This window comes from Sapajus apella, unplaced genomic scaffold (genome assembly GCF_009761245.1).
Source record: "Sapajus apella isolate SASKATOON/1434 unplaced genomic scaffold, GSC_monkey_1.0 scaffold50, whole genome shotgun sequence".
Lineage (NCBI taxonomy): Eukaryota > Metazoa > Chordata > Mammalia > Primates > Cebidae > Sapajus > Sapajus apella.
The window spans coordinates 1,362,604-1,939,319 of NW_022436990.1; the positions used below are offsets into that span (position 1 = coordinate 1,362,604).

Consider the following 576,716-nt stretch of genomic DNA (forward strand, 5'->3'; position numbering starts at 1 on the left):
CTGATATGAAATTCAACTTGAATGTTAGATTTGTATGTTCCAGCTCATGAACTTGACACTATTCTGACTGTCACCATGGGGAAGTTATTCTCTGCATGGTATCGAATTTTAGAAGTTAATCAGAGATGTTACATGATTTCAACAACTTGTGAAATTTGCAAATGGAGATTTGATAATCCTCAGGAAAATATTTTTCTGACAGAGAAAAAGGATAGATATGTGGTTGTAGTTGATTTGCATTTTAGTGTCTGACATAAAGGTGACTAATTTAGATAAAATAGGAAAATTGTCTATAGTTTATCATTTGCTTACAGGCTGTGAGTTGTGTGTGTCAATCCTCCAGTGGTATCACAATTTACAAAGAAGCGACAGGAGCAAGAATATTGGTATTAATCATAATTAAAACTAAAGACAATGCCAATAACTCTGAGGAATAGGATACTGAACTTCTTTTTAAATAAAAAGGCACTTAAAAATCATAGCTTGTATACCACATTATTATTAGAGTATCTGATTTTATCTATATTCACAATACCATAAGCTTCATGAAAACAAGGACTTTCTTGAAGCTAACAGTGTCTGTTACACGGCAGATCCTAAATAAATATTTGCTGAATGAATAACTAAATGAGTAAATGAAATGATCTTTTTATCCTTCATGAAGAGGTTATACAAAAACAAATATAAGATCAATTGGATTTAAGACAAGATTGCTTTTTGAGTGTTCTGTGGTAGATATGCTATGATCTGGCCAATTTGCATTCTTAGTGTGGTATCAAAACACACAGCCCATAATACTGCTGGAGGGAAAATGGCATTTAGGATTAGAATTAATTTTTAACTGATGTAGTTTCAAAATGTTCTAAGCAGAAAGGCTATGAAAAACTGAATAATTTATCATGGTTTTTACAGACTTTTCTTTCACTGAGAGTCCAGGTAAGTGCAAGTTCATTGTAAAAATTGTAGGTGTTCTTTAAAATTTGGGGTTTTCATTTACAAATTGCATAGCAAAATGTGTTTATATATAGCACAGCTTCATAACTTTGATTAAATTTCCCAAAGATACATGAAATAATTATAATATTAACAAGAATATAGTATATATTATGAAAGTACTCATAATGGATAATTTACTACAAACTTTTGCATTAATTGTAAGACAAAAATACTTTTCAGAGCTTATATAATAGCACATAAGTGTGTTTCATACTTGCACCTCATAAAATAATAGATTTATAAGTATATACTCAGGACATTAAACAATTGTTTTGATTTGTATGTTAAAGATTTGATCTAAACGACAGTAAAAATTTAAAAAATAATGTTTTGGTTTTCATTTTAAAGTTTCATGGTATTTAAGAGAATGTTCTAGTTAACTGTAAAATGATGTTGAATTAAGATTTCCTGGAATTGGAATTTTTTTCAGGGAATAAACTTTCTATTTATTAGATATATTTGGAGTATTTCCACAAATTTTATGATCACCTAAAAATGTATAATTGTCAGTGTCTATATTCTTGTTGGTGATGGCGAGGTTTTAAGAAGTTTAGAAAATAATTACTTTTCTTCTCTTTATTATTTCCTAACAATCTCTTTTCTTTCAACAACCAAATTAATATATGACAGATATTCAAATTCCAGTCTTCATTGAAAAGACACAAAAGGAAATCTATTACCAACTTACTTGGAACTTTGCGGAGTATCAACAGACTGCTAAAAAATGCATTAACATTTCAACAGTATATGCTCAATTGTCATTGCCCTTTTACTCAGTGAATGGATAAGCACACATGGGTGTGGGTGCTTATTAGGAAATATTAATCAATAGAGAAGGAAAATACAAAATTTTCTACTTTTGTAGGTAAAATTTATATTGATGACTTCAGGAAAGGCAGCTTAATTAAATAAAGATACCTAACATTTGTAAAGTGTGAAGTATGCACGAGGTACGATTTGATATCATTTACATGAGCCACTAGTAACTGAGTGAAGTATTATAAGTACCATTACACAACCTATTTCACAGATGAGAAAACTAAGATACAGAGATATTAAACAACTTGCCCAAAATTACACACATACTAAATGGAAAAACTGAGACTTAGACACAGGTAAGCTGATGCAAAGCCTACTTTTTTTAACAACTAGGCATTCTGCCTAGCATTTAATTTAATTGATTTGAATTGAAACAATTTTTGGGTCAGCAACTAGTGCTTTACTGAGAAAAAGCAAAGATAAGTAACACACAGCTTCTGTCCTAAAGCAGCTTTCAATATCATAGCGATTCATAAATATTGAACACTTAGAAATGCATTCACAAATATTTGGTATGCAAGAATATCTTTTTCATGTGATGTGCTATTTAACACCTTTACATGTTTTTATCTCTCTTCTTTGAATTTCTTAGCACTTGGTTGCTTATTTAACACCCAATCACCAATTTTCTTACTCTATGCATTGCATTCAGAGTCACTCACTCAGGCAACTTTATTGAATGCCTATATTGCTTAAGAAACTGTGGTGACACTTTTTTGGTCTTTTCTCAATGAAGTCTTCAACCTGGTCCCTGGGATACGTAAAGATTTTCTATCAGATTGGCATGCACCAGTAGTTTCAATGGAATTAATTCCTAGATTCTCATACTCATATATGCCTTTTAAAAAATTGATCTGAAAACAAATCTAAATTGACATAATCTGCTATCAGTATACACAATTACAGGCACGCCTTTTTCTGACCCTAAATCTTAATAATGTTTATTAACCCAAGGTTTATAAAACTTAGGGACGTCAAACAAATGGATACACATATTACAGAATACAGAGAATTCTCCTTTAATATTTAATCAAAGCTGTCTTAAACCTTAATGTATTTTTTCTCTTTACACACATACACAGAAACACACGCTATCAATACAAACACACACAGTGTTTTATATTAGAAATATTTTGATCTATCCCTAAAAATTGAATTTAGAATAGCCAAAGCATATGCTACTGATGCTCCTATTTTGAATAATTAATAATGTATACATTTTGCAGGACTACTGAACTCTGCAAGTTTTATTAGCCAAAATATATAATATGGTTTGGACCTGTGTCCCACCCAAATCTCATGTTGAATTTTAATCTACATTGTGGGAGGTGTGGCCTGGAGGAAGGTGATTGGGTCACGGGGGTGGTTTTCTCATGAATTATTTAGTGCCATCTACTTGGTACTAACTTTGCGATAATGAGTTCTCATAAGATAAAAGTGTGTGGCTCCACCCCCTCCTCTCTCTTCCTCGTGCTTTCTCCAAGTGACACAAAAGGAAATCTATTACCAACTTAACTCTCTTGCTCCTGCTTTGTCCAACTGACGCGCCTGTTGCTCCTCCACCCTCTGCCACAATAGTAAGTTTCCTGGGGTCTCCCCAGAAGCAGATGCTGCTGTTTCTTGTGCAGCCTGCAGAAACATGAGCCAATTAAATCTTTTTTCTTTATAAACCACCCAGCCTCAGACATATATATAGTAATGTGAGTATGGACTGATACATTTTTTATATTTGTTTTATTCAATTAGGTAGGTAAACTTTAAAAATATATTGAGTATTTATTACTACTTTAATTAGTAAGTTATTTCAAATTTTAAAATAAAATAGCTAATGTTTTTCATCTCTTATGAATAATAAATGTAGTTAACCTTAGGATAAAAATCTTTAGCTGTCACCCTTAAAAAGGACGGAAGTACAGTGTTCCAAAATTCTTTTAGGTATGTGTGGTTAAAAATTTGAAGGCTACTACTCTAAAAGTTTGGCTGTTAAGAGAACAGCTTCCTGTGAATCTACAGTAAAATATTGTGACTTCCTACTTCATAAGCTGAAAATGAATGCTTGAAAGACATTTGAAATATTAGAAGTTCTAAAGAAACATATAGGCTAATACTCCACTGTAAACATTTCGCAGTAAATAGAATTCAGTTACGGCCAAAGTTAAATCATGTCCCCTAGGGATGGCAATGGAGGATACAAATCTTTCACAATAGCACTGAAAGTATATTTACTGCCACAGCAATATTGCATAACATTCACAAAATTTCACTGGTTTACACTTATAAGCATTTATTGAACTTATGTGAACCTCTGGGTTAACAACTAAGAGTAGCCATAAGTGGAAGATCATTCTGATTTTGGCTGAGGTGACTGAGGTACCTGAGTGTCTGCTGGGATAACTGGGACAACTCAGCCCTTCTCCACGTGTTTCTCATCTTCCAGTAGCCAGCCAGTGAATTTCTTTTTATATACAATTTCAACTTGTATTTTATATTCAGGGGTACATGTGTAGGCTTGTTTCGTGAGTATATTGCATGACACTGAGATTTGAAGCACAAATCATCCTGCCACCCAGGTAGTGAGCACAGCACCCAATAGGTAGCTTTTCAGTCATTGCTCTCCTCCCTGCTTCCCTCTCTAGTAGTCCCCCGTGTCTGTTGTTCTTATCTTTATGCTTACATATACCCAATGTTTAGCTCTCACATTTAAGTGAGAACATGCAGTATTTGGTTTTCTGTTCCTGTGTTAATTCATTTGGGATGATGACCTCCAGCTACATCCATATTGCTGCAAAGGACATAATTTTATTATTATTTTAATCAGTCAATGCATTTCTTAAGACAATGAAATAAATGTAGGAGAACAAGTAAAAATATTCAAGGACTTGGCTTAGTACCAGCATAATGTCACTTGCACCTTATTTCATTAGTCAAGTTAGTGAAATGACCAAGCCCATACAGGTAGGGAGGGTACCAGAAAATACCATGCCAAAAGGCATGGCAACAAGAAAGAGTAAAAAAATATATATATTCAGGGACAGTTTTATTTTCTACCTCAGATGTACACAGGATTGAATTATTTAATCCCTATTAAGTATGCATAAGGATGAAATTTTAGGTAGTTTGCCTAGATGTTAGCTCTGGACATATTTTTCACAGCTCTGAGTTAGTTGACTATGTTCTATATGTCCAAATCTAAAGGGGAAAAAAGAACACTTTATATAGAATGAGTAATTTCCAAGCTTTACAATTCAATATGCAAGATAATTAAAATATGTGTCGTTAAAGAGAAAAAAAGAAATAACTTACAACGTAGGTAAGGCTTTTAAACCAGTGATAGGGCCTAGGATAAATTTGACTGTTTTTCTGCTTTTTATATTTCCTGTATTCTCTACCTTTTTATTACATATATGGTAATTTTTTCCTCTTTTTTTATAAATATAATGAATTTGTATAATAACTATAATAGAAATATTATGAAACCTAATCTGGAAATGAAAATGGGTTAATGATAACACTGAGCCTAAGTCTTTATTTTCCCTAGTGATTTTTTTAAATGAATGAGTTTTATTTTATCTTCTTTGTACTCAGATATGTTACAGGTTGGTGCAAAAGAAATGACAAAAACCGCAATTACTTTTTGACAAACCTAATAACTTATATGACAAATTAATCGTGTATTTGATTACAAATTCATGGTTAAACAAAAAATTGTAAGTGATTTTTAGAAAAACCCTGGAGGCAGAGATAGTTCTGTATATATACTTGTAGATGTCACAGCAATTTCACTGCTTGGTAAAACCAACAGCAAAAGTAGATTATTGCTTTATAATCTATAAATAGAAAAAGTTTTGTATAATATGATTTTAGTTCAGAAATATAAACAAAATAAGGAAAATAGTGTATTCACATAGGAAATTAACTACCAAATATATTAAGTCATCTAACTGGTTAGGTGGACACATGGTCTGTATCTTTATGAATATTTAAAGTCATATGAAAAAAATTATGAGCACAATTCTTGATATTCTGTTACTGAAATATAATATAGTCCTGATGATGATTGGGACAAAAGTATCTTTTTCTCCAAAAGAGCAGTAATTAGTTAAAAACAACAAGCTGATAATGGTAAATTATTTTTCATTTCCTCCAAATAATAATTCCTTTCTATCCTTAATGTCCAGCTTTAAATTCCATTAATGTTAGACCATTCTATGAGTGAGTTTTCTGGTGCTTCTTCATGAAAATCACTGGAAATATTTGCGATCGAAAAGACGGGTGAGGAAATAACAAATGGGCTCCCTTAAGTTGCTTACGAAATATTTAAAGATATATAAAGACATAGTATACAAATAACTAGAAGATTAGTGTCTATGATAATAACAGAATAATAGATAAAGTGATCTTGGAATTTAGAGGATGGGCAATAATACGACAGCATATCAATGCTACTGGAAAATACAGAACATAACTCAATCCAATCAATAACAAATGTTTTAAAACATCCTCAATAGCCCCAGAAGTTTGCTAGCAATTGTGATAGAAAACAAAACAAAACAAAAAGATGGTGCTATACTCCATGAGTTATTTTAGTCACCTAGTAAAACACTCTATTCTATTTGTAAAATTTAAATACTTTATTGTATAGCAGAGAATGTAAGTGCATTTGGGCTAGGGAAAAATAAATCAGGGATACCTGGCAGAAAATAATTCATGGAAGAAACAGAGCCAGAACTGGACCTGGTAAGCCAAGGAAGACACTGGCTGTGAGGAAAGGGCATGTGGAGTGATGAAGAGCTCATAATGAGCACTTGTGTTCCAGGATTAGAGAGCAGATACATCAATTTTTATAATAGATACTTTTTTATGGAGGAAACAACAATGGGATATACATATAATGGAAGAAAAGGCAGACAAAAGGAGACAATGGAAACAAAACCGGATTCAAAATGCATTCAGGAAAACTTCTAGTTTCATAAAGACATGAATATTTATTTGGCAGCTAAAAGCAAGATGAATTGGAAGAGGCAGAGAGAGGAGAAACAGATGACAGAAAAAATTGAAATGCTTTTCCAATACAAAAGCATATTCCATTCTTGCTCCTTTTTCAGAAATGAAACGTTTATCTCCCCAGCTGCAGCGAGTGCTGCCAGCAGACAGCTCAGTTGTCAGCCCCCTTGGAGATTCCTTCAGCCAGAGGAAACCGCTCTACCACATACCAGTCCTCCCTCTGGCCGTGACCTGCATCTAATATTTTGTTCCCACTGGGGAGATTTCTGAAGGATCATCCCATTTACTATGAGTACATTGGCACTTGATGTTTCTCTGTCCAATCCTGATGCCTCGCCTTCCCTTCCACAGGTTATCTGAAGATCACCCCAGTATTTCTCCTGCACATTAATTTCCTTGGATTCCACTTCACAAGAGCCCAACTGGCAAACATTTTCCCTTTTTTTTCTCTTTATAGAACTATAAAACTGTGTTCTTTTGAGTGTACATTACCGGAATGGAGGTGGTAATAGTGCTTTGTCAGCTGTATCTCCCTGTTGCCTGTCTCTGCGTTTGCCTTGAGAAGCTATTATTGTACTACAGCAAGTATTAAGAAAAAGAGTAGACTTCTATCTTATTTATTAATAGTGGTGCGTAATTATATCTTAAAACATTTACCCTCCATAACATAGTTTCTTACCAAGAAGACATTACTTAACGGAAATTGAAAGAGCATATGCATCATGCACTGCCCCAGTATCACCATGACCTCCACCTCTACTTCGTAGGTAATCCTATGTGCTTAATCACTCACTTTCTAACCCAGCTCTTCCTTTTTCAGCAATGAAAAATTATGTTTATAAGAACTGTGAAAAGAGAAGAAAAATGTTCGTCAGTCAGTTGTTTTACTCTGTTAAAGTAAGTATTTTGGGACCCATCGCTTCTGTTGTAAGAGTCTTAATGGGAACAAGCTTTAAGTGAATGGAACTAAAAAACTTCAAATGTCCTGTTATTTATCTCACATTCATTTAAAAAATATGTGTGAAGAACACTCTTTTGAAATGCTATATTTAAAAAACGTATTTGTATTAAAAATAATAAAAGTCATTTTGACCATTAATACAGGTAATATGTTTTAATTAGAATTTTGGAAAGAACAAGTTCACTTAAAGAATAAAGCAAGTATATTTGGGGCAAATTATTTTTTAAATATTAAAGGAGCAGAGCTTTTAATGAGCTAAAAACTTACCATTATTTGTCTCAAACATTGTTTTCTCATTGGCTTATAACAGAAGAAAAAGCCTCATTTTTGGATAAATTCAGATTTGCAAGACAAGCTAACAGGTCACAACTTTTATCATTTAATTCATTTGAAGGAGAATGCTCCAATTAAAGTAAAAACGGTTCAGAGTTTTAGTCAGAAATATTAGTCCATGGCCCATCCACCAGATTAAGAACTTAATTAACCAATTCAGTACTAATTTCCAGAGAAGTATCCACCTGAAATCAAAAAGTAAGGAAAGGCTATTCAAGGGAATGTCCTTCTCTATTAGACCTCATAAGTCAGTTTAATCGTTCTGAATTTGTGCCAAAGACCTCACAATAAATCCTTTTGCTAAACACAATTTTAAGATACATTATATTACTTTCATCTCAAAATATGTCTATATCTAAAAATTACCCTCTTTAACTTGTGCAAAAATTTACCTAAATAAGTTATTCGGTTAAATATAGTAAAAACTTGTATTATTTTTATCATTATTATTATCTCAAATACTATGACACTGAGTGGTTTACACAGTATTTAGCAAAAATGTCAGCTTCAATGATCCAGGCTGATTAGCAAAAAGTATTCATTTTTATTCTGATAACCAATTAATGGAAACCATTCTTCAGTTGGGAAAAAGATAAGTTTCCACAATCGAATAGCTAGGTATATATTAACTGATAAAGCCTCAACTCTAGTATGCAAATAGAATACAACTTTGTGAACATTTAATAGAGATATCAAAAGTTCACTTTATCATTTTTTTTTTGAGATGGAGTCTCAGTCTGTTGCCAGGCTGGAGTGCAGTGGCAGGATCTCAGCTCACTGCAACCTCCACCTCCCAGGTTCAAGTGATTCTCCTGCCTTGGCTTCCCGAGTAGCTGAGATCATAGGCACCCACCACCACGCTCAGCTAAGTTTTGTATTTATGGTAGACACAGGGTTTCACCATGTTGGCCAGGATGGTCTCAATCTCTTGACCTCGTGATCCAACCTCCTCAGCCTCCCAAAGTGCTGGGATTATGGACATGAGCCACCTCGCCAGGCCAAAAGTTTACTCAACGTTATGTCTAACTTCTCAGAAGGTTTAGAAAGCGATAAAAATAATCAATAGTTAACATTTCAAAATATTTACTCTAATTGCCAAACATTGTTTTCTGTCAGATTGTTTATTCCCCAATGTACCCATAAGCTCCAGTCTCCAAGCCTCTGTGACTAAAATAATCCTTTGGTTACTTATTAATGTATTTCCATCATCACGTTACAATTTCTTGAAGCAATACATTTTTTAATAATAGACTATTTTTTTCTCTGAAAGTCCTCACTGTCCTGGTAAATATATTTTATTGTTATGACTTATAGTTACCATGCAGTGAAAATTTAACCAATGCTTCCCATATTCTCTCAGAAAGAGTAAAATGTTACAGAAACAGGAGTCTAAACAGAAACAAATCTATAGATGGCAAAAGGATAAGGAAATTACTATAAATCATAGGCAATTAATTAATGAAACTCTAATATAGCTTCTTGCATGCTAAATATCTTCATTCCTATATATAAACTGATTCATGCTTCTAAGGATTTTTTTCTCAATATTCTTTTATGCATAATTATATAGCACTTTATTAATTAGAATAAATCAAAATTTATTGAAGCTTTACTTATAATCCCTAACCATATCCCACTAAAATTATCAAATGTTATATTTAATAATAAAAATACTCTCACTGAGAAATGTATATCATTGGCCATTATCTATGTAGAATTGTTTTATAAAAAGAACAACACAAATTTAAATGATTTAGTACATAAGGAGTTGTTTAATAAATTCCAAAATAGTTAAAGAAACATCAGAAGTTATAAAAAATTAACTGAAAACTATAAACCAAAATGGCCTTTAACTTTTATGAAACCATGGGCATTTTGTTGTAAAAGTATTCATATTTATATGTACTTTCCTTTCATCTTCTTAAAATGTTTACAACCTGAAAATGAATGCTGCTTTGATAAATATTTTTATCTAGGAGATATTGACTCACTCTTGGTAGAAGCTCAATATATATAAATTGACAATTATAAAATCTATGAGTTTCATAAAGTACTCATAGCAGTTTTTGATAACCATATCTCTGGATACACACTGAATATAATTCAGCTTTGCAATGATCAGATGACCCTGGAGAGGTTCATGCTCAGTCTGCTGGATTCCTGGAATAGCAAAAGGCCTAATAACAGAAAGAATGAGGCACAAGAAAGCCACTTGGGGAGCAACCAGTTTGTTAGGTCTATGCAGTTACAGCCTGAGTAATTGTAGGGTGCTTGCTATAGGAGCAATTTGGTTTTCTAGGTCTCTGGAGCCTGGCGATGAGCAATAGATCAGACAAGCCACCAAGGAAAGAGCTAATGTTACACAACCCTACATACGGCAAAGAAGGCAAAAATGACCAAGGATAGGAATCAATCTCTTTTATGGGCTCCACTGGAAAACCAAAGTGGTATCATGTGGTACAAGACTAAGTGACTCACCTTGGGAGAAATGCAATTGTACCAGTTCTTTGAGCATGAAGATAGCTCAGTGGATTTTTGGTTGAATGACACATGCCCCCTAACTACACTGTTGGGAGCAAGATGTTTTGTCCAAAAGTGAAATATTTTGCACCATTATTGTCTAGGTTGGGTTATATAAACAAGGCTTTTTAATTCTCTCTAAGGTTGGGTTATATAAACACGGCTTTTTAATCTTCTCTGTGGTGGGTTTAGAGAGAATAAATACTATTTTACTAATATTTTGTATTCAGTTGCTAATGTGCAGTAGTTTTTCTCAAAAAAATTATATTTACTTACAATTTTCATTTTTTATAAAAGGATTGAGTCTATGCAGTAATTAGCACTGAGTGAGGCTTACCTGAGGAATCGTGCATCTGAAATCATCTTAGAGAGAATGCCTGTGTGGCAACTGCTAAGTATTAAATAGTCAGGTACCCAAACAAAAAAATCAAACATGTAAAAAATGAATAAGATGAAAATGAATTTCATCTGAAATGGGCCCCAATGATTACATTTTGCATTTCATAACTGCATGTACTTTGTAAAAGATTCAATCTTAATATAATTGTGTCATAATGATTGCAATATGCAAACATGGGAGGCAAATGGAAAGACTAATAAAATCAGTAGAAAAGTGATTTTATATCTCTCTTCCACTCAAAGTTATAATTGAGGCCAAAGGGAAAAACAAACAACAGTTGTGTCCATTGAGGTAGTTAGAGAGTTTTTGGAAAAAATGACTTTGAAAATCCTAGGATAGTAAATGAAAAGTAGAAAGAGAAGGAATGATGATAGAGGTCATTTTTAGAGCAGTAGAAATACTGTCTGTACAAACATCCCTGGTGCTTCAGGTTAGTAAGTAACATGATTATCGTTTTCTCAGTTATAACACTTGGTGTCAGGTGAAACGGCAAAAAGGACAATCGTCAGGAGAAAATGAATCAAAAAAGTAAAGTAACCTGTTTCTATGCATATGGTATTTCCACTTTGATGATACATATAAAAGTCCAAAGAAGGACTGGTGGTATGCAAAGCTTTCAGTCATATTGTAAAGGCTTGGAGCAGCTTGATCTTTGAGAACATTCATTGCTACCTAGATTATTGGTGCCTTTCGACAGCTCAATTCATGGAAGCAGTAAACTTCTTGTTCTACCGCTCAATTAAGATATTCCAGAGGATACCTCAAGCCAAGTATTGCCCTCTTTCTGAACTTCACAGTCAGGTGTTCATGTTACAGCCATTTAAATTACTAGAAAATAGCTCAGTGTGTTGGTGCACACGTATAGCCACAGCTACTGAAGAAGCTGAGGCAGGAGAATAATTTGAGCCCAGAGTTTGAAGCTGCAGTGAACTATGATTGTGCAACTACAGCCTCAGTGATAGAGCGGCACCCTGTCTCTCAAAATATTTCCAATATACATATTTGAATCTTCTAATATATGGATATATTTATATTTCATATATATTATATATAAGTATGTAAAAACAGACGAGAACATTTCAATGAGGCAGCAAGTATGTACAATTTGCCACTGTTAGATACTAGAATGCTAGACATTATACTATTCTAAGTGGTTTCAGAATAATGAGGTAGTCTGTTCCTGGTAACAACTCAACTAAGATAATCTTCTGGTGCATAACACCAATGAGGTTTATATACCATTTCCATGCACAGTCAAAAGAAATACATGTGTGTTTGTGCATATATATAGTAAGAGGTTTACATAAAATACTACAGAAGCATTTTGAGGCATTACCATTGGAAAAACATGGATAAGCTTATCTATATTTCACGTAGACTTAAATCTAGCATTTTGGCATTTACTTAGAGTTGAACAATGACAAAAATATCAAAATAATAATTACAATAGTCAAATAGTTGCATTCTTTTAAAAACAAACTTTCAGTTTCACAAATAAATCAATCACTACCTTCTTTGTTTAGTTGTAGGGGCATAAAGAAGATGAGCAGGAAGGGAAAATAAGTAATGATATAACACTGATAATTAATATTTATTTAGCACTATAATAATTTAGGCACTTTTTAATTATACTTTAGGTTCTGTGGTACATGTGCATATCATGCAGGATATGTTATATAGGTACATACATGGCAAGGTGGTTTGCTGCCTCCATCCCCCTGTCATCTATATCTGGCATTTCTCCCCATGTTATCTCTCCCCAACTTCCCCAGCCCCCACTGGCCCTCCTCTAGCCACCCTCAACAGACCCCATTGTGTGATACTCCCCTCCCTGTGTCCATGTGTTCTCATTGTTCCACACCGTTTAGGCACTATTTTGAGACATAACCTATATTAATGCATCTAATTCTCTACCTGAGATGCAGGAACTACCATTGTTTACATTTTTCAAATTAGAAAATTTGCACAGAGAAAATCAATAACATGTTCAAGCTGACAGAGTTACATAGTGTCACATATGGAAGATGAACCCTGGCCTTCTGACACTAATGCCTGTATGAAAATGAGCTATCTGACTTAGATGTTTCCATAAGAGCATTAGTTAAAAACTTCATGGTGAACAGAGACAGATCCTAATATGCTGCATAACTGACTGATAACCTTAAGTTATTAACAACAGAGGATATGGACTAAAAGTTAACAGCATATCCCATTGCATTCATAAATTACTCTGCATTGTCAAAGACTTATAAACAGTAGATAGTTTCAAAGACTTATAAAGAGTATATAGTTTTCTCCATGCTTAATTAATTCCATTTTTTCCCTTCATAACATTAAAAAATTAAGGAACCACATCAGACAACACTTACAATGAGAGACCTAAAATTTTTGGTTTAAGCCGTATTTGCATATTTTTAATTTTGATATCCAAAATTAGGAGTCAGATAAGGTGCAACTCTACACAATGATTTTGACTAGGACTTGTTCTTAGTATAAATTTTTATCTACATACTGTTATTATATGCTGTTTACTATCAATTGTCACTACCCACTGAGCTTTGAGAGTTTAAAAAACATAGAGCCTAAAAAAAAATACTAGCATTGTTTAATTTAAAACTATAACAAAAAGCTGACAAAATTATTTTTTTGTGGCTAGCTGCATCTCCTTAAAACATGCTCTCTGTAAAGTATCCTTTTAAATCATATTGTGAAATTTCAGTACTATAACTTTCATTGACATTAATGGAAACTGCCTTGCTAAAACATCACGTGATGCTTTTCTAATGCACCCTGCAGTCCCCAGTGACCAATATGACCATAACATATTGATTCACTCATTACTGCCTGAAGCTGCATGAGAAGAGTCAACTAGTGAACTGTTGTTCCTAGTTTTATTATTCTGCTTCAAAATGAAAAACAAATACCCTTTCCTACTATTAAAATTGCAACATATGACTTAGGAATTACAAACAAAAACAATTACATCATAATTCATGTTAAAAGGCCAATACTGAATTTTGTCTTATTGAACAAAGTCTTGCCACATCAAGATTGAAGACACTGCATAGTAGTAGCCATGATCTCATGGCCACTGAGTAAATATTGTTTTACTGCAAACTGGGATTCTGAAGTATACAGCTACTGACTTGAAATCGTTTCAGGTACATGATCTAAGAAGCATGTTTAAAGCAATGCTTCTTATGTAAGAATTTCTCAGATGTCTGCATCTTTTTCTTTACATAATACTTGTAAAATTGTGTTTATTATAGCACAAAATGCCTTCCAATACATTAATTGTGATTCAAGATATCTGTTTGACTTTGTTCCATTTTTGAAAGAAGATATGATTAGTTATTCTCAGAGAGATATTAAAACAAATACACACACACACACACACACACACACACACACACACGATACTATATATATATTCGTGATACTGTTCCACGGACGTATGAGTGATTTTACAGAAATCTGCTCAGAGAAAAAGGCCAAGAGCTTTATTCCTGTAAGCCATGTTGCCTGATTCAAAGGTTCTTCTGCATTGCAGTCAGTAAATTCATGCATTTCTAAACATTAAATAGGTAAACAAGTAAGCTGAAGCAACCACACACAGTGATTATTTACTCTGACATTATTTTGATGGGCTCAAAATACCAAACTAAAAAAGGCAAAGTAATGAGAATACTAGTTATTACATAATATTCAATAGTAAAACCACTTTCTTGTTAGTTGTTCACTGCATTTATTTCCAAAGTCCATCTATGTGTGTGTATTAACCAAAAGAGCGTTAGATGTTCCCTAATACCAAGGAGAGCCAGCCAATTTTGTAAAGTTTTGGGGAATGGATGGTTCTGTAAAAAGTAGATGTATAGTCATATTTGATGAGGAATTTCAACCCTAACTGTAATACCTTTAGCTCTACTGTTTATCTGCTTATATTTGCATGAATTAATCATATATTGATACATACCTAAACTATTGAAATTGTTGCACAGTTTCTATATGTGTGCTAATAAAAGATGAGCATTTTAAAATAGTGAATATAATTGAGCTGTTCAAGGCATACAAAGAGTTATTTAACTCATTTTTTTCAACAGTTTTATGTAACAAGGCTATACATTTAATGAAGAAGATGTGCTAAAGTTATTTAAAAATTTTTCACAAACTCTTTTGGTGAGTACCTTTTTGTGCTTAATGGCTATTTGACCTAGATATTCTTTATCATTTGTATCATGCCAGAAATCCTCCATACAGGGTTTAAGCCAATTTATTCTTATCTCTCACTGAGAAAGGAAACCTTCATTCACAATGTATCTGGACATCTTTTTACATTTCAAATACCTCAAATTAAATAAATCCATTTTCTTTATATGATCAGACTTGCATATATCATCTAATTTTGAGATATTCTTAAATTTCAGTCTTTATAATTATTTTATGGACATAATTTCTAAATCTTTTCATGATTATTTAAATACAGTTTATTTCTAAAAATTGATATATAGAGTAGTCTCTACTACTGAGAATCGCAACTCCAGAAGAATTGATAAAAAATATGTTACCTTCTCCATTGTTTAGAACTGTGTCATTTTTGAGGGAAAAAAAAGAAAGTGCTTCACTATTGAATGCAGACACAGGATTATATACAAATCCATATAACATACAATTAAGAAAATGATTCAGTTACAGCTAATTATTTTTGCTATGTTAACACTTCATGTTACTATAATCTAATGTTTAAAATGTCTTTCCTTCTTAACTCTACTTCTACCCCCCTTTAGCTATATGTCTCTATATTCATCAGCTCTGATAGCTTAATAAATATTTTGTCATATATAATACAGCAACAGTTATTTTTTAATTAAAAATAAATTTTATTGATATAAACGTGCTGCAAAAATTTTGTCTTAGTCTTTAGCATGTAATTATTCAAGGTGACTTCAAAAACATGGAAAACACATAGAAACTCTGCATGACTTTCAGTCTTTTTGCATTAAACTCACACTAACTTGTTATAACATGTCTGAACGGGATGTAGTTTGAAGCTTTAAGAAGGATAAGACATCAGTTTGCAAAGAGCTCCTATCAGAGCAACACGAATTCTGCATAAATTGAAGCAAGAACAAATATCAAACTTATGGCGAAGCTTGGGTGGAAGAATGGTAAATCATGATGCTTTACAAAATGTTTGTGAGGACAACGCCCCAAAGAAATCAGCAGTTTACAGATTAATAACTTGTCTTAAGAAGGGATGAGATGATGTTGAAGATTAAACCCACAGAGGCAGACCATCGACATCAATTTGCAAGGAATAAATTCATCTTGTTTGTGCCCTCATTGAACAGGACTGATGATTAGTAGCAGAAATTATAATCAATACCTTAGACATCTCAACTGGGTTAGTATACACAATTTTGACTGAAAAATTAAAGTTGAGCAAACTTTGCACTCAGTGGATGCTCAAACTGTTGTGCCCAGATCAGCTGCAAACAAGAGAAGAGCTTTCAATGCAAATTTTTTAAAGAAGTGGGATTCAGTTCCTGAAGACATTTTTGAAGAATTGTAACAGGATATGAAACATGGCTTTACCAGTAAGCTCCTGAGGACAAAGCAAAATCAAAGTAATGACTACATGGAGGTGGAAGTAGTCAATTGAAAGCAAAAGTGAACCAGCCAAGAACAAAGATGATGGCAATGGTTTTCTGGGATGTCAAGTCATTTTGTTTGTTGACTTTCTGGAGGGCCAAAGAACATTAACATCTACTTGTTACAAGAGCGTTTTAAGAGTTAGCCAAAAGCTTTAGTAGAAAAATGCCCAAGAGAACTTCACTAGAGTCCTTTTCTACCATGACAATGTGCCCACTCATTACTCTCATCAAACAAGGGCAATTTTCTGAGATTTTCTATGGGAAAAGATTAAGTATCTACCTTAGAGTCCTGATTTGGCTCCTTCTGACTTCTTTTCATTTCCTAATCTTAAAGAAAAAAAAAAAAAAAAAAACACTTTAAAGGGCACTGAGTTTTCTTCAGTTAATAATGTAAAAATACTGCACTGACTTGGTTAAATTCCCAGAACCCTCAATTATTTAGGAAGGTACCAAATGGCTGATATCATCACCTACAAAAGTATCTTGACCTTGATCAAGTTATGTTGAAAAATAGTTTATGTTTTTTATTTTTTACCTTGTAATTCTTTTTTCCACAAACTTTTACAAGTCCCCTCGTATTGTCTTAGAGTAACATCTTAATGAATGGGTTCCTACAATTACTTTTGTATTTCAGAGAGGATCAATTCAATTAATTTACAATAACTACTTGAAGGTCTCTGATGTGTAGTAAGCAATTTTAGTAAGATAAAAATAATTTCATGGAGTTCTTAGCTGAATTGTGTATTTGTGTGAAATCAGAGGAAACACAGAGAGAAGTTGGGAAATGTATAGCACCTTTAAAGAGGCATAGTTGCCGCCTTAACTTTACTGTTTTTATACTGCATGCCAATGTTCTTCTGGTTATATACAAATAACCACTTTCCTTAATGCAGTTGTGCAAACATTTGATTTAAAAAGAGAATAGAAGAGATTAAGGGGAATTAGAAGAAAACAATGCATATTAAGTAACTTTGTGTTTCATGATATGTATTAAATGCGGCATATAATATACTTTCACTTGAATTCTATGATCTGATGAGGCAAATACTACTCACAATTGAAAGTCTGGGTTCCAGAAACTTTCTTTTCAGCAGTCCCACCCCCTTTTGTTAATATTTCTCATTTTGAGGTCAGACACCCATTCCTCTGTTCAAACTTTAAATAAAAGTTTCAAATGGAAGGTATACTTCATGATTGTGCTGAGATTGACCTAAAACTAAACACAGTTTATTTTTCTTTATGCTTCAGGAAATTTATTTGTTATCTAATGTCTATATTTAATAGTCTTAATATTTATTAATTTTATTTCTGTCACAGCCAAGACATTATCCTTTTTCTGGCATTTGTTTCCAAGATCGTCTTTTAATTAAAAAATAATAATTACTGCCTCCTTTTTTATATAGCTTGTGACACAAATTCTTCAATCCTGGTATTGCTTATCAAGTTGAAAGGGAGAGTGATTTTCCCAGTCCCACAACACAGCGTTATATCTTTTCTTCAGCAGCCTAAAGCACAAATCACTGGTAAGTACCAGGTACACAAGCAGGGGCTTACATGAGATATCATCAGGAACAAACAAGCTGCTCAGCACTGTTATAACTTGCATTATAATAGGAGTTTGATGAAAACCCCAAGATTTTTTTCCAAATAAATCCAGAAATGTGAGATTCTAGGGTGATAACCATAAATACTAGAAAGCAAGGTAAGGGAAATGAATGAATTCCTTTGTTGTCCTCTTTCTCTTTTCTAAATAGGATAAAAGTGGCAGCTAATGAAATGCAAGTAATAATTGCAATTTTTCCCTGAAGTAATTGACTGTACTTTGCTTTCCTACTACACAGCATTGTTAACACTCAAGCATCTCCTGGATTCTTTCCCATCATAGAATTCTTGTTTAGGTTTCTGAATCACATATACTCTACTCTTTGTGACCTTTTAGACAATCTTGCCACTGAGAAAACCTCGTTTATATATCTATTCAACCATTGCCTCAGAATATATATAAATAGAAAAACAGAGAGAGATCCAAGATGGCTGATCACTAGCAGCTCGGGATTGTAGCTCCCAGTGAAAGCGCAGAGAGCGAGAGGACACCACATTTTCAGATGAATTTTTGTTACTCACGGACCAGGAGATTCCCAGCAGAGGAGCCCCACGGGTCGCCAGTGCGACTCTTGTGGCCGGTGCAGCAGTTCTTGGTGCAGAGTAAACGAGACTGGGTCCCCTTTTGGCCGACGTTTGGAGCTCCGGGAAGGCAGAGTCGCCTATTCAGCTGATTCAGGGACGGACTCAAAAAGGAAGCCAGACCGGAGATTCCCGGGCAGAAAAGCACCAGGAATCTTAAAGCCGCTGTTTTGGCCGGAGCAGTGGGTTGCTCAGATTCTGGCGCTGGGAATCAACAAGTTGGACGTCCACTCAGAAACCTAATTAGAAAGTCAGTAATTATAAAGGCCACAGATGGATAAATTTATAACAAAGGGAAGAAACCAGCCTAAAAAGGCTGAGAATACCAAAAACCAGAATGCCTCTCCCTCTACAGGGGAGCATAGTTCCTCATCAGCAATGGAACAAGGCCTGATGGAGAACGAGTGTGTTCCATTAACAGAAATAGGCTTCAAAAGGTGGTTGATAAGAAACTTCTGTGAGTTAAAAGAACTTGTTCTAACCCAATGCAAAGAAACTAAGAACTTTGAAAAAGGGTTTGACGAAATGCTAATGAGAATAGACAGTTTAGAGAGGAATATAAGTGAATTAATGGATCTGAAAAATACAACACGAGAACTTCGTGAAGTATGCACAAGTTTTAACAGCCAAAGTGATCAAGCAGAAGAAAGGATATTAGAGGTTGAAAACCAACTTAATGAAATAAAACGAGAAGACAAGATTAGAGAAAAAAGGATAAAAAGGAATGAGCAAAGTCTCCAAGAAATATGGGACTTTGTGAAAAGACCTAATCTACATTTGATAGGTGTACCTGAATATGACGAAGAGAATGAATCCAAGCTGGAAAGTACTCTTCAGGACATTATTCAGGAAAACTTTCAGAACCTAGCAAGGCAGGCCAATATTCAAGTCCAGGAAATGCAGAGAACACCACAAAGATATTCCTTAAGAAGAGCAACCCCAAGTCACATAATCGTCAGATTCACCAGGGTTGAAATGAAGGAGAAAATGCTAAGGGCAGCCAGAGAGAAAGGTCGGGTTAGCCACAAAGGGAAGCCCATCAGACTCACAGCAGACCTCTCAGCAGAAACCCTACAAGCCAGAAGAGAGTGGGGATCAATATTCAGCGTCCTTAAAGAAAAGAACTTTCAATCCAGAATTTCCTATCTAGCCAAACTACGTTTCACAAGCAAAGGAAAAATAAAATCTTTTGTGAACAAGCAAGTACTCAGAGATTTCATCACCACCAGGCCTGCTTTACAAGAGCTTCTGAAAGAAGAACTACACATAGAAAGGAACAACCAGTATCAGCCGTTCCAAAAATATGCCAAAAAGTAAAGAGCATCAACATAATGAAGAATTTACATCAATTAATGGGCAAAACAGCCAGCTAACATCAAATGGCAGTATTAAACTCACATATATTATTATTAATCCTAAATTTAAATCGATTAAATCCCTGAATCAAAAGACACAGCCAAAACCCATCGGTATGCTGCATCCAGACTCATCTCACATGCAAGGATACACAAAGACTCAAAACAAAGGGATGGAGAAAGATTTACCAACCAAATGGAGAGCAAAAATAAATAAATAAAAAGCAGGAGTTGCAATTCTCATCTCTGATAAAATAGACTTTAAAGCAACAAAGATCATAAGAGGTAAAGAAGGACATTACATAATGATAAAAGGATCAATACAACAAGAAGAGCTAACAATCCTAAATATATACGCACCCGATACAGGAGCACCCAGATACATAAGACTTATAAAGACACTTAGACTCCCACACAATAATAGTGGGAGACTTTGACATCAATATTAGACAGATCAACCAGACAGAAAATTAACAAGAATATCCAGGACTTGAACTCAGATCCGGAACAAGTAAACTTAATAAACATTTATAGAACTCTCCACTTTAAATACACAAAATATACTTTCTTATCAGTACCACATCATACCTACTCATAGGTTTAAATGAAATATTGGTTGGCTGCTTGTTTGTCATTTTCTTCCCTCATTTTTTTTTCTGTCTCCTTTATTAAGCACAATTATTGACATAAAAGAGGTTTTCAATACCCATTTTTAGACTGCATTCTAGTCTGGGCAATAAAGCAACACTCCCGTTCTCCCTCCCTCTCCCTCTTCCTCTTCCTCTTTCTTCCTCTCCTTCATTCCTTTTTTTTTTTTTCTTTTTTTTTTTTTTTTTTTTTTTTTTTTTTTTTTTTTTTTTGAAAAAAAAAAAAAAGAAAAGAAAAAAGAAAAACAGGCTGGGCATAGTGGCTCATGCCTGTAATCCAAGTACTTTGGGAGGCCAAAGAAGGTGGGTCATCTGAAATTAGGAGTTCAGGACCAACCCAGCGAACATAGTGAAACTCTGTCTCTACTAAAATACAAACATTAGCTGGATGTGGTGGTGCATGTCCGTAATCCCAGCTACTCAGGAGGCTGAGGCACGGAATCACTTGAACCTGGGAGTCAGAGGTGACAGTCAACCAAGATCATGCCACTGCACTCCAACCTGGGCAACAGAGTGAGACTGAGTCTCAAAAAAAACAAAACAAAACAAAACAAAATCCATACAAAAAAAAAAAGAAGTACAGATGTATTTTAAATGCATTTATTTAATCAGCAATGCTTCCAAATGCTTTAATGCAAGTCATTATTAACATAGAAAGAATACAATGTGCCTAAAGCTTTCAACCTCTTTATAATAAATGAAGAATCTCATCTCAGAATATCTTCAGATATCTTACTTTTTCTGATACTAATAGAGTTATCAGACTGTTCTATCACCCCAACTTTAAAGAAAATACTATGGACATAATAAACTAAAAATAAATTGCTGGTTTTGCAGTGATCATAACTCATTACCTATAATGAAAAAGAAAATATGAATATCCAAATAATTAGTACTAGATTTGTGCTGACTCAGTGAAGAAATCTGTCAAAGATAAAATAAGTCAAAAGAAACATCTGGAAGATTAGAGTTTTCTGCTTTTAAAAATTAAAAAAAAACAGAAAAGTTGGATTTTTTCTTTACAGAAAAGAAATAATAAAAGTGGTACATATTACAAAAACATCAACTAAGTTGCCTCAGAACAACATTAGAACTTTGTATTTACATCTTCATACATGTCAATTTCTTATAACAAGTACTCATTAGATCTTCCAGGAACAACATTTGTAAATCGTGTTTATGAAGAAAAAAAAAAAAAGGAAGTGATTGTTGGCATAGGTGTGATTATTTCTTATGGTACATTTTCTTAAAATGAAGCATCAAAAAGTTAGAAGAAAATAATAAACCAGTGAAAAAGAAAACAGTAAATTGTTAATTTTCTGATTAATGTGACTCAAATTATCAATCACCATATTTTCTTTTTTTCATTTATTTATTTTATTGCATTTTAGGTTTTGGGGTACATGTGAAGAACATGCAAGATTGTTGCATAGGTACACATGTGGCAGTGTGATTTGCTGCCTTCCTCCTCATCACCTACATCTGGCATCTCTCCCCTTGCTATCTCTCCCCAACTCCCCACCCCCCACCATCCCTCCCCTATTTCCCCCCAACTGACCCCAATGTGTAGTACTCCCCTCCCTGTGTCCATGTGTTCTCATTGTTCAACACCCACCTATGAGTGAGAACATGCAGTGTTTGATCTTCTGCTCTTCTGTCAGTTTGCTGAGAATGATGGTTTCCAGGTTCATCCATGTCCCTACAAAGGACACAAACTCATCGTTTTTTATGGCTGCATAATATTCCATGGTGTATATGTGCCACATTTTCCCTGTCCAGTCTATCATCAGTGGGCATTTGTGTTGGTTCCAGGTCTTTGCTATTGTAAACAGTGCTGCAATGAACAGTCGTGTGCCCGTGTCCTTAAAGTAGAACGATTTATAATCCTTTGGATATATACCCAGTAATGGGATTGCTGGGTCAAATGGAATTGCTATTTCTAGGTCCTTGAGGAATCGCCACACTGTCTTCCACAATGGTTGAACTAATTTATACTCCCACCAACAGTGCAAAAATGTTCCTATTTCTCCACATCCTCTCCAGCATCTGTTGTCTCCAGATTTTTTAATGATCGCCATTCAAACTGGCGTGAGATGGTATCTCAATGTAGTTATGATTTGCATTTCTCTGATGACCAGTGATGATAAGCATTTTTTCATATGTTTGTTGGCCTCATGTATGTCTTCTTTTGTAAAGTATCTGTTCATATCCTTTGCCCACTTTTGAATGGGCTTGTTTGTTTTTTTCTTGTAAATCTGTTTTAGTTCTTTGTTAATTCTGGATATCAGACCTTTGTCAGATGGGTAAACTGCAAAAATTTTTTCCCATTCTGTTGGTTGCCGATTCACTCTAATGACTGTTTCTTTTGCTGTGCAGAAGCTGTGGAGTTTGATTAGGTCCCATTTGTCTATTTTGGCTTTTGTTGTCAATGCTTTTGGTGTTTTGGTCATGAAGTCCTTGCCTACAACTATGTCCTGAATGGTTTTGCCTAGATTTTAGAGCCAAATCAAGAATGAACTGCCATTCATAATTGCCACAAAGAGAATAAAATACCTAGGAATAAAACTAACAAGGAACGTAAAGGACCTCTTCAAGGAGAACTACAAGCCACTGCTCAATGAAATAAAAGAGGACACAAACAGATGGAGGAACATTCCATGTTAATGGTTAGGAAGAATCAATATCATGAAAATGGCCATACTGCCCAAAGTAATTTACAGATTCAATGCTATCCCCATCAAGCTACCAATGACCTTCTTCACAGAACTGGAAAAAACTTATGGAACCAAAAGAGAACCCGCATAGCCAAGTCAATTCTAAGCAAAAAGAACAAAGCAGGAGGCATCAGACTACTGGACTTCAAACTATACTACAAGGCTACAGTAATCAAAACAGCATGGTACTGGTACCAAAACAGAGATATAGACCAATGGAACAGAGCAGAGGTCTCGGAGGCAACACAACATATCTACAACCATCTGATCTTTGACAAACCAGACAAAAACAAGCAATGGGGAAAGGATTCCCTGTTTAATAAATGATGTTGGGCAAGCTGGCTAGCCATGTGCAGAAAGCACAAACTGGACCCCTTCCTGACACCTTACACTAAAATTAATTCCAGATGGATTGAAGACTTAAACATGAGACCTAACACACAATCACCATATTTTCTAATCCTTAATGTAATGTGTACTCATTACAAGAAATTGACCACATCACACCTATTTATAGGTTTAAATGAAATATTGGTTGGCTGCTTGTTAATTATTTTCTTCCCTCATCTTTTTTATGTCTCTATTATTAAACACAATTACAGGCATACCCGTTTTTAGACTGCATTCTAGCCTGGGCAATAAAGCAACACCCCTGTTCTCTCTCCCTCTTCCTCTTCCTCTTTCTTCCTCTCCTTCATTCTTTTTTAATTCTTTCTCTTCCTTTCTCTCTTTCTTCCTCAAAAAAAAAAAAAATAGTAGAGTCCCATATAACCTCCTGGTTTCTCCCAGTGGAGACGTCAATCTTAAATAGCTGGAGTACAATATCAAAGCTGGGATACTGACATTGGTACAGTACTGTTAGGTAGGCTACAGACCTTAGTTTTTACAATTTTTACTTGTGTGTGTGTGTGTTTTGTGTGTAGTTCTACACAATTTTATCCCTTGCATAGATTTATGTAATCACCATCACAAGCAAGACACAGGCTGCTTGGAACAAACAAGGAATAATGATATTAACAGCTACAATGTGTTTGGTACCTACGATGTTACAAACCCTCTGCTGGGTGTTTTATGTGTATTATTTCATTTAATCTTCCCATCAGTCTGGAAAGTCAAATGTTACATGTGTTTCACGAAGAAGTGAGCTGAAGCTCAGTGAGCTTAAGTCACCTTGCACTAGTCACCTGCTTAGCCAGTGAATGCAAAGCTAAATCTGCTGGATGCCAACACTTGCCCTCTTTTAATAATTCTTTGTTGGTGGATAGAGCTGGAGGTCATTATCCTAAGCGGGTAATGCAGGGACAAAGAAACCAAATACTACATTTCTCACTTATAAGTGGGAGCTAAACATTGAGTACACATGGATGCAGAGAAGGGGACAATAGACACTCGGGCATATTTGAGGGTGGAGGGTAGGAGGAGGGTGAAGATTGAAAAACTGCCTATGGGTCAGCTTAGTGGCTTGCCTATAATTCCAGCACCCGGGGAGGCAGAGTTGGGCAGATCTCTCGAGGCCAGGAGTTTGAGACTAGTCTGGGCAACATGGTAAAAAAAAAAAAAAAAAAAAAAATTGACATAATCGAACGTAGTATATTCTTAGCTCAATCATACAGTACATTATTTCTGCTGTAGTTTGTCATATTATCCCTTGTTTTACCATATATCAAACAGTAGAAAATATTTATAAAACCAGAAAATCATTTTCATTGGAGCATCTCTATATTTAGGTACGTTATTATTTTTCACAGTCTTTTTGAATTTTACTTTATGGATAGTGGGGTAAATATTTTAATACTGTATTTTTTGGAGATCAATACGTGTTTTGTGGCTTTTATTATTATTTTTATTAGTAGTAGTAGTAGTCATAGTAATAACAATGGTATGCTGCTTTTTTTGATAGTGATACAAGGATACTTGGGGAAAGATATGATGTATGCATGCCATTTTCAACTTCATATTTTGAATTGCTATAACAATTGATTTTATTATTACATTAAACATGAAAAATTGTTTCACAAGGTGAAGAAACAAATTTGCTAAATTATATACATGAATAGGGATAGACATAGAGATATTTTGGATATATGTGTATATTCACACATGAGGATGTGAATAAAAACTTCATAGGAAGAAAACATTTATTTGAAAAATTTGAAGGCAATAATCATGGAATTTCCATCATCACAGACTGCACCTGTGGGTGAGTTATGATTACTATAAGAAGCCACAATTTTGCTTTTCCTGACTATAATGGTTTTCAAATTTCCATCTGCCACATTGTTGAAAACCTCATTCCCTGTTGCCATCCACAGTAAATAATACCTGATTGCTCAGCACCAAGTTTTATAATTGAATTTCGCGGCCAAATCATTTACTAATGATCACTGTTCCAAACAGGACTAAACAATAGAGCCTGCAATTGTTGCACTGTTTTTTTTGTTTTGTTTTCTGGTTTTAAGCTGCTTTCCTGTAGCTAATTATGTCCCATTTTAAGCAGGTAGAATCTTTTCCTTGGCCTTTTCCTCTAAAAATTAATTCATGCACCTAGAATGCAATCACATTTTCTCCTTAAAAAGAGAGATGCTTTTAAGAGATAAAAAATTAATTGAAATATCATAAACAACGGAATAATACTAAGTAAAAAACCTACAAGTAAAATCCTGAGCCTCCCAAAAGGAGACGTGGGAACCTGGACTTTTCATTATCTATTATTTTCATTCAGTCAATTAAACACATATTCCTTTTGAAATTTTTTTACAAGTTGTTTCCCATTTTCCTCTATGACATATATATTATCTTCTTCAATAACATATCAGCTTTCTTGTAATACACAGCATATAATAAAAGATTTATTAACCATCTTAAAAATCCCCAAATAGATTATGCTCTTTTTATTAGGGTTTATTCAATTAGTAGAGAGCTGCTATCATTAAAATGGTTTAAAGAATGTCAAAATTCCTTTTGATCTTGAAAAGGTCAAAGTAGTTGTGTGCTTCCTATTTATTCTCCAACTTGACCAAAGCTGACACTAAATGACATGTTGGCAAGAGTACCATCATTACAGGGACAATTTAGTAATCAGTTGACTGTTAGTGGATGTTATTGGATAATTTACTGTCACATTTAATATAGGAAAATTCTATTCCCATAATTTCTTCCAGAAGCTAAATTTAATTCAACTCTATCTTTATTGGATTACAGATGGAATATTGCCATACAAATGTTACTTCCTGGCTTATGTCAATTTTATTTCAATAAGAAATTTCAAAGGCATGAGGAAACAAAGACTCAATGTTGAGGGTAATATTTTTTGAAACATCACTTTGAAGAACATAAGACCATTTCAACACAAAAAGCAGTATATCTTTCCCACATTTTAGGGTGGAGTATAAAGCAATGAAAATTCTATGCTCCTGTCCTTTGTAGGGACTTGGATGAATCTGGAAGCCATCATTCTCATCAAACTGACCCAAGAACAGAAAATCAAATACCGCATATTCTCACTCATAGGTGGGTGTTGAACAATGAGAACACATAGACTCAGGAAGAGGAGCATCAAACACTGGGGGCAGTTTGGGGGGTTAGGGGAGGGACAGCGGGAGTTGAGGAGTGTGGGGAGGGACAACATGGGGAGAAATGCTGGATATAGTGTACACCTAAAGTAAAATAAAAAGAAAAAAAAAGAAAATTCTTCTAAAACTCAACCTTCTAGGTATTCTTTAGTTATTTTAAACTTACTATTTACCTATTTACCCAATCAGTATAACTGTAATACAACAATTGGAAGGAATTTTATACTTGTTTTCTCTATTTATTTCAATCAAAATTCCCTCAATTTTTCACTATATAAAAATCAAACTTTTTCATTACATTAACATGAAATATTGTTCATATTTATCTTTAGCGAAAAGTATTAGAAGATTTTAGAATTCCCTTGAAGGATTTTATACATTAAATAATAAAAGTAAAACCTGCTTTGCAGTGTATACAGTGGTTCTTATATTAACAATGAACACCAAATGACAATGACTTAGGCATGCAAAATTCTTGTATAATACAGAATTCTAGTTTTTATGGCAGATATAAAAGTATAGATATTAATGCAAATTTATGTCTGTAAGACAAATAATAGTCTCCCTAACCTAAATACACTACTTTTTGTATTCCTTAGATTAATCACAATCTTATTTCTGAAGTAATATCTGTTTTTAGTTTTTATTGGTCAATTACAAATGCGATGTTTTTCTTTATATGGAGTTAATTCTACTGAATAATTTATGACATATTTTAAATGATATATGATTTGTACATATATTTCACAGTTTAATAGTGTAACTGAGAAAATGAAGGGAAAGGTGTCCTCGAATAAAATAGAAGCGATTTTTTAAAAGTGACTAAAGCAAAGAGGCATAATTCAATGAGGAGTTGAAGGTGCTTTCATTATAGCTATCACTCTAAATTTGAAGAGGGAAAACTAGATTCTAAGACTATATCTACCAAAGCATTAGGAGTCCACTTGACAGGTTATACAAGAAATTTAGTTAAACTCACCTGTGACTTAGTAGGTTGCCAGTTGTTTCCGCAATAAATTGTTTTTAAAATTGATGAGACTGTGTTGAATAACAATGTGCATATAGTCAACACTACTGTAATGTACTTATTTAACAGTAGTTAAGACAATAAAGTTTGTACGTTTTTAAGCACAATTTAAAAAATTTTATGAGATTTCAATATTTGCAAAATCATTTTAAAGATGGGAACAGTGTTAGAATCTAAATTCAACCAAATAAAGAAATTCTAGATCAGGGTTGTTAATGTATTAATTAATGAACAATATTACAACACTATCTTAAGAGACACAAATGTAAACATAACCTATAAAATCAATAAGAAGTGTGACCAATTTTGATGATTTACGTAAAAAAAGATAAACCCTAGTTTGATTTGGGCTTTACCTTTCATAACATGAAACATGCAATACTTTATTTAAGGATAAATAATTGTTACATTATAAACAGGACTAACAATGTTATGAATACTAATAGACATATGTAAAGTAAAATCTTTAAACAAATAATAGTTAACTTAAAGATTAAACAATGCCAAAATCTTTTCTTAATATTTTTATAACACCAGGACCCAAACACTGACTACATTTATTTTGTTGTTGAACTGTATTTGATCACTTTTTTTCATATATTGCTCTTATAAGCAGCAAATGTCTTACAATTAATTATAAGCTGAAATAATATTTCTATTGCATGTGTTGAGTGTTGTGTGTGGAAAATATATCTGTTAATAATGACAATGTGATAATTTGTCTCTTAGTTTATCTTTTTTGGTTTTGTACACCGGCTGAAACGTCTAGTACAAAGTTTATTACATCATAGCAGTGGATATCTGTGTGTTTGCAGGTGGGGTTTTTCTTAAAAAAAAATAAAACAAAGACCATGTATGTTTAGGTTTTTGTAACATCAGTATTCATAGTTGACATTGGTCTGTAATTTTCTTCATGTATAGCTCTCTCCTCATCAGATACCGTTATTAATATTTTTCTTTTATGTTGATAAATAATTGTACATATTTCTGGGGTACATGGATATATTTTGATACATGCATACAATGTGTAATGATCAAATCAGGGTAATTAGGATATCCATCAACTCAAGGATGCATTATTTCTTCGTGTTGAAACACTTTAAGTCTTCTCTTCTAGGTATTTTAAAAATATGCAATAAATTATTGTTAACTACAATATCCTATTGTGCTATTGGACACTACCCCACCTGTATTTTTGTACCTAATAACCAACCTCAGTGTTACCCTTTTGCTGCATCCTCACCAGCATCTCTTAGTCATTATCTTTCTGATAATAGCCATTTTAAGTAGGGTCTGATGATATCTCATTGTGGTTTTGATTTGCATTTTCCTAATGATTTGTGATGTGGAGCATTTTTTCAGATAGCTGTTAGCCATTTTATGTCTTCTGAGAAATATCTATTGAGATCATTGGTCCATTTTAATTGGATTATATGTTTTTATGCTATCGAGATTTTTGTTCCTAATGTATTTCATTTATTAATTCCTTATCAGATGGATAGTTTGCAAACATTTTCTTCTTTCTGTAGGCCATCTCTTCACTTTGCTAATTATTCCTTTGCTGTGTAGAAGCTTTTAGCTTGATGAAACCCATTAGCCTGTTGTTACTTGTGCTGCCTATGCTTTTGAGGTCCTACTGAAAAAAACTTTGCCCAGACCAATGTCCTGTAGTGTCTTCCCCAATGTTTTCTTCTGGTAGTTTCATAGATTCAGATTTTACATTTATGTCTTCAATGCATTTTAAGCTGATTTTTGTATACAGTGAGAGATTATTCCTAAATGATAAAAATGGGTGAGTTAGTTTTATCTTGTTCCAGCATTTGAAACAATTTGTATAATATTGATAATCAATTTCCTGAATTTTTTTTAATTTTAATTTTATTTTTATTTTTACATTTTTTTAAATTGCATTTTAGGTTTTGGGATACATTTGAAGAACATGCAAGATTGTTGCATAGGTACACACATGGCAGTGTGATTTGCTGCCTTCCTCCCCTTCACCTATATCTGGCATTTCTCCCATGCTATCTCTCCCCAACTCCCCACCACCCACTGTCCATTTCCTGAGTATTTGATAGAATTTTCCTAAAAATTGATGTGTGGTTCATGTGTACAAATGATTGCAGGTCTATTTTCTTTTTGTTATATTTATTGTGTCAGTGTAGCTTATTATATTTTGTGAAAGTTATCCTGATTTAAAATTTCAACTTTAAGAACATATATTTACAGTATTAATGCATTACATTTTAAATTTCATATGTATATAAAATGTACAATGTTCTTCATATTTATTGATCACTCATACCAGAGGACTCTCTTTGGTTGAATTACATTTACAAAATAAATGATTTTCTTGTCACTAATATTTTATACCTTTTAACTTAAATTCAAAAATTACATATATTAGTCACCTTCCACAGCTTTCTATCAATTTCTCTTGTTCTTCATGAAACTTGTAGTTGTGCACATTAATATTCAGTTTTTCTTCCTTTCTAATGCATAAATATGTACCAAAACATTTTCTTCAAAATTCTCTTTTAGCCAAATTTTAGAAATACAGCAATATTGTGTTTTTGTGTCCATGTGACTAATTTGTCATATCATTTTAATGACATTTTGTGGTAATTTTTAAATTTCTAAAAGCAAGATGCTGAGTCTTATATCTTCATTATTAAGTTCTAATAATTGTATGTGATAACAGATTTCTTTGCTAAGATGCTGCTGAGATTTCTTTTGTGGCTTAATACATGGTCAATATTTCTAAGTATTCCATGAATGTCTTTAAAAAGTGTTTCTGCATAAGTTCTTAGGTCAAATTTGCTAAGTGTTAATTAAAATATATCATATGGTTGCTTATTTTTGTCTTTTCTCTTGTGCAAATTACATATTAAAATCTTCAATGTGATTGTGAAGCTTTTGATGTCCACTTGTTAATGTTGAAATGTTTGCTTTATAATTTTAATTGTTTGTAGGGATATAAAGGTTTAGAGCAGTTTTATCTTTCTGTGGAACCACAGGAATAATATCAGTAATTATCCTTTTTATTACCAATTTGTGCACACATATCAGATACACTAGTTAATATGTAAATATATTTACATGCAATTATATGTGTATATATTTTATATATTCAATATTTTAATTATCTTCTCTATTCTTTATTTCTAAGCATATAAATAGTAAATAATATGCAGTGATATATATTATGATTACATAAGTAGCATGTATTATTATACATACATATATACATACATTGATAATTTCTAGTAACTTACTTTCAACATTAAATTTGATATACCTATTCATTGTTTGCCTTTTCTGCTTGCTATTTTCATTTATCATGTTCACTCCATATTTTATTAATTCCTCTTATATTTTTGGCAGTTAGGTTTACATTTATACAACTTTTTGGACATTAGAAATTACTTTCCTTTTGTTTGTTTGCTTGTTTTTAGAGACTGGGTCTACCTCTGTTGCTCAGGCTGGAGTACAGTGGCACAGTCAGAGCTCACTGTAATCTTGAGTGCCTAGGCTTAAGCTGTCCTCTCCTCTCAATCTCCAAAACCTGTTACTACAGGTGTGAGCCACTGCACCCAGACCTGGAAGTTTCTCTACTAACATTTTCTGAATAATACTAAGTCAGAATGTCTTACTTATCATCAGCCCAACCCTTTCTTGTTATTATATCTATTTAGTACCAATTGGTAAATATCATCATTACTATTTTTCATAGTTTACGATTGTTCAGATTTACTCATTTACTTAACAATTGTGTACTGTTGCTTCTAGCATTCTTTCAACCGGATTTATCTCACTTTTCTATGAGTGAGTGACAGAATAATTTTTCCTGAAAAAAAACAAAAACAAAATAGTTTTTGCCCTTATTCTCACGTTAGTTGAATGGGATATAGAAATTGGGTTGACATTTTTTACTGATCACTTTGATGATATTATTCTATTGTCTTTGGCCTATGTTTGAGGTTAAGATACCTAAATATAAATCCAATAAATGTTCTTTTGTTTAAAATTTAGCATGTTTCTCCTTTTGTGGTTATCTTTTTGCAAATATTGTTTTGTAGTCTTACTAAATGCATAAAGGTATGTGTTTACTTATTTATTTATTCTGTTTTAAGGCCATTTTGTCTTTCCCAAGATTTTCTGCTCGCCTTAGCCAGAAGCTGACCTGATAATACCATCCTGGCACCATTTTTTAATATTTTCTTCACTTGGAAATTTTCCACCCACAAGAATTCTGAAACTCACAGTTTCAGCTGCTCAGGAAACACCACCAATAGGCCCCATCAACTGTCCCTCAAACCAGGAAGAAACAAGGTTATATTTTCTTTTGCCTGTAACACATAGGCAGGCATTTTCTGATTCTTACTTTCGTGCTGATGTAGTCTTTCAAGCATTATGTTTTATGCAGTTTCATTTGTTGCTCTGGGTTTGGCTCAGACTCAAAGTCTTTTAACTTGTGATTGTATGTCTATGAACACCAAGTTTTTACATAACATAGTCTGATATTTATTACACCACCTCTCCCAAGGCAGTTTGAGGTTGCAGTCTCAACAGTGGCTCCTGTGTTTAACATTCTAATTTTGTTTTATTTCTGCCAACTTTACATTTTCTAATTATTCTTGTTATTAATGTGAATAATTATATTAATCATTATATTTAAGCAAGTCTAGGTCTTTTATCTGAAGGACATGTCGATTTTCTCAGTCTACTATTTTTTCAGAATCAAGAAAAAATATTTATTGATTAAAATCTTTTATAAGTAATATAATATATCCCAGATCACTTCACCTTAAAGCTGTTTGTCATTTTTCAAAATATTATATTTTTAATAAAATTTATGAAGATACATTAAAACATGTTCTACTAATTTGATGTATTACTCAAAAGGCATATACTTTTCATTTAATTTACAGAACAAAAATATATATGAGTAATACAAAAATAATTATCATCATAATGAATAAACTTTTTAACTTTGGTAAAATAAGTGTCATTATAGATTATGCTTCTTTGGCTGTCATAGATCTTTTCACCGTAATAAAATGATGCTTTGACTTGTTTTGACAGGAATAATAAAATTTGGATGTCTCACAGACTCTGATGACTACATAATTCAGTTAATTAATTTGACTGATCTCAAACACATTGGTTGTATCACTGCTTCATTTCTTCAGCATACTGACTTTCCAATGAAATGAATATTCTCACCTTAGTTTAGCAGTACTATATAATGCTATTAATAATAGTTAACATCCTATATTTGAGCACTTAAAAAGATTAGGAGTTATAATTGAGCACTTAACAATGGTTTGGCACTTTTAAGGATTCTACTGTTATTGACTTATTTCTATTTCTCAAGAAACCTCAGACATTTTTTTGTTAATTAAATCTACTTAATAAATGAGGAAACAGAGGTAAAGAGATCTTAACTTTCTTTTTTGGGCACACAGGTAAGTGGTAAGATGGGTTTGCAAATTTAGACACATAGGGTTCCAAGGACAGGACCTTAACCACGGTTCGCTGCTGTGCAACTGAGAGAGACCCTTGCAGAAACGACCTTGCAATTCAAGTTGAGTGATCATCAAGCTAGAGAGAACACAGAAAAAAATAGAAAATATAACACCCTTTTAATTTTTAATAGTTGCCCTTATATTTAATAAGAAATATACAGATTTATAAGACAAAAATTATAAATCTTAACTCAGAGACAAAAGAGATGTGAATAAATCACATCATATTCTTAAATAGTAAGATTTAAATGTATAGATACTTTTTCTCCCTCAATTCTTTTATTAGTTCATTAAGAACAACATAAGATAATTTTTAAAAATATAAATGGAAAACAAGAGTTCTAGAAGAACGTGCTGTAGTACATGCATTGTATATGTGTTAAATAATGTGGCCTACTAATAGAAAAACAGATGTAGCATCATTCAAATTGATATAATAGATTCTGTGGGAACACTGTTTGTGTTTTTATGTCGTGTGTATACAGAATGTACTTTCTAAAGGATAATAAAGAAAATATATAAAGAATATAGACATTATTCAATAATTAGTACAAATTAAGTTTAAAATTTTTAAATATTAAAAATCAATTCTAGTACATATCATATAACAAATATTTATTTCCGACAGTGTTGAAATTGAAAACAACAAATAAATCCTAAATAATATAACAATGTAAAGGAAATATTAGTGAATATTATCAAAATAGTGAATAACTTTCTAAGCATAAAAACAAACAAATAAAAAATACCAAAAAGAACCACCCAGAAAATAAAGTGTATATTTAACTACATATAAATTAAAACTCCAATATTTGCAAATACTATATGAAACTAGATAAATGACAAGCTTGGAAAATATGTCAGTATATATAAGGATGAGTTATTGATATGTTTAATAGTTCTCAATGGATAATAATGGTTGTCTCTATAAAAATATGGGACTGTGTATAGGAACCAACAAACATGTAAAAAATGACTGAACTCTATCACTCAAGGATTTATCTACCTAATTATGATATATTTTCAAGACTAGAGATTGATGAGACTTTCTCTTCTTTAATGATAATTCTGGATGTTAGTGATGGTACTTGGAGAGATAGGCACTTCCAGGCAATGCTGGTGGTGAGACAATTTAATCCAACATTTCTCAATGCCACATTGTTCATATGCACTAAAGCCTTCAAAATAGCAATATCGTTTTATGACTAGAAAGAGTTGTAAGAATTTCTCATAGTTGTGTTTATACCACACACAAAAAGAAAAAAAAAATCTTAATACGATAGACAGGAATACATTTTGATTAATTAGGCATTTATATGTCAAAAAATGCATTTTATGTAACATTTCATATTATATTTTCAGAGTATTTAAAAGAAGGGAATGATAATTATGATTAATTTATCCAAGAGGTGAACAGGGTGCTATATTATGTGTAATAAAAAGAAAAAAATATTTATATTATATGTATACATATATATATATATATATATAATATTTTTGAGAGTGATAAACGTTTAGTCTATGCTTTTCACAGCATCAGAAAGGGAGGGGGAAAGACTGGAGAGGGCCTGTTTGGGTTCTACAGGGACTCCTGAAGGCTTCTTTTTGATGTCTAGAGGGTACAGTGTGGGGAGGAAGTTGAGTTAAGGTGTTGCCCCGGAAGTTCTGCAGATTCAGAATGGCTCTCAGGTGATAAGGTTTAGGAAAGGCCCAGATGGGGGGGAGTAGAGGTCCTTCCTTTATCCAGGCCAACCAGAGCAAAGGGTAGAGAGATGTGGGAATGCATACTGCAGTCAATAATGAAAAAGGTCACTTAGCCCATTTAGGCTTAAAAGGTACAGGGCTCCACATTCAGCACACTGTAGATGTGCAGCACATGTCAGATGTTCCATTCACAAGTCAATGTTCATGACAATCTTGACTTCAGTAAGTGTCGTGTTCATAATAGTGTTTGTAACAACAAGTTTGGAAGATCAGGAAGCCTTCCCTCATGTGTAACAGGGACATCTTGCTGACAAATGAGAGAATAGAAAAGAGCATCCCATAAATTAGCCACACCTGTACATCACCTCCTTGGGATCCCAAATTGTTCCTTGCTGTGCCATTCCTTGTAGCGCAGAACACTTGATTCTGGAAGGCCAAACAGGTTAAACAGGTACAGGTTGTGGACAGTCATTTGAACTGCTCCTAATTGATTCTAATGCTATCACTAGCCACTTCTGGTATATATATATATATATATATATATATATATATATATATATATATGCATGTATACACACCCACAGAGACATAAAAATGTATATACACATATGAGAAGATTTGTGTGTGTTTGGGAGGAAAATACAAGTGAGTTTATGACTTTAACACTTACAAACAGAGTGACCTGGGCCCTTTCTTGATGGAGCTGAGCTTCAGTTTTATCATCTATAAAATAACAATAATCAAACCTAAATCCAGTGTTGTGAAATCAAATAGAAGGATACATACAAAACAGTTAAGTCCCCAATGCATTTTTCATAACTACATAAAGTTATATTAAAACTAATTTTGAAATAAAATAACTGCCTATTTTGACAATTTTTTTTAAAGTAGATTCTTCACACGGTATATTTACTAGTCAAATATCAGTGTCATTGCTCTAATAAAATTTTGTCTTGGAGATACTGCATTAAATTTCATAACAAGGGATATGGATTGAAAGTGACAGGTACAGTGGGAGGTTTGGAGTTTGAATTGTGCTTCAGATACTTGTGAGCTGGGTCATTCTGGGACAGTTATTTAAGCTGTTAAAACTTTCATTCACCTTTTCAAAATATGAGAAAATGTATATCTAACTTATAGAGTTTTTACAATATAAGAGTGTGATTCATTAATGAACTTAATATGACAGAAATTGTGCCTTCCATACAGCAAGTATGTAATTTTAAATAAATTTATTATTAGTGGTACTATTTCCTATATTAGTTTTAATAGAAATAGTAGCAGAAAGGATAGTGCTTTTTTATTTTAATATAATGCTTACCTTTGGATGATGCTACCTATTTGCTGTGTTACAGATTTCTTAAATATTTTTCAGAGTCATTCTACAGCATTAATGAAACAATTCACCTGTAAGAAAAAAGGTCACCAGGGCTTAAGGTACATGTTTGGTACTTTCTTACACTTATACCTGTATTTAATTAAGTAAAATTCTTACCAAGTGTGTAGATTTGTATTTATAAATAATAAAGACTTTAAGTGGATAGATTATAATTTAATTCAATCAAGAACCTGGTAAAGTTACTTAAAATGAAATTGTCAGGTATTATGTCATATAAGTAAATTAAAATAATAATAATAGTTGATTTTTTTCAGTTGGCCTTTAGGCACATGCCTGATTAATGTAAGTTCAGTGTTTAAGGAGAAAAGCTATTTTGGTGATTTGAAAAATCTACAAAAAAGTAATGGTGTTGCCTTACAAATTTGATAGCTTATTTCCCCTATTATTTATTTATCAAAAAATATTTATTGCCAACTCTATATTATGCACACAGTTATATGAGTTTTTAATCATGTGCTTAATTTAGTAAATTATCTGCCCGGTTTTGACCATGTAGTGGTCACAAGTTCTCCATATGAGAAAATATGTATGCTTTATTTAAAAATAAAATAAGTAATTGACCACCAGGCTTTTTCTTCCCTCTTGATTTTTAAGTTAGTAACTTTGAATTCTTAAACACTTTCAGACACTTTTATGATAGTAAGTTTTTGCATTTGGACTTTGATTTAAAGTTTGTTCAAAATCTGAAAACCATTCTCTAAGAGATCCAAAAAAGGTCTTGTACATGGATGTCTATTTTCTCCATCCATTCAGTCTTGGGAGAATTATAAGCAGTTTAATACTTCTAATTTAATGTAACAGCTCTTTTCCTGAGCTGATCGCTTAATATTTGGTGACTAATGAGAAGGTTAAGTTCAATTAAACCTACCACTGGGATCTAATCTATATACAAATATTGTTAGATGTAATTTAAAACAGTCTCTATGAGGCCATGTAAGTTCGAGTAAAACTTTTACCGAATTTGCCAGGCAGTTTCAAATCTCAAAAGCAAACTTCATGATTATTTGTTTAGAAAACAAGACATTGCCGGGCGCGGTGGCTCAAGCCTGTAATCCCAGCACTTTGGGAGGCCGAGGCGGGTGGATCACGAGGTCAAAAGATCGAGACCATCCTGGTCAACATGGTGAAACCCCGTCTCTACTAAAAATACAAAAAATTAGCTGGGCATGGTGGTGCGTGCCTGTAATCCCAGCTACTCAGGAGGCTGAGGCAGGAGAATTGCCTGAACCCAGGAGGCGGAGGTCGGGGTGAGCCGAGATCGTCCCATTGCCCTCCCGCCTGGAAAACAAGAGGAAAACTGTTTCGTCTCAAAAAAAAAAAAAAAAAAAGAAAACAAGACATTTATCATCTACCTCCTAAGTGAGCTTAGTCTTTCAAGGAGATGGCAGTGGCGACAGAATACAGCTTGATCTGTAATAGTTCCATATTTGTTTTTCGAAACAATTAAAATAGTCTAAATCTTATGTAAAGTTCTATCAAAACCACAGCCTCCAGTCTGTGATTTCAACAGATTGTAACCTTGTGTTCCCTCCCACAGAGAAATTTTAATCCGCCAGAGAGCACTGGCAAGAACCTTAGCGAGGTGCCATCTAGTGGGATTTGAGGGATTTTCCAAGGATGAGAGAGCTTCTGAGATAAACTTGCCTACTTAACAATTTCTAATCAGGGTCATGAGAATCAGTGAGAATAAGTCTCCACACATCATAATAAGAGCTAGGTAAATGCATTATTTCCAAGAGAAACAAATTTAATATTATAGAATTATAATGTTAGAGATTATAGAAATTTACATATGTTTTCTAAATCACATTATCAGCTATCTCAGGCTGAATAAAGCTTTCCACCCAAACTAGGGAAGACAGTGCTGTGTCAGCTCCTCACAGTGAATCTAGAATTTCTAAGTCTTGTAAAGTGAAACATTCTATTTTTGAAGATGAAGGTTTCAGTTGTAATTTACTACTGAATACATTTATAAGTGATGCTTAAATAATTCAAGCTAAGTGAATTGGACCACACTTACAACTAAAATCAATTTGTATTTGCTCGATAAAGTAGCTACTGCTCTCATTTACTTGAGTCTTAGTTTGAAACATAAATTATTACACCATAGATTTTAAAGCTTTATAAATTATTTCTGGGGTGTCACAGGTCATCAAAATATGGGGTAGTGGCTATAATGGAGAGTTAGAAGTCTTTATAGTCTCACTAATGTTAGACTATTTTTGATTCTGTTTTTTGATTCTGGAAAATAAGTCAATTAACCAATAGCCAAAATAATTATCTTTGAAATAGATGGATAATATTACACTGAGTATTTTTAACTGGGGAATTTGCTTCAACCTAACTTTAATTGTTTTCATTCTAGGCACCACCCTTTGGCCAAGTGCAGAAAAGAAACTGTAAGATTTAACAAAATTTAGAAATATAAAATATCTACTGCTATCTGACTGGGTGCCAGAACCACCTCTAGAAGACAGAGATGCTTGTGAAATTTATCTCTATTTTAACTTTATAATGCCCTCTTTTATTGCTTCCACCTCAAAGAATCCTGTACCATTATGCTGCTGCCCTTTGGAAATTAATCACTATTCTTCATTCTCTTTCATACCGTGCTTAGCCTCCTGACTATTAAAAATGGACTATCTCTTCTCAGAACATTAGTGTCATTTACTGAAAGCTGTCTTGGATCTAAAAATGCATCTCATATCTTCCTTATCATGGTTATTTTTTGTATTCACCAATTTTTCCATTTAGGAAATTCTGACAGTTTTCCACTCTCTACTGGCCCTTAGTTCCAATTTAAATCAGTACATCTTTTCTATGGATTGAGACTTCAAAATTTTCTTTAATGTAACACCTCTTTCCACATCTACCTCTCTGGTCCCGGAATTTATGTACTTAACTCCATAGCTCCAATTTCCTTCCAGTCCTCTCTGCCTAAGGCCTCAATTGTAGTATTTGTTTAATTTTGACAGCCAATATTTGATTTTCATTTATTTTTTCTAGATGACCTTTGCAATATTGTAACTGTTCTTGTTTAATGTACTTTGTTTCATATACTTCATCTGTCGCCTATGCTTATTTTTGGATTATTGTTAAATTAGAAGAAATATTAACAATAGAAAAACCATTAATTATGAAGACCATGGTACTAATAGACTTACAAAACAGTCAACACCAAAAGACAATCGTATAGACAACTAAGAAATAGAGAATTAACTAATGTGTAATTAATGTTAAATATCTTGAGATAAAATTTGATACTGTAGTTGAATATCTAAACATAATTCAAAAATAGAGTAAGTAGAATAATTTAAAGATAATTTTATAGGCATTAAGGTTGGTAAAAAAATAAATTGTAGAATATTACATGAAGACCACACCATGTAAAGAAATAGAATAAGGGTTGAAAAGATGAAAGACAACAAAATCTAGTGTTGGCATTAGATATTTCTCAGAATTTAAATACCCAGAACTCTGGGCAAAGATAAGAAGTTTGTCACATTTACCTACATTAAATAATGGAATTGATCAATTGTCTAATATTTTATCTTGCTTCTAATTTCGAAGGATTCCTAGAAAGAAACTGCCCTGGATAGATTACCACTGTTGCTAATTAAATACATAAATTTAACACACTACATCCATTAAAATGTTGTTTGATCAAGCATCTAGTTGCTTCTGGAATGCAGCTTGTAGGGGTTTATTTTATACAAATCTAGAGCACTAAAATGTTACATAATAAAGTTAGTATTATGTATCTTCATTGATTCAAAAGAAAAATATTAGAATAATTTGACCATTTCAATGAACTAAAGATAACTATTATCATTAATCTATTCCTGAATTTTTAATGAAGATTTTCTCTTTTCCTTTGCATCAAGTCTTATATTAATCACAATTTTGGTCACATTTTGAGGTCTCAGGAAATTTGAAATGGTAAGGAAGACAGTTATAATGACTTACTTGTTATTTTTTCCTTTAGAAAACATTAACGCTGCTTCCATATATCCCTCTTATAAGCTAACATTCAGAATAGTAATAGAGGCACTATAATAAAGATTTTTATAGATAAAATTAATTTTGTCACTAGAGTTTGTTTAATTTACAAGAACATTAAAATTATACAATTAAACAGAGCAACTATTTATTCTGACAACTTACGTCAATATAGCAAAAGGTGATAATATGAGTAAAAATGATAATAAAAGAACTGCATGTATTGCAAAGTTTGACAGTGTCATTTCAAAAGAAAATTTTTGTAGTGGAGAAAAGGCCTCCAACTGTAAATTAATGTAATATGAAATGGTATCACTAAGAACAGTGAAATTTAATAAAAATAATTTCTCATTTATTTGAAAATAAACATTTTGGGCTGATGTGGTGGCTCACGCCTGTAATCCCAACACTTTGGGAGGCTGAGGTGGGCGGATCATGAGGTCAGGATTTCAAGACCAGCCTGGCCAACATGCCAAAACCCCGTCTCTACTAAAAAAAATACATAAATTAGCAGGGCATGGTGGAACGTGACTGTAATCCCAGCTACTCAGAAGGCTGAGGCAGGAGAATCGCTAGATCCTGAAGCCCAGGATGTGCAGGTTGCAATGAGCCGAGATCACGCCACTGCAGTGCAGTCTTGGTGACAAAACAAGATTCCATCTCAAAAAAAAAAAAAAAAGAGAGAAAAATATTTAATTTCCTCACTCTCCCCAAAAAGAAAAGAAACATTTCATTTTAAATAATGAAAACATATTTAAAGAAAATATTTAACTTCTCAGGTAATATAGTGAAGAAATTTTTAGCTAACTTTGTAAGAAACAAATCATCAATTTTCATAAAATATTCATGTCATTCTTGCATTTATGTACCATTAGTCAATCCAAATAATAAAGATAATTTAAAAATCAATCTTGATGAAGACCAAATGCTTTTAACTGAATTTCCAAAGTTTCCCAGAGTTTTATTCTCTGACACCTAAACGAGAATCACGTATGTATTGAGGTAGAGAATGTAAACTGTTGAGATACTCAGTATTGACACACAATTTGCTGAGGAAATGGTAAAAGCCAAGAATAGACTCATTTCTGAGATAATCCAGCTGTCATTGAGAAATGTTGTTCTAGAGATCATTTGATGTCCTAAAAAAAATGCATTGAAAAGACTCTTGACAAAAGAGGTTGCTTACACTGTGCTATTCATTCTTAAATAAAGAGAGTGGGGAAAGTAATAGAACCATTGGACCATAGAACTAGAATTTAGAATGATCAAGTTGTGCTATTTCACAGAATCTGCCCAAAGAAGGATTACAGTGTTCACTGACTATGTAAACAAGAAAAGTGATTTTTGAATCACAGGCCTAGGGATAAAAATGATACTTATTTGCATCTAAATAATAATTATTATAATTTTCATTTCTTTCTATACATTTGGAAATTATAAAGATAAAAATAAACAAAAATAGTGTTCTAGTTCTTGAGTACTATTTATTCCAGCACTTGCCAGTGAGTCACTAGAAGAAACAGCAAAACACTATAAGGGTGCCAACAAGAAATTAATGGAAACAAATCTATTATTGAGGTTCTTAAAACAAACTTAGATTTATTTACATTTCACAATGATAATTTATTTTTTACTGATTTTAAAAAAAGTTATCCAGGCATGGTGGCTCAGGCCTGTAATCCGAGCACTTTGGGAGGCCGAGGAGGGCAGATCATAAGGTCAAGAGATCAAGGGCATCCTGGCCAAGATGGTGAAACTCCATCTCTACTAAAAATGCAAAAATTAGCACGGGTGGTGGCACGTGCCTGTAACCCCAGCTATTTGGGAGGCTGAAGCAGGAGAGTCGCTTGAACCTGGGAGGCGGAAGTTGCAGAGAGCTGAGATGACGCCACTACACTCCAGCCTGGTGACAGAGTGAGACTCTGTCTCACATACACACAAAAAAGAGTAATAGTAAATAAAGATTAACAACAGAAATAAATAAAAAGCATATGACAAGGAAACCCACAAATAATTAAAAGTAAAGAAATGTATACAACCAGTTTTAGCTAAGGCTATATTGATTAATTCACTTGACTCCAACCCTTTAACTCAGTAGGGCAGCCATCATAGAGAAGAGAGTAATTTTGAAAGCCTAATCAAGAAAAGTATTTGAATAAATTAATAATAGAGCAGATGCTAGATAAGACTGTTGTGTGATTACTCTTCAGTACATTCAGGATAGAAAATAAGTTTCTTTCAAGAGTGACTAAGCACCCAAGAATGATGGTTTAAATTTTAGTTTAATTTATATTCAGAGATACATAAATTTCCTCACTTTCAAAGCTCTAAGTTCCTGTTGCTATCATTATAAAACTTAAAATCATGCATGGTAAAATAGAAAGAACAATTTATACTACTCATCTTTTCCATTAGTCTTGGCATTAATCACTATATTCTCAGATACCAAACTCAGAAACATGTAATCATTTACAATCATGTATTTCTCCTTGTTTCTCACGGTGTATCTATTAAGCTTACTATTGTGTGTATATCATGTCTTGTATTAAAATTTTTTGTTTCCATATGTATTTATTCCCATCAAAATAAGCCCTTTTAGTCTAGGAACCAAATTTTCTATTATGCCCATTACATTGACTTGATATAAACTCATGTTAGATATTCAAAGGTCAAAATATGAAAATGCAGGTTTTATTGATCCTTTCTGTATGTTATTTCAGCTTCTCTCTGTTTTTTAGCTGTTATCCTAATGTCATCACAGAAAGTCTGGAACATTCTCATAGCTGACTCCAAATTTGCCATTCCTTGGTTCATTCTGTATATAGCTACAGTTACAATGTATTTATATAGCAACTATATTATCTGCCTTGTGTATTTGCAACAACAAACTAAGCATTGTAGGAGATCCAAAATTTAATAGGAAATAATGCCTGATATCAAATGAATTTTAAAGAGAAGATACAAATTTCTATAAATAACACCAGGGTACATGGTGTATAGAGCTCAAGAAAGGTAATTTGAGTTGATGTGGTAAAATACTAAGCCAGGATTCAAAATGCAATTAGAATTAGGATTCTAATTATAGAATTTTGTGTTTCTATAATTAGAATTATGATGTGAGGATTTTATTAAACCTAACTCATCTTAAGTAGCACCATTGCATAAATGTTTTTTCATCTGTCTTGTTCAGTGGTCATTGCATTGTTTTGTACTCTGCTTCCATAGAGTTGTGGTCCTAAATGACATAACAATGTAAATTATGATGTAAACATATGGGTCTACACATTTAAATACCATATAGATATTAACATTTGGGAGGTCCTTGGATCTGCTATCTCTGTATTCATAATAGAGTATCATACCCAGGCCATATTAAATGCTGAAAAATAGTTACAGAATTGAAAATGTTTGATAAAAAGAAGTCATACATTTTGAAAGATTCCATTTAAAATACAATAAATACCTTTTAGGAATTGGAGATTCTCAAGAACATTTTGTAAGCCACTCCACTGAAAAATTCATTCAAAAAATGTTTCAAAATGCACTCAAACATTTTATGTCTAAATTGTTAAATGTGATAACTTAAGACTTTTAATGCACCACTTTTATTAACTTAAGCTGGAAAAATAATTTTGATCCACTCTATTGCTTTCATTTTTCTAGAAATTTGCATGTCTTAAATGCCCTAAGTGTTCTGCAATGCTGTTTTATTTCATTATAGAAACACCCCATGCTCCTTTTCCTTGAAAACAAACAACAACAACAACAAAACAGTTTAAAGTAATGTATCCAAAGATACCTGGTGAGTCTGAATTGACTTGCATGTATGCTGTAATAACATAGAGTATTAATTGTTGACTTGTACATGAATTCACATGTAAACTGTTTTACTGAAGTTGTGAATAATTTATTCATATGGATAAATAATATATTCTTTTGCAAAGGATTTAAGTTTAAATTTTTGTGGTCATTTTTAATTTTTAGTCATCAAAGGGGTACTATCATCATAGGGTGAAATAAATAAATGTTATTAACCTAGATAGAGAAAAATGTATTTACTGGTTATTCGATTAGGTGGCATTTGGGAATTCTGTTTTGTGGGAGTAAGGGTACAGAAGTTAGTAATATAATAATTACAGAAAGGCTGGTATGTGGGTTAGTGAAGGAGACATAGGCAAGTGATAGACGCTAGGTCCTGGAACTGGATTTTAAATATAAAAAGAAAAATAAAAAATCACGGTCACTAAATAATAAAAGAGGAGCCATTGATAACTTGGGCAAAAAGTAAGTGAAACACATATGACAAATTTACGCTAAACAAATAAGGCTAGTGAACTCAAAGTAAATTCATTCACTAAACAATTATGACAATCAGATCTGTGATACTGAAAACATTTAAAAATAAAAACACTCTAAAACTGTATAAACAGCCTTGTTTACATCATGGTCAACAGGTTTCTTCTTTCCATTACCAAAATACTCATCAAGATAAAACAAAACAAAAACATTATAGAGTGATAGCAGCAGCAGAGTAGGCAGCTCCAAGCTCTTGTTACCACACAGAAATTGTCAAAACCAACTTTGACAGAACTCTGGTAAATAGTCAAAGATTTACAGCAACCAAATGAATGCTAAAATAAGAAAACTGCAACTTAAGATGGTAGAAAGGCATTTGTGGCATTTTTACTTGCCTTGCCCAATCTTTCACCAGCTTAACATCAGTCTCAAAGCAGTAGCAGCCTGTGTACCCAGTTCAGAACCCTGGTCCCTGGTTCTGAAGAAAGCCAAATCGATCTTGTTCACAAATTATTATGTATGTCTGTTCTATTGCATCTGTGGACTACTTGAAGGACTCATGCAAAGCAGTCATCTCTGCTTTGGATCTCAGGCTAAAGAAGCATGCATTGCTCAAAAATGCAGCAAGGCAAACAAACAGATGCTTGAGGTAAAAGATTACAATTGAGACATAAAATAGACTGCTTAAGATCTAGAAAGAAATTCTTTGGAAAATCAGGATTTTTAAAAGCACTTGTATATACAGCGGAATTTATAAAGCCAAGTACATGACCAAGGCAAGACACATGTTAATAAATGAACAGAGAAAACTCTGTTTCTACCCTAGGCTGATGCCAAGGCTCAGTGCAAGTCTAGCTAAATGATGAAAGAATGCCACAGCACAGAGACAGTCTGCAAAAACTAAAGATTTTTTTTCTTTTGTAATTATATTCTAATATTTTATTTGCTGTGTTTTGATTTTTGCTTTGTTTTATCTTCATTTTAGCCCCTAGAGTTTAAAGAAATATCTGTCAAAACATTAGTAAGACATTAACTGAATGAACAGGTACTTTTATGGTCACAAAAAACAAGGAAAACGTTTTGGCGAAAATAGTTTGCAAAAGTAACTAAACAAATAGACTGGCAGGCACATCCTTCAACAATTAAAAATGTAGCAAACCTTAGGAACGGAATAGAGTTTGATTTCCAGAGTCACTATAATATGTAAATGTCTAATTTTCAGCAAAAACCCACAAGACATATAAAGTAATAGGAATAAGTAAAAAGGAAAATAAAAAATAAATTGAAATAAACCATATCAGAGGAAGTCAGGTATCACTATGTGGAAAAATATTTTTAAACAACTGTCTAAATATGTTTAAAAAGCTAAGGGAAACTATCGAGAACTACAAAAAAACAAAAACAGAAAAAAGATGTATGAAAAAATTATGATATCAGTAAAAACAGAAATTATAACAGAGAATACAATGAAAGTTATTGAACTAAAATTATAGTAACTGAAATGAAAAATTCACCTGAGGGTTCAACAACAGATTTAATGAGGCAGAGAAAAACCAGCATGGACTTAAACATAGGACAGATGAAGTACTGGGTTTGAGAAACAAAAATAAAAAGATAGAAGAAAAGTGAACAGAACCTAAAGGACCTGTAGAAAGCCATCAAGTGGATATAACATATGTATTATCTAAGTCTCAGAGAAGACAAAGGAAAAAGTGGTGGAAATAGTATATAAAGAATATTCAACTTCCCAATTCTCATACTTAACCAATTTTAATGAAATACTTGAATCCACAAATCTAAAAAGCTCAACAAACTTCGAGGTGGAAAAATTCAGTTATACCCACATTTATACACATTTCATGCACTGAAAGCCAAAGATAAAGAGAGGATCTTGAAAACAGCAAGAGAAAATAAACTGGTCACTAACAAGGGTTCTGCAATAAGATTCGTAGCCCAAATGCAATCAGAAACTATGGTGGTAAGGAGACAAGGGAAGAGCATAAAATGCTGACATTCTTTTATTATAAAAGAAACTTATTTGATTTTAAAAAGTCAACAAAAATTCTATATCCAGCAAAAGTGTACTTAAAATTAAGAGGGGTATTCGGAAATTCTCACATTATCTTAAAAAAAGATAGAAGACTGTGTTACCACCAGATCTGTACTAGAGGAAAAGCTAAAGAGAATCCTTCAAATTGAAATGAAAGGACTCTTGACAATGTTTCAAAATCATGTAAGTAAAGGTCTTAGTAAAAGTAAATATATAGAACAATAAAAAGCTAGTATTACTGTATTTTTTGTCATTCTACTTTGTATTTCTTAAAAAATACATAAAAAAGAAATGCATACAAATATTTATAAACTTGTGTTACTGGACACACAAGGTATAAAGCTGTAGCTTTTGATGATAACATAAAATGAAAGATTAAATTGCTTGGGAGTAGAAATTTTGTATGCTATTGAAGTTTAGTTGGTGTCAATTCAAATTATGTTGTTCTGCATTTACTATGATAAATATAACCCCCATCATAAACACAAAGAAAATATTCATATAATATACATGAAGGAAACGTGAAGACGATAAAACAATTCATCATAAATAATTAACTAAATGTAAAAGAAGGCAATAATGAAGGAAATAGGCAAACAAGGTATAAGACATATAAGAAAACACATAGCAAAATGAAAGAAGTAACTATATTCTTATCAGTAATTATTTCAAATGTAAATTGATCAAATTCAACAGTCAGAGAAACAAAGATTAAAGACATGATGAAAACAGAATGTAAAATATCTAATTAATATTTTATATTTGAACATAAATGTAAAATTAGATTTTTGAGTATCAACACTATGAATGTTCCTCTGTCCTGCTTACCGATAGCTGCAGTGATACAACATATTACTTACTGAAAAGTCCTAATTTAAAAAAAAATTTCACAATTTGGTGATTACATAAACGCTGTTGGTAGTCAATGGCTCTTGAATGTGGAGGTTCTGGATATGTCATTGTTTTTTGTTTTTCCTCTTTCATGTTTTGTTTTCTGAGGTTGCTCATTGACAGCAACGTACTGAGTACTTTATGCCAAGATATCTTATGGTTGAATAGAGAATGGAAGACCAAGTTTTTCTAGTTTCCACTAAAGAGAATATAACCATGTGAAAAAAATGCCAAATATAAATAATATTGCATGGAATCATTTCAAGAGTAAAAGAAACAAAACCCAGAGATTGGCAGAATTGGTAAGAAAAATCACCCAATAATATGCTGGACACAAATATTGTGTCCAAAAATACAAATACATAAAAAGGTCACTTTATCAAGAAAAATAACAATTATAAACCTATATATAACAACAAATAAATGGAAAATTCTACAATAATTGTTGAAGACTTTAATACACTACAGTCAGTAATATATAGAACTGACCTTAAAAAAAAAAAAAAAAAAAAAAAAAAAAAAATTACACCCCTCTGCCCCACTTGCTTGCAGTATCCTTGAATCTTTGTGCTCTCACTGCAGTTCCCTTTGGGCTCCATGTTTTCCTTTTTCTCTTCCATGCCTATCTGGATTGCAAAGTTGAGTTCGTTTATGATTATAAAATAAAAACTAAATAACAAAAGAGAGAAAATATTACAAACCACTAGCAAATTAGATAGCCTAAATGAAATTCAGAAATTCCTAGAAACACAAAAATTATCTAACTGACTCAAGAGAAGACAGAAAATCTCAGCGGTACTATAACAGTACATATCTTGAATCACTAATTCAAAAATCTTTGAAAAAAGACATGCCAGGACCAGATGGCTTCACTGGGGAATTCTACCAAACTCTTAAAGAAAACTGTATCAATTGTTCTTGGGCTCTTAAAGAAAATAAACAGAAGAGAGGAAACAGTTCTAAACTCATTCTATGGGGCCAAAATTGTCCTGATATCAAAGCTAGATAAATACATCACAAGAAAATAAAACTGCACCAATGCCTTTTTTTTTCAATACCTTTTTTATACATATACTATGTATGTGTGTGTGTGTGTGCGCACATGTGTATCTGTGATAGCCATATATATACATATATATGAAAAAGCTATATATATATATATATATATATATATATACACAAATCCACAACATAATAGTAGCAAAAGAAGTGCAACAGTATAGTGAAAGGATGATATACAATGACCAAGTAGGATTCATCCCAAGAATGCTATGGTAATTACAGATCAAAAACCATCTAAAATCAATGAATACAATACAACACAATATAATAAAGGAAAACAAAGCACATACGATAATCTCAATGCCAAAAAGCCATTTCATAAAATCCAACAATCCTTCATGATGAAAACACTAGAAAACCACAGCAAAAGGGAACTTCCTTAACATGGCAAAGATCATTTATGAAAAACCTACAGTTTACATCATATTCATCATGAAATATGAAAGCTTTTGTTTAATATTAATAGCAAGACAAAGAGATATCAATTTTCACCACTGCTGTTTAATATTCTACTGGACTTCTAGCCAGAGAAATTAGACAAGAAAAGGAAATAAAGGGCATCCAAATTGGAAAAGAAAAAGCAAACTATCTCTATTCACAGATGACATAACGAAATTCCCCAAGAATTGACAAGAAAGCTGCTAGAGCTATTCAACTCATTCAGCCATGTTCCCGAGTACAAGATCACATGATTTTACATGTGATCTTGTACCCCGGAACATGGCTGAATGTGTTTCTAAATAGCAGCAAAACCTTGTTAAAAAAAATTATAATGACACAAATCAATGGAAAGACATCCGACATTCATGGATTGGAAGTTTTAATATTGACATGTTAATACTACCCAAAGCAATGTACAGATTCAATAGTCTCTACAAAAATTCCAACAGATTCATTGCCAAAATGAAAAAGCTAAACTTCAAATGAATATGAAAGTGTCAGGGGCCTTGACTAGACAAAACAACCTTGAAAGAGAATGAAGTTAGTGGACTCACAATTCCTGATTTTAAGGCTTACAATGCTATAATATTCAAAACACCATAATACATTCCAATGGAATGCAATAGAGATCCAAGAAATAACTCTTACATTGTTGACCAATTATTTTTTGTTAGGACTGTCAAATTAAATGATAAAATAACAATATCTTCAACAGACAGTGCTGGGACAACTGAATTTTCACATTTAAAAAATAAAGTTGGACCTCTACCTCACACTATTTACAAAAATTAACTCAAAACTAATTGATCACCTAAATGTGATCACCATTGGCTTATGCACGTATCCTGTACAACCCTTAGAGGAAAACACAGGGGTAAATCTTCATGATTTTGAATTGGGAAATAGGTTCTTAAATGTGACACCAAAAGTATAGAAACAAAAGAAAAAAATACAATCAGACTCATAAAAATTTAAAAAATTCATTAAAGTATATTATTAAGAATGTAAGACAATATACAAAATGGGAAAAGTATTTGCTAATCATATATCTGATAAAGGACTCATATCCTGAATATATAAATAACAACCAAAAGTCAACACAATTTTAAAATGGGAAAATGTTGAGTAGACATTTTTCAAAAGAATATATACAAATGATCAATAAGCACATAAAATAATGCTAAATATAATTCAGTATTAGGAAAATGCAAATCAAAACAAAAAACAATAAAAAATTAAAAATTTAGAGAAACTGAAACCCTAACACTCTCACAAATTAGTGGAATAGATCTAAAATGGTATAGCTATGGTATAAAATACATTGACACTTCCTTAAAACAACTTAACAAAAAACTAAAAATTAAACTCATCATTTGACCTAGCAATTCCACTGCTAGATATATAACCAGAAGAATTGAAAAGAAACAAACTTAAATAGGTACCTGTACACTGACGTTCAATGCAGCATTGCAGCGTTATTTGCAGTTGCCAAAGGTGGAAACAACAAAACTATTCATCAAAAGATGAATGGATAAACAAAATATGATACATAAAATATTATTACATCATAAGGGGAGGTGAAGATCTGAGGCATACTTCAACATGGGTGAGCCTTGGAAATATTACAAGAAGTGGAATAAATTAGATATGAGATGGCAAATATTGTATGAATCAACTTACACGAAATATCTAGAATAGGCATATCAGAGAAAAAAAAGTAGATCAGAGTTTATTAAAGACTGGGAGAGAGAAGGAATGAGTATTATTTGCTAAATGGGTACAGAGTTTGTATTTGGGTCATACAGAAATATTTAAGTGGTTTTTAAGAAATATTTAAAATAGAGGGTGATGATTGCACAACATTGTGAATGTAATTAACACTATTGGCTTGTACACTTAAAACGGTTAAAATGTCAAATTTTATGTTATATATTTTCCACAGTAAAATCTTCTTTTAAAAAATTAGTGTAGATAGCCTCCCTATATATTGTAATTTTGTATTAAATAAAACAATCAGGTGCTGGGGACTTTCACTGGTACTATACTTTTACTCTTACTCTCGTACACAAAAATGTGTACCTCATTTGCATTTTAAAATAGATTCATATATCTCAATACACTCATGTGCACACAAAATGTATGAATATATTTTGGAAATATTAATAAATAAAACTTGAATAACTTTCTGGAACAAGTACAACAGAGTGAAGAAATAACCTGAGTTTATGAGTATATTTTAGAAAAAAAATTTTAAAAAGTGTCTTAAAACATTTCATATATATAAAAAGGGATATTTTGTGACTTCACTGTCAGTTAAAACTTGTAAAACACCTAGTTGCCGAGCTACAAAATTACACATAAAAAATAAAAGTTATTTAGTTTTATTTTCATGTGTGTTATTCCTTTTAATATAACAGTTCTTTATTACCATCTTTTAGTTCTACAAATTACTCCAAATTTTAAAAATCACTATTTTAGATTTTCAAAAGAGGAACTTATACTTTTCAGTCTACTTTCACACCTCCTAAGCTATACCTCTATTGCATTCAAAACACTTTTATTTGAAATTCTTGTGCGTGTTTTACAATATGCTTTGCATTAGATATACCATAAGCTGTTTGTATTTATGCTTACATATTTTAGCAGCTTGATTACTTCCAAAATTGCCCAGGAATATAGAGTAAAAGGAATGATATAAATGGTTTACAATCTATGTCCATTAACATTATCACTGAGACTTGTTACTATAGATTAGCTCATTTCTGTATCTTACAATATTTGCAGCTAAAATAATTTGCTCTTATTTTAAAAATATAATTATGCCACTTTTTTGTGAACTTTATGTTTTTATAGAACTTTATTTGTGAGTGATCATTAATCTCATTTAGTTATGGGTATACACCTATGTTCTCTTAATCTCCTTAATATAAGAAGTAAATATCATTCCATAAAAACAATTGATTCTTGCATACCTTGAGAATCAGAGTCTGTGCCTAATGTTCCGCATAAACAACATTAAAGAAAGGAAATATGTACATTATGTGTGTCTGAGTAATTTTTGATTGAATGTATGCATAAATGGAAGTTTGGGATTTAGGAGTAGGGGAAGCAGGGTAAAGACTCGAAGTGATTAACTTTTGTTCTAAGTCACTAACAGTCTGTTCCTTGGAAAACAATAGCATAAATATCCTAAATGAATGAAGAAGTAGATGAAAGTACAGGCTATGCACAACACTGTGTTATTATCACCATCAAGAAAGCAAAGAATCAGCCCCAAAGGAGTGGGAGGAATGTAAGAATAAACAGGAAAATGTCCTTGAGGAAACAAGAGAACTGAAAACTTCACTTTGAACTGAGATCCAGGAAAGCCATTCCTGTTCCTGACTCTCTCTTTACACATGTGTATTAGGAGAAAAGTTGTATACAAGAGAAAAGGATTTGCAGAGGCAATGCTTAATGTTCATTCTGTATCATTTTAATTATCATACACATTTATGTATGCATATGCACACACACCCATGAGCAAAATTGTTCCAGGGTATTAGAGTTGTCAAGAAACAGAGAATTAGGTAAATTGCCCAATGTCACAACTACAAAATGTAACTACAAAAATTCAATTCAAACTTGTAACTTCTGTTTCAGTCTCGCATTGTGTGTGTCAGATAGTGTGTGTGTACATGTGTGTGTGCATGCAAACAATCTTTGTCCATTGTCCTGAGCACAGCTTCCAAGTATTCTCTAATAGCTAACATCCTGAAAATACTCATTGGATGAGGGGATATTTGTAATATTCCAAATGTGGAATAATTAACAGATTAACCTGCATTTCTTAAAAGGCAAACAGTTTTCTAGCTTTTTTGTTTTGAACTTAAAAAAACTACATAATGGTCTCAATGATAACTATCAGAATTACCAAGGAATAGAGATATAATCTATAATAGAGAATCTGAATTCAATTGGGAGTAATAAGGCTACCATGAAAATTTTTTGTAACTTATTGCTTTGCCATGTATTGTGATACATGTACATGCTTTCAAATTTTATGCAAATATCTATTCTACGACAACATGGAAGATCACTGTGCATGAGTAACTAGCCAAATTCCCACAGCTCAGGCCTGCTTCACACCAGGAGCAGCTCTTAAATGCTTAGCTTGGATATTGCTTAAATATGACTGCATTCCCCTATATTAGCCATCAAAAATAACCCACTTCTACATGTGCTGGTATTAAGTCAGATGCATATTCTTTGTTCTTACCCAGAACTTGTGCAAAAGTACAGAAGTATGCACTTATGATGAAACATACGGCTTGTAATTATTAAAACCTCTTTTGAACTGGCTCTCTAGAAAAGCAACAAATCAATTTGGATTAATTGTAATATTCCTATCTTGATTATTTTGGAAGTTTTACTAGGAGAAGAGAGCCTTTATCATTTTCTGTCCTACAATGAGGCATAAAATTAGTACAAATTTGCTTAAATAGCTATACTGCTCTGCTTGTAATCTCTTAAGGTTTTTGCACTGCCTACATTTAAACAGTATTATTAGTTCTTTCAATAATTATTTCACCACTCACACTTTAAGGAATGTGTGCTTTCACAAATCAGGCAATGTGCAAATTCTGTCATAGTAAAACATTTATTTGTTAAAGTGATATAGATTATTCAAGATTCTACAGTCTGTTAAATCATGGATGGCAATGTAAGATGGATTGATACAGAACTTGATGTCAATGTAGGCATTTTCTCTTTCTTAAAAATAAAAAATACTTGTAGGCCAGAAGAAAAAAATTTGGTTTTGAAAGAGGATGAACCATGGTCTGACGGAGTCAGTTCCGCCAGTATCAGAGACTTTCACCTCGGCTCCTGTAGACAATTTCTTCTACGACACCAGTTCAACAATTAGCCTTTGTGAATTGAAACATTTTTGAATTTTATCCAGTAAAAATATCAGTGGCAATTTTTTTCAGTAGGGAGAGGAGAAGTCGTGCTCTTCAGATTAACTCCAGCCTCTGAAATAAAAGAAAAAGGAAAAGGAAAAAAAAAAAAGAAAAGAAAACACATAGCTAATAAGATCATTGTGCTACCAATCTAAAAGTTACTGAACTGTAAGCACCCAGGCAGGAGTTTATTGCCGTGAAATGCAACCCATACCCATGAAAACTATCTAAACATGCATATAAACATATAAAATGTTGCTTGGTAACTTCAAATCAGCGACTATATAAAAGTATGTTTTTTTACAATCTAAGTTTGTGAAGCCTAGATGATTATGTAAAGTCAAAGCCACATTGTAAAATGGCATTTTCTCTCACTTTGTTTTTCACATATATAATTTCAAGGTAAGATAAATAAATAATAAATAGTAATTGCAGTTATTAATGCATGCTACTCAAATTTTAACGAACATTTATACTGGTTTTTAAAATGCAAATATATTAGGTCAAATTTGTTCAACACTTCTAAAACATAAATTTAAAAAATTATTCTGCTAGAAAATGTGTATGATATTAAAACTTTACAAATATTTGATTATATATTTAATGGTAGTAAATTATTCATCTTAACTAAGTTTTTCACCCACAAAACAAAATAAATGGAAAACTCACAACAACTCTTAAAGGCACTCCCTAGTTGAATTAAATATGATTTTGAAAGACAGTAACATAAAAATTATTTTACAAAAATATTAAACATACAACTGTGAAAATACTTTTCCTCTGTGTTCTCAGTCTTCATGGATTTAAAATATGTCGAATGAAGTCTGCTCCTTATGAAAATGGAAAATAATTTTTTGAGAAACATATGCTTTCATATACACGAGCACAACTTTTTTTCTCTTTTCCATTCAAAGACAACTTCATGTTTACAACTTTCTATTTGGGGATTATAAAATGCATGGCACAAATGCATCATGAAATAGAGATGAGTTTATTAAATATTCTATATTAAAATGCTGATGTAGAATATCTTTAGATAAATTTATGTGATAAAGTTATTAAAGCATATTAAAGGTTATTTTGGTAACTTTATGTGAAGGTAGGTAAAATACTGTAAAGATATTTTATTTATTTAAGAAAATATTTCAAAATAATTGATAACCTGAATAGTGAAATTGATTTTAGCAAAAATAATTTTGGAAAGCCAACAAGAAAGGCACCATATATGTGAAGATTGTTAAGGGACCAGTGTATATCTTACTTGTAATAAAAAAGAATTACCTTGATAAAAGCTACTGAAATATAGATATCATTATCATACATCACCTGGAATATACTAAGAAAAACATTGCAAAGTCACTGTAAAATGTAATGGTATATATTACTAAATTATTCGTTATTTGGATAATAGCACAGCTCATACTGGTAAAATTGGATATCAACAGTTTTTCCTTTTTATATTGATGTACTCCCTTTGATATAAAATGATGTTATGGTACTATACCAAATGTCAAGTTAGAAAAAGGAATAACATAGTAAAAGTTGCAATATACCTAGAAGGAAAGTGACAGTGGACAAAATAAAGTTTCTAAGTAATAAATATTTCCAGGATAGCAAACTTTAATTTAGTATCAAGTTAATAATTTTATAACCTCATATATCTTAAAGATTTACTTAAATTTCACATTAAATAATATTATTAACAAACTGTGAAATATAAATGCTACTAATTTTGAATATTAGGAAACAGCAAAAATTTTGTGAACTATGAAGTTTGTGTGCCTTGAAGATGTAACAATATCACAATTATTAAACAATTTGGAGCCAAATAAAAACTGGTATTGATAGAATATCCAAAATAACACTTTTTAATTTACTCATCAATAGGCAGCTCCTATAGCAATTCTATAAATATCTAAACATAAAACAAAAAAATTACAAGAGTATTAAACAATAAAAATAATTCAGACTAAATGTGGTGAAAATGTTATAAAATCTAAAAATAATCAAGTTTTAGTAGGTTTAGGATGTTTTTGCTATTGTCCTAATTTAACAGTGAGTGATATGATGCAAAAAACTGTGGATAGTCTTATTAACAATACTAAAAAATGAATAGGAAATGTAAGCTATCAGAACATTAAGAGAAGAAAAAAATGAATCAATGTGGGAAAACATTTATTACTACCCTTATTCTGAATGCAATTAAGAACTGTGAGAGGTTTTGATGTTTTATAGATAGGATTACTAAACAAGGAGATGATTTCTAAACATCATTGCTGACTCAAAGTTTCTCCCCCTTTTTTAAAAAATTTGATTTAATGTTCAAATATATGTGTTAAAGGCATGCTTTACTATAAAAATTGCCAAATGTTTCCTAAATATGTGTTTATTCTCTAACTCTTATTTTTAAAAATTACTTCCAAAGAATCATAGAAACCTCCTCCTGCAGAAGCAAATATTTTTCATTGATGACTCTCACCTGGAAACTTATTGAAAGCATATTTACATCATACATAAAATTTGCTTTCTCTTTGGCTCTTATTTTATGTATTTTTCTAACCCTGTCTTTTTCCATATTTTTAACAATGTTGTTATGTATTTATAATCAACATTAGCTTTTTATCAATTTATATATTAATTATCTAAAAAACTGTACTCATCTGTAACAGATTTTATGGCAAAGTTTACATTGTTGCTTGATAGTAAGTATGGAATAATCACAAGTCAAATTTATTAAAAGCAGGAAGTAATTATCTTAAAGGCCTGTGCAAGCAATCAGAGAATAAGCTAGAGCTCTTATGCAAAGCTTCACACACACACACACACACACACACACACACACACACACACACACACACACACAAGCATACATGTTTTATTCGTCACAATACAGCAAATACTTCTTAAGAAATTTTATTTAAGGCATTTTCAGTATAAATGCAAACTTCCCAACTATTTCTAACTTCACTACCAAACAGCATAACTAATGTTTTACTGTGTTCATTGTAAAGATAAAAATATTGGCCAAGCACAACGAAAATTTATATGTTAATGCCAATTTCCACGTAGAGTCATCAGCATTAATTTTATCAATAATTCCTTTCCCCTTTGCTCTCAATTCATTTTAGTGTCATTAAAATTTTATGATTATATTATAAAAGAATTATATTACATTTCAAGGTCACTCTACTTCTACACACATTCCAAAAGGCTTCTAAAAAAGAAAATTGGCAGGGGGCATGTTATGAATAGTGGAAATGAAATAAGTGTTTTAATTCTCTATGCTTAGAAAAAAATTCATCTGAACAGATACCTCAGTATGATTGGGTACAGAAAACCCAGAACTAAAAATTTGCAATCACAAAAGGTCTCTGCCTGCTCTCCTCCTCATTTCATTCACAGTGACAATGTGAAAGGCAATGAGATAGCTAAAAACACACAGGTCACACACTGTCATCAGTAGAGGCATTACTGTTTGATCTGCTCAAATGGTAGACACAGGCCTGCTGTAGCACAAATCATTTACCAAGGATCAACAATAGTTACCTTGGGGTCATAGAGTAACTTAAATCTAATAATAGAAAGTTAGCAAGGAGCTGGTAAATAAGTGAAGGATGTATCCTGAAAACTATTATTTGTCTTTGGATTTGTTTTACTTGCTAATATTCATAGAAGGAGGAACAAGTTAGCCTAAGTAGGAAGGGAAGTTTTCTATAATATTATGACAGCCATTATTTTTAACGATATTTTCTTAACTTTTTGTAATACTAATCACTTTAAGATAGTCATTATTAAAAGCCTTATGTATGTATGTGTCACATTGGCAAATTTTGTGCTATATCTAGTGGTACAAAGACTTCCAAAGAAATTAGTTATCTCCAAATTCCATTTCTAATAATACAGAAAAATAAAAAAATAAGCATAATTATATATAATATGCCCTTTCAAATGTGAATTTTTAGGAAATTCTTTAAATTGATAATTGAAAAATTACTTAGACATTTACGCACCTGCTTCCAAATTTTGATACAACATTTAGTACCATTTTGGCTTGTGTTTCTTATAGATTAATCACCTTCTTCTAATCCTTATCTCAGGGTATCTTAAATTTCAGGTTGGTTGCATATGATTTATTAAAGTTAAATGATAAATGAACTTTAAAAATGAAAGATAGTGAGAGAAAGGAACAGAAAGTGATGGGTAGAGCTGGGGGAAAGAAAAATGAGAAGAGAGGTTAAAATTGAGACTGAACAAAAGGGGTGATGGAGAAACAAGACACCTTCATGCAGGTCAATTCACTGCACGCAACAGAACACAAAACATGTGCCAGACATTGTGCTATTGATTGTTTCCAATGAGCCATCTGCTCTTTTTTTGCAACATAAGAATGGAATTCTAAATTCAGTAAAGAAATGATGCATGAAAACATTTTGATTTGTGGATGGAATTCATTAGGGAAGACCCTGAAAATTGAAAAAGTTATTTTTCTTTTAAATATAAAATGTTAAAAACCAAGACCCTATTTTTACTACCAGCAAATAAATCAATGACCTTTTTTAGATCTGTTAAAAGCAGATTTTGTGTGTGTGTATGCCAAACCTCAAGCAAATGGCTGATGCTTCCAGCTGTTTGAACAGATTGCTAAAGTGCTGCTCTGCTCTGGAAACACACTCTCCAGTCCAATTAAAATTCAAGAATCAAATACTCATTTCAAACATCAAAAAAAAAAAAAAAAACACTCGAAGAATAATTGGTTGCTGACAAAGGAATACCATGAATATTTCATATGTAGTCTTTTGCTCCATTTTAAAGAGGCTTCTTTCATTTTAGATAACATTGAAACATTTCTGTTCATCTGTTTTTAATGAGGCATGTGTCATCTCAGCTCTTATTAGGGTATGGAGGTCATGGATAGGAGTAAACACATTCTTATCAAGGTACTGTCCTCACATTTGGAAATATTTGTAGAACTGCATATTACATCACGTATGACTACAAGAGTAACTCCAAAGTTGTATGCATTATTAGTATTTACTTTATTTCTTAGAGGACAAATCAGAGATGTTTAGTCAACCCAAAATATCTCTGAATTTAGAAACTGTAAATTCACTTAACCAAACTAAACTTCAGTCTGCACTGTTGAACACTGTAAGTAAATTCTAAAAGAAAATTTCAACAAGCTACACAAATTAACAAACCAATTACTTAAAATTAACTTATGAAAAGTGTATACCCACTTAAGTGTTGAAGTATGTTACAGGTAATAAGAATCTCACCTGTGTTTCCTGGACAATCTGGTCAACATTAGTCAGCAAAGCATCTGGGAATAAAATGTTCAGTGTCATAAACAATTCATATTTTAAAGAAATAGATTCAAAAAACTTCTTACTGAAATCTTGGTAAGACTTTATACCAAGAATTAACAAAGATTCATCTAAAGTTTTTTTTAAAAAATTTACCAGTTTATGGGTTAATTGCAATCGACTTTTATAATATTTCAGTTCTCTATCACTACTTTCTTATTCCTAACGCTTAAAAATTGAATTTTCAAAAATGTTACTTTAATAACTAAAATGAGTGATTTTCAATATGGATTTGCTTTTCCTGACATTGTTCAATAAGATAATCAAATTTTTGTTCATTTTCGCTATTCACAGTTGGCATTTCAGCTATATAGATTCATATGATTAATATCCAAAAATCATCAAGGAAAAAGAATTCAAAGCAGAAAATATAGTTTAACTATGTTCACCATATATAGTATAAAATAATCATTTATAATATTAACCATCATTCAGCACCCACTCCCCAAATAATAGCTCATGTTTTAACAAGTACCTATTCATCCTTCTGTAAGACACTAACATTCTAAATACAAACGTTCTTCCTTTAAATATTTATATGTAGGTTTCAATTGCCTATAAATGTTTAATACCATTACATAAACCTGTGCAGCACACATTCTATTTCTTTCCAAAATGTCTTCTTCTCAAGCAAATCTTCTAATCATTGAGAATTGACACATGAGAGAAAACTAGGAGCAAACATTAAGTCCTTAGGTTTCACAGGTGAGTGTCACGAGACTGAGACAAATTGCTTTTTACAAAACCTTCAGCATAGATATTCAAGTAAATATACAATGGCCATTGGAGATTAGATTTTACATAAAAGCAATAATAGGACATGTTCACATTGTAGATGAAAAAATGATTACACAATTGTATTATGGTAGAGCCAACAGCCAACATAGTATATTTCATAAGCTCCTGAGTTTACTCAAATAATTATTTATTAGACATATTCTATAGTAGAACATAATATGTACATAGCCTATGTGTCAGGTAAAATTAAATGTACATCACTTTCAAACACAAATACTTTAAATGAAGGGGCCAGCATGGCTTTTTCCTGAATGAATTTGAAAATATTTTGTTTTTAGACTTCATGAACATAACAGTCACCAAGTTTGAAATGGATGAAATTAGGTTATAGAGGTGGTTATCATTAAAAATGCATAAAATTAAATTTGTACTTTATATTCTATTGTTATCTAATAAGTAACAGGTATAATTTTTACAGTTTTTCTGGGAGAAGTTCTCTGATAGCCAGCCCATTCAAATCTATGTTTTTTCATGTAATTGCAATTTAATTTATATTGCAGGACATAAAATTATGATTTTAGCTGATTAATATTATGAGTAGAGATATTTATATGTCTATGTAGTATATATACAGCCAGATATTTGTGGAGCACATATATATTTATACAAATATATGTGATGTATATATTTATTCAATGTTAACTTTAAACCCCAAATTTTGACTTTGAAAGAGCTGAACATAATCAGAAGACAATCGTTTTAAGTATACCATTACATTTACCAAAGTAATCAGTGATTACATTGTTATATTGACTCCATGTGTAATTTGATGAATTTCCCAATGCATTACCATTACCTTAATGAGGTAATTTACTACTTAAATATATGCCTTGTTATAAATTGTTACTTTCTATATCCCACTTCAGATAGCACCACATTTTTAGGATGGCTCAATCACAATATGTTTACCACTCTTTTTATATTTTAAGTGGGCTTCTGTATACTGCTACAAGAATTGATTGTTTCTGTGGGAAAACATAATAATAAATGAATAAATAAGAAAGATATGAGCAAACTAATTTCATTCATAATCCCATTGTGTATTTATCTAGCATGGGAAGAAAAAGACTGAGTAACCTGTCCTTTGAAAGTAAAAATTCAAATATTGATTTTGATCATTTATTCTTTTCTTAATGCCATTTTTAAAATGATACATTTCTTATCTATAAATTTCATCAAATGTCACTAACATTCTAAGGTAAAGTGTTATTATTGGCAACATAAGAGGATAAGAAAAATGTCCTTTCCATACACAATCCACCGCCATGCAGAAGCCCTTTCCTCAAAACACTTCACATTCACACAGAAGCATACATTGTTAAAATAAAACCACTGGACTGTTCTTGAAACACGGGAAGGCTGAGCAAGGGAAAGACAGTAAATAGTCTTCATTCTATCTAACAAAAATGAACAGTGTTTTCTTAGCATTATAAAATGCAATTGGAAATCAACTATGCTGAGAAGACAATGGCTTCTGTTTGCTATCTTCTTAAGAAATGTCTCATAGGTTCACAATTGTACCTACAAGATGATCCTTTATATTTAAGTATTTTTTAAAACTCCTGGAATTAAAAAAATCCTTAAATTTATTACTATAACAAAAGAGAAAAACTTAAATTTAGGAACTAAACTTCTAAAAATTTTAGCTTTATGAGTGATATAGTTTCTTTTCAAAACTATAAGCAAATAAAATAGTAAAATTCATATGAATGCAAGCACTTTTAATAGAAGAAAAAGTACTTTGTAAAACAAAAAAAAAATATTTCTGGAGACAAATGGAACACATTTATGTTTTTGAATTCTTTACAAATTTGTGGAGAAAGTATGCATCTTTCAAAGATTACACTTGCTACATTTAGAGATTTCTTAGAATGGTTCAAAACTTACATTCCAAAATTTTAAGTAAAATATATCTACAAAGCAGGTAAAAATCACTGTTTTAAAGCATGAAACAACTTACTGAAACCTATGGCTAGAAAAAAAAAAAAAAGGAAATAAGTTGGCCACAGTTCAGGTGTTACTGTGTCTAATTTATTTATTCATTTATTTACTTTTCTTCTTCCTCTCTTTGGAGATGGGGTCTCGCTCTGTCGCCCAGACTGAAATGCATTGGGGGGGATCTTGACTCACTACAACCTTTGCCTCCTGGGCTCAAGCAATTCTCCTACCTCAGCCTCCCAAGTAGCTGGGATTACAGACTCCCCCACCACCATGTGCCTAGCTAATTTTTTTGTGTTTTTGCTAGTGACAGGGTTTCACCATGTTGGCCAGACTGGTCTTGAAATCCTGACCTCAAGTGATCCGCTCCGCTTGGGCTCTGAAAATGCTGGGATTACAGCCGTGAGCCACTGCACCCCGTCACTGTTTCTTCTTTAAATTGTACTTTATTTACTTATGTATTTATATATTTTTAGGCTAAAATAAATAATATCCTTCAAACTAAAATATACTGCTTCTTAAAAGTTTTAGGCTGCTTTAGATGCTTCATTATCCCTTTATGACACTTCTGTAATAATAATTTTGTATTTTCAATTGAGGGATAATTATTCAAAAGGAACAAAAATAATGCAGGAATGCAATTAAAAATATTTGAAGTAAAAGTCATTTAAAATATGCATAATGGCAAACACATTATTGTGTTTGTTTCTCACATTGAACAAGCTGAAACTAGAATGTAAAATACAAAAATGAAAAAACATAACATGGCCAGACACAACAAACAGCAAACCACATGCTTCATACAGATGACTGGCTAAACGAGGAATACAATAATAAATGACAGGAAGGAAAATAAGAAAAGGACAGAGAATTTGTTGCTTATGGTAATATAATATTTAGATCACAAATCTAATTAATGAAAATTCTTATTTCCACACCTTTCTCCCTATCCATATTTATTTATCTATTTATTTACTCATTTATTCATCTAAGCAACAACTGTGTTTCAGATATCAAGATAGGTAATATTATTCCCAAATTTTCCATAGACTTACTTTTCAATCACTTCACAGTGCAATTACTTTAAGCAAAAATGTCTTTATATGTTTATAAACAAATAAAAAAAAGTGACCCTCTTGATAATCCAGTCTTTTGTTATTCTCTCAAAATATAGACTTTTTGAAGGGCAAAAATCTCAGGCCACATATTCTCCTTTCCATCATTTTTTTTTTTTTTTTTGGGACGGAGTTTCGCTTTTGTTACCCAGGCTGGAGTGCAATGGCACGATCTTGGCTCACCGCACCCTCCGCCTCCTGGGTTCAGGCAATTCTCCTGCCTCAGCCTCCTGAGTAGCTGGGATTACAGGCACGCGCCACCATGCCCAGCTAATTTTTTGTGTTTTTAGTAGAGACGGGGTTTCACCATGTTGACCAGGATGGTCTCGATCTCTTGACCTCGTGATCCACCCGCCTCGGCCTCCCAAAGTGCTGGGATTACAGGCTTGAGCCACCGCGCCCAGCCTTCCATCATTTTTTAAGAACAAGTATTCAAGCATTTGGTTTAAATATTGTAAAAATGGTCATACTAAAAATATATTAAATAACATTAAATTATTTTCAATGGTGTTAGTCAAACAAAATAAATCTCATATGGTTAAATATCATGTAGTTTTAAATGTCTATGAGAAATATAAGATATTTAATCAAAGTTTCATTAGAAACATAAGTAGGAAATTTTCTTTTAAAAATACTGGAAAATACAAAGTAAGCTCATCAGTAACTTAGAGTACATATGTTAACCTTGCTAATGTTGCCTGATTTCAGAGCATCCTTATCTTTGATCACAACCTTCATAATTTCAGAAATTCTTTGGAGATTCATTTCTTTAAGTCTTAAAAGCATTTGTATGTTCAATATTTTTTAATACTAGGCTGATAAATCTAAGAAGGGTAAATTTAGTTAGCTTCTACCAATCAACACTTTTGTGTTGAATTGTGTAATTGATGTTCATTAAAAATATGAATTTTTGCAATTGATGTTAATTAAAAATATTTAGTTGGAATTAGAGCATTACTACATTAATGGTGCTGAAAACATATTTCACTCTGAGTGCTGCTTTTGATTTCACAAACTATTACCACATGTGATCTCATCTATTCCTTAAAAGAAATACATAACTGAGCAGTGAAAGGTGATCACACCTTGCAAATGTGAAAGGCAAACATTTTAGAAACAGAAGCAGGACAGAGAAGGGATTTAGCAAACACCTAAATAAATAAAAGCCCACTGGATAATTATTTTCAACACTGGCACTGAAAGTAATCTCTAACTGCTTTAATGTTACATGCTATTGAATACCATCATGATACATTGCGTATGAGGAGATGTGGCTCTGTCAAGTTAAAAGTAACTGAAATTGTTGTAAATGCTTCTAACAGAAGGAAATTAACAATCCAACATTCCTCACTTGTGTCTTAAGTGGTATTTCAAGTGATCTGAAAAAGTTAATAAACTTTTACTGTGTGCTTAACTTACTCCCAAGGAGTACTTAATATAAGATAGTAAAGTACTTATCTTATGATATTATAGCTAAAATGACATTTATTTTGTGGAAAGGAATTGGTCTAAGTTCTCACATGAGACTTATTCTCAAAACAAAATAAAATGAAACCTTTTTGATGTTAACCCTGTTTACAGATCTTTAATAAAACACCATTAAGTTAGCATGTAATTAAGTTTTTCAAGGAATGAATAGAAACATTTATCTATAGACCTTGATTTCAGTAAATTTCCAAGAATTCCACCTTATCCAGGAGCAATATTAGTTTCTACTATATTTAAAATCTTGTTTTAAAAAATGATGTATTCCCACTAATTGGCATGATTTCTAGTTGAATTTATCACAGTTTTTGGTTAAAATAGCAAATGCATTTACTTTAAAAGAAAAACATTCAAATACAAAACTATAGTGCAGAAGGGAAAACACCACTATCTGCTTAATGAACAATGACTTATAAATATAATGAAAACACCATTAGAAGCTTTTAAATGTTACTTGCTGATAAAAATAAACACTCCTTTGATAAAGGCAGTCTTCTATGTTTGTCTCCCTCTTACTTGCATTAAGAACAATATAAAACTCACTCATTCAGAAAATGTGTATTAAATGAATGAAAACACCTTCGTATTATTAGAGTGTTGATGAATCCAAAATAAATTGTACTTTTTTCTCCTTTCCACTGAAAAAGCTGTGTCATGGAGGAGAAAAATCTTAGAACCATTAAGGCACCTGAACCAAGGATGCTGTTTAGAAGGGAATTTATTTTAACATTATCTCGGTATACTAATTGAATATTTTATTTTAAATAATTTAGCAACATAAAGTTGTTCTACAACATTTCCCTAAAAATGAAGGCAACACTATTATCATTGAAAGAAAATATACAGCCTACTTATTAAAAAATATCAATTATCCATAGGTGGCCCATAGTAAATTTGGAGAACATATCATTTTATGCAATGCTTGCTTTTTCTATAACAATTTTTATTTTTTAATCTGCTGTTGCTAGTCCTAGAATAGGGAAAGGCACTGCTGCTATGTCATGCTTTTTCCCTCATCCACTTTATTTATGTTTCCTTCCAGTATACATATACATACATACATATATACAGTTATATATGTATATATATATACTGTACCTGAGAAGGTTTATTTATAGACAGCATTGGAATTGCAAATTCCAATTTTCTATGTGAGTTCTCAAAATGATTTTTCATGAAAAAGAAATAATAAATGACACAGAGCTTTCCAGTAGCCCCTCAGAATTTGAGAGTTGCTTTTCCACTATGACCATCAGAACAGTCAGACTGAATAAACATCCCATTCATAGACATGCTTCTTTTAGAAAACAGTCCACATGTGTTCGGTGAGTTAATATAGCAATAGTATTCCTTTAATTCTCCATTGAGGGAGTACTCGTGCCTTGCTCTGGATCTCTCAGCAGGCAAAGTGAGAAACTTACTTGGCTTTGTATGTGCTCTTTTAGATGTGGGCCCCTCTCTGACAGAATCGGGAGGTCGGCTAGCTAACTGCAAGGCAGTTGAGTTGTTCCTGTTAGTGTTTTGGGACTCAACATTTGTGCCAACTTCATTCTGTGGTTCGGTACTTGGCTTTGGGCCAGTCTTTCTTTTCTGCTTTTGGGACACAGAAGTGCTTGAAGTCCAGGAAGGAGGCAAAGCAGAGGTAGTGGTAGAGGAGTCCTGACTCGAACAAGTTTCTGAAGATTGAATCACATTGTCAGTGGCAGCTTTACAACACTGGGCATTCTCTTCGTGTCCGACAGCTTGTTTGGACACAGACTGGGGCAACGTTACACTGCAGCCTTGTATCTGAGCCCCGTTAGTTTGAGAATAAACATTGCTAACCTTGGTGACCTTGTGTTGCCCATTATTGTTGCAAACCTTATACCGGATCATCAGAATGATGATGAATACCAGCACAGATGCTACAATTATTCCACCAATAATAATAATCATGGTGCCTCCCAAAAATTGGGACTGCATGAAATGGCAACGCACATAATCCTGTTCCGTAGTAAACTGGATGCAACCCACGACTCTTGTGGCAGTGAGGGAAGTGATGCCATCATCATATATGGCCAAGACACATAAGTCATACATAGTTCCGGCAGCCAGATTATTGACCAGAAAAGTTTTGCTCGTAGGAGGTATCATTCTGAGGGACAATGGAATTTGTGTTAATATTAAAAACAAAACAAAACATATACACACAAAGTCATTATGACCTTAGTTTGGTGTCATTTTAGTATTCATTAAGATAAGCATATTTATAACATATGAAATATTGGAAAAGTATCTAATCTCATATTTACCCAGTTAAAATGGCTAAAAGTCACTGTCAGGGTCTGCACTACATTCATGTTGCCTGGACCAGGCCTTCACAAGCTTATTAATTATGTTGCTTGGCAAAGGAGGACTCCTAATAGAAAACACTGCTAAAAAATCATTTATGACAAATTACTTTTGAAAGGTGTGACTATGACATTATCTGACTACTAAATAAATCCATTTAACACTTAGAACACCTCTATGACTAAAAGCCAATTTGAAGGAAGGGTAAATGTTGACAATCGCATTAGAAATCAGAATAGAAATGCATTTCATAGCATTTATTTTCCAAACCAGTAAAATGAAAGGGTCCCCAGTACATATATATTTAATAACAAAGAAAGATTATACTAAGATGAAAGTATTTTCTTTACAAATCTAACTCTTTTTTAGTGCCATCATCACTTGGACCCCATTATGTTTTAATCTATAAATGGGCATAATGAAAATATGTAAGTAATATTATCCTAGAAACATGAACAAGCAAGGCTGTTGGCCAGAGCATGAATCCCTCATCCCACAGTATGCTACTGCAAATTTCCACCAGAGAACATTTAATAAAGTATAAGAGTCTAGGCGAGGCGCAGTGGCTCACACCTGTAATCCCAGCACTTTGGGAGGCCGAGGCTAGTGGATCACCAGAGGTCAGGAGTTTGAGGCCAGTCTGACCAATTTAGTGAAACCCTGTCTTTACCAAAAATATAAAAATTAGCCGGGAGTGGTGGCAGATATCTGTAGTATCAGCTACTCAGGAGGCTGAGACAGGAGAATTGTTTGAACCCAGGAAAAAGAGGTTGCAGTGAGCCGAGATGGTGCCATTGCATTCCAACCTGGGTGACAGACCGAGACTGTGTCTCGAAATAAATAAATAAACTAATTAATTAATTTTAAAAAAGAGTTTATAGACATCTCTGAATCAACTACATTCTAAAAGTTTCTTGTTGATGTCTGTTTTCCACTGTTTCTTCAGTTGCAACCGAATATGACCTAACTTAAAAATAAATAACAGGCATTACTAAGCATTTTTTTACATTAAAATTTAATCTTTACAATTATCTTATGAGACAGGCATTATCACTATTTTACAAATGACAAAAAGTTAGGGTCAGGAATTCAAGTAATTTCTTCAAGGTTACACAGAATTTTACTTGTCATAGCAGGATTAAAATTCTGGAATTTGGAAAATAAAACCTGGCTTACTTCACAGAGCTAATGTTTAAAATATATAGAATATCCAATAGCTACAGAAAAGTGAGGGGTGAGGAGGGGTATTTGTCCTTGACAATAGCCCATGGGTTATGTGAAGAGCCTGGTATGACAAGAGAAAATTACTTTAGGTTAATATACATGTAGCATAGTCCACATTACCATATATTTAGTGATGGAAGGGTATTAGAGACCTTTAGCTAATTTCTTCCTTGTAATAATGAGGAATTGAAACTCAGCCAGGTAGAATCCTCCCCAGGACAGGTCACAAGACTAGCTAGGATAGGTTTAATTTTGCCTACTAGTCTATGCATTTTTCTTAATTACTCTCATTTCCATACAGGAATGAAAATAAAATTATATTGAATAATTCACCTGGGAACATAGGAACTGAGCTGGTCTGATTTCTGACTATCTTAAACAGAAAATATATATATTTCAAAGCCATGGTTTTGCATCATTTCCCAGGGGGTAATAACAGTCTCTCACAGTGGAATTATAAGAAAGGGTAAAAATGTGTATTTTTAACTGAAAATTGGACAAGATGTGACTATAAATCAATGAGGCTGAACTTTAGAAAAACATACCAGAAATTCTTTAGCAGGTGCAAATTCTCCATCATCATCCTTACTTGGAGGTTACATACCTAATTCCAGTGATACTTTCGCTGCTCAAATTATTTATAAGGTTTCTTTTTGGAACTGTCTTAAGAACCAGTACACATGAGACAACATGACCACACACACACACACAGACACACCCCCCCCCACACACACACCCCTTAATCACTCAAAATCAGTCTCATTATTTTATAGTTACATCCTATTTTTGACCAAAAATGGCAATACCCATCTTGATCACCCACCTTATTGACAAGACTTGACTCCAAATGGCTTTTGCTTGTTTCCAAAATTCAAATTCACCCTCAAAAGACGAAGATTTGCCACCACTGAGGATATTCAAAATAGTATGACGAAGGTTCTAAAGATAATTCCAAAAGTGCTTTGAGCAATGGCAGCATCATTGGGATAATGGTATAGCCTCCCAACGTGACTTCCTTGAAGGAAAGAACACTCATGTGGATGTGTAAGTTCTGGTATGTTTTTGAATTTTTATAATAAATCAGTCTTGTTCTCTGATAGTCACATCTCTTAGATGAGGGGGAAAAAAAGTAAGTGAGCATATTAAATATAAATTAGAACTCTCTAAAATTAATACCATTCAAAATATCTCCCCACCTGTATTACCACCTTTTTCAAGGCTTACACTATGCACTTTAAAATATGAAATTACAACACAGAAGAGCACTGCCAATTAAAAAAAAAATCAGTAGTACATTAACAAGTTCTACACTAAGAGGCATGGCAAGTATACAAATTTGCTTAATTTTTCTTACCTGTAAACAAGGGTGTCATCATAAGTACCATTGTACTGGATTTGAAACATACGTATTCCAGGGATATTTCTTTGAAAATTAAATTTAAGTAGTGCTGTTGATGATGTAGCTTCTGCCACCACAATTTTATCTTGACTCAATTTTGTATCACCATTACTACTGCTCGTATTAGACCCTGACTTGGTAGAAGTTGAGATATCTGAAGAACCAGGATCAGGCTCATGGATATGGTTTGTACTGTTTAGTAAGTGAGGGAGCTTAATTATATGAAGATCCACTATTTGTGTTGCTTCCCCAGCAGGATTGGAAGCAATGCAGGTAAAAGCACCTGTATCCTTTACAGTTGTTATAAGAATATCAAGTGTTCCGTTATCATATACCAGAGATCTTGTTGCATTTGAAATAAGCTTCCCTTCAGGAGAAATCCAGTGAATTGCAGGCTCAGGGTCTCCCCTGGCTTTGCACCTCAGTGTTGCCCTTTGTCCCTCCAGGACTCTCATCTCATGTGTATGACGAGTAATGAGAGGAGGCTCACACAAAAACTCTTCTTCAGGAATTGACCAAAAGTAGCGGCCAGTTAAAAGTGGAGGAGAAGCACAAGTTTCTAAGTCATCTTCTCTGGACAGACGCCTCAACCACAACAATTCACAATTGCAATGCAAAGGGTTTCCACCAAAACTTAATGCAAAAGTAGATGGGCTTATGATTCCTGAGGTTGCTAGTACCTGAGCTCGCTGGAAGAGAGGATCAGGTGGTAGCTTCTGCAATTTATTTGATGTCACATCTAACCGAGTCATCTTGTGCAAATGGGAGAAGGTCCCCTTAGGAATGTTATCAATCATATTGTGATCCAAACTGAGGGTATGCAAGCTAACCATCTTCTCAACAGCATCCCAAGGAATGGTTTCTAGATTATTATAGGACAGATCCAGCTCCTCAAGGGCGAAGACATCATCAAATGCTGTAGAGGAAATTAAAGTCAGCTGATTGTTGTTTAATATCAAATGATGAAGATTGGAAAGACCACTGAACATATCATTTGTAATTTTAGTCAATCTGTTGCTATTCAAATGCAAAGCCCTCAAATTTCGTAGGTCAGCGAAAGCATGAGGTGTAATAAAACTTATTGTATTCCTGGATAGAGTCAGGTCCACCAAGCTGGTCATATTGGCAAAATCTTTCCTTTTAATATTTGTAACAAAATTGTCTGCCAACCGAAGTTCCACAGTTCTTCTGTCAATGTTTGGTGGAACAAATAAAAGCCCTTTCTTGGCACAAAGGGTTGCAAGATTAGGAGACAAAATCTGACAGACACAACGCTTTGGACAGATCTGAGCTTTCACTGCTATGCCAATGAAAAACAGATAAAAAAGAATTTTTTCCATTGTAGATCAGATTTAAGAGCCTGTAACAGAAGACACAAAGTAGAATGTTAGCATCTAATGATTTAATTTATATTCATATTTCCACTAGAATAATATTTTTATGCAATCTAGAACAAGAAATAATTTCACTTGTTTACTTAACAAGTATTAATATTTATTCTGTGGTAGAGTCTATAATAGACACTAGGGATGAATAATATGGCATTGATAGTTTCATGGGATTTAGAATCAAGTGAGAAAACAAAAAAGTCAAAAGATTATTATAATTCTGTAAATTAAGGGCCATTTTTGAAGTTTGTCCAGGGTACTCCATGGGTGAACTAAAGAGATATCCAGCTCAGATTGTAGGCCTGGGAATTAAGGAAAACATCCCCTAGACTCTAAAGGACATTTTTTTTACATAAAGATATTTTTAAAATTAGAATATATTTAAAGATTTGAAAGCAGGTCAATTCAGTAGCCTAAAAGGAAACAATAAAGGACAATATTTGTTAGCTTCCAGAATGACCTTTGAAGATAACAAATTCTGGTCTAATTTTTTTTTTCATCTTTACAAACTGTCTTGGCATAGATCAATCTTCACATTTTTTTTAAATTTTTTATTGTGAGACGAGTCTTGCTTTGATGCCCAGGCTGGAGTGATCTTGGCTCACTGAAACCTCTGCCTTTCGGGTTCAAGCGATTATCATTCAGTCTCCTTGAGTACCTGGGATTACAGGCACCCACCACCAAGCCCAGCTAATTTTTGTACTTTTAGTGGAGACAGGATTTATTATGTTGGCCAGGCTGGTTTCAAACTCCTGACCTCAGGTGATCCACCTGCCTCAGCCTCCCAAATTGCTGGGATTAGAGGCGTGAGCCACTGTGCCCAGCCCACCATCACATCTTAACTGGAAATACAAAAATTGTATTCTCAAATATAACAAGGTTGAAAGTTTTCCACAATAGCTCCAAGTTTCCGAAATATTAAAATACTTCATTAGTTATAAATATGGATTTTTAAAGATACGCTCTGAAAAGCAGCCACCAGTGCTTTCACTTAACAGTATGTTCTTAAAGGTATCATATTGTTATCCTTCTTTTAAAATCTCAATAAGTTTACATGTATCCAAATTTAACAAATTAACATTTCGACAATTTTCATTTTTCTGTTTGATCTTGAGTTTTTTGTATTTAAATCAATCTTCAAAAATAAAAATAATAGCATACATGTGATTAAAAGTTCTCATGCATTGCATCAAATTTTCTTTTCTTTTCCTTTCTTTTTTTTTTTTGAGACAAACTTTTGCACTGTCACCCAAGCTGGAGGCTGGAGTGCAATGGTGCAATCATGGCTTACTGCAGCCTTGATCTCCCAGCTCAAGTGATCCTTCCACCTCAGCCTTCTTAGGAGCTGGGACTACTGATAAGTGCCACCACCCTTGGCTATGTGTGTTTTTGTTTTTTTGGAGACAGGGCTCAAGCTCCTGAGCTCAAGGATTAAAGGCATGAACTACCTTATTCAGCCCATGACATGAAGTTTTAAAACCATGAGAGAAAATAGCTGTAGAAAATCATACATCTTTCAGCACTTTGGGAGGCCGAGGTGGGTGGATCACGAGGTCAAGAGATTGAGACCATTTTGGCCAACATGGTGAAATCCCATCTCTACTAAAAACACAAAAATTAGCCAGGCATTTGGCATGCTCCTGTAGTCCCAGCTACTCCATAGGTTGAGGCGGAAGAATCACTTGAACCCAAGAGGCAGAGATTGCAGTGAGCTGAGACTGTGCCACCGTACTCCAGCCTGGCAACAGAGCAAGACTCCGTCTCAAAAAAAAAAAAAAAAAAAAAAAAGAAAGAAAGAAAGAAAAGAAAATCATACATCTTTAAAACTTAATATAAATATGAAATATTAAATCATCCTGGAAATATCATGCCTAGTTTTCTAATTAAAGCATATTTTATGACTTTTAATTATTGATGCCTTTTGTAGGATAAAAGCCCCTGATAGCAATAACTTAAACATACCCTTAGAATGACCCCAGATTACATGCACCTGAATGTGTATCCTGAGCTAGGGAATCCAGGAATGGCCAATCCGGAGATCCATTCTTTGTCTAGGAGAAACATTTGAGCCTCCAGCCTGTCAAATGGAACATGGGATGTACAGGGGATTGAGGTCACTGAATTTTGGGTTAAAAAGAGGCGGCCAGATGGAGATCCTTAAGGGGAGGGTGTTAAATGCTATATAAATTGCAAGCAGTTGTGGTTTTCCTGCCCAACCTGCTGCCACTGGACTGTACATAAGGGAGATATGTTGTCTAGCCTGCCACCACTGGACACTTCTCTGTATGTAATCCACTAATCAAACCCCATGTCTCATTTGCTGGCTCTGGGTCTCGGCCTCGGCCTCTTGAACCTGAATCCTTACCTACTGAGGTTAATAGGTATCCGGCAAAACACCTATTGGGTGCCATAGGAAATGTGGTTCTAGTTAATAAAAATTATCATTATCAAAAAATAAAGATAGACTCTTCTGTTCATTGCTAACTTGTATTAAACTAGTGTTTCCAAAATAAGCATTAACAAATAAAATTATAAAAATATATAGAACGACAAGTGTTAGATATTGGAAACGATTAAATACAGAACTGTTGGAAACGATTAAATACAGAACTGTGATCCTTGAGATCGTGAGTTAAAAAATAAATTCTATAATTACTCAGAAACCTTTTCCAAATCACAGCACAAAAAGGGGAGACAAGGCAAAATATGAACACTCTTGTTAAACTGAAATTACAAAGAGCAGAGAGTCTCAGGTGGCTTGAATTTGTGAGACGGTGTACCAGAGAAGAGAGAGTTATTGAATAAGAGCTGGTAATCTATGTAAGTGGAGGCAGGGTAATAGGCACAAACCATCCTGAAATACTGATGAAAAGTGATGAAAGGAAAGTATGCAAAAATCCAGTGACCTGTTAAATGGTATTAAGAAATCAAACACACACATAATTGCAATATCAGAAGGATGCTATTAGGCAGAAATATGTTTAAAGAAATAAATGCAAATAATTTATTGAATGTCATAAAAAATACCAATCTATAAATCCTAGCACAAGACAATGAAATCATACCAAGACATATCATTGTCAAATTACAGATAACCAGACGAAAAATAATCTTAAATGTAGACGTAGATATAAGACAGATTACAATAAGGTAAGCTAAGCAAAACAAAAGTAACTGCTGACTCCTCACTGACTTCTCATTGTAAATAAAGTGAGATGGAAGATAATGAAAGACATCTTCTAAGTGCTTCATAAAAAAAGGAAAATCTAGCAGCCTAGGTGGGATTATACTTTTATAAAATAGGAAAACAGAGAAACAGAGTTTCTTCACTAGCAAACCTGCACTTATATGAAAATGTAAAGGATAGTGTCTTTAGGCTGAAGAAAATTATATGTGATGGAAGAAAGTTGAAACTTTATAAATAGATGAAGAACAACAGAAATTATACATCTGTAGATATGTATGCAATATTTTCATTGTGTTTTATTATGTTTATAAAAGCTATTTCTGGAATAAATATAGAAAGTAGTAAGAAATCATCATTGTCACTCTAAACAAACAAAATAAGCTGGATAAGCTAAAAATCATATTTTTAAAAATAGTAACATTGTAACATTTGAAATACAAAGAAATGTAAAGAACCTAACTTCCAGGAGTGACAGTCCTTGATAAAAGGGAGGAAATACATAGCTGCTGCTCTACTTCCTCCAACAGAAAGGAAACTAGCACTTCCTATTCAACATAACTTGGGATAAAAATGAAACCTACCTACATTTTACCAAACATTTAAGAATGTGTTTTTGGGTGGATATAACAAAATAGAATCCACAAGAGCCCCAATAGCAGTAGTAAGGAAGTATTAACACCTGTCTCATTCTCCTTACCTTCATTGAGTAACAAGGATGGTAGTTTAAAAATATGGGATTAGAAAAAGCATAGAGAAATTTCTCTCAGATGCACCATTTTCTTTTTTTTTTTTTTCCAGAGAAAATTGAGGAGGGATAGGAAAATTGAAAGAAGTCTTTCAGGCAACCCTGCTTTTCAGCTTGGAAAGAATGGGAAAGACACAGAGGAACTGGAAGAAAAATACAGTCACTCAGGGATTTCACCTATCAGGACTGACGGAGGAGTGGGAGAGCTCAGCCCCCTTCATTTCCATACAGATATTTCTTATTTTAACCACATAATGCCTAGGGTGACATTGGGCAGCTGAAAAATCCTTCCTAAATGATATCTCCCTATGTAGACTATGGGGTAGCTACAGCAAAGAGCCAAAAAAAAAAAAAAAAAAGGAAAAAAGAAAAAAACTAAGGGTGAGATTCCAGATCAAAAAAATCTCCTAGGCTACCAACAAATGTGGCCCCAGAGCTTATAAATCAGGTTGATGAGGCCTCCAGAAATTTGGAAATCAAAAGATTCATCTGTAAAACAGAGATAGATCTGCAAAACCACTACAGGGCACAGATGTCAGGTTTTACTAAATAGGAAATTCCCAAACACGTGAGAATTCACATATGAATTTGAAGAAGCAAGAAAAAGTGACCAACATTAAAAACGAAGTGATTCATAGATACAGACCCAGAGACACCCCAGATATTACAATTACCACAGGGAGCATAAAATTACTATAATAAAAATTCTAAAGTGTCTACAGGAAAAGATGGACATCATGCATAATTTGATGGAAAATTTTAGGAGATGGGAAAAACAATTTTTAAATGTATATGATCTAAAATACGAAAATATCTTATTAACAGAAAATTAGGCACAGCAGAAGAAAGTATAAATGTACTTAAAGACAAATTAATGAAAAAAATCTAAATTCAGATTTTTAAAAAAGCCTGAAGAAACAGAACAAAAAGTATTAGATTTGAGTGCAAAATATGTAAATGAAACTAATATAATCATAATTTCAATCTCTCTCCAAAAGAAAGGGAGAATGGGGCAGAATAAATAGTAGAAGGAAAAATATCTAAAAAGATTCCAGAGTTGATGGCATTGATAATATAAAAAGACTAATGCAGCAGACAGACACCTGTACACAAAAGAACAAATTGCTGAAAACCAAACATAAAGAGAAAAAATTATTAAAAGAGGCAGAGGAAAAGATATTACATATGTGGAGAATAACTGCATAATTTATAACTGAATTATTATTATAAAGAATTAAGGTCAAAAGAAATGGAATAATACATTTAAAATTTATAAGAAAAAATCCTATATCCTAGAATTTTATACCCAATAAAAGTATCCTTCAAAATGCATAAAAAAAGTATTCACAGCTAAGCAAAATCTAAGAAAAATTTATCTCAGATATTCTGTGAAAGATATAACCAAAAAAGTTCACCAGTATAGAAGGAAAAGATAAACAATGAACCCACTGGGAAAACAGAAAATTGTTGCCAAGGTAATACATTTAATCCTAAAGTATATAAAAAACTTCAAACACAACAAGGATGTAAAAGTTAAAGGCAAAGATTATTATTCTGCCTAAAATAGCCAGGCCATCCCTGAAGCGTTTAGAAAAATATACTTTGAAAATAAAGATATGAACAACTAAAAGGCTGAAAAAGATATGCCATTAAAACATTGAGCATAAAAAGCTGGTGTGGCTATAAATTAGAAAAAGGCAAAGAGTATATCAGAGATAAATATGGGCATTTTATAGAGAAAAAGAATCAATTCATCAAGAAACCATGAAAACACTGAATGCACATGCACTTACCAAAAGATCTTCAAAATACATGAAACGACACATGACAGAAAAAAAGGGATTTAAAAAAAAAAATCCACAGTTACAATTGGAGAAACAAACTCTTCTCTCTCAGTAATTGATAGAATAAACTGACAAAAAAAAAAAAGAGAGGGCAGTAGCTAAAAAAGCTTTGCACAGCACTATCATCAAACCTATCTAACTTACAATTATAAAATGCAACTTCAATAAATAGAGAATACACATTCTTTCTAGATTCTCATGGAACTTTAGCAAGACTATCTGTAAAATGGGCTTTAATTCTCAAAGTATATAAAATAATTTAAATTACCCAAAACATTTTCTGTCCACATGGTATTTTATCATAAATCAATAAAGATAAAATATTTAAGAAATTATATCATGTTTAGAAATTAAAAATCCTATGGATCAAAGAAAAACATATGAACAAATAACTCGTATTTTGACAGAACAAACATGAAATTAAAGTATAATACAATTTATGGTATAAAAAAGTAGTGTGCTTGAATTGTTATGGTAGTTCAGACTAAATATATTAGAAAGAAAACATGGTTTAAAATCAGTTATCTAAGCTTGATACCTAAGAAGCTAGAAAATAGAAACCAGAATAAATAGAAGAAATGAAACTATTAAAATCAGCAGAAATTAATAGAAATCAGACCAAAAAAAACCCAGAAAAAATGCATAAAGTCAAAAGCTATTTTTTAGAAAAGATTGATAAAATTGACCTATCCCTGTAAGATAATTAAGAAAAAACAAGAGAAACCAAAAATTGCCAATGAGGAGAATAAGACAATGCAAATCCCCTGTCATGTCAATACATATACTCAATAAATTAGATGAAATGGACAAAGTCAATGTAAAATGCAAATTATCAAACTACTAATATAAGAAAATGCATAGAAAATGAGATAGATAGAAAATATAAACAATATCACATTTGTTAAGGAAACTGAATTCAAAATCAAAATCTTCTCATAAAGGTAATTCCAGATCAAGGTGGAGGTCTGTATGTCCACATATCTATCATAATTTAAATATATAGTATATGAAGAGTTATGTATACAATTTAAATACATAATATATAATTATATATAATCATCTATGTAAACACATATACAGAAGGAGAGAGAGAGAGAAACAGAAAGAAGGAAGACAAGGAGAAGATGAGGAAAGCAAATGTAGTAGTGCTTGAATTGTTATGGTAGTTTTAAAATCCACATCTGTGAGTATTTGGGAATCCAGGTAAAGGGTATACAGAAATTCTTCATTCTCTTCTTGCTGCTTTTTAGTAATTGTGAGTAGCTGATTAAATTTTTTAAAAAGGTAAGAGGGATTTTTCCATTATGTTTCTAAATATCTGTTCCAAAGGAAGAAGAATATATAAAAGAGCACATTATCTGCAGTTAATCGAAACATAATCATATTTTAGGAACACAAATCTTCTTAGCTTTGTCATAGATGTTCAAAGATGTAATTCCATTGCAACTTAAATTAGATTTCCTATTACATATCCTGATTTACTTTTTATCAGGCAACATATATACAATCACTACAGATATGGTGATTTAGAAAGTAAGAGTAAGTGTAAAGTCTGGACCATTCTCTCAAGTCTATTTTGTTTGAGACCTCTGAGTAATGAAAAAAGATCATATAAACTGTGATTAATGAGTTTTCCCAAGTGATTTGGACAAGGTGAAGATTTCAAAGTTTATTAAAAAAAAAGGTAAGGTCTCATATAAAGAAGCATAGTTTTCATTTCCTACAATTTACAATCTGATTCTTGACATATTTATTATATTAATACATAGCCACTTGAAAAAAATCAATGTGAATGGAAGATCAGAATAGCTTTCATGCTTTGCTGGAATTAATAATTTAAGGATTCACAAATATGAAGCACACTATCCTTATTTTTAATCTAGTTAAGTAAAACCATTTCGAGCACAATCTGTCTATTGCTTTCTCTAAATAGTTAAATGCAAGGGACACAGACAGGTTTTTGTTAAATATTTGAGTGGAACTATAACTCAGCAAATAATGATGCAGTTGTAGTCCTTTAAATAATATTTACATATTTCTTCCTTATATGTTATTTGAAGCAAATTCTGTTCAGACATAGAAGAGTCTATTACACACAAACTGAAAAATGATTTCCCATTACTACATCCATCGTTCCTTCATGGCTGTTAAATGACATATGCTCAAAAGTATCAATAGTTATTTGGGAACAAGGATGAAATATAAAAACAAATCTAGATTTTACAACAACTGAGAATATAATCTATTCTCTGCAGAGACCAATATCATAGCAATTTACATGTTGAGTTAAAGGAAAGCTATTGGGCTCCTTCATAGCTATCTTGCCATTATTCAGCAGAACTCTATCAACTCAATTAGTGCTCCTTCACCCCACTAATGTCTGAGGGCAAATATTAATATCTGTTGATATTGATAAGTTGTTGTGGGATATGTTAAACGGCTACAGTATTGTAAAGGATATTTTATAATATAGCTTAGTTATTGAAATGCCTTTGATAGTTTTATTTCAAATATTTTATGTTTTCTGTCATTTTTTCCTAGAGATACTATGAATGATAATATTTTAACTGCATTCTCCACTAAAATACATACTAAATATTATTATTGAGCCTCTAAAATTCAGGCCTCAATATATGACATATATAACCTAGAACAATTATATTTTAGTATATTATTATAACAGTTACTAGTAATTTTCAGTTGCTAAGTACACTGAAAATAAATTTTTAAACTTCTCACACACATTCACTCATTTGTCCTTTCATTAATATTTTCAGAAAGATGTATTTAGCAACTGCAACATATACAATGTGCAATGCTGGAATCTGCCAAACTTAGTTAGGATCTGTGTAAAACAGGTATGTAAACAATTAAAATAGATGGCCGACTACAAAATTGTTGACTTATTATACTTTGATTTTTAAATTTGCATAGTCCTAATGGGTTTCTGAGTTCTTAATATATCATCCTGTAATTTTTGTTCTTAACATATGTGTATGTGTATTTATATGTATTTTTAACGTGACACAAATTACACACACATTACTTACATAAATTAACTACAGATAAGTGACCAATTACTTATACAAGCCAAATAATTTTTAAAATAATAGTTATCATTCATTGAAGGTAAAGTAAGTAGTGATTTCTTTATTTTATATATGAGGAAACAGCTTAACATACTGATAACTAATAATTAAGTTAATTTACTGAGTGGAAAATTTGTCCTGATCATGCCTCTCTAACTTGTAGATATGTGAATATTCCAGAAATTAATTGCTTTCTAAAACTGAGATGAAGGCTACATAAAAATATGTTTTATGTCCTTTTGAAAATTTATTATTAAGGCATAGTATCCTGCACCTGTCATCCCAGGTACTCTGGAACCTGAAGCGGCGGCAGGATAGTTTGAGTTCAGGCTTCAGTGAGCTTTCATCATGCCACTGCACTCCAGCCTGTGCAACAGAATGAGACCCTGACTAAAATAAAATAAAATAAATATAAACTTATTCAATACATATTAATTTTGTTAGCTTACATTAGAAAGCTAAAATGGACTTGCTATACTATGTACTTACACCAAATTCTATTTAATACTTGCCCAACTACATATAGTTACTTTATTCCCACTTTATATGATAAAATTGAAGTCACAAAATCAAAGCAATGCTCTTAGGGTTGTATAGAAAGTAAACAAAAGGGTAGTTTTAAGAAAGAGAGATCTATTTCCCAAACCCATGTTTTTCATAGTATGTTAGGTTTCCAGTGGTAAATATTATTTGTACTGTTTTTCTGATTATGCAGCACTTTCACATAAAACACTGTTAATTCTCATATTGTAAACAATGACACTTTACATTCATCATTTACTGCTTTATTTTCCTTGTCTCTCTTTACAATCAAATTATATTTTAAAGATGGAAGCAGATTATTGTTATTAACCCAAAAGTGACTGTGACAAGGGTCTCCATTGATAGAGGTTTATTTAGCCAACATTCGAGGATGCGTCTGGGAAAAACACAATGTCCAGGAGCATCTGTGATGTGTACTTTTTCCCAAGAGGTTTTGGAAATTTGAATATTTAAAGGAGAATGAGCAAGCTGAAAAAAGGGAGGGCAGGTAGGTAGTAAGGCAAATGGTCACATTCTAGTGCTCGGTATATCTACATTTTACACATGAAAGAGGGTAAAGAAAAAAGTCAATTATTCATTCCTCTTGTTGTCAGTATATCTACATTTTACATAAAATATAGAAAACATGAACAAATAGAATAGAGAAAAAGTTGATTATGTATTTTCCTCTGGGTAGATGGAGGAATGATTTCTGGTCTGTTCTTGTCCCACACCTGTAAAGATAGGCTGCTAATTGACATAGTCAGGGTGAGTTTAAACAGAACTTGGGTTTAGGGCTAGTTTATAGAAGGGGATATCTCCCTTATATGTATACACACAGATACATACGTATCTTGAAATATGTATCCTGAAAGATTTAGTAGCTTACAAGGAATTTCCTCATGAGCAATTTGTGAGGGAGGCCAACTGGGTAGATATATGACCTATTGTGGGAGCCTGATTTATGTATGAAGTCAGGACACAGGGTTGTGAAATAACAGCTCTTTTGGGGAACAAAAGGAAAACAGTATTGCATGACTCAATTTCCAAGCTTAACTTTCCCTTTGGCATTGTGAGTGTGGGATCCTAAAGACTATTTTCTTTCACACAGTAAAGACATTAGAACAACTTGGAACGCAACCAAAATGATACACTTAACTATAGTCATTCATTTTTCTTTGGTAAGTGAAGACATGACTGAAATCATCCAAATACTTTAATTCAGAATGCTAAGTGTTCTTTCGGGTGTATACATTCCACCTCATAAAATGGAAAGTGGTTTCTGTATGTAAAGAAATCTCAGTATTAATTTCTATGGCTTGAGTTGTCACCTATCTTGCCTACTCAAAAGTCTCCCTTCAGAGACACTATGTCGCACTGAGAACCCATGAATCCTACGAATAAATACTACTAGAAACTGTGAAGGTAAATGTATTCTTTATTGCAGAAAATTGCTTGAGAAGAAAAAGCAGCCTAGAAAAGGCCAGTGCTAAGAGGCTGTGAAAATTCCCTACAGTGCTGGAACAACAGTAGTTTGGAGTTGAGTCAGCTGGCACAGGTGGCAATGGTTCCCTAAAATGAAATTCTGTTGATCATGAGCATTTCCTATGCATGTTCAGAAAATAAGTGGGAAATATTTGGGAAAGGGGAGTGATGTGTGTAGAAAAGAGGAAGACAATTTTATATTTAAAACTTTAATTCATTAAAACAGTAGCACCTCTAGGAAGTAAATACAATTAATCTGGGGGGTAGACGGTTTTTTGCTGATACGGTTTGACTTTGTCCCCACCCAACTCTCATCTCAATTTGTAGTTCCCACAATCCCTATGTGTCATAGGAGGGACTCAGTGGGTGGTAATTCAATCATGGGGGCGGTTACCCTCAGGCTGTTTTTGTGATAGTGAGTTATCATGAGATCTGATGATTTTTATAAGGGGCTTTTTCTCCTTTTGCTTGGCACTTCTCCTTGCTACTGCCATGTGAAGAAGGACATGTTTGCTTCTCCTTTCACAATGATTGTAAGTTCTCTGAGGCCTTTCTAGCCCTGCTGAACTGTGAATCAGTTAAGCTTTTTTTCTTTATAACTTACCCAGTCTTAGGTATGTCCGTATTAGCAGTGTGAGAATGAACTAATATCTGTGTAGATAAATAATTTGATTATCCACTTGTTAGTGAAAGGTACATTCCCCAGGTCATTGCTTTTGTAGGTACAATTAAATAAAAATAGCCAAATTCCTCTACTTGATAAATTAAAGTGCACTATGAGGAAGAGGAGAAAGGACTCAATAAAGTATAGCAAAGAACAATATTCTATATAAAATGTGGATAGGTATGTGGTTCAGATAAAAAAGCAGAGATGTTACCTTTCAGTTACATGGTATATTGTTGCTATGATATTGTCCTGTTGCTCCCTATCTATGTCAAAACTGAAAATGTTTGCCTCAACATATCTGTGCCTTTTGAAAAGCATCAGAGTAAAAATATCTTGGGTTCTAAATCATTGAATAATCAGGAATCTGAATGTCAGTGAAGGTCAGAAGACATTATTAGGTATGTAAGTTTACAATCTAAATTAATGCACCAGGTTCTCTTTCTATTGCATCTCATTGCAAGAAAATTATACTTCAATGGTCACAGGAATTAAAAAACGTTCACACCTTGAATATTGTCACAAATGTGAAATGCAATGGAACCATCATCCTGCTATCTCAGCACAGTAGATGCCCCTGTTTTCTTCCAATTTCCAAGAATATGGCAGCCTCTTTCCCAGAATTCACCTTGATATATGACAACTTGAAAGGACATAAAAAAGGTTGTAATAAAAATCTGAATGCTATTAACTGATGTTTCAAATCTAATAAGTCATTTATTACTTTATCCAGTTTTTCCTTGAAATTCTGAAAGGTGAATCTCTGAGCCATAGAGATGTCATACTATCCACTGTATTTCTTTTTTATAAATTATTCTTAATTTTTTAAAATTGTAATTTAGGTTCTGGGGTACATGTGCAAATCATGCAGAATTGTTGCATAGGTACATACAGGGCAAGGTGGTTTGCTGCCTTCATTCCCCCATCACCTATATCAGGTATTTCTCCCCTCATTATCCCTCCATATCCTCCCCACTCAGCTGTCCCTCCCCTAGCTCCCCACCTACTGACTGCAGTGTGTGATGCTCCCCTCCCTGTTTCCACATGTTCTAATTGTTCAACACCTGCCTATGAGTGATAACATACGGTGTTTGCTTTTCTGTTCTTGTGTCAGTTTGCTGAGAATGATGGTTTCCAGATTCATCCATGTCCCTATGAAGGACACAAACTCATCGTATTTTATGGCTGCATAGTATTCCATGATGTATATGTGCCACATTTTCTTTATCCAGTCTATCAATGATGGACATTTGGGTTGATTCCAGGTCTTTGGTATCGTAAACAGTGCTACAATGAACATATGTGTGCATGTGTCTTTATAATAGAACAATTTATAATTCTTTGGGTATGTACCCAGTAATTGAATTGCTATCCATTGTATTTGTTTCCCTAGGATACTTAACATTTCTTGTAACTGAAGTCCCTGTGGCTATATTGGCTCTGTTGTGCTGTGCATCAATTAAAGAAGCACAGTTGTAAAGCAATGCAGAAAGGATAATCATCAGTACAGAGATGCTGAATGACAGAATTCAGTCATCTAGAAATACGGAAAATTCTTCAGAAAAAAAATTTCTCTTCATATTTTTTGGGCATTGAGGTAGCCTAGTTATCTCTATCAGAAAATCAAATTGAATAGCTGAGACTGTGAACATGAAAAATGGAAGAAGAAAGACATATAAACATACAGAAGGAAGAAAAGTGAATTTACCAAAGGTTTGAATACCAACTATGTGTGCGGGTGGAAAGTTCCAGGAGTACTCCGACAGAAATATTTTGACAAACTGACACCATATGGAAGATTTTATATCACTGAAAGCAATGTCTCTCTCTCTCTCTCTCTCTCTCTCTCTCTCTCTCTCTCTCTCTCTTCTGTCTCTTTCTCTTCTCTCTCTCTCTCTTCTGCTTTAGGAAAATGGTTGTTTAAGAGTATTTAGTACATTTTATTGTATTTTGGGAAGTGCATTCTCCTCTTCCACCCCTAAAGAAAAATTTAAGTAAGCTCCACATTGTGTTTCTGTGATTTGAGTTTGTGTTTCCTTCAAATCCTGCACTATGCCTGAAAACAGGAGCAAGGAGTGGTTTTATTCACCTCATGTAAATATGAACTGTTTAACAAAATGCCTGGCCCAGAACAGATTCTCCATCAGCAGCAGCAGCAGCAGCAGCAGCGGTCATTATTGCAGCAGTATAGTAAGCAAGAACATTAACAACATGGAAACAGCCGGTATACCACCGACTTGGGGGTGAACAATGCTACATCACCTCAATGAATTTTAAATTGAGCTATTAAAATATTTATAAATCATAAAGAAGTGGATGCTCTGTGAAAAAATGGAATAAACTCATATATACTTTTTTGTGTATGCAAATATGTATAAATGTCTGTGTGCACACATATGTGTCTCTGTTGCGTGTATGAGAAATTACTAGTTGCATTTCCAATATCCACTTGTCCCTTCTTTAGAAGAAGAACCTAATTTTTACCTGTTGCATTTACCAGAATGAAGTTTGTTTTATAGCTTCTTTTGCAGTAGGTATAATCATGTAAATTATGCCCTCCAATGATACATAAGCAAAAATGTTGAGAACTTCAGAGAGGGCTGCTTACAAGAAGACAGCTGAGATGGGATCTGCTCTACTTTTCCTGTGCTGTTTGCCTTCTTTCAAATTACAATTTGGATAAGACGTCTGGAACTCTAGCAGCAAACTTGGACATTAAGGGGAACTTGAAGATGAGAGTCGTGAGCAAGGATGATAAAGAGTCATTCCTATTTGCCTTGAATTTGCTCTACCAGTCTAGGATTACTCTCCAACTTATTATTTTGAAAAGTCTGTTATTTATAGACAAACTAATCTGAATTGGTTATAGTATGATTCTAAATCATTAAAGCATCAAATATAAATAGGCTAAAATGATTAGAAAGAAACATAGCATGCATTCAATTCTACATGTCTATAGATACTTTAGATAGTTTTTGTGTGCACATCTTTTCTGTAAATTTTTTAAAAATTTAAAACTAACTTGGATTCTTTTAATATCAAATCATTCACACTAGCGAATAGTCAGAACTATAAAAGTTATCTACTAATTGAGAAGTTTTTAACAGGTATAACTCTAAGCTATAATGAAATTGCTAAAAACAAATATTACATGACGATTAAAGTGTAAACACATTTAGCCTACATCTGTCATCTATCAGCAGACAGGCACTGTTAATTCAGTCTCTGAGGCATTTCTTGATAGTAAGTTAGATAGTTAGGCGAGATTATTATTTCAAGCTAACTAAAGAAATTCTTATTAAAAAAACAAACAAACAAACAACAACAAAAAAAAACCAGTCATTGAGCCTACAGGTATTCCCTAACTATAAGAATGGAAAATTTAAAAATAAAAGCTTTCTAACCTGGTTGTTGGTTAAATATGTGGAGGAAGTACAGGTGTTGGCTAATGTGCTCAACTTTAGATTGGATAAAAAAGTAGATAAAGTAATATTAATTAGAATGTAGGGGGAAAAAAAGGAGTTGGAATGTGATAGGAGATAATAAATGAATTGGGGTAATCTATTTTTGAAAGTAACTTTGTAGTTTAAATCAGGGTTGGAGAGATGTTGAATTAAACAGGATACAGGTATTAAATAAAATCTGTGAGTAGAAAACCTGCAAGGATATGATGGATGAATAAGGCTGGTTTGCAGACAATTAGTATGTGCTATTTGAAATTTATTGACAGCACCCTATTGTATAAGTTTGAGAGTATTTTTACCGTTATTTGTTGCTATACAAAATAATTATTTTTGACTTGATCATTATTTTTTCAGTTTTCAATTGTGAAGGCTATTGACACAAGCATTTTTTAAATGAGATAAATCTAGAATCTACTGTTTGTCCCTAGGGTTTTAAAAACAGAATCAGATGATATTTAAATAATGCCCCATCCCTCATTTTTTCCAGTTTATAAACACTTATTTCTAGCTGAGAATATCAAGGCCTAAATATTTATCAGCTATGGTTGGAATTTTTCAAATCTTAAAAACTGACATATACAACCTAAATATGTACTGATAATCTAGTATTTAAGTGAACTATAATATACCTGATCGGTTATAATATAAAACAGTCATGAAAAATCTTTGAGAATTAAAAAGAATAAGGAAACATGTGTTACAATGCATGCTGGCATAAATCTAAGATGTCCCTGTTATTGCTGCTGCCTGGTGTATACGCATTTGTGTAAGCTTATTTCATTGAGTGTAGTTAAAAGCTATAAATTCTAAACAACATTAAACGTCAGGAGATAAAGGAGGTTAGCAGATGTATATACAATTCCTAATTATTTGACTTTGAGTTAATAAGAAGAGAGTTATTGATATGGTTTGGCTCTGTGTTCACACCCAAATCTTACCTTGAATTGTAATCATCCCCATGTGTTGTGGGAGGGGTCCAGTTGGGGCTGCCATGTAAAATTGACTTTGCTCCTCATTCACCTTCTGCCATGATTATAAGGCCTCTCTAGACACATGAACCTGTGAGTCAATTAAACCTCTTTCCTCTATAAATTACCCAGTCTGCAGTATTTCTTTATTAGCAGCAGGAAAACAAACTAATACAGTTATCTTGAGGGAGTGTCATATTCGCCCAACAATAGACCTTCCTCTGAAGGAAGGTCTAGGTTTTTCCCGAAGTTAGAGACTCCAAGCAGAAGATTCCCTCTCTTAATTGCTAGCTTTGAACAACCAACTGTCATAATTTTATAGTAGTGGGAAAATGAATTTTACCAACAACCTGAAGGAGCTTAGAACTGAGTTCTTCACTAGTTAAGCCTCCAAATGATAACTCAACCAGACCAATACATTTATTGTAGCCGGAAACAGAAGACCCAGCTAAGATGTGTTTAGATTCCTACTCCATGGCAACTGGAGATAATACATGTGTACTGTTTTAAGGCCTCAGTCTTTATTAATTTAACAGCCATGGTAAACAAATACAAAATATTTAGATTAAAAAATTGAGCTAAAAGTCAACTGTGCACCGTGGTCACAATTATTGATATGGATTAGCTATGTCCTCACACAAATGTTACCTTAAATTGTAGCTCCCACAATTCCCATGTTTTGTAGTAAGAGGTAATTGAATCATAGGGGTGAGTCTTTCCTGTGCTGTTCTCATTATACTGAATAAGTCTCATGAGATCTGATGAAAGGGAATTTCCCTGCACAAGCTCTCTCTTGCCTGCCACCACTTAAGATGTGCCTTTTGCCTTCCACCATGATTGTGATGCATCTCCAGCCATGTGGGGCTGTGAGTCCATTAAATCACTTTTTCTTTATGAATTACCCAGTCTTGTCTATGTCTTTATCAGCAGCATGAAAACAGACTAATACAATTATGTAAAAAGTTAAACTGAAATAATATGTGATACAATTTTTATTTCAACAATGTCAGACTAGATAATTTGGATAGCTTTTTAAGCTGAATAAAATACTAATAAAAAGCTTTTTTTTAAGCTGCATAAAGTTAACATGATGATAAGTAACAGATTCACATTTAGTAAACACAAGATGCTATAGAGGTAACTTTATTTCTTAAAGACAATTTTGTCCTGAGAGCTTTTTCTGACCAAGAAATTAGAGACTTCCTAACAGACCTGTGGTGTTGTACAGGTGCTCAAGAGACATACAAAAAGTGTTTTCCTTTCAGCAGTGTCATTTGTGATAATGTCAAACTGGAAAAAACCAAGCTGGCCACTCAGAATAGAACAGAGCTATAAATTGGAGTGAACAAGAAAATATATAAAGCAATGGAAATGAATAACTACTGCTCCAGCAGTAACATGTTGCTTATAAGCATAATGTTGACAAAAGAAAGACACAAATGAGTAAATATTCTAGACTCTATTTATATATACATTTCAAAAGTAAGGACATAGTTAGATGGTGATAGAATCATAACTAAAAGCAAATTAAGTGATTAACATAAATGTGTGTATTATGTTTATTTGCCAGTGAATGGAGGGAATGTAGTTTCCATGGGACATATAGGATTTGAGCGTACTGGCATGTTCAATTTCTACACTGAGAAGCAGGCTGCATGGCAGTCAATTTATTATGACTCATTGTACTGACATGTCTGTTTTGTGAACTTTTCAGTATGAATAATGCATTTCACAAAAAATATTTTAAATGGCTTAAAATGTTGAAAAGTATTTGATGTGTCCTGTGACTAGTAATAGCCTGTATTCAAATGCTTCTTCTCATTTTGTCTAGTTGGATGCTACTAACACAGTGGAAGTAATTAGGGAGCAGAAGGATGTCTTCTAAGACATTTCATGGGTATATTCCATTTATGTCATGCATCAATTGGGGGTGGATTGTTGGAGAACAGGGACTCATATTTAAGTACACTTTTGAGAAGCCAAGTTTTAAGCACTTATTCAGGTTTTGTTAGATGAGTAAAGGACAACGAACACTATTATCACTACTAAAATTAGAACTAGTAATAGTCTGGCTACCACCATTCATTTACTGCTTTCTTTGTGTTGGTGTTAAGCTTGAGGGAGCATGACAATTTAAAATACTACTCAATATGGTAACTTTTTGTCCTACAGTTCCAGTTCTTTATATAGTCCACTGTTAATTCTTTCCACTGGCCAAATATTTAGGACCTTGGCATCTAGTATTCAATAGGTAGTCAAAACCTAGAGAAAATGCAAAAAAAAACTAAAGAAAAGTTAATTTTTATGAGTTTTTGCAGGCCTAGGTCTTGAGGAAACTTTTGACTATATCCTATCCCACCTAGTTTGCTGCTGTTTTTGTTTGCTTTTCTGTCATAGAAGAGGAGATTAAAAAATTGTGGCCTAGAGAAAAAAGTACAAAAACAAATATATACATATGGATAGCAAATCTATAGTGAATATAGGTGAAATATATCTATAAATATAAAGTGAAAACATTTATGATTTCTAGGATTTAGGAGATCTGTCTTATAATTTCCATCTGATTTCCTGGAAGATATCCATACCCCACCCCACCCCCAACACACATACACAAAAGTTCTTTTTGCAGCCATGGCAAATGGAGACAAAAAAGAAATGAAAAGATATAACCAGGTAGCATTAAGACAAAGAAGGAAGATATGAGGGAGGGTAGAAAGGAAGTGAGAAAAGGTGAGAAGTGACAAAAATTAAAAGTCTGAATGAGGAGATTTTTTTCAGCAATTTTCTCACTGAACAAATGACAGAGATCTGATGGAGATAAAATACATAAGCAGAATCTAATATGGAGGTCGGCTGTGACCTAAGAATCAACGGTGATGAGGTACACATTAAGCATCAACAGCAGTGTGAACTAACACTAAAGTCATGCTACCCATCCTGAACAAAACAAAGTTTAATTGGTACTCTGGTAATAAGAGGGGAAATAATTAAAAATCAGGTGAAAATAGGTTGAAATATAGAGATTTGCTTTATATAAAACATAGATGTCTCTTCCTAAGCCAGAGATTTGGATTAAAACCAGGGTATTAGGATTTTCACCATGTGAACGCACACACACATACACACACACACACACACACATACACAGACACACAGATGAGTGCATATGTATAATACGCCAAATAATATTTAAAATGACAGCATAATGTGATTATTATGCGTTTAAAATATAGGTTCAAAGAGTCCAAGTAAATCATCAACAGTCAAAGTACTATTAAAACTCAAAGCTCCAATTCCAAATACACGTATTTAAATCTAAAGTCTATATTCCTAACCAGTATGTTTTATTACCTCCATTGAAAATATTCTTATACCATACCTCAACTGCTTTGTGGATTTAAGAAGGCTGGTCTTAAAGTAATGTATATAATTAAAAGTTATGGCAACAATCTTTTCAGTTTAGTTTTGCAAGATAGTTCTTCAGGATTTATAGATGGTATATCACACTATGTAAGAGAAATTACATTGACAACTACATAAATAAGAGCATGCGTTTCATATAATAATCTAGGTCATATTCTGGATTCATTAATTGAGATTACTTGTGGGAAACAACATTGATAGGTATCTATGTTAGTGTTTAGAGATTAAGTCCACTGTGTGTTAAAATCAGGTATATTCACATTGTCACTTAAATGCAAGTTGTTAATTATGTGATGATTTTAAATTATATGATTTTTCTCTATAAAGGAGATTTTTTTCTTCGATTGTTTCACATATGTAGTGATATAAATATAAAAATCAAACAAAAATGTAGAATGCTTTTCTCCTTTCAATAATAATATAAAACTGCATGGAGTTATCAGGGTGAGTTGAAGGAAAGGCAGCTAAGCAATAAGAACAGGTCTAAGGGAGTGTGATCAACTGGCTCACACAGTATATTTGCATATTTTGGAGATCCTTGGGCTCCTTGGTTCAGCAATTTTCTCACTGAACAAAATTACAGAGAACTGATAGAGATAAAATACATAAGCAGAGTATAATATGGACGTCTGCTGTGACCTGAGAAGCAACTGTGATGAGGTACACATTAAGCATTAACACCAGTGTGAACTAACACTAAAGTCAAATTTCTTTTCTGCCAGTTATTTTATCTCATCCTAAGAGACCCAGGAGTAGAGGATTTAATAGTGGGAGTATCTCTGCAGCTCTTTTAATGGTAACCTAGACTTGCTCCTCAGCCATAACTGCCCTGAGCCTACAGAAGATGAGAAACTCCTACAAAGGTGTGTTCTCTATGTTCTCTTTCTTAGTACAAGAAAGCCTGTTAACACAATCTAAATTGTCAGAATTCCCAGGCAGGAAGAAAGATGAATGATGGAGAATTAACCCACTTCCTTTACCATATACCAAATGTAACTCATAGATCCGAATGTAACATCTCAACCTATAAAAATTCCAGAAATAAACAGAGGTGTAAATTGTTGTGACCTTGAAATTGGGAGTAGTTTTATAGATATACCACAAAATCCCAAATAATAAATGAAGCAAAATGGGTAATCGGATGTCATCAAAATTTAAACCTTTTGCATATCAAATAACTCCATAAAGAAAATGAAATGACAACTTACAAGATAGGAAAAGTACTTGAAAATCATACTTATGATCAGGGTCTGGTATTCAAGAACATATAAATAATTTTTATAACTTAATAATAGGAAGACAACCTGATTATGATTGGGCAAATAATTTAAATAGACATTTCTCCAAATAAGATATACAAATCACCCGTAATTCCATGAAAAAAATGTTACATATCAAGGGAATATAAAACAAGACAATAATGAGATATCACTTTACACACATTATTAGTATGGTTACAGCCAAAGACAAAGACAAAAAAAAAAAAAAAGAAAGAAACAAGTGTTGGTGAACATGTAATGAAATGAATATCCTCATACATTGCTTTTGGAAATGCAAAAATGTGTAGCCACCTTGTAACTAGTTAAATATAATTGCTTAAAATGTTAAATATATGGTTACCATATGACCCAGAATTTCCATTGCTAATTATACACCAGAGAAATAAAAATCTTGTGACACAAAAACTTGTACAAGAAGTGTGAGAGTACTATTACTCATTATGGGTAAAAATGTGGAAACAACACAAATGTCTATCAGCAGATGAATGGATTAATAAATCTTGGCATATTCACAAAATACCATATTATTTGGCAATAAAAATAATGCAGTACTGATATATGCAATACAACAAATGAACCTGGAAATCATAATAAATAAAAACAGCCAGTCAAAAAGTACTGCATATGACACAATTCCCTTTATATGCAATATCCACAATCAATAAATTCATAAAGATGAAAAGTAGAGTCATGGTTATATGGAATTGGGGATAGGGCATGGGGAGTTGCTCTGATGAGTATGAGTTTTTTATGGGGTGACAAAAGTGTTATAAAATGTGATTATGGTAATCATTGTACAACTCTGTATATACACTAAATACCACCAGATTGCACAGCTTAAATGAGTATATTGTATGACACCATGAATTATAATTCAATAAAACTTTTCAAAAATGATAATATTTTTAAATAGAAAAGTAAAATTCTATCAAAACAAATAAGTTATTTTTAATGTTATGTTGTTTGATGCCTTGAAAGTGGCAAAGTAACTAACTTAGTTATGCTGTAATAAATTAAGGGTATATATTATAAAATAATATAAAATAAGGTACAAGGTAATGCTTCATAGAGGAAAAAAATGAGAATCATAGAAAAAGCTCTTCATTATCCCAAGGAAAAAATAACCAGAAAAGGAGGGAAAATAAAAGAAAGTATAATAGACCAGAGAAACTGAATGTAAATACCAATACAATATTTATAAACCAAAATACATCAATATCTTGATGAAATATAGATGGACTATATACCCACTGTTACGGCTTAAATTGTGTTCCTCCAAAAATTCTTATGTTGAAGTCCTAAACTCCCAGTACCTCAGAATGTGACCTTATTTGGTTATAAGTTTACTGCAGATGTGAATAGTTAAGATAAAGTCATAATGGAGTAGGGTGGGCTCCTAATCCCATATGAATCATGCCCATATAAAAAGGGGACATTTGAAGAGAGACAAACAGGGAAAACAACACGTGATGGTGAAGACAGAGATTAGGGTGATGCTTCTACAAGCCAAACAATACCAAAGATTGCCATCAAATCTACAGAAGCTAGGTAAGAGGCCTAGAAGAGATTCTCTGTCACAACCCTCCAAAGGAAGGAATCCTTCCAATACCGTGATCTTGGACTTGTAGCTTCCAGAAATGCAGGACAAAGTATGTCTGTTATTTAAGCTATCCACTTGTGGTATTTTGTCACAGAAGTCCTTGCAAAGTAACACATATTCCAGTTAAAAGACAGTTTTTCTCATTGGATTAAAAATATTAACCTTATATTGCTTACAGAAGACAAATATAAAATATTGAAATATAGAAATACTGAAAATGAAATATAAATAAACTTTGACACACAAACTCTAACCAAAAGAAAACAGGTATAACTTTAACTTTATAAAACATAGACTTTAAATTTAAAAGCATTTATCTAGAGTAAAAAAGACATACTTCAACAGGAAGATATACATATTATAAAACTATTTGGTTTGAAGATTCAAATGCATAAAGCCATATGAATAAAGTCAAAATCAGATATAATTTAATACTCCATCCTTTGAGTATATGACAATATAAACTAAAAATGATCTGCAAGAACATAGAATAGTTGAAAATCATGGTTAACTAGTTGCGTTAGTAAAAATGTTATATATACATTTATATAAATGACTGCATCAACTGCAAAATACACATTTTAACACAGATAAAAATTTTTTTAAAACATTTTTAAAATTAAAACTAGCCTATAAAATTTAAAAGGACTGTATTTTCAGAGTAGTTGTTTAGACTACAGTGCAATTAAACTAGAAAGTAATAAGAAAAACATGTCCGTGAAATATGCATTTGTGTAGAAATTGGCCCGTGAACTCTAAATAACCAATGGGTCAAAAGAGAAAGAGAAACCATAGCATAGATTAGAAAACATTCTGAATTAAAAGATGACAAAAACTCTATATATCAAATATATAGAGAGATATAACTAAAATCACAAATAGGTCAATGTTAAAGACATTCTTTGGAAAATAAGAAAGGATGAAAAGCAATGACTAATCATCAATCTTCAAATGTTTTAAAGTGAACAACAAATTGAGCCTAAGGAAGTAGAACAGTATAATAAACACAAGAAGAGAAATTATTGAACTCAAAAGCAAATATAAAATAGGAAAGATCAAAATCAAAAACATTATTCAAGGTAACTATTAGAATTTACTACCCAGTAGTAAGACTGATTAAGAAGAGACTTACATAAGCACTTCACTAAAGGTGATTACCAAAAGGCCAATATACATATAAAGAGACAGTCAACCTTACTAGTCATCAAGAAAATACAGAATAAAATAGCTGTGTTTTACTAATATATATATGTATATGTCCACCAATGACCCCTCACCAAAAAAAAAAAAAAAGTTTTCAATTATAGATAGAGCAACAGCTGCTCTCATATTCTTCTGTAAATTGCACAATCATAATTTGGCATTTTCTACTTAATGTTGAATTAAATTATAATAAATTATAATCCAGCCTTTCCACACCTGGCATATATTCAACACCAGTGCATGCTCATAGGCACTAAGAGATACGTATGGGAATGTTCTTATCAGCATTATATGCAATCATGAAAAAAAGAAGAAATTCAAATGTTCATAAATGTTGGAATTCATATAATTGAGCACTATATAGGAAAAAAATTAATCAAACCTCTTTTAATACACAAAAATATAGGTGAATATCTCAAGAGTAACACTCGGTAAATAAAATCACATAGATAAAGTACTGGGTGAGGAGGTGGAGGTTGTGGTGAGCCGAGATCGCGCCATTGCACTCCAGCCTGGGAAACATGAGTGAAACTCTGCCTCAAAAAAAAAAAAAAAAAAAAAAGTACTGGGTGATTCTACTGTATAATTTGTAAAAACAAGCTAAAATAATAATAATGTAGAACTCAAGATAGTGGGTTTTGTTTGTTTGGGTTTGGTTTGGTTATTCTGAAAGGAAAAGATGGGTATATTAGTCCATTCATACTGCTAAAAATAACTATCTAAGGCTGAATAATTTATAAAGAAAAGAGGTTTAATTGACTCACAGTTTGGCATGGCTGAAGACGTCTCAGGAAACACTGTGGAAGGTAAAGCATGGCATGTCTTACATGACAGCAGGAGAGAGAGAGAGCGAAATAGCAAAGTAGCAGGGTTGGGGGTAGGGGGCGGGTACTGCCAAATTTTTTTAAACCATCAGATCTAGTGAGAACTCACTCACTATCACAAGAACAGCATGGAAGAAACTGCCCACATGATCCAATCTCCTCACACCAGGTCCCTCCCTCAGCACATGGGGATTACAATTTGAGATGAGATTTGAGTGGAGACACAGAGTCAAACCATATCCATGGGCAGGTTATGAGGGGAGTGTCTGGGTTGTTGTCAATGGTCTTTTTCTTGACCAGAGTGGTGTTTACATAAACATTTATTTTGCTATAATTAATGGAGCTGCACATTTACTTTTTGCACCCTTCTTCATATTACACACTACTTCAATAAAACCTTTAAAATTAAGGTAACTCACATGAGAGCTGTTGCAGGCTTCTATTCATCCAAAAAATGTTTGCTGATCACTACCACTGTCCAAGCACTCTATCAGACATTGGAAATACAGAGACATGTAGACACTCTGAATGCAGTATAATATTTGCTAAAATAAAGTTTTCAAAATCCTGCTGCTCAAAGTGAGTTACAGGCATTTTTAATTTTAACATCAAAATACAAGATAGCACTGTATTTAAAATTCATCATTCAATAGCAATAGATATAAATAAATATGTAAACTAGTAGTAGGGAAAGAAATGATCTTTTTGGTAATAGAATGGCAATGAATAAGTGAAGAAACAATAATAGAGCTAGTAAAAACCACCATTTGACAAAGACTATAATAATTATTGATTCAGGCATAAGCCAATGTTAAAATAGTGGGTCTAATTTTGATGAAAAATAGGGCATTTTTAGAGTCTCAAAATATTTCCTCATAATCACTAACTCAAAAGAGAAATATAGTTACTTTATAGCAAGGAAATCTGGGACATAATATAGTAAATTAAAAATTTATAAACATTAATGACATTTTGAAGAACTGTTCCAGATAGAGACTAATAAAACTGGAGAAATAAATGCAACAAGTAATCCTATATTGGACTCTAAGCAGAATTACTTTTCTTATAATAACAATATCAGAATAGTTGGCTTTAAAGTATTCTTTGAAAGTGCATTATTCTTTAAACACATTTCAGTTCATTTAAATTTGCAGAGATTTCATTTTGTGGTGGCTGTCTGTAGCTTTCAGTTTCTAAGTATTCCTTTCTCCTTCATCTACTGAAGAACACCTATGTCTGCAGGAGAACTGCCTCTATCACTCCAGGTAATTCTGGGGAAGGAAATAACTCATTACAATTCTCTGCCTTTCTGCCCTGAACACAGGGGCAGACATGTAAGCCAAGGGAGGCAAATCAGGGTCATTTCGTTCCTTACCCGAACTTAGATGAAAATGTAAAGGAAACACTCTCCTTTCTCTTTTAATTTTTAAATAGCAGTTTCAGCAACTTGGTTAAATATAACATAGAAGTATGCCATGAGCCAGTAGAAAAAATATATACTGTGTGTACTATATAATTATGTCCATGATAATGTGTTAAATGAAAAATAATTAGCTTCAGAATAGTCTACTTTGGTGAACCCATGTATATTAAAAATATTGTATATTGGTTATATTTATTTTTGTTTATATTAGAAGATATCTAAAAGAATATAAATTCAAAATAAAACTAAGATTAGATTAAAAAAGAGAGATACTTTCACTTTCTAAAACCCTTTAGTGTTTGAAATATTTATAATTATTTTATAAATAAAGCAAATGAAATAAAAGCAACATTTTCTTATTTATTGCTGTGTGGATAAAGTATGAAAATATTTTTATTTTTTATGCTGAGTACCTTATTATGCTTTTAAATATCCTGGGATGTTTTTGTTTGTTTTATTTTGTTTGTTTTCTGGATTATAGTAGGAATTCTGGACTTTACTTTTCTTCTGGATAGCTGGCATTGTGCTAAAGTGATGATGGCAGCAAAAACTATTTGGACCCCATTGTTCTTGGAACCAAGTCCAGAATATTTGGATGAAAGTTAATCATAGGAACTTATGATGGCCACATCATCTCCAAGTATACTCCATATATCTATGTCTGTGAACCACACTGTCTCCAAAACCCAGTGTAGAAGGAAGGGTATAGTGACTGATGTGATAAATGCTTGATTATTACATATAAGAAACCTGGCATAAATAAGGGGAACATGATGTTTTCAATGGGATGACAACTGTGAGAGAGTATTAACACGTAACAGTAATTTTTAAAAAGGTATAATACTAAAAATTTCAAGATGAACAGAAAGAAATCTTAAAACTGCAGCTTTTCTCTTAATTAATGTGTGCCAGAATGTTCATGAATTTTTATATATTTGGAGAATGGTTGAATATTTTCTGTCCTGAGTTAGAAAACTTTTGTTGAATAAAGCTTCTTCCAGCATTTGAACTCATTTATAGCACTCCCTAAATATGGTTATAAGTAGGCACAGTGACCACTGAAAGCTTCCCCCTCTGGGTTACACAATAGATATTTGTAATGTTTGGTGTGAGGCAAGAAAAGGTTTAACCACTGCCTACTTTTTATAATAAAGAAAGTGTTAAGACCTCACCAAACATTAGAATTAATGGCCTTTCCTCATGAGGTTACTTCCTCTCAAAAAGGTGCAAATGGCTATGGTTTTACCTGCAGAATCTTATTTGGATATAGTTGAATTTGTAGACAGGGAACTTGGAAAGTGAATAAGATTCTGGGGCTAATGAAATCATTTAGAACTGCTTTCTATGTCAAATTAGTCCTAAATATAATCTGATTTTTCATGACAGGTAGCTAGAAAGTTTCTGAATCCAGTAGTATGATGAAGATGGCTCTCAGAGGGACATAAGAGACTTAAATTTTCAGGAACGATGTGAACTGGTTCACCTGACAAAGGTAGCTTGAAATTGGCCATGGTGGAAATAATTACACCATAGAAATTCACAAATGCTACAAATCAGGGTTTCTCCACCAACCACCAGCCAGCTATTTATATTTTCCAAAACACTACTGTGTAATATCCTGCCACCCAAATGATTTTTGTCTTAATTTACATAATTACTAAGACCTCATAGACCATTACTCTAGGGCAGAATTTGTATGGGAAACATTTGGAAGGAAAACTAAAGGACAATGCTACAAAGTAGGGATAGTGGAGAGTTCCAGGAAGAGTAAACCAGAGGAAATGCCTGGAGAGCCCAAACATTGTGATGGAGAAATATCCACTCAAATTCAGGGTCAACAGTGTATGATTTTGTGTATGTGTAGTGGTGGAGACAAAACAGTGTGCACTGGACTGAGTAAAACCATGCAAGGACAGAGAGTGGTGAACGTGAGTTTCTTCAGAGTGCTCTGAAGATCCTGCTTTGAAGATAAGACTGAGAGGGCAAAGATAAGAGAATCATGTGGGATCAAAGGAAGAGGTTTACTTTGTTGTTTTTCTTAGTTTAGTTCTTAGCATCATACAGTCCCATACAAGGCTGAGGAAAAGTCCCAAAAGGGAAAAAAATAAGTGTATGACAGAGTATTACGATAAAAAAAAAAAAAAAACTTGATAGAGCAAGGCCTCTGTGAGGCCAAGAGCTGATGAAATCGCGAACATAATCCTGATTGGCAGGCAGGGAAATAAAAGATGTGTTATGGGTAGAATCAGAGAAATTTTTTACTGGAAAGAGGTATTTGAGAGAATGCATGTCTAAAGGCCTTTTTATCTTGGCGAAAATGGGACTCATTCTGCAGACTTTACACGAAGTTGGCAATAACTGGGTGGTGCTTGAAGAGGGCAGTAAAGGTTTAGGATAGCCCCTGTGTTAGTGAGCAAGGATGCTGCCTAGGGAAAAGCTAATGTCACGTGAATATAATGTTCCTGAATGTGTATTTATTTGCAATTTTTTTTCCTCTCCTCCAGTCTATACTTCCTACAGCGGGCTCCATAAGTTAATGCTTGAAATTAAAAACTCACAATGTCATCTCTTAATATAATATTTGTAAATGTATAAGATAAGATTAAACTTTCTCCAATTTGGCTCTAATGTATTATATTCCCCTTATCTTTCAACATTCCCTGCTGGAACTCTACATTCCATTCACCAGGGCCAGCTTAATCTTTGCCCAATCATTTCAGCTCTTTTATTTCACATCCAGTGGAACTATCTCTTTTCCTTTCTCCTCTGGACTCATTTTCAAACTTCATGTTTCAGCATAAATGTTCTCATCTCTATGAGGTCTTCACTAATATTCCTCCTGAGAATAAATTGCTATCTTCTTATCATCTAATAACATTTTTAAAGACTTGTACAAGAGAACTTGGAAGACTACATAGTAATTTGTTTTCAGCTTCCTGTCTCTTTCCAAACTGTGTGATGAACAAGTACAGAGTGTGTGTATTGTGCATGTTTTTATCACCGTACAGGTAGTACAGGTTCTACCACAGTGTTCAGGATGTGGGACTTCAGAATGAATGAACAAACGAATAAAAAGATGAGTCACACCCAGTAGAAAAAACAGAATTATAAATAGCAATATCATCAACTGTAAATAACCTTGCTTACCTGAAGGCAGAAAAAATAAATAGCATATATACTATAGAAATTAATCATAAGAAGACAGTTTCTGTGAGTTATATTATTCTATTTATTTCCTAAATATTTTATCATATAAATAACAAAATGAATGGTATCTCTCTGTTTTCTGTTTCCAGGGAAACAGTATTATTAAATTAGTTAAAATTGTTGAGATCCAGGCCAAATTATTTGGGCTCCATCAAAGCATGGCTCTGCCACTGAAAGCTGTGGGAGCTTGAATATGTTACAAAATGATTTTTTCTTAGATTTTATGTACAAAATAACAATAATAAGGTTAATATCCACTAAATTAATTGTGAAAATAAATAACACTAAATTCTTAAAGACTTTATACATAATAAGTGTTACTATTGGTCATTAATAATTAGGAAAGAATTACAAAATATTAACAAAACTTGGCAAGTTCAGATCCTTACATGTATTGGGTGATCAAAACATGTTCAATAAATGGTTCAGAAAGTGAAAGTTTGAAATGCTCACATTCAAGGAAGTAAACATGCCCCATAGGTTTTTTTTTCATTTTATTTTGTTTTGTTTTTCTATTATTGCCTCCACTAGGGCCTTAAACTCTTTGAAGGAGAGGGCTATCTGCTATTTAAATGTCTTTCTCTATTGGAGAAAGAAGTTCCTTGAAGGAAAAGGCTATGCATTATTTACATTTCTATGTGTAGAACATATCACAAGGGCTAATGGATAGCATATATTCAAGGACTGTCTGCTAAATGCATAGATGAATCAGGTTAAAATTACACATTTAGAATCTAAATTTTGATCATGATTATAGAAGATGATTCCCTTTGTTTATTGTCTGGATCATTAAACATGGTCAGTAGCTTCACAAAGGGTCCATTTGCTATATGTGCTGAAAGAAGAAAAACAAAGAGAGACAGTGTCTTTGTGTACACATGCCACATTCCTCTCATGAAAAGATTACTGAAATTTGACTACTCATTCATGTTAAACACAACTCCTTTACAGCATAAAATTAACTATATCAAAATGCCTAGATATTAGGGTACTAAAGAGGAAAAAAAAGGTAACAGGTTGATTTGTTAAATACTTTTAAAAATAATTATTGATGATTATTTAAGTTGTATCTACAAGGTCTCTATATACTAAGAGACAACAGTCTACAGTGATACATAATTTCATAAAATAAATATTTAATTTGGTTAGATCCTAAAAGGTAAAACAGTTTTGCAGTGAAAACATCTGTTTTACTGAAATTTATGTTTGGATTCTTATAGGTGAATCAAAAATTTATTTTAAGCCAGTAGGACTCGTTAAACATTTATAGAAATGTTTATGCAGCTTGCTAGCAGTAGTCATCAAGAGTTTTCTTGGTAGGCAAGAACACTTTCGGAGTTACATTTTTCTGAGTGGAAATGTGCCAGGGATGCTAAGTGGTTAAAATATTTAGCTATATTTTAACTGACAAAAATACACTCCTGTAACTAGGACATTCTTGCCCAACTGTATAAAAGAGCAGTGTCCTCAAGTGTTGCCCTAGGCTTGGAATAGAAAAGATAATAGAAGGAAAAAAATATGTCAACCTAAAGTGTAGCTAGATATGTTCAGTGGTATCAAAATATCATACATTCCAAATTACAAAACAGTAAGGCTCATTATCTACTTCCAAATATATTTGTCTCATCACTCTACTGCTAAAAACCTCCCATGTCTCCCAGTTTATTACATAATAAATCTATACATAGTGTGATATTCAAGGTTCTTTACAATCTGGCCCTAATATCTATGTGAGTTATATCCCACTATTTTAACTTTATTCATCCTACATTTAAGCCAATTCAGCTTTATTACCTCTGATCATGCCTTTCCTCACCCTGCTATATCCATCTAGAATATTCTTTTTTATTTGTTTGTTTGTTTTATTTTTTGAGATGAAGTCTTGCTCTGCCACCTAGGCTGGAGTACAGTGGCATGATCTTGGCTCACTGCAACCTCTGCCTCCTGGGTTCAAGCAATTCTCCTGTCTCAGCCTCCCGAGTAGCTGGGATTACAAGAGCTCGCCACCATGCCTGGCTAATCTTTTGTACTTTTAGTAGAGACGGGGTTGCATGATGTTGGCCAGGCTGGTCTCGAACTCCTGTCCTCAGGTAGTCTGCCAGCCTCAGCCTCCAAAAGTTCTGTAATTATAGGTGTGAGCCACTGGGCCCAGCCTGGAATACTCTTTACTCAAAATTTGGCCCATGAAAATTCCACTCATTCTACAAGTGTCTACTAAAACATGTTTTTCTCCATGAAACCTTTTATCAACACTGGGTTTAAATGCAGATGTTTTTAAGTTTGATAGAATTTTAGCTTTCATCTGGAGCATTTAACAAATTCATGTTTTACCCTGCTTTCTGCAGTCAAGTTTCCTTCCCAACAGATGACTCATGCTATAGATATATTTAAGTGCACACTATTTATGAAGCATTTGTCTTATCAACCAGAGATATGAATTTGTAAAGGGTATTGAGTTTAAAACCTACAAGATAATTACGCTCTCCTCCACAAATCAATCTCCTTTGATTCTCCCTTTAAAAACAATAACAAAAACAAACAGAAGTAATCAAAGGGAGCTTCTCATCTTCCCATGCATCAACTGCACATTCTCAATACACTGTACAATTTGCTTATTTTATATTTTCCTCCAATTACGTTAATTTACTGCAAGATGAACCTATTTTTTTGAGCTTTGGATTCTGAATTTTCTTTTTTCTAGATTCTCAAGGGCATAGCTTGGGTGGTTAATTCTCTTTTTTTCCTACATCAGCAATTTCTCATTCTCTCTACTAGGTCATTTCTAATAGCACACAAATGTGTTCTGGTGCCTTCTTATTAAACAAACATACAAGAAAAAATAAACCCTTCAACCCAGACAAGTCACTTTACTCTTTCATATCTTACTTTCCGCTTATGTCAAATGAAAGTGATAATAGTACACACAGCATATGGTTGTCATGAGAATTAAAAGTTTTCTAAAATTGTGTAAAGTGCTTAGAATACTGATTGGTTTAGAAAAAGAACACAATAAATTACAGTTGTTGCTATGACTGCTGTTCTAACTAATACCAACACTATCCTCAGTCATGTATTTCTGTATCTGCTATCTAAATGTTGCTATAACACCAGAACCCAGTACTTCTTCAAGCTTCTATTCTTCTTTATCTATATTCTTACTCAAAGTGATCTCACCATTCCCCATGGTTTTAAGTAATTCCTATAATGCTATTTTCTCCAAATATATCTCTTGTCCTGACTTCCCCTCTGAGTTCCAGAACTTTATATCTATATGCTTCTTGGCATCTATATTTAGATGTTTAATAAATATCTCAAATATATCCAAAATGGAAATCTAATTTAACCCAAGGAACCTACTCCCTACAACCTTATTTTCCCCATCCAGGGACTAAAAAGTCCATTTAAGAGTTACAAGTGTTGTTTTACCTTTTCCATGCTGCAACATCCAATTTACAGGTAAGTCTTACTCTATAATCAAACGTATCCTAAATCTACACAATTAAAACTTGATCTCTATTGTCAGTTCTTTAGATCAAGACTCCATTATCTTTTGCTTGAAATGTTTAATTTCCCACTACTTGGTCTCTTTGCTGTCCACAACAATATTCCATTTATTGTATCCAGAATAGAGCTGAGAACTATTAGCTCTAAAGTAGCACTTGTTATATAAATTACTGACTAAAATACGCATTGTTCTCACACTCAAGGCAAACAACTTATTTGAAAAATTTAAATGGATGCTAATTTTTGAAAATATTTAATAGGCCATCCTCATTTTAAAATTTGGAGGTAGTAAATTTAAGCATGCTATTACATCAGCTTTATAAATACATTAGCTACTACTTTTTATGCCTGTGAGTTCCATATCTTTCTTCTAAGACTAATACTAAGTTCGCATTAAAGATAGTATCTGTAGATGAGACATATTAATGTGTTTAAATTATCTTATAATGGGACAACCTGGCAACAAGAAAATGCAAAAATTAGTTTAGTTACAAAGGGAAAAAAATCCCTCAATTTGAAGTATCTTGCTGGAATGTGACAAGGTGTAAGATCAGGTAGAAGATTCACACTACCTGTCACAATGTGATATTTCATTGGTGAAAAAGAAAATATGTATATAGTTTCATGATTCAGGTAGGTTTATTCAATGGAGCAATAATCTCTGAAAGAAGGATAGCATAGAAGATTTTGAAAATCTGTGAGCTAAAGAGATTAAAGTTTTGGCAAGGGCCTTAGAACTTAATGGGTAAAGTTAGTGCAAAGCTGAAACACTGGTTTTCAAAAAAGACAAAATAACTACAGAGCTCAGGAAAAAAGCATATCAAAAAGAAGATAGGCAGCTGAAATTGGAGAAACAAAGCTTTATGTCAATATGTAGTATCCGAAAGTGTGAACGCCTTTCATAATTAGCTTTAGATATTTTAATGTTCCTTGGATTAAGGATAGAGAACAAATTTAATTTTGAACTATCTGGGAGCAAGTGAAAATAAATAAATATATAAAAGGAAAATGTACATGACATGCTTTTTCATAGATGATTAATAATTTTGCATTAATGTTGGTAGTAGTGATAAATTAGAAAGATTTTTCCTTTACAAATGCGTCTTTGATTCAAAATGCAAAAATACAGAAGTATAGATTCATTTGATTATGTTATTTGCCAACATCTGAGAGTGAAGTAACATAATTTGATCTTGTTCACAGGACATTTTCTAACAGGATTGCATTAGCAACTTTTTTTCTTTTTAACATGTTAAAAGAAGAAAATGAAAATGGTACATTAAATATGATCATTCATAGTAAATAGCAATTTAAGGGAGTATAGGTATAGGCACAATTTTCATTAGGAAAGAAAATGTAATGTGAACTAAGCTGGAAAAGAAGATGTTGTGGCTTCCACAAAGATCCTCTTTATTGTCCTGCATTAATTTAGAGCAAGGATTATCACTGCAAGAACATATACATCAATACAGGTATGGTTTCTTTACTAAAGTTTGATTATTAATAAAACAGCCCAATTTCTGATTTTTCTCATGTGCCACAGACCCATCAATATTGGTTTATTCATTATGGGGAAAGGCCTTAGACTGTCAAACGTTTGGACTGAAATATGCAATACTAATAAACTGTCTATGTAATGTAAACTGATGTTTTAAATAAGCTTTGGTATGGCATTTGGTACTTTAAGCCACCCATCCTGTTTATGAAAGATAAACTAAAAATTACATTTACAGTATTTATATTAAATAACCCTGTTTTGAACAACTTCAGAAAAATGAAACTGTCATAAGTTTTCACATTGAACAGAAGTACCTGTTTAATTTAAATTAATTTATGTAAAAAAGTACCTTTAGAAATGTTTTTTAATTTTTCACAGAAATGTGTTCCATATTAGGGAAACTTTACATGAATATTTTATGCAAACATAATCAAAAGCCCAGCTTTACTCATTGGCTCTTATATTTGAAGTGAGAATTAGCTTTGGAATCAGTATATTATGATATTACTGTAATAATCATATTTAAAATGCTTTGCATGTAAACTGGGTAGTAATATACCAGAATATAATTCACATGTTAGTACTGTAAGTCTGAAAAGTTCCTAAGAATTGTTTTCTAGTTTCATTGTTTTACACAATATATATAGTATGTGTGTTCAGGTGCCAATTTCCACAGTTTAATTATAGGCAGAAGAGACACAAAAGTAGAATAAATTATTATAACTTTTCCTTGGAGTAGTAAATATGGTACACTATAATATTGTTATCAATGAAACACTTATCTATTTGAAATTATATTAATTGTATTTCAGCAAGAAAGGCAAATGCATAAGATAATATGTTATTCACATTTCAATAGTTTATTCATTATTACTAAGCCTTTTGGCAAAAATTATGGACATTTTTCTTACCCACTTGTTAACTGAAAAGATATTTAGATATTGTCATTCAGGAATCCTTTAGTAACCCACATTTTTCCTGAAATACTACAATTACATTTGAATAACAAGGTTATAAATTGTTTTGCCAAGATGTAACTTTCAGGAAATAGTCTCTGGTATGGAGGGTGTCCTGTGTAAGAAAGAGGACTGCCTATGGTACTGTACTGCAATGTACTGCAAAAATAATGGCCAGCTGATGATCCTATAGCAGACCGAGGTCATATAAAGGTAATGAAATTGAAATGACTCATTGAAATTAATTCAATAAATAAAGAAAATATCATCAATAATTATCACAGACATTAAACAGTTATTCTTTTTAATATGCTATTTCACTTTCTCTCTCTTTTTATTCTCACTTTAATGAGAATAAATACATTGAAGCGGTATGCAATCTCATAATATCCACAGATCTGTGATATTTTAATAACCTGGTTGTAATAGTAAGCATGAGGCTTCAACATTGGGCCTTAAATACAGATTTTTTTCCTCTTTTGAAAGTGACTATGTGTTTTAGATGCAGAAGTTAATCAAATCATTCATTCATTTTTGAAGCAGATTTATGTCACTGGATTTATCTTCTCTACACTTCTCAGCCTTGTCCTTATTCTACTTCAATCACTTTTATTAATCACTCATTAGACCTTTAATAAGCCTGTGTTGTATATGTATCTGACATGTATTATGTACATAACTGTATTGCTTACATGTATTCTACTTATGCATGTATGTAAATGTACTATGCATATTCAGTTCCAAGGACTATACATGCACATAATACATGTATGTATAGTACATCATGTGTATTTATTTATAACACATGCATGTATAGTACATGTATTATGTGCATTTATAGTCCTTCGAGCTGAAGACCAAAACCTAAGTAAGTCATTGTTTCTATCCCAACCCTTGAAAAGTTCACCATCTAATTTTGGGAAGTGGTGGATATATCATACAAATAACTGCAAATTTAGTATGATAAAATATTTTTCATAAATATGTTTTATTTTAACAAAGTTGACTAATCACTATTAAAGAAGCTCATCTTTAAAGTAAATATATAATACTTATCAGTGGTAAATAATTAAAGTAATTTCGAATTTCACAAGGGAGTTTGGACAGGAGGGGCAGAGGGAGGGATAGCATTAGGAGAAATACCTAACGTAGATGACGTGTCGATGGGTGCAGCAAACCACCATGGCACACGTAGAACTGTGTAACAAACCTGCACATTGGGCACATGTACCCCAGAACTTAAAGTATAAAAAAATAGAAAACTATTTTCAAATTCATAAAAGTTAAACACTACTTCCCTTTGAGCCAATGTATTAACGGAATTCACACCCTTTGAGCCAATGCATTAACTAAAACCACCCTCCAGAGGCAAGAGCACATGATTCTACCTAAAGGAGACAGAGAAATCTTCACAGATATGGTGATGCTTGAGGTGCTTTTTTAAATTTAAATAATCAATTGGTATACAGAGAGTAGGATAATATATAGAAAGTTAAGAAGGTATGAAGAAGCAAGTGAGCAAATGGATGTTCACAAGGAAGTGTACCTGTGCTTGTAGCGCAGTCTGGCAGAGTCTGAAAAGAGGCCCTGACTTTTTTCTTAGCCACACTTAGCAAATCGGATGCTACCTTATAAAAATGTATTGAAATGTTTTAAACAACACAGTCAAAACTGTATTAGATTAAAAATTTCACCAGAGTGGAAGACAGTTTGGGAAGATAAAGCTGAAGAGCTAGGGAAGGGTTAAGATCTTCTTCTCAAAAGTGGAGCAATATTTTATAAAATAAATTGCTGGATTTTTTTTGAACTAATAGCATTGAATTGCCTCTTTCTATGAAAGAGGGGTTAAAACATAAGGTTTTGTAATAGCTAATGGAAGTAAAATTTGTTACTTTATAGTGTAAGAATGTATAGAATCGCATGTCACCATTTCTTAATACTGACTCTTTAGGGGCATAAATGCAGATCACATCAATGCAAGTTGATTCTTGTGTCAAATATGTGTGAATTCAGCTGTTAAATAACTGGATATTTATCTTAACTTTGCTGATATTATGGTATTACTGTAACAATCATATTTAAATGATACAGAGACCACCTGTAAAAGTGACATCCTCACACTTCCCAAATCTTTAACTTCAAAAAAATCTTCTTATAAACTTAACCCTAGAAATATTCCAAAGCCAGAGTTACAGCAGTCTTTATTCTCAGGCTCACTGAATTAAACCCAGGACTAATTCCACAATACAGGCACGAGAAGCCTGTTGAATGGTGTACTCTGCTAGTACTTTGGATTCAGGAGCTCCATGGGAAACTGAATAAATCAGGAGAGATATGATTTGCAGCCAGTCAGTCCTGGCAATCTACGAGATGCTCATTTATAGCCAGGTTTCATAAGCTTCCAATTCTACAGCAAAATCATGCTCTAAGTGTTGTAGAATTTCTCAATTCATAAAGTGTTTCTTGTCTTGATCCCATGATCAATAGCTGAAGGTTGGTAAGGACTTTCTTACAGTCTAAAAACAACCTGAAGTCCTCTTCATTATTCACACTCTAACTCCTACTGCTGATGAACAGGAAAAATAAAATTAATGCAGAGGAGACTTATGTGTTAGCCATAATTCCAATTGTATAACTCAATTGCCCCATTCTCTTTTACCGTTCAAAATGTAGTGCTGAACTTGGATTTTTTTTTTTCTGTTAGGATTTATTTGGGGACTTTTGGTAGTTTAAATTATTTCACTTTTTTATTGCTGTGTATGAGGAAAGCTAAAGCTGTTATCAACCTCTTATTCTATGATATTAACATGGGTTTTCAGTGTTTGTTTGTTTTTATTATTAATTCTGCATGATGTGAATACCCTCTCCCATCAATATTTGCATTATGGTGCTATATTTTGGTAATGATATTTTAATATTGGGAAAGGATTTTTAAAATACTGTGATTAAACTGGGGTTCTTCCTTTCATATTTTAAATAAAGTCACAGTCATTTATACATAAGAAAAGCTTCTGCCCCTGCGCAAATATTTAAGGACAGAGGTCAAAGTAAAATGCATAATGTTTTTACATCATTTTTGCATGTATTTTATATACAGATCAATATGTGTACAAATTTAATCTTTTATTTTCTTGGTAACTTGTGATCATTAGAAAGTGTTTGAAACTTCCTCATTGTTTATGTATAATGACACAAAAAAATTCCTTTGGAGAAATTTATGTTCCTTTCATCTTTATCTAATTACAATTTTTTCAGCATGGATGTGAAAAGCATTAAAATTATAACTGTTTACAAGAGGAAGATAATTCACTAAATTTGTCCTTTATATTAAAATTAAAAAAAAATCTTCTTATTCTACCAATTATCAGTTCTGGAAATTTGGAAACCACTTTGCTTTGATTTTCTCCTCAGAAAGAAGGGTAATAATTCTGAAAACAAAACAAAACAAAACAAAACAAAACAAAACAAAACACTTCTCAAACAATTAAAATATAGTGAGAGCAATCAAAAGTATTATTTGTAAAAAAGCAGCAGAAAGATACTAGCCATAGTGATACAATTATAAAATTTTGAGTTATGTTCTATTTTAGGACCAGGAAAAAACATTTCTTATGTATGATATCAGGAGCTGTTAGAGAATATTTTTGAGAAATTCCAACTATATTTTGGTAACACTGGGTCAATGCAGGAAAGTAAATTAAGTAAATTTCTTTATTGCAGAGTATCTCAGTCTTTCCATATTAATGCCATACTATGACTCCCCATGAAGGAATATAGCAGTCAGGTTTCGATGCTTAATTAAACATTTTTATAGGAAGACTAGCTCACTTTTAACAGAAATCTTGAACGATCTCAGGTAGTTTATTAACCACAAGTTGCAGAAGGGCAAAGAGTATGGGTCCCACTGAGGGCGCTAAAGAAAATAGAAATACCTATTGTAGATGACAGGTTGATGGGTGTAGCAAACCACCATGGCATGTGTATGCCTATGTAACAAACCTGCACACTCTGCACATGCACCTTAGAATTTAAAGTATAATAACAAAATATAAATAATTACTCTTGGGCCTGGCGTGGTGGCTCATGCCTGTAATCCCAGCACTTCAGGTGGCCAAGGTGGGCGGATCATGAGGTCAAGAGATCGAGACCATCCTGGCCAACATGGTGAAACCCCATCTCTACTAAAAAATACAAAAATTAGCTGAGTGCGGTGGTACACACATGTAGTCCCAGCTACTAGGGAGGCTGAGGCAGGAGAATTGCTTGAACCCGGGAGGTGGAGGTTGCAGTGAGCCAAGATCATGCCACTGCACTCCAGCCTGGTGCCTGGCAACAGAGCAAGACTCTGTCTCAAAATAATAATAATAATAATAATAATAACAATAAATTACTCTTGAATTGGTTCTCTCTTGACATGCTTTTAAAAACAATTCATGGAAAGGTTTTATCTTGAAGTCTAATCTCACGGTAGGCAGAAAAATTTCACCTCCAAAGATGTCCAAGCCTTAGGCCCCAGAACCTATAAATGTTACTTTACACAGAAAAGAGAAGTTTGCAGATGGAAGTAAAGTTATAGGAAGCATGAAGTTACTGGGCCCAACATTGTCACTTTGAAGTTGAAAGAAAGGGCCATAGACAAAGAATGTGGGTGACATGAGAAACTAGAAATAGCCCCTGACCTGACAGCCAGCGGCATTACAACCTCAATACATGGATTCTTACCAACAATCAGAATAAAGAGATTCTCCTCTGTATCTTACAGAAAGGAGCACAGCATTGCTGACACCCGGAGTTTAGCTAAGTGAGATCCATATCAGACTTCTAGGCTATGGAAACATACATATAGGAAAGTGCAGAAAATATAAATGTGACAAAACAAATTTCCACATAAACATATTTACATAACTAGCATCCAAATTAAGAAATAGAAATTCCAGTTTTTCTGTTAGTTTTTGAACGGTGTATATATGAAATTATACACTGTGTATGTTTTCATATGTGACTGCTTTCCCTCAATAGTTTGTGAGGTTACTCCATGTTGTATTGTTTCACTTTCATTGCTATAAATTATTACATTATATGATTATAGAAAAATGTATTCTTCGATTCTATTGCTGAAGAATTTTTCTAGTTTTTGATGATTTCAAATAGGGCTACTATAGTCATTCTTCTCATTTTGTAAATATATGCAAATATATGTTGAGTTCATACTAAGGATTAAAATTGTCAGATGGGAAAGTGTGTGTGTGTGTGTGTGTGTACACATATACACACCTTTGGAAAATTCTGGAAATAGTTATCCAATATTTTTCTACCAATTGAGATACATATTAGCAATGCATGGACACAATTTTGAGTTTGCTGGATTTCAAAATTTCAAGATTGCATTGACTGCCATGCAACCAGACACATGGTCATCTGTACATCTTTCTAATTATACAACAGTTATGGAAGGGGCCATGAAATTGCTTCAAAATACTGTGGTTATCTTCCTGAAACAAATACTTTACCAAGTGTTAAGCTCTTCAGATTCAAACTTTCCTATTAGTTTTAGATCTAGAATGCAGGGAAAATGTCTCTCTTATTCATTACTTCATTAACTAATTTGCAGAAATGGCTGGCACTAAATACTTTCACTTTATATAAAAATACACGAATTTACGGCTGTTATCCCCCCCATATATATATATGAACTATTTTAATACTTTTACTGTTGGCTAGTATTCAACTTTTTTATTGTTGAGAACTAACGAAATTATCTGTTGCTAGTTGCACCTAATAATCTTAAAATTTTAAATTACATTATATGATACCCTAGAAAAGAACTAGGTCCTCTCTTCACATTTATATGTGTCAAGATTAGATGTCAGATTTAAAATTATAGAATACCTTGCAGTTTCCAAGGAGATGATGTAGACAACTGAGAGAATAGAGAAAAACAAGAACAAAGAAGGAAAAAAATTTACAATCTTCACACAGAATGAAGAATGCTTTTGTTTAGATACAACATGCAAATATGTAACTATAGATGCATACAGCAGACAAAATATAGCATTTACATTGTATGGTATATGATATACACATTGTTTTATAAATACATATGAATAACACAATAAATGCAGATATAATCTATTAAATGCATACAATCTTTTCTAATATAAGACTATGCATCAGCCAGGCGTGGTGGCTCACGCCTATAATCCCAGCACTTTGGGAGGCTGAGGCGGGTGGATCACGAGGTCAAGAGATCGAGATCATCCTGGTCAACATGGTGAAACGCTGTCTCTACTAAAAATACAAAAATTAGCTGGGCATGGTGGCCTGTGCCTGTAGTCCCAGCTACGCGGGAGACTGAGGCAGGAGAATTGCTTGAACCCAGGAGGAGGAGGTTGCGGTGAGCCAAGTTCGCACCATTGCACTCCAGCCTGGGTAACAAGAGCGAAACTCTGTCTCAGAAAAAAAACAAAACAAAACATAAAAAAGACTATGCATGCTGTTTGGTTGCCTCCTTTTCCAATATGTATCCTGCAATAATTTTGTTACATCCTTTAAACAGTATTTTAAAATATTTTATATAATGTATGCTTCTTAATGTATCATCTAGCTTAACCATAATTGGATTAAAATATTTATTATCTACTCATGTTTTCCCACAGCAGTTGCTAAAAAATAGGTGATATTTCAATGAGCCTAGTGTTAGAAAAAAATTATGCATGTTCATTTTTATTTTCTTAGGATAATCTAGAGGTAGAATTTCTGTATTAAAATACAAGCATAAAAAAATAAAAAATAAAATAAAATACAAGCATGTCTTTAGATTTGATACTTATTGATACATTGGTCTCCATAAAGCCAAAATCTTTTACTTTTACATTTCGCATGTGGAAAATAAGCCATATTAAAATCTATTTCTTCTTAAAATAATTATATCAGACATATTTCTAATTTAATCTCTTGTTTAACCATTCACAGCTATATGAAAATGATTTTTTTAAAAAGACTATGTATAGTGGAATCCTTGTTCTGGCTTGAATTTTCTTGCAAGAGATAACTGTGAAATTCTGTGAGTGGACTGTTAAACTGTTAATAGCTTGAAACTGACCATGGTGGGAGTACTTATATCATAAACATTGGCAAATGCTACAAATCCAGGCTTTACTTTTTCCAGAGAGTTAAATTAATAGCATACCATGGTTATGTGTACATACTAATCAGTGTCAGTGTAAGGTGGTAAAAGATGTGATATTTATATCACTAAACTGTCCTTTAAAATGTTGGACTGCTTTTTAAATTAATCAGGAGGTTCTAAGAATTCCCATCTTACCACAACTTCAAAATTATTGTGAGTTGTATATTTTTAAAATATTCATTTGAGAGTTGAATTGTGACATTGTTATCCTTTCCATTTAATTATTAGCATAACCAAAAATTGTTCGTGAGATTTTTATTGGTTTTTCCCGATGAAGTGTCTATTCACTTCCATTGTTCTAATAGCTATTGGTCCCTTCATGTTTTACTACTTTGCATAAGCTATTTGTATAACAATGGCCATTAAAATTTTATCTTTATGTGCCAGTTGTTGCAAATATCTTTCCATATCTGATTTTCTATATTGTTACGTCTCTATGAACATGCATGTTTATCTTTTATATCTTTCCTTTGTGATTAATTCCATTCCTTTCAGGTTTGTAAAATCCATTCTCATGAGGTGATTACATACATGGACCATATATTCAGATATAGGTGGATTTTGTGTTGGTATATGTGTATATGTAGGCAAGAAAGTATTATGAATAAAAAGAAGGACTTTTTGGTAAATGGCATTGGAGCAACAGTATATCCTTATGGTAAATGAATCTCAGTGGAGTGCTACTCACAACATACACGAAGACTGATTTGAATTGCATCGTTCACTAAAAATAAACTCCTACAAAGTTTCTTGAGAAAAACGCAGAAGACAAGTTTTTATAAAACAGGGGTAGGCAAAGGTATAAACAGGCTACAGAAAGTCAGTAACCATTAAATAAATAACTGATAAATAAAATTTTATCAGATTTAAAAGTTCTGCTTATGAAGAATATCATTAAGAAAGCTTTTCTCACGTCTGTAATCCCAGCACTTTGAGAGCCCACGGCCAGAGGATCACTTAGGCCAGGAGTTCAAGACCAGCCTGGGAACCATAGTGAGATCTCATCTCTACAAAAAACTGTATAAATTAGCTAGGCATGGCAGTGTGCCTGCAGTACCAGCTAGCTACTTGGGAGTTTGAGGTGGGAGGATCACTTGAGCCCAGGAATTCAAAGTTATAGTAGTTGCGATTATATCCCTGCACTCCATCCTAGGTGACAGAGTTAGACACAGTATCTAAAAACAAAACAAAACAACAACAAAAAAAAAAACAGAAAAAAGAAAGTTTTTAACAAGTTATAGAATCTGAGAAAATTTTTATACACCTATATCCAATAACGAAATGATACGAATAACATATAAAACACTGACACACTGATAACAAACTAAAAAGATAAAATATATTTGAATGGGCAAAGGTCTTGATCAAATACTTCATTCAAGAAGTATTGCCAATGAAATACAAATAAGTGTTCAACATAATTTCATAAGGTAACGTTTAAATCACAGGAAATGTACTTAAAAACCACATTAAAATACTCAAAACACCAAAATAACTACAATTTACAGCACTAACAATATAAAATATTAGAGAAGATGTAGATTAATTAAAACATTCATACATTTCTCATGGTAAAAAAATGTTATACAGCCACCGAATAAAGCCTTTAGCACTTTGTTTCAAATTAACTATTTTTAAAGTTGTGGGTGGTTTGGGAAATATTTAAGAACCAGTACTCTGAAAATATATGTATCAGTGTATTTAATGCTTACAATCCATATAAATGTATATATAGAGTTATTATAAATTTTAGTGATATAATTAAAGTGTAGCCTTTAATGTACAAATACTAATAAAATACCAAATTCTATTTGTTGTAAATTATATACAACTAATATGTTTTAACACAACACCGTTTTAAGTACCTGCATCCAACTTACAGTTGCAATTACTCAAGTGTAGTTTTAACATAACTATTTGTTGTTATTTAGGTATTAATCAGCAAAACAAATATAACTAACAAAGATGCCTGTCACTGTTTCTTTAATGATGTATACAACTTATTTGCTACCTTAGATAATAGTTTTTGCATACTGAAACAGTAATTTTTCATTTTTGTGATAATCTCAATGCAATATCTACAAATGCAACAAATGTTTAACTTTAACCTGCATGAGTAAAATCTTCTCCAGCATTTTCTTAAGCCTGGAAAAGCCAAAAACAACAAACCCAGGTCTTGTCTGTAGCATATATCAAATTGTGTGGTATAATTAGTCCTACCATATTCATTGTGAAATCGCTGAATGGAAAGCTGGGGGTAATCCGTACTATAACATATATTTATACAGCATTTCCACCATCCTCATATCAAAGATATAAATAACATTGATAGTATAGATAATGGTAAAATATAGTGAAATAATGGTGGCATAGTGAGTTTTGATAATTTATTACCTTTAGTTTTGATATAATTTATTTAAATTATATTGATAAAATTATATATATTTATATAATTATTATATAATTTAAAATAATTATATAATAATTGCACAATAATTATATAGAATAAATTTATATAATTTATTTTTCTATAATGTCCATGTGTAAAAACTAACCCACAAAACACCCAAACATTTAATAAGCATGCCCAATGGGCTGATACAAGATTCTCCCAGCACACCCTTCTACCCTGTGAACAGAAAATCTATACTTAGTATACTCACAAATAATAAGTGCACAAACCTACAAAAGCATAAGAATTTTCAAAGCACTTTATTCATAATAGCCCCAAATTGGATAAAAACATGTGAGACCATTAAGAAGAGGATACATCAAGAAAATCTGAAACATTCACGCAGTGGAATAGTACACAACTATAACAATAATAAGTTACTGACATAAGCAAAGCATGAACTAAAATATTTCACTGAGTAGAAGAAATCATACACAAAATGGATCAAACCATCTAATGCCATCTACAAGAATTTATGTAACAAATACACATACAAACATACTTAAACCAGTGATATTTAAAACAAGCAATGGAGAAAGGATTCCCTGTTTAATAAATAGTGTTGGGAAAACTGGCTAGCCATATGCAGAAAGCTCAAACTGGACCCCTTTCTTACATCTTATACAAACAGTAACTCCAGATAGATTAAAGATTTAAACATAAGAACTAACCCTATAAAAACCCTAGAAGAAAACCTAGGCAACCAGATTAAGGACATAGCACAGGCAAGGACTTCATGACTAAAACACCAAAAGTATTGGCAACAAAAGCCAAAATTGACAAATGGGACCTAATTAAACTTAAGAGCTTCTCACAGCAGAAGAAACAATCATTAGAGTGAACCAGCATCCAACAGAATGGGAAAAAAATTTTTGCAATCTACCCATCTGACAAAGGGCTAATATCCAGAATCTACAAAGAGCTGAAGCAGATTTACAAGAAAAAACAAACAAATCCATTCAAAAGTGGGCAAAGGATATGAACAGATACTTTTAAAAAAAAGACATATATGTGGCCCACAAACATATGAAAAAATGCTCATCATCATTGGTCATTAGAGAAATGCAAATCAAAACCACATTGAGATACCATCTCACACCAGTTAGAATGGTGATCATTAAAAAATCTGGAGACAACAGATGCTGGAGAGGATGTGGAGAAATAGGAACATTTTGACACTGTTGGTGGGAGTGTAAATTAGTTCAACCATTGTGGAAGACAGCGTGGCGAGTCCTCAAGGATCTAGAAATAGAATTGCCATCTGACCCAGCAATCCCATTACTGGTTATATACCCAAAGGATTATAAATTGTTCTGTTATAAAGACACATGCACACATATATTCGTTGCGTTGCTATTTACGATAGCAAAGACCTGGAACCAACCCAAATGCCCATTTATGATAGACTGGATAAAGAAAATGTGGCACATATACACCATGGAATACTATGCAGCCATAAAAAAACAATGAGTTCGTGTCCTTTGTAGAGACATGGATGAATCTAGAAACCATCATTCTTACCAAACTGACACAGAACAGAAAACCAAACACTGTATGTTTTCACTCATGGGCAGGTAATGAACAATGAGAACACTTGGGCAGAGGGAAGGGAACAACACTGACAGGGCTAGGTGGGGGGGTGGAGGGTAGGAGAGGGGAGGGACAGTGCAGGGGGGATGGGGAGGGATAACACAGAGAGAAATGCTGATGTAGGTGACAGGGAGAGGGGTGGATTGAGACAGAAAACCACCATGGCATGTAAGTACCTATGCAACAATCCTGCAGGATGCAGGATGTATACATGTACCCCAGAGCCCAAAGTACACACACACACACACACACACACACACACACACACACACACAAATAAATTTTTAAAAATAAATAAATAAACTAATTCCAAGGGGAAAACAAGGCAACGTATCTCTAGACCCCTAACTTTAGAACTAGCTATTTTCATCCGGTGAAACAGTTTTACTTTTCTGTTATATAAAGTATAATTCTAGAAATTTCTTTTTCATATTCAGGTTTTCTAATTAGGATCGTAAGAGATAATAATGTCCTTATATATTTTCTATAATTGCCTGTAAAATATATTAAAATGTGACAATAGGGTCACTGATTTATTTTTAGTCCCCTATTTATGTATTTAGTTACATATTTATGTATTATTTATATATTTACATAATTGCTATTGTAGAGGAAAATTGTTTCCACAATGCTACAGATACATACCCTACTATTATTGATTGTCAGTTCTGGGTTATACACAGATCTCTTGAATACTAATATTTTTAAATAAAATTCAAATTCTGACTACTAAAATAAGTAATACATACATTGATTCTGTGCATTTGTATAACCAAAAAAAGTAAAATACTTAGAATCCTTTTGTAGATTCATATTTTAGTTGAATCAAAAAATAATTCTATCTCAGGCTTATACAACAAATGGGTACCACATCATTAAATCATTTAATATCAACAGGAGCTAACTATATTAACCTTAAAAAACAATGTTGTTCTCTTAAAATTATTTTAGTTGCCTTCCAGTCATCTGAAGGATATGGCTCTTTTGGCTCTCTCAGCTGGCCTATAAAATAATATAATGGCAAGGTTACAATTTTCTCTACTTAAGGGATGAGGGGAAAAAAGAATATTCATTATTGATGTACACAGAAAATATTTATGCCTAGGAGGAGAGGTATATGAGAGTTCTTATAATTGTAAAAGGCTATTTTAAATTGCACTTAAGCATCAATAAAACATTTCACATTCTACTTCTGTAATTTTGATGTTTGGTGCATATTATAATACTAAAATATTTAATAGATTTGATTAAATAATAACAGAAGCTACTCCATGGCACTGTTGCCTAAATATCTTTCAGAAATAGCTGCTTTGAAAATAACCACAGAATGCCATTCACTAATAGTATTTATATTAATTTATTTTATAAGAGAACTGAGGCATTTAGAGATATATAGTCATTAATCTACATATTAACTTCTTGAAGTCCTTTGTAACACTGATAGGCTTATATTGGTAAGAAAAAAATATATATATAAATATTTTGCAACTCCTTGAAGGTCATATAATCTGCCTACCAGGCTGATTTTTCTACATCTTTTAGGACATTGTGGATTATTTGTTAAGTGACTGGATAATCCTGTCTAGCAAGAATGATCTTCTATAATTAATGCAAATTCCCAAGTTGCCTTTCATAGTTATTGCACACATCCAAATTATCTTTCCAAATAATCATTAAATTAAATTTACAGATTGGGATTATATGGATGAATAAAGGAGAGGAGGAATTAAGAAGAAACAGAATGCCAGGATAATGTGACTATTTATAGCACAAACAGCACGCTTGTCTTGATTTGGTGATTCTTTGGCTGTTCCCCTCTGAATTATCAAAGCTATGAATACGTGCACACAGCATGCTGTAGCAATACCTGCTGGTTAGAAACTGAATTAGCTAAAGCCAGGGGAGTTCAATCGAAAGACCTCAGCAAGGGTATAGCAATAGGTTCCCAGGCATTTAGATCAAGAAGAAAAAGCTGATCATTTTCAAGATCCCTCCACAGAAATAGCTTTGGTGAGTTGAGCTATGTCTTTCCCAAACATTTTACAGCTATTATTGTTATATAAAAAAAAACGGTTCGTATTTAGCTCGAACATGTAGTCTTTTCTCCCAGAATGTATACTTTTTGAGAAAATACCTGGGGTTGCTCGTATGGAAAGCATGAGGCAAAAAAATAAGATAGCTACTAGCAGGTTGCAGGGACTGGCAATAAGTGTAATTAGGTGAATGTAAAAACAGAGATACTATACAGACTGATCATGCAGTTATCCCTATTGAAATTATTGTTTTTGTTATTACACTATCTTAAGAATCAAATATGCACTGCTGAATACCAACAATATATTTGAAACCATTTCATCTTTCATAAAGAAGTCCCTTCTTTTAAAAAGAAAAAAATCTACTCTTACGGTCAGTCAAAAGTAACTCGACTAGGACATCACATTTGTTCAAGTACTCAGTAAATTTGCCCACTTTGATTTCTACTCTGAGAATTATTTTGTTTATATACGTAAAGGGGAGATAGCTATAGTAAACAGAACTGTCTGAAATCATAGAAATTATGAAAATGTATGACATTCTGACCCACTTATGAAATTAAAACTCTGTTCAGTAGTAGACAGAATAGACTGTCTCAGGCTACCAAAGTCATTGAGAGGAGACAGGCACAATTCAATATTGTAACCTGAAGCAACAGAAAGGCATATAGCATAAGCAACAACAAAATGACATTCTCCAATAGCCATTCTCCCTATCCACAAGGAAGAAAAGAAAAAAGAGGCTGCAATATTTTGAAAATTGCTTTCCTTTTACTCTCCTTAAAATCAATAATAACTTTGGTCATATGTGTAGTGGCAGTCAGTCAAGAAAATCCTGCACATTCATGGCCACCAATAATTTTAGCACTATCAGTTTTCTAGTCAACATTCCCACATCGGTCTAAGACAGGCTAAGTTTAATTTTCTTAGAAGCCTGTTAAATATTCATTCATATCTAAGACCCTCATTATTTAATGACTTTTTCAAAATCATACTATATTATTTCTAGAAATAATTGTTTCATTTAATTATTTTTGCTTTATTCCTTTACTTCCTCCACCACCATCTGAGTTTCTTTCAAAACCTCAAGGAGAACAGGGTTAGACATAAGACCTCTCTGCTAGAACGATGATAAACATTGTTCCCACTCTTCTTATATCTGCTTAAGATTCCTCTGTTCATAGCTATAAATGCAGAAATTAGAAACAACTTCATAACTAGGTTATATGGTGCAGGCAGATACTACAGAAGGCTGCTGGAGGAAAGAGGAGCATAGGATCTCTCTTCCAAGATTGCAGCTCTTAATCCAATTCCATGCAGTCCCACTTCATTAGCATCTCCCTGGGGAATGTGATACCAAGTATTGCTTATGCCATAATCATAGACTTTCCAAAATAAAATGTTTAACATTAAAATCTCATACTAGTTTATATATTACGTGAAGGATCATCAAAGAAGAAAAACAATGTCTCAGAACAAAGTGTTTTCTTTGTTGTAGCCTTAGTAATAAATAATACAGAATAGAATAACAGTGCATATTGGTGTTTTGTAGATGTTAAAAAACAGTATTACATTGATATTACACTAATGATAAGCACACTTATATCATTTTTACAACATTTAGTGTACTTTACAATGTAAAAAAAAAAACACATAAATTTGGCTCTACATTCTTTTTAGGTGATGCACAATTTTTTCCAGATACTAAAAATAGTCTCGTGTGGGTATGTTAATGTTGTGTACGTTCATAAGCACAAGCACACACAATTCCTACATTTACAATGAGTTATATTTTTGACAAATTGGTCCATAAGAGAGAATTAAATTAGAATTATGCCAGCAGTTAGCTTTTCTTGGTTTGCATTACAAGCTTTGAAGCTGAATATCATTTTACAAACTCCCAGATAAATTATTTTAGCTATTTTAAAGCAGCCACTCTTTAAACAGAGTAATTCTTCTACATGACAGAGAGCTTGCACATGCAGGAAATACATTTTGTAAAAGTGCCTCTAGCAGAATAACTAAAAAAAATGGTCCCTTTTCCCCTTGCTGGCCTACCTTCTCCATCTTTATACAGCAAATATCATTCCCTAGTTACGACTTTATGTAAATGTATATTTGTCACTAAAGTGGGTTGTTACTTTGGCCAGATTGTACAGCTCACAGGTTGCTTTTAGTTAATAAAATTTAGTGCTTCTAGCTTATACTATGAATTCATTTCTGATTCAGAGCTCTCTCCATGCAACATCTCAGGACAGACTAAGGGGACTAAGAAGCCAATGGTAGTGGATTCTGTCCTTCTGCCTCTTCCTCCAGTGCCCTATACTAAGTCTAGCATTTCACCACAGGGGCAGAATGGAGGGCAGGGAAAACAAATGCTGATTTATCTTCAGGTATGGAGACAGGCTGTACCTTTAACACTAACTTGACTGCTGATGCTCTTGATGTAACTGAGATTTATTCAAATGCTGGCTTCTTTTTTCTTTTTTGTGGAATGTGTGTGTGTGAGAGAGAATTCTTCAAAATCCCTTTAGCACCTCCAACTTCTCTGCCTCCTAATTTGGGAAACCAACTGGACTCAACCTTTTTCAGCTTTCAACTTTCCAGAGGTTCTGGCTTGACCTTCTTTCCTCTGGAGCAATCTCCCTGCGTGGGGAGGGAGAAACTGGCAAAACCACCCAAGCTTAGTCAAGTAACCACAAGGCTCAAAGAAAATTCACCCGTCCCGGCCCTGTCAAATCGGGGACTACACTCTGGTTCTTTGTCATTCTCTCTCTGTGTCTTCCTGCCACTGTCTTCCTAACTCCTTAGGAATGAACACACTGAAAAAAAAATCTGACTATTAAGATATCCAACAAGGAGGCAAAGGGCAACCAAGGAGAGGGATGAAATGCCACTCTGGGAGACATTCGTATTTCTCTAAATAAATCGGTTTAGGTGCAGTCATATGCTCATACTGAAGACAAGGAACTGACTCACGGAATAAGCACTACAAATTCCACAGGGCCAAAGACTGTGTCAATTAGCAAAAACTGGGTGATATTTGATCCAGTTGTTGCTGGATCACTTCAGGACATGAATATACTTAGATTCTTTTTATCCTCAGCTTTGGGCCCCACTCCCCAAATCAAAGCCAACAAAAAGTTTCTTGTAGCATCCTGTAACAAATATAAACATTCATACATTATGACAAATTTATACATGCATATTAGCAGACACATAAGTACACATGCATATATTGTATATACATATGTCTAAACATACACATGCCTAGTGATGTGTGTATATATGTATATCAAGTATGTGCAATTCATGCATTTCAAGTGAGTTTGTTTTGTTGGTAGATATATAATCTTTATTTGCTAAGACTGTGAAAGTAAAAGGTGTCTCCTTTTCAGCAGCACGTATTTGAAAACTTGGTCAAAGAATACTTCCCCATTTTTCCAGAGACATTCATGTTCTCAGAATAGTGGAAGCGTGACAATTCATACTTTAAATAGGATGCAAAAGCTGAAACTAAAGTCTGAGTTCATGGAAACATACACTGTTCTTCTTTCCCCTGAGTCCAAGTAAGCAGAATTTATTCGTAAAGGATTTTTATATCCTTCGTGATATTTTTCAAAGGTGGAGGATCATATAATTTCTGAGCTCATCTTAAAAGTTTTCTCTTTAGAAGACGGGACTATTATAGTATTTGCATTATAGTGAATTCTGAGGACAGTTGAAAGCCACATTTTCAAAGGTTTAAAAAAAAAGAAAAACTTTTTATCCTGATTAAAATCATTTTTGGTTTGCATGCTCTTCATTGATGAATGATTACTTTCATCTGGAATTATTACTTTAAAATAACTCCAAACTTTTTATCTACATTTCCAGAATCTTTGTCTCTCTACCTCATTTATTAACTCATCAGTTTTTTTGTTTCATTTTGAGACAGGGTCTCACTCACTCCCTCACACCAGGCTGAAGTGCAGTCGCGTGACCATGGCTTACTGCAACCTCAACCTCCCAGGCTCAAGGGATCCTCCTACCTCAGCCTCCCAGGCAGCTGTACTGTAGGTGCACACCACCATGCCCAACTAATTTTTGTACTTTCTGTAGAGACAGGGTTTCACCATGTATCTCACTCGTTAGTTTTCAATGCTCCCTTGACTACATTTAACCCTACTGGAAGTGATGAGGTCTATTTGACTTCAAAGTACTTGACAGGTATTCTATTTCTAAACGTAAGTGTCTGCTCAAATTGCTCGGACCAAAGGTTTATTTGAACTATTGTTTACTGCACAATTTTGTGTCCTTAGGCAAAAGAGAGAACATTCCATGTTTTTAGCCAGTAGACAAAGTAGCACAAACAAGCAGCGAAATACAGCAGTAAGTATTTATTTATCATGACCAACCCATCTGGTTTGTAAAAATTATGTCCTATATGTTTAACAATCCTGGCCTCAATTACTCAATTCTCTCTCTCTCTCTCTCTCTCTCTCTCTCTCTCTCTTTCTCTCATTATTAACAGAATATTTGAAAACTTCAATATAATTTTCTGTTAAAATTTATACCACACTTTGTTTTTGTTTTTAAAGTCATTATATTCAAGAAAAACAATATATAATGATGAATAAATGTTGCTTTCATTCTTTGGGCTTCTAAGATTCTCTTCTATTTTATATTTTTAAATTTCTTCTGAAATTCACTGGAGACTAACTTTCAAATACCAGTCCAAGGCTGAGTGTGGTGGCTCATGGCTGTAATCCTAGCACTTTGGGAAGCCAAGGTAGGGGGACTGCTTGAGCGCAAAAGTACAAGACCAGCCTGGGCAATATGAGGAAACTTCATCTTCACAAAAAATACAAAAATCAGCCAGGTATAGTGGCACATGTCTGTAGTACCAGCTACTCAAAGGCTGAAGTGGGAGGATTTCTTGAGTCCAGGGAGGTTGAGGCTTCATTGAGCCGTGATTGTGCCACTGTACTCCATCCTGGGTGACAGTGTGATAACCTATCTCAAAAACAAAACAAAACAAACAAAATGACAAAAAAAAAAAAAAAAAACGAAAAATATCAGTCCCTTTACACTACTTAACATGATTATCAAGTAATTAGATGAAGATATAGAGAGTGTGCTTTATGAAAGTTTAAGGTGAAATAAAGATTTAATTAAAATAAGTTATATAATTAGCATACAGCAGATTTTGCTAGACTATGAGGACACGTGAATGTTAATAGGATCAAATGCCCTAAGTGTAGTTGGGTTCAAAAAGTAAATACAGATCTCATTCGATATGTTGACTTGAGTCCTTGAGTTTAGCTCTAAAAAACCAAATGAAATGACCGAAGTGCAAGTAAGTAATTGAAAAAATGAATAAACCAATACATGTAAATAAAACAGAATAATAAACTTAGAAGATAACAGAAAACATTGCAAAAGATATTTAAGACTTTCAGTTAATTATTATGCAAACTGAGACCAAAATAAAACCTAAAAACACTGAGCATCCCTGAAGGAAAAATATTTTTTTTCTAGGGAAAAAGTGTTACATACCTCCCTTGTAATCTCACTGACACCCTAAGCTCACAATGTAGATCTGGAAGCAAGTACAGGCCACACTGACATGCAAATAAACATGTTCTCTTGTTCTTCCTTGCTTTCCCTGGAAAGCAGGATACCACCGCACTAAAATAAGCAATTTATAAACTCATGCAAAATATTATCCCCTCATATATCTGGGTCATAGACTGCTGTACAAAAATTACTTTAGTTGTCAGGTTCCCAATAATAAGTAAATACTTACACAACTTCATCCTGTTAATTATTCATAGAGAATCAGTACCTCAAAAGAAAGAGACTAATTTGGAGAATCTGAGCAACTTTCTCCCTACAAGGAGATTTATGCCAAGGAAAAGGAGAAACCAGGAGATGGATAGCTTATGAAAAAATAACTTGACAAAGTTAAGATAGTGGCAAAGGCAAATAATAAATTGGGTATTGCCCAAAAGCCAATATTGAATACAGACATCCTGTTCAAAGAGGTACACTAAATGTTCTTTGCGCAAACATGAATAATAGCAGCTGTAACATTAAAACATCATCACATAGGAGGGACCTTGAATGACAATGATGAAGGAAAATCTCCCCAGTAGGCAGGACTTTGAGCAGTGCACGTGGTTGTGACTTTGCCTGCAAAGAGATAAACTGAGGTGTGGATTTTCTGTAACTCATGGGTAGTAGCTAATATTTTTGTTAGATCCTTAAAGGTTTGAAAGAATATGATGGAAAAATTGGTAACAAGAGATTCTACAGAAGCAGGATGGGGCTAGACTTCTCTGAATGAATCCAGAGAATGAAGAAATTTGTGTCCTCTGTGAATGCGTCTCACATAGGCACCTCAGTAGAGGGTCCTAACAATCAGGTAGATAAACTGACTTTTATTGTGGATGGCTAATCAACTTCTTTCTGTGACTCCTTCTATTCTTATCAATGGGCTTGTAAAAAAAAAATGTCATAATGGTTGTAATACAGTTATGATAGAGCTTATCAGTGTAAATTTCTACTTATCAGGGCTTATCTGTCTAGAGAAATTACTGAATGGGCAAACTGCCAACAGCAGAGATGAATACTGAACCCCTAATATGGCATGATTCCCTGAAAGGGAGAAGCCAGCTACCTGGTGACAGGTTGAATATATCAAAACATCAGACCACATATGAAACAGAAAAGGCTGCATGTTGTTCTCATGGGAATATATATTTATTACGGATACAGATTTGCCTTCCCTTTCCACAATATTTCTGTTAAAATCAACATCTTAGATTAAAGAAAATAATGTATGACAATGAGCTCACACACTTGGAAGTTACTGGTATTATATCTACCATTATCCTGAAAGAGCTCACAGAAGAGAAAAGTAGAATGGCATTTTGACAAATCAGCAATGGTATTATCGGTGTGGTAACACATTGTGGGGCTAGGGCAATGCTTTACGAGATGTGAGATGTCCAGATACATGTTCTGAAAAAGGGACTAATTTTTGGTGCACCCATAACCAATATAAGGTTAATGCATTACAATCAGCATTAAGCCCAGAAGTCACGTTGTGCAAAGGTGAACAGCTCCTCTCATGATTACCCCTAATGACCCTCTAGTGAAAAATCTGCTTCTCATTACTGCAAATCTGTGCTCCACTAGCATAAGAATCTTAGTTCCAAAAAAAAAGAATCTTAGTTCCGAAGGGAGGCATATTTCTTTCCACTTAGGGGTATAACAATGTTTCATTAAACTGAAAAATGAAATGCCACTGGTCACTTTGTGCTCCTTAGGCCGGTGACCCAACATTGTATTGCTACTTTAAAAATATAAAAGGTATTCTGGAATGCAGCTCACTCTTGGAAACCTCTTAGTACTTTTATATTCTGTGATTAGCCAGTGAAAAATGTCAACAACCCAATACAGGCAACACTAGAAATGTCACAGACAATTCAGAAATAAAAATTTGTTCCAGAATAATGGTCTGGGTCACCACACTAGACAATAACCCCTGACTTGCTGAGACGCTTGATGAGGACTGCTGTGGACTGAATTGTGCCTCTCCTCCAAATTCCTATATTGAATCCCTAACCTCCAAAGTGATGGCATTTGAAAAATACCTTTTATATTGAAGATATACATTTGATATTGAAGATGGGATGTGGAGAGGTAATTAGAGTTTGATGAGATGATGGGGCTGGGGTACTTGTGATGTGATTAGTGGCTTTATAAGAAGAGGAAGAGAAAAAAGGTCGAGTTTTTTTTCTCTCTCTCTGCTATGTGAGGACATGGAGAAGGCGGTATCTTTAAGCCAGTAAGAGGGCTCTCACCAGAAATTGAGCTAGTGGGCACCTTAAACTTCCTAGCCTCCCGAGTTGTAATAAATAAATAAAAGTGTGTTGTTGAAGTCACCTAGTCTGTGATATTTCATGTACTAACACAATAGCAAAGGAAAATGAAATACATAAGGTAAGAAGGAAGAGGCAAATGCTACCTTGAACCATATGATTAGTTACAGAGAACAAGGACTGTGGTAGTTGTAAATATAAAATTTTATAACATATTAATATATTAATATTTGTATATGTGTATATTCACTTCGGGAAGAAATACTTGTAAGGTAACAGTCCTTTTTTCTCTAGCATGTAGGAAGCATATATATATACACATATATATATATATATATATACACACATATATATATATACACATATATATATACACATATATATATACACACATATATATATATACACACACACATATACACAGAGAAATATGTGTATATATGTACAAACATAAACACATACACACATGTATATAAGTGTACAATATATATTGTGTGTATATATTACATATTGCATACATTGTATATATATGTGTAGCATGTATATATGCACAGAGTATATGTATGGTATGTACAGAATGTGTGTATATGTCTATATATGTATAAGCAAACATTATACATGCAAAATTATTATACTTTATTCATTCTCCTATTTATAAAATGTGTTAGTAGTGATTAAGGTATATTTCAGTATTTAAGTTACAAGCTATCAAAGAATGGTGTGACTCAGATAATAAAAAAAACTACACATTATTAAAAGATGGGTAAAGTGACATATGTCCTCTTTGTATTCTCTATGGGGAGAAGGTTGGCATGTTTTCATTTGTATAAGGGACAGCTGTACGGGCTTTTTAAATCACATTGTTCAAAATAAATAGATGATTAAGAAAATGAAATATAAATGCCAAGTTTTCAAGAGCGGACAATATAGAGGCTACAGACTATATAAAGCTGTTAGCTGGAACAATGTTTCCCAGAATTTCTAGTATAAACAGTGATTGCCTAAAGAGAAATTTTTGTGAGATGTGTAAGAGAGAAATGAAGTAACCACTACTAATCTCTGAAGGCTGTTGCAGTCAGATGAGGAGAGAGACAACTCAGAGGAGCTGGCAGGTTGCAGCTTGTTCTGGCTTCCCTTTTTCCATGGCCAGTTCTTTCCAGCTGCTGACACTGCTGACCAATAGGCCCACCAGGAGACAGTAGCAACAGCCTTCCACACGTCTCTATCAGTTTCCCTTTATGGTTCCCCTGTGGCAAGTCGGCATCCCCAGCTTCCCTGCAGCTCAGATTTATCTACCTGAGCCCCACTGCAGGAGTACTAGTTACAAACTCTTCTCTGACTCTACAAGTGCTATTTCTGGATTTCATCTCCTATGATTCATTCTTTATTCTTCAAAACTTATAGTAGTTCTGCTTTCCTAATCCACACTGACTGATATAGAAGGGTGTATTTATTAACATATGAGGTACACTAAAGATAAACCTTTCACAATATTCAATATATCAAACAGCAGTATTGAAATCAAAGGTAAATTTGATGGGAAACATAAGGAAAACCCTTTAAATATAATAAGAATAGTATTTAATAGATTAAGCTTTGACTTTTAAGGATCATACTTTTGAAAGCTAAGTTAGAAAACAAAATATATGAATATTATTACATATGAATATTGATTATGAAATAAGCCAGAAAGAGAAATTTTGCCATATCAACAACCACCACCACCATGAAAAGTTGTGTGAGCTGCATAACTCTACCATAATTGAAAAAAGACAGCCATAAACACAAGAAATATAAACCAAAGATGTGTAAGTTAATACAAGTTAAAATAACTCTATGATCTAAAATAAAATGAAATCCATATTTTAAAAATACAAGACGAATAAAGTCACAAGTTAATTTATGTATTAAGAGATACAATTAGAAATAAATCCAAAGCTCTAAATGGTTTCATAGTTAATAATGAACAAAATATAGATGAACTAAGCATTCAAGTAAATGCATTTAAAAAGAGCCAAAGAAATAATTTGAGAAAAGAAAAAAATGGTTGTATAAATGTTAAAGCAGAAATTTAAAGAAATTATTACTAAAAAGAGGTGTGGAAACCTAAAGTTCAAAAAATATTGGTTTACTTAAAAAAAAAGTTGAATAAAAAGTTAAAAAGCACATAAATATATAATACTTGAAATGAACAAATGAATATAATCAATGAAAAAAATATATAAATAAAGATGTATTTGAAATTACTAATGAAATTAATTTTTTGTTAGGAAGACAGCAATAACCAGATTAATTCAGAAAAAAAAAGAAAAATCAAGAGGAAAACAATCATTAATAGACCTGGAAAATATGATTTATAATTTACCTCATTCAAGATAGGGTCAATCAGATAACTAGATTAGGAGACAGTGTGGATGATTTGTCTGAAATTGCTCATCTCATCATAAATTTTATTTAAAAACCAATATTTTAATGAAATGTACTTTAAAAAAATAAATCAATGGGAAGATATGACTTATTTGTGGCTTTGAATACTCATGATCTCTGTGGCTCTTTTGTAAATATTAAAATTTAATGTAATTATCTTTAAAAATTCATTTGTGGGTTTTGGTTTTATATTATTTGTGAGGAAATGTAACAAAATGAGTCTTTGTTCACAGAACTAAACTGTTTTTATGGAAGGCAGAGTACAGTGGAGGTGGAGATGACAAATATTAAACATGTAATTATGCAAATGACTAATAGAAAGAAGAAGCAGAGTACTCCAGGATTACAAAATTAGGAGTGACTTTATTATCAGAGAAGTAAGAAGGTTTTCTGAGGAAATAAAATTTAAGCTAATAAATGAGTAATGGTTGAGTCATAAAATGTGGGAGAAGGATAAATGAAGAGAGAGGGAAGATTATTATAAGAAGACATTATGTGTAATGTCCCATATTAGGAAATGTTTAAAGCTTAGAGCAACTGAAAAAGGATCATGAATCTGGTGCCTGTTGTAAGGAAATGGCATGAAGTAAGTCTAGAGAGGTCATAAAATGAAACATGGTAAGCATTTTCAACTTTAAGAAAAATGATCCAGTAGTTACTTTGGGTTGGAGAAAGGTATAATATTATTACTCAAAGAGAGAAATGGTGGTGTCCCTGACTATCACAGTGTTGACAATCAAACCTGAGATTTAGTGAAGAGATTGGGAGTTAATTCTGGTGGAGAATCAAGAGGACTTATATTCCTATTAGGTTTGAATAGGTAAACAAATAGACAGTTACCATAAAAGACTACCAGATTTCTGACTTGAGAAATACTACATGGAAAAAAGTGTGGAAAAAGGAATAGATTTCAGAAAAAGATCTTGAGTTCAGTATTAAACATGCTGATTTGGATGTGCTTGTTAAGGAACCATTTATTTAGAATGCAACAGTTCTTCATCAAGGACTTGATCTGTTTGCTTTAGGTTAGAAATTGTGAAGAATGCAAATAAACCTGATTCTCCTAGCACCACTACCCTCGCTAGCTAACCTGATGCCTATAAAATAGATGATTTGTTTGAATTTCAAATACTGATCGATAAAAATTATGTTTGAGAAAACACACATTATTAGATTAATATTGTATAATAACAGCAATAAGCAAAGCAGAAGTTGTATTTAGATAAAAATAAATAGAAGAACTATATTGAGTCTGAAAGGTTTTCTCCATATCTAAAATCTAAAATGTACAGTCTGTTCTACTGACATAAAGTTTCTGACTGGCAAAAGCTGACCTAACTATTTCCCTTTAACTTACTTCAGTTTTGTGATATGATACATACTTCTTTTTATTGTGAACAGATATAGCTCCCTTGTGACAGGAACCAAATACTCACCATTAAGCACAACCTTGAAGCAAGTGCAAGTCTGAAGGGTAACAGTTGATATTTTTGAGACTAAAAGCACATAATCAAGGCAATTGTTAAGGAGGATCATATCTATTATGCTTCCATTTACAGCTAAAGTAAAATAGAACAGAAAGTTGTAAACTAGAACTGGTTCCCAAATTTAGAAGCATATAAGAAATAAAATGTGTTGGTACTTCAGATGATTATAAATAAACAAAATATTATCAAAACAAATAGTTCTTAATTTTAAGTTTGGAAAGATATAATACTAATCTTATTTAAATATGATTAATTTTGTGTTAATTGGTTAAAAACGTGGCAGGTCTACAGTTTTGTTGTGATAGTTTTTGGAATTTATGTCAAGGAAAATTTAAGATCAGATGGTGCCTAAAATGTCAGGGAATGGTTAATGAATGTGCCATTCAGTTTTTTCATTTTTTAAAAAATTTCCCTTTGATACATTTTGCTTTGATTATTTTGCAATGTATCTGGCTTGATATTTTCTCGAGCTCATGAAAATATACACTTACCAAATGTAAATGTTTCCAAGTAATTCAAGCAATAACTTTTGAAGTATGTTTCTATCTTTATTCTTATGCATTCAAATTTATATTCCAGCATTGCCTATCATTTACTTCTTCTTGAAAATTAGAAATAAATGTACAGATCTTTTTGAACAGCTGAGAAATGCGATGGCCATCATACGCTTATATTTTAATAGCTATGCTTTTATGTTATGTAAAGTGCCAGTATGTTGATATAAAAAAGAAAGATCTAAATGACCCTCAGCTTCGTGACTGTGAAAGGAAACAACTATATGTCATTCAACAATAATACACTTGATAATAACCTTAATTAATTTTTATCCCTTAGATATAGATAAATTTGTTCTAATTATATGTGTTGTAATTTCAGATTTTTGAATTAGGTAAGGCTAATTCATATTTCTGAAGTTACTTATGAGATGATTAAAAATTACCTTTGCAAATTTGGATTGATTTGATAACATTGTTTAACTCAATGTGAATCAAAATAATTACTTATTAAAACAACATTTATAAAACTCTTACAACATATCAAACGTATATGCTATCAAAGATGTATATTAGCTAATCTCATTCTTAAAAACTATAGTACTTATGTACTATGATTTTCCCATATTACAGATGAAGAAACTTATACGTTTAGTTAAATAACATGTCCAAAGGCACATGAGTAGACACTGGCTGATCTGGTACTGAAACCCAAGCAAGCTGGCCTCTGTAATGCTTCTAGTCAATAATCCATACTGCTTTATGATTTGTATGACAAGAATAAACCCACTATAATAACATATATAGTCAACCAACATCAAAACATCTCTTAGTTATTATTGAATATATATTGGACCAACAGAGAGATTTGGGATATTCTATAGTATCCCAAGGCAGATGTTGAAACTAACAACAGGGACAGTTATGGTAAATCGCTTTTCTGATGAAATGACATCTAAAATTTGGTAAGAATGAAGACATAGTATTCCTGGTTAAGAAAGAAAAGAAGAGCATTTCAAATTAAAAGTACAGCATTAGAAAAGATCAAATATAAGGAAGATGGATAACATTTGAAGAACTAAGGGATGTTAACCATAATTTGGACTTCATGTGTAAGGTGAGTATGGTATAAGGCTAATTTAAAAAGCAGAAAGTAACTTTTGAAGTATTTACATAATCTTCATAATGTAATGAGCAACCTCTGAGAGAATGTAAAGTATGAGTGAGTTAGTGTGAATTCTCAAAAGAATTTCCTCTCTCCACACTCTACCTCACTAAATCCTTTTTAAATGATGGCAGTGAGATCATTTCATGACTGATAACTAGAGATATCTGATGCCAGTTCTCAGAAAGAATCATCAATGTTACAGATGAATATCATAACTTAAATTAAATGTTGAAAGGAGAACACTGGAGCTTAATAGAAGACTCAAAGGAAGAAAATGGGATGCTCAGAAAGGAGGAAGCAGGAGCTTGGCAAAGATGGAACCCTGAAGAACTTGGAGTCCTATGGAAAAGGTAGGTGGAGTTATTTTTGGCTCACCAAATCCCTGCAGCAGAGTGCTGGTTTCCAAACTGCTGGAGAGCTCCTCTGCCCTCATACACCGAAGCACAGGTGTGGGCGGTGGTTTGAGAACTTCTTGAGGGCATTGCACTGAGCTACCAGCTGACAAAGGATAACTCACCCTCTCCCTAGACCCAAGAGGAGGTGGCAGGCACTATACTGAGTATGCATCCATTATGGGCCACTGTCATGCCCAGGAAATGTAAACCCCAGTGTATCCATATCACTTGATCCCTGGAGATAGATGCCAACACCTGCTCAGACTACAGCGGCCACAAAGGGCCAATGGGAGCCAAGGGAACTGCGTAATTACTGGTAGTCTGACCCTAGGGGCAGACAGTTCTTTGGGGAAAAAAAAGACTGAGTGCAGCATTCCAAGACAGTGTCCCTTGGGACGAAGGAAACCAAAATCCAGAATGCATATTCTCCCGTGCCAAGAGCTCCCTGCATGTGAACTGAAGATGATTGTTCTCCTTCCCGCAGAGACGTGAGTATTGCTCTGGGCTCTGAACGGAGGAGTGTGGTTCTGGTCCAGCAGCCAGACACTATCAGTACTTTGCATAAAAATGGAGAGGGGGACTTCTTCCCCTCCCAATCCACTAGAGTTTCTTCCCCAGGGGCTTGATTCAAAAGCTTCTATGGATGGCCATTCCAGGGATATGAAGGGTGACAGCACCCACACTGGCAATGTTCCCATTGGGCCAGGGCTTAAGCAGAGGGTAGGGTCCTTCCCCTTTTCTACATGGAACAGCAGAGTTCCTGCATCAGGGATTAGGTGAGCTGCAGAGCTATCTGTTCTGGGCTGAGAAAAGACCTCCTGCCCAGAGGCCATTACAGAAGATAGCTGTGGGGCAAGCATTTTCCACAGCTATTAGCTGTATTGCAGCATGGAAATAAATGGCAGTATCTCTCTGAAAGGAGAGTCATGAATCTCAGGACAGGGGTATGACAGGGAGGTGGATGCTGTTTTTGTTTGCCCGGGATTTGAAACTAGTGCAGCCCCTTCTTCCCCTGCAGATACCACAGTGCATTTCACCACAGGTTCCATATTCCACTTCCAAAAGGGGCAGTACTTATAATTGTGACATCTGAGAGCAGCTTTGTCTCCCTCTCCAAGGCTAAGCAGGAAACTCAGGGCACCAGGCATGCATTCCCCAGAACACCCTGCTGCCTGAGACAACAGACTGATCCTTCTGGTAAACAAAGATGGAACAGTATACCCATTTGCTTCTGCTACAGCTTTTACCCATAAGCATCAACTACAGGCCTGGAGGGAGAATTACATAAACCAATAAAAAGACATGCTAACAAAACTGCACAGCACTGGAACATGAGAAAAGCATCTTGAGACTTCCACAACTCCAATCTTGTGGAAGGCAGTGAGCCTGCTCATACAACCAAGCTCATCACTACTACAACAAAGATTTGAGAAGGTCACTATACCAAAGCTATCTACAACCAAGAAACTCATACTGAGCCTTAGCCCCCTGAAAGCCAGAATCAAAGCAAAATGATAATATACAACATACATTATAATCACACCCTTTGGGAGGAAGGAGGAACCACCTGAGCAAAAGTAAATGCAAACCTAACAAGTGACAGAGTATCCAGGTAAGAAGATACAGTGTAACGATTCTGGGAGTGTGAAAAAACAGGATGTTACAACACCTCTAAATAATCACACGAGCTCTCTAGCAATTAATTCTAACAGAAATGGAAATTCTGAAATGCCAAATATATAATTCAAAATATGTCTTGTAAGGAAGTTCATTGAAATCAGAGAGAAAGTTGAAAGCTAACATGACGAAATCAGAAAAAAAATATACAAATAAAAAAATTACTAAAAAGATTTTTAAAAATGAAGAAAGTTTCTGAAAATGAAACATTCATTGAAGCAATTACAAAATATAGTTGAAAGCTTTAAGAATAGGCTAGACCAAACAAAATAAATTATTTCAGAACTTAGAGACAGGTCTTTTGAATTAACTCAAAGATAATTTTTAAAAATGAACAAAGCCTTCGAGAAATAAAGAATTATGTAAAATGTGCAAACCTATGAGTCATGGATATTTCTGAGAGAGAAAAAGAAAAAGTAAAATGTCTGGAAAACCTATTTGAGGTTTTTCTTAAATATTCCCTATTAGAGAGAATAACTGAAAACAATTCACTAATGCCACTAGAGATTTAAATATCAAGATGCAAGCAGCTCAAAAACCTACTGAAAAATGCGTTGCAAGACAAACTTCACCAAGGCACATAGTCACTAGACTTTCTAAACGGAATGTGAAAGAAGTCCTAAAACAGTAACACATAAGGATCTAATTACCTATAAAAGAAATCCCAAAAGACTAACAGTGGCCTTCTTAGCAGAAACCTTACAAGTCTGAAAAGATTAGGGTCCTATTTTCAGTCCATATATATATATATATATATATATACATATAAATATATATATATATACACACACACACACAGATACATATGTATATATATAAATAAAACAGCCAAGTGATTTGTATCCTTCTAAACTAAGTTTCATAAATGAAGGAGATATTGTCTTCCAAAAAAGCAAATGCTAAGGGATTTCATCACAGTTAGATTGGCCCTACAAGAAATGATCAAAGGACGTCAAAATGTGGAAAGGAAAGGTTAATATCACTGTCATAAAAACACATGAAAGCAGAAAACTCACAGGTCTTATAAAGCACATATACATATAAAGTACAAAACAACTAGGTAACACAACGTTATGACAGAAACAATAAGTCACAAATAAATACTAACCTTGAACATAAACTAAATACTCCACTTAAAAGATATATATTAGCAGAATGGATTTTTTTTAAAAAGATCCAACCATATGGTACTTACAAGAAACCCACATAACTAGTAATGACATTTATAGACTTAATGCAGAGGTGGAAAAAATATGTCACAGAAGATGACACAGAAGATAATTACTTAATGATAAAAAGATCAATGCAACAAGAAGATCTAACAACCCTAAATATACATGCAACCAATACCAGAGCACCCAGATTCATAAACAAATGTTACGAGACCTAATAAAATATATTGAAAGCAATACAATAATAGTGGTGGACTTCAACACCCCATGGACAGCACTATGGAGATTGTCAAGGCAAAAACTAACAAAGTACTTAAATTGGACTCTAGACCAAATGGGCCTAACAGACCTTTACAGAACATTTTTCCCAACAATGGAATATACATTTTTTCATCAGCATATATAGCATTTGACAAGTAGACCATATATTCAGCCAAAAGCAAGTATCAACACATTTTAAAAAATCAAAATCGTATCAACTATCTTCTTGAACCACAGTGGAATTTTAAAAAGTAGATTAAAACAACCTGCTCCTATATGATCTTTGCATCAATTACAAAATGAAGAAGAAAATATAAAAAATTGAAAGAGACATATCCATCTTTTCCCAAAGTTTCCTCCTTTCACTTTTATTTTATTTATATCTATCTATCTATCTATCTATCTATCTATCTATCTATCTATCTAACTATCTATATGTATATATATAATTGCACTTTAGGTTCTGAGGAACATGTGCAAAACATGCAAGATTGCTGCATAGATAACACATGGGAATGTGGCTTGCTGCCTCCATTCCCCTCTCACCCACATCTGGCATTTCCCTCCCCAACCTCCCTAACCCCCACTGTCCCATCCATATTTCCCCCCACAACAGACCCCAGTATGTGATGCTCCCCTCCTCTCATCCATGTGTACTCATTGTTCATAATCTGTCTATGAGTGAGAACATGTGATGTTTGATTTTCTGTTCTTGTGTCAGTTTGCTGAAAATGACGGTTTCCAGATTCATCCATGTCCCTACAAAGGACACGAACCCATTATTTTTTATGGCTGCATAGTACTCCATGGTATATGTGCCACATTTTCCCTGTCCAGTTTATCATTGATGGGCTTTTGGGTTGGTTCCAGGTCTTTACTATTGTAAACAGTGCCATGATGAACATGTGTGTGCATGTGTCTTTATAACAGAATGATTCATAATCCTTTGGCTATCTACCCAGTAATGGGATTCCTGGGTCAAATGTAATTTCTATTTCTAGGTCCTTAAGGAATCGCCACACTGTCTTCCACAATGGTTGAACTAATTTACACTCCCACCAACAGTGTCAAAGTGTTCCTATTTCTCCACATCCTCTCCAGCATCTGTTGTCTCCAGATTTTTTAATGATCGCCATTCTAACTGGTGTGAGATGGTATCTCAATGTGGTTTTGATTTGCCTTTCTCTAATGACCAGTGATGATAAGCATTTTGTCATATGTTTGTTTGCATCATATATGTCTTCTTTTGAAAAGTATCTGTTCATGTCCTTCACCCACTTTTGAATGGGGTTGTTTGTTTGTTTTTTCTTGTAAACCTGTTTTAGTTCTTTGTAGATTCTGGATATTAACTCTTTGTCAGATGGGTAGATTGCAAAAAATTTTTCCCATTCTGTTGGTTGCTAGTTCACTCTAATGATAGTTTCTTTCACTGTACAGAAACTCTGAAGTTTAATTAGATCCCATTTGTCTATTTTGGCTTTTGTTGCCAATGCTTTTGGTGTTTTTGTCATGAAGTCCTTGCCTATGCCTATGTCCTGAATGGTTTTGCCTAGGTTTATTCTAGGGTTTTTATGGTGTTATATCTTATGTTTAAGTCTTTAATCCATCTGGAGTTAGTTAATTTTAAAGTAATGTTTCAGGAAGGGGTCCAGTTTATGCTTTCTGCACATGGCTTGCCAATTTCTCCAACACCATTTATTAACAGGGTATCCTTTCCCCATTGTTTGTTTTTGTGAGGTTTGTCAAAGATCAGATGGTTGTAGATGTGTAGCATTGCCTCTGTGGCCTCTATTCTGTTCCATTGGTTTATATATCTGTTTTGGTACCAGTACCATGCTATACTGATTACTGCAGCCTTGTAGGATAGTTTGAAGTCAGGTAGCATGATGCCTCCAGCTTTGTTCTTTTTGCTTAGGATTGCCTTGGCTATGTGGGCTCACTTTTGGTTCCATATGAAGTTCAAGGTGGTTTTTTCCAGTTCTGTGAAGAGGGTCATAGGTTACTTGATGGAGATTGCATTGAATCTGTAAATTTCTTTGAGCAGTATGGCCATTTTCACAATATTGCTTCTTCCTAACCATGAGCATGGAATGTTTTTGCATCCTGTTTGTGTCCTCTCTTATTTCCTTGAACAGTGGTTTGTAGTTCTCCTTGAAGAAGTCCTTTACATCCTTTGTTAGTTGTATTCCTAGGTATTTTATTCTCTTTGTAGCAATTATGAATGTGAGTTTGCTCATGATTTGGCTGTCTGTTTGTTATTGGTGTGTAGGAATGCTTGTGATTTCTGCACGTTGATTTTGTATCCTGAGACTTTCTGAAGTTGCTTATCAGTTTAAGGAGATTTTGGGCTGAGACGATGGGGTCTTCTAAATATACAATCATGTCGTCTGCAAAAAGAGACAATTTGACTTCCTCCTTTCCTAACTGAATACACTTTCTTTCTTTTTCTTGCCTGATTGCTCTGGCTACAACTTCCAATACTATGTTAAATAGGAGTGGTGAGAGAGGGCATCCTTGCCCCTTGCCAGATTTCAAAGGGAATGCTTCCAGTTTTTGCCCATTCAGTACGATATTGGCTATGGGTTTGTTGTAAATAGATTTTATTTTGAGATATGTTCCATCAATACCTAATTTACTGAGAGTTTATGCGGCAGAACTGCATGTTCTGCACACGTATCCAAGAACTAAATAAATAAATAAATAAATAATGATGGGGAAAAAATTGAAATAAATGAAAATAGGAACACAACCAAAACCTTTGGGGTATGGCAAAATCAGTGGAAGAGGGATGTTTACAGTGATAAATGCTTACATTAAAGGTATAGAAAAGATCACAAGATAACAAGTTCACATTACACCTCAAAGAAATACAAAAATAAGAACATACCAAGCCCAAAGCTAGCAAATAAAAGATTTAACAAAGAACAGAGAATAATTCAATAAAATTGAGATTAAAAAGTACAAATAATCACAAAATAAAAAGTTTATTATTTAAAAAGATAAACAAAATCTCTAGGCTGCTAGCTAGATCAACCTAGAAAAAAATGGAGATGATTCAAACAACCACAATCAAAATTGAAAAAAGTGATACTGCAATTCATACAACAGAAACTAAAAAGATCAGAGACTACTGTGAGCATCTCTACATGCACAAACTAGAAAACCTAGAGGAAATTGTAAATTCCTGGAAACATTCAATCTCCCAGGACTGAAACAGAAAGAAATATAAACCTTGAACAGACAAATAATGAGTAGTAAGATGAAATCAGTAATTTAAAAAATATCTCCTTTCACCCCAATAAAAGGCCCAGGAACAGATGGATTCACAGCTGATTTCTACAGATGTATAAAGAACTGGTACAAATCCTACTGAAACTGTTCAAAAAAATCAGAAAGGAGGGAATTCTTTGTAACTCATTCTACAAAGCTAATATCATCTTGATGCTAAAGCCAGGCAATGGCATAACAAAAACAAAAAATACTACAGGCTGATATTTCTGATGTACACAAAAATTCTAAACAAAATACTAGCAAACTAAATCCAACAAGCACATCAAAAAGTTATTACATTATGATCAACTGGGTTTTACTCCAGGATAATTCAATATATGCAAATCAATAAATGTGATTCAACACATAAACAGAATTAATAACAAGCATCATATAATCCTTTCAATAGATTCAAAGAAAGTATTCAATTAAATTTAATATCCCTTCATGAAAAAAATATTTCAACAAACCAGGCATGGAAGAAACATACTTCAAAATAATAAGAGCTATATATGACAAACTGCAGCCAATATCACACTGAACAGGGAAAAATTGAAAGGATTCCCTCTGAGAACTGGAATAAAACAAAGATGCCCACTTTCATCATTTCTTTTTTACAATGTACTGGAAAACCTAGAAAGAATAATCAGGAAAGAAAAAAATAAAAACATCCAAATTGGAAAGGAGAAACTCAATTTGTCCCCATTTGTTGATGATATAGTTGTATACCTTGAAAACCTAAAGATTCTTCTCAAACACTTCAACATTTGAAAATTGACTTAAGTTTTATAATGCAAAACAACATACAAAATTCAGTAGCATGTCTACACACCAATGGCAATCAAGCTGAGAACTAAATCAATAACTCAATTCCGTTTATAATAGCTATGAAAAATAAAATATTTCAGAATATATTTAACCCAGGAGGTGAAGTATCTGTAAAATCAAAACTGTAATATACTAATGAAGAAAATTGTAGATGACACAAACAAGTGGACATGTATTCCATGCTCACGGAAGGGAAGAATCAATATTGTTAAGATGACTATACTACCCAAAGCAATACACAGATCCAATGAAATTCTTCTGAAATGATCAATATGAATGTTCACAGAACTAAAAAACAACCAATATTCACATGGAACCAAAAAACAGCCTGAATAGCTAAAGCAATTCTAAGCAAAAAGAGCAAAGCTGGAGGCATCATGTTATCTAACTTCAAATTATACTACTAGACTACAGTAACCAAAATAGTATGGTATTGATATAAAAACAGACACATGATCAATAGAACAGAACAGAGAACTCAAAAATAAAGACAATATCTACAACTAACTGGTTATCAGTAAAGTCAACACAAATATACTATGGAAAAAGGAATCTATTCAATAAATGGTGCGAGGATAATGGGACAGCTACATGCAGAAGAATAAAACTGGACCCATATCTCTCATCATATTCAAAATTTAATGCAAGATAGATTAAAGATTTAAATATAAGACCTGAAACTATAAAAATCCTAGAAGAAAACCTAGGAAAAACTCTGTGGTTTGGCCTAGGAAAATAATTTATGACTAAGACCTCAAAAGCAAATGGAACAAAAACAAAAATAGATAAATGAGTCTGAAACTAAAAACCTTCTGCACAGCAAAATAAATAATCAACAGAGTATCAGACAACATACAGAATGGGAGAAAATATTTGCATTCCACAAACTATGCATTCAACAAAGGACTAATTTCCAGCATCTACAAGAAAGCCAAAGAAATCAGCAAGAAAAAAGCAAATAGCCCTATTAAAAAGTGGACATTTTTCAAAAAAAGACATGCAGGTGGCCAACAAACATATGAAAAAAAGCTCAACATTAATAGTTAATATGGTGATATGGTTCAGATCTGTGTCCTCACCCAAATCTCATGTAGAATTGTAATCTCCAATGCTGGAGGAAGGGCCTAATGGAAGGTGAATGGATCATGAAGGTGATTTCTCCTGGTTTAACACCATCGCCCTTGGTGCTCCCGTGATTAGTGAGTTCTCATGATATCTGGTTGTTTAAAAGTGTGTGGCACTTGACCTCTGTGTCTTTTCTTCTTGCTCTGGCCATGAGATGCCTGCTTCCACATTGCTTTCTGCCATGAGTAAAAGTTCCCTGAGACCTCCCCAGAAGTAGATGCTGCCATGCTTCCTGGACAGTCTGCAGAACTGTGATCAATTAAACCTATTTTCTTTATAAATTGCCCAGTCTCAGGTATTTTTTTATAGCAATGCAAGAATGGATTAATACACTAGTCATCAGAGAAATGCAAATTAAAGCCACAATGAGATAACATCTCGCATGAATCAGAATGGTTATTATTAAAAAATCAAAATCAACAGATGTTAATGTGACTGTAAAGGGAAGACTTATACATACACTATTGATGAGATATATTAGTACAGCCTCTAAGGAAAACAATACAAAAATTTCTCTAGCAACTAAAAATTGAACTACTGTTTGATCCAACAATTCCACTACTGGATAGCTACCCAAAGAAAAGTAAATCATCATATAAAAGTGACACCTGCATTCGTATGTTTATCACAGCGCTATTTACTATAGCAAAGACAAACTAAGTGTCCACCAATTGATGATTAGATTAAAATGTGATGTGTTTATACTATGGAATACTATACAGGTATACAAAATAATAAACTCATGCAATTTGAAGCAATATGGACAGAACTGGAGGCTATTCTCCTGAGTAAAATAACTCAGAAACACAGCCAAATACCACACATTCTCACTTATAAGTGGGAGATAAACAATGAGTGCGCATGGACATACAGAATGGATTAATAGATACTGGACACCTAAAAATGTGGGAGGTTTAAGAGGGATGTGAAGGATGAGAAATTATCTATTGAGTACAATGTACACTATCCAGGTGATGGATTCACTAAAAGTCCAGACTTCACCAATTGGAAATATGTCCATGTAACAAAACTTCACTGTGCTCCTACATCTATTTTTTTTAATTATGCTAAAGAAAGGAAATAAAGAATTAACACAAAGAGATACAAATTCTTGGAGAGATAACAGTAGATATTCAAATATATTAGTTACAACTGAAACAAGAGAAGTAGCCACAACACACTTGAAAGATTACAAGAATATAGCTGACTAGCCTTCACAGAACTTAAGAAATATTGGAAATGTGATGGCATATATCACTTGAAAGAAAGGGATGTAAATAAAAAATATACACATATATATTTATGACTATATATAAATAGATTACATTTAGTTACTAAACCATAATAAAGTTTTGGTAATGGTCTCTATAGAAAATAGTGAGATTTTTTTTTAATCCCCCATTAAAAGCCACTGTTATTAAGAACTTTGTTCCCTGTTTAAGTTTATTCACACACCAAAATTGAAATCTATATAAAAAGCAAACTGGAAAAAATATTACTATGAATTACAATAGATAAAATTAAAAGATAAGTAAAAGAAGTGATGAAGTTAAGTATCTCACCCAGGAAGTAGAATAAAATGGCAATGAATGCTAAACAGAAAGAGAGAATAAAACAGTGAAACACTAAGACCCAGAGAATTTATATTCAGTTAGGGTGATTTTTTGAAATAAAGAATAGTAGAAACAGAGAGGAGAAAATAAGTATATACATAATAATTTAACATTTCCAGAACTAAAGGAAATAAAATTAAGTACATGCGAATATTCCAAAATACTCAGAGGAAAATTAAGTCATAGAAAAGTATTTAGAATCAAAATGGCCTTGAATTTCTGGTTGCATGATTGGATGCAGAGAATCACAGCTTGCTGGAGCAGGAACCCAAGCCCACAAACCTCAGAAGGAACCACTATCAAGATAGGAACACCTGAGCTATAACCGACAAAATTCTGGAGGCTCAGCATGAAGTTTTTTGAATTAAAAACACCAAAGAGATCTAGGCATCAGGGACCCTCACACACTTATGTTTTACCTCCAGGAGCTTGTCTAGGTTTTCGTAGTAACTACTGGAGGAAAATCTCAGTGCTTCCAGCAGGAGAAGGATGAAAATAAACCTTTTGTAATGTGTCAGACATTCTGTTCTTTTAATAAGGTCTGCTCTCAGGAGAGGCAATTTAACTAAATCCTAACCTCTAAGTTTCATCAGAGTCTAAGTGACCTGGAGGAAAGGATATACCCTACTGCAGACCCCTCTAGTTATCCCATCCCATAGAGTGGTGGAGGTGAACTAAGAAGCTTGTGTGAAGCTCTGAGTTCAGCCTTACAAGCTCTTAAAAGACAGTTCTACTCATAGGATTGGAGAATGCTTCTCCACCCCCTCCCTTACCACCCGGTCACTAATAGTCTATTTATAGCAGTTCTGTTTATCTCACACATCATGGCCGGTTATCAAGAAAAAAGTACAAAGCTAACTAAAAGGCAAAAAAAAATGTGTGTGTGTGTCTATATATATATATATATATATATATATATATATATGTCAATCATATGAAGAGACAGATCAAGCTAACTCAAAGGCAAAAAAAAGTATATGTATATATGTGTGTGTGTGTGTGTGTATATATATATACACACATACACATATATACATATACTTTTTTATATTATATATTATATATATATATATATATAATATGAAGAGACAGATCAAGCAGCAGACTATGACTCAAATGGCAAGGATGTTGGAATTTTCATCCTGGAAATTAAACCAGCTATGATTAAGACGCTGAGAGCTCTAATGGACAGCCGGCATTCAAAAACAGAAACAATGTAAGCAGAGATATAATTATTTTAATAAAGAAACACACATAGATATTAGAGATTCAAAACACTGCAACAGAAACAATTACCTTCATGGGCTTATCAATGACTGGACAGAGCAAAGGAAAGAATCTGAGCTTGAGGTTATCTCAAAAAGAAACTTCCCACATTAAAAAGCTAAGAGAGACCAGGCGCGGTGGCTCACGCCTGTAATCCCAGCACTTTGGGAGGTCGAGGCGGGCGGATCACGAGGTCAAGAAATCGAGACCATCCTGGCCAACATGGTGAAACCCCGTCTCTACTAAAAACACACACAAGAAAATAGCTGGGCGTGGTGGCGCAAGCCTGTAGTCCCAGCTACTCGGGAGACTGAGGCAGGAGAATTGCTTGAACCCGGGAGGTGGAGGCTGCAGTGAGCCAAGGTCACGCCACTGCACTCCAGCCTGGAGCCTGGTGACAGAGTGAGACTCTGTCTCAAAAATAAATAAATAAATAAATAAAAATAAATAAAAAGCTAAGAGAAAAAAATACGTTACAAAGGAATAAAATATCCCCAAACTGATAATTACAAATGGTATAAAACATATGTCATAAGAATTACAGAAAAAGAAAAAGAAAATAAAAATAGTAAAGATTTAAACCACATGACTGAAATTGTTCCCAAATTATGTTTAGACACCAAATCATAGATCCACGAAGCTCAGAGAAAAACAAGCAGTACATATGCCCAAAACACTATACTTAGATATATCATTTTCAAGGTACAGAAAACTTAAAACTAGATAAAGTTTGAAAAATACCAGAGGATATAAAGCATCTTATCTCTAGAATAGGAAAGATAAGAGTTACATTTAGCTTTCCAGAAATCATGCAAGCAAGAGGAAATTAAAGAGAAATATTTATAGTGTTGACAAAGAAAGAAAAAAAAGAGAGTACTATACCCTAGGATATTATCCTTCAAAAATGAGGCAGAAATAAGGACTTCCACAGACAAATATTGAGAAAATTTGTTGCCAGTAGACTTGCTATAAAAGAAATGTTAAAAATAAATTCTTTAGAGAGAAATAAAATAATAAAGCCATAAATGCACATCTCCATAAAGAAGGAGTTAGCACTGAAGATAAAATAAAATTTTTTCTTATTCTTAATTGATATAACAGATAACTTTTAAAAATAATAATAGCAAAAATCTGTGCAATAATCTATACATATATATATATATATGAGTGAAATGAATGACAGAAATGACATAAGGAACAGAAGAAAAGAATTAGAATTACTTTGTCATTATAAAGAACTCACAAGAGAGAGAAAATGGTGGGAAAGGAGGGGAGAAAGAATAGGAATGTTGGGAAGAACGAGGGAGGAAAAAGAGAAGGGGTAAAAAACAAAAATGTAAAACTCACACTACTTGTGAAGTGGTACAGTGTTCTGTGAAACACTACAGCCACTTGGACTAGTTGTAAATGTATACAGCAAACTCTAGAGAAAACACTAAAAATGTAAATAAAAGACTATAACTAATAAGGGCAACAAATAGAGAAACAGTAACGAATATTACATGTTGTCTATAAGACATGCACTGCTTTATTTATTTATTTATTTACTTATTTATATTTTTATGAGACAAAGTCTCACTCTGTCACCAAGGCTGAAGTGCAGTGGCACCCAGACTAGATAGTCTCAGGAAGAACACAAAGCTTCTCTTTACCTAACAAGGCTGGACCAGGATGAACACTCAAGAAATAGGGCCAACAGTATAGTAACAGAATAAATTGATGCTTCTTTCTACAGAATATGAGTTTAAGACATAAAATCAGATTCTCTATGTCAAGAAATTAAGGAGAAAACTGGGTACTACCAATCTTTGTAGATAGGGTAGACAGGAATCCAAGCACCTGCCACATTTCTGCCCAATCTAGAGGACTACACGTTATCATTCTCTATGTTGGAATCACGTAAGGTGGCTAAGGTTAAGAATTAGATATAGCAGTTAAGAGGCAAGAAATACTTGCACAATGACTAAGAACTCTGTCTTGTTTTCATTTGTAAAATGGCATAAGAATAATAAAACTTCCCTCCTAGGGTTGTCATGAATACCATAATAATACATAGAGTTCATTGAATAGTGCTGTATTTACTTCTCTCAAATTCACCTAAGGCAGCAGGATTGGCAAGATACAAGGAGAAGCCCAGTATTAAGTAGTCTGTGGTCTGTCCATTTAGAAGGAATAAGATGAATATGAGACTAGCCAAGACTCTAAAGTTGGAGCCCTGAATGAGCACAGTAAAGATTGAGGATACTAAATTCAGGTATTCCAATACCTGCCATGTTATATTTTTATTAAGGAAATTGTTCGCCAACCATCAGAGTTTAATGTGTGGTGATATTTAGGACTAAAGCTGGTCCAGTTTCTAATAACCTGGGGAAGGAAATAAAGACTGTGTCCTTCCTCTTGGATTATTTGGCAGAAAATTATAGGCTATATTAAAAAATCCTCAAACCTAGGAAAACATAGCACTGATTTTTCTCCTTTGTAGAATGAAAAAGAAGACTTATGATTCAAATGTCAACTTCAGGTTGTTGAAATGTCCTCTTTGTTACATTCCCTTCTCTGCTAGAATCCCATCACTACTACAAATTCCAGATCACAAACTAATAGCTTCTCATAGTTTTTAAGTTAGGAAGAAACTTAATCAAAGGAAGGGAGCTAGGAATAGAGAGTCAGAAAGATCAAATTTCTGAGGGTTTTTGCCACACACTACTTGAGCAATATTGATTCTGAGTGTTGATTTAATCATCTGAGAAACAGGAAAAATTTGGCTCCTAAGATTGTTAAAATATTCCATTTTGTGACACAGGGAAACATTAAGCTCAGTCAGTATGTGGTTCATGATAGGGTTGTCTTTCCTAGTCTATTTGGGTCCCCACTGATTTATTCCCTGGTTACTGACTTCCTTTAGTGCATCTGGGTTGCCTAACAACATTTACCATTTAAGTAGGTTCTATAAATATCTTCATACAGGGTTCCCTATGTGCACATTTTATGCCTCTAAAAGCATTGTAAGCTATTTTAGGGAAAGAACTGTTCTTCATTCCACTGATCTTTCATACAATTTAATTAAAACCTATTGTTCAATTAGTATTTATTGATTGTCAGTAGAAAGACCTATTATAATGAAGGGTAGCCCATTTTAGGGCAGAATAATAAGGTTATAATAAGAAAGAATTAGAAAATATGCTCTAAACATTGACTTTCTAAATTCAGTATCATTCAGGAAACAGGCATGGGCAAAAACTTCATGATTAAAACACCAAAAGCAATTGCCACAAAAGCCAAAATTGACAAATTAAACTGAAGAGCTTCTGCACAGTGAAAGAAACTATCATTAAACAGGCAACCTACAGAATGGGAGAGATTTTTTGCAATCTATCCATCTGACAGAGGGCTAATATCCAGAATCTACAAGGAACTTAAAGAAATTTACAAGAAAAAAAAAACATTAAAAAGTGGGCAAAGGATATGAACAGACACTTTTCAAAAGAAGACATTTATGCGCCAACAAACATGAAAAAAAGCTCATCATCACTGGTCATTAGAGAAATGCAAATCAAAACCACAATGAGATGGCATCTCAGGCCAGTTAGGATGATGATCATTAAAGTCAGGAAACCACAGATGCTGGAAAGAATGGGGGGAAATAGGAATGCATTTACACTATTGGTGGGAGTGTAAATTAGTTCAACCATTGTGGAAAACAGTGTGGTGATTCCTCAAGGACCTAGAAATGGAAATACCATTTGAACCAGTAATCCCATCACTGGGTATATACCCAAATGATTATAAATCATTGTACTATAAAGACACATGCACACGTATGTTCATTGCAGCACTATTCACAATAGCAAAGACTTGGAACCAACCCAAATGCCCATCAATGATAGACTAAATAAAGAAAATGTGGCACATATACACCATGGAATACCATGCAGCCATAAAGAAGAATGAGTTCATGTCCTTTGTAGGGATATGGATGCAGCTGGAGACAATCATTCTCAGAAAACTAACACAGGAACAGAAAACCAAACACTGCATGTTCTCACTCATAAATGGGAGCTGAATGATAATGCATGGACATAGGGAGGGGAACATCACACACTGGGGCCTGTTGGGGTGTGGGGAGCAAGGGAAGGGTGGCATTAGGAGAAATACCTAATGTAGATGATGGGTTGATAGGTGCAGCATATCACCGTGGCACATATATGTCTATGTAACAAGCCTGTACAGTCTGCACATGTATCCTAGAACTTAATGTATAATACAAAGAAAAAACAAAGGAATGAAATTGATAATATAATTGTTCTCCATAGTTAAAAACAGGTTTGAGTGGACTATGTTAAAAATGGGTATTTTAGTATTTAGAGTCATCTTCAAATTGTCTCTCTATATCACTATTAGGAATACAGCCATTTCAAAGGATTGGAAACAGCTTTCCCATCTTATATCTCATAACTTTCAACATGTGTTTTCTATGCAGTTAGCACCTTCTACTTAGTTTCCTCAGTTGAAAGGAACCTGTATATGTCCTTTCTGTATTCTAGAAGGTGATTACCTCTTCAAATCACCACCCCATTCCTAGATCTAGCACAATATAACTGTCTTCATAAAACTTTCTACCACTACTTACACTGCCTTCTTCTCTCCTGAAAGAATTTTTATCTATACTAAATAAAATATTGCTCAGAAGCCAATCATTTAAAACATTGTTTCATTATATAAACTTTACTTGACAAATTTTATTGTATTAACCCATTTTGTTCAAGCAAAAAAATATTTAATTACAATCTCTGTCAAACAAAGCAAAACAGTATTAAAAAATTCAGAGTAGGTGAGACAGAGCACTGTGCATTCACAGACAAGTGGTCCTATATTAAATTGGGAAAGTAGGAAAGGTAACTTGAGGAAAAGGAAAAGTTAGGACCACTGAATAAAGTATGAAATACATAGTTCATTGAGAAGCAGTGAATAATGACTAGAAACCAGTTTTCCCATCCTGATGACTCCCTCAATAATTACTCAGGTAAATCTTTGACACTTGCTCCCCTTGGAAAATTTTGCTTTGATAGTTCTAGAATTCTCACTTAGATGTCCAAAAAGACTCGCGCTGCAAAGGTCCTGAGGCAGAAATGAAATAAAAATAAAAACAAAAAACCTGTTCTCTGGGACGAATTAAATTGTGTGGTCTAAGAAGTTTGCCTCATTGGCCCTTTAAGCCCAGGCATATAAATTATTGTGTTCTTAAAGTTAAATTTAATAGCAATAGGAATTTCCTTTAACTAATTTTGCTTTTTTCCTTCACGACTTCCTTTTATTTTGTGTGTGTTTCTTCCTTGTTCTTAGCCAAATCAATTGGTTTATGGGACTGTGTGTTATACCAAAACCAGATTAAGGACAAACATGTCCAGAACAAGTCCAGTCTGACTGCATATTTGACAAAGCAGAGTTTGTATATTTAGAGCCTTCTGTGTACATAGAAGAAACATTATATCTGTCGATAACAGCTCTGACAGGGAATCTGGCTTGGTGATGGGGCCCCTAGGTTATCTTTCCAGATGATCAGCATCTATTTTCTGTCAAGTAAGAGAAGGCAGAAAATGCAAGTTGATATTCTCTTTTATTTTATTTTTGAGATCACAAATAATTAAGAAAATACTTCAAATCTAATGGAAAATAAAACAGATCTTTTTCAATACGGACTAGATTATATATATATATATATATATATATACACACACACACACACACACACACACACATATATATGTATACTTCTGATGTTTTATGTATAGTTCTGACTGAAATTATAGAAATAAAGCTGCAAGTTTTATGTGTGCCTTTGTATATGTAACTGAGAATAATCTTTGTCGATCGTTGGTCAAGTATAAACATTTTTCTACCCCCAGAAGGTATTAAGAAATGAAAAATGAATGTCTTAAAATAAAAGAGCTCTGTTCTGATTAGTTTATGGAAACTAATATTCTCACAATTCCCAGGAAATAAAGGAACTAAAATTATAATATTGTTAATATGTTAGTCTTTAAAAGAACTTATAGAAATTCCTAGTTAAAAATCATTTTAACATATAATAAATCCAAATTCTGTAAAGAATGAAGACCTATTTTGATCATTTTGTTTTAAAACAATCTGTGTATTATTTATCTGATATAATTTTGGAATATATGCAAGTACATATGGATTTGTGTAAAGTAAGAACTCAGTTTTATCTCTGGTTAAATGAAAAATTGGTCCAGAGTATTTAATTAGTTTAGAATAAGGTTACCTCCTGTGTCATGTCCTAGATAGCAGATATTCCATACTCACCAGCATAACTTTTCATGCATTGTGCTGACTGTTTAAAAGATGCTTTGCTACAAATAATTACTTTGAATTATCTTGTACTCCATATTTATTTATGTAATTATGTTAGATTTATTGAAATATAAATCAATAACAGTACAATTTAACCTTTTAAAGTATACAATTCAAAGAGTTCTAGTGTGTTCAAATAGTTGTACAATCACTAACACAATCAATTGCAGAACATTTTCATCATCCCAAAAACGAAACCTCAAGGCCATTAGCACTCACTCCCTGCTTCTCTCAAGCTCTCCCAACTTACCCACCAGGCCCTAGGTAAGCACTAATTCTTCTTTCTATGTAGATTTTTCTATTCTGGACATTTCATATAAATAGAATTTTACAATATGGAGTCTCTTTGACTGGCTTCTTTCATTTAGTATGATGAAGATTCGTGTACTTTGTAGTACATATCATTAGTTCATTCCTTTTTATTAATGAATAATAGTTCATTGTGTATATATACCATGTTTACATATAGGTTTATTAGTTGACAGTCACCTGGGTTGTTTCATTTTTTGGCTACTATGAATTGTGCTACTATGAACTTTTGTGTACACGTATAAATGTGGATGTATGTTTTCATCTCTCTTGAGTATGTATACTCAAGGCAAGAATTTCTGGGTCATATCTAGCCATATATTTGACAGTTTGGGAAACTACCAACTGTTATCCAAAGTAGCTGCAATATTTTACACTCCCATCAGCAATATATGAGGATACTAATTATTTCCTTTGTTAACTAATACTTGTTATTGTCTCTCTTTTTACTGTAGTCATCTTAGTGGATGTGAAATGTTATTTTATTGTAGTTAGAATTTGCACCTTTCTAATGGCTAATAACTTTAAATTTTATTTCATATACTTATTGACTATTTTATACTTTCTATGGAGAAACGTCTGTTCAGATTATTTGCACATTTTATAATTGAGCAATTTATATTTTCATTATTAAGCCCTTACAGTCCATATTATGCTCATCCTCAGGAAAAACACTGATAAAATCCTTATGAAATAATTCTGTATTTTAATCTAATAGAAGGCTTTATGTCCTTTATTCAGATATCATTTTTATTTTAATAAAAAATACCCACAACCATTAAGTCTTATCATCAACATGTAGTTTCTGCTTTTCCTCATGCTTGCCTGAAGGCTTTTCTATTAGCTACATACTAGAAGGAGTGTTTTCAAGTAAGAAGGACAGTACAGAAAAAAACCACTAAGGTTGGCAGGTTGTTTGGGTATGTTATTGATATCTTAATTTTGTTTTTATTTTCTGATGAGAAAGAGATGAAATGTTCATACTTTCTTCATAATACAACTTAACCATCAATATAATGCTTTTGAAAACTAAAATAATACCTTTAAAATAGTATTTTGTTTTCACTCTAGTCTTTCTTTTTAATGTCAATGTAGATATTACATAGGACAATGAAAAACTATTCTCCTGTTTTATCCAGGTCCGATAGAAAAATTATCTAATCAAGAATATCTTGGGTGTCATATTAAGGATAATTCTAATTTTACTAAGCTTGATAAGCCCACAGTTACAACCAAGGCTTTTAGAACAGATATGAAACTAATGCCTACAAAGCTCCAACCAAAAAACTGGCACTTCTGTGTCTTAACAAGCATCCAGCTTCACAAGTAGCTATGGTCTTCCTGGTAGGCCAGGAAACTTAGTGAAATTTGGGGAGTCCCAACGAGACAGTAATTTATCATTACTTGTAGCTCTTCAGGCAAAATCTAATGAAGATCAACTTCTTAGGTCTGATTTTCTAAAATCTCTAGATTCATAAATGTCACTGAAGTAAACCACAATGGAGTCTGTTAATCTGCATATTGGTCTACAATTATGTCATAAAGTTCAATCAGCTATGTGAATTCACAGCTTTAAAAACAAATTGAGGCAGCTATTATAGCCTACCAACCAAAGAAAGTCCAGGGCCCACATGGGTTCACAGCCGAATTCTGCCAGAGGTACAAAGAGGAGCTGATAACCATTTTTTCTGAAACTATTCCAATCAATAGAAAAAGAGGGAATCTTCCATAACTCATTTTATAAGACCAATATTATCCTGATTCCAAAACCTGGCAAAGACAAAACTAAAAAAGAAAATTTCAGGCCAATATTCATGATGAACATTGATGCGAAAATCCTCAATAAACTACTGGCAAACCAAATCCAACAGCACCTCAAAAAGCTTATCCATCATGATCAAGTCTGCTTCATCCCTGGGATACAAGACTGGTTCAACATACACAAATCTATAAACATAATCCACCACATAAACAGCACCAAAACCAAAAACCACATAATTCTCTCAATAGATGCAGAGAAGGCCTTTGACAAAATTCAACAGTTTTATGCTAAAAACTCTCAATAAACTATGTAACCATGGAACACATCTCAAAATAATATGAGATATTTATGACAAACCCAAAGCTAATACCATATTGAATGGGCACAAACTGGAAGCATTCCCTTTGAAAACGAGCACAAGACAAGGATGCCCTCTCTCATTACTCCTATTCAACATAGTATTGAAAGCTCTGGTCAGGGCAATCAGGCAAGTGAAAGAAATAAAGAGTATTCACTTAGAAAAAGAGGAAGTCAAATTGTCTCTATTTGTAGACGACGTAATTGTATATTTAGAAAACTTCATCATCTCAGCCCAAAATCTCTTCAGCAAAGTCTCAGGATACAAAATCAAAGGGCAAAAATCACAAGTATTCATATACGCCAATAATAGACAAACAGAGAGCCAAATCATGAGTGAACTCACATTCACAATTGCCACAAAGAGAATTAAATACCAAGGAATACAACTAACAAGGGATGGGAAGGACCTCTTCAAGGAGAACTACAAACCACTGCTCAAGGAAATAAGAAAGGACACAAACAGATGGAAAAACATTCCCTGCTCATGGTTAGGAAGAATCAATATTGTAAAAATGGCCATACTGCTAAAAAAGTTTTACTTTTAAACTAATTGGCAATTCTTTTTTTTTTTTATTGCATTTTAGGTTTTGGGGTACATGTAAAGAACATGCAAGATTGTTGCATAGGTACACACATGGCAGTGTGATTTGCTGTCTTCCTCCCCTTTACCTATATCTGGCATGGTATGAATTCCTTCAACAGCCATGCAATTTAGTCTTTTCTAGAAACTGCTAGGTAAGTAATAAAAGATAGTAGTATAGTTGCTTCTCTAGAGTAGCACCTTGGCTTTCAGACTTGGGCCTTTTAATTTAGTATTTTAGGGATAGGGCTTCAGAAAAGCTCTAGATTCCCAGGCTGCTGCAATTTTGACTGAAAGCTTTAGTCTCCATAAAAAAGGAGCTGTCCTGGCCAACAGTAAGCTGATGGAGCTCTTCACCAGTGAGATCAGTGTGCTTTTTCAGGCCTGTCTGTGCACAGCAAGTAGGCAAGTGTACTTCCTGTTCATTTGTGGAGGGTATCTGCTTAGCCCAGTTATCCCCAGAACTCAGTTTGTTTGAAATGAACCCCCAGCCCTAATCCATAGCCAAACCTCAATCATACCGTGTTCCAATTTCATCATCCACCAACATCTGGGCTCACTTTCACAGTATAAAGGATGTGGCTTTGGCCCTGGTTTATTATTTAAAGGTTCTCAGAATAATTATTATCACATGTAATCACAGCAAGGCTTTTAGTTACTCAAAATCTATCTTAAATGCTATCACTTCTAGGAATATCATTCTGCTTACTCTAGCAAACAAAACTTCCTTTTCTCTAATGGTAAAGTGCAATAAAATAGCAATAGACTATCTATCCTTTTACTTCTGGGTTATGCCCAAAAAATTAGCAAATTATTCTGGATGTTTGTATTACACAGTTTTCACTTTATGTTTTTTAGCCCTTTCCCTAACAAAGCAATAAAGTCTTTGGCTGACCAGATAGCTCATACGTCTGCATTCCCTGAATGCTGAACACAATGAAGGCAGTCAGTTTCTGAGGATCTTAGGTTATCCAGAATGATCTAGATATGTACCTATCTAATTTAGCAAGGTTAATGTTAAAGGTTATCTTACAGTTTAACTGAAGTATCATTAGGCTTATATTTTAGACTCCTGAAAGTCTAATATTGACCCTCAAAGTAAGGCCAAGATGAGCTAGCGAAAGAAATAAAAATATTTTATCCCAAAATATATTTCTTTGATATATTTTGAGATGGTTGCCAGGAGGCAGCAAACAGAACTGGCACTGCAAGTTTGTCTTTTGAGGGGGAAATTTGCATCTTCAGATATGTAGGTCTGTCTGCAAGACCAGTGGGCAAAGATTCCACTGAAAACTTATGCCTGGGTCATGTTTGACCGAGATTCCTCATACATACTTTGATAATTCATAACCTGATGAAAAAGGTATGCTACGTAACAACCAAAAAGAAAAACAGCCTGAGGAGCTGCACCAGGAAGTCACTCAGCTCCTGCATTTGTCTTTTCTTCCTCCTGCTCTATCATATCCTCTACTTAAATAAAACCTACGTAAGTATGCCCTGAGGGGTTTTGTGAGGATTTTCAATTATCCAAATCTGCATAATTGATATACTTGTTCTTCTATATTTTATTCTACAATATATAAAAATAAAAATCTAATATTCCTGATATTTTTCACTTTCACAATAATCAATCTGGCCAACATTTTTTCAGATAAAAATGTTCAGACATTTGCTGACATCCAAACCTCTGCTTCAAAAGCAAGGCAGGCGTATAATTTTGCTGTAATCAAATTTTTATTTAAATTACAGATGCTATTTATTGCTTTTCTTCTGTAGCTAATTTTAGTAATGTTATCCTCCATCTGCTTGATTCACATTGATCTTCCATCCTCATTCCTTCTGCAGCAAAACCATTACCATCACTAATGGCCTAAAGATATTTACAAGTAATAGCTAATACAATGATAATTTCTAGAATTAATGAGCTGACATTTCAAAAAAAAAGAAAAGGAAATGCACATTTCTATTCTGAAAGATTATTGGTATTAGAGCTAATATCACTTTCTGTTCAGGACATTATAAGGCAATTAAAAAGTAGAAAAGAAACCAAGAGATTAAGTCAATTATTCATTCATTTAACAAATATGTTTTTGAAACTATCTTTGCAAAAATTATAACTGAGAAAATTGTGACCGAGAAAGAGATCTGATCTAACCAACCTCCATCTTGCCTTTAACTGCTAAACTTCCCTTAGTGTTTCCATGGCTTAGGCCAAGCTAATTTTGGAATAAATTTTGTTTGTAGTTTAAATGATAATAGTCCTCCCCCAAAAGTGAACTACCTTTGTAAAACTAATGAAAGGCAACCAGGTTAGGAGGATGAGATGAACCTGAATTCTGACAAGGTATAGACATAAATGATTGGCAGCCATTATTCCGAAGTTCATAAGATTTGCAACTTCCCCAATTATTCCTGTAGGTAATATCACTGTTGTAGAACCTAAGATTGGCCTTTGAGATGTCTTTTCAGGATTTTGCTTTTTTTTTTTTTTTTTTTTTTTGAGATGGACTCACGATATTGCTAAGTCTGTGGTACAATTATGCAATTTCGGCTCACTGCAACCTCTGCCTCTTGGGTTTACACGATTCTCCTTTCTCAGTTTCCTGAGTAACTGGGACAACAAGCACATGCCACCACTCCCAGTTAATTTTGTGTAATTTTAGTAGAGAGGGAGATTCACTATCTTGGCCAGACTGGTCTTGAATTCTTGACCTCCTGATCCACCCACATAGGCCTCCCAAAGTGCTGGGATTACAGGTGTGAGCCACTGCACCTGGCAGACTTTTGCATTTCTGTTGATGGAATGGCTTCACCAGGATCTGCCAACTTGTCCTGTGGCCCCTGCCCAGAAGTGGACTCAGCACACTAGGACCATTTTCTACACCCCTGTGATTGCATCCCAACCAATCATCAATACTCATTGCCTAGGCAACCTCCTCTTTGCCAAGCTATCTTTGAAAACCCTAGTCTCCAATTTTTCACGCAGGCTGATCTGAGTAGTAATAAACTCTGGGCTGGGCAAAGTGTCTCATGACTGTAATCCCAGCACTTTGGGAGGCTGACATGGACAGATCACTTGAGATCAGGAGTTTGAGACCAGCATGGCCAACATGGTGAAACACTGCCTCTACTAACAATACAAAAATTAGCCACGTGAGGTGGTGTGCACCTGTAATCCCAGCTACCTGGGAGGCTGAGGTAGGAGAATCACTTGAACCTGGGAGGCAAAGGTTGCAGTGAGCTGAGATCACACCACTGCACTCCTGCCTGGGCGACAAAGTGAGATTCCATCTCAAAAAAACAAAACAAAAAACTCTGGTTTTCTGTTTAGCTGGCTCTACATGTGCAAAACTCTTTCTCCATTGCACTTCCTCTGTTTTGATAAACCAGCTCTATCTGGACAGCAGGCAAGAAGAATCCACCGGGTAGTTACATTTTGAGAACTTGCTATGTTCCGGTTACTATTATAAGCATATCATGATAAAAACATTCTAAAACAAAAACATAACTAAAACTGTATTCGGCCAGGTGTGGTGCCTCATCCCTGTAATCCCATCATCTTGAGAAATCAAGGAAGGGCAATCGCTTGAGTTCAAAATTAGCATGGGCGACAAAGTAAGAACCCATCTCTACAAAATTTAAAAAAAAATTATCCTGGCACAAAGGAGTGCACTTGTAGTCCTAGCTACTCAGGAGGCTGGGACTGGAGGATTGTTTCAGCCCAAAAGCTTGAGGCTGCAGTAAAGTATGATCACACCACTGTCTTTTAGCCTGGGTGACAGAGTGTGACCCTGTCTGAAAAGCAAACAAACAAACAAAAGGTAATACACATAAATGCACTGTTCAGTGGGTTCAATTAGCTTTTCTAAACCAATTACTACAGGTACTATATGTAGTTTTGAAAAAGAATATACATAAAGCTTAAAAACTGCACATCCATTGGCTATCAAAAGAATCTTAATGAAAAATACTGAAATATATTATTTGTTCTGGTGATAATTTATATCTGCTATGATTTATTAACTTATCTGATTTTACATATAAATAATTACATACTTGAAAACCACTAATATCTTTATAGTACTCTATTTTGTTTGTCTGGGGAGGTATAGCTCAATATTTTCACTTTGACTTGATAACCAATACAAAGGCAACTTGTATTATTAAATAAAACACAAGAAACTCTTAAATTTATTTTCCATATACAGAAGACATGAATAGAAATGGATTATCCTGAATAAAGGTTCTTACAATTTGTCTTTAGTAATATTCGATTCCCTTTCATTTCTGTTTTCTGTCACCATCTCACTGTCAAGTAATTCTTCAACCTTCTTAGATATATTCATCCCACTTCCTATTCTCTATTAAAATAAACAATTTAAACTCTGAGTAAGTAATATTTTTGGAGTCTAAAGTTACAGAAAAGGAAAAAAAAAACTTCTGCCTATGAATGTCATTTTTACTATGATTTTAGCCTAGAATTTCCTTAACTGGAAGCAAAGATTTTCAATTTGCATGTAAAATTTAAGCACCATAAAACTCTGCGCCAGGAAAATTTAATCCTAGCCTATTAAATTATTCTGTGGTGATAGACTTTCTTGGCAAAACATTTTCTGGCTCCTCTAAACTATTTTCTCAACTAGGACTTGACCTTTGGGTTTTGTGTTTGTCTTTACATTGCCTAGTTTTAGTAAGAATCCTGCTAAATTAGTTTAGGAAGGATCCCTTACCCTCATGTCTCATGGAATTCTGCATCTCCCACACTTCGTTTCTGATCACACTGGCCTGCCTTCAGCAAGAATCCTGGCAAATTAGTTTAGCCTGAATCCTCCCTTACCCTGATGTTTTCTCTTAACCGTTTTCCATCTCCCGGCTCCCATCCCTGACAACCTGCTCCTTGAGTATAAACCCCCACTTTTCTTTGCTGTATTCTGACTTGAGCCCATATTTATACTTAGGTTTATTTTCCATTATTGGAATAGTCCCCAAGTAAAATCTGTATTTACTGCTTTAACTTTGTCCAGCTCTGGTTTTCTCTGACAATATTAAGGTTGACTGTTGACACTTTAAAACTACTGAGAGATGACTCAAAGGGGATGGAAAGTTGCATTACATCAGTCGCAAAATATTTCCACCTTAACCCCATTTTATCTCATCTAATTTCTCCACCGTAAGATGTCCTCAATTCTCATACTCTGGGAATTCAGAGTCCATTCTTCTTTCTGCTTCTTAACTCTCATTGAGGTCCCTCCCAGTTCCTTGTGAACACCCCTTTGCAGGTGTATCTCAACCTGAAGACCCCCTTGAGATGTCAAGGAACTGGTAAGTAAGATGTGATTCGTCCCTCCCACTCTGTGGAACACGCTGCTTTTATCCTGCAGGTTTTAAGACATTCTTTCATTCTCAGAAGAACGATTTATGCAGTTACTACCAATTACTCAAAGTTGGCATGGTGAGATAAAAGCTATCTACCATCCCCAACACAATCTGTATGGTGCTTCAGTGCCCCAACGTCTGGGATAATGAGCACATGCTGTGAGATTCAAGCTCCTCAAGGGTTCTTTTTGCAGAGAAGTAAACAGGTATAGGAGAGAACTAGAAAAATGGAGGAACAATGATGGAGCACTGAAAACCTTTACTCTGGAGTAACTGTCTGTCAGTGGTACTGGAAAAGAACACTTAAAGTATAAGATCAATGACTTTTGTCTAAGATATATGTAGTTTGTCTCCTTGTAGGTAGGTGTTATGACTAAAAGTTCTACATTACTATTGAATTAAAATCTTACAGATTTTAAAATTTAGTTCTTAATCTTTCATTCTGAAATCAGAATAAAAGATTGGGAATTAAATTTTAAAATCTGCAAGATTTTATTTGTTATTAATTGCATCCCAACCATTAGTTGGATACACAGATTAAGTGTTTTATAAACATACATGTACTTAATCCTTATAACAGTTTTTAAGGGTGGATTGCTCTTTCATTTTTTATATCCAGATACTGAGTGGTTGAATACTTTTGTGTAAATATACACATCATTTTGTGTGAAGTGCTGAAAATTAAATTTAAATTATACAAGTTTCCAAAATCAGTTTTTTTCTACTCCTTTATCAATCTTTTCACATGTATATTAGGTTATATATATATATATATAACTCTGATATTGTTAGATATAGAATGATATTGCCATTATCTATAAACAAGAGTATCCCATTAATTTTGCCACAGGATTGTTGAAAAGTACAAATAATTCATATATATATATATCCACTCTTTTTATCTAATTCACAAGTAAAGCAGTCCCTAAGCCTTACATCTTTTTCTTCATGGTCCTGCTCTCTAGAGCTAATAAATCTTTAAAAAGACAAATTTGCCTCTTCCTTTAAAGCACTTGGGCAATACTATTAATTTTTATATTTTCCTTGAAGTGACACTGCTGTTTTTTTTTTCTCTAGGGGAATCTTTTATGAATGAGGAGAGACATAGAATATAGATTTACTTTTTTATTGTATGTATTTTCCTCTGATTTGCCATGTATTATTCTGCATTTAATTTTTTAAAATATATTATTTGTTAGGAATTATTGACTTTAGTTTGTATCTCATATTTATATAGGGCACAGGTAAACTCATGTTAAATAAAGTAATTATGGCTTTTTTGTCTATATCTCTACTGTCTATCAATGTACTTGTTACATAAAAAAGTATTCATATATTTTTACTTAATTATTGAATACATTCATTCAATTATAATAAAATATTTATATTAAGAAGTTGGAATGCATTATTTATCTAAAGCAAAAGTATAGGTGTTGATAACCTATATGTTAACACAAATTTCTCACTTTTATAAATTTTAATTTACTTATACTTGAGGAAGTAGAATCCAGAATTATAAACTAAAATAATACATTATTCTAGTATTTAGCTTTAATTTAAGGACATTTGCTAATAATTTATTTTGGTTTCATTGTGGTCAGTATTTTAAGAAACAACAATATCAACCAAACATAAATCCTGCCATTTAAAATCCTCCAATTTAAGATAAATGAAGGCAAATAGGCAAATAATTATAGGATGTGATGCAACTTGAAATTTTGAGTGACTCATATGGTACATTCATAAGGTGTCAAGATTTTGGAAGTGTCCTTTAGAAATATTAGCTGATGATAATTATATTTGTTATAACAGGGGAGTTATTCATTTAAGTAAAAATATTTACTCTAGTATCTTATAAATAATTGCTCACTGATAAATTTTTCCTTTCCTTTTCTTTTCTTCATTTCCTTTCCTTTCCATTGACTCTAATTCATAGCCTTAGATATCATTTTTATCAATTATACTATTTATAAAGAGGATTTTTAGGACACGAATACCAAATATGACCCATCACCTATAAGTGATACAACGACAATGGCAAAAACAGCAGCAAGAGCCGTACTTCCTCAACTTCCAATTCCAAAGGGCAGAGAATGCCACCAAATGCATTTATCTCTTCACGTACCCTACCATCCACAGTGATGAGGAAAACCAGTCTGAAGCCATCAGCAGAAAAATATATTAAAAAATAGAAGAAAGAAACAAAGCTGATGAAGGAGTTCAAATGTCTACAAATCAGATTTGTAGAACTTGTAGAAGAGAGGTCATAGCAATGGAAGATGGAAGCAAGCAATGTTTCAGAACAGCAGAAAAATTCATTGTACCTAGAAATTCTAGGCATGAGAGAAAGAAGAAATGAAATGTGGAGTAGAAAACAGTGCTGTTAATTGTCAAGTTTGTATTTGAATCAGCAGTAAGCCACTTCGATACACACATGTTGCTGTGCACATAATGCCTGGCAGCGATCTAGCTTCCAAATTTTCAGGCAAAAAGTGGAAAAGATTTTCCTTAAAAAACAAACATAATGAACTCCCTTGGAGGAATTAGATCAGACTTTCGGTTATTTGTACACTACAGAAAAGGTCTTCATATTCTGACCTTTAGTGACCCTTGGCTCAGTGCAACAACCAGCAATCTATGTACTTGCCTGTGAGCTAAGTTCATTAGCCAATAAGCTTTGATTATGCACAGTGCTCCCAATTGGATTTATACTCTATTTTAAAGTTTGAACATACAGCTAAGTTTTTCAGGTCATCTAAGGAAAATCAGAGACCAAGTTCAAACAAAAAGCAAAGAAAGAGTAATAAAAGGTAAAATGAAAAAAGAGCACACACACCACACACACACAAAAATTGGGGGGCCTCAGAAAGATTAAAATATATATTACAAGGATAGAAAATAATATAACACTCTAATAAATGATCAGCGGCAAAAATGACATGGCATAAAATCAAAATGTCAAAAATGTTAAAATAGAAATTTTATAGAATTAGGTGAAAAGTGAAACTGAATCAAATTTTAGAACAAAACAAAGGAAAACATGATAAAAGGCATAAGTTGCAAAAGATTACTATAAAACCTTTACCTCTAATGAGACTATGTTTCAGGGAAAAAAGCGAATTCAGTCATTAAAAAGTAATACAAGATAATTCCTGTTGGTTAAGATGTCTAACACAGGGAGTGTAAATTAGTTCAACCATTGTGGAAGACAGTGTGGCAATTCCTCAAGGACCTAGAAATAGAAATTCCATTTGACCCAGCAATCCCATTACTGGGTATATATCCAAAGGATTACAAATCGTTCTACTATAAGGACACGTGCACATGAATGTTCATTGCAGCACTGTTTACAATAGCAAAGACCTGGAACCAACCCAAATGCCCATCGATGATAGACTGGATAGGGAAAATGTGGCACATATACACCATGGAATATTATGCAGCCATAAAAAACGATGAGTTTGTGTCCTTTGTAGGGACATGGATGAACCTGGAAACCATCATTCTCAGCAAACTGACAGAAGAGCAGAAGATCAAACACTGCATGTTCTCACTCATAGGTGGGTGTTGAACAATGAGAACACATGGACACAGGGAGTCGAGCACTACACACTGGGGTCTGTTGGGGGGAAATAGGGGAGGGACGGTGGGGGGGGAGCTGGGGAGAGATAGCAAGGGGAGAAAGGCCAGATGTAGGTGATGGGGAGGAAGGCAGCAAATCACACTGCCACGTGTGTACCTATGCAACAATTTTGCATGTTCTTCACATGTACCCCAAAACCGAAAATGCAATGAAATAAATAAATGGGGGGGGGAAAGATGTCTAACACAATGAATTTAAAAAGATTCATTCATGGATCTAATCATTAGGAAATTGCTAGTCTTTCTCTGCCAGCTCTATGGTAAACTATGTAAGAGCAGGAATTTTGTCTACTTTGCACACTGTTCTGTCTTAAGAACACAACATAGAACCATAGCCAGAACACAGCAGCTATTTAGTGGATGAATCAATAAGACAAACATAAGTTCTTACATTTCCTAGAGAGGAAGAAGAGAAGACACACACTGTGAATCTTGGACTCTAATCAGCAACACTGATATTAGCAAAAAGTGGAACAATGCCAGTAGGCCAAACCACAAAATCAAGTAAGAATATTTTCAGACCTGGAAGAGCTCAACAAGATTTACTCCTCCAAATCTTCTCATGAAGTATCTGAAGATGGCTACAATAAAATGATTAATTCAAATGAGAATAATCCTATGCACCAAGAAATAAGTTGATGCCATGATCTAATGAGGTGAGTAATTAAGGGTGGTCTGAGGATAACAGTTTGGAGCATGTCTAGAGAGCAATAAGTCTGAGTTAAAGCAAGGATAGAGATAGTTCCAAGAGGAAAACATCTGCACAAATAATGGGACACATATTTTTGTACTATTTTAATAATCAACAATAAAGGTATGAGATCCTAAATAATAAAATAAGAGTGACAATTAAAACCAAGAAATTTTTAAAAACTGGAAATTCAAAGAGTAAAATGTAAAATTATCAAGCAATATGTGTATGGTATATCAAGTAAATTAGAGACTTTCTTGTAAGAAATATTTAAAAAGTAAAATGAAGTAATAGTCTGAATGGAGCAAATAAGTATCACTGGGATGTTGTCTCAAAGATGAACAGACAGATAGATGGACAGATGGGTAGATAGGAATATGTATACACATATACATACACACATAAATATGTAAAAACTTTGATTATTTTATATAATACCATTTAAATGCATAAAATCCAAAACTTTTTCTCTGGATGGAAATTTAGCAAATTCTAACAAGGGAAAGAAATAGTTCCATTTACCTAAGAAACTTTAGGAAAGAAATAGAATAAGGACATAGCACTTTTCCAATAAGATATTAAATAATTTTATAAAGCTCTTTATATTTAAAATAGAGCAATGGTATCATAAGATTTGCCAAGATGATAAACAGAAATATATTCCAGTGACTAAACTTAGGTGCAGAATTTTAAAAATCTTCACAAAATAGGAAGGTGATTATATTCACAAACAAATGGCAATCGGGAAGCTGTCTAAATACTGAGAAAAAAAATCCAGCTAGGGTATCATATGTCATAGTATTCAGAAAAATTAACTCCCAAATAGATAAATAATTTCAAAGACCATAAAAATATGGTAAGGAAACACAGCTGACTATCTGTTCTCAGTGTGAAGAGAAACTTTCTATGCTTAAGACATTAAAAACCACTAAAATATTTGATTAATATATACTTAAGATTTGATAGACTAAAAACCTTCAAAATAATATTGGTAACCAAGTAGGAAAATGCCAGCAGAAAGTACATAAGATCAATATTCTTACTAATCAATTTAAAGACAATTTAATTTTTAAAATAAGTAAAGGATACAAATAGAATATACAATTAGAAATAAAAATTCTAACCAAATGCTAGAAAAAGATTTAAAACCTTTAATGATTGAAGACATGAAAAAAATACTAAAGAATTATTATCTTCAACAGGCAGCTGAAAAAATATTTAGGAGTGCCTATTTATTAAACAAACCCAAAGGAAGAAATAAAACCATCAGATGGGCAAAAATGCTGCCATGCTTTTGAGGTTGTTAAACAGAGCAATAAGATAGGAGATTCATGAGGAATTCTATAATATGCAGTATTGTAGAATTAATATACTTTGATATAGTAGTACATAATAAAATGATCCCTAGTTAATCGTTAATATAATAAGATGCAAACAAAAATTGCGTTATATTAAAGTACTCATAATATAAAACTATAAAAAATACAACAAAGGATACATTTGTTAAGGTATACATAAATAACAAAACATTACCCAGGCCTTTTAAAAGCATATTTTGGAAGACTAATATAGAGGAAATGCTTGTGAAAGACTTACTTAGTTTAAAAATCTGAAACTCTATAAAAAATATAATTTCAACCTATTTGCTTATCTATTATACATATTCACATGCACTAAGCTTATTAAATTACAGAATATAGGACAGCCATGGGAACAACAGTTTAACAGTGGTAATATCTAAATAATAAGTTTGTGAACGATTTATGTTTCCCGATAATTTTATGAATTCTCTACAATAATCACATAACTATAATGAAGCAAAATGATGTTTTTAATAAAATTGTAATATCAATCTTTAACAGGTGATTAGAAAAGCTTTTTATTCAAATAATTACTCAGATTTATGAATTCACAAAATATAAAGAACATGAGCTTAAAATTATTTTTTTTTATTTTTGAAAAATATTTTATTGTTTTTGTTTTTAGAAAGTATCAAATTAACTTTATGTACAAGAATAAAATTGTGTATTATTTGTATTATGGCCATTTCTAAGATAAAAAGGATCTTTAAAGCCCACAAATACAAATCCCATGACAATGACAGGGTTTTAAGCCTGAACATTTTAATAAATATTCTAAAACATAAATTTTAACCTACCTAGCTGCCAAACATTCATAACCCACTTAGAAGAATATACAGTACATATACCAACCATATATGTGTATGTGTATGCATAATTAGAATACACAGCATGCACAGCATCAATCTATATTTGTATATATATATATATACCTACACACATATATACTTAAATATTTAAAATCAAAGTTTTCAATAACTGTGCATCTTGGGAACATATGACCACATTACACAATTAACAAATGTGGAACCAAAAAACCTCTACAATTTTGAAGCAGATTATACCTCTTTTAATACGCTGCATTGCTTAACTGATTCTAGAAAAATTCCTGAACTCAAAGGGTATATTCTACAATTTCTGACTAGCATGAACCATATATTCTTAAAATTAACTATATACAGATTTATCTACCAGAGCACAACCATCTCATGAAAGGTACCTTAACTTATTGATGTCTGTACCCTCACATCTAAGCTTATCTTGAACTTTCCCCACATTGCATTTTTCTATATTCCTTTACACACTTATGAAATCATAAAATGACTTTTTCCATTAACTCTTACATTGCTAGGCAGTGGGTATATTCTACGAAATAAACACTGTTTATCCTGCTTATGAAGGCTACAGTCCTGTTGAGGAGAGAGCTAAATAGAACAACTCTTAGAATGAAGTATAGTAATTGCCAAGATAAAACTAGTAAAACATGCAATGAAAATACAAGTGTAAATTTAACGAATCAGAAAGGTCTTAGATGAGGTAATATTTAAACTTAATTTTTAAAATATAGTAGAGATTAGATCAAAAATGAAGAATAATTTACAAGAATAAAATGTCATATTTTCAGGTACAGAAGGTATTGAAATGTTATATGTTAGGCGGGGATTATGAACAGTTCAGTATTATTACAAAGCATATACACAGGAAGGAGAAATAGTTAAATGGAAGTATGGATGAAATATATAATAATGAATAAATGTAACAGATCCTAGAATGTAAAAAGTAAAAATTCTGGAATGCTCTTTGGAGCTATTATTTTCATTACTTAAACTATCATATAGATATAAACTCTGGCAACAATATTACAGAGGTAGGCTGTAAGAAAGAATATCATTTAAGAGGGGTCACATTTATAAATATGAGTTGATATGGGCAGAACCAAGACACTGGAAAAAAGAAAGATAATAATAAATAAAATCTATGAAGTTGCTGACAGAATAATTACGGAAGTAGGAGAGAGGAGGAATTTATAATAACTCCCTCGTTTCTGCATGTGGCAAAGGAATATAAAGACAGGAGAGTAGATTTTCAAAGATGAATTTAATTTCAGATATATTGCATGTAATGAACATTTAGGACAGACAAGTGGATGAAACTCCAAAATAACTGAATATCCAGGATAGGAACTGAGCAAAAATCTCTGGCTACAAAGTAGTTAGTTACTGATCTTCCTTTGTGCTTGATCCATGTTTCTCATTCGTGTGATCATGCTTGGGCAGTGTGACTATTTAGTTATATTATTTCCCCTAGGAGTAGGATGATTATATATAGTAGTTATATCTGGGGGAGTCCCAGTTGATAACTGTGGCCCCACCATGCTCTTTGGATTAGCATTTTTCCAGGTAAAAGTGTCTCAGTTTGGACAATAAATTGTAGTGTCACCCTGCCAGGTGGCAGAGGTCTTATGGGTCTCTTGAATTAATATTTAAGCATTAGAGACAACAAAGGTTACACCATGAGGTGAGAAAATAAACAATGTTTTCTAGTAAAATTATATTCCAAAAGTTACAATATTACAAAATTTTATTGGAAAAGATCTATTTCAAAAACAGAATACACATGCATTATTGTACCTAAGAGTTTGGTATGTCAGAGTGCAGAGTGCATTTTGACTCATATCCAAACTGTGTGCTTGGTGTGTTTTACATATGATTTTGGAGCACAATCAAATTAATCATATTTGCTGCAAAAGTAAAACAAATTTTTATTCTACCATATTGGATAGCCAAAGTAAAGGAACTGTATTGCTTATGTGACGTTTCATATTCAAAGACTCCATGGTAATTACTTCTTGGTTGATAGTGATATTCAAAAGGCTTATCTAGCATAAATTTTCAGAATAGCCACATCTTTGAATAAAGGATAGATCATAGATATTATCTCATCTCTTGCAGCAGTATTACTTAAAAGTTGAGATGAAATAATCCTCTTAATGGAAACACAGTATCATCAAAGACACTTTTATCAGTAAAAACTGAACAGTTAATCAGTGATACTGTTAGCAGGAAACATTTCTAAAAACGACACAACTGTGACAAAAACTATCAGCCTAAGTACTATCAGGTCTTGAAATTTTTACTTCCTGTATCAGAAATGAATAAATATTTGGTGCAAAGTTAAGGTAAATAAATGCCAGTCTACTTAGATAAAATACATCATATGGAAAAAATTGAGTCACTGTTACCTATTACTTCCTATTGATCTTAATTTTTTATCAGACATAATTGGTCACTCCTTAGAAGCAAGTACATTCATTATGCTCAGAAGACAGATAGCTGACTATATCTGAAATCTTCCACTGTTGCTGACTGATCCTCTGCATTTGTAGGGAAAAGGATACCACAGCAGATCTTCTATCACCTTGCCTCCAGGTTATTGTTGATATATTTATTTTATAATCCATAGTGTACTAAGCATCAAAACTATAATTTCAATAAAATAAGAATAGTTTCCAAAAGACTTTTAAAAAAAACAGTTAACCAAATTAGTATTTTGAGGAAAAAACAATATACAGATGATTTGGGTTTATCATGTTAAAATTTTTAACATAAGTCAACACCATATTTAATCACCAAATAGCATAGCCACAAAATATATAGAGTAAAACTCTGTCATGCTATGAGGAGAAATAGGTAAATACAAAACAATATCTGGATATTTTAACACATATTTCTCTGTTACTGATAGATTAAAAAGAAAAAAAGCCATTAAATATATAAAGGATATAGTCACAGAATTAATAGCTGAAGGTATAGTACATAATACCCAACAATTATACGATAGTCATATCATATGCTAAAAGCTTATTTAAAAATTTGACTGCAACTAGTTCAAAGGGCATTGTCTAAACATATTTCAATCTGAAGACCATGGTTCCCTACCAAAATGAAAAGCTTTAAATTAGTCATAACTGTTAAAATATAAGAAACTTTCCTAAATGATCCACTGACAAATAAACTTCTTTTGTATAAATCACAACAAATTTTAAACTGAATGGTCATTAAATACTACACATCAATATTATGTATTGCAACGAAATCAGCCCTTAAACGAAACAAAATTAGCCTTACCTGTATATTAAAGAAGACCAAACATTAATTAGCAGAAAAAAGAAATCATAAGAAGTTAGAAAAAAATACATCAAAATAAATCATGGGAGTAACAGGAAGGAAATAACATGATAAGAACTGAAATTAATTGAATAGAAAACAAACATACCAGAGAAAATATCAACAATGTCATTAGTGATACTTTTAAAGGACAAAATAAACAAATGGTTTATAAAACACTGGTAAGATTAAGAAAACAATAAGACTCAAACAGAAATTCAATCAGGAATGAAAAAGAGAACACTACCACAGAAAATGTAGATGTAATAATAAAGTTGATTATGCATAAGTAAATAACAATAAATTTTAAAATTTAGCATTGAAGTATAAATTCCTAGAAAAAGTACCTCTAAATATTAGTTAAAATCGTAATGGAAAACCTGAATAGTCCTTTAATTGTCAAAGAAATAGAATATGTAATACTACATCTTCTGCAATAAAAATTCCAGGCTAGGATGTCTTTTTTGTCAAATTCAACAAAGCTTTCAAAGAATAAATAATTTCAATTATAAACAAACACTCCTAAAAAAAATCAGAAAAAGGAAATGTCCCCAGAGAATTTTATGAAGCAGCGTAACCTTGAGAATAGAAAAAAGGATACTTACTGGAAAATCACTCATAAACTCAGATGTAAATTGTTTACGAAAATATGAGAAAACCAGTCAAAAAATATTAAAAAAAATATTCTCGCCAATAAATATTTATCCCAGTAATACAGAGCCAGTTAAACATTATAAAATCATTATGTTTATCTTACTAGATGCAGAAAAAATGATAGGCAAAATTAAAATTAGAAAAGAACGGCACATATAATCCTAGATACAAATGAAGATTCTGTAGTGAAATAGAAGTGAATGAGAGGCTAAGATGCAGAGCATACCTTTTGAGAGTCCCTTGGGTCTGGAAGAACAGTAAGAGGAGTTTGGGACTTTCCAGGTAGAATAACCTATGTAGAAATGGCAGAATATTGACTGAAATAAAAATGGGCTACTCCAAAGGGTATGTGTGCATCACAAATAGGCTAGTCCTCAAAATGACTGATGTCTAGGTCTGTATCTGTTAAATTATAGTTAGATTCAAGTGAACAGCCTCCAGCTTACTTGCCCTTTTTTAGCAAAGGTAAAGCCTCCATGTGATCTAATCTACTAAGTATTATCCATATACTGAAATTATTTCCATAATTTTTCATATCTCATAGTTGGAACAAATTTTTTACAAAAATCAATGAAATGAAAAGGTAACATTTGACTGCATAGAAAGAAGTAATGGATGTAATACCAAAAGTAGTAAAAGACAAGAAAATATTTGACTTATCACTTACCAGACATGGACTTTAAAATAAATTTGATTAATATAAGCTAGAAATTAAATGACAAATTTAGAATGCTGGAAGAAAATAGAATTTATTTAGAAATTTCAAACATCAATTATTAGAACTCAGATTTTAAACTCAATAAATGGGTTCAGTAGGAGATTAGATATTTTTAAAGAAAAATTTTTTCTAGATGGATTAAAGATTTAAACATGAGGCCTAACACCATAAACACTCTAGCAGAAAAACTAGGCAATACCATCCAGGACATAGGCATGGGCAAAGACTTCATGACTAAAACACCGAAGCAATGGCAACAAAAACCAGAATAGACATATGGGATCAAATTAAACTTAAGAACTTCTGCACAGCAAAAAAAAAAAAAAAAAAAAAAAAAAAAAAAAAAAAAGCTATCAATACAGTACCTCAGCAACCAACAGAAAGGGAAAAACTTTTTGCAATCTACTCATAAGACAAAGGGCTGATATCCAGAATCTACAAAGAAATAAAACAGATTTACAAGAGAAAAACAAACAACCCCATCAAAAAGTAGGCAAAGGATATGAACAGATATTTTTCAAAAGAAGACATTTATGCAGCCAATGAACGTGAAAAAAAGTCATCATCACCGGTCATTAGAAAAATACAAATCAAAACCACATTGAGATCCCATCTCACGCCAGTTAGAATGGAGATCATTAAAAAATCAGGAGACAACTGACACTGGAGAGGATGTGGAGAAATAGAAACACTTTTACACTGTTGGTGGGAGCATAAATAATTTCAACCATTGTGGAAGACAGTGTGGCAATTCCTCAAAGATCTAGATATAGAAATACCATTTGACCCAGCAATCCTATTACTGGGTATATGCCCAAAGGATTATAAACCATTCTATTGTAAAGATGCATGCACATGTCTGTTTATTGTGGCACTGTTCACAATAGCAAAGATTTGGAACCAACCAAATGCCCATCAATGATAGACCGGATAAAGAAAATGTGGCACATATACACTATGGAATACTATGCAGCCATAAAAAAGGTGAGTTCATGTCCTTTGCAGGGACATGGATGAATCTGGAAACCACCATTCTCAGAAAACTGACACAAGAACAGAAAACTAAACACCACATGTTCTCACTCTAAGTGGGTGTTGAACAATGAGAACACATGTACACAGGGAGAGGAACATCACACACTGGGACATGGGGGGTGAGGGGGCTAGAGGAGGAATATCAGGGGGTGGGGAGATTGGGGAAGAATAGCATTAGGAGAAATACCCAATGTAGATGGTGGGGCGATGGATGCAGCAAACCACTAATATGGCACATGTATACCTTTGTAACAAACCTGCATGATCTGCATATGTACCCCAGGACTTAAAGTATGATTAAAAAAAAAAAAAAAGGGAAAATAGTACAGGAGAAGAAAAATAATTTTTTCTCAACTCTTACAAGTTCTTAGTTGGAACAGACTTCTGTAATTCCACGTTAACTAGAGAAAAAGAAACAGAAGTATGTTAATGTGTATATTTCATATATGTGCACATGGGAAATACCCAGGAAATGAATAATTCTAAAAAAGTTGTCCTTGAATTGCAGCTTAGGTTTCATCTCAAACAAAGAACAGTTGATTATCACAAAAGGCACAAGTCGAAGAAAAGGACTGAGTATCTAGAGGCAATATATCGTTAAAAAGCAAATAAACAGTAGATAAAGGCTAGTTAGTAAAATATGTTAAAGTAAATTCCTTTGGTGCTATCTCCAGGTAAACAGTTATCTACAGTTGTTTTCCGGGGTTACTCTTTGTTCTCCTCGGAGGAGAAAGGAGACGGAAAGTCTTATGTCTTTTTAAATTTATACCCCTCTTTTACGTAAATAGAGGAAAGGCAGAGAACTGTCCTGCATCTGCTTCTTCCCAATTGCATTCAACTCGAAACAATACTTATGCCATATTTGGGCCTCACACAATTGGGAGGAAATATTCGGATGAAACTTTAAGAAGAATAAGAATAAAAAAACAGAAATGAGAATTAAAAGATCAGAGGAACATGGTGAATGAATCTGCCATACATGTAATTGAAGTGGCAGAAGAATTAACTTCCATGTAATGGAAAAAATCAATATTCAAAGGTATAGTGAACAGCACTTAAAGCTGTTAGAAGGTATCGTGAAATAGATTCAACTAAGTCTATGAATTGTAGCACAATAAATAAAATAATATAACTCTGCTTGGGCTCACATAATAAAATGCCACAGACTGAGCAGCTCATACAACATAAATTTATTTTTATTTTCTCACAGTTCTGGAGGCTGAAAAACCAAGAACAGGGTGCCGGCAGGGTTGAGTTCTGGTGAGGGCACTTTTCCTGGTTTGCAGACAGCTGCCTTCTCACTATATCCTCACATGGTAGAAGGAGAGACAAAGCAAGCTCTCTGGTACCTTTTCTTATAAGGGCAACAATACCATCAGTAGAGTCCACCCTCCAGATATCCTCTAATCTGAATTACCTCCCAAAGGGCACAGGTCCAAACATCATCACACTGGGGGTTAGGGCTTCCACATATGGGTTTGGAGGAGACACAAATATTCAGTACAGAATGTGTTGCGTCATTAAAAAAATAAAATAAAATAAAAATGGATGAAAAACTACAAAGAGAAAATGCAAATAGCAATAGGAAAAAAAAGTTATATTCCTTCAAAGACAAAACAAATAAAAAACATAAACTAAACAAGGAAATGAAATATTTATGAACTTATAATGCCATGCCCAGTAAAATATACTTAGAAAATCAATGTAAAAATAGAGTGTTCTGCTTCTACCTATGTGAAGAGACTGATATACCTATCCCATTTCTCAAGCCACTAGAAAAAATAGACAAAAAGTGCTATATATTTCAAACATGAGACAAAAATGGGCACAGAATTATAATTGCTAAAAAAAGAGTAGCAATGACATTATCCCTAAAACTCCTTCAATTTTCTGTCTGGAGGCAGTTTTCAGGTTATATTAAAGCACAGGAAGGAGTGACTCAAATAGAATCTAGAAGTTTAGTTGGTTGGGTGAACAATGATCAGAGTTCAGAGAGCTGCAGATATCAGAGAGGAGGAAGATGCATAGAGAGAGCTCCCAAGATCTGCACGGGAGTCCCCCTGAATGCAGCAACCAATAATTTAAAATTCATGATGTCTGGTATGCAGCTAAAATTACCAGGAATGCACAAAAGCAAGAAAATATTACCCCATTCAGAAAAAGTCAATCAATAGAAGAAAATACAGAAATGAAAAGGATAATAGAATTAGCAAATGAAGATATTAAGATAGCTTTAATGATATTCCACACAATCAAAAATTTAGAGGAATACATGACCATGATGAGGAAGGAGATGAAATATATATAAAATATGTCAAATAAAACCTGGATATATAAGAAATTCAATACACAAAATGAAAAAATAAAATGATATTTATAGCAGATTAGACATGGTTGAAGAAAGGTTTGAAGAACGTCAAAACTTAGTGACAGAAACTGCTTAAAAGAAAGTAAAAATATACTAACCACAAAACAATGAAATGAACGAAAACAAAAATGAAGAAAAATGGAAGGTATGGTGCATCAGTGTCCTGTGAGACATTAGAGCAGTTTAACATAAGTGTCACTGGAATCCTAGAAAAATAAGGACATGAAGAAAGAAATTTGAAGCATCAATGGCTAAAATTTCCAAAAATGATTTTTAAAAAATCATAACCCCATAAGGTGCATGATGTTTAACAAATCCCAAGCAAAAGGAATCTTAAAAACTACAACAATCCATAGTATAATCAACTTTCTGCAAAGAAATAAACAAAAAAATTAAAAAGAAGAAAGTCAAATACAGCTAGAAAAACATACACACTACTTATAGAAGAACAAAGGTAAGATTGGATGTATACTGTTTTCAGAAACTATGTAAGAAAGAAGACAGTTGAAAAACATCTTTAAAGTACTGAAAGGAAAAGGATTAGTGTATATAAAAAGAATTCTAAATTAAATACTTTTTGAAAAAACAAAAACCAAGAAATTCATCACCTATGGACTTATGCTACTGGAAATGTTAAAAAACTTTTTTAGGCAAAAGAAATATGATAACAGAATGAAGTCACACAAATGATAAATATCTCCTGGGTAATATTTTTCCCATTGTCTGCCTCTTTAAAATGTGATTGCCTATTTAAAATAAAAATAATAACCCTACGTTGTAGAGGGTTATTAACATATGTAGAAGTAAACTATACGACAACAATGGCCCAAAGGACAGGAGCAAAAATACAGGCATAAACTATCGTAAGCTTCTTGTACCAAATATCAGGGGTCCCCAATCCCAGGCCATGGATTGGTGCCAATCAGTGGCCTGTTTTGAACTGTGTCATACAGCAGGAGATGAGCAATGGGCAAGCTAGCAAAGCTTCATCTTTATTTACAACTGCTCTCCATCATTTGTACTAACACCTGAGCTCCACCTCCTATCAGGTGGCTTTAGATTCTCGTAGGAGTGTGAACCCTATTGTGAACTCTGTATGTGAGGGATCTAGGTTGCATGCCTTTCATGAGAATCTAATGCCTGATGATCTGTTACTGTCTCCCATCACTCCCAGATGGGACTGTCCAGTTGCAGGAAAACAAGCTCGGGGCTCCCACAAATTCTGCATTGTGGTGAGTTGTATAATTATTTCTTTATATATTATAATGTAATAATAATAGAAATAAAGTGCAGAATGAATGTAAAGTGTTCAAATCATTCCAAAGCCACCTCCATCCCATCCATGTAAGAATCACCTTCCATGAAATTGGTCCCTGGTACCAAAAACTTTGAGAACTGCTGCCAAATATAATATGGTATAGTAACATTTAAAGGTAAGCTTTGGTAAGGTAAAGTTTATAAACACTGGAGCAAAATTAAAAAATCAAGAAAGAAGTATAAGTATATAATCCAACAGAGAAAATAAAATATAACCATAAAAATATTCAATTATTTTAAAAGAAGGCAAGAAAAGAGGAGAAAAATGAACCAAAGATATAGGGTCAAATAAAACAAAAATAACAAAATGGAAAATTAAAACCAATCATCTCAATAACTGCATGAATTATAAGTGATCTGTACACTGCAATGAAAAGGCAGAAATTATCAAATGGAATAAAACAGCAAGGTCTAACAATATGTCCACTGAAAGAAAGACACTTTAAAAATGCAAATAATATAAAATAGTAAAATAATGATAGAGCTACCTTATTCAAATCACACTCAAAATAAAGCTAGAGTGGCTATATTCATATCATTTGAAATAGATTTCAAAAGAAAGAATATTTTCAGAGATTAAGAGATGTATTTCATGATGATCAATAGGTCAGTTTCTTCCAGAGAACATGGTAATACTAAATGTGCATTTAACTATTAAAGAGGCTAAAAAATATATTTAGACAGATGAAGAAAAAATGAAAACATTTTCAGATAAACAAAAATTAAAATTATGTCAGCAGTCTACCTACAATAAAGGAAATTTCAAAGAGAGTCCTTCAGAGGAAGAAAACAATAAGAGAAGAAAGACAAGAGGAAGGAATAGAGAGCAACATGAGTATGTGGGTTAACTGAAATGACTGCTGTGTTTCTAAAAGTAAAGAAAGAAAATGTTAAAAAGGTCATGAAAAACCAGGAACATTTGGAAATACAACAATGTTGGAGAATTGGCACTATCCGATATCAATATTTATTATAAAGCTACACTAATTATGAGTCTGGTGTTGATACAAATGTAGCAAAATGGAGTCATTTAATAAAGTGTCAGAAACCACTACCTTCATTCACTTCACTGCTATACTCTGACACATTCCGAATATATCAAGTATCTATTATAAATAATTTTAAATAAAAGTGGTAGAGCATAGCAGAGGTGTAAAAAATATTTGGCATTGATAGAATTCTAGGTCAATTAGTTATTGATTAAAAAAAAGCCTTAAATCCTACGCAGCTCCTTATATATAAGACAATGTTCATGGACTTGAAAATATGAAAGGTAAAATAAGCTTATGGAAATCAGCATTAAATAGTATATTCATGATTTGGAGACTATGAAGCTTTTCTTATAATACAAAAATCATAAAATTAAAGTTAGAAAAAGATTAATAAATGGTACTACATTAAAAGTAAGAACCTTTATTAATCAAACATAACCATTATGATACTAAAAGAGTAATCTTCAGAATAATATGTGATAATGATATTTATAACGTATAATTTACAAAGGAGTTATGTAAATAATATATAAGGAACTTTTTGTGAAAAAATAACACAATACCTTTTTTTTAAAGCATGTGTAAAAAGTTTTAAAGAGGTACTGCACTACAAAGATATCTAAAAGGACAAGCAGCATGCAAAAAATTACTGAAGGTCATCAGTCATTAGTGAAACTGACAGCTATATTAGTCAAAATTAAAACATCTAAACTACCAACCAGAATGGCCACTAAAAATGATTGATAAGGTTTTAGCTGAAACACGTAAAATAACTTGGATGCTGTCATTTCAGGCCTTACAATAATAAAAAGCCAAACAAAATACCAGTGACTTTTCATAGACCCATCAGAGAAATGAAGATACAAGAAAAACTGCCAATGTGAAATCTGGAGACTCAGGCACATCCAGAGAGTTATAGAAGACATCCTGTTCACCTGAAGCAGTAGCTGCTAGAGCCACACAAAAGAATATTTACATGGAAATTTTGGTGGTTTGCTGAAAGCTGAGAGTGAGAGTGAGAAACGTTTAGAGGGTGCAGTTAGAAAGTCTCCCCCTATATTCTTGTATTTTACTCCATAAATCCACCATAATCCTGTAGACAAGAAAAATCCCCACAGGCTTCTGGCAGGGAAAGGGGAAAAGTAACCATTCTGAAATATACCCAGATTTTTTGCCACAGGAAGTCCTATTTGCCAAAGGAAATGATTTTACCAGACTTTGTACCATCTCCAAGAAAGGATTTCCACCCACTTGAGCCAATCTTAGACTTCCTGATTCATCTAATAGGAAAAAAAAAAAAAAAAAACTAAACTAAAAAGCCATATCACCACAGGATCACTTGTAAAGATTATAGCCAAGAGATATAGCTCACTAAAACACAGATTCAGTCACGAGATTGTAGAAGACTTCTATCCCACGTTACTACCATTAAAACAAGGCTCCAACGTAGTAACAAAGGATTTCAGGTGAAAGAGCTATAAGACACAGACACTTTCTGAGGAGAAATACTTAGAGAAGTCCAACAGTAAGAAGAAAGATAAAAGTAAGCACACTAAAAGAATTTATACCCTCTGGCACCTTCAACTAGAGCAAATGCTAAACAAAGTCCATCTCCAGCCAAATGAACATAAATCCTCAAATTAAAAGCCTATTTACTTCAATTCTATCACCCAATGCCACATGTCTGAAGTTTAACAAAAAATTTCGAGGTATCACAACAGGCAAGTAAAACAGCTTAAAGAGACAAAGCAAGCATCACAACAAGATGCAGATATGACTCAGGTTTTACAGTTATCAAAGAGGGCATTTAAAATAACTATGATTAATATGTTAAGAGCTCTAAAAAAAGACATTATGCAAGAGGAGATGACAATGTAAACAGAGAAATGGCAACTATAAGAAAGAATCAAAAGAAAGAGTAAAAATTAAAATATTGTAACAGAAAGGAAAAATGACTTGTTGGGCTCAACAGTAAGCTGGTCTAAGGAAAGACTTACCAAGTTTGAGAAATGTCAATAGAAACTCCTCAAATTAAAATATCAGAGGAAAAAAAGATTTAAGAAAATAATAAAGAACAGAATATCCAAGGGCTGTAAAACAATTTCAAACATTTAAACATTCAAAATGTTTGAAACAACAAAAGGAAAATACAAGGATAATGGAATAGAAAAATATTTGAAATAATAATGGCCAAGGATTTTTAAAAATTAAAGACAAACACTCACCTACAGATCCAGAAAGCTCAGAGAAACATCACACAGTACAAATGCCAAAAAACATACAATTAGACAATATTTAAATTAGAAAGTGAAAATTTTTAGACAAATCAGAAGGGAAAAGCACTTTACTTACAGAGCAAGGATATGAATTGCATTGGGCTTCTCATCAGGATAATTCTCAGCAAACGGACACAAGAACGGAAAAGCAAACACCACATGTTCTCACTCATAGGTGGGTGTTGAACAATGAAAACACATGGACACAGGGAGGGGAGCATCAGACACTGGGTCTGTAGGGGGGAAATAGGGGAGGGACAGCGGGCGGTGGGGAGTTGGGGAGAGATAGCATGGGGAGAAATGCCAGATATAGGTGATGGGGAGGAAGGCAGCACATCACACTGCATGTGTGTACCTATGTAACAATTTTGCGTGTTCTTCACATGTACCTCAAAACCTAAAATGCAATAAAAATAAATAAATAAATAAATAGCAATGGAATAACAAAATATATATAATGGCTGAACAAAAAAATGTAGAACAGAATACATAAAATGATGAAGGAAAAACAAGACCAACTTGTGATACTGTAGCTAGCAACATTTTTTCCTCCAAAAAGAAAAAAATAAAAAAAAAACAAGGCTTTCTCAAATAAAATAAAGACTGTAAGGCCCCCCTCTCCCTCTCCCTCCTTTTTGAGACAGGGTCTCACTACAGTGGCATGATCATGGCTCACTGCAGTCTCAATCTCCCATGCTCAAGTGATCCTACCACATCAGCCTCTCTAGTAGCCGGGTCTATAGGCAGGTGCCATACATCCTGCTATTTTTATTATTATTATTATTTGAAGAAATTAGGTCTCACTTCCTTGCCCAGGCTGGTTTTGATCTCTTGAGCTCAAGCAATCCTACTGTTTCGGCCTCCCAAACTTCTGTGCTTACATGCATAAACCGCCACACTCGTCCTTTGAACTAAGGAAATTCCTCACAAGCACACATGCCCTGCAAAAAATGTTTAAAAAAGTTATTTCAGGAGAAAAAAAAATTGATAAGTCAGAGTCTCAGTTGGCATAAAGAAAGTGAGAAAGAAAAAGTAAAGTCTAAGTTTGGCTCAAGTGGGTGGAAATCCCGTCTAGGAGATGGTACAAGGTCGGGTAAAATATTTTCCCTATTCTTGAAACTAAAGGGATAAAGAAATATAGAGCATACTAACACTAATCAAAAGAAAGCTGAAGTAGCTGTATCAATTTCAGACAAAGCTGACTTCAGAGCAATACAAGTTACTAAAAATAGAGAGGAACATTTAGTAAGGAGAAGTGTCAATTCTTCAGGAAGACATAACAACCCTTAACATAAATTCACGGAAGAGAGCAATAAAAGATGTGAGGCAGGAGACTGGGGTCTTTTCCTAAGCCGGCACTCACCAAGGAGAAAGCCATGTTCAGTTCTAGTGCCAAGATCGTGAAGCCCAATGGCAAGAAGCCAGACGAGTTCGAGTCCGGCATCTCCCAGGCTCTTCTGGATCTGGGGATGAACTCGGACCTCAAGGCTCAGCTCAGGAAGCTGATTATTACGGCAGCCAAGGGAACTGAAGTTGATTGTGGTCGGAAAGCTATCATAATCTTTGTTGCCGTTCCTCAATTAAAATCTTTCCAGAAATTCCAAGTCCGGCTAGCACGGGAATTGGAGAAAAATTTCAGGGGGAAGCATGTTGTCTTTATCGCTCAGAGGAGAGTTCTGCCTAAGCCAACTCCAAAAAGCCATACAAAAAATAAGCAAAAGCATCTCAGGAGCTGTACTTTGACAGCTGTGCATGATGCAATCCTTGAGGAGTTGGTCTTCCCAAGCGAAATTGTGGGCAAGAGAATCTGCATGAAACTGGATGGCAGCTGTCTTATAAAGGTTCATTTGGACAAAGCACAGCAGAACAATGTGGAACACAAGGTTGAAACTTTTTCTGGTGTCTATAAGAAGCTCACAAAAACTCACAGAAATGCAAAGGGAAGTATACAAGGATAGAAAAAATATTGTGTTCTAAGATGATTACGGAAATAAATGTAATTAAATTAACGACAGAAAGATAGCTTGAAAATATGAAAACATTTGGAATAAGAAATATACTTCTAAATAATGCACGTGTCAAAGTCTCAAGAGAACTTTAAAAATTTTTGAAATAAAACTTATAACAAAAGCAGTGAGACACAGTAAAAGCACTGCTTATGGGGATATTTATAGCATTTAATGCATATATTAGACAATATATAAATTCAATAATCTTTCTACTTTTAGGAGCCTAGAGAAAAATGAGCAACATAAACCTAAAGAAAGCTGAAGAAAATTAACAGTAATAATTAAGCAGACTACAATAAATGGAAAACAAGAAAATCTAGTGTTTGAAAAGATCAGTAACATTTATAAACTTCTAGCCAGAATAACCAAGAAAAGAAAAAGAGATAATTACTATATCAGAAATAAAAGAGGAGTTGACATTACTGATTCAATGTGTATTTGAATGACAATAAAATAATATTATGAATAAATCTATGCAGACAAATTTGATAAACTGGAAAAAATGGATCAATTCCTTGAAAGAAAACTACTGAAACTCATACCAAGAGAGTCAGATAATCTGAATATCCCTTTATCTGTTAATGAATATTGAGTTAATCATAAATTTTTCATAAAAACTTTTAAAAAATGCACCATGCCCATACTATTCCTCTTGCAAATTCTACAAAACATTAAGGGGAACCTATATTGGTTCTCTACAAATGCTAACAGAAACAGAAGCCAAGGAATCACTTGTTAACTCATTCTATGTGGACAGCATTAGCCTAATAATAAAAACAAATAAAGACATTATAAGATTGGAAAACTGTAGACCAATAGCTCTATTTAACTTAGATCCAAAAGTTCCTAATAACATATTAGCAAATCAAACAAACAATGCAGGAAAAATTATACACCATGATGAAATAAGATTGATGTAAAGCTAATTTAAAATTTTAAAATCAGTGCAATCCATCACAAGCTAAAGCAAAAAAAAAAAAAACATACCAATTGATTTAGAACAAGCATTTGACAAAATCCAGTATTTTTTATAATAATAATTATCAGCCAACTAGAAAGAGAGGAAAACTTCAACTTGACAAAGAACACTTACAAAATAACTACAGCTAATATATACCCTATAGTGTAAAACTAGATGCCTTCCCTCTAAAAGCAACAACAATATAAGAAAGTTCCCTCTCAGCATTCCTATTCAACAGTATACTGGAATTCTGAATAGTACAATAAGAAATGAAAAGGGAATGAAAGTTTTACAGATCAAGAAGTAAGAAATAAAACTTTCTTTGTTCACAGATGATGAGTCTGTCTGCATAGAAAATGCCAGGGAATCGATTTAAAAACTCCTGCCATTAATAAATGAGTAGAAACTTAACAAAATATGTACAAGATCCTTATGTGGAAATCTGTGCACATGTACAACAATTCACATGTACTTTATAATAACCATTAAAAAAAGACTATTACATAGCTTGGATCATTAAACAACTTTTAGCTTTAGTGAAGAAGGATGACATTGCAAACAGAGGCAGAAAGGGATTATAACAATGTTCTATTTATTGAACTGAGTGATAGCTCCATAGTTTTTCACATTAGAGTTATTAATTGAAGTGTATATAATTTTTCTATATCTTTCTTCATTAAATGTTGCAAAATAATAACACACTTATTCACAAAAATATTAAACCATAATCATGGGATAACAATAACAACCTGTGCATGGCAGCAGATGGCAATATAGAAAGCAATGATAACCAAAGAAATAAACTGGGAAAGAAAACCAAGAAATTTTACTGTAAACAATAAAATATTCCCCAAAGAACTTTATATTTTTAAAGTTATAGCCTAGAAGACGATAAGCCAGTTGCACAAATTGTCTGCATTAGCTCAAGTAAATTAATATTTTGATGGCCCCTAATCCTTCAGGTATAAATGAAGAGTCATGCTGTTTCAAATTCTATCCAATTATGAAATATATGCCTAATTGCTCATTTATTTTAAAACATCCTATTTGCTTCTAGATTCAGCCTGGGAATCAAATTTCTATTTTCAGTTATTGTAAATATTACATATTTAAATAAGCCAAAATAGTTTGCTGGGAAATAGCTGAGGAGGGACATTAGTCTGAGCCTGGAAAAATATTATTAAAAAAAATTATCAAATCTTCAAGTATTCAAATATATAATCCTCCCCTTTCACTGTCCCCCAAAAAAAGGATCCCATGAATCTTCTTAATGGTACTTTAATCCTGCCTGCAATGTAAGTGGGGAAGAATTACTATCTTAAAGACTGAGTTAGAAACAGAGTTAAGGTTTGGTTAGTTTCATCATCATTACCCACTAAAAATTAAAACTGATTACTGCAATAGAATCTCCATAATGTTCATTATGAAGAAGATAATAAAAAGGACAATTGTGCTTCTGCAGTTTGAGAGTGTATATATCCCAAGTTGCTACTCACTATAAATTGATTTAAAGCAAATGTCAGACACTATGGCAAATACAAAAAGTAGCATTGTTAAAGCCACGGAAATTATAAGAATAGCCTTAATCACCATTTGCATTTATCAATGTAATAGAGCTCCTAGCCTGCTCAATTAGATAATGATAAAAAAATAAGGAAAATTTAATAATGCTATTTTCATGAATATTATAACTACAAATATGTAACTGGAATAACAAACAAAAACTACTAAAACTAGTTAGACTCCACCATAGTGGCTTAGAAGAGATAATGATTAAAAGCAACATTACTGTTCAGAAAAATCAATTAAAAAAATAATACTTTAAAAACCCATACACAAAAACACAAAAAGTATCCTTTGGGAAGAAATATAATAGAAACTCAAGATGTTTATAAAAATTTAGTATAGGACCTAATAAAGAACATTGATAAATATAATACTTATTTAAAAATAGAAAATAAAATATTTCTACTCAACTAAAATGAAAATTACATGTGACTCCAATTTTTCACCAAACTTGTCTACTCCTAAATTTAAAATAGAAAGGTAAAGAATAAAAACCCAACATTAGGCAGGGTAATTTTAAAGAGGAATGGAAGAAGTTATTTATTTCACAATCTATTGAGACATATTACAAATAGGATAAATACATTACAGTATAGTATTTGTGTTTGAGATGATGAATATAAGAATGTAATACTATAAATAGAAAAGTCAAGACATATCCATTCATCTATGAAAACTGTACATGGCAGTGCTAGAATTCCACTTCAACATGTAAAGGATAAATTATTCAATAAACAATGTGAGACAATTGGTTATCAGTATGGCAAAAATAAAATGGAACCGAACTGTACTCCAAATCCACCTTAATTTCTACATTACACAAAAAATGTGAAAAGAAACTTTTAAAATATTAAAAGAATGCATAAGGAAATATCTTTATTTCTTCAATAGTAGAGAAAGGTAGCTTAAACAAGACACAACACACACACACACACACACACACACACACACACACACACACGGAGCCCAAAATAAATAATTGATAATTTCACCACACTAAATGAAAGTTTGTTATCTTGGTAAAGAGTTTCTGAGACAATCCTTTCCCTAAAATGTTGAGTCCTTTATGAAAATTTCTCTTTGTAAAAAGGACTGTCACTCTCATTGGGCTTTCCCTTAAAATTAAAGAAAAGTTATTAAATATAAAATTGTTTCACAAAAGCTGACATTAAAATATGCTAAATTAAGCCATCCATACAATATATGAAATGATAACTGTGTCATTATATTTAAAAACTATCTCTGGGTTATTTGCATAGGTAAGCACCAGAATGCCCATAAACCCACACCAAATAAGACACAGGAATACACTCAGAAGACACCAAAGTGGGGACATTCATGTGATGACTAAAAGATTCTTACTTGACATTTTCCTCAATACCTTCCTTGTCTATCATTACTTTTCATATTGAGGCAGCATAGATCCCTTGACATGAGTACCCTTGTGCAACTAAACAAGAAGTTACTTATATGTGTTTTGTTCCCAAATATTTAGAAATCAGGATTACCAGTATAAAACTTCCCATAAAATACACTAAAAATATAAACAATATCTCTATTAACTTTCAAAAGAGATGTTATGATAAATGTATATTATGATAAATATAGAACCACAAATCCAAGAAATGATTCCAATGTTGGTTGTTTGCTGGAATCACTACTTTGAAACATTTTGGCTTACCAATTTCCAGACTGGAGTGCTTGCATATAACTACATAAAGAAATTCCATGAAGGCCGTAAGTCCACTATTATTATCAGTATAATTGTTACATTTGGAATCATTTTTTCGTAAACTTGACCTAAAATTTTGATCACCTGCTGTTTTATTGCAGGATGCATATAAGAAATGTTGAAAAATGCCTCATAATATAACCTTGATAAAATGAGAACATTAATTTAAAATTACATATAATTTTATTTGTGAATATTTTCCCTTCAGTCTCCTCTTTTAAGTAAAGGATTCTCATTATAAAAAGATTTTCCCTATCATTCTGTCACTTCATAAATAATGAATGGAGTTTTTCAATTGTAGATGATTTCTGTGTTGAAATCATTACTGCAGTAGGTATTGAAATAATCTGAGATGCTCATTGCCTGTAATGGAACTCCATCATGAAGACATAAATAAGTAAGCAGGTATTAAAAAGTTATTTGTTTCCAGATATTAAACAGTATGTTAAGGCTTGAAGATTTAGCATAGTAATCCATAATTGCATGCCAGTTATCAAAAAGAAAGCCAGATTCTTATTATGGATTTAGGATTGCCCGGCTTTAACAGAAAAAATCACCTTATAAAAAATAGTTGCTTACAAAGTAGCACCCAATCTTTCACCTCAATTGTCACATCTAATTGCTTGGTCTTTTATTGTATTACTTCAGGGGAAATGTGTTGTTATGTTAAGTCAGTTATCCTTGATTATTCCTGAGAGGCCAAAGGTAAGGTTAGTTGTACATGTAAGATCAAGCTACCACCCTGCAAGATCACAGTCATTACCCAGCCTTACAACGTAATCAGGAGTGATGAAAGAGGTTGTTGTTTGCAACTAATCTATATATTGTCTACATGTCAGCATTCCCAATAGGTGTGCTTTATGAATCCTCTCTGTCATAGTCTTTTCTGCCTCACTGGGATTCTTAAATATTCTAACTATTGAATATTTATTTGTGAAAACTGTATGATCAAAGTTAACTGTGACATCTAAGTTAATGCTTTTCAAAATAAAGTCTAGATTTTCTTATGCTATTAATGTTATCACCTGATAGTCCTATGTCTATAAAATTCCTGATTTTTTCATACAATTTTTCATGTAGTTCCAACATTAAATTTTGTTGTTTTATTAATTTCATATTACAAATCATTAGTAATATGATGTTAGCATTTATAATCAATACACAATTCTTCCAATCTACAAATTTTTTCCCATAGTAAATCATGAATTATCCTAAAAGAAGCCTTTGTGTCATCTGCCAATGTTTTTCTTGCTGTAAAGTCTCCCATATTCTGTTTAATATTGATGAGAGATGCCTCAGTTTACAAAGAAATTCTAAATTTAACATGTGTTAAAATACTCCATAGTATAGTCGGTAGTGGTATATGGAGATCAACTGCACATTCAGAAAATAGATTGCTCATCACAATAACTGAGTTAATAACCTTACATTGAGTCAGTACAAATTGGATTGTTTCCATTGGTTTTCATAGCCAATGCTTTGCAATTAAGATTGTTGTCATGCATCTAATGTTCGTTGCCAAGAGTACTCTCCAAATTACATAAATCTCTCCTGGTCCTAAATGTAAACTAATCATTATCTTATAAAGCAGAGCATTTATTCACACTTCTTCCCGGACACTTCACAGTAAGAACCATAGTGTTAGCAACCTAAAGACCAACATTAACAGCAGGCAGAGACAGCAGAGACTCCTCTATATCAAGTAACTGTCAGCTAAGACATTTTTAGCTGTGTGTCAGTACTTATGAGCTTTCAGAAAGACTCTGCATCTAGTTTTTAGAATTTTTATTTAAAAGAGACAATATATCAGCATATTAACCACAATAGTATAATATTGAAGCCTATCTCTGAAGGCCAGAAAAATTCTACTTCTAATAAGCATATTTGCACTATCTCAGATGAAAGTAATCTCCTTTTCCACTGAATTCACATGACTATTTGTAGCTTTCCCTCACTGTTTATCATATGGTAGTTATTTCTGTAGTATACTGCCTTACCTCTCTACCAAGTCTGTAATAATGTTTTACACAAAAATTTCAGTCATATTTATCTGGAAAGAGAAAGAAAAAGAAAGAGACACACACAGAGAAAGACAAATATTCTATGCCTGTGATTATATACAAAAATAATAAAAAAGGCATTTTAATGTTGAGCAAAATTGATGTCGATTCTGACCTTGCAGTGTTTACATTCTGGAGGAGAAGACAATATTAATAAGACAACTGAACAATGAAACATAAAATTATAATGAAATACAGTTATATGATGCTATGAGACCATGTAGTAGAAAGAGCAAATCTCCTTTGGCTGACCAATGAAACTCCCTTCAGAAAGATTATCCAATGGGATACTAAGCAAAAAAGTGACTGGCTCAGAGAGAAACAGACATGTGCAAAGACCTTGGTAGGAAGTGACATTATGTGAAGAGGAACAGAAAGGTCTTTGTGCCTTGAATGCAAGAAAAAGTACATGATGGGGGACAACTTGGGGGCATTTAGAAAAATGTCAAACTGTGTACAACATTGTAAGCCATGTTAAATAACTTTGTTTTTAGTCTAAGAATTATGGTCTTTAATGAGGTCATGACATCTCATTTTGCGTTTTGTAAGCTCACTCTGTCTGTGTATGGGAAATAGAATAGATACCTAACTAGTTAAGTTAGATAATTTAGGAGGCTCTTTGGGTAGTCTAGGTGAGAAATCAAAGTAGTCAAGATTAGCAAATTGATGGTGAAAAAGGAGAAAAGTAGATGAATTTTAGAATTTTCTTTGTAGGTAAATCTTACCAGATTAGGTGATGAATTGTTTTTGTGGAATGAAAGATTGAGAGAGATGACAAAATGATTCCGAATTTTACTGGTAAATGGTGAGCCCATTTCCTGAGCTCAAAAATACCAGAAGAATGTATATGGCAAGATAAGCAAAAGGTTAGTTTTCCACAAGTTAAATTTAAGATATGTAGTTAATTAGATATATTGATTTGGAATTGACTATCAAGGTCTATGCTATATAAATTTGTGAGAGCCATTATAAAGAATGTTTTGTTCTTTGAGAATTTTTTATTCTTCCTTCTTTGTAAAGTGAATACTGCATAACCTAACATGTTTAATTTATTATAACTTTTGATATCATTGAAACTAACTGAACTTAATTCATGTAACTAGATAAGCATTCATAGGTAGCATATTGTTTTTGTTCTATTTATAATCTTTATTTTGTATCTGTATGTTTTGTGTATCATATTTTATAGGATGATTTCAAGCATAGACATATACACCTAAAGATATTAACCATGAAAAAATATCTCATATTTGCTTTGGTTTGTATGTTTGTCTCCTTTAAAACTTATGTTGAAATATAATCCCCAGTGTTGGAAATGAAGCCTAGTGGGAGGAGTTTGGATCATGAGGGTGGATTTCTCACCAATAGCTTAGTGCCATTTCCTTGGTGATGAGTGAGTTCTTAATTCATATAAGATCTGGTTGTTTAAAAAGAGGTGGCATCTCCCTGCTTGCTCTCTTGTTCTGACCATCATCATGTGACACTTTGTATCCTGCTTCATTTTCTCCCATTATTATAAGTTCCTGAGGCCCTCACCAAAAGCAGATGCTGACACCATACTTCCTACAATCTAGAGAATCATGAGCCAATTAATCCTTTCTTCTTTATTCATTTTCCAGTCTAAGGCATTTCTTTAAAGTGATCAAAAATGAACTAACACTGATAATTGGTATTAAGTAGCGGGACATTGCTATAAAGATAACTGAAAATGTGAAAGTGGCTTTGGAATTGGGTAATAGGCAGAGTTTGGAAGACTTTGGGATCTCAGAAGAAGATAGAAAGATGAGGGAAAGTTTAGAATTCTTAAAGACTGGTTAAATGGTTGTGATCAAAATGCAGACAGAGATAGGGATGGTGAAGACCACGCTGACAAGGTCTCAGATGGAAATGAGAAAGTTACTGGGAAGTGAAGTAAAAGTCCTCTCTGTTACACCCTAGAAAATAACTTGGCTGCATTGCATCCAGGTCCTAGGGATCTGTGAAAGTTTAAAATTAAAAGTCATGACTTAGGGTGTCTTGCTGAAAAATGTTATAAGCAGCAAAATGTTCAAGAAGTGGCATGGCTCCTTTTAACAGCCTAAATTAGATACAGGAGCAAATTATTTACAGTTGGAATGTATACTTTAAAGGGAAGCAGAGGATAAAAGTTTGGAAAATTTGCAAACTGGCCAAGTGACAGAGAAAGAATATAAACAACTTACAGAGCAACCATGTTCTAGACAGGTGTATATGACTAGAAGGAAGCCAAGTGCTGACATCCAAGACAATAGGGAAAATGCCTTGAAGGGATTTGGGCCTGAGGCTCTCACCAGAAACCTTTCTATTCTCCTAGGCCTCTGGACAAGGAGATCTAGGCCCAGAGGCCTGGGAGAATAGAATGGTTTTAGGGACCAGGCCTAAGCCCCCACTGCCATGGGCAGCATTGGGATATTGCTCCCTACATACTTGCTGCTTCAGCTACAGTCACGGCTCAAAGGAGCCCAAATACAGCTCAAGACACAGCTCCAGAAAGTAAAAAACCATAAGCGTTGGTAGTTTCCACATGTTGTTTATCTACAGATGCTCAGAATGCAAGAGTAAAGGGGCCTTTTTGGCTACCACCTAGATTTCAGAGGATGCATAGGAAAGCCTGGGAGCCCAAGCAGAAGCTTGCCACAGGAGTGGAGCTCCACACGGAGAAACTCTACCAGGGCAACGCTGAGGGAAAGCAGGGAGACCCCATACAGGGTCTCCACTAGGACACTGCCTAGTGGAGCTGTGGGAAGCAAGCCATTGTCTTCCAGACCCCAGAGTGGTAGATTCACTGGCAGCTTAAACCCTTTGCTCGGAAAAGCCACAGCATACAACTCCAACCTGTGAGAGCAGCTCTGTGAGCTATGTCCTGCAAAGCCACATGGCAGGGCTACCCAAGTCCTTGGAAGCCCATCCTTCACAACATGATGTGGAACATGGAGTCAAAGATTATGTAAGAGCTTTTAGATTTAATGCCTGCCCTACTGGTTTTCAGAGTTGTATGGGGCTTATTATCCCTTTGTTTTTGCCAGCTTCTCCCTTTTGTAATGTTAATGCTTACCCAGTGCTGGTACCACAATTGTATTTTGGGAGCAAATAACTCATTTTGATCTTACAGGCCCATAGGTGGAAGGAGATGAGTCTCAGATGAGATTTAGGACTTCAGAATTAATGTTGGAATGATTAAAAACTCTTGGGGCCTATTGGCAAGTGATAATTTTATTTTGCAGTGTGAGAACATGTGATTTTGGGGGCCAGGGACGGAATGGCAAAGTTTGGATGTTTGTCCCCTCCACATTTCATGTTAAAATGTAATCACCAGTGTGGGAAGCAGGGTTTAGTGAGAGGTATTAGATCACGGGGATAGATAATTCATGAATGGTTCCTTGGTGATGAGTAAGTTGACGGCCAGTTAGTTCATGTGAGACCTGGTTGTTAAAAAGAGTGTAGCACCTCCCCACTTTCTCTCCTGCTCCCACCCTACATGTCATGTGCCTGCTCCCCCTTTGTCTTCTGTCATAATGATTACCTTCCTGAGGCTCTCACCAGAAGCAGATGTTGGCGCCACAGTTCCTGAGCCAGTTTAATCTGTTTTCTTTCTAAATTATCCAGCCTTGTGTATTTCCTTATAGTCATGCAAAAATGGACTAACACATGGTTGAGAAAATAGACAAATGAAAAATTCACTCACAGAGTGGCATACATAGCAAATAAATTAATGTTTAGTAAAGAGTATTAGAAATTGTCAAATGATAGTATGTTGATCATTATTGTGATAGCTAGTTAAGCCACTTTCAAATAATGTCACAAAAGGTGATAAGTTACAACCTTTAAATATAAGGGAGTTCATTTCAGAAAAATAAAAGCATCCCTTAAATATTATATATTTAATGTCATTAAGGATACCTTAATATTTAAAAGGCATATTAGCTTTGTAGAATGATTATAATCATTATGTGTATACTAAATTATCTTTATATATATACACACGTATATACATATATACATAAATATATACATACACATACATGCACCTAAATACACACACATACATATGTATTTGCAAAAGCATGTACCTATAGGCACATTTGCTGTTAAGACAGGATTATGCATTGTTTAAATTCATCAATACTTTTGTGAAGTGAGAACAAATAAACAGACAAAAGTACTCTTCTACCGTCCAAGGCTAATTAAAAATGCCACAGTGAGAAAAATAATCATAATCACAGCCATTACCACCTCAGCTGTCCTGCCTTAATCACAAGTGGATATTCCATTGCATCATTATTTTCCTACTACTACTCCATTCACTATTTCACTCTAAGAAAGTTCCTGGTGTTCCATTTATTTTTAAAAGGATTTTAATGGATGTGCTATGAATTTTCAATGAACTATTTGAAGTTGGAGGAACTAATTAGGAATGTGTTTTTACTTTCTGTTTTTTTCAGGGTGATTAATTTCATGTGAGACTTTAACCTAATGTTACTCCAAAGAAAAAATAGAGAAAAAAGACGTACTACTTCTCCACACTAATGGACTGCTAATTGAAAAAACTGAATCAAGCATTAACTTGGAAGAGTCTTTTTCAATATATAAATTATTTCTGGTTAGCCTTTAATTTCCAGGTTAATTAAGAAAATCCTGTGGCCTTGATTTTAGCAATTAGTAAATGAAAATGTGTTTGAATTTGCTTAGTTTTGTGATTTACACTAGAGACTCCATCAGCTAATATAGTTTCTTGGCTAATAGCTTTCGTAAAGTAAATGCTTTTATCTAGAAAAAGCCTCACCAGTGGAAAACAAAACAAAACTAAAATCATTAATTAACTAATTGTTTGGGAAGATAAAATCTCAGGAGTTTCTTGTGGGGTTGTCATAGAGAAACTATTCATTTTTACATTTTCACAGTATATGAAATCACCTCAGGCTTGGACAGGGTCCTCTGTCTCCTTAAGAAATGTAAATCACAGAAAATTTAGAATACATGCCTCAAGTTGCTTCATTTAATGAAAAGCTAAAGAAGAAAAGCAACAAAAGCAATTCCTAAAATAAATGAATAAATCATCTACAAAAGAAGTACTAAGTAATAAAATATAAGAAGAAAAAAACCTACACTAAAATAATGTTTTGAATGAATCTGCATACTCAGATTCATCATTTTATACTACCATCACAGTTATAATATTAAACTCAATATAATCTAGATGCATTATTTTTGTATGTGTCTTGAAAGTCGTCCTTCTGCATCACTTTGAGCATACCAGCAACAACATACTGGCTGCCTATTTTAAATGTTACGTAATTAGTAACATCATGATTCAGATATAAATTCTTAACTAAAGTTTTTTATATTCTTCTATTAACATACATTTATGTTGCACATTGACATACAATATATTGCAAAGTAAAAGTGGATTTATTATCTCTTACCTGTTCACTTCAAGAAAAATTTAATTGCCAAGCATCCAGTCACTGATAGACAATTTCAGCTATATCAAACTTTTGCTCTTTATAAAAGCGCACCTACAATCAATTTTCTGTGCAGTGACATTGTGATATAAATATATCCCCAAGAGCAACAAGAAATGCCTACATTAAGTATTTAGGAGAAGAAAAAATTGCCTCAAACATAAAGTTAAACTAGAAACATGGCAAAACAACAGGCTCAAAAGTATGAATCAGGAAAGTCTAAACTTTTCCTGAGACGCTGTCTTTATTTTCAAATATTATGATCATAAATAATCTTTTAAAACTAATGCATTTACCTGATTTATCTAGAAGTTAGAAAACCCATATATAAATTTATGGCTGGGAATTTGTTTTGTGGTACTATGCAGTACATTGTGTTATGCATTTTACAGACTATTCATGTCCCCTGATTTTAATTCATTTTCCTATATATAATTTTCATTTTCTTTTGTTTTCATAGTATGCACATTTAAAGGCTTCCATAAACCCTTCTTGAAAGACCCAGATAACATGTCATTCAATAAACCAACCAGTCAGGAAAAGTGCTCCTTCTGGCACCAGCCTATTACCTCCGTATAGTGCTGGGCAATACACCCATGGAAACAGCACTCATTTTTTAAAAATTAGAAAACCAGAAATTGTATTCCAGTTTCATAATTTATTAGCCAAACAAACTTGAAAAAATACTTGGCCATTTTGAACCTTTTTATTCATTTGTAAACATTGTTATTTTAATCTATTCCTTGTCCAGGCCTTACGGTTGTTAGTATAAATTATGACAATGCATGTGAAACACAAATCCTGAAAGAAAATCCAGAAAATTCCATAATGATATAGGTTATTAACACAAAAAGTGGTAGACACTTCATCTCCAGAAATATATGACTCAAATAGAAACAAGATAATCAGTGATGAATAATACTAGGTTTAATTTGTATATAAGTTAATAAGATTTTTAGTTTTCTTCCCTTAAGTGTTTTAAAACCATTGACAATGATTGAACTGAATGCGATCAACTTACTTCTGGAGCCTGAAGAGTTCCTCACTGCTGTGAAGGAGTCAGCACTCTGCCTGGCTGCTGCAGAAGACGGACAGAGTGAAAGCATCTCCAAAGCTGGTTTCTGAGGATGGTGTCAAAAGATGGATTCTCAGCTGCTACATATCTTCTCAACACCTGGCTGAATGCTTACAGGGGTTCTTCAAAGGAGGCAAGCACAGAAAAAGAGTGTATCAAAAAATGCTTATGAAGTATCTTTGAACAATATAGTGATTGTTAACTGGGTGATCAATCTCAAATTACAGCAGGACTATCATACAATAGGATTTAAATATATTAGCATGATAAAGCTTTCCAGTGGAATGTGCAACATATTGTGATTTCAATAAATATATTAGCATTCTCTTTTCCTTTTTGAAATAAGCTTTCTTATCAAAACAGGATAATTTAATCATAAGCTCCATAGCTCAATTTCATCATATTTAAATTAATTCAACTTGCAGTCTAATGTTAAAACACTGCATAAATTAACACCTATTTAAGCATCACCTACTGTTTAACAGGCACATGACACTTGGAATATAGCAGTGAATGAACCTGAAAAACCCCTACCCTGATGAAGCTAATAGATCTATGTAATAGTACAAATTGACATTAAACCACTGATTTTTTTTTCCTGTATTTTATTCAATAGAAAAAATCTGTCTATTGCAACATATATGTCTATGAAAGAAATACATAGGCATGTCATTTATTTTTTAACTTTATGGCAGAAGATTATTGATTTCTGATTTCTACCTCTTTCTGAGCTTTTCATTTTCCTCTAAAGCATAGTTAACTTGGCTCTATGAGACACGACGTTTAACTTTCTTTCCTATAAGATCTATGTAATAGTACCAATTGATATTCAACCACTAAGTTTTGTTTGTTTGTTTTTTTGAGAGGGAGTCTTGCTCTGTCACCCAGGCTAAAGTGCAGTGGCATGATCTTGGCTCACTGCAAATTCCACCTCCCTGGTTCAAGCAATTCGCCTGCCTCAGCCCCTCTCCAGAGTAGCTGGGACCGCAGCCCTGTGACACCACGCCATGCTCATTGTTGTATTGTTTTTTTTCTATTTTTTTTTTTTTTTTTTTTTTTAGTGGAGACAGGGTTTCATCATGATGGCCAGGCTGATCTCAAACTCCTGACTTTGTGATCTGCCTGCCTCTGCCTCCCAAAATATAGGGAATAACAGGTATGAGCCACCATGCCCAGCCAACCACTGATATTTTTAATGCAGAAATAGCCTGAATTTTAAAAATGTTCTTGAAATGAATAAAAGTATTGTAATTTGACTTTATGACTTATTTTGTCTGCAGAAGTAAAAGTGAGAGATAATAAATTTCCAAATCATAATAAAAAACAGACCTAAGGTGAAACAACAGAAACTTGAGTTTAGTATATTATTTCTGCTGCCTCCATTTGTAAAGATATATGAATGATCTTATAGAGTCAAAATTAAAAAGACTGATTATATTGTGTTAAGATACTCAATATTAAACACTTATTTAAAAAGGAAAATTATGCTATTGCTTAAGTTAATACTGACATTGTCAGAAATACTAAAAATCAATAAACAAATTAATTGTGCCATTAAATAAATTAAATTATAGCTTCTATATTTCAATCATTTATCTAAATCTGTCAATCAGTGCTGAATCTTTTTGAAATTTATATTTATTATAGCATTTTAGAATAAGTAGGACAGACCACATACACACATATAAATATAAATCAATCATATGACAACCATGTTGATACAGCAATTGTTTGCCTTTTCATTTATTTCCTTCCATGAATATATTTTAAGCTAATTTTCACATTCATATATGCATAAAAATATCAGAAATCTGAAAATACATCTCCTTCCAAAGTAAGATATCCTCCTAGGAGAAAACCAATTTTACATTATAGAACATTCTTTCAGAAATTATGTGTGTGTGTGTGTGTGTGTGTACGTGCGCACATGTGTAAATTTTTGTACATATATCAGAATCATTTGCTCTGTTGTGCCCTGTTTCTTTAACATTTTTAAGATCATTCATTCAATTTCTGTCTTTTAGCAAGAATCCATCCATTCCATCAGCACATATCTACCATATGCATAATCTGCTTGTAAACTATCCCAATTGAAAAAGTGCAAGTGTCTGGGATTTTGTTGTTATGAAAATAATATAATAAATGTTCATCTATACATACTTATTTGAATATATACATATTCTGCATATATATATTCATATATATGTCTTTTGCACACATATCAGTAAATACAGGCACAATATACTGCTAAGTAAACTGTGTAGGCTAAAACACTTCATTGTTCCTGCAGCTCTGATCATGTTTCCTTCTTTGTAGTAAAGATGCATTACGAAAAATGAATCTGAATTCTGTAATTACATTTTATATTATTTCATTATGGTAGCAAAATAGAAATGCCTCAAAGTATCACCATAACTCCCCCTAAAAATATACTGTTGACCAAAATAGTACTTCGATGTCTTTATTTTAGCATAAAAAGCATAGTAACAGCTAAAATTCCAACCTAAATTATCATTCCCCAGAGAAAATTTATTGCCTGTATAGTCATATTACTAATGAGAACAGCATTTCCTTTTGTGTAATAATAACTTTTATTAGGCACTTACTGTGTGCCTGCTACCATAAAATATGTGCTAACTTAATCAATTCTCTTAAGAATCAAACAAAATAAATACATGTTTCTATTTCAGTTCTACAAAAATGCAAGTACAAAGAAAGATCTACTAACCTTGGGCAAGGTCATATAGCTAAATACCAAAGTGAGGACTCTCACCTAGGGCTATCTCAGTCTATGAAATGTCTCATTTCTCATAGTGTAAATGAAATTTTCAGAAAAATCACTAAGTATTCTATAATAAAGACATTTTTTATTCCATATATTTTGGTCAATGCAATGATCAAAGTGAGAAAGTTCAGATTGAGATTCTAATGCTACATTTTTCTAGTGTTATCATACAAGGATTTTCATTTTTTCTTGATAGTATGTTGAAATGGAACATCCTATAAATTAGTATGGTCAATTTCTTAGTTACAGGTTGTTACCATCTTAGTATAGTCTAGAAAATTCAGCATCTGTTATTATTTATGTACATGTATTTCCAAGAAATACAGTCCTCCCTAGTATTCCATGGTATACATGTGCCAGACTTTCTTTATCCAGTATCATTGATGGGCATTTGGGTTGGTTCCAAGACTTTGCTATTGTGAACACTGCCACAATAAACATACTTATGCATGTGTCTTTATAATAGAATGATTTATAATCTTTTGGGCATATATCCAGTAATGGCATCACCATACAGCCATAAAAAAGGATGAGTGCATGTCTTTTGCAGGGACATGGATGAAGCTGGAAACCATCATTCTCAGTAAACTGACACAAGAACAGAAAACCATATACCATGTGTTCTCACTCATGAGTGTTGAACAATGAGAACACATGGACACAGGGATGGGAACATCACACACTGGGGTCTGTTGGGGGATGGGGTTAGGGGAGGGATAGCAGGGGATGGGGGGATTGGGGAGGGATAGTATTAGGGAAAATATCTAATGTAGATGATGGGGGGATGGATGCAACAAACTCCCATAGCACATGTTTACCTATGTACCAAAACTGCATGGTCTACACATGTACTCCAGAACTTAAATTATAATAAATAAATAAATATAGTTCTACCTCCAACAATTATCATGGATGCTGTATTAGTCTGTTTTCATGCTGCTAATAAAGACATACCTGAGACTAGGTAATTGATAAAGGAAAGCATTTAATGGACTCACAGTTCCATATGGCTGAGAGGACTCACAATCATATCAGAGGATGAAGGAAGAGCAAAGGGACATCTTACATAGTGGCAGGCAGGGGAACTCCCCTTTATAAAACCATTAGATCTCATATGACTTATTCAGTATCACCAGAACAGCATGGGAAAGACCTGTTCCCATGATTCAATTACCTCTCACTGTTTCCCTCCCACTACACAACATGTGGGTATTATGGGAGCTACAATTGAAGATGAGATTTGGGTGAGGACACAGCCAAGCCACATAAGGCGCCAATACTAAACTCCGAAAGAACGTAGAAAAAATGGGCAACATTCTAAAATTTCCTAGAAAATATGTATTCAAAAGTGAGAATCATCACCTCCCCTAGCACCCAATGACACGTTTTTATCCTCTAGGATATCTTTACTAAGTATTCATGAATTGCCTTAACATATAGATTGATAAGAGCCTTACAATCAACAAAGGTAGTACTTTAAAGTCTTCCAGACAAAGACTAAAATCACAACTATGAACATATTACCCACTTTTCTCTTTCAAAATGAAAACAGTTACAAAAAGCTGTAATTATTTCAGGATACAATGTATGTGAAAGTACTAATCATGATACCTTATACATTGTAGGCATTGTTTCTCTTACAAAATTCTTCCTAAGGCTGCCCTAAGTGTTGACCTGTTGAAAACCCATGAAATATTTGAAGACACCAAATATCATCTCACATATTCCCTTCACTTTAAATATTCATAACATTTGAACAATTATGAATCCATCAAATCATATCATTACCAATCATTTCTCCCTCTAGAATTCCTAATAGTACAAAATAAACAAGGAGTGAGATGTTCTACATTTGACTTTAGTTATATTTACCTTGTGTTAAAAATGATTAAAAACTAAACAGTTATCCAAATATTTTGGCCTATATGATGCAAAAATCCAGCTGTTGTAAAATATACAAACAATTGAATAATATATTTCACTGAAGTTCATTCAATAACTTATTTAATAATTATGTAATCATACATTCATTGACATAATACAGCCATTACCTTTAGTGGACTACTCCAAAACCGAGGTTATAAGATAGGAAATGCTATTTTATTAAGACAAATGAGTTGAAAACTAATTTGGAACACAAACAAAAAAATGGAAAATTACACCATAAGTTTTTTTAAAGTATAATTATTCAGAAATTCCTATAAACACTATTATTAAAACATGCTTGCCTCACTATTAATATTGCTAAACCTACTTTAAAAATTAAATTAGAGGCAATGATTGAATATGAAAATGCATTTGTAATCGGAAAAAATGTAGCACCATATCATTTGGTACAGGAAAATATTTACAAATTATTACACACATCCAAGATCATATGACGAATAAATCCATATACTACTAGAGCATTTATTGCTTAATGTAAATGTCACATTGTAAATGAGAACAACTAATCATTCCTTTCCTCTAATAGCAAGATTTCAGCAGTTAAATAAAGCATAAATCTTGCTGACCTAAAAATTTTATTACTGAATTTATAATTCCCTGTTAACAACTCACAGAAAATAGCATTAAGGGATACTGTATTTGAGTAAGCTACAACCTAAGTGAAGGGTTTTTTTCAGGGTATAAAGACAGAAGGTGGTAGAGGTTGTGCTTGCTTTCCATTGTTTTTAAAGAACTGACTCATTCACTGTTTCATAGTGATAGTTTGAAATAATAGATTTTTACCATGAAAAAAGCAGATACTAAATTAATAATTGATTCAGTGAAAACCAAAATCCATTATTACAATTTAATTACAAAATTTCTGTTTATTAGATAGTGATTGTAAAATTCCTATGAAAAATAAACAAAAGAAAAATAAGAGCAGGCCCAGATGAGGACCCCAGAGCTATCACAATACTTTTACTTACACAACATTTTGACAAACGAAAGAATCAAAACAATCCAACATAGTAGCAGGATACTTCAAATAATAACTTCACAATTTAAATTAACTCTGCTAAAATTTTTCTTGACATTTATCAGAAATTCAAAGTGCTGTAAACTTTTTTTTCCCCAAAGACAACTTTGGCACATCTTCATCCCTTGGTGAAATGAGAGAGTGGTCCTTTGGCTTCTTCATTTGCTAGCTCATGGTCTGCTCTGGCAATGTAAATGTCAGTCCTGCTCTGTCCTTTGGACCATAGGGAAAAGTAAAATACACCAGTCTTGTTGCTCTTAGTGGTTTGGCAAAAGTCAGCAGACAGATATTATGGCCACATTAATATGTATGTTAGTTTATCTCTTTGGTAATGCTATTCTTCAACTAAAACAGAATATTAGTTTGTGCCTATCAATAGAATAATTATTACTTTTTAATCTACATATGCTTCTTTCTTCCCTCACTCCCTTCTTTCTTTTTACCTGTATCCGCCATGTCTTCCTTCCCTCCCGCTTCTTTCCTTCCTTCCTCTCTTTTTTCCTGCTCCCTCCCTCCCTCTTCTTCTTCAGTTAAGTATTAACAACTTATAAACATTTTGTCCCTTAGTATTTAAATGATTATAATACCTACATCACAGTGTCACTGTGAATGTTATTTGGTATATTACACACATGGACACATCTGTGTATGTATGCATATGTACCCAACTACTGTAACCTGAAAAAATGTTTTATATAAATCAATAATTTCTCTATTTCAAATTTGTTTTACATAATTTTTGGCTTCTTATCAATCCTTCCCTCAGGAGGCCAATTATAATTCATATCAGGATGAGGTGGCAAGTCTTTGTTAATCCAAATGGACATTGGAGCTTACAGCAAACATCATTTTAGCTGATTATTAGTTAAGCAAACCTCCATATTAGCGTATTCCTGGATATTTTATCTCCATCTGATCCCTAACCATTTTGTTCTATGATATAATCCCCTTATTTAGACCCTGTATATCTACCAGTTTTCACCGTCACTCTTTCTCTCCCCTCCCCTGTGTCCCTTCTGTCCCTGTGTCCTTTCTTCTTTCTATCCCTCCCTGATTCCCTTCTTTCCTTTTTCCCTCTCCCTCTCCCATCTTTTCTTCCTCCCTTTCTCTCCCATCTTTCCTTCCTTTATTCCTTCCTTCCTCCAAGACCTCCTCTGTTGCCTGCTAAATCAGGAATTATTTCATAAAGGAATCATAATACTGTACATTTTATAAACATACACATTTTAAGAAACACATTGCAGTAGAATTTCAAAACATTTATATTACATTATGTCCTCTCTTCAGAATTCTGATTCATGTGAAAATTTTTAGAAGCCAGATCAATTTTTAATGTGCAAATGAGAAAGAGCATGTTCCATTTGTTTATTAATATTCATATACAAGTAACACATGTGTACTTTATTCTTTTAAAATTAGATATAATAGAAGCCAGGCACAGTGGCACATGCTTGTAATCCCAGCTGCTTTGGAAGGCTGAGGTGGGAAGAATGCTTGGGCTCAGCAGATCAAGTCCAACCTAGGCAACAGAGTAAGACCCTATCTCTAAATATTAATAAATATATGTTTATTTATTTAGGGATTATTATGGAGAGAATTCACTGTGGCTATACAAGTGTAGCAGAATGTATCATCCTATTTGAACTGTTCTGTATTTTGACTGTGTGCATGTATACCTACATATGTGATAAAGTTTAGAAAACTGAATGAAAGCAACTGCAAGTATATGTGAAATTAATAAAACTCTGATAAGGTCAGTGGGTTGTATGAATGTCAGTTTCTTGATTGTGATATTGTACTAGAGTTATGCAAGACATTACCATTGGGAGACACCAAGTGTAAGATATGTGGGAATCCCTCTGTATTATTTCCACAACTGCATGCAAATCTACATAATAGTGCATCATTAGCCCTTTGTGAGCCTTAAGGGTCAACAGTTTCAGGACTGCAATCTTAGCACTTTACTAAAAGAGGAATATCTAGAAAAACAAGTTTAATTGTCACAGTGAATTACTTGTCCTTATTAAACCACATTTGAAATAAAGCGTGTCTCACAGAAGACTAGAAAAAAGATATAAATCCATCAGTCAATGAAAAGTACTGAATTGCTGTTTGCTTTGGGTACCAGGCCACATCAATGGCATTGTAGTAAGGCACAGAGGTTTTATTTTGTCCCAGTTATGTGATATGGTAAAATGACCAACTACTAAGTACAGTGCTGGACTGGTGTTAAACACAGTCTCTACCTGCTCTTGCCTAATTGCATTTCCATTTATTAGCCAATAAAATAAAATGCTGATTTCTGGTGCTTTATATTTGTGTCTGTGCGTGTGTGTGTGTGTGTGTGTGTGTGTGTGTGTGTGTGTGTGTAAAGAGACAGAAAGAGAATATACTTTATAATGGTCACTATTAAGAATACTAGAACATATCTATTAAAGTCAGTGGGTTGTACTTGTGACTATAAGTCCTGGGAAACTATTGAGCAACTGAAAATTAGATTCATAGTTGGTTAAATACGACTTTGGAATAAACTCAGAAAAACTAAGGACCACATGGAGTATGGGAGTTTAGAAGAACTACAACTATTCTGAAAAGCAATATGGGTGTAAGAAATATCTACAAGCATGAGAAGTACCTTTTTTGTCAGGAGGATTTAAAAACACATTACAATGACAGGGAAGAACTAAGAGATGAGAAGTGAGAGGAAATGTACCACTGTAATGGTACATCACATGTCTTAGATTTCTTACTGGCCTGTAAGCTCTTTGAGGTCCAGGAATATAATACAAATAATTGTATGCCTGGCAGCCTCTAGCACCTTCACCTACATACAACAAATTAATTTTTAACTGCAAATGAAGAAAAGTTACATACTAAAAAACATTCAAGTAAGTCACGTCTTGAAGAGAAAGTTTCTAAAAGTAAAAAATAACTCAAATAAAATAATTTTTAAAAGTGAAAATTATATGATCCAGTTAGAAATTATTTTGATATAGAGATCATTGGAAAGAAAGTTAAACTGTAAAAGCTGTGCAGGACGAATTTTCCCTAAGGTCAGTTATAAAATGTCATGTATAAAAGACAGAAGGAAGAATGAAGAACTAAAGATGAATACAAAATAATGTTTGCAAAGCATTTTCTGATACATTATTTTATTAGACCATAACCCTGCTGTCCTTGGTGTTTTCTTGTTCAGCATTTTAACACTGACTTAAAGGACATAAGAAATGTTATTTGTTAAATCCATGGATCTGCGACTGACACAAAACTGGGATTTTAAAATGTCTCCATAGGTTTAATGAATGGGCCAAGACTGTCAAAATGAAATATAGTAAAGCCAAAGTAAAGATGCTTAGATTTAGAAGCTTAAGTGTTAAAGTACAGGTGAGGGATACGTCTTTAAAGTAGTTTATATGAAATAGACATAAGGGATTAATTGTCTCTATGATCTTTAATGGTCAATAGTTTCAGGACTGCAATCTCAGCATTATTCATAGGAAAGACATATCCAAAACAACGAGTTTAATAGTTATATACAAATATTTTATCCTTATCAAACCACATCTGGAATACGATGCATCCCCTATGAATTCTGGTGAAACATGCCTGGAGACACAAACTTAAGGAAACTCTGTGGCCAGCATTGTAACTAGAAAATGGTTGGAAAACCTTGGAAATTTTAGCTTGAGAAAGAGATAAAGATAAAATATCTTTTTTTTTTTTTTTTTTTTGAGACGGAGTTTCGCTTTTGTTGCCCAGGCTGGAGTGCAGTGGCGCCATCTAGGCTCATCGCAACCTCCGCCTCCTGGGTTCAGGCAATTCTTCTGCCTCAGACTCCTGAGTAGCTGGGATTACAGGCACGTGCCACCATGCCCAGCTGATTTTTTGCATTTTTAGTAGAGACGGGGTTTCACCATGTTGACCAGGATGGTCTCAATCTCTTGACCTCGTGATCCACCCGCCTCAGCCTCCCAAAGTGCTGGGGATACAGGCGTGAGCCACCGCGCCCGGCTAAGATAAAATATCTTTAAATGTAATTTGAAAGCATAATTTGGAAAGAATAAAAATTGCATGGGAGCTCTACTTTTACAGTAAGAATATACTATCAGGATAGTCCCATATTAGTATGAACCACCCTGAAGAAAGTGAGTGAATTGATTTCTGATGGGCTCATTCTATATAAGTACCAAAAATGGCATTCTTGTGTAGGACTTAAGTTTGGAAGAGATGGCCCTGAGGAGTCAGTCTAATGCTAATATCCTGTGAGACTGACTTTAGTAAGATACTTAGGGTTAGGCTAACCCTATGCTCAAAGACAAACTGATGCAGTGTATCACCAATGAATTTATAATATGATTGTGATAAATATTTAAAACTAAACATATGTGTGAATATTTATCTCATCTCCTTGAACATATCTAGAAGCACATTCTTAAGTCAATACATAAGTGCATTGGAAGAAAGGAAAATATTCATATGTGGAGGGATTAAAATTTCAGTTATTTTTTTTCAATATGTTCTAATTTATGATTTTGAGGTATGACCATGGAAAGTGTAACTCCATTTATAGCTCTAAATATATGTGCGTTTGAATTTTACCATAAGTGCTATTAACTCTGAACTTTATTAGCAAGAGCATAATTTGATTTTCTTCTCTAGAGAGATTACATGCTGATAATGTTTGGCTCTGTATCCCCACTCAAATCTCATCTTCAGTTGTAATCCCCACATGTTGAGGGAGGGCCCTGGTGGGAGGTGATCACTGGAGCAGTTTTCCATATGCTCTTCTCATAATAGTGAGGGGGTTCTCACAAGATCTGATGGTTTTAAAAGTGGCAATTTCCCCTGTGTGTTCTCTCCTGATACCTTGTGAAAATGGTGCCTGCTTCCACTTCATCTTAACGCCAAGATTGTAAGTTTTCTGAGGCCTCCCCAGCAATGCAAAACTGTGCCAATTAAATCTCCTTTGTTTGTAAATTACCCAGTCTTAGGTAATATCTTTATAACAGTTTGAAAATGGACTAATACAAATGCATTCACCAAATAATGTTGCGTATGTAGTGAGATCACAGTAAAATGAAAGCAAATTTTAATATTTCATATAAGTACTTTATCATTTTCAAAGCTTTTTTACATACATTATTTTATGGGACCTTCAAAATAATATTACAAAGCAAGTATCACAATTATCATTTGCTCTTATTTTCAAGGCTCAAAGATGATATCTCTTGCACAAGTCTATGCCACTATTTGCTAGCAGGTAAAACAACAAACTATAGAATTTCTTTCCGTTATACCTCAGTGTGTGTGTGTGTGTGTGTGTGTGTATGAAAAGTTACTCAGAGTCAAGAAATTTCAACTATGTCATGTTAAGAAAGAAGAAAACTAATAACATTATAAAGGATGTAAACAATAAGAAATAAAATGGAAATGTAATTTATAGAGACCAAATTGTAAAATCACTTATGCACAATGTTTCTAATTTATTTTGGAGCTAAGGGCAATATATGTTTAAACTTATATCAGAATGAATGAGCCAAATAGAAAATATGTTTTAATACAGAAGTAAAAGAGAGACAGTTTCAAAATGTGCATGATTCCCTATTGATGCTAGCTAAAAGTTACCATTTTTGATATTTTATTTAAATATGTGCTAGTTTTCTAACTCACATCAGTAACCCTATTTTTAATTCTGGCATTGATTTAGTGATTATGAACATTCAATGATAGGGTGAAAATTTTCTCATCTAATTAATGAACTTTAACTTTTATTTTAGGTTTGGAGGTACATGTGAATGTTGGTTACATAAGTAAACATGTCATGGGAGTTTTTGGTACATAGTATTTCATCAGCAGGTATTAAGCCCAATATTCAGTAGTGTTATTTCTTCTCCTCTCCTTCCTCCCCTTCAAGTAGACCCCTTTCTTTGTGTCCATAAAGTCATATCATTTCTCTCACACTTACAGGTGAGAACATGCAGTACTTGGTATTTGGTTCCTGTATTAGTTTGCTAAGGATAATAGCCTCCAGCTCCATTCATGTTCCCACAAAATACATCATCTCTATATACACCATGGAATACAATAGCTGCATAATATTCTGTACTGTATATGTACCACACTTTTTATGCAATCTATCATTAAATCAATGAATGTTTAAATGATGTTCTCTCTTATTTTACTATTATTTATTTCATTGATCTCTGCTCTAATCGTTATTATTTTTTTCCTTTTGCTATTTTTTTGAGTTTAGTTTGGTCCTCTTTTTCTAGTTCCAGAAATTGTAAAGTTGAATTGTTCAGTGAAGAGCTTTCTTATTTTTAAATGTAAGCATTTATAGCTAAAAGTTTTCTAGTTAGCTCTGCTTTCATTGAGTACCACAAGTTTTGATAGGTTGTGATTTTATTTTCATTCATTGCTAAGTATTTTCTAATTTCCCTTGTGATTTTTTGGCCCATTCCTATTATTTAATTTCCACAAATTCATGGTATTTTTAGCTTTTCTTTTGTTATTTGTAACTTTATTCTGTTGTCATCAGAGTGAATATCTTACACGACATCAATCTTTTAAAATGTATAGAGTCTTGGCCGGGCATGGTGGCTCACTCCTGTAATCCAAGCACTTTGGAGGCCAAGGCGGGTGGATCACCTGAGGTCAGGAGTTCAAGACCAGCCTGACCAACATGGTGAAACTTTGTCTTAAAAAAAATATATAGAGAGAGTCTTAATCTGTGGCTTATGGTCTATTCTGAAAAATGTCTTGGGTGAACTTGAGAAGAATGTGAATTCTGTTGTTGTTGGGTAGAGTGTTCTGTGTATTATCTGTCAGATCTGATTGTCTTATTTTGCTGATTAAATCCTCTATGTTTTTGTCTTCTGTTTAGTTGTTCTATCCATTATTGAGAGTGAAGTATTGAAGTATACAACTATTATCTGGAGTTGTCTATTTTTCCCTTCAATTCGGTCAGTTTTTATCTTATATTTTTATGGTACTACATGTGTAAATCTTAAAAACTGTATTATCTTCTTGCTCTATTGCTCTTGCTCAACTTTTATTAATATATAATGCCTTTGTTATTCTCTTGCAAGCTTTATAAATTTAAAGTTTATTTTGTCTGATATTACTATAGCTATCCCAGCTTCATTTTTGTTAATATTAGCATGAAGTGTATTTTTACATATTTTTATTTTCAACCTATTGGTGTCTCTGGATCCAAACTGAGTCTCTTATGAACAGCATATATTTGAATTATGCTGTTCATGTGTGTTTCTTAATGTGTTTGACCAATCTCTGTCTTTGGATTGTTTAATCTGTACACATTTAAAATGATTACTGATAAGGTGGGACTTACTTCAGCCATGTTGCTATTTGTTTTCCATATGTATAATAGAATATTTGCTCCTCATTTCCCACATTACAATCTTCTTTTGTGTTTAAATTTATTTCTTTTTTATGTAATTTTTTTTTTCATTTATTTGAGACAGGGGCCTCATTCTGTCACCCAGGCTGGGAGTGCAGCGACACGATACCAGCTCATTGCAGCTTCTACCTCCTGGGCTTGCATAATACTCCTGCCTCTGCCTCCTGAGTAACTAGGACTACAGGTACATGTCACCACCATGCTTGGCTAAATTTTGTATTTTCTCTAGAGAGGAGATTTTTGCCATGTTGCCTTGGCTGGTCTCAAACTCCTGGGCTCAAGCAATTCCCTCACCTTGGTCTTACAAAGTGCTGGAATTACAAGCTACTGCACCCAGTATCTTTCTCATTTTCTTTTGTGTATATTCTTTAGTATTTTATTTGTAGTTTCCAGGTGATTAAATTTAACATCCCCCAATTACAAGACCCTGATATGATTCCAGCATAACTTCAGTAATATACAAAATCTCCATTCCTTTGACAGTTCCAACACCACCACTTTTAGCTGTTGTCAAAAAATTATACCTTCGTACACTTTTTCCAGAAACATAAACTAATATATTTATTTTTAAATTTTATTAATTTATGTTTGATTCACAAATAATAATTGTATATATTAATGGAGTAAAATGTGATGTTTTGATTTACGTATACAATGTACAGAGAGCCAATTAATCTAATTAACACATCAACCACCTTAACAATTTGTCATAGTTTTTGTGGTAAAGACATTAAAAATTTCTTATTTTAATAATTTTTAAATACGTGATATACTCCTACTAATTTTAGTTACCATGCATTGGAATATAACACTAAAACTTATTCCTCCAATAAAAACTGGAACTTTATCCCCTTTAATCAACATCTTCATTTTCCCTAGACTATGGTAACCACCTTTCTACTTTTGATTGTATGAGATCAAATTTTTAATTTTAAATGTTATTTTATTGATTTAATTTTTGGTCAAGCACTGCATCTTTATTTTACATATCATTTCTAAAGTAGACATTGTTTAAGCGAGCAGCCAACAGAATTTATAGGATAGAAAGTGACAGCAAAGGTAACTGGCTCAAGTCCCTAGCATACACCATATATATTTCATGTCTGGTCACCTTGCATGTAGGTAGGGCAGTGTAGATTTTTCAAACAAGAAATCTATTTTCTGTGAGCAGGAATGGCTAGACCATGTCTAACAAAAACAAGCACAACCTGAAATGTTTCAACGCAACTGAAGTTTTCTCAAGCAAGGATATGCATGAACAATAATGAACACACACACAACAACTTGGGCAGAAAGAATGGATGATGCCATGGGACAATGAGATTAGCACACTGATCGAGAGTCCCAAACAGCAGGAGCCAACCTAATGGAAGAGAAGGCTAGGAGGGTGAGCAGCAGCCATCTCCAGCCACCTTGATTTCCTTCCTGCCTTCACTCTAAGTTGAGCAGTTCCATGTCAAAGACAGGGTAGCACTAGGAGGGATGGCACTAGAGTAGCCTGGGGCTCCATATGCCACATCAGGTATGCAGGTCAGCTTCACCTTCTTCCCCAAGCTCATTTGCACTATGTACTCCTCAAAATCATTGATGACTTCCTGTTCACCAATTTTGAACTTGAAAGGTTTGTTTCTGTCTTGCGATAAATCAAATTTATTCACATGTTGGATCATTCCTGTGTAGTACACCACTCATGTTTGTCTCTTCCTGGCTCTGGCTCTTCTTGGGGAATGTCCTTCTTGACTTTTCATGGTCCCACAGGCCCCATCCCTGGGGGTTGCTACTGTTGCCCTAACCCCAGCTGGGCTCCAGCCCCAGCCAAATGGTCACTCCAACTCACCTTCCTGCCACAACTGCAGAGATGAAAGAAGTGCAGCTGAACTTGGGACCTGAGTCAGCAGGGTGATATCAAGTTCTTCAGATATCACATATAAAAGAGATCATAAAGTATTTGTCTTTCTCTGTCTGGCTGAATTCACTTAGAGGAATTTCTGCTAAGTGAATTCAGCCAGAACTCACTTGTTGTGAATGAAAAAAATTTTTCTTGTTTTTAAGGCTATATAGTATTCTACTGTGTGCATGTGTGTGTATACACACCACATTTTCTTTATCCATTAATCTTTTAATAAAGTTAGGTTGCTTCCATATCTTGGCTACTGTGAGTAATTCTGAAATAAACAAGAGAGTACAGATATCTCGTACACATACTGATTTCAGATTCATTGGCTATATACCCACAAGTTAGATTTCTGAGTCATATCGAATCTAGTTTCAGTTTTGGAAAATCTCCTTACTATTTTACAAAATGATTATATTAATTTACATTGGCACCAGCAGCTTACAAAGGGTCCCTTCCTTGCCAACACTTGTGGTCTAACCAACACTTATCATTTTTTATAATAGTCATTCTAACAGGTGTGAGGTGATATCTCATTGTGGTTTCAATTTTCATTATCCTGATGATTAGAGACATTGAACATTTTTTTCATATATCTCTTGGTTATTCACATGTCTTCTTTTGAGAAATATCTGCTCAGATTCTTTGTCCATTACTAAATTAGTTTTTTTCTTTATCTTTTTTTTTTTTTTTTTTTGCTAATGTATTACTTGAGTTTCTTATATATTTTGGATTTTATCCCCTTATCATATGTACATTTAAAAATATTTTATCTAAATTTGTGGGCTATCTCTCCACTTTGTAAATTGTTGTATATGCTATGTGAAAGCTTTTTAGTTGCATGCAATATAATCTGTCTAATTTTGCTTTTCTTATCTGTGCTTTTGAAGTTCCATCCCAGAAATCCTTGTCCAGACCAAAATTATGAAGCCTTTTACCCCACATTTTCTTCTAGTAGATTTATTGATTCATTCTTTCATTTAAGTCTTTTAATCATTTTGAATTAATTCTCACATATGGTATATGAGAACAGTCAGATTTCATGCTTCTGAATGTGGATAATACAGTTTTGTCAACACCATTTATTGCAGTGATTGTCTTTTCTTCATTGTGTATATCTTTGTGGAAAATCAATTGACCTTATATAGTCAGGTTTGCTTCTGTGCTTTCTATTATTTTCCATTCATCAATATATCTTCTTTCATGCCAATACCATGCTGTTTGAACCCATGTTGAAATCAGGGAATTTTATGTATCACACTTTATTATTTTTGCTCAATTGCTTTGCCTGTTCAGGTTTTTTTTTTTTTCCTTTAGACTGTTTTATTCTATTTCTATGAAAAACAAATTAAATTCTGATAGAGATTGCATTAAATCTGTAGGTTGCTTTGGGTAGTAAGTACATTTTTAAAATAATATTTTTTAATCTATGAACATGAGCTATCTTTTTATTTACTTGTGTATTCTTCAACTTCTTTCACCAATATATCATAGTTTTCATTGTAGTGATCATCCAATTTTATTTTTGAATGCTATTGGGAATGGAATTATTTTCTTAATTAGTTTTTGGATGGGTTGCTGTTAGTTTATAGAAACAGTAAAGTTTTTAAAATTTTGTTTTCATAACCTACAACTTTATTAAATTTACTAATCAGTTCTAATAGGTCTTTGATAAACCCTTTAGAGTTTTCTACAATAAATTCATGTCATCAGCAAACCTGATGACAATTTCAATTTGCACTGAAAATTTTAATTCTTTTTTTCCTTTATGGATGCCTTTTATTTCTTTTCTCTAATCTAGTTGTTCTAGCTAGGACTTCCAATGTTATAACGAAAAGAAGTGATTAAGGTGAGCATCTTTTTCTCGTTCCTAATCTTAGAAGAAAAGCTTTTAACTTTTCACCGTGTAATATGATATTAACTGTGGACTTGTCATATATGTCTTTTATTATGTACAGGTACACTATTTCAATACCTATTTGTTGAGAGCTTTCATCATGATCAGGTGTTAAATGTAGTCAAATGTTTTTTTCTGTACCTATCAAGAAAATGTGTTTTTTTTTTTTTTCTGTATCATATGGTTTTTGTTCTTCATTTTGTTAATACAATATAACTCATTTATTGACCTATGTGCATTGAGCCATCCTTTCTCCTGTGGAATGAATCCCTTTTGATCATAGATAATAAATATTTTATGTGCTTTTGAATTTGGTTTGCTAGTTTTGTTGAGGATTTGTGCTCCATATTTATCAGGGTTATTGGCCTGTCGTTTTCTTTTCTTGTAGTGTCCTTGTATGGCTTTAGTAGGAGGGTAATGTTTGGCTTGTAAAATAAATTTTGAAGTATTCCCTCCTTTTCAATTTTCTGGATAATTTTGAGGACTGACATTAGTTATTTAAGTGTTTGGTAGATTTGGCAGTGAAGTTTTCATGTCCTGGGCTTTATTTTTGGAAGAGTTTTTTTTGTTTGTTTGTTTTTGTTTGTTTGTTTTTTTAATTGCCGATTCAATCTCCTTACTCATTACAATTCTGTTCAGATTTTCTGTTTATTTTTTATTCATTGTGGTACATTGCATGTTTCTAGGAATGTATTTATTTGTCTGGGTTATTCAGTTTTTATTCTACAGTGGTCCATGATAGTCTTTAGGTCCCTTGCATTTCTGTGGTAAAGGTTATAATGATTCCTTCCATTTGGATTTTATTTGAGTCTTCTTGCTATTTGTCCTTGTTAGTCTAGCTAATGGTTTGTCAATTTTATATTTAAGAAAAACCAAATTTTCGTTTCATTTATATTTTATATTGTTTTTATGCTATCTCTTCTGTTTCTTACTACTCTGATCTTTGTTATTTACTTCCTTCCACTAAGTTTGGGCTTACTTTGTTCTTTTTTGTTCTAGTTCCTGAGGAATAACATTAAGTTGTTTGAGATCTTTCTTCTTCTTTGATGTAGGTGTTTATTATTATAAATTTCCCTCTGAGGATTGCTTTTGCCATATCCCATAAATTCTGATATATTTTGTTTTCATTTTTCCTTGTGTCAAGATATTTTTTAGTTTTTCTTTTAAAGGCTCCTCTGACCTATGGGTCATTCAGAAGGATATTATTTAATTTCCACATATTTGTGAGTTTTCAAAGATGATGATGATTATATTATTATTATTATTATTACTATTATTGACACAATGTCTGGTTCTGTCACCCAGGCTGGAGTGCAGCAGTGTGATGATAGCTTACTGCAGCCTTGATGAGCCAAGCTCAAGCAATCCTCCCACTCCAGTCCCCCAAATAGTTAAGAATACAGGCACATACCACCATGCCTGGCTAATTTTTGTATTTTTGTGGAGATGGTTTTTTACCATGTTGCCCTGGCTGGTCTCAAACCCCTGAGCTCAAGCAGTCTACACAGTTTAGGTTCCCAAAGTGCTGGGATTATGGTATAAGCCACTATGTTCAGCCTACTTCTATTATTGGTTTCTAGTTTCCTGTGATTTTAATTATAAAAGATATTCAATATAATTTCTTTCTTCTTAAATTTGTTAAGAATTGACTTGTGGACTAACACATGATCTATAGCAGAGAATGTTCAGTGCATACTTTAGAAAAATATGCATTTCACTGCTGTTAGATGAAATATTCTATAATACCTGTTACATTCATTTGTTCTAAACAATAGTTTATAAAATTCCCCATATCTGGGAAATACAGATATATAAAGCTCAGTGAACATATAACAGTTTGAATACAAATCAACCTACATTAAGACATATTATAATCAAATTGTCAAAAAGTTAAAGGAAGAATATTGAAAGCTATTAGAGATTCCATCATGTAATGATGAGCAGTCTGGACTCTGAAAGCTATCAGAGGAAAGCTACTTAATGTATACAATATAATGATCTTGAAAAAACTATCATTGGATTTTTCAGTAGAAAGCTTATAAGGCAGAAGATAATTGAATGATATATTTCAAAAAATGAAAGAAAAAAGAAAACAATTTCTGACCAGTTATTCTATACACAGCATCCTGTCATTTAAAAATAAAGAGGTTAGATCCCATTTGTTAATTTTGGTTTTTGTTGCCATTGCTTTGGGTTCTTAAGTCGTGAAGTCTTTGCCCATGCCTATGTCCTGAATGGTATTGCCTAGGTTTTCTTCTAGGGTTTTTATATTTTAGGTCTTAAGTTTAAGTCTTTAATCCATCTTTGCTTAATTTTTGATTAAGGAGTAAGGAAAGGGTACAATTTTAGTTTTCTGCATATGGCTAGCCAGTTTCCCCAGCACAATTTATTAAATAGGGTATCATTTCCCTATTGCTTGTTTTTGTCAGGTTTGTCAAAGACCAGCTGGTTGTAGATGTGTGGTGTTATTTTTGAGGCCTCCGTTCTGTTCCATTGGTTTATACATCTGTTTTGGTACCAGTGCCACGCTGTTTTGGTTACTGTAGCCTTGTAGTATAGTTTGAAGTCAGGTTGCTTTGTTAGATGCCTCTAGCTTTGTTCTTTCTGCTTAAGATTGTCTTGGCTATATGGGCTCATTTTGGTTCCATATGAAATTAAAAGTCATTTTTTTCTAATTCTGTGAAGAAAGTCAATGGTACCTTGATGGGAATAGCATTGAATCTCTAAATCACTTTGGGCAGTATGGACGTTTTCACAATATTGATTCTTCCTATCCATGAGCTCGGAATTTTTTCCGTCTGTTTGTGTCCTCTCTTATTTGCTTGAGCAGAGGTTTGTTAGTTCTCCTTGAAGAGTTGTAAGTTGTAGTACATCCTTGTAAGTTGTATTCCTAGATATTTTATTCTCTTTGAAGCAATTTTGAATTGGAGTTCACTCAAGATTTGGCTGTTTGTCTATCATGAGTGCACAGGAATGCTTGTGATTTTTCACATCCTTCTAAGTTGTATTCCTAGATATTTTATTCTCTTTGAACAATATTGAATTTGAGTTCACTCAAGATTTGGCTGTTTGCCTATCATTGGAGTAGAGGAATGCTTGTGACTTTTGCACATTGATTTTGTATCCTGAGACTTTGCTGAAGTCGCTTATCAGCTTAAGAAGTTTATGGGCTAAGACAATGGAGTTTCATAAATATACAATCATGTCATCTGAAAGCAGAGATAATTTGACTTCCTCTCCTCCTATTTAAATACCCTTTATTTCTTTCTCTTGCCCAGTTATCCTGGCAGAACTTCCAATACTATGTTGAATAGGAGTGGTGAGAGAGGGCATCCCTGTCTTGTGACAGTTTTCAAAGGGAATGCTTCCAGCTTTTGCCCATTCAGTATGATTAACTGTGGGTTTGTCAAAAATAGCTCATATTATTTTGAGATATATTCCATCAATACCTAGTTTATTGAGGGATTTTAGCATAAAGACATGTTGAATTTTATCGAATGTCTTTTCTGCATCTATTGAGATAATCATGTGGTTTTTGTAATTAGTTCTGTTTATGTGATGGATTATATTTATTATTTACATATGTTGAACCAGCCTTGCATCCCAGGGATGAATTCAGCTTGATGGTGGTGGATAATATTTTCAATGGGCTGCTGGATTTGCTTTGCTAGTACTTTATTGAGGATTTTCACATCGAAGCTTATCAGGGATATTGGCCTGAAGTTTTATTTTTTGTTGGGTCTGTGCCAGGTTTTGGTATCACAATGATGCTGGACTCATAAAATGAGTTAGGGAGGAATCCCTGTTTTTCTATCATTTGGAATAGTTTCAGAAGGAATGACACCAGCTCCTCTTTGTAACTCTGGTAGAATTCGGCTGTGAATCTCTCTGGTCCTGGGCTTTTTTTGGTTGGTAGGCTATTAATTACAGCCACAATTTCAGAACATGTTATTGATATAGTCAGGGAATTGGCTTCTTTCTGGTTTATTCTTGGGAGGGTGTATGTAGGAATTTATCCACTTCCTCTAGATTTCCTAGTTTATTTGCATAGAGATGTTTATAGTACGCTTTGATTGTAGTTTATATTTCTGTGGTATCAGTGGTGATATCCCTGATCATTTATCATTTCTTACTGTGTCAATTTGACTATTCTCTCTTTTCTTCTTTATTAGTCTGGCTAGCAGTCTATAAAGAGCTTCTGCACAGCAAAAGTACCTATCATTAGAGTAAACAGGCAACCTACAGAATGGGAGAAAAATTTTGCAATCTATCCATATGACAAAGGGCTCATATCCAGAATCCACAAGGAACTTAAATAAATTGACAAGAAAAAAACAAAAAACTCCATCGGAAAGTGGGAAAAATATGAGCAGACACTTCTCAAAAGAAGATATTTATGCAGCAAACATACATGTGAAGAAAAAGCTCATCATCACTGGTCATTAGAGAAACGCAAGTTAAAACCACAATGAGATGCCATCTCATGCCAGTTAGAATGGTGATCTTTAAAAAGTCAGGAAACAACAGATGATGAAGATGATGTGGAAAAATAGAAATGCTTTTACAATGTTGATGGAAGCGTATATTAGTTCAACCATTGTGGAAGACAGTGTGATGATTCCTCTAGGATCTAGAAGCATAAATACCATTTGACCCAGCAATCCCATTACTGGGTATATACCCACAGGATTATAAATCATTCTACTATAAAGACACATGCACATCTATGTTTATTCACAAGAAAGACCTGGAACCAACCCACATGCCCATCAATGACAGACTGGATAAAGAAAATGTGGCACATATACACCATGGAATACTATGCAGCCATAGTAGAAAATGTCATACGTATATACTATGGAATACTATGCAGCCATAAAAAAGAATGAGTTCATGTCCTTTGCAGAAATATGGATGAAGCTGGAAACACTCACTTGCAGCAAACTAACACAAGAATAGAAAAACAAATATCACATATTCTCACTCATAAGTGGGAGTTGAACAATGAGAACATATGGACACAGGGAAGGGAACATTACACACCAGGGCCTGTCGGTGGGTAGGGCAAGTCAAGGGATAATATTACTGCTACAGAAATTCATCAAAATGCAGACTGCAAGAAAGGAAGAGAGGAACAAACGACCTACAAACTAACCATAATATGATGAACAAATGGCATAATTAAGTTCTTACCTATTAGCAACTACTTTGAATGTAAATGAGTTTAATTCCACAACTGAAAGACATAAAGAGACTGAGTGGATTTTTTTTTTTAAAGACAAGACTTCATTGTATACTGCCTATAAGAGGCTTACTTCACCTCTTTGCACATACAGCCACTGAAAATAACAGAATGGAAAAAGATATTCTATACCAATTGAACCAAAAGAGAGCAAGGTGGCTATACTTTTAGCAGATAAAGTAGACTTTAAGTTGAAAACTATAAAAAAGAAAAACATGTCATTATATAACAATAAAAAGTCAATTCATCAATAAGTTACAGCAAATATAAACATGTATAAACCCAGGCTGGGCTCAGTGGCTCATGCCTGTAATTCCAGCACTTTGGGAGGCTGAGGCTGGCAGATCACCTGAGGTCAGGAGTTCGAGACCAGCCTGGCCAACATGGTGAAAATCCATCTCTACTAAAAATATAAAATTGGTGTGCACCTATAAGCCCAGCTACTCAGAAGGTGGAGGAAGGAAAATTGCTTAAACCCAGAAGGATGAGGTTACTGTGAGCTGAGATCACGCCATTGCACACCGGCAAAAAGAGTAAAACTCCATCACTATATATATACACACATATATGTGTGTATATATATAGTGTGTATATATATATATATGTGTGTATATATATTCATATACACATGTATGTATTCATATATACTATATATACACACATATATATATATATATATATATATATGAACTCAACATCAGAGAACCTAAATATATAAAGCAAATATTAATAGAACTGAAGAAAGAGATCTGCAATACAATAATAATAACAGCATACTTCAATATCCTACTGTCAACATTGGGCTGTTTATATAGACAAAAATCAATAAGGAACTATTGCCCATAAATCAATAATTTTCTCAATACATTAGTATTTTAAATTGAGTAGAAAACAAAATATAGAGTTAACAACCAGTGTTACAATGATACTAGCTTTTAGAGTAATTATTTTTTAATGTATTCATCACTGGATCACAGAGAAAACAAAAAGTGAAGTTACAAAAATTGTTAAAAATAATACAGTCTTACAATTTCCCACATACTTAGCTTTACTGAAATCTTTATTTCTTTTTATGGATTGAGAGCTACTGTTTGACGTCTTCTTATTTCGATCAGCAGAACCCTCTGTAACATTTCTTTTAAGGCAGGTCTGGGGTAATAACTACTTCAGCTTTTGTTTACCTGCGATTCTCTTAATTTTTCTGTCACTTTTGAAGACCATTTTTGTTAAATATGGGATTCTTGGCTGATAATTTTTTTAAATTTTCTTTTAGCACTGAATATATGAACCCACTGCTTTGTGGCCTCCAGTGCTACTTATAAAATATCCTTTGTGTATGATAAGCAAGCTTCTCCCATGCTGCTTTCAAATTTATTTGTCTTTAGGCAGTTAGATTATATAATGTATTTAGGTGTGGATATCTCTGAGTTAATTCCATGTGGCATTCTCTGTGCTTCTTGGATATTTATATTAGCACTCAGTCATTATTTCTTCAAACATTCTCACTGCTTCTACTCTTCTTCTTTAGGACTACAAAATTTGTATGTTGGTCTCCTTGATGGCATGCCAATGGTCCCTTAGGTTCTGTATACTTCTCTTCAATCTGTTTTTTAACCTTCTTTTCCTAAAACTCAGTAATTTTTAATGTTCTATCTTCAAGTTTGCTGATTATTTCTCCAGCCTGATGAAATCTTTCTTGAAATCCCTCTAGCAATTTTTTTCCATTTCTTGTATTTTTAGCTATACTTTTTGTTTCTCCTTAGGTTTTCTATAAATTCATTGATTTTTTAATTTTGTTCACACATAATGTGTTGACTTTCTCCAGGTGTTTAATTCTTTGAGCATTTTTAATACACATATTTTATTTTATTGTATTTTTTGTCTAGTAGATTCACCATCAGAAATTGTTTCTGTTGTTTTTTTTCTTTAACGTCTCATTTTTTCTTGTTTCTTTGTGTGTTTATACATTTTGCTGAAAACTATACATTTGAATCTAATGATATATTAACCCTAGAATATTAGAATCTCCCTTTTCCACAGTGTTTGTTCTTGTCTTTCTTTTTTGTTTGTATTTTGTTTTGATTGTTTTGGGCTGTCTCTGTTGCAGTTGGCCTGAAATGTAAACTTAAGGTCTTTCCATGTCTTATTTGTGCCTGTAGTTTCCCCTTAGCAACTGTGGTGACTTTTTAATTTACCTAATATATGAGGTTTCTTTTAATATTTTAGTTATCAATGTCTGGCTCCCAAAATGATACAAAGGCAAAAATAAAGGTGGGAATTAGGCAACAACCTCTTATATCCCCTTGAAGTCACCTCAGCCAGAAGGAGAAAAACTTACAACAATGGGGGTTGGTGCAACAATAATGGCCACTGCCTCTTTATAATTATCAAAAGCAGCAATCAATGAGCAGAGCACAGATCCTGATAGTTGACAGAGTCTGTTTTGTACATTCTGGCTTCCCCAAGCTTTGTACATGCTTCTCCAGGAGCATGTACGCAGCTGGCTGCTCTGGAACTGTGTGCAGGGGATGGATAGCCGAACTGGAGGATCAAAATTAACCACAATTTACTGTCCAATCCTTCTTTCAGAAGTTTCAAGACTTCATTAAGCTTCAGAATTTCAGTACAGTTATAACAGACATATTCTGAAAGTAAAATTGTTGTCTCAATGGGGAGACAGATTTCTGGTGAGGAGACAGATTTCTGGTGCTTCCCACTATGTCATCATTCCAGAATCACCTGCTAAAATATATACTTTTAAAAATGACTTCAAATCTCTCATTATACTTGCAAATCTTCCAGCAAACTTGCCTTTTGGATATGTGAGGCATCTGCACAGGCCAATTTGGAATATCCTAATTCCTCTTTTTTGCCTAGCTAACTCCTTCTTATCATGTAAATTTAGCTCAAATATCTGAAGGAGACAAAGAAACATCAAGAAAGGATTACATGACCAAATTTATATTTTTCATATATTTTTCTGGCTAATGATGGCCAAAATTGAGGCAGATAATCAGTTAGGGGATGATTTCCATAGCGCGAGGTATAGATGACAATTTTAGAATAGAATGGTGGAAATAGCAAGAATGCAACTCCACATAAATCTGTCTGACTCAAGACTGTAAAATATAACTATGCTAGAAAGAGTGATATTTTAAAATTTGATTCTATCATTTATTAGCTTTATTATTATTAGAGATCATTTTACCTAAGTACCAGTTATCTTATCTCACATATTTACAAGAAAACTAAATAAGATAATATCAGTGAAGAGTTAGCACAAGAGACTGGAGAACACAGATGGTAGCCAATAATGGGACTTACCTTTGAAAATATCAATTCTGGTAAGTTTGTGACAAATTTAAAAAGAGAGAGGGAGCACTTCAGATACTGAATGCAAACTTATAGAAAAAAATAATTCCCTAAATTAACATGATCTGAAAATATAATCTAAATTAAAAACCCAAATGATTTAGATAATTTCAACCATGGGCAAAAGGAAAACAGGGTGACAGAGACCTAGAGTTGGTGTCTGATGAGACTTTGGTCCTAGACTCAAGTATCTTACAGTTTTTTGTCGTTGTCATTGTCTACGGCGAAAACTAATTAACATTGCATTATTAAACATCTTAGTAAGACTCTTAAACTATATAAATACAAAATTTCCTTCTCTTTTTAAAAATAAACATCTAGATGCTGAAAGTCCATTTTTTTACAGACCACTCCATTGGATACTACCCATCAAACAGGCAGATGAGAACCTTTCATTCAATTAACATATACATATACAGATATAAAGTAAGATGTTACCAATGATCAGAGAAAGGCAAGGTGACTTCAAATTCCCTAACTATTGTATTAAAAAACTCTCATCTTTTGTTAACAAAACCATACCATTTTCATGGCTTTAATACAAAGCATACAGATGTGTGTATATATATATATATATATATATATATATATATATACATACATATATATGTGTGTGTGTGTGTGTGTGTGTATATATATATATATATATATACACATACATACATACATATATATTCTATTAGGCATATGTATAATGGCAAATTAAAGGATTGAAAAAACCAAGGTTGTAAAACAGAAAAATGGTTATGTAAAATAGAGATGACTAGAACATTAGTCATTAAAAAAGAAAATTATATAATGTGTTAATGTACAAAACTGACAATGTTAAGTTTTAAAGAAATCACAAAAATATTATCTATGCCTTTTTTATAACTGCTTCTAAACATCAAGTTCACACTCAAACTACATTTCCTGTGGAAATCCTTTCTAGATTCATAAGTATGGTTTGTAAATCATATTTTAGGCTCCCTGTAATATAAAACAATATGCATCTTCTTGTAAGTCCATCATATTCTAAATCTAGCAAAGTGTTACTTACAAGCCACTAAAGTGTTTAAAATGTAGCAACTTTGATAAAGTAAGTCTTCATATTATCAAAGACTAGAAAGAAATAGAGATATGGTTGTTTTGTTCCCTATTTACTGAAGTGGTGGTAAATTATAAAGACATTTATATATTTTAAAATAACACAGTTTAATTAGTACTTTATATCATCTTTGCAATACAAGTTGAAAATTAGAAGGCAGTCATTTAAAAGCAGTCTATTTTTGGCTATGGTTTTATTTGGATCCATAATGAGAAGATAAATAACTGATAATTTGGAAGACACATTTTCGTCTTTATTTATGAACAGAAAAACAACTGCTATGTTAAAATACCAGAAACAGAATTTTGAACAAACAGGTATAGACTTTATATAGAACATTACGTTTCATGTTTTAAGTTGCAGTTTATATCTGATTTGGTTTCACCTCAAAATTTTTAATATTAAGTCTTCCAGTAAACCATCTCTTTAAATAAATTATTCTTCATTTAATTGACAACAAAGTGTTACTGTCTTAAATTTTCCCCTAATAATCACGTATATTTTAAAATATTTAAAACTCCAAAATCATTGCTAAATATTTGAATTAAAAAAAAATAAATATACTTACAGAATACATTAACTTGGACATACTCAGTTTAAAAGAGGGGTGAAAATACAAAAACACAAAGCCTCCATTTTTTAAAATCATGCCTTCCATAGAACAACTTAAGATATCAAAATATGTACAAGAATTATTTTTAAAAGGTAAGAAATTATTGAAATTGCAAAACCATTTACTCAAAATAATATATTATTTCCTGTATATATATATATAAATTTATAAATTATAAAGAAAGAAGGTTTAGTTGGCTCATGGTTCTACAGGTTGTATTGGAAGTATGGTGCTGGCATCTGCTTCTATTGCAGGCTTCCAGAAGCTTATAGTCATGATGGAAGGTGAAGCAGGGAGGAGGGATGTCATATGGCAAGAGTGGGAGCAAGAGAGAAATGAGGGAGGTGCTACACTTTTTAAAATAACCAACTCTTGTGTGAACTAACTGAGCAACAACTTATCCATCACCAAGGTGATGGTGCTAAGCCATTCACGAGGGATCTGCCCCCCTAATCCAACCACTTCCCACAAAGCTCCACCTCCAACATTGGGAATCACATTTCAACATGAGTTTTGGAGAGGACAAATGTCCAAACCACATCAGACAATGTGACTGAATGATTGATTAAAATCATTGCTCATTTCAGCAAAACCTGAGCTTATCATTGGAAACCTTGGTTCTGGGTTTCAAACCACAAGTCAGAATTACTTTTAAAAGATACCATCTGTGAATAAATAGTTAATTCATGTATTGAGCTGAAGGGGAGCTTTTAAACAAAAATGGATGAACCTTTAAAATAGTTGGTTAGTGAATTCATTTCTAAAAGGCCTCAAAACACAACATGCTTGATCAATTTTTGATTGAACCATTAAAATTAAAGATGCCATTTTTGTCAAAGTGATAAAAATGTCTCTCATGTAAAATGCTCAGACACTCAACTGAGTTAAGAACATTAGAACTAAAAGACTCATAAGATGTTTTGGCTTCAAGATAGAAGGCAGCTATAAAATTTGGAATCTTTCCCAATTTTGTAGACTTGATGGATTCTCTTAATGATAAAGAATTAAGAGAAAAAGTTAGTATTGAATAGATTCTAATCTTAATTACAAAAGAAATCTGAGAGTTAATTAAAGGATTTACAAACATTCATGAAGATTATGCAGTATCCTTCACTCTTGTTTTATTAAAAGAGAAAGAGGGGATGGTTTCAATTTCCTTTATTTTTCTTAGTTAAAAGATTTCTGTTATTTTTGAAATGGATAGACAGAGATGTGTGGTTTTTTTTTTCCTTGAGAGTCTTTGGACTCATTAAGATGATCTATCTATAGGAGGTTCAGACACACAAACTTTTTTGCTGAGCAATTATATTTAGTCTTTTCTTCTCTGGATTATAGATTCTTTTTTAAGTTGTTAGTCTGTAACTCTAAAAAGAGATAGTTATTGCCCACTTTATTTGTGTTTTCTTTAAACAGAAGCAACATCAATTAACTTTGTCTCCATGTGCTTTTAGTGATTGCTGAACCTGAAAGTTTATCCAATAAATATGACTAATGGAAGATTGTCCAAAGTGAAGTACAACCCTTTAAATTTTGGAAAACCTCCCACACAAAGGAGTGATACTGCTAAAATCATCGACAGAATTTTCCCACTGAATGAGCAGAGACCTGAAAGACCTGAAAATAAGCATGAGTGTATGTTAGTGTAGTGTCATGAAAACAAAGCAGACAAATTTTATCCCATCTGCAACTGATCTCTCTGGAGAATTTACACTCAAATGTGAGAGGGCAGTTTCATTTGAGACTATTTAGCAATTTAATAATCCCCTACCACCCCACCTCATGCTCAATACTCACCTAACTTTCATAGTTGAAATATTTTATAAATGCAGAAAATAAAATATTTTGGCTCAAAGCCACATATTCTGCCAAAGGTATTGCCAGAACTAAGATTCATACGTTTCAGACTCAAGGTCAAATGTTTTGCTGATATTGTTTCTATTTGTTTGTTTTATTATTGCTCTTATTATTTTGTATTATACATGATACTTGATGATTTTGACTACTTCATTTTAATATATATTTATTTTATTTTAGAGACGGTGTCTCACTCTTTCATCTATGTTGGAGGGAAGTGGCAGAATCATACCTGACTGCAGCCTCAAACTCTTAGGCTCAAGCAATCCTCCGTGTTCGGACTCCTGAATAGCTAGTTCTACACATGTGTGCCACCATGACTGGCTAATTTTTTTTTTTTTTTTTTTTTTTGAGAGATGAGGTTTTTGCTTTGCTGCCCAGGCTGGTCTCAAACTACTGGGCTCAAGCAAGCCTCTGCCTCTGCCTCCCAAAGTGCTAAGATTACAACTGTGAGCAACCAGGCCTGGCTGACTTTGGCTGTTTTACTTCAATTGCTGATTTGATGTTGATAAAGCACTAGTTTTAATACTAACTGTCATTTAAGATAGTTGCCAGTAAATAGTTCATTGCTTTAACTTACAAATTACTTTTAGTTTCCAACATTAAGATTATATTCTTCCACACATGTGTGAAGTCATTACCCTCAAATAAATGATTAGTAAAAAGTTTTGTCACTGTGAAAGGTCAATGATGGTTCCATCTTAAAATGGAAGTGTCTCGCCTATGTATAAGCACTAATTAATCATATAGTGCACAGGTTTTATAAAACACCAAGATGTTATGACCTCATTTTGGAACATAATTCACATTAAGGGTAAGAAACAAAAAAATAAGTGGTATAGAAACTTAAAGTAAATAATTTTACATAAAACGTTAATATATACATACAATTATAGCCTACTGTCTGTTCACACTCTTACTATATTTCTATATTGCTCTGGCAAGCATTATGTTGATTTAGTCTTTTTACTAAATATCAATCAATGATCATTAAAATATTGCCCATGCTACTAAATATGTATATTTACATAGTTTGGTAGTTTAACGAATGACGTGCTTTATACTTTTGAAGCTCCTGTAACAGAGAAAATGTTGTTTCAAAGTGACGGATTTCTGTGATGACCATTAAAAAGTAAAAAAAAAAAAAAAAAAGAAAAGAAAGAATAAAAGAAAAAATAAAGGAACCATTATTTTGTTCATGGTGTAGGTATGACTAAGTAGAGCCGGCTACTGTTCAAATGTGGCTTCAAAGGTACATTGGCCTTTAGTTTCAGCATCATAATGCCTGTATGGAAATTCATGCATTATAAACACTATTTTAGTTATTATTTGTAGAGTGTCCTAAAAGGATGCATGTGTGTTACCTCCTCTGGTGCAGTTTAGCAAGAGTTACATTTCACACAGTATATTTGTTATTCAACAAAGATTAAATTCCACCAAATTAAAACTTAAGAAAATTTTAGTTGACACAAATTGGAAAGGAAAAATAAAGGCAGTTTATAGGAAAGACAAAGAATATGAAAGTTCCCTGGATGCCTCTGAACAACCAGGTTTACCAGATAGCATAATTAGGGCATACCTAATGGAAAAAAAAATGAAGGAACAAAGACTATGCATCCTACCTTTGAGCTCCAAATAGAAACAGTCCTATGGTTAACAGCAGGCCAAGCTACTTAAGTAATATGTTCCCTTTTATCCAATTAATGTATTATGATCATCAATCATACTTGATAGTACATGCTTAGTTTTCTGACAGCAAACATTCTTAATAATGAGGAAAAATACTGCCAAATAAATAACTGATGACAAATTGAACCAACTGAATCATAATTTCCTATTTAGGAGATAAGAGGTAAATGCTCTGAACAGTAACATTTTCCAACATGTTTTTTTACCTTAGTATAAGAGAAAGCAAAAATATATAAAATTGGAGAGGTAAAAATATATACTGGCTACTCCAGAAAAGAGCATGCCTCTGTATTCAGGAATCTATATATACTATGAATCAGATATACACATCCTGGAATATTGTAAAAGACTTCAAGAAGTAAAGCAATCTGGTTCAGTGGAGACTGAGAAATATTATTTGATCAGAAGCACTCTGGAAATATTACACATATGTGGCAATTTATAGTAATTCTGGCAAATATTGACCAACTCCTGAAAAACAGATTTGGTTGAGAGTACAAGATGTATAAGTTAGAGAAATGTTCTGTCCCTAAAAATATGGTACAATAACTATGGAATTAAGAATGACTTCTGGCTTTTAGTTTTGAGACAGATGGCTAGTTTCCATCTGCCGTGCAGTGGGCAATATTCAGTAAGGGTTAAAAGAGACAGGAAGATGTCTCTCTAAGCCTGATCTAACTACCACATGATATGTAGAAATTAAACTTGTGAATCAAGATGCAGTTAAATGTCAACTCTCTCCAAACAGCAGATGAAACCATGCAAGCAAATGTGAAGCATAAAACACAAGAGTTAAAGCAAGGGCTTCAAAGTCAGATAGCTCCATGTTCTCATCCTGAGATCTCCTTTTATGCGCAATGTCACCTAAGGATAATGGCAAAATATTTAAGCCCCAAGTTTGCTACACCTAAAATGTGAATCCTAACTCTAACCACCTTGTTAAAGTGGTAATAGAGCATAAATGAGAGAATTAATGTAAGGTGTTGTGCCAATAACTCAGAAAATAAGGCAGAAAACATAATTCTTTGAAATAAATGAAAACAGAGACACAACAAACAAAAATATCTGAGATGCAGTGAAAGCTGTGTTAAGGCGAAAGTTTGTAGCTCTAAATGCCTACACTGAAAAGTTAGAAATATCTCAAATTAATTAATTATCTAACCTAGAAACTGCATTACTGGGTATACACCCAAAAGAAAAGAAATCATTCTGCCAAAAAGACACATGCACTCTTATATTCACCGTTGTTTGATTCACAATAGCAAAGAAATTGAATCAACCTAGGTTTTCATTGACTGTGGATTGGATAAAGAAAATGTGGTACATATACATCATGGAATACGATGCAGCCATAAAAAAAAATGAAATCATGTCCTTTGTGGCAACATGAGTGGAGCTAGATACCATTATCCTAAGTAAATTAATGCAAGAACAGAAAACCAAATATCACATGTTCTATTTGTAAGTGAGAGCTAAACATTAGGTACTCATGGACATTAAGATAGCAATAATAGACATTGGGGACTACTAAAGTGGAGATGGATGGATGGGGGATAAACTAACGATTGAGTACAACACTCACTAACTATGTGACAGGATCATTCATTTCCCAAACCTCAGCATCATACAATATACCCATGTGACAAACCTACACATGTACCTCTTGAATCTAAAATGAAAGTTAAAATTATTAAGTAAATCAATATAAACAGAGAAAGATATTTATGTTTCTCTATATGGAAAGTTCAGATACACACACACACACAATCTCAAAATATATCAAAATTTTGTTGTATATATCAAAATCTTAAAAGATGAAAAGAGTAAAATGATTTGAAAAATCCTTAGCTACATCGGAAACAAGAACGTGATTGGACAGAACACAGTGAAGTTGCATTAGAGGTAATCTGAACGTTATGAGATTACTAAGTGGGTTAAGTTTTGCCACAGTCAAAACAGTAGTAAGAAATAAAGGTTGCTCTGTAGGTGACTTGCAATAGTAGCCTTTATAATAGAATATTTTCAATAGCAACTTCTTAAAATACACATATGTATAACAGATATTAAAATACCACACAATATGAGTATAAAAGGATGCCATAGTCATCCATTTTATATTTAAAATATATGTTATCAGTTTAAAAATAATAAACCATTTACTTAAAATCTACTACTTTTGCTAAAATGGAAAGCCTAAATGGAACAAATAAGACATTATATTTCAATAAATAGATACATAAGCCCCTTTTCAATGATTTGAGTACCCACAGCCAGGATGGGAGTAAAATAATGAAAAGAACACACTCCTATAGATGGGGCCTCTTTTCGTGTTTTGCATGTTAATTAAATACAAAGATTCCACTGGCTGACAACTCTAGACATCCAGAGAAAGGACAGTTCACAAAAGTCATGAAAGACCCTGGATCTTTCTTTTCTGGTACTCTGTAGTCCAGAGTGTTCAGCTTCCTCTTAAGATTGTGTCCTCCTGTGGTTGTATGATGGCTAACAAGACAGGTAAGATTTAGCTTAGCTTTAGCTTAGATGAATCAGGGCCAAGATGTGGAGTTTTGGCCAATCATCTAAATAAATATGCAGTCAGGAAGAAGTGAGATGAGTTTGGGGGAACTATGTTGTCTACAAGGAGAGTTTACCCATACACATGTGGCATGAGAAACTAATCCAAAATATGTAAATTCTAAAAGTGAAGAATCTTATGTTTTAATTTAAAATGCATGAACAATGGGTAAGTACATGTAAAATATAGACTTAAAATGGTTATAATAACTAGAATTTCTGCCTGTTAGTTGCTAAAGAGATATTTCTCTGCCTTTTTTAATCCATGTCAAACGAATCAGAGAACAGGTACTTAATATGACACTTAATGATATGGTTGGCTAATTTCAATAAGCTCAATCATCACTTGTACTGGTGATATTTTAAATTGCAAGACAGAGAAGTGCATATTCTATAGTTACATCCCACAACCATATTATTGTGAATCTATTTATCAGGCATTAAGAAAAAGATAACAGATAGGGTATTTTGTTTTGACAGATGAGGAAGCTAAGGCTTAGAAATGTCAAGTAACTTCTCCAAAGTCACTTAGTCAATAAGAGAAGATCCAAGACCATGGCCAATTATTTTACTTAAGTCCAGTTATTTTTCCACTACATGTATTACAATATAGTTACATTGTATCTATATTGTACAACAAGATGCTAACAGTGGACACTTTCTGTCTTCGTTTTGGAGAGATCACTCAAGCTAAGAACAAAACAAACAATGAGAAGTATGCTTTTATTTCATAGTGAAGAATAACCCATGGATATAGGATTTATAATATAAATGGTCTAAAACATGTCTAGTAACTTTTGGCCTATCACCCTCTTCTAAAATAAATAAGAGGTTAGAGACTGAAGAATCCAGGAAAAAGACTTTCCTTTTTGGGGACATTTGTAGCACTGCCGAGATGGAGAGAATTTGCCTTTACCAATGTTCACTAGAATTATAAAATATGTAAAATGTCAGCCTCAGGATTTAACACAGTATAGACACTTAATGATAAAAACTAAGGCAACCCTTAAGATGGATCTGATCATAAGTTATAGAATACCCAATTTTAACTGACTTAAAACAATAAGAAGAATTATTGGTCACCAAAAGTGGAAGCTGTGGTGACAATGAGCTTCAGCAAAGTTCAGATAGACTCAGGAATTTTAACATGGATCCACTTCCCTTCCACACTGCCCAAGCAGAGCCCCCACACAGAGTCCTTTTTGGGGCACCACCTAGTGGAGCTGTGAGAAGAGGGCCAATGTATTCCAGATTCCAGAATGATAGATCCACCAACAGCTTGCACTGTGCACCTAAAAAAGCTGCAGACACTCAAGGTCAGCCTGTGGAAGCAGACAGGAAAGAGACTGTACACTGCAAAGCCACAGGGCCGGAGCTGCCCAAGACCGTGGTAATCCACCTCTTGCATCAGCGTGACCTGGATGTGAGACAGGGAGTCAAAGGGGGTCATTTTGGAGCTTTAAGATTTGACTGCCTTGCTTGATTTCAAACTTGGGCAACCTTTGTTTTGGGCAATTTCTCCCATTTGGTATGGCTGTATTTACCCAATATCTGTACCCTCATTGTGTCTAGGAAGTAATTAACTTGATTTTGATTTTATAGGCTCATAGGCTGGGGGACTTGTCTCAGATGAGACTTTGGACTGTGGACTTTTGAGTTAATGCTGAAATGAGTTAAGACTTTGGGGGACTATTGGGAAGGCATTATTGGTTTGGAAATGTGAGGATATGAGATTTGGGAGGGGCCAGGGCGGAATGATATGATTTGTTTGTCCCCACCCAGATCTCATCTTGAAATCCCATGTGTTGTGGGAGGGACCAGGTAGGAGGTGAATCATGGGGACAGGTCCTTCCTATGCTGTCCTCCTGATAGTAAGTCTCATAAGATCTAATGGTTTTAAAAAGAGAGGTTCCCTTGCATCAAGCTCTCTCTTTGCCTGCTGCCATCCACGTAAGGTGTTACTTGCTACTCCTAGCCTTCCACCATGATTGTGAGGCTTCCCCAGCCTGCAGAACTGTAAGGCTAATTGAACCTCTTTCCCTTGTAAATTGCCCAGTTTCCGGTGTATCTTTATCAGGCAGTGTGAAAATGGACTAATACAAACAGTATTAAGATGTGGGGCCTTTAAGTGGTAACTGGGCTAAGCCCCCATGAATGGACTAATACTATTATTACAGGAGTGGGTTATTTAACATGAGATTTGGACCCCTGAAAAAAGGATGAGTTTGCCTTAATTTTCTCTCTGTCTTGCATGTGATCTTGCCTTTGTGCACTGTTAGGAAGAAGCATGAAGGGCCTCACCAGATTTGGTGCCATGCTCCTGTACTTCCCAATCCTCAGAAATGTGAGCCAAATAAAGTTTTTTTCTTTATAAATAACCCAGTCTATGGTATTCTGTTATAGCAGCAGAAAATAAAAAACGGCACAGAGGCAGCAACCTCATTTGCTTCTGAGAAAAGTGTCCATCTGAATATTAAGTTTGATGTTAGATACCACATGAGGTATTTTTGTTAAAGGAAGAGGTTTAAAAGGAACACAGAGGCAGAGCTGGAATTCTGACGTTTCATGTGAAACCATAGAATGTTCTACATTATAAACCTAATTAAAAACTTTTCAAAATGTTAAACATTCCACATTATTGGATCAAGTGATAGAATTGCTGATGACTCCATACAAAGGAAGGATACAAGAACAAAAATTAAATAATGCAAAAGAGGTGGTCTTGAAGAATTCCTCTTTGATTCTTAAACAAAGTCATTTCAGAATGGTAAGGCAGTGCTATGCATTAGAGAAAGCACTAGATTTTTAAGATGCTTTTTCTCCAATTTGTTTCAATTTTCTCTCTACGATCATATTCCTTACTATAAAAATTCATTTAATTCATGGATATGTTACTTATGGATATTAGGATCTTGGAAATCTGCCTGCCACTGCATATCTTCTACCACCAATATTTTATATAACCCTTTAGCAGTCTATGTTTTTGAAAGTTTGAGGACTATGTTGCCAAGAACTGCTGAAATGGAAACGTCTAAAAAGTCATAATGACTTTCAACATCTTTTTTTTTTAAGATAGGGTCTCACTTTGTCACCCAAGCTGGAGTGCAGTGGCATCATTACACCTCATTGCAGCCTTAACCTCCTGTGTTCAAGCAATACTCTTGCCTCAACCTCCTGAGTAGCTGGGACTACAGGTGTGTGCCAAAACTCCCAGCTAGTTTCTCTATTATTTGTAGAGATGGGGTTTTGCCATGTGCCCAGGCTGGTCTTGAACTCCTGAGCTCAAGCAATTTGCCTATCTTGGCCTCCCAAAGTGTTGAGATTACAGGCATAAGCCACCACACCCAGCTGATTTTTAGAATCTTAGACTAAAAAAATCTAAAATACCAATGTCCTGTATACATTAGAAAATATCACGTCTGTTCAATTAAATTAGTTCTTATTATAGTAAAAGATTACTAGTTTATTATAGTAAAATGAAAAAAAATCTGATTTTGTTAACCATGTATAATTTTGAAACAATAAAGGATTATTATATTAGTTCAGTAACAATTCTTGAATGATAATTATATGCCAAGTATTATATTTTGTGCATTGAGGGTAAATAAATTAATAGTATGCTGATTCATTAAGGCAAAGCTCATGATTTAGTGTAAGTCCTTGAAAAGAAGGATGATCAAATTTATGTGAACAGACAAGAGAAAAAGAAAAAAGTAACCCTCTACATATCAACTGAAGAGAATAATTGTGATTCTCCATCCTCTGTTCCCGTAAATTCTATATCCCACCCACTTAAAGTAAGCACTTTTAAAAATCTTATGTTTTCTATTTCTTTGTGTCCTTAATTTATTGAGATATAGTTGCCATACAAAAGAGACACAACATTAATGCCATTTCTCTTATGTAACTTAGTTTTGCATATTTATGCATAGAGTTACATTTCATTTTAACTTTTGTATAGTATTCCCTTTTAAAAATACAACTTAATTTACATACTAATTGCTCTGACAGCAGACATTTGATTGTTTTCGTTGCTACAGGAAATATAGGCATGAAGATTCTTCTTTTCTTTCTCACATTAAGAAAAATTTATCTGGAAATGTTACATTTTTACAACATACCCAACTTTACAAGATAATGACAAATTATTTCAGGAAGAGATTGTATCGATTTACTTCTCATCAGCAGGCAAAATTATTGTTTTCTATACACTCTAACTTGATTATAAATGATTAACAGCTTGCCAGTATGGTAGATTTGAAATGGTATCTCACTTTGTTCTTAATTTGTAATTTTCTGATTACCAATAACATTGAAAGTACTTTTATAGGTTTGTTGATCATTTCTCTTTACTCTTTTGGCAAATATCCCTTTATGCCTTTTAACTACTTTACACTGAGATTCTGGAGATTTTAGATTATATAAAGAATACTAATTCTTTTCCATTTTATGTGTTACATATATCTACAATTTAAAAGACAAGTTTATAGATTGTCTTTGTACTTTATGTACTTTATCAAAGGTATGATTTAAGAATCTCAATTGTTCAAGAGTCTAATTTCTCAATATTGTTCTTCACGGTTTGCAAATTTTTCTTTATTATTTATTGTTAATGTGTTGCTTAAAATTTTCCCTTAGAAAGACTCTCTCACTACTTTGAAATTACAAACGGAAATGTTTAGCACATTTAAGTCTTTAGCTGGAATTGATTTGGGATTACTGTAGTCATTTTCAAATATTTTCACATGCATATTCAGTAGCTAGTTATACAGCTTTATTAATAATCCATTCTTTCCCACTAATCTGAAAAGACACTTCGCTGATATATAGTTTTCATATTTGTATAGATTTGTTTGCAGACGCTCTCTTTTTTTAATCAGACACTTCCATGAATATCTCCTTGCTAATACTACATGCTGTTATTTTCCTTTTATAAATTATATTTCTCTTTACATTTGTTTTATTTCCATGGGAAAAAAATAATTATATATATATATATATATATATATATGTAATATATGTAATATACGTAAAGTAAATGTGATGTTGGGATATATCCAAACATTGTACAATATTAAATCAAGCTAATTAACATATTCATCACCACACTTATTTATCTTTTTTGGTGAAAAAATTTAAAATCTATTCCTTTAAATTTCAAAGTGGGAGGAGCAGCAAAAGTGGAAAATTTGGGTATGAGATCAAATTTAAGCTATCAGCTTAAAATAACCTATTTAAAGATGTCTTATGCAAAGTTCATAGTAAGCACCTTCTCATACTTGTTTAGGTTATATAAAAATTTAGAAGACCTAAACCTGTTCATTTTTTAAAAATATGTCTTGGCTCTTTTTGATCCTTTATTTTCTATATTAATTTTATAATTGCCAAGTTATATAACAAAAGCTATTATACTTTTGTTTGAAATGACATTTAATCCATGGATCAATTTTAGTAGGAGATACCTAGGATTAAAACTAACTCAAAATTCATAACATTTTACCTTTTATTTTTTCTATTTCATGGAGATGGGGTCTCACTATATTGCTTAAGCTGGACCCAAACTTGTGGCCTCAAGCAATCCTTCTACCTCAGCCTTCCAAGGTGCTGAGATTATAGATGTAAGCCACTGTGCCTAGCCCAAAATATTTTACTTAATGCAAATTATAAACCTTACAGAGTTTTTAATGCTGTCTTGAAAGACAACAGAATTTCTGAAAGTGATATACCTGATCTGTTTATAAGACTGCTTTGACATATATTAGATTATCTTGAGCTGTCCCTCATATCTCTCAATCTCTCTTGTATATTCCCTGATATTACCTCCACTGCTTGTTGTATCATTTCTTCAGTTCTTGTTAACTTCAACAATTATTTCTTCTAGTGTGTCTAATTTGCTGTTGGGTAGATTTTTAATTACAACATTATTTTTCATTTAATGAAATATAATTTAGTTCTTTTCCTAATCCTCATGGCAATTTTTCATAGTATATTATTCCTAAACATCTTTTTGATTCAGATAGATGTATGTACACACACACACACACACACACACACACACACACACACACACACACGCATGCACTGGTTTTATATTCTGACATTATCATTCCAAAATCTGAGAACATGGAGACTCTAATTCTGTTTTCTGTGACTTCTGCTGCTTGATCTTATTGTCTTATTCACAATGCCTTTTTTCCTACATTTTCAGATGTATTCCTGTGACTTATCTATGAAACTGACTCTTCTATTTAAGGAGGGTTTTTTGTTTTTTGTTTTTTTTTTAAGAAAGAAACTGCGATTGCTTCTGCAAGCTTTCCATTAAGCACTAAAAACCTGGGACTAAATTAAAATTAATTTACAGTTTAAGATTATTTGGAACCATAAGTACAGAATATGCAGTGCCCAAATCTATTCTATATGATGGAGAGATTTTGAATTCTCAGGAGATATATACAAATGTCCTCTGTGCTGAGTTCAAGGCAGAAATGTTTGCTTGTTCTCTCCTATGGAGAACATTTTTCCTGTCTCTCTGATTCAGTAAGATATGATTCAGTTACTATCCAGGGTTGGCAACTCATAGGACACTCATCTACATGTGCCCTGGCTTTGTACCCTGTCCTCTGCACAATGTACCCATCAAATAAAATGAGCTCAAAACCTTCTATAACTACTTTATAAGTTTCTTACCACTCTAGTTTCCCATTTTCACTTGCCTTTTATGCTTTAGTCAATATCCACTAGTTTCCTGCAAATATGTGTGCGTGTGTGTGTGTGTGTGTGTGTGTGTACATATGTATTGCCTATTTAAGTCTATTTTCTCCTCTTTGCAGTAAGATGTTTGTTCAGGATATCTGGTCTTCTTTCTTGACAGAGAGAAACTCCTGGATATAATTTAAATACATAGTCTCAACTGTTATTTTCAGAGTGGAATCATCAAATTATTGACTATCTAAATGTTCAAGTCAGATGAAAAAAATTCATTAGCATTTTAAAATATGCTTTAATTTACGTTTTATCACTTTTCAGTCTAAAGTAGATCAAGAAATCTTATTAGTAATAACAAAAGGAACTATTATTATCTTCATAAAACAGTATCTTATGTTGTTATTCTACATTAACAAGAAACACATCTACATTAACAGGAAATCCTCTACTGAATACATATTTGAAAAGATATAACCATATTAGCTATTTCAAAAAGATTAAGAAAAATATGTTAAATGGGTTTAAAAAATAATTCCTGAAGTAACTTTAATAAGTCATGCAATATGCCCCTAAAAATATTTCGTTAATTTGTGGTCCTTTCAAAATGTTTGGAGACAGAATCTTGGTCAATATCTAAAACTGTTTTATACTAATTTCAAAGAAAATATATTGATACTTTTATGCAGTATTCTATTGGAACACAAATTAATAATTCAGTACATTCATATTATTGCTTTAAAATTTTTGCCTATAAACAACCTTGGTCTGCAGTCTACAATTGCTGTAAATTATGTGACATATTATTTTTAAAAAATACAACAATATATGCTATCTTTATATTTGAGTTTAGAATAGGTAATAATTAAATATGAAACACTCCAGTTAGTCTGTGCTCAGAGGAAAAAAACCTGATTACAGACAATGGATTTCAATATTATTGTTTGATCCTTTTTATTTGATGGTGGTTGCTTATTTCTTTAGGAATATTTACATCTATAGTAAAGTCACTTAGCTGCCGTACATTTTATTTTTCTTTCAGTTTTTATACTGGAGCAAAATATTATATTTTTCTGTTTAGGTAAAGTTGAGACAAATCTATATTTTACTATTGATAAAATATTAAGTCAAAATAAGCTTATGTTATATTTTATATTTCCTATTATGTTATTTTGAATTTTTGGCTATACGTTCCAAAAATGATAATAAAATTCCAGGAAGATTCAAGTAAATGAAATATAACAGATAAATTAAGATGGATGACATACAGTGACATTGTTCACATAAAAAGAGAAATTCCACTCCACAATCAATGCTATAGAAAGGACTGACAAGTAAGATATTCAATAGGCTTAACATACGACTAGGAAAATATTTAAAGCTAAATATTTTTAAAAATAGGAATTAATGAATGGGAAGATAAATATATGAAGTATTTCCCTGTCAACATCTTTAATAAACAATGTGAAAAATGAGAAGTGATATCAAGTTCTAGTCCTCAAAAATGCAATACAATTCCAAGTCTGATTCCAAAAATATACCAGGGAAGTTAGATCATCTCATTTTACCATATAAGCAAGGAAGTCTTCTGAGTTCTAATCAAAAGAATTTAGGGAGCAACCAAAGGAAGCTTTCACTAGCCAAATTTGCGGTAATTTCATCATAGCGGTATATAACAAGCAATCATCCAAAAGATATAAAATAAAAAGTACTGATTATGTTTGTCGGGTGCTAGGAAAACAAGCTTTATGAAAACCTGCAAACAAAGGAAAATACTCAAACATACATTTATATGAACTGTCCCTAATAGGAACAAACAATTGGTATGAGTTTTACTTTGTAGCAGATTTACAGCGAAGAAATAAAGAAAAAGGATAAACCTAGACTATCACCACTTTCAAATCCTAATGAATAATGACTCTCAGTAATGCTCAAAATATCATTAGGGAACACCAGATGGATAAGTGTTTAACACATGTATCAGGCTCACAATATATGAAAGCTCAATTCTTAAGATAAACCAGACACAATGTGCCTCCTGATAAAAACAGTTGGAAGTACTAAACACTATCTATGAAGAATATTGATTAAAATATGTGAATCTAAATCTCATCAAGCCTCTGTATCTTGTATCTAGCTACTAGTCTACAGGAAATACAATCAACAACAAAACATTTAAAAAAAAAGGAATTCAGCAAAATCCATAATGGGAGGTATCAATATAGAAAAAAACAGCCTACTTACTTCAAGGAATTCCTGGCAAGAGAGGTAGGAAATGAAAATTGATAGACTTGAAGATACTTCAAAAACATCAATTAATTATAATTCTTGAAACTCATTTGAATCTTGATTAGAAGAAAACAATCATGAAAAGAAGCTTTATGAAGCAAATATGGAAATTCAAACAGTGATTAGATATTTGATTATATTAATAAAGTTATAGTAGCTTTTTAGGCCTGATGAGAGTATTGCAGATTTGTTTTTAAAAGTTACTAATCCTTAGTAATGCATGCCCAAACATTTACAGATGAAATAATACAATGTTGGAGTAAGACATTTTAGGTTTTTGAATGAGAATAGGCAGATGAATGAATAAGATTAGTCATTTGGTGATAATTACTGAAGGTGGGTAATGTATACTTGGATATTTATTATGCTGTTCTTTATATCTTTAAATGTATGTTTCAAGTTTCCTGTCCAAAATAACAAAAATATTTAATAAGTAATATGATATAATCCCTACGAGAAATGTTTTTCCAAAAGTGACAATTTCGTGAATATGGAAATAAAAGTACTAATATGAAACTTGACTGTACATTTTGGTACTTAATTCATCATCTTTTTTAATGTCAAAAAATTGGTTTGGATAATTTGTTAATAGTCTCATTTGTATTGGCATATATATGTTATCTTATTTATTGCTCAAAACAGTTAACATGTATTGATATTTAAACATTAGCAGGTATTTGGTTTTTAAACATCTTTTAATTAGGTCAATATCTACCCTCATTAATTAGTCATTTAGGGGTCAAAAACTTTCGTGTAAAGGAACTAACAGTTAACATTTCAGTCTTTGTGACTATACACAACCATTGAGCTTTACCAATGTAGCCCAAAAGCACCCACAGATGATATGCAAATGAACAGACATGGGTAAATTCCAGTAAAACTTTATTTACAAACATCAAGCAGGGGGTTGGATTTGTCAATGCACTTTAGTTTGCTAATACTTGAAAATATTTAGTTTAAATTAGTATTATACTAACAGAATAATAGAAAATAGATAAATAAAGTCCAGAAGTATATTTTAGTATATATAAAAGTAAAGTAAGTGGCAAGGGTCATATTTCAATTCAGTAAGTAAAGGATGATGAGTTTCATTATTGATTAATGCTGATATACCTAATATCTACACAGATGAAACATAATTTAAATCCTTTCATCACATTATTTTTAAAAAAAATATACACTGATTGATTAAACATACAAAATAAAGCAATATATAATCTTAGAAACATTATATTATCATATTCATTCAATGACTGGGGAAGAATTATTAACCATAACAGAAAGCTTAGAGGAAAAAGATTTGATAGTAGGAGGTAGTACCCAAAATTTAATGAATAAGGCAAATAATTCAATAGCAATATAGGAAAAGGATAAAGGGGGCAGAGAATGCCTCTGACCTCCTAATATATATTGTTGCCTTCCATCTTAGTAAGAGAAACTTGCATTTAAGGCAGTCTTCTGCCAACACTGTGAAATGCTACATTTCACAAACCATATTGTAACCATTTGTGGAAGTACCTACCTTCCAGTTAATACTATATAGGAAGGCAGAATAAATATGTGCATTTAAGGAAGTTTTATTTTAAAGAAAAGGAGCAAGAGCACTTCTTTCTCCTCCTCCTGACTTCAGATGCCAATGCCGGGGATGTAGAGTTAATGGTTAAAATTCTAGCCCATCATCGTGGATCAAGAAGAAGATGCTAAGCACAGCAGAACACAGACTGGATCCAGGAACCAAGTTATAGTAGAAAGCCACCAATATGTGCACTGCTAACCTGGAGATCTCTTTTATAACAGAGACTTATCTTTTATACGGCTTTACATACTATTATTTAGAGTGTTTTATTTAAGGCAGCTAAATCTAGATTTACTTAACAAAAAGAAAAGAAAATTAATATGAAAGCAAAACAAAAGGCCACAAACACATTTAAAAAGATGCTCAATATCAAATTAAATCAACACTAAGATACTAGACAACATCCACTAGATAGACTAATATAAATTTAAATGACCGATAATAACTACAGATGGCCTGGATGAAAAGACATACTCACATATGAATAAGGGAATGTAGATTTTTGTAAGCTTTTTAAAAATCAAGCTGACAATATGAACAGAATCTTTGACTCAATAAGCCCTCTCCTGGGAATCTATTCCCTTGAAGAAAAATAAGACGTACTAAAAATTTTAGGGTAAAGTACAGAACAGCTGGATGTGGTGGCTCATGCCTATAATCCCAGGACTTTGGGAGGCTGCAGCAGACATCACCTGTGGTCAGGAGTTTGAGACCAGACTAACCAACATGGAGAAACCCCATCTCTACTCTAAACACAAAATTAGCTGGGCATGGTGGTGCATGCCGATAATCCCAGCTGCTTGGGAGTCTGAAGCAGGAGAATCATTTGAACCCGGTAGGCAAAGTTTGCTGTGAGCTGAGACTGCACCACTGTACTCCAACCTGGGCAACGAGAGCTAAGGAAACTCCGTGTCCAAAAAAAAAGTACAGGAATTTGTTATAGCATATTTGTAGTAGTAAAAATAAACAAACAGCATAAGTGATATCAATGTGCATATGGTTGAATCAATTATAACAGATTTATTATGATGGAATATAAAGGAAGAAATTGGAGGTACGGTAGTCAAGTTGGCAGGAAATCCACAAGGTATGCTTAAATGACTAATGTGTATATTACTATCACAAGTTTACAAAAGCAAACAGTGATAAAATGTGTAAGTGAAGGGTATGGGTGTGTTTGAGAGATATGAAACACCTTTGTATTGCAGAGCAAAGTAAAACAGATATTGTATAAACTATATAAATATCATTTACTATAAATATATAAATTATATATATAATATACCATATAAATGACATATGAACATAATGAGACATATTAAACCATAAACATTACCTTGGGTAGGGATAGAGTATGATACAGATAAGGAGTAGAAGAGCTGGACAAAGAAGAAAAAGAAAATAAAATTGTATTACCCCATCATAAAACAGCCTATGCAGTCTTATATGATCTTATCATAATTATGTCTGTGTGTGTATACACATTCATGTATATGTGTGTATAACATAAGAGTAATCACTAAAATATTAATGGTTATTCAACAATGATTACTAAAAATATTTTATAATGCAAAATAATATGCATTTTTTACATATGGTCCATAACTTCAAATTGCAATAGTATCGTTTCAAAACAATTCAAAAATTATATTATTTGCCTAAAGAATTTTCACCACCTAGAACAAGGTTCTTTGAGAACCAGCAGCTGTGATAACATTAGTATTCATGTCACGTTAGTATCTTTGTAGTCTCTAAGAAAACAACTGGGGCCATAGAACTGCGCAGAGCAGTGTGCTACATCGTTTAGTTTTTGGATTTTTTTTTTTTTTTCATTTTCACCAAATACATTTTGAGGCTCATTTGCAATTATTTTAGTTAATTTATATGAAAAATTGTTACTCTCTCCTTTTGAACAATGGTACATTCTGGTATTTAAATGCTTCTAGAAACAAACAAGTGAACTAGTCAAGCCACATAATAACTTATCCTTATAATTAATGGATGAATAATACAGCTGACTAGCCTACATACATAGCTTCAGTAAACTATATCTCATATTAATCTTTTATTCTTTAAGAGCATTTGAAAGATGAGCAGGTAGAATCCAGAAACCGAATTACTTACAGTAAGCTTATTTCTTCATAGATGTATAATATATTCCAGCTAACATAAGAGGTTTCTTCTTTATTTCCTCATCCAAAATATTTTTAAAAGACATTTATTTCCTGTTGTATATATAACTAAGGAACTAAAATAGGAAAGTGGCATGATCCTTCACTTTCAAAAAAAAATTACAAAGGTTAAGAAACACCTCTGCAATGTACAACATAGTGACAATGTATTTTGGACATGTGAATAGGAAAAATAATGTCAAGTATAACAATAAGTCTATCCATATATGGTGGCATGCATCTGTAGTTCCACCTGCTTGGGAGGCTGAGGCAGGAGGATGGCTTGAGCCCAAGAGTTCAAGACTGTGGTACACAATGATTGCATCTGTGAATAGCCAATGCACTCCAGCCTAGGCAACATAGTGAGACCCCCATATCACTCTATCTCACACACACACACACACACACACACAACAATGAGACTAGAAAATGGAGGTGAAATTCTCATTTTAGGCTATGTACTACCAATATGAGACCAGAGGTAAAATACCTAGGTGATGAGACAATGCCAGAGAAAAGAGAGAAAGGGAAATCATGAGGTTACACCGGAAGTTATAAATAATTCCCCAAACTACAGCTCTGGCTGCTGATATCTAAAGATGGCCTCTATACTTAGAGAAATATATTTAGAGATAAGAAAGCATTCATTTAAATTCAAATAAGCACAATCCAGTAGCCATTATTAAAGGTCTATTTGGGCCACTGTTAGCCCACACACTTGTTTTAAAAAATTTATTTTCTTTCAGCCTCTTTCTGTGGAGATACAATCACCTTGAATCTACAATGTAGAATGTCATATTAACAGGGTAAAAAATTCTGGTGAGCTAACTAGATTGGAGTGACAAGCAAGTCAGACACAGAGTTCTGAAGAATCTCTCCATCCTATGCTCTACTTGACATTGTTAAATATGAGCATTAAGTCCCATAAAAAGAAGTTACATGAAAGTCAAAGTCCCCAAAGGAAAACTTCTACACTATCAAGGTGTGATGCAAAACCGTAATGATAGTACTGATAAAACACTTACATCTATTATACCACTTGACACTATTATCTTTGGATTCAAATATGCTGATTTTCAAAGGGTTACCACGAAATGATCAACAAATCTGGGGCATTTATTCTGAGAAATATGCATGTTATTATAGCCAATTATTTATATATAGTTATTTTTCCAAAATAAAGACAGCAAGGAGCAAAAACTATTGTGTGTGGCAACCTTTTTAATAAAATCACTTTTTTTTTCACAATTGCTACAAAGAGAATAAAATACTCAGGAATACAATGAACAAGGGACTTGAAGGAGCTCTTCAAGAAGAACTAAAAACCACTGCTCAAGGAAATAACAGAGGACACAAACAGGTGGGAAAACATTCCATGCTTATGGTTAGAAACAACCAATATTGTGAAAATGGCCATAATGCCCAAAGTAATTGATAGATTAAGTGCTATCCCCATCAAGCTACCATTGACCTTCTTTGTAGAACTGGAAAAAAAAATCTTAAACATCATATGGAACCAAAAAAGAGCCTGTAGAGCCAAAACAATTCTAAGCAAAAATAACAAAGCTAGAGACATCACCCTACCTGACTTCAAACTATACTACAAGGCTACAGTAATCAAGAAAGCATGGTACTGGTACCAAAACAGGTATATAGACAAATGGAACAGAACAGAGACCTCGGAATTAATGCCACACATGTATAGCCATTTGATTTTTGACAAACCTGACAAGCAATGGTGAAAGGATTCCCTATTTAATAAATGGTGTTGGGAAAACTGGCTAGCCACTTTCAGAAAGCTGAAACTGGACCCCTTCCTTACACCTTATAAAATATTAACTCCAGATAGATTAAAGATGTAAACATAAGACCTAACACCATCAAAACCCTAGAGGAAAACATAGGTAATACCATTCAGGACATAGATATAGGCAAAATCTTCATGACTAAAACACCAAAAGTAGCGGCAACAAAAGCCAAAATAGACAAATGGAATCTAATTAACTTAAGAGCTTCTGCACAGCAAAAGAAACAATCATAGAGTTGAACCACCAACCAATAGAATGGGAAAAAAATTTTGCAAGCTACCCATCTGACAAAGGGCTAATATGCAGAATCTGCAGATAAATAAAACAAATTTACAAGAAAAAAACAACCACATCAAAAAGTGGGTGAAGGGTATGAACAGGCACCTTTCAAAAGAAGACATTAATGTAGCCAACAAACATACGAAAAAAATGCTCATCATCACTGGTCATTAGAGAAATACAAATCAAAATTATATTGAGATACCATCTCACACCAGTTAGAATGGCAATCATTAAAAAATCTGGAGACAACAGATGCTGGAGAGGATGTGGAGAAATAGGAACATGTTTACACTGTCAGTGGAAGTGTAAATTAGTGCAACCATTGCAGAAGAGAGTGTGGTGATTCCTCAAGGATCTAGAACTAGAAATACCATTTGACCCAGCAATCCCATCACTGGGTATATATCCAAAGGATTATAAATCATTCTATTATAAAGACACATGCACACATATGTTCATTGCAGCATTGTTTACAATAGCAAAGACTTGGAACCAACCCAAATGACCATCAGTAATAGTCTGGACAAAGAAAATGTGGCACATATACACTGTGGAATACTATACAGCCATAAAAATAGATGAGTTCATGTCCTTTGCAGGGACACAGATGAAGCTGGAAACCATCATTATCAGCAAACTGACACAAAAACAGAAAACCAAACACTGCATGTTCTCACTCATAAGTAGGTGTTGAACAATGAGAACACATGGACCCAGGTAGGGGAACATCACACACTGAGGCCTGTTGGGTGGTGTGGTGGCTAAGGAAGGGATCGCCAGGGGTGGGGGATTGGGGATGGATAACATTAGGAGAAATACCTAATGTAAGTGATGGGCGGATGGATGTAGCAAACCACTATATAGGCATGTGTATACCTGTTACATGCCTGTAACATAGGCATGTGTATACCTATGTAACAATCCTGCATGATCTATACATGCACCCCAGAAATTAAAGTATAATTTAAAAAAAAAAAAAACACTTTTGTTGTGGGAAAAAAAAAAGCACTGCCTTACATGTCATTGCTTTGAAGAACATTCTGTTTAATGGAATAAGGTTAAAAAAAAAAAACCGAGAAAACCGATTAAATAGAATGGAATAATTAATGCAGTTTTTCACAAGCAGACAAAATGTTTTCACTTCACGGGTCTGGAGAATATTTTGATTGTTCAGGAAAAAAAATGAGGAAAAATTCCAATGCTTGTTTATAGAAACATTCTCTTCCAAGAAAAAGCTATTTTTGAGGAAACCATTAATTTTACTATATCTGTCCTTATAACATATGCACATGGTATGTAAATTAGAACTCATCATCAAATATCACTATATTTAAAAGGCTGAAAAATTAACTGAAGTAATTAAATTAATTAAATTGTTTAATTGCTAATTAACTAAACAATGATATTCCATTTATAGATAAATATAGACATTATCATCAGACTTTGATAGCTGCATGGCAGTCTTAAAATATTCCTATTTTATAAAATCTGAAATTTCATTTCTTTCCTCTTTTATTTTTACCAGGAGGTCTAAAAGGATCTTTTAATAATTATCAGACATTAGAATTTGAAAGTAATACAAGGATGCCATTATTTAAAATGATACAGGCAAATACACACTTTGAACTAGTTTAGCCTAAGGAGAGGGTTGAGCACTACTTCACCAAGTTCTTTCTCCCTCTCAACTGAGAGATAGAAAATATATATTGTTTAAGTAGTAGTGTATATTCATATCTCCAGAGAGTACTGTGGAAACTAATGTGATTATGCTTATAAAACACATTGATTCTGGGTGCAGTGGCTCATGCCTGCAGTCCCAGAGCTTTGGGAGGCCCATGTGGAGGATGGCATGAGGTCAGGTGTTCAAGATCTGCTTGTGCAACACAACAAAACCCCATCTCTACAAAAATAACAATAAAAATTAGCTGATGCAATGACACACTCTTGCAGACCAAACTATTTGGGAAGTTAAGGCAGGAAAATCCCTGGAGCCCTGGAATTTGAGAGTGTAATAAGCTATGATTGTGCCACTACACTCCACCCTGGTTGAAATAGCAAGAATCTGTCTCTAAGAAACAAACAAAACCATCACCACCAACAAGAAGAATTACATTGGGTCCTTGAATAGAATCTCCTTTGATTATAACCAGAATTATAAAAAAGGACACAATGTACTGTTCCAGTGGCACAAAAGTGTGAACTGTATTTCACTTCAGCATCCTTGTATGCCGCTTCATGGATTTCCTGTATATGTCACCTTGAGCAAGCTACTTAACTTCTCTGAGTCTTGGTGTCTTCATTTGTAAAATAGACAAAACCTCAATTTCTCTAGCCTTCACTAACTGTATTTTCAGATGGAGTCATGCTAATAACAATTAGCAAGATTTTATTTAAATTCTCTCTCATTTGTTCACATAGGATATGTATTCATCTACCAAATCAGTACAGGATCTTCGGAATAAATCCTGTGATTAGTCCTGGGCAAGTCTGCTGTTTCTAATATTGCCACTGCTCCAGGAAGTTCTGCTCCAACTATCTGCTTAGCCAAAGCACTACCTACCAGTGCTTCTCATACTTTAGGATGGGGAGCTTGTTAAAATGCAGATTCCAAATAGTAAATCAGGGTGGGGCTTGAGTTCCTGCTTTTCTGAAAGGTTTCTAGGTGACACTAATGTTGTTGATCCATCAGCCAAGTTTAAAAGGTCACAACTTTCAGAGTAGTGCTTATCTCCACTTTTCCCTTTGATATCCATGATGCTGTCACCATCAATCACCCTGAGCCTTCTAAACAGTGAGTCTTCTTGGTGATCTCTGTCAAATGAGATGGTGAAGTTTGTCTTCCTATCACATTCTACACTTCCCTGTGTATTACAGCATTTATTGCAGCAGCCTTTTTCTCTGCCCATAAAACACACCTATATTCATGCAGGTATAATGGGGACAGGGACAGGTTTAATCTGTCAAATCAGAAACATCCCCTTATTAATCAATTCTTTGCGACGAACCTATTTTGGCCTGGCGTCTTCTTTGTTTAAAGAGGCATTCTGTCCCAATAGAGTCTTTACCAAACAGAAATTATCTTTTGTAATGTCTTCCCAATAAGTTCACTACATATTTTTGGTCTGAGCTCTAGCAGTAAGAAATTGACAGTTTAAATACAAGCTTAGGTTCCTAATGTTATAATAATTACTTTCAAGAGTTATTAAGAGGATTGAAAAATAACGTATGTACAGCATTTGGTTCGTAGTAGGAGCTCACTAAGTGTTATGTATTCTGATGGTCCGTGGATACTTAGTAAACACTTGGAGTGATAAATGTTTCATAAAACAGCATTTCCTTTAGCAGACTCATAGTTCTACAATAGCATCTAACTGATCAACACATTCTAAATTTAAAAAAATGTGGATATTCATGTATTCTGAAAATATATAATGAGTACTAACTCAATCAGAGATGTTATCAAGAAATAAGAGATGAACAATCCCTGTCCTTACAGAGCTAACATTCTGGAGGGAGCATTAGAGCTAAACAATCATTTATCTTTCCATTTTGTTTTAGCTAGGAACAAAGTTGTCTTATTTAATAAGCTCTTGGTATGTATGCCTGCACCACTACGGTCAAAATCATTAATACCACAGCCATCATCTTTACTATTAGCAAGAACAAGGAAGGTTAACTACCTTGTCTTCTAGTCCCAACCATTACCTAAGTGACAGGCGTTTCTGGACAAGAAATTTCCTCTCCTGATTATGAGCTTCCTCATCTATAGGTTATAGTATTGTACAAAATTAGCTCTAAGTTTCTTCCCAACCCTATTACTCTATGATATTATGATTATATCCCTCTTTTCAAATCCTCAAACTAGGATCCATTTTCTCCCTATTCGACAAGTTCAAAAACTGGTTTGCATGTTTTGTTTCTCGTTTTTTTTTTTTTTTTTTTCGTCCTATGCTTGTGGACATTTATACTAACTCTAATAATACATTGTGAAACCCCATATCATTCTGTTTTTTAAAAAGTAAAAATCTTCTCTCCTTCATGCTATTGATGATCATATTCACTCTCTATCAGTCATTTATGTTTCATATAACCACGCCTTGTAACTTGTCATCACATGGCATATTGAAAACCCAAAACTTCAGACATTGTCTTGCCTTCAGGTCTCACAAAGTAATCTGTTTTTTCCTCTTTACATTCATCAAAAATTTCAAACTAAAGTTTCTTCTAATTGACTCATTTCATTTGTTCCTTTCTAGCTACCTGTGCTTCTCCTAACATTGATGGTCAGCTATTGTCATGTAACCCTCCCTGCCCCTCTGTAATTATGTTCTTTGCTACTATCAACAGTGGTCACAAGTCCCTCACTACACACAATCATCTACTTCTCCATTACCTTCCCTGGGCTGCAGCACAATACTATGTACCTTACCCACCACCAGTTCATGTGCCTAGTAGCAAACAGGATCTTCATGTTGCTTTAAAAGCTCTTCAGTAATGTTTTACTGACTATTTTTTCCTGAGTTGTAAATCTTCGTTTCTTTTTCTCATTCTTGGCAGATATTCCCTGCTCCTAGTTTCTCAAGATGGAAGAGCCCTCTGACACTTTCCCTAATCAGTTTTAGTTGTTCATCCTTGAAACAGAAAAATTGGTCTTTTTCTCCCTGCATGCTTTACTTCCAACTTTAATGTTTGTATTGTATTTCTTTCAATGCTAACTGAATACATACCCTTTCAATTTTTCTGTTGATGATATCTCCATGTAATGTGAATGTCATTTCCTGAGTAGTGTCTGGTGATGACTCAATAATCCTGTTCCCTGTAGCACTCTCTCCCATGGAGTATTAGTGTCACATAAACAGATGAGTAAATGCATTTGTGAAGCATGTGGAGTTTTATATTGACTATGACCAAAGACAGCTGTAGATAAAACAGTCCTGCTGAACACTAGATGTTCCTAAGCTTATAAATTCTATTAATCATTTTAAAGAGGAATCAAATTCTTCCTCAAGTAGTCTTATCTTTATAAACTACAGGAATTCCTCCCCCAAAACTCCTTCCACATAATCCTTTAACACATTGTTCTATCTCTCACTGAAGTTTATCTCAGTTTCATTTCAATTTTACAAGTTGTGTCTTCTCTTGAAAATGGAGAATTATTAAAGCAACTAAGAAAAATGCATGAGCAGCAAGACCTTTGCACTACTGGTATCAATAACAATTCCAGCTCCTTGCTGCAGTAGTATGGCCCCCATGGAAACAGTATTTCATCATCTAGAAGCTTATTTTTAAAAAGCAGAATTTCATTACCTATCACAGAGACCTACAAAGTCAGAATCTTCATTTTAATAATAACTTACAGGCGATTCCTCTGTACATTAATGTTCAAGAAGCACTGATCAAGTTCTCGCTTTTGTGGTAATAAAAATGAAAAAAAAAAATCTGCAAGTCTGTCATGTACTTTGCCTGTTTTGTCTTTTCTCAAACTGACCTCAACTTATGCTCTCATAAATTTATTGGCTTATCTATTTTTGTTTCTGCAAACCAATTTTGATTGCTCTTCTGTTTCTGATATAATTTTTCTGATCACAACTGCTCACTCAATTTCTGAACAGCTGTAGTAAGCACAGTTTCTTACCACACATTTCCAAATCAATCCTATACTAATGATTATCACCCATTATTATATTTTGCCAAGTATCTCCTAATTTGCAAACCATACACAGAAAAATCACATAATTTTAGATCTGAAAGGGAATATTTGCTAGAATTTTTAAATATACAAAATAAAATTGATTTATAGGGAATAAATGATTGTCTCTCAAAGAAAGAACGCACTAGAATCTATTATCTAAAATCCTCACCACTTCATAATAATTGTCTAGTTTTGCTTTGTTCTATTCCATGTGCTTACAGCACTGGATCTCACCCTTGGCTGCACAAGAGAACCACCCGGGGAGCTTTAAACATACAGATGCCTGAGTGCCAAACCCACAGACTCCAATTTGGTCTAGAGTATGGCCCAGGCAATGGGATTTCTAAAGACTCCCCAGATGATACTAGCATGCAAATAAGGTAGAGAACCACTGTTCCATACTTTGCTCAAATTTAATGTGCAAAAATGATCATTTGGCAATTATTTAATGTAAAATCTGATACAGCATGCCTGGAGCAGTGCCTAAATTTCACATTTTAAACAAGCTCCTAGAGAAAGTGAATGCTGCTTGTTATAGGATCACACTTTAAAAATAAGAAGGCTTTATCATATTTGGTAATATTAATCATCCAGTCCAAGAAGAAGGATTTCTGAATGTATAATATCCAGGTTCTCCTGTAATCTCTGATTCTTTCCCTATATTTTAATAGGATTTTGTTGCTTTACACATTTCTTAAATTTGTCCAGCATCTAAGTGTAAATCTATAGCCCTTTCCTTTTCAAAATAAAATATTTACAACTATCCCCTTCATTTGCAGGACTCTGTTCATTTTTCCCCCAGTCTGTATAATTCTTCAGGATAGCAACATCTCAAATGTATTAATTGTAACAATTTCCTAACTGATTTATCTACCTCATCCCTTGCCTTCATTGGTGACACAGCCTAATATTTTAATAAATCACTATATCTATAATATAAATTAAAATTGTATAATACATTAATCAATTACATAAAATGTAAACAGACCATTATTTCACTTAAAATACAAAGACATTCTTTACAAAACTAGCATATGCTATTTGTAATTGTAATACCTCAAGTAGGAGGATATAGAAATGTTGAAATAAATAGAAAAAAAGAAACCCTCCTCCTATTAAAAAAAAGAGCAGTGAGGCTATATTCACATCATAGCTAATATAGTTTAGGACAAAATCTCTTAATGAAATGGTAGATTTAACATGGATGAGTCAATTCAAATGAAAGATATTAAAATTAACAAAATATCTGTTTTAAATAAGACAGTCGCAAAATGTTTAATCAAAAATTGATCGAACTCAAAGAACAAATAGACAAATCCATGATTATGATGGCATATTTTAACACGTCTAACAGCATTTATAAAATACTGAAACAAAATTATTAAAAGAACTTCCACTTCTGAATTGAATAATCTTTATTGATTTGTAAAGCAAACATAGTAACATTGTATTATTTTTGAAACAAAAGAAAGTAATTTAAAACATTAAAAAGCAAACTTTAATTTCTTGAAAATATTAATACAATTGACAAACCTCAAGCAAGGATAGAAAAATCTTCCAACAAATAAAATTCTATGCCCAGATGGCTTCATATGTGAATTTATCACACCTATCTATAAGAAATAAATAATAATGTTTACGAAAATTACATTAGAAAATACTGAAGAAAAGTATACTTAACAGATTTTAGGTTATCATAACTCGCATACCAAAACCTAACAAAAATACTACTAATACCAAAAGTGCAGATTACCAAGTGAAAGACACAAAAACTGTGTACAAAATATTACGTTGAATTGAGTTATATTACTGTGGTTTACTCCAGGGATGCAAGGTAGACATATCATTAGGAAACAAATAACCTGATTAAGCTATGGGCAATGTGGTGAAGACTTCTCGAAATCTGACATACAAATGGCCCACAGGTTCATGAAACATGCTTGGCATCGTTAATCACTAAAGAAATGTGAATTGAAACCACAATGAGATGTTATCTCATACCAGTTAGAATGGCTTTTCTCAAAAAGATGAAAGATAAGAAGTGTTGGTGAGAAGGCAGGAAAAAGGGATTCCTTGTACACTGTTAATGGGAATATAAATTAGCACATCCATTGAGGAAAATGGTATGGAGGTTCCAAAAAAAAAAAAACAAAAAAAAACTAAACTTAGAACTACTATATAATCCAGCAATTGCACTTCTGGGAATATATCCAAATGAATAGATATTAACATGCCTATGGGATATTTGCACTTCCACATTGATTGCAGCATTATTTCACAATAGGCAAGATATTGAATCAGCCTAACTTTCCATCAACAGATGAATAGATACAGAAAATGTGGTATATCCAGGCATACCACAAAGATATTGTGGATTTGGTTCCAGACCACTGCAATGAAGTGGATATCACAATAAAGCAAGTCACATGAACACCTTTTGGTTATACAGTACATACACATGTAGTTATACTATAATGTATATAATCTGTTAAGTGTAACAGCATTATGTCTAGGAGAAACACACACACACCTTAGTTAAAAAATACTTTTTTGCTAAAAATACTAACAATAACCTGATCTTTCAGTGAGTCATATATTTTTTGCTGGTGGAAGGTTTGCCTTTATTGTGATGGCTGGAGACTGATCAAGGAGGTAGCTGCTGAAGGATAAATTGGCTGTGGCAATTTCTGAAACTAAGGCAATAATGAATTTTGCCACATCATTTGGCTCTTGGGATTTACAAAAGATTTCTCTGTAACACGCAATGCTGCTTGATAAAATTTATGGAATCAATCCTCTCAAACCTTGCCACTGCTTTATCAACTAAGTTTATGTAACATTCTATATCCATTGTCATTTCAACAATGTTCACAGTATCTTCATCAGGAATACTTTTCATCTGAAAAGACCACTTTCTTTGATCATCCAAAAGAAGCAGCCCCGCATCCATTCAAGCTTTAGCATGCGATTGCAGCAATTCAGTCACATTTTAAGGCTCCACTTTTCATTATATTTCTCCTGCTATTTCCATCAGATCTTCAGTTTCTTCTTCCACTGAAGTCTTGAACGTCTCAAAGTTGTCCATTAGAGTTGGAATCAACTACTTCCAAATGTGTGTCAAAGTTGTATTTTGACCTCCTTCAATGAATCATTAATATTCTTAATGACATCTAGAATGGTCAATCTTTTCCAGAAGATTTTTAATTTATTTTGCCTAGATCCATCAGAGAAATCATTATCTATGTCAGCAACAGTCTTATGAAATACAGATATAAAATAATGAGACAAAGTTTGAAATTACTTGTTGATTCATGAACTGCATGTTGTTGTTAGCAGGCATTAAAAAAAAAACATTAATTTCCTTGCACATCTCCATCAGAGCTCTTGGATGATTAGTTGTATTGTCAATGAGCAGTAATATTTTGAAAGGAACCCTTTTTTCTGAGCAGTAGGTATGAATACTGGGCTTAAAATATTCAGTAAAATATGCTTTAAATAAATGTGATACCATCCAGGCTTTATTCTTCTATTTATAAATCATAGAGTAGATATAACATAATTCTTAATGGTTTTAGGATTTGCAGAATAGTAAATAAACACTGGCTTCAACATCAAGTCACCAGCTGCATTAGCTCTCAACAAGAGATTCAGCCTGTCCTTTGAAAAATTGAAGCCAGGCATTGACTTCTCCTTTTTAGCCTCAGAAATAATGCCACACATCTACAACCATCTGATCTTTGACAAACCTGACAAAAATAAGCAATGGGGGATGAATTTCCTAGTTAATAAATGGTGTTGGGAATGCTGGCTACCTATATGCATACAGCTGAAACTGGATCCCTTTCTTACACCTTATATAAAAATTAACTCAAGATGGATTAAAGACTTAAACATAAGACCTAAAACCATAAAAATCCTAGAAGAAAACCTAGGCAGTACCATTCAGGACATAGGCATAGGCAAAGACTTCATGGCTAAAACACCAAAAGCAATGGCAACAAAAGCCAAAATAGACAAATGGGATCTAATTAACCTAAAGAGTGTTTGCACAGCCAAAGAAACTATCATCAGAGTGAACAGGCAACATATAGAATGAGAGAAAACTTTTGCAATCTGTCCATCTGACAAAAGGCTAATAACCCAGAATCTACAAGGAATATAAACAAATTTACAAAACAAACAAAAAAAATAAATCCATCAAAAAGTGGGCAAAGGATATGAACAGAAACTTCTCAAAAGAAGACATGTATGTAGTCAACAAATATATGAATAAAAACTCATCATCACTGATTGTTAGATAAATGTAAATCAAAACCACAATGAGATACCATCTCACACCAGTTAGAATGGTGATCATTAAAAAGTGCAGAGACATGGATGAATCTGGAAACCATCAGCAAACTGACACAAGAACAGAAAACCAAACGCTATGTTTTCACTCATAATTGGGTGCTGAACAATGAGAATACATGGACAAAGGGAGGGTAACATCACACACTGGGGCCTGTTGGGGGGTAGGGGATTGGGGGGGTGGGGAGATTAGGGAGGGATAAAATTAGGAGAAATATCTAATGTAGGTTATGGGGGGATGGAGGCAGCAAACTACCATGGCAAGTGTATACCTATGTAACAATCCTGCAAGATTTGCACATGTACCCCAGAACTTAAAGTAAAATTAAAAAGGAAACAACAGATGCTGGAGAGGAATGATTTTACCCTGTTGGTGGGAGTGTAAATTAGTTCAATCATTCTGGAAGACAGTGTGGTGATTCCTCAAGGATCTAGAACTAGATATACCATTAGACTCGGCAATCTCATTACTGGGTATATACCCAAAGGATTATAAATCATTCTACTATAAAGACACATGCACATGTATGTTTATTGTGGCACTGTTCACAATACCAAAGACTTGGAACCAACCCAAATGCCCATCAATGATAGACTGGATAAAGAATATGTGGCACATATACCATGGAATACTATGCAGCCATAAAAAAGAATAAGTTCATGTTCTTTTCAGGGAGATGGATGAAGCTGGAAACTATCATTCTCAGCAAACTATCACAAGAACAGAAAACCAAACATGGCATATTCTCACTTATAAGTGGGAGTTGAACAATGAGAACACATGGATACAGGAAGGGGAACATCACAGGCTGGGGTCTGTCATGGGGTGGGGAGCTGAGGGAGGGATAGCATTAGGAGAAACGCCTAATTTATATGACAGGTTGGTGGATGCAGCAAACCACTATAGCATGTGTGTACCTATGTAAGAAAATCTGCATGTTCTGCACATGTACCAGAACTTAAAGTATAATTTATAAAAAAGAAGATAATGCCATATATATATGTATGTATATATATATATATATATATTTGGCATTATTGAGGGATACATATCCAGAACTATAAAGGACTCACATAAAATAACAATAAAACTGAACAACAAGACAGCATTTTTTTCCAAGAATAGCTAAAATATAAAGAAAAATAATGACAAATAGTAACAAATATTGGCAATGATATGGAACCATATCACTTGTACACTTTTGTATAAGTTAGAAGTATAAAATGGCACAGATACTTTGAAAAATTATTACCAGTTTCTCACAATTTTTAATATACATTGACCCTACATTCAACATTTCTTCTCCCAGGTATTTGTCCAAGACAACTGCAAACATATATACATGAAAACATTGGAGAAAATATGTTCACATTAATCTTATCCACAAGAAGCCTTTCTTGAAAAATAACACAAATATCCATTGACAAAAGAATGGTTAAACAAATTTTGGTATAATAACACCACAAAACATTATCTAGCAATGAAAATGAGCAAACTACTGATACATGCACCAATATTGATGAAACTCAAAAATGTTGATGATTCTCAAAAATGTTGATGATTATTCATATGAAATTCAAAACTAGGCAAAAACAAGAAAAACTAATCCACAGTGTTAGACATCAGAAAGTATTAGTCTCTGGGAATGGTAAGGAGTGGGGATAATCTGGAAAGTGGAATGGGGAAACTGAAAATATAAAATTGTTCTATATGTTGAATTGTGTAGTGGTTAAATAAAGTATACAATTGTTTAAAAATGGCCAAACTGACCATTTAAAAACTGTGTGTTTTAATGTCTGTAAACTATGACTAAAATTGTTAAATGTTACATATAAATTGACTTGCAAATGTATGTGTGTGTGTCTGTGTGTGTGTGTGTGTGTGTATAAATACACACATTGCACCAATAACATAAACATTCTTTTCAAATACATATGGGAAGTTAGCAAGCTTGACCAGAGATGGGCCTCTAAATATTATTACACATTGAAATCACAAAGCATTTGTTTTCTGACAACAATAGAGTTAGAAATAATAACAGAGAACTGAAAGTTCCAAATAGACATGTATAGAATTCATAGGTAAAATGTGATGGCTTAATGAAAGTTAGAAAATACTTTAATATAAATGCTGATGAAAATGCAAAATATATGGAATAGATGTTAATTAATTGTATCAGGAAGTTTGTAGCTTGAAAGCCCATGTCAGAATGGGAAAATGATTTAAAAAATCAATTATTTGATGCAGCAAGCCACCATGGCATGTATATACCTATGTAACAATCCTGCATAATCTGCACATGTAGCCCAGAACTTAAAGTATAATTTTAAAAAAAGAAGTACAGAAGAATAGGCTCAACCCAAAACTTCAGAATCAGAATCCACAGCTTAATAATATCTGCAGGTCATTCATATATGAACTTAAAGCTTTGACAATCCTAGAACATACTAGAAATGTGAGTAAAGAACTACCTTTGAAAACAGCACCAAGTCCAGGTAGGTGCACAGCTAGATTTATGTATCTTTTATCTGGTCTTTAAGTTCCAATGTTACCTACACTCTCCCAGGACTTTGGAAATAGTGACAAGCTTCCTTATGAAGAACACTCTCTTATGAGCCTCTATAAGGCCAGCAAAACAAAACAATGAACCAGCCAATGAAAGATCAACCACACAAGTAAATGTGACTTTAAAATGTCTAAATATCAAATTGAATATAGAATATTATCAAAATAACAATACACTATTAAAAAAACAATTATTTAAGTATAGCGATCCAAAAAAATTAAGAATAAATTAAACCCAAAATAAGGCAGAAGAAAGTATATAAATAATAATGACAAAATTTAATAAAATCGAAAATAGAGAAAGTAGCAAACTCAAAATCTGCCTCTATAAACAGACATAAAATTGATTAAATGCATAAAACACATGAAAAATAAAAGAGAAACAACACAAGTGTATCTCTTTTATTCTGTTTCAGGAATGAAAATTGGCTTATCACTAATGAATCTAAAAATATAAAAAATATAAACAAGAGTTCACACAGAATATGAGCAATCAACTGAGAAAGATAAAATGTTTAAATAATGAAACTTACTAAGTTTGATTTAAGGGTAAATAAACAATCTGAATGTTTTTCATTTATTTTTTCTCAGCTAATTTCTCCAGTTAGAATCTCTAATATGGTGCTGCTAAATAGATGAGTTCATGTCCTTTGCAGGGACATGGATGAAGCTGGGAACCATCATTCTCAGCAAACTGACACAAGAACAAAAAACCAAACACTGCACATTCTCACACATAAGTGGGTATTGAACAATGGTACATATGGGCACAGGGAGAGGAACATCACACACCAGGGCCTGTTGGGGGGTGGGTGAACTAGGATAACATTAGGAGAAATACCTAATGTAGATGATGGGGGATTGGATGCAGCAAACCACCATGGCATGTGTATACCTATGTTAACAATCCTGCAAGATCTGCACATGTACCCCAGAACTTAAAGTATAATAAAAACAAACAAACAAATACATAAACAGAAAAAAAAAAAAAAAGCAAGAGTGGACTTTCCAGTATTTTACCAGATTTGGAGGGACCCAACCATTCTTTCACCAAGAGATGTAAACTTAGCTGTGGGGTTTTCATAGATGTCCTTTATTAGCTTAAGCAAATTCCCTTCTATTCTTTATTTGGTGAAGATATTTATCCTGACAGAATGTTATATTTATGCATTTCTTTTTACTTTTTTTGAGACAGAGTCTTTCTCTGTCACCTAGGCTGGAGTGCAGTAGTGAGATTGCGGCTCAGCGTAGCCTCCACCTCCCAGGGGTGCAAGATATTCTCATTCCTTAGCCTCCTGAGTAGCTGGGACTACAGGTGCACACCACCACACCCGGCTAATATTTTGTGTTTTAGTAGAGATGAGATTTCACCGTGTTGGCCAGGCCGATCTTAAACTTGTAGCCTCAATCATCCACCCATTTGACCTCCCAGAGTGCTGAGATATATTACAGGCATGAGTCAAAGGACATGAACTTATCTATTTAGTGGACAAAATGTTTATTTCTTTACGTATTTACTTTTGCATTTATTGAGATGGTAATTTTTTACTGTTAATTACACATGTCTGGGATGAATATCACTTTGTTATGGAGTACAATCTTTTTTAAAATATTGCAGCATTTTGTTTGCAAGTATTGTGTTCAAGATTTTGGCATCTGTATTCATAAAGAAGAGTTTAAAATTTATTTACTTGTAATGTTTTTGTTTGGTTTTGATATGAGGATGATTCTAAAATCCTATTTTGATGAAAGAGATTGTAAAAAGCTGGTATTCACTTTTCTTTAAATGTTTGTCATAGTTCAAAAGTGTATTATTGGGGGCCTAAGCCTTTTTGTGGGTAATTTAAAAAATACTAATTTATCATTTTACTTGTTATAACCTTAATTAGATTCTTCATTTTCATCCTGAGTCAATTTTAATAATTTCTGAATTCCTAGGAATTTATTTTATCTAAGTTATCTAATTCATTTGCATATGCTTTCCATAGCATTATCTTAAAATCCTTTTAAGATAAATAGTGATTTTCTCTCTTTCATTTCTGTTTTTCTGTAATCGAAGTCATCTTTCTTTTTATTGGTCAATAAAGTGAAATATTCATCAATGTTGATGACCTTTTCTAAGGACCAAATTTTGGTTTTGCTGTGTTTGTCTATAGTTTTTCTTTTTTCTGTTTCATTTTATACTTTGCATTTAGTATGACTTTCCAACTATTTGCTTTGTTTAATATGCTCTTCTATTTTCTAGTTCCTTAAGGTATAAATTTAAGTTATTGATTTGAGAGCTTTCTTTTTAAAATTCATTATCATTACCATGATCATTCCTTATTATTTATTATTATTATTTTAGAGATGGATTCTCACTCTGTTGTCTAAGCTGGAGTGTAGTGGTGAGATCTCAGCTCACTGCAGCCTCAGCCTCCTGGGGTAAAGTGATCCTCCCACTTTAGCCTCCTAAGTAGCTGGGACTACAACTGCAGGCATACACCTATCTTTTTTTTTTTTTCTTCCAGAAATAGGGTATCACCATACTGCTCCAAATGATCTTGAACTGCTGGCCTCAAGTGATCCTTCTGCCTCGGCCACTGACAGTGCTGGGATTATAGACATGAGCCACTGCACTTCGCTTCTTTAAATGTAGGCATTTCCAGCAATACATTTACCTCTGAGCATTGTGCACTCCTTAAGCTGTATCTCATAAATTTTGGTAGCTTAGAGTTTTTTTTTCACTCATCTCAAATTATATCCTAATTTTCTTCATGTTTTTTTTTCTTTGATCCAGTGGTAATTTAGAAATGTTGATTTAATTGTTGACTATTTTAACTTCACAAATTTCTTCCAATTGATAATTTTCATTTAATTACATTGTTATTAGAAAACATATTTTGTAGAACTTCAATCCTTTAAAATTTACTCATTTTTTAATTTTCAATTTTTGTGCTGAGTGAGTATATATATTTATGAGGTACATGAGATATTTTGATACAGGCATACAATGTATAATAATCACATCAGGGTAAATAAGGTATCCAGCACCTCAAGCATTTATCCTTTCTTTGTGTTGCAAACAATCCAACTATACTCTCTTATTTTTAAATGTACAATAAATTATTATTGGCTGTAGTAATCACCCTATTGTGCTATCAAACAGTAGATCTTATTCATTCTATCTAATTATATTTTTGTACCCATTAAGCATCCCCACATACCAACCACCCTTCACAGGCTCTGGTAACCATTAGTCTACTGGCTATCTCCATGTGTTCAACTATTAACCTTCAGTTCTCACAAAAAAATGAAGAAATGCAAAGTTTGTCTTTTCTGTTCCTGGCTTATCTCATGTAAGATAAAAATCTTCAGGTTTATTAATGTTGTTGCAAATGACAAGATCTCATTACTTTTAAAATATGAATAGTACATGCAACACACTTTGATTTTCATTTTTCTTTATCTTTTTTCTTCTAAAAGAAAGGGGATACTTTGGGAGGCTGAGGCGGGTGGATCACGAGGTCAAGAGATCGAGACCATCCTGGTCAACATGGTGAAACCCCGTCTCTACTAAAAATACAAAAAATTAGCTGGGCATGGTGGCGGGTGCCTGTAATCCCAGCTACTCAGGAGGCTGAGGCAGGAGAATTGCCTGAACCCAGGAGGCGGAGGTTGCGGTGAGCCGAGATCGTGCCACTGCACTCCAGCCTGGGTAACAAGAGCGAAACTCCATCTCAAAAAAAAAAAAAAAAAAAAAAAAAAAAAGAAAGGGGATACATGTGCAGAATGTGCAGATTTGTTACATAGGTATACTTCTGCTATGGTGGTTTGTTGCACCTATTAACCCATCCTCTAAGTTCCCTCCCCACAACTCGCATCCCCAACATGGAGTGTGTTATTCCCCTCTCTGTGTCCATGTGTTCTGAGTGAGAACATGCGATGATTGGCTTTCTGTTCCTTGTTAGTTTGCTCAGGATGATGGCTTCTAGCTTCATCCACACCCCTGCAAAGGACAAAATCTCATTGCTTTTTATGGCTGCATAGTATACCTTGTTGTACGTGTATCACATTTTCTTTATTCAGTCTATCATTGATGGGCATTTGAGTTGGTTCCATGTCTTTGTTATTGCAAACAGTGCTGCAATACATGGGCATGTGGATGTGTCTTTAGTAGTTTATAGATTAAATGCTATTCCTATCAAAATACCATTGACTTTCTTCACAGAACTGGAAAAAAACACCTTAAACTTCATATGGAACCAAAAGAGAGCCCATATAGCCAAAGCAATTCTAAGCAAAAAAAAAAGAAAGCTAAGTTAGAAGTATCATGCTACCTGACTTTCAACTATACTACAAAGCTACAGTAATCAAAACAGCATGGTACTGGTACCAAAACAGAGATATAGACCAATGGAACAGAACAGGGGCCTCAGAGGTAATACCACACATCTGCAACCATCTGATCTTTAACAAACCTGACAAAAGCAATGAGGAAAGGATTCCCTATTTAATAAATGGTGTTGGGGAAACTGGCTAGTCACTAGGCAGAAAGCTGAAACTGGATCCTTTCCTTACACCTTACACATAAATTAACTCCAGATGAATTAAAGATTTAAACATAAGACCTAACACCAAAAAACCCTAGAAGAAAACCTAGGCAATACCATTCAGGACATAGGCATAGATAAGGACTTCATGACTATAGTAGAATGATTTATATACTCAGTAATGGGATTGTGGGTTAAATAGTATTTCTGGTTCTAGATCCTTGAGGAATTGCCATACTGTCTTCCACAATGGTTGAATTAATTTACTTTACCATCAGCAGTGTAAAAGCATTGCTATTTCTCCACAGCCTCACCAGCATCTATTGTTTCCTGACTTTTTAATAACTGCCATTCTGACTGGAGTGAGATGGCATCTCATTGTGGTTTTGATTTGCATTTCTCTGATTATCAATGATGTTGAGCTTTTATTCATATGTTTGTTGGCTGCATAAACGTCTTCTTGTGAGAAGTGTCTGTTGATATCCTTTGCCCACTTTTTGATGGGGTTGTTTCTTTTCTTCTTGTAAATATGTTTAAGTTCCTTGTAGATTCTGGATATCAGACCTTTGTCAGATGGGTAGATTGCAAAAATTTTCTCCCATATATAGGTTGCCTGTTCACTGTAATGAGCTGGTACCATTCCTTCTAAAACTATTCCAAGCAATTGAAAAGGAGTGATTCCTCCCTAACTCATTTTATGAAGCCAGAACCATCCTGATATAAAAACTGGGAAGAGATACAACCGAAAAAGAAAAGTTCAGGTCAATATCCCTGATGAAATTTGATGTGAAAATCCTCAGTAAAATACTAGTAAACCCAATTTAGTAGCACGTCAAAAAACTTATCCACCACAATCAAGTCAGCTTCATGCCTGGATGCAAGACTGCTTCAACATATGCAAATCATTAAGTATAATACACCACCCAAACAGTACCAGTGACAAAAATCACATTATTATCTCAATAGATGTAGAAAAGGCCTTTGATAAAATTCAACATCACCTCATGTATTAAAAACTCTCAATAAACTAGGTATTGATAGAACATATCTCAAAATAATAAGAGCTACTTATGATGAACCCACAGCCAATATCATATTGAATGGGCAAAAGTGGGAAATATTCTCTTTGAAACTTGTAGAAGATAATGAGGCCCTCTGTCACCACTCCTATTCAATATAGTATTGGAAGTTCTGGCCAAGGCAATCAGGCAAGAGAGACAAATAAAGGATATTCAAATAGGAAGACAAGAAGTCAAGTTGTCTCTGCAGATGGCATGATTTATATTTAGAAAACCCCAACATCTCAGCCCCCACACTTCTTGAATTAATAAGCAATGTCAGCAAAGTCTCAGGATACAAAATCAATGTGCAAAATCATGAGTATTCCTTCACACCAATAGGCAAGCAGAGGGACAAATCACGAATGAACTCCTATTTACAATTGCTACAAAGAGGATACAATACCTAGAAATACAGCTAATGAGGGATGAGAAGGGCCTCTTCAAGGAGAACTACAAACCCTTGCTCAAGAAAATAAGAGAGGACATAAACAAATGGAAAAACATTCCATCCTTATGGTCAGGAAGAACCAATATCATGAAAACAGCCATAATGCCCAAAGTAATTTGTAGATTCGATGTTATTTTCATAAAACTACCATTGACATTCTTTACATATTAGAAAAAAACTATTTTAAATTTCATATACAATCAAAGAAGACCCCATATAGCTAAGACAGCCCTAAGCAAAAAGAACAAAACTGGAGGCATCACACTGCCTGACTTCAAACTATACTACAAGGCTACTGTAACCAAGACAGCATGGTAGTGACACCAAAACAGATATATAGACTAATGGAGCAGAACAGAGACCTCAGAAATGAAACCACACATCAACTATCATCTGATATTTGACAAACTTGACAAAAACAAACAATGGGGAAAGGATCTCTTATTCAGTAAATGGTGCTGGAAAAAACTGGCTAGCCATATGCAGAAAACTGAAACTGGATCCATTCCTTATAGCTTTTAAAAAAATTGACTCAAGATGGATTAGAGACCTAAATGTAAAACCAAAAATCATAAAAACCTTAGAAAAAACCTAGGCAATACCATTCAGGACATAGGCATGGGTAAAGATTTCATGACAAAAATGCTAAAAGCAATTGTAGCAAAAGCCACAATTGACAATGGGATCTAACTAAACTAAAGAGCTTCAGCACAGCAAAGGCAACACATTTTCTTTATCCATTTCTCTGTTGATAGGCATGTAGATTGCTTTAAAATCTTGGCTATTGTGTGTAGTGCTTCAATAACTATGGGGGTGCAGACAACTCTTCAAAAACTGACTTCCTTTCTTTTGAGTATATACCCAGCAATGAGATTGCTGAACAATATAGTTCTATTTTTAGTTTTTGGGGGGAACCTCCAAATTTTTCTCCACAGTTCTTGTGTTAATTTACCTTCCTATCAACAGTGTATCAAGGTTCCCTTCTCTCCACAACCTTAGCACATTTGTTACTGCCTTTTGGATATAAGGCATTTTAACTTGGGCAAGATAATATCTCATTGTGGTTTTGATTTGTATTTCCCTGATGATCAATAATGCCTAGCACCTTTCCACATACCAGTTTGCTATTTGTATGTCTTCCTTTGAAAAATATCTCTTAGGTGTTTTTCCCTTTCAAAATCAGGTTTTAGATATTTTCCTACAGAGTCATTTGAGCTACTTATATATTCTGGTTATTAATGACTTGTCAGATGGATAGTTTTCAAACATTTTCTCCCATTCCCTGGGTGATCCCTTCACTTTGTTGACTGTTTTCTTCACTGTGCAGAAGCTTTTTAACTCATTGTGATCTTATTTGTCCATTTTTCCTTTTGTTGCCTGTGCTTGTGGAGTATTACTCAAGAAATCTTTGCCTATTCCAGTGTCCTAGAGAGTTTCCCCAATGCTTCATTTTACTAGTTCCATAGTTTTAGGTCTTAAATTTAATTTTTAAGCCGATTTTTTCTGTATGGCAAGTGATATGGTTTGGCTGTGTCCTCACCCCAAATCTCCTTTTGAACTGTAATCCCCATAATCCCCTCATGTTAAGGGAGAGACCAGATGGAGGTAACGCAACCATTGAGGTGGGTTCCCACATGGTGAACTTGTGATAGTGAGTTTCCACAAAATATGAAGGTTTTATAAGAGTTTGGTAGCTCCTCCTGTGTTCATTCTCCTTTCTGCTGCCTTATGAAGAAGGTCCCTTACTTCCCCTTCGCCTTCCACCGTGATTGTAAGTTTCCCGAGGCCTTCTCAGCCATGCTGAACAGTGTGTCAATTAAATCTCTTTCTTTTATAAATTACCCAGTGTTTCACAGTTCTTTAAAGCAGTGTGAAAATTGTATAACACAGCAAGAGATATGGGTCTACTTTAATTTTTCTGCATATGGATGCCTAGGTTTCCTAGCAACATTTATTGAAAGGACGTTCCTTTCCTCATTGTATGTTCCTGGCACCTTGGTCAAAAATAGCTCATTGTAGATGTATGGAATTGTTTCTAGATTCTCTATTCTGTTCCATTGCTTTATGTCTCTGTACCATGCTGTTAGTGATACTATAGCCGTATAGTACAATTTGAAGTCAGGTAATATGATTCCACCAGACTTATTCTTTCTGTTCAAGACAGCTTTGGATATTCTGGGTTTTCTGAGGTTCCATATAATTTTGGGGATCTTTTTTTTTTCTATTTCTGTGAAGAATACCATTGGTATTTTGATTGGGGTTTGCACTGAATCTATAGATTACTGTGGGCAGTATGGACATTTTAATAATACTGATCCTTCCAATCTATGAGCAGAGAATATCTATTTTTCTATAAGGTTTTATAGTTTAACTGTAAAGGTCTTTCACTTCTCTGGTTAAGTTTCCTCCTAGGTATGTTATGCCATTTGTACCTATTGTCAGTGAGATTACTTTGGTGATTTAATTTCAGACAGTTTGCTGTTGGCATATAGAAATGCTACTGATTTTCATATGTTGATCTTGTATCCTGAAACCTAATGAAATAGTTTATTAGTTCTGATAGTTTTTGGTGGAATCTTTAGGTTTTTCCAAATACAACATCATGTCATTTGTAAACAAAGATAATTTGACTTATTCCTGTTCAGTTTGGATAGCCTTTATATCTTCCTCTTGTCTGCTCTAGCTAGGACTCCCCATTACTATGTTGAATAGCAGTAGTGAAAGTGGACATCTTTGTCTCATTCCAGATGTTAGAAGAAACAATTTTCCCCATTCAGTATGATACTAGTGTTGGTCTACCATACACAGCTTTTATTGTGTTGAGGTATCTTCCTTTTATACCCAGTTGTTTGAGAGATTTTATCATAAAGAGATGTTGAATTTTATCAAAGCCTTCTCCTCATCAACTGAAATGAAAATATGGATTTTTTCCTTCATTCTATTGATATGATATATCATGTTGATGAGTGTGCAAATGCTGAACAATTCTTGCATCCCAGGGATGAATCCCATTTAGTCATAATGAATAATATTTTTATGTATTGTTGAATTTGGTTTGCTAAAACTTGTTGAGGATTTTTGTATCAATATTCAATAGGAATATTGGCCTATAGTTTTATTTATGTATGTATGTATCTATGTTATATATATATGTGTGTGTGTGTGTGTGTGTGTGTGTGTGTGTGTGTACATATATATATATATATATATATATTTGATATGTCTTTTCCTAGTTTTTGTATCAGGGTAATACTGGCCTCATAGAATGAGTTTGGAAGTATTTCCTCCATCTTCATTTTTTGGAATAGTTTGAGAATGATTAATATTAGGTTTTCTTTAAATGTCTAGGAAAATTAAGCAGTGAAATTATCTGGTCCCCAGCATTTCTTTTCCAGAAGACTTTTTTATTATGTCTTTAATATTGTTACTTACTATTGTTCTCTTCAGATTTTTAATTATTCTGGTTCAGGAAGAACTAGGAAGAACTTGGCAGGTTGTAGGTGTCAAGAAATTTGTCCATTTCTTCTAGATTCCAATTTATTGGCATATAGCCACTCTAATAATCCTCTGAATTTTTGTTGTCAGTTATGATGCCTTTCTTTTCATCTATGATTTTATTTATTTGGGTCTTTTTTTTCCTTAGTCTGGCTAAATATTTGTAAATTCTTTTCAAAAAAAAAACATAAACTTCATATTTTGCATTATTTTCATTTCAGTTTTATTTATTTCCATTCTGATCTTTATTATTTCCTTTTTTCCTACTAATTTTGGCTTTGCTTTTCTAGCTTTTTCCCCAAAACAAACAAATTAACTAACAAGTAAAGAGAAAACTAATAAAAACTCTAAACTTTTAGTTTTGTCCTCCCACCTTTTAATGTTTTCTTGTTTCTATTTGTATCTTATTATATTGTCTATGTCTTGACAAGTAGTTGCCATTTATTTTTGATTCATTGTTTAGTATTTTTACTTATGGTGAGAGTAGTTTAGGCTGGGTGTGACAACTCACACCTGTAATCCCAACACATTGGGAGGCCAAGGCAGGCAGCTCACTTGAGGTCAGAAGTTCTAGACTAGCCTGGACAACATGCTAAAACCCCATCTCTACTAAAAATACAAAAATTAGCCAGGCATAGTGGCATGTGCCTGTAATACCAGCTACTCAGGAGGCTAAGGCAGGAGAATTGCTTGAATTCTCAAGGCAGAGATTACAATTAGCAGATATCATACCACTGTACTCCAGACTAGGTAACAGAGTGATACTCCATCTAAAAAAAAGAGTGCTTTATATACACAGTTAGAGTGTTATAATATTCTGTTTTCCTGTGCACTTTTACCAGTGAATTTTGTGCCTTTAGATTATTTCTCACTGCTCATTAATGTCCTTTTCTTCAGTCTGAAGAACTCCCTTTAGCATTTCTTACAGGACCCATCTGTTATTTATTAAACTTGGATTTTTGTTCATCTGGGAAAGTCTTTCTTTCTTCCTCACATTGTAAGGATATTATTATTGGATATACTATTATAAGATAAAAGGTTTGTTGTGTTTGGTTTTGTTTTTCTTCAGTACTTTAAATATATCATGCCACTCTCCTCTGGTCTGTCAGGTATTCACTGAGAAGTCTGCTGTCAGAGTCAGTGGAATTCCAATGCATGTTGTTTCTTTTCTCTTGCTCCTTGTAAAATCTTTTCTTTATCCTTAATCTTTGGGTGTTTGATTATTAAGTGTATTGAGGTGGTTTTATTTGGGTTAAATCTACCTAGTGTTCTATTACCTGCTTGTTCTTAAATATTACAATCTTTTTCTAGGTTTTGGAAGTTCTCCTTTATCATCCCTTTGAATAAACTTTCTACTCTATCCTTTTCTCTACCTCCTCTCTAAGGCCAATAACTGCTAGACTTCCCCTTTTCAAGCTACTTTCTAATAGGTGTGCTTCATTTTTTAAATTAAATTTCTTTTGTCTCTTCTGATTGTATATTTTCAAATAGCCTGTCTTCAAACTGTCTATCAATTTGATAGCCAGTTTCTACTTGATCAATTTGGCTGTTAACAGACTGTGATATAGTCTTCATTATGTCAATTGCATTTTCAGTTCCAGAATTTCTGATTGATTCTATTTAATTATTTCAATCTCTTTGTTAAATTTGTCTGATATGATTCTGAATTTCTTCTCTTTGTTATCTTAAATTTTGTTAAGCTTCCTTGAAGCAGCTAGTTTGAATACTGTATCTGAAAGGTCACATATCTATGTCTCTTCAGGATTGGTCCCTGGTACTTTATTTAGTTCATTTAGTGAGGTCATGTTTACCAGGATGACCTGAATTTCATCAGTGTCTGGAATTAAATAGTTAGGTATTTATCATAGCCTTCACAGTCTGGGCTTGCCTGTACCTGTCGTTGGGATGGCTTTCCAGGTATTTGAAGAGACTTGGAGGTTGTGATCTAAGCTTTTGGTCACCATAGCTGTATTTACATTAGGGGGCACCTGAAGCTCAGCAATGCCGTGGCTCTTAAAAACTCAGAGAGGAACCATCTTTGTGGTCTTTGATAAGATCTGGAAGCATTCCCTGGATTACCAGGCAAAGATTCTTTTTCTCTTCCCTTTCTTTCTCTCAAACATTCTCTCTATGTGTCCCAAGCTACATGGAGCTGAGGGAGGTATGGCACAAGAACTGCTCTGGCTGCCACCACTGGGAATGCAGTGGGTCAGACCTGAAGCCAGCACAGCACTGGGTCTGGCCCAAGGGCTAGGGTAACCAATGCCTGGCTGCCGCCTTTATTTGTTCAAGGCTGCAGGGCTACACAATCAGAAAATGAGAAAGCCAGCTGGCCTTGTGTTCTTCCATTCAGGGTGGCAAGTTCCCTTTGGTCCCAGGCTGGTCCAGAGATGTTGTCTAGAATCCGGGGCTTGGAGTTGTAAACCTTCTACCTCTTGTTCTATTCTACTGAGGCTGACCTGGCACCCAAGCCACAAAAGTCAAGTCTTTCCAATTCTTCCCTCCCCTTTCCACAGGCAGTGGGGTCTCTCCTCATGGCCACCACCACTCTTGGCCCTCTGCCACTACTGCCTGGCTACTGCTGATGATGGTTCAAGGACAAAGTGCTCTTTAGTTAGCTTATGTGGAATGCTGCAAGACCCGGGACTCTCACTTCAGGGGAGTGGTCTCCTCTCTGTCCCAGAGAAGGTCCAAAAATGCCATCCAAGACCCAAGGCCTGGAATTGAGGACTCCAAGTGCCCGCTTGGTGCTCTACTCCACTGGGGCCGAGCTGGTACCTAAGCTGTAAGTAAAACTCCTCTTTACTCTTCCTTTCCCTTTTCTCAAGAAGAAAGAGTCCCTTTTCCATAGTCACCACTGCTAGTAATGTTCTGGGTCACATCTGAAGCTAACACATCCTTCAGTCTCACGCAAGGCCATAGCAAGTACTACCTGGGTACCACTGCTGATTATTCCCAGCCTAAGGGCTCTTTAGTCAGAAGGTGATGAATTCTGCCAAGACTGGGCCATTCTCTTCAAAGACAGCAGGTTCCCTTCTGGTCCAGGATTTGTCTAGAAATATCATCTGAGACCTAGGGGCCTCAGGACTCTGCGTGATGACACATCTTACTGTGGCTGAGCTGGTATTCAGGTTTCAAGACAAATCCTCTTTACTCTTCCCTCACTTCTCTTCAAGCAAAAGGAAGGAGTCTCTCCCAGAGCTGACAGCTATGTTGCCTGGTGTTGGGAAAGTGGTATCACATTAACTCCCTTAGCCACTGTGGCTTGCGTTTCACTGGGTCACATGACCCCTAAGTCCATTGGCTCTGAGCCCAGCACAGCTCAAGAACTTGCCCAGGAATTGCAGTCCTTGTGGCCTAGACTACCTTTCAAGTTTATTTGAAACCCAACAGTACTTTAGTCCCATGGTGACGCTTGCCAGAACTCATGTTCCAACTCACGTTCCATGAGATTGATGATTTCCCTCTGACTGGAAATGGGGTAAATGCTCCCTCCGTGGGTACCAGCTGATTTCTGCCCGGTGCTGCTTTCTGCTATAACAGAGAAACACTGATTTCCAAAGCAAAGTCTCATGATTGCCATAGAGTACCTACGCCAAGGTCACAGATTCTTTCTCTGTGCCATGAGACTGTTGCAAGAGGATGGGGGAAGGGTGTGTAGGTGATTCAAGACTATCTTTTCTACCCTTTTCAATGACTCTTTCAGTAATATGAAGTTAAAACCTGGTACCATGATTGCTCATACGATTTTTGGTTCTTAGAAGGTGTTTTTTTTGTGTGTGTGGATAGTAGTTCAATTTGGTTTTCCTACAGGGGTCAGGGATGATTTTTGGAAGCTTCTATTCAATCATCTTGCTTTGCCTCTTTTTCCTCTTTTAAATTTATTGAGACTAGTTTATCTACCTAAAATATTATATATACTGGGAATTGTTCATGTACACTTTAGAAGAACTTAAATTCATTCATTTTTCGGTAACATGTTCCATAAATGTCTGTTAGGTGAAGTGGGAAAATGATATCATTCTTTATTTCTTTGTTGATCTTTTATTGTTATATCCATTACTGAAAATGGGATATTGAAACCTCCAACTATTACTGTTGAATTGTCTATTTCTCCCTGTAATTCTATAGTTTTTGCTTAATAAATTTGAGGCTCTGTTGTTAGATGTATATATATTGCAATCAAATGTGGGATGTTTTCAACCATTATGTGAATATTATCATATAAAATATAAGAAATATATATATGATATATATGTATCTTCAAGGTAGAGTGATCTTTTTAACATGAGAAAAAGTCCCTCAGTATTTATAACATTTTTAAGTGTACTTTATCACATGTTAGTATATCCACTCTAGCTCTTTTAAGTTGTTGTTTGTATGACATAGCTTTCCCATACTTTGTTTTTACCGAATTTGAAATGTGCCTCTTATAGTGTTTAGTTGAATTTTTCAGTTTGCTTTTTAAATCATTATGACAATCTCTGACAATATTTTCATTAGATTGCTTAATTCATTCATATTTAAATTTATTATCAATATAGTCGGGTCTACATTGTCATTTGGTCTTTTGTGAATTTATCATACTTAGTGTTAATTTTACTCCCTGGGTTTGTAGATTTCTTTTTAAAAAATATATATGAGAACTTTCAATCATTGTTTGAATATTTTCCTATCCTACTCTCTGTCTTCTTTTGGTACTCCTAATACATATATGTTGTATATCGAATGGTGCTTCACATTTCTCTTGTTTCTTTATTTTTTGTGTGTTCATTGGACCACATAACTATTATCTATCTTGTAGTGTGCTGATTTTCTCTTCTACAAACTTCAATCTACTGTTAAGCACCTCTAGTGAAGTTTTTGTTTTAGTTATTTTACATTTTGACCTCAGAATTTCCATTTTCTTCTTTCAAACAAGTTGCATCTCTTTATTAATATTCTCTATTTTATGAGGCATTTCCATTATACTATACTGTGATTCTTTAAAGTGTGGTTTCTCTTAGTTCTTTAAACATAATTATAATAGTTGCTTTGATAGGTTTATTTACTAATTCCACCATAGGGCCCCTTCAGAGGATGTTTCTATTGCCTGATTTGTGTGTGTGTGTGTGTTTGTGTTTGTGTGTATGTGTGTGTGTATGGGTTACATTTTCCTCTTTCTTTGAATGCTTTATGATTGTCATTGTTTAAAACTGGATATTTTGATAACAGATTGTAGTACTCTTGTTATTCATCCCTTGCAGGTAGTAGTTGTTGTCTGCTTGGCCATTTTGTTTGTTTAGTTACTCGACTGAACTAATTCCCAAAATCTATTCCATAACTATGTTTAGCCTCTCAAATCTCTGCTTAGATTTTTTCCTCTTGTTTTCTCCCCTTATTTTTACCCTTGCTTTTAGTTTTTTTGCTTGGCTGCCTAGGATTTGCTCCTGGATTGGCATAAGCCACTTAATGGTCAAAACTTATGCTTAATTCCCAGTTACATTTTTACCTTTTATCACTGGATTCATGTGTGTTGTGCAGGCTGATAGCACATATCAAAAAGGCTTTTTTTTCCTCTTTTTTCTAAAATATATATTTTATTGCACTTTACGATCCCACATTTGGTGAGGATCTCAAAATGTGTAGCATACTTCATCCCTCATTTGAATGCTTCCAAAAAGACACAACTTGAGCATGCACAGTCTTCCACATCGACAGGAATTTCTGCAATATTTTTAAGGCTATCCCCTTGGAAGTCGCCCTTGGGACAGAATACCCTATTTGTACAATAGTGCATGATCAATGTTTTTACTTAAACCCTTGTGTAAGGAAGCAGTTTTGCCCTGTATTTATAGGTCTTGTGTGCAGGTTGGTGAAGGCTTTCGAGTCTGTTCCACATTTTTCTCTAATTACTCTTAGCGGATGCTGCCTAGCACACACGCACAACATTCTCCAGACCCTGAGAGTTGACTGAAAACCTAGGAGGGTTATTGTCTCTTTCCATGGTTCTCACCATCAGTAAATGTTTTGTTTCTTTGACATTTTGCACATATCAAAGCATCAGGCCTCCTCTTAGTTTCTCTCAACCAAGATGTCCACTGTTCTTGACACGCTCTTAGGTAAGGAGTTCTCCATTCTCTTTTACAAAGTCAAATCCTTCAACAGTGGCTTCTAAGCTTAAGGTACACCTTTTTTTTTTCTAGGCAAAGTCATATAGGCCACTGCTGATTTTCTCAAGGTAATACTCTTGACCCACATAGGGGCAGTAGCAGTGGGCAGCACAAGGGGAAGTAGCCCCTGGTCTCCTCAGCTTGCCTCTTCAGAAGTGTGAAACTTCTGCTGTAGAAGGTTGAGAGAGGGACATTCAAGAGACTACATACAAAAAAAAAAGATACAGTCCTTGAGGGAGCATTTGCCGATACATAACTTCTGCAACATTTGGCAGGAGGATGATGAGAAACAGTATCAGCCTGCCCCTCCCAGGGTGAAACCATAGCCCCAGACTGGATGCAGGGGAAAGAGAGCATTCCCTTCTTGGTACATCATACCTATGGTAAAGCATCTGTATCATGGAGCTGCTGGTGGTGGTGGGGTAATAATGAAGCAAGTCATTACTCAAAGCATTCTCTCACCGTTTTTATCAAGGTATTATAGATTTTCTCAAATGAATGTTTATCTGTTTGCTGTATGCCCTTTAGGTAATTTTCACAGGCTTTAGGTGATTTTTTTTATAATTTTCACTTGTTAAATTATTGTTTTGCTGGAGAGAGGTCTGCAAAGCTCATTATTTCATTATGTTGGAAGTCAATTAACCACCATTAATTTCTGTAAAGCAGAAATTTAATATTGTCAAATGGGGACTGGGAAAAAAGGCTTATTCCTTTATGTCCTCATTTGCAATAAATACAATTACAAAACATAACAATCCCATATATTTAACTTACAAAATATAGAACTCTCATAAGCATGGAGTATAAGAAAAACAGGTTTGTGTCCTTTGTAGGGACATGGATGAACCTGGAAACCATCATTCTCAGCAAACTGACAGAAGAGCAGAAGATCAAACACCGCATGTTCTCACTCATAGGCGGATGTTGAACAATGAGAACACATGGACACAGGGAGGGGAGCACTACACACTGGGGTCAGTTGGGGGGAAGTAGGGGAGGGACGGTGGGGGGTGGGGAGCTGGGGAGAGATAGCATGGGGAGAGATGCCAGATGTAGGTGATGGGGAGGAAGGCAGCAAATCACACTGCCACGTGTGTACCTATGCAACAATCTTGCATGTTCTTCACATGTACCCCAAAATCTAAAATGCAACAAAATAAATAAATGGGGGGAAAAAAAGAAAAACAGGCTATATTTATATAATATAATAAAATATCTAGTGTTGATTACATTGAATATTCTTAGTCTTGTCCCTATTTAAAAGGCATAGATAAAAATAAATCATTAAAATAATTCCTACTATTGTGTGTGTCCAACATTTCTCCTGAAGAAAATACAAGTATTTTCATACCCAAAAATCTATGATAATTTCAGAGGCTTTTTATGCCTCTTAACGCCCACCCACAAATTCCAGGGTAAGGATTCCTGTATTTAAGGGAGATTCAATGAGTTTTATGTAAAAATAGAAAGATATTTGGGTTGAGATAACGGAACAGATAAAAGGTTATAGCTTTTTAAAACTTGAGTCCATGAAACGGGTACATAACACATAAGGAATCTGTTACTTTAACACTTCTCATCGACTATTTGTAAAAGAAACCTGAGCACCCAGACACTAGGTGAAATTAAAGAACTAAAAACACCATCTCTACTTCTAAGAAATATTTGATTAAAAGCTAAGTATAATTTTTAGTCCAATGCCATTAGATATCTAGCTGAAGTCCACAAAGAAGTAGGTGTCAGAAAGAAGGCGCTTGAACTATGTTCTGAAAAAAGAATAGAATTTTAATAAATAGAGAAAAGAAAGAATTGTATCTTACACATGAGACACAAAGGAACCTAAGGGAGAAATCAGACTCAACTTTGACACTTCAAAAAAGAAGGTGATAAAAATAGCTAATATTTTAGAGTACTTCCTAATGCCAAATGTATTTTTAAGCATGTACTTACACGTGTTAACCTAACTTATTCCTAACAATATCTAGTGAGGTAAGAAAGAATACTTATTATTCCAATTTTATAAATAAGCAGAAGAAGGAATCTAGGAAAGAAATCCTTGCCCTCAATCACCAAGTAGACCCGGAATTTGAATATAAATTAAACTCTGGCTTACGGAAAGAGAACTATTAAGAATCAGGTCAATAAGTATGAGTAGGCCTTGTACATGGTTAGATGCTTAGTAAATAGGTATTGAATCAAGATTTGGCTATGAAATATTTGATCTTTCAGCTGAGCGCAGTGGCTCACCCCTGTAATCCCAGCACTTTTGCAGGCCAAGACAGGTAGATCACCTGAAGTCAGGACTTTGAGACCAGCCTGGCCAACATGGTGAAACCCCTCTCTACTAATAATACAAAATTAGCCTGGCATGGTGGCATGCTCCTGTAATCCCAGTTACTCAGTAGATAGAGGGAGAAGAATCGCTTGAACCTGGGAGGTGGAGGTTGCAGTTAGCTGAGATCACACCATTGCGCTACAGCCTGGGCAAAAAGAGCAAAACTCCTTTTAAAAAAAACACAAAACAAATAAACAAAAAAAAACTTATCACTTTGCAGTATCACTTCCAAGCCCAAGACCTTTCAATAGCTCACCTCCACACAGTGGTGAGTAATTGAAAGGTCTTGAGCTTGGAAGTGATACTGCAAAGTGATATTTAAAGATTTAATTTACCACTTGGCTTGAAAATGGTGAATTGTTCAAAGTGATACTGCAATGAAAATAAGGATTAATTGCTTGAAGAGAGCTTGGAGAAAACAAAGACGACAAACTTAAATAGCTGGTAAGATGTCAGAGCAGCAAACAAAGAAATTGTTAGGAATGTGGGGAAAATATTTTAAAAAGGAAAATGTTAGTATTTTACCCTTCCTCACTTTTAAGATTAAGATAATGATTAGTTTCTCATTAACATTATATTTAAACTTTAGAAAGAAAAATCCATAGTCTCATCTTAAATGATTATGATATTGAGAATTTAATTACTTTTTAAACTATAAAATTTATTGATACTATTAATTTCTTTTCATGACATTGTTAAGTAGACAAATAGACATGCATCCTGTTTTCAAATAATTCTAATATTAGAAAATAAATTTCCTCTACAAGGATAACTCTTGCAGTCTAATAATAAATTAGAAGAAAAATAAATATTAATACTATATTCTAAATATTAATAGTTACTCTAAAAATGGATGTTAATATATCTTAGTTTGAAATTTGCACATTCTATTTTGCTAACATTTTTGTGCTTGAAGAAAAGCCAGCTCAGAGTTTTTACAAAATAATAAAACAGAACCTTTTAAAAGTGAAATAGAACATATAAGAAATAATAATGTAATGTAATAGAATTCATCATCATTAAAGGAATAATGGCTGGAGGTTAAAACATAAAAAATTTAGTATGTTTTCTAATACCGTGCTTTCTGACATTATGCAAATGTAATCTTCCTGGGTCTTATTTTGCTACCTATTAAAATAAAAATGATAGATAAATCCTGAACCTATTTCAGTGAGGAATTACAATTTTATAACTCAACTGGATATAACCAAAAATGAATTGCCAAAAAATTAAATTCAGGGGCCAAAAGGTTTACTCTACCCACCTGATAAATAAAATTAATATTATAGATGGCTTGAAAGATAAGCTACATAGATACAATTTTTATTTTAAATTCTCAAAGGAATATTTTCCTAATTAAACATTTTACAATTCAATGTATTTATTTTTAAATAGGTAGTTCATTTAAACTGTATTAAATCAAAAACATACAAAAATAATACAGTGAAAAGTTTTCATCTCATCTCTGTGCTCATATAACTAATTGTCATGTATCACCTGTAATAATATATATTAGACCTTCCATAGGTTATCTCTGTGTGTGTGTGTGTGTGTGTGTGTGTTTATGTGTATATATGTGTGTGTATATATATATATATATATACACACATATATATATACATATATATATACATATAGAACACATTTTATTAGACATTTTTGCATTGTTATATTTTGTATACTGTATAACAAATTATATTTTTCACTTAACTATATAGCTTGAGTGCTTTTCCACATTTCCATATAGTGAGCTTCTCTATTCCTTTTTTCAGTTATTAGAGTCAGAGAGCATTCCATTTTTTGAGGATACTTTAATTGATTTAACTATCAAACACTATGGAAATTTAAATTATTTCTGATATTAAAATAACGCTAAGTGAAATTTTTTATTCCAACATTATTTTATGCATATGCAGTGATAGAATTACAATAAATTCCTACAATAAGAAATGGCTAGGTCAAAGTGTACATATTGTTTTAATAATTACACGTCTTTCAAAATTGTCCTACATGTGGGATGTACTGTTTACATTCCCACAGGCAACATATAAAAGTGTTGTTTTGCTACTGATAACCATGCCAATAGTATGTATGAAGCCTACAGATGCTTATCAATCCAACAGACAGAAAAACAGTTCAAAAAAAAAGTTTAATCATGTTGCTTTAATTTGAATTTCTAATAGGATCCTAATGTTAGATATAATTTTCTACATGACATAACTATTTTGCATCTTCTTGTATTAAATATCTGTCCTTTTTGTATTATTTTAAATAATTCTGTCAGGTTTTTGACTTCTAGAAAATCTTAGTAATATTATCTCTTTCTGTGTTATGAATTGCAAATAATTTTTCATCTTTCCTTTGATATTTATTTAGCTATACAGATTATTTCTAAAGTAACTGATTTATATGGGTTCCAGTACTGGAGTTGTGGTTATATTCAATTTCAAGGTTATAAATGTCCTCATGTTTTCCTCTTAATTAGTAAGGTTTCATATTTTACATATAAATATTTTACCTACACATATTGGTTTTATGGTTTCAGTTATAAACCCTTTTGTTTCACCAGTTGGCTATCCATTTTTCACAACACTATACACAAATTAGGCATTTGACTTCATGAACAAAATTACACATTTCTATTACATAGTTGCCAAGATTATTCATCCTGATTTTTTACTTTTTCTTCTCTTCTTCTTGTAGATCCAATTGCTTAAGTACATAAGAAATTATCAAGGCATATATGCATATACATTTGTATTTATATATAAATAGAATTTTTAGAGGAATAAAAGCCAGAACTAGGTTCAACAGATAAAATCCATAGTACTGAATGAAGATAAGCTCATGGGGTTCTTGGCTTCATTATTCTTCAGGATATCCAATTCTTATGTAAACGCTGCTTTGTTGGTAAGGATCACAATTATAAAAAAAATATCAAATCTGAGACTTACTAACTCTAATACAAATGGGGAATTACATGAAAAAAATGTATCCTTATATAAGCTGATGTGAAAAGCAGTCTTGGGGACAGTATTTTATCTGGAAAATTCTAAAGTTTTATGGAGTAGTGACTAAAACCCATAAGAGCACGTATAATCAATAGCAGATGTTTTTTGAAACTGCTTCCTAAGAGGATATTGCTGACCCAGGATTTTGTATTAGACAGGTAGTAATGTGGGATAGGAGAAGTGATGCAAAATGAGTGAAGCAGAAAAAAAAGAAAGCATGGATATATTTGATTGCCCAAAGTTACAAAGTAGAAAACTCGGAATAAAAATTGAGTGTTGAAAGCAAATTTCAAGTTCCTGAAATTGAATGTATAAATATGATCTCTTTCCTAATTCTCCCTACAAAATGTTCACTCTAGATTATAAAAATAAATATAAAAATTATGTTGTGATATTTGGACACATAATAAATATGAAGAGTTAAGTGCAAATAATCAAATAGTTTTGATGGGATCACCTGATTCACACTACAGTAAAATTGTTAATAATGGCTACATCTACACAGTAATCACTATTCTATGCATCTCCGTTATATTAACTCATTTATTTCTCGAGTGGCCAAACAAGCAAGATACTATTGCCCCCACTTTATAAGTGAGGGAGCTGATGCACAAGGTTCAGCTTTCCAAAAGTTCTAGAGCCAGTCATGATCCAGCTGTGCAGTAACAAAATGAAGAATAGCAGCTTCCTCACCAGGTTTGGTAATCTGGGATATAGGATACACTCCTTAGCTACACAGCCTTAAGGAGCATAGTCAAGATGCTCATTGCACACTGAAAAATATTTATATGTACAGGAATCACAAATAACTAATTATAAATAGCTATAAACTGTCAGAAGCCATTCTTAATAATTGTCAGTGGGATTCAGGATTGGAAAAATAGGATCCAATCTTCATTAAAAGACAGAGAAAGCAGACAGGGCACAAGCATTCCAAAGCTACAGGGGCCAATAAGGGATGATGGCCAATAAAAGAATGTTACAGATAGAAGTCCACCCCTTCAGAATAGGCTGACACTAGTGAAAAAAGGAATGTTTACATTCAACATTGAGGCAGGGATTGATAAGCCTCACCAAAGAATTAGCACTTGACAGATTCAGGAACGGGGCAGGAGCATGGACACCAGTAGCCTCTTCTGAGCAACAGAGCTATACATTTCCCTGTCCAGCATATTACCCACTACCCCTGTGGAGATGAACAGATAATTCAGTTCCTCAATCACACTAGGCACATTTCAATTGCTAGATATAGCAAATATGGCTATGGCTGGGGTATTAGACAGCACTGCTAAAATATAACTACTTTATCAGAAATCTTCCTTGCTGAATATAGGATGAATCTATTGCTTTAACTCAGATTTTATCAAGAATTGACTACAACGTAGATGTGTGCAGTAAAAATACCCATAAGGAATTTAGGAATGTAGAGTTAAGAAAGAGTAAAGCAAAGAGTGATAGCCTATGTTGCAAATTGACGCCATAAACATTCTTCTCTAAACTAACAGTTCATCATTTTGCATACATTGATCCTTACTACCCACAAATTCTGTCTTGTTTTAACCAAAAGTATAAACTATTACTAATTCTTAAAGCTTAAGTACAGCTTTAGCTCTAATTGTTCAAATAAAATGTTAGACTGCAGACATCATTATAAATGTGAATTAAGAAATAGAAATACAAAAAAAATCATATAAAACTCTATGATTTTAGATAGTCATTATGTTCCTATTCTTGTAAAGAAATATCAAAAATAAATTGTTAATTGATATGGGTCAAATGGAGGGAAGAGTCCATTTATTGCGATTTAAGTTAACTGTCACTATTGTTTAGCCTTCTCTCCTTAGAGCTAGTTAGCAGTTCTCATCTCTCTTTTCTGTCACTTTTTGGCAGTGAGAAATGGTTGAAGAGCTCGTCCAAAGAACTTCATATTCCGCAAAAAATTGTAACAGGAAAAAACTTTACTTTGGCCTTTTTATTTCTGTTATTTGGACAATGCCTTCACCACAAAATTGAAACCTTAAAAGAATGAAATCCAAATATGAAATTTTTTTATCAGTTGAAAATTAACTCTATCTTGGATTTCTTCCATAGAAACATGCATGCTTCCTAGTTAAAAATAGCCTTGAAAAACTAAAGAAAAAAATGCAAAATCTATAGCATGATTCATTTTGCCATTTAGCAGGAGTAGTCATCATGATTTGAAATACTCATCAAGAATGCTAAACACTAAGAGGGAACATCTTTGCGGAGTAGTGTTGCCCAGTGTAGGATACTTTAAACATTATAAATATCCATTTCCATTGCTGAAAAATGGAGATAATGCTAGTAATTATCACTAAGGCTAGAATTTTTTGAGATTATTTTTAAATTGTGGAACTCTTCCAAACAGTTGTTAATATCTTTTAACCACAAGTGCTCTTCAAAGCTACAATAAAATGAGAAAAAGTAGAAGCACAGATTATACACATCACTGATCAGTTTTATTTCAAAGGCACCTAGACAAATTCAGTTAAGAAAAATTTTAAAACCCTAGAGATATGTGACTTCTGTTGCTTCTAGCTACCTTTTAATTAATACTAGTAAAATGAATTGTTACATGAAGAAGAGAATGCTAATTAAAATTTAAAGGAGACATAATCTCTGAAAGAAATCTTCTTGTTTAAAATAAAACATCAATAAACTAATACAAAACTATTTAATACGGACACAAAATATTCTTTGACAACAAAGTTGGTAACTTCAGTTTTATGAAACATTCAGTCATGATAGAACTCAAAACAGGTATAAGAAATACAATTTTACATACTAATATAATTGGATTTAAATTATAATTAGAAATGGCTAAATATGTCTGTTTATTGTAATTTAAGTGAATAATATCTATCAGTTACAGACTTTAAAACTGAAGTGAGCACTTTAGAAAACACTGTTTTCTTCTCTGTATAGAGTTTCAACTTTATCCCAGTACTAGCTTTTGAAATAAGAATTTGTATATTTATGTTAAAATTTTCAGAGCAGTAAGAGACACAAAGCTAAGCAGGATACTATGATAGTAAAGTTGACTTGCTCTTGAGCTGCAAATCCCAAATATGTCTCTCTTGTTATTATATTTATACTGTAGCTATGATAATTTTAATTTCTTACCCATATAAAATGTGTTTCACTGCTTAATAATGCTGTGAATCAAAGGAATGCATTAAATGCTGGCAGAAAATGCCCAGGTGAGTTTCCTGCACTGGATGGAGGGTAGACATTTCTAAATTTTACCTAGTTACATTGTTCTATAAACTACCTGTATGTTACCTTTCATCTCTCCTTTGTTAGCCTGTTCAAGAAATTTCTAATCTCTAATTTGTTACTTTTTTTCTTTGTTTTCTTTATTCGTCACATGCATAAATTTCTCCACTGGAAAACATTACAGCAAGTGTATCACTGGTCTCATATCTGGCCATAAGTACCTTCTGGCATAAAACAGTTTTGGAAACCAGACAGCATTAGAAATATTAGACCATTTTCTTCTTTTAAAGAATGCCAGAAAAGGAAGCCAAATTCAAAAATGAACATTTTCAAGGCTTCTAGTCTTGGATACATATCATATTGATATAATAAGCAAAATATATTTTTGAAGAATATAAGAATCATTTTAGAAGTAAAGAAAGCAAAATGGTTTACTGAAAAATTATCATGTGCTGACCCACTGGCTGAAATATAATCACTGGTACCCAGACATTTGTCAGTTATCCTGCAGATAGAATTACTGTCATCACATCCAACTTGTCTTCTTGTGTATTGATTTGTGTGGCCCATATCTCAAATCAATCAATACCAACATGTTAGGAGAAAGAAGCTAATCAGAAAAGAATTTTTAAGGAACTCTCTCAGAGTAGAAAAATAATCATTTTTGTGATTGAATGTATATTACATAATTTTTTGCCTTTTTATGTCATTGAATTAGGAAATTTTATCTGCTTTTTTGTTATTTTTCAGAGACAGGGTCTCACTTAATTGTGTGGGCTATGCTGTAGTAGTGTGATCATAGCTCACTGTAACCTCAAGCTCCTGTCCTCACGCAATCCTCCCATCTCAGCATGGCAAAGCACTGGGATTACGGGCATGAGCCTTTGTGCCCAGCCTAGAGAGGAAATTTTAGAATGATTTAGTGCTACCATGCCGCCAAGTTTTTAAATAAGGACTTAGTTAATTCCTGAAGTGGTGAGATTTAAACCAATTAATATCAGTAGTAGATACCACCAAGAAAAATTGTCACAAGGAAAAATGTACAAAATGATGGCACAGACAACTGAAATTTGATTTAAGCAATGTTGTGTATGATCTGTTACTATTTTATAATTGGGGAAGTAGCACACATTTAGCAGTTTTAAATCTAACAATGGATTTTTATTAGCTATTCTTGATAGCATTTTAAGTTAAAGATACGTCACTCATAAAATTTAGTAACCTCCTGTGAGAGCAAATTCTTATTGTAATTTTTACTCCCTCGTGTCTCACCTACACATGATTTGCAAACACTTGTAAGGAGAGTTTAATTTTGCAGTTATGTTTCTGAGAATGAGGGAAGGTGAGATAGAGGGTATATATTGAATGTTTATAACACTCGAGACTATTAAGTAGGAAATCGGTGGGGGAAGAAGAAACAGAAAACATTGCGATTAATGCTGTGAACACGATGATTGTAACCTGATATAAATCTATTTGAGTGCTTAATGTGTATTGACCAAGTTATCTCTCTCCAATATGAGAGGTTTTTCATTTACAAAGAACTATTTATTTGATTTTTGTATTAGTTCATCTTATTATTTTTTCTTCTGAAACTAGCAACTCTTTGCTTGTTTTCTAACTCCAAGTCCATAACTCTGTGTTCCCTTTTGTGAGCATAGAGACCAGTTTACAGAGTGCAGAAGAATAAATTCACAGCCAAACTATCTCTAGGTTATCAATGCACAACACAAGTATGGGCTGCTAGGATACGCTAACAAATGAAAAGTGAGGTAAGTCTCACAAGTAGCTACTTTACATATGAGCAATGTCTTCACAAAGGAAAATCAGACCCCATTCAAGGTAATCCTCACTTATTTTTTTCTAATAACTAAATTGTGGTAGCCACTCTTTCCTCTCTATTCTTAAAGGGTTCCTAGTAAATATAAAGGTTAGAAAACTTATTTCCCCTCTGTAAACACCAATTAAACAATTCACCTCCTATCCAGTCTTACAGTACTGTGACGCTCTTTCTATACCTTGAAGTCCTTTTTGGTGAGTTGTGATCTTCTGGTTGGCTTTTCTGTTAAACTCCGACCTACTGACATCAAAGGATGCAAGTGAGTCCTCTCTGAGAAGGAAGGAGTATAAACAGCTATCTGGACTCTGATCATTCTTCTCACCAAGATTCAGATCAATCATGAAACACTGATTCTACGCTCAACAGCACAGCAGTTGGCTATGCCCCTTGGCCTAACAAATTAGCATTTAAAAAAAAAATGTTAGAAAAATAATATTAGCCACCTCTCATGTTTCTATGAATATGAAATTAGATTAAACTGCATGCAAACAGTTTCTACAATTCTTGGCAGATCCTGAGTGGCTAATAAATGCTACTTATTTATAGTAGCAGTGGTGGTAAACCACCCTTATGATTCATATGTCTTAGGTACAATTTCATACCATATGTGAAACTACTCTAAGTTATAAATGCAATGTAAAGAAGGTGGCTGGCAATATCAGTGATGGGTACATTGTGCTGTGTCAACTTGGTTAAACTGGGGATGCTGGTTGCAGAATTTCAATTCCCTTCCCTGTGTTGTGCAGGTTAGAGTTAGTCAATTGTGGAATTTTCACAAAATTTAGAAAGCAGAAGTGAAACCACTGTCAGCACTCCCTGAAGATTGTTTCACAGACTATGATGTGATGATAAACAGCTGCAGAGATGCCTCGTGGGGTCCAGGTAATTTACACTCCCCTCTGCTCCTTGTACAGATGCTTTTCCTGATTGGTGGCCCTGATGCCCAACTGCAGCTCCAGGCCCACAATAAATGCTTGGCTGTGGACCCAGAGACATATTTTTAATTATCCTCCTATCTTGCTTTCATGACAAATCTTGTTGGCACTTGCTTTATCTTCATTTCTTCTTGTATCTGTACTATTTAAAATTTTATAGTTGGTTGTAGCCCTATCACATACCAAAATATATCTAACTCTCTAGTTAACTGGTTCTTAAGTTCAGGGCACAAAATAATCTCTTATTTTTTTAATGGAGATCCTTAAGTCACATACTCCAGGGATTCTAATTTAATAGTCCCAAATTAGAAGGAGGGATTTGAATATGTATAAGCATTCCTAAATTATTCTGATGTAGGTGGTTAGGAATAATGTGATGAATAACTAGCTACCAAATGTGAAGGAGACGTCTCAGCTCTTATTCACATTTGACCTTTCTACAATATTTGATACTCTTAATGATGCCTCCTTGAAATTTCACCTTCCCAGAGGCTCAGGCTCAGGCCCAGGGACTGGAATAAAGCTGGCCCTATTATCTGTGAGTTCATAAAAGAGTTACCGACACTACCTACCCTAAGTTTTTGCTTGCTGCTCAGTCTGAAGCTTCAGTAAACCCTACCCCTTCCCTTGTCAGTGCCTTTCATGGAATACTCTTCTCTTTTCAGCCCACTGCTGAAATAATTCAAATAATGATAAGTAGTCACCAAATGCTTATAATCAGTGCTAAGAGCGTGTATTAACTTCTATTAATAATTTATGTCATACTTTCTCTTATTGTAAATTTTTCATTGTTTAGATTTATTGTTCTATTTTTTCCCACAAGTTACTTTCAAAGATGCCTAGAGCACCCTTCCCCACATTCTGCTCCTGCCACTAGGGTCACCTTCTTTGGTATGATTTTCTCGATGGCCTTATTGACATCCTCCACTACTGGAGGCTCCTCACTCTGTGCTCCACATCACCTAATATGATAAATTATTGATTTGCTTATGTTACCACCTCTAATCAGCGGGCTTCTTGAATCATAAGGACTGTGTGTATTAGCCCTAGGGCCTGTCATAGAGCCCGGCTAAATGACTTTATTCTTAGTTACTTGACCTTAGTTTTATTTATTTATTTATTTATTTATTTATTTATTTATTTAAGTCTTCAAACCTTCTAACAGAATATTGTACACCATTTCACAAAATGCAGTCCTTGAACCACTTATATTCAAATCACCCTTGAAGGTTGTTAACAAGGTAGATGTATACACTTCTTTACTACAGCATTATTTCTAATGTTGAACTCAGGCATATTCATTTTGAAAAGCATCCTGACTGATTTTTGTGAATAGCAAAATTTGAAAAATATTGCTTGAATGAGAAGAGTTCTTAGTGAGATTAAGAGACCTATCTTCTACTAGTGACAATACCAGTGATTAGCTTATGTTTCATGAACAAATATTTTAATAAGATGAGATTTTAGTTTCAATTAGGAACAAGGGATTAGAAATAAGTTGTCTACAATATTTCTTTAATGTCTAAAGTATTTTTTGTGTTGATAAGTTGAAAGAACAAGTACTATACATGCAAGTAAATTTGCTTTTGACCCATATGAAATTAGTGTCTATTATTTGTAACTCATGGGAATGAATAACAATAATTCCAAGTCATGTAAGGGTACAAAAGATATAAGGGCAATAAATCCAAGACTGGAGCTATAGCTATTAAACTGAAATCAGGTAGATGAAAAACAGTGATGAATGTTTGAACTTGGCCAAAGTATCTTAATTTATTTAACTTCTCATTCTAACTAGTTCATAGAAAATAAAATGTTATATACATTTAAAGAGAATATATATATTACAGAGAGTGATCCATGGGCCACATGCATCAGAATCACTTGAGGTTCTGACTAATACTGTAGTTTCCCAAGTCACACCCCATACCTACTGAATTGGAATGTTCAGCCAACAATCAGTATCTTTACAAGTACTCCAAGATACTCATTCATCTATCATTTCAGAACCACTGATATATTTAAGTGGTTGAAATATACACGAATAACAAACAAACATGTTCCTAATGTTTACAATAAGGGGATAACTGTTTAAGATCCTCTGCTAGCCAGTCTACGGAACATGCACAGAAAATGCTGGCACAGCCATGTAGACTAAAACAGCATGTTTTCTGATGTTAGGAATGGGAAATTCAGGTTTGTGGACCAAGATACAACTGTATTCCAGCACATAACTACAGTCTGAAAATGTTCAAACATTTTGATCCAGCATGGTTTGGGGTCTAAATAGAAGCACTGACTAAGATATAAAAGTTGATCATATGGCTGGGTGTAGTGGCTCACACCTGTAATCTCAGCCTTTTGGGAGGGCAAGGTGGGTGAATCACCTGAGTTCAATAGTTCAAGACCAGCCTGGCCAACATGGGAAAACCCCCTCTCTACTAAAAATACAAAAATTAGCAAATTAGCTGGGCATGCTGGTGGGTGCCTGTAATCTCAGCTACTTGGGAGGCTGAGGCAGGAGAATTATTTAAACCCAAGAGGCTGATGTTGCAGTGAGCCAAGATTGCGCCATTGCATTCCAGCCTGGGAAACAGAGCAAGATTCCATCTCAAAAAAAAAAAAAAGATGGTCATAAGAGAGCTGAAGGAAGTTACAGGAGCTAGCATATAGAGAGGCAAGGAGAAAAAGAGAACAGCTAAAGAATGAGATAATGAGTTAAGTAAGTGAAACTGTAGTTATGATAAATTTGATAAACTAGCTTTGATCCACAGATCCATTATTAGGAATCAACAATTTAGTTAATAAAAATTACACATGTTAAAATGTAATGATCATTGATACATCATATCTAAGGTCATAGTTAATATTAACTAAAAGTAAATAAATACATTTTTACTTCTTCAAGAACAAAACTAATCAGTGAGAAAAATTTTATATTACTTTAAGGTATATGGGAAAATATGCTAAAAAATTTCAAAGTAGATGTAATTTAACCTTTTAACATGATAATTGCATATCATTGGCTATATAGGTAAAACTTCTACAAATTCCATTATAAGTTTTTCTTATTTATATATAAGAAAATTTGATATATGAGAAATAGATGTTACAGATGGAAACAAAAATAACTTGAAAAATATATTACAAGTTCATAGAGATTACTTTCAAGAAAGTAAGAAGTGAATGTCTAAAGCATCAATGAATTATTATTCATCACTTTCCCTGGACAAAGTTCCATGTATTAATTAAGTCATGATTCAAGGAAGTGGTATAAGTGCCAATCACACTCTGATCAGAAATGTATTATGTAAAATTATAGCTTAATTTTCCCTTTACAGTCCTATGAATAAAAATGCCAGGCCCTCTTCATTGGAAAATTAGTCAGGTGTTTTTGCAAGGTCAACCTTTCCTGACAAATGTGTTTCCCATATCTTGTTTAAATAACAAATACAAAAGCTATTGCCTGCATTGGGACCAAAACGATTTACTGGTTCCCGTAACATGACTTACCCTTTCAGCATGTGACCTTCAATAAAATAATATTTTAGCTACAAGATTTAAGAAAAATGTTTTCATCCCTTTAATCATAAAGTAGTTTTTAAATTTTCGATTATTTAGAGCTTTGTAAACAAGTACAATACACATGAATTTAATAATAAAGGCTTGAAAAATATTGATATAGGTCAGAGGTTTTTTTTTTTCCTTTTTTCTCCTAAACTGGTTTTCAACAAGCTCTTTTACCTTATTGAAACAATTCCAGTCTCTATATAAGAGAAAGCAAGAATATTCCTTATGCCAAATATATTTAAGATTCAACAGCAATTCCATAGGATGCCTTTTATTAAATGATTTCATGCTTTTAATAAGAAAGCTTTTACAATGACTATGGGTATATAGGTAAGTTTAGTTTTATCATATGATCACAAAGGTACCTAACAAGTCAAAAGTCCTAAAATGCTTTAAATGGTTTTAAATATTTCCCACATATTATAAAGATGTCTAAAATCAAAAGGTTTTAAAAGGCATTTGTCTTAGTTACAAAGAAATTTTCCAAATTACCTTATGAGTTTCCTATCAAATGCAATAACTATTTTTGTAGAGACTAATTTTAAAATGTTGCCTTTCTGATGTCCTTCTGAGATGGGTCAGAGCAGAGTATTAATTCCAGTGACAACCAAGGGAATCTTCCACTCGCTTTTACGTCATTCAAGATAAAACCGAAATGGACAATATAAATATACAGGTGTCCTCCAAACTTTTATTGAGAACAAGATGTTAAAATTATCCTGTATCCATCTTGTGTATAAAGTTAAATGAAAATATAGCACACTTCTCCATAAAACTTTTATCAATAAATATAAAAGCCGAAATAGCAACCTTTCTTCTGCCAATTAGGAAAATCATTTTACCTAAATGACCAACATTTCATAATGCAAAACACATAGATCAGAAACATAGAAGAAAGTTATAGACAAAAGCCTGGAAAACAAAGTTGTATTCCATTTCTTTTCCTTGCAAACAAATGATCCTATAACTTAGTCTTTCTTGGTCTCAATTCCCCTTTCTATAAATTAGAAATAATAATATCTGCCTAAGAAACATAACTTAATGGTTGAGGATAAAGGTTTTTACTTTAAAATGTGTCTACATGGAGACCTGTCTATAAGTGGTAAAATGGTACAAAATAATGAACAAATATCAGATAATGCTATGTATTCGCATCTGGCTGAGGAAAAACATATAGAATTGTTCTAACCTTCAGTCTCAATACGAATATAATAATTGCCATAAAATAATGTTACACTTTCAGTCACTCAGTCTTCTCAAGTTTTACATAAGTGATCAAGCCTCTTCCTTCCTCATAAAGGAAATGCTTTCTATGTTCCAGTCATTATAAGACACTGATTTGCTGAGCATCTGAATCATAACAATGTGTTTGATAACTGTATTCTAGAAGTATCTAAAGTACACAAAGGTATGAAGCACACTTAAGCTTAATGCCCTAGACAGAGCCTCTAAATTGTTCCCCTCCCCTACACTCCCTTCTTGGGCCCAATGGTCATCCTGATTGGAAGAGTTGAATTCATCAAATCTTTAAAAAGTGGTTCAATAAAGCTGCTCATAAATCTCAAACTGTGAAATATAAAAACAAATCTCACCAAGGAAAACATTCAAATATTACCAAACAAGAATAAAATTCAGTGTGAATAACTAATGTATTCAAATTCATTTCTTTCATGCCTTTAAGTGGGTAGGATTAGCATAAACAGCCTTCTCAGAGTGTAGGCAACAATAAAAATTGCAATAACTCATACTTTGCAGTGACTTTCATTTTTGAATCTGGATTTTTTTAATTTTCATAATAGCCTTAGGAGGTAAATATCATCATCCTCATTTCAGAGCAGATGAAATTGCGAGATTAGTGATTTGCCCATAGCTACATAATAAGTGAGCTATATGCCAATTTCAGTCCAAGGCAATGGCACTAAGGTTACTACATTACTCAAGTTTATATCGTTAGATGGTTACCACTGAAAGGAAATGGCATTAAGGTTACACTCAACTTGAAATCTAGAAGTCAAAAGCATTAAAACAATATATAAAAGTATAAAAGTATAAAATAACTGATAAGCATTTAAAAATATTAAATGCTAGTATTTATTGAGCACTTATTATGTGCTAGGCATAATTTAATATGCTTTTTATGAACTATGTAATCCTGATCATAGTCTCAACAACAGAGCTCAAAACTGTGAGATCATCTTTGATTTCTTTCATTTTCCTACACTGTACACCTAACCCATCAACAAATCCTATGGTCTCCAGCTTCAAAATACATGTAGAATTTAACCACTTGCCACTGCCTGCCTCACACCTCTGTCTTCTCTTACCAGAATTACTGCAATGGCCTCCAAACCCCTCTGTTTTTTTTTTTTTCCTAAGCAGGCCCCTACATCTATTCCCTAACCCAATACCAGAATAATCTCTTTAAACCATGTCAGATGGTGTAACTATTATTCCCAAAATATTCTAATGGTTTCCCATCCTAAACAGAATACAAGCCTTAACAAAGTTCCAAAAGGCCCTCCATGATCTCTTCACTTACACATCTTGACCAGACCTCTCTTTGGTCCAGCTCCACTAATGGAGCTGCTTGTCCTGAAGCATTCTACATATACTTCTTTCTAAGGGGTGTAGGCTTGCTGTTTTCTCTTCTAGAATACTCACAATTTAGTCTCTAATCTGCTTCAGGTCTCTGTTAAAATATTATCAGTTAGGGCTTCTCCCACTACTCTATATAAAATAATAACAAATAATAACCCTTTTTATTTGTTAATAAGGTTACCTTTTTAATAAGCTCTTCCAACAGCTTCCCACCCTGAGCCAGATTCATTTTTCCCTAGAATCTATTAGCAGCTGTACATGTATTTTATTCGTTTGCTTGTTTGGAGAGGAGGGGAGTCTATCTCCCTTACACTAATGGAAGCCCCATAGACAGTTTGTCTTGTGCATCACATATAAGAGTATATGTCACATACTAGTGTATGTGACATATATATATGTGACATACCATCCCAGTATATGTCACATAAACATGTTGAACAAAGGATTGAATTAACAGCCCAAAGAAGGCAGGCACTATAGTATATCTCTTTTAGAAATGAAGAGATACAGGCAGTGGCCTCCAGAGACAGAGTAACTTATGTGAATCACGAAAGTACAGAATGGCAGATATTGAAGAAAACCTGTGCCATGTGGTTGCAGAGCACATGCACCTAACCATAACTATACTACTATGCATACGATATATCTCTAAAAATAAATCTGTGACCAAAAATACCTATGCTACTACAATATCAGTACTGTGAGAAGACCCAGCCCTCCCTATTTTCTAGTTGTTTTTATAAGGCTGCTGTTAAAAAGACACTGCAAAACCTAGTGCCCCTGGATTCTCTAAATACATTTCCCATTAAAAAGAACTAGAATTCTTGGAGACATAGCTGATAACAAGACTGGGTCAGGGAGAGGACAAAATGGGGCTTGTCATGTCAGAAAATTAAAAAGTGTTCAAAAATTGATGGAGTCATGTCAAAAATACATATATATGTAGTAAGTACAATGTGCAGGGCATCATTCTATATGCTTTCTTCAAATCAACTCTGCCAAGTAATTATATTGGCTTACCACCCAAAAATGTGTCTGATATCCAGTAGACTCCACCATACAATCTTTAACATAATGGAATTTACAGGAAAAAAAAAACACACACACACAACTAGGATTACAGTGGGTATAGCACATCAAATCCATGAGTACCCAGTCATAATCCTATTAGAGAAAAGAGGGAAACAAGAGAAAGAAGGGAGGAAGAAAGAGAAGAAGGGAGGGAGGAATTAGTGAAGGGTGAAAGGTAGAAAACAAAACAAAGAGACATAGGTAGTGCAGAAGAGAATAATGGCATAGGAACAATCAAATTAGGAAATATACACCTTGCCATGACATTTTAATGTTTATTTCAGTCAAGATTCTTCAAAGGATGTAAACTTGGAAAACAGCATTTTCACACATTCCTAAAATATGACCTCACAGCTTACTTGTTAATGACAAAGGGGTAAGGTAGCTTTTCATGGGAGAAATCAGTCAAATACCACCTTAACAACATAATTACATGTAAGATCACCAATATCAGAGAAACTAATACAATGATTTTCTTAATGCAATGCCCATGGCAGAACACAACACCTAAGTAGTGACCTAACCAAAAATGTTCAACTTGGATCTAATCCTAAATAAATAATCAAACAAGTCTAAGGTCAGAAATACATCCTTGATGGGACTATAAATTGGTTCAACCATTTTGGAAGACAGTGCAGCAATTCCTCAAAGACCTAAAGACAGGAAAATTGCATTTTAAGGGAATTTTCTCTTGCTATTTTTGCCTAAAAAGCCACTCATCAGGTAGGTCATAAATTCCAGCTCATCTGCTGAAGGAGACCTTCCCTCGTCCTAGTAGACACCAGCCTATTACTCTTTGTCAGATTTTTCTATTTTATTATTATCCTTGTAGGATATTAAATGCTAAACTTATTTTATTGATTGGCTTGCACATTTATGTACTATACTCCCATTTGTTTGTGAACCTTTTGAAGACAAGGGCTCAATCTCCTTTGTGTACTGTTATTTCAAGTAATGAGAACAGTGCCTACCCTACTCTATAATTCTTTGTTAACTGACTTATTGATTTAACAATGATTACATATCACGAAAATAAATATATCTTGCTCCAAAATTTTTCCTTACATTTTACACATCCAGGAATATCATAGAAATGATATAATATTGTCAAGATTATCATCACTCATTTTCAGATGTCTATAATATTAATATTTTATGCATATTTCTTAATTGAATATATTTTTAAAATTTCAATATTATAAAGGCTCATTCATTCATCTATACATCCATTATTCATTCCTACAATTTGGTTGTGCCCCCCCTCAAATTTGTATGTTAAAGTCCTTATCTCTAGTACTCCAGAATGTAACTCTATTTGAAAATGGGGTCTTTAAAAAGATAATTAATTTAAAATGAAGTCACTAGAATTTATCTTAATCCAATGTGACTGGTATTCTTATAAGAAGTAGAGATGATATGAACAGATACTTTACAAAAGAAGACATACATGAGGCCAGCAAACATATGAAAAAATGCTCATCATCACTGGTCATCAGAGAAATGCAAATCAAAACTACATTGAGATACCATCTCATGCCAGTTAGAATGGCGATCATTAAAAAATCTAGAGACAACAGATGCTGGAGAGGACGTGGTGAAATAGGAACACTTTTACACTGTTGGTGGGAGTGTAAATTAGTTCAACCATTGTGGAAGACAGTGTGGCGATTCCTCAAGGACCTAGAAATAGAAATTCCATTTGACCCAGCAATCCCATTACTGGGTATATATCCAAAGGATTATAAATCATTCTACTATAAGGACACGTGCACACGAATGTTCACTGCAGCACTGTTTACAATAGCAAAGACCTGGAACCAACCCAAATGCCCATCGATGATAGACTGGACAGGGAAAATGTGGCACATATACACCATGGAATATTATGCAGCCATCAAAAACATCAGTTTGTGTCCTTTGTAGGGACATGGATGAACCTGGAAACCATCATTCTCAGCAAACTGACACAAGAGCAGAAGATCAAACACCGCATGTTCTCACTCATAGGCGGGTGTTGAACAATGAGAACACATGGACACAGGGAGTGGAGCACTACACACTGGGGTCTGTTTGTGGGGGAAATAGGGGAGGGTCAGTGGGGGGTGGGGAGTTGGGGAGAGATAGCATGGGGAGAAATGCCAGATATAGGTGATAGGGAGGAAGGCAGCAAATCACACTGCCATGTGTGTACCTATGCAACAATCTTGCATGTTCTTCGCATGTACCCCAAAACCTAAAATGCAATAAAAAAAAAGTAGAGATGATAAGACAGACATATTAAGACAGAGAGGGAAGAAAGCCATTTACAAGCCAAGGAAAGAGGCCTCAGAAGAAACCAACCCTGCTGGCACGTTAATCTTGAACTTCTAGCCCCTAGAATTGTGAAAATGCAAATTTCTGTTGTTTAAGCCATATAGTCTTTGCAAATAAGCTTGGTAGCTCTGGCAAATGAAAATAGCTGAAATAGGAATCATCCAACATAGTTATGTTTTGCTTAGTAAAATTTGTGGCTCAGTTACACTTTTTGGAATTAACTACTTTGCAACAAAAGTGATAGGATTCACATTAGTGTTTGGATGTCTATTTTAATTCTTTCTAAATGGTGGTTTATTCCAGCACCATTTCCAAGACTTATCAGATACATACTTACTGGAGAAATTAAAGAATTATTAAACGAATTACCTACACTACAACTACCTGGTAATAAATGTGAAAGGTTTTTGTTTTTGTTTTCCATTTCAAGTTCTTTCTGTGAGTGTACATGTCAACATTTAATCTTGTTTTTCCATTTTTAACTCACAGACATTTTCTTGGGGACCATCTCAGAAGCACATCTTGAGAGTGTTCTCATTTTGAGATTCAGTATTTGTCACAGAAAACTCCAGAGTTAGAGAACGACCATTTCAGGTTAGCAGAGTGACTGGGCATTATTGTATCATAATTTAAATGTTCATTTAAAGTTAAAGCTAAAATTGTTTGTGGTTGTTAAAAATCCCATGAGAGTGCTGTGACAGCAAATAATACACAAAATGTGCTCCCTTTCTATGAGCTTGTGCACATAATATATCTGTTGTCTTCATGTTTAAGTATATGAGATAATACTCAGAAATAGCTTTATCTTTTTCCAACTTCAATTTAAAACATGCTTATTTTATTTATAGAAAAGTACAAAGAAGAAAATGAATTTTTAGACTCAGTATCTTTTAAGATTTTGATATATATCTTTTTAGTCATTGCATAAAAGCCACATTCCTCTCCCTCTCCCTCCCTCCATCCCTCTCTCTCTCTTTTTTGCTTAATGAGATTGCATTACATATGTAGTCTATCACGTCTACTTTTCCTTAAAAGCATATTAGTGAACATGCTGATTTAAGTATTTGATGGCTATACCACATTCTAATATGTGTAGCAATGTAGTTTAACTTAACTATGACAAAAATACTTCAAGATGTTTTCCTCTTTTTTGTTCTTTATAAATATACACAAATATGTAATTTTTCAATCATTTCCTTTAAAGAGATTTTTCAATGTGGATTTTCTGAATTAAAGGCTTACTAATATTTAAGTTTTATACATACTGTTAGGTTGCTTCTTAGAAAGGTTCTATCAATTTATCCTTCAACAAAGAGTTCATGTAAATTTTCATTTGCTTACAGATTTGCTGTCACTGAAGCATATCTTTAATTGGTAACAAATTTAATTATATTTTCACTCTGACAGACCTCAATAATTTCACCTATTACAAATCACCTTGTACTCATTGGACTTTTTAATATTGGCAATTTATATTAATATTATAGGTAAATTAAACCTCTATTTCTCATCTATGTTACAAGTATCTTTTTTTTATTTTTATTTTTTTTAGTTTTATAGATATAGGGTTTCACTACACTGGCCAGGCTGGTCTTGAACTCCTAACCTCAAGTAATCCACCCGACTCTGCCTTCCAAAATGTTGGGATTATGGGTGTGAGCCACTGCACCAGGCCTGTGTTGCAAATATCTTTTACCAGTATATCATTTGTTTATTGACTTTGTTTTTATTTCTTTTAACTACAAAAGCAAAACAAAATGCTTAAACAATGAAATATTTACATTTTTTTCTGAATTATTATTGCTATTGAACACTATCAATGTTAGAAATACATATATTCTATGATACTTATTAAATCCCAATAAGAAATATTTTATTCATAGCATCGCCAGGGGAATAGGGACTACTGCAACAGAGTCTTGCAATGGGGGAGGATGGCTGCACTCTACTCCAAATACGGCAGGGTCAAGTAGGAATTTATAGCCAAGGAGCAGTGTGGCGCTCAGTGAATTGAAAATTACCAAGAGGAAGCATCAGGGGTAAGGTGAATTCTGGTTAAGCGCACCTAACAAGATTCTTGCGAAGATAGACCAAGGTTATCAGGTATCATTTGGTGATGTAGAGGATGAGGAACCTGATCAAATATCAAAGATGATCAGATATTAAGGATGGGGGATTCTTGCTAAACTGACTCAGCAGGGTTCTTTGCTGAAACTGAATTTTACAATAAAGTGCACAGACGGGCCTAGCAGAAGATTGAGAAGCCTGACTCAAGCATAGCCAAGGAAATAATCTTTGTCACAGATGTAAAATGTATTATATTTACACCATTTATTATAGTATCTTAACAGCTAAATATTAAATATTTGAGCATTTATTTTTATCTATGGTATTTCCTTAAGTGCTTTTCCGAACTTAAAACTATTACAATATTATTTATTAAATAATTTATCCTTTTCTCAATATTATAAAAATTATAGCCTGAAAACTAAATTGATATGCTGACTGGTGCTTACTTCTTTAAAAACATTTCATTCTCATTATATTACCTGTCAACTTTTCACCAATATTTAATTACACATGTTTTCAGTTACATGATAGAAGTTTATAGGGCAGGTTCTATAATATTATTTATATCTACCATAATTTTTATGATTTATAGTTTCAATTAAAGATTTATCCTTCAAATACAATTGAGAATTATTTCATTATATTCAAAAAAAAGGATGCCACTCTAAGGGGAGAGAGGAGTGGAGAGGAGGTGCATTCTAATAAATACATTAAAGAGTTTTGGGAAAGCTGCATGTTTAAAATGTAGAGTCATCCCATGCAAGAGAGCTGTTAACACAATTTATTTGTCTTATTAAATTTCTCTCAGAAGTACTTACAAATTTATTATAAAGTTTTTATACATGTCTTATTAAGCTTAATCCTGAGTATTTTTTTTTTTTGTTTTAAAGTATTTTGATGACACAATCATTTTATTTTTCAATTGGCAACTGCCAATTTTTATTTATTTTTATTTTGTAGAGACAGGAGTCTCACTTGGTTACCTAGGCTAAGATTACTGCCGATTATATAAAGCAAGCTATTGAACTGTATATGGTTATATTCTCATCAGGTACATTAGCCCAATTTTCATGATTTTGAATACATTTATTGATTTGGAAGATTTCTGGGTTGATAAAATAATCTGGAAATAATATTAAATACAACTCTTCATTTCCAATATCTATTTTTTTCTTGAACACCTCAAGAACCATTTTAAACAATAATGGTAAATTCCATTCCAGAATCATGTGAAATATTATGGGTGGTAAAAAGAATTATTATATTGTTTTACTGTAACAATAACAGATTTGGTGATTTCCCACTAAGCAAAATGCTGATGTTGCTTATATGTTACCTATAAAAGTATAATATTGAACAACAGATGAAGCCATATAAAAAGATATCCATGTAGCTATGTTAGTATAGGGTTACATAGAGATACACTGCCTCAAAACATTAATTGACCATATTCTTTTTAACTATTACTGTAATAACATCTATTTGCCTATGCAATCTTTATTCTTCTTAAAATTACCTGAGTTTAGATAGTCTCTCTCCTGTTATTTAAAATTTATCATCACATTCCTCACTATCTTGGTTTAGTCTTCTCAGTTTTTTCCCAACTAATTAGTTCCTCCATCCAATCACCTCAAAAACTTGATGACTCTCAAGTCTCCTCTTGGTCCAGATTTGGGCTCTCTTCTTTTGTTAAGTGTTGAATCTCTGTTCTTATCCCATGTACAACTCAAAGTAAACATGTCCAAACCTCAACTCATTATCCTCCTGATAGGCCATATCCAACAATCTTTCTTACCCTTGTTAAAATTATAATTAAAAACCATATGACCTCCAACTAACATAATTCCTTCCTCCATTTCTCTGCCCCCTTCAGTTACCGATGCTTGCATATTGTACTGCTGCATGGTTTCTTCAGAATCAGCCTCATGCCCACTGCAAAAATCTCCTGATGTACTATATCTTGTCTTCTATATCCTGCTATCCATATGATTTTACTAGTCATGTTCTTTCTTGCCTAAATTCCTTCATGACATAAAATATTTATAAAAAATGCTCAAACTTCTTTGGATGGCATTTGATGACTGATTTGCTTTCCCAGATAAGCACAGGCTGGGTCTCCATTACATGGGGTCTAGAAAAGGAGTAGGCATTTGTCATATTGTTTCTGTGGTATGGTGATTGGTGACATCTGAAAAAATGTTAGAATATGTAGAATCAAAATCTATGTATGTTATTCAAATACCTAAATCACATCAAAAGGATGAGAGGAGTTACTGGTTAAACACTAACAATGTAAACACCAGGGGAACTTGATAAGACTTGGACCTAATGTTAGGTGCATAAATGGATACATACCAATAAAAGTGTCATATAAACATTTAGTCTTCCAAAATTTTTCACCAAATTTGACTTTCTCATAGATGCCTGGAGAACAAAAGAACTCTCTGGTATTCTCTGAATACTCTCCATACTTGCCTCAATTTAGATACACTAAACATGGAACACACAGACTGTGGCTTGATCTGACTCAAAGATGATCTAGACTTGAAGGCTGTTAGGAAGGCTATTCTCACTCATACTTGTACTTCGAAAGATTGCTCTAGAAATTTTCTGGAGGTCCATGGCCAGTATCAACAGAGCTTTGTGAGGAAAGAGATCCCCATAATAGCAGTGAGCCCTGTCCTGCACAGCATGAATGCTCAATAAATGTACTAAATTGAATTAAATTTATTACAAATATGAGGATCCACTAACATAAAATGAAAAAAGTAAAAACAAAATCAAAGTAAGATGATGCTGCAAGCTTATTAGGGCATAATTAATAGAAAGATATTTCGTGTTATCTTCTCAAGGATAAAAGAGGCATTTTGAGAGTTAACTATAAGGAAAAGTGATTCTAGGAAATGGGATACAGAAAAGGAGTTTGTGTTCCTGAGACTTCTCCCTCATCTGGGAGCATCATTTCTCCTTCCATGTTGAATATCCTCACCAAGAAAGAGAGGCAAAGTTTGCTCTAGCCCCGCAATAGACAGGATGATACCAGGGGCTGAAATTATTTTTATAGGAATAGAGAGAAATTTCCGTAATAAGACTTAAAAACATCAATTAAAACAAAGACAAATATACATGATGAAACACAACAGCATCCAATCAATGGGATAGGAGATTAAAATCATTTCATTAAAGGTTACAAATTATGCTGGATAGAAGGAATAACTTCTGGTGTTCCATAGAACTATAGGATGATTATAATTAACAATAACATATTATAGTTTGAAATAGCTAAAAGAAAGATGTTGAATGTTTCCAACACAAAAAGAATGATATTTGAGATGATGAATATTCTACTTACCTGATCTGATCACTATACATGATATTTATTGAAACACCACTGTATACCCCCAAAACATGTAAAATTATTATGTCAACTAACATATGAAATACAATAAAACAATTTTAAAATCACTTCAGATTTTGAGTTGACTGAAAGCGAAATTTTCATGATGCTGCTCAAAGCATAATTTGTAACTGCCTCAATTTAACAAGAAAATGTAGCCCCAAAATAATGAGAATAGAGCCTACATCACCAAAAGCACATTACATAGAAAGGAGTATGCAGAATTTCTACTTGACTCTGCCCTTCCAATCCACAGGGAATATTGCATTTAATTTCTAGGATAACATTAACACATGCTCAATTCCCAAAGAAGAATAGTCAGAAAGATGAATCATGGCTTATGAAAAGGTGAAACAACTGATTATGTTAGTTTCAGAAATAAAATACTTGGAGAAACACGTTACCTTAAATGCTTATAATGGCTCCCATTTGAGAGAGAGAGTCCTTTTGCATACCATCTACAAGGCAAAAACTCTTCTAACATGTAGGAGTAACAAGAATCTAGTTTGAGACTTAAAATGTGAGGAAAGGAACTTTTTAACAAACTCTCAAAAATGTAAACATATAAAAATAATTACCCTGTAATCCCAGCACTTTGGGAGGCCGAGGCGGGTGGGTCACGAGGTCAAGAGATCAAGACCATCCTGGTCAACACGGTGAAACCCAGTCTCTACTAAAAATACAAAAAATCAGCTGGGCATGGTGGTGCATGCCTGTAATCCCAGCTACTCAGGAGGCTGAGGCAGGAGAATTGCCTGAACCCAGGAGGCAGAGGTTGTGGTGAGCCGAGATTGTGCCATTGCACTGCAGCCTGGGTAACAAGAGCGAAACTCCGTCTCAAAAAAATAAAATAAAAATAATTACTGGCTGGGTGCAGTGGCTCAGGTCTATAAGCTCAGCACTTTGGGAGGCCAAGGTGCGTGGATCACCTGAGATCAGGAGTTTGAAATCAGCCTAGCCAACATGGTGAAACCCCATCTCTATTAAAAATAAAGAAATTAGCTGGGTGTGGTGGTGTATGCTTGTAATCCCAGCTACGAGGGAAGCTGAGACAGGAGGGTCGTTTGAACCTGAGAGGCAGAGGTTGCAGTGAGTAGAAATCATGCCACTGCGTTCCAGCCTGGGTGACACACTGAAACTCCATCTCAATCAATCAGTCAAAAAACGATAAGATTGCTACTAGTCATTGACTGTTTCCTTCCAAGCACTACGTTATACTTTAAATACATCATCTCTTGTAATCCCCTCAACCACTCTGTAAGATAAGTATTACTAACTTCATTTTACAGTTGAAGCAACCGAAGCATAAAAATTGCTAAGCCCAGTGACCTAGGAGAGGTAGAACAGACAGACCCAGTTAGACTAATCCATACCAAGAGCTCTTAACAATTATGCTTTAGTTACCTTACTGTGGTTGTTCTAAAGGAACTAGACAGCTGCTTTTAGACCATAAAAAATAAATCATGTTTAATTTAGAATGTCAAATATGATCCCTGAAATTTATTCCCATCTCATTTCAAAGATTCTCTGATCTTGTGTTCTTTGCAGAAGAGAAACCCACATCTTCAGCCAAGATTCTTCCAGAATTTCTGCATCCATCTGTTCTGAACCTCAACGTTGGGGAATTAAACTATCAAATAATGAAGTGCCTGAAAGTTGGAGGACACAGGGGAAGGACATAAAATATATCCTAAAGAAAGATCTTTATACATTTTCTCAGGATAAACCTTGTTCCCTTTTATATCACAGGGTTTAATACAACCTCTGTTAGTACACACACACACACACACACACACACACACACACACACACCACACTCAGACTATCTCCTTACCCAACCCTGCCACACTGCATGGTATATGGATCATGATAACTAACAAAACTGAAAGCATATTAAATAAAGTAGGATGTGTGTATAATTTTCCGATATTACGCTATAGAAACATTAAACAGCAGCTTGCAATTATATTCCTAAATGCATGATAGATTTAAACAGTCATTGAAAGCAACATAAATGGTCTTCATCCTATGTTCTTAAATATGTAAGACATTATCTAATAAATTCAATGACCAATTTATAACACTTGAATTTTGCCTACATGCATGTTGTAAATACAGATGATTTAAAATCCATTAGGAATCTTGGATCCACACATGAAATATCTAAATTATCAAAACTGGTTATAGTCATTTAATAAAACTTTTCAATCTCAAGGCATCTATTAACTTTAAAATCCTTGGGTGTTGGCAAAATACAGCAACCACTATATAGTATAGAAACAAACAAATTAAAAAAACCTAATTTTTATTTTTCGACCATGACTTCTAATAGGAAAAAGCATTCTAATTACTTTCCATTTCAACCTTCAACAATAATAATTTATTTTTATATCACCATATGTTGTATAAGGGTAACCTACTAAACTGCATTGCTTACAGTGCACTCTTTCTGAGTAGAGAAAAATTAGTTAGGACACATTCAGTAAAGGATTCACTTTGAGACTTACAGAGATTAGGAAGTGTAGTGTCTCATGGTAAGGAAAAACATGAGCATAGGCACAGAGAGGGAAACATGGTTTCATGTGCAGAGAATGATAAGAAAATCAGAGCATTGAAAGCAGAGAGTTAATGATTATACAAGAGTAATAGTGAATAGCTTTAAACAGGAAGCATGTGTGTGTGTCTGTGTATGTGTGTGTGTGTGTGTGCACTTTCATGTGCATGCCAGTGGGGAAAGACTGTGCCCAGGAAAAACAGTTTATAGATGAATATGAAATAATGTTATTAAAGTTATCTTTTTTAGTGCATCATGGGAGCTACTGAAGATAGAGCCAGAATCTTGAATCAACCCAATGAGCAAAGACAAATGATTTTCAAATAAACACGAACACTTAAAAGCTAATGTACGTGGTTTGTGTGCCAAGCAAATATGTGTGTGGGGGGAAGGGGGTTCATTTCAAAAATACTCCCTGAAAGGAAATCATTCTAAAATATTTTTCACTTTGATATCCCCACAGGATATTGCATATGTAAAAATGTATAACTTTAATTACACTGATATGTACTTAACATTCCATTGCTTTTGACTCACTTCTGCTGATGTTTAGTTATCTTTACTCACTCAAACTGTTTGGAAAAATGTAATGGAATTAAGAATGTTTTTAATTCCTATTGACATGTTTTTCTCTTGATCTATTTTAAAAAAGAATCATAGAATATCTATCCATGTAATCCTCAATTAGCTTATTAACAAAATATGGGGGAGAATCAAAAATATATAATTTTCCTAAATGCTGTATTCTGCTTCTGAATTATAAATCAGTTAAGATGAATTTTTAATACTGTATTCAGTGTGACTGTCTCACACTGATTATATAAAGCTCTTAATCCCATTTTTATTACTTATGCTAAGATATATGGTATAAATTGTGACAATGAAGTATGAAGTAACAGTATACAAGTATAACAAATTATTTGCATTTAACCAGCTGTGTGTCTCTAATTTTTAGCATTTAAAACCTCTATGTTACATTGTGTACAATATTATATAAAACAACTGGACACCTTCTTTAGCCATTTACAGTTCAAGATGTTAAAGAAAAGAAAGAAAGAGAGAGAGATAGTGAGAGAGAGTGGGGGGGTAGTGGAGGGGATGGAAAAGACAGTTTGAAGTAGCAAATGGAAGCCCATGAATCATGACATGTGTTGCATTTCCATCAATCCATGCTGGCAGTCTTCATTTAATCCAGGTCGCTAGGAATGCAGAAGAAGCAGGAGTCAGGGCTCAGGTCCTAGAATCTATGTCAGTACTTCATGATAATCCATGCCTTTTGACAGGCATCCCATTTTGCCCTTAGAATAGGAGAATCTTAATATCAATGAGGAAACACCTGCCTTAGTCATGAAAGTTGACCTATTCATTTCCTCAATCCACAAAGTAACTTTCTTTGAAAGCTCTGTGAACTGTTCACATATGCTGCTTCCTGTATTTTCATAACAGCCATTGAGCTAGAGGAAGACTAATGTTATCACTATTTTCCAAATGGAAATTGTGAGGTGCAAAGTGATGATATAGTAAATCTGAGAAAGAGTGGAATTTAGGTTATAACACAAACAACTTTTACTCTAGAATCTATTTTCTCCACATGTGCACTAGTCAGGTTGTACTTTGCAGTCCTATAGATGATTCAGTATGCATATTTATTTCAACATATTATTGAATAATAAAGTGTTATATGAATTATGTTGGTTAATCTGTTAGCTCTTATATTGAGTATAATGTGTTTGACGTTTTCTTAAAGCTACAAACAAATTCAAATAGTAAGACAAGGTATTCCATGTGTTTTTCATAACAAAAATTACTTTTGGATCTCTATTAAGCTGTAAATCAATAAATAACACATGAAAAGGATCCATTGTAAGAAATAGAACACAGTTTAGAGTCAATTTCAATAACTTCAAGATATTACAGAAATGCACTTATAGTGATCAATATACATTTTTCTCGCTCAAGAGGCTTTTATACTGATGTACTCATTTTCAACAAAGAAATATTTTGCACTATAAAAACAAAGGGAAATCAGTTGATTTGTGTGACTATAATAAAGTTTCAAAACTTCATTTGCTGATGTTTCAGTACAATTACCCTTCATCTTTCAAACTATTTAAAATTTAAATCATAAAGCCATATCAAACCACAAGGAACAATGGTAATATCTGGTTTGGGACACCATGGATCTGATAACCATCACTTTGGCAGTATATTTATGGAATTTAAAGAGCACTTTGGCACTGAATTTCTTATCGATTATCTTCCCAAGCAAACTGCAAATATGTGTATAGAAATTTACAGAAAAGCCATTTCATGCTAAAAGTACTGATGCTTAGGTAAAATGGGAAAATAGTAATGTTATTACTATAGTATGGTGTTTCAAAATATTGAACAATATGTTATCATAAAATAGCTAAACTTTGGAACTTAAATTAACCAAAATATTAGTCTTCCCATCAAACCAGCAGTAATAAAAAAAATGGTATGGGTGAAACTGTCTTAATGATAGTGAAAGAGAAATATGAATTCACTTCTTTCATCCATTTTATGAAATCCACCACCAAATGCATTCTCATTTCTGTAGAGTGCTCTAATTTAATACCTGAATTCATAGTTAATATTTTATATGACCCATCCAATGTCCTTTTAGACCTTCAGAATAATGCTTTCAAATGCCCTCTAAAGAGATCTTCCTGTCTCCGGGAATGATCAAATATGTCTCAAGTTACTGTGCTGTGGTTTTACATTAGGAGGGGTTTATCTGCCCACAGTGCATGTAATTTGCACTTTAGAGAGTGTGAATTTTTTTTTATTCTTTGTCTATTCAGGCTTTCTACATCTTTGAAAAACATCAAGCTTTTTGTGACACTTCTTTAAATACTCATCCTTGAAATTCTAACACCAGGGATTCACATATAGTTGTTAAAGTAATGCCCTGTGTGTTCTAGTTAGACCTGAGTTTTCCCATCTTTTGCTGATATAAGCAACCAAAGATAAAAATAGGTCATTTAGATAGAGAATCCCAGAAGTATGCAAGACAGAAGCGTGAAATTATGAAATATGGGATAAAGGGCAATAAAACTTGAGGAAGAAACTTCTTGGATAATCTTTCAAGTAGATATTACTTGTTTTTTATAGTTTTGTATGTACAATATATTTATTTGCACAATAGTTTTGCCAATAAGGAAGGCTCAGATGTATCTAATATCCAGGTACAAGTTAATCAGTGACTATGATATATAAATTTAATTAAGAATGAAATGACCTACTTCTGCGCATGCTGAGGGCATTTAATTTTTTATGAGTGCTCCACATGACTCTGGCTCCACAGTGTCCTGATCTTTCCTGTGTACTTCTCCTTCAAAGATATAAACACAAGTACAATGTGACATGAAAAGTTCACGATAGAAACCATTTAAGAATGGAAATCCATTCTCACTTTGCTAATCCAAAATTAGAGTTTTGCCTTCCATGTAGAACTACACAAATATATAGTTCTTTGATGCCCATTACTGTTCTGAAAATCTGAAATCATTACATGTTTCTAACAATAACTTATCCCCAGTTGATTTGGCATAAAAAGTGTATGTTTTATATGAACAGCCTAAGGCAAAGCAAAAGTGGCACTCCAATCTACCCCAGCCTATAAATCCATATTGGCAAAGCTTATTTGGATTGTTAGGGTCTTCAGAGTGACAATGAAATGTATTTTCACCTCTGATACTTTCATCACCTAAGTTTACTTTTCCCTCAGGATTCCAGAGATATGGCCCAATTAAAGAATATGGGCTGAGCATAATAGCTCACACCTGTAATCCCAATACTTTGAGAGAGGCCAAGTCAAGAGGATTGCTTACACCCAGGAGTTTGAGACCAGCCTGTGCAATATAGGGAGAACCCAGCTGTACAACAAAATAAATGAATAAAAATTAGCCAGTCATGTTGGCATGCATCTGTAGTCCCAGTTACTCTGGAGGCTGAGGTAGGAGGTTCACTTGAGGAAGGACAAGCTACAGTGAACTATGATTGTACTACTGCACTGTAGCCTGGACAATGAATCAAAATCACATCTCAATAAATAAATACATTAGTTAATTTAAATTAATACATTTAAAGATAAAAATGTGCTGGATACCATCTATGCAACAGTTTTTATTATAACTCTAGTTATTTGACAATAATTTCTCCATACAATCCAGAATTAAATGTTGTTACCTTGTATCTGTTCAGTCCTCCTACATTTTTCAATTTTGATTTTACCTATAAAATCATATTTTTCTTCCTCACATCAATCCCGTGAGGTGGGTAGGTCAAGTTTTATTTTGATTGTTTCACAAATGAACAAACGAATAACTAAAAAGATTAAATAATACTCTCAAAGTTACACATCATGTTAATAACAAGGCAAAAGTGGAATCTAGGTGTCCAGTTCTTGGAATGCAATGGCACGACTGGAAGAGTCCTCTTTCAATGAGAACTTCCACTTAACCTGCAAATAAAACAAGTTGATCTAAAACCATGAGCTTCTCTTTGGTAAATCAATAACATTGTAAGAGAAAAGAGAAGTTTGCATCATACTGTTAAAGAGATAAATTATTCCTTGTGTCTGTGAATTATAAATTAGTGTATTGATCAGACTGTCCATCCTTTGAGGGAAAACCTGCTCATTAATGTTGTGTTCCCAGTGCCTTGCAAGATACTTGGCCAAAAGGAGGAACACAACGGATTCTTGCTATTAAGCAAATGATTCATGGGCTCTGCCTTTAGTTATATATAACTAAATATATATAAATAGTTTGTATATAATTAAGCCGAGCTCCTAAATATATACATATATATGTATGTGTATGTATATATACATATATATACACACACATATATATACATATATATAATTTGAGCATTTCAATAGAGACAAACTAATACTAGGAGTCATAAGACTCTAGCTCCATTTCTGTCTCTTTTCAGGTATGTTTTATTGGACAAGTTTCTTCTCTTTACTGTAAATATAATGACATTAACCTTTTCTACCTCACAGCATTTTTGTAAGGGTTAAATAAGGTAATGTTTTCTAACAGATGCCAAAGTTATGTACAAATATAAATTACTTCTGTCTATATTTGAAACATGTCTGCTTTATCACTGATATTGTATTTCTAGAAGCATATTTTTGAAATTCTAATAAAAATATGAGATGTTAACACATTTAATTATTGTGATTTCTAAGCTTTATAAAATTTATATGTTTATACATTGCATAACTTATTTATGTTCTTAAAAACTACACATTATCATACTAGATGACCTTAATTTTAAAATGCATCTATTCACTGAATTGGCTAGAATTATTTTATTAAAGAACTAAGATTTTTCTCTCACAGAACATAAATTTCAGTAGGCAGAATCAATACACAATACTAGGAGGGTTACAAGCTAGAAAGTTGGTAAATCAGATTTTTTAAATGTCTTTTACTCATTTAGCAATAGAAAGTTATATGACATGTTCACAGTCCATTTTTTCTTCACTAAATTGTTTTCATCATTCATTCCCTAAAATTATATTCAAGCAAGAATGAGAAGGGCCATCCTGCAGTAATTCCTCGGTACACACAGCGGCCCCTCTGACAATATGGAATTGATTATTGACACTAGAGAGATGCTTTCATTGCATTCTAAGGAGAATTGCACAGCTCTTGGTAGGGCCATTCTTGGTTTCTAACCCTCTATCATTTTAATTAGGAGGAACAAGTTATATCTTGTGTCACCTGAAAATACATTGACATTTTCAAAGTCCTCACTACTAATGGCAGAAATCTTAGAGATGCCAAATCTTCAGGGTACATAATTTCTATGAGTCGAGTAGAAAAATAGGGGTCCTGTTATCCATATAAATAGTTTACTTTCATACTACAGCATGCATTTAGGATGTCACAGCTGTCTTATGGGTGGTGTGGTTCAATCACAAAAGGTGATAACCAAGAGGATCTAGTGTTGCTGCAACAGGCAAGATGGGCCTGGAAATAAGAGAAGGTTTTTATATTAAATCCAAGGGGACTAAGCAGAAAGTGGAATTTGAAGCAAAACCTGGAAAGCTATCTAGGTATCTGCAGTGGTGCCCAAGGACACAGAGGAACTGTTCAAGGTGCTGAATTGACATGACAATCTAATCTTGTCAACAAGGTCCTAAAGACTCCCTCGAATTGCGAAAAATGCGATCATATCTCAGGTGCTTAATAAAAATGCAAATCAATAAGATCTTAAAATTTTGAGGCTTATCCTTAGACACAAGCTGCAAAATTCACTTATCTATAAGCAACCTATGATATTAATAACCTCCAAACAAGGTGCAGAGCTCAGAGTCAAAGAATAACATGGATCGACCCAGTCAGTTCTGGGCTTGACTGAAATAGACCCCAAACATGAGTGAATAGAATCATTCCAATTCCAACATCTGTGCTGTGATAACAGGATAAGGATAAAGTGTGCAAATTTAGAATGGAGCTCTTTAAGAATTAAACACTCGTACAGAAAGAGTCTGGATTTAATAAAGATCCCTTGATTTACACCAACATATGAGCAATGCAGATTTGGAAAAAGGAACAAAAATTATCTGCTTCCCTCCCTCACTTGATTCTAGTAGTTTTAATTTGTTTAAATCACTAAATTAAAATAATATATCTGAACATATCAAGCTGAAAACCATGTAAATGGTTGATTGCAAGATGATGGGAGGACAAGAAAAGACAGCAACTCTCCCTAGTTACAGTTATGAAATTAAACAGCTTGACTAGGATAGGGCCTCCTAAAAGAAAGTTCTCTGGGTGACTTTGAACTAACCCAATTCTCCATTCTTTCTTGCTTATAGTTCTCAAGCATATCTACAGAATGAGCTGGAAATGGAATATCCTGAGATAGGGAGAAGATGTCTGACACAGTTAAAGGCTTGTTCTTGTCCCTTTTGTGGACTGCAACATCTTGAGTTAGAAAGGAATTGCCTGCAACATCCAAGGCTTAGTATCTCACTCTTCTGGAAGTAGAATATCCTTCAAAGATGTACTCAGTGATTCATGCTGCCCCTGAGATATATAGCTTAAGGCAGTCTGCTTTTGGGGGTCCCTCAGCTGTGGTGCAAGTGGGATCTGTGCAGTCAAAACTCAATCTGCCCTATGAAGCTTTGTTGAACCTTGAGAAATCAGCCTATATGAGATGCTAAGCTTCTTTTTTCCCTTATTGCCTATCTGTAAGTAGTAAACCCACTTCATGTGGTTTGTTGTGTATGAGTGTGTTCTGTCTCATTGGACTCAGACAAGTTGGTAACCAGTGCACAATAAACCTGCTCCACACCTCCTACTGAAGACCATATCCTAAGAACCTACTTTCTATCTGGCCTAAACAATGTAACTGGTGCTGAGGGGCCTGTAAGCCATACTGAATATCCATAGTAAGGAACAGTCCATGAGATCCATGAAATTAACTTCTCTTTCAGACCAAAAGTTTGAGATTAAAAGAGAGTTCATTATTAATCTCCATAATAACAAAAATGAAGATGTTTAATTCCTAATTTTAAAACTCCTAATTACTAAATTATAATGGAAGTAAACTGAAGCTTACTGAGCCATATGTTTATTTCCATTTACAATATCAACTCCATGATACATTTCCTCGTTGCCTCCACCCAGAATCTTTTAACTGACTTTTAACCAGTCTCATTGCCTCACATATTTCTCTTACTCATCAGTTGAACCAATATCTGATTATACTCATACATTGCAACAATATAATTTCCCAGCAGAAAACCTCACAGGACCCCAAATGCCATGAAAACCTAATATGAATTCCTTACCTTTATAATATTTCAGGTGTTTTTTCCCATTAACATGGAGTCTACTCAGTCAGTTCTGGGCCTGTCTGAAATAGACCCCAAACAGACACAAATATAATAATTCCAATCCTGACTGCTCTGCTGGGATAACAGGATAAGGGTAAAATGTGCAAATTTAGAATGGAGCTTTTTAAGAATTAGAGATTAATATGAGCAGATTCTGGATCTAATAATGACACTTTGAGTTATACCTACATAGAAGTGAAACAGATTTGGAAAAAGAAAAAATATGCATGAATATCCTATTTATGGCATATACTCAAGCAATAGTGAGACTGCTCCTTATAGGTAAACACGATTTGGACCTCAGCTATTGTTGTTTTATTCATTCTGTTTTCCTATTCTAAAATACCTGCATCTATTTTCAAACCACTGTTTGAAATCCAATGATTTCTTCAAGGACAATCTCAGGTGCCTTCTTCTCTGAGATATTTTTCTGGTTTTCTAATAACTTGGTCTTATTTTTCTTTCATTAAACCCCATAAACACAGTAGTCTCTTACTGAACACTTAGTATTCTGCTTTGATTAGAATCAAAAGCGAGGTTGTCATAGTTCTCAAGGGTATAACAACTTTCTTAAAAACAAATATTATGCCTTCCCTATTTTTCAATCACTTACATTATGCTGCATAGTATATTCTGAAACACAGGCAAATCTTTGTTAAATCATTGAATTTACTTAAGGGATTAGACATTTCAACTTGACTTTTGACTGCATGTATTAACTTTTAAAAATGGACTCAAAATCATGACACTTGAGTATTTGGGTTCTTTGGTTTATAAAGTTTCAGATAAATTATATGTAGTAGACAACACAGAGGACTGTGAATACAGAACCTTATTTATGTTTTTAAAAATAATGTATTAAAACTAAGAAATACTAAGGAATACCAAGTCCAATTCTAACTTTTCTTTATTTTGAAGGAGATATATATATATATATATATATATATATATATATATATATATCTCTAGATCAATGCTCAGTCGTCAGCATGGTTTATTGACAAAATAAAATATATTGGAGAGTAAAATGTTCCAATTTCACTATAAATCAAAAATGATGTTTCTCTAAGTTCTAAAATTATAAATATTTCAACATTCCCTTCTCTTATAATTGTTATCTGAGAGCAACTTACAACTATGGAGGGAATTATTTCTCAGGGGACTATAAAATGCATTTTTTATATTATACACTATATTTAAGAATAATTTAAAACAATGTTGATCCAATGTATGTAAAAGATGAACTTAACTGTCAAATGATTTTCAATATGCCAAAAAGAAATCAATTTATCTTTATCACTCAATTTAAGCAGAGGGTCTTTAGTATACGTTGGAACATACAGGTCTTACAGTCAGTTTACAAGATATATTATAGCTAACTAAGCCCAAAAGAAAGTTTCATACTTCAACTTTTCAGGAGCTATGTCTATCCAGATGGTGTATCAGGGAGAATTACAAAATCCTTCTTTGATTACCAAATTACATGATTCTACTATTTTATTTTTACTGTTGAAGTACAGAAGATCTCGTGTCTAGTCAACAGCACTGCATGTCCTTTCTCTATATTAAGCTATTTGCCATTATGGCTTTTAGAACATCAGGAGACTCCATGGGGAGAAACTACATTAGAGAGAGGGCTATCCATCTCTGGATGATTCCTTCACTAGAAGAACTTCCTAACATAGTGACATATTTTTGGCTACTATTCAAAAAGGAGTATGGCTTCCAATATATTAATAGAAGATGCTGAAAGATCTAATTTAAGAAAAGATAGGCTCATCGGTGATTCACATAGATCTAAAATTAAGTGTAGTGGAGCTCATTATGATGCATACCCTTCACAAACTGAGCCCAGTTTTACTGAGAACTATTACATAGCACGAGTCTGTTTTATAACAGTAGCTGTACTATGAAGAATCCTGTGACATTGAAGGAAAGTAAAAGCTAATGAGAATAACTCATAATAGAGGCAAAGCAAATGTTAATAATATAATTATATGACAATAATTCAGTAGGACTGATAATTTTGAAATATATTGCAAAAGATTTGATTTTTTACTACTTAATTCCATATCTCTAGGGAAAAATGCAGTTGAGTCACACTAACTGGTATCTAGCATTTTTTTATTTGGATTGCTATAAGGCATAGGGAAAAAACATACGTAGAAACATTTGTGTATGAGGAAGATAGGGTCTATAACATTATTTTAGGTGTGTACATAATTACATTTAAACAGTTTGTTTTATACTATTTTTTAAAAAAATTTCTAACTAGAGAAGGCAACATTTACAGAAAATATTTTTGTTTGATGTTTTTAAAAATGTAATTGAACAAAGAATACCTTAATTTACTTTGTCACACATAATGTTGTAATTGTAATAATTTTTATGGAATTGGACCTGATCCTAAAACTTCTATTTAGACAAAACAGGCACTGACATCAAGTCTGCTTGCAACTGATGTTAGTGGATTATTTCACTAAACACTGGCCTATGTTAAACCAATATCTAAAAGTGATCCTGAATAGATCATCCATAATTTTTCAAAGTTATTTAAATGTATCTGCTAAGGCATTTAAAACTAAGTGACAAGAAATGAATGCAACTAATTATTAAAAATGAAAATGAATATCATCTACAAAGGTCTACAATCGTCATAATATTGACAAATTAAATGGTGCAATTTTTAATGTTTTGAGTTGAAACTAATTTTTATAGTAATTTATTAGTTATAATATTCAGATATTTGTTTCATATATATTATAGTACTGTATTTTTATTCTTATCTGTTGAATAATTTAATCTGAACATCTACATAACATGGACATCATAATAGCAATCATTTGTTACGCCATATTATGTGACAGGTATTGTGTTTAAGACTGTCATTTTGTTTTAACTTGCATTCTGAAAATAAGTCTAAAACCTTGGTATTTCAGTTTACAGATGAAGACAATGAGATTCACAGGGTCTAAATTATTTGCCCAAAGTTATGGAATTTGAAATCAAGTCTGACTACAAATTCTATACTTTGTTAACTATGAAATAGCAAAGAAAGTCTGGATTAGCATAGCCTGTAGTCCTCCTTTGTTTTTCCTTTGTGTCCTCAGAGTCTATTCAAGGGCAGCAGCCAGAGCAAGGCTTTATAATATAAGCCATTTTAGGTCATGTCTCTGCTCAAAACTCTCCGTGGCTTCTGATCTCTTTCATAATGAAAGCCAAAGTCTTTTGACTGGTCCCCAGTACTTACTCCTCTCTGACTTCAGTGACTCTTCTGCTTACTCATTTCTCTTTAGCTATATGTGCCCTTTGGCTATTTTATAAAATGCCAAGCTTGCTTCTGCCCCAAGGTTCTTGAACTTACTCCTCCTTCAGGCTCTATTCTTCTGGATATCCTCATGACTTATTCTTTCTCTCAGTAGGCACCTCTGAAAAATATCTTCTGAGATGGCATGTTCCTGATCACTCTCAATAAAATGTTAGCCCTTCCTCTCAAATGCCACATTTGATATCTTACATTCACTATTTTCCTTCACAGTTCTCATCACTTCATATTTTATACATTTAAATCTTTATTTTTTTATATGTTTTTTCATTTATTATCTATCTGCCCAGCTAAAAAGTAAGCCCTGGATAATAGGGATTTTTGTCCTTTTTAGTCACAGCACACTTGACTAATACCTGGGAAGGTACACACTTGTTGAATAAATAAATCAGGAGTGGCTTGGTTTCTGAGATGGGCTGTGAAGGATCAGCTAGATTTGAACAGGATGAAATTATACTGGAGCAAGTGTTCCAGGAAGAACAAGCTCAGGAAAATACACAGAGTGGAAAAAAATAAAATAGAGTCTGTGGAAGCCAAATAACTCAGTCTTATTATTGTGAACAGTGTAAACAGAGGAATAGTAATAGTTGAGACTAGGGCTGGATTATATTGGGGTTTGGAGGGCTATGAATGTCAGAGAGAAAGTTTGAGTTTAATTTAATAAGCAATGAGGGACCTCTAAGAGGTTTTTGAGTAGGGAAATTACTTGACTGAAGCACTTTAGGAAGATTTATCTTGCAGGAGTATACAGTATGAATTAAAAGAGGGAAGATTATAAGAAGAGAGCCCAGAGCTTTATATAAGCCATTCCAACCTAAATCACTCCAACGGCTGGTAAGTCAAAAAGCTTTCAAGATTATAATTTCTAAGGCTTCCAGTTAAGTTCATTTAATTAAAAGAAAATACCTTTAATATAAATGATAATTAGCAAAATGATAACTAATATATATATCAAAGGAAACTCAAGAAAATATAAAATTTCTATCATATATAAAAGACTTTACAAATTACCAATGAAAATCTGAGTAGAGAATTTTATGTCCCATGACTGAAGCAGTGATATGTATTAAATGATAAAGTAAAAGAAAATTATCTTTTCCCATTTATTTTCACTCAAAAGTATATAATACAAAATAGCAATGCTTTTAAAGAAATGAAATTATACTCAACATTTTATTACTGCACATCTAAATTTACAACAAATAAATAATAAGTAGAGTATATAATACACAACACAAAATTAGAAGTTCTAAGCAAATAATACAGATTGATATTAAACAAATGAGAAACATGTAATCCAAGAACATGTTTTTTAAGGCCGTCCATTTCTCAAAAGCAGTCTTCAGAAACCCATAAAAAGGATCAACGATTCACATTATACTTTTGAACCAATAAATGTTAACAGTATTCATTGAATTTACATGATCCAACTACCAGTTCAGAAAGGTATCTACATATCTGAAAAATAGTCTTTGCCCTAAAGTGATTTAATTCAGAGGAATGTTTTCCTTTAATTTTATTCAACAAGTATATAGGTCCTTCATAGCTCTTCCTAGTATTTCTTTATTGATACAAGTTTTTTCCAGATATTACTGTATGGTAAATCCTTTGCTTAACATTAATAGGCTCAGAGAAAATCTCTGAGAAAACTGTCACCAAGTTTTATGACATCATTAATGACTTTACACATAACTGAATGCTTCATACTGATAATATTTTAAACATTTTTCGAAGTACTGGCATAAAATAATTAAGCTAAATATATCATGTCCTCAAAGATATTAATGCCTGTCTCATAAGTAAATAGAAAAATAAATGATTTAAATATAACATGTGTGACAATGAAATAATGCTGATACAAAATAGCCACTACATAAAAAAAGTAAAGGTCTCAGAAAACAACTTCTCAAAGATCCTGAAACTGATTCTGCAACTTATGAAGCTACTTTGAAGAAACCCACCTGTGGTCTCACCAGTACATATAATTTGAGTGCAGTATGGGAATTAAGACACATGACACTAACTTCAACTCTGAAGTACTTTTGAATGCTTCCTTCCAAAGGAGATTTTGGAAATCCTGTTGAATAATTAATTAAAGGATGATGATGAAAATGACATTTTAGCAGAATGAAGAGCAAAAGCAAAGACACCAAAACATGAAATAGCTTAGTGTGTTTAGAGAACTACAACCAACTTAGTAATCTTTGGACAATATTTGTATCAGCTACACTGACTATACAATTAGGAAATTTCATTCAGAGAAATAAAATGGTACTTGTGTAACCTAAATAAATACAGGAAACTTTGAATATCTAAGTTTGTTGAAGACAGTGAAATGAAGCAAAATAATGACATTATTTTACAAATAAGTAATAGAAAACTCTTTCAAGGCCATAAAGATGCAGAGACATGTAGCCCACAAATAAGTAGGCATGAAGTTGGTTGAACAATATAATCCCAGGCTCCTGTTGTTGGATAAATTACCTGATGATACAATACAAGAAACAACCTTAGGGTAGTGAGTTTTTGATTAATGAAGAATACTCTTTAAAGACATTCTCAACCCAGCACTTGAGCCAGAGCAGTATACATGATGTACAATAAAAAGTGGGAAAATCCCCAGAACTTATAACTGCAGAATGTATTTTTTGCATGTACAGAGACATATGGCATCTTCAACACCTTTAAAGATCTATAAATATCTGCAAGTATCTACTTTTTAAAAGCTGCTGGTGATGGATCTAGCCCAACAACTGGATTTCAATAGTTTACACACTAAATGGGAAGTTAAAAGAGTCAGAATGGCGGACCTGACATATACAGCAAGTCCAACATGCACAATCTTTGTACCTCTTGTAGAATGCGCTGACAGAAGATGCAAAAGAAATTGAGTCTGAGCAGCCATAAAAATGGATGAGTTCATGTCCTTTTCAGAGACATGGATGAAACTAGAAACCATCATTCTCAGCAAACTGACATAAAAACAGAAAACCAAACACCACATGTTCTCACCCATAAGTGGGTTTTGAACAATGAGAACACATGGACAGAGGGAGGGGAACATCACACACCGGGACCTGGGAGGTGGAGGGCTACGGAAGCAATAGCAGGGGGTGGGGGTATTGGGGAGGAATAGCATTAGGAGAAATACCTAATGTAGACGATGGAGTGATGGATGCAGCAAACCGTCACTTTGGCACATGTATACCTATGTAACAAACCTGCATAATCTGCACATGTACCACAGAACTTAAAGTATAATAAATAAATTTAAAAAAAAAAAGAAGCTGAGTCTGATGTTGAGATGTCACCTTACACATTTCCAGGACACACTAAGTTACCTGTCTTATCACAGTCCTCACACATACAAATTCACTCTATATCTTCAGTGCATATCTATATCTTCAATCCATATCAGACATCAGATTGGTGCTCAACACACTGAATCTATGAATTATTGGGAATCTGATTCCCTTGTAATCTGTACATTCAACCAGGACAACAATCATCTCTCTCTTGTTTACTGCTAAGCTTTTGTTTCTTTTGAGGCAGGGTCTTATTCTATTGCTGAAGCTGGGGTTCAGTGACACAATCATGGCTTGCTGCAACCTGGCCCTCCTGTGCTCCAGCAATCCTCCCACCTCAGCCTTCTAAGTAGCTAGAACTACAGATGCATGCCGCCACACCTGGCTAGTTGTTAAATTTATCTGTAGACATGAGGTATCACTCTGTTGCTGAGTCTTTAGATACTATCACTCTTTATGGCACAGGAAGATGTTTAGCAATAAATATTTGCTGAATTAATAAATCAATGAGTAAAAGATGCAAAACTTGACAAGAGAAAAGGAGGAGCAGCCTAAAGATAGAAATCTTTTATTTTTGCCCACTCTGATGAATGACTTCATTGATAGTTCAGTGAGAAAAAAGCAAGATATTATTAAGAATAAATGAGGGGGAAAAGAAACTTAAAATTGTAGAGAAGATTCAAGAACTCACTGGTGAATAATCAGATTAGCTTAACCTTTACAGAACAGTCTCTTCCTAGAGTTTGTGCCACATATTAAAATAGCAGTTGTGAAAACAAACAAAACATTAACTCAGCATCCTTAAAAGTACCTATCAGTCAAATGTCACTAAAACCTAGAATAATAAATACTAAGAAAATGCGAATTTTCTTAGCTGCAACAAATAAAATGAATTCCCTTGATTATCAATTGCACAAATGGTAACCAGGAACATTTCACTGTTTCTCAAGACAGGAAAAAAAAATGTATACAATTTCAAGTGATATGCAAAGAGGCTTTAAACCTAGTATTCTTTGAGTCTCTGAAATAACAAGATTGCTTACAGCAGAAAATTGTCACTACAATATTCACTAAGGAATTACTCATGTATATAATTAGCCCTATTCAAATCTCTTCACCTTATACCAGTATTGAAAAATGGACACATAAATAAATTAACATAGAGATAGCCATATCGTTGACCATGTGGTCAATTCCTTTATCATCACTTTTGCATTACAAACAGAAACACAGTGTTAGAAAAGTGGAATGGAAATTTCATTTAGAAAAGTTAGGATTTCATGAAGTCAATGAGAATTGACTTGGATAACTCCTAGACTCAACTTAACTCCTAGACTCAACTCTATAGCTGCTAATAAATAAGAATCTGGCAAAATCAAACCATTTGACAAAACTACCTAGAGGGATGCTTCAAAAATGGTTTAGTTACCCAAAAATTTTTAAAAGGCCCTTGGGAATATGAATTTTTTATAAAGTTTAATGTTTGTGTATGTGTGTTTGCTTTTCTTTGCTTATTGCTTGTTTTCCAGAAATGACCTCCTGAGAGGGGGAACTGGGAATAACTCCTAACAAATATGGAGTTCCTTTTGGGGATAATGAAAACATTCTGAAATTAGATGGTGATGTTGGCTGCACAACCTTGTAATTATAATAAACACCACTAAATTGTACATGTTAAAATAATGAATTATTTTTATGTGAATTATATCTGAATACAAATTTTGAAGATTAGTCTTTAAAAGCTAATCTTCTTAGAGTTCTGCTGTGAAAGTTAAATGTGAAAACTATCCTTTTATACTATTGATCAAGTTTATGTGAAAATGTGCAGAGGAAACAAGATTTGAGTATTTCTTCTGTTCTAGGAATATGCATTGATGCAAATACATTTCTGTCAAAATGAGATAAAATAGTTTTCAAAAGTGTAGCTTCATTCTTATGTACAAAACCCAAATAAAACGTTTATCTCGGTTAATGTGGAATTCAATGTTTTTTTCTATTATTAATTTTCTAGAATAGCATCTTAGCAGAGGCTTTTATGCTTTTCATTTGTCTAATAAATTAGATTAAATTAGAATACATAGTTGTATTAGTCAAGCATACATAATCTTAAAATTATGTTAAAATTTTAGAACAAAATATTTGATATTAACTTAATGATGTAATCATTAATATACATAGTGAACATTGTGCCAAGGCAAGGCATAGAGATGCATTATACAGTCAACACTCCTGTCTCCATAAACTTAAGACCATGGACATAACTAGAGCCCCAGAATGACATATCCTTTATCACATAACTCAAAAGTTTAGCATTACTTTAATTAAATTAAATGTTCAGTTTCTACAGGTACTCCCTCTCCTTCATAAAATTACATTTTAAGTCACAGCAAAAGTTCTAAAAAATAATGGTATTTTTGGTGTTTCACACTTTTAGTGAAATTCCCATTAGTAGCCAGGCATATCATCTGTTGTACATAGCATGAATTACATTATAGATAAGCATGATTGCTAAATTTCTACAATTTATTTATAGAAAATAAATTTGCAAATATCACTGATGTTTTAGTTGGCACATACATATTTAATAGTACAATGAGTAGCATATAGTGACCTTCAGTCATTGTTTGAAAATACTCATATTTAACTCGATTTGACCTACAATAATAATCTCTATTAAAACATATATTTGTTTTTATTACTTTGAATTTTTACATGAACAAGGTAAAAAGTGTCAAACTCTATAAAAAAGATAACTGTATATCATTTGACCCTCCTACCCTAGAACCTCCCACCCTATAAAGTACTACCATCTATTATTTTGCCTATGTTTCCTTTCAGAAAATGTAAATTCATAAAAGTGCATTTATGTATATCTGAATGTATGTGCACATGTTTTTACACAAAGAAACATTATATCCACAATGACTCTCATTCTTATGTAACCACGTATTTTCAGCAACTTACTGTATTTCCAAAATAGACCTATTTCATTTCATTAAACAGCAGAATAGGAGTGTGAAGAAACCTGCACACCATTGATGAATACTTAGGTTGTATACAATTGTTTACTTTTTTAATGTGATTTTGCTGTTATACTTGGCATTTTTTACCTTGTACATGTAAAAATTCATAACAAAAAATATACATTTTAACAAATTATTATAGGGCAAATAAAGTTAAAAATGACCATTTTAAAAATGATCATTAAAGGCCAGTGTATGCTATTTTCTATTGTCACAGAGCAATAAACTTTCTTGTAATTACAGTTTACCTGTTCAACTATATCTATGCAATAATTCCAGTGCCACACCTGTGTACTATTACTTCTAATGAGGTTGTACTAGTCCATTCTCATGCTGCTATGAAGAAATAACTGATACTTGGTAATTTATTTTTTAAAAAATGTTTAATTTACTCACAGTTTTGCATCGCTGGGGAGGCCTCAGGAAACTTACGGCAGAGGGTACCTCTGCACCTCCTGCCTCGTGGCAGGAGAAAGAATAAGTGCCCAGCACAGGGGGAGCTGCTTATAAAGCCAATGAATCTCGTGAGAACTCATCCACTATCACAAGAACAGCACAGGGGAAACTGCCTCCAGGATTCAATTAACTGCAGCTGGTCCTGCTTTTGACATATCGGTGTAATTACAATTCAAGGTCAGATCTGGGTAGGGACAGAAAGCCAAACCATATCAATGTTGGAGTACAACACAGGGTGCTATATGAAGAACAGCAGACTATAATTGTACTATCCTCTTTCATTCATTATTTATCTTTAAACATTCATTAATCATGATGAAGATAAAGCAATCTGTATCTTAGAAAAACATGAATAAAAATACTAGAAAAAAGCATATCTTTAAAGCTGCTTCATTAAAAATTAAACTGGCAAGTGATTGCCTATGAGTAGGATATTTTATCTGGAAATAGTCAACTTTTTGCAAATAAGACATAGAAAAGAAAAAAAGGAACACGGGGGACAGTCGTTATTTAATCCAAATAGAGGAACAAAGGAAGGGAATGAGAAAATTTATAAATCTTGTAAACGTGTATGTGCATGTGTGTACCCATTGGGGTAAACTATGAAGAAACTGATGATAAAAAAAAAAAAAAAAAAAAAAAAAGCATGATTCAGAACTTGTCCTTCTCTGTTTTTGCTTAGTTGCCGTTGTTGCTTTTAGTCAGACTCTGCACTCCAATTAAGGTTCCCAGCAGTAATGTAGAGTAACAGTATTTCATAATTCAACATTGCTTAATCAAAATGTTACTTTAGTCTGTCACTGGTTACATTTCAAGAAACTCAGGGTTATCTCAATTAAAAGCGAGTCTTTAGAACACTTTGCAGATTCCCTGCAGAATCATACAGTAAATGTTCTCTACCCAAATTGGAAAAGACTCTATTTTTCTACTTTTTGCTATATGCTACTTTTGCTGTTAAGCTTCTAGTTCAAGTTTCTCTTCTCTGAAGAATTATTTGAAGAGGCTACAAATGATATAATATTACATTACAATATATTCTTTTTGTTCACAATTGTGAACAACTATTGTTGATTTTAATTAAATAGCAGCAATGAAACCTTCACAAAAGAATAAATTGCAGGAAAATTAACCAGTCATTGAAATTTCAGTCCACATTGATTAAAATGACTAAAAGTATAATGTGTTGGACTATACTTAAAATATTAAATATTTCAAATTATGTTTATCTAGTGAAATATATGAATTATGTGCTACTCATGCTAAAGTTAGGAACAGTGGTTATTTCAAAATCTGAATTTCTGAAGCTCAAGATATTTGACTCTGAAATATCTTATTTGTAAAGGCCTAGGATCCTTTTCTTTCTTGATAATTCAGGAAATTATTGTAGCATATATAATTTATTAAACTAGTTACATTACACTAGAGGAAACAGGAACATTAGTTAACCACACTGCATTATTTTCTTCACAGGCTGCCAGCAACTTCCTCCCAAATGGAATGCTGAGTTGTGATTTCACCATAATTAGTTAATAAATTTTAGAGTACTCTGACCAAAAAATGACTACGAAAAGGGGACTTTCAGATTTCTATCTCCACAATATTGAAGCAAGCTGAAATAAAATAAATATAGAACTTTTGAAGAATGTGTTAGACTTTAAGAAGACTGCCTGGTGCAATTAAAACATAATAATAATAATGTGAGTTGATAATGCCCTACAGTTTTCAATTAAGACTAGAGAGTCAGGGGTACATATTTCTAATGTTCTCACACAGCTTTATAGCAAAGACACTGAAAACTTATTATTAAAACTAATCTTAAAACCACTTAATATAGACTGCATAAACAAGTAACTGAACTGTTTGATTCGCCTATAAAACACAGATGGGTTTGATTACTTTGCTGACATGCCACTTGGGAACTCAAACACAGATAATTTTTTTAAAATCCCAATGTTTTTTAGTCCATTTTCATACTGCTATAAAGAACTGCCCAAGACTAGTACTTTTTAAAAGAAAAAAGTTTAATTGACTTACAGTGTAGCATGGCTGGGGAGGCCTTGAGAAACTTACAATCATAATATAAGGCGAAGGGGAATCAAGGAACCTTCTTCAAAAGGAGGCAGATATAGGGACTACAAATCAAGATTAGATTCAGGTGGGGACACAAAGTCTAACCATATCACCACAGGAGGTTAATTTTGGCTGCTTTATTTATCAAATGGGAAATTTTTTAAAAATTTATTTATTATACTTTAAGTTCTGGGGTACATGTGCAGATCGTGCAGGTTTGTTACGAATGTACACATGTGCCATGGTGGTGGTTTGCTGGAATTCTTTATTCAATGATTGTAGAAATGTTGTGGTCCTGAGAGAAAATTAATGACCCTTTAGCAGGTTGGAAAGCTGAGCTTTAACAGCAGAGCTGACCTTATGCTGAAACAGAGACTCTCAAACTGACCTAGCCCTCACCAGGTCAAAGGTTTATTATTTCCTACCAGAAATCAATAAAAAATATAGTAGATCATAACTCATTTAAAACTGAGTTTATTTTTGTCTCCTATAAACTTAAAATTAAATTATAGTACAAAGCTAAATGGAAGTTGATAAGAAAATATAGACTTATCCCTATCAAAAAAGAGTATGACTGGATAAATCACAATGGAGAATTCTGTATTTCAGATTATTTAAAAATAGATCATGATAACAAATATAAAGCTATGATAATTATTCAGTACTTGTATGATCTCTGTCAAAAGGAAAAGTTACTTAAGACTTTTAAGAAAAATTATATTTAAGTGCAGCCATTGACATATTCTCTTATATAATTTTACTATGCTTTATTTTATTTTAAAATGAATAAAAGATGATTATATTTCCACAACCTTGTTTATAATTTATTTGTAATCTTCTTTTAAGGCATGGTAATTATGAATGGTACAATATATAGCATGCATATTAATAGATATTCAGTATTTGATATAAATAGATAAGCTTATTTGAAAGTATTTGTATATTCATACATGTATATGGCTCTTGGCTCTTTTTTTTTTTTTGCTTTTGAGATGATGTCTGTTTCTGTCTCCCAGGCTGGAGTGCAATGGTGTGATCTTGGCTCACTCTAACATCTGCTCCTGGGTTCAAACAATTCTCCTACCCCAGCCCTCTGAGTAGCTGGGATTACAGGTGTGCACATCATGCCCAGCTATTTTTTGTATTTTTAGTAGAAATGGGGTTTTAGCCATGTTGGTCAAGCTGGTCTCAAACTCCTGACCTTGTGATCCACCTGCCTAGGCCTCCCAAAGTGCTGGGATTACAGGTGTGAGCCAAAGTGCCCAGCCTCCCTTCCTTTACTATTTTACGATAGTAAAACAAAGGTTAGCTTATACAAATACTACAGTTGTGAGCTTCTCAATGAAAAATAGATGCAATTTTATTTATAAAATTCTATTCGATCCAGCCATTTCTAACATTTTACTGCAAAACTGTGGCTTGACAATTTTCCATTTGTTTCCCTAAAATAACAAAACATGCTAAGAAATCTTAAACCAGGAAACATTATTTAACAAGCCAAAATATTAAAAGTTCACTAACGGTATATTGGCTTTTGAATTTCATGTGAGGGACAGAAAAGTGGCTTCTCAGATAAACTATTTCTGAAAGAAAGGAAAATAGACACAGATGGAAAGAGAAAGAGAGGACAAGAAGAAGGAAGGGTTAAATACATCAAATAATGCATTGATTCTTCCCAACCAAGTTCAGAGATGGTAACATGCCCCAAGTCAAACAACTAGGGCTGAAAATAATCAATTTAAGAATCTTTGTTATGATTGCTAGGAATCAATTTCTGTCTTCCACTTTCTCTCTCCCTTCCTTTCTTTTATGGTCTTTCTCCATTTGCCTTTGGACACGGTGTTGTTATGATGCAAAGTGACACTGATCCACCTTTCCAAATCTTGGAAAGGAACTGATGGAAAGAAATTAGAGCTGAAAGTTGGATCCAGATTTTTCAACCTTTTAAATATTGGGTCAAGCTATGCCTGAAGATAATCCTGAAATTGGTTGTCTGAACAAAAAAATTCCTTTGATGCCAAGACAATTTGGGTTGCATTTTTTACTTCCTGCTAAATGAATTCTAAGTGATACAACTCTATTTTTCAGCCTTAATTCTAGATGCTGAAACCAAAAATGTTCTGCTACATGCAAGTTACAGAGCCTGAACTCCAACAAGCTTGGGACCATCATATGACTCCATCTGACTCACTCTTTTACACATCGTTCACCTGTAGGTGTCAACTTCTCCTTGGACTGCTATATAGTCAATTTATCATTTCAGTTTAAAATGACAAAGCATATCTTCAAATTACTATTGATAGCACCAATTCAGCAACAGTGAGTGCTAACTCTACTTAAATTCAGCTCACATAGTTCATCCACTTAAGAGTCGCTAATAATCCTACTATACCGATTACCACATTCAAGAAAGTTTTGTGTTATGGGCTTTGAATCAGTTTGAGAGACTTGATACTAACTTCTCATTTCCAATATAGATTGCATTTCACACAGGGGATATAGGGACACAGAGTATAGAAATAAATCTTCAGAATGATATGACATTGTTTTTCAAAGGTGTTTCATATTTCAAAAATTAAGATCCTTTTCTTTTTTGTGTATCCCAAATGTTACAAAATACTATCGTTAAAAGTATAAACACCAGTATGAGAGGTAATGACTATAAAAAATGAAATTCGTTTCCTTTTATTGGTACATACAAATAAATTCTAGTGCTTTGTGGCCACATTCAAAAATCAATATTTATTTGTTAATGTACATATAAATTCATGTATTTCACCAGCACCTCCTGAAGACACACTTTATATCAAGAGTGATATATTTCACTTAAACTTCCTATCTTGGTTTTAAATTGTCCTTGAATCTGCTTCCTTTGTTTAACATAGGAAGACAATAGAGATAATAATTTATTCCATGTTTTCAAAATATAATGGTATAGATAACACTTAGAATTGAAAAAAAAAATGCTTTTCCCACCATTATTGGGAAAATTTGGCAATTAATTACACATATTAATTGTCCATTTATTTTGATCCCAAAAAATAATTAGTGCAACAGTCATACACTCACATAGCTATTTAAACAATATTTTAATTTTCAATTTAACAAAGAAATATAACTATTAGAGAGATAGACATCAATGGGAAAAAAAGTTACACAAATTAGTCTAAACTACTATTTGGTCAATTTTCCCAAATGGAAAACAAAATCAAGTTACTCATCTCTTCTCAGTTCTTTGAACATGTCCTTAATAAGAGGGTCACATATACCACAAAACCAGTTGTATACACAAGCCCCTTCCAAGATACTTTAACCTACATTTTGTGTTTGTAACTTTACATATTTTTTTCTTTAAAATATTTCCCAAATTGTATTACTTTAAAATCCCAAGCAACCTGGATTTGTCCTGCCTATTAGAACCATGTTCCAAAGACCATAGATTAATTGAAACATTGCTTTTAAAATATTATCCCAGTTAGTGTAACAATGTTTAGTTACTACAGATCTGTAGAAAACTTTGCTTTTATTTTAATTATTTTTTTAATTTCTTTATCAATCTTCAAGGAAAATTACTGCCTTGATATTATTTTATAAGATTCCTTTGTCCTAGGTCTCCATAGAATAAACTGGAAATAGACTTGAAAGCTGAGAATCTAATAAGGCCAAACACTACAGTCTAACAGATGTATTTTTGTAAAAGAGTCATCATGTTATGCATAAAAATATTTGCAATTATTCTTTACATTCAATTGTAATTTTCTCACTTTAGATATAAATAATTGCTAGTGATGTTTGAGCATTCTATTACTTGCCAGTTGATGCGTGAGTTGCTGGGCATACATTATTTCACTGACTCCCCACAACAGCCTTTGGGATGGTCACCAAAATTAGCCCCATTCCACAGATGAAGAAACTGAGGAATATGCTAAGAAAATCAGTGTTTATGTACTGTATGCAATATACAAAGTGTATATAGTGTGTATGCGTATATATATATATATATATATATGTACACATATTGCAGTATACATATATTGCCATTTGTGGTATATGGAACTTGTTATTTTAGAATTTACTAGTGGACAGTTCAAATAAAAAGCATAACATACATTACCTGTTTTACATTAGACTCTAAGATCACAGTAAGAAGTACCAAAAATAAAATATATATGAAATATTTTATATTCAACATAATCCAGGGAGGCTTTCAATCCATAATTACAAAATACTTTTGAAAAAAAATACCTTTGAAGAAAATATTTAAGTGAATGTGGCATGCATTTTCATCTACCCTTTCACAAATATATCTCTTTTACTAAAAATACAAACACTGAAGTCAAATATACTCATTTTAATTATGTATTTTTTGCCAATAAATAATAATCAGAAAGTTATGAAATTATCATTTTAATGCCCCGTGACCTATGCCCTGTACCTTATTACACCTATAACAGTATGTCAAATTCCTGTAGTTTGATCCATAAATTAGAATATCATTAAACAAAAGGAGGTATATATCAAGGCCCAGAATAAAGTAATTGTGCAATCTAGGTTTAATTTACAGAAGAAATGAATAGTAAATATGAATCACCAAAATATAATTAGAAGATAAAATGAAATCTTGGAGAAATGGCAAAATATCTCACTGAACTAAAACAAGCCAAAATGCATCCTGTAGGAAAAAAAAAAAAAAAGCCTTGCCAGGCGCGGTGGCTCAAGCCTGTAATCCCAGCACTTTGGGAGACCGAGGCGGGTGGATCACGAGGTCAGGAGATCAAGAACATCCTTGTCAACATGGTGAAATCCCGTCTCTACTAAAAATACAAAAAATTAGCTGGGCATGGTGGTGCGTGCCTGTAATCCCTGCTACTCAGGAGGCTGAGGCAGGAGAATTGCCAGAACCCAGGAGGCGGAGGTTGCGGTGAGCCGAGATCGCGCCATTGCACTCCAGCCTGGGTAACAAGAGCGAAACTCCACCTCAAAAAAAAAAAAAAAAAAAAAAAAAAAAAGCCAATTTTTCCCTTGGGTTTTAGGTGAATAGTATGACTCCTAGCACAAGAGGACAACTTTTTCAGAGAAGCTTCTCTAATGCAATGATAAATCACTACATTATAAATTAGACAAATCAAAACTACTTATCATGTACGTGTTAGGAAATATCATAGAAAAAGTTACCCACTGAGAAATCAGTAAACATTTCCTAAGATGTAAGAAAAGAATATATTCTACCTCAAAAATATATGAATCCATGGATTGAGTGGCATCATGCTTAGCTATAGTAGATATTTAACAAATATTTGTTGAAAGTATTTTTTTATAAAGAGAGCCAGGCTTTTCTTTCAAAGAGGTATGGTGGCTGGCTATGTCTCAGAACCTAAGATAGGTGTCTCAGTTGTCTATTCTGATTCCAGAATTTTGTGTCTCAAAGTAACAACCATTTATTTTTGTTTATGACTTGTGGGTCAGCAATTTGGGCTGGCTTCAGCTGGTTAGTTCTTCTGCTGGTCTCACCTGGGGTCAATCTTGTGACTACAATTATCTGGAGGTTCAACTATGTGTGAATGTCTGGCCACTGGAGCTGGCTGTTGGACAGACCACTTGTTCTCAGCAGAGGAATCCATGTTTCTTCACATAATGGTAACATCTTTTCAAAAGAACAAGACTAGAAGCTACATGGTCTCTGGAGGATTGGGCTTGAAAATGGCGGTGGCTCACGCCTGTAATCCCAGCACTTTGGGAGGCCGAGGCGGGTGGATCACGAGGTCAAGAGATCGAGACCATCCTGGTCAACGTAGTGAAACCCCGTCTCTACTAAAAACACAAAAAATCAGCTGGGCATGGTGGCGCGTGCCTGTAATCCCAGCTACTCAGGAAGCTGAGGCAGGAGAATTGCCTGAACCCAGGAGGCGGAGGTTGCGGTGAGCCGAGATCGCGCCATTGCACTCCAGCCTGGGCAACAAGAGCGAAACCCCGTCTCAAAAAAAAAAAAAAAAAAAAGAAAATTATACCATGTCACTTCTGCAATCCCTGTTGTTCAAAGCAAGTAAAAAGGCCAGCCCAGATTCAAAAGGAACAGAAACACACATCTATTCTTGATGAGAAGCACTGCAATAAATCTGTGGCCATTTTGACTTCACCTCAAGAGATAACAACACAGCCTACAGATAAGAAAACATCAGAGGGCTTATTCTGGAAAAGATTTGTCCTGAAAACAGGTCTATCTAGAATTAAGCCCAGAATTTGACTGCCCATCATCAAGCCCCTCTGTCATGGAAATAATAGCAGTGATTCAAGCTCAGAAATTATCAACTGCTTTCTTTTTGGCCCTCTCTCAAAGGGAAAAGGTAACAGGAGTAACACCTGGAGCACTCCTTAAGAGCATCAACAGCAGTCTACACAAATAACACAGCAAAAGAAGTGAGTGGAAGGTAGAGCATGGTGAGGCAAATGCCAGGATGTTAATGATGAACAGAATGATCTGTATGTTTCATCCCATCCTGATATTGCAGTATGTTCTGATTCTTTAGCACTAGGACCTGAAAATGTATTTATTACTTATAGCATGTCAATCCATTTAAATGGTTTGCCAGTCACTCCTGCATATGGGAACTGAAAATTAAAGAGCAAATCACCCAAAATGGCACAGTCTATTTTATCAAAAAGTCTTAGTATGTATGTATATCCCAGACTCAGGATGCAATACCTTCTCAATATAAGCAACTACAGAATCTCCTAGTGGATAAAGTGTTTTTATACACATCCAGATATAAGACATGGCAATTCATACAGTACCATAACCACATGAGAAACTAAAAATAGGATATATGTTCAGAGGATGCTCATCATCCTTGCAGAAGATTAAAAATGTGTTTTTTGTAATAGTCAATGAAAAACAGCCATAAGCAGTAGGAGAAAAGGGAAATCCCCTAGGCGTAGCCAACAGAGCATCTTCTTTAGAATAAAAAATGTTTGAATTTAAGTCTAGCCCTATCATCTTAACTGTATAATCATGGACAAGCAAATTAACCACCCCGCGCCACAATACATTCCTCTAAAAAATTGAGACAATCATGAAAAATCTGTAGGGTTATTGCATAGAGTAGAGAAAGGTAGAAATCTACGTGCCAGGAAAAGACCACCTTCTCAGAATATTATGAAGATGCTGATGATGATCACCATCATCATCCATTATATATTATCCAAGCTATATATATTAGCATCTTTCAGCGCTGTCCCCATCAAATACATGGAAAGCTCATGTGCTTGTCTCAGAGGATGAAGCCTTAGACTTTTATTCAGCCTCAGGTTCTTATTTTACCAACATAACCAGAAATCTTATTATTTTCTTACTAAGTTCCTATTAGGAAGTTTAAAAGGAAAGCAAGTACATTGACAAAAAATAGCTATATAAGAGCAAAGAAAATTAAAGAAACACTTTACAGTAAAGACAGAGAGGATAAAAGAAGTGGCAACTTTATAAACTGCCTTAAACATGTCTTGGATTGGTCCCCAAGGGTTGTCTGCAATCACTAACATATACAATAAATGAGTCATTAAGAAAATAATTATGTTTTGATGTGTTATGTTGATCTTGACAACTATTTGAATTCACATTAAATGTAAAACTTTTAATAATTTTTAAAAAGGATGCCTAAAGAGAAAACATTCAAGACTATGGATAATATGGATAACCAAAAGACTCATTCTACGAGGATACTTAATCAAGAAAGTTTACATGTCATTTTCTTCTGTGTTTAAATTATTTTCCCCCTTTTTAGAAATTAGATCACCTGATATAGAGGCTGAGGAAACTTCTAGGAGCTTAATCATCAATTTTATTAAATAATGGCGGAGGTAACAAATATTAATTTAGTAAATACTCTAGAGATCAAGAGCATTAGAGGAAAAGGTGTGAGAATGTCACCAAGACTGATTCAGGACTAGGGCTACTCTCTGAAATAATATTTATTTCTCACTCTAGATTGCAACTTTTCTAGAGTCGCATCTATGCTATTTTGGCTTCTGTGATTCAAAGGAGAAATGGTTACCAAAAAATCCAAGTATGCATTAAATGCCAAATAAAGGTTGGTTAAAGGAATTGAAGAAAGGACTTGAGTCATTCTTGTTTAGAACAGAGAGATCATGATGCAGTCAGCCAATCATTTTAGCATAAGGTGAAAATTCTTCTTGTGTTGCTCCATTTCATTGTTGTTCATATTTATTATGAATAATAACATTAAAATATATTAGTGAATTTTCTCTCATTATTTAGTGGAAAAATTTAAGTAACTTGGTCATCATGAGTAAATCACATGATCTGAATGTTCGAAGTGTCAAGACTCATAATAGCAAATACGTTTAATCCTGTGATCAAACTTGACCTGACCATTTGTCACATCTTGAAGAGGTATACTTAAAATGTGTAATTTGATTGTCATTCAAAAGACAAATGCTTGACAGAATGGATACCCCATTCTCCATGATGTGCTTATTTTACATTGCATGGCCGTATCCAAACATCTTATGTACCCCAGAAATATATACACCTACTACTTACCCATAGAAATGTTTTAAAATAATTTTTAATTAAAAAAAATAGTTCTATATGTTAAGAACTCCAATGTCTTGTTAAGTCTCAGCAGGAAAGAAAACATTGATCAAATTGTAACATCTAAAATGAGTGCAAGCTGGGGAGTTACAGCATTTTCTTGCCTTCTCGGCTCCAAAAGCAAGAAAGTAATGGTCCTGCTTAACTCGACAGTAGTCTACCCACGTGGGTTGTTAGCATGCTTCAGTGCAAAGCTGGATAATAAACGAAAACCTTCCAGAAGAAGGCGATGATAAAGACCAATGATAGCTAACATTTAATGACAATTCAAGGAAAAAGGACTTGAAATCATGATACATTGAAAACTGTCCGAAACCAGTTTCGAGCCAAGATATGTTTAGTCACAAGCACAGCAATTGTGGGTTGGAAATTTCAAGGAACTCAGTGAAAACACTTGAAGTACTATCATTAGGAATTAGACTTGTGTGCCTCTTTCTACCATGTTAAAAATAATTAGAAGCTACAAGGTGCCAGAGTTTTGGCTCAAGTTAAAGGAGAAAATTAAAATACATTTATATAATAATGAAATAATCTTATTGGAGTGAGTTTGGAATCACTAAAGTTACTGAAGCTTAGTCGAGATGACCACTTGGCAGAGATGCTTTAAAAAATTCAAGACTGAATATATATGTCAGGAGAACTGAATATATATGTCAAGTTGCCGAATGCCATGTCCATCAGAGATTAAAGTGAATATAAATGTGAACATCTTTGAGTAAGTCATGCACTCTCCAGTGTATTAAAGATATGCCCTATGATTTCTTAAACTCAGCAAGATTTTCTGCTTTACATCTTCTGCCTGGTTCTTGAAGAATATGACTCCTGGTCTGGTGAGCTTTTGAAGCCATACAATTATCACCTCCTTTATGGTTTCCCTAATCATGCTCATGCTAGCTAATGATGAAGTGATCATGGTAATGGTGATAATGATAATAACAATCAGGCACCTAATGAACCATATCACTGAAACCTTCAGACTGCCTGATTGCATATGTCATATTACTAGCCCCATTTCCTAGATGAGGATTCTGATGTTCAGAGAAGTTCAAAGACTTGTTCAAGGTTATACAGGGCTGAGACCAAGGATGGCAGAATCCCATAGTTCCTTTTTCTAACTACTGCACAATACAATCCCTATAAAACACAGCCATGATTTCTTAATTTCTTCTCTCTTCCCTACTACAAAGCACAGAACACTAAAATAGAACTAAAAGTTTTAGTTAATAAATTACTTTCAACCTTCTGCATTTGTTTATATTTTTCATGTTACTAAGAAAATAAGTTATTAAGATCAGGACCCAATGTCCAGTTACAGATTTTTAAAGTGCCTGACATTTGAACAGTCAATACATAGCAAATATCATAAATAATTCCGAAAATTGACGTTAAACTTTTCACTTAAATTTGGGGCTATTTTTATTGAGTGTGGGATTCCAAATTCAAATATCTGTGAATATTAATAATATCAAGATATCTATCTACATAAAATAAAGCATATGTACTACTCAGGTAGTGATCAATGCTGCCATATAAATTATAAATATTTTAATGCTGCTATACAAATGACTAATCACTAATAAAAACAAATGTAAATACATCATTCAAAAACTTAACAAATCTTCACACCATGAAAAAAGTAATAAAAGGAGAGGTAATTAATAAGAAAATTACCACATCCTATACTTTCAAAAGAGATAAGAGAAAGTTAAGTTTCATCAAATGTAGTTGATCTGTCCCTACTAGTAAATCATTTGAATGCAAATATTCTATAACTTGGGAGATGATACCACTAAAATCCATGAAAAACCTACTTAAAGTTAGAAAATAAGGAGTCAAAATGAAGACTGCAATCAAGAAAGAAACTGAAAGTTGTCCTTCAAAGCTCTTTAGCACTTCCTCAAAAGAGCAGCACAGGGTGGAGTGAAAACAGACTGAGATAAACAGCATTGTTTAGGCTTCCATTCCTGATTAAATATACTATTTCTGATTCAGCATCTATTGAATGAATTAGGGCTTTTTTTGTTTTTCTCTAAGAATTCAGAAACTGCTCTCAGAGTTTGTTAAAAGTATGCTAAAACCTTAATCATTTATCATATTGCTACTTTTCTAGTGTCTTTGTTATTGTAAAATCTAAAATAGATTCAATTTTCTATGAAAATTCTATAATGGTTTTCCACAAGGATTATAATACCTTTTTGAAATATTTCTTGGAAGATATTTTAGAGCAATACATTATACATATGTTCCCACAAAGAAAATGCAAGAACAGTGTGAGCTTTAAGTTTTGACAGATTTATTCTGTAAAAAGATATATTTTCTTATTTTATTTTTAGTTCTGGGCTATATGTGCAGGATGCTCAGGTTTGTTACATAGGTAAACATGTGCCATGGTGAGAATGTAAATTAGTTCAACCATTCTGGAAGACAGTGTAGCGATTCCTCAAAGACCTAGAGCCAGAAATACCATTTGACCCAGAAATCCCATTACTAGGTATATGCCCAAAGAAGGACATATTTTCTAAGAAGCACAAAATTTGTCAATTTAAATTTTCTGCCAATGTGACCATGTAACTTAACAAACATTGGCTATAAAAACCAATTTCTGAGAAATATTACAAATTTAGTTTATAGTTTAGACAATAAATTCTTTTCATGTTGTTTACTTGAAATCAGTGAAATGACAGCACAGTTATACAAGCATGTAATTCCATTGTAATTTTTATTACTTATTAACTTCATAATTAGCATTAAATTATGTCATGTAAATTTTTTATGTAAAAATAAATTATGTTTAGTAAATATCATTTTGTCAACACAGTATCTTTCACAACAATATGATGAAAAAGCTGAAAAGTAGCACTGACTATATTTGAATTACATTCTTATATTTCTGTCTTCTGTTATATGAAACTGGGATTTTCATAATAACATACAATTTATTTTGGTAGAGCATAATAAAAATGGTTCACCTCTAACGGGAATAGCCTCAATAATTATGAACATAATACTTCTTAATTTCACCATGCACATACCATGTAATGAACAAATTATACAGCCTTAGGTTCTAAATAGTCCTCAATGATTGAAGGATGCCAGGGGAATAAAAATGTGGGCTCTAGAACCAGAATAAGTAGTCTCACTCTCAAGTCTTGTTGAATAAGGCAGAGTATGCACATGTGTATCATTGGAATAATCTAGCAAAATTATCTTCTAGTTATGTATTCTAGGGGCCCACACACCTATAAGGTCCAAATTTCTACTTTTACCCTTCAATAATACATCAAACATAAAATTCTTATACTATATACAAAATCCTGAAGATAAAGTCAGTATGTTACATTTGCAAGTAAACAGAAAATAAAAATCACTGAAATAAGCTAATAAGTTAGCCAGTTAAGCCTTTAGGAAGTTTCTGGTAGCTTCCTTTTTCCAACCTCAAAATTGGCAATAATACTTATTAGCAATCTTATTTATGATAAATTTATTTTTAAATGAATAATTTATTAGATATTATGTAGTAGTTTCATGTAGAGGCAGGAATACTGTTAGATATCTGTAAGCATCTCATCCCAACCATACAACAACACAGCAACAGATCAGCAGAAAGCAAGATCTCAATTTCACCAGCAAGAAAACTCAGCAAAACTACTAAGCCAAAAGTGCTTCAAACAGCAAGAACCCGATCACTGATTTAAATGGACAAAGGAAAATGACAGTCATTTATGAAAAGATGAAAGGGTGATAAAACATGATATGACATATGATGATCATTTAAACACCAATGTCATAACCAGATACTGCTTTGACACCCAGAATCCATTTAATGACAGAGGAGACAGAAATAACTGAAGAGAGAATAGGGTGGGGAATTCTCCCACAGGTAACTACAGCTCTTGCTATCCCCTCTTGAGAAAAAAGAAAGAAATCACTTCTGGCTGGTATCAGTCAGAACTAAATCTTTATGAACTTCTCTCAAAACATCAGCACAGGAATCTCATATTTCAAAAACAAGGTGTGTGTGGTCGTATACACATTACATCTATGAGGGAAGGAGAGAGATGTGTGAAAGAACAGAAGGCTGGTGTTCAAGGTCATTCTCCTCTTGAAAAGAGAAAGGGAAAAAAATGACTAAAAGAAATGATCCAGGGCACAGGATCAAGTGGCAACTTCTTTCCACCTATCTGCTTATGCCTGTTCTTATAGATACCCTATTGTTCTGTCCCTATTAATAACTAAAAGAGGGCTTACAAAGATGGAGGCTTTTTATTGGAAATTTCCTATCAATATCTGACAGTGTTAACTCATCAGTGAGCCAGGCCAGTGAGTGAAGCTAGCTCTGTCTAAAGATGATTCTTAACAAGGACAGTGGACTCAGATTTTCAAAGTAACTTGTACCCTTTCCATTTTCCCAGAAAAGGGAGAAGAAAAAGGCAGCAGAAATCTTTTCCCCTACTTTAGGAACTTCTGTCCATGCAAACTTGTATTAGGAGCTCTATTTAGTTATGATATTTAACCTAACTCTAATCTGCACCAATGAGTGACATTTTCAAACATGCATCACACCATCGTCTATGTTTAGGTTTCTGAGCATTCAGCATCCATTTTAACGCATTTGCTTTGCCTTCCCTGAGGCTGAGGGTGGAAGAACAAAACTTAACCTGCAAAAGATGGAATCCTTATTGGAAAAAGGCCAGAAGAAAGTGAAATGAGGTGGGAGGTGGTGAAAACACCTTATTTTCCAAGTACCTATATTCACCAGCATTTCTTTTTTCTTGGGCACTCTCTAGATAGGTATGACTTATTTGCTAAAAAATATTGTAAGTATGATATCAATACTGTTGCAATGATATTCTGGGGCAATTTGGGGAGGGGGACAAAGAAGTATCTTTGTCTGACGTTTAGAATAAACAAATCAGATTTGTTTAAGATTTTCTGAGTGATAGGAGGATTAGAAGTAAATTCACTAAAAGAGAAAAATTTTAAAAAGAGAAGATATGAGGAAAAATCCTTTTTAAATTTTTCCCAATTATCTGTTATCTTTCATTTATTTCATTAAACTAGGCAATTTCTCAATTTTTTCATTGGTTCTCACAGGATGAAGTTCTGTTAAAGTCGAGATATCTTCTGTATCACTCCTTGGTTCTCCCTGGAGCTTGAAGTCACAAAGCAAATCTGAAGAGTGGCCCTCCTGTCCTCCTCTTTCACGTTTATTGGGTATCAGGTAGGGGAGGGAGGTTAGTTGACTTTACAGAGGTGTTTCGACTGGAAACAAAACGGGTATAAATGACCTGATCAAACCCAGAAGAGCAAGAAGGAAGGGGAGAAAGAAGAACAAATGAAAATCCAGGAAACACACACTTAGCTTCAGGATTTTAATCCTGATAAATCATGCAGTATTTGAATATCAGGACATTTTTGTAGCCAGCTTTCCTTCCATATTCTTGAATATTCATGGCGGGTGGGGAGAGAAAGAGAGAGAGACAAACAGAAAGAGACAGAGACAGAGAGAGAGACAGAGAGAGAGAGAGAGAGAGAGAGAGGATTTTGCAGGCAAAGGCAGGACACCATCGCCCTCTATGCTCCTCTGTGGCTGTGGGCATCTCCCTCCTCTCACATCCAGGCGGCCGCCTCGGCCACGATCCGCTTGCTGTCTGCCAGGGGGTCCGCTGAGCTCTTCCGCCCCGCCCCAAAAAGAGTGTCAAAGCCGGCCTGCCAGCTGCAGTGGCAGAGCCCAGCCCCCAAAGCCCGCTGAATTCACAGCCTTGCAGCACCCCCAGCCTGCGAGGGCTGCAGCAGCAGCGGAGCCCAGACTCGAGGAAGAGCTGGGGACGTCAGTGCGCAGGGACAAGCAGAGCAGCTATCGGCCAGCTCGAAGTCTGCAAATGCCATCATATGGATATCTATAGAAACGCAGCGAGTGGAGGAAAATCAGGCAGCGCCCCTACACTTCCTAAGCGGCTTTAGCAAAGAGAGCCCCCGCGCCCCAGCAGCCCCAGTCACTGCCTCCCGGAGCAAGGCATCCTGAGCTTGGCTAGGCAAAATCTTCCGCTGAATGTATAGCCAGTAAGCAGCTCCCAAAGGCGAGAGACAAACGAACACTCCTTAGCTAAATTATTAAGACCGTCTTCACTACGGAATAAAACATTGATGAGACTACTTTGGAAGTGCTTTATCTTGTTAATTCTAATGTCTTCAGGAAGGTAGTGACATTTTACGTTGGGGGCGGGCGCTGAGATGAGAGGAAAGGGAATTCAGGGGGAAAAGGCGCTAGGGTAAGGGGCTTTGTAAGTTAACTAAATTTGTTGCGCTTCAGCCTGCCCTGGGAATCTCCTTTTAACATATCAGACCCAATATGTTAATTAGGCAGTAGCAAATCCAACCTGCTCCTTGTAAATCAAGGCATCAGAAAAAAAAAAAAAATCAAAATACCTATTATACAGCGACAAAGCAAAACACACACAAACAAAAAAACGCGCACAGGAGCCCCTCTCCGTGACGGAGACAATACAGCTGGAGAGGATGTTGGGTGGTGGCTATCGTTTTAGCTTGGTTCTGCTAGATATAAAAACGACTTCTTCCATGGATTTATTCTGCTACATAAAAGCACGCCCTGGCAGCTAAACACCATATCTCAAGACACACACCCGTGGCAATATATTCCCTTTCATGCAAACCAAGTTCCAAGAAAACTCCATTTCCAGTCAAAGTCTCCAGATGCGTAATTTACAACTATTGAAAAGATCTGGCAAGCTCCTCCACAACAAGGAAAGGAAAACAACCTGGCACCAGAGGTAGAAAAGTGTAAAAAACATATTTGGCTTAAATGATGGGTGAAAACCAAACACCCACTCACACTCCACAATCTGGAGAGGGTTGGGTACCAAATGGTCCGTGGCAACCATAGCCTGAAGGAAACACAGAATTTTGATCTCTGGCATCTTCAGACAGGTTCCACACGCCTAGCTCTCAAAAAATATCCTCAGGGTGGAGCACATCCATATTCTCAAAGCATCCACTACTAGATGAAGTGCTCAGGTATAGATTTATATTTCACCTACTAGAAATTGTATTACAAAATCACAGAGCAGCGCCCTTGGATACCCAATCCTTCCCAATGATTTTCAAAACATTAATAAGTAAAGTAGGCTGCAATGCAGATAAGACACTAGAAACAAGATCAGAAGGAAATTGGGTGAGGCGCGTAGTCGTTGGCTTGTTACCTGGTGCCTCTAGGGGAAAAGACGGTCATAGGAAGACTTTCTGCCTGCAGGTACAATCCCGACAAGGTGGCTCCAGGTGGCTTTCACAGTCGTACCCGGGTCTCGCTCGTCACTTCGCTGCCCTTTGCCATAGCTCAGCACCCGCATCCTAGGGAGTCGGAAAGGCGGCTCCTGCCACTGCCGCCGCTGCCCGCAGGTCGCGCTGGGTGGGGGATCCGCGGCAATCGCCCCATGAAACCCGCGGCTCCGCGCCTGGGGAGCGGGCAAAGGCAGGGCGGCCGCGCACGCACACACAGACACGCTCACACTCACACACTCGTACCCAGGCGCGCGCACTTGCACTCACACTTGCACACTCACACCCAACACTGCACGGGGAGGAAGGCAGCACGGAGGGAAGCAGTCCTTCTCACGAGTGGCTTCGAAGCCCACCGGACCGCGGGCAGCAAAGAGAGCGTTCTCGCATAGCCGTTTAATCACGTTTCCTTCAAGTTCTCCTCCAACCCGAATCCACGTAATTCAAGAGCTGGTGACATTTTGGTGGGGAGGAGGGAGACGGGAAAAGGCTGCGGAAGAGTGAGGATTATGTTAGGCAGTTTGATAAGCAATCCTCATTACCTTGTTTTTTTTCTTTTTGTATAGCAAAACAGCTCGACGGGCTGAACTTTTGGCTTCAAATGCTGTGGACCAACACGTAAATATCCTTCTGGCCAAGACGAGAAGGTGTAGATACACGGAAACAAGAGGGCTGCAAGACCCTCTCTTGACCTTGTGATGTACCTGGAAGCCGGTTAAAAACTGGCGCTTTCCAAGCTTCTGGGTAAAGTGATCCACACACCTGGGTCCACAGCCCAGCAGCCGCTCCAAATCCAGCCAGGAAAATGGGTCCGGGCGTCCTCAGAGCTCTGCAAGAACCCGGGCATGAAGGGGCATCGCCGAGTTAACACATTCTGGGCAGTTGGATAAAAGACAGTCAAATGCATGAGATTGGCGCGCGCGTACACACTCGCGCGCACACACACACGCAGCTAGCTGGAAAGCAGCTTACAAAACACTAGAGACATGCCAAGACGACTTGAAAAGGTAGCCAACATCCAGGATCTTTCCGGAAAACAGAAGGGCCAGCAGGGAGGTTATCAAAGTCTTCTCAAGTCTTTCAATTTTTCATCTCTCCTGAGTGTGTGTGTGTTTCCAGGTTTCGTCGGTCTGCCCCACCCCCGTCCAGTTGCGCTTTTTTTTTTTTTTCCCTGATATAACCGACCGTGCAAAATGGATTATATGGGTGGGTTGTGCTCACAGCCCAGAGCTCCCCAAAGTCAAGAATCCTAAGGGAGCAGCCAGCTGCGAAACAATTCACACCCTCAAGGGAAGAAGGAAAAACACCAGCAAACACATGCACACACGCGCACACACATACATAGTCCTCGGCTGGGGCAGTTCTGCACACGCTCACCGCTTCCCTGCGCGCGGCTGCACACAGCGCCCCGCCCGCTGGCCACCGCGCTGGGGCGAATCCGCAGTTCAGGCGCAAGGCGAGCAGCTGAGGTCTGGGGCGGCGGCCGCTGCCGGGGCGGGCCAGGGAACCGAGCTTCCCAAGGCGGCGCGTGCAGGCAACGGCGGCCTCCTGGCCGAGTGGAACTGAGCCCCGCGCTGCAGCATGGAGGCGGCGGCGGCGGGCGCGCGGCCGTGAGCTCGGCCCGCGCCGCAGTGACGGGAGCGGCCGCGTCTGCCAGACCCCAAGAGTCCGTGAGACCCTGGCCCGGGCCGCTCAGCTGCTCTCCGCCCTCGCGCCTCCCAGCCAGACGTGTTCCAAACCGATTTATCCCGGGACGCGGAGAGGGCCGGCGAAGCGCCGGGAAATCCCCAGGCTGAGGAGGCGCGGGGGCGTTGCAGGAAGGGGGAAGGGAAAAGGCAGAAAACCTGGAGGATGAAGGCGAACTTCCAGGGGCGTCCCCAGCCTCCTGCAAAAGGGCAATTTGCTGATCGCCCACTTCCTCGCGGTTACTGGATAGAAAATCGTCACTGAGTCAAGCTTCCGCTGCTTAGGGCGGTGGGAAAAGTCATTAGCTATAACCCGCCGGAAATTTTGAGGAGAGCTACTGACTTGGGGGTTTCAGTCATCTGAGGCAGGCTTCCGCTGTCCCCTTAGTTGTGGGTGGTGATTTGCTTACTAATCAGATGGGCGCAGATTCTGAAAAGAACATTTACATTTGGGAAGCAACACAGCTCAGAATCAGACATTACAAATACTGCAGTTGGTCTCATTTTAGTATGTCAAGGGCAGAAAGGGTGCCTAACAGTCCTCATAAGCCAGACCTGGTCTCAAAGGTCACCGGCACAGACGCAGGCTCTAAAGCAGAAGAAAGGTGCGACTGGAAAGGAGGTTAGACAGGGCCCTGTGGGAGTGGATCTGCCCGGAGCCCTCGCCTGGTTTTGCTTGAGACTCCGACAAGACTCCCAGTGCTTCTCTCCCCGACCCTAGCCCCACTTCCTCCAGCCTGAAAAAGCCAGTAAGCAAAGTTAATGCTTTCTTCTAAGAACTCCTTAGTGAAATCTTGCTATTCCTTTCTGCTAGAATCCTGAAACCCTTCCGTTTTTCGTTGTGAGTTCACCAGCACGTTGTCTTCAAACATTGCAGGCACCTTCGCTCTCAGCTCTGATCCTAACCAGTCCAGATACCAGTTTGTACCCAAAGGCTATGGAAGAGTAGGAAGCTGCAAAGGGAAGCTGGCTAACAAGGACTTCTTCTGGCCTACTTGGCAAAGGCTCACGCTGATGGCCTCGGTGGATAGGGAGCTCTTTCATTTTATTCCAAAAAGAGCTCTGCCAGGCATTACCATTGCCTTGCAGGTGCACAAGCGCGCGTATACTCGAGCACAACCTTGGGCTCATCCCAAGCGCGCACACGTGCACCCATGCGTAAGGAAGACCCACACAGCTATCTCCAGGAAGAACCCGAAAAGTGCTTTAGCTGCTCACATCATTCTTTCCTCTGCTCTCCGTCTCTGCCCCTGATGTTCCCAGTCCAATCCTGGGCTTAGGAATCCGCTCAAGCCACGTCTGGCTGCTTTGTTCCAGAGAAGCGCGGCTCCGGGGACTGCACTTCCAGCCGCACAGCCCCCCTCCAGGTTGCCGAGCGGCGCCAGATCTGGGGCTCCAGGGTCTCCGCGGGAGCTTAGGAAGCTCAGGATCCGAGTCAGCGAGCTGGAGAGCCAAACTCCGCGCAGCTTGGGGACTGAGCAGCAAGACCAAAGAAATAAACCAAAGGGACACCACGGACAGATGTACCAAAGGACACCACTGACTTCCAGGAGAGTCTCCACTAAAGCCATCAGCGTTTTCCTTGTAGCTTTCTGTCCCTCAAAGTGGAAAATTGAGGTTTCTGAGACGTCACGGAGAGAATCTGCAGCAAACTGAAGCCACAGACTCCGGAGGCACAGGGAGAGAAAATGCTTCCATCCTCCTTTCACTTTAAACTTGATCGCTTCTGGGACTTCACTGGAGGGCGATGGAGTTGCACCAGCTTGGAGTTAGCAGATCCCAGCGAGCACTTCCAAGTACTTTAGGACGTGGGGGTAACTCCTTTTTCTTCAGGATTGTCCCACTTGCCAACCTTTCCATCTGAGCTGATACGAACCAATGAAAGTCTAGGCATTAGGATTTTCTGTTTCCTCTTGGGATCAAAGTATAAAATGTTGAATGAGAAATCCAAAGACCTTGCATCACTGGGCTGAATAACTTTTTTTCTTTTTTGTGGTGTCCAGACTGAGGTAGGGAAGGGATATACTGAGCCAGCTGTAAGAAGTCAGGAGTTGGGACAAGACAAGTTTCAAATATACTGGAAGTGAGTGTGTGTGTGTGTGTGTGTGTGTGTGTGTGTGTGTGTGTCAGCTTGAGAAAGATGAAATCAACATTTCCTTACTGCTTGGAGTAATTATCCTTACCTTTTCATTGTTCTTTCATGTTGCAAATCCTAGCAGGCCCAGGAAAACACCGTCTTTCCATTTCTTGTAGCCTTTCTGAATATCATGCATTTTATTTGAAAGTGCTTTCCTCTACTTTCCCCGTTTCATCTCAATAATCTCTGCTAAAGCCAGATAACTTTCACTCCCCAGATTCAGCATTTGCTCTTTTCCCTTCTACACAAGCTGATTAGAATTTTCAAAGAGAGATGACGGAGAAAGCTTCTATTTTGTTTGGTGATTGTTGCTAGAAAATGGCAAGACCTCAAGAGGGACCACAATGTTTTTTCCCAGTGATGTCAGAGCTAGCAAAGTTTTGTTGTTGTTGTTTTTTCTTTACATTTTATTCCCCAGCAGGTCAAAAACTAGGATGTTTGCAAGAACAAGTTCTAGTTTTTCATAAAACTATTGTTATTAGCCACTCTGAGGTTGGCATACTTTTAAGAGTTCATACAAGTTCCTTGTAGAATAGGGTTCCTTTAAACATTAGCATTTAAAGAGAAATATTTTTTTTCATAAATAATTTAGATTTAACTCTTTACCTCTATAGAATATCTGCCTTATTTCGTTAATGTGTTCCCTGATTTACTGTATATGTCAAATCACTTTTAAAATAATGTCAGCGTTCTTGTTCTCCCAGCTCATTTCTCTAAGGACCAATGGCAATAAGTGTTGGTCCCCCTATTTTCCCAGAATATCCAAGATTTTAGGTAATTAATGGAAATGTGAATGTTTTCCAGTTAAAGTGATGAATATCAAAAGCTAACCTGAAATTCTGCATATATAATTATTTAATATTTGAGTTTCTTTTTAAGATAGAAAAAAGTTATGATCTACTTTTTTATAAATGGTATTAACCATTAATGTGCACATCTCATGAAATTTACTATGTGGATTAAACCATGTAGTAAGTTATCATTTAATTCATTAATTTGTTTTATATATAATTGAGGAAGCTTATTATAAATTAGAAATATCTTACCTTCAAATTCCCTGGGTGAAAAATCGCTACTGAGTTACAAGCCTTTGATTATTTTTACTAATATAATGTAATATAATATATTAAGTTCTCTGACAGTTCAAAACTGGGAATTGCAATGAGGAAACAACAAGGAAATACAAGTTTTTGAAATGAAGGGCTATCATTTACAAAAAAAATGAGTTAAACAGAATAAATGAAATCCAAACATCAAATTTTTTTTTAATCTATGTAGTTTTGAAATGTAAAAAGAACTGTGCTTATTTTAGGAGCATGTTTCAAATGTTTTAACTGACCTTAAAGTACTAGAATACAGTGTATTTTGGTAACTAGATATCACCAAAAATACATTTCAACTGATTTCAAAAGAGTTGAAGACCTAACATGTTTCTGGGATACATAGATAAACAGATTTCTCACTGAAACAGCAACAGCAAAATCAAATGTATTTTGTATTTAACCTTCTTTTGAGTTACAGAAATTTTTTATTTTATTGTATCTTGATGTTTTAAATGTGATTTATATGAAACACATTTTCTCTCCTTTCTTTCTGAATCTCTATTGTACATTTTAACCTTTATAGATCATGATAATAGTCAACTATCAAGGTCTACTTGATGAAAACTGGAACTAGCACTAGGAACCCAATATATTATTGGATGAAAGTAGACATTTATTTTACTAAGAAAAATGATTTTTGAACCTAATATTTTAAAACACAAATACAATGTGTTTTAAAGATTATATCCTTAGAAGAGAGTTTTTGAGAGAGCTCGAAGGAAAGGAATTATTTCAGAGATAAGCATTGCTATAGAGGAAGGACAATTCTTAAACCATACTGAATGTTAGACATAAATTTTATCTTTCATCTCCATTCATATATTTTCTTGCTTCTTTGCTTATATGTTGATGTCAGCTCATATTTGTCTGGTGCTCCTATTTAATTACCCAAGAGCCCCAAAATGCATCATGCTATGAAGGACTATCTAACCCAAAGAAGAATTCTATGCTATTACAATTTCTACTTCTTGTCAAAACTCTCATGAAGTCACAGTAGATGGATCTAATTGAGCTTCTAGGAAAAAATAAATTATATCAGACTAATTTAAGCTAAAGTGTGAATGACTAAGCTAGCTACACCAGGAATATGAAGCCAACTTAACTTCTAAAAAGTAGACTTTCTAGAAAAGTGCATTAATACATACGGGAAGCATTGGTACCTCAGTCATTCTTAGCCTTATATGCCAAATTGAATAATAAGGATGGTATTATATCTTATATTTTAAGGGTGGTATTATATCCTATATTTTCCTTTTTTTTGGATTTTTGATAATGCTATTGAAAATTATTTACACCTAGCTTTAACCTTTGAAAGAAACATTTTTAAAATTTATGTGTATGTATATATAGATAGCATTTCAGAAAGTTGTCCACTAGATATTGAAAACTGTTTTCTAAAATGAATCTAGTTGTAAAGCAATTATCTTAAAAATAAAACATCAGAATAAGTGTTGTTATGACTTGATTTAGGAGTACAGGTAGGCACACCAAATCATATTTGGTAGAAGTAATAAGTTGTTTGAATGTCTGTGGAATTCAGTTTTTCAATACACTCATGTTAAAAGTCTGATTAAGAACTATTGTTGTGCAGGACCCCTATTGACTTCAATAGGGATGACACCCTGTCTGAGAGGTGGAAGAAGAGTCCCAGAGCCAGTGAATCAGACACAGCGTTTATTGAGGAGTTACATACAATTTGGTCCGGGAGTGGTGGGCTGGACAGGAAAACTGCTACTGTTTATAAAAAGCATACAACAAGGCCGGGCGCGGTGGCTCAAGCCTGTAATCCCAGCACTGTGGGAGGCGGAGGCGGGTGGATCACGAGGTCAAGAGATCGAGATCATCCTGGTCAACATGGTGAAACCCCGTCTCTACTAAAAATACAAAAAATTAGCTGGGCATGGTGGCGTGTGCCTGTAATCCCAGCGACTCAGGAGGCTGGGGCAGGAGAATTGCCTGAACCCAGGAGGCGGAGGTTGCGGTGAGCCAAGATCATGCCATTGCACTCCAGCCTGGGTAACAAGAGCGAAACTCAGTCTCAAAAAAAAAAAAAAAAAAAAAAAAAAAGCATACAACATATATAGCATTTTCACTTAGGTCCATCTCTAGCTAGCAATCTCCATTTTACCCAAAACAAAGGTCCTCAGTCCCCATTTTTTTGTTGTTTTCTGAGATGGAGTCTTGCTCTGATGCCCAGACTGGAGTGCAGTGGCATGATCTCAGCTCACTGCAACCTCTGCCTCCCGGGTTCAAGAGATTCTTCTGCCTCAGCCTGTGGAGCAACTGGGATTATAGGTGCCTGCCACCATGCCCATCTAATTTTTGTATTTGTAGTCAAGGTGGGGTTTCACCATGTCAGCCAGGCTGGTCTGGAACTCCTAACCTCATGATCTGCCCGCCTCGGCCTCCCAAAGTGCTGGGATTACAGGTGTCAACCACTGTGCTCCACCTCTTCAGTCACCTTTATGGCCTGTGTTCCAAGGGAAGGGCTAGGGGTTCAGATGTCCTGCAGAGTTAAGGAGTGAATCTCCAGGTTAGCCACTCCTGAATTTCTTAGGTCAGAATTCCATACAAACATTCTTGCACCATAGCCTTCTCAGGGTATGTTTGAGTTATTGCTATCAAGTACCTCTATGTACAATTATATAGCAAAGGTTTGGCTTTTTAGCTTCAGTTTTACAGGTTTTCTTTTTTTAATTTTATTTATTTATTTATTTATGACAGAGTTTTTGCTCTCATTGCCCAGTCAGGAGTGCAGTGGCATGAACTCACCTCACTGCAATCTCCACCTCCCTGGTTCAAGTGATTCTCCTGCCCCAGCCTCCAGAGTAGCTGGGATTACAGGCATCTGCCACCATGCCCAGCTAAGTTTTTGTATTTTTAGTAGAGACGGGGTTTCACCATGTTGGCCAGGCTGGTCTTGAACCCCTCACCTCAGGTGATCTATACGCCTAGGCCTCCCAAAGTGCTGGGATTGCAGGCGTGAGTCACCGTGCCCGGCTTTTAACTTTTACATTCATATGCATATGTGCAGGTTTGTTATATAGGTACACTTGTGTCTTTGGAGTTCTCGTACAGATCATTTCATCACCCAGGCATTAAGCCTAGTGCCCATTAGTTATTTTTCCTGATTCTTTCACTCCTCCCACCTTCCATCCTCCTAAAGACCCCAGTGTATGTGTTTCCCTCTATGTGTCCGTGTGTTCTTATCATTTAGCTCCCGTGTATAAGTGAGAACATGCAGTATTTGGTTTCCTGTTCCTGTATCGGTTTGCTAAGGATAATGACCTCCATTGCCAAATTAAAAAACTGAATCTGTCTTCAAGGTTGAAGCAGATTCACTTTCTTAATTATTCAGCTTCAAAATCCGTCCTTGAATTTCAGGCAGGTGACCACAAGTGGGCAGTACTGTGACAGTCTCACGTGGTCATAACCACAGGGTAGGACTTTCTTACAAGCCCCCATAGATTTAGAAGGAAGATTTAATTTTGATTTATTTTATTAAAGATGTTTTTCATTAAAATAACTGATATGTGATCAGTTTTATCTACATGAAATCAGATAATTTATTTTAGATCAATCATTTTTTAACACATTTCTAAAACATGAGTAGGTCATTTGCCTTTTAATCTCTTCACTGGTTCCTTTTCTTTTCCCTTTTTAATCATGGCTTCTTTAGAAAGAAGACTGAATTACTGTTCTTTTCTTTACCCATGTTTGACTTCCATAGTATTCCTGGTCCTTTACCTGACTTCAACCTTCTGGCTAGCTTGGTGTCAAAGTTCTTTCAGATTTGTATCTCAGCTCTTAGTGGCTGTGACTTCTGCAATGAAAGGGAATTCTTTCTGTGACTCTTTAGCACCTAACGTCTTTCTCTACACAGTGGCCTTTATTTCTCTGCTTGCAGTTTTGTCATTCCATGTAAATTCACTGAATGCCTTGTTATAGCCAGTGCCTTGCACTAGGCACTGGAGAAAGAAGACTGAAGGTAATTCTCTTGACCTCTGTCCCTCATAATAGAGCTTACCATCTAGTAGAGGTTAATAGACCAACAAATTAGTTGTACATTATGATCTTGTTTTTATTTCACAACTACAATTTGTTATCAAGCCCAAGTGTGTTCTTTTGTGAGACCTCTGGAACCACCTCCTATTAACTCCAATAATAGCTTCTCTACTGCACTTGGTTTCTGGTTTATTTTTCCCACATTTATTCAGACTACCTTGGGAGGCAGTTTGTGAAACACCTGTATGAAGATTTTAAATTATTACCATCCATTTATTAAACATTAACATTTATATTTGTAGAAAATGTAACTAATAGTTTTTAAACTGTGTTATATTGCTATACAGTATTTTTCCTCTTTAAAGTAAATTTGTCTGTCAACATTAAACTATTAATTTAATAAATTATTAGTTTGAGCTATAAAATTATATATTTTATTTCTGCTTGGATATGCAAAAACAAAGTATTGTTTTATTTTGTGTTTGACTTGATGTATTTTAACATTTTGTAATATAACATTAGAATATTTTAAAATCAAAAATGTATTGCTAAAATATTAATGTGACACTGATTATGGGAACTCATTATATATTTTATAATAGTTTTATTAACAATAGTGAATAAGAGAAATTGCATGGGAAATGATTGTGAAAAATAATATGACATTATAGTCTTTCCTATATTGTTTTCAAATTTTTGTGTCCAGCATTGATCAGTTACCTTTTATAATTTTACAAATTTGAGGATTTGCTATATTTTCTGGCTGAAAAATTTCAAAACTATTTTGTTTTTCTTTTATACTAAAGGATGTAATCAAAAGTGTAAAAATATTAGCATTACATTTATTCATTCATTCATTTTCATAACAGTATGCTTTAGGATTCGGTACCTCCTGATATTGACTTCATTTACTAAGACATATTATCACTCTCCAGTTTTCTTTCACATTAAAAATCACAATATATCTAGAAAGGAAAAAACAAATAATAAAGGTAAATTCTAAGTTAGTGGTTATTGAGTACTACATAAACTATTCTCTGTATGTTATCTAGAAATGCTTTATTTAAACTTAAACTCTGTATTTTCAGAAATATTGTATTATACTCCACAGAGATGGTAATTTTATACTTTTAATAAGATGAGGGTAAATGAATGATTTATTAAAAAGACAAATAGTAATGTGAAAAACATGCACCTATCCCCAGGCACATATAATGGATCTTTATAACACATTAAGGTTTTATTTTTCAATTTGGTGAATGGTGAGATGCAATTTTAAATCTTAACTTTTTCTAAAATGTGAAAATACTCATAATGTAAAAAATAAAAATTTTACTAATTTTGAAATAGACACTTATGTGAGGCAGTGAACTAGAATAAGGCAGTTTCTTTTTCTAGTGACCTCATCTTGGAAATTTTGATTGGATTCAGTAGTACTACACTTACTCATTCATTTAGAAAATTGTCAGTGAGCTATGAGATGGATTTCTCGACCTCTTCAACCTATTACTGCTTATTGTGTTCTGTCTTTATAATATGCAACTAGCTTCTCTTTCTTGCTTTTGTTATTTAAAAACTTCTGATTTACCCTTGGTAAAAGGATCCTTATTTGACATGTTATTAAAAGTGTATATAAATGTGACCGCTAAACTCCCCTGAGCTGCTACCCTCTGCCTACTAAGTATGGGGTAGCCCTGCAGCAGCAGACAGGAAGCAGTAGCACCTCTGGAGCTATAACCCTGCCTCCTCAATAAAGCTGTTTTCTACCTCTGCCTTGCCCTTGAATTCTTCCCTGGGCAAAGCGAAGAACCCTGGCTGGCTTAGCCCAACTTCAGGGCTTGCCTACCCTGCATCAGAATGACCCTCTTGGAATTGGAGAAATAGGACAGGAACTCTTTGAAAAGTTATGAAAGAAACTTTTGGAAAACGCTGCAGAGAACACGCCAGTTGAAACTTACTGAGAAATTTTAAATGTCAAAGAAGAAAAGAAATATATGTAGAGTGGTCATGCCTACACTGGTTTAGGTAAATGTGAAAACATTCTTTTTTGTAAAACTATGCAAGGAAATTTTATAATCATAGAGCAAATATTTACTTCAAGTATCAACTACTCTTTGAAAGCTAATAATACTTCCCTTTAAAATATTTTTCTGTTTTTTGAAATGTATAAAGTCTTGGACATTTTCTTGATTGTGCTTTGTTTTGACTTTTAGGTGTAAAATATCTTGCACTGGGGCTCATTTGCTTTTTTTTTTTTTTTTTTTTTTTTCTTTTTGGCTTTGGTGCAATGCATCTTTGTCATGGTATACACTCAGAAGTGAATGCTTACATTAAAAAGCAACATGAATGAGTGCAGCCCATGAAAAACAAAACCCAAATTTAAACAAACTTGTTAAACTTTGGGGAAAAAAATGAGGGAATATAATCCACAATATAGTGACGTGTGTCTGTAGTTTCAGCTCTAACCCAGTCTGCAAATTCAGAGTCTCATATTCTATGTAGACCACATTTGTATAAGGTGATAACTTTTTAAAAATGTAGTCAGTACAAAGAATCCTTAAATTTTTGTTTTGTCTTTTCAAATTTAGTATTTATTATTTGATCTCTTAAGTGTTGCAATGCATAAGATAATGTGCCAGGCTTTTTTTAACCATTTGTTTTGTGATATCAAACACCTGCCTAAATTTCTCCTTTTTGATTTTAATATTAACTAGATCCATATGTTTTTATACATAAAAGTTACATGGAGCATGTTGTTCAATAGAGATAGATCACATTTATTTGAAAATATGTTTATGTTTTATTTGTTCTAAACTAATAACTGTATAATAAGTGAAACAGAATACCTGACTTTAAGAAACTGCAATCCAAGACAATAAGAAGTATTTTAAATTTAGCAATCATGATAAAAAAAAAGCAATTGATTATTCCATATTCTGTTTCTGATAGTGGTGGCTCTGTTTCAGACTTTATAAGCATGCACTAATGATGAAACAATCTTGGTACACAATCTATTAAGCTTAACTCCAACTAAATAAGTACTTTATCAAATCTGACATTTGGTTGTACTATATCTCTGATTTAGTCAAAATTATAATGACATAATTGACATTTATTATTAATTTAACATATAGATCCTGTGATTTATATGTATGTTACTATAATCAAAATGTTTTGTTGATATTTGCAGCCTGGGAAGAAGAAAGTAATTTATAAATATATGTTTAATTCAAATTTTAGATTCCTTTATTGGAATAAAACAAAAATATTTACTGTTTACAAGATTATTTCTGTGTCATAAACATTATCTCCCTCCCAGCTATGTTTCTGGAATTCCTGTTCTACCTCATTTAATCTTAGTTGTCACAATCAGACAGAAAATGTGGAACACTTTTCTTGCAACTGTAGTGTAAATCTTAACAGCATCCAGTAACTGCCCCAGGCCTGTCAAATAAATACATGATTGATTGTGTTTTTTATTTATGCTCATACAAAAAGTAATATATGCCTTTAAACATTAATATGAGTGCATGAAGATCAGTAATAATTACCTTATAAATTACTCCATTTATTCATATTTGGAAATGTTTGAATTTCCCAAGAATAAAATTTAAAGCTAGAAAGGAATTTTTAGATTAGGTATTTTAACTGCAATTTTTAATAAAACAAAAACAAAATAAAACAAAACTGATGCCCAAAGACTGTAAGCTTGGAGAAAAGTAGAGAAAGGAATAAATCAACTAGACTATACTAACTCCTTCTCTCTGCTCTCCAAAGCATATTAATAAGGTTCCTTGTAATGAGGAGAGATTCACCCACATTTAGAAAAAAGAAGTTTGTTTTAAAAATACTTATGGAATTTCAGTAGGAAAAGATAAATAACAGTTCTAAGTAAACATAGTAATATGTGTCACAATTTAAGTGCAGTGAAGAGAAACATTAATCTGAACAAGGCAGAATTTAGGAGTTCCTTCACAATTAAATGAGGTGCAGTATGAATTATAATAATTTTTAAATTGTACTGTTTCTTGAAGATGAAGTGAATTGGATTATGGATTAAAACATAGGCAAGTGGCTATTTGTTAGGATCCTGAAACCTAGCTGTAAGTTGGGTTAAACCTATCACTTTCTAAGTATAGGCAGATCATAATAAACAAATCAGTGATAGATAAATAATGAAGTGTTGTTTTCCATCAACAATGACTTCATATTCTGGAATGAAAGCAAAAAGACACAAATAAATGAAATAGAGTAAAATAAATGGGTATGTGAGTCAGAATGTGAGTGTGTTTCTGTGTGAGTATTACAAAAAAAATGAAGTAATAAACTATATGGCAGATTAGGGAAGGTTTGCAAAAGCAGATACTTCAGTTGGATCTGAAAATGTAAGTAGGAAGGACCCACGCAGTAAGGTAGCAAGAATATTTTAGGCAGTAAGAATGACATGAACCAAATGCAAACATACAAGGCAGTAAGCACTGTGGATAATATGAGGTTAGACACGTTTTGTGTGTGTGTGTGTGTGTGTGTGTGTGTGTGTGTGTGTGTTTTAACTTTTAAGTTTAGGGATACATGGGCAGGTGTGTTACATAGGCAAACTTATGTCATGGGAGTTTGTTGTACAGATTATTTCATCACCCAGGCATTAAGACTAGTACACATTAGTTATTTTTCCTGAACTTCTCCCTCCTGCAACCCTTCTCTCTCTGATGGGCCCAGGTGTCTGTTCCTGCCCTTTACGTGTCCATGTGTTCTCATTATTTAGCTCTCACTTATAAGTGAGAGCATACAGTATTTGGTTTTCCATTCTTGCATTAGTTTGCTAAGGATAATGACCTCCACCTCCATCCATGTTCCTGCAAAAGACATGATCTCATTCGTTTTTATGGCTGTATACCGTTCCATAGTGTATATGTACCACATTTTCTTCATCCAGTCTATTGTTGGTGGACATTTAGGTTGATGCCTTTGTTATTGTGAATGGTGCGGCAATGAATATACATATGCATGTGTATTTATAATAGAATTATTTCTATTCATTTGGGTATATAACCAGTAATGGAATTGCTGCATCAAATGATATTTCTATCTTAGGTCTTTGAGAAATTGGTGCACTGTCTTTCACAATGGTTGAGCTAATTTACACTTCCACCAGCAGTGTATAAGCATTTCTTTTCCTCCACAATATCAACAACATCTGTTATTTTTTTGACTATTTAATAATAACAATTCTGACTGGTGTGAGATGGTGTCATTGTGGTTTTTATTTGCATTTCTCTAACAATCAATGATGTTGAGCTATGTTTTTTTTTAGAAAAGAAAACATAATTTTATTATTGAAAAGCATTAAACCAGGATGTGATGTACATCACAATAATTGCTAACAGATTGCAAAAACAGAAAGAAATCTCATTTTATATAGCCAGGCAGATGCAACCAGTTACATGCATGTTCTCAAGTTAAACAGTAACTAATCCTCAAATTAAAGAAGTTGACAACCCCATTGTGACATGTGTGACAGCACATAGTTTGTCCTGGATTCTTGGTCCTTGGGCTAGCCATCTGTGTTTGCTGATTGGATTTATCCAAAGGAAAAATAAACTTTTCATATCTTTATGAAAAGTGGTCGTTTTTTAACATGGAGTGAGATGCCCACCGATGTTAAGTTCTTACCCTCCCACAGAAACTGGGAGGTTGGGGTACTCTTGTAACTGGAGACCTCATATTTAAAAATACATTTTTAATCACCTATTATCTTTTTCTTCCTTTCCTTCCCTCACCCCTTTATTCCTTACCTCTCTAGACACTCCCCTCCTGCAATGCACCCTCACTTATTTTCTTCCTTAAGAAGCTCAAAAGGCTAATCTTTTGAAACAAGGCACGGAGCCCTAATTGTATAATTCCCTTTAGGAGGAGTGGTGAACAATAAATCCACCATCATTGGGCTAAAGTCAAGATAATGCCAACCAGATCCTCAGATGGATAAGTACTCAAGATAGCCATCAGAAAAATATACTCAGACTTTGGCCTCTGCACCACTCCTGCAGGTTTCCCATATCCAGTTTCCCTTTTAAAACCTTAGGATAAACTTTAAAAGTTGAGATGGCCTTTGTGACTTGAGTTCAGCATCTTCACAAGTACTCTGGCATTTGATTCAAGTCAATTTTTCCCTCCACAAAACCTTGTCTCTCAAGACTGGCTTTTGAGTGGTGGGCTGCTGGGCTTAGGTCCAGTTACACTTTCTTTCTTAAGGATGATTACATTTTCAAGAGATGGTTCTCAGATCTTTGAGAAGAACTTTCCTGGGTCCTGAAGCTACCAGGGCTTCTTTAGCTTTTTAAAATTGAAATACATTTATAAAGAAAGAGAAACAATATAAAAGTTGTCTAAATTAAATTATCTGAGAAAAAAAGAATGGGAAGAAGTCTTTTTCCTTATTTTCAACAGAAAGTATTAAATCTCCTATTTTTAATTTGAATTTGTCCCTACACTATAAAATCTCAACACTGTAAATAAGCACAAGTCAGTCAAGGCAAGTAGAGGAATTACTCCTTGAATTGCTAAATACACTGATGTTTATTTCTTTTTTTTTAAATTTATTTTATTGCATTTTAGGTTTTGGGGTACATGTGAAGAACATGCAAGATTGTTGCATAGGTACACACATGGCAGTGTGATTTGCTGCCTTCCTCCCCAACACCTATATCTGGCATTTCTCCCCATGCTATCTCTCCCCAACTCCCCACCCCCCAGTGACTCTCTCCTATTTCCCCCCAACAGACCCCAGTGTGTAGTGCTCCCCTCCCTGTGTCCATGTGTTCTCATTGTTCAACACCCACCTATGAGTGAGAACATGCGGGTGTTTGATCTTCTGCTCTTGTGTCAGTTTGCTGAGAATGATGGTTTCCAGGTTCATCCATGTCCCTACAAAGGACACGAACTCATCGTTTTTGATGGCTGCATAATATTCCATGGTGTATATGTGCCACATTTTCCCTGTCCAGTCTATCATCGATGGGCATTTGGGTTGGTTCCAGGTCTTTGCTATTGTAAACAGTGCTGCAATGAACATTCGTGTGCACGTGTCCTTATAGTAGAATGATTTATAATCCTTTGGATATATACCCAGTAATGAGATTGCTGGGTCAAATGGAATTTCTATTTCTAGATCCTTGAGGAATTGCCACACTGTCTTCCACAATGGTTGAACTAATGTGGAAAAATAGGAACACTTTTACACTGTTGGTGGGAGTGTAAATTAGATGTTGAGCTTTTTATGTTGGCCACATGTATATCTTCTTTTGAAAAGTGTCTGTTCATATCTTTTGCCCATTTTTTGATGAGATTATTTTTTCTTGTAAATTCATTTAAGTTTCTTAAAAATGCTGAATATTAGACCTTCATCAGATCCATAGTTTGCAAAATTTTTCTCCCATTTTGCAGGTTGTTTGTTTACTCTGTTGATAGTTTCTTTGCACTGTGTAGAAGCTCTGTAATCTAATAAGATCCCATTTGTCAATTTTTACTTCTCTTGCATTTGCTGTTGACAACTTCATCACAAAATCTTTGTACATACCTATGTCCTGAATAGTATTGCTTAGGTTTTCTTCCAGGGTTTTTATAGTTTTGGGTTTTACAGTTAAGGATTTAATCCCTCTTGAGTTAATTTTTGCATATGATATAAGGAAGGTGTTCAGTTTCAATCTTCTGCATACGGCTAGCCAGTTATCCCAGCACTGTTTATCTAATAGGGAATCCTTTCCCCAATCCTGGTTTTTATCAGGTTTGTTGAAGATCAGACAGTTGTAGTGTGCAGCCTTATTTTTGGGGTCTCTATTCTCTTCTATTAGTCTACGTGTCTTTCTGTACCAGTACCATGCTATTTTGGTTACTGTAGCCTTGTAGTACAGTTTGAAGTTGAGTAGTATGATTCCTCCAGCTTGTTCTTTTTGCTTAGAACTGCCTTGGCTATTCAGGCTCTTTTTTGATTCCATGTGAATTTTAATATTTTCAAGTTATTTGAAAAATTGCAATGGTAGTTTAATAGGAATAGCATTAAATCTATACATTTCTGTGGGCATTTTAATGATATTTATTCTTCCTACTCAAGAGCATGAAATGTTTTTCCATTTGTTTGTGTCATCTCTGATTTCTCTGAGCAGTGTTTTGTAGTTTTCCTTGTAGAGGTCTTTTGCATCCCTAGTTAGCTGTATTCCTGGGTATTTTATCCTTTATGTGATAATTGTGAATGGGAATATGCTCCTGATTTGGCTCTCAGCTTTACTGTTCATTTATAGGAATGCTAGTGATTTTTGTACACTGATTTTGTATCTTGAGACTTTGTTGAGATGGTTTATCAGATTAAGAAGATATTGGTCTGAGGCTATGGGATTTTCTAGATATAGGATCATTGAATTTTCAAAAAGGGATAGTTTGACTTCCTCTCCTTCTATTTGGTCGCCCTTTGTTTCTTTCTCTTGCCTGATTGCTCTGGTCAGGAATTCCGATACCATGTTAGCTTTTTGTTTTGTTTTGTTTTTTAACATTTATCTTAAGTTTAGGGGACATGTCTGGTCTGTTACATAGGTAAACTTGTCATAAATAATCTGTGGTACAGATTATTTCATCACCTAGTACTAATGAGTATTAAGTCTAATACTCATTAGTTATTTTCCTGATCCTCCGTACTGATCCTCCTCCCACTCTCCGCCCTCCAAAAGTCCCCAGTGTGTGTTGTTCTCCTCAGTGTGTCCATGTGTTCTTATCATTTAGCTGATACACTAGATAAAGAAAATGTGGCATTGCACCAATACTGTGTTTAATAGGAGTGGTGAGAGAGGGCATTCTTATCCTGTTGCAGTTTTCAAGAGGAATGCTTCAAGCTTTTGCCCATTTATTATAGTATGACGTTATTATTTTGAGGCCTGGTTTTAGATGTAGAGTGATTTGTGTGCCTTGCCAAGGAGATTTACTTCATCTAATAATCAGCGGGGAGCTAGTAAATGGTTTCATGCAGAATAATAAATATACATTTCTAATTCAGAAGGAATAGTCGTGCGGTAGTGTGGAAGATGGAGGTATGTCTAAAGATGAATGAACAAACAAACAAAAAAAGACTTCCTAAAGGAAAATCAAAGTAGCTTCAGCAGCAAATAAGATGATATGACCATGAATTGAGGTGGAAAGATTAGATTTTAAAGTTTATAAGAAGTTGGTATTCATAGGGTCTAATGTCTAATTAGATCACCATTAAAGAGATAGGATTTACTCTCAGTTATCTCAAGCAGAATTTACTAGAACTATACGGACTATCTTAGGTAATCCAAGAAAAGGTTGTACAAAAGAACTAAAGTGATTTGAGGAACCAGGGAAAATATCTACATTTATTTTCACAGTGTCTCATTTCTGCTGCTTTCTCTAGATTGGGTTTTTTGAACCTTTTTCTTCAGATATACTTTTATCTTGTTTGATCATCAGAGCATATGATTCATATATGATCGTCTCACATAACTTTCCTAATTCATCACCCACTGCTAATACCACATTTTGTCTACGTTCCAACTTCAAACCCTAAAAAGAACATTTTGTGGTCTTTGGTACACTGATATATGCATGTGGAAAGAAAGTGAATTTGGGTAAGAAGAATGAATTCCCTTTTAAGATGTGTTTTCCTAAAAAAAAATTATCAGGAGGCATTTGTATGTATAAATTGAGTATGGGGAGCAATCTGGGATAGAGATAGAGTTGGACAATTATTAACTTATAGATGATTATTAAAACCATGGAACTAAATGAGAGTTAGTGAATTAAACACTTGACTTATGGGAACCAGAGGTAAAACGGAGCCAAGGAACTGATTTTCAAAATAATGAAAATAAGTTGTAAAGCAATATATTTCAATTGATAGATGATAATAACATCAAGAAAAGCAAGGATATAAAGAATTTCAAGAAATAGATTGGCAAACAGTATTAAAAGTTGATAGATATTTGTCACATAAAAAGTAAAGTGAGAGGATTTATAGAGCATCACTGATGATGTTAGCAAAACACTCTCAATGGAGTGATGGGAACAGAGGCCAGGTCCTCCTTATTGTGGGAAAAAAAGAAATGATAGATAGGAAATCAAAGACAAGATTATGGATCATTCATACAAATGAGAAGACTTAAGTGCAGATGGATCGGGTTGAAGGATTTGTCAAGTCTTATCAAGAAATAAAAATGCAGAAAAGAGAATTACTATGCTATAAATGTTTGTATTCCCTTCAAATTTGTTATGTTAATATTCTAACCCACAAATTGATGTTGTCATAGTTAGTTTGTTGTTGCTATAACAGAATACCTAAGACTGGGTAACTTATGAAGAAAAGAGGTTTGTTTAGCTCATGATACTGGTGACTGGAAAGCTCAAGAGCTTCGGGCTGGGATCTGCTTGGCTACTGTAGGGCAATGTGCAGCATCAAGACACGGTGCAAAAGTGGAAAGGTTAGTGGATGTGTGTGAACAGACCAAACATGAGAAGGAAACTTGACTTATAAAAACCTGCTCTCAAAGTAACTAATCTACTTTCTCAAGAATGAAATATGACACCCATATGACGGTATTAATCTGTTCATGATGGATCTAGCTTCCACTAGATCCCACCTTCCAATATTATTATTTTGGCAATTAAATTTCAACATTAGTTTTGGTGCAGACAAATCAGATTCAAATCATAGTAGATGGTATTAAGAGCTAAGCCTTTTGGGAGGTGATTAGGTCGTGATGGCAGAGCCTCATGAATGCGATTTGTGCTCTTTCAAAAAAGAACTCAAATATGAAAAACTTTCTTTGTCCCTTCTATCATCTGAGAACACAATGAGGTCTCTAACTATGGAAAAAAAAACAACCTTCACTGAACAATAAATCTACTGGGACCTTGATCTTGGACTGTGAGAAATAAATAGTATGTTGTTTATACAGTAACAATAGTATGTCAGTTTATGGTATTTTGTTATGGCAACACAAAGTAGCTAAGACAAGAGTAAATAAATTGCTGAAGCACGATACCTAAGGAGTTAGTAGGGTATCTAGCAGAGATTTAACTCCAAGCAGAAGGAACACTTCTTTCTAGAAGAATAACAGAAGCTGGTACATATTGTCTTGTCTAAGCTCTTTCATAAATATTTCCATTTACTATTGAATGACTTTTCTTACTGATATGTTAAATTAAATTTAGGATGATGGAATGTAGTAAAATTATTTAAATGTCTTACTTTTGAGGCATAAAGGTCCTTGATAGATGTATTATTATAACAAACTGTGTAAGAAAAAGCTATAAACAAATTAGTAGTCAAAAACTATTTTGAAAAACTAAATGATAAAACACAATATAAAATTCAATTTAAAAACTAACAGAATAAAACAAAACAGTTCAAGCACACTGGGGTTTTTCCCTAACCAACGACTAGAATTTTTTCTAGACTTTGGATAAGTATAGCTTTTTCTTCTAACAATACAAACACACACTTTGATTCCAAGGACAAATACTTTATGGATAAATGTTAACATTATGGGAGTATTATTTTATAATATAGGAAATAGCAAATTCAGAATGGTTGTTTGACTTGCTGAATTTCAGAAAATATCCAATTTATTTTTAATACAATCTGAGCTCTTTGTGTTTTCCATTATGTGGGTCAACTAGTTGAGAGTAATAACCTCAGTAAGATTTTAATTATACTTCTAAAAGGTACTGAGGTTTATTAACTAGCATTTGTATTTCAAAGATTTGAGTGATTTGTCAGTGTCAAGATGATGATTTGTCAGTGTCAGTATTGACAAAGTCAGTACTTAGAAGATTTTCACTTTTAAAGCAACACTTCACAAAGTGTGATCCTTAGAATGGCATATTTTTAGAAGTGCAGATTCTCAGATCTACCCAAGATCTACTGGACTAGAAACTCAGGAATCTCTTTTAACAAGCCTTCCAGGTAATTCTGTTCTGCTTATATTTTGAGAACCACTATCTTAAGGCTAAAACTTACCTATAATAAATAGTAAAAGGACCAACAAGGACCAAGTGATTAAAAACAGATATTCCAAATTTATATTACATTCATTTAAATATTAAACAATTTTCATTTTTTTGGAATTATAAAGCACATCTTATGTTTTTATACGATTTGTCGAAGATCAGTTGTATGTAAGTATTTGGCTTTATTTCTGGGTTCTCTGTTCTATTCCATTGGTTTACATGCCTATTTTTATACCAGTGCCATGCTGTTTTCATTACTATGGCCTTGTAGCATAATTGGTAATGTGATGCCTCCAAATTTGTTTTTTTGGCTTAGTATTGCTTTGGCTATTACGCTCATTTTTTGTTGCACATGAATTTTAGGATTTTTTTGGGGGGTGGTTCTGTGAAGAATGGTGATGGTATTCTGATCAGAATTGCATGAATCTGTAGATTGCTTTGGGTAGTATGATCATTTTCACAATATCCTTTCTTTCTATCCATGATCTTGGGATGTATTTCCATTTGTTTGTATTATCTATGATTTCTTTCAGTAGTTTTTTTTTTTTTTTTTTGGAGTTTTTCTTGTAGAGATCTTTCACTTATTTGATTAAGTATATTTCTAGGTATCTTTTCTTTTGCAGCAAAGAAACATATATTAGGGAAAGGATACTGTTTTTAGTAAATTGTGCTGGGAAAAATGGTTAGCCACATGTAGAAGAATGAAACTGGATCCACATCTCTCACCTTATACAAAAATGATCTCAAGATGGATCAAAGACTTAAATATAAGACCTGAAACCATGAAAATTCTAGAAGATAATATCAGAAAAACTCCTCTAAGTTTTGGCTTAGGCAAAGAATTCATGGCTAAGACACCAAAAGAAAATGGAACAAAAGCAAAAATAAATAAAAGAGACTTAATTAAACAAAAAAGCTGCTGCACGCCAAAGAAATAATAAGAAGACTAAACAGACAACCCACAAAATTGGAGAAAATATTCACAAACTATGCATCTGACAAAAGACTAGTATCCAGAATTTACAAGGAACTCAAACAAGTCAGCAAAAAATAAAAATCCCATTACCAAGTGGGCAATGGGCATGAATAGACAATTCTCAAAAGAAGATATACAAATAGCCAACTAACATAAAAAAAAAAAAAATTCAACATCGCTAATCACCAGGGAAATGCAAATTAAAACCACAGTGAAATTCCACTTTACTCCTGCAAGAATCGCCACAATTAAAAAGTCAGAAAACAATAGATGTTGACATGGATGTGGTGAAAATCAGGTCAGCGAACACAGTTTTGGGAAGAAATGTGCATAATTGGTTTCAGCTCGTCAACAAGCTGGTCTCAGCTCATCAACAAGCTGGTCTCAGCATACCACTGGCCACAGTGTTCTAAAAGCGTCTTCATACGGCTCTATCAAATATTCAAGAACATTGGCCAATATATTATCTGCCAAATGCTCTAAAGAAATCTTGGTGGCGATGATGTGGAGGCAAGGCGGGATTTTTCAAAATGGAATCATATTAATGTTGACAATGTTAAAATATGAGTTTTCAAAAAAATTGCTTTACATTTGGTGGGCTAAGTACCTACATTGTAAAATGAAAAATATCTGTAATTCTCCTTTAATTTATTCGTTATATTTTATATATATATATATGTATATACTTTAATTTATACATATAAAACATTTATTATATGCGGTTGGCATTTTTTTGCTAGCTCTATCATTTGTGTTTGTTTTATGCTATAAAATACAGAAAATCTCTGTAGTACATAGGGCCTGATTGAACTTTTAAGAGTAAGAAATTTTAATTTGTATATTATGGAAAAATCATCTCAGAAATATTAATTTATAAAGATGCAGTACAATGTTTCTAGAATGTCAGAAATAATCCATTCACCTGAGTTGTCTTGAGTAAATAACTTTTAGGATTTTTAATTGGATTATTTGTGTAATCATTATAAAGGAGATCTGAGGTAAATTGCTTAAGTATTTTCTTTAGCTTTTTTCAAGACTAAAAATGGAGAATACATTTTTGCTCAAATATTGAGTGAAACTAATTTTGAAGAGAAATCTCTAAATGCTGTAATTAAATGACCAAAATATAAGAAATTTTACAAAAGACTGCAAAAAGAAACACATCACTTGAAAGTATACAAAAAGATAAATGGAAAAACATATTTTCTCAGAACATGCTCAAAAATCTCAGACTATCCAGGATACTGTATTTATTCATCCTTATAACATGAATTTTAAATATCTCAGTGACTGAGCTATCATCTTCAGTGTTCTAGATAAATTCTTACCTTCTCAGAAGATTATGTACATATAACAGATGATTCTGGAATGTGTTTATCCATAACAAGACTTGTCTTTTTACAAAAGAAAAGAAAATATATTGAGTCCAGCTTAGCTTAAGAAAATATAATTAACTCAACATAATATAGCCCTTGTTAATATTATATATCAAAAAAAGAATTCTAGTTTATATTCTTTCGTCTGTAAGATGGGGGAGCTGTTGCATTATAGAAAATACTGGTCAGCTCCAGTCCTCTAAGCATTTTCTTTTGATTAAAACCATTTGTAGTAAAAATGATGACCCAAACCCTTGTAAATGATATTTTAGCTGGTTATAGTCCAATGAAATTGTGTTTTTAAAAGTGCTTCAATTACTACAACTATAAAATCTTGGTTTACTAGGAATATGTATAAAACGAAGTATCCATTATTTCTATAACATCAGTACATATTGCTTAACGTTCTATTTTTTAAACTAAGACTTCCTAGGTTTTACAGAAGAATGTTTATCTGAACAGTGTAAAAATATGTGTGTGTATAAAAATAAATGTTCTGTTGTTACTTAGTTATGTTTCCCCTGAACACCCTGATAGATCAAAGTCTCTTGATTCCTCTTAAAGATAACCAAGAAGAAGAATAATGTATTAAACTTGAGTAAAACCAAGTTGGAAAAACAGAAGTAGAGGGTTTTTTAAAATCCTACAGGATGAATGTTGAAAGAGACAAAAATATTAACACATAAATTATAACCTATAGGCATTCTAAACCGAGTTAAAAACTTACTTATAAGCAGTCAATATTTAATATGCAGCTAATGGAAAAGTTATATTACTCTACAGTCTCTCTCTCTCTCTCTGTATATATATAAATATACATATATATGTATATATATAATATATGATATATAACTTAAATATCTAACTACATATATAAAGTTTTGGTTTACTAGATATATAAACTGTATATCATATTATATGTTATATATAAAATTATAACAAATATAAATTACATATCGTATTTTATATATATGTGTATATATAGAGAGAGAGAGAGAAAGAGAGAGAGAGAGACTATAGAGTAATATAACTTTTCCATTAGCTGCATATTAAGTCAGCTTTATAATAATGCCCCTGGATTATCTGACCCTTTAATAAGATGTTACATATATACTTAGATACTTAGATTGTGCTTGTTTTTACTAACAATTATTGTTTAAAATATTATTAGTCAAGTAATTCATATAAGCCATGTGTAGAAACCATGTATAACTATTTATATAAATAGTGAAGATAAACTGATCTGACAGTTGGGATGTTGAGATTATTCCAACTCTGCTGCCATCTGGCTCTGTGGCTTTGGAAGGTCACATAATATCTCTGAGCTATAGCTTCCTTATCAGTAACATAGACTAGATGATCTTTAAAATTTCACTCAGCACAAAATTTGATCTCTAACTTAAAAGTACTGGAATAAAAATCACCACTACAAATTATTAGCATTATTATGGTTGTACTTTGTTTTTATACCTTACAGATATTAAAAACTACCTAGAGTTCATTAGCATTCTTTTAAAAAAAGTATTTCTTACAAGTCTTATGCAATTATGTAAGGCATGGGTCTAATATGTATTTAATGCTTTTGTACAACTGCACAAACTTTAGAAACATATCTGAATGTGTGAATTTTGTAAGACTTGAATGCTATAAATGAAAGTAATGGAAATTTTATTATATTTTATTATCAATTGTGTGATTAGAGTTGTTGAGTGTAAATCAGTGTTTCATGTGTGTGTGAAACTGAGAGAGAGAACTGATGACAATTTTAAAAGCCTAAGATACACAGATAGAGCAGTGGTTAGGATCATAGGCATTGAAATTATAACCTATATTTTACTTTCAGTGTCTGTCACATCTCAGTGGTATGACTTTGGGCAAGTAGTTTAATTTCTCGAAGTTTCTTCATCTGAAGCATGCAGGTTACAACAACCACCACACAATGGTTATAAAGATGAGTAAAATTATATTTTAGAACTCATAGGAGAGTGTCTGACATACAATAAGTATGTACTGTTAAAATATACTTAAATGAAATTTAATATTAATAAAAGCTGATGGTATATGATTTTGGCTTTTTGATGTTGTTCTGTTATTATTGTTTTTCTTCAGTCTTTGGCAAAAGTATAAATTCATCCTAAATGTATAACTTATTGCTTTAGTCATGAAGGTCTCTGACCCAACCACAAATATTATTCTATTATATATCTTAATGAGCCATACTTTTCATTCTTTCATAAAAATATGAAAATAAGTTTAACTAATATATTCTTTAAATCTTTAATAAAGCATTGCCTTTTGTTTGTTTATTTAGATTACACTGCATTTTGTTAAATCACTAAAAAATCAACTTAAAAAATTCAGACTTAGGTTTCTAACATCCAGTTTTAAATTAACCAGCCACAAGAATATGTTTGACAAATGTCTACTTCCAAACCTCATCCCAAGTTACTATATTACGGTGAATAGAACTTTAATCATCAGAGGAACTCTGACTTCCACTAAATTAAATTATTCTAAGCAAATATCTATATCTTTACTAGTATAAAGTATCTTTCCTTGTATACAAAAGATAGACACATGTTACTACATATATGTCTATCTTTTCTATACTAGGAAAGACACTAGCCATCTTTCATCCTAAATGAATTTTTCTCATTGATAATTTTTCATACTTAACAATATCTTAGAGGTTAAAATTGCAGGCTTTGTTTGCCATTAGGTTGTTTGAGTTCAAATTCTGCAGCAGATTATTTAATCTCTCTCTACCTAAATATCTTCTACTATAACAAACAGTAATAATAAAACGTATTTAACAGGTTACTATGAATATTAAATAAATTGACACATGCAAAGGACTTAGAATAGTGCTTAGTGAATATTAAGTGTTCAGTTAACATTATCTATTATTTTTATGTAGGAAAATAACATAAGAGATAACCTGGATACATGTATTTCAAGAATAAGCATTGATGTTAAAGTTAGCAATTATTGATGGCATGAGTGTATATATCGTATATTTTTAAATCCTTAAAAGTAATTATGTACATTTCTTCACGTTTAAGAAAATTTAACTCAAAGTTCTTTCATTTGACAAGGGTTTTCCACCCCCCCCCCGTCACTATTTTACAGGTAACAGGATTGACAATGAATGGATAAGTGTATAGTATGGCTCTCTGGATACAATATAGTTTTCTTAGGGGCAGAATTGCAATAAGGGCATATCATTTCTATAATCAGATCATTAGATAAGACCACTTAAAGTTGAAAAGTATCATAAAAGTATCAGGCAAGTGCCTGATTAACTCCTCAACATGAAAAGCCTAAAATGAGACTTCAGAGAGAAAGACAAGAAAATATAGAGAAGAAAATACCTCTCAAAAGGAAGAACTAAATCAAGAAAGTTTTTCCCATGACCTATTAAGTCTACCTTGACAATAGAAAAAGTAAAAACACACACACATACATATGTAGAGATAGTGAAGGGAAGAGCAATTAGCCCAAAGCCAAAACTACTAGAAAAAAAGGACGTTGTTTGTTTTCTTTTTTTCTTTTTCCCATTTATTTATTTTATTGCATTTTAGGTTTTGGGGTACATGTGAAGAACATGCAAGATTGTTGCATAGGTACACACGTGGCAGTGTGATTTGCTGCCTTCCTCCCCATCACCTACATCTGGCATCTCTCCCCTTGCTATCTCTCCCCAGCTCCCCACCCCCCACCGTCCCTCCCCTATTTCCCCCCAACAGACCCCAGTGTGTAGTGCTCCCCTCCCTGTGTCCATGCGTTCTCATTGTTCAACACCCACCTATGAGTGAGAACATGCGGTGTTTGATCTTCTGCTCTTGTGTCAGTTTGCTGAGGATGATGGTTTCCAGGTTCATCCATGTCCCTACAAAGGACACAAACTGATGTTTTTGATGGCTGCATAATATTCCATGGTGTATATGTGCCACATTTTCCCTGTCCAGTCTATCATTGATGGGCATTTGGGTTGGTTCCAGGTCTTTGCTATTGTAAACAGTGCTGCAATGAACATTCGTGTGCACGTGTCCTTGTAGTAGAACGATTTATAATCCTTTGGATATATACCCAGTAATGGGATTGCTGGGTCAAATGGAATTTCTATTTCTAGGTCCTTGAGGAATCGCCACATTGTCTTCCACAATGCTTGAACCATTTTACACTCCCACCAACAGTGTAAAAGTGTTCCTATTTCTCCACATCCTCTCCAGCATCTGTTTTCTCCAGATTTTTTAATGATCGCCATTCTAACTGGCGTGAGATGGTATCTCAATGTTGTTTTGATTTGCATTTCTCTGATGACCAGTGATGATGAGCATTTTTTCATGTTTGCTGGCCTCATGTATGTCTTCTTTTGTAAAGTATCTGTTCATATCCTTTGCCCTCTTTTGAATGGGATTGTTAGTTTTTTTCTTGTAAATCTGTTTTAGTTCTTTGTAAATTCTGGATAACAGCCCTTTGTCAGATGGGTAAACTGCAAAAATTTTTTCCCATTCTGTTGGTTGCCGATTCACTCTAATGACTCTTGCTTTTGCTGTGCAGAAGCTGTGGAGTTTGATTAGGTCCCATTTGTCTATTTTGGCTTTTGTTGTCAATGCTTATCAAATCAGGTTCTGAAATAGCTTTTTCATTTTTCTCCTGCTTAGTGAAAACAAGTATCACATAAATCCCCATGTGAAAGGAATGTTGAGAGAAAAACTTCTCCAAACCAATTTGCATATGCCCACAAACCAAAAGCATTTCAATGGAGCATTTTATTTTAAAATTTTTCATTTTAATTTAATTGTTTCAACATTTGTTTATTAATATACTTTTAAAACTTTGTGGTTAAAGAATTGTTTAAGGCCGGGCGCGGTGGCTCACGCCTGTAATCCCAGCACTTTGGGAGGCCCAGGCGGGTGGATCACGAGGTCAAGAGATCGAGACCATCCTGGTCAACATGGTGAAACCCCGTCTCTACTAAAACTACAAAAAAAATTAGCTGGGCATGGTGGCGCGTGCCTGTAATCCCAGCTACTCAGGAGGCTGAGGCAGGAGAATTACCTGAACCCAGGAGGCGGAGGTTGCGGTGAGCCGAGATCACGCCATTGCACTCCAGCCTGGGTAACAAGAACGAAACTCCGTCTCAAAAAAAAAAAAAAAAAGAATTGTTTAAATAGTTTTTAAATGAATAAAAATTATTTAGGGAAATGACAAGTAATATCATGTATACTATTGGTAGCTCTTTAAATCATAAGAATATGCAAACATGTATGCAATTTAATTCTAAGGTTCATTGCTCAATTACCAAATCATAATCAATTATTTAAAAATATTTATGTGTTTAACATACATGAGCATATGCCATGAATCCATATACATCTTTAATTATATGTAATATAAAATACCAGTTTCTATGTGTATAAATACAGAATTCACTTTATGCAGAAAACATGTTTAAAAATTTTCTGCCTGATACTTCAAATACCAAATTGATGCCAAAAATGTTAAATTAAAATAAATAAGTGTGTATAAATACATGTGGACATTTTTAAAAAAGATTAAAGAGGTGTATTAGTTCATTTTCACACTGCTATAAATAAATACCTGAGACTGGGTAATTTATCAAGATAAGAGGTTTAAGTGAACTGCAGTTCCTCATGGGTAGAAGCTTACAATCATGGCAGAAGGGGAAGCAGGCCATCTTATGTGGCCAAGGCAAGAGAGAGCGTGAAAAAGTAATTGTCAAACACTTATAAAACCATCAGATGTCATGAGAATTCAATCGCTATCATGAGAACAGCATGGGGGAAAAACACCTTATAATCCAATTACCCCCACCTTGTCCCTCTGTTGACACGTGACATCTACAATTTGAGATGAGATTTTGGGTGGGGACAGAGAGTCAAACCATATCAAAAGGTAAACACCAACATAGTAAAGTGATTATTTCAGAGTGTTACTATGGTTGATTTTTAAATCAATTATTGTTGATCTAATTGTTAAACTGCCTTGTTTTAATAGTATATCTTAATGCTTTAGGTGTTTCTCATACTAGGTGCTTTTATGTCATTTTCTTAGTGGTTATCTTGGTAGCTACAATTTATGTTTCAGTTGCAAATCTAGATCAGATTAATGCTGAATTAATTGAGATGACATATTTAAAAAGTTGTTACAATATAGCTCTACTTCTCCTCCTTCTTTGTATAATTATTCTCGTATGAATTACATGTCTATGCATTATGAGCTCATCAATAATGTTTTCAAAATATTGCTTTAAACAATTGTGCCTTAAATCAGACAGTAAAATAAAACAATTGCAAAGAAAATCTACATATATACTGTCTACTTACCTGTATATTTAGATTTAACAGTATAATTTCTTTTTATTTTATTGTTTTTGAATTCAAGTAAATATTTAGTTTGCTTTTACTCAAGCCTAACAAACTTCCTCCTGGGGCTCATCTGTTAGCGACACACTCTATTTTTATCTTGGAATGTCTTAATTTGTCTTTGATTTTGAAGAATAGTTTTGCAGAAGATAGAATGCTTGGACTGGCGGTCTCTTCTTTTGGAACTTTAAATATGTCCTTCCACTGGCTTCTGGCCTCTATGGTTTCTGATGTCAATATTATTGAGTATATATGTGAAGTCCTTTTTTAAGCTACTTTCAAGGGTTTCTCTTTGTACTTGCCTTCCAAAGCTTTGATCATCAGATATGTTTACATGTGAATATACTAATTTATCCAGCTTGGAGTTCTTTAATCTTAGCTGTGCAGATCAATTAAATTTGGGGAGTTTTTAGCTGTTATGTATTCAAATATTTCTTCCTTCTTTTCTTTCCTTTAAAATTTCCCATTATATGTTAGTGTAATTTATGGTGTCAAACAAGTCTCTAAAGCTCTGTTTATTTTTCTTCATACCTTTTTTTTCATTTCCTTAAAATGGATAATCTCAATTAAGCTATTTTTGAAATTGTGAATTCTTTCTTTTGCTTGCCAAAATATGCCATTGAGCCTCTCTACTGAATTTTAAAATCTCAGTCATTGTACTTTCAATTCCGGAATTTCTATTTAGTCATGTTTTAAATTTTTATCTCTTTATTTATATCTTCTATTTGATGAGAAATTTATCTCATATTTTCCTTTAGTTCTTTAAACCTGGTTTCCTTTGGTTCCATGAATATATGTTAAATGACTAATTTAAAGTCTTCGCTAAGTTCAACATCTAGGCTTTCTTGGGAGTGGTATCTATTGGTTGCTTTTATTCCTGTTTATAGCTCATATTATCGTGTTCTTTTGCATATCTTCATAGTTGTGTTTTTGTTTGTTTGTTTGTTTTACTGGACATTTTATAAAATATGATGTTTCAACTCTGAAAATCAGATCACCTCCCTTCCTACTCTGGAGGTTGTTATTGTTACTGTTTTGTTGTTTAGTTACTTTTCTGGACAAACTGTAGATTTAAGTATTCTTTGTCACATTTGTTAGCCAAGTCTCTGCTTGCTTCAGTTCCTGCTCAGCTAATGATTGAATAGGAGATTTCCTTCAATAGCTTGAACTAATTTGAATGTGCCAGATATTGCTTAGGAGTGATGTGTTTATATTGGAAACACATCTTCAGTGCTGTAGAAGGCAGTTGACAACTCTGACTTGGTCATCACTTTCTACTTGTGCAGACCCTCAAGGTCAGCTAAGGGATAGAGATTAGCACCTTATCAGGTCTTTCAGTAGTATGTGCACAGCCTTGAACAAGTATGTGGCTTTTTAGATTCCTAGGTGTATTAGTCCATTTTCACACTGCTATAAAGAACTACCTGAAACTGGGTAATTTGTAAAGAAAAGAGGTTTAACTGACTTACAGTTCCTCATGGCTGGGGAACACATAACGAGGAAACATACAATCATGGTGGAAGGCGAAGGGGAAGTAGGGAATATTTTACATGGTAGCAGGAGATAGAGAAATGGGGACAGAAGTGCCACACTTTTAAACCATCAGATCTAGTGAGAACTCACTTATTATCATAAAAAGAGCATGGGGAAAATCTGTCCCCATGATCCAATCACCTCCTACCAGGTCCCTCTCCTGACATGTGGAGATTACAATTTGGCATAAGATTTAGGTGAGGACACAGAGCCAAACCGTATCACCAGGAATTTGTTGGAGCTTTGAAAGCCCCCTGTGGACATGTTATTCCCCAGTATTTTCTTTTACATTTTTTTTGATCAGCCTCTTATGATCTCCAACTGGTAATGCTATCCAAGCAGCTATGATGACAAACAAGTTCCACTAATTGTTCTTGAGGATATAACTACTCGTGCAGAGGAATCCCTCAGTTACATCAAATGTAGACAAGTCCTGAGAATGAAGAATTTTAGTGAGATGCCAGGTAAGTCAAATAACAACTATGATCTGGAATTTTGGAGTGCTCCAATCTCATTTTGTTCCCTTCAAGTTTCCAAGTGGTGACTTTACACAAATTCTGAAATTTCTCTGGCTGCTAATTTTCAAGGCTACTATAGATTTCAGGAGGAAGAAGATTGGAATAAGGCATAAAACATACAGCTCACTATTCTTGTTGAGATTAAGCTATTAAAAATAAGCTCTCTATATTGTTGCAAGTCTTTAATTTCTCGAGTTCCAAAAAGGTTGATACCAAAATTTGTGGATTTTGACAGTTTTTGCATTTGTTCTCACTGTTTTTATAGAGTAGATTTTTGGATATCATTGTTCTACTTTTCAGACGAGGCTCTCTCAGGAACTAGAATTGCGGCCTATACAATTTTCCTCCATAACTGGCAGAAACAATGCAATGAAAACTGTGTCCAGACAATGCAATGACAACTGTCTGCCTGCCTATCTAGATATATCTCTGAAAAATCACCTTTCCCTGGATTTCACATCAAGTAGACTACACTAGAGCAGTCATTCCAGGTTCAAAGTCATGAGAGTAACAATTTATACCTGACTAACATGATTCCCACTTCGTTGTATTTTTAAGTGACATTCTAGGTATGTGTAATTCTACATTGGTTCTCCCTCTTACTCCAAAATGGTGATCTCATATAGCATTTCTTAAGGTATCTTGACAAAGTAGCAAAACATTGGAGCATGGATCCAGCATAATATGCTGGCCAGCCAAATGGGCATTGCTGTAGTCTCACTCAGGTAGGGCCCTGAGAAGCATTCAGGAAAGAATTGTTCCAGTGGGCAGAACATCAAGTAGTGAATCCTGTTGTCTACATTGCTTAAAATTAGAGATGTCCCAAAGTTAAAATTTATATTGCTTTATGAGAATAAGTGGAAGTTGGGTTGCATAGGACTGAAAACAAAACAGGAGAAATTATGAGAAGATTGATGGAAGAAATATTTGGGTGGACCACTAGTAATGGACCTATACCCACAATTTACTAATATTTGTATATTATATAAATATTCCCACCCATATGTCCTAAAATAAGTAAAGTAAAAATAAATTGCCCATTCAGTGCTTTCTAATAGGGCCACAAAAACACCATCCTAAAGCTGGAGGCTATTCATGGACTCAACACCAAATTTTCTCACAAGGCTAATGTAGCTAATGCTCCAGTTAAGTGCCTGCCTTTCTAACAGGAACAACCAATATTGAGCCACCAAAAGGGATGTTGCCTTGAAAGGACATGCACTGCAAGCTACAGGTGAAAGTTTGATTACATTAGACCCACTTGCTTGAGATAGTCTTTTGCTCTCATGTGAAAATACAAATAGTATACATTTGAATTATTTTATTTTTTCATCATATTTCAGCTAGAATCCTCTTTTGAATTTGTAACTGCTTATACAATGTCATGATGTTTCATAAAATATTACTTTCTAAAATTGGCTCATTCTATAGTAAACAAAGTGAAATGATTGACAAATGTTCAGATAATTCACTGTTGCTATAAGGTTCTCCATCAGCCAGAAGTCACTAGACATAAAGAAAACTGGACTGGCTGCTTGAAGGCTTAATGTGGAAACAGTTAAGAGACAGTATCTTGTCAGTATTGGGGTACCCTCTAGCAGTGTGTGGTATGCATTCCAAGCCAGTGAGTAATATAAAATATTTCCTTCCCCATAGAGTACATAAGTTTGAAAACAAAAGGTAGAAATAGAGGTGGTACCTCTCATTCATATATATCATGACCTATCGGCAACAACAACAGCAACAACAACAACAACAAAACTGTTTTCCATTTCTATTACTTGGGAATTAGTTGGTTTAGAGATCGTAATGTCCAAGTGTCCAAGAAAAACTGCTCATATCAGCCTCTGTATGTTCTTAAGCAAACAGACACAATAGGAGTATAAGGTGTTGACTAAGGTTACAGCGTTTACTATCAAGGAGAAAGTAACATGATGCCAGAGAATGGGGCAGGAAAGAGTAGGAATAGAATCTAGGGCATCCCCTGAGGTTTTTCATTTATTTGACCATCACTGGTAAACATTAGAAGAAGAATGTAGACAGGCCAACTAAGGATTCAGATTTCTTAGGAGTAGAGCTTTCATCATCTAGTATCCATCCCAAGTAGATAAACAAAAAAATGCAAGCTGAAATGTTGGATGAAGGAAGGGAATTTTGAGTAGCTGGTAAAGAAAGAAAAGAAGATTTATACACACTTCTCTTGGTCTTTTATTCATTGAAGAAGCACTGATCATCTCTGGTATGTTTACGTGATATCTTGTAATTAAATTTTAAATTGTAACTATTTTTTTTCTTACTCCATTCTTCCATCATTCTATTTGTAGAAGTTTTCTTTGTAATTTATGTAACAATATCCACAATGCTAAACAAAATATAGTACACTGCTCTTTCTTACTAAAGTAAAAAATTTGGTAAAATTTCTAAGATTTCTCTGTTTTTTAAGGGAACAGAGACTTGTTTTAATTTTGCTTAAAACTGTAGCCTCAACTTTAGTAAAATGATAATGGGATAAGTACTATAGTTATATTACTGAAAAAAAAATATGTTATGTCTAAAGTAGAAATAATTAATTAGACTTCTTTTTAAAAAATATCCCGAATTGTAATGATTGTTTATGTATGTGTAGGAATGAGTGTATTGGGAGATTATTGCATATCTGCAGTATTAATAATGTACAAAATTCATTTGCTGATATTTAAAGTCAAGAATTCAACACATTTTCATAATTAATGGCATGAAGTTCCTGTGAGGATTTTTCAGATATTAAAGTTCACATATAATGACAATCATTGCTAGTTACCTAGTCTACAAAAAAGCAATTTATTTTTGAGGTTAGGATATTATAGCCAGTAGAAATCTCTTCAGCTGTTACATATGTACACAAGTTAGGGTTAGCTGAGTATAGGTGTATATAAATGGAAAACTTTCACATTTAACCTATTGCCAAGTATGTATTATCATCTTAATAACCTTCATTCCTTTCTCCTCCATCTCTTCCTGATATTCACATTTAATATATTTTCTATTAAATATATTAATAGTGCACATAAGAGATCCTACTTAAAACAGTATTTTTAAATCAAATAGATTTTGAAATTTAAATACTAACTTGTAGATTATTAAATAATTACAGATGGTTTGATGCTTCTCAACATTACATCAGAATCTACATGGGTGGTGGAGTTTGGGCATCTATACCTATAAATATCATGGACTCCTGTTATAACTATTCCTAGTAAATGATTCCTGATCCAAATATCCACAAAATTGACACTCATATTCTTTCAGGTTAGGAAATGATATTTTTTCACATACTTTAAAAAGTAATTTGAGCATGCATGTGAAAAGTCTACTCACTTTCTTACATGAATTTATATGATAAGACATGCATACAGAAACTCACATATAGTTTAAGGAAACAGTTTGTAAGCATGGATTTTCATAAACAGCAAGTCTTTGGCATGTATAGAAAATGCAGCTATATCAGATATATTTTGAGAGATGATGCATGAACTGACCCTCTTACATTCTCACATTACTCACTCCCTTAGTCTCAGCTGAGAGAATAATGATTTTAAACTACAAAAACTTTAGTTTATAATTACATTTCAGGTTATATAATAATGCACTTGGATTGAACCCATATGGAGAAATATAGAAAGAGTAATAAAAGCTGAAACAAATGTGCTGTTGACAAAGGCACTCTGGTTACTGCATTAGGAAACCCTGTTCTAAATGACAGCATGGATTCCTGGAACTGGGAGATAAACTACTAATTTGGGGGCAGTTGTTGTGCACTAAGCATTAAGCTAAAGGAATTATTCTTGGATTGAAGTAGAAGAATTGATATGATGACTAGCATTTTATAGGAACTAAAACAGTAATTGAATTGAGCAACCCCTGTGTTTACATTCACTCATTACACACATATATTGAAATTGTACATAAACATTCAGAATTTATCACTTGGCACCTGAAAGCAGAGGTGGCAAACTCATCCATAGAGAGAGGCAAGTTCTACAGCTTTTTGGCAGCTTTTTGGCAGAAATTGCCAAGCAGTTTCTTTCTTTCCTTTCCTTTCCTTCCTTCCTTCCTTCCTTCCTTCCTTCCTCCTTCCTTCCTTCCTTCCTTCCTCCCTCCCTCCCTCCCTCCCTCTCTCTCTCTCTCTCTCTCTCTCTTTCTTTCTTGGCTTTTTTTCTTTGTTTTTCTTTCAAAAAGTATGCCTCCTCTAAAACTTATATTACCTGGAGAGTGATTTATTATAGACACCAGTGCATGTCTGTGTTTGAAAAACAAGTAAAGGTGTTCATATGGTCTAAGGCAGTAATGCTCTTACCTGGCACTATTTTATGGCAATATGAGAGGTTTCTAAAAACCTCATCCTACTTTCTTGGTTTTTCCTTTCATGGATTTTGTGGATTAATTTCATTTTTTCTTTTGGATGCTCAAAACATAACAACTTTAGATCTTAATGACTAAAATAAGAGCCATTTTATTATGATTATCTTTAAAATATTATTATAAATGTATACTCTTAACAACAATCTATTTTTTTTTTTTTGGTTAGCAATCATAAATTTTCAGATATTTAATTTCCACTACTTCAAAATCTTTCAAATATCCAGACTTTCCGCTGTCTGGATTACAACCAGATAAGGATAACAGGTTGAATTACTTTCAGTTATAGTAGTAAAAATTAAAACGATTTATTTAGTAAACTAATATTTATTAAGTACACAGTATATGGCAAAGATGTGGCACAATTGTGAAGTCCTATTGGATACTATGAAAGGCATAGAAAGAATATCCAACAAGCTAGGAAAGTGCTTGGAGGCAAGATGGCATGAAATAGTTTTGTACTAAGACATGTCTTAATTATTTCTCTCTCTATATTCACTTATTTAAAAAAATAAAGTAAGACATGCATGTGAGGAAAGAGATAATATGTTTGTTGAGATATAGCAATGGAGAGAAGAGGATTTTTCTTTTAGTCTGAGGCCAAATACCAATACTGTAATACAGAGCTTATGTGACTCATCTTCACGTTATTTCCCTTGGAAAATACTACTGCATGTCTTCATGCTATCGACCTACTTTCTAAGAATCAAATTTGTCTCAATAAAACTTAAGTCCTTACACAGAGATTATTTTATAGTTCATCATCTAGAATCAACAGACTAATAATAACATAGTTAAGATACTACTATTTAATAAATCTATTAACAGTCATAAACATTCTGACTTACAGACATTAGAGGTTTCCTGAAAGTCATTTTTCCTTTAAATATGTTGTCATACTAGAAATAATTACATAAATAGCACTCTGTTTCTTTAAACCAAGGATAAATGCAGAGTATTGAGTGTGTATACGTACACACATATACACACATTAACTAAAGATTAACCTTTGTCCTTCAATGAACCAAAATGTATGTCATCACTTTAATTTCATTGTGATAAAGTGATATGACCATATTTTAATAAAGCAAAAGAAGAAAAAAGTAATCCACACTTTCATTAACACAATTCAGAATTATTCTTTAGTCTTTGTCTAGATCTTTAATTAATTTTAAATGCTAAGCACACCTATATTTAATGGCAAAGCAAATGTACGCATTACAAGAAAATTTGGAAATGTTCACATTTAGCCAGTTTGTTATAGGGTAACTTTTATGTCAATAATTGCTTAATGATTTTATTTCTATTCATGATGAAAAGAGAAAATGCCACCATTAGAAAACTATAAATACTGTGTCCAAGTACCTTGCAAGTGTCAAATTTTGTTTCTAAAATCTAGTCTGGATTCTGCATTGTCACTGGCAGGCAGCTTGAATGAAAATCATCTCCCAGGCACCTGCAACTTTCACTTCAGTTTTAGTCACAGCAGCTCTCCTGATTAGCACCTGAAGGAGCTGCCACAAGGCTGAACCTAAATCTGCTCTCCAGAGTCACAGACATGCGTACCACACGGCCACTAGTTATCAAAATTTGTAAACGCAACATGATAACCTTTCTGTTTGGCTTAAGCAATTTGTATGCTCAGAATAGCTATAGATGTTCCCATAATACGCATTGTCTAAGAACTTTGATCATAAGGCTAGTAATTTGTTATTATGTGATTTTTGCCCCCTAATGATATATGATGTACAGGAGCATGGAGAGCTAAAATAACAGCAGAAATCATAGCCACCTGAGGTTCCATTCTACCTTTTTGTATTTAATCACATGTGTTTGCACTCTTGTTTTCCTGTAGGTTTTCTGTATAACTCAACAGGTGCAGGATCTGCATAGTTTTCTCCAATTCTTATGTAGAAAAGGTACAGCATGCAGGTGAGGTTTTATTTAGAAGAAATTTGACCATCAAAAACTTTAAGTGAACAGTCAGTATGCTGGGAGAAATTGTTTAGAATATGCACAATTTTATTATGATACAGTTGTAAGTTTGGACTTTGTTTATTCATTCTGATTTAATGTACTATAAGGTCTTATATTCTGATTAGTTATTCTGGATTAAAGGGAAAAATCTTCATTCATTGCTGTGCAAACATGAGTATATGCTTTTGTGTATGTGTGCTTCAGTACATTTTTCCCATTAGATAGATGGGGTCCTCAAGAGAGCTAAAATTGGAAACAGAGGCTTACTTTTGTTTGCCACAAAAGTGGTAATCAGACAAAAGACAACTTAAGTGGATCATTTTTAGGAGTCTAAAGAAAAACAACATTAGGGTGTAGAGTGGATAGGGAAGAGTTTGGGAAGTGGTACGTTCTGTTTTATGAACAGAAAATCAAGTTGGAAGGCAAATATGAGCACAAGACCAGAGAAGCTATGGTACGAATTTACATGTTAATATGGTTTGGTCATGTCCCTACCCAAATCTCACGTTGAATTGTAGTTCTTATAAAGCCCATGTGTCCTGGGATGGACCTGATGGGAGGTAATTGAATCATGGGGGCAGTTACACCCATGCTGTTCTTGTGATAGTGAGTGAGTTCTCATGAGATCTAACAGTTTTATAAGGGGCTTTCCCACCTTTCCTTGGAACTTCTCCTTCCTGCCACCACGTGAAAAATGAGGTGTTTGCTTCCCCTTCTGCCATGATTGTAAGTTTCTTGAGGCCTCCCCAGACTTGTGAGACTGTGAATCAATTAAATCTCTTTCCTTTATAAGGTATCCAGTCTTGAGTCATTCTTTATAGCAGTGTGAGAATTAACTAATATACACAGTATCTTCACATGCTACTAAGCAGTTCCATATGAGTCTGAAATAATTGGAGATTTTTAAAAAAGCTTTAGATCCACTTCTCCCTACTTCCCCCCATCCCCAAAACACTCATGTTCAGGTGAGAGAGGCGAGATACTTGAGCTAGGCTACACAGCACTGGCAATTTCAGAGAAAATCCTAGACCCTACACCTTTCAAGGGTCTGGAATGGGTGGAAGTAAAATAATAATATAAGTTGATATTCATTGAGTAACATATCTTTGTTAGGTACTCTTTTAAGAGAAAGCAGCAAAGAAAATAAATTTTAATGTGGTTTGTGGACGTGAAAAATGAGGTAAAGCTGAGTACCAATCAAGGACAGAGAAAAATAAAGATATGTTTAGTATAGATACATAATTGATGAAAGGGACTAAGGGAAGACAGAAAAGGGAAAAGCATATTAAAAGAATTGGAGGAACAAGGAGGGAGTACAAGAAGGATGTGGCTGCATAAATCCTCTCAGTAAAAGTGAGGCACAGGTCCACAGTGTGGGCACACACTCTTGTATGAGGTAGTACTCAGATCTTTAACAGGAGAAGCAGAGTCTGTGTGCATTTCCCTGATCTAGACAGCGATCACTGTCAGGTTTATGGTCATTGTATAGCATGACCATTTAATTCAATGCATGAATTAAATCAGATATAATATGATAACAAATGAAACTGACACTGAGAGACTTGGAGAAGTATCTCAAATTCCAAACCACGTAAACAGATGAACAGATCTCGGGAACAAGTCTGCCTGCCCTCAAACCATATTGACCAGCTCTTCTATCATAACTGATTAATATAAATGCACCAGTGATGTTGAGCTTTTTGTGAGGAGCACAGACTCTAGACAGGACTAACAAAGGGGCAGTCAGAATAAACCTAAGAGAGGTGCCTTTTCTTTATATGTAAGTTACAACATATACAAGATGAACGCCAGGACTAATATCTTTTATGGAGTAACTTCACCCATTAAATTCTGCACCAGATATATGCATAGAGAACAGTGATGGGATCACTTTTGTAAAACAGTATTTATAGACTCATCATAAGAATTAAAATGGACATAAATTGAAGAATGTTATTTGAATTGAGGCTTCAAGGCACCAGAATACAGGAAGTCTTCATAAAAAGGCCTTTCTTGTTTCGAAAGGGCAGAATCCATATTAGTTAAGCATGTGACCTCTGATGTCAGCCTGCCTATCATCAATTACTGTCTATGTGACATATTCTTAAGCAAGTTACTTAATCTCAGTTTCCCTACTTGAAAATTGGATATAATGATAGTACAGAAGTCTTAGAATTATCATGAAAAGTAAATGACACAATGTTTCCAAAGCATTTTATGTAGTAGCTGGCATACTGAGTTAGTGTTTAGTGTAATATATGTATAAAGAATAAAGATGATATTCAGAAAAACAAACAAATGAGGAGGAACTGATAACTTCCTTGACTTTCAATAACGCTATCATTTTGCTCTATCATCCTTCTAAGTACAAAGGAGGATACATAGAGAATTATATAAAATAATGTATAATTAACTGTGAATTTGGGGTTGGTGGAAATATTATATCTAGACATGATCTTTAGAAAAATATAAAAAGACCAAAAAAAACTATTTTAGCTCTAAAATTGTGTAATTACACATACACACTCACAGAAACTCCTACTGAATTTAGATTTATTTAGCTTTAGATTCTATAAAGAAGAAAAAGAAAATTTCAACCTCCCTCATGAGAAGAATTAATTTTACTTATTCTTGAGTTTTCATCTGAAAACACTATAATTCTTCATAGCTCTTATGAGAGACACAGAATGTTGTAAACCTGATGTCTCTGAGGCTATCAGGAGCCATTTCCCTCTGCATGAGAGTGACAAGATTTTCATCTCAGAATAAAGATAATGCCATTAATGAACTTCCCTTTCTGGGTACATATTTTACCTTACAATTTTTAATTGAGAAGTTTTCACATTGTTATTTATTATGAAAGAAATCTAAGAGTTCTAAAGTACAGAGACTCTTTACTTTGTTGCTATTTACATATATAGCAGGTGAAAAGTAAGCAGAGAATATAGTTTTCTTCTAGAGTTTTCCCTCATTTGCTGTTTACCTCTTCCTTTTGTATTTCCACGGGTAGTTACTCCTTAGCAATCTGAGGATCTGCTCCTCATTAGGCATCTGTTAACAATTTCAATCAAATTTCTTGTGGCCTCTTCAACGTAGGGTCCCTCTTCAGTGTAGGGTCCCACATCTTTGTGCTTCTTGAGTCGTTTCCTAGTGAATGTATCATGATTCCTTAAGAGTTCTAAGTTACCTGTTTTATGTTTGTCAAAAGATATGATTCAGATCCTTGCTGACTAGATTTCTAGGGCATAATTCTGGCTTTAATTACAATTTCATGATATGCATGGATGTAGATATTTGGTCTATTCTACACACATAACTCCTTCAGGGATTGAAAAATCTTAAGTCTCTAGGAACAGTCTTAATTGTCGTAAGAGGGTGATGATCAGAGCTTGAATAAGTTGTATTATCAGGAAAAAAAATACTGCAGCTTAAAAGAAAAGATAAATACTCTATTTTTAAAAAAAATGGTTTTATTGTTTAGGATTTAGAAAGAGAATACTTGTCTGAGGACGGTGGCTCACGCCTGTAATCCCAGCACTTTGAGAGCCAAAGGTGGATGAATCACTTGAGGTCAGGAGTTCAAGACCAGCCTGGACAACATGATGAAACCCCATCTCTACTAAAAATACAAAAATTAGCTGGGCGTGGTTGTAAGCCTGTAATCAATTCCAGCTACTCGGGAGGTTGAGGTGGGAGAATCACTTTAACCCAGGCGGTGGAGGTTGCAGTGAGCCGAGATTGTGCCACTGCACTGCAGCCTGCACAACAGAGCTAGACTCTATCAAAAAGAAAGAAAGAAAGAAAGAGAGAGAAAGAGAGAAAGAGAGAGGGAGAAAGGGGGAGGGAGAGGAAGCAAGGAAGGAAGGAAGGAAGGAAGGAAGGGGAGAAAAAGAAGGAAGGAAGGAAGGGGAGAAAAAGAAGGAAGGAAGGAAAGAAGGAAGTAAGGAAGGAATCAGAAAGAAAGAAGAAGAAGGAAAGAGAAAGAAAAAGAAAGAAAGAAAGAAAGAAAGAAAGAAAGAAAGAGAAAGAGAAAGAGGACTGTCCTCCTAAGAATCCTGAATAACACTATATATTGTCAGTTATGCATTTTAATTAACAATAATAATAATGTATTTTCCATTTTTTCCTAGGGGAAAAAGCTTAAAAGCAATTGCAGAGATACTTATACAATTATACTTATATAGGGGCCAGTCCACTCCTAAATATCTAACCAACTTCCTAAAAAGTTAAAAGGCTTGGCAAGTCTTAAGATTAGTTGTTTGGCACAGTTGTGGTCTTAAAAATAAAAATTAGAAAATATCATTTAGATTATTTGATTTTCATAAGTATTGTCTCCAACATTAAATATTAAGGCATTGGTATTTTGTAGACTGGAGAAAAACTACAGACGAATGGCATCAGTAATCAAATAATATCTTATTATTTGTAGGCAATAGACTTTACCAATCTCTGATATGCTCACCTCCTAAATTAGCTGTATAGCAATTGGTTGCTGGTGACATTATACATTCTACTAGTGTTTTTCTACGTGGAACTCTCCAAAGCCTTGCAAAGAGAAAATTCAATTATATCTGAGTCTAAGAAAATGCTAAAGGGCAAATAACTTTGACAAAGATATCTTATCACAGGCGAGTATATTTACCAGGAGGTTTACAACTATTAAATTATATCTTTGATGATGTCTAGCATCCTACCTGTAAAAAAAGATATGAGACACTATGAAGCTATCCAATTTTAGTACTTATCACCCTACAATGATACTTCTTCCTGGTACTCTTTAAGCTAGCCTAACACATGCTAGATGATAAGCTTGTTGAACAGGAAAATCTTACTTTATATAGTTCAACAAAACTAATAACAACAGCTAATATTTACATAGCACCTACTATGTTCTAGACACTATTCTAGGTGCTTTGCATAAGTTAACACACAATCTTCTAATGCTGCTAAGGAATTTTTATTAATATTAGTATTAATGTATGTTTTACAGATGAGGAAACTAAAGCAAAATTATGAAGGAACTGAATTCCCAGGAATTTGCTGAAGTCACACAGTCGGTTAAATGTCTGATCCCAGCCCACATAGACTGACATCTGCCTTCTTAACTGCTGTAAAATGCAATATGTGCTTCTTAGTAGTTCACCAAACTTTGGTTGACCTAAAATAAATTACATAGTATTTCCTCTAATTAAAATGTATAGCTTCTGGATCCAGAATAATAATATTTGGAGTTACAACAAGCAGAAATATTTTTTATTATTCCACAGGAGGAGAAGTTATTCACATTTTTTTCCTCTAGAAATTATAAATTTCCCTTTACAGGCTATGAAAATCTTCTTCTTGACTGGCAGTTTGTAGAAACAGTTTGATATATACATAAAGATCATTATATTAATACCATAACTTGATTTCAAATGCCTCATAATTCAACTGTGCTTACTTTCTAGTGTAACTGCAAAAAAGTGTTTAAAATGCACTAACAAGCACATTTCTTTAAAGGAATCGTATGATAAATTTCTTTTCAAAACAACAATGTCTGACATTATTTTATGAACTCATTTGTGGGACAGGATAGTGAAAATTACATTTCATTAAAATGAGATAATTATTTCACTCCTTGACTACATAAAAACATATACAAACACAAACTCAGGTTTCTATTTGTACAGTGGTGTAAAGCACATTCTTCCATTGTAATAGACACATAATAGTGGCTTATGGCATCTCTCTGTTACTCCATTAATGAAAGTCAGCCATATTTGAAGTCAGCAGTTGTTATATTCTCTATTAATAAAATACATATCTAATATATAGTGAAGTCCTGGAAGCACAGTAACTTAGAACTTGGTGGTTGGATATATTTTTTTAAATTCTGTGATTGCTTAGGACTTTATACATATTAAGATGAATACATTTATTATTCAGTGATTTTTTGTTTAGTCTGGTTTAGTTTTCCCAACAAGGGTGACATTTAAATATTCTAATTCATTTATGGGCTAGCAATACTTATGACTTTAAAAAGTTTCATGTTTCTATTTACCGTTATTTAATGTGAAAATCTTACAAATTTTATAGTTTCCAGTGAATTAATAAAATGTTTTAAAATTCTACTTCTAGCATAGTGTGTTATTAAATGTGCACAACTTTATAAAATAATAAAACATTTTAATAAATATATATATTTAATGCTTGAAATACGACCAATGTTGCTTGTGCAATTTTATTACAATACTTTATTCTTACATTGATTAAAATTTGCTAATGCCTATTTTTCTCTAGATAAGTATAGTGCTTTCAAGATCTTCCTTATATTCAGCAAATATAACATTCATATTTTCGGAGGCCCATTGACCTCCATACGCAGGTATAGTTCTCTGGAATTCCGCTTCGAAGCATATTAATACAAGACTGGGTATAAAAAGATCCCTCCAATTTCTCACACCTGGGCATCTGCCTTATTCCCAATGCTTGTATTCTTGTCTTGGTAACATTCTCAGACAGGGCATTAGGTTTTCTAAGAATACTGTCTGCCTTGTTTTTGACAACCTTTCCTCTTTGGTGTGGTATAGTATGGTACCAAAGAGAGAAGATTCTGGGATTGGTCAGCCTGGATTCAAATTTAGAGAGTGGCATGATAATGGGAAACAAGGGAGACTGGGAAAGGTAATAGAGTGGGAGAGAATGGATGATGAAAATTTACTTAATGGGTACAATGTATGTTATTCAGATGATGGATACCTTAAAGCCTTGACTGCTCAGCAATCTATATATATGTCAAAATTACACTGTACCACATAAATTTTTGCCAAAAATTAATGTGCTTTACCACCAATATGCCTGTGAGCCAGGGCAAGCCCCTCAGTCCCTGGGCTGCTGTATGGGCAAATGCTTTTTGGTCTGAGTGACAGTCACATCTTCCAAAATGAATTTCTGTATAAACACATTCCTTCCTTCATGAGTTTGATTAACATTTGTTCTTAAAATAAGAAATGATATTTGTTGCATTAAAGGCTTGGTTTCAAGAAAAATTATGATTATACATTTTGTAGCATATTACCATTTACCAAACTAAATATTGGTTTGCATGTACCGTGCACCAAAGTTTTCCATCTCTCTCCTTTTACTTATTATCTAACATCACATTTGTGCCGTCTGATTGTTGCACCTTTTTGTGCAAAGCTATGTTTATCATCACTGAGTCAGTTGTTTTTCCCCTCATTTATAATCTCTCATTGTCTTCTAGGTATACTCACAAAAGTGCTCAAAGATGTTATACACAAGAATGTATATTACGGTTTTATAAAAATAGCAAACAACTTTAATATTTACCAGTACAAAGCTGACTGAATGCAATATTGTAAATATATTCAGTTAAATACTCCTTATGTTTTTAAAATAGTGTGCTAATAATATTAAGGGATATCCAGGATATTGTAAATAAAAAAGCAGAACACTACTCGTTACACAAAGAGTGTCAAAACGATTCACAGAGATTAATTCTGAGACTAGGCTCAGGATACTTTTAGTTTTCACTTCATGCTCCCACACCTTTTTATAAACAAGGCTAATTAAGTAGCCCTAATAACAAAGCAGGTTCTTTATTTCAATTACATGCTCTTACAAATCATATGTTTCTTATTACATACAGAAGAAAAATAAAATGTAAACAATTGATTAAATTTAATGTTGCCAAGGATTATTAGCATTTAATTTCTAGTTAGTGAGCAATAAAGCTTATCTATTTTTAAACAGTGATTTGGTAATTTCTATCTCAATTTAAAATATGTATAACACTTAAACCTAGAAAGTTTACACCTCAAAATCTTAGAATAAATTCTTATAAGATTGCACAAACGCATGCTTGGATTTATACACTCATTTTTAAAAGGCATTTTGTTTTCTTTTATTCTAGAATTTGTGTTTATCAATTATAAAAAAGAAAAATTTAAAATAGTCTAAAGACCCATTGATAGATCTCACATTAAGTAAGCTATAACACATAATATGATAAATACAATATGAGAAAACAGCTAACAAGTATCTGTAGGTTTGAAAACAATACCCTGGAATAATGTCTGTAATACAGTGTTATGTGATGGAAGCCAATGGAACCCAGCTTAGTAGAAACAATTAAGGAATAGGTATGTATTGAAAAATGCCATGGAATTGTATTAAATTAAAGGCATGAATGACCCTGAGGCCTGAGACAACATGGATAAGTTAGTTAACTTTCCACTAAAATATTATTGAACATTTTCTAATAAGTGCCTTGCATTGCTTTAAAATTAAAAATGTTTTTGATACACAACATTTTTCTTGCTGTATCTGTATTTCCATCATCATCACCCTGTCCTGTATCTAGTCTCCCTGATCTGGGTTATAGGAGCAAAGAATCTGGAGTTAAAGTACTCTAAGTTAACCTTATCTATATACCTTTCTGAGACTTCATATGTCTTGTTAAGTTGTTGGTCAGTTTTTGCCTGACCCCTTCCACCAAAATCTCACTAGCACTGTTGGCAACTCCCACTCATCGATAGAAATCAGCAGAGTGGTTTAAGAACCAGCCTTTGCCATCAGAGAGTTTGAATACCAGATCTGTATTTACCAGCCAAATAACTTACTCTTTATGTTTCAATTTCTGCATTTTAAAAATGAGGATAATACCAGTGTATTAGCTCAGGCTGTCATATCAAAATACCACTGATGGGGTAGCTTAAACAATGGAAATTTATTTTCTCACAGTTCTGGAGCCCAGAAGCATGAGATCAAGATCCCATCAGAGTGGTTTCTGGTGAGAGCTCTTTGCCTGGCTTGCACACAGCCAACTTCTCATTGTGTCCTCTCACGGACTTTCTGCTGTATGCATGCAGAAGGAGAGAGAGTTTTCTGCTGTCTCTTTCTCTTTTTGTAAATACACCAGTCCTATAGGCCCTTCCCTTATGATCTAACTTACTCTTTAATATCTCTTTATTGCCTCTATCTTCAAATACACTCACATTAGGAATTAGGGCTTTGAAATTTAGATTTGGCACAGAAACAAATTCAGTCTATAGTAAGTGGTGTGTAATTCACAGGGCTCATGTTAAGTTTAAAGAAGGTAAGTGTAGGAGAGGCAAAACTTTACCTTTATCCTCTGGGGTCCCAGCTGGGCCCAAGAATCAAGTTGACGTAAGACAAATTAATAGAACAAAAGTATATGCATTTCATATAAGTTTTACTTGACATGGGAACACTAACAAGGAAATGAAGACCTGAAGAAATTGCAAAACTATGCACTTTTGTACTAGGTTGAAAAACGCAAGGCTGTGGTGGAAAAGAAACAAAATTGTGTGAGGAGGCTAAATGATGATAAGAATTATTTTAACAATGTTTGCATGGAATAATCTTGACTATGACTCCTCATTGAAGAATGTTTTTTTTCTCCTGGTACAGGGAGGATTCACACAGGAGTGTTTCCACCTCCCTCCCCCCTTTTCAGGAAGAAGTGGAGAAATTAGCATGTTCTTCTTCATCTGCTGTTTTTCAAGTGCTATTAGCTTGAATTAATCCTTATGTCAAAGTGGCATATTTTGGGATGGCATATTCTGCCACTCTTCATAAGCACATAATTCACTTGGCACAGTGTAAACACTCAATGCATTATAGATGACAGTGTCTTTACTACAGCTGTTGGTTATGATTATTCAGCTTGACAATGAATCAAAGTCAGGCTATTCCAGGTTGCTCATATAATATTTCCCTGTATTCTGCAAAATATACTCTTTTGCTCTGCTTAGGCTAATTCTTCACTGTTCTATAAATAACAGAACCATTTATTCCTCTGTACAGATGTATGTATGTGTTCTCTAATATTGTTCTTTTCCTAGTATCAAAAAAAAAAAAAACAATTCTGGACTTAGATAAGGAGGTTTATTTGAAGACTGTTGCAAGAGTGGGAAAGGAATAGGGTGAGAGGAACTACTGCAAACCACCATGGCTCATGTATACCTATGTAACAAACCTGCACATTCTGCACATGTACCCTAGAACTTAAAGTATAATAAAAAAAAAAGAAAGAGAGCAGTCTATAGTGCAAGACAAGCAAATTGGTCCTATTAACACTCTGAAAGTCTTCCTAGATATTGGTCCCTTTTTTTTTTTTTTAATAGGGCCGATAGGTATGAACATCCTCCTTGTCCTCTTGTCTCCTGTATGTAGTTTACCATTATAGTATCAAATAATATAATACAACAAATATAGTCATTACCATTATCATTAGGGTCAGACCACAGTTCTGGCCCTCAGAGTCCTCTGGCAATTTGTCCGGTATTCAGAAACCTACCAGGCTATTTATTAACATAAGAACTAATCTCTCACCTTCTCTTTCTCTTGGCACTCTAACACCAAACCAATTGGTGTCCTTCATTTTGTTCATTTTATTCCCCTGGTTTCCTGATCATGATCACCCTGTCTGCTTTATCTTGATATGTTTAACATAGGAAAAATTATGTAGTTATCAGATTAACTTCTAATAAGAATGATATAGTAACAATACAAAGTAGGAAAAATAAGGGAAATTACGTAAAAATTATATATGGCAGAGGACAGGTGAACAATAAAGGCTGACAAAGAAAATGCCATCTAGCAAAAGTAGAGAGGAATTTACAACACTGTTCTTTCCAAAGGGTTTTTATGAAAAGAAGAAACCTAAAAACACAAAAATAAGCAAAAAAGACTTTTAGGCAAAGTTAATTCCATTAATATGTTTTTTAAAACTTGTTCTTGTCTTTTCTTAAAAATCCTGTCCTAGAATTATTTCCCACTGGAAACAAATCTACCATATGACTTTTCTTGTCAAGACTTTCTTTATAATTTCTTATTGACAGAAATAGCAGGGGAATAAGGCATTAGTGCTATTTTCATTAAGCCATTTTCTTATCATATATAAAACATTTCCCACAAATGTCTTCACTAAAATTTTACCTATCTAGCCTCCCATCCAATGACCTACCTCTGTCGCCTGCCCTCCTAGTTCCATCTACAATCTGTTTAGTAAGGTGACTGTGTATGTTAGAGCAGGTATGAGACTAGACAGTCCTTCCCCATTGTTTGAATAATCAAGTTTTGGCCAGACCTTTAAGCACACACTGAGATAGTGAGGAGCCAGATGAAAAGCACAGACTATGGAACAAAAATGGATTAAGACGGAACTTAGTGATTCGGCCCGTGACCCTCCAACTCAAAGTTCTGCAGTTGGGGACCATATGTTTCATTGGCAAGCCACAGTTATGAGATCTAATAATAGCCCATATTAAAGTTGTGTGTTCCTTTTGACAATTAACTTCCCTATAGAATGTCCCTTCAAACTACCTAAGATTACACTTAGAAGAATTTAACAACAAAATATTAATAGTAATGGCAGCATTTGTCTTAATATTCTAAGATAAAAGTCAACTTCTCCTTTAACTATTTCTAAAGCTCTATTGTTCATTCATTGACTGCTGTGTAATCCCAACCCAGATGACTTCTTAGTGCCAGATTGTAGGGGACAATAAGACAAATATAGAGAGGTACAAAAGAATATCTCTGGAATGGACTTAGAAGTATGACATGTGATGCTTCCTTAAAGTCAAAATGAGGTGCATTATAGCTTGAACATTACATTGTTGTTCAAATGTTTATAATTAACAATATAAACATTAAATTATTGTTCATTTTTACATAACAAGCTCTAAACAGAATGTCTAATCAAGAGAAACTAAAGATTAATTTTGATTTTGCAGAGTTAAGTGGTCCTTTATCATTTAGAAGATGCTTTCATAATTGCCTTATTTATTTTACAGATTAAGTACAGAGGTAGAAAGAAACACAGATATGTTACCTTGTTTCTCTGTTTTGCACTGCCAATTTATGGTAAGCTCAAATAATAACTCAAGTCTTCTTACTGTCTCAGAAAACTTCAAGGTTCATCTTTGAATGCCAGTTGCAGTATGCAAATTATTCAACTCATTTTTCTTAAAATAGCTTATTCTCTAATGCTGATCCAAACAGTTTGTGAATATAGCCAGAACCTCAAATTGTTTTGGTACTAAAAAGCATGGACTTGGATTATTTAAATCATTTTAAATTTTGCACAGCTCATGGCTGAATGCTTCCCTTTTTTATATCAATGTTTGTGATGAGAATAATAATGAAACATTTTGCTCCAAAATATCTAAATTGCCTCTAATATATTTGAAAAAAACTTAAATTAACAAAAAGGTCTTTAAAAATGTATTTCTAGCAGGAAATCCTGCTTTTCTTTCTAAGACATTGTTTGTTCCAAATGAGAAGAGTTTCTGCCACATTCTTGGCACACTCGCATTACTGTAAAGAAATCAGTCGAGGCCAGGCGCGGTGGCTCACGCCTGTAATCCCAGCACTTTGGGAGGCCAAGGCGGGTGGATCACGAGGTCAACAGATCGGGACCATCCTGGTCAACACGGTGAAACCCTGTCTCTACTAAAACTATAAAAAAAATTAGCTGGGCATGGTGGCGCGTGCCTGTAATCCCAGCTACTCAGGAGGCTGAGGCAGGAGAATTGCCTGAACCCAGGAGGCGGAGGTTGCGGTGAGCCGAGATCGCGCCATTGCACTCCGGCCTGGGTAACAAGAGCGAAACTCCGTCTCAAAAAAAAAAAAAAAAAAGAAAAAAGAAATCAGTCGAAAACTTCATGAAATTACTATTTTAACCAGTCAGTGAAAACCAATTCTGAAAAGGTAATTTTTATTTTGTTTTGTTTTGTTTATCAGGATTAATTATTTTTTAGAATGTAGCCTTTAGTCTATTTTGCAACATAGCTATTAGAGATAGAAAAATATTAATTTTATTTTATTTTATGGATTACAGGAGGAACTTGATTTATTTATTGAGTAAATACAGAAAAGCTAGAGAGGGAGAACTAATGAACAGTTGATTTAGGTGAATCATGACTTTCAGTGTTTGAGAAGATTCTTACGAGTTAGTTCCCATATGTTAGCTCCAATGTTTTTTCCTCCCTTCATCTTTCTCACTCTCCCTTATTCTGTTACTCTGTTATTCCCTTTATTCCTTCCTTTCAAGCCATCTGTTATTCCATGATTTCCAGCCCTAGAAGACCTAGAGCCCCATTTGATGGTTACCATTTACCATTTCTCTTCAGCTGAGTAGACAGTGATCACTGACTTCAGTCAACATTATTCTTACCTTCTTCTTCTTCTTTTTTTTTAACTTTTATTTTAGATTCAGAGGTACATGTTCGAACTTGTTGTAAGGTAAATTGTGTGTCACAGGGGTTTGGTGTACAGATTACTTCATCCCCCAGGTAATAAGCATAGTACTTGATAGGTAGTTTTATGATCCTCACTCTCCTCCGAACCTCCACTCTCAAGTCAGTTATGGTGTCTGTTCCCTTTTTTGTGTACATGTGCACTCAGCATTTAGCTCCCACTTATAAGTGAGAATATGTGATATTTTGTTTTCTCTTCCTGTGATGTTTTGCCCAGGATAATAGTATCCAGCTCCATCCATGTTGCTGCAAAGGATACAATCTCATTCTTTTTGATGTCTACATAATATTCCATGGTGTATACTTACCACATTTTCCTTACCAGCCTGCCATTTAGTTGATTCCATGTCTCTGCTATTGTGGGTAGTGCTGTGTTGAATATATGCATGCATGTTCCTTTATGATAAAAATTATATTTCTTTGGGTATATATGCAATAATAAGATTACTGGGTCAAATGATAATTCTGCTTTAGTTTATTCGACAAATCTTTAGATTGCTTCCCACAGAGGCTGAACTAATTTACATTTCTACCAGTAGGGTATAAGCATTCCCTTTTCTCTGCAACTTCACCAGCATTTTTTATTGTTTGACTTTTAAAAAACAGCTATTCTGACAGGTGGGAGATGATAATTCATTGTGGCTTTGATTTGTATTCCTCGAATGATTAATCAGGTTGAGGATATTTTCATATGCTTGTTGGCTGCATAAAAGTCTTCTTTTGAAAAGTGTCTTCATGTTTTCTGCCCACTTTTTAATGGATTTGTTTTTGCTTGTTAACTTGTTTAAGTTCCTTTTAGAGTCTGGATATTAGAGCTTTGCCAGATGCAGTTTGCAGATATTTTCTCCCATTCTGTAGGTTGTCTGTTTTCTCTACGTGTCTGCAGTACAGAAGCTCTTTAGTTTAATTAGGTCATATGTTTCAATTTTGTTTGTGTTGCAATTGCTCTTGGCATTTTCATCATAAAATCTTTACCCGGGTCTATGTCCAGAACGATATTCCCTAGGTTATCGTCCAGGGTTTTCATGCTTTTTATAGTTCTAGGTTTTTATGTCAAAGTCTGTAATTTATTTTGAGTTGATGCTTGCATATGGTGTAAAGAAGAGCTTCAGTTTCAACCTTTTGCATATGGCCAGCCAGTTATCCCAGCACCATTTATTGTATAGAGACTCCTTTCCCTATTGTTTGTTTTCATCAGCTTCTTCAAAGATCAGACGGATGTAGGTGTGCCGCATCATTTCTGGGCTCCCAATTCTGTTCCATTGGTCTATGTGCCTGTTTTTGTACCAGTACCGTGATGTTTTGGTTATTATCACCTTGTGTATAGTTGCACGTAAGGTAGTGTGATGCCTCCAGCTTTGTTCTTTTTACGTTTAGAATTGCCTTGGTTATTTAGGCACATTTTTGGGGGTTCCATTTGAATTGGAGGCTAGTTTTTTTTTTTTCTAATTCTGTAATGAATGTCATTGGTAGTTTGGTAGGAATAGCATTGAAGCTTTAAACTGCATTGGGCATTTTAACAATGCCAGTTCTGCCTATTCATGAGCAGGAAATACTTTTCCATTTGTTTGTTTCATCTCTGATTTCATTGTAGAGATCTTTCACCTCCCTGGTTAGCTGTATTCCTAGGTATTGTATTCTTTTTTATTTTCCTTTTCTGTTTTTTATAATTTATTTATTTTACTTTAGGTGCATACTGTATCTGGCATTTCTCCCCATATTATCCTTCCCCACCCCCCATTGTCTCTCCCCTACAACCCCAACTTCCTCTGTGTGTGATGCTCCTCTCCCTGAGTCCACATGTTCTCATTGTTCAACACTCACCTATGAGTGAGAACATATGGTGCTTGGCTTTCTGTTCTTGGGTCAATTTGCTGAGAATGATGGTTTCCAGATTCATCCAAGTCCCTACAAAGGACACGAACTCATCGTTTTTTATGGCTGTGTAGTATTCCATGGCGTATATGTACCACATTGTTTTTAGTCCAGTCTATCATTGATGGGCATTTGGGTTGGTTCCAGGTCTTTGTTATTGTAAACAGTGCTGCAATGAACATTTATGTGCATGTGTCCTTATAGTAGAACGATTTATAGTTCTTTGGGCATATACCCAATAGTGGGACTGCTGGGTCAAATGGAATTTCTATTTCTAGATCCTCGAGAAATCGCCACACTGTCTTCCACAATGGTTCTAATTTACACTCCCACCAACTGTGTAAGAGTGTTCCTATTTCTCCACATCCTCTCCAGCATCTATTGTCTCCCGGTTTTTTAATGATCACCATTCTAACTGGCATGAGATGATATCTCAGTGTGGTTTTGATTTGCATTTCTCTAATGACCAGTGATGATGAGAATTTTTTCATATGTTTATTGGCCTCATATATGTCCTCTTTTGAAAAGTGTTCATATCCTTCGCCCGCTTTTGAATGGGGTTGTTTGTTTTTTCTTGTATATCTGTTTTAGTTCTTTGTAGGTCCTGAATATTAGCCCTTTGTCAGATGGGTAGATTGCAAAATTTTTTTCCCATTCTGTTGGTTGCCAATTCACTCTAATGATGGTTTCTTTTGCTGAACAGAAACTCTGGAGTTTAATTAGATCCCATTTGTCTATCCTGGCTTTTATTGCCATTGCTTTTGGTGTTTTAGTCATGAAGTCCTTGCCTATGTCCTGGATGGTTTTGCCTACATTTTCTTCTAGTGTTTTTATGGTTAAGGTTTTATGTTTAAATCTTTGATCCATCTGGAGTTAACATCTACAACCATCTGATCTTTGACAAACCCAGCAAAAACAAGCAATGGGGAAAGGACTCCATGTTTAATAAATGGTGTTGGGAAAACTGGCTAGCAATGTGCAGAAAGGTATTGTATTCTTTTATAATGATTGTGAATGAGATCGTATCTTTATTTGACTCTTAGCTTGGATGTTGTTCATGTATAGAAATGTTACTGACTTCTGTACCTTAATTTTGTATCATGAAATTTTGTCAAAGTTGTTTATCAGATCAAGGAGCTTTTGGGCAGATACTATGGGGTTTTCTATGTAGAGATCATATTGTCCTCCAACAGAGACAGTTTGATTTTCTCTCATCTTATTTTTGACTACCTCTTGTCCTATTTGGATCCCTTTTATTTATTTCTCTTGCCTGATCTATCTGGCCAAGAATTCCAGTACCAAGTTGAATAGGCTGGTTATCCTTGCCTTGTTCCGGTTTTCAAGAGGAATGCTTCGAGTTTTGGCCCATTCAGTATAATGTGGTGTGGGTTTGGCATAGATGGCTCCTATTAGAAAATATTATTTTAAATGTTTTATGAACAGTGACTATGTGTCCAGTTAAATAGAATGGTACTTTGTTGTATGCCTCTCTTTAAATGAAGAAAACAACTCACACTAGAAGTAGTTGTAATTATCAGATATGAAAATATAAGGATCACTCTTGATGTGTGATCAGGATCTAGGCACCATTTATTTCCCCATCATAGGTAAATAAATAAAATGCTGGGGGTGGATAGAGAAGAGGTTTGAGTAGAGAAAGACAAGTACGGGGGTGGGAATTGACTTGTGCTAAAAAGACAATCATTTATGTCAGTGCCTGCATGTATATATAAAGCATACATTATTTTAAATCTGATTATTTTGGATTTTGTGACCAAAAGAAGAGTGGTTAGTTTGTTGTTTTTAACCTTAAGGTTAGTAGATCCTATTTTTCTTTTAAACATATATGTGCATATGGCCTGGTATTTTTTACTTTGAGGTTACTTCTATGTGAATGTATGTCACATAGAATATATTGTTTACTCGTGACAACTCCTCACTCAAAATCCTTGTTATGCTTAGCTCTCCTCCTTCTTGTTCATATCAGGTAGCAAACATGCTCAGAGAAAAAGACATAATCATGCCCATTGGTCTCATTTTAAATTAACGGACAATATACTACCTGTTTGGCCTTTAACGCTGCCTAGGAAGTCTAATATACTTCTTATTTTTTTGTTGCTCCCACTCTCAGACTACTATTTTGCCTCTTCTCTTCTAAATCCTACTTTGTGCTTCTTCCTTCCTCGTGCTGACTCCCTGTATTTATTTTGCTTCCTGTTTTACTGAGAAAATGGAAGAAATGAAATTATTTCTACACATTCCCATATCTCATTATCTAATATAGTCATATTTTCTGTCTTCCTTTTTGTTATATTTTTATTTAAGAGCATTTATATTTAAGAACCACCCTTTATTAAGTCATATCAGCTCTTATCCACTCAAGGATTAAGCTTTAGCAATAGACAATGGACTCCCTCTGTATTCCGCAACATCAAATTTTCCACTCCAATTGAGTTATTCTCATGATCATTCAAACATGATGTAATACTATCTATGTTAATGAACAAAAACTTTGAATACACATCTTTCCAGATACCACCCTATCACCTTGCTAATTTTAAAGCAAAATTTATTAAAATATTTGTTTAGATTTATTATTTATAATTCTTCTCATTCAATGTGGAAACGTCTCTAACTAGGCCTTTTGTTTTTTCTCACAACCACAATGAAACAGATTTTGTCAAAATCACCAATGGCTGTTATATCAATTCCTAGTTCTCAACCTACTAGTTCTCATCTTGTTAATCTATTGACTTTATTACTTTTTCCTTCTTCATACAGTTCTCTTCTGGTTCTCCTCATACTTCATTGACCATTTTTCCCTAGTCTTATTTATGAATTCCTCCTCATCTTCCTGTGAAAGAATATTGGTGTGTCCAGGGCTCAGCGGCTGACAGTTCTCTTTTATCCTTACTCTCTTAATGATCTCATTACATGGCTTTAAACATCATCCATGTTTTGAGGGTTTTGTTTGTGTGTTTGTTTGTTTGTTTGTTTTGAGACAGGGTTACTCTGTTACTCAGGCTGGAGTGCAGTGGAGGGATCTCAGCTTATTGCAACTTCCACCTCCAGGTTCAGGCGATTCTTGTGCCTTAGGCTCTCGATTAGCTGGTATTACAGGTGTCCACCACCCCACCTGGCTAAACATTGCATTTGTGGTAGAGACAATATTTTACTATGTTAACCAGGCTGGTCTTGAACTCCTGGCTTCAAGTGATCCGCCTACCTTGGCTTCCCAAACTGCTGGGGTTGCAGGCATAAACACTACGCCTGGGCATCGTTTATGTTAAGAACCCACAATTCCAGACTTCTAGTTCAACAGCAGCATTGCATTTCCAATTGTCTATTTAATTCTATGCAGTTTCTAATAGCATTTCAAACATCACATTCTCAGATGAATTCCTTATTTCACAACTTTTCTCCACCTATTCTTTTCATAATCTTCTCCATTTCCAAAACTTTAATTCCTTTTATACAGATACTCAGGGAAGATTCCTGGGATCCTCCTTTACTCTTCCTTTAAAAAAAAATCACACCCATAAATCTGTCACAAGTGCTACAATTTACAGCCTCAAAGCATATACAGAATTTGGCCATTTCTATGACATCCACTTTTACTATTTTGGTCCAAAATCTTTTCTCTCCCGGCTTCTGCTATTTTCTTCTTAAGTCTTTGAAAACTCAAACTAGAGGGTCCTAATAAAACAAGCCAGATCCTGTCACTTCCCTTCCTCAAATCCTGTAATGGCTTCTCATTTATCTCAGACTGAAAGCCATGCTTTTTAGAATACCTGATAAGGCCCTTCTGGAACTTCTCTGCTCTATCTCTTACAAACTTTCCTTCAAATCCTGCATGCACTCTATCTAGCACACTGGAGTGATTCAACAAATATTTATCGAGCCCCTATTATGAGGTCAGCACTTTTAAGATAGGACAAAGTAGTTAAAAACTTCTGTTTTTACTACACCTCCTTGTTTTTCCTCAAATATAACACACCTGCTACCACAGGTCTTTGCATTTGCTAGTTCTGCCTGTAAACGCTCTATTATTGTTGGGGCTCAGAAAATGATATACAAAAGTGTGATGCTTTGACATGCTTACTTCTTTGAACTGAAGGAGATTGGAAGGCTTCAGAAACAGTTTCATAAGCAAAGTCTGTCTCTGCCCTTTCTCTGCTGTCTTGTTTCCTGCCCCTCTTACTGACACCCTCCAAAAGTAAGTCATAAAACCCAGAATTATTATTTTCTAAGGTGAGTGATAGAAACTAGAACCCCTCTTTCCCAAAGCAAGGCGTAAAACCTAGAAATATTGCTCTTTCTGCTGCCTTCCTGTGTAGAAGTTGCCCACAGAGAAATTGTCTGACTTACCTTGTCTGATAGTAGGTTTTAAGACCCTAATTCCAGAGGGGTCCTATACCTTATTAGGAGGAAGAAATGCCACACAGAGAGGTCATAAAGCATCTGAATGGACAGGGCTTACCAGGTTCTCCTCCTCAACCTGCTACCATTAGATGTATCCTTTTCTCAATCACATTTCTATATGGCTTTCATTCTTTATTGAAACTAAGAATAAAAATTGACAGTTTTCCCTGGGTCTTTGAATCTTCATTTCTGAAGATTTCCATATCACATAAAACTTTGATTAAATAAATTTGTCATTCTTTTCTCTTGTTAACCTGTCTTTTTTTACAGGAGTATTGGTTGTTACTGTTTTAAGAGGTGAGGAAAGGGATCATCATCATATAGTCATGTGGATGGCTCCCTCCCCTCGCATCTTTGCTGTAAAGACTTCACTGATCTCACTTCTTTTCCATCTCCCAGCAGTATGTCCTACACTTTAGCTCTACTTTCCTTTTCTTCATATCACTCATCACTTACTAACATGCTGATATTTAGCTTTTTTATTTGATTATTTTCTGTCTCTACCCATTAGATTATATGTAAAAAAATTTTTCTGGCAACAAAATATGATAGAAAAAGAAAAGGCAGAATAGACTTATAAGTTATTTTTAAAAGCAGGGGTATAAATAATGCAGATGAAACATTTAAAGCTACATTTATTACAACATTTTTCATTTCACTGTTTTGTTCATATACCACTTTCCCTGAAATTAAATCAAAAGAATAGTATTTGGCTTATTTAGATTCACTTGTGAACAATACCTCATTAACAAAAATGGCTTACTTGGCTTTTGAAAGACCCATAGCAGAATAGTGCTAAATAAAATCTTTCTGATTACTTGATTATCAAAATATTATCCAAATCCAAGCACAGTGCATACAGCCAAAACATTGTTTATGCTCATTGAGAACTGGAGTCATTGCTGGGAGTATCCAAGTAGCTCTCTATGCTATTCATGGACAAGAGCCAACCCTAATTTAGTTGCTGGCTAGATTCATCACCCCAAAGTATTTCTACAGAGTCTATTGCAATCAGAGTCTTTATTTAAATTTATATTTATATTTTGTTTACTTGTTACACATCATAAAAATCTTGTAGATAATTTTCTGCCTTTGTTATTTGAAGCAGTCATCTTTTCATTAGGAAAGCAGAGAAGTAGAAATCATGATTGGGAATTGGATTGTTTATGTGGCTAATGTTCATGAAGCTACTCATTCCACTGGAGATGTGTGACCTGCCATTTGAGAAAACCATCATCAACCTTGGCTATGCCTTTGAAAATATGGTTTTATTGTAATATTATTTTAAAATATACTGTTTAAATTAAAAAATTATATTTATAAAACAAATATTATGCCGGTATGTTTTAACACAGTAGCAGTTTAGTGCTTGATGGAGAAAAAAAAGTCCAATTTCTTATCTTAGACTTGAGGATCTTCCAAAATATGCCCTCAGTCTATCTTCCAGTCTCCTAATCCATAACTTACCTTAAACTATCAAGGATTTTCACTATTTCTCAAATACTTACTTAGCTTTCATGTTGCTCAGGCTTTGTGTGTGCTATTGTTTTTTTAGTTCCCTTATACCTTTTTTTTTTTGTCTACTCATCTTTCAAGTCTACAGTCACATTTCACTTCCTTTATAGAATATTTACTGATATTTCTTACTTGCTTTTCCTCTGAATTATTTTACCATGTTTTTATAAAATTTTGCTGAAATTTCTCTGCTTATACTAATCACAAACTGATTTGAATTAGGTGAACTAAAATAGGTTTTTATTAAATATTTCTTTTACCACACAACAGGTTCCTTGATGAAAAGAGTGACTTCTTAGGCATTTAAATACTCACTAAAGTCCAGCACAGTGATTCTCAAATAGGGGGTGATTTTGCCACCCAGGAAACTTCTGAAATGTCTGGGGACATTTTTTTAATTGTTAGACTTGGGTAGGGGGTGAAGTGACACTGGCACTAAGTAAGTAAAGGCCAGAGATGCTGCTAGACATTCTATAGCACACAGGATGTTTGGATGTCTGCCACAACTGTTGTCTGGTCCAAAATGTTGAACAGTGCCAAGGTTAATAAACCCTGCTCCAGTATATATCCACCTGTGGTTTCTACCCTATTCCTACTTCTGAAATATGTTTATCAAATTTAGGATATCTGAACAGTTTTGCCAAAATTTTTTTAGTTTTTTTTTTTGTTACATATTTTAAATTATAATCATCTTTATTTTAATATAACTTATTAAGACTTAGGGCTCTAAGTTAGTTCCCAGATTTATCTCTTGCTTTTCCAATATCCTACAAGCTTAACAGTAGAAAAGAAAGAGTGAAAATTAAGAGCACGTAAGAAAATTAAGAGTGAAAATTAAGAACACTGACCTATAAAAATAATTGTGGTGGTCTTTTCGACAACCTGCTGAGCTGCATGCCTCATGTTGTCATTCCCATGATAGGAGACAATCTACAGCCTCACTTGTTCCTTTCACGTCAATAAGTTCAGCTATTTGATTTCCTTAAAGATTCCCCAGACTGTCAGGTGATAACATTTTTGAATGTAACATAAGAAGAACGCAAATTAGCAAATAAGCAGGATTAACCAGTCAAAAGATTTAATGCACATGTGGACTAAGTTAAAGCAATGCACTGTGTTCATGAATTTTGTTGAAGGAGTAGATTATAGCTACTCTTGCCATGTTGGGAGAGGAAGATGAGTAACTATGTTAGATGATGGATATATTATTTTTTCAGTATAATAACAATTTTACTATACATATAATATATATGGTAAATATATATTTACTATATATACATATATATTTACTATATACACATATATATGTATATATTACTAGATATTATATAAAATATATATTATATATTAGTATATATTACTATATATAGTAATATATATTATATATAATGATATATAATATAGTAATATATATTACTATAGTTATATATTATATATAAGAATATATAATAGTAATATATAATAATATATGTTATATATATAATATCAATATATATTATATTAATATTAATAATAATATATTTATATATTATATATAATATATAATAATATATATAGTAATATATTACTATATTGCTATAGTACAATAATTATTATGTACGATAATAATTACGTAATGATTATAATTACTATAGTACTATAATTACTATAGTACTATAATTATATTACTATCTTACTATATATTGCTATATATAGTAATATTATATATAAGAGTAATATATTACTATTATATATAGTAATATATACATATATATGTATAGATTTTTTTCACTATAATAACAAAGAATACTGAAAAATATATATCCATCATCTAACATAGTTACTCATGTATACATATATTTATATGTGTATATATATATATATATATACACATATATCTTAGAACGTCATGTGGTATACCATAAATAGAAACAAAATTTATTTTTAAAAAATTTAAAAGGTTTTAAATAAAATTATAAAATGCTTTAACAGGACTACTCAAAAGAAACAAATCACAGAACAAGGCTGGAGCAAAAAGACTGTGGAAAATTGACCTCGGATTTCTGACATGGAAAACTGAGTGGGAGACAGAGGGAAAAAGAAGTATCTGGCTATTGTTCCCCCACACCACCTGCTCACAACTATATCACATCACTTTAATTATTTTGTATGCTATGTTCCAAATCTTCTAAACATAGACTTTGCTCCCCCCCGATCCATTAATTTCTCCTCTGGGTCTTGGTCATGCCACTTATTTTAATTAAAACATCCTTCTTATTTCCTTTGATTATTTCTCCAACTCTTATTTAGGCTTTAGGTATATGCCCAACTACTATGTTTAAGAAACCTTCCCTGGCTGCTCACACCTCTCAAATGAGGGTTAAATGTTCTTCTAAGTAGTCTCTTAGCCCTGGGTGCTTTCTCCTAACAGAGTACTGAAGGCACTGAATTATTTTCTGATCCCCTCCATGAGGAGAGTACTATGTCTTCCTTTCAGTACTTAATAATTACTTTCTGAACAAATGGATAAGAGGAACAAAAGAATAATACAAGTCATACTGAGCATCAGTTGCAGGCTTTGGAAGTACCGAAAATTGAAGTCTATGGAGGAAATGCCCAAAATGTTACTCTGCTGTTTTAGGTCTCTGTGAGAGTTAAACATTTAATAACTAGAAAAAAATAAAAAGGGCTGTGCACGGTGGCTCACACCTGTACTCCCAACACTTTGGGAGGCCGAAGAGGGTGCATGTTTTGAACCCAGGAGTTAGAGACCAGCCTTGACAACACATGAAACCCTGTCTCTAGCAAAAATATGAAAATTAGCCAGTCTCACAGCCTGGGCTCAAAATAAATAAATACATTAAAGTATTTTAAAAGCACCATTATGTCACTCTTTATTTCCCATGTGACAATATTGCCTTGTTATGCAACTAGCTTTCTTATGTTTGTAATATTAGCCATGAGGTTTTTATAAATGGCCTATGTTGAGGAAATTTCCTTCTGTACCTATTTTGTTGAGAGTTTTTATTTTTTAAAATCCTGAATGTATATTAAAATTATCAAATCTTTTTCTGCATATATGGAAATGATCATTTGGTATTTATTTATCTTGTAATTTTTTTGACAGTGAATAGTTTATTTATGCAGTGATTATTACAGGGTATAAAAAAGAGGTGTTTTTACTAATATGCACAATGTTTTATATAAAATGTTGCTATATCATGCAGTAATGTGTGAAAAAAATATGAACATGGCAATTTTCAGTGAAAAGAACTTCTGGTTCTGAAACAATTCTTTCTTATTTATTTATTTATCTATTTACTTTTTATTTGAGCTTATGTTCTGGGATACATGTGCTGAATATGCAGGTTTGTACATAGGTATACATGTTACACAACTAACTTTCTATTTGAAAGAAGTATGGCAAAAATTTCAGTTCTTCGTATCCCAGTATCTCTGCAAAATAAATTGACCAAAAATGGTTATATTCTATCTGACACTACTTGGAAAATTTATGTAAAATGTAAGAGTTAATGTAAATGTAAGATGAGAGCTTATAAGCTGATTCTCCATAGCTACATTTTTTTCTGAAGGCATTGGTGTTAACTATAAAATCTAAGAACTCTAAGACAACCCTTGTATCATCTTATCCTTTCCATTTATCCTGTAAAATTATAACAATCACTTCTATGGAATAAACCAGGTATATTTAATAGTCGGAGACACCTTTAAGTGGGAGGCAATGGCTGAATAGGTTATAAAGGCAGGTGTTTTTCCCAACATGGCATGCAGTAAATTTGAAGTGGCTTGACATCAGACACAGCATATGTATTTGATTTCTCATCCTAATAGCAAATAATGTTGAGATTTAAGCTGAGGAAACATTATAAAATAGTATATAGTAGGATATGAACTAACCTGATGACTTAGATAGAAGAGGTTAACTCCCAGAAAGAGTCATCTGCTCCTGGGTAGGAAAGGAACAGAGCTCATGTGAAGAAATGATCCCTTCTACTGACCTGTTCTTAGCACTTAGAACAGGTGCTGCTTATTTCAGGTTGAGTGGTAAAGAGCTAAGATTACATACATAGATACCAAAAATGAGCACAGTTGAAATGTTGTAAAGCCACCTGATGTTTTATGTAACATAATTATATCTTCTTCTGGGAGATCTCAGCCCACATCTTCTCACAAAACTTGGGAATACTTCACTTGGAGAAGCAGTACTCTTACAGCAACAGTAGTATTTGAATTCTCTGAGAGTCATGTGAGCCTTCTAAGAGGGCTCATTGATCAGGAAGAGTCATAACAGTTATGGACTAAGAAAAGGACGATGCCGGCTGAAAAAATCTATCCCATTGTGAGGCAGTTCAGGAAATTGAAACTCAGGATAGACATTGAAATTTTCACTTTTTCTTTTATTTTTCACTATTAACTATGACTCAAGGTAGTTAAATTTTAATTACATCTAATAGTAATATCTATATCTTCACTTCACGATCCTAGTGCTCTGGGTTGACAATCCAGGAACAGCAATTGTAATGAAACTTTGCTTTACCCTGCCTTATTTTTGAAGTAGGCAATGAAAGCAAGGTTCAGAGGTGGGGGCAAAAGATAGGAAACTAGATAGCCAGGAGGCACTTCTCTAATCCTAAGAAACCAAAACACCAAGTAAACCTTCACACTTTGAAGAGATCTTCTGAGAAAAAGCACTGAAAGTCAACAGAGAGGTAATGCAACACTGAGGTAGATGCTTCAGGAAGCTAGGAAGCATGCAGAGTTGCCAAATGTCAGGACCAGCTTCCAGCCTTGAGCAATTCCTTAAAAAGGGATAAGTGAAGAAACTGAAGGGCAACACACTCCCACTGTGGGCCTCTGGGAGTCTACCACAGGAGACTCTACAACACCCATAGACATTTGAATTGGCAGGGGGAACTGCTCAGAGAACAGGTAGAGACAAAGCTGGGGCCTGTGTGGAGTCCAGATGGTTTTGTGTGAGGGGCAACTGTAGCGAAATGTGACCATAGGCACCCATTCCCTAAGGCTGGGTTCCAGTCCTTCTTGACTGCCAGCCCTCTTGATAGCAGGACTCTTTTTCCTGTGGAACCAGGGTGCATCCAACCTATGTCTCATTTGTCAACTGGCCCCTCCAAAGTACCCTATCTGGCTTCTCCCACAAGGGCATACCAAAGCACTGCCTCTACTTTCCCAACTAGGTGCTTTGCCAGTGACCTGGATGTACCTCAGCCCCCCAGCACAACTGGTATTTGAGCAGCCAGAGGACAAAACTGTAGGACTGGTCCCAATCCTTTGGGGTGTGAGGACTGATCCCAATCCCTCAGCTCTGGAATATGAAGCTGGCATGGGTTCATGGGCCAGCCCAGGAGTTGGGTGTGCTTCCCTTGGTAAGACTGGTTCTTGAAGGATGTAACTTGTTTGCCATCCACAGTATTTGCCTAAGGGAGCCCTGTGGCCTAGAACATCAAACAGCCCAGTGATCTAGGTGCAGAAGTCTTAGGACAAAACTGGCTGGTTGGGCCAGCTACTGGGATAGACACAGGAAGGAGACCCAATTGGGGCACTGTGAAATAGACAGTGCCCACAGCCCTCTGCAGGGCAAAAATATCTGGGCTGCGGACGCCACAATAGATGCACCCAACCCACGGCAACACTTTCCTGCTCCCTAGGAATCCTTTGCCTTTTGCCCTCGACATCAACAGACCACCTGCAGACATACCTCACAAACCACTTGACTCTGCCAAAGCACAGAGAACCAGCAGGCCCTTAGAAAATTTCAGGTCACCTGGCAATCTAAATTTTGGTTCCAGCCACTGTTAAGAGAGGAAGGAGGGCAGCCCACTAGGGACCCCATAAGTATTAAGGAAATGTGGGCATGGCCCAGTGATTGGAGGGGGCTCCTCAAAGGCCAAGGAATGCATGTAGTCAGTGGGTCATCTCTTACCCACCTCCTGTCTGCCCCACCCCAGAACACTGCTGTGAAAGTGCTGAAATATGAGGCGTGCAGCTGAACCTATCTGCCGGTCTTTACTTTTAACTGCCATCTAGTGGATTTTAGCCTGAATTACACCACCAAACAAAAATAATTTCCGCATACATGGCTGGGTAAAGCCCAATGTAGGAATATAGCCCCAAATAAAGATTCTGCACAGAGCCTTGGCCCTCTGAAAGCACACAGAAATGAAATTAATTGAATATACTCAACACACATCACATCTTCAAAGGAAATGAAGACTGTAACAACAAAAAGTTTCATTTAAATGACAGAAACCTCAAAAAGATAAAGGAACCCTATACCTCAGGTAAGAAATAATGGGTACAAGAACTCTGAAAATTCTAAAAGTCAGAGTGTCTCCTCATATCCATGTAAATACATTAGCTTCCCAGCAATCGTTCCTAAAGGGAATGAAATGACTAAAATGACAGCTATAGAATTCACTACCTGAATAGCAAAGACACTCAATGAGATTCAGGAAAAAGCTGAAACCCATCCAAGTAAGCCAGCAAAATAATCCAAAATTTGAATGGCTGCTTTTACAAAGAACCAAACTTAATTGTTGGAATTGAAAATAAACTCATGACAGGAATTTCATGATGCACGAGGAGGCAGTAACAGCAGAATATACCAAGCTCAAGAAAGAATCTCAGAACTCAAAGATCCGTCCCCTAAATCAACACAGTCAGACAAAAATAAAGAAAGATGAACTTAAAAGAATGAGCAAAACTTCCAAAAAATATGGGGTTAGGTAAATAGACCAAACATATGATACATTGGAATTCATGAGAAAGGAGAGAGGGTAAACAACTTGGGAATAGAGACCATAAAAATTTCTCCAGTTTCACTATAGTGAAATGGACTATATAGAGTCAACATACAAAGTCAGACAACTCCAGCAAGATACTGTAAAAGATAATCATCCTTAAGAAATAAAGGCAAAAGATTATCCAAGGTAAACATGAAAGAAATAATCTTATGACCAACTAAAGAAAAGGGTCAGGTCACTTACAAAGGGGAGCCTCATCAGGCTAACACAGGACTTCTCGGCAGAAATCTTACAAGCCAGAAAACATTGAGAGCCTATTTTCAGAATCCTAAAAGAAAGGAATTCCAACCAAGAATTTCATATTCTGGCAAACTTAGCTTCATAAGCAAAGAAAAATTAAAATATTTCCCACACCAGTAAACGCTAAGGGAATTTGTTACTACCTGACAAGCCTTACAAGTGGTCTTTAGGAGAGTTTTAAAGATGGAAACACAAAAACAATGCCTGCTGCCACAAAACACACTTAATCACACAGCCCACAGATACTGTAAAGCAACTACAAAATCAAGTTTACAAACTACCAGCTAACTACATGATGATAGGATCCAAACCTCATACAACCTTGAAGGTAAGTGATCTGAATGTCCCCACTTAAAAGGCAAAGAGTGGTAAGTTGCATTAAAAAATAAATAAATAAATAACTCTGACTTCTGTCTTTAAGAGACCTGTCTCACACATAAAAATACCCACAGGTAAAAGAATGAAGTAAAAGAATGAAGAAAGATCTATTATGCAAACAGAAAACAACAAAAAAGCAGTGGTCACTTGTTCTTATACCGGATGAAACAGACTTTAAGCCAACAACAGTAAAACAGGAGAGAGAGATAGGCATTGCATACTGATAAGGTATTCAATTCAACAAGAAAACATAAATATTCTAAATATTTATATACCCAATATTGGAGCAGCCAGATTATAAAAAATCCCTCTAAATCTGTGAAAGGACATAGTCACATAATAATAATGGAGGGGGGCATCAACATTCCATTGACAGTGTTAGATCATCAAGGCAGAAAACTAACAACAACAACAAAAAAATTCTGGACTTCAACTTACGCTTGACCAATTGGACGTAGCAGATATATACTGAAAACTCCACCAAACATCCAAAACCGCAGAATATACAAATATACTTTCTTCTTATTTGTACACAGAACATGCTCTAAGACTAATCGCATTCTCAACCATAAAGCAAGTCTCAATACAATTTTAAAAAATTAAAATCAGACCAACCACACTCTCAGAACACATTGCAATAAAATTAGAATTCAATGCCAACAAGATCTCCCAAAAATACATAGTAACATGGAAATGAAACAACTTACTCCTTAATGATTTTTGGGTAATCAATAAAATTAAGTCAGACTTAAAAAATTATCTGAAATTAATGAAAACAGAGACAAAGCATACCAAAATCTGTTATTCAGCAAAAGCAGTGTTAAGAGTAAGGTTTATTGCGCTAAATGCCTATGTCGAAAAGTTAGAAAGATCTTAAATTAATGATCTAACATCACACTTACAGGAACTAGAAAAACAAGAACAAATTTACCTCAAAGCTACCAGAAAAAAGAACAACTAAATAGAATCATAGCAGAAATGGAAAAAATTGAGAACTAAAAACCCATAGGAAAAATCAACAAACAAATGGTTTTTTGAAAGGATAAGCAAGATTCATAGGTCACTAGCCAGATTAACAAAGAAAAAAGAGAAGATCCAGATAAACACCATGTAAAGTGACGAAGATGACATTACAATTGAAGGCACATAAATACAATAGTATTTGTATTTCAAATCCCCGGGGACTGTTATGAACACCTCTATGCAAACCAAGTGGAAAATTCAGAGAAAATGGATAAATTAACTTCCTGAAAAAACAAAACCTTCCAAGATTAAACCAGGAAGAAATGAAAACATTAAATAGATCAATAATGAGTTCCAAAATTGAATCAGGAATTTTAAAAAACTATCAACCAAAAAAAAAAAAATCCACAAGAAACCCTAAGCTACATAGATTCATGGCCAAATTTTGCCACATATACAAAGAGCTGGTACCAATTCTGCTGGAACAATCACAAAAAGTCATGGAGAAGGGTCTCCTGGCTAGTTCATTCAATGAAACCAAAATCTTCTCAATACCAAAATCTGTCAGAGACACACACACACACCACACACAAACTACTGGCCAAGATCCTTGATGAACATAAATGCAAAAATTATCAACAAAATACCAGCAAACCAAATTTAGCAGCACATCAAAAAGTTAATTCACCACGAGCAAGTAAGCTTTATTCTTGGGATATAAGATTGGTTTAACATATGCAAATCAACAAATGTGATTCACATATAAACAAAATTAGAAATAAAAACCACATAATCACCCCAATAGATCTGGAAAATGCTTTTGATTAAATCCAATATTGCTTCATGTTAAAAACCCTAAAGAAACTAGGTATCAAAAGAACAGACTTCAAAAGAATAAGAGCCATCTATGCCAAACTGACAGCCAACAACATAAGAAATGAGAAAAAGCTGATTGCATTCCCTTAGAAAAATGTAACAAGACAAGGATGCTAACTCACACCAGTCCTTTTCAATATAGTACTAGAAGTTCTAGCCAGAGCAGCCACACAAGAGAGAAAAATAAAAAGCATCCTAACAGGAAAATAAGTCAAACTACTTATCGTTGATACTTAAAAAACCTTAAGGAACCACCAAAAGGCTTCTAGAACTGATAAAATGTTTCAGTAAAGTTTAAAGCTACAAAATCAATTTAGAAATTTAGTAATATATCTATACATTTATAATGTTCAAGCTGTGGGCCAAATCAAGAACACAATCACTTTTAAAATAGCCAAAAACTAAATAAAAGTATCTAAGCATATATATAAACAAGTAGGTAAAATATCTCTGCAAGGAGAATTACACAACACTGCTGAAATAAATTGGAGATAACACAAAAACATTAAAAAAAAAAAAAAAGCAAAGTGCATGCTCATGGATTGGAAGAATGGCTATTGTAGAAATAGCCATACTACCAAAAGCAATTCCCAGATTCAATGCTATTTCTATCAAACTACCATTGTTATTTTTCACAGAACTAGAAAAGTTATTATAAAATTAATATGTAAATAATAAAAATTATATGATAAGGATACAGTAACTCAAAAGTATGATACTGGTACAAAAACAGACACACAGAACTGTAAAAATACAGACAGGTCATTAATTTAGCTGCACACCTATAGCCACATGATCTTTGACAAAATGGACATAAACAATAGAGAAAGGACTCCTTATTTAATAAAGGCTGCTGATACAGGTTGCTATGCAGAAGAATGAAACTGGACCCCTTCCTTCTACCATATAGAAAAATTAACTCAAGACGAATTAAGTATTTAAGACCTCAAACTATAATAATCCTAGAGTAGACCTAGGAAACATCATTCTGGACATAGGCCTTGGCAAATTATTTATGACTATGTTGTAAATATCAATATAACAAAAACAAATATTGACAACAACTAAATACTCCACAGTAAAAGAAACTATCAACAGTGTAAACAGACTACCTACAAAATGACAGAAAATATTTACACACAAAGTATTCAACATAAGTCTAGTATCCAGACTCTATAAAAAAATTAAATAATTGAAAAAGCAAAAAAGCAAATAACCCCATTATAAAATGGACAAAATACATGAAAAGACACTTCTCCAAATAAGACATACGGGTGGTCTACAAACAGCTGAAGCAATTCTCCACATCACTTGCCATCAGAAAAATGCGAATCAAAAACAAAAAGACACCATCGCACATCAGTCAGAAGAGTATTATAAAAATGTCAAAAAACAACAGATGCTGGTGAAGCTGCAGAGGAGAGGGAACACTTATACACTATCAGTGGGAATGCAAATTAGTCCAGCCACTGTAGAAAGCAGTTTGGAGTTTTCTCAAATAACTTAAAATGCAACTACAATTCAACCCAGTAAACCCAATACTGGGTGTATACCTTAAAGAAAATAAATCATCCAATCAAAAAGATGTATGCAGTTGCATGTCCACTGCAGCACTATTCACAATAGCAAAGACATGGAATCAACATTGGTGCCCATCAATGGTGGACTGGATAACAAAAATGTGGTGTGTGTGTGTGTATATATATATATATATTATATATATATATATGTATGTGTGTGTATATGTATACATGTGTATATATATATGTATATATATATACACACACACATATATATATGTGTGTGTGTATGTATATAAACGTATATATATACACCATGGAATACTACACAGCCATAAAAAATAATAGTCTTTGCAGCAACATGCATGCAGCTGGAATCCATTATCCTGAATAAAGTAAAGCAGGCAGAGAAAATTAAATACCACATGTTCTCACATATAAATGGGAGCTAAGAATTGTGTACTTGTGAACATAATGATGGCAACAATAAAAACTGGGGACTACTAAAGTAGAGGGGAAGAGAGAGGGGTAAGTGTTGAAAAGTATTGTGTATGATGCTGAGTTCCTGGGTAATGGGATCATTTGTATCCAAATGCCAGCACCATTTAGTACACCCACATAGCAAACCTGTACGTGTTCCCCCTTAATCTAAAATAAAAGTTAAAAGAAAATTAGAAATTACCTAAGAGAAATTATAGTGAACTTGTCATCAGAAATCATACAATCAAGAAGATCATGGAATGAAATACTTTGAAACGACAAAATTCACCAGCCTAGAATCATATATCCAGTAATATTGTTCTTTGTAAATGGACAAAGTTTTTCTAAGCCAAAAAACAAAAAACAAAAAACCCTACATTTGCCATAAAAAAATGTTAGATAAAATGTTTTTCAGGGAGAAAGAAAAGATAAAGTTCAGAAACTTAGTTCTATATAAAAGAAGAAAGAACGTCAGATAAAAAATATATAAAAGTAAATCAAATCTTTTATTATTCTCATTCTTAATTTATCCTATGGACCTCTGGGTTCAAAATAGTAGTAATAACAATCTATTGGGTGATGATAGTGTATTAATAAAGAAAATAAATCAATATTAATAAAACCTGGAGAAAACAATAAGGAATATTCTGTTATAAGTTACCTGCACTATATCTGAAGTTCTATAGCATTATTTGAAGGTAGACCTAAATTATCTGAAAAGGCATACTGGAAACTTTAATAACTGAAACATTCTTTTTAAAATATAATTGACACAAGATATGAGATAAATGGAAACATATAAAACATTCAATTAACGCTAGAAAAGACAAAAAAAAACAAGAAATGTAATGACTATAAAACAGTTATAAATATGGTAGATATTAATGTGATTATCACTTAAAATGTGACCACTTTAAATATAACTATTAAGTAACTGAGGTTGTCAGATTATATAATAAAACAATACTCAACTGTATGTTGTATGCACAAAACCCAGTTAAAATATAAAGACTCAGATTAAGAGTAAAGGGATAGAAAAAGTTATACTACAACTGAACAAAATAAAATGGATGAAGTAGCAAAATTAATTTCAGACAAAGAAAACTTCAAGATAAAGCAAATTATCAGGAATAAAGAGAGGCATTACATATTGATAAAGGAATCAGTTCTTCAAGATAGTAAACAATAGTGTGTATATTCCTCACAATAGTGTCAAAATAAGAAAAAACTGATAAAACTGAAAAAAGAAATTGACAAATATTCTATTATCCTCATTCAGAAATGAAAAGATTAAGCAAGCAGAAAATCAGTAAGAATAAAGTTTACCTAATTAGTACTATCAACTCAAATCCATTTGATACTCTGAATGCTTCATCCAAGAACAGCTTGAGTGCACATTCTTAAACTCAGCATGAGGTACTCACCAAGCCAGACCACCTTTGGATATAAGACATATTTTATCAAATTTTTAAAAAATATAAAAATCATACAAAGTGTACTTTTAGACCGCAATGGGATAAAAGTAGATATCACTAACAGAAAGATATCTAGAAATTCCCCATATATTTAAAAAAATTAAAACATGTTTTAAAGAATACATGGGTCACAAAAGTCTCAAAATAAATTAGAATATATTTTGAATGAGGTAAAAGGAAGAGCAAGATGTGTACATAAAGCCTGGAGTGATAGTCTCTCCTGCAAGAACATCAAATTTGATAACTATCCACACGAAAAAGTTGTCTCATTAGAACTAAATAAAAAAGGTGAACAATCACATTATCTGGTCTCAACATTATTTTAAGGAAAACGGCACTGAAGAGTACTGAAGAGGCTAGAAAAGGCAGTCTAGAATCACATACACTATCCTACCCTCACCCAGCGGTATCAGCAGTGTTACACAGGGAAAGAATCTGTGTGTTTTTGGGAGAGAGAGCACAGTGATTGTAGGACTTTGCATTGGAATTCAATGCTGCCCGGTCACAACAGAAAGCAACATGGAACAGAACTCAGCCAGCTCCCACAGAGGGAGCATTTAGACCAGGCCTGGCCTGAGGCAAATTGTCCGGCTCACAGTCAGAACCTGAGTTCTAGTAAGCCCTGCCACTGCAAGATTCTGGGGTCCTAAATAAATTTGAAAGACAGTCCAGGAATAAAGAACTGCAATTCCTGGGAAAGCCCTGATGCCATGCTGGGCTCAGAGTCAGTGGACTTGGAGGGGACATGAAATAATGAGATATCAGCTGAGGTGGCAAAGGAGGTAATTGGATCACTCCTCCCCACCTCCAGAAAGTGCAGCTCATAGCTCCCACTTGTTGAGGACAGAAGAGGGGAGAGTAAAGAGGACATTGTCTGGCAACTTGGTGCCAGCTAAGACTTGCTGTAATAGCACACCAGGCAGAATGGTGAGACCCCATTCCTGGCCCTCACTAATGGATGACATCCCCAGGAGGGAATCCACTGCCTTGAAGGGAAGGGCCAAGTCTGGCAAGATTCGTCACCTGCTAACTAAAGAGCCCTTGGGCCCTAAATAATCCACAGTGGTACTTACTGTTGGTGGGAGTGTACATTAGTTCAACCATTATGGAAGACAGTGTGGCGATTCCTCAAGGATCTATAAATAGAAATTCCATTTGACCCAGCAATGCCATTACTGAGTATATACCCAAAGGGTTATAAATTATTCTATCATAAAGACACATGTACACGTAGGTTCATTGTGGCACTGTATGATAGCAAAGACCTGGATCCAACCCAAATACCCATCAATGATAGACTGGACAAAAAAAATGTGGCACATATACACCACGGAATACTATGTAGCCATAAAAAACAATGAGTTCTTGTCCTTTATAGAGACATGGACGAACCTAGAAACCATCATTCTCAGCAAACTGACACGAAACAGAAAACCAAACACCGTATATTTTCACTTATAGGCAGGTGATGAACAATGAGAACACTTGGACACAGGGAAGGGAACAACACTCACAGGGCTAGATGGGGAGTGGAGGGGTGGGGAAGGGAGGGACAGTGGTGGAGGCAGGAGAATGGGAAGGGATAACACTGGGAGAAATGCCTGATGTAGGCAACAGCAGGGGGAAGGGGACGAGGGGGATAAATTTTTTAAAAAAATAAAATAAAAATAAATAATCCACAGTGGTAGCCAGGAAGTACTTGCCATGGGCCTGGGATGTTGGTGGCCACAGGGAGAAATTCTTCTGCTTATAGAAAGGGGAAGGAAGAATGGAAAAGACTTTGGTCAGGAGTTCGACACCAGCTTGGCTAACATGGTGAAACCCATCTCTACTAAAAATACAAAATATTAGCTGGGTGTGGTGATGGGCACCTCTAATTCCAGCCACTTCGGAGGCTGAGGCAGGAGGATCTCTTGAACCTGGGAGATGGAGGTTGCAGTGAGCTGAGATCACACCACTGCACTCCAGCCCAAGTGACAGTGTGAGACTCTGAGAAAGAAAGAAAGAAGAAAGGAAGGGAGGGAAGGAAGGAAGGAAGGAAGGAAGGAAGGAAGGAAGGAAGGAAGGGTGGGAAAGGGGGAGAGGGAAGGAGAGGGGAGGGAGGGAAGGAAGGAAGGAAGGAGAAAAGCAAGAGCAAACAAAACTTAAAATTGTAGGAGAAATAATAAAGATCAGAAAATAACTAAGTGAAATTCTAATAAAAGATTATTACAGAAAAAGTTGTTTTTTAAAAAAAGATAAAAATAATTAACGATCTTTTAGCCCAAGGGAAAAAAAGTGAGAAGACACAAATAAATAAAATCAGAAATGGAAAAAGAGACATTACAACTGATACTGAAGAAATCCAAAGATGATTAGAGGCTACAGTGAACAACTATATGCCAATAAATAGGAAGAATTAGAAGAAATGCATAGATTTCTAGACACATACAACCTACCAGGATTAAACTATGAAGAAATCCAAAATCAAAACAGATAATTAGCAAATAATTAGAATGAAATCATAGTAAAAAGTATTTCAGCAAGAAAAGCCCAGGAACCAATTACCAATCATTTGAAGAGGACCTAATACAAATCTCACTCAAACTGTTCTAAAAAATAGATGAGGAGGGAATATTTCCAAATTCACTCTATATGGCCAGTATTACCCTGATACTGAAACAAAAGACAAAGAAAAAAAAAAGATACTCAATATTGTTAAAATGTCCATACTACTCAAAGCAATCTACCGACTTAATGCAATCCCTTTAAAAATGCTAATGACATTCATCACATAAATAGAAAACAGAATCTAAAATTTATATAGAATCACAAAATTTCTAGAATAGCCATAGCTGTCCTGAGCAAAAAAACAAAACTGGAGGAATCACATTACCTAACTTCAAATTATATCAGTGTTATAGAGACCAAAACAGCATAGTACTGGCATAAAAACAGACACATAGACCACTGGAACAGAAGAGTGAACCCAGAAATAAATCCATACATCTACAGTGAATTCACTTTTGACTAATTGCCTAGAACACACATTGGAAAACAGATGGAATGGAGAGTCTCTTCAATAAATGGTGCTGGGAAAACCGGAAATCCATATGCAGAAGTGAGAAAATGGACCCTTATCTCTCATCATATTTAAAAATAAAATCAAAATGAATTAAAGACTTAAATCCAAGATCAGACCTCAATGTGTAAAACTGCTCAAAGAAAACATTGGGGGAAACTCTCCAGGATATCGGTCTGGGCAAAGATTTCTTGAGTAGTAACCCAAAGTACAGGCAACCAAAGTAAATATAGACAAATGGGAACACAGCATGTTAAAACCCTTTTGCACAGCAAAGGAAACAATCAACAAAGTAAAAAGACAACCCACAGAATGAGAGAAAATATTTGCAAATGATTTATCTGACAAAGAATTAATTACCAGATATAAAAGAACTCATTCTACAGGAAAAAGTCTTATAATCTGATCTAAAAATAGGCAAAAGACATGAATAGACATTTCTCAAAAGAAGACATACGAATGGCAAACATGAATATGAAAAGGTGCTCAACATCACTGATCATCTGAGAAATGCAAATTGAAACCACGAGATATCATCTTGCCCCAGTTAAAATAACTTTTATCCAAAGGCAAGCAAGAACACCTGGAAAAGATGTGTAGAAAAGGGAACCACTGTACACTGCTGATGGGAATGTACTTTAGTACAACCATTATGGAGAACAGAACAGTTTATCAAGAAACTAAAAATAGGACTGCTATATGACCCAGCAATCCCACTGTTTGGATATACCTAAAAGAAAGAAAAGCAGTACATCGAAGAAATATCTGCATTCTCACGTTTATTGCAGCACTATTCACAATAGCCAAGATTTGGAAGCAACCTAAGTGTCATCAGCAGACAAATAGAGAAAATATATTACATATAAACAATTGAGTACTATTTAGCCATAAAAATAATGATATCCTGTCCTTTGCAAAGCCATAGAAGGAACTTGAGGTCATTATGTTATGTGAGATAAGTTAGGCAAAAAAGACAAACTTCCCATGTTGTCACTTATTTGTGGGAGCTAAAAACCTTAAAACAATTGAACACATTGAGATAGAGTATAGAATGATGGTTACCAGAGTCTGGGAAGGGTCTGGGGAGTGGGGATGATTAATAAGTACAAAAATGTAGTTAGGTAGAATAAATAAGATCTAGTGTTTGATAGCACAGCACAGTGACTACAGTCAACAACAATTTATTTTACACTTAAAAATAACTAAAAGAATATAATTGGATTGTTTATAACACAAAGAAAGGATAAATGCTTGAGGTTCTGGATACCTTCATATCCCTGACATGATTATTATGCACTATGTCTTTATCAAAATATCTCATGTACCCCATAAATATATACAACTACTCTGTACCCACAAAAATAAAAAAATAATTTTAATGAAAAAAATGAAAATACAACTTGTACAAGTAGTGCTTAAAGAGTAATATTTAGCACTAAATGGAATTTGTTAGAATAGAAAGACCTAAAATCAATAACCTAAGTTTCCACTTCAGAATCTAGAAAAAGAAAAGCAATTTAGGCATAAAGCAAGCAGAAGAAAGGCAATAATAAAAAATATTGCAGAAATCAATGAACTTTGAAACAGAATACAAACACAGAAAATCAAGAAACCAAAAGCTGTTTCCCTGAAAAGATTAGTAAATTGGTAAACTTCTAACAAGGTTAACCAGGAAAAAAAAAAAAAAAAAAAAAAAGAAAACAGAAGACACAAATTACTAATATTAGCAACAAAAGAGAGAATATCACTATTTATTCCATGAACATTAAAGGTTTAAAAAGAACATTATAAATAACTATGTGCTCATGAATTTGATATGTTATATTGACAAATTTCTTGAAAGAAATATACATACTACCTAAACTCACACAAGGTGAGATGGATAATCTGAATGGGCCCACATCAATTAAAGGAATTGATTCAATAATAACCTTGCAAAAACAAATGCACCAGGCCTAAGTTTCACTGCCAAATAAGGAATAAATGATATCAATTCTTTGCAATCTATTCCAGAAAATTATAGCAGAGACAACACTTACAAACTCATTCTATGAGGTCAGGATCACCTGAACATCAAAAACAAATAAAGTTATTAAACATAATGCAAACTATAGATAATATCTCCCATGAATACAAATGTAAAACTTCTCAACTAAATATTAGCAAATCAAATATAATTATTTATAAAAAGTATTATATACTAATGACCAAGATTTATCCCATATTGCAAGGCTGGTTCAACATTAGAAAAGTCAATAATTGTTATCTGCTATATCAACAGGATAAACAATAAATTTTATAAGATCATATCCACTCATGCAAAAAAAAAATTTTAATGTAACACCTCTTTTTGATAGTAATTCTCAGAAAACTAAAAACCACAACATAAAACCTAAAGCTAATATCATACTTAATGGTGAGTAGTGAACACTTTCTCCCTAAGATTAGAAAAAATGTAAGGATGGACTCACTTAACTTTATAGGTGACGTCCTAGCTAGTGAAATAAGACAAGAAAAAGAAATAATAGTTACAAAGATTGGAAAGGAAGAAATTAAATTGTCTTTTTAAACATATGACATTATTGTATATGGAAAAACTTTAAAAGAATCAACAAAAACCTTTCTGGAATTAACAAACAAGTTTAACAAGATGGCAAAATGCAGGACTAATGTGTAAGTATCAGTTATTCTGCTACATACTAGCAACAATGAACAAATGAATTGGAAATTTAATAAAACTCATTTAATTCAGCATGAAGAAAATTTAATATTTAGGTATAACAAAGTGTATACAGGGCCTATAGGCTGAAAACTAAAAATCATTGATTAAAGAAACCAGAGTACCTAAAGATATTGCATGTAGATGGATTGAAGGATTCAATGTAATTAACATAACTCTTGCCAACATGATGTATAGATTCGATTCAATCTATCCAAAATTGAAACAATCTATACTTTAGATGTAACTAGTTTCTAAGGTTTATTATATAAGAAAGCAAACGACCTAGAATAGCTAGCACAGTAGTGAAGAAGAACAACTTTGGATGATTCACAATACTTGTATTTGTTTTCTCTTGCTGCTGTAGCAAATAACCACAATATTGGTGGTTTTAAACAATAATTTTTATGGTCTTAGAATTATAAAGGTCAGTAATCCCAAATGAGTTTTGCTGGGCTGATGTCAAAGTGTTTGTAAGGCTGTTCTCCTTTTGAAGACGCTAGCGGAGAATCTATTTCCTTGCCTTTTCTAAGCATAAAAGAAAGCCTTCATTTCGTAGATATTGTGGCTCTGTCTGTTTTTAAAGCCAGCATTTTTTTTTTGCCAGTTCTCTTTCATACTACATTATTCTCAAACTAATATTTCAGTCTCCCTCTTCCACATAAAAGGACACTGTAATAGCATTATGCATACCCAGGCAATCTAGGATAATCTCCTCATCTCAAATTCACTTGCTTTGTAATTTTAATTACCCTTTGCCATAAGATGTAAACTAGTGGTATGTTCCAGAGGGGAGGACATGAACGTCTTTTATAGAGCATTCTTCTGCCTGACATGCTACCCAATTTCAAGACATACTACAAAGGTATAATAATCAAAATAATTTGGTACTGGTGAAAGAATAGACACATAAATCAATTAAAAAAATAGAATAGGGAGCCTAGAATTTTTTTTTTTGCACAAATGTAACCAAAAGATCATCATAAAAAATAAAGACAATTCAATGTAGAAATGATAGCCCTACAAACAGACTTTATGCCTTTCACAAAAATGTACCTAAAATTGATTATTTACCTAAATGTACAAAATTAAAATTTCTAGAGGAAAAGAAAGAGACAATTTATAATACATAATAGAAAATTTGATAAATTGAAGTTTATCAAAATTAAGAAGTTCTGTAAAAGACACTATCAAGAGAATGAAAAGACAAGCTATGAAATGGGAGTAAATATTTGTAAAACATATATCTGATAAAGACTTACATTAAAAATACATTTAAAAGCTCTTAATACTCAAAAATAAGAAAACTGATAAAAACATTTAGACATCTGAACAGTTAACTTGGCAAAGAAAATACACAAGTGGCAAATAAACATGGAAAAATATGCTTAATATCATTTCTCACAAGTAAATTGCAAATTAAAACCATAGCATGCCACTGTACACATGCTAGAATCGCTAAATTTTTTTTAAAAATGCCAATTGCTGGTAAGTATGTGAAGCAACAATAATATTCCTTTTTTGCTGGTGGAAATACAAAATAATACAGTCATTTTGGAATACAGCGTAGGATCATGATTCTTCTGAAAGCACTCCATAATGAACTATTCTCGGTCCCTCTTCTAGCTTTTGGTAGTTCCTTGGCTTGTAATAAGAAATATTTACTCTAATCTTAACAATGTTTTCTCCCTGTTTGTTTGTGTCTGATTTCTCCCTTTTATAAGAATACCAATCGTTATCAGATTAGGAGCTCATCTTATTTGTGTGGGACCTCTGAAAGTACACTTAATTACCCATTTGATGAGCCTATTTCCACATATGGTAACTGGGAATTAAGACTTTAACATTTGAAGTTTCAGGAGATCAAGTAATTCAACCCATAATACTTATAAACATGTATACAGGAGTTGGACATTAGGTAAATGAATGATGAACAGTAGAAGCTAGATTTCTCACTGTTTGAGTGGATAATTATAGATAAGCAACCATAGGCTACTAGAATAATCTGTGACCTAACACTGGAGACAACAGTATGGACTCATGTTTAACTTGGTGTTGATATAAATGGTTACATATATTTAAATATTTACAGTTATGAGTATATTAATGGATCGGTATACATTAGTATATTTACATCAGTATATTTTCTTCCTCTGTCAGGTGTGTGGGTCAAGAAACAGAGGCAGTTTAGTAGCAATGAACACACCATATACCTAGCTCTTGGTTTCTAATAACATTCTCTAATAAAAAGGAATCTTTGAAAAAATGACTAATTATAGGATTTGGACACCATACAGACAAGATTAACCTGAAGCATCTTGTTCCTGGAAGTAAGAATGTGGTTAAAAAGACAAGCAAACAATTAAAAATCCACAATGATGAGACATAGAATCCCCCTGAAAAATGGCCAAAGCTAAACAATTTGACTATAGAATAAAGAAAGTCATATTGGATTATAGCTCACTCCCAAAGTAAGTACCCATGAGTCCTGATATAAAAAAATTATTGAATAAACAAGTGGGTGAGATGCAAAAACCTTCCAAATAATTTATGTCCACAGCCCTCCTTCAAGGAGGTCACGCTAACTCCCCACTCTAAGTTGAGTTTTGCATAGTGACATCTTTCCAAAACGTACTGTGTGAAAAGGGGGATAAAGAGTAACTTAAAAGTGGGGAAACATGATGAACATTGTTTCAGCCAGGTGTTCAAAGTTAACATTTCCAGTGATAAATTATGTTGGCACTATATATCCTTGATATGATGTGATCCTATGGCACTTTGCAACCATGGTCTTTCTCTACAAAATATATAACCCCAACCTAATGTTCATAAAAACATCCAACAAATCCTAACTAAAGGGCATTCTACAAAATTTCTGACCTGTACTCCTCAAACCTGTTAAAGTCATCAATAAGGAAAGTCTGAGAAACTGTTAGAGACCAGAGAAGTCTCTAATACACAATGTAGAGACAAAATATGAAGAATAGAATTTTAATAATTAATAATGAACCAATATCAGTTAATTAGCTACAACCAGTATACCACCCTAATATAAGACATTAGTAAGAGGGGAAATTGTGTTTGGAATACATAAGTGTCTGTACTGTCTTCACAGTTTTTCTGTAAATTTAAAACTGTTCTAAAATAAAGAAATTATATTATTATTATTTTAAGAATCAATGGCTTGCCTTGGGCCTGTAATCAACACCTGCATCCTAAATCTTTTTTCTCCAAAGTAAAGATAATTGCCTTATCATTTCTTTTCTACAATCTAGTTGCTATGCAGGGAATATAAATTCATCATTTCCACCTTTGTTATATTATTAAATTTGAAAAGTAGTGTTTTTTTTTTTTTTTCTCCTTAGACTCAGTTCTTGTTTTATAGTAAAATAAACGTTCTGTTTCTAGGAAAATAGATATTAGATTAGAAACTAGAGTTAAATTTCAGTATTTACTCTTTTACCAACTAGATAATTGACTTAGATAAGTAATTTGGCAATGACGATGCATCTCCCAATTTTTAAAATCATCTTTTACTATGTTTATTTAAATCATATTTAAAATAAATCTGTGTATTTTAAAAGTATATATATGAAGGTAGAATTAATTAATGTAATATATACCTGCCTCTACAAAATCACTGTAACTACTTAGTCTGTCTAGATTTTTAGGCTTTTTGAAATATTAAAAATAATGTGGATACCTCCAATCTAACTTCAAGAGTCCGCAGAACCCAAACAAGAAACTGTAGTCTTAAATGACCACAAGTTCAATAATTGTACTACATAAATAATTACTACTTTAAATGATTATTAATTAGCATTTATATTAATATTTAGACTCATTCATGCCAATATAGTCAAAAAACCTTTCTAATACATCTTGCTTGCATAAAGCAGAGGGTCCTTCTGCTTGCCACTCTGCTACTCAACTGGCTGGCTGTTAATACATTCAACAAACACATGAGTTCCTTCACACTGAGGAGTGTGATAGGTACTTGGGGTATTAAAAAAAAAAAGATAACAGTTCTCACTCTCAGGTCAAAGGAATTCCTAATGAATCAAAAGCTTTGTGTATATGGCCACATATCCTTGCATAATTATTTCTCTATCTCCTTCAGTTCTGCTCTTAGTTATTTCTTATCTTCTGTTAGCTTTTGAATTTGCTTGCTCTTGCTTCTTTAGCTCTTTTAATTGTGATGTCAGGGTGTCAATTTGAGATCTTTCTAGCTTTCTGATGTAAGCATTTAGTGCTGTAAATTTCCCTCTTAACACTGGTTTAGATGTATCCCAGAGGTTCCAGTACATTGTCTCTTTGTTCTTATTGGTTTCAAAGAACTTCTTGATTTCTACCTTAATTTCATTATTTAACCGGGGGTCATTTGGGAGCAGGTTGTTCAATTTCCATGCAGTTGTGTGGTTTTAAGTGAGTTTCTTAATCCTGAGTTCTAATCTGATTACACAGATTAGAGAGTCTGTGGTCTGAGATTCTGTTATGATTTCAGTTCTTTCCCATTTGATAGAGTGTTTTACTTCCAATTATGCAGTCGATTTTAGTGTAAGTGCCATGTGTCACTGAGAATAATTTATATTCTGTTGATTTGGGGTGGAGAGTTCTGTAAACGTCTATTAGGTCCACTTGATCCAGAGCTGAGTTCACCCCTGAATATTTTTGTTAATTTTCTGTCACTTTAATCTGTCTAATATTAACAATGGGTGTTAAATTCTCCCCTATTATTGTGTGGGAATCCAAGCCTTTTTGTAGGTCTCTAAGAACATGTTTTATGAATCTGGGTGCTCCTGTATTGAGTGCACATATATTTAGGATAGTTAGTTTTTCTTGTTGAATTGATTGCTTTACCATTATGTGACACCCTCTGTCTTTTTTGATCTTTGTTGCTTTAAAGTCCGGTTTATCAAAGACTAGGACTGAAACCTATGCTTTTTGTTTGCTTTCCATTTGCTTGGTAAATTTTCCTCCATCCCTTTATTTTGAGCCTATGTGCGTCTTTGCACTTGACATGTGTTTCTTCAATAGAGCACACTGTTGGGTCTTGACTCTATCCAATTTGCTAGTCTGTGTCTTTTTATTGGGGCACTTAACCCACTTACATTTAAGGTTATTATTGTTATGTGTGAATTTGATCTTGTCATCATGATGCTAACTGGTTATTTTGCAGATTAGCTGAGGCTATTTCTTCATAGTGTTCTTCATAGTCTTTATATTTTCATGTGTTTTGCAGTGGTCGGTCCTGGCTTTTCCCTTTCTTATTTAGTGCTTCCTTAAGGAGCTCTTGCAAGGCAGGCCTGGTGATGATGAATTATCTCAGCATTTCTTGCCTGAAAAAGATTTTATTTCTCCTTCACTTATGAAGCTCAGTGTGGCTAGATATGAAATTCTGGGTTAAAAATTCTTTTCTTTAAGAATGTTGAATATCCTCCCTCACTCTCTTCTGACTTGTGAGGTTTCTGCTGGGAGATCCACTGTTAGTCTGATGGGCTTCCCTTTGCATGTGACCTGGCTTTTCTCTCTGACTGTCCGTAACATTGTTTCCCTCATTTAGACCTTGAAGAATCTGATGATTATGTGTCTTGGGGTTAATCTTCTCATGGAGTATCTTAGTGAGGTTCTTTGTATTTCCTGAATTTCAGTGTTGGCCTGTCTTGCTAGGTTGGGGAAGTTTTTCTGGCTAATATCCTGAAATATGCTTTCCAACTTGGTTCCATTCTCTCTGTGTACTCCAATCAATCATAGGTTTACTCTTTTTACATAGTCCCAACAATAAATATGTTATAGTGGTAAAAGAGTTGATTTTGGCTAGGCGCAGTAGCTCATGCCTGTAATCCCAAAACTTTGGGAAGCCAAGGTGGGCAGATCACCTGAGATGGGGAGTTTGAGACCAGCCTGACCAACATAGAGAAACCCCATCTCTACTAAAAATATAAAAATTAGCTAGGCATGGTGGCACACGCCTGTAATCCCAAATACTTGGGAGGCTGAGGCAGAAGAATCACTTGAACCAAGGAGGCAGAGGTTGCAGTGAGCTGAGATGGTGCTATTACACTCCAGCCTGGGCAACAAGAGCAAAACTCCATGTCAAAAAATAAGAAAAGAGTCCATTTTAAATGGCTTTTCTAGTAAGTTTAATCATAATCAGAATTTCTATGGTATCACAAAGTAGAATTTTTCTTTTATTTGTTGTCAGGACCCAGTTATCACAAATTCCTAGGACTGGTTATTTTTTTATCTGATTAATTGATATAGTTTTAATTACATACATAGATAATGTGTAAAAATTAAGTACTTTAATTTTCACAAGATAGTAAAAAAAATTCTAAGGAAATTACATATTTGTGGTATAATATGCTCCTTTCTACTAGAAAATATGTACAATAATACTATATGAGATGTCAAAAACATATTCTAATAATAGTAAGAATGATAATTTTCTAGATCTTTGTTTCCAGAAAATTATTATTTTAAAATTAATAGCTTAATAAAATTGCATCTTATTTTGCTTCGCAGTTATGTCACTTTTGCCATAGAGAAATAATATCTAATATATTCATTCAAATAGGCAAAATTTCTAAAATAAACTTTTATTTTAATCTTGTACACACATTTTACAAAATAAAATGAATTATCTACCTTTTTATTTCTACTTCTAATTTTTCATACATCAATTATATATTGCTAGAGTAAATACATATAGTAATATAACTGGGACATCATTATATCTTATCTCTGAGTTCTTAATGCTAACTACTTTTACTGTCTGTATTGTGTACAGGTGTTGCTCATTTAGATCATCCAGATGATGCCTGGTTGAGAATCTAAAGAAGATATTATGTGGTCTTAGGGAAGAAACCATTAAATGTGTGCATGTAATTATAAGAAGGGTTTTCTTAGTTTACATTAATTCTGATGCTATTTAAATCCTTCTTTGTAACTATTCTTTTAGTGTGAACCACTATAAGATTTTTGCCTTTTAAAGTCATTTCATTAAAAAAGGAGATTTTAATATACTCTGTTAAATCGACCAAAAAAACTCTACCTTTGCATACTTCTTTGTTTTTTATTTTTTTTTAAACTGAGATTCTTACTTTTTATTTCACTGGTTGAAGGTGTCTTGAGGACAACATGCAATGTTTTAGAGAAACTATTTTAGTTGTTTCTAAGACATATTCTTCCTCTAACCCCAGCTCTGTACCTCCTACTCCTATGGTGAAAACAATATCATATAAGGGAATATGTTTCTTCTCCCTTGTATAATCTAGGCCATCTTAAATATGAGTGATGTCTAAACATGTTAGACACTCCTCTCTAGATGAGTTTTCCCATTATTGGCTTCAGTGCATTTTGGAACAGACTATTTATCATATCTCTGCTCCATCCCCTGGTAAGTACATTAACTCAGTGCTTTTCAAACTTTATGTGCCTAAAAATGAAGATTAAAATTTACTAAGTTCAGGATGAGATCTGATACACCTCATTTCTAAGAAACTCCCTTATGATAATGAGACTGGTGATTGGAGAACAAAATTTTGAATATGAAGGCAAGTTTATGATATTAAACACTGAGAAAGTCCTATAGCAAAAACAATTACTGTTTAATTTTTTCTCTCCTAACATTTATCTTAACCTAGAACAATAATTTTTATATTCCTGGAATACCACTTGACACCTTGAGAAACCAATGTTCCACAGAATACATTTTGAAATATGTCCCTCTAGACCAGTGGTTTTAACCTTTATAGTGCATTACTATCACCTAAAGGGTTTGGTAAATTAGAAATCTTCCTCCCTACCTTTGAAGTTGCTAATTCAGTAGAACTAGGATAGACCTGAATGGTCTCATTAACAGTACCCAGACAATGCTAATGCTGGGTACTGTTAACCAGATCACACCTTAGGAATTACTGCTTTAGTTTCTCTAGGATCTGCATCAGAGGCATATCAAAAAATTTCACATCTATATTCTACTTCTTTAACTTCCCCATAGTAACTTCATTATGGTTTTAATTTTTTTCAAAGGTTACATTCAAAATATCCATATAAAGAAAATTGAATATCATTTTATAAATACCGTATTGAAAAGATTGTCCAATATATAAATTAGCATTCTTTGTATAATAATAAATACGAGATATTCTTATTAGTACAGCTGATTCTTAAACAACATGAATTTGAACTCTGCAAGTCAAATCAGAAGCAGGGTCCCTGCCCCTTTGGAATGGAACCATTGCTTGCTATAGGCTGCTTTACACCATTGTGTATTGTTGCCTGGTGTTGCCTTGGTGATTCTCTTAAATTGTTGTACTGAAATCCCAATTTAGCTGGGGGTTCTCAAAACAATTCCTTATCCTCATGCTCATGGTTTTGAAAATTATTATTATCAAAAACAGCATGACTATCTTATGACGATCTACAGAATCTGAAGATTGAATTTCTCACAGCCTCTAATATCAGTAGTATTTTAGTAGATATTTATTAAGGTAATAGTATGATGATGGACATAAATTCTTTCCCACTTCTTCTACTAAGAGATGGAGTTTTCCCTTTTTACCTTTGAATTTAGGTTGGCTTTAGTAACATGCTTAATAATATAATCTGTCAGAAGTTATATTCTGTGATATTAGAGAATAGGTCATCATAAGATTGTAGCTTTCACTCAGGCTTCTTGCAATGCTATCTCTTGAATTCAAGCTTTCATTCTGCAAGGAAGCCCAAATAGCTCCTCAGAGAAGATTTCATACAGAGGAACTATGCCCTGGGCCAACAGCCACAACTGAACACTCAGCTGACAGCCAATACCAATTTGCCAAACATTTGAGTGAGTCATCCTGGAAGTAAGTCCTCTAGTCTACAGAGCTGCCCCAGGTATTGCCACATAGAACAGACACAACTGTCCCTATTTTATCACTGCTAAAATTGCAGAATTTTGAGGAAAACAAATGCTTTTTTTTTCAGGCACTAGGCTTTGGTGTGTTTTATTATGCAGTAATAGGCAATCAAAACATGACATATCATTACTTAGTAAATGGAATCTCCACCCTGTTCCAACACAGTTTTGCAGTGCTGAGAATATCATAGTCAGAATGGTGATTCACTTGATGCTATCCCACTACACATGGAACAAGACTAAAAGGTATTAAAAGTATTCTGAAAATTATAGAATCTACTCAATATATGGTTAAAGAATAAAAAATATAGATTTAAGTGTATAAGAGTGAAAGCAGTAACTGTACAAAAATAAAACTGCTTCATAGGTAATGTTTTCCTGTATGAAGCTTTATAATCTACATATAATGGCATCCCTCTAGGACCCCTTGCTTTACGTATTTTTTATGTAAGTGAGGACAGTTAACAGAAGAGTATGGGGGTATACACACACACACACACACACACACACTCACAGATGAGTGATTTTGGAAAGATGGTAGATTAGGAAATACCAGAGGCTGTTTGCAGTAGCTCATGACTACAATCTTAGCACTTTGGGAGGCCCAGGCAGGTGTATCTCTTGAGTCCAAGAGTTCAAGAGCAGGCTGGGCCACATAGGAAAACCCCATCTCTATAAAACATTAAAAAATTAGCCATGCATGGTAGTGTGCACATGTTGTTCCATCTGCTTGGAAGGTTGAGGTTGTGGGGGATAACTTGAGCCTGGGAGGTTGAGGTTCCAGTTAGCCAAGACTGAACCACTACACTTTAGCCTAGGTGACAGATTGAAACCCTGTCTCAAAAAAAAGAAAGCAAGAAAGAAACAAGAAAAGCAAGGAAACATCAGAAGTTTTTATTACATACAACTTGCAAGAGCTGAGTGGACATAAACAACTGTGTCCTCCAAATATCAGCATCTATTCTCTGATCACTGATTGTTGCTTCTGATTACAGAATTGTAAACAAAGAAGTACCAGCCATTATTGTTGCACCTCCTCCATTATTGCAAGCCCCTCCTTCATTAGCTGATGTAACTCCCAAAAGACTAAAAGTGCTGGTGCTCCTCTCTATGCTACCCCCAATTAATTTTTCTCAGAACCTAAAATAAAAAACTACAACATTCAAAACCAGCTGCATATACTGAGGAAATTATACAATGTGGATGCCCAGGAAAAGGCATAGGCCCAGAAAAGATCTGAGAAAACCTTGGGTTTATACCTCTGGCTGACCTTGAGCACAGAGAGTACTTATAACAATTAAAAAATAAAAAATAAAAAAAACATACCAAACCCAGAGAGAGGAGGAAATCTGATTTACAGGGTTACCACATAATTAAATTCCACTGTATGATTTTCTGCAATAGCCAAATAGAATCACAATAGAATCATAATAGAAAGAAACAGGGAAGTATGGCCAATTCAAAGAAAAAAAAACAGATTTTTTTTTTTTCTGAAACACACTTGATGGTGAATGTATTGGAAAAAGACTTTAAAACAACTATATCAAGGATGCTCAAAAAACTAAAAGATGAGAAAAAGCTTAAGATAATTATGCATTAACAAAATGTTAGTATTAGTAAAGAGAAAACATATAAAGAAAACAAATTCTAGAGACAAAATGTACAATAACTGAAATAAAAGATTTGCTTGAGTAATTCAAATGCATATTTGATCAGGCAGAAGAAAGAGTCAGTAAACTTGAAGATAGAATAAAGATTGCCAGTCTAGAGAACAAAAACCAAAACAAAAAGCATTGAGGAAAAGTGAACAGAGCCAAAAGTACTTGTGGGACAACATCTAGCAGACATTTGCATTATGGAAGTTCCAGAGGGGAAGACAAAAAGATAAGGGCAGAGAAAGTGTTTGAATAAATAATGTCCCAAACTCCCCATACTCAGTGAAAGACATTAATATAAACATCCAAATATTGCAATGAACCTCAAGAAGAATAAACAGAAAAAGATCCACACTAGAGACATTAGAGTCAAACTGTTGATTTGAAATAGAGTTAATTTTCAAAGGAGGAAGAGATAAGTAAATCATTACATATAACAGGTTGTCACTAAATTTGTCTGCAAATTTCTCATTAGAAATTTTGGAGACCACAAGGTAATGGGATGATTTATTTAGAATATTAAAAGAAAAAATGTCAACTAAGAATCCTATGTCTGGCAAAATTGCTCTTCAAAAGTGAGAAAAAAATTAGACATGACCAGATAAACAAAAGCTGAGATCTCAATATCATTAGACCTACTCTGCAAAAAATGTTAATGATAATCATGCAGTTTGAAATGAAAGAACACTTTTTAGTAACTAGAAGCAATCAGCAGAAGTAAAGATCTTAGCCAAATAAATACACAAATAATTATAAAAGCTAGTATTATTGTAACAAGGGTATGTAACTCCAGTTTTTGTTTTCTGCATGATTTAAGCAATTAATACATTTTTCAAAATCCAAACAACTATTAGTTTCAAAGATAGTATTTATTGCAACTTTGATTGGTAACTTTACATTTTTTTTACATAATTTAAAAGTTTAATACATTTTAAAATTATTAGTTTATGCTTTTGGAAACAATGTATAAAGATATAATTTTGTGATAGCAACAATTGAAATGGATGGAAACAGTTATCAAGAAATGGAGTTTTGGTATGTTATTAAAGTTAGGCTTGTAATTATTCAAATTAGAATATTATAACTTTGAGTTGTTAAATGCCCATGAAAGCCACAAAGAAAGTATCTATAAAATAGGTACAAAATGAAATAAGAAAGGACTTTAAATGCTTAACCACACACACACGCGCGCGCACACACACACACACACACACACAAAATCAGCTAAGCACATACACACACAAATACAACAATACAGGAAATGAGGAAAATAACAGCATATGGAAAACAAATACCAAAAGGACATAAGTGATTAATAATTACTTAAAATATATATGGCTTAAACGTTTCAATCAAAAGAATGAGATTGATAGAGTGAGTAAAAACACATGGCCCAACTATATGTTGTCTAGGATAGAGTCACTTTAGATATAAAGACACATATAGGTTGAAAGTGTAAGAATGGAAAAGGATATTTCATGGAAAAAATAGTTAGCAAAAGAGAGGAGGAGCAGCTATATTAATATTATACAAAGTAAACTTTAAATCCATGAACTTTACACAAAAGACAAAGACATTCTATATTAATATAAGTTTTAATGCACCAAGAAGATATAGCAATTACAAAAAATTTATACTTATAGTAATAGCTTATATAACTATAAAGTATACATTGATGAAATTGAAGATAGAAATAAAAAGTTCTGCAATAATAGTTGGAGACTTCAATACTCCACTCTCCATAATAGAACAGCCAGACAGAAGTTAAGTAAGAAAATAGGTGACTTGAACATCACAATAGATTTAACAGATATATAAGAACACTCTATCCAATAAAAATATAATACACATTTTCTGAGGTGCACAGGTAACATTTCTCAGGATAGATCTTATGTTAGGCCACAAATTACATATCAGTAGACTTAAAAATAATATGTGTCTTACAAAGTATCTTCTCCAAACACACCAGGATGGGTTTAGAAATCAACAGTAGAAGAAAACTGAAACATTCATAATTTTTTTATAAATTAAATAATATATTCTTAAACAACAAATGGATCAAAGAAGAAATCATAAGATAATTATGAAATACTTAGAAACAAATGAAAATTAAAACATAAAATACCAAACATAACATACAAAAACTATGGGACACAGCAAAAACAGCATTAAGTCAATATTTATGGCTTTAAGTACTTACATGAAAAGGCAAAAATGATCTCCAATCAACAATCTAACTTTAAATGTAAGACACTAGAAATAAACCAAACTAAACCCAAAGCTATCAGAAGGAAAATAATAATAGGTATTAGAATAGAGATTTTAAAGAAAATAGAAAATAATAGAGAAAAGCAATAACACTGAAAGTTGGTTCTTTGTGAAAGTCAACAAAATTGACAAACTTTTAGATAGATAGACTAAGTTATCAATTATATGCCAATATATTAGACAGCATAAATAAAATGGACAACTTCTTAGAAAACCCATCAAGACTAAATCACAAGAAAATAAAAATCTTAATAGATTTATAACTGCTATGGTTATTAAATAATCAATCAGAAATGTATTGGCAATGAAAAGCCCTGGACCTGTTTGTTTCACCAGTATGTTCTACAAAATAAAGAATGAATACTGATCCTCAAACTTTTCCAATAATTTGGTGAGGAATTAACACACCCCAACTCATTCTATTAGTCTAGCATTACTCTGAAACCAAAGACAGACACAGTACAAGAGAAGAAAACTATAGAACAAAATATGTTATAAATGCTGACATAAGGATTTTCATCAAAATACTCACAAACAAAATTGAGTAACATATTAAAAGGATTATGAACCGTGACAAAGTGGAATTTGTTTCTGGAATTCAAGGATAGTTCAACACACAAAAGTCATCAATATATTGTATGACTTAACAGACTGAAGGAAAAGAAAACACATATGATCATCTCAATAGATGCAGAAAAAGAATGTCACAGAATTCATCCCTTTTTCATGATTAAAAAAATACTCAACAATCTATTATTGAAAATAAATTACCTTAACATAGTGAAATATATTTTGAAAAAGCAGTGAACCTCATATTTAATAGTGAAAGATCGAAAGCTTTTCTTTTAGACTAAAGAACAAGGCAAGGATGCTTACTTTCATCATTTCTATTCAACTTAGTACAAGACATTGGAGAGAGATAAAATTAGGCAGAAAAAAAATCCAGATTGTAAGACAAAACATAAAATTATTTATTTTCATAGATAACAAGTTACATATGGAGAAAAAAATCTAAAGATTCCCCTCAAATCAGAACTCATGAAAGATTTTAACAAAATAGCAGGATACCAAGTTAACACTGAAAGATCTGTTATGTTTCCATACACTAATAATGAATAATCTGAAAAGAAAATGTAGAAAATTATTCCATTTACAATTGAATCAAGAATAATAAAATACTTAGAAATTAATTTGCCCAAGTATACATATATACTATATAATGAAATTTTTAAAACATTGCTGAAAAAAATGCAAAAGGCATAAAAAATGAAAACATATCCATGTTCATGGATTGGATCCCTAATATAGTTAAGATATCAATATTACCAAAAGCTATTTACAGATGTAATGCAGTCCGTATCAAAATCACAATGACATGATCTTCATAATTAGAAAAACTTATACTCTAATATATACATGGAACCTCAAGGAACCCCAAATAGCTAAAACAATCCTGCAAAAGCTGGAGGATTCACACTACCAAACTGTATTCGAAACTTACTATAAACTATAGTAATGAAAACAGTGTGGTACTAGCATAAAGATGGACATGCAGACCTATAAAATAAAGTCTATAAATAAACCTTAAAATATTTGTTCAAATGTTTTTCCACAAGGGTGAAGGGGAAGAGTCAATCTTTTAACAAATGCTCCTGGGAAAACATACAGTACATCCACATAAAAAAGAATAAATTTGGACCTTACCTAAAACCATATATAAAAATTAACTCAATTATCTCTGTTCTAAATGTAAAACCTATAACTAAAAAACTCTTATAATAAAATATAGGACAGAAGATTCAAAACATTAAATTTGGCAATTATTTTTTGAATATGACAACAAAGGCACAGACAACAAAATAAAAAGACAAATTGGACTTAAGGAAATTTTTTTAAAATGTGCCTCAAAAGACACTGCCAACACAGTAAAAAGGTAAACCACGAAATGGGAGAACATGTTTGAAAAGTATGTATCTGATAGGGTAGTATAATATAGGGAGAACACTTGAAACTAAACAGCAACAGCAACAAACAATCCAATTGATATTGCTCAACAAATTGTGTAATGTTCACAGTCACTAAAACTAGGGAACTATATATCAAAACTACAATTAGATACCATATCACACTTATTAGGATGGTTACTACAAAAAAAGGAAAATATATTGGCAATCATGTACAGAAATTAGAACACATGGACACTGTTGGTGGGAATGTAAAGTGATACAGTTATTTGTGGAAAATAGTATGGAGTTTCCTGAAAAAAATAAAAATATAATTAGTATATGGTACAGCAATTTCGCTTCTGGATATTTGCCTGAAAGAACTGAAAAGAGATATTAAAGAGATATTTGAACATCCATATTCATAGCAGCATTATTTACAATAGCAAAAACATGGAAGTTACTCTAGTGCCCATGAATGAATAAATGGATGAGTAAAATGTGATATATGCATATAATGATAATTATTCAACTTTACAAAGGAAGGAAAATATAATATATGCCATAACACAGTTGAAGCTTGAGGAAATTATGATCATTGAACTATCAATCACAAAACATAAAGCATTATATCAGTCCACTGATATAATGAAGTAATTAGAGTAGTTGGAATTATAGAGACAGAATGTACAAAGTTTGTTTTCAGGGTCTGAGGGGAGGGGGAAACAGATGGTTATTGGTTAATTGCCAGAGAATTTCAATTTTTCAAGAATAAATAAATTCTGGAAATTGCCCGGGGAAACGGTTGCAAAACAATATAAACGTTTTAATACTTATAAACTGTATACCTAGAAATAGTCAATATAGTAAAATGTTTTTGTTATGCATATTTTCCTACAATAAAATATTGAAAATGTATTTTGCATAGTATACACATAATAAAGATAATGAGAGTTTAATGTATTATATAAAATATGTATATATTTGGAGGTATATAACAATGTATAATATACTATATATATGTATATAATATATAAAATTATGTAATACATTATTAATGTCAATATATTCATAGTTTTATACTTTTTAATTGCTGAAAATTATCATTGATGGAAGATCTTTTTTTTCTCCTTTATTAAACTTGGTTCTTAAGAATTGGAGAAAGAAAATTCTCTTTTATCTTCCATTTTTCAACTTAGTTTATATTTGGTTGTATGACAAATCTAACACATAATTCATCAACATTTTACCCTTAGTAAGTAACTGAATATTAGCCAACTGTGATGGCATTACATCTGTAAAACAAATATTTTAATTTAGGCTTTCTCCTAATTTGTAAAAAGTAAAATGCTTTGTCAAAAAATAAATAATGCTATTTTTAACAATTGAATTCTATGCAATAGTTTGACAGGTAACTTTATATTTTTTTATATCAAGGGGAGATTTATCAGCTAAACCACTTTATCAGTTTTAAAAGAGGCAAAATTTTGTTAGCAGGTATTTTTCTGTTTCTGCCTTCTAAGTAAAGTATGTCTTGTGATTTACCACATGGAAACTTTCCTAGCTGGCATCTGTCAATCAATGAAAGGCTTTATAATAGTCATCAAGGTACAGCTCAAAAAATAATGAATTTCAAACCTTGGGTGCATACAGTAGCAGAAAGAGAGGACCTATTATAAAACAGTGGTTTTATGAAACCAGAGATGGTTTCTCAGGGAATGCCATTTGTGGTAACTCCCAGATAGGGAAGCTATCCATCTAAAAGTTTAAAGCATCCTGTATAATCTCTGTTACCCTATTGATTTCTATCTTAGAGCAGTTGTTCAAAAATAGAATGATAAGCAAAGAGCAGAAAATCATCAGTATCAGAGCAGAAACAGAGGCAAAGAGAAAAACAGACAGGAGTCCTGGGAGAGACTGACAAAGAGACTTCATTTCCAAGTTTTTGGTTTGCCCTGCTGATTCTAACTGGACATTTATTTCACTTGGAAAGAATTCAGTTTTCTACTTTTTAGATAATTTGGAAATGTGAAAGATCTACTTATTCTTAAGTCTCTTTGTTTGTCTAGAATGTTCAAGATGTGTTTATACAATTTTTTTAATTCTCCATATTCTTTTCAATTTTGTGGACTTCTGCATTTGCTTGTGTAAATAAATCATTAGTCACATTTGTGCAAGCTAAACTTTGACTAATCCTATTATGAAGGGATGGGCAATTTCAAGAAATGCAAGTATGTTCTAAGAAATGTAGTTTCTTATCAATGACACCAGCAATAATTTATTACATAAACTTCAAACTGTGCAATCTAAAGAATATGAATAATGTACTTTTTAAAAAATTTTGCTTTAAGTTCTGGGATACATGTGCAGAATGTGAAGGTTTGTTACATAGGTATACATGTGTCATGGTGGTTTGCTGCAACTATCCACCTATCATCTAGGTTTTAAGCCCCAAAGGCATTAGGTATTTTTCCTTGTCCCTCACTCCCTGACATGCCCTGGTGTATGTTGTTCCCCTCCCTGTGTCCATGTGTTCTCATTTTTCAACTCCCATTTATGGGTGAGAACACACAATGTTTGGTTTTCTATTCCTGGTTTTCTGTTTCATCCATGTTTCTGCAAAGGACATGATCTCATTCATTTTTATGGCTGCATGGTATTCCATGGTATATACGTGCCACATTCTCTTTATCCAGTCTATCATTGATGGGCATTTGGGTTGGCTCCATGTCTTTGCTGTTGTAAATAGTACTGTAATAAACATACATGTACATGTATCTTTATAGTAGGATAATTTATCATCCTTTGGGTTTATACTCAGTAATGTAATTGTTCAGTCAAATCGTATTTCTGGCTCTAGAGCTTTGAGGAATTGCCACACTGTCTTCCACAATGGTTGAACTAATTTACACTCCCACCAACAGTGTAAAAGCATTCCTATTTCTCCACACCCTGGACAGCATCTATTAAAGCAATTGCAACAAAAGTCAAAATTGACAAATGGACTCTAATTAAACTAAAGAGCTTCTGCACAGCAAAGGAAACTATCATCAGAATGAACAGGCAACCTACAGAATGGGAGAAAACTTTTGCCATCTACCCATCTGACAAAGGTCTAATATTTAGAATCTACAAGGAACTTAAACAAATTTACAGGAAAAAGCAAACATCCTCATCAAAGAGTGAGCAAAGAATATGAACAGACACTTCTCAAAATAAGATATTTATGCAGCTAATAAACATAAGGAAAAAAAGCTTATCATCAGTGATCATTAGAGAAATGCAAATCAAAACCACAATGAGATACCATCTCAGGCCAGTCAGAATGATGATTATTAATGTACTTTTTAAAAAACTGAAACATTTGTTTTGCCTTTGTAAGAAAATGCATTTTATTTTAATGAAATGTCTACCACCAGTTTTGGAGTATTACCTTGGTAAAATAAAGAAGTTTCTAGTAGTTTTGTTCCAAACACACACACACAAAACTTGCATCTCTTTACATGTTCTATATCAAGCTGTGAATTATACTGCTGAGAAAGACATCAGAGGTTGAGGGAGGTAGAATAAAATATAAATTAGATATTTAGTGAGAGTACCTGAGAAGATACTAATTACATAGTAAAGGAAAAAAATATGGATTTGAAAAAGGAAAGTATAATTATTGTAAGTAATATGCAAAGAGGGATCCAGATGAAAACATTCTGTTAACTCTTGGAAATATGAGTGTGGAACTTAGGAGGGATACAAAAAAGGAGATATGAAGATACACAATTTTATCACCTACAATTGAAGGCATGTGAATAGATGAGACCATTATATACAGAGTGAGAGAGACAGAAGATGAAGAAGGTAATAAAAGGAGAAGGAACATTATGAAGAATGGACAAAGGGAGAATATGTTGGTTTATAGGTACAGAGGAAGTGACTCACCAGGAAAACATACCAAGTGTTAGAAAAAAAGAGAACACTCAGGGGAGTTCTGAGTTCTTTGTCATGAAGATATCAGAGACGCATGGGTTAAGAAAGGGAGTAGGGTGATAAAAGAATGACAGGTAGAGGAGAAACCTTGACTTAATTCATGGTTATTAGAGCCTATCTTTGTGAATACATCTAATAAGTTCGTATGGGTAAACCATTCACTAAGAACAGTGCATACCTATTTTGGATGAGTCTTTATATGCTTGCACTTGAAATAAAGCAGAATGCTTTTTGGTGTTGTATACTTACCAAGTCAGAGAATAGTGAAGTACAAAACCATAGAATTCAACATGCAGTTGGTATTCATATGTCTAAGAGACTGATTATAATCTTTAGTAATGAAATTTTATTTAGATGTTAAATAATAAATACCACCATGTTATGTAGGAAGGATAAAGAAAGACATTCCAAAGAGTTGGGAGACAGCTTTGGGAAAGAGTGAAACATTTAAAAAATAACAAAAACAGAAACAAAATCATAAAGGCACAAATGCCAATTGAATGTCTATGGAAATTTGAGAAACAATGAAGAGGTAAGCCTGGCTCAAATGGGATAAGTATGCTGAGAAGGTGTGAAAAAATAAATTTAGGTGAAAAGGTAATAAACAAATGTATTAGGTTGGTGTAAAAGTAATTGAGGTTAATAAAAGGCTTTAAAAATATAACAGTTTTGGATTTGTGAATGGAGAACTACCTCTTATTGAACAGTCTTTGATCTAAAAAAATATTTTTTGAGAAATGATTATTTGCAAGATTTTAGAGACAGTGGTGATGGTTTGGTGGGCAGGAAGGGAAGAAAGATTCAATGAGGAGCACATCCTGAAAGCAGAGAGATGGATGAGCCAGACCTTTAGGAAAGGGCTTCTGAGAGGTGGCAGCCACAAGAATTAAAGGGAAAATCTAAATTAAAATGATTTAAGCAAATCATTGCAATAGAAGCAAAATAGACAGTGTGATGGGATACTGGTCTACCACACAGATTTGGCTTAAGCAAAGATACTGAAGAAGCCAAAAACTTAGAATTGGTTATTTTCAATAATAACTGGTAAGCAAATTGGTAATTGTACATGCTTAAATATAGTATTCCAGCTAACACACTTGAAAGTATATGCAAAGGAATAAATAAAATACATTTTTGCCTCAATTAGAACAGAGGAAATTATTTAGGGGACTGTGAGTCTGATAATCTAATTGTGTGATTGTGCTTTCCCTTTTTAAAGAATAATAAGAGCTAAGATAATTTTAAATATATACTAGGATTTGTTCTTATGTATTTATCCACTTACTTATTCAGTTATTAATCAACATATTGAAATTTAAACTTAAAAATAGGATTCCTTTAAAAAAGTACCTCTACTTTTCAATTAATATTGGTGACATATATCCATAATCTTTTACAGTTCAATATGAAAATTAAAATATATCACAATAGTAGCTTTATTTTCTCCCTTTAAATCTCCATTCTATTTTTCAGGAAAGTAAGTTAATATTAAAACTTGTCTGACAACTAAACTGGTGTGCTTGAGGAGACGATGTTTTAAATTTTTAAAAAGTTTTCTCGTATTGATTTTATTAACTTCCTGTACTTCATACCAACTATACTCATCTTTCAGGAACTGATGGCCTTTGTTCTTCCTTACTGTGACTGCAGACTCCTGTCTTCCATCCCATTGCGATCCTTAAATCCAGTTGCACACTGTCCTATATAAGACCCACCATACTGTCTTTAGAAATAAAAATCCTCTCAGGCTTCTTCGTTTCCTATAAAACCCGGTTTAATGCTTTCCCTTTTTGTGAATAAATCATTTATTTATCTTTGGGCATAATGTCCTATTCTCCAAATTTTTGTTGCCTTTCATTTGCATTGGAAAGCACTGTACAAATATTTATTTTGTCTTGTACATCCGTAGGCTGAACCCATGCCTCTTACATTACATTCTCCTGAAAAGCCAAACTAAAAGTAGAGCAGTATTTATTTTCTCTACTGTGAAGTCTCTTTCCCATCTCAAGAAAATCATATACACAGAATGATTGCAGAAAATGTGGAATATTGTGTTTGCTGTTGGGACCTATTGAGGGATTTCAGTAGAAAAATGGTCACTGTTTCATTTAAAAAGTGAATTTGTGAATCTTTAAAATTTATGATGGCAGTATGAACAATAGATGGTGAGTAAAAAAGATTCAATTTGAGTGCCTATAAGGGTAAAAAGTATTCTACCCCCAGGCATACATATTTTCTCTGCTGGATTTCACTGAAAGCTGACTTTTTATGAGAAAAGTAATAGCCTAGAGTTATGATCTCAAAAGCATAAAACACTGCAGCCAATTTTAGGTGAACTTGCACCTAGGAATATTTTATTGATTATATGCCTAATTGTCTGCAAAGATTAATAAGATAGCAAGGAAAATGAATTAAAATATCTAAGTTAATAATATTTTGGGGATTACAATAAAGTGTCTATAATTTCAAGCACAGATTTTTGCTATTTTCTTTATACTTTCTCTTCCTGGGTATTCTTTTTGTGACCTTCTATGGAACTACTTAGACTAGATATGAACATCATTTCATCAAATTGATAGAGGTAAAAAAGGCCCTGCTTTCATTATAGTCTGAAATATCTATTTGTTCAATATACTAAAAACAGGTATCTAGTAGCACAGCAAGTTTTCTTTCTAGAATAATAGTTTTCTTACTGGATTTTGAAAACATTCTTAAGAACATCTGTCCAGTTTTCTATTATGTTCAGTTACTTTTTAACAATTTGCCAGAAAAATATTTTCAAATTTCCCTTCATTATATAATTACACTATTTTTTTTTTCTGAAAAAGTACATACAAATGGACTTACCTATTTTTGTAGCAAGTAAGGATCTGCACAGGAATTTTATACTTAATTTCATACTTATGTATACTTATATATTTGATAACTGAGAGACGAATTTATTTTTTTCACTGGCCTAACCAATTTCCAATTGAAGATTGACTTGTTCTGCACACATTAATTTGTTTTTTCATATAGTGTATTGTAACCTAAAAATAACTTCATTGAGCATATAGCTAACTCTTGCTGAATGAATGTGAATAAATAAAATAACATATATCAATAAAGGGACTGTAGTAAAACAGCCTGTTGCATGGCAGGAGTGATGTGAACTTGAAACCAAGCAGATATAATGACTGATGTTTGACTCCTGCTAACAAGGTATTCCTGCAGCAAGGCCAAAAAACAATGCCTGTAGCATAGATAATCCCTCATAAAGAAGCTACCTAACTTTCCCAGCAATCAAGAGTTTCACAAAAGGGTCTGAGGCATGACCAGTTGCACATATTTTACCAAAAAAGCTTGCTATATAAAGAATACTTTCTGGAGGTTGGTATGGGAACCACCTTCTCACTGTCGAGACCTTGCTTCTGTTCATAAGCCCCTATTAAATGTTTCTTTCCGAGAAATTGGACTTGTCAGTCCCTTTCTTTGGCCTCTCAGCTCCCTTAATTTTTTAGGTAGGTTTGAATATACCTGCTCACGGTGGAAAAGACATCCTTATTTAATTTACTAGAAGAGACATGAAGGCATGTAAAGAGTGAAAAAGGATTACAGAGCAATTTGTGGGGAAGATTGTTAAGATTTAGGCAGGAATATTAGAGCAACAGCAGTTTCATCTCAGAAGGGGTATGTGCCATAAATATTTTAGACCCTTACAAGAGTCACAACTGGAAAACCATAAATTAATTGACTAATCATCTAGTGAAACGTATTTGTTTTTTAGGTGAGATGATTGTATTCCAGAAATTAAAGGAAAGAACTAAAGGTCATACAGCTTCTTATTGTTAACCCTGTGGGGATGATTCACAAATCCTGGCACCTAAGTTAATTTTTAAAATTATAACAATAATTTAGATTATACTTTAAAAGATTTTTTAATAGTAAAAAAGATTAACAATTGAATTCACAGACATACCAGCCAATAGCCTTCCAACTACCAGTTAACAGAATGATGCTGTCTTATTGTGAGGATTCTGGGCTTACAACATTCATTTCCAGCACAGCAGTGATAATATGCTTTATTTATTGAATTTCCTCATAAAAACATGTTAAATATACATTTCATATTTACTTTTCATGATTATGGAAGTAATGTATTAGTTCTTCAGGAAAAAATGAAAAAAATCAGGATGTAAAGGCAAAAATACACATCACATCTCTCATTCAAAAAGGAGTTATATTCACATATTTCCTATTAATATTTTTCTTTCACAAGCATTGATTTTTAGTTATATTTTATATCAGAGATATAATATACATAACTTAGGTGTCTGTCTCTTTCCCTTGGCATTTAATGCAGTTGACAACTGTGTAATATATTTCTTTGCATGGATACAGCAAAGTTTGTCTAAGCCATTTAAGTTGATATATTTTCAGCGTAAGTAATGTTTAAACACAGAGCACTGTGTAAAGGTATTTATATACATATCTAATTATTTTCTCATCTTAAATTACTGATATTTATTTACCTGGTAAAAATATTAAAATTAAGGATTTAGACCCTTGTCTACGCTGCTTACTTCTGGAAATGTTTCAGTTTATACTTTACCAGTGGTGCATATTATTTTTACTGAACTTTACCTAAAATTAGCGTTACCTAGAGGAAAAAGGCAATTTGGTAGGAATAAAGTGTTTCTCAATTAAGTCTTGTACTACACTCCTACTGATGCTGTAGCAAATTTCCACAAATATAGTATTGAATAATAATGTACATTTAAGGTCTTAACATTTCTGGAAGTCAGAGGTTCAGAATGGCCCTTGCAGCACAAAAATCATCAGAGTTTCTGCAGAGTTGCATTCTTTTTAGAGGCTCTTAAGAGAGAATCTGTTCAATGCTTCTTCCAGCTTCTAGAGCCTGCCTGTATCTCTTGGCTAGTAGCTGCATCTCTCTGATTTCTGCTTGCACCATCATATCTCCTTCCATGACTCATTTGTTTCTACCTTCTGTCTTATATGCACCATTGTGATTATGTTGGTCCTACCCAATATATCCAGGATAGTCTCCCATTTTAAGATCCTTAACTTAATCATATCTGTAGAGTTCCTTTTCCCATGTAAGATAACGTATTCATAGATACAAGTAGAAAGTGGACATCTTTGGGGGGTCATTACTTGGTCTACCACAAAATTTTTTTGCATAACATGTTTATTGTTCATTTGAGCTTCTACTTTAAAATATAAATTACTTAATCATTTATTTGGTACTATCTTAAGAAAATATTCAATTTTGCTTAAGAAAAAGTGTATAATAATATCAGAATATTAAACATTTTAATGTAAAAAAAGTGGAGTTAAACAAAAAAAGAGTAAGAAATTCAAGCTAGTGTTAAAGCTACTAAATAAAGAGCCCGAATAATCCAAAACACCACCACTCTAAGGGCACAGATACACTAACATTAGCATTTGCTCACAAATTTCACAGTTTTATTTAGCACTCACTATCATAAGTGCAGGAACTAGGGTCCCTAAGAACTTCTTCTCATGCATTACTGGAGGTTCCATATGTCTCACTGTTGAGGATGGACATGATTTAAGACAATGTTCTCTTTTACCAGGCTGCAACTTTGCTGTCTCCCCTGGTGCTTTGCTGTGCCAGCTACTACTGTCCCTTTGGGAAGAAGGTGTCTTTCTCTAGTACAATGCTTAGCCTACTGTAACTGCAAAAAAGTAAGTACAGTCCTTCCTCAGTGTGTTGGAGCACAAATGGGAAGATAAATATTGTCTCCTAATATGCGTTTCCCATTGGCACCTGGGTCCAGAGCAGCATTGCTTATAGACAGAGTCTCACAAGATTCCTCTTGGAAAAAGCTTCTGAAGCTTTTCTGTACCACTCCAGAAGGACTTACAGGGCAAAGTCCAGAAATAAGGCTAGATCTGGATAGCAGACATTGTCATGCCCCATCATTGTGCTACTGTTCCCCTTCTTTTGAGACAGGGTCTTACTCTCATCGCTCAGGCTGTAGTGCTGTGGCAAGATCTTGGTTCACTGCAGCCTCAACTTCCCAGGTTCAAGCCATCCTCCCATCTCAGCCTCCCATGTAGCCGGGACTATAGGCATGCACTACCATGCCCAGCTAATTTTTTGTGTGTTTTTAGTAGAGACAGGTTTTCACCATGTTGCCCAGGCTGGTCTTGAACTCCTAGGTTCAAGAGATCTTACCATCTAAGCCTCCTAAAGTGCGGGATTACAAATGTGAGCCACTGCACTGAGCCTACTGTTCCCTTTCTTGTTTGTACCTTTCCTCTTTATACAACCCAGAGAAGCCGACCACAGTGTTCTTGTTTTTTGTTTGTTTTCTTTCTGTAACCGTTTTGGCAGCCAACATCAAAAGGAACACTCAGTACATTATGAGGTTCACATCAACCAAAATAAAAATTGATTTGTTTCTTAGGAGAAACACAACAACTCTTCATATCAACGCAAGTGAAACATTTCTCCTGTTGTTTTATAAAAGATGACAATTCTGTGCAACAATGTGAAGGTTGAAACGCTCCTTCCAATCAGATGATATCTGTTCTGGGTGCTTTTGTTATGCTCATAATGGAAGGCAATCCTACCCTCAGTAGAATGACTATATTTGGAAACTTTGTCAGAATATAATCTTGAACCTGTTTTCACTCAAGAAATTTCAAAAATTTGATTATGACAAGCAATATTTATGGAGAACTTTCTGTAGGATACACCTTCCAATTTCAGTGCCAAATATTCCTCAAGTTGTGCTCATGTGAAGATAAATATCCTCAGAATTATTAATGTTGATATGACCAAGAGTTTCATAGTTAAAATTTTTATGTCTCCAGAAACAGACTGCACTAATGGAAACAAACATGGATTTTGCAGGACTCAATTTTAAAAGTATCTCAAATGCCATTTCACAAATTATGGTTTGTGGGATACTGACATCATGTGAAATCATGACAAGTGATTTGTGGGTGTTTTGAGGATGCAGAAGTGGATACATTTGAATGCTACACACTTATATTCCTCTCTTAGATGTAGAAGTCACTTTAGTTTGTTATAAGGCTCTGAGGAGTCTTGTGGAAGATAGTTTTTTTTAACTTACGGTAGCTTAGTGTGTTCCTGATATTTTATCACAGAAAATTTCCTTTATCGTTCTCTGTTAATAATTCTGAGGATATTTATCTTCACATGAACACAACTTGAGGAATATTTGGCACTGAAATTGGAAGGTGTATCCTACAGAAAGTTCTCCATAAATATTGCTTGTCATAATCAAGTTTTTGAAATTTCTTGAGTGAAAACACGTTCAAGATTATATTCTGACAGTTTCCAAATATAGTCATTCTACTGAGGGTAGGATTGGCTTTCATTATGAGCATAACAAAAGCACCCAGAACAGATGTCATCTGATTGGAAGGAGTGTTTCAGCCTTCACATTGGAAATACAGTTTGTCTGAGTATGAAATTCTTAGTAGAACATATTTTCCTTAAATTTTTTAATTCATTGTTGCATTAATTTCAAGCATTTACCAATGCAGAAGAAAAGCAGGGGTTTTCCTGGCATATGTTTATATATTAATAATCTGGTTTTACTTCCGTTATGTCTTCACTGAATACATGTAGTTTTTTTTCTTCTAAAAACTCATCATGTGTTCTAGACAAATGATTAAATTATTTTGTTTATTATATTTGTATCATTTTCTTTTCGTTCTGTTTTTGTTTTTTGAGATGGAGTCTCACTCTGTCCCGAACGCTGGAGTGCAGTGGCATGATCTTAGCTCCTTGCGGCCTCCGCCTCCCGGGTTCAAGCAATTTTCCTGTTTCACTCTCCCAAGTAGCTAGGATTACAGGTGGCCACCACCATGCCCGGTTAATTTTTGTGTTTTAGAGATGGGATTTGGCCATATTGAGCATGCTGGTCTCCTACTCCTGACCTCAAGTGAACCTCGTGCCTCAGCCTCCCAAAGTGCTGGGATTACAGATGTGAGCCACTGCGCTCAGCCTATCTGTATCATTTTCAGATGAAGAATATTTATTTCCAGTTTTACTTCTGATTAGTGCTTTTGTTCCTGTTCTGCATATTTTTTACCCTGAGGAACATCTACTATTAGGCTTCCATGTTGTTTCATCATATCTATCACCTCCTTGTTTATTAGTTTTATCTCTTTGCTCTTTTCTGCTGTTCTAGGAAAAGGATAGCTTTTCAAATTTGTCCTCATCACTGTGCCATAGTCATTCTAATCCTTACCATCCCCAGGGAGGCATTTAATTTTCATAATGAAATACAGATTTCCTTGTGATCATTTTGTTCCATCCTATCTCTTTTCTTTTTGGTTTGTGTCATTATATCTTTTTTTTTTTTAACTCAACCTCTTATGTCCTTTTGCCTGTTTTTGTATGTGTGTGTGTATGTTCCCAGAAATTGAGACTCTCACCTTTCACTAAAAATGTAAAAATTTTCTAAATTTTTTATCTGCTATTTTTCAACTAATTTTCATAGCTGTCATATTTTATTGAATCTACAATAGTTAACTATATGATGCATCATTATTTTTTATAACTAAGAGAGAAAAAAAAACTGCTAATTAAGTTATAACATAAAATTTCTTAACACATAGTTGAGTCCTAATTTCAGACATGTTAAAATATATTGAAATTATGTGCATTAAGATAAATAAAAAAATATATTATTTTTCTGAAACTTCAATATGTTATTCTTGAGTTTTTTCAAACTGTTTTTTCCCCTATTATTTCTGTTTGTTTTAATTATGTTAAATAAAATTTAGGGGAAGCCATTGTCTTGAACTGAGATCCTGCACAAGACCCAAAGACATCAGACCAAACCATGAGTCACTTGTGCTTGGTGCCATGTAATGAAATATAACTTAGGAATTGGCCAGTTTTCCAAAAAACAGGAGAGATACAGCAAACAATCAAAAGGAGCCCAGCCAATATGAGTTTGCATGATAAGAAGATCCCCTCTGCCTTAGTCCTCTAAGGAAAGGAACTTTGAAAGGGCTAATCTGCTTTCTGTTGCTTTTGCTTTCTTCAACCTTTTCTGTTTGTAACGCTCATCCTCTCTGTTCATCTCACAGGAGCACCATTCAATTTTACAGATGATATGCTACCTGACTCATGGATCATTTAAAACAGCCAATTTGATCATTAAGTTCAGTTTGTTAAAATTTTGTTTTTTGACACATATTTTTGAAAAATAAAATTTATAGGGACTGCTGGACAACAAAAGTGTGTGTGTATCTCCTTTTCTTCTATTCACTGTACTTCTGCCTGCTAGTGCTCAGCAATAGAACGCTCAAACCTTCCACCTCTGAATCTTTACACTTACTGTTCTTTCCAGCTAGCATGTAGTTTTTGTTTTGTTTCTTAATAAAGAAGTGCAGTGGTGCTCTCTTACCTCCTTCCATGTGGTTCAACTGTCAATGTCACATTCTCAATATGGCTTTAACACCAGCTTACTTTTCTTTTCTTTGTTTTTGAGACACAGTCTTGCTCTGTCACCCAGGCTGGAGTGCAGTGGTGCTATTTTGGCTCACTGCAACCTTCAACTCGCGCATTGAAGCAATTCTCCTGCCTCAGCCCCCTGAGTAGCTGGAAATACAGGCATGTGCTACCACACCTGGCTAATTTTTATATTTTTAGTAGAGATGGCATTTCACCATGTTACCCAGGCTGGTCTTGAACTCCTGACCTCAAGTGATTCACCAGCCTCAGCCTCCCAAAGTTTTGGGGGTTACGGGCCTTCTTAAAATTTTAATACTCTGTTTTCTCAGCAGCATTTAATTATTTTTTCTGCTTTTTTTTTTTCATATCACTTCTTGACTTCTTTATATCATCTGTTTCTCCTGAAAGAATGTAAGTGCCATGTATTTTGTCCACGGTGTTTACTGGTATCTTAAGTATATAATGTTCCCCATGTAATACATACTCAATAAATACCTTTCTTCTGTAATAAATGAATGGTAGGTCTCAGTATCATTCTAGTTTACAAGTGAGAAAACTTAGTCTCAGAATATTACAGACAGTGAGTAACAAAGTTGGGATTCCAACATAAGTCAGTCTTATTTTTAAATCTATGCTCTTAGCATCTAGCTGGACTTGTTGTTAATAATGGTTTAGATAATCTTCTCTAGCATTTTAGTTTAGGATGTCAGGTAGATTTTGATATGTGTGTAGTTATTCTCTGGCTTACCTAAAACTCGAGCTGTGGATCAATATTTCTGGTGGTTAAGGAATTTTCAACACCCACAGATAACTCTCTGCCCCTATTTCTGAATCCCACTAAGTACGACCACTTGACACATAAACATTCCACTTCATAACATCAGAAAAGTTCAAAAAAATTAATTTCTTTTAAATCACCAGAACAAAATTCTTGCATTCAGAAATTGAAAGATCAACTCCATAAAGTGTTATTTCAGGCTCTGGGATAGGCAGGAATCGATATTATTGGCACCTATGTAGGTATCAAGTACTCCATGTATTGCTAATGTCATCCAGGTTCTATGCAGTTAGTGTTGTGTGCTTTAGCATATTAATGTTATTGTCATGCTAAGCAATTTTTTTCTGATTTCCTTTTTAGGCTATTGTATACACTAATTAAAGAAGCTGCCATTAAAAAATAACTGGGTAATAAAAATATTTTCTTAAAGATAAAAGGAAGGTGAAAATAACTAGAGGCAGAAAATGAGAAAGGTAAAATTAACTAGGAGCTAGTTTGGGATATTGCTACCTTTGAAATTCAACTTCTAAATTGACTTCTAAATTTGACTTTGTCTATGAATTTTACACCAACAGGTTCTCAAAATAAATGCCTTTAGTTCTCTGGATAGCACCATTTATGACAGAATCTACTGGGAAAGTCAAAATGGTGTTAGGACTCAAAAGTAAGAAATAATGCAAATTATATTCAGAGTGCTTTTCAAGGATACTGCAGAAGAGTTTCTAATCTCTTAGGTCTGAAAACCATTGAAAAAATGATGGATTAAAAATTAAACATAGAATTCTAGGCTACAACGAATATAGGATTCCAGACAAGAGACAGAAATTAATGTACTGAAATATTTTGCTGAAATATCAGGATATTTGTTACCAAGGGTTATTGTTAATTATCTCATATCTCCTCCCCAGTGAAATGAGTAATGTAAATAATTAAGAAAGTGAGTCTTGAGTGTGACTATAGTCTAGCATGCTAGTTTAGAGGACTGGCTTGATGTTTAATTCTCTTGGAATTTATGTTTTCTTATATCTTATAATGTTACGAGTCCAGAATTTGGAAAAAGCCCAGCTAAAAAGTTAAACATCTCCATGGGACATTGACTGGCTTAGTGAGCAGCTGCTCTGGTCTTGATTTTAAAAAAAGTCGATTTCTCTCACATGCCTAAAGCCTTGGTGAGTATGATGACTGGATCTCTCTGCCTTTCTCTATAGTCTCAGGGCCTCTTCATATAGTCTCTGTGGCTGGGTAGCCAGAATTCTTATGTAATCAAATGCACAGCATCCTACTATTGAAGCTTTGGGCATTACTTTACATTTCCAAACCCTAGATCTCCTCATTTGGAAAGTAAGAATAATAATTGTACCCATCACACTGTAAGTGGTAATTTGGATATCGGCACAATGCCTGGCACATAAGTGATTATATCTATAAACTGTTTTTGCTGAGCTGGGTTTTAAAGCATAGGCAGATTTTACTAGGTATAATAAAGAGAAAAATGTATGGGGGTGGAGTGAATGCTCCAAACAAAATCACTGTAATGAAAATCACATGGAAAGGTACTAAGATGCCATGTTTGAAGGAATAGATATACAGGGTGCAGCATTTAAAAACTCATTTGAAGATAGGTGGGGATGGCACATAATAGAGGATCTTGAGTTAGCAGAAAGAATATAACTGGATTGGATAACCAAAGTGAATCTCAATTAAAATTAAAAGACTATTATATCACCGCATAATCTGAATTCTGCCTAGTAATGAAGATCTTTCTCTAAATATTGACTGAAAATTTGACTTCTTTTAAACGCCTTGGTTTTCCCAAATGTACAAACATGTACCATGAGCCAACAATTGAGTTTTATTTCCCTGTCAGCATATAAATTCATACTTCATGGAATAATCTTTTAAAATAACTACCAGGTGATTAACTTTAATATTAGTTTTCCAAAATTTCCTTCACTAAAGAGTTGCCTTTTCTGGATGCAGAGATTGGCTATCCTGCTTTAAAAAAGAAGCAGTTATCTAAATACTAGGTTTCATGAGTCATTGTGATGTTTTTTATAAACCAAAAGAAATGGCTAATGCTGACTTTTTAATTGGAAATTCATACTCCTGGAAGATGGTTGCAGTTTAATCAAAGTTATATTAGAGCTTTGGAAAAACTGTACTATAGCATAGCACTAAATTAATAGTTCAAGTTTTATACTGAAGTCTAATGTTACTAATTCCCTCCAGCCATTAAAAACAAAACTCATTTTGTAATATTGTTCTTTTCACTGGCTATAATATTATAGTAATTTCTTACCTCCTTGATAGCCTCAAATATTGTAACTTACTTGTCTTTAATTCATGTATTTATTCAAATCTTTATGGAAAACCTACTACTTAAACATTACCTGTACCATGTTCTGTCTTAAGATAATAGTTGCTATGTAGTAAGCTTGGTCAATATTAACTGTCATTATTAAATATTATTAACATTATCATTTTTTCAGGCAATAGTCAACATAAAGTAGTTTAATTAAAATAAAATTAATACATTTAAAATTATTATAATTTTTGCTTTTTATTAAGAGGTAATTATAGACTTATAGGAAGTTTCAAAAGAATGTATATGGATGTCCCAGGTATACTGTACTCAATTTCCAAGCAGTACAACTTCAGCATTAGGACATTGACATTGGTACAATCTACAGATTTTACTCAGATTTCCTGAGTTATGGATGTAATTAGACTGGATATCAGATACATCTGTGTATCTTCCTACATTCAGATGTTGAAAAATAAAACTAAAAGTAGTAGAAAAATCCCAAATATCACCTTTATTATTCATAGAAGTGAGGTTGGGAAATGAAGCTCAGTGTGAGAGCCAAATGGCTTACTGATGAAACCCAAGAACTAGGCAGAGTTATCTACCTGGTCATAACAGCAGGCCTCCCCTGCTGGAGAGTTAGATCCAGTCCCTGAGGATCAGAGGAGAATGCTTGCCTCTAGAGTGAGCGACATACTATGCATACTATGTAGTGCCCGGCACAAAGTGAAAATGTGGGGCCACTTCTTTAGTAAGCTGAAAAAATGTATTAAAACATTAAAAAGATTATTTTCTTTTTTTCATGATCTCTCTCTCTTTCCCAATTAGGACATTTTTATTTGCTAGTTAATGTCATACTAATTAAATGAAAATTAAAATTTTAAATTATTAGCATTAATTTTACTGCTCAATTTTATATTATGCAATGGCAGTTTTAAATGAAACTATAAGAGAATTTAACTCATTAGCATAATTACCACAATTACTCAATCTGTATTTTGTAGTTTGTATACAACCTATGTATTTTGTTCTTACTGCAACCATGTAAATGATGCACAAAACTAACTCAACTGTTTTTATTTCACTTCTTGATATATGCCCATTTAAACAACACTTTGCCTTTGGTCTACTGATGAGTAGGGAATGGTTGAAAGTAAAAAAAAAAAAAAAAACAAACAAGGATTTCTCTATTTCTCTCTCTTCCTTCTATGTCATCATTTCAGTGTAGTGGTTGACTAATGCAGACAAGTCCCACGAGTAATAAAGTATATGAAAAGCTCTTGGTTGTCCATGCTTCTGAAAACACTATTGTCTTATTTCTGCATTAGAATCAAATTCTGATTTGAATGGAAAACATGGTCTCTCTAGGTTGTCAGCACTTCCACTTTTTCAGTCTGAGATGTAACAAGTTTACTTTAAACTCCTTTTGAATCTCTTTAAATTCCCATGAATGGTGGTTCCACAGAAATACTTTGTTCATGGGCATTAGGAACACCCTATGCTAATGAGGCAGCAAAAATGGTGGATGTATATATTGCATTTAGCTACTCTACTTCTAAGTGTGCTCCATTTTCCTATTGGACTGTATTTCCATAATACAGTTTAAAGATAAAATTATTAAGAATTTCAAGATGGCAACAGTAGAACATTAAACCAAGGAGGGCTCTTCTCAGTAATAAGTTCTATGTGGCCACACAGGTGAGACATTTATGAAGCCAATTCTGCTTGCTCCCTGGAGGTAGCTCACTCTCAAGGCAGTATATAAGGGCAGAACTCATGGTAGCATGTCTAACTTATTTGTCCCAAATTTATCAATTGATGAATCACTCCCCTGGGGAAAAAAGCATAAAAGATGGAGATGCCACAATTTACAATGAGTTCTCTCCAAGTGGAAAAAAATAATTATAAGAATAGACAGGAAGTATTTTTCCCATTTCTCTCCTGACTTGAGAACCAACAGGGAGTAGACCCTGGGGCCTGAATTTGTGAAGATCTCCTATGCAGTAAACTTGTTTGACTAGCTTTAATTCAACATGTCTCCAAATCATTATTATGACAAAAGCTCTTACTAACACATGAATCCCTTGGAAAGTCTTCTGTGAACCCATTTTTTTTTTTTGGGAAATGGTATATTGCAGAATCAGCATGTGCATATACATGGGAAAAGCATTACCTTTCTCACCTTCATTTCAATTAACATACCTATTTTTCATTTCTAAAAATGTTTCTTTTCAACATGTTTCTTTTCTGGATGTTGGAATATTCTGTTTTATCCAGATGCTGATTACAAGGGTGTGTTCAGTTTGTGAAAATTAACTGAACAGTTTACTCAGAAGTTGTATTTAGACATTTATTTTTGTTTTCTACATTAGATTATATTTTAATAAAAAAGTTTAAAAAGGAAGAAAATATAGAGAAAAGATTTTTTTGTGTGTTGATATGTGCATGGAGAAAACTTTAGGAAATGAGGATAGAGCTTGAGAGATTAGGGAGGAGTGTGCAGTTCATAAGGTAGCCTTCAGAGTCTAATGTCTACTAATTGTGAGTGCTCACTAACACCAAGGTGGAACGCATCATGTACTGTGGGATGATCTTGGTGTTTTGTTAGTCATGAGGGACTCTTGCAGAATTCATAGCTAATTTCTGTTCACAGGTTTTAAGTAATAAGAATGTTTCCACTGAAAACAGTACCAACACAAAATGTTTGACCAATTTCCCTCCCCCCCTTTTCCTTTAACTGTATTTTTACAGATGTTTGATCCCTTTGAGAGAGTATAATATAGGTTTCAGGTTTTGAGTTATAAGCTAGGTGTCTCTGCAGCATTTCAGCCTACTAACCTCAAGCACAAAAAGTTGGAGAAGCAATCTAAAGGGTTATGAAACTGAAAAATGAGCAAAAAATATTTAGGGCAAAGATAAAATTACTATCATATCACACACTGTATTTGAGATAGTTTATAATTTTCAGCACGTTCTACAAAGATGTTTTGACTATTATCAAAAACAAAGCCTTGCTAAAAAGTCAGGATATGGAGAATAATTACAAAGGGAGGGAGTTTGACATTATACATAAATGTATTAAATGAAAAATGGCGATTTGAAGCTATTTTAAAACTGTTTAAAAAGTCCATTTACCGAAATATTTATTGGCCTAAAATCATGTCTTGCCCTACATTTATCTTTTTTATAATCTCCTTCCAAAAATTTCTATCTCTCATTGTCAAGGAGCATGCCCACGGTAGTATTTAAACTCTACCTTTCAAACTCACAGACCAGATTATTAAATGTCTATGGGGTTGTATGCAAATGTGTGGCACTAACTGTCATACTTTTTCTACCTCTTCTGATGGAATGTGTCATGGTTTTTATGCTACTTTGTTAAACGGTATTTCTACTAATATGCTTACAGTAACAATTTTTTCATGATAAGGCTTTCTTGCTCTATATGGACTCAGCTCACCCTGCCTGAGTACACATTTTCATGTTTCAAGGCAAAGAATGTTCTAACCTTATTTCGGAGACTTCTCATTATTTTTCAATATAGACATTGCATGATTTTATTTAGAAATTTTATTTCATTTTTTAAATAACGATTTCCCTTCATCTTATTCTGAACTGTTTCATATTTCTTTTATATTTATATTAGATTGGTATAAAAATAACTGTGGTTTTACCATTACTTTTAATAGCAAAAACTGCAATTACTTTTGCACCACCCAATAGAAATTTTAGCCTTTCTTTAGAGCAAAGAGTAAATAACAAATTTTTTATGATACCTTTCCAGGCAACTCAGAGGAAAAATCATTTTACCAATACTTACTTCCATGTAAAAATATTTGAGCAATAATTATCACTAAATCATAAAATAATAAATAAGGTCCATTCTCAGAAGCATCATCAACTTTGATACTTACAGCACTTATTATACGTTACCTTGTATACTTGCAGCTCACCTACTAGACTTCATCAGCCTTGAGAAAGTAAAATTACATTTATGTGTTTATTTCACTTTTTTTAAAAATATACTTTAAGTTCTGGGGTACATGTACAGAATGTTCAGGTTTGTTGCATAGGTATATACACGTGCCATGGTGGTTTGCTGCATCCATCACCCTTCATCTACATTAGGTATTTCTCCTAATGCTATCCCTCCCCTAGCCCCTCACTCTTCTGCTATCCCTGATCTACCCACCTACCCCCCCAACAAGTCCCAGTGTGTGATGTTCTCCTCCCTCTTTCCATGTGTTCTCATTGTTCTCTACCCACTTATGAGTGAGAACATGTGGTGTTTGGTTTTCTATTCTTGTGTCAATCTGCTGACAATGATGGTTTCCATCTTCATCCATGTCCCTGCAAAGGACATGAAGTCATCCTTTTTTATGGCTGCATAGTATTCCATGATGTATATGTGCCACATTTTCTTTATCCAATCTATCATTGATGGACACTGGGTTGGTTCCAAGTCTTTGCTTTGTGAACAGTACACTCTAATTAAACTAAAGAGCTGTGCAGAAGCTCTTTAGTTTAATTATATCCCATTTGCCTATTTTGGCTATTGTTGCCATTGCTTTTGGTGTTTTAGTCATGAAGTCCTTGCCCTGCCTATGTTCTGAATAGTATTGCCTAGGTTTTCTTCTAGGGTTTTTATGATGTTAGTTCTTACATTTAAATCTTTAATCCATCTGGAGTTAATTTTTATATAAGATGTAAGGAAGGCATCCAGTTTCAACTTTCTGCATATGGCTAGCCAGTTTTCCCAACACCATTTATTGAAAAGGGTATCCTTTCCTCATTGTTTGTTTTTGTCAGGTTTGTCAAAGATCAGATGGTTGTAGATGTGTGGCATTATTTCTGAGGCCTCTGTTCTGTACCATTGGTCTATATCTCTGTTTTGGTACCAGTAGCATGCTGTTATGATTACTGTAGCCTTGTAGTATAGTTAGAAGTCAGGTAGCATGATGCCTCCACCTTTTTTTTCTTAGAATTGTCTTGGCTATGTGGGCTCCTTTTAGGTTCCATATGAAACTTAAGTTGTTTTTTTCCAATTCTGTGAAGAAAGTAAATGGTAGTTTGATGGGGATAGCATTGAATGTATAAACTACTTTATGTAGTATTTTTAATCTCCCAGTAGGCTTGCACATTCTGTATTTTTAAAAATTAAATTATTACAATTATTTTGTCACATTAGTTTACAAAAACAAAATGTTGAGAAAATTGAATATAAATAATAATTTAGGAATAAAGTAAAAGAAAGTTACAAAAAAATTGATAAAAGGAGATGAAATAACGGCGTGGATTCCATGACTGAGAGTCAGCGAGTAGACCTAAAGAATCACTGAGTAATTCTTAATGCTCACGTTACGAATTTAGTGTTTAGTACAAGGTCACTAAAAGGTGAATATAGAGTTGAAAATCTAAGTGAATGAATTACTCAAAATAACTAATTCTACTTAGGTGATTTTGTCTAGGGTTAGAGCTAATATATCAGAGGAGACCTGTGGTAATGTAATCAAAGTTGAAAATTATTTGATAAGCAATTGAATGTTATTTGTGTTTTGGAGAACTGAATTTGAATCTCTAAATAATTCAAGTAGGATAGAACACGGCAGTGAAGCAAAAATCAAATTCCAGTATATTTTGCATTATTATTTTGTTGCTATAAAACACAATCAGCTCTATGGCTCTATTATATTAACTCATTATGGCTAAGCTGCCATATTAAAGCACCTATAGTTTTAAATAAGCAATTTAAAATGTAATATACAGAAACTAAAGTGCTTTAATAGAATGACCTATAAATCTACCAGTATTTAGGTGAAATAGATTCATTTTATAATATAACCAAAAAAAGTGAATTAAGTATTTGAGGATACCTATCATGGCCATTTTTTTAAAAAGTTAAAATTTAACCCTATTAACTATTATTATTAATATTATTTATATTAAGTACATACGAAATAACAAAAAAACTGCAAAATCTTCTGTCTATAAATATAAACTGTATAGCAACTTTAGAGGATTAACACTTTGAAAATATCTGAATCTCGGTATTTATGTTACAAGTTAATTCTATTTCATTAGAAATTATTTTGTAAAAGTAAGGCTCTTGCAACTCGTTGTAGTCATTTCCACATAATTCATTTTTAATGCATTCTGTTTGAAAATGCACCAGCATTTTTAATTCAAGTCACATATCTAATTAACACCTCTTTAAAAGTGCAGCCGAAATAGAAACTAACCTTCATTCTTACATATACAAGGAGCCTGGTTCCTATTATACCTAAGTTTTGTTTTGGCACCATGTAATCTAGTCAACATTTCAAAGGTTATTAGCAAACTTGATGCCAAAAGGTCATACATATTAGAAGTAATTGGCTTTTATAAATATTGCTCATTATGCAAATGCATTATTTACAAGCACCATTAGGCCAAAGTGGATGTAAGAACTTGAGTATTAGGTTCTCTGCATTCATTATGAGGCAAAATATTTGACAATAGATAAATTACAAGTTCATCTTAGATATTAGAATGTAATTTAGAATATGAAAAACTTCAGATGTTTGCTGGCTTAGAAGCCTTAAAACAGGACTGGTTAGGAGACAGACATGACAATCAGTTGGTTGTGAGTATCTGTTGAAAATACTCATTCTTAATGATCTATCATCAGCATATTGGTTACAAACTTTAGGAATTAATGAGACCATCTGAGAAGATAATATAAAGAGGCTGGAGAAGGCCTTCAGAATTAATTGCATATCTCTTAACATTTTTTAACCTGCATATTTTTGAAAATATATTTTAGCAACTCTGGACTTTTTCCTGAGATTTTTAATTTTTATTTAGTTGTTGTTGGTTGGTTGGTTTTAATAACTTACTCAGACTAAATTTGCAGTATCTGCCTCTCTCCATGGTGTGCAGCACTGATGCCTCTGCTTAATATTTTTTTAATACTTTTAATCATTTTTGGTTGGTTTTCCAGCAGGTTGTTGCAGTTTTTGCCTAACTTAGTGGTCATACAGTAAATGATCATATGTTGTCTTCAAACACCTCAAAGAGGAAGGCTTCTATCCCTTACTGGACCTTAGTGTGGGTTGGGAGCACATTTCAAAGCTCAGTCATCTTCAAATCTACCCTGGCTTTTATTTTTTGCTAGGCCCTCTTGCATTTCTCTTGCACATATATGCAGACTCCTGGTCAGCCAGGGATATATGGAGAGATTAGCAATGCTTTCTGTAAGAGAGTGATCTTGGTGAGAAGCAAATGGGGAAAGTCAGAAAATTAACAGGAAAATCCTGCATATAAGAGAGCCATTTGCTTCTCGCCAAGATCGCTCTCTTACAGAAAGCATTGCTAGATTTTTCTTCTTCCACATCAGTTTATGTGCTCCTTTTCCACGAGCAAAGCTGCTGGCTTTCACAGCCAGTGATACCCTTGGGGAACCACTTTTTGTCATTTAACAAAAGACCAAGGCAGAATATTGTGTTTAATGTGTTCTCAATTTTGCAATTTATACTTGTCCAAGTTGTGTACCAAGATCATTCTGACATTGAGGTAGATGTGAAAAAGAATTCCTGATCAAATTTAATTTTACGGAGAGTCTAGACACAAACAGAAAACTCATTATGCTAAGGCAATATTCATGTGTAAGGCGACAGGCTTTTGAAGTATAGTGGTAGCAATGGGAATGAAGTGTCTATGTGATAAAATTTAAGAACATTACAAATAAGTGGTAAAGATGATTTTCATATTTTTAGCATGGAAGAAGGGTGGAACTATAAATCAAAAGAGAAAACTAAAGTTTTCTCTTTTGATTTATAATTCAATGATTCATAGTTCAATGAAAACTTTGTTTCAAAGAAAGACATAAATTGCCCTTTGGACATATTGAAGTGGCAGGAGTAAGGACCTTCAAATGGTCAAGTCTAATAGGCACTTGAAAATGAAGGTACTGAGGAAAAAGTAACAACTGGAGATAAGATTTGGAAATCATTCTCATAGGCATAACAATTTAATTTATTAGAGGGAATTAATTTTCTAAGATTATATATATTACACCTTTAATATATGTGTGTGTGTGTATATATATACATATATAAAATTGAGTTTTTAAAGATATATTGTCCCTCCCCACCCATATACAGATTATATTCTCTCTCTCCCCTCCCCATATAAACAGGTATATCTAAAACTTTATAATACTTGAAATACAATTTGGAGATTATTATAAAGAGATATAGCTGTTTATATGGGGGAGGAGAGAGAGTGAATATAGCTGTATGTATCTATCTATTGATGGATCGATCTATCATCCATCTATGGAGAGAGAGAGATTACAAGGTGTAAGGCAAGAGCAGTTATCTTGTAATTACCTTACAAAAAAAGTTAGGGAAATCTGAAAAAAGTTCTCCCTGAAGGCAGGAGAGGAGGAAAAGTCCTCAACAAGGAAGGCAGAGAAATAGTCATCAAGAAAGTGGAAAGTGAACAAAAATAAAGTCCTTTAAGGACTAAACATGAGTGGGGATTCCAAACACAAATCCTGATGGTGTCAAATGCTGCCAAGTTCCAGCAAGTGGGATGTCTGAGATGAGGCTGTCCTTGGAGATTTTGCCTACATAACTTCCAGGCAACCTAAATATATGGTAGACAATAACTTTTAACAGAAAATGGAGATTATGTCTAATTAGATTCCTTAAATTCCTTAATTTACTATTATTTTATTGTTTCAAAATAGGAAGAGATAAAAAAATTTTCCGCTTCATCTATTCAGTATTCCTAGTAAGACAGTACTAAAATGATACAACAATCATATCAATAATTCCTTCTCTAAAGTTGTATTCTAGTTTTTGATTATGGAACAGGCTATTTTTAAAAGACTTTTTGAATATTGACCTCATGAAGGATTGAACCTAGCACTTTCATGCATTATGAAATTTAATTCTTATAATATGCCTCTAAACTTGAGATTGCATGAGAGGAATAAAATGACCACTTGCCAAAGTGATACAGCCAGTGAGTAAAGGAGCTGGAACTTGAACCCACCTGTTAGAGCTGGTAATTCACTTTGCCATGACATGCTCTTTAGGAGACAGGGATGTGAATGTCTGTGTGTACACACAAACTCAGAGCATGCATATAGAATTCCATCCTTTCTTATGTCTGATAACATGTTATATCCTTTCTACATCTTCTCTGTATTATTTCTCCTCTACTGTGCAATCTTTCTTATCTGTTATTTAACTTATATACTGCTGTCTCAATTATCTTTTGAAGTAATAATAGTAATCATCAATTCAAAACAATTACTCTCACTTATTTCTGAGCTTAAATTTCTTAACTTTTTCTTTAGTATGATACCACATTTCTCCTTTTATTACATTTATTATTAATTTGCATTACTCCTTGTCCTGGCTTTTACTTCCACAAAATTCCATTTGCACTAGATTGCAAACCATTTAACAGAAAGAACCATGCTATTCAACTTGATGTCCCCACTCCCTCATATTTAAATAAAGTTCTTATAATATTCATTGGGTTTCCTGAAGTTTGTGAATGGCATGTATGTTTCATTGACTATCTCAGTACCTAGCACCTTTTCCTTTTGGATATTCAATAGATATTCATTGACTGTATAAATGAATGTGTGTCTAAGTGAAGGGAAACTTCTTAATTATGTACTACGGGTGCATTGATAATCAGATTCATCTTGCAGTTTACCTCTCCTCACTCTTGATAAAGCAGCAGTGCTTCTTGGTAAAGCAGAAAATCAGCAGGTGCTTCTTTCTGTGCCAAGAAATCTCTCATTGAAATCCACAATGAATTAGAGCTTTGTAATAGGAAAAAGAAAGAAAAATGTCACCCATAAAACCCATAATACCAAGCACCTGGATCCAGATCTAGTTTGGCTTTCAGTTTTGATGAAAATAGCTGAGGGTGGAGAGGTGATAAAGACAATAGAAAGCTCAAAATAATACAACGTCTTTGGTCAAATGGAAGTATATTTCTTGGAAAATATGAATGATTATCACTTAATTTTTAAACACCCACCTTGGCTCTAGAGTGTAGAATGTGTGTGTGTGTGTGTGTGTGTGTTTGTGTGTGTGTAGTGGAGGGAGGTGTAAAAGATAACAGAACACTGTGTTTTTAAACTTTTACCATCACATACTTGTGAGAAATGTGTGGTAGTCTGGCAACACAAAGGAGCTAAGTAGGTCAGATTAAAGAAAAATTATTCTGGAATTTATTTTTTCTTTATGATTGCTTTTGATAAAAACAGCTTTTGATTACCCAAATTTTCACTTTATAATCAATTGTATTCAAGGTCCAAAATAGTAAACTATTTTTATTACAGCTTTACACAATTCCAACTAATTGTGAATAGAAATCACACCTAAAACTTTATAATACTTCAAATACAATTTGGAGATTATTATGAACACTGATTTTCTCTCCTTATAGCTAAATAATGGATTAAGTTGCCAATTACAAGTTAGTAAGAAGATGATAAAATTATTGGTAATGTTCTAATATGAGGACCATAATGTCACTATTAAATATTTTTGTTTGGCTGAGTGCTAATGGAATTGTTCATATCAGCAGGTGCTTAATTCATGTGCCAGGAAAACTCTTATTGAAATCCACAAAGAAATTAGAACTTTGTAATAGATGTGTGGGGCTGAGGAGGATGGGTGGAACACCCATAATAGAAAGCATCAGGATCCAGATCTAGTTCAATTTCAGGTTTGATGAGTAGTTGGGAATGGATGAGTGGATACAGACAATTAAAATGTTCAAAATACGGATTAAGTGTGTGCATGGTACTTGCTTTATTGAATAAATGCATAACTTTCTTTTTGTAAAAATTTTACTTTAAGTTCTGGGATACAAGTGCAGAATGTGTAGGTTTGTTACATAGGTATATGTGTGCCATGGTGGTTTGCTGCACCTATCAGTAAATCATCTATGTTGTCAGCCCTGCATGCATTACCTATTTGTCATAATGCTCTTGCTCTCCTCTCTCTCCACCCACCAACTGGCCCTGATGTGTTGTTTCCCTCCCTGTGTCCATGTGTTCTCATTGTTCAACTCCCACTTAAGAGTGAGAACATGTGTTGTTTGGTTTTCTGTTTCTGTGTTAATTTTCTGAGAATGATGGCTTCCAGCTTCATCCACATTTCTGAAAAAGATATGATCTCATTCCTTGATAAGGCTGCATAGTGTTCCATGGTGTATAAGTACCATGTTTTCTTTATCCGGTCTAGCATTCATGGGCATTTTGGTTGGTTCCATGTCTTTGACATTGTAAATAGTGCTGCAATAAATACATGAATTCTTTGATTATGGTAATGTCAAGAAGATTTTTCCCTAGGTTTTCTTCTAGGATATTTATAGTTTCAAGTTTTACATTTAAGACTTTAATCCATATTGAGTTGATTTTTGCATAGGTGAAAAAGATAAGATTTGAATTTTATTCTTCTGCATATGACTATTCAATATTCTCAGTACCATTTATTGAAAAGGGTGTCCTTTCTGCAATGTATGTTCCTGTCAACTTTGTCAAAGATCAGTTGGCTATATGTGGCTTTATTACTGGAATATATTTAACCAAGAAGGTGAAAGATTTCTATGAGAGACACTACAAAGCACTGATAAAAGAAACTGTAGATGACACAAATAGAAAAAAATCACATACTTATACGTTGAAAGAATTAATATTGTTAACCATATTGCCCAAAGGAATATAGAGATTAAAAATAATTCCTATAAGAATAATAATTTCATTTTTCACAGAATAAAAAATAATATCCTAAAATCCATATGGAAGTCAAAAATGCCCAAATAGCCTAAGTAATCCTAAGCAAAAAGAAAAAACAGAGTCATCGTATTCACCCAACCTCAAATTACACTGCAAGGCTATAGTAACAGAAACAGTATGAGAGTGGTATAAAAACAGATCAATATGTTTACTTTAAGACACTAGAATAAAGTGTTGTATTGATGATAAGGTCAATAATTCGTATTTACATAATAAATCACATCATCTCATTTGATTCAACCTGTGAGTCAACAGCCCTGTGTTTAGATAAATAAATTTATTGACTCATAGATGCTGTGACTTACTTATTTTAATACCATTTCTAAAAAGCAGAATCGGACCTCAAATTTAGAAGGAATACCATTACTTAAATCCATGCTTTCTCCTCTACAGCAGGGCTTCTCTCAGAAGTTTATCATCTGCCCTCTCACTTATGCCATTCACTAACACTGATGGGAGGTAGAATTGGTATTATTGCCTTCATCTCATATATGTGACAACTGATGCACAAAGAGAATCAATGATAAAAGTTAGTGGCAGGGCCAGAATTATAATTCATTTGTATACACTCAAGCTATCTTTCAAAATCATAGCAATCTCATGCCAAATAAAATAACAATTTTTTTAAATAACAATTCTTTACTTGAGTCACTGCATTTTTTTCTGAAGGCCATATATGAGTTTTCAGGTAGATAATCTACCATTTCCTGAACATGTATTTAATGCTTAGAGTGATGCTAAGACTGAGGTTATTATTAACCTTTGATAAAGAGAATAAAGTAATGTATATTTCTTACCACGTGTGTTCATGTGTTTAAAACACACACTCAATGACTTCCAATAAGAATGGTTTTTTAAATTCACATTATATGTTCATATGTGTGAGCCAACTGCTTATTCAAGGGCCCAGTATGAACAATCAGCCTCTATTTGGAACATGCAATTCTCATTTAAGAGGGCAAAGAGCAAGTCACCTTGTAAAAATAACTTTTGAGCATCTGCTCAAACTTGGCAAATGTCATACCTGCTCATTCCATTGGTCAAAGCAAGTCACATGGTCAAGCTCAGTGTCAACGAGGTAGGCATTTATGCTTTTCCTACACTAGGCAATACAACTGTTGGGAATCATTGGGAATGTAATCCTCTCATAGGAAGGGAGTAAATAGTTATGAACAATAACAGCTACACATGGTGTTTAGCTCAAAGTAATAAATGATGGGATTGGATTTTTAATCTAGGTCTGTAGAATTTACAATTATATTGCTTTTTTTTTTTTTTTTTTGAGACGGAGTTTCACTCTTGTTGCCCAGGCTGGAGTGCAATGGCGCGATCTCGGCTCACCGCAACCTCCGCCTCCTGGGTTCAGGCAATTCTCCTGCCTCAGCCTCCTGAGTAGCTGGGATTACAGGCATGCGCCACCATGCCCAGCTGATTTTTTGCATTTTTAGTAGAGACTGGGTTTCACTATGTTGACCAGGATGGTCTCGATCTCTTGACCTCGTGATCCACCCGCTTCGGCCTCCCAAAGTGCTGGGATTACAGGCGTGAGCCACCACGCCCAGCCTATATTGCTTTTTAAAGATAGCTTATTTTAAAGAACAAAATAAGATTATAAAATATATGCATTATTTTTTGATTCATTCTTCTTATGGTAAAACGAACAGAGTTGAGATCTCAATCATTATCATAGGGGACATGCTCATGCTTAATTATAAATACTAACGTCGATTTTTTAAAAAATGAATAACTTGCTTCATGTTTTTTTCATTTTGGCAGAAATTGCATGTGTACATTTTATGTGACATTAAAGAAGATGTTTAGGAAACAGTAATGGTTAATATGACAGCTCTTTCCACAGTTTGCTAATTTAACCAAGCTTTAGTTTTTGTCAAAAAAGCCAACTATGCCTGAGAATATTACCAAATAATTAAAATCAAGGTTCTCTGTTTTCTGGGTTGTGACTCTCAAAATGCTGTAGGCCAGATCTATAAATAGAAATGCAAAAATACAAAACTTGAAAAGATTAACCACCCATTTCAAGAAGCCAATCTCTTGCTGAATCACTGAGTGACCAAGTGTAGAGGAGTCATGAGGTTGGAAACTAAATATAATAAAAGTCAGTATAATAGCCTTCTCTTTCATGTGTCAAGAACACATTTTGACATTGTGGAGGAAAAGTTTGTCTTCACCTTTCAGGTTCTTCCTGTCCTCCTCTCTGCAGCCATCTGGTATAATTGGGAATAATTAGTAATCTCCCTCCACTGTGTCCCTCCTCTGTCAGTCCTGGTACATCACAAGTATGTGTATTTTGAGAATAATTCAGGTACTGCTAGGCAAGTTCAGGTAGTTGTATGCAAAGCTGGTAGAAAGGGAACATTTAGCATTTTGAGTTCTCCACTCTGTCCTAGGCTCAAATACATTGATTTATTTATTCCTTTATGTGGACAGAGAGGTAATATAGCCTAGTGGTTAAGAAAATGTATCCCAGTTCTGATAATTTCTACCTGTGTGATCTTGGCCAAGTTACTGTCTGTACCTCTGAGTCTACATTTATAAGATGGAGGTAACAGTAGGTTTGATGATTAAATCAATTTATATATTTGTATTCACATCTATATGCATATATAGTTTAGAATATTTTCTATGTAAAGTTGGTACTTTTTTTTGGAGACAGAGTCTTGCTGTGTCACCCAGGCTCGAGTGAAGTAGCACTATCTCAGCTCACTGCAACCTCCGCCTCCCAGGTTCAAGTGATTCTCCTTCACCTGCCTCAGCCTCCCGAGTAGCTGGGACTACAGGCACCCGCTACCACACCTGGCTAATTTTTGGTATTTTAGTGGAGACAGGGTCTCACTGTGTTTGTTACCCAGTCTGGTCTCGAACTCCTGATCAGGCAATCCACCTGCCTCAGTCTCCCAAAGTGTTTGGATTACAGGCGAGACTATTTTTTAAGTTATTAAATAGTAGCTACCTATAACTGAGAGGAAGTATATGTTAGAAAACTATATTAATCCATATTAGTTATCTAATGCTGCATTAAAAATCACTCTACAATTTCATGGCTTAAAACATAATAGTCATTTATTATTTCTCATGATTCCTGTGGAACTTGATATTGGGTCAGCAGAGAGATATAACCTAAGGGTATCTTGTGAGATTGTCATTTAATGTCAACTGCTGGTAATAGTCATCTGAAGGCTGGAAGGGAGCCGCAGATACACTTTCAGTGTAACTCGTATGCATGGCTGGGATTATGGGACTTGCTAGTTGAGTGGGGATCTCAATTCCTCTCCATGCAAGTCCTTCAGTGGTGGTGCTTCAGTGTTTACACAGCATGGTAACTGGCTTGCCCCAAAAAGGAGTGAGGCAAAAGACCAAGGAGTACTTTGCAATACTTTTTATGACCTAGCTTGGAAGATTTTCTTCCCCACTGAGGACAGTTGAATACCTTCAGTTGATCAACTGCCTTTTGAATCTATAGTTTAATGCTCAGAGGACAATTTTATCAAAACTGAAAGGAGACATGTCAGTGTTCCTTCTATATGCTGTGGATACACCATAAGCTTTTGTTCTGCTCTTTTCCACTTTTCTTGGCTTCATCGTAATTTGTACCTCAGGCCCCACTAGGGTCTCTCAGAAGGGATTCCTTTCCAAATTTAATTTTCACTTCATGTGGTAGGAGATTATAGTTTACTACTGTTGGACCTTCTTATTCACTCACTCACTCACTCACTCACAAACTTACTCCTCAGTGAAGAATGATGTAATCTCACTCCTTTTCCTTGGAATGAGCTACCTGTGGGAAGCATGTTTTATTCTTTTCTCCATGTTCAAAAGAATGTAAGGAGCAAAGTTCCTAAAAATAGGGACTGGCCCTAGCCTGGTCTAGTACAACAGGTTTAGGGAGTAAGTTAGTCTAATTCTATTTTTTGGGTGGGACCGGGGGTAGGGGAACCAAATTATCTTAAAATAATGTCACATTCTTTACCAGTAATTGAGAGGATATATGGTCTCCTTCTGCCTTACTTCTCATGTTATTTCTGGATTGGTCCAAAGCTCAGGCAGATTGGAATTAATTACTAGCTCACTAAAATTCCCTGCAGTGCTCTATTGCCTCTTATTTCCACATGAACTTTCTCTGTAGTATTGAAGTAATGAGGTACAGGGGGTTACAAAGCCAAGATAACAATTGCATTCCAACAATGGTTTTTCTCATCAAAATGCCTTTATCTATGACAGACATTATGTGTTCCTTTGGCCTCATGAAATTTATTACATGCAACTTGCCTTCCCAAAAACCCTTCAATTCCTGTTATAGAACATTATTTATTAATATATGTATTTATTATTTATACTTCGTCTATATCTGAAGAGGAATCGGTGTTGATGTTTAAATATTATGCTAGACAATAAATGCAAATGACTTATGAACTCTCATTCTTTTTCTCTTGCATTACCACATAATCCTATATGTAACTTCAGAGTCTTCAACTGGGCTTCATAGAATTGTGAAATATTACAAAAAGAGTGGCAGTCAGAAACTTTAAATTATGCCCTGGTTTTTGAATTTAGAGAACTAATTTATTAATTCATAACTCTATTTATAATCATATCATGAACATGCAATAGTTTTGAGGATTAAACAAAATGGTATAGGTAAAATAAGTTCAGAATTACTATGAAATAGCCTTTATCATTAAGCTGTTAATATTAAAAGGATTTCTCTAATAGTTGCAATTTTAAGACATTGATTCAAATCTTTGGTGGCTGATGAAGGGAGTTATATGTTCCAGTTTAGATGCTAATAGTAATTATTGAGACAATATTTTAAGCATGTGTGTATCATGAGAGAAAGACTATTTAAAATCTTCTTTTCAAATATGCTGTTACAAGATTCTTGAGAAAATAACATAGTTGTAACTGACTAAAAACAGTTTCAGAAAATACAAGCAGATTCTCTGATCTATTCTTGTGACTTGCTAATAGTAAAATAAAAATGGTTACATGTATAAAGTGATATTTTCATATTAAATAAATATTTATATTATTGTGTATTATATATTAAAATATTTATAGATACAAGAAAAGAAAAGAAAATATTAAGAATGTACATTCACGGCTCATGGCTACAGTTTATGTTATTCCATTACAAGTTGATTTGGATTCATGATTATTTATATCCAGTTCTCTTTGATTAGTCTTAAGGATTTGTACTCATCTTACTTCAGTTCTTTCTCTAAATGGGTTTGTATGTCTCCATTTTCTTTTTCCTTTGTTTTTGTTTCATTGCATTTTATTGTACTTTGCAGATACTGTGATTTTTACAAGTTGAAGCTTTGTGACAACCCTACATTGAGTAAGTCTATCAGAATATTTTTTCTAATTTTATTTTATTTAAAGTTCCAGGATACAAGTACAGAACATGCAGGTTTGTTACACAGGTAAATATGCGCCATGATGGTTCGCTGCACCTGTCAAACCGTCACTTAGGTAGGCGCCAGATGCATTAGTTATTTATCCTGTTGCGTGTCTTCATTTTCATGTAGAGGTAACAAACTGTGGCCCAAGGGCAAAATTTGGCTCAGAAAATTTTTTGATTGGGCTGCAAAGTGCTCACTTTTTAAAGCCAATATTTTAAATCTTGACAATTTATATGAAAATTTATGTCATGAATTATACTGAAAAATTAGAAGGGGATAACAGTGATTTTTCATTTGTGCACAGTTAAAATTCATTGGAGCCAATTTGCCTCTTTTGAATGAGATAAGTTCTTTTGAATTCACCGTACAAGGCTGCCTCTTCCCACACTGTCCATTTTCTATAGGCTTCACTTTGTCTGTTTCACCTGAGTATTATCTACCTGATTCTTAAAACATTTGCCTTTGAGATGCAGAGGTCTAACTCATCAACGTTGACTAGATCTCTCCTTTAAGTATTTTTCTCTTTGATTTTTGTTTACCATCCTTGGAATATTTCTCTAACTTTGAAGTCATTTTTCTAAGTTAAAATCTTAATTATGAAATTAGAATTGTTTCTATTCCTAATATTCAAAATTCTTAATATTGATATTTTTGGGTCCCTTGACTGTAAACATACATACATACACAAAAACATCAATTGGATCTTAACAGTTTAAGAGGAAGGATGTATATAGTGGGAAGTCTGTGGGGCGGAGGTGCTTTTTAGAAAAACAAATTGATATTATAAGCATGAAATGTTTACTATAATGTGTCAAATAATTCAATATTTGCCTATCTTGTGTTCTGTCTTCTTAATGTGATTAGTCTGTCTGTTTTCTTCTTACAAAAGCTAACCTGCAAAGTAGCTGAAAAAAATTGCACAATAATCAATGGATAGTGTCTGGACATTTCATAAATAAATGATTTTAAATTATGGAAGAAAATTTAGCAGACTGTGGTCAAAGTATTAAACATCTGCCACTTTTCAGCTGATGTTTCTTGTGCAGATTCCTCAGAGTACTTGGAATATTCCTGCATTTACAATTTCTTTCTTGAAACCACATATCTGTTTTCTCATCTATAGGCTACAAACATTCTAGAAGTGATTCAAGTTTCAGCAATGTCTTGATAAATATCCCTAGTTTATGTTATTGGGGCTGTGAGGCTAGTGGCTATCACCCAATTAGACTTAGAATGAGTGTTCAGTGATATCCCTCTCATTTGGGATCATATGTGAATGAACCCCTAAAATGAAGAACATTGCGTCAACATCTGGAAAGAAGTTGCCTTGATTCCTATCAGGATTCTCCATACTTCTGGTGTGCGTGAAAGAGAAGACACTTAACATATGCATTGTATCTGTGAATCCTTGCTTCTGTTTGCATCTGATTATAATGTGGAGATCTGCTTATTTTTAATTAACTAGAATCTGGTTTGGGATTCTTAAATTTTAGTTTAGTATGCATATTACTCTCCCACATGATTCACACATTTGGCATAGAAATGTTTCCACCTTGCAATTCAGATAGAAAGTACAATTATTCTATTTCCACTTGAAAATTCCTCATAGCCTCATCAAAACTTCTTTCTTTATCTGTATTTCTATTTTCTGCCTTAGCTTACCATGTATTACCATGAGATTTTCAATAACCAGTTTTGCTTTTCAAAAATGTGTAAGAATTGAATTCCTTTCTATTTACACTTTGAGATTTTGTATGTTCAGGCAGGTTTATCAAAATGGAAGAAGGGGTGACTTGACATTTTATGGAAAAAGTCTTGACATGCAGGAAATTGGTGGAAGGGAGTTACTATAACTCAGTCTACTATCCACTATTGCTTTGTAGGACAAAACTATTGAGTTAAGTGCTCATTTCTCTCAATTACTAAATAACTATTATTAAGAATAATTACATTAAAATATCTTGGGAATTGATAATCTGTCCTATAGATTTATTATTGTTTTCAATATTTTCTGAGACTGTTTCCTATTTTCAGCTCCATATGATGACACCAACTAGGAACAAGTATAAACTACTTTAATAAAGTGGTCTGTTAAGTAACTATGTATAATGAGATTGGGGAAGAGGAAATGGGACTGTATTTCATTTGTTTTTAATAAGAATAATGTATAAAATAGCACCTAATTTGCTGAATTTGTTGAAAGGGCATCATCAAATGTTAACAAGTGTTATGGACTGAATATTTGTATCCCCTTAAAATTTATATGTTGAAATGTAATTCCCAATGTGATGGTATTAGGAAGAGGGGCTCTTGAGAGGTGATTAGGTCATAAGAGAGGAGCCCTCATGAATGGGATTACTGCCCTTATAAAAAGCGGAAGAGACCAGAGCTTCCTATTCACCATATAAGGACACAAAAAGAAGGAGCCACTATCAACTGTGAACCAGAAAGTGGGTCCTCATCAGGTACCAAATCTGCCTCCATCTTGGACTTCTCAGCCTCCAGAAGAGTAAGAAATAAATTTCTGTTCTTTATAAGCTACCGAGTCCATGGTATTTTGTTATAGCAGCACAAATGGACTAAGACAACAAATAAACTCTCTAACTATTAAATAAAATATTTGTCCACAAAATCTGACTTGATTGGTAAAGTGCTTTTAGAACTCCATTCAGTCACTCTGTTCACAACATATGTTCAACCATTCTTTTTTCCCTTTTCTCTGTAGCAAACCTACAAACCCCTTACTTTAGATAGATTTCATTTAAGTAACCACTTCAGCAATATATACCTTCGGATTGAATCCAGCTTTGCCAGTTCATATATATTTCATTTCTAATAATTGTACCAACTGTCAGTCTCTGAATATTCTTTCAGACTGCCTGTCACCAGAGTGTTACTCGTTTTTGGTAACATTGCATTCACCTTACGAAAAGGCCCTCCGTACCTCCATAGACTCAGCTGCTTAGCTGTTTCCTCCCTGACTAACTCATTTTTTCAACAGCAGTGACAAGCTTTTCCTTTTATCTCTAAAGTGGGGAAATATTCAAGGTTGTATATTGGAGATTTAATATATTTTTATTAAATATTAATATGTGTATATCCCTTATAATGATAAAATAATCTTAAGTTAAAACATAATATACGCAGATTAAATTAAAAAAGTATATGAAACCATGAAAAATTACTCTATATAAAACTAAAGCTAATGTTATTTCTCTTATAACTGTGGTTGATACAGTTATACATATTTATTTACATAGAATTCACATTTTGCTTCCTTTCTTCATTCTACCTTTAATATTTTCTGGATTCTCTGAAGGCTGTTTCACATATGATCACAGACTATTCTCAGTAATGATGTGGCAACTTTGGTTTTATTTCAATACTTTTCCCCAGCCCCATTGGACATAGACAGATCATAGCCCTTAGGCACCACCAACCAAACCTATTGCTTTTTGCCATGGCTCCTACCTGCTCACTGGTGGATTATTTGGATCCACTGTGTTTTACACAAACCACCAAATTGTCAGGCAAGCTCTGTGGTTTCCTGCCTTCATTCATTGCAGCCTTCAGGGATAAAGTGGTCTCCAATTTGGGAGAACTTTATAGTCATGAACAATCTGAGATTTGGTCATATAAGAAAAGATCATCATCTATAAACAAGTGAGGTGTAACTGATTGCTGATTAGAGGGATTTGAGGAATATAATGAGTAGTCAAATCAGACGGATAAGGGGTGAGGGAAGGTGGCTGAGGAGATGGAGACATGTTATGATTAAATTTTTCTGTTTCATACAATTTTCTATGCTGAGTAAGATGGCTCACACCTGTAATACTAGAGCTTTGGGAGGCTGCAGTAGATGGATTGCTTGAGCCTAGGAGTTAAAGACCAGTTGGGCAAGATGGTGAAACTCTGTTTCTACAAAAATATAAAAATTAGCCGAGCATGGTGTCATGTGTCTATGGAACCAGTTACTTGGGAGGCTTAGCTGGGATCACTTGGGCCTGGGATGTTGAGGCTGCAGTGAGCCAAGATGGCACAACTGCACTCCAGCCTGGGTGACAGAGTGAGACCTCATCTAAAAATAATTGTAGTAGTATGCACCTCCAGGCTAAAACCAAAAAGTAAACCCCATTTAACTCTGGCAAGACCATGCAGCTGTCCAGTCTCTACATACCTGATCTATGAGTTAGCCTGGGACTATAGGAGGTGGGAGAGTAGAAGCTCTGTGTTCATGCTATGGTCCTGTCTCCCTAGTTGATTTGTCTTCTCTGTCTCCTGGCCTGCATTTGATAATGCACACTGCAGGAGAATAACCTAATCAGTGTTTAAAATAGAAATATAAAAATTTTAATAGAAGACTCTTTAAATTTTCAAATATAACAGTATGAGGCTGGTCTTTCCATGTAGGGGGTCAGGACCAAGAGACAAATTTAAATGTCAGGCACCATGTTTTCTTCAAAGTCACCTGACCCTGTTTAAGACTAAAAATTTGACATTAAGTCAAGCTCATCTGAGCAATTCTTTAACAAATAGATTGAGTTATCTCACCCAAAATCTTAAATTATTCATGAATAGAGATTTCAGTTGGGCATATGCCAGTTATTCCCAGATATATCCAGATTGGGCTGTGAATAAAGCTTAGACCATAGGAGAGACATCTGCTACATTTATATTATGTAAATACTCTGCATTTATTAATGTAGCTTAGTTTCTACATCCACGAATTTTAATGAATTTCAGTTAGTCAATTCTCTATTTAGCTTTCAGGTATCATTTACAAATTGTATCTTCATAAGTAGCAAAACACTATTTTCAGTTGTTTGCTGGTTGGTCTATCTTTAAAGATAAATAACTAGAGCAAAACTAATGAACAGTTATATCACACAAGTTATATGTTCTTCTTTCATTCACAAAATATATTGACAATATAAAACTTCAAGTCATTCAGCTATAAACTGAATACACAATGATAGGCAAAATAGACATGCTTTCTATATTTATGACATCAATCATGTAAGCACAGAAAAAATACTAGAAAATTAGATATGTGCAAATACAAATACTTATAATAACAAAATTTGGAAAAAAAAAAGAGAGCATGCTAATTTGGACCTAGAAATCTAATGCGGAATCTAAGGTTTGAAGCATTAGTCTGTCTGCTAAGCAAAGAGCCAAGGGGGAAGTGCTGCAGTAGAAATGCTGTATTTTAATTGAAAGTGAGTCAGTGTGTCTGTCAGGTAGTGAACTAGACAAGCAACGTCTGAGAGGAGGTGGCAGAAGTAGACAAGATATTACGCAGGTAGGTAGTGAATTAATGGTCAGGTAATATTTAAGAAGTAATTCCCAAGTGTACGGAAAACAATTGACAGGTTTTAAGTGGGGTATGGAGGAATAAAAATTTTACTAGTCTTTTATTAAGATCACTTTGACTTTTTACGTATGATAACTGCATGAGGTAATGGATTGGGAGATGAAAAAAATTAAAAATTAGAGAAGCCAATCTGAATACATTTACAATAGCCCAAGTAGGAGGTGATAGTGAGTTATTCTATGTTAGTGGGAGAATGGAAATTGACAAAATGCAGATATTACAATAAGATTTTGGAGGTAGAATTTAAAAAGTCTAGTATGGTCAGGTGTTAAAATTATTTCATCTCTGTGGTTTGAGTGAATAGAAAAATAGAAAAGTTACTACAGAAATTTGATGAATATTTGCTATCTCATTTAAAGTTGAGAATACTGAAAACCTATATGTGAGTTCATTTCTGCATTAGAATATAATTGCTAAATTGTGCATTTAAAAAAAGTGTATTAGTAAAATATGTGTGCCAGATATTTTGCTAAGTATTGAAGATGTAAAAATGAATCAGATATTGGCCTAGCTAAAGGAGCCAACATTATTCTGTAAAAGATAGACAAATAAAAAATTTTGTGCAAATTTTATTCATGAATATTTATGAAATGATCCAAGCAAATTATAATCAAAACAAATCCATTGACACACATAAATGATAGTGCATCATGATGTAATTAGTTTTGTCCTGGGATGCAAAGGTCATTTAACATTGAAAAATATGTAACATATCAAAGGATAAAACATGTATAATCATATCAATGAGAGCTTTAAAAGATTCTGATAAACTGCAATAAACTTTTTATGATAAAAATATCTTAAAATTAGAAGAAAATACCATTCACTTGCTAAGAAACCTATTAAAATCTATAGCACATATTATTTTAATGGAGGAATTTTATAAGCAATCTTCTTAGAATTATGAAAAAGTGTACCCACTGTCCCACTTTCATTTAGCACCATACTAGAGACCCTAAACAGTATAGAAAGACAAGATAAATAAATTTCACAAGGGGAAAACAAAATAGGATTTCATGCTATTTTATATCAGGTTGGGGTAAGCTCTCAGAAGTAACATAAAAATCCCCCAAATTCCAGTGTCTTAACACAAGAAATATTTACTTCTTCATCACATAATATTGAATTCAGTAGGTCCATAGCATCAAGGGTTTCATATTTTACCCTGCTTGCAAGATATAAATTAGCTCGATGCACCAGAAATAATGAACTTTATTCTTCATGACAGCAAGCAGCATGCATATCATGTTTGCTTAGTTCCTATTGCCTCAATTCTCCAGGAAAACTCAAAGGAGGCCAGGTGGTATCTCATACTAAGGGGGCTGCATTACAGGGAGGAATCCTGAGCTTAGAAAACCTGAATCTTATACAGAGAATACACCTGTGTGTTCTCCAATGTTGTTGGCCATACATAGTCCTTGGAAACATCGTCCAGACAAAGGAAATCAATGTCTCTGCTCTTTAAAAATGCAAAAATGTAAGAGGCCAATGGAGAAGAATTTTATCCCAATGGAGTAAAATCATCCTCCTAATCTCATCCTTAAGAATTCAAACTCTCTCCATCTTGTAACACTCTTCCATCTCCCACACAAAACCTGTCACTAAGTCTGGGGAAGAGGGAATGTGGAGAAATCACACCCACTCTCAAATACTTCATCCAGAACTATCAAGCAATGCTTTCTCTTATAGGCTCCCCACTGCTCCCTAATATGAGAGTGTCTTAGTCCATTCGGGCTGCTATAACAATATTCTATAAACCAGGTAGCTTATATACAACAGAAATGTACTCATCATTCTGGAAGCTGGGAAGTTCAAGATCAAGTTAGATTCAGTGTCTGGTGAGGGTCTTTTTTCCAGTTTATAGATGATGTCTTCCAGCTGTGTATTCACATGGTAGAAGAAGTGCAGAACTCTCAAGGGTTTGGTTCCTTTTATAAAGGGAACTAATCCCTTTCATGAGGACTCTCCCCTCAAGATCTAATTACTTCCCAAAGACCCTGTCCTTTAATAACATTACCTTGAGAACTGGTTTCAAGATATGACTTTTGGGGGAATAAAAACATTCTGACCATAGCAGAGAGTACACGGACTATTTGGTTGATACACTGTGTCTGCCATGATTTTGAATCACTATCCCAAAAAGTTTCTAAGAAATTTATTTAGTTGATTTTAAGCATTGATATTTAAATGCGAAGGCCTAAGAAGAACCAAGATTCTCCTGAAGAAGAATAAGGTGGAAGATTTGCCATGTTAACCAGGTATCTTTCAATATTTATGCCTGTTAAAACCTCAAGTAACAGCCATGAAGTTTTAGCATAAGCAAAACAAAATAGAAAGCCTAGAAAAACCTAGGCATAACTAGAAACCTAATATATGACAGACACGGTAGACGACTGAGGAAAGGAAGTTCCATTCATGTAATGGTACTGATAAATTAACCAAACCATAGAAAAAAGTAAATTTGTTTCTTAATGAAAATGAATAAAACTTTTTTGAGATTTAGCAAATACATACGGAAAATAGATGAGGAAATTAAAGAAAATAGAATAAAATATTAAAAAATAACTTCATGACTTCAGGATGTGTAAGAATTTACTAATCACAAAAGTGCTAAATATAGAATGATGGTTAATTTAGAACACACTAGAAAACTAAAATTCTGTTCTAAGTAGCGTACCACAAAGACTGAAAATATAAGCTACAAAGCAGGATAAAATATCTGCAATGCATAGAAATGATAAATGCTTGGTACAAAAATATAAAACGAACTCATAAATCAACAGAAAAATAATTTAAACCTTCAGGTACATTGGCAAAAGATTTAAAATGGCAATTTTAGAAAGAGGAAACAACTTCTGAGTAAACATATGAAAAGATATTTAACTTTATTAGTAATCAGATCAAGAGAAATTAATACAAGATGTTCCTATTCTCATGATCCAGACTGGTAAAAGTTTAAAACTCTGAAAATACCAATGTTGATTATGATATATAATAATGATGTGAGTTATGTCAAGGTTTCTCTTCAGAAAGACTGCTCAACCTTTTATTCTTTAATTCCAAGTAGCCACCCCCCTTTCTTCTCCTTTTTTTCTTCCTGATTTTACAACATGCCCAGGCATGCCACAGACTCAGCTCACATTCCTTTCCCTATTTGGGAAAGGACTGGCTCTCTAGTCCACCACAGAGCACCCTTTCCTCCTCTCCCCTCTACCATCATGCATCTACTTTACCTAAGAAAGCTTAAATGTTTAGCAAATCAGGTGTAGTTTAGATTGTGTGGTCCAACCAAGCCAATAAGGAAGGACACAGAGGCAGGAATCACATTAGGAATAAAAGCTTCACTTTCCATTGTTCAGGGTGCTCTTGTGGCAACCAGCCCTATGAGAGGCACCATTCTACACTGAAGTAAATTTGCTTTGCTGAGAAATCTTTTATCTGAGTGCTCATTTTTTCTTACAACTCTGAGCTTTATTTCAAACAATGGGAACTTATTTGATTTATGTGTGAGTGTGAACTAGGACAATAATAATCTAAAATAATTGGCTGCTATCTAAAATGAACATGAGTTTACACTAAGACTTAACAATTTCAATTATCACAATAGACTCTAGAGAAAGTCCTTCATAGGAGAGTCTCTTGTATCCAGAATATTCTAAACCAAGATTTGCTGGATATATACCAGAACATCCTGCACCCACGTGTTTAATATTAAAACTCAGGGCATGTGAGTGAAATCTTCATTAACAAGAAGTTATACAAATGAATTGTACTGTTTCATCACCATGAGAAACTATACAGTAGAGAAAATAAATCAGCTTCAGCTATATGCACCATCATAGAGCTATGTTATAAACATAATATTAAGATAGTTTAAATAAATGCATGATATGGGGCTAGAAACTTAGGAAAAAAAACAACAATAAATCAAGAAAAAGATGAGTAAGAAAGTCAGGGTTATTATCTCTAGGGCAAGAGTGATATGAAATAAGATAAGAGCAAAAGATAGTTTCAATGGATTTATAGTGGTCTCATTTATAAGTCGGTAGAAAATTAGCAGATGATCATTTATTATTTTTATGTTTCATAATATATATATGTGTGTGTGACATAACATGTTACACATACACACTAAATGTGTAACATGGAATGAGAGGAAAATGATATTTCTTCTCTGGGCTTCAGAGGACTGAAGAACATTTCTATAAATGGGGCAACAATTGAGAAAGAGACCTTATAGAGTAGGCTTTTGTCAGGCTAAAAAGGTGGAATATTCTTTCTTCTTGTTAGAAGGCAGAATATTTAACGATGATGATATATTGTAAAATTGCATGGAATATGCAGAAAAACCAAGCATTGAGCAGTGGCCATTGTGTAAGTAGGATTATTAATGAAAAGTCAGAGTAATTCACTAGGGTCAGATTTGTTTCAAACTTCACATACTAAAAAAATTGGATTATATTGCATAAGCACAGAAATACTAGCTTAAATTTAAATCATGTTTACTTTTGGATTCAAGTACAGAAAGAAAACTTAGGAAAATTATTGTGATGATTAAATAATGGGTACTTGACTGACCTATAGAGTTCTCAGATATTTAGGCATATTTGATCAAATGTTATTCTAAGTGTTCCCATGAGACTGTTTTTGGATGAGATTAATACTTAAACTGTTACAGTGAGTAAAGCAGATTGTTCTCCCTAATGTGGGTGGGTCTCATGCAATCTGCTGAAGGCCAGAATAGAACTAAAAGGCTGACTCTTCCCTGAGTAAGAGAAAATTTTTCTTGCTTGACTGCTTTTGGACTGAGACATTAGCTTTTCTCTACTTTCACACTTGAAATAAAATCTTGGCTCCTCCTGAGTTTCAAGTGTGCCAGCTGTCAAAGTGGAATGAACTGGAACCACAGCATTGCATCTCCTGTTTTTCAGGCCTTTGGGCTCGTACTGGGACTATACTTTCTGCTCCCCTGGGTCTCTAACTTGCCTATTCACCCTAGAGTTCTTGGGATTCCTCATCCTCTGTAATGACATGAATCAATTCCTTATAATAAATACCTATCTATCTACATCCTACTTATTCTGTTTTTCTAGAGAATCCTGACAAATGCAATTACTAAAGTCATCTGTTTGATAGTACTGGTGAACTAGTAAATTGTAAAAATACTGGATTAGAATTGGGTGAAAGGGAAAGAACTGGGAAGTTTAAACCAGATTAAGGGTTTTGTTATAGTTGCTGGACTGAGTAATTCAGAAGGCAAGAGGCTGAGAGACCCTTTTGAGGATTTTGAAAAACTAAAGTGACAGAAATTGATGTTCAGGTTCTATCAAAGGTGAAGGAATGGCTGGTGGATCCACCTGGCTTTTAGGATGAGAACATAAAAAATTGTAATCTGAGACTAAGAGTGAACCAGAATAATTTCCTGTAACCTATGTGCTTTTACATATAAATCTAGGAGGTTACACAAAGATAATCCTAATTATAGGCATTAACAGGTTCCTCAAGAAAGCACACAAAAATATGTAATGGAAAAAGATAATATTCTAGTTCTCAAAATTATTTCTACAAATATTTAAAAACAAATATTGGACACACATACAAAAATTACCAGACCAAAGAGGTAAGAGGGAAAAGCCAAACCAAAACAAAACAAAAATCATATAACACAGTAAACATTAGATAGTGAAAAACAACTAACAATTGAAACAAATCCACAGGGGAAGAGATATTGGCCACTTCACATACTCTTCAGGTAACTGAATGTACTGTGCTTAATAGAATAAAAGACAAGAATAAGAATATAAGCATAAAACTGGAAAACATAAAAAGGTAGAAATTCTAAAGTTGGCAAATTAGTTACTCAAATAAAGAATCAAATGGGTTGACTAAACAGAAGATTGTATACATGGAAATGAAATAAGTCACAAGAAAATATTAAGAATAAAGTACAGGGAAAAATGTTTTAAAACTAGAAGGAAAAAACAGAGACATAGAAGATACAAGGTAAAGATCTAATATATATTAACCTGAAAACCAGAAAGATAAAAAAAGTAGGCAGAAGAGATAATATGTAAAAAATAATGCCTGTTTTTTTTAAAAAAAAAAAATTATAAGACATTGTACTTCAGATGCAGTAACCTCAACAAATTCTAAGCAGAAAAATTGTAAAGAAAACCTAACAGGCTGGGCACTGTGGCTCACACCTATAATCTCAACACTTTGGGAGGCCAACGTGGGTGGATCATGAGGTCAGGAGTTCCAGACCAGCCTGACCAACATGGTGAAACCCCATCACTACTAAAAATACAAAAATTAGCCAGTCGTGGTGGCATATGCCTGTCATCCCTGCTACTTGGGAGGCTGAGGCAGGATAATTGCTTGAAACCAGGAGGTGGAGGTTGCAGTGAGCTGAGATTGTACCACTGCACTCCAGCCTGGGCACAGAGCAAAACTCCATCTCAAAAAAAAAAAAAAAAAAAAAAAATTTAGCTGGGTATGGCGGTGGGTGCCTATAATCCCAATACTCGGGAGGCTGAGGCAGGAGTATCCCTTGAACCTGGGAGACGGCAGTTGCAGTGAGCAGAGATTGCACCACTGTATTCCAGCCTGGGCAACAAAGGGAACCTCCGTCTAAAAATAAAAAAAATTAAAAAAAACCTAATATAAGAACATTATGCTGTATTGACTTTCTATTGCGGTATCACAAATTTGACAACTTAAAATCATAACTATTTCCTAGCTCACAGTTCTGTGTAGCCAGGTTCTCTACTCCAGGCATCACAAGGTGATGGGAATCATGGTGTCTGTGTTGAGCTGGGTGTTTGTCTGAGGGTTCTAGGGAAAGTAAGCTCCTAAGCTCATTCTTCTTGTTGGTTTTCTTGTGATAGTAGGACTGAATGAGCTCTGTTTCCTTGCTGGCTGCCAGCTGGGAGGTACTCTCCCAAGGCCACCCATATTTCTTGTCACATGGGCTCCTCCATTTTTAAGAAAACAATAGTGTACCAAACATTTCTGGTGCTTTAAATCTCTGACTTCCTGTTCTGCTACCAGCTGGAGAAAACTCTGCTTTTAATGGGTTCACTGTTTTTAAGGGGCTCTAATTAGGTCAGAGCCACCTGGATAAACTCCCTACCTAATAGTCAACTAATTTATAACTAATGTAATCAACAAATAAGAAGTCAACTGATATGATATCTTAATTACATTTGCAAAATGACTCAAAGGAGTCCCTGGCTGAGTGTTTAATTGACTAACTGAGAGAATGTGTTTGTACATCAGGGACTAGGAAAGAGAGTCTTCTTAGGATACTGCTTACCACACTCATTAAAATTGCTGAGAAAAAAAGATAAACAGAAATGATTAAAAGCAACCACAGAGGAAAAAATAAATCACATTATCTTCAAAAAAATCTCAAGAATTAATTGAATTAAAATTAATTTCAGATAAGAGAAAACTGAGAAACTTTATTACCATGAGATACATTAAATAAAAAACCAAGAAAGATTCTTCAGGCAGAAGAAACATAATCAAAGATGAAAGTTCAAAAATCATGGAAGTACAGGTATCTCTTTGATATACTGATTTTTTTTTTCTTTTGGGTATATACTCAGTGATGGGATTGCTGGATCATATAGTGGCTCTATTTTTAATCTTTTGAAAAATGTTATGTACCTTATAAATATATACACCTATATACCCACAAAAATTAAAATGAAAAAGATGAAAATTTAGAAATACAGGAAGGAATAAAATAAAATGAGTAAATCTAAAAAAATGTTGAGTAAATAAATGACAAAATATCTTGTTGAATTTTAGACACACATAGAATAAAACATGGAAATAATGTCAAATAATTCAACAGGAGATGAATTGGGCTAAAGTGTTTAGTGTTCCTTAAATTACTTGAGAAGAGAGTAAATTATCAATTAATATTAGATTTTGATTATTCAAGGATGTAGGCTAAAATTACAAAGACAATCATTAAAATTAGTGTTAAAGATTACATAGCAAACTATCAATGGAAAAAAAATAGGAAGAAGTAATCAATGGAAAAGAAAGTAAAAAATGAGAGAGGGGAGGTGGAGCAAGATGGAGGAATAGGAGGCTCCACTGACCTTGACCTCCAGCCACCCAGTCCCTGAACCCCTTGGCCACAATTCTCTCCACTCCCATCTCTGACAGCAGCAGTGTGGTGTGGAGAGTCTCTTTGATCACTGGGGGAGGCATGGAACTCAATGTTAATCCTGCTGGAGCTGCAAGGAAGACTGGGCCAAACTCAACTGATGACCTTTCATGGAGGGAGCATTTAAACCAGACCTAGCCAGAGGAGAATCGCCTATCCCAATCATCCAAACTTGAGTTCCCACAAATCTTGTCACTGAAGGCTACAATTATCTTTGTCTCTAAGGAAACTTGAAAGGTAGTACAGGCCATAAGAACTGTAACTCTTAGGCACATCCTAGTGCTGAACCAATCCCAGAGACTGGACTGGCAAGGCATGCCACCTACTGAAACACAATCTGGGTAGCTAAGGAAATGCTAGCATCACCCACCCCTAACCCCAGGCTGCACAGCTGGTGGCTCTAAAAAAGAATCCTTTCTTCCACTTAAGGAGCAGACAGAGAAGAATGGAGAGGGCTCTGTCTTGCATCTTGGATACCAGCTCAGCCACAGCAGGATAGGTCACTGGTCCCAGTCAGGATTAAGAATCATTGAGTTATGATTTATATGTAGCAGTATAAACTGACATGGCAAAATTTAAAATAATATTTCAGATATGACATGGTAATGAAGAAAACTATGCAGAGGAAGAATTATAATACTTGGGAGTGACTCTTGGATACACTATACTAAGTAATTGTATGGCCTTCAATAACTTGCTTGAAATAAACTCTGCCTGGGTTTTCTCATCATGATAATGAGATTGTTGTATTTTTTTTTTCTAGAAAACTTTTTAAATGCTTTTGTTTTTAATTTTTTTTTTTTTGTACTTTAGGTTCTGGGGTCCATGTGCAGATCATGCAGGGTTGTTGCATAGATACATACATGGCAAGGCAGTTTGCTGCCTCCATCCCCCTGTCACCTATATCTGGCATTTCTCCCCATATTATCTCTCCCCAACCTCCCCACCCCCTGCTGTCCCTACCGTAACCCCCCCAATAGACTCCAGTGTGTGATGTTCCCCTCCCTGTGTCCATGTACTCTCATTGTTCAACACCCTCCTATGAGTGAGAACATGCGGTATTTGATTTTCCGTTCTTGTGTCAGTTTGTTGAGAATGATGGTTTCCAGATTCATCCATGTCCCTGTAAAGGACATAAACTCATCATTTTTTGTGGCTGCATAGTATTCCATGGTGTATATGTGCCACATTTTCCTTGTCCAGTTTATCATCGATGGGCATTTTTATAATAGCCACAGAAAACAGCAAACAACTAAGGACAAGTCTAAGTAATTTAGTATAAAACAGTAAATTAATTAATTAAAAATCAACCTCATTTCACACTCTCCCCTAAACAAATGGTCTTCAGGTTGAAAAATAATAAATTTATCAGAATACAACATAGAATTGTCTTAATTACATTGATACAAGTAAAAATTTATTTTAACACTTTATAAAAAGTAGTAAGCACTAAAAAATTTTACAAATTAGACTAAGATTAAAAGAAAAACTTTATATATCTGAAGACACCATTTAGAAAGTGAAAATTTAAGCCACCATGTCAGAAATTACATTGAAATACCTAATAAGAACTTCTATAATTAGTAAGAGAAAGTCAGAAATTACTAAATAAAAATATTGGCAAGAACTTTAAATAGGAATAAAATAATATTTATGTGGTCAAAAATATAAGAAAACTCATCAAATTTCATTAGACATCAAGAAAATACAGATTAAAGTTACAATGTGAAACCACTGCAAGTTCACCAAAATGATTCAGATTAAACAAGGGCAATGCCTAGTTTTAGGGAGTAAAGTAACAGAAACTCAGGCACTTCTGATGGAAATTTAAATTGTGCATGGTACCTGGGAAAGGAATGTGTGGGCCACCACAGAATTGGCTGATAAGTTTGGAATCCAAAATATCCTTGAATTCTTCTTGCTAATAGAGGGAGCAACCTACTCCTCTCTTTCCTTAAAAGTCTTAGCTATCTTATTTGTCTCACAAGAGAATTCCAATTTTTTCCCAGAACGCAATCTTCACCTCCTCCAGGTTCAAGAGAATTAAACCCAGCATGGACAAAAGCAAAGTACCAGAACTGTATGGGAAGGTATTGCCTGGGATGATTTCAGATACAGTGAAAAGACAAGGGACTTTATCAATTTGTATTGGAAGGAAGCTGGAGAGTGTTATGGGTTTATTGTGACCCACCCCGCCCCAAAATAATACGTTGAAGTTCTAACCCTCAGTACCCCAGAATGTTATCATATTTGAAAACTGGGCCTTCACAGAAGTAATCAAGTTCAAATGAAGTTGTCAGAGTGGGTCCTAATATGATATGACTGGTTATTTTTATAAAAAGAGGAAATTTGAGCCAAAAAAGCCAACAATGCACAGAGGAAAGATAAAGTGAAGACAGAGTGATAGAAGATGGCCACAAGACTGGCAGGATGCATCTAAAAGCCAAGGAACAATAAGAATTGGAGCAAATCTCAGAAACTAAGAGTCAAAGAATCACTTTCCCCTAGAGGCATCAGAGAAAATCCGCTCTGCCAATGCCTTTATTTTGGACTTTTAGTTTTTAGAGCTGTGAGAAAATAAATTTTTGTTATTTTAAGCCACTCAGTTTTTGATGCTTTGTTACAGCAATGCTAGAAAACTAATATAAGCAATGTATATAGTGATGAATTCTATGGGAAGTAGATGAAAAAGATTGAAATATTAGATTAGATGGAGTCAAATTCATGGGTATACTCACCTGGGATTCCGGACTTAATACAGTAGCTTGAGCAGTTGGATGTAGTATTAATAATCCACTGAATTGATTAATTGATGCCTGGACTGATTGTAGTCTCAAAGATAATGAGGATAAAAGAGTAGATGTTCTACTGTCATTTTGGAAAATAATCTGAATGCTTAGGAAGATGAAAATTTTTGGATAGACTATGAGCAAATTGCTTAATTACTCCCTCAGTATACTCTTCAGTAGAGACCACAGAGTACTCTCTTTGTTAGGCCATCATAAAAAGCAGTCATGAAGGGTCCTTGATGAGTACCGTGGTGGCTTTCCTGGTAAGCTAGAGTTGACTATGGGGGATGCCCTCATCTTAAAGGAAATAATGAGACCTATAGGATAAAAATAGATGGAGACAATACAGTTATTAAAAATAAGCCATAGGAACAGAAGAGTAGACTATTTTGATTTGTTGGGATTTTTGGCACTGACAAATTGATCATGAGATCCCCCGAAAGGAGCAGCAATAGTTGACTTATATAGATGTATTGATTATTGATTATATTTTGTGACATACATTACATATTAACCCAGTATTTAGCAGCTTAAAATTACATGTTTATTAACTCATAATTTTTGAGGGTCATAGGTAGGAGCAGCTTATCTGCATGGCTCTAGTTTTCAGGTCTCTCATCAAGTTGCTGTGAACACATCAGCCAGGAATGCATTCATCTGAAGGCCAGACTGAGGCTGGAGAATCTACCTTCAAGGGAGCTTGCCTACATGACTATTGACAGTAGGCTTCAGTTCCTGACACATGGAAATCTCTATAGGTTGCCTGAGTTTCTGTCATGACATGGCACCTGACTTCCCTAGAAGGAATAATCTGAGAAAGTCTGCAAGGAGGAAACCAAAATGTCTTTGATGATCTAGTCTCTAGTCTCAGAAGTTATACTTTATCAGTTCTGCCACATATTTTCATTACAAATGGAGTCACTAAATATAGCCTAAAACCAACAGGAGGAGAATTAGGCTCATCTTGATGGAAGTATTGGTACATTTATTTGGTAGACAGACACCTAACTTGAGTCACCATAATGGAGATTCAAGGATTATTGCTGAGTGTTTTTGTGCTTGTTCACAGACTTGAAGCCCTTTGAACAACTAGAAGAAACAGAGTGCTTTGAGTAAGGACCTGCAACAAAACCAAGGAAAAAAAACCATATATATATACATATATATATATGTTTTTTTTCATTTACTAGGATGACTGTGCACTGGAGAAAGGGAAAGGAGGAGACTTTCAGGAGGACCACAGATGCTGGTTCTGATTTCCTGCTAATCCCCACAAATTCAAAATGACATCATGCTGTACTGTTCAAAGTGCTTACAAAGGAGGATTGGTGATACCCGGTATTGTGTCCTCATTTTACTTTATTGAGTACAAAGCTGACAGGCAGCAGCTACCCGGCCATGCTTTTTGTTTGTTTGTTTCTGTTTGCTTTTTTGCAGAGATGAAATGTTTATTCAGACAAATGACAAGAATAGGTACCATCAGGTAAAAGTATTGGACTCTGCTAGATACTTCCTGATTCACTCTCCAGACCCACACTACATGCACTCTGCTTCATTCTGCTTTGTGACTGGGGAAGCTTCAACCTTAGAGATTGCATCAGCAGGCTACCTTGCCCTTTGGATCCCAGTTAGATTTAGTCAATGGCAAGCACTAGTAAATAATCAGAGGGCGAGAGGAAAATAAAGTTTACATATTTATTTCCTGAATTCGTGTTTATTTCTCCATCTTTTTTTTTCTTTCTTCAGATAGGCAGTGGCTGCTTTTCATCATTGAAAGTCAAAGCTGTTACAGTTGTAGGATTCTCCCTGGATAACTAAGGTAATTATTTCCCATGGATAATTAGTTACACTGGGATATGTTGAATTTGAAAGGTGACTGTCTTTGGTAGGTGAATTTGAGAGGTAACTACATCAACAGGCAGATAGACATATGGTTTTGATTTTCAGGTGTGATATAAAGCCTGTTGAAAAAAGATATGAATGTTGTCAGCTTAATGATTGTAGTTAAGTCATACAGGATGATGGAGGATACTCACAGAAAGTGTACACAATGAGAAAAGAAGGAAGCTGATGGCTGAAACCTGGGGAAAATTCATGGGCTATTTAAGGGATAATCTTAGGAGGAAGGAGTTGCAAAGGAGATTAAAAAGCCTTGACTAGAATACGATAAAACGAACCAGTGTCGATAGATGCCAAAAGTACATTCCTAAAATAAGAGAGTTGTCAGCGTTATAAAATGAGATAGCAAGTATGGTAAGAACTCAAAGACATTCAATGTATTTGGAAGGAAGAACTAGTGAACTTGGTAAGAACAGTTTCAATGAATTAGTGGTGGCAGAACACAGAGTCCAGTGGTTTGAGGTAGAGTAAATAAGTGGTGTAAAAGTAAAAACTGGGAATTTTTATTTCTTAAGTGTTGTATGTGAATGAAAAGAGAAAAAAAACTGAAACTAGAGAATTGAGAGATTCATTTGAGGTTGCTGGTGGTAAGGGATACTTATGTGTAAAACATAGGTGGGAAGAAGAAAAAAAGAGGGAAATGTCTACAATAAAAGAAATGAAGCTATTAATTGACTTTCCTACTCTCCATTTTTGAGGAAACATGCATTTCAGTCTCTTTGGTTCTCTGGTTCATAGTACCCATATCAGGTGACTATTGGTTTCTTTGTATGTGATTTGTTTCTACTTTAACTTTCAATACTCTCCCCTGGTATTAACTATCCTTTTACTATCTAGGCACTCAAGCCTGTCTAATAATCCTATGCTAGATCAGTTGAGCCATGTATTTGATGTCTCTAAATTTTTGGTAAAGTAATCCCAAATTCTCATCCTAAGCTAAAATAGCAGGACAAGAGAGTCTACCACTTAACAACTGTGAGAACCAATGCCTCCATTTCTCACAAGAACTTTAAGTGATGTCAGTAATCCAACTATTCATTAGAAGAGAAAAACAGACATCTACGGTATTAAAGAAAAAAATTATTCTGACACATTAAAACAGTAAAGAAGGCTCTAACCCGGACTATTGTAATAGAAGTCAATTCTACTGTAACAGGGAAGAGAGAGTAAATCCAGCTCCAAATACAGCAAAGACAGACTGTGGATTCATAGCCAAGGACCAGAGTGAGGGAATTAGAGGATGGGAAATCATTAAGAGGAGACATCAAGGGTAAGGGGATTCCTACCAAAGGCAGGCTCAAGTGATCAGAAATAAAGGATAGGGGTTCTTGCTAAACTAATATAGCAGTATTTACCAAAAACAGGTCTAATTGAGAAGACAGCTCAGAGGAACCTGATTTAATTTGAACAAAAAGAAAGTCTTTGTCAGGGGTGATGGTGTAATAAACTAGTTGAAATGAACTGACTGGTTAAAAACACATCTGCTAATAGAAGTCAGGTAATATTGTGCTGTCTAATATTTTATAATTGGGCAGTATGAAAATTTATCTTGTATCAAAAACTACAGTATTTTGATGAGTTCATGTTTTTAAAGAAACAATAAAATAAAATAACATCCAATGTAATTGCCTTTATTATTTACGAGATTGAATGGGGCTATGTGAAAAATCATTAAGATCCCCATAGTCTCTCATAAGAAATTCCCCCGGTCATACAAGCTACATAAATAAGCCATTTTTACATGAACCAGTTCAGAGAAAGATTTAGTCAAAGCTCTTCTTTTTTTTTCTTGCTTGCATGTTGTTTACTATTATAAACAATAAAATAAAATACACTAAGAGAATAAATCACAAAGAAAATAAATGCAAACATTCAGTCAAATAAAATGGACTTTTCTGGTTCTCTTAGGATGCTATTTCTTTCCCACATATTATGTGGTGATATGGAATATGCAAATAAGTTGTTTAAATAATATTGTATTGACTGCATATCCTACTGCTTCGAATCCTGAGAAAGAAGGTCTCATAAGAAAAGTAACTAGAAAGAACTAGTAAGCAATGAAACTTACTAGTTCTTAACTGTTGTTCTGTTTTTGTTAGACTTAATAAATTACAATAGATTCAATAACCTATTTATTTGACTATCATATGCAAAAAGCACAGAAATAAGTTACACATTTTTGAAGCTTTCTAAGGTGGACAACTTTGTTTTTAAACATTTTTAGTATATTATTAATTGCTTTGAAGTGGGAAGATTTTAAGAACTAAATTAGCCTTTATAACTCTGATTAAGCAAATGGCTATTAAAGTCAGATTAGCTATAACATCTATGAGTACTTTTCTATTTAATCATATATGCAATCATTTATTTACTTCAATGTAAGCAAAACAGTTAATACAATATATTAAAGATCTTTTTTCCTGGTCAACATGGTGAAACTCCATCTCTCCTGAAAATACAAAAATTAGCTAGGCATGGTGGTGCGTACCTGTAATAACAACTACTCGGGGAGGCTGAGGCAGGAGAATTGCTTGAACCAGTGAGTCAGAGGTTGCAGTGAGCCCTAATATATACATCAACGGATCTTTTTATAGGGAACTCTTCAAAATCTGTCAACTTTTTATATTTTCTTATTAAAAAACAATCCCGTCTGGAATTTTCATTTCTTATTTTTTTCATGAAGACCACATTGCTTTTTGCAGAATTAAACCAGATGGCTAGAAAAAACAATCTATCATCAAATTTAACTAATGCATTTCATAGAAGTCTTTCAATTTCTACATGGAAATTTTATGAAGTATTTTTTCTTCATACCTTTATGTAAATTAGCACAGACCCTGAAAAAACTTTAGGCCAGACTTAAAAAGAACCAGGCTGTGGAAATATAAGAAGCAAAAAGTGAAGACATAGCACTAACCTATACTCATGCTTTCAACAAGCATTAACTGCACTGGGCCATATGCTAGTTGTGATTATGTTTAGAAGTAGTTAGAGAAGGTTGTAGACTGAGAGAGGATTTAAACAATAATAATTCTATTTGAATAGCTAGCCTAAAGCCTTTTTAACGGTTATTGTCATTGCTCTTCACATAAATTGATAATTTAAGTAGTTAGCCTCCTTAGCCAATTCCCCAGACCTGATTTTTCTCTCCATTGCTAGTCATTGATTTTTTTCCCTTCCTCCAAGTTTCCTTATGGAATTAATATTTATAGCTCGGATGGTCTATGAGGGCTCTATTGAGTCAGCCATTGTCAATCTTCATTTATGGCTGGGTGCAGCTTTAGAAGGTGAGGAGTTGATCAGGGTAGGATTTAGTCTGCCAGGAATCTCTAATCATAGATTTTCTTTAAGAATAGGATATGAGAAAGACATTAATAATAAAAGACTTTGTCCCCTTTGCATCTGAAAATGATACTGTGACTGGTATTATCATTCTAGGTTTTGGGGTGTGGCTGAAAACCTGAAGTCTTTTGTAGTAGCTTTCTGCATGCTGTTAGAATATTAAAGAGAACCCTTTGGTCTGCAGCTGCTGATACAATTCACTAAGCCTAATGTGGCTTGGAACTGTTTCCCTTTTCTTTTTCAGAAAGGAATTCAGAGTATAGAAAGGCTTTGAGAGTGAGCATATGTTGGTGCACACATGCTAATATGAAATCAATGAGGAGCCTTTCATTAAGTAACAGAATCTAACTCAAGCTAAATTTATTATCAGACACTAGGGATTACAAAGAATTTTGTTTAAAAAAGTTTGGAAAACCTGTATAGCAGTCAGAATAACCCAGATTGCAAGTCAGGAGCCGATGACTAGTTTCCATATTGATGTTAGAAGGAGAAGCTGAAAGCCTTCCTGTCTTTTTGCCATGATGATTGAGATTAAAATTCTATGGAGGGAGAGAATTTGATTGGCCTGTTTCCTGGCACAGTGAATGATAGCTACACCAGAACACTGAAATTGGGAAGGGTAGTACTCAGGATTAACTGATACTAAAGAAAATAGAAGGTACAAAAAGGAGGCTATTGGTTTTAACTACATTACTGCTACTGATCTTTGGATAATGTGCTGTAGGACTGAGGAATTATGATTGTGGATTATGCTTTAGAAAGCAGCTCTTTTAATCTTCAATAATATCAAGTTATTTCTATTTTCCCTATTTTTCTTTCTCTCTCTCTCTCTTGCTGCCATTTTTTTCTCTCAATAATTATTTATTGGATCATTTCATAGGACAACTTCTGGACAAAATCATTTTGATAACTGTAACTGCTATGGTCTTAATGCTTGTGTTCCCTCAAAATTCATATGCTGAAACCCTAATACCCAATGTGATGGTATTAGAAGGTGGAACCTGTGGAAGGTAATTAGGTTTACATTAGGTCATGAGTGAGGGGTCCTTAAGATGGAATTAGTGAAGAGGAAGAGATCTTTCTCTATTCTTGAGCATGCACCCAGGAAAGGCCATGTGAAGATGCAATGAGAAGGTGGCTATCTACAAGACAAAAAGAGGGCCCTCACAAATAACCAAATCTGCCAGCACCTTGACCTTGGCCTTACCAGCCTCCAGAATGGTCAGAAAATAAATTTCTGCCAATTAATTTACCTAGCCTATGATATTTTGTTATTGCCGTCCAAGCCAAATAATACAGACAGATTCTAAGAAAGGGATTATTAATCTTATTACAGTTCACTTTGTACTTTCAGTTAGCAGACTAGCATGTCCACATTTGCCCAAAAAAATGAAACCAAGCTAAATAATACAGACAGATTCTAAGAAAAGGATTATTGTTATTATTACAGTTTGCTTTGTACTTTCAGTTAGTAGACTAGCATGTTCACATTTCCAATTGTCAATTTGAGTAGCCCAGAGGAAAACAATATAGGGATGTTAGTCAAATTACCCATTTTCCTAATTTCTTTGTTTACTTTTCAATCTTTTACTAATATTAATAATACAAGAAAGTATACAAGAATTAGGTACAACATTCCTCACTGAAGAACACCTATATTTTACCTTGAAAGGCTGGTATTATATTTAGGAGTCCTGTCTTTTGAAACATAACCTATTCAAAGCCACAAGTTTCAAGGACAGGAAAATTTGTGTTCTTAGTGAAATGCCTCCCATGAAAATCTTACATAGAATTATTTTTTCCAATGTTCATATGACTGTAAGCATTAAATAAAGGACATACAATATAGAAAAGTTAACAACAAATTCCTTTTCAGGGGTATGTTTCAGAGTTTCAAATAGCAAATTTTTCTCTTTTTTAAATTAAATTTCCTTAAGGGCTGCTTTGATAGGAGTGGAAAGTTGGTGGGATAAAGCAAACTCTAAGTGAAATAATAAACTGAATGCACACATCAATTTATTGAGAAAACAAATTACTGATCTCCTTGTAAAGTTTTACCAATAGGCTTTGTGGAATGATAGACTTTTGTGGAACAAAGCTAATACCAGTTAATGTCGGTGATGGTGGAAATACACAATAATCTAATTTCAGCCAAAATACTCCAATGGGATTAATAAATCATATTATATAGATTGGTCGTCACCGAGAAGCGTACTGTCCGCAAGTGATGAGACTAACAGTACAGTGATTACCAAGTAGGTACATTGAAGCAAAAGAACATGAGATTGAGTTTAAATAGGGAAAACTTCTTTGTAAAGAACTTCTTTGTGAGGTCTGTAAAGTAAGAAAGCTTCCACAATGACACCATTTTCAAAGGATACTTTCTAATCTCCATTTCTGTGAAACTTCAGTTTTAAGGTCTACAAAGTTTCAAAGGTATCAAGTGTTATCTCAGTGGAGATAGCAACCTCTCTTTTCTGGTATGACATGTCTGGCCTATTATTGTGTATTTTACATTGAAAATCATATTTGATGTAAATTCAATTACCTAAGAAGTAAACTCATTTATTAAAACAGACTTTGTTCCAAAGAGAGAGATGTATATAAACTTTCTTTTAGGTAAATCCTAAAAAGGAAAGAAAGGTTCTAAAAAAAAGTAAGTATACATCACACACTGAGGCCTGTCGGTGGCTGGGGGGCTAGGGGAGGAATAGCAGGGGGTGAGGGGATAGCAGAGGAATAGCATTAGGAGAAATACCTAATGTAGATGATGGAGTGATAGATGTAACAAACCTGTACATTCTGCACATGAACCCCAGAACTGAAAGTATAATAAATAAATTTTTTAAAAAAGGAAGTATAAATCCATTATTTGGTTTTGTTTTGTGCTTTAATCGATTGTAAGAGAAGCTGTAGTTTAAGACATTAAATCAATAAAAAGGCAAAAAAAAAAGATGTAAAAATAGAGAACACATACATGTTACTTGAAACCTGGTAATCTGTGGCTCAATTCATGTCAATCTAATTTCTGTAGGATTTTTTTTTTTTTTTTACATTATCTCCTTTCCAAAGATCATCTGCTTCTGAGCAATCACTAAAATCTTCAGCTAGAGATGTTTGGTTGAGACAGTTTTCCAGTAATCTGAGAATGGTTTACGTTTCTTATATTGAAAAGTATGAACCCAAGGATTAACTTTCTGCAGTGTTATCCTAATAGTTGACATTACCTGATATGGTCCTTTCAACTGTGTTTCAGGAGCTGTATTTATCTGCATTTTTCTAGAAGACTAGGTCTTTAGGCTTTAGGTCATGTAAGAGTTGTTTGGCAGGATGTTGAAGAAAAGCTGATCAGATATGGTATATTACTTGTATGGTATTGGTATAACCAATATTAATATATGCAATGTATTGTTTTTCAGTATTCATCCATGTTTGGATTGAGTTGGCCTATTATTTAGCAATGAGGGAAGAGTCAATTAACTCCAGAAGTTGAGTTAGCTGTTAAAGCCCATAGCTTTACTTTATGACATGGAAGTTTTAGTATCTCAGCTTTGCTGATTTTAGTTTGGGAATTCAATTTTCTTACGTTTTGCAGTGATTGAGGGTGACAAGGAAGCGAATTTTCTGAGTTTGTTATTACAAAGTTATTACAAAGCTGTTAACTATCTCAGTGAAACACAAATTTAAGCTTTTATTTATTTATTTATTTATTTGCTATGATCAGAGTGCAGATGTTTGCTACGTAGCTTTCTGGCAAGGAAAATTGTCACTCTATCCTGAGGCTCAACAGACAATGAGACAATGACAGGGATGTATTCAAAACTATTTAGGGTTAGTCTTATGAAACAGTTTGGAAATTTTAAAGTGACCTAGAATCCTGGTATCTTGTTAGTGCCTTGTTTTTATCATTTTGCAAGATTATACTCGTGATGGGTGAATCAGGCACCAGAGACTTACTCAGCAAATTTTATAACGTTCCCCACCAATATTCATTGAGTCTATTGTCCAATTTGTATTTTATTTGGTAGGCAATTTTATTTAAAATTTTGGATGATTTCTTTTGAGTTACTTTGGTACCATTCAGCAGCTATTTTGAAAGTGCCAGAAATTATCATCATGTAAATTGCAATCAGACTGTTTGATAAAAAAAATTCTGAATCTAGATCACTAGCACTCTATATAGCCTCATTGAACTTTTCCAAAGTTTTGGTCTTTTGATTTGAGATGTAGTGGAGGACAGGATGTTAGGAATAACTGCCTGCCTGTCACGCTGATCAGCTTGGGCATTTCCTTAAGCCTCCCTACTTTCCTTTTATATATGCATTCCTACCTTTATACTAGCTATCTTCTTAGATATCTTCTTAGATAGCTAGTATGAAGAACTGTGCATAAAAGTTCTTATAAAAGAATTTTATATATAAAAGAACACTTTGCAAAGTGCTCTATTACTTCCTAAGAAGATTCTAAGAAAAAAAATTATTTAATTGTTAACGATTTAAATTAGCTTTCCTAGGTAATGTCAAGAACCCTCACTGTTTCCAAAGCATTCCAAAATTAGGTACTGCCACAAAAGCATGTTGTTACCAATTTATGTGTTGATTCTTCTATCACTAGCCAAATGGCAAACTGTGATAAAATGCAATGAAGTTACCATTTCTGTTGATGTGTGCTTCTGAAAAGCAACAATTTTCTATGGCTGAATGGACTTCTAGTTTAGTGGTACAATTTGAAATTTTTCTGTTTCAGTCTTAAGGTATGACCTATGAGCTAAAGAGATTAGATTTGGGTTTTTCTAGAAAGGTTTCTAATAACTCTTTAGAACATAGTTTACAAATAAAAGCTAATATTAGCTTCCCCCTGACGGTAATAAAAGGATAGTAGCAAAGTACATTAATAATCATCTTGGGCTGCCATACCAAAACACTAGACTAGAGAGCTTAAACAGAAATGTATTCTCACAGTCCTGGAGGTTGGGAAACCTCAATCCAGGTGTCACCAATTCGGTTCCTGGTAAAGGCACTCCTTCTGGCTTGCAGATTGTCAGCTTCTCACTGTGTGCTCATGTGGCCTTTCCTTAGTGCATACACAGAGAAAGAGATTTAAGTTTTTTATCTTTTTAAGTTGCCTTGGTCAATGAATCACTTCAGGATAAAATTATGGAATCTTTATTTATTTTGAAAGTTTCTTAATACAAAAATTTCCGACTATTGAATGTTTGGAGGTTTGCTCACCTTTTGCTTCAATTTCCTTTCTATTAAAGTTATCAAAGTGACCACTATAATTGTAAATTCTTCTTCATGAAATTATACCATTTAGAAATATAAACACAAAAGTGAGTCTTATAGCACAAAAAGCAGGAGTTTGTGCTGAAGAAATTATGTCCTTAGGCTAAGATAAATCCACGAGAGTCTAGCAACATTCAGTCATTTTGTATGCATTTTATATGTTGGTTACCATCTAATAACTAGCCATTTTGTGTTGCAGACCCAATCAACCTGCAACTTCTGATGGACAAGAAATTTTCAGATGAGATATTTCTTTTAACTAGACTTGCACAAAACAAGAAAAGATTGAGGAAAGTTTTCATAAATTTTGGTAGATGTACCTATCCAATAATGAAAGAAGTCTAGAAGAGACTATTATCAGTTAGTCTGTAAGATTAGTTTCCGAGATACACTTATCAGAACTATCTTCCTATCTTCCACTCTAGGATTTGCTCTTATAGACTCACAACAGAAGGAAACAGGGGCAGAGAGACAAACAGAAAAGTTACTAACTTCCATAGTAACTGGAAAAATGAATACCAAGAAAAATTATTTTCAAATGTGATAAAATAATCTAAGGATCTCTAAAAAAGTAGTCCTAATTCCAAGAATACAAGATAAACTTGCAATTTTGGAGGCTAAAGGAAAGTAATCAGAGCTCAGCCTCAATGTGGTTGATTTCCTATAGACACTTGTCTTAGGACTGAGAAACCCTAAATTTATAAATTCAATGATATCCTGATAAGTATACTTTTTACATGGTGAGAGACTCTGCTGTAGTACTGAGTATGCCAGTCTTTATCTCAGTGGGCCCTCTAAGACTATTTGCCCCCTGAAATACCACCAGAGAAACCTACTGATTATTTAATGTACAGAAGCAAGGGAAAACACCACCTTGATTAATTCCTGGTAATATCTCAAAAGGACTAAATGGACTGAAGGGTACTTATCAAGCTTTGAAGTTTGGGCTTATGTTCTTAAACTGGGTTATTCAATGTGGGAAACTCTCTGGGACTGGGCAACATTGTGACACGAGAGGTGAGGACTGTTGGAAAAAGTGAGATGGGGATCTTGAGGTTAATCTTGATAAAAATTGTTTATAGGTGAGCATTATTTCACAGATAAGCATAGTCTTTGCTTGGGTAAATGTATTTGCAAGAACTCATTGCAAACTATTATATCAGTAAAGTTACTTATTAGTTTACAGCCTTGCTTATTATGTATGTGACAATCTTCTAGAGAAAATATTTATCAAACGTGGGTTAATCCAGGCAGAACCTAGGCACCAAGAGCAGATCTATAGTTCCTGGTCTGGTGGACACAAAGCAATGACTAGAGAGTTCTTGTCAGGCAAAAATGTTTTTAGCTATAAGCAATAAACCTTATTACGTCAAACAACCAAAAATCAAAATAAAGAGCTGGAAGCATTATATATCAGGACTTTGGGTGTTCTTCAGATTTAAGAAAATCCGAGAGACTTTGACTCTGACTGAGTTTTGTAGCAAAAAGGCTGCAGTAATTCTGGGAATTTAAACAATTATATCCACACATGACAATGTCAGGAAACAATAACACACATGGGTTCCGCTTTTAAAATTTCTCACATAAATAAATGTCACTATGAAAACTCTAGTTGCACAAGCTAGAAACCTCAGAAATATCGTTGAAATTTCCCTCTCTTTAGTTTGCAATATATTCTTATATACTCATAAAGTGTTTACTTAAGACTATCATCCTGACATTCCATTGGTTTGACATTTTCCTGGATTTTCATTTTTAATATTGTATTTTTATTATAAATTTTGTGTAATAAAGTTTTCATATGGTTTTAGATCTTTATATTACATTTTTAAACATTACAAGTTAAAGGCCTACTTTTTTAATAAGATTAATTCAATGGTTAATAAATAAATACATTTTTAAAAGTTCTGGCCATGATGTAGTAAGTGCCATTTGTTGTTGTTAACCATGGAAGCATAACTGGAATATAAATATTAACCTTATTATATTACATATATGTAATAAGCATATTAAAATTACGCTTCCATGGTTAACTATAATAGAACTGAGAAAATATCTGAAATATACATTTGTAGGCATTATATTACAGACAGTGATTTAAAATTCTGATTTAAAAAAAATTTTAATTATTATTTTTATTGTACTTTGGGTTCTGGGGTACATGTGCACATGTATAGGTACATACACGCCATGCAGGTTTGCTGTCTCCATCCCTCCCGTTGCCTACATTAGGCATTTCTCCCAGTGTTATCCTAGAAGAAAAGCTAGGCAACACCATTACATAGGCATTGGCAATGACTTTATAACTAAAACACCAAAAGCAATGGCAACAAAAACCAAAAGTGACAAATGGGATCTAATTAAACTTAAGAACTTCTGCACAGCAAAAGAAACAATCATTAGACTTAACTGGCAACCAACAGAATGGAAAAAAAAAAATTTGTAATTACCTATGCGATAAGGAGCTATTATCCAGAATCTATAAAGAACTTAAACAGATTTTCAAGAAAATAACAAATGACCCCATCAAAAAGTAGGCAAAGGATATGAACAAACACTTTTCAAAAGAAGACATTTATGGGGCCAACAAACGTATGAAAAAAATATCATTATCACTGGTAATTAGAAAAATGCAAATTAAAACCACTTGGAGATACCATCTCACACCAGTTAGAATGGTGATCCTTAAAAAATCAGGAGACAAAAGATGCTGGAGAGGATGTATAGAAATAGGAATGCTTTTACACTGTTGGCGGGAGTATAAATTAGTTCAACCATTGTGGAAAACAGTGTGGCAATTCCTCGAAGATCTAGAAATAGAAATTCCATTTGACACAGCAATCCCATTACTGGGTATATACCCAAAGGATTATAAATCATTCTTTTATAAAGACACATGCAAAGATATGTTTATTGTGGCACTATTCACAATAGCAAAGACTTGGAACTAACCCACATGCCCATCAATAATAAACTGGATAAAGAAAATTCCATATACACCATGAATACTATGCAGCCATTAAAAAGGATGAGTTCATGTCCTTTGGAGCGACATGGATGAAGCTGGAAACCATCATTCTCAGCAAACTGACACAAAAACAGAAAACCAAACACTGCATGTTCTCACTCATAAGTGGGTGTTGAACAATGAGAACACATGGACACAGGGAGGGGAACATCACACACAGGGGCCTGTTGGGGGAGGGGCTAGGTGAGGGATAGCAGAGGGTAAGGGAAATGGGGAGGGATAGCACTAGGAGAAATACCTAATGTAGGTGACAGGCTGATGGATGTAGCAAACCACCATGGCACGTGTATACCTGCACGTTCTGCACATGTACCCCAGAACTTAAAGTATAATAAATAAATATAAAGACAAAACAAAAGACTCAAATGGACGTATAAGAGACCACATAAAATAAAATATATTGAAATTGTGACCCAGTCAGAATATAGAGAGACCTTGAGGAGCATCTTGGCAATTCAGCTGGAAGTCCAGAAAAGGTACACCTTAGGAAAATGTGCCGTGTCTTTTTGTAAGCTATATGATTTAAGAGCAAAACTGAAACAGACAGCATAGAAAAGAAAAAAGGTCCAAAAGATCACACAGTTTACAAGTATTTTAACTTAAAATTTAATATCCTTTAAAGAAAGACAATAAACTGGGCTCTCTAAAGTACATTAGTCACAATATAAAGCATACAATAAAAAATATCACTCACCAAAAGAAGAAAAATATAACCATAACCAACAATAATAAAAAGGTCAGAAGAAACAAACACAAGATGACTCAGATCTTAATAAGCAGATAAGATCTTCAGAAAATAGTTGTTATATGAATTTTCAAGGACTTAAAGTAAAGTTAAAAGAATGAGGGAATGGATAATAATCTTAGAAAGTTAGAAACATAAATAGAACTATGTAGAGATTTTATAACTAAATAATGCAATATCTGAAATTAAAATTTTACTTTTGAGTTAAACAGCAGATTGGAGTCTAAGCACAATGGTTTAACTAAAACTAGTGATGTATTGGACAGTATCAAGCTATTGAACATCTATGTATTTGGAAGGCCCATGGGCATTTAAAGCAATGGTTGTTTCCTTAGAGACAGATATAGAAGTTACATACAACCATTTACAGCTATCAGAAATGTTCTCTTTCACTCTACTACTTTCAGTTTATAACCAGTCTTGTAGAATTTTTTTCTACTAAACAAAGATTTCTGTTGGTTATTCCTGAGTTACATATTTTTGACCATTAATAAATCTTTGCTTTACCTAAATCTTTTATTTTAATGCTTAAAGGAAAGATTAGATATATTTGTTAGAAATGAGGTTGCATTTCTTAAAATCTTGCAACACACCATTGACTGTGCTATTTGCCTTATATATTTAATACACTCCCTTTGAATGGGGCTCACAAATTTTGTAACTTTGTTTAGTTTAAGTAACTGCATAGATGGTCCTAAAAATTAATCTGGATTTTAGTATATGACATTCTTTTAAAGAATAAGCTTTACATTTCCACCCAAATATATTTCTATTAGTTTATTAGGCATTACTATTAAACTTGTGTCAGGCTGTTCTTGAATTGCAATAAAGAAATAACTGAGACTAGGTGACGTATAAAGAAAAGGGGTTAAATTGGCTAATGGTTCTGAAGGCTTTACAGGAAATATAGCTTACCTTCTAGCCTCAAAAGCTCTCAATCATGGTGTAAAGTGAAAGGGGAGCAAGTATGTTACATTGCAAAAGCAGAAACAAGTGACGTGGGGTGCAGGGGAGACACACTTTTATATGACCAGATCTTGGGAGCACTTACAAAGACAGCATCAAGCCATGAGGGATACATCCCCATGACTCAAACACCTCCCACCAGGCCCCACCTCCAGCATGGCAGATTACAATTCAACATGAGATTGGGACAGGGACAGAGATCCAAACTATATCGGAAGTCTTTGCCAATTTTCTCCTTGTCAAATCATAATCATTAATTTCTCACCCTAAAAATACAGCAACTGGCAGACATCTTTAGCTTTGATAAATATTTAGCCAGGTTTGGTAATCTCTACCTTGTATAAAAATGTGCATAAGATACTTTGTAGCTTGTATTGACTTTGAATCTGTGGACATGAACTAAAAGTGAGCTACAATGACTGAGCTCATCAAGTAACTCCTGTTACCTCTAGAATTTTCTAGAAATTTCACTTCAAGCCAATACAGTACAGTGATAGTGTCCTGATAGATGAGATAACACAGTGAAGAGTGTCACATTGGGGGGAATTTTGAATCTTTTTCTGTCAGATTTTTATCTTAATAATTTATAGCCATTTTTCAATTAACTGAACTAAATGTTTTTCCCTTGCCATGGAGAATAGAAATAGTAATTTTCTATAAAGATGGTTTAAGTATCATAAATTAGGCAGGTCCTTATTTGGAAAATTGGTCATATTTTCTAATTATTGCATCAAATGCTCTAAAATAATAAAAGCTATGTGTCATACATTGTACTAAAACCTCCAAAGGTTTAGTACAGTGGTCTAAATTGTATCATGTGTACAACGGTACAAACAATCTTTTGATATTTCTAGGAATAGCAATTCTAGGAACTAGGTAATGAAGGAAATCTGGTACAGTCTAATTAAATAACTTACCAAGTTATTTGGCTAGCAAGTACCAGAGCCAAACCTAAATCCAGGTAGTCCTTGAACTTGAGTGTTTAATGCTCTATAAACTATCTCTAGAATGCTCTAGTGATCATATCTATTCACTCCTGGCTTTGATTACATGAAGCTTCTGTTTTAAATGGACTTAGAACAGGAGGTAATGATGAAGATTGGAGACAGTAGAAGTGTTCACCATAGGGAGCAGTTCTTATGCTGTGGAGCTGGCTGTGTAGATGCCGTTTGGTAAGGACACATGCTTTTCTGGAAAATACATATAGGATGGATGGATTCTTATTCCGTATTTATTGTCTTTTGGATTCAATTTCAGTGATCAATATGTGCATCAAATATTATTTTTTTTTTAGTAATCTTATGTATATTCTGTTTTTAGAAGTGTTGTGACTTTGGTCTTCACTATCTCAGACCATAAGTACTTCAGGGTTGGTTCAAGAACCCTTAAATATTCAGATCTGTTATTTTCTCTAAAGTTTTCATTGGTCCTTCATAGTAGGGATGATTTTGCACAGTACTGCTTCTTTGCAAAAAACAAAATTTCAACAAACTGAGTTTAAGAATGTAATTGTCTTTTAACAGTGATTCATAAATCTGGTAACACTCCATCTCTAAAAAATTGAAAGGTGTTCCATTAGGCCTAGCAGAACAGTCTTTATAAGGTAACTTGAACAGGGGCAAGGAAACAACCTAATATAAAAAGCTGACTGGTTAGCATCAGGCTATCTTGGGTCACTTTCGTTGTAAGTGTTAAAGCAGAGGTATTTGTCATGCTGGCTAAAACTGGTCTGTTTAGGGATTTGGCTATCATGTCTCTCTTGATTTCCCAGAAGGTCAGAACAAGAACTTAATTTCAACTTAATGACCTGGAACTTTTAGCATGAGTGATTCCATTTTGGTTTGGTCTTTTGGATTCTAGTGCAGAAGCTCATTCCAAATAAACAATGACCTTCTATAAATTGTATTTACTATTCTCATAAAACAGTAAATACAATTTGAATTTTAATTACTCAAATTTAATTTTAATTATTTAGTTACATATCTATCTCTGGTCTTGGTTGAACCAACTTGAATATCCCTCTCACCACTTCCAAGTCACGTGCATGTACACAATGACTGCAATTAAGTGACAAGACCACTTATTCCAATTCCTTTCTATATCATTTTTTCCTCTCCCATTTTCAAAAGCCCATCTTCAACCATGCAGGAGAAAGAGTCGATAAACTCTGTTAAAGTATGCATCAACTTCAGATGTAGTCCATATAAACAAGCAAAAGGTTGTTTTATCCTGGAGATATTTGACCCAGAAAAATGAGGAATCCTAAAAACCTTTCCAAAGACAAACTCAAATTATACCTATTTTTTGATAGGAGAGTATTGGTTGAGTTGAGATGTGTAAAATGAACAAATATTTTCATGAGGAGATAAAGAAAGGGACCTAAGATATCACCATTTAAGGTTGACTTGGTAGAAACATTAAGAAACAGTATAGAACAACTTCTATACATTATGTATTTTTAAATAATAATTTAGTGACAGTACTTTCTTTTCATGAAATTTTCCATCTTATTCATATATAGCACACAAAATTATTGGCTATGCATAGAAGACATTTCCTAAATTTTGTAAAACGAAGAGTTTTACTTCCAGAAAACTACATACAATAGTGCTTTGTTTGTTAAAAAATATGTACTCCTAAAACACAAACAAAAACACTTTGTAAATCAAATGAGTGTAACACTTCTTGATTTAAGGAATTCTTTGGAACCCATTTATAAGACTTAATATGAATGATTTTTGTATTGCAGATACTACTATTATTCCTTGTAGTGTCTTTGTTAGGAATATTCTTTTTTTTTTTTTTTTTTTTTTTACTGTTAACGAGCTGCTGAGAAAATATAGTTAGAGAAGCATATCTGAAGCTGTGTTTTGAAACAATATAGCAAAAAATATTAACATATCCAATACTTAAAAAGGATTTAATGAAGTAACTTGAGAAAAACCAGGCTAGGTATATATAAATAGGTTTTTTTGAAGGGAGGAAAATTAAATATAAAAATGTAAAAAATATAACAACTCTATGGATCTATAAATGAAAAGTTACTGATTAACAGATTCATCTAGTATTTCTCAGATAATTTAATATTTACTGTGAATATGAAGATATATACTAATCTGAGTATAACTATGTTCCCTCCCTCCCTTTCTTTTACAAACATCAGGACTTTGAAAAAGTTTCTTTTTTTTTTTTTTCCAAAGATGTGGAGCAATAGGAATTCAAAAACAGGGCTAGAAGGAGTGAAAATTTGTATAAACTTTGGAAAACTGTATCTTCTAATGCACCATATATATATGTGTGTGTATATATATACACACACATATATATTTACCCTAAGATGAAGAATTTCACATAGGAATGCAGAAATTCATAGGTATGTGAGTCAAAAGACATGTACCAACATGTTGATAGAAGCATTATTAATAATTGGCAAAAATAGAAATACCCCAAATATGTGCTAACAGCAAAATGGGTAAATCAACACAGTTATACAATGGAATACTCAGTAACCAAAATTATAAAAACATTGCCACATAAAACAACATGGGTGCATTTTCCAAATGTCTTATTGGGTGAAAGAAATTTTAAAAACACACACATACGATAGAACACACAGTGAGGCTGTAACCATTATTATTATTTTTTTTTTCTAAGCATATGTCCCAAAGATCAAAGCTTATGAACCTAAGCTATTTGACAAACAAAGCACTGATGACTGGTCTTGTGATTAGATTTAGTGAGCCTTTGTTTAATATTTGAGAAAAGAACAGTTAAAAATTTAGTATGTTTATATATATATATATATATATATATATTTTTTTTTTTTTTTTTTCAGTTCTTGTGCAACAGTTCTCTGATTCAAGCAGTATGTAAGAGGATTAGTCACTCACATTACAGGCCTACCTGTTTTTTTTTTTTTTTTTTTATTCTTAGAAGTTATTTATTTATTTATTTATTTTAAGAAAGAGAGAAAGGAAGAAAGAGAAATAATAAAAAAAAAAAGAAAGAAAAAATGAAGGAGAGGAAGAATGAGGAAGAGGGAGAGGGAGAGAGAACTGGGGTGTTGCTTTATTGCCCGGGCTAGAATGCAGTCTAAAAATGGGTATGCCTGTAATTGTGTTTAGTCAGAGAGACACGGAAAAAAAAAATGAGAGAAGAAAATAACTAACAAGCAGCCAACCAATATTTCATTTAAACCTGTAAAGAGGTGTGATGTGGTACTGATAAGAGTATATATTTTGTACATTTAAAGTGGAGAGTTCTATAAATGTTAATTAAGTCTACTTGTTCCCGATCTGAGTTCAAGTCCTGGATATCGATGTTAACTTTCTGTCTCATTGATCTGTCTGATATTGATGTTGAATTCTCCTACTATTATTGTGTGGGAGTCTAAATCTCTTTATAAGTCTTATATATCTGGGTATTCCTGTATTGGGTGCGTATATATTTAGGATCTTTAGCTCTTCTTGTTACAGTGATCCTTTTATCATTATGTAATATCCTTCTTTGCTTCTTTTGATCTTTGTTGCTTTAAAGTCTATTTTATCAGCAAAAATTGCAACTCCGGCTTTCTATTTATTTATTATTTTTGCTCTTCATTTGGTTCGTAAATTTTTCTCCATCCCTTTGTTTTGAGTCTTTGTGTATCCTTGCATGTGAGATGGGTCGGATGTAGCATACCAATGGGTCTTGGCTTTTTTTTGCCCGTCTGTGACTTTGGATTGGGGGATTTAGTTGAATTAATAATAATATATGTGAGTTTGATATTGCCGTTTAATGTTAGCTGGCTGTTTTTCCCATTAGTTGATATAAGTTCTTAATTATGATGATGTTCTTTATTTTTTGGTATTTTTTAGAAAGACTGATACTGGTTGTTCCTTTCTGTTAGAAGTGGTTTTTTCAGAAGCTCTTGTAAAGCAGGCATGGTGGTGATGATATCTCTGAGTGCTTGCTTGTTCACAAAAGATTTTATTTTTCCTTCGCTTATGAAACTTAGTTTGGCTGGTTGTAAAATTCTGGGTTGAAAGTTCTTTTCTTTAAGAATGTTGAATATTGGCCCCCACTGTCTTCTGGCTTGTAGGGTTTCTGATGAGAGATCTGCTGAGTCTGATAGGCTTCCCTTTATGGGTAACCTGACCTTTCTCTCTGGCTGCCCTCAGTATTTTCTCCTTCATTTCAACCCTGGTGAATCTGGTGATTATGTGCCTTAAGGTTGGTCTTCTTGAGAAATATCTTTGTGGTGTTCTCTGTATTACCTGGAGTTGAATATTGTCCTGCCTTGCTAGGTTGGGAAAGTTTTCCTGAATAATATCCTGAAGCGTATTTTCCAGCTTGGATTGATTCTCTTCGTCACATTCAGGTACACCTATCAAACGTAGATTAGGTCTTTTCACATAGTCCCATATTTCTTGGAGACTTTGCTCGTTTCTTTTTATCCTTTTTTCTCTAATCTTGTCTTCACATTTTATTTCATTAAGTTGGTCTTCGACCTCTGATATCCTTTCTTCTGCTTGATCAATTCAACTGTTAAAACTTGTGCATACTTCGCGAAGTTCTCGTGTTGTGTTTTTCAGCTCCATTAATTCACTTATATTCCTCTCTAAATTATGTATTGTTGTTAACATTTCGTCAAGTCTTTCTTCGAAGTTCTTAGTTTCTTTGCATTGGGTTAGAACAAGTTCTTTTAATTCCCAGAAGTTTCTTATCATCCACTTTTTAAAGCCTGCTTCTGATAATGGAACACAGTCTTTCTCCATCAGGCCTTGTTCTGTTGCTGATGAGGAACTGTGATCCCCTGTAGAGGAAGAGGCGTTCTGATTTTGGGTATTCTCAGCCTTTTTAGGCTGGTTTCTTCCCTTCGTTATAGATTTATCCATCTGTGGTCTTTATAATTACCGTCTTTATAGTTGGGTTTCTGAATGGACATCCAACTTGTTGATTCCTGGTGCTAAAATCTGAGCAACCCACTGCGCCGGCTAAAACAGCGGTGTTAAGATCGATGGTGCTTTTATTCTGCACCAAGAACCGCTGCACCAAGGCAGCGGCAAAACCGCCTCGCTGGCCACAAGAGTCGCGCTGGCAACCCGTGGGGCTCCTCTGCTGGGAATTACCTGGTGCGTGAGCAGCAAAAATTGATCTGAAAGTGTGGTGTCCTCTCGTTCTCTGCGCTTTCAGTGGGAGCTACAATCCCGAGCTGCTAGTGATCAGCCATCTTGGATCTCTCTCCCCAGGAATATTCTATTCTTAAGCACATGAACTATAGATGGGAGTAGGAAGGTTCAGAGCATTTGTTTATGAAAAAGTTCTCATTTTCTACAGGCTTTCAGACTGGTGTTATTTTCCAAAGCCATCTCCCCTAATGCATTTAAAATTATATGCTTGATTTTTAAAATCCAATTTATATAATTTTTTAAAGTTTACATTTCATGTACAAAGCAAAAGCTAAATATTTTAGTATTATTTGTTACTATTTTATTTTACCAGGTTTTTCCATCTGTTTATATGGATATGTTTTTCATTATTCATTGACCTTCAATTTCTCTATAACCTTTAATGGACTGCTTATGACACAGAAAAGCCTCAGATTATTATTTTATCTAATATTAAAGGGAATGAGTAGGACTATCTGTCTTTTACTCTTTCAATTACAATATTTGATATATTACAGAAAGCACCTAAATAGCCCAATAATGACACTTACTGGGTTTATGAAAGCCTAATAGCTGTGGTTCATGCACTTTCAATTTTCAATTTTTCTGAGAGATTGAGGTTTGCTCCATGGTGTATGTTGAATTGAATCTTTTCTCTGTTTGCTATCAAGTATGTCTAATTTTTGTTTTTAAACGATGGCTCTTGGTTAGGTGATTATTATACATAAGTGTATATACTGAGCGATCTATTTGAACATTTAAAATAAGGATCCTTTATAAATAACATTTATCAAAGAAATAAAGGCTTGCTTTTTCTTTTAAGTGTTGATTTTCTGGTTTGCCTTTCAAGGCAATTCAACTTTATGATTTGTTTACCAGAAGCTACAGAATATGGTTACACAATTATTTATAGATCTGGAGAAAACACTAGTATCTGATCTGCATGCTAATGATCCCATAATCAGAGTTTCTCATTAGTACCTGTGTTTTACTTTTAAGAGCATCAAAATTAGAAAGTGTGATCATATTAGCTTATTATCTATCTTTTAAAATCACTTCAGAAAAATACGGCTACCGGTAAATCATAGTGTCTGATTTACTATTACTTCAGTATCAGAGGATAATTTAAGTTTTATATTATTTGCACATTTGAAGCACATTCTTTATGTTAATTCAATTTGATTCTTCTCTTAAAATATTTTGATGTAAAGATGCATATACGATTGAATGATAATCAACATAAGAGCTGATTCCAGATTATAACCATTGTTCTTTGCAATGGTACCATTTTATTTGTGCCATTGGATTTTATATCAGACTAATTTTTGAGGCCTTTATTACATTATTATATTTATCATCTTTTCATTGAATGATTTATTAATCTTTTTAATGGAAGACAGCTACATCTAAGAAAAGATTATGAAAGACATTTATTGCAAGCTTTCTTATTTGAGGGCTTTCATGAATTGGTTTGTGCATCCTCTGAAATTGTCTGCAAATTTTCACATACATGTACGTGTTTCTGGGGAAAGAACCCAGTTACCCAAAACGTTAATAACACTGTTCTCTACATTCCTGAATACTAAAGCAATAAAAGAAAATAAGGGAGTTAGAAAATTAGAAAAATACTGCAAATATATATAATAATATATAAACATATATTATCTAAAATACATATCACATACATATATAATGTCAACATTTATGTTTAGATTGATAGTAAAGAAGCCTTAGTTAAATCATTTCCTGGAAAAGACATGTTGAAACTGAAGAAAGGCAGAGAATTTTAATAAGAAGCTGTAATCTGATGGACAGAAGGCTCCATGCCTAAATGCAATAAGCATTCTAAAATAGTAAATGCTACATTTTCTTTAGTAGGAGATTATTAGTTGTTGTTAACAGTGACCCCAAAATATTGTCAGCAGTATGTGATATCTAGCTAGCTTTATAGGACAGATATATCCCAAATTACAAAGAAACCAACTTTCTCCTATCATATGGCTTACTGCTCTTCCTAGTTGTTGTCCTTGGACGAATGTTTAAATGTTGGTTACTGCCATATTTGTGTTCCAGTTAATGTAAAGAGGATAAGTCCAGGTTCTTTAATTCTAAATTATTATGAGCCAACTACTAATCTCAGCATTTTATAATGTTTAGATTGCTGAGTGGATGAATGTGCTCAAAATAAAATTAATTTTTCCAAGATTTTAATCTAACTAGTTAACTAGTTAACTCCCCCAACCACTTCCTAAGTGCAAGCTGCCATTTGTTAAGCTCCACACATATTTACAGGTTGCAAATCAGCCTTCTGAGAGACCTATTGAGAAAATATGCAAAAACAACTGGATAAACCTCTATAAGTGATAGTTAGCTAGACACATAGATGTATTTATTTATGGTAACAACAGATTGTCAGGAGGAGGAAAACTATACATCCTCTTCATAGATGTGATTCTTTTTTTAAATGACCTATTTCTACTAATATGGCAAATGTTAATAAATCACAGTCACTTGTCTCAGTTATTTTTCCACATAAATCCATTTTAACAAACAATATAACATTGAAAAACCCTTGACCTCATTCTCAACAAGCCATTGATGTCTTTCTGTGTTTTTTGGTCAACCATAATAGTGAAGTATATTTTAAATATATTTATATGTGTAGAACTCAAATTCCATAATAACAGTATTTTCCATATACAAAATAGAATCTGCAGAATTGCACAGGACATTTGTAATATAATTATTTTTACATCTGAGTTATTATTAGTAATTAGTCATTAGTCATATAAATATTTATATGTCTTTTATTTATACTTATGTCTTTTTCATGGGTTTATCTTTATAGGGTACTTTGTAATTGTGATTGAAAGAAAATAAGACATGACTAATCTTATAGTACTTTTAGTATTTGTTGACCAGATAGTAATTATGATATAGTGGACAGAATGTGACATTTCAGGTTCTCAAAGGTGAATTTGAATCCTGGTTGTCTCCCTTATAAATATCTGAGTGATCTATTTTTTGTTATATGACTTACTATTAATTGGCTTTTGAAGTTTTGAGTATCACTTTGATAAAAAATATTTTTATTTTAAGAAAATATTTTTTTATGCTCTAGAGGCATATATATTATTTTCATAAATTGTTGCAATGATAACCATCAAACAAACAAATTTTATTTACTTAATCATGGGTTTGCTCTTGATTTGTATGTATGTACATAAGCATTTTATATATTTATAATTTGAGGTATTTTTCCTAGGGACAAATGCATAATGTTAAAGTGTACACATTTATAAATACTGAAATATGTATACATCTGTGTAACCATCACACAAATGAAATTATAGAACATTTTAATCATGTCTTAAAATTTTATTTTTCCTCTTCTCAGTCAAAAAGACTATGTTACAGAAGTATTTTTTAAATCAGGAAATGCTATGAAATCTTATGCATTTTCACCATTGTTTTTCATTCTTTTCTTCCATATGTCATAATCCTATTGAAAGAGACAAACGTAATCTACCCTTAAATTTACTTCCTTTTCTTAATGCTGTTTACTTTTTTCCAAACAACTGATTTTTTCTCTGTTCTCATTTATGCCAGTCAAAATAATATTATTATTTCAAGACTTATCTTAAACTTCAGTTTCTACATAAAGACTTTCTGGATTGTTAATTGGCTGCTTCTATAAATGCTCATAGACCTCATCCAAGACACACTATTTTAAGTATAAAAGCAAACTTATTAGAATGTCTATAAGTTTCTTCATAGGTGTTCTTCTGCCCAACCTACACTTGAGGTTCTACAAATGTGTTTCTCTTTTATCTAAAATTTGAGGCATTTCTTATGTCATTCTTGCTGACTGAAACTCTTATTATCCCTCACTGCTTTCATCTAGCATTTCTGACTCAACCCTAAACATCCTGGGAAAGACTTCTATGGCCCTTGATTGACCTAGACTGGTTTAGGTGTTTTTCCTATAATTCACTCAGCATTTTCTGCATGCTTAGAATAAAGAACCTCATCTGAGCATTTGCCACATTACATTGTACTTTCTCATTTATCTGGCTGTCTCCTCTACCATAATGTAAGCTTCTCTAGGAAAAAAAAATTATCCAGCTTACTGTTGATGCTTCAGAACCTGGTATAATTTACATTGTGTATACCGTACATATATTGCACATTGTACATGCACTCAATGTGCATTTTTAAATAAACAATTATTATTTAATAAAATGAGGATGATTCATATTCTTATTTGAGGCATATCTTTATTTACTATATAGTTTCCTGAAGTTAAGAATTTTCTTGTAAACTTAACTTATTGCTAACGATACCTAACCTAGCGTTCAACTGATTATCTTTGGATTTAATTTGTGTTAAAGGTGCTTATTTAATGATAATTGAAATGAAATTTAATGTATGACAAATTATCTATCATATATGCCAATTACTTTATTTATTCTCAGTTTTTTACCACCCTCTTTACATATCGCAGGCAGTGTGTCAGATTAAATTAGTTCATCATCCACGGAATATAAAAGCTTTAATAAATAGCATAACCTGAAATCTACTTACTAATTAAACCATTCTAGAATTTCAAAGCATCTGTATAATGATTCCATAGCACAATATGCAATGCATGGTGTGTGTGTTTATGTATGTGTATGTATGTGTGGAGGGATGGATGAACGAATGGATGGATAGATTCATAGGTAGATACATAGATAGACAGATAGATAGGGACACAGACACACTTTATAAAAATCAGAACTACAAAACTCTATTATCATCATGAAACAGTAAGAGAAAAATTATGCTAGGAGCAAAATTCTCTGAAAAGAAATTAAATAACAGCAATATCACTTCTGAGAATCTTACAAATTCTAACAGTTATCACATCCATTTTTGCCACTGCCATCAACTAACACAGTAAAGCAAAAATATTCAGCCTTATTCAACTTCTTGTAGTAAAGTAAAAATCTTGATGCTAAAATATTCTATAAAATCTTTTATCAAACAAGATCCTTTTTGAAGATGGCAACTATGCATCTATATTTGCATATTATAAAATATTTTACAAGCTATAGATAAATATATTATTTGGTTGAGAGGTAAGAACAGATAATTCCTTTTCACAGTCATGTATTATCTTTCTCTGCAACTAGAAAACAATCTAGTAAAATACACATTCTGTGTTACCTTCCTCTGTTGAAAACCATTAACAATCTCCAAAATTGTTGTGATAGCATTCCTCTGGAAAGGTTTCTGCTGAGTGACTTGGTTTTTCATTTGGAAAAATAGTAATCCACAAACTTTAGGCAAGGCTGCATCACAATGCATTTGGTAAATAATGTGATCAAAATATTTACCTTAGTAAGAAGCCTTTCTTATTTGCCTCCCAGAACTAAGTCAGGGATCAATGAACTCTATGATCTGCTCCAATATATTTAAAGCTGTTCATTCAAAAGAATAAGTAGCAAAAGTTGCTTAAAGGATCAGTATAGTTGCCTAGAATTCAATTGTGACACATAAGAAGACTTAACATGGCTTTTTTGCTACTTTGAAAATTTTTTCAGTACCATTAAATGATGAATCTAACAAACAATGACAAAATTATCAGATTATTATATTAGTAAGACATATGAATAATTGAAACCCTCAAACCTAATATCAATGTTTAACTTTTTTTCTTTGACTAATGAGAAATATTATAGAGAAGTGAGCATTAGGGCACACAGGTGGACACATTAATTGATTATTAAATAAGTTGGAATTTTTATTGAGGTGTGTTAAAAACATAGTTAAATTCATAGATTTTAAATGCATAGTTTGATTAGCTTTCACAAATGTATACAGCTATGTAACCATAATCCAAAGATCAAGACATAGAACATTTCTCTTATCCTGACATTCTGTGTCTCTTTCTGGTTACCATTACGCTCCAAAGACCTAAGCCATTATTTTCAGGGCAATGAACTACATATAAATTGAATATATAAAGTACATATAAATTGACTCATACTAAATACTTGTGTGTGTGCTTGACTTACATTGCACAACACGATGTTTTTAGATGTATACATTGTATTAGTCCATTTTCACACTGCTATAAGTAACTCCTTAAAATTGGGTAATGTATGAACAAAAGAAGTTTAACTGACTCACAGTTATGCATGGCTAGGGAGGCCTTGGGAAACTTACAATCATGGCAGAAGGCAAATGAAAAGAAAGGTATGTCTTACATAGTGGGAGGAGAGAGAGAGCAAGGCGGAAAGGACCACAACTTAAAATCATCAGGTCTCTTAAGAACTCACACACTATCACGAGAACAGCATGGGAATCACCCCCCTGCCCACTATGATCCAATCACCTCCCACCAGGTCCTTCCTTAATGTGGGGATTACAGTTTGAGATGAGATTTGGGTGGAGATACAGAGCCAAGCTATATCATAGGTATTGCTGCTGTTTCAGAAATTTTATCTTTTTATGTGGAATATTATCTTATTATATAAGGATATAACCCTTTGTTTAATCATTCTCTTCTTTATTGTTATTTGGATTAGTTCTCGTTTTGGCTAATACGAATAATGCTGATTTCAATGCTCTTATACAGATTTGTTCGTGAAAATGATTTCATTTCCATTTAGTAACGAACCATGAGGTGAATTTCTGTACAACTAAAGTAATCCAGAATTCAATTAGATTTTCTTAAAGTGTCACATACATTGAAACTATTTAAGTAAACAGCTTTGTTATATGTTAATTGCTATAGTGGAATCTGAGAGAATCACGTATGTGTTGATGATACTGAGGTAGTTTTATGGGGAAGCATCTTCAGAGCAATTGTAATTTAGACAGATTAGATAAAATTATAGTTCATGCCAATGATCAGAGAGTTAACTTTGGGTAAGGCCAAGTATTTATTTACAAGAACATGTAGTTTGTTTCCAGATAGTGGTAGGTTAACATACTTATTATGTTCTACGTAGAAGCTCTGTGACATTGCTCAATTCACTTCAACTCTCTAAGCTTCAGTTTCATTTTGTAAAAAAAAATTAAAATAATAACACCTACGTGAAAGGTTATTATAGCATATTATGTAATGAGTATGCTATTTTCTGCTTCTCCAAGTTGTAAGTGGTATTCTGGTGAAAAGGAGTGACAGGGACAGCCCCTTTTAAACAAACTGCATGAAAGTTTATCAAATAAGTGACTTAGAAAAATATGTGTGTGGTCAGTCACATTCCTCAGTAAGGCTATGAGTCTGTTCTGGATATCTACAAAGTCTGAATAACAGATCAAATAATTTTATTTGGGAAGACAAGCAATAATATCTAACCCAATGGTCCAACTGAATGTTTTTTTTGAATTATGTGCTGTACCAAATACAGGGAAAAAGCAGAGACATAAACTCTGTGCTACAACAAATCTATGATACATAGGGAATTACAGGCTCATATGAAATCATTTAAGCTCTGAAATTAAATGTAAAGACTTAAGTACAGTTCATTTAAAGTATAAATAATTTTTTTAAAAAACTAGATTGGCTTCACTTAAGGTATAAAAACTATTGTTTAAGAACATAGAGTTTTATCCTGCTCTTAGATGAAGATTTTATTTTGATGACTGACTTACATCTTTTTCTAATAGTCTTCTGATGAGAATACTGTGGTGAAAGTATGTGAATTTTAAATATAAATGGTTATTTTATAAATTATATAGCTGGACTTAATATAGATATTTACTTAAAAAGGATGAGTTTCTGTCCTTTGTAAGGACATGAATGAACCTGGAAACCATCATTCTCATGATGGTTTAATATTTAGTATGAGTCAATTTATATGTCATGTCAGCAAACTGACATAAGAGCAGAAAATCAAACACTGCATGTTCTCACTCATAAGTGAGTGTTAAGCAATGAGAATACATGGACACAGAGAGGGGAGCATCACACACTGGGGTTCGTTGGTAGAGGCTAGGGGAGAGATAGAGGGTGGGGGGGTAATGTGGGGAGAAATGTCAGGTATAGGTGATGGGGGGATGGTGCCAGCAAACCACCTTGCCATGAATATACCTATGCAACAATCTTGCATGATCTGCACTTGTATCCCAGAATGTAAAGTACAATTTAAAAAAATAAAAATTATTCCTTTTATTTATTATTACCAGAAACTCCTTATGGGATCAGCAATTCCACAACTGCCTATATTTTTATTTAAAACCAGGCATATAACAATAGTAACAAATTCATACAGTGAAACAAAAGATGATCTAATTTATCGTTATTTTATTGTAAGGAATTTTACTCTTTTGAGGTTACAAATCCAGCTTTCTGATTCCTTGCCCAAATTATTCTGATAGAAAAAAAAGCTATGCTGTGAAGATAACCTAGATATCATCACTAATGGTAGCTCTACCTGACTTCTGGGAGATCAGAAAATCCTGCTAGCATAAATATGCTTCAAATTTTTTCAGTTTCCTCTTTCTAAATGAGGACTCTAAAACATTATGCCACTGGGATTTAGAATCTTAAATCTGAAAACTTCATAGACAGAAAAATGATTTTGTATAACCACAGTTTTAATGCTTTTTTCTATGAGAAATTACCAAATTATTATTCTTTCATCAATAACTAAATATTTTCTCTTATATTTTCAATGCATGGACCCTGAGGACAAAGATAATTGAACACAATTAAAAAGGAAGCAAACTTTCTGTTGGCAACCAAAAAGAATGGGTTCTTTTTCCAATTTATTTTTATTTAATCTATGAGACTGATGGCTCCCTAGTGAAAAGATAATATGAATTCAGTAATCAGGTCATTATTTTAACATCCCCTACATGTCATATTAGGTTCCTACATGGCATTCCCTTGTGTCAGATTGAAGACATAATGAAGAAGTGTTTGGGAGCATAATTTTTGAATGCTGATTGATTAATTCAGATATATCAGAGGCTCCAAGATGATCCAAAAATACAATCAACCAGAAAATACGTTTTCTAGAGATGTTACATGACACTACTTAGCACTGTGTTGGATATAGAATTATATAGCTACGTTTATTGAATTTGGTGATTATAGATATTACCAAAGGAACTTTCAAATATTTTTTTAAATATGGCCAACTCAAAAGTGGACAATAAATTTAGAAAAAGCCTAGGTTTCTGATCCTCATCTTGGTTTCTTATCATGAATATTTTATCAGCAACTTTTACTGAATTAATGGCATTACTGGACCAGAGGCAACTTAGCAAAACAAGTGGTTGATCTTTACGCATTATAAAATTAGATGATACAAATGCCAAAATACAGGAGAATCTGATAGAATGTACTGCTTTATCATTGTTTTTGTATTCTTTTTTAATGTATTGATGACAGTGTAAACCATTACTCTGTTACTAATCCAAGATTTAGAGTCGGCATGTAAAATTCAAAATAATTACAGTGATACATTTTTGATATGTGTAGTATGTAATTTTTATTCATGCTTGATTATATTAAACCTTACAATGAATGCAGCCAAGAATGGCCTTATATAAGGTACAGATTTTTGGCCATGATAAAAATGAAATACTGTATTCCACTTTTTAGAAAAATGATTGCTTTCCAAAATTATCTAAGACTTAAATTGAAGAGCTTAAAAATATTATCTAAAATTTCCAATGCAGATAATATAGTAGATATTGTGGTGTTATTAAAGTAGAAATGTCTATAAAGTCCAAAAATCAAATTAGAATGTATTAATAATTATATATAGGAAAAAGAAGAATTAATTATATTCTACAAAGTACTTTTAATTACTTAAAACTCTAGGTTAAGAAAAAAATATTTAAATTCCTAGCTTTGTATTTGGTTTTATTATGCTAAATAAATTGGATAGCAGACACTTTACTTAAAGGGAATGATATAGTAGTGTTTGGGTAAAACTATTTGCATCAGTTGAATTACTGAATTACTGTTTAAAATAGAAATCACAGTGAAGGAAAGATGAAAATGGAGACGATAAAAAATTTCTAGCTGGATTATCTACTGATTAGCACACAAAAGGGAGAGATGCTAGCACTATTTTATCTGAATGAGGCTTCATGGTATAAAATGTGTACAGCTGAGATAATTTGGCAACTGTTACAATAAAACTTTGCAGCTGACTCTGATTTTACTGTAATAACATCAAATTTTATATTCTAACCATTTGAAAGGGCACATAATTTTTACCAGTTATTACAAACTTAGCTGTTCATCTCTAAAGTCTATTATTAAGATATCTTATGTGGGCAATAGATGCAATGCTAATTTGTGGGACTGTTTAAAATCATACATTTATTGGTAAAGATTAATAATTTTTTTTTCTGAACAGCAATTAGATTGAGTAAAGAGTTAATAACCAAGCTACCATGATTTTATAGTACCTACATTTATTGTAAAAATAAGAAAATGTTTAAGTAAATTTTGGGAGATGTTGAATTCATTAGTAGATACATAAAATTAGACTTTAGGTATATGTCTCTAATTGGCTATTTTTGAACTTTTAACACAATGTTTTTAAAGTAGTTTTTTTTTATTTTAAAAGTAATTTTAAAAAGTGTAATTTGATTATTATTTAACTGAAAAAATTTAGTAACTTTCTGCAACCCAAATTCAATCAAGACTTTTATTTAAATAAAGTTATATTAATGCATAAAACTCAAATGCCCAAATCTTATCAATCTATTACTTGAAACTGTTTCACTGGCTTTTACTTAAAGCTGTCATAGTGCTTAGCTGCTAAAAATCCAGGCTTTTTTGTTTCCAAATTCATATTCTTTTTTGGGAGATTTCTAGGGCAATGTTTCTGAAACTTAGCATTCATTCAGATTTCCCAAAGAGTGAAATTGTTGGATCCCATCCCCAGAGTTTCAGTTTAGTAGGTGTGGATTGGGTTCAAGAATTCATATTTCTAATGTTCTAAGTTGATGTTGATGCCGCTATTTCTGAGCCCACAGTTTGAAAACTATTACTTTTAGGAGTGCTTATAAAAACTCTACGACCCATTTTTTCCTTTGCTCACTACATTGGCCAGCCAGCTGATTACAGTATTTTGAATTCAGTTTTATTCTTTGACTGCTTCCAAGCAAAAGAGCACTTAATGGCAGACCTGTCTCCCCTTAGCTGATGCTGCTAAGCACAGTAGCACGTTGTCCTACTTATAAACATACACTAATTTTCTTAATTTTCTGCAACACAACTAAGGGCACCTCCAAATATAGCTTAAACTGAAAGCTTAATTGTCATGGGAACTTCCTGTAAGTTCCATTGGCTACTAGAGAATGTTAGGAACTACCTAAATTTGACATAGGTTTCTCTGTCTCTCTGTGAATATGTGTTGCACTCAGAGGCTCATATGTTCTCTTCCTATGTATTGTACCTAACTTTTGAAGTTTCTCTTTGACCAAGGAAACTAATCTCCTCATATCTGTTATTACTCAACACCAATTCAGAATTCCTTTTTCTTTTCAGACAGACTCAGCACCAATCATAGTTACCCTTTGAATTATTTTTACCAGAAGCAACCTGCTTCCATATAAATAATTTGAAATCAACAGAGGCAGTGCATTAATAGGGCAGTCAACAAACTCGTCTAACCAGTCTTCACTTTGCCTTATCACTGACACTTTAAATTTTAAAATATTCATTACCATTTATATGAGAGAATCGTAAAAATCATGACTTGTTCAAAATAACATTAACTGCAGGAAAAAAAAAAAAACTAGTAAAACATTTAATTCCAGTATCTATTTTATAGGTCAAGGCTATAGGGGTAATAAAAATATACAAATTGAAATATTGCTAAATTATTTTTTCAAAATGATAATGTATTTTATCGCCCCGGGTAACTTGGTAATAATAATTATGACATAAAAGATCACTCTGTTCTGCTTAATTTGGGATAACTAGTGCTAAATTTAGTGATCTGGTAGTTATATTAAATATTAGCCTGTCTATGAAATAACAAAATAATTGGAATATGGAGAAATAAATCACTTGAAAGGAATCTAAAATTGCATAAATTTGAACCTGTTTTTCTCTACAGAGAAATGAAAATATATGACAAAACTTGCAAAGAAATACTACAGAGAATTCCCAACTAAAGACACAAACGTTCTTTATCTTCACAGATAAAAGTACTATAGATCTTAACAAGCCTAAAGCTTCTTTCCTGAGATACCTATTAACCAGTAGAAAATAGGCCTCTTCAAACAAATTCTGGTAATTATTTTAACACCAGCACTCCTTACTGTTTCAGTTAGAGAGCTGCCTTTTACTGCTTTTTAAATGTCTTAAATAAATTTCCTAACATGATCACTGACCAAGGAAACACACCATGCAGTGCACACCTGAGGTGCGTAAGACACTGGATAGTAAAGGACCTGAGAGAAGGTCACACGGCTAGAACAGGTTACGGTGTGAAGCATAGCTTGAAATGTGTTGGGGATATAAGAACAGCACCATTATGAAAAGTATCATAAATTTAATAAGGTGTTTGGGTTATTTTAAGTACAATGGGAAGTTATTAGAGAGTAAAAGCATTAATCCATGTGTATACAATTTTTTAAAGTGACTGTAATGGCTTTATAAAATTAAATTAGAGCAGAAAGGCTATATTTATTTTACTCAATATTATGTCCATTAAACAATTTCATCACAGTTTTCCTGATGCATGACTTTAGGCACAAGAAAATTGATGTGCCCAAAGTCATGCATCAGGAAAGATGTGATAAAATTATTTAATGAACATAATTTTGAGTGAAATAAACATTGGACAAGAGAAAATACTTAATTCTCAAAATTACTGCATTCAAATTTATTTCTAAAATACATTTTTTGATTATAATAAACATGGAAATACTTGAATATTTCAATATAAAACATCCGTGAATTATTTTCAGTTATATTTGAGTCCATCAAACATTGTATTACCTAATTAATATAAGGAAAGACAACTAAACCTGACATTTTTCTGTTCTCTTTTTTAAAATTGTATTTTATTTTAGATTTGAGGGTACAGGTGCAAGTATGTTACATGGTGGGTATATCGTGTGATGTTGGGGTTAGGGCTTCCAGCGTATGCATCATCCAAATATGGAAATTGTACCCAATAGGTACATTTTCAGCCCTTACCCCTTCCCATCCTCCCTACTTTTGGAATCTCCAATGTCTATTATTTCTATGTTTATATCCATGTGTACCCATTGTTTAGCTCCCACTTATAAGAGAGAATATGTGGTATTTGATTATCTGTTTCTGTGTTACTTCACTTAGGATAATGGCCTCCAGTTCCATCCATGTTGCTGCAAAGGAAATGATTTCATTATTTTTCATGGCTGCATAGTATTCTATGTTGTATATCCACCAGGTTTTCTTTATCCAATCATTGATGGATACTTAAGTATCCAATCATTGATGGACACTTAAGTTGTTTCTTTGACTTTGCTATTGTGAATAGTGCTGCAATAAACATACAAATTGCAGGTGTCTTTTTATACATAATGGTTTATTTTGGGGTGTAGATACTCATTAGTGGGATTGCTAGTTCTATTTTGAGTTTTTTGAAAAATCTCCGTACCATAATGTTTTCCATAGAGGTTGAAATAATTTTCATTCCCACCAACTGTGTATAAGTGTTCCCTTTTATTTGCATCTACACCAATATCTGCTGTTTTTTGACTTTTTAGTAATAGTCATTCTGACTGGTGTTAGATGATATGTCATTGTGTTACCAGCAGTGAATTTGTACAGGTCTGCAGCAACTTCAATTCTTACCTCCTCAGAAGAAAGAATTTGACCGAGGAGCGTAAGGCAGAAGTAGAGACTGAGGCAAGTTTTAGAGCAGGAGTAAAAATGTATTAAAAAGCTTTAGCAAAGGAACAAAAGGAAGGAAGGAAGGAAGAGAGGGAGGGAGGGAGGGAGGGAAGGAAAGAAGGAAGGAAGGAAGGAAGGAAGGAAGGAAGGAAGGAAGGAAGGAGGGAAGGAGACACTTGGAAGAGGGCAAAGCAGGTGACTTGAAAGCCAAGTGCAAGGTTTGACCTTTTGACTTGGTGTTTTACGTGTTGGCATACTTCCAGGATATTGCATCCCTTTTCCCTGATTCTTCTCTTGGGGTGGGCTGTCTGCATGTGCAGTGGCCTGCCAGCACTTGGGAGGGGCTGCATGTGCAGTGTCTACTGGAGTTGTAAGCATGCTTACTTGAGACATTCTTCCCTTACCAGCTGAATGCCCCTATGAGGTCATATACCAGTTAAACGCTACCATTTTGCCTCTTAGTGCCTATGTGTGAGCACACTCACCCAGATCTTGAGATCTTATCTGGAAACTACTGATCACAAACTTCAGGTGTTTCTGTCTGTTGGGAGACTGCCTTTCCCTGGTGCTGGCTGTGACCAAATATTGTTTCAGAGAGATAGTTAACAACTGCCTGACCATCGCCTGATGGTCGCCTGATACTCTCAGTGTGTATGGGGCTGGGGTTGAGGGGAGACCTCTACTGCTCTGCTCCTGTCTGACTAGCTATCTGCTGTAACTACTGTGATTTTTATTTGCATTTTTCTGATTATGAGTGATGTTGAGCATCTTTTCATATGTTTGTGGGCTGCTTGTATGGCTTCTTTTGAAAAAATATCTTTTTATGCCCTTTGCCCACTTTTTGATGGGGTTGTTGTTTTCTTATTGAGTTGTCTGAGTTTCTTGCAGATTCAGATATTATTAGTTCTTTGTCAGAGGCATAATTTGCAAATATTTTCTCCTATTCTTTAGGTTGTCTGTTGACTCCTATTTCTTTGGTTGTGTAGAAGTTTTTTAGATAAATTAAGTCTCATTTGTCTATTTTTGTTTTAATTGCATTTGCTTTTGGGGTCTTAGTTTTAAGTTCTTTGCCCAGGTCAATACTCAGAATAACTTTTCCTAGATTTTCTTCTAGAATTTTAATAGTTTCAGGTCTTATGTTTAAGTCTTTAATCCATCTTCAGTTAATTTTTGTATGTGATGAGAGATTGGAGTCCAGTTTCATTCTTCTGTATAGAGAATTGGTTAGCCAACTTTCTCAGCACCATTTATTAAATAGAGTGTCCTTTTTCCATTTGTTTATTTTTATTGACTTTGTCAGAGGTCAGTTGCTTGTGGATATGTGACTTTACTTCTGTGTTCTTTATTGTGCCACATCGATCTGTGTGTCTATTTTGGTACCAGTACCATGCTGTTTTATTTACTATAGCCTGTAATATAGTTCGAAGTCAAGTAATGTGATTCCTTCAGGCGTGTTGTTTTTGCTTAAGATTGCTTGGCTATTTGGGCTCTGTTTTTGGTTCCATATAAACTTTAGGATTTTTTTTTTCTAATTCTGTGAAAAATGACATTGGTAATTTGATAGAAATTGTCTTAAATCTGTACATTGCTTTGGGCAGTATGGTTATTTTAAGTGTGAACCCCCAAAAATCTGAGTCAGGTCTCAGTAAGTTTAGGAAGCTTACTTTGCCAAAGTTAAGGATGTGCGCCCATGACACAGATCAGGAGGTGCTGATGACATGTACCCAAGATGGTCAGAGAACAGCTTGGTTTGTACATTTTAGGGAGACATGAAACATCAATCAACATATGTACAATGAACAGTGGTTAGTCTAGAACGGCAGGACAACTTGAAGCAAAGGTTGGACAACTCAAAGTGGGGAAGGGGGCATCCAGGTGATAGGTAGATGACATTGCTATGTTAAATAGGGGTGGTGAGAGTGACATCATTGTCCTGTTAGCATACTTAAGGGGAATGCTTTCAATTTTTTCCATTTAACGTGACTTTTTTTTTTAAATTAAATACCCTACACCTCCTTCAAATATCTAATAACTATTTATCTGTATCTATACTTAAAATATCACCACCAAAATTCAATGTGGAATGAAAAGAAAATTTACCAATTCAAAACATTATTATTGAATGCATAGCTCATTGAATAGTCTCTATAGGTCTATGTAGACAAGAAAATATGGAAGAGGACCTGTGACTTTTATTTCATTTGGTCAAGGCTGATATCCTCATTCAGTTCACATACTCCATTTGAAGATGCATTGTTCTGCTTTTGTGGGAAAACATTTTTAACACATAAATCTTATCTTCCTAAAATGTGACCAATCAGAAATATCTCATGTATGAGAAAGAAGAGCTTAAGGTCTAGTTATAAATGAGACTATCTGTAGAGAATATTATTCAATCTCAAGCAGCAACCAAATGATGAAATAAAATCTAAAACATTATTTGACTTGTGCTTTTTTCCCCACAAGAAGACCCTGAAACAAGGATTTATTTTACTTATTTATTTATTTTGAGAAGGATTCTCTGTTGCCCATGCTGAAGTGTGGTGGCACAATCTTGGTTCACTGCAACCTCCCCTCCTGGGTTAAAAAGATTCTCATATCTCAGCCTATGGAGTAGCTAGGATTACAGGTGCCCACCACTACACCATGCTAATTTTTGTATTTTTAGTAAAGATGGGGTGTTGCCATGTTGGTCAGGCTGGTCTTGAACTCCTGACCTCAGGTGATCCACCTACCTTGGCCTCCCAAAGTGCTGGGATTACAGGCATGACCCACCATGCCCAGGCTGAAACAAGAATTTAAATGTAGGTAGATTATTTGAGGTCATTCCATCAAGCACTGGTAGTTGAACAAGGTGGGATTAGGAAAGTATGGAGACCGGTACAAGGCATATTACTAAGCAGGCAGCTAATATGCCCAACTTGGGTTAAATTCCACTGGGACAGGTGGGAAATATTTGGCCCCGTTGGTAAGCAAATGTTCTGCTGTATTTATCCACTGTAGGGAGCCAGCCCTACATCACCCGTGGGTACCCCGAGTTCAGTGGTGACAAAGGAATGAGAAAAAGACAGATTACGAGAGACAGTGGGACCAGGGGGCCATCACTTATTACTCTGGAGGAGGCAGTGAAAGCCCCAAGCTCTGATAATCCACTCTATTTATTGATTACAATCACTTTGATCTATAGGGTAGGGGTGGAGTGATGGTGGAGTGAATCAGTCAGCCGGAAGTGAATCAGTGAGCTGGAACTGGTGTGTCATCCTAAGGATTGATAACAGTGGCAGTTTGGAAGTTTCACAAAACAAGGATATGTGGTTATCTTTAACTTATTATCTATGTATAGCTGGTGGAAGTCAGGCCTTCCAAGGAGCCTACAAGTCTGGCTATGTCATAGTGCTATGAAGGGGTTTTATGTCCTTGAGCACAATGTTTATGGTAACTGAGTCTAGGTCACCCTGCAATGAAACATGAGGCATGGAGAGGCCTTCCTCCTCAGAGGTCTTCTGCGGCCTTCTGCAGATTGTTGTTCTGTGTTTATATGTTATCATAACCAATTTATGTAGGCACTCTGTAAGTCCTTTCTCCTTTGCTGCTTTTCCCAACAATCCACCAATTTCTGTTCATTATTGATTGAAGGATACTCCTGAAAGTGTTAATTCCTGGCAAGTACAGCCTGCTCTGTATGAAAGTAAGCATGCTCTTGAAACTACCTTTACAAAATTATAAGTGAGGAAATTATGTCAGTGAAAGAGATCAGACCTAACGGATCCTATCTTCCTCCTAATCTCTAAACTGTCTTTGTTCATTCCTTGGTGCAGGCCAAACTATCCTTGGGAAGGAATTTAGTTTATATTTTAAACTCTGAAACAAAATAGATAATACCTCTTTCCTGAAAAACTTTTTCTTGCCTGCGGACCAGTCTGCCTTTGTAGGACTAACAAATTTTGGTTTAGGGGCCATGCAGGCTCTGGCTGCAACAGTCTGAACCTCCCCAGTTTCTTCTAGGAATAACATCACCACTATAAAATCTAAGATCAGTGCTTGAGATACTATGCAGACCCTGAATTCTAATGCAGCAGATGACACCACCTGGAACTGGCTCAACCCACCTGGGAACAGAAATCAGCAAGAAGAATTCACTTCTACCCCTTATGATTTAATCTTCAACCCAACCAATCAGTACTCCTCACTTTCCGAGCCCATACTTGCCAAATTATCCTTAAAAACTCTGATTCCTGAATGCTCGGGAGAGTGATTTGAATACTAATAAAACTCTGGTCTCCCCCACAGTGGGCTCTACATGAATTACTCTTTCTCCATTGCAATTCCTATCTTGATAAATCAGTTCTGTCTAGGCAGCCAGCAAGGTGAATCCACTGGGCGGTTACACTCTTGTGACCAGTGAAAACCCCTGGGCAGAGACCAACAAACTTATAGTAACATTGAGTGCTGAGAAGAAAATATCTGGGTCCCACAGAGCACTTATTTATTATTATGTTTTTTTAAAAAATAACATACATCAGGAGCTACAAGAAATTTATCATACCTCGGGTAAACTCAGGTGTAAGTCCTGTGTTACCTGGAGCTATGCATCATAGACTGTTAGAAAGCACAAGGAAGGAGAAAATAGACACCAGGCAAAGTGAGGATAGGATAAACTTACTTATAACTGAGGACAGTTAAACTTCCAGTGCTTTACATCTTCATCTGCAAAATGGGGACAAGGTATCTGTCACATAAGTGTTGGGAGAAATAAATGGAGATCATGGCTGACATACAGCAAATTCTTATTTGTTACTCACTTATACCCATACTCCTCTATATATCTCCTGATCTGATTCAGTCACTTACCAAGCTGTCCCTCTTCTGGCAAATGCCTCTATTGTGCCTGTTGGACCTAATAATGTGTACAACATTTTTCCCATACCCTTACTTCTTCCCTGATTGTTTGCTTCTTCCTTTTCTCTAAATGAAGCCTAGATTTCCCCTGGAGACACTTCTTGCCCATTCAGTCATCTCACATAGCAATAGTTTTAACATATTTTTCTCACAATCAATATACACAGGATCTTGAAGTGGCTAAAGTGCCTCTTATGATTACTTGTAGACCATTCTCTACTCACCTTTCTCAAAATCCTCTATTCGTTTAAAGTACCCTTGTATATAACATAGAAAGAAACAAACAACAATGAGTGAAAATCAGGAGAAACAACAGTACAAAAATAACAGCTGGCACGGTGGCTTATGCCTCTTTATCCACATTTCTAGGATAATTTGAAAAAAAAGTAAAATTAGACAGTACAATGAATGTGTTAATTGATTGATTATGAATAGGTAAATATAACATTTGGAAGCTCAAAGAAAGAACTCCATGGAGAATCGTGTTGGAATACAGAACAGAGAGAAAATCAAATCCAAAATATGACGAGGAGCTTAATAGATTCAGTGGACAGAGTTAAATAGCCATTTTCAAAAATAAAAAATACAGGGAATGGTTAAGGATATTCCAGAATTGATAAAATCTGTGAATTCAATAATGAAGAGAGGATCAGCAGATCATTTTCCAAGGACAGAAAATTATACTGGAGGCAGGCTTCTCAAGTGAAATAATAGAAGATAGAAAAGCACCAAGTTAAAAAAAAAAAAAGAAAAGAAAAAAAAAGTAACATAATATCCTAAAAGTACAGATGAAAAGTTCAACTTTGAATCAAGTCCCAAGCTTCTGTCTTTCACAAACCAGATCAAAGTTTGCTGAAATAAAAACTGAGTATACTGTCCACAGATGCACAGCAAAAAGTTTTAAAGAATGAACTTTGGTAAGAAAGGCAATGAATCATAAGATAGAGCTCAGGTCAAGAAGAAATTCTAAACCGATTTCCTTTCTTTTGGTTATATACCCAGCAGTGGAATTGCTGGTTCATATGGTAGCACAATATTTAGTTTTCTAAGGAACCTCCAAACTATTATCCATAGCGATTTTACTAATTTATATTCCCACCAACACAGTACCAGAGTACCCTTTTCTCCACATCCTCACCAGCATTTGTTATTGCCTGTCTTTTGGATACAAGCCATTTTAACAAACAAGGAAACAAATTCAAATAAACTGAAATAAATATCAAGTTATAAAGCAATATTAAGAAATCTATTTTGTGAGCTTAATAAAACAAGGCACCAAAAATATGTTTAAGTAAGGTTAAAGATAACCACATCTTACAATAAAGGATGAAGATGATTAGATTTCACTTGTTTTAAGTAACTTTTGGAAAGGGGTGTGAGGCTAGTAACTAAAAGTAAAGTTTGTTTAGTATTACTATAAACTATGTTTGGCTTCTGGTAACATAAATCCAAAATGACTGACTTAAACATGTTAGAGATTTATTTTCTATCACATAAAATAAAACAACAGGATGGCTGTCTAGGGCAAAGTTGGCAGTTCTATATTGTCATCAGAAATCTAGACTTTTTCTCCTGTTATATTTTGCACTTCAATGGAAGTCAGTGATTGCACCTTCTCCCATCATGGCCAATTGCAAGACATCAAGACAATTAAGAAAGCTAGTAAGAAGTGTCAAGAGCAAAATGGCCTCCCACTTAACTCAGACCCCTTTTTAAAGAAAGCTTTTTTAGAAGTTCTGACCTAGGCTGGGCCCGGTGGCTCACACTTGTAATCCTAGCACTTTTGAAGGCCAAAGCAGGTGGATCACTTGAGGCCAGAAGTTCAAGACCAGCCTGGCCAACATGGTGAAACCAAGACTCTACTAAAAACACTAAAATTAGCCAGGTACAGTGGCACATGCCTGTAATCCCAGCTACTTGGAAGGTTAAAGCATGAGAATCACTTGAACCTGAGAGGCAGAGGTGGCAGTGAGCAGAGATTGTGACACTGCACTCCAACCTGGGTGACAGAGTGACACTCTGTCTCCAAATAAGAAAAGAAAAAAAGTCCTGACCAGTATTTTCTCCTACATTCTATTAAGAATGTACTTAGGCACATCTGCTAAACTTTCACAGGAAATTGTAGGGTGGAGTTTTCAAACAGCTCTTAATCAAATCAAGGATTTTTAGAAACCAAGAATTAAAAACAGTAAGTATTCAAAATGTATTAGGGTCTCCTTCTGGTAAATAATAATAAACTATAGAAGACTATCACTAAAATATAGAATATAAGAAACTAATTCTAAACTAGGAGAGGTGGAGAAAGGCACCATTTATTGAAAAACGTTATTCTTTCAACGAATTTGAATCTTGGCTGAAAATCAATTGACCAAAATATAAATATTTATTTCAGGAGTGCCAATTTTATTCCATTGGCCTGTGTATCTATTCTTGCTCCATATTATCCTGATTAGTGTAGATTCCCAGTAATTTTTGAGAATAAGGAGGGAAAGTCCTCCAACTTAATTTTTTTTTCAAACTTTGTTTTTACTTTTCTGAGTCCTTTGCTTTTTCATATACGTTCTAGATACAGGTTGTCAATTTTAGCAAAAACATTTGCAATGAATCTTTTGGGGAGAATTTTTATTGTAATCAGAGTCTTCCATTTCGTGAACATGAAATAATTCTCATTTCCTTTAGATCCTTTTTATTTTCTCTAAGAAAATATTTTTAGTTTTCACTAAAATATTTTTAGTTTTCACTAAAAATATTTTAGTGAAAATTTTCATTTATTTTGTGTATGGATCTTGTTTCCTACAATTTTCCTAAGCATATTTATTAGTTCTAGTATGGGTGTACTTCCTACACACAGGAACCTGTCTTCTGAGGATAAAAACAGTTTTAATCCAATCTGCATAACTTTTATTTGTTTTCTTGACTAATAGCTCTGGAGAGAATCTCTAGTACAATGTAGAATAAAAGTGGTAAAAGGGACATTCTTGCCTTGTTCTCAATTTTAGGGAGAGCACATTCATTATTTCAGCATTAAACATGATGTAATATGTAGTTTTTTGTAGATATCTTTCACCATATCAAAGAAGTTCTTTTCTATTTTTAGTATGCTGAATCTCCTACTCCTCCTGCATACTCCCAACTGAAAAGAAATCAGGAATGGGTATGGCTCTGCTTCTCTGAACATATTATGACTGATATCAACAGAAACCATCTTTTCCGACTTTTTAATCTTTTGTTTAAGAGTGAGTAAAACTTCCCAGGAGCCACCAGTACACTTTTCATGGTAATATCTCAAGACATTGGTTACAACTAATTGAGATCCACTCTCTGGGATGGATCAGTTTGGTCTGAGGTACAGTCTCATGGATTAGTAAGGGTGAATACCTCTTACCCAGGCGACTGTGACCTCAGGTTCTCTCTGTTTGCTGTCCTTATTTTTAGTTTTGTTCTAAATCTAATTTTATTTTACAGTTACTTGCTTTTTTTTATGTTCCACTGTTGAGGGAGGAAAAAGAGAAAGGAAATGGAAAGGGACAGATAAAAGAAACAGGCATTGAGTGAGAAAAATAAGGCTAATTTTAAAATAAACAGATTGCTACTTAAACAATTTGAGTGAGTTGTTGCTTGCAAATACAGATATAATTGGGTGGAAGAACACCAGACCAGAGGTGTTCCTGATGTTTGGCTTTTGATTTTTTGTCAAGTAAGTGATAAAGACGTGGAGAATTAGGCTGAGTGAATGGAGGATGGGCCTTTGAGAAACTAAAATAGTTTGAAAATTGGAGAGAGAACTTCATACAATTATGGCTTGAAGAATATTTTGAGAAATAAGTGAAATAATAAACCTGCTAAATTGTTGTCAAGTTCTTTGAGAATGTTCTAATGTCCTGACAGAATTTTTCAAATTAATTTCTACAATTCCATTGATTTTAAAGGATTATTCTGACCTAGAATCTTGTCTATTTCAGTTTTAGGATCAATACCACAGATTGCTTGTTGAAAATAGTTGCTGTGAGTAATGTGGTGTCGAACATGATAAGATTTCTGAAATTGCTACATTCTATCAAGTTTTGTGCCCTAGGGCTAAGGACCAAAACCTTAAATTATTTTCAGAATTTGATCGGTATCAGTACAGGGCAGAAAGTTCTGATGTGATGTGACCTCAGTGTTCTTGTCCTCAGAAATAATTATAATTGCCATAGAAACTTTTGCTTGTGGTAGAATTGGAATTGCATGCAGTAATCTAAACTACAGGCAGGCAAGGGTGGGTGAATCTGTTAAAAACTTAAATTATAATAGGAGTTAACAATGAACACACTTTAAACCAGAGATTAAAGATGAGCTTCCTTTTTTTTTTTTTTTTTTTTATTAAGCACTATTTCAAAAAAGAATTGAAAAGAAATAAATCCTTGAGGGCACACAAATGTGCATCACCTTGACCATCTGTGCACTGTTTTTCTCAATCAAGGGTGAGGAAATATTTCCTGTCAGAATTTCAAATTCCGTTCTCTAGCCAATTAGCAACACTTTGGATTTTTATTATAATTGGGGTATGAGCCAGCTGGATTTCAGCGATATTGCTGAAATGAAACCATTTAAAGACTGGATATGGCGAAGCTATGCCAGTCAGCTAGGGATCTTTTCAATTTAGGCGACTTTGGCAAAAGCAGCCTGAGTGGAATTCTGACATTCATAAGGAAAATCACTTACAGTCTTTTCAAAAACTTACATTTGTGAATTGCCACCTTAGCACACATATAACTGTGAAATCATGTTAAAATAAATTGTGCCATGATGCAAGAATGTTCCGGGATATTAAAAGAATTTAAACATTAAAATTCTTACAAGAATTTTAATGGAAGAATAAGATTTCTCCATTTTTTTTTGTCATGATTTTGATTAGCACGACTATAGATTAGGCAGAGCGCAAACATTCCACGTTGCCACAATGGAAGAATCAGTATGTACTTGGTTGCATTTAAATGTGATATTCCCCTTTCATAGGCATCTTGCTTTAAAACTGGGTTGAGTTTCATTACTGTTGCTGTCTCTTATTCTGGTTATACACCTTCTTTTCTAAATATTTTTCCCTAGTCGGAAAGAAACACTAATGCTCTTTTCTTTCTTGTGCTTTCAAAAATGTTAAGAACTTTTTCAAATAATCCCATGTTTCCTGAGACTACACAATTTCAAAGGACCAGTTACCTGCCTTTTCAAATTTTACTAAAATTCTATCACTATTATTGGGCAACTTTTGCAGTGGTGATAAAACTCCATAAACCTATTTTATTGAATGACTATATATGTTTTTGAATGCCATAGATCTGGGCATTTTTTCACCTGTAAAAATCCAATTTTATTTTTATTATTATGAGTTATTGCCTATGTAAATACAAGAAGAAAACTGGATTGAAAGCTGGGTGCCAGGTGGTAGGGTAGGCTTCCTCTCTAGCTGTGGACATTCTTTTAGCTTATCTCAGCCTACTGACATATATTTCAGCAGTTTCAGCAATATTAAAAATTACTGTATCATGGGCTTTTGGAGTGCCTTTAAATTTTAGAATTTACCAATTCACCAAAAGTGAAGTATAAATTTGTCATTTAAATTTCAATTTGAAAAAAGGGCAAAGTTAATATCATTTATATAATTTATTATATTTGTGAGATAAAAACAAACTTCTGAGAAGATTTTTAATATCCTTAGGCACCATGATTATTTCTCTTGGGAAAAATGAATATGCAATATGATACAACATAATAAATTTTAAAACTCAATAATATCTTTATAATATACAATAAAAACCTCATAGGACTATTTATTACAAGAACCCTTAACATAAACAGATGTTATTACTAAAAAGGATAATTGAAGAAAACTATGTTTTTTCAGGGATCCAAAAATATACAGGGTAGATAACTGTATGTTTCTGCTTTTCATAGAAAGAAGAAAGAATGGATTTTTCTCTTATACTCCAGTCAATGTACAATCTTATCCTTTCAGTATGATATAGCTATGATTAGTCTAGAAACAACTCATTTGGCCTCAACATGCTCAATATAAAGTGATAATATAAACCAGAGGTCACCAAACTTTTTTTGTAAAGGGCCAGATGGTAAATAGTTTCAGTTCTGCAGGCCCCCTGCCATTGTACCTATTATAATTATTCAATGGCCACTGAAGGGTGAAAGCAGCCAGAGACAAAATGAATGGGAATGGCTGTATTTCAATAAAGCCATACTTACACACACACACATACAATACAGCAAGTCAGATTTGTCCTTGGGGCATAGTTTACCTGCCCCTAAATGCATGAACACACAAGATAATCATGATATTCTCATTTGTGAAAAAGTATAATGAGAAACGTATAGTACTTATATGTCTGTAATAATGATCAGATGTTACCATATATGAATTATAAAATATAAATTCCTTGGCTAGCTAACCTGGCAATCCATAACTCCCTGGGAAGTTCTTCCTTATTGATTTTTTCATGGTCATATCTTAAGTTAACTGTGTTAAGAATGTTCTTTTTGAGGACTGCAAAATTCCTAGCCAGCACCCTGCTGAGGCAATTATTGTGGGTATGGTGGTAAGGTGGGGGCTGGGAAGACTGGGAGTGTTATTCCTACTAACTTTATGAACTAAATAAATACTGGCGTTTGCAAGCCAAGATTGATTTTCTGTGAAAGTAATTCTTTGACAAATTAGTTTTGGGGATATATATAACTAATAAAAGCTAGAGATCTTGCCTAGATGTAGGTTGAGTCTGGTTCTTTCCTTACAGACCATGCTCAGCTCCATCCCAGTACTCATCTCCGCCTAATCATTAGAATGTCTTTAGAAACCATACAATTAAAGAGGCTTGGGTGAGATGGAAACATCTTATCCCTGTCTTTGACTGCAGGCTTGTGTCCTTGTATGCCAAGGTAACTGTTCTATTTTTTCTTTTTTGTTTTAATTTTTCTGTAAGTTATTGTTTTACCAGTGGCATTTGGTTTCATGAGTAAGTTCTTTATTGGTGATTTGTGAGATTCTGGCACACCCATCATCCAAAAAGTATGCGCTGCACCATACTTGTTATCTTACCCCCTATTTCTTCCCCAAAAGTCCCCAAAGCCCATTGTATCATTCCTATGCCTTTACATCCTCATAGCTTAACTCCCACATATCAGTGAGAATATACAATGTTTGGTTTTCCATTTCTGAGTTACTGCACTTAGAATAATAGGCTGCAGTCTCATCCAGCTTATTGCAAATGCTGCTATGTTATTCTTTTTTATGGCTGAGTAGTATTCCATAGTGTGTGTATATACACACACACACACACACATATATATATATATGTGCTGTGGAATACTAATATATATATATAATTATACTATATATAGTATATATATATGCTATAGAATCCTAATATATATATATAAATAATATATTTTTATTATATAATATTTTATATTATATAAATAATGTTAATATTTATATATGCTATGGAATACTACTCAGTATATATACTATGAATACATAATACATTATATATATATATATATATATGTATATATATATATATATATTACAGTTTCTTCATTCATTGATTGATGAGCATTTGGGTTGGCTTCACAATTTTTCAATTGTGAATTGTACTACTATAAACGTGTGTACAAGTATTCTTTTCAAATCATGGCTTCTTTTTATTGGGGTTGATACTGAGAAGGAAAAGCTAAATATAAAATTTGAACTCAACTGAACATGGACAAAAACCATGGTCACCAAGTACCAGAACAGGTGGTGTGAGCCCCTTGAGGCATTCATCTAATACTGTTTTGAAGAAATCTCTATTTCAATCTATTCCTACACGTTGGCTATTGCAACAACAAAAAAATAGACAATGGCAAAAAACAAGTTTCTTGAGCCCAGTACGAAGAGCTCTCATGACTGGATCTCATGCCAAACAACTTGTTACAAAAAGAGCTAAAGTCCCAGATCATGCCAAAGGTTCATGACACTTCTCCTTGTCTGTGCATGGATGAGTGGCCAACTCTGGAACCCAGGCTGTTGCTTCCCAATCTGGTGGTGAATCCTCCATAGTCTGGTCAGTGTAAATATCTTTTCCTTTCTCCTCTTCCCACTGTAACTTGCCTATTGTATCATCTGCTTATTATATCATTTGCTCATTGTATCTGCATTGCCATTTACATAGGATAAAGGTTATTTATCCTTAAAGGTATTGTGGGTGTGCTTTTTCTTCACCCCTAGTGCATTTCCCACATGGAACAGATATCCAGTAGTGGGATTGCTGGATCAAATGGTGGTTATATTTTTAGTTCTTTAAGGACTCTGGATGCTGTTTTTCATAGCAGCTATACTAGTTTACATTCCCACCAGCAGTCTAGAGGTGTTCTCTGATCACTGCATCCACTTATTGTTAGTGATGTTGAGGATTTTTTCATATATTTGTTGGCCATTTGAATATCTTCTTTTGAAAACTGTCTATTCATGTCCTTAGCCCTGTTATATTCATTCAAGGCTGCCATCAAGAAGCCTCTATCACACAGGCACATCTAGATCTAAAGGAATAAGACATATAATATTTATCCTGGGGAGTGATATGTCCAGATAATAACCATGGTTGTTTAGGTTTTTTTTTCTTTTTCTTTTTTGTTTGGTGACTGGGTAGAATGATTAGCAGAGAATATGTAGTCTCTGTCACAGTGTCCTATTCTTTGTGAGTATCGCTTGATCTAAGAAATATTTTAGAATACCAAAAAGACACTTGTGATACATATATTTTATATAATATGAATAATGAAAAAATAGTAATACTTTTATTAACTGAAATTTCCTTTGATTATTGGTAGCTGCAAATCATACTCACTAATGGATACCCGGAAATAATTATTCCATAGTACCAGTCGCACACATTTGTACACTTGAACAAGCAATCAAACTGAAAGTAGGTTGGCTATCATTATATTTATTTATTTTTATATACATTTAAGGCATAAAAGTATAGTTTATTACATGGATATATTGGGCTTTCAGTGGATGGGCTTTTAATGTAATCAATACCTGAATAGCATACATTATATGCATTATGTAATTTCTCATCCTTCATCCCCATTTATCCTTCCACAGAATCTCCAATGTCTGCTATTCCACACTATTTTGTTTTGATTTTAATTTAAGACAAGGTGACTCACTAAGATATGTACCACAATAGAAGCATTTCTTCTCTTAGTCTGAGGTAAGCTTGGTACATAGTTAAAAAACAAGCTTTGATTATTTTTAGTTGATTGTTTTGAATCTGTTCCCATATATAAAGAGATGAGCAATTGACACTCAAGTTCTTTCCACTTAACATTGCTGAAATGGTTTTACTCAGAAAGATTTTTAAGTCAGAGATAATCCAATGTTGTCCCAACTTAAACAAAATATGCATAATATATCCATGTAGAGAGCGTATCACTTTGGGCTACCCTAAGACTATCATGTGTGTCCAGCCACACTCCGAGCCACTTTGTTAACAACAACTATTAGGTATGGGGTGAGTAACTCATCAGAATTAACATGGAAACTCTTAGCACTGGAGAAATTCCAATGCTTTAGCCTTTACCTCCTGGGAGCCAGAAAAAATGTCAGATATATCTTTGAGTTAGGCCAAATTTCTTTTTATACAATTATCAATACATAATGCATGCAAATGACTTATACTGATATGTTATTTATAAAGAAATAGATAATAAAAACAAATATTTGTTTTCTCTTTTAACAGATAGAGACTCATATAAATTGGTCTCAATATGGTTAATAAATAATGTTTAAGAAATAAGGAGGATGATGAGAATCTGTTTTACACCTTTTGAAATTTCTCACTGCTTCATTTAAGCAATGTTTCTGCCATGTTTGATACTATACTACAGCTAGAAGATGCAGTTTCTGATTGCTGACAATAATCATAGTCTTTGTTGAACTTTTGCAGATTGGGCTATAAAAATTATTTGTAGTCATAGTGGTCAAGGTCCAGAGAGTTTTGGTATAATGCTTTATAAAAATAAGTTATTTTTCCTCAGGGAGTTCATAATAAAGTATTGCAATCATCTGTGTGGAAAAAGCAGTAACTAAAACCATACTGGTCCTCAGAGTATTTAATCAGTAATTGTGGGTTACCACTTGTACAAGAAAAATAGCAGGCATTCTATGTGGATACCATATGCAGGAAAGAAAGAAATTGATATTGTTAAGGAATAGGAAGTGACCATTTTAGAGTTGGTCCAATATTGGGGATATGTATGAAGAGCAGGCCATCAATAATTGGAGATTGCCTTATAGGCTTTCTTATGATACTTTAATAAAATTAAATTTTAAGTCACTGAAAATTAAGAATGCTAATATCTCACAGTCAAATATGTATTGAAAATTACAACAATTGAACAATTTTCTAAATATATTGAAAGAGACACTTTTAGCAAACAGTGGAGATCTATGCCTCTGTAACTTCACTTGCCAGATTTGTGCTTCAACCAATAGACATTTCAAAATCTCCCTTCTGTGCTAAAACTGACAGCCTGGCTTAAGTTTCCACTTCCCATGAAACTTTTTATTATTAAAAAAATTTTTTTTTCCAAATAGAATTTGTTAATGTCCTTAAAGTTTAACATGTAATGTTAAAAGTATTTCAAATATTTTAAAACTAGAGAAAAGAGTACAAAAATAATTATACTCATTAGAGATTATAGAGACAGGATTTTGCAATATTTGTTTAAAAACTTTTTCTGTATTAACAAATGAAATGTTACAGATAAAACTAAGACCCACATAAACATCCTTTTTACCTACTTCCTTGATAGATTTAAGCACTATCCTGAAGTTTTATGATATCGTTCCACACATATATTTGCATTCTACTGTAATTAAATATAGCCAATCCTTATTATTTTCACAGAATACATATTTGTGAATTTGTCCTCTTGCTGAATTGTAATGTCACAATTGATACTCACTAGACTTTCATGCTCATTCATAGAATTGCATAGAAGCACAGGAAGTTTTAAGTACCCTATGAGCCTGTTTCTAGTTGATGTTGGACAAGGTGAAACTCATTCTACTTTCTTCTTTTGGTTCTCATACTATAAATGTGTGTCATTTTTATAGTTTATTTACTAGAACATTTTTTGCATTTTTGGTTATTTTGTTGATTTTTTTTTTTTTTTTTTTTGCTTTTGAAAATGCCTCTTAAGCATAGTACTGGACAGGCTGTCTGTCTAGATTTTAAGCACAAGAAGGCTGTGATGTGCCTTATAAAGAAAATATATGTGCTACATAAGCTTTGCTCAGGCTTGAGCTGAACAAAGTGCAGTTGGCCATGAGCTCAATATTAATGATTCAAAAATGGTGTATATCCAGACAAAGGAAGAGGAAACTCACCAATTATACAGGAGACCACATCAGAAATTGCTCAAATAACATTTACAGCATGCCATAAAGTTATGGAAATACTAAAGTATGGCTAGATTTATGAATTTATGAGATGACAATCAATTTTTAAAAGTATAGTTAACAGCATTGACTTATGAGGCTGAAAGACAAAAAAGTATGGTCACATTACCCAGGGTCAGGACAATGTTAAAACCTTCTAAGTTAAGGCTGGGTGGCTCACACATTTCAAAAGGAGATACGGCCTAAAAAATATTAAGTATGCAGGTAAGGCAGTTTCTGCAGTACAAATAGTACTGCCATGAACATAATTTTACATCTCCTTACACACATGTATGAGAATTTGTCCAGGATAGACATTGTTAAAGCAAACTAAATATGACCTGAGAAGTTAATGCTTCTGTATTTGAGTCCTTGTGAACTGTAACCTAGCTTAACAATCAGACAAGGCTTATAACCTAACTTAGGAGCATGCACCTGTAACAATAGCTAACTCTTGATCAATCTCAGTGGCCATACTTCCAATATTTATACACTGCTAAGTGTTCAAACTGTGTTCAAATGAGGCATACACTGACATGTAACCAGCCATTCTATACCTCACTTCCAATTTCTGTATGTCATTTCCCTTTTTTATCTGTAAATCTTCTGCACTGGAGTCTCTGAATTTCTGGGGGTTGCCTAATTTGTGAATTGTTATTGCTCAATTAAACTCCTTTAAATTTAATTCAGCTGAAGTTTTTATTTTATCATAATACATGAAATCCTGGGTCATGGAATATGATCATCTTCTAATTAAGACGTTGTATCAATCATTCATTACCACAGTAATGATGTATATAACAAATCACTGCAAAATTTAGTGGCATGTGGGAAAAGATATTCACTTTTCCTTTATGTATCGGCAACTTGGTTGATGTTCAGGTAATCATTTGGCTAGGCTTTGCTTTAAGCTGCGGATTGGGTCAAAGTCATCCTTATGTGTCTTTTATCCTTGTCGGATCAGCAGCCACCTAAGCTATGTTCTTCTTATGGTAAAAGGAAGGAACACTAGAGGGAAAGCACATTTAAAGTCCATGCTTATGACTCATTTGATAACATCTTACTGACTACAGAAATTCACTGGTGAAGCTCAATACTGAAGTCATGGTGAAAGATACTCTTTCTATGGAGGTTAGAAGGGAAGGGGAAATAATATTTGCTGAATAATAATCAAAGCTAATGCATTACTGAGCCCCATGTTTCTATTCAAGTGTTTTACCAATTTATATTTTTAATACATAATTTATAACATAAAGCATATGAGTTCCTTTTTCCTATCTCTGTGTCAATGATAAACATCAGTGTTTTTAAGTTTTTACTCACATTTTATTATTTGTATGTTCTTTCAGATTGGCATATTTTCATGCAAAGTGTGAGAGTGCTTCCTTGGCAGCATTGCAAAAGACTTCTCTCCTACATCTGGATAGCAGACAGAGCTGAATATTAATTTTAGGAGTGACAGAATTTCAAAGAAACCTTATTATTTAGCCTAAGAAAGTCAGAGACCTGAGAGGGAAGTGGTTATATGTGAGATTTGGGGTAGGGATACTAGGTATATGTTCTTTAGAAACTTGAACCTCCAGGTTCCTACAGCTAAGGGAAATTGCATAATTTAACTAGAGTATTTATGTTCCTATTAAAGGTAGAGAGGGGAAATATACTAAATAAACTATAGGACCTAGCTAACATTACCAGCAGAAACTGGGAGAATAAGCCCAACAATAGATCTTGAGTGGCCTGGATCAAACAAACAAATAAAAGCTACTTCTTCCTAGATGAGAGAAAGTTTGTTCCCCATTTGAGTTATGTTGAGATTTTTCCTACATTGTGAGTTAAACATATAGGGGTTCTTTTCTGTGACATAGTATTTAACATTTTGGCAGGGACCTGGGAGAATGTTGTAATACACAAACTGGATGGATCCCGGGGGCTGTATAAAAGTGATAGCACACATTAAATAATGCCAGATCTGCTATGCCCTTCGGAGGAAGAGAAAAAGCTCAGAGAATTCTGCATGCTAGAATAGGTGTACAGTATAGGACCAAAATGTCCCCAGCTCATTATATCCTATATGAAGGAAGGAGAGCATTCCATTTACCAAGTTAGTGAGAAATGACATGATAAAAGAAGCACAAGCATTATTAAGAAGCTAAGTGGTGTCATCTTCTATAGGCTGGGGTAATAAGAAATGCTATAAAACAATTGGGCTCTCTAATAACAACAGAGATAACAGGATTTCAGAATTGTTGGGCCAAGTGAGAGCATAAAACCATCAGAACAATGTGGATGTAATTGTAAGTAGCATGTATGAATGGCAGCAAGGAAGCCCTGACTTATAGGCATCTTTGAAACTTACATAGAGAATATAATATTCATAGGAGCGGTATGTTGGAAGCCAGCAATAATATCCGTATCAATATATCTCAATGTAGCTATTTCATCTATATCTATTTATATCTATATATCTATCTTTCTATATCTCTATATATGTATTTGTCTTCCTTTAAGTTTTCAGGCACTTGCCCACAAATTTAAAGTGACCCATGCTCTACTCCCTTGTGTATACTGCTAGTTGCTATGTGCATGTGCTCATGAGCATGCTGTCTCTCTCCTTCTGCCTGCTGACTCTATTCCTGCTCTGAGTGACCCAGAAATGGAGGAATGTCCTCCCAACTAATTACATCTTGCTTGCTCAGTAAACACCTTTGAACTTATTTCCTATTGTGGTGATGTATTAAACTTGTGCTCCATCTGAACTAGGCACTGCCCCAGGCCAAGTTTCCCAGGAATCTCCTCCAATTCTTCATTACTGAGAACACCGATAACATTGTGCTCTCCCAATAACAAAGCAATGGTCATGCAGATAAAACTGAACATGGGTAAGATAAGAGCTACAAGGGCATCTATCAGTATGAACACATTTTGCACTTGAAGGACCCCCTAGTCTCATGTATGGCAACTAGGCATTAGGCCGTGCACTAGGTAAAAGAAGTATCCCCTGAAAGGCACATTGTAAACACCTATGCCTATTTCCCCTTTGTTTTCTGTTAGGGTAGGGCTGCTACCTATTCTGGTACCGAAGCCTTAATTTAGCTGCAGGCTCCTCACATAGTACCCCAGTTGTCATTTCCCAGTGTCCGTGTGGTGTAATTATAATGGACATAGCATTTGACAGAACCTTCACATTGGTTCTTCAAAAGGCCAAGTAGAAACCCAGATTCCTCCCACTATAGTGGCAGTGGACTCATTGCCATGGGAAGCATTGATCCTACCACATACAGCATCATTCTGAAATTGCCATCAAATAGAGAATTAGAGCAGCATCTTTTAGCAGTAGCCTAGGCACCAGCTTGGAGATAACACCCTCTGAGAATGATGTATTAGGCTTCAGGGTACAGTATCAATCTTAAATGATCCTCATTATACGTTGTTGTGTTACTAAGTAGAATACCTGGATCTTAAAATGAGATCATAGAAGTAGAAGTATCCCTAGTCACCATTGCTTTCAGAAATGAACACTGATGATTTGTACTCCTACTCCTTAGGATCAATGGCCCTAATGATGCTGGCTCTCAAATGGATAACACTTTTCTTGGGGAAGGTGAGAAAAATAAGAATCCTGCTTAACATACAGCTTAAGCTTCCATCCATTCATGTGGGTCTTCTTGCAGTGGTAGAAAAATAAGCACAGAAAGAAGCCACTACGCTGTGGAAGTAGTTGACTTTGATCATGATGAGAAGATGCTACCTCACAATGGGGACAGCAAGGAATATTTTTCGTGCTCAGGTAATTTTCAGAGTCCTATTTTTGTAGCTTCTTTCTCTGCTTATCTGTAAATGGACAAGTGTGGGTACATGATTTGATAGGGGCATGGTACCCCGGAACTCAGACCTTTGAGTTATAAGGGTCATGCCTTTGGAAATGCCACATAGTGAAACAGCACAGGTACTAAGAAAAAAAGAAGGAGTCTAGAGTGGGTGGTAGAAGAAGGTGATGACAATTACTATTTATGGCTTTAGAACCAACTGCAGCAGTGGGGTCTGAAGTTTTTTGTCTCCCTAACCTTCCTGGTATGAGGAAAAAAAATCAACACCATGGATTTTGAATTCCTGGTTGAGATATTTAATTTAATCTCAATGTAGGACAGGAAAAAAAACAAGCTAGAATCCATGAGTCAAATCTCACCCAACATCTGCTATTGTAATGACAGGTTTATTGGGACATGTGGGTAACCCCCATATAGGCACTGAGGAAGGAGAGCTAAGCAGAATCCTGGCACAATGAGTGCCTGAAAAATATCTCAGTTAATAGTGTCACTATTCAATTATTGCCTTTTATATTATCTTCTATATATAATCATATACTAGTTCATAGAATGAGTACTTAAAGAATACCTTACCACGGGACTCGATGTTTGGATCCCCTTCCAGGAACACTCTTGTGGAAGCTGTTTTTCTCTATCCTGGATTTTCCCTCTGGAGTCCCCTTCCACACTCTCTCTTAGAAGCCTGTCTTCCCCTCCTAAACTCCATCTCTATTCCCTTCCACTCAGTGTGGAAGCTGCTTTCCTCTCCTGGATTCCATCTTACTGGATTCTCTCACTCAGTGTGAGAGTTAGCTGTTTCTTTCTCTCTCCTTCTCCTGTTTTTTTCTCTCTCTCTCTAAATAAATCACTTTCTACAAAAAAAAAAAAAAAGAATATCTTACCACTCAGTTATTTCCATATATATATATATAACACTATATCTTAGTTCATAATCAGAGGAATGCCTAAAGTAGACAGAGTATAAGCATGAATTAAGGAATAAGCAGCTTATAGTTGGAGGAATGTCTGGAGGAAATACAGTGCAGAGCATGATTTAAGGGAAAAACAGTTTTACCAGGACAAGAATCCATGGCCCAGGCGGCAGCGTTCAGTATTATCAGGCTTGGGGCAAGAGCCACTCCTAATAAAGTATTGTAGGACCTTGCTCCAGTTCTTGTGGAAGGCTGCCCTCAAACCGGCAATTCCTCAGCATCTGAGGGCTCAAATCCCCTCTGGATGATGGCATTTGGTGACTATGAACTTTATCATCTCTTGCTACTGTGCTAGCCCAAAAGCATCCTCCTATAGAACTCATTGGAAGCTGGATGATGGCATTTGGTGACTATGAACTTTATCATCTCTTGCTACTGTGCTAGCCCAAAAGCATCCTCCTATAGAACTCATTGGAAGCTGCCAGCAGGTGGCAGTAGACCCTGACAGCGCTGTCACTGCTGTGTGACTTAAGCTTTCTCCTATAGATATTCTTAGGAGTAGCATGCCCTTAGACAGAGGTATTGCACACTGCACCCTCTTCACTGCACATGGCCCACCTCCATGCATCGGTAACCTTCTGGGGGTGGACCTCTTGCTGCCCACATCCTACCTCCTTGCCTTGAAGACCTAATGGGGGTGGAACCCTTGCTGTGTACTATCTACCTCCTAGCCTAGGTGACCTAATGGGGGTGGACTCCTTGTTTTATGGCTCACGACCCTATCACTATCCTTAAAGGTGACTTCACTCACTACCCTGCCCCCCTAACTTGTACCCAATACAGACAATTCTTGACATTCAAGACCTCACCTGTTTCCACTTGTAGGTGGCATAGCCCCCCTGAGCTCAGCTGCGTTTTCCCTGTACTTCTGTGTTCTGTCTCTATTTCTCGGATCCTGCGCCTCAGCACAGCATAAGGGACACTCCACAACCCTGTGGGGCCCTTAGCCCTGCAGGACACAGCCACACCCATATTTACATATTGTCTTTGGCTGTCTTAGCATTGCAGCGATAGAGTTAAGAAATCAGGACAGAAATCTTATGGCTTACAAAGCCCTTTACCAAAACTGTTTGCTGACCAAGTAAATACAGAAAAGCACTCTCTCCTGGACAGATTTCCACAATTTTGTCTAATCCATATTGTAACTGATTTTTTTCTTTTACCAATTATTCCTCCCCTTGAGGGTCCCAGTTAACAGTTTTTTTATGAAGTTTAAGAGTCTATCTGTGTTTTCTGTATTGGGTTTAAAGTCTAAGATCTCCACTCTTCTGCAAAGAAACAAGTGGATGGAAGAGTTGGAGAGTAAGACTTTTAGTTAATGGAGATGACATAACCTCTTCTTTCCTACCCACTTTCTGTCCCCTAGCAGCAATGGGTTCATTCCTGCTCTGTTGGCGGTTTGTTCTTGGTTTTGCATACCAGGACGTCTTCTTTATTATAGGCTTAAACACACACACAGACCACAGACATACACATTCCAGTGCACATAGGCATGCATATACATTTCGCCCAGAATTTCTGTGGGATGCTAATGTAATATTTACTGTCATCCTAATTCAACAGTAACAAAACCACAGCTTTGTGATATATAGATCAATTTTGTGATAACTCACTAAATCTACCATAGCTGTTTTCTTTTGATACCTGACCTTCCAAGTAAATGGGGGCTGTAAGTGTTCTTAAAATGCACAATTAATACTGGTGTTATTTTTGAACTGTTGGCAATGAATAACATTCTGAAAGATGCCTGTAACAGGATGTTCAGTAGTCTTCATGAGGTAATAATTGAGTTTGAATGTACCTCAGTGCAATTTACCTTTCACAATTCCCTGTGATTTTTAATAAGTCCTGTAGTTTGGAATATGTTCTTAGATAAAATATCTAGAGCCATGATTTTTCATCCAATCTGAGACATGGATTCCAAGAATGGTAGGTGCCTAGACATAAGGAAAAGATGGAAGAAAAACATTTGAAATGCTAATCTAGAGTACTGGGACCCAATATGGATTAGGAGTGGCTTCACCAAAAATTTGCCAAAAAAAAAATCAGTGCCATCAAGTTCTATTCCTAAGCAAGTGAGAGGACTTGACAGCATCATTTGTCCACATAGCTCATCCTCACTTTACCACGTAATTAGGCAGACCATCCAAGCTAGCTAATTGCCTTTCTTTTCTGAAGAAACAATCTTGTCATTTCTTTATGGCAGAAGGTAGTTTTAAAATTTGGAGTAAGGGCACGAAAGTTAGGCTCCTGCTTTCCCACAAAAAGTTGGAGATTGGGCTGCTATCTTCCTTTATTTTTACATATCAAAGAGATGGCTCTCAGATCTTTGAGAAAGACATCCCTGGGTCATAAAGCTGACACAAAGACCTATCTAGTTTTGAAAAGGATTTATATATATTTCAAAGAGAAAAGAAAGTACTTACAAATGTCCTAAATTAAATGTTTAAAAAAATAAGGAGAGAAGACTTACTATTATCAGGAATAATGAAGCTTTTTCTTTTTAATTTTTATTTGTCCTTAGAGGTTGACATGAAGTTTTCATATAAAACAAAATAAACATTCCTTTCTCCCTTGTTTTTTTTTCTTTCATTTTCTAAATTTCTGTTTTAGTTGACTAAATTGAGTCTCTTGTTTTTGCAATCTATCATTTAAAATATTTTTTGTACTCAAAATTTGATAAAATTTATTTTAGATAATGTGAAAAGTATAAGGAAAAGGTAACCAAAAATAAAATCACAGAGTGCACATTTTTTACAATATTTTATTATAGACATTTCCCCAACATATTATATTATGTTTTCTCCATCTTTGATTTAAAAGGTATGCATTTGTATTTTTATCTATTAGTGATTACCTGTAATTAATAAGAAAATATTTGAACTTAAATTTTTTAATAAAATTGAAACTATATCTATTGCCCAAAAAGTGTAGCATACTGATTCCTTTCTCCTTTACTTCTACCATTTAACTTTTGTATTAATTCTAATTTCAATTTTTAGATGTAGAATATTTTTATTAATTTTTACTGCAATTTTTCTCAAAGAAGTTGCTCTGATATTTACATTAAAATTTAGCAATGATTAATTTAGGATTTACATTATGTCTTGCAATGTTTATAATTTTTTTTCTTAATCACTGTCATTATTAAATCCTGACATCTCCACTCCTGAACACCTATTTTGATTAATTGTCTGCATTTTTTTAATCCAAAAGTCTGTGTGAGAAGTTTAATTGTGAAATATGGTAATATGTAAATATATTTTTCTGTGTTTGAACTGGAAGAACAATTTACTGAAGATTGGATTTTTGATTCTCAATCTTTCTCACACAAAACTCTGAGAAACGCAGTAGTCAACAATCCAGACTTTGAAGACAGAGAACTTAATCTGAACTCTGCCACTGACAAACTATAACTTTAGAAATCAGGCTGGACATAGTGGCTCATGCCTGTAACCCAGTACTTTGGGAGGCTGGGGCGGGTGGATCACCTGAGGCCCTGAGTTCAAGGCCAGCCTGGTCAACATGTCAAAACTCTACTACAAATACAAAAATTAGCCAGGCATGATGCACATACCTCTAATCCCAGCTACTCAGGAGGCTGAGGCAGGAGAATCACTTAAGCCTGGGGGGACAGAGGTAGCAGTTAGCCGAGATACCACCACTGCAATCCAGCCTAGGTTACAAAGCGAGACTCCATCTCAAAAGAAAAAGAAACCATGCTCTACTTTTCAGCAGCAGTTATTCACAGGCAAGAGGGGAAACAGAGTTTTTCTGAATGTTATTTTCATTATTATACACACCTCTCTGTTGTGGACCTTTATACTTGTTGAGAAGCAGCTGGGCAAAAATGCTTTTATGTTTCGATTGGTTGTTCTGGCTCTTTATGGGGTTATTTCTTAATTCTTAAAATTCAAAATTCACACCAGAATTTGTTGAGGTATCAATTAGTTTTATACCATTATACTATTTGTAGTAAAATATTTTCAACATGCAAAACAATTTTCATAAATTGTTCAATATGCAAAATAATTTTTCTTGCATTAATAATTACTTTCAAAATAACTTGCAACTTCTAAGTCTAGTAGCATAGAAGACATGCCCTCCTACCTTGTTGTGATCACAAGTGAAATGTTTTATACAATCTTTTCCTACAAGTTTGCAGTAGGTTTATTACATAAGAAAGAGCATTTTCTGATTATTCATATAAACTTTTTAAATTTGGTAGACATTTCCTGTTGACCATCCTTATCAAGACTAGTCTTAGCCAGTACTGAGATAAGAGTTTGTAAATCTGATCAATTCTTTTAAGCTTCTGTGAAAGAGATCAGAGTTGTCATGATTAGAATTTGCTTGTTTAATGTTAAGAACAACCATAGCAGATAAGGAATGTGGCCTAAGCCAAGGCAGCCATGACACTTATTTTGATGCTGAAGTAAAACCAGAAATGTTCTTCCCTAGTTTCCAGTGGTAGCCAGCAGTTATTTGGGGTGGTGCTGCCTTTTGCCTGGCAGTTTCTTCTTCATTGGATGTGAGCAATAGTATTGACTGTAGTATGTCTGTCTAAACCAGAATAGGCCATTTATAAAAAATTTAGTGGCTTTTAACCTAGTGCACTTTAGAAAGTAACTTGTTCTAATCAGATGTACCTCCTAACTGTCCTGCATTCTATCTTGGTTTTCAGGTTAGGGAAGATTACTGAAATTGTGGTTATTTCATTTAACCTATAGACAAGCTGTTTCTTTATAGCAAGTTTTGTTTAAGTCCTACTTTCTTCATTGTGATCAATTCTGAAAAAGAAATTTATATATATATATATATATATATATATATATATATATGTATATACATATAATTTGATTTTTCCAGCAAAAGGCTGCTACTTATCTCCATTTTTTAGTATGGATGAAGATATTTCCTAATTTTAATATTCAGTTGGTATCCCAGTAGATAATAGTAGAACTATTAGAAGGGGGAAGAGACCAACACATTTGTACAAATTATCATTATACTCAGCAACTTATTTCCAAAAATATCAGAATAAATGGTGGTTCTCTTTCTGTTATCTTTGAAAATGTCCTTGTGAAATTACTTTAGGCTAGGGAACACACATACCTGTGATAATTTTAGTTGAAGTAAAAGTCAGTAGGTAATTTCAACCATCAGCTAATTAACCCACAAAGTTGAACTTAAACCATCAGCTAATTATCCTGTGGGTCTGAGCCATAGGCCATTGAGAAAGGATCTAGAGGACAAGGGTTGAAAGACAAGGCACTCTCCTGCTATAGTGAGCACTTTGGCTGGGTGTGGGGGTGGGGTCTGCTATCCTTTGCTTGATAAAAATACAGTTAAGCAAGCTGAAGAATGATTGATAATTACGACTTGGTCTAAAAATATATTAATTTAAAATCAGGTGTTATTATTTTCTACTCTCATGTCCTCTCTTATGAATCTCCTGTGCACATTCTTTACCATTTTTCCATACTGGGTTTATTGTTGCTTTTTTTTTCTCTATTGATATCTAGACATCCTGAAAATTAATCTCATTGCTATGGATTGCAAATATATTTTTTATACTGTTGCTTATCTGTTGACTTTTTATAGTCTTTTCTTTACAAAGGTTTTTAATTTTGTTGTTGCTGAATTTATCTATTGTCTCCATTATGGCGTGTGTCTGTGTGTGTGTGTGTGTATTTGTGTGAGATTTCTTTATTAGGAAAGACTTCTCTATCTCAGGGTCATAAAGTTGTTCTCCAAATTTTTTTTGTAATTTTGACAACATTTTGTTTTTCACATTTAGGTTTCTGACTCAACTAAATTTTTGTGTAAGAGGTAGCAATCTAGACTTGTTTTTTTACCTCAGGGAAATTAACTTTTAAAAACATGATATACTATATACATATATGTTTCCCCTCAAATGATACCAGACTGTCCTATACCAAGTAGCCATAGCTACTAGGGTCTATGTTAGAATTTGGTCAGTCTCATGGGTGAGGGATTTTTGTTAAACCAACCTGGCAGAGGCTAAAACTGGACTAAGTAGGCTAAAGACAGAGCCCAAAGTCAAGGCCTCAAAAAGAGGGCTTAGAAGAGCCTGACTCAAATTTGATCAAGAAGAGAATCTTAGTTGCTAATTCTTATTTGGATCTCAAAACTTGAAAATTAATTTAAACTTCCCATTCTTGAATCTTTCTATAAACACAATTAGTTACAGAAGTTAAATTGATACTTCTATATCTAAACATTACTTCAACAAATATGTATTGCATATATATTGTTTTCTAGGCACAGTCTTTACTGTGCAAATAAAGATGTGTACAAAAACTGAAAGGTTTTTTTTTTGTGTGTCAAAAGACAGTGAATGAGTAAACACATAAATACATAAAATGATTTTAAATAATGAATTAGTGCTATCCATGTTTTAAAAAGTAAGGTAAAAAGATAGAGTCCTTAGGGAAGATCTTTCCAAGAAATTAATACTTGATTAGAGTTCTGAATAAACTTGGAAAAGAAGATAATTCCTTGAGTAGGAAAGACCACAGTGCAAGACTTTGGGGCAAGAAAGGGACTGTCATGACTCAGAGACATAGAATGGGTAGTCAGACTAAAGCTAGGGAGTGAGTGGGTAAAAGATGGTAAAAGATGCTTCATGGAATCAGGGACCCAGAGGTGGAGGATTGAGTTTGTATGTCAGCTAAACTGCCATTTAGGGGACTTTGGGGGAGTTCTGAATGGCAGAAGGGTAAGATCTATGCATTGTATTATTTTAAAAAACTGACTCTGGCTCTTTGTTGGAAATAAATGACAGTTTGAAAAGGAGATACAAAAGTTTATTTTCTATCACTTTTTTTTTTTTTTTTTTTTTGGTTGGGGGAAATGGACTTTCACTCTTCCTGCCCAGGCTGGAGTGTAATGGCTGGATCTTGGCTCACTGCAACCATAGCTACGGTCAGATAAAGATTTTTTAAAAATTATAAATTATCATAGCCAATTTAAAGCTGATGCTGAAGAAGTTTTCAATTTTATGTGTTCTACATGCCTTTTTGTTTATTCCACATAAGTAATTTATGTTACAGGTATATCTCTTTTTATAGATAAGAAAGCCAGCTTTCAGGGAGATAATTTTCCCTAAGTTTCAAAGATATAAAATGTTTGGGCCCCAAATTTAACCCAGATATTTTTAAATTGACGTTTCTTTTTTATTCATTGTGCTTTTCTTACCATCAATATGTTTTCAAGGGTGAAATATTTTTGCCTTTCTCCCACAAGTGTACATTCTTATTCACTTAAACTTTAAAAATAAGAAGTACAATTGAGGAAAGATAAGTAAATAATTAAATAGGTTGCTTAACTAATTAATAGGATACTTCTCTAGTGTGCTAAATGTGACTGGTAAAGACTTTAAATCATATCAACATATTCACGGCAATACCTTCAGTAGTTGTAACTGCTTAAAAAAGATGATTACCATTGTGATAGTTAATAATATACATAAAGATCTTTGTTTAATTTTAAAAAATGTTTTTGAATGGGGTAAAATCTATTGAAATAGTTTTAAAGAAAACTAAACCCAGAGGTTCTTGAAGTAAATTAAAATTCAATTTTACTAATGGTTCTATATGTGGCTATAACTATGGAAGTTCTATGGAAATCTAATAAACAACTTTCCATCAAGAAATAATAAAAAGGGGGCCTCCATGACACCATGAAATTAGAAAAGACAAAAAAAGTTTTATTTAAAAGTAAAACAATAACTCTCACTCCACTTAGCACTCAATAAAATCCCTGTCCTTTGCTAGATAATTTAAAAGCAAATTATCTATATATAATATTGATCATGTATCACTGTCTTTAACATGTAGATGCAAATTAAACTTGATCCTCTCCACTGATTAGGTTTGAGAAGAAATTTTTTACCATATCATTGACCATATATAAAGAAGCAGAAGTTTTGTGTTTTATTTGCTCCAATAAAAATTCAAAATGCAGCTGTAATTAGGACAATCACCTGGTTATTTTGATAGTAGTCTACCTTCATTATTCAAGATCTATTTAGTTTATTGGTAGCACTAATCTCTAAATTCTTTCCTTCTTGGCAATGCTGTTTCTTTTTTAATATCACATTTTTGAATAGTATTCATTTAGCCATAAAGAAAGAAAATCCTGCCATTTGCAGTAACATGGATGAATCTGAAGTGCATTATGCTAAGTGAAATAAGCCAGACACAGAAAAACAAATACTGCATAATCTTACTTATATGTGAAATCTAAAATGGTGGAGCTCATAGAAGCAGAGAGCAGAATGGTAGTTATCAGGAGCTGAAGGATGGGCAAAATACAGAGATGTTGATCAAAAAATACAAACTTTCAGTTATAAGATAAATAAGTTTTGGGAATCTAATGCATAGCAATGCTGTTTCTGATTATTATATTGGTTGGGATAGAAAAGGTCAGTTTTATGGTTTTCCTCAAGACCATTCACATCATAATTTCTTTTTTTTCTTCTTTCTTCCCGTAAGTTTCAGGACTGTCAGGCTTATAAACCCACATGTTCCTCAGATTTTAGAGATACGCATTTAGTCTCTTCCAAATGTACAATTAAATCATTGAAATAATTTTTCAGCACATTTTGCCTTTCATATATTCCACTGTAATTAAGAGTTTTATAATTTCTTAGCATTGACAGTTGGTTATCCTGGGCCCTCAATTTAATTTTCCCAAAGTTTCCAATATTTGTAACTGCAATCATCCAGATTTGTACTTTTATATCATTGCTGCAATATCTTCCAGCTGCCATGCCCATAGCATTTCCTAATAGCATACCGAGCATCTGTATTCTGTCCCAATCAACTTTAAGTTAAAGGCTTGATAATTTTAAAGTTGCTACATAAAAAGTATTATCACCACCTCACTTGCTACCAGAGGTAAGGTTCTAATTGCCATATTCATAAATAATTTTGCTTGCATATTAATTTCATTTTTATTTTAGTAGACATAAGGGTATAAGTGGTTTTTGGTTACATAGATGAATTATATAATGGTGAAGTCTGAACTTTTAGTGTAACTGTCACCTGAATAGGGTACATTGTAACCAACAGGTAATTTTTCCTCCTTTATTCCCTCCCATGCCTTGCCAATGTCCATTATACCACTGTGTATAATAATCTAGCTTCAGATCTTATCCACAGCCGCCACTTTCTAGAGTCATCCTGGTTCCAAGTACCTTGGCCTTATTTTCTATGTCAGTAGCATCTGAGGCCAAGAAAGCCTCACAACTCCATAGAGTTGTGAGTTCTAGAGAACAGGAAATGGAAAAAAAAGGAAGTAAAACAGGAAAAATAACAAGAGAGTTTTTCAAATCTGCTTTTTGTCAAGTATTAGGTTAGTGCAACAGTAAAAGGGCAAAAACCTTTGCACCAATTTAATATAACTAATTGCTTAAACATCAGGATCATCTTCCTTTAGTAAATATAAATGGATGCTTCTCAGGACAGTCTATTCCAGGGAAGGAGGAAAATACTTTTTTATATGCTAGGTTTCATTTCACATTGATCAGTGGTTTGTACCATAGGACAATATTTTCCTTGCGCATTCCGATGGCATATAGGGGACACCAGTAGGTTTCACAGCATTTCAGCACTTAATATCAGCAGGGAGCAGGGAACAGTAAGTATGTTATACATTATGAGGTGAGTTCTTACTGGAATGTGCCTTCACATAGTTTTTGGATCATATGCATATTTTTCATTGCAGTTATTACCCAGGTCAGAACATGTGATCTAATGCCCTGGAGAGAGGTAAAATTAAAAGCACATGAAATGGACCACAGGAGTTATGTGATACCAGAAAAGTTTACAGTGAAGCACTGGGCTAAACAAAGATGAATGCTACCTCTCAGATTATAGGCTTGCTTTCCAATTACAAAATTGGCATTTTTCAATTGTCATACAAAAAGTTGGAAAAACAAATTTATCATAATAAAGTATGAGATGCTTGGACGAAAAAAATAATATTGTCTATCTGGCAATGAATTCAGAATATAGTGTCAATCAAGTGATTGGCTTACCAAATTTATAATTTTTGGTTAAAAGCATATTGCTTATAAAACACAATTCCACAAAATTTGCAAATTTGTTCTATGTGAACTGTGAGTTAATTTTTAAAAGATTTGTGTCTTTAATAATCAACTGAGCATTCTCAAAGAGATTTGCCACAGCATTAAAGTTATTTCAGAGACTGGTGAATATTTTTATTGTTATGTGGCTTTCATATGTTGACACGTGTGTGTATGTGTGTGTGTATGTGTGTGCATGGTCAATCAGCCTTATCAGGTGATTTTGATCTTTATAATTTATTTAGCTGGTATAATTTATCTCTTCAGTGTCCTCATTTTCTTCTATTACTTGAAATAATATAATTATTCTTTCTTTTTTGTTTTTATTTTTCGCTTCACCTATTCATCTTTGTTTTTCAGGCTTTAGAGATGCTGTTAGGCTTGGCTACTTATTTTTGTTTCAGCCATATTCTTATTTCTCTTTTAGAATAATAAACCAAGATGCTGTGAGGCCAGATGCGGTGGCTCACAACTTTAATCCCAGCACTTTAAGATGCTGAGGATGGCGGATTACCTGAGGTCAGGAGTTCAAGTGGTGGTGGCACATGTCTGTAGTCCCAGCTACTAAGGAGGCTGAGGCAGAAGCCCTTGAACCTGGGAGTTGGAGGTCGCAGTGAGTTAAGATCATGCCACTACACTCCAGTCTGGGCAACAGAGCCAGACTCCATCTGCAAAAAAAAAAAAAGAAGAAACCAAGATGTATGTGTTTCACAATACAATATGTATCTCTATATGTATCAATATGTACAATATGTGTCTCTGTATTGATCCTCCAAAATGTCTACATTCAAGTTAAGCAAGTTGTTTTTAGAGTAAGTCTTCAATAGGAATTTTGGGTTGTTACATATCTTTAGAGAAAGTAATGCTCAAAAATGTAGGAGTTTTGTTCATTTATTTAGGATTTGGTTCCTATCACAATTGACATTTGAAAGTAGATAGACTATTTGAATATGTCTAGCTGAGAAAACCTTTATTATTTATTCTGGTATTAATCATCTTATTTCTTTAAAGAGATAAAGGGAGTATAATTCCAGCCATCAATATGTGTTTTCCACACATTTTAAATGTTATTATATTCCCTTTTGTTGAACCAATTTTGCAAATATGATTTCATACCAAATAATGTTTTATTACCTTTCTTTTTATGTATGCATGTATGTATGTATGTATATATGTATTTATTTATTATAGAGATGAGGTTTCACCATGTTGGTCAGGATGGTATGGATCTCCTGATCTCGTGATCTGCCTGTGTCGGCCTCCCAAAGTGCTGAGATTACAGGCATGAGCCACCATGCCTGGCCCTACCTATCTTTTAATTTAAGATCCCATAATAAAGCCACATTTCTTGATATGGAAATGGTGTTTTACATTTTAATATTTTCTGATCATTTCAGAGGAACAATAGAGAATGATCTTTATGTCAAGAAAAAAATGTCAATTCTAAGACAAGTATTTATATTAGGCTATTATAGTTTCAATATGTACCAATTTTCTTCTTTCATCCATTCATTTAAAAAATATTACTTAAATGTAAGTCATGTTTTATTTACTAATGTTGGTACATTAGTAACATGGAAACTGAACCAAACATTTCCAGAAACATGTATTCAGGACTCACCCTGCTACCTCCAAGAACCTCCTTTGTCTTTGAATATAAACCTACCCAATACATTTGTGATTGCAATACACTTTCTTCACAGGTTTTATATTTCTTTAGGCTATCATTCAGTTTCACCTGAATTTGTTAATGTATGCATCTATTTATAAAGTCTCAAAAGAGTAAAGCTGATTTTAGCTAGATATGATAAACAATTCTGGCCTAGTAATTTTAGAAAGAGTCTTTTGATGAAAAATACTCACCCAAATTTAAATGGTTAACTGATGAGATTCACAAAGAAACTGCATACACTAGTGAATTCTCAGCAAATGCCAAGATTATAATTGATGATCTGATTGGCATGTAGAAGTCTTTGTATGTATAATCAGTATAGTTATTTGTACTCTGTTATTTTGTAGAGATTTGCTTTTTGATCATGAGGAATGTAACTACTGGCTCTTTCTATTTGTGTGTGAGTTTTTTGTTGTTGTCATTGCTTTGTCCTCTTCTTGCAGAAGCAATAAGGGAGAAGATAAAGAAATAGTGAAAATGGTGGAGCATTCACTCCTCCTCTTTCCAAACCCAACCAGCCTATTTGTTTTGTATCACTAAAAAGAAAAGTTAGAATAAAACATTTAAAAAAGTTTGCTGAGCTGCCAGGTGTCAAGTTGGTTAATTAGGACAGTGAAGTAAAGTAATAATCAAATTTTATGCATTCACTGTGATGATGGAGGCAAGAGTCAAAGAAAAATATAAGTGTAATATTCCAAATGTTTTAGTTTTATCTGAGGCATGGATCACACAGATGACATGCAGTTCAGGCATGAGAAATATCACTGTGGAGGGGCCCTGAACAAAATTCTTTGGCGGTTTTATGGACCTGGGTGGCTGAGGATACTGAGATAGGAAGACCTAGGACTGGAAAAAATACTGAGTCAGTGTGACACAAAGTATCTCAGTCAAGTGCCCCCAGTAAGGAAGTATAGGCAAACTTGCCTGAAAAGTACCTCAGTAGAGGTGTCTGGGTGAAAAAACAAAGGCCTCAGAGATGAGGTTCTTGAGGTAGGAATGCTTATATATGTTATGAACATGTCTGGCTTGAGGTGGGTGGGTATTTTGAGTCTTTGACTGCAACTCTCTCCAGAGACTGCAATGCACTGGCTGTGTACCAAGCCTGGTGCAAGGAAGGCAGCTTTCCTTCATGAGGTTTTCCAGATAAGGTCTTTGTAATTACCTGTAGTCAGATCTCAAAGATCACACATAGGTTTTTGACTTGGAGCCAGGTATCTAAAAGTTCTGGTCATCAAAATGTATGATAATTATATCTGGATCCCAGAAGAACAAGTAAATTGTAGATAATTTTATCTAGCAAGCTACAAAATGAAGGCCTCAAGCTACTTATTTGAGTAGCACCCAAAAGAACATTATTCTTAGTAAGAAAAATCACAAGAGGTGTGAATGGTGCAGAAGATTGCCATAGGAAGCACTCAAGCCGCAGCTCAAGGAGTTAAGTGAAATGATTTGCAGACACATAAGATTCTGGAGACTCTAAAACAACTTTTCAACTAGTAGCCGCAGCACTTCAGGCCACAAACCCCTTTGTGATAATATGTTTCTTGCCTAATTACTGAAGGATACGAGGAGAGCATTCTCATTTTATGGAAAAATTTCTGCCTCAATAAATTACCTAAAATTTATGTTTACATTAAAGACAAGTATAGGTAAATGAACGAAAATCACTTCCTTTCATTTGTCTTCTCACTGAAGCTACAAAATCTTGGGATATAAGGCATTCATTTTAGCAGATGTCTTTCCCCATTTTTGGTGTGGTATAAGAAGCAGTGACATCTGATCAAACTTCCTGCCTTAGTCACAGGTATTAGGGATGCTTAACAAACCCAGATCAACAGATGCAGTTGAATATATTGAGAAAATGCATTCTCAAAATTGGCAAAAGGATATATGTTGCAGAATTTGCCCTCAAGGACTTCCATCCCACCATATGTGGTTAGATAAAAATCAAAACTGTTTCAAAAGAAGTATAGTATTCTAGACACACTTTGAAATTCTAAAAAATGCCTGAAATTCTTTCTGGTCAAGATAGGAGACATGGAACATTTATTCGTCAAGAAAACCTAGATGATATACTGAGGTAGTAAACAACTGCAAAATCGTTTTTAGTTTTTATAAAGTTGTCTGAGGCTCTAAGCAGCTTTCCAGGGAAACCATTCTTTTTGCAGCAACTCAGCAATACAGGCTAATGAAGTTTCCACTACGTTGTAAGTGCTCCATCTGAAGTCTGCTGTCTCCTTCGTCTACTTGGAAGAGAAAGAGTGCTAGGTGTTCTCTGACCAGTAATCAAAGGCTCTGGCCCTGAATGATGTATCATTTCCATTCAGAAGTCTTTGCCAATGCTAGTCACATGGCTTCATTTAACTGCAATGAAAGTCATGGGTGAACAGTGGAAGTCTCTAATGCAGAGTATCAAGCTGTGAGATATTGTAAATGTGACCTAATTTGTACTCAGAGTGACAGAGCTTAGAAATATTAATAGCAGGTGTTCCCTCAACATTAAAAAGATTGGGAGGGGGAATGATTAAACTGCCCTCAAAATTCTTTCTCCATCAAATGGTTTATTTCTCCTGTTCACACATATTAATAGTCCTTAAAATTTAAGTCTACGACATTAATAATTTGGATCTGATATTCACTGTCCTGACTCATTAATCAAAAAGAAATAAATATACATTTATAACATTAGCTAGCTTAGCTCTAGTGGACTCTTTCATAAAAATCAGAATTAGATTCTGGATGTTAATTCCCCTTCCTTACAAATATAAAAGTTTTATGTGATGTTAAATTTTTTTGGTGTTAATAATTATTACTGTAACCACTAGTAAGCCAAGACCATTTTATATAGAAAATTTCAAGCATTAATCAGCTTTGGTTTTTTTTGTTTTGTTTTGTTTTGTTTTGCTTAAGTAGAAATTAAGATGCATTAGAATGTTGGGAAAAATTATGGTTCACTTAAAAATACCTGTAGTCCAGATCTTTAAAAATGGTATATTTGATGGTAAGATGCAGTGGCTCACACCTGTAATCCCAGCACTTTGGGTGGCCGAGGTGGGTGGATCACAAAGTCAAGAGATAGAGACCATCCTGGCCAATATGATGAAATCCCACCTCTACTAAAAATACAAAAATTAGCTGGATGTGGTGGCACTCGCCTGTAGTCTCAGGTACTCGAGAGGCTGAGGCAGGAGAATCACTTGAACCTTGGAGGTGAAAGTTGCAGTGAGCCGAGATCGTGCCACTGCACTCCAGCCTAGCGACAGTGCGAGACTCCATTTCCCCCCGCAAAAAAAGAAATAAAGTTATATTTTTTAACTTAAATTGTTTTTTGATAGATCATAATGCTTCCTTTCCTTTTTGAGGGGAACACTTTTATGGAAGTTTTTATTGCACAGCTGTTATTTCCTCTCACTAATAATTAGCTCATTGTAAAGTTCAATCTGTTGTTACTTTAAGCCAGCTATTTTACTAAATCAGTTACATAATGCCAAAATCACCATATAACATGTAGTTATTCATGTTTATTTTTGAAGCTAGTGTGGAACATATTTTGCCTGCTATCAGCACAATTTATTTTTATCTTTAATTATTAGTATTTACCTGAATGTTTCCTCACTGTAACTCTTGTTCTTTTTTTTTTTTTTTTTTTTTTTTTGAGATGGAGTTTCGCTCTTGTTACCCAGGCTGGAATGTGGAATGCAATGGCGCGATCTCGGCTCACCGCAACCTCCGTCTCCTGGGTTCAGGCAATTCTCCTGCCTCAGCCTCCTGAGTAGCCGGGATTACAGGCATGCGCCACCATGTCCAGCTAATTTTTTGTATTTTTAGTAGAGACGGGGTTTCACCATGTTGACCAGGATGGTCTCGATCTCTTGACCTCGTGATTCACCCGCCTCGGCCTCCCAAAGTGCTGGGATTACAGGCTTGAGCCACCGCGCCCGGCCCTCTTGTTCTTATATAACACTTGTTCAGTATTTCCTGGCTTTCTATTATTCTCATCTATTAATATGGTGTACAACCTTCCCTGCAGGCAAAACTAGGCATTTGAGAGAGGTGGCTGGGCAGGACAGAATAAAAAAAATGTGCAGTGCATGCAGGTGAAGAAATGGCTGAGGACATAGCTTGACATTAGGACACAGAAAAGGTCATTTCACCAGGCAGTAAGAGAGGCAATGATGCACTATTCACATTTCATTTTTATCTCAAATGTTCCAGTCTTCCTCTGACTGTGATTGTATTTTCTCCCCATCACAGACATGCAAATATAACAGCTATGTTTTATCAAAAGTGACAAATAGCTAAGGATGTTAAGTTTGCTGCACAATGGGTGTGGATATATATAGGACATGTATATATACATACTAACACACCATGGCCAGACATACACATATTAGACACATAAACAAAAATGCACATATACATACGCGAAACTCACACTACACACACAACCACTCCCACAACATACCACATAGCCACCTATATCATACACATATGCACAACATATAAATAATCACACTCACATCACTCATGACCCTTATACATATACCACATATCCCAACCTCACATGCACTACAGACATGCAGAATATTGAAATCCACAAAGTTTACATCACTAGTGACAGCACTTGGGTCTTTTAGCATCCTTTCTTTGTTGTGTATTTGTTTAAAAGTAAAATTGTTTTCTTAATAATACACAAATAATTTAACTTATGTTTATATAGTCTTACGTATGTTTTTATTTTTAATTTTTTTAATATTCTCTTTGTAGTATCCGAAGAATTCAATATTTGTATATAATATTATATAAAGAAAAAGTTAACTTTCCTTTTCCAGTAGTTTTTATATCTCTAAGAAAAGCCACTAATTATTTCTAAAGTTGTTAAAAGTATTACTATAAAATAATGAAATCATGAAATTGGCTCCTAAATTCAAAAATGACTTTTACTATAATACACTTCAGTATTAAAGTTTATTGTAAAAGTAAAATTGGGTAATAAAAAAATTGTTTCAAATATTAAGTTAAAAATATTAACTGCTGATACTAGATATTTGTTTCTCTAGGTTTATGGAAATATCACTGTAAAAATGTAATCATAGACTCAAGAATATAGGCATCGTTAACATCTCTTAGTCTTAGGAAATTTATTGAAATTATATTTTATCTCTGCCACTTGACAAAAAGGTCAAAAATATTAATGAAAAAATAGAAAAATAAAAGAATTATGAGAATCATGATCATTGAACCAATTATATATTTTGTCCCTCTTAATAATTATCCCCTTCATTCTCTCAAGTCAAGGAAGAAAAGCTAAGAGAAGTATGGATGGCCAGAAAAAGAGAGAGGGAAGAAAGAAAGCAAGAAAGCATGAGAAAGTCTGCAGGAAATTGAAGACATGACACATGTAATTTTTTAAAAGGAAAGTATCGGAAACGTAGACTAAATAAGGGAGTAAAGGGGCCTATATTTAAACCACTGTGTCACAAAGCATTATCTTGCAAAACTGAATGCTTAAGATTACAAAAGAGTATTAACTGGCACAGCAGCTACCCTGCCACAGATATCCATGGTGAATACAGTCACATATATATGCATGCACAAATCTCTCCAAGTATAAGTAAACAAGAAAAGGAATGTGATAGGCATGACAAAGGGGAACATGGTCTTAGAACTATTTTTCAATATTTTTCTAAGGGCATTAATGACTATGATTCAGGTTCTCTTCTACTGTGAAAATTAACTTTTGCTTCACAATACACCTAACATGTATTTTTCTACATAAAGAACAGAAATCTGACTTTTATATTCTTGAGGGAGCATTACTCTCTCTGGCTATATAAGAGGGCGTATCAGAATAGCACAATTAATTCTGATAATCAAAGAGGTGAGGTGTCTATGATAATCCATTTCCTGGAGCTCACAGCAACCCAAAATATTATTGACTAGTAGAGAGAAAATGTCTGTGTTGTGTAGTCTTGAAATCATTGCTTGAAATGTGTCATGATATACTGATGGACCATGAATCTTCTATGCTTGCAATGCAGAATTTTAAGGACAGTGGCTAAGGAAGAACAACTGTGTTATTTTGATTGCTTTGATTGTTTCCCCTTTATTTTTGGTCAAGTTTCCATTTTTTATGCCATGTCCTTTGCTTTGGAAATGAAGCCTTCCAATACAAAAGCTATAGATGTCTGTATTGGATAATATTGCACTAGCTGAAAAGCGAACAGTAAAAGCAGGGAACAAGAGAAATTCCTAAATTTTGAGATAAATAATGAGAACTCTGAAAAATAGAAGTATCATTCATACTAGCACCATAAAAAGTGAGTTTAGGTCTCATTTTTCATAATGTAAATGCAAGGAAATCACAGAGGAAGAGCAGATCACTTGGATGAAATTGCTGACTGAGCAACACTTATAAAGGACCTGACTTATGGAGTTTACTACCTATCTCATAATTGAAAGAACAGTAGACTATGACAATTGCATGGCAGTAGAACAAATTCTCCTTCCAATTCACAATAGAGTTATAGTTTCACAATAAACTTCCAGCACTGTAAGAATAGTAGAAAAACTAACAACAACAACAACAACAACAACAACAAAAGCCCCCACTGTCGCCATTCAACATTCTCACTGTAGTCGTTCAACATTGTGTAATAGAAGAGGATTCTCTCTCAAGGTACACTGATCTTAGGTCAGCTTAATTGTGTTGGATTGGTTTATATACTAAAGAAAAGTTCTAGTTTTATGGTGACGTTTTACAGTTTGTTGCCTTGAAAATCCAAATGGATAAAGGGATTTAAGGAAAAGCAAGGACTTGAAAGGTACTCCTAGGGCCCCAAAATATAGGAGAGACCTAGATAACTGGCTGTCAGTAAAGATGGATAGGATCAACAAATTTTAGTGGTGATGATGTTTGTTGTAACTGGTTAGTATTCTCTGCTATACTTTTCTCCCAGTATAGCAAAAATTTCATGAAAATTTTGTACCATATAACACATATTTAACGATCACTTGGAAGATGGCATACCTTCCCTATTCTCACTCAAATGAAGAGTACAAGACAGCACAAGATAATCCAAAGTCATAAATGAACCTGAGGCAAACTTTCAGAATAAGAAGTGACAGGCGACCAACAAGAAGTGTACACTTAAAAAACAAGTATATGTGAATTCTAGGAACCATTAGGGAAAACCTGGGCTTTGATCAGGAACACAGGTTGGAAGCCCATGCTATTTGGGGTACACACTTTAAAAGAAAGGGGGTAGGAAACTGCAAAGGAGTAGGGTATATGAGTAATGAGTTTGTCCTCTTTTTTTGTTTGATTGCTTGTTGCTTTTTTAAAATATATATTTTATTGTGTTTTAGGTTTTGGGGTACATGTGAAGAACATGCAAGATTGTTGCATAGGTACATACATGGCAATGTGGTTTTCTGCCTTCCTCCCCATCACCTATATCTGACATTTCTCCCCATGTTATCCCTCCCCAACTCCCCACCCTCCACTGTCCCTCCCCTAGGTCCCCCCAACAGACCTCAGCGTGTGATGCTCCCCTCCCTGTGTCCATGTGTTCTCATTGTTCAACACCCACCTATGAGTGAGAACATGTGGTGTTTGATTTTCTGTTCTTGTGTCAGTTTGCTGAGAATGATGGTTTTCAGGTTTATCCATGTCCCTAAAAAGGACACGAACTCACCGTTTTTTATGGCTGCATAATATTCCGTGGTGTTTATGTGCCACATTTTCCCTATCCAGTCTATCACTGATGGGCATTTGGGTTGGTTCCAAGTCTTTGCTATTGTAAACAGTGATGCAATGAACATTGGTGTACATGTGTCCTTATAATAGAACAATTTAGAATCCACTCAAACACCCCATCTGAAAGTCACCAACTACAAAGACCACAGATAAATAAATCCACAAAGATGGGAAGAAACCAGCACAAAAAGTATGAAAACACCCAAAACCAGAACGTCTCTCCTCTTCCAAGGGATCACAACTCCTCACCAGCAAGGGAACAAGGCTAGATGGAGAATTAGTCTGATGAATTGACAGAAACAGGCTTCAGAAGGTGGGTAATAAGAAACTTCTCTGACCTAAAAGAACATGTTCTAACCCAATGCAAAGAAACTAAGAACCTTGATAAAAGGTTTGATGAAATGCTAACGAGAATAAACAGCTTAGAGAAGAACATAAATGAATTGATGGAGCTAAAAAACACAACACGAGAACTTCGCAAAGCATACACAAGTTTCAACAGGTCAGGTCACCCACAAAGGGAAGCCCATCAGATTCACAGCGGATCTCTCAGCAGGAACCCTACAAGCCAAAAGAGAGTGGGGGCCAATATTCAACATCCTTAAAGAAAAGAACTTTCAACCTAGGATTTCATATCCAGCCAAACTAAGTTTCATAAGCGAAGGAGAAATAAAATCCTTTACGAACAAGCAATTACTCAGAGATTTCATCACCACCAGGCCTGCTTTACAAGAACTCCTGAAAGAAGCACTAAACAAGAAAAGGAACAACCAGTACCAGCCACGCCAAAAACGTACCAAATGGTAAAGAGCATCGACACAATGAAGAAACTGTATCAACTAACAGGCAAAACAACCATCTAGCATCAAAATGGCTGTTTGTCCTCTTACGAGAGATGCAATACTATGCACCAAAATCAATCTCCTATCCCTGGGCATAAAGGTATAAATTTAACAGCCTCATTTGGAGTTAAGTACAGCTGTGTGGAATTCTTTAATCACAGAGTGGGACTAAAATGTGACTAATAGTGATGTAACCCAATTTTTGGCTTCTTGACACCTAACACATTACTTCTTCATCTCATTTCCCTTCCACTATCTTCCTGCACATAATTGTGTTTTCCTAGTAGAGGCATGCCACAAAATGGAAGGAGCTTGAGTTCCTAGATCGCTACATGAAGGAGAATCACGTCTTTATCTTGACCATTGAACTAAGACTGTCACAATAAACAAGTTCCTATTGTATTATGCTAGTGAAATACTGGAATTTATTTCTTTCTAGAATCTAATCTCTCCAAACTAATGTCTGCCATCTTGTTGGGACCTCAAGGAAGGAGAATGTTTCTGAGAATACAAGTATCCAAAATACAGGAGGGCACTTTGATTTTGTGGTTTTGATAAATTTTTTAGAATCTTGTATATTCATGGATCTCTTCATTAATTCCAAGATAAATAAAGAAAATAAGCCTGATACCCCCTTGAAGCTGAAAGTAAAGCTTTTACTAACAAAGATGTTGTAATCAAGCTAGGCAGAATAGTTAACAAATAAATATATAACTGTGATAAGGCCTATGACAGATAAAGTAAACCTAAGGGAAGAGAAAGGTGCAAACAAGAAAAAGGTGCTATCACAGATGAGTCTGGAGAGATTGGAAAAAAAGGATAGTCCAGATAGTGAGTGAAAAAAATATGAAGGTCAAACAAACAAACAAATAAACAAAAGAAAGCAAGATGCTTTCCAGAAACTCAGAGTAATTAAATAATTTCAAGAATTGTGTATACTAAGGTTATACAGTGACTTATTGGGGTTACTGTGTGACACAGGGATTATACAACATAGTTCAGAATCTGGACTTTTCTCTTGCAGGCTGTGAGAGGCATTGGAGAATTTTTAACAGAGAAGGGATGTCATTGCATTTTCTGTTGAGGAAAGATTACTCTGATAACCATAAGGAAGGTATATTGGAGGAGGGATAAGATTGATGACAGGGAATGCCAATTAGAAGGTTGATGTATTAATCTTGATAAGAAATAATGAGGCCTGAACCATGTCGTGGCCATGGGAATGGGAGAGTAGCACAGTTTGAAGAGATGTTGAGGTATTTTCTCAGTAATTGGATATATGAGATTTGAACACTAGCAGCTTGCTTTTTCAATGCTACCTTATTTATTTGCTATCAAATCTTCCCTGAACCATTAGTCTGTAAAAAACATACCTGAGGTGTAATGTCATTTGGTGGTCAAGCCAACTTCTGCTGGTTTTAAAGACCAGATGAAAAGAAATAAAATAAATAAATGGTAAAAAAAAAAAAAAAAGAAATAATTGGACTCATTACTTTATTAGCTTCCTAAAAGAAACTTGCAGTTGTTATATAGGAGCTACCATATTTTCTTCTAAGAAATAAAAATAAGGGGAGTAAAATTGCTCAAACTGCTCTGAGAATTAAAACTGAATTATCAAAATATTAGTAAGGCAAAGTCATCTTGAAAAGACAGAAGGGTCTCAAACTATCAGGATTTGACTGAAACCAGATAACTCTGTTCTGTGTACCTCTGGCAACAAAAGATGTGTTATTTAGTTTTAAAATTAGATGTATGGGACTAGTAAATTTGAATCTAAATCTAAGCAGGCAACCTATTCTCAACTTAACAGTTCAAGATGTTTTATCTATGATTACAACCAGGGTTAGCTTGGGGGGTGGGGTGGGTTGTTTTTGTTTGCTGCTTAGTCTTCAGAATTTTTCATCCTAATCATCTTCAAAATAATAAAGTCCAATTAAAATCAGTGTTCTTGTCATATAAATTTCAGCCTGAAGATATTCCCAGAGACTCCAGCTGTCCTTAAAGTCCCTTCTTTAGAGAAATTATAGAGTAGCTACACTTAGTCAGCTGACAAGGATTACAGCCAGAACCCCTATCTTAGAAAGTTCAATAAGATGATGACATTCATGAGACCCCTGAGAACACAGCCAGCTTGTCTTTTCTTCCTGGTTACCTTATGGTTGTCTTCTTACATTGTTAAGATGCTATTACTACTATGACCTCATCATGCTTTCTTCCTGCACTGTATCCCAGACAAACTGCAAACTAAAGGCAATATCTTAGAAGTATGTTTATCAAGAGCAGAGCTAAATTCCCAAAGGAAAGCATAAGTGACCCCCACTGTTACATGAATCCCAGGTTCCTAAGGTTGCAATGGCCCTGCATTAATCAAAATATAAAAAGAAAATGCATATAATAATTCTGATTCTTGTAAAATTAGAAAGTGATTACCCTTATTAATCTAAATATTGGGTTCATTTTTTAAAATGCCTTGTATTACCAAATAAAAATAGGAAAGGATAAAAAAACAAGTAGAGCTCAATAATATATTGAGAAACAAATATAGCTCAACAATAACTGGTAGGAAATTCATAATTCTTAATATAGCAAAGACTATATAAAACCTAAACATGGACATAACATGTGAAATACTTGCTGAATGAAAATGTAAATATTTCTACGAAGAAGACTGTAAAGTCATTCACTGCATAATGATGTTTCAATCAATAACAGAGAGCATATACAATGTTGGTTCCATGAGATTATAATATCATATTTTATTGTACCCTTTTAATGGTAGATATGTTTAGTTGTTGAAGTGTGACCATTGTGTCACAATTGCCTATAGCATTTAGTAGTAATATGCTGTACAGGTTTGCAGCCTTGGAGCAACAAGCTGTACCATATAACCTAGGTGTGTAGTAGGTGCTACCATCTAGGTTTGTGTAAGTACTCACTCTATGAAGTTTGTACAACGGTAAAATTGCCTAATGCATTTCTCACAATGTATCCCCATCTTTTTTTTCCCATTTATTTATTTTATTGCATTTTAGGTTTTGGGGTACATGTGAAGAACATGCAAGATTGTTGCATAGGTACACACGTGGCAGTGTGATTTGCTGCCTTCCTCCCCATCACCTACATCTGGCATCTCTCCCCTTGCTATCTCTCCCCATCTTTAAGCAGCAATGATGTATTAATTTACTGAGGCTATTGTAATAAGTTACCACAAACTTCATGACTTAACACTAATTTATCACTGTATAGTTTTTTAAATCAGAAGTACAGAATGTGTCTCAGTAGGTACCAGCAACAAGGTATCCTTGTTGGGGCTCTAGGGAAACATTCGTTTCTTGGCTTTTCCACCTTCTGGGTCAGTGGTCCCCAACCTTTAGGCACCAGGAACCAGTTTTGTGGAAGACAGTTTTTCCATGAGACAGGGTGGTGGGGGGATGATTTGGGGATGAAACTTTCATCTCAGGTCATTATGCATTAGATTCTCATAAGGAGTGTGCAACCTATATCTCTCACATGCACAGTTAAAAATAGTGTTCCCACTTCTGTGAGAATCTAATGTTGCTGCTGATCTGACAGGAGGCAGAGCTCAGGTAGTAACAACAGGTTACAAACAAGTTACAAAATATTATATCACACCAAATTCAGTATAAAAGAAGATGATAAATTTGAGAAGAGTACTCTACTTTTAATATTATTAAATATTGTTATATATTCAAGGATATATTTTTGTGTGGAATTTGGAGATATTCCGATATACGCATTCCAGTGCACCAGCAAACAAGGAACCTAATTTGGTATGTGATACCAGCAATCATCAGTCCAGACAAATACTTGCCTTGTTCTTTGAAATTTTTTAATATACCCTTTCTCAATATTGCTTTCTTTTGTATTTCTGTTTTTACATTTCATATGGTAATTCTTCTCTAAATAAAATACTGAAAGGTAGTCTCTGAGATTTTGTCTTGACTGAGATAGCATAGCAAAACTATGTAAATTTAGGCAAGTTATTTTCATCTGGGCTTGTAAAATCACATAATCAAGTTGGTGAAAACAACTGATTTATTGTGTTCAAATAGAGACACAAAGTTCTGAAAATAAAATCTAGACTGAAAAGTTAAGAATCATATATTCAATAAATGGGCTTAGTAGTCATCATCATCATAATTGTTAACAGATACTCTGTTTTTCTTGACCACCAGTTACGACTTTAACTTTGACAGTCATTTCCCAAATGGACTATCAACTACTAGATATTTTTTTTACATGATGTATTTGTATTGGTACAAATTGAGCATTTCTGTTTATAAAACAACCGGAAAAGTCTCAGAGTGAGTCCATGTTTTCTACTTATTATATAACAACCAACAGGAAAAGAAACAAAAAATAATACTTAGAGAGTACTTAAAACTTGCTAGGTTCTGGGATAACAGTTTTAAATGCATGATTTATTTAATTTTCATAGCAAATGTATGATTATCATAATTTTGCATTTACAGTTGAGGAAATTGAGGTACCTAATGTAGATGACAGGGTGATGGAGACAGCAAACCACCACCATGGCATGTGTATACCTATGTAACAAACCTGCATGATCTGCACATGTACCCTAGAACTTAAAGTATGATAAGTAAATTTTTTTAAAAAAAGAAGTGAAGAAAGGTTTCTAGGGTTGCCTAATTGGTTAGCTGAAAATATTTTCTTTAGCATATTGACATAGTTTTCTAAAGGCCCATAGAAGGAGTAAATACATTAAATATCACAATAACTATATTATGTAGTAACCAATTTTGTTTCCTTGTTTTGTTCCACTCCCTGAATTTTAGAGGTCTCCTTACATAAAACAAAGATTAATCAACATATACACTATACCATAATCATTTAAATTCATTTTTTCTATTGGTTTTAATTTTTAAAACTTAATTTGAAGGTTAGCTTACTTTGAAAATATGTACACACACATATGCACATAATTTATATATTAGGAAACCTAGGATATATCATCACAGATATGATCTTATGTCAACTTAGATAATGAAGCATAGTACTCATCAAGTATTTTATTATTGTGCTTTGCTAATAAACCAATCTGTCAATCTATTTAGGCATTCTTAGTACATTTTGGAAAAATGTACTTAGAAGCTAAATGAACACCACTTTTACATGATTATTATAAAGCATTAAAAATCTCAAAAGATTTCCAACTTACAATCTGAGAACTATATAGGTGTTCTCAACTGTAAGCATTGTTTTTCTCTTTATCTAAAAATAAGAAATTTTAAAGCACAAACATTGGTTTGAAATTTATCTACGTTAACAATCACCTATTTCACCCACAAATTTACTGTACTATGCATATAATTAATGAATTTCAAATATTATTTGAAATATTTCATTTTTTAAAGTTATTTTAGTGTCCAAGAACATGTTTGTTTTATAAAATAAATTATATTTGTATAGGGACAATAAGGAACCACATGCAATACTATAATACACTATGAAAATGTGTTTGATTTACAGTTAAGGAAATTAAGAGAAAAATATTCATTAACATTTGGAGTATTTTATAGTTATTAGCATACATTCAGTAACAGTTAAAAGTATTAATATATTTACCTAGACATTTAAAATACTTTGTATACAAACTCATTACATAAAGTCTGACATCGAGTGCCCAAGATTTATATTAGATTTTTTGCAGTCAGAATTTTTATTTGAAATTTGAGAATATCTTATAGTCAGGTATGAAGAAAATATTCTCAAGATTTAAAAAATTATGATTATAATGATGATGGTGGAAATTAATCACTTGTACTTCTTCAAGAATAGTGATTGGTTTATTTCAAGAATGTGAGAAACCAGAAATATCTCTTTTAGAAACTGAATAGTTGTTAAGGAAAAGTTAAATCAGATTCCTTTCTAAAAGAACTACTGAAGAAAATAACTAAACACAAATATTATTTATACATGAATAATTATAAAATATACATGATATAAAAATAATTTAAATATTCTTTTCTATTCCTTTAAATATTTAGCTTACTGTACTCTGAGCAGAAGGAATTATTTCCTTGCATAACATCTCATCTTAATTTAGTGTAGAACAAAGCCAAATGTTGAAAGACTACATTAGCCATTTTAAACTGTTTTTTGATTATGGGAATTGACTCTATTTCTTCTGCCTCCACAGATAATATCAAGATAAATATATTTTCAGTGATTCATCTAATTTTATTGCCCTGACTTAGAGGTGGCCTTAGTAGAGAGTTTAACATATCACTGAATTATGTTGGGGGAGTTATTTAAGAGCATTCACTCTTAAAATCATCATTTTTAATACATGTACTCCCAAATGTAATTGGCTTAAGTCAACAGCTCTACAGAGTTGGTCACTGTCAACTCATAGAGTTTCTACCAATTTAATTTGGTAGTTTAAGAGAAGGTTAAGTTTACTGAGTTTCCTGGGGACATAGAAAGTGTTTAATGGGAATATTTTTATATAACTTTTATTACTATGTGAAAGTTAATTTACCTGCTGTAAAATATATCCAATTTAGGCTTAGTTCAATATAGTAGATTAAGCTGGCATAGAAAGAACATTCTGTACCTCCAGATTTCTTTTAAAAGTGACTCATGAAAACCACTTCTAAGAAATTAAATGTTGGTTGTATTCCCTGCCTTACATGAGAGAAATAAAGAGCTATGCTCACTTTTATTTGTTTTTAGTATAAGTATATATCAAAAGATATTTGCTACACTGTTATTGTTTAGGACATTATAGGAGAGTCAATAACCCTTTGTTTATGCTATTATTCCAGAAGCCTCAGTGTTCCCAGCACATTGGCTCTACCTACACAATTATATGTTCAATATTTAAGTAACATATACTAAGATTTCACTGTGTGTTAAGCAATGTGACCGCATTTTATGCACTTAATACTTCCTGGCACACATATGACCAAGCTATGATTCAAATGTTAATCTGACTGGAAATAAATCACAGCCTCTTAAACTAATTTTCTGTTGCATGTCTTCTTACTGGTTAACAAAATCTGCCAATGGGTTACAAATAATCATTACATGAGTGATTTCTTTCTTTTTTGTGGAGTGGTTTTCTTTTAAATAAAAGTATTTGGTCTGCATTAAAAACTCTTTTCAGTTAATGAATTATTTCCCATAATTTATACTAACATTCTAAATTGTTTTGCTATTTTGCCCTGTAAAACAGCAATAGTGTAACAGTTACAACAGAAACAACAATAGCAGTCTCCGGTGGTACTGCTATTAGGCAGGCATGTTCTAAGAGCTGTCCTCAAAATGTTACTTTGTTCTAGAATATTAAAGAGCATAAAGGGCAACACTCAAAAGCGGTTTGTAGTTGCTTTGGTTTATAATACTCAACTCTGAAAACAAACTGTAAAATGTGTTAAAATTTTAGCATGACCTGTTCAATTACGATAAGCTTGGTTTCCTGGTATTTAGGTAGATACCCAAAAACAAATGCTTGTTCTTTACTCTCTTTGCAATCTGCCTAGATAGCAAAAACTGTTTTCACAGAGTACTTTTCTATCTTTTGTGATTACTTCATTAAGACCTTGATCATCTTGTTTTAAAAAAAGAAAAATACAATATGTTTTACCTATTGTATACTACATTTATTTTTAAGTGTTTCACTATTATGTTAATTAAATAAGTAACCAGGTATGGTTTCTCAGGGACCCACGATCTTATCTTAATCAAGAGTTCAAGTCTCTTCTCACAATTTTAAAAAATTTTCTTCTACCAGATGCTAAACATAGAAAAGTATAAAACAACATTTCCAGGATATCCCTGGTCCTTAAAGCTCTTTTTGAAATTTTTCTGAGAGCTCCTGGAAAATCACACACAAAAAATTTCTTTAACGTTACGATAGGAGAGATGGTAGAAATAACTGGATTTGTTTGAACAGTTTCCTGAGCAGAGTTGTTAAACCAAAAGAGACATACGGTTTTTTCTAGCTTAGATTTTTATAGTTAAAAAGCTATCAATATACATACAGCAGGTCCTTGAATAACATCGTTCTGTTCAATGTCATTTTGTTAGAAAGTTGATGAGGGAACTCCGTGGAGTCTGTGTGTTCTCCCCATGCCTATGTGGGTTTTCTCTGGGCAGTTTTTTCTCCACATCCCAGAGATGTGCATGTATCTGTATGATCCCAGCGTGTGTGTGTGTGTGTGTGTGTGTGCGCGCATCCTGTGTTGGAATGATATCCTGTACAGGGCTAGGTTCTTCCTTGCACTTTGTAAAGTAATACAAACTCTTGACAATAAACGATGTGGTAAGCGAGCACTAGGCCAGCCCCCACCGTATCTGTTACTGTATATTTGTGCTACAATTTGCAAAGTGTAGGTGGCACTTCTTCCAATTTTCCCTTTGTAAACTGATTCCTTCATTTAACTCCACCACTATTAACCACCGTCACTCACCAATTCACTAAACATTGGTCAAAAAATTATCTCTCTTGGTTTTATGAATATTTTGTAAATGTATATATAGCTCATGGTTATTTAAATAAGTGTTTTCGTTTTTATCCAGAAGTTTAGTGATGTTGTAGTGACCAGAAATATGCCATAGGAATTTAACACTTGTTTATATCAGTTAGCCTATGTTAACATTGGTTTTGTTATAAATCTTTTCACTTAAAGTCTCAGTTTCCAATAACATAACAACATTAAGTAAGAGCTAATACGTTTTTTCTAGTAAGTCAAAACATGTGATTTGGGGAAGGTTCCCTGCAGATGTGCCAATGCCCTGGCTGTCCATGATATATTTTTATATCAGGAAAAGCACAGCTCAGTATTCTTATGAAGTAGTTCTTTTGAATTTCTATTTATTGGCATCCTGATAGTGTTTTGTTTCATTATATTACATAACAAAGGTATAAATGGTCAGTTATAATTTCAGTTATTATTTAAAATATTAATTTGTTCACATTTTTACTTCTTTAATTTCAATTTAGCTTCTTCTAGGCCAGTGCATATTAGATTCATTCATGAATTTTATTAAAATGCAGATATCTAAACTCAACCCCAGATTTTGCTGATATTCCTGGGTTAATGTCTCAGGCTTATTATATATCATATCTATAGCTTTTTTCCTCTATACATATTATTAATTCATTTTTAAAAATCTGATGCAACATTCACTAACTTATTTGAAAATAGACAGTCATTTTAATCATTATCCTTAGAAATATTTGTCTAATTCTTTTTATTTGAATGGCTTTTTTTATCTCTTTGTTTTGTATTACACTAGAGGTAAAACATTCACTGTCAGCTTCATTATTCTTAAGAAATTTCAACAGACTTTTTACACCTGAAAATTTTCAGTAATAAAAAAACAATTACTATTACATTTCTGTTTTCCAAAATAGTTTTTATTTTATTCTAATGCTGTTTTGTAAAGACTCTGATGTAGGTGAAAATTTGTTTCTTCAACAAAGAACAATCTCAGAACCTCATGGAAAACAATTCAACTCAGTACTTTCAACTTTTGACATTTCAAAAAATAGATTCCTGGCTATAGGCTTTGAGGAGACATTGCTTAGATGACATGTCATTCAGACCATACCCCTGTCTTTAAGTCAGGATTTCCAGATTTTTTAAAAAAAATTCAAACAACAGACAGCTTCATGATATTGCTAATCACAGATCAAAAGGAATATGAACTAATTATATGGGACTAAATGAACTGATCAGGGAAATTTTACTGTAATTTGTTTGAAAATTTTTGATGTGGTTTTAGTGTTGTCTTTTCCAGATATTTAAGGAAGACGTTTCTGATTCTTAAGCTATTCTTTAACTTACAAAAATTTAGTAGAGTCTGCTTTTATGAACTACGATGAAACATTTTAAAATTAAGTTTGATTCTCACTGATCCTCCCAATTTAAAAAACCTCTAAGTCATTTTTGTCTTTTCTTTTTATGCAATATTGTTATTAATATAGTTTCAGTAAGAATCTGTTTTTCTTTCTCTAGAATATAATTTGATACACTATACAAGATAGGCTTTACCTGGAATGTCATATTTGTGAATGATGCTTCTTTAATCAGGTATAAGCCACTTTTAAATTACTTGGTTGACTTAACTTATAGACTCTACAAGAGACTATTTCCCCAAATGCATAAGCAGTTGAAATGTTGCAGAGAGTCTTAGGCTTAGTTTCGTAGTCTCTGGATATCAAATAATACAGGCTTTTAAATGTCTTACCTGAGATTCTAAAAGAACATTTTCAGACAGGAGTTAATTTTGTGATCTTGGTAAAGGTTCAATACCATATGGCTTTAGATTTTTCAAAGCAAATTGAAGGAGGCTTCATATAGTTAAGTAATACTCTTTCCATACCTGTATAATTTATCAGGTCAAGCCCAATGTGTAAAACTTATTCTGTGATTGAGTTGTATTTCTATAGAATTATTATAGTCACAAGATGAGGACAGGTGGGTATGGAAGACTTCAAAATGTATAAAATAAGACTAATGTAATGGGTGCAGTGTCCAGCTTACTGTTTCAAATCTTTAATTTATAGTTTTAAGCTATTTTAAAACTCTAAAAATTTTAGCAAATGAATAGTAATACAAATTATTACTGATTATATAGTTTCAAATTAATTGCATCCTGTGGAATGTAACTGATTATTGTCCTGTAAGTATTTGTTTTGCATCTATCTGTAAGCACATTTTAGAGTTCCTTATTTCTAATATGTCTCTCCAATCTTTGAATTCTCCTTTGTACTACTTCCAAACTGGAAACTATTACCGGGTTCTCGTTTTTTTTGTTTTTTTTTTTTTTTTTGAGACGGAGTTTCGCTCTTGTTACCCAGGCTGGAGTGCAATGACACAATCTCGGCTCACTGCCACCTCTGCCTCCTGGGTTCAAGCAATGCTCCTACCTCAGCCTCCCAAGTAGCTGGGTCTACAGGTGCATGCCACCATGCCTAGCCAATTTTTGTATTTTCAGTAGAGATGGGGTTTCACCTTGTTGACCAAGATGGTCTCGATCTCTTTACCTCATGATCCACCTGCCTCGGCCTTCCAAAGTGCTGGGATTCTAGGCGTGAGCCACCGCGCCCGGCCTTACCAGGTTCTCTCTTAACAAATAAGTTTAATAAAATCTTTCACATGTATTCAGTACATGTAAGTATTAGAATCATAATTATATACTAAACTGCTATTTTTCAACATAAATGAATCTAAATAAAAATTACAAATTAGAATTACTATATTTAAAATTTGGTAAATTTAATGATCAGTTTATTGCTATAGAACTTCTATTTTACTCAAGCTTACAAACAATAAGCTCTTAAACTTGGAGTATGTATAGCCTAACTAATGAATAATTGTCAGTTTTTCAAAAACAATCACTTTTTACAAAGCCAAGGCTTCAAAATCAGATGGATGAAGGCATCTGTTATGGTGATGTAATACTTACTGTCAAAGGAATTTACAACTGAGTGGAATAAAACAAAGCTGTAAATGCAAACAGGCAGAATAGAACCCAATTTATCTCTCTCTCTCTCTTTTTACTATAAGAGGCAGATCAGGCCAGAATGTCTGAAAGGGTAATTAGAAGATCATTCTACTCACTACAAAGCCTGAGTTTCTTTGGAATTACTGCAAAGATGCTTAGAGGTTTCCAGAGCTAATTAAAAATGCTAAGAAGCAAATTAACACTTTCTCTCTAATAAACTGCAAACACATAGTTAAGTCCCTTTAATAATGTTCCAAAGACCCCCAAACAGCTGGAGCAAACCCAAACAGATTGAAGTCAACAATGCAGGCAATATGAAATAAAGGCAACATTCCCAGGGTATTTGGATGGCGAAAGATGGAGTGGGAAAAAAATTAAGGTATATCCTAACTGAGAGTGTGAAGGAGCTTTGTGAGAATACACAGAAGTTAGTAAAAATAAAAGTTTAGTAATCTACACTTTCGTTCAGCACTTGTTCACTACCATTTATTGATTCCATCATTATGGTTCTTTTCATTGTAAATATAACTATTTATTTGTTATTTTCTCTATTTAAATCATGTCTTGCTTTCTGTTGATTTTCAAGCATCCAGGGAAGCGCAAAACCAGAATAGCTCTTTGATATTTTTTGATAAGTAAATGGATGAGAAAGTAAAATAATTAATGAATTGATTACATAACATGTGCAGGCAAAGCTTAGAAATGTTAAGAAAATACATTTTCTATTAAAATAAAATATTTTGGCTTGTAATAATTCATCCTTTGTTTGAAAATGAACTTTTGTTTAGCTGGGCATGGTGGTGCATACCTGTAATCCCAACTACTTGGGAGGCTGAGGCAGGAGAAACGCTTGAACCTGGGAGGTGAACTATGGTTTCTGATTATTGTTTCCATCTGTAACATCAGATGTCTATTAATGCCTGTGTGGGGTGTAAATTATAGATGATAGGTTTATGTCATGATGGACTCTCAATGCAAATAGTTGCCAATCCAGTTATTAGTCTCTCTTACCCTACTAATAAGAACTCTAATTTTACTTGGGTATCAATCAGCTAATTAAAATTATTTATCTTCTCACATTAACTAGGGACCAGAGAATGCCATTATGATGCAGTTTTGGCCAATGACAGGAAATTTTTTATAAAAGGAAATACAACTTGTTTGTTCTCTATTTGCCTCTCTCTCTCTCTCTCTCTCTCTCTCTCTCTCTCAATGAAAATTTGATATCTGGAAGTGTGGCTGCCATCTTGTGATCATAGGGATGAAAGCCACCAGCTTAAGCTGATAGAGGAGCATAATGGAAGAGGCATAAGTTCCTATTGACAAAGATAGATTTCCATGCCAGTGTGGATTATTGATGTGTAAGATACATATTCATGCTTTCTAAGCCACTGTTTGTAATGTCTTCTGTTAATTGTGACTGAACAGACTCAATCTAATAACATTCATGTAACACATCATCTGACTAGGCAAATAATGTACAGAGAATCAGTATTTAAAGCAATATATTACAAAATTGTTAAATGTATCTTTTAGAATAAAATGAATTATATATGACTTATGAGTTACATATATAAATGTATTGAAAAGTAATCTGGATAATTTTAAAACTTTATATATAAATGCATAGAGATATAAAGAAAAAGCAAACTCTCCCTGAGACATGAAAGTCACTATATCCATCTTGTCTCTTTTTTTGTCTTAACCCATCTTGTTCTCTATTACAGTCACTTTTATTCCTTTTCATGAGCATTATTTTTATAAGTTATATTGTCTTTTGCTGTGTATGGGTCAAATAACAAATTTCTAAAGTTAACATAAAAGGAAGTTTCCACTGTAACTATAAGACATATTTCTTCCCACTTATTGATTTTACTGCCCGACACTCAGGGGAACTGAGTCTCTTTCCAACAAAACTGTTCTTCTACCGGAGGGTGAGAAACAGATTTCGTATAACTCACAATGATAGGCAAATAATTTAAGACTGGGACATTTCTGTTGTTTCAAATATCTTCACTTGTTAATTTTTCCAAGACTTATAAAATAATCCAAGCTAGGCCAGTTAGAAACTGTCTGCAAGGGTGTTAATTCTGGAAATGAAGGTTTTTCCTAAGTAATATTGCTAAGAATATTTCATCTCATGCCCATTTGTGAACATGGTTCCAATCCAATGGAGAAAACTGAGTTGAAATATGAGATTGCCAAACAGAAATATTGGCAGAAAACTAAAATCAAAAGGGGGACTTGATAGTGTTCCTGTCTCTCTCTTTCATGGTATCTGCCTAGACTACAGAAGTCAATTCCGGAATTACTTCAAGTTGGATTTTAGTTGTTAAGACAAAATTCACTCCTTCTACTTTAATTGAAATTGTTTAACTTTTAGTTGTTTTTGGTCTTTTTGTTTTCTGAGGCTGAGATTTCTGCCTTTTAAGTGAGAAACACAAACTCTTCATAAGCATAAAAAGAAAAATTGCTGTCTACACATAGGTAAGAGGCATTTTAAATCTAATCTTAAGGGAACAGTTTCCAGTAGGCTATTTAAGAAGCTCTCTTCCCAGAATAATCTCAGCAAGTGTTTCTAAATTTTTTTAATGATTCACTAGACATTTAAGATCAAAGGGATCTCTTTGACATAAGAACAGAGATTTTAAAATAGCCTCACTAATATTATTGTTTAAACTATTTTCATGCCCATTATCATCATAAAACTAGAAATGAACCATGATGATATATACTTAAAAAATTAGCTTTAATCTACCCATCAAGCTTGCATCATTTGAAGAAGATAAAACTAAAGGATGAGCAATGTAAATTATAGTCACAGTGTCACATCACTAGTAAGAAAGCAACACAGTAAGAAAGCAGCAGAGCACAAAATTGAACCTAGAACAGTCTAATGTCAAGACTAAGCATGTTTGGGTCACCTAAAATATGAGCAGTGGGGAGGGAATGACAGTGATTTTCCATATCTCTGCCATAGAATATTCACTTGGCAAATTGATTATGTTTCATACACTTGTCTTACAGTATAATATCTTAACTATTTCTACCACACAGAGTTTGTTCATCTTGTCTATTTGCAGTTCATAACTTAGTTAATTTTGCTCTGTCAATTTCCCCCATGGCAATATCGAAAAAAATCCCTTTTCTCTGAAGTCATAAAAATCCCACCGGCCTTATGGAAGTATAAAGCAACATTTAAATTCAGGTTTGAAGTTGACCCACATTTGTTCTACTCACTATTTATTGATACTTTTGGATAATTGAGCAAATTTGCTTTTAAATGATAGCTTCTTTTAAAACATATGTATCTTATTGCACATTATTAATCAGAACAGACAAGCATATCTTTTTCATTTTCCTGATAAATGCAATTTTGAGCAGTGATCTTCAGTCATAGTAAGTGTTGATTATATAATAGCCTCACTTAGGTAACTGTAGGAAAGACATTCTTTCTGTGATATTGTGATAGATGTTGACAGAAAAATGATCATGAGCTGATGCAACGCAAGGTTCATCACAGTGCCCTTTTGAGCTTGACAAGAAGAGGACATGCTTTATAGTAGAGGAGACAATAAAAATTGGGTATTGGCAATATGACATTGAAAGCTAAAATGTGAATCAGTCATTATTGTAGGAAAAACAAAAAGAAATTAATTCCTTTTGAAGAGGAAAGTTAACTTGAGTCAGTCTACTTTAGCACTTTTGTTCATGTAAATCATACACATGGAATGTATCTGACAGTTTTAAACTTTTAAAACATGGTATAAAAGTATTAATGTGAAATTTTCCAATATAGATTTACTTAGTTCTATTTTGGTAAAATAAAAGTAGCAACTAAAAATATTTGCTACATCTTAAAAGTTCATTAATATCTTTGATTATAGTAAAATCTACATGATCCCATGATGTCAAACTATAGTCAATTCATTCAAATTGATATGTTAGTAAATCGACAAAATTGCATTGATTATTTAGCCCTACAAACATATTTCTTCCAAACATATTGAATTTTGTCTAGCTATTTTAGCTTCTCTCTGTTTAAATAACATTAAAAATGTTTTCTAGGAAAACTACTATTATTTTAGTTATTTTAGTAAAGAGGTTTTTGTAACATGATTTTGTCAAAATAATATATAGGCAGCTTCTCCATTTCTAAATATGGTTGGCATTACAGATAAACCAGGTTCTAATTCAAATATTGTCACTGAAATTTTACTGCTTTTCCTTACCATTTAACTTAATTTTATTAACTAGATTAAATTTTCCAGAGGGTTTTTTTTTTATCCCCTTGCAGTTATAAAGGTGTTAAAATCAGAAATGATTAAATTATAGAGAATGAATGGACTGAGCTATTACTGTGACTCTCTGGAAGGACATATATAAGTGGCAGGGTCAAACAAGTTTCACTATTTCTTTTCATTAAAACTTTTCATTGTTCATTGAGTAATCTATAATACCATAATCTGTTCTAGACAGTCATTATTATAGATTTGTGAAGGTTATTTTATAATATATTATCAACTTGCACTATACCTTCGGATGTCAAGGAAGATATAATAAAGAAAAAAAAGATCAAAGTTTTCCTAATGTGTCAAAGACATTTTTATTTCAACATTAGGCCATCTTTTACAGAGAATGTCTTTTCAGTGTTAACTTTATTTAATTTGGCTTTTATTCAGTAAAATCTCATAATATATAATTTGAATGTAAGTATTTTAACATTGTACTGTAAAACAGTACAGAAGAATATATATATATATATATATATATACTATATAATTGAATTAGAGATATTTGGATATCCATTATTTTTCTTTTTAACAGGTCAAAACATAATCTGACTTAGATAGCCATTCTGGGTTGTCTTGTCCTGAAATATCCTTTTTGCTGAGAGACTTTCTTGTTGTTTCTAATGTTAGGTAACATTTAGTGGTAAAAAAGTAAATATAGCAATTAAAATTATTGGGAATTCATGATCCTGATTTTGAAATGCTTTCAAGAATATGTAGAGTCAAAATTGAATGAACTGAAGCTGTTTGTAACTCGAAGGAAAAGATCAAGTTGAAATACATAAATAGATACTACTTATATGCAGGCTTAACTACTTCAGATAGGAGTATCTTCTGTGTTGTCTGCCCAGACAGATTATATTGGAGGTACTTCAGAACCCTGACTACATGGTCCTTTGAGGTCTAGTAGATCTCTGTATATCTGTTCTATTCTTAAATACTCAGAAATCATTCTGCTACTCTGTGTCATGCAGGGCACAGAGAATCTCAGTAATGTCATCTGAGGCCCCACCTTTTAAACACATCAAGTGGTCTTGTTTGTTTCTTTCTGGAAAATTGCTGCTTCTTTAGTTCTCTATCTAGGCAGTGAAGCCACTCTTTTTTTTACATTGGCAATTTGTAAAAAATATCTTTTTGCTTGAAAAAGGACAGGCAGATTTGAGAAAGTAATAGATGAATATTGTTAAGAATTTAAAATATTCTTCCGCAATATGGTTCTCCTCCTTAAGATACTATGGTAGTCCACATTTCATGATCTGATTCCTACCTACCTACCTACCTACCTACTCTCTTCTCATGCCTAAGCTGAATTCAGTTGTTTACTGAAAACTCTGCTTTTGTCACAATACATACACACTTGAGTGCATTGATTAGGTCAGGTAGATATTTCTACCTACAAAAGTAGTAGCTATTGCAAGCCAATTAGGACATCCTTAAGGGCAGTAAGCATGGCTAATTTCCAGTGTCCACTAGGCTTTTCAAATACAAGGCATTAACCTTACTGGGTGCCCCTTGCATGCCATGGTGCTAATCTGCAATAGGAAAGAGCTGTTGCTCCACTATCATGAATCTTCAATGATAGGTTTTGAATAAATGAAAAAATATATACTCTATGGTACTCTATGTTGACCAAATTAGCTATATAACCAAAGACCCTTTTAAAAAAAATCTCTGATGCATTGATCTTTGTGAACCTTTTATATCTGTTGACCGTAATCTACTTCCTGGAGCTCTCTTTTCTCTTAGCTCCCTAATGCTGTGTTCTCTTTGTGTGTGTGTGTGTGCGTGTGTGTGTGTGCGTGTGTGTGTGTGTGTGTGTGTGTGCGTGTGTGTGTGTGATAATTCTTGTATTTTCATGGATATCAACTACTCATTTTTATCTATACACAAATGCAGTCACTTTTGAGGGTTCTGTCTTCAATGTACTGTCTCTAAACTACTGTCTCTAGAGGACTTTCTCCATTTATAAACACCCATCATCCTCCTGAATAGCTTCCTCATTTTTATCCTTAGCATGACTTCTCCCTTGAATGTTAGAACTGCTTATTTAAATGCCTGCAGATTTTTTTTTTTTTCACAGAGAAGTCTAACTGGTACCTTAAAAGTGAGACAAAATGAATTAAACCCTTTTCTATGGGGATGTTCTTTTTCTATTCAGCTGCATTGCATAATTTAACACCATACTTAGGCTCTTTTTATTTTTTTCTCACACTCCAATATTCATAAATCATTTTATAATGCATTTTATAAATTCCATGAGATTTTTTATCTCTTTAAATTTTCTTTTTCCTTGATATCATATTTTAGGTCATCAATTTCTTATGCAATTATTCATTCTAATTTCTCTCCGTCTGTATTCTATTCTCTCTCTCGCTAATTTGTCTACCATACAATGATACATTACACTCTCTGAAATACATTATCCATAAAATCACTGTCTTTTCTAGGAAACATTTGATAACTTTTTGTTACCTACTTAGTAGAGCTCAAATTGTTTCACTAGTGTACTCTGCTATAACCTGACACCAAAAGCCACTTCCTTTATTATTTTTCTATTTTTTACCATCACAAATATAAAGTAGTTCAGCAAACATAGACTTTTAATTCCTTGTTAAACAAAGAAAATATTTTTTTCCCTAGAAATGTAAAAGTGAGAACTAAGCCAGAAAAATGGACTTAGGAGTCATTAGAATATAAATAAGAATTTAAATAATAAAATGCCATCAACAAAAAGTGGATATAAGATGAGATAAGAACCCAAAGACAGACCATTATGGAATAACATTGGTTGGGTATAGGGGTATGGGGATCATGGTTGGTGATACTGAGAGAGAGGGAAGAAGTATGAAACTCAGAAGAGTGTCATCCCGAAAGCCAAGTGAAATGAGAATATCAACATATCAATAGTTCAGAGATGTTTCTTGATAAGAACCTAATAATGCGTTGGATTTGAAAATAGAGAAATATAGAAATTTGTGCCAAACAATTTCAGTGTGCTTTTAAAAACATAAGCTCAGATTTTATAGGACTGAGAGGAAAGTGATATATTAGATATTATAGTTTTCTGTAAAAGGAAAGATGATATTAGGTCATAGTAGAAGACACAAAGTCACCGGAATGTTGTAGAGAACATGCAATGTTTGTACATATTCTACTGGAGAATAAGTGAGTAGAGAGGGAAAAGTTATACATACAAGAGAAAGTAGGGTGGGTGGCTAAGGGAGCAAGTACCTGTGATACAGCAAATTAGTATCAGAAACACAGGTGAAAGGATTAGCCTCAAACAGAAGACAGGATTCTTTGGTTTCCAGAGAAAGAAATAATGTTGAACAGAGATGTAACTTTTTATGCAGATTAAGAAATTAAAGAAATCCATGCTTTATATCTATTTGTTTTCAGTGAAATCTGAAATATGATCTTTTACTGAGAGTTTAGAGAGAGCTGGTGAAACAGTTTTACTGTTGTAATTGTGCCCAAAACTACAGTATAGACCTGTCCACCATTTGCGAGGGTAGTCCAGAACCCTCAAATCCTGAGAATAATGTAACTAAAAGATCATTATTTCTTGAAGGTTGAATAGAGAAATGAAGTCTAAAAATATTAAAATTCCAATCTGAATCAATATATTAGCTATGTTAATTTTATACAAAATAGTATTTAAAGGATAATAAAAATCAAAATACATAGTGTAAAAAGTGAAAAAAAAAAAACTATTACAGGAAGATGGAAACTTTGTAAACTTGGATAGTCTCACATTATAAATAGTGAAAACAGAGAGAAGTACAAGATTTTAAAAATGCATAATCATAGCAGATATGTCAATATGTTTTTAATAAAATGAAGGATTAGGAAGACAAAAATTAATGAGATACAGACTAAGTGAACAAGTTTTCTCTAAAAGATGTATAGAGGGCTCTGCTTCCAATAAATACAAAATAAAAATACATTGATTTCAAGTGTCCTTTTCAACATTTCTAAAATTTGACCATATTGTAGGTTGCAAAGGCAGTTTCATCATATTTCAAAAAATGTATATCATCCAATCCATATTCTTGAACCATAATATAAAAAATATTTTAAAGGATTAAGTCTTATGTTTTTTATACATAAATATATATGTATAAACTCACATGGGTTAAGATAAAATTATGAAATAATTTAATATTTATTACTGATGAAAATGAATTTATCAATTGTCAAAATTCTGAAATAGAATAAAATATACTTATGGCATTAATGACTTAGCAAAAATCTTTGAAAACAAGTGAATTCAATTTACTAGAACCATTTTAACAGAGTTAACCTAAAGAAATTAAGAAAATGAAAAAAATTTCTTAATTTAATGAGAGAGAAACTAGAAATCATTGAGAGGACAATCAAAATCAAAAGCTAGTTTTAAAAGTAACAGAAAAACACCTGATAAAATTGACTTGCTTCTAGTAAAATTGCTCAAGACAAAATGAAAAAAATTAATCATGAATTATTACAGAATTGAATATTCAATTTTTTATCCTTCAAATGCAAGTCTTATTTAATATTTATAACTTAATCCCTATAATTACCCATATTAAGAAATAATATGATCATCTCATTAGGTGCAGAGAAAGTACTAGCTAACATCTACATCTATTTTTCATAAATTGTCTGTTTTTTTAAATAAATTGACAGATAAAATTGTATATATTTATATAGCATGTTTGAAGTATATATATGTTGTGGAATAACAAAATCTAGCTAATGCATGCATTATTGCACGTAGCTATCATTTTGGGGTGAGAAATATCACATCCACTCTTTAAGCATATTCTAAGAACTTAATACAATATTAACTATAGTCACCATGTTGTATATAGGTCTCCTGAACTTACTCTTTTCCTATTTAACAGAAATATTGTGTTCTATGACCAACATCTGCCCCAATGTCTACCCCTCAATCACTCCAGCTCTGGTAACCACTATTCTATTCTCTAATTCTAGGAAATCAACATTTTTAGATTTGTCCTATGAGTGGGATTATGTGATATTTATCTTTCTGTGCCTGGCTTATTTCATTTAACATATGAATATATATATATATTCATATATGTACAGTATCTCCAAAGAATATTACATTTTAAAACATGGTATGATCATGGGTGGGTCTTAAGAAAAATAAATCATAAGAAAATATAATTTCTGAATAAATTAACAATCACAGAGTAAATTAAATTAGAAAATAAATTTACCTGTACCAATTACTTCTGTTACCTGGTGTTACAGATGGGTTGACAAAACTCTTAAGGAAAAAATATCCTTTATGAAATGCAAACTTTTTCAGATACTGACATAAGAAGAAAAGTTCTCTAACACAATACTTAAATTAAAATAAATTTACAGTTCTGGAGTCACAAAGTTGCAATGGGTCTCACTGGGCTTAACTCAAGCTGTTTCAGGGCTGCACTCCTTTCTGGAGGCTCCAGGAGAGAATTTATCTCCTTGTCTTTTCCTGTTCTAGAAATCACTCACATTCCTTGGGTGGTAGTCACCCCATTCTTTTATTTATAAAGCCAGCACATTTTCTTTCTAGTACAGTAACATTTACTTCTGACAACAGCTGGACAAAGTTGTTCACTGTTAAAGACATGTAAATTCCTTGGGCCCACCTGGGTAATCCGGAATAACCTCCCCATTTCAAACCTAATCATATCTACAAAGCTCCCTTTGTATGAAAGCAACATACTAACAGGTTCTGACGATTAGGTCATGGATATTTTTGGTGATAGGAGCAGGGCGGCAATAATTCTACCTGCTACAATCTAATTTTTGAATGTTGGTGTGTGAAAATCCTTTAAAAATTTTATCCAGCCTTGTATATTGAAAGTAATGGCAAAAAAAGTAATGGCAAAAAAAGTAAAAGTAATGGCAAAAAATTAAAAGTAATGACACAAATCACAATTAATTTTGCATCAACATAACTGTGCATGCATTTGTGTGTATTACAAGCCTATTGGTTTTAACCACAAAAAAGTAAAAGCAATGGCAAAAAATTAAAAGTTATGACATAAATCACAATTACTTTTGCATCAACATAACTATGCATGCATTTGTGTGTATTATAAACCTATTGGTTTTAACCTAGTAAGGCAAAGATAATATGACATGAGAAAAACTATCATTAAAATATGCCACACTAATAGACTAAATGAAAAGAAATGAATAATACTTCCAGTTTGCAAAGAAAAAATTTTCTTTAAAATAAACCTTTTTTTTTTTTACAGAAAATTGCTCTTAGCAAAATAAGAATAGAAGTAAATTTTCTTTATGTCACATAGCATATCTATCAGAAATCTTCTTATAAATGTATTAGATACATTGGGTGCTCTGCCTTATATCCCTGTTGTTACAACCATAATTTTATCTAGGGATAGGACAGACAGTTCTCCATTGGCTTTGCCTCGTTGTTCTCTGATAGTCTTGCCTCAAGCACAAT

The 576,716-nt window shown here is 33.9% G+C and overlaps 1 protein-coding gene and 2 pseudogenes across 7 annotated transcripts; 1 reads left to right on the forward strand and 2 right to left on the reverse strand.

The window, feature by feature from the left end:
* Positions 1-53,006: 53,006 nt before the first annotated feature.
* LRFN5 (leucine rich repeat and fibronectin type III domain containing 5) lies at positions 53,007-336,796 on the reverse strand. 6 transcript variants are annotated; one of them, XR_004258030.1, is made up of 7 exons: positions 334,937-336,796; positions 193,544-193,719; positions 70,102-71,506; positions 69,571-69,762; positions 66,614-67,326; positions 59,770-59,813; positions 53,007-54,565 (listed from the first exon to the last, which is right to left on the reverse strand). XR_004258030.1 is itself a non-coding variant. In XM_032242482.1 (7 exons), exons 3-6 carry the CDS (start codon positions 71,484-71,486, stop codon positions 55,297-55,299), a joined length of 2,169 nt encoding a protein of 722 aa, XP_032098373.1. In that variant the 5' UTR covers positions 71,487-71,506; positions 193,544-193,719; positions 334,937-336,796; the 3' UTR covers positions 53,007-54,565; positions 55,253-55,296. The 6 variants fall into 6 exon arrangements, 5 of the variants coding, with proteins under 5 accessions (XP_032098373.1, XP_032098375.1, XP_032098374.1 ...); XM_032242482.1 differs by lacking the exon at positions 69,571-69,762 and adding an exon at positions 55,253-55,323; XM_032242484.1 differs by lacking the exon at positions 69,571-69,762.
* Positions 179,533-180,672, forward strand: LOC116526341 (annotated as a pseudogene). The gene has a single exon (XR_004258106.1). The product of XR_004258106.1 is annotated as a 40S ribosomal protein S7 pseudogene (transcript).
* Positions 207,353-208,748, reverse strand: LOC116526218 (annotated as a pseudogene).
* Positions 336,797-576,716: the final 239,920 nt, after the last annotated feature.

Bases quoted from the DNA above. Each gene is read 5' to 3' on its own strand.
- LRFN5 (XM_032242482.1), bottom strand. From the start codon at position 71,486: ATGGAAAAAATTCTTTTTTATCTGTTTTTCATTGGCATAGCAGTGAAA. The intron at 59,814-66,613 runs GTAAGTTTCTCA...TTTTATTCCCAG, and splicing joins AAGAGCACATACAAAGCCAA to ATGCTTTGCTGACTAATGTT. The intron at 55,324-59,769 runs GTGAGATTCTTA...CATTTTCATAAG, and splicing joins AGATTGTCCAGGAAACACAG to GAGCAGACTTCATTCGACAT.